Source organism: Pipistrellus hanaki (assembly GCF_964339955.1).
Source record: "Pipistrellus hanaki genome assembly, chromosome: 18".
Classification (NCBI taxonomy): domain Eukaryota; kingdom Metazoa; phylum Chordata; class Mammalia; order Chiroptera; family Vespertilionidae; genus Pipistrellus; species Pipistrellus hanaki.
In genome coordinates this window covers 8,361,914-8,926,553 of record NC_140520.1, presented here as the reverse complement: position 1 = coordinate 8,926,553, position 564,640 = coordinate 8,361,914, and the positions used below count along the sequence as shown (strand labels likewise).

General features: G+C 42.2%; 11 protein-coding genes and 2 pseudogenes across 15 annotated transcripts; 7 read left to right on the top strand and 6 right to left on the bottom strand.

Moving 5' to 3' along the window:
• Positions 1–111,355: 111,355 nt before the first annotated feature.
• Positions 111,356–115,717, bottom strand: LOC311613035 (protein Daple-like; annotated as a pseudogene). The gene has a single exon. The product of its transcript is annotated as a protein Daple-like (transcript).
• A 77,423-nt stretch (positions 115,718–193,140) lies between these two features.
• On the top strand, positions 193,141–459,361 carry LOC311612826 (protein S100-A12-like). 2 transcript variants are annotated; one of them, XM_084866102.1, is made up of 3 exons: positions 193,141–193,147; positions 458,548–458,706; positions 459,137–459,361. In XM_084866102.1, exons 2-3 carry the CDS (start codon positions 458,569–458,571, stop codon positions 459,275–459,277), a joined length of 279 nt encoding a protein of 92 aa, XP_084722228.1. In that variant the 5' UTR covers positions 193,141–193,147; positions 458,548–458,568; the 3' UTR covers positions 459,278–459,361. The 2 variants fall into 2 exon arrangements, with proteins under 2 accessions (XP_084722228.1, XP_084722227.1); XM_084866101.1 differs by lacking the exon at positions 193,141–193,147 and adding an exon at positions 457,725–457,881.
• On the top strand, positions 288,211–414,705 carry SPAG17 (sperm associated antigen 17; the record flags this gene model as incomplete). The annotated part of the gene is made up of 49 exons (XM_084866518.1): positions 288,211–288,297; positions 307,478–307,618; positions 308,202–308,285; positions 329,634–329,765; positions 337,634–337,820; positions 339,194–339,388; positions 341,445–341,626; positions 344,862–345,023; positions 346,139–346,214; positions 346,428–346,540; positions 348,557–348,694; positions 348,784–348,897; positions 349,473–349,623; positions 351,146–351,373; positions 351,469–351,687; positions 357,071–357,126; positions 357,711–357,824; positions 362,437–362,591; positions 364,014–364,195; positions 365,852–365,943; positions 369,456–369,698; positions 370,682–370,793; positions 373,022–373,177; positions 374,388–374,501; positions 379,225–379,400; positions 380,807–380,924; positions 381,633–381,811; positions 383,820–383,979; positions 387,152–387,369; positions 388,093–388,219; positions 389,631–389,785; positions 390,274–390,462; positions 392,699–392,844; positions 392,954–393,084; positions 394,639–394,766; positions 396,488–396,670; positions 397,829–397,942; positions 398,461–398,506; positions 399,157–399,256; positions 399,758–399,805; positions 400,149–400,258; positions 400,874–401,008; positions 402,720–402,860; positions 403,658–403,794; positions 405,063–405,247; positions 407,266–407,326; positions 409,983–410,127; positions 412,191–412,335; positions 414,587–414,705. The coding sequence occupies 48 exons, from the start codon at positions 288,211–288,213 to the stop codon at positions 412,328–412,330; spliced, it is 6,705 nt and encodes a 2,234-aa protein (XP_084722644.1). The 3' UTR covers positions 412,331–412,335; positions 414,587–414,705.
• LOC311612825 (protein S100-A7-like) lies at positions 430,781–432,079 on the top strand. Its single transcript, XM_084866100.1, has 2 exons — positions 430,781–430,935; positions 431,858–432,079. Exons 1-2 carry the CDS (start codon positions 430,792–430,794, stop codon positions 432,035–432,037), a joined length of 324 nt encoding a protein of 107 aa, XP_084722226.1. The 5' UTR covers positions 430,781–430,791; the 3' UTR covers positions 432,038–432,079.
• Positions 436,087–438,208, top strand: LOC311612824 (protein S100-A15A-like; annotated as a pseudogene). Its single transcript has 2 exons — positions 436,087–436,254; positions 438,032–438,208. The product of its transcript is annotated as a protein S100-A15A-like (transcript).
• S100A8 (S100 calcium binding protein A8) lies at positions 444,624–445,144 on the top strand (the record flags this gene model as incomplete). The annotated part of the gene is made up of 2 exons (XM_084866103.1): positions 444,624–444,764; positions 444,936–445,144. The coding sequence occupies 2 exons, from the start codon at positions 444,624–444,626 to the stop codon at positions 445,062–445,064; spliced, it is 270 nt and encodes an 89-aa protein (XP_084722229.1). The 3' UTR covers positions 445,065–445,144.
• A 7,728-nt stretch (positions 459,362–467,089) lies between the features above and the next one.
• S100A9 (S100 calcium binding protein A9) lies at positions 467,090–469,898 on the bottom strand. Its single transcript, XM_084866099.1, has 3 exons — positions 469,687–469,898; positions 469,113–469,277; positions 467,090–467,515 (listed from the first exon to the last, which is right to left on the bottom strand). Exons 2-3 carry the CDS (start codon positions 469,248–469,250, stop codon positions 467,213–467,215), a joined length of 441 nt encoding a protein of 146 aa, XP_084722225.1. The 5' UTR covers positions 469,251–469,277; positions 469,687–469,898; the 3' UTR covers positions 467,090–467,212.
• A 7,148-nt stretch (positions 469,899–477,046) lies between these two features.
• Positions 477,047–484,572, top strand: PGLYRP3 (peptidoglycan recognition protein 3; the record flags this gene model as incomplete). The annotated part of the gene is made up of 8 exons (XM_084866517.1): positions 477,047–477,095; positions 478,179–478,286; positions 479,142–479,343; positions 479,978–480,096; positions 481,039–481,191; positions 482,177–482,375; positions 483,630–483,748; positions 484,394–484,572. The coding sequence occupies 8 exons, from the start codon at positions 477,047–477,049 to the stop codon at positions 484,570–484,572; spliced, it is 1,128 nt and encodes a 375-aa protein (XP_084722643.1).
• Positions 484,573–491,269: 6,697 nt separating this feature from the next.
• LORICRIN (loricrin cornified envelope precursor protein) lies at positions 491,270–494,661 on the bottom strand. Of its 2 annotated transcripts, XM_084866096.1 has the most exons (2): positions 492,485–494,661; positions 491,270–492,364 (listed from the first exon to the last, which is right to left on the bottom strand). In XM_084866096.1, the coding sequence occupies exons 1-2, from the start codon at positions 493,050–493,052 to the stop codon at positions 491,505–491,507; spliced, it is 1,428 nt and encodes a 475-aa protein (XP_084722222.1). In that variant the 5' UTR covers positions 493,053–494,661; the 3' UTR covers positions 491,270–491,504. The 2 variants fall into 2 exon arrangements, with proteins under 2 accessions (XP_084722222.1, XP_084722221.1); XM_084866095.1 differs by having other exon boundaries at positions 491,270–494,661.
• Positions 494,662–526,932: 32,271 nt separating this feature from the next.
• Positions 526,933–527,446, bottom strand: PRR9 (proline rich 9; the record flags this gene model as incomplete). The annotated part of the gene is made up of 1 exon (XM_084865144.1): positions 526,933–527,446. The coding sequence occupies one exon, from the start codon at positions 527,444–527,446 to the stop codon at positions 527,096–527,098; it is 351 nt and encodes a 116-aa protein (XP_084721270.1). The 3' UTR covers positions 526,933–527,095.
• A 10,775-nt stretch (positions 527,447–538,221) lies between these two features.
• LELP1 (late cornified envelope like proline rich 1) lies at positions 538,222–538,572 on the bottom strand (the record flags this gene model as incomplete). The annotated part of the gene is made up of 1 exon (XM_084865145.1): positions 538,222–538,572. One exon carries the CDS (start codon positions 538,570–538,572, stop codon positions 538,222–538,224), a length of 351 nt encoding a protein of 116 aa, XP_084721271.1.
• A 14,491-nt stretch (positions 538,573–553,063) lies between these two features.
• On the top strand, positions 553,064–553,387 carry LOC311613032 (uncharacterized protein; the record flags this gene model as incomplete). The annotated part of the gene is made up of 1 exon (XM_084866516.1): positions 553,064–553,387. One exon carries the CDS (start codon positions 553,064–553,066, stop codon positions 553,385–553,387), a length of 324 nt encoding a protein of 107 aa, XP_084722642.1.
• Positions 553,388–556,635: 3,248 nt separating this feature from the next.
• Positions 556,636–558,405, bottom strand: LOC311612296 (uncharacterized protein). The gene is made up of 2 exons (XM_084865146.1): positions 558,331–558,405; positions 556,636–557,292 (listed from the first exon to the last, which is right to left on the bottom strand). The coding sequence occupies exon 2, from the start codon at positions 557,271–557,273 to the stop codon at positions 556,935–556,937; it is 339 nt and encodes a 112-aa protein (XP_084721272.1). The 5' UTR covers positions 557,274–557,292; positions 558,331–558,405; the 3' UTR covers positions 556,636–556,934.
• Between the last annotated feature and the right edge of the window lie 6,235 nt (positions 558,406–564,640).

The window sequence follows — 564,640 nt, the reverse complement described above, 5'->3', positions numbered from 1 at the left end:
GCGGCAGCACACCAAATACTGTTCACTGGTCTGTGTTTAAGGATTTTGGTAATAGATAATTGTAATGTGCCAAGTAGCAAACTTGACCTAGAAATCTCCAGATTTTCATTTAATAATAAGAAAAATTTCAGTAGTTATTTAAGAGTATTGGATACAATTTCTGTAATTTGGATGAATTACAATAATACAGTTACATCTGAATCATGACATATGTTTCTATCTGTAACTGAGAATATTTATTTTTAACAAAAACTGGATGCTCAAGAAAATGCTCTACCCAATTCTCTTCAATGCAATCGTGAAAATTCATTGTAATTGATACACTGGTTACATACAAAGTGCTATTAGATGTCATTATATACAAAGGCCTATAGAAAGATGTTCCACTATAGTTAAGCTGCTCCTCCCTCTCTCCTGTTTCTTGAGGAAAGCTGTCTTGTTCCTCTTTGCATCCTCAATGCCCAGGACAGCTCCTGACTTCTTACAGAACCTCAATACATATTTATTCTGATTGCTGAATTTATCAACCAATCCCACTTTTCAAGGATAGTGCAAAATGGTTGCATTCACTCCAAATTAACGGGACCTAAATTTACAAGGATTTGTTCTTCATGCTGTATTCTTTGACAGATTAATGTGAATTTAATTTAGATACTAGCTTGTCAGCATCCTTACACATAATGTAGAACAAAAAAAATGTTTCTTGGTTTCTTGCCTGAAAGGGTTCACTTTTCACGCAGCCAGGCACCTGTGAGACAAAAGACAGAAGATGCTCCCTGCAAACTCAGAGAAGATGCCCATTGTAAAAAGGTGAGGCTGGGAGAATTTGATTCAGCTTTGAAGGGTGCTCAGAATTTTTACAGAAGGAATGACAGGATAGGAATGAAATAATATTTTAAAAGTCAGTGAAATAAGTTTTAGAGGATAAATGACAGCTTCTCAATTCAAACCTAGTAATTTAAGAAAATGAGACATTCAGGAACTTCTTTCAGCCTATAGACTAACATCCTCTTTTATGCAATACTTTGTCATTTATGAGAGAATTTAGGGCAGAGACTGAAGGGAAGAGCTGTTTGGTTGGTGCCAAATGTCTTAGTCGTTAGTGAGCACTCTGAGGATTTCGGAGGCTCTGCTGTACCAATTCACATTTAATAAACTAAATGTGAGACCACCTTGGAGAGGTCTTCCCAAGGAAACATGGCCACAAAGCTACATGTTCACCAAGCTTATCTGCTTATGTCTGCCAGTTGGAGATCTGATTTTATCTGGTCATAACTTCACTGTAGGTCAAAGTATACACAGGGTTTAGTACCATCCCCTGCTTCGGGCATCCACTGGGGATAAGGGGGAAACTCCTATCTCTAGCAAACAAATGAATAGTATACTTTTAGATTGCAAAAATAATTTTGAGGACTTTAAAAATAATTGGATGAGAGAGACTGATTAGGGAGTAAGGATAAAGGCTTATTTAGACAGGGTTTTCTACCAATGCAGACATTACCTTAAAATCTGTATACCCCCAACTTACGCTGAGGGTGGCATGTCCTCATGGGAAGATGGGTTCTGCTAGCTTTGCGTCAGATGGGCCTGGCCATTTCTGTCCTCCCAAGGGCTTTGGGGCACTGACACTTATTTACAAAAGCCCTGCTGCTGACCTTCTGGGGCTGGGCCATTTAGAGATGCCTCAGATCTCAATCTATCTCCCTCCTGGCCCCAATAAAGTCCTATTTTCATGACTCCCATGGCAGAAGGATGAGAGTCATTCCTTCTAACTTCATTAAAAGTTTAAAACTGATGCTCAGAAAACCAAATGAGTAACAAATTACTAATGAGCGATAAATAATAAGAAAAATATTAAGTACAACTTGGTATTCTACAATGTTCTCAAGATTATTCTATGTTGTACGGGGATGTAGAAAATTTCTACCTTGAAGAAGATGTCAGCCTGGTTAAGAGGAGTAAAGGTGTAAGCATATAGTACAGTGAACAATAAAAGGATTAAATTGCTGCTAATGGCCATGCAGACATATCTCCTCTTATAGTGTACTCTGCTCTACTGCATTTGCAAATGTTGAGTTTTCATCAATATGGAGGCAAGACCCGCCACCAGCAAAAAACCATGACTTGCTGGAGGCCCAGGCAATGTTAAGCATTTTTTAGCAAAAAAGTATTTTTAATTAAGTTATGTATATTATTTTTTTTAGACAAAATGCTATTGCACAGCCAATAGACTACAGTATAGTATAGACATGACTTTTATACACACTGGGAAGCCCCTCAAAAATCATATGACTCACTTTATTGCGATATTGACTTTATAGTAGTGGTCTGGAACCAAACCTGCAATATCTCTGAAGCATGTCGGTATATGAGGCACAGTTTTAGAAAGGAACACATTTTTATTGAGTGTTTATTACTTGTTACACATTATGCAAAGCTATCCTATAATCCTTGCAACTACCTTGCAGAAATTGTATTTCAATCCCTATTTTATAGATGGTATGGACGAAAGGGGCCACATGCTAACCTCAAAAACTCAGGGAAGGCCTGGATGGCGGTCTTGCAAACTCAGAGACCTAAAGTCACCACAAAGGATGGTCTGAAATGAAAGTTTAACTAAAAGCAGTTATGGTGGGTAGTCACATTGTAGGCCGGTATCTTCACTGACAAGGTCAACCTTTACCTTAACTGAGCCTATCTGTCTTTTTGCATCTATAGCATAATCCTTTGAAATGTCTAGCTAACTTTAACTTCCCTTTTCCTGGACCCGTTGGGGCACAACCTAATGTGCTAGGTGCCTGGACAGATACCACAAATTCTTTCATTATCGTGTTAATTGTTCCTGTACCCACCTAAGTATGTGTCTATCATTTTACCTTTTACCCAATCCCAGGGGTTTCCCTACTTTTCTTCCCTCCCTACCTCTCTAGTCTATCACCAATGGATTTCATGTAACTCACCTACATCCCTTTCCTTTGACTGCAATGTATAAATATAGATGTAACCTGCCATTCTCCAGAGCATTATCTCAACTCATTGAGGTTCTGCTTCCCAGCATATGTCCACAGTTTGGCTCAAATAAACTCACAAAAATTCTTTACAGGTTTAAATGGTTTTTTTACGTTAACATTGGGGAAACTGAAACTCATGGAAGCTAGTAATGTGCACAAAATCATAGAACTTGCAAGTGACAAACAGGGCTCCAACCCAGGCCTTTCCACCACTATGTTCTTCAAAAAGTGAGATTTATAGGAACTACAATAGAGAAATTTTCATAGAGAAGGTTGTACTTGAGTTTTTCTTTGAAGAATTCATCAAAACTGCATAAACTGAGGAAAAGGAAGGGTGCAAGGGTTGGAAACAGATAAATAAAATATGGTGGTGGGGTTGGGGGAGAGCATGTTCTCTCTCTCAAGTCAAATCTCAAATTTCTTCAGTCAAATGTTCCCTCTGTTGTTCCTGATACCATGATTCTGGATTCTGTTTTTCTAATGTGAGAGTCCTAACTAGTAATTTAAGCAATTCAGGATTCCACTGTATCTCACTGGGAACATTTACCCTGGGAAGGACCAGTGGGGGATGGGGAGGTGATGGTGGAGTCATGCTACATCCCCTGTGACACTGCCACATATACCCGTCCCCCGGCTAGGGCCTCAGGGATAGGTCAACTGGAATCCTCTATGAGAGTTCTGCATACAGCCCCTTGCTTTCCCCAGGCAGGCATGCAGTGCCATGTGGGATGGTGAAAGGGGACCTTGCTACTTAAGGCTGAGAAAACACTCATCGTGCTTTCCTTCTTAGCTCATTTTACTGCGCAGAGCACTCATCTTTTATGGGCCAGTCTAATGGCCTTTCCCACTTCAGATGCTTCCTTCTCACACTTTTTGCCTCTATTAGACTTTATTGCAGGTCCTGCAGAGGCATAGAAAAGCAAAGAGGTTTTGAGTATTTTTTAGTGTTTTCACCCAGTAAAGCTGAAACAGACAAAGCAAACTGCCAGCGAATTGCCAAGTCAACCCTCCAGCAATTCCCCAATCTAGGAGAATTTTCTTGACTCAATGAAGAGGATTCTTGGAGTTCTCCCCTTATTTCCACACTGCACACCTTCCTCTATTCATGCAAAGGTAAAGCTTTCCTAAGTTGTCTTTAGATGATATAATAAATTAACTCCCAAATATTAACGTATTAATGCTTATTTCTCACCTAACCAGGAAGTCCAGTATGGCTTAGGTGGCTCTTCTCAAAGCAGTGACTCTGGGAACCAGTTTCCTTCCCAAATCCACTATGTATCTTCAACACATAGTAGGTACAGTACCTCTCTATTCAGGTAGCAGAGGAAGAATGGAAACTAGTTCATCAATCCTTTGATCTAGAAATGGTTTCCAGAAACACTTAGGCAAACTACCACAGGTTCCAGGTCCCATTTCCAGAGTCTGAGGAGAGTTTCATGCTTCATTAATAAGAGTCTTTTTTCCAAGTGCTGGTTTTGCATCTTTGCAATGTGGGCTTATATACATCTTTTCATTAAAACTCTCTAAGCACCATCCTAACATGGGCTAATTTTCTTGGGCCAGGGAAATTCTTCCTCAGTCAGAAAAGATTGAGGCCTCAGTAAAATAATCAGTGAAAAGGCCAGAAGACCCAGAATGGGAAAGACTTCATTTTCTGCTTAACCCACCATGATGTAAGACTCCTCAGCACCCAGGGACACCCTTTATTATGTAAGTGAGCAGAGATATCCTCGAGCAATTTCGACAGTGTTGAAATTAGCCAAGATTATCTCTGGGACACCCAATCTGTATCTAAGATAGAACATGCTTGTGTACTGGGGGTATGGCTGGAAAATTAATACAGAAGGTGAGAGGTCCATATGTCATATCAGATGGTTTGATAATGTCCATGAAATTCAGCAAAGACTTTTGGGAGGACTTAAGATCAATTAGATAATACTGAGCTACAGACCAAACCAAAGGCCAATCCAAAGTAGCTGCTAAATTTTTTATCTGTTACAAGGTGAAAGCAAGGGGGATATCAGTCATCCCACTCCATGTGGCCTTCCACAGAGATGGTAATTACCCTTTGAGTGTTAAACTACTTAGTCTTTTTGTGATGACAACTTCATCTGGTTGTGTGTTCTTCTATTTGAGTGTCAACACAAGCCATACTTAATAACTCATGACAAAGTAATACTGGCAACAAAAATAGTTTCTGGAATAGAATTGGAAATAATAATCTGGAATAAAATTGGAAATAATAGGCCTGGAAATAATATTACCCCAAACTCATTCAACCAAACCTTCAACAATGACTCATGAACATGTACTGAACATCTATTTTGTGCAGGACGTAGTACTAGGTGTTGATAATATGTAGATGAATAAAAGATGGTCCATATGAGACAGCAGAAACAAAAACAATGATTATAGTGAGGAAATTCTATGATACCAATAAGCATGGATGCTATGGAAGTAAAGAAAAGAAGTAGCTGGGTGAATCCAGAATTTAAGGAAGACTTCCTGGAGATAATGATGGTTAAAAGCAAGACTGCTTAATACAGACACAGGGAAAGCTGAAGACCAGCCTGGCCTGTAGTAATGCTCCAAGGAAATGCAAAACTCCACTGCCACACAATTCAGTATGACTGGAATTCTGGGAAACTTCCTATAAGAGGACATGGCTCTGGAATGTTAGGAAATAACAGTACATGGTCTAATATTTAGAGAACAAGAGACTAGGTGCCATTAGATATGTGTACGCCCAGTTTTATCTTTTAAAATATGTACTGGCTAGTTCAAGGAGATCCAAGAGGCAGTGTCATGGAGACATGGAGGGCATACATCATCTTGCCATATCATTTTTATCCATAATTATTCCAGAAAGAATTACAGGAACCCAAGCAGAACACCAACCTCTTGCATGTCTGGAGTGCAAAACCATGCATGACCACGTCATCGTCACACCAGGAACCTGATGATGAGAATGTGTGCAGGCACTTAACCTAGCACAGAAAAGCCAAGCACAGAGTGAAAAGGTCACTGTGGGAAGGTGTGAGATGTGTAGGGAAAGCCAAATTGCAGAAGAGTTACCCAGGCCAGGGCCAAGTCAAGCAAGATTCAACAGGGGCCGTCTTGCCTATTCAGGCATTTCATAAGCCCACACTCAAGAGTGCTAGCAAACTCAGAGATCAAAAATTATGAGTTATTTAACTTGGCCTCCAGCATGACTAGCTCTTTTGTGACTTGGCTGTTCTTGGGGATGTCACACCTTGATTTCTACTGGGTTTTACTGAAGAATATTTTTTTAGGTGCATTTTATACTTTCAATGACATAGTGCTTTCTGTTTAGAGAAATAATGAAAAAAAGAATCAGTAGTAGGGATGCATTCATTCTAGCTCATTTTCTCAGGGAAAATGCTGCTTTGCAAAGAGTTGTACCACAGGAACACAAGCTCCAATGGGACCTGCTGCTGAACACAAAACCATCCTTATTCTTTCACCACATCTAACAGTAGACATGATCAGAAATAGGAGACATTAAGAAGGAGATCAGAGGATGGTAGAGTAACCCTTTGACTCAAACGAGGAGCATCTATTTTGGTTTCAGCTCTCCTGAATGCCCACTTCCAGAAATTCAGAGGAGGATATTTATGATAATTTAGACCTATTGTCTCTTCCAAGGGAGCACATACTTCACAGAGTGCCCAAGCACAGAATGGAGTGCTGCTGTGGTCAACAGAGAGCAGGAAGCTGGCCTGAAGACAAGATCCAGAGATCTGGAACAAGAGAAATGAGCAGAGACTTTTGTAGAGTCTGGAGGCAGTGACTCTCCAAGAATCTGGTCTTTTAACTCACTTCTATAGGTCAGGAGATGACAGAGTGGAATTCACTCTTATTTGATTTCCATTGACTCCCCAGTGGAAGCAGATATTTTATTAGTATGTTTTGCTTCTAAAGAAGCTACCATCTTTGGGCCATATCCAGTGGTTTTCCTGCTACGTTCATTATGGAAGGCACCACACAGGCAGCCCTAGGTATGTTTATAAAAGGTTTGGATTTGAGCCTTTGATTCTATCGTTTATTAGCTGTAAAATGGAGATCATAATAATCCACCTTCTAGATTGTTAAAAGAGTATGTTGTCAAAAGTCCCAATCAATAAGGGCTGTATAATAGGCACTTGATAAATGCTAGTTGTGATGGTGTTTGTCCACCTGTCTTCCTGATATAAAATAACAAGTTAGCAAAAGCTGTTTCAAAAAAGACATGAATAGCTTGACTGCCTTTTCCATTAAAGCTGATGTGAGGAACTCTGAACCAGTAGAATCTTGCCTAGGTCAGACTGCAATTAATGGGAACACCTGCTTGGTAAACAGGGTTACCTAAGAATGTTAGATGTCTCTCTGGATCTTTCATGAGAATGAGCATACCACATATGGGCCAAAATGATAGTAGATGCAAGTTTCAGCCCTGCCGAGTTCCAGATGGCTATATTACAATACAGTCTTCAGGCCTTTCTGGACTATAGTTTCCTGTCTTTAAAATATAGATATCAAAGAGATGATTTCTAGTGTCTCTGTATCCTCTGATGCTCCATGAAAAATAGCTGGGTTGTGTCCATGATCTTTGGTCAATCTTTGGAATAGATTCTGCTTAAAGAAATAAGTGAAAAGCAAGATCAGCAATAACCTGACAAATATTACTTGTGTAGAAAGTCAAACTGGATAGTTGGGTATCTCCTCTTCGCCTAAGCACTTCTGAATACTTCATAATTAGTCTGTGTTGAAATATTCTTTCTTCTTCACAGCTGTGACACTCCAGCAAGTATGAAATCCAAAGAAGACATTTACCCTTGAAGCATTTGATAGTGAAGATCCCAAGATTAGAACCAGAACCCAGTCCTTTCCTTTGATGCCATTCATCTTCTTTGATCCTCAGTTTCCTTTATCTATAAAATAGGAATAATTATAGCTTTCTTACTTATGAAGGGGAAGGAGTGGATTACTTGAGTTAAGCAATATGGAAAGTATATATATATCCACTATGGGAGCATAAATACAGGATGGGGCAAAAGTAGGTTTACAGTTGTTCATATGGAAAATACATTAATAAATACAAAAAAATCTGTTTTATGTCCTCAAAACTGTAATCCTACTTTTGCCCTACTCTGTACGTGTGTGTGTGTGTGTGTGTGTGTGTATACATATATAAAAACCTAAGTGACCATCCAACTGTTCGACTGTCCTACCAGTAGCTATGATGTGCACTGACCACCAAGGGCAGGTGCTCAATGCAGGAGCTTCTGAGCTGTGGTGACTTGGCAGCTGCGGTTTCAGGTGATGCATCCAGAACCAGAAAGAAGGGAGCCCAATTCTGGGGTGCATCACCGGAGAACCGCTCTCTCGAAATCTGGGACTCCTTGGGGGATGCCAGAGAGCCAATTTTGGCCCTATCCCCACAGGCCAGGCTGAGGAATCCTACCGGTGCACAAATCTGTGCACTGGGCCTCTAGTATGTATAATATATATATATCTTTATACATATATCTATATGTATATACATATGTGGATTATAATACTCAAAGATAGGAGGGGTTTTTCTTTTATTTTCTTGATGGGATATAGCACAGTATTGGACTCATAATAGATGCTAAATTAATTATGAGTTAACTTTATCTGATAGGGATTAAATATTTTACACATTCACTTTTTAAATTTATAAAATGACTTCTTGCTTGTTGTAACAAAACATATTCAATAAAAATGAAAATTTTTCCTGGCATACTATTGTTGTTTGGTATGTGTCTTTCCAGATTCTTTTTCTAGCATTTTCACCCCACATACCAATAATATATACTTACATTTACATATACATTCACATAGAGTTTTATTTCCTTCTATTTATTTCCTTTAAAGGTTTTTAACCAAAAAGTGATAATAAATACATTTTATTCTATAGTCAGCTTTTAAAAAGTAATTCCATTTTTTACCATAGCTGGCTATATCTGTTTCATAGATGTGTTATACTTTCTATCCAGTTCTCTACAAATAAACATTTAGGTCCTATCTATCTATCTATCTATCACGCCACGTCAAATGGTATTGAAATAAAAATTTTAAATATACATTTTGAGCACTTGTAGGCATTAAATCTTAGCTTACTCTAGCTCTAGCCTTTATGGGTTAAATCTGTTGGAAAATTATGTTGGTTTCCAAAGATAGACTTGGCTCTTAGCAACTTATCAAAGCTCCTTCAGCTCCCTTATAATGCTCAAAAGAGCAAAGCTTACTCAACAGCTGCCACCAGCCCTGCTAGCCCCAAATGGATCATCTTGTGGGCTTCAGCAAACCTGACCGTGACACAGTGGGTGCTGGCTCCAATAACCTCTGCCTCACTTCCACAGATGCGGAGGGCAGGGTGGGTTTTCCGCTTCTAACCACACAGACAATTTTAGCAACAGCTTGCCTGGCATCTGTTTCACCAGGTTCTTAATCTCAGCACCATTAGTAAGTGACACCATAAATAAGATCACCGGTGAGTGCCTGGAATCTTGGGATGGGCCAGGAATTTGACCTGGAGATTCTGGGACCTGACAAGAGCAGTCTTGTGGTAAATTAATATCTGTGACAAAAAAAGGGTGACTCTAGCACATAGCTGAGTGGACACGCAGGTTTCCCAGCCTGGAGGTGCTCCATAAATAAGATAAAGTTTCCTGACCTATCTCTGGGATTATGTGTAGTCATGGTTACAGCATGTGGTAACTACAAGTCCTTTCTGTGACAAGAAGAGTGGGGATTCAGACTTTAGATTTTAGTCCAGGGTTTGCAAACTGCTGGTATGTTGCTAGTAAAGTATTACAGATTTAAAATACAATTTACCAGTATTTTAAAATTGGGAGATTTTACATAAAAGTCTGGACTTTGGGTATCTCTCGGGAAAAATTTTAAAACGATTTGTTAATGTCGACAGACATGAGAGGAAGTAAAGTACCTCAGTTCCCATTTTCTTCACCAAGGAGAAGTGTCTTTCTACTGTAAAGTGTTTGTGCAGATATAATTAAAAAGGAATTTAAGGCCAAGGTAAGTGAGAAGACAGAACAAGAGTCCTAATAACAAGATAGGTATGGCTCAATGGGCAAGCAGAACCTGGATTTTGGACTTGGACAGACTTAGGTTTGACTCATGACTCAGCCTGACTCTAGTTGTGTAACCTTGGTCAACTTTCTTCCCTGAACCTCAGTTTTCATGGTTAGGATTAATGAGTTATGTGTGTTAAACGCCTGGCACATAGCAGACCCTCAGCACATAGCTGAGTGGACACGCAGGTTTCCCAGCCTGGAAGTGCTCCATAAATAAGATTAGGTTTCCTGACCTATCTCTGGGATTATTTGTAGTCATGGTTACAGTATTTGGTAGCTGCAAGTGCTTTCTGTGACTCTAGGAGAGAACTTCAGACTTCGGTAAGTTCAGTTCTTTAGATCCAGATGAATCAGACCCTGAGTACCAGAAGGATTTATAGATGAGTTGAGGACACTATCCTTGGTAATGATTAAGAAATCACAAATATTGAGAAAGGTTCTAGAAAAAGTGAAGAAGGGAAGATGTCATTATTTTGAAAGAATTGAAAGGAAAAAGAGTTTAAATATGAGACTTTCTGTCAAACCCTGGCAACATTCTGGAATATATTAATAAGCAGATGGTTTGAGAGAAAGACAGCAAATGGTTTAGAAAAAGCAACAGATGGTTTAGAACAGCCAACAGTGATTACAAGGTGTCAGCCCAGGATTGTTAAGAAAAAGTTATTCTAATCAAATCCCATTTTAACTTTTTGTCTCTATCACTGAACTAATTAATTAGGAGAACACTTTGGATTAGCTAACCACACCATTGGTGTGACATTTGACAAAGATTTCAAAGTATTTTGTTGATGAGATTGTGAAACTTGAGTTGAAGGCAACCAAGTCCAGGCTTATATAACTCAAATGCTGTCCATAAGTAGACCACTTCCAATTCTCAAGGGAGCCCTGGACTATGGACTATGGACTATGACATGGGATTCTCTACTTGGCTTTATCCTTATCAACTATTAGGATGAAAATAGATTGCATGTCAAACAAATTCATATCAAAGCTGAGAGAGTAAATAATGCAGTAAAGGAGGAATCAAGATCCAAAAATATATTGCTAATCTTAAAAATAGGCCAATGTCAGAAACCAGCAAACTCACCAGAGGTGCTTATTTATTTTTTAATTTAATTTAATTTTTTAAATTTTAATTTAATTTAATTTAATTTAATTTTTTTAAAAAATATATTTTATTGATTGTATTTTTTAATTTTAGAACGTTCAGTTCTTGAAAGTACAAAAAGGATAATTATATTGAAAGCAGCACATGTAAAAAAAAATCAGATTTTCTCTTTCTGTTTGGAGTTGTTGAATGAAATTTTAATATAAGTATATTGTGACTCCAAAAATGGTGTATTTAATTTCAAGCTGAAGTGAGATAATAAATTTGACTCCAGACAGACTATGTCTGCAGTAGGAGTAATTACAGTAGTTGTAGTGATAAAGGTGCTGTTAGTGGTAAAGGTGCTAATATTTATGAAGTACTTTCTCTATACCTGACACTGTGTTTTTACACAAATGAATTAGTTCAACATACATAGCAGTACTAGGCTAATGGCTGAAATAACTTTAAAATCTCAGTGACTTAATATATAAAATTTTATTCTTGGCTATGTGTGGGTCAGGGGAGAGGGATAAGGAGATGCAGTCATACAGACTCCAGTTCTTTCTGTCATTTGATTCCCTCTTCCTCTAGGTCTCTGGAATTATCCCCATTTCAGTAGACAGGTGAAAAAAGATAAGAAATGTTATACAAGAACACTATTGGGGGAAGAGAATAGATCTGAAAGTGCATGTATCACTTCTGCCCACCTTTCATTGCCCAGAACTCAGCCTCTGCTGATTTCAAGGAAGACAGGAACATGTGCTCCAGCTGTGTATCCGAGAGGATTAACACTGGTGAGCACTCACAGCCTGGATTATTTCTTTTAATATTCAACATACACCTGTGAGGTAGATATTACTATTACTCACCCCTCCCCCCCTCTCTGCCCCACCACCACTATCATCTTAAAAATGGGAAAGATAGATTCAGGGTGACACAGTTTGGATCTATGTATTATACTTAAAGAATAATGACAAGTTACATGTTTCAAAGAGATGGGACCAACCTCTTTATAGATGTGAGTTTGCAGAATTGTTTATGTAAAACTTGGAAAGAAAATGACAAATGGATGCCCAGATAAATATCTTCAAATAGTTGAAGCGCTGATTTGAACTTGAAGTAAAAGAAATTATTTTCTAAAAGTTGAAGTTATTCCATAAAGCCATGATCCTGGCATTGCTTCTAAGAACTCTTTGTCCCTGGAGAGTTCCCGTGGAGACAGAAGAAGTATCTTTGAAAGAACTCCCAAATTGGGTAGAAGCTTTGGTTCTATAATTTTATTGAGGTGGGGGGAAAAAGACACTCCGCCTATTTAATATTTTTGCCATAGGCCTCCACTTTCTCATTTGGCATCTTGGATGGAAACATGCTTCTACAAATTTACCATGCAAACACAGTAAAAAGTCTTCAATTTAGATGAACTGAGCAGGGTGTGCATGTGTGAAGTTGTGGGGGTGATGGTAAAGAGGAACTAGGTAGGATATAAGAAAGCTGCTTTGAATTACATATTAAGAATTAATAAGATAATATTTTAAAAATAAATTTGGTTTTATCCTATAATTTTCAACTCAACTAAATCTTACTCTATAAGTTTTTAGTGAATAAGCCTAACTTATTATGTATGTTCCCTTTTAGGCAAATAGATCAATGTTTATAAATGGTAAATGGTTTTCATTTTTTATTCGTGAGTTAATAGCAAATCCCTATATTCTTGTATTTTCCCTCCGCTAATTGGTTTAGACCATCTTTCTTAGTATGTACTAAAAATGCAAACTATTGGGTCGGCAGCTAAGTAATTGCGGGTTTCACACATATATGGCTTCAGTTGAATTTTTAGGTTTGCAGACGTAGTAAAATGTAAAACACATTTTGTTATTTGATAGTTGGCTATTCAGCTGTTAATCAGTAAAAAAAGTTTTTTGACCTGTTTTGTAGTTTTCGTTTGGCGTTCGTTGAAAAATGAAAAATCAAAAGGAACATTTTCGTCATATTTTGCTTTTTTATTTCCGCAAAGGGAAAACACATCGCAAGCTCATAAAAAGTTATGTGCTGTTTATGGTGACGAAGCCTTAAAAGAACGGCAGTGTCAAAATTGGTTTGCCAAATTTCGTTCTGGTGATTTTTCACTCAAAGATGAAAGACGCTCTGGTCGTCCAGTTGAAGTTGATGACGCCCTAATCAAAGCAATAATCAATTCGGACTGTCACAGTACAACATGTGAGATTGCAGAGAAGCTTCATGTATCACATACATGCATTGAAAATCACTTAAAACAACTTGGCTATGTTCAAAAACTCGATACATGGGTTCCTCACGAACTGAAAGAATCACAGTTAACGCAACGCATTAGCAGCTGCGATTTGCTAAAGAAACGTAATGAAAATGATCCATTTTTAAAACGACTGATAACTGGCGATGAAAAATGGGTTGTTTACAACAATATCAAGCGGAAAAGATCGTGGAGCAGGCCAGGTGAACCAACTCAAACAACATCAAAAGCTGATATTCATCAAAAGAAGGTTTTGTTATCAGTTTGGTGGGATTACAAAGAAATTGTCTACTTTGAACTCTTACCACCCAACCGAACGATCAATTCTGATGTCTACATTGAACAACTAACGAAATTAAACAATGCAGTTGAAGAAAAACGGCCCGAATTGACAAATCGAAAAGGTGTTGTATTCCATCATGACAATGCAAGGCCACACACATCTTTGGTCACTCGGCAAAAATTAATGGAGCTTGGTTGGGATGTTTTGCCACATCCACCATATAGTCCTGACCTTGCACCATCTGATTACTTTTTGTTTCGATCTTTACAAAACTCCTTGAATGGTAAAAATTTCAATAATGATGATGATGTCAAATCGTACCTGATTCAGTTTTTTGCTAATAAAAACCAGAAGTTTTTTGAACGTGGGATTATGATGCTGCCTGAAAGATGGCAAAAGGTCATTGATCAAAATGGGCAATACATTACAGAATAAAGTTATTTAGTTCCATGAAAAAATTGTCTTTGATTTTTTTAAAATCCGCAATTACTTAGTTGCCGACCCAATAAGATTAAGGCCCTGGTCTAAGCATTAAAAACTAACTTTTAGGACCATCTGATTAGGGCCATTTGAGTGAATGAGAAACATATAAATAGTTTCTGTTCCTTAGGCAAATCTTTGAAGGATTCCTACTAAAACTCCACTTAGGCGAGATCAGTAAAGTAAAACTGAATTACTTTGGAAACATCCTTTATTTGGATTCATGCTAATAAGAACTAGACCTCAATTCTCTCCTTCCTTCCTTGTTTCTTTAGCCCACCACCTACTTGCTCTTGATTAAGTCTGACTGTGTGGTTTTGTGATCTTCCCTTCTTCCCATGGGTGGTGGTAGTGATCACATATCCTGGGCTCTAGAGCCCTAGGAAATCTGGGGGAGGGTACTGAACTGCCAGAATAACAATTTGCTGAAATGACTAACATTTTCTATGATTCATTTGAAGAATTTTACTGGTGTTGTGTAGAGCCAGTCTTGCTGGAGGTAGGGAGAGGTATGGGCTGGAGTTCCAGCTCTGCCTTTCCTGAGATGAGGAAAGCTGGGCAAGAGTTAACTTTTCTGAATCTCAGTTCCCACATATTTAGAATGGCAATAATAATGTCACACAACCTATATTCACATACTTCTCAGAGCACTGGTCGGCACACTGTGGCTCACGAGCCACATCCGGCTCTTTGGCCCCTTGAGTGTGGCTCTTCCACAAAATACCATGTGCAGGCGCACACGTACAGTGCGATTGAAACTTCGTGGCTCATATGCAGAAGTCAGTTTTCGACCTGGGCGCATCTATTTTGAAGAAGTGGCATTAGAACACTCAAGGGGCCAAAGAGCCACATGTGGCTCTCGAGCCGCGGTTTGCCAACCACTGTCTCACAGTAATAGGTCAACATTGAGTGTATGTGAACTTTCTTTGTAAGTAAGAAATTGCTTTCCTCCTCCCTCACCCCCATCTCCTTTCTATTTTCCCTCCATTTCTTTAAAAAATATTTCATATATAAAAGAACAAGAAAGCCCACTGCATGGGAGAACATATTTGCCAAAGTTATCATTGATAAGGGTTTAATCTCCAACATTTACAGGGGACTCATACAACTTAACAAAAGGAAGAGAAACAACCCAATGAAAAAATGGGCAACGGACCTAAATAGATACTTTTTGAAAGAAGACAGAAGGAAGGCCAAGAGACATATGATAACATGCTCAAATTCACTAATCCCCTGAGAGATGCAAATCAAATCGACAATGTGGTACCAACTAAAACCTGTCAGGATGGCTATCATTAACAAATCAACAAATGACAAGTGCTGGTAAGGATTTGGAGAAAAAGGAATGCTTGTGCACTGCTGGTGGGAATGCAGACTGGTGCAGCCACTGTGGAGAACAGTATGGAGTTTCCTCAAAAAATTAAAAATGGAACTCCCATTTGACCCAATGATCCCACTTCTAGGAATATATGCCAAGAAACTAGAAACACCAATCAGAAAGGATATATGCACCCCTATGTTCATAGCAGCACAATTCACCATAGCTAAAATTTGGAAACAGCCTAAGTGTTCATCAGCAGATGAGTGGATTAAAAAAAATATGGCACATCTATACAATGGAACACTATACTGTGGTAAAAAAGAAGGAATTCTTACCATTTGTAACAGCATGGATAGAACTGGAGAGCATTATGCTAAGCGAAATAAGCCAGACAGAGAAAGATAAATATCACATGATCTTACTCATTTGTGGGATATAATGAACAAAAACAGATCCAGAGACAGAGAAGCATTGATCAGACTGCCAAACCTCAGAGGGAAGATAGGGGAGGGTGCAAGTAAGGTGAAGAGATCAACCAAAGGACTTGTATGCATGCATATAAGCCTAACCAATGGACACAGACAACAGGGTGAGGTGGTAGGGTGAGGGCTTGAGTGGGGGAGGTTGGGAGAGTAATGGATGGTAAGGACACATATGTAATACCTAATCAATAAAGAAAAAAAAAATTCATGTACTATTGCAGCCAAAAGATACTTAACCTTGGAAGAATTTCCTTACCAGCTCTAGTGTTTCTGGTGCTGGATGTCTAGGTTTCTCCTAAAGACACCCAGGGGCCTTTGCTCCAAGTTTAAGCTCCTGGAAAAGTACAGATCTGGCTTCCTTCCCCACTGAGCTCTATAGAGCCCTACCTACATGCTTAGTTAGTTCTGAGCTCAGTTTTTGAGGCAGCTTGCTTTCTTGAAGGCAGTGCTTTTTTCTTCAAATATGGGGCAAATTCTTTTTGGGGCCTGGCAGAAGCTCACACTCACTTTGCAGACCGGTAGCACCATGGTTCTGTGCTTTAGATTCAAGCAGCCTCATTAAGAATCTCTGGGAGTAAAGGGGAAGAGATCAACCATGTGTGCATGCATATGGGCCTGGCCAGTGGCCATGGACAACGGGAGGAGGGGGGGAAGGGCATGTGTAAGGAGGGGCTTGAGATGGGATTGGGGGATGAGGACAATTATGTGATACCATAATCAATAAAAAATGGGGGAAAATTGAAAAAAAAAGAGTCTCTGTATGTAGTATAATTATGACATTCTTTGGTGTGGTTAGTTTTCAGTGAGCATACGGATCCTCTTAAATTGGGCGGGAAATCCATCAGTATTGTCCTCTCCTGTTTGGATTTGACCTTCCCCTTTGAGCTTTTGACATGGTTAATAAGAGCTACTCTATCATTTTGTGGCGTAAAAGCTGGTGACAACCTGTAGGAAAATAGTCATGAATCTTAGTTATTAAATGGCAAGGGTCTCAGTTGTCCATCCCTCTGTGTTTGGGCAATCTAGTGCTAGCCTCATCTCTCACCACTTCCCCATTTGTTCTTTGTGCTAACAAATGCCATTCTGTTTTACATTTGTTTACTCTTGTGGATATCATGCAATTGGCCTGGAATGCTCTTGCCTACGTTGTTCATATGAAAAACAGCTACTTCTTTAGGATATTGCTCAAAACTGTCACTTGCTTGCTTTGTTCTCTGAGGTCTCTATCACTCACATATAGTCATCATATAATCATCATTCATTTACATGTTGTTGTCCCAATTATTCCATGAGTATCTAAAAAACTAGAATTGTTCTTCCTGGTCTCCATAAGCTTGAGGGCCACAGTGTCCAAACCATAGTAAATTTTAATTAAGTGATTAATGAATAAGTAGTGAATGAATTAATCAGCCCATCCGAAGATTCTTTCCCAGCATCCTTCCACAGAACCAGATTGTTTGGTAATCCCACTTTCTCTTATTCTGGCTTAGTTGTCCCTTAGGTGCTGGTCACTGCACAATGGGATAATGCTTTAGCTCTTTAAGATACTAGATTTGTTAGATGTACCACAGTCAGGGGTTTGTTTCCATGGCAACAATTACAAGGTGGGTAGGCAAGATCTAGTCATTCTACCCGGTGAATCAGAGAGGCGGCTGCTATGACCCCGCAGGGGGAGGCCTCTGGAAGATGTGTGAGCTCCCTTTGTGTCTGATCACCTGACCTCTTTGTGGATGATCTCTGTGCAGTAGAAGAGCCGAGTCTGGGGGAAGAAGCAATGGTACCTCATAATTCCTCTGAAGAATTTCAGGTTGTACTAAATTTGTGGCACCAATCTCATAAGTTTCTCATGAGGGGCTAAAAATCTGTCCTGTGGCTGATCATGAGAGAAAATGAGGCGGGACTGTGTGCAGAAGGCTCAACTTTGTTTAGATCTGTCCCGATTTCAAATCTCTTACCTTATTTTTAGACTATGTGTCACATTGTTGGATTTTCAGTTCAGAAAATATGGTTCTGACCAACATGAGGTGTTTCTCCCTGAGAAAACTCATTGAAATCAGGTATCTGAGAGGACTCCCACACTGCATTTCTAACACTTCAGAGAAGCACTTTCCAATAAACTGTTAATAGGTGTTTAGTAAAATTCAGAGCTGTGGTTTAATAATTGGGGGCATTGGGTTAAACAAAGTTAAACAGACAGCTCTATTCAGGGACTTCTCAGAGCCCTTAATTTGCTAACATAAACTGTGACTATGAAAAGATGTGCAGGGAAATGCAAACTTACTGCCTATGGCAACTTACTGCTCTGGGCATCTTTTGCTACAATCATTCAAAAGAACCTTCTTTAGAAAACACTTTGTAATGTAGTGTCTTTATGACTTGTCATTCAAGCCAGGTCAGTTTTGAGAGGAAAAGTGGCACTATTACATCAGCACAAGGATCAACTAGAACTGTCTTGGTCAGCTGGGCACATATGGTCAGGCTCTAGGCTGAGCTTCTCCCAGAACAGTCTGAATGGCATGGTTCTGGTGCACTGGGATTTTTAGGGAGGAGGCAGAATTGATGGAGACTCTTGCCAAGGATGTAGGAAGCATCAATAGCAAATTCAGTGGGCTTAGAGATTCTCAATGTACAGCAAGGGAGGAGAACTTTGGAAGGCACCTTGGCAGAGCTGCAAAACAGTAGCCATCAGTAACGAAGGTGGGAAATGCATTGCCCTCCTCGGACCTGGCCTTTTGCCGCTCGGCTGACCCTATCCGAGCCCTGTATTTCAGTGAAGTAATGTGGTCACAAGTGACATCAGCCCTCCATGTGACCATTCCTTGTAAAATGGCCAATTGCAAAAACAAACAAGCAGCTTCAAGGACCCTGGGAAAAGAGGATGCCATTTCACCCAGGATCTGCCAAATAAAACAGTCTAGGAAATACAAAATAAATAACTTTCTTAGGTCTAATGAGAAACAGCGAGTGTTTCTAATTCAGGCTTCCTCTGGGTCTCGTCTCACTGATGGGCCATTGGAACCTGGTCTCACAGAAGTTGCTGCTCTTTGCCCAGCCGATTGGGCCTGGTTCACAGTTGGCTTACATGGCCTGGGTTTCCTCTAAACGGCAAACATATTTCAGGTAGCATAGTGCCTATTTCCTCCCCCCACATCAGACAATTTTTCAAATCTTTCATCAACTAAGATCTTCTGTTTATTTTGCTTGACTCCAATCCTGGGGCCTCAAGCAGAAGACCATTCCTACCTCCTCTCTCCATGGATCAGAAAGAAGCTGGCGAGTTCTGGGCCATTCATCAATTCATCATTGAAATAGATTCTTTTGGAAAAGTTTTTAAGCACAGAGTCAGTGATATTATTAAATTATTATTTTATTATATATTTTTATAAAATGACTCTTAAATGAATAACCCAGTGGAAAGAATGGATTGAAAGGGACATTCTGGGGGCAGGAATTTAGCAGGGAGGATTTTTCAGGAGTCCACTGTCTCTTTCTGAGCGATCCCAGACTCTCCAGCATTCACAATTATTTTTCTGTTTCTTTCATAGCTATAGACAAAAGACGAGATAAAGCAGCTGCCTGTAATATAGGCTTATTTATTATCTGTATTTTTATATTTTTATTTATTTTTAGAGAGAAGGGAAAGAGACAGAGAGAGAAACATCAATGTTAAAGCAAAACATTGATTGGCTGCCTCCTGCATGCCCCCTTCTGGGGATCAAACCCACAATCTGGGCATGTGCCTTGGCTGGGAATGGAACCAGCAACCTTTTGGTGCACGGGATGATGCCCAACCAACTGAGCTACACCAGCCAGGCAATTATTTGTACTTTTAAAAGCACTTTCACAGCTATCTATATGATCTTCACAGCTATCTTGTACATTTGGAAGTGTAGGATCCTATATTTCCATTGCAGAGATAGGGAAACTGAGTTTCAGAGTGGTTTAGCATTTTTTTAAAGCATTCCGTTTTTCATAAAATTTTATAATTTATTTTATTGGGGTGACACTGGTTAATAAAATGTTTTAAGTGTCCAATTCTGTAATAAATCATCTGCATATTACATTGTGTGCTTGCCATCCAAAGTCAAGTCTCCTGCCATCACCAAATATTTGACCTCCTTTACTTTCTTCTATCACCCCCAGCCCCCCTCCCTCTGGTAACCACCATACTGTTATCTGTTTCTATGAGTTTTTGTTTGTCTTGTTTGACCATTTGTTGCTTTCTGTTTTATATGCCACCCATGAGTGAAATCATATGGTTCTTGTTGTTTTTCACCTGACTTATTTTGCTTATTTAGCATGACATTCTCAAGAATCACCCACACTGTTGCAAATGGCAGTATTTCATCGTATGGTTGAGTAGTATTTCTGCTAATGGCCACTGTAGTGGTTAATGAGAGCCAGAGTTAGAACCCAAGTCTCCTAATTTCCAGTCCTGAGTATGTTTTACATCAGCAAGCTCCTCACTAGATAGCAGATCTTTGTCCTAAACACAAGCTCCTCAAATATCCACTGCTTCTCTACCAGGGAGCAACAGGTCTAGCCCTGCCCCTGGTACCACCAGCACATCTGGGATAGACGGGATGAGGCAAAATTCCTTTCCAGACATGCTGCTTCCTCACTATGTTCTTGGACCTTGGCTTGGCTGAACCTCGTTTCAGCTCTCTGCTTTCTCCCAGAGACGAAGGGTTCTCAGTCTTCTGGCTCCTTCTCAGGTATTCATCGTCCGGAAGCATATGTTTAAGGACACATTCTTCCATTTCTCCCTTATAACGATGCCCAGGAGTGAGATAGCAACCATGGGTCTGAATCTGACACTGACAGATTTTCATGCTGATTCCAAAGAGATGCCCAAACCAAATGTTACAAAGACAAACCATATGGGAGCCCCAGCTCTCTGGGCCATTAATACGAAGTTTTAAATGACTGTGATTGATGGTGTAGCCCTTACAAGTCCAAGATCAATGAAAATGCATTCTGATCTTTTGAACTCCCTCATTTTTTCTTGGGTCCTTTTCCTGTACAATGAAGTCCATTTCTGAGATGCCTGAAGGCATCTGGGGCCTCCTCAATAGATTTGCCATCCATGCCCTTGCCAGTCAGCCTGATGGTGGAATGGGAGAGGGTGAGGTGAGGGCCTTGGAAACCAGAAATCTCATCATGAAGTTAAAGGCCAAAAAAGGCCTTTCAAAGTAGAAATTTCACATCCTGCCCAGCTCTCTGGGCCAAATTAGGAACATCACTCACCTTGTTATAGACCAAGGGATGGTAATATTAAGATAGACATTTATGTTCTTGAGTTTGTTTCTGCATGCTTATTTACCTGAGCATATAAGAAGCCCCCTACCCCAACTGCACTATACCAGGGTATTGAAGAGGGGCTTGTAAAGAATTTGCCTTGCTTTGGAACTCCCCAAATCTGACAAGCCTCTACTGATTCATGTATGTGATTGTGAATATATGAATACAATTTACACACAATTTCAGGGCACTCATAAACCTCCTGCAACCCATACATGGACCTCACATACATGTCCTCAGGCGAGGACAACAAAAGCAAAAATAAACAAATGTGATTACCTCCAAATAAAAAGTTTTTGCACAGCAAAGGAAACCATCAAAAAAATGAAAAAGCAATCTACTGAGTGGGAGAAGACATTTGCAAATCACACATCTGATAAGAGGTTAATATTTAACATTTATAAAGAATATATACAAATTAACATAAAAATACAAACAACTCTATTAAAAAAAACCTGGCAGGCAAAGTTAATAGATGTTTTTTTCAAAGAAGACAAAGAATGGCCAAGAGGCACATGAAAAGATGCTCAATATCACTAATCATCAGGGAAATGCAAATCAAAACTGCAATGAAATATCAACTCATACCTGTTATAAAAGAAAAAAAAGTGTTGGTGGGTATATGAAGAAAAGGGAACCCTTGTACACCCTCGGGTAGGTGTAAATTGGTACTACCATTATGGAAAGCAATATGGGGATTCCTCAAAAAAATTAAAAATGGGAACTACCATCTGATCCAACAATTCAACTTCTGGGTATTTAGCTAAAGGAAATGAAACCACTAATTCAAAGAGATATGTGCACCCTATGCTCATTGCACTGCTATTTATAATAGTCAAGATATGGAAGCAATCAGTGTCCATTGATGAATAAATGAAAAGACATGATATATTACACAAAGATGGAATATTACAGTTACATAAAAAAGAATGAAATCTTGCCATTTATGACAACATGGATATACCTAGAAGGTATTAAACTAGATTAAATAAGTCAGATAAACACTAATATCATATGATTTCACTTATATATGGAATCTAAAAAACAAAACAAATAAATAAATAAAAAACAGAAATAACCCATAGATACAGGAAACAAACTGGTAGCTACCAGAGGGAGGAGAGGTTGAGGAGCAGGTGAAATAGGTAAAAGGGATTAAGAGATACAAACTTCCAGTTATAATTAAATAAATCATGGTGATATAATGTACAGCATAGGGAATACAGTCAGTAATATTTTAATGACTTTGTGAAGTGCCAATGGTGATCATTTTATAATGTATCAATATATAAATGCGGAATCACTATGATTTACACCTGATACTAATACAGTAGGATGTGGTATGTCAATTATACTCGTATAAAAAAAAGAGAGCCACATGATACTTAACAATGTATATGCATATGTATATGTATATGTACACAAGCATATACACTAGAAGCCCAGTGTACGAAATTGCATGGCCCTGCCCACCCATGTGCACTTTGCTGCACAAGCAGTTTCCTTGTAACCCATCTTTGGTCGTTACGGTGTTAGGGCCACTGGGTTTTTAATATATATATATATATATATATATATATATATATATATATATATATAATATATATTTGTTGTTGTTAATCCTCACTGGAGAATATTTTCCCATTAATTTTTTAGAGAGAATAAAAATTAGGGGGAGAAACAGAGAGAAATGTCAATGTTAGAGAGACACATCAAATTGGTTGCCTTCTCGCATGAGCCCTCACAGAGCAGGGGATCAAGTTTGCAAATGAGGTACATGCCCTCGACTGGAATCGAACCCAGGACCCTTCAGTCCGAGGGCTGATGCTCTATCACCAGATGTTATTTTCTTGTAACACTTCAAACATCCCACAGAATATACTTTGGGAAACACTGAGCTACATCACATCTGGACCAATGTGATATCTTGGTTTCTCCTATGGAAACTGGGTCCTACTTTTTGCTCCACTTCAAACCACAACGTGTGGCACTGTCTCTACTGTCTGTAGGTAGCATGGCCATTAGTGCACATGGCTAAGTGTGAGGGGGCTGGGCTATGAACTAGTACAGCAGGGCTGCCTTTTTCCCCAGGAGGCATCCTGCTCATTTTATTTTGCTATAGAAGGTGCTATTGTCATAGAATACAATGTCAATTAACAATGTCCCCTGGAGTTGTGCAGTGGGGAGTACTGGAGTATAGACTTAGTTCTCAGAGGTGCTCACTGGCCTCTTTTTTTTGGTTTGTGGGCAACTAGGATTTCTCTTTGGTGACAGATAACTCTCTGGAGCCACTCAATAGAAGTGTAGTTGTCAGCCTGTGTGATAGACCTGGCTGAAAGACAGTCAAAGAAAATGTCTCCAGAGCACTGACAGTGGGCCTTGAGAGACATGAGGAATTTCTTCTGGCAGTGAAGGGCCTCCTTGGCAGAGGGGATGATATGGGCAAGGACCTGGGGACTTTAATCTCATTAAAAACATTGGTCCATGGGGCACACCGGAAAATGGCACTCAACAAAAGGGCATTTGACTGCATTTTTCATGGCTCATGTTGGGAGAAGGCTGCAGAAGCATACAAACTTAACTTCATTTAGGCTCCGTAGTTGTAGTGAGCTAGAAAATAAAGGCCCTGACAAGGGAAAGTGTTTGGCAGGACTTCCCAAATCCTCCTTCAAGGGCTCTTACTTGGACAATTACCAAACATGGTTTCCATTTTTAAAACTTTTTTTTTTTTTTTTTTTTGTAATTGTTAAATCCTGGGTATTCTGTGGGAAACAATCCATCTGTTTCTGATTGTTTCACACTTAACTTATCGAGATGTTATTTTGTAAGAACTTTTGGATAGCCAAGCATCTTTCAGAACCATTTCCTTAAGCCCTTTAAGCCTATTTACTTTAAACCAGGAAGTTGCTATTTGCCAAAAGAGCGTGGATCTTGGGCCCAGGAATTCTAGTGCGAGACATTCTGCCAGTGTCACGGGGTTCCCCACCTGGCCAAAGCATCTCTCCGTTCTGACAGAGGCTTCAGGGTCCCCCCAGTTCTGTGACATTATAGGTCGAATTGGCCCCATGGTTTCTTGTGTTTGCCACGGAGGTCACCGCACCTAGCTTCTTGGCACAGTTAACTTACTTCAAGCACCAAAGGAAGTGAGCTCAGCATGCAATTTTCAAATTTCCAAATCAGATTTCTTCAAACAAGTTAACTTGCAGGAACATGTGGATACCTACTTAGAGGGCAGCTGCCCCTCCAATTTCCCTTTGGGCACAATGTCAGGAACCACTTCTCACTTATCTGCACTGTTTATCACGGGGCTCAGTGTAAGTAAGCGCTCAGGAAATGCGTGCTGACTGAATGACGGCTGGCTGAGGGGTCAGTGTGTGAAAACAAAAATCACAGAAGCGCTCTGCAACTGAACTAAAGTAAACTAAACCTTCTTTTAAAAATTTCTCAAGGGATCCTTGCCTGTATGGATACTAAAGTATGCATCAGTTCTTAGGGGCAAAAATTTTAACCTCTGCTATCTCAAGAAAATAATTAGTGCCTCAATGTCAAAAATATCATGCTCTCAGAATTCCAGGTTTAATTTCCATAAGGGAAGAGGGATGGATTTGAAAAATATAATTTTTTTTTCTTATGGAAAGTGGAAAACTAGTAGACTGTATTGGTTCATGGTAACTGGCTTTTGCCATAATGGTTTTGGTTAGACTAGTCAGAGTTTCCAGGGGAATTTGAGTGTTTGAGATGTAAATGCTTCTGATCTTAGGGAGTAAAAACCCTGAGCAAAACCCAATCAGACAGCAGGTGTGGACAGAAGCAGCAGATAGAGGTATTGGCACCATAAGTCTGAGTTTGGTGATATGGTAAATGCTTAGTAAACATTTCCCTAGCTGAAGACACTGTTATAAGTGTTTAATTTGCTGCACTACTTGGTTTAATTCTCACAACAGCCTTATGAGCTAGGAATTATTATTTTCTCCACTTATCAGTGAGGAAACTAAGACACAGAGATGTTGCTACATGCCTGAGATCACACAGCAGAGGCCTGTTTTGATCCCAAGTATTAGAACTTAGAATCTGTGTCCTTAATCCATGCCTAATAGTTGCCTGCACTACGTTTTAGCTATGCAATATTAAGAAGAGCATTTTGAACTCTTTAGCCCTTGATACCGAGGACTATAACAGGCAGGCACAAAATAGTAATTTAATGATTGCTTTGTTTACATCACAGGATAATTCTATGGACCATTTCAAAAAGTGAAAACATTTATAATAAAGTCTGAGACACAAGACCCTGATTCAGAGTAAAGGCTAATTTTTAAACAATGAAATGAGGACGCATAGGTTTGTAATACAGTGAAAATCACTTTTCTTTCCAAATCCACTATACTATTATATCTATTCAGCATTTTAACAAATTTTAAAACACACTTACTCTTGAAGGCAAGTTATAATATTTGACATGATAGGAGTATAGACCTACACCCTCCCAAGGATCACCTGCATTTTAGAGGCATTTCAGGATCCCTTCATCCTGAACGCATTTCACTTAGTAGTGAATACTAGGTAAAGTGGCCTTTAGTGGACTTCAGACAAGAAAGAGGCAAGATTTCAACTGTATATCCCAAATATTATCAAACCTTATCTTTCAAATATATGTAACCTACCTTGCCCCATTGCTGAAAATTATTCTAATTCAAGAGGCCTGTGTCTCAATGAGGAACACTTGTGAGCTCCATGAGAGCAGGAAATGTGTCTGTCTTGTTTACTGTTAGATCTTAGAGCCCAGAATAGGGTATGGCTCATAAAATATTCAACCATCTACTGAATGGATACATTTGATAGAGGTTATTGTCCTGTCTTCCCTCTTCTAGGCAGAAATGGGGGCCCAGGCAGAGGTCAGGGTGGGGGCCTAGCAGCAGTTAATGGGACCACCTGGGCGACGGTCTGTGGGGTGAGTGCTGTCCCAGGAGGCAGCCATCCAGGAGGCATTCGTCCCTCGTGGCCTTCCTCCTCAGCCATAGGGAACCGTTTTTCTCTCTATAAAGCTTTAACGCTTTCCTGTGCACCCAGAGGTCGCTTTCTTTTCTTTTTTCTTTTTTTGACATGCTTCAACTTTATTTTTTTTAATAAGTTTTTATTGTTCATATTATTACAAATGTTCCTTCCCCCCCCCCACCATTGCTCTCCTCCACCAGGTTCCCACCCCACCCTCTGCCCTTTCCCCACTCCCCATTGTCCTCATCCATAGGTGCACAATTTTCAGTCTCTTCCCACCTCCCCCTCTCCCCTTTTCCCCAAGAATCATCAGTTCACTCCCCTTCCATACCTCTGATTCTATTATATTCAACAGTTAATATTGTTCATCAGATTTTTTTTTAATTTCCTTGGTTTTTAGATTCACTTGTTGATAGTTACGTATTTGTTGTTCATAATTTTTATCTTTATTTACTTTCTCTTCTGAAAGAACCCCCTTCAGCAATTCATATAATTCCGGTTTGGTGTTAATGAACTCCTTTAGCTTTTTTTTTTTTTTATTAGTGAAGCTCTTTATCTGACCTTCGATTCTGAGTGATAGCTTTGCTGGATAGATTATCTTTGGCTGTAGATTCTTACTATTCATCACCTTGAATATTTCTTGCCATTCCCGTCTGGCCTGCATGGTTTCTGTTGAGAAATCAGCTGACAATCGTATAGGTGCTCCTTTATAGGTAACTACCTTCTTTGCTCTTGCTGCTTTTAATATTCTCTCTTTGTCTTTTGCTCTTGGAATTTTAATTATGATTTGTCTTGGTGTGGTCTTCTTTGGATTCCTTTTGTTTGGGGTTCTGTGCACTTCCTGGACTTGTAAGTCTAAGTACAGTGCTTAGTAACAGGATAAAATGAACTTAGATAAAAATCAAGATACGCACATGCACAGACCTGATACTCACACATCCATGTACACAACATGCACAAATACATGGCCTTGAACTAGATTAGGAACCCCTGGCTAACCTACTAAACTCCACCAGAAACTACCTATGAATCTCTTTCTGAACTCTGAACTGCACTGAAGCCTCTCCTACAATAATAATGAGAATAAAAACACTCAAGCACATACATGCAAACCAAAAAAGTAAAAACACTCCTAATGAATCAGTTTGAACTAAAACTGACCCTTATAGTTATAAAAACTAGTGAGCCCCAGATCAAAATATTATCCAAACAAAACATTAACCAAAATAATTTAATTTAAATTAATTTAAATACTGTGGCATTGATTTTTATGCAAAAGGTAGATTCAACGAAAGGTTCATGGATATAGTTTTTGTGAATCAAGCATATTTTTAACAGTACAAGAGAATGGGATACACCCAATAACCCTATTCTTTAATTTCCCCCCATTATTAAGGTATTCCATATGTGTCTTTATCTCCCCACCTCCCATTTCCTTTCTCCCCATTCATATCCTCACCCCCTGATATCTGTGTCCATTGGTTAGGCTTATATACATGCATACAAGTCATTTTGTTGATCTTTCTTCCTTACCCCTACCCTCCCTACCTTCCCTCTGAGGTTTGATGGTCTGATGGATACTTCTCTGTCTCTGGATCTATTTCTACCCCCCCATCAGTTTATGTTATTATATATTATATTCAAAATGGTGAAGGATGCAAAACTAATCTATTGTGTTTTCCCAGTTACCATTTCATGCCCCTCGCCAGTCCTGGTGCACTCCCTCCATGGTGGCTCAGGACTTGACTCGGTGCTCTCTGATAGGGTTGCCAACCTCATCTTATCAGGGAATGGGGGTTACCTGGAATTTTTTTTCCAGTGCTAAAGCTGGGTCAGTCCCATGGCTGGGACAGTTTTCTGTATTACAGAAAGATGACTAGCAGATGAAGGATTACTCTACTCTTCTGTGTTCCTGAGATACTATCAGCAGGTATCCTAGGGTAATAATAGGTTTATATTCTAAGTCTGAAAGACACAAGTTATTAAAGCTATGTCTAGGCAAACCACTGTGTCAGTGGAACCTGCTTGGGCAAAGGAAAGTTTAGAACTGAAAAAAATAATCCTGAAAGGACCCTCTTTTCTCCTTCCACTGAGAAATAAAATATAGTTTCTTGGCATGTATTTATATGAAAGATATAGTCAAACCATTTCTGTTTTAACTTCTAAGCATTCCCATAGTCCCTTGTGCATTTTAAAAGTGGATTCTTTCATAGCAGATGGGTAAATTCTTCTTATTAGGCCTGAACATTACTATTTAATCCTGATATGCTGGACCTAGATTTCTATCTTTTGCTGCCAGTATTTTCATAGAGAGAATTTGATGGGCAATAACTTAGTCCCTTTATGAGAATACACAAGCAAATTTTATGTTCTTCTTACTCAATGCCAAAAAAAATTGATAGGGTGTCAAACATAATTGCTAAACCAATTCATCTTTTAACAACAGGCCAAACAGGGACTCTTTCATTAGCAGGCTTCTTCTTGGAATATAAAACATGGTGCATCTTGGGAGAGTGCTTGGACAAGTTCAGCTCCTTGGGAGCTTTGGGGGAAATGTTTTGACCCATACATAGATTCCCCTTCAGGGACTTGAAGGGTGGGTACTCAGATGGTGCATGACCATCTATCTATGCTTTGAAACTTGGTTTGAGGCTTTACAACAATAGTTTTCTAACCTATTCCTCTATGCATTCTCTATATTCTTCCAAATATGCTTTAAAGATGTGATATGTGAGAGTGGTTTGTAAATGGTAAGGGACTGAAACTGAATTGGTAGGTGGTGCTGGGAAATCATTTGAGAAGATAAATGTGGTGTCTTACTTGGCCCATGAAGAGGGCTGGAAGCCCTCACCAGCCTTCTTCATGTCACCCATCAGACACCCTCTCTCAATGCCCTGCCAACTCCTTCTGTTGGGTATATTTCATAGATTGTAAATATACATTTACAGGTGTATTTACCTGTTTAATGTCCAGCCTTAATTTACCCTCATGATCCCGTGCCTTTACACCGCAGGTTATCCATCTCTAGTTTGCTATATAGTACTTATTCCTTCGCATTTGTGGGGCCATGTACTAGGCCCCTCAGAAAGGGGAGTTCATAGCGTATGTGTAGGAAGCAGGGGCGGGGGTGGATGGGGGGAGGACAGGGTGTTAAATCTTTTGGGGCAAGAGTTAGGTGTAAAATAAATTAAGGCACTTCAGGAGCTGGTAGAGATTTTAGATATCATCTTTAATCTCTTTCCCACTATTATTTGATGAACACATACCTTACTGTTACCTTTTCTAATCTTTATCTTAACTTTTCTACTATTTTCCCTTCCCAGCTCCCACCAAGGGTGGGTGGGTGAGGAGGAATTGTTGAGCCTAGTAGCAGGGGCTGGGCCCCATCACCTTGAATATCAAAGCTGAATCTTTTCCCCTGGGGCCTATACCATCTTTCAATAGCCCTGCCTCTAGCTGATGTCTTTAATGGGCCTGTATCTAATTGATTTCCATTGCCAAAATTCTAGCCCTTCTTCATTGTGCATCTCAAATGCTACCTCTTCCTTTAAGCCTTGGAATAGAAGCCATAGCCATCTCTCCTCTTATTTTCCATAGCACTTCCATTACTGCTGATCAAATGCTAATGTGACCTGCAGCCTGCAAATTACTGCTTAACCTAATACACGGTAATTTGAAAAAGTAATTTGGAGAGAAGAGGTCTAGGCAGGGAGAAGGAAATGTCCCACCTGTTAGATCCTTCACCTGTGGGCACCCCAGCCTAATTAATGCTGACTTAAGGAGTGCCTAATCTGCATATTCTTTAAAAATAAGTTCGACTCTTTGATTCACTCTTTTAGGCCACCAGAGTTCCATTTAGATAATATGATAAATGAGCTATTATTATGAAATCAACATGTGGATAAAAATAATATTGAGTAATATAACCTGGAGGATACAAAGAAGTTTAGTATGGCTGATGTCCTGCCAGCTGGGACACATTGGGATGGCAAGGTCCACTCTCACTGATTATGTCTCTGTTGAACTAGCAATTCGATATTTTGAATATTATCCTTGGGTATTGGACAGAATTCCAATCCTCAAGGAAATTACAATCTAAAAAGGAGAAATGGGATATAAACACATCAAACTTTAAATAATGAGGACAGAATTAGAGAAAAACACTCTGTCCACTCATTTTGTTTTTTCTGCCTAGCATGTAACCAATGCTGAACACATTTCATATTTATTTTATTGTTCACTGCATTACTTTCAACACCTACAACACTGCCTGGTCCTGGCAAATGAGTGAGTGAATCTGATAGGTATTTAATGAAGAAAGAATGCACTGGGACAGTCGGGAAGGGTTTCATGGGAAAGGAGAGAAAGGAGCAGAATCTGGAAGAAAAAGTAATTTGGAGAGAAGAGGTCTAGGCAGGGAGAAGGAAATGGGCAACAGCATGGAGTTTACTAGTAGATAATACACTTAGTGCATAGGGTTTGTGAGTAAACTACTTTGGCTGGAATAAAGGGGGCCCTTGAATTGGCCAATTTACATCAGAGGCGCAATGTACAGTCTATAAGAATCCTTGGAGAATTTAATTTGAGGACAGACTATAGAATAGGGGTGTCGAACTCAATCAGAGAAGGGGCCAAAATCTAAAATCCAGCCTAAATCGCGGGCTGAATGGTTTACTGAACAGTCATAAACTGACAATGTCATAAACTGACAGTGGAGTGCAGTGATGACAGCTCGGTGCGGGCCACATTGCAAGGCCTGGCGGGCTGGATTTGGCCCGCGGGCCTTGTGTTTGACACATGTGCTATAGAACATTGAAGAGGTGGAACCTGTAACAGTCACACCAAAGCCCTCTCCCTCCCTACTTCCTTGTGTAAGGAAGTAGATTAAAACATCGTTTATTGGGAACAAATGGAAGCTGCAGATCTTTCTGAGCGATGCTTAGAAAAGGAATGTCATTAGTGAGAAATGTGCAAATGGTTCCTGCTGACTGAGACTTTAAGGATGTTGCATGAGAGTGCAATTTTTTAGATTGGGTTTCTGGTTTCTTTTTATGCGCCTCTTGCTGGATCATAACTTCTACATTTAAAATGGAACAATTCAAAACCAATTTAAAAACAGACACATGCACACATAATTGTGCACTTGCACAAGTATGAGTGTATATGTGCACACAAGTTAACACACACACACTCACGCATCCAGGCACACAGCTTCCTTCAGCCTAACTTCTATTTCCTCTCATATGGCAGCTTTCAGAATAATCTCACCCACCTGTTAAATCAGGGAATGTCAATTTTAATTTATAACAGTGAGTAGAAACAGGATGCTACAGAAAGCATTTTAATTAAAATCCTTTAATTGGATACATGCTTCTTGTGAAAAGGGAGCTGTGGAGAGGGCCTCTTTGTCGGCACCTTTCACTCCAGTTGCCAGAGATTGCTGCAGGAATGGCCTTGCAATTGGAACCAGCCCTCTGGGGCGGTGGAGGTGGGGGTTTGGGGTGGAGGCCGAGAGAGGGAAATTGGGAGAAATAGAAGAAGGACAAAGGAGGCCAATGGCCACGGATTTTGTGCAGAAACATAGCCTCGGTGTTTTCTGGGGGCTGTTCTGCCGAAATCCATTGGTATCCTTTCAAGTTGGTTTCTCCTTAATCCTTTCATCATATTTAGGATGGGATAGTCTCCAGGGAAATCCACAAATACCTCTGACTTCAGGCACTGGCTTAAAAAATCTTGACAGTGTAGGTCAATTGGTGGGTGTTGGAGGTGAACAGATGACAGTGTGGGGTTGGGGAGGCCCAGCCTTTGCATCTGCGGTTCCTTAAGTGACAGCACTTAGCACTCTCCAGCCCACACTGCAGGAAAGAAAGTGTTGGGCTCAATTAAAGCCCAGTTTAAGAAAGGGACTGTGTGCTAAAGTAGGGAGCCCAGCCTGGAAAGCATCCTGAGAGCTCATGTGGGGTGACAGCAGTAGAGCGTGCCAAGAGAGCAGAAAGGCATGGAAGTATTTTACTGGAAACACTCAAAGTAGCTGAGAGAAGTGGGAACTGGAAGTAGTTTTAGTGTCAGGTATGTTGCCAAGGAAACAGAAGACCCTAAACTGAGCTCATTAAAGATAGGGGAGGGTGCATGAGTTTTTAGCTTCTTGGTTTTTGCTTCAACTTGCTGTGCCAGGAGGTGATTCAGGAGGGTTTAAATAACACTGATTCTTTCCTGTGATCTACAAAAACCAGCACTATGACATCTCGGTACAGAAAAGAGAGGCACCTGGAAGGATTTGTAGGTGTTATTCATCCATTGCTACCGTTGGGCTCTTAGAGACCCCGGTTGCCAAAGAAACAATGGTAGACAATTTTGTTTACAACTACTAGTTCCCTCTAGTGGTATGCTGGTAAATATTTAGCAACTGGCTTTGGGGGGGGGGGGGGGGGGAGGCCTGATTGGTAGAAATTTCCAACTTCCATGCTGTAAATATTTCCATTATGGCTTATTTCAAGATACTGATGGTTTAAAAACTAGTTGGAAAAATTTCTGAAATTAAAAATTTGACTTCCTGCAAGCTAATATGAGCAGTTTTTAACAGGCCACTGGCTTTTTCCTACCCTCGTTAAGCTTTCTTGTAGGTGTTTATTTCCCTCTCCCATTGACTTTGGGGTTGGCTATATTACTTGCTTTGGCCAATGGAATATAAGCAGATTAAACAAGCCACATCTAAGCAAAGGTTTAAATGTGCATATATGGCTTGGATCTCAGAATCAGAAGACAATACTGATGGCCAGCCTATCAGTGTTGACCAGAAATCCACTTGGAGTTAGAATTAACAATTAATCTTACTGTTGGTTTCTTATTTATTTATTTATTTATTTATTACAATGGAGACCTGGCTTTCAATTAAAAAACTATCTGGGGGCAAACTCTATGCATAAAATTCTAAAGTTCAAATAACATTGCAGAAGTGGGTGCCTTTCCTCTAGAAATTTCAGTTTCCAGAGAGGTCTTTTTTCCTGAGCTTCTTTATGGAGAAAAAGTAGTTATTTCTATTGACATACGTCTTTTGATCTAATAAACACGTGAAGCTGGAACTATTAGGAAGGGATTTTTTAAAGACAAAATTGAAGGGTTTAATGTTATGATAAAACTTAAAAAAATAAAAGGTTGATATTTACTCAAACCCTGAACAATCATAAAACAGCAATTTTTACATCCTTCCATGTACTGAATTGTGTCATCCCCCTTCAAAAGTAGGATGGATAGCCATATGATCAAAAAGTGGAACTTGGGAGCAGAGGGCCCTTCCTCCCTCTTCCAATCACCCACTCTAAGTAGAATATGCATACTTAGTGTATAAATATGTAGACTTCAGTATTCATCTAAAGACGATCTGATTGAAGTGAGGCGACCCACATGAAGTCATAAACAAGGAGAGGTCCAGCTATTTTCAAGGTTTTTCATCCTGTGTGCTTTTCATTAGATCCATGATCTTTGTAATATTTCTTGAGAGGCCTCCAGGTAGCTTAAAGGTTGGTCTTAGGTAGGACTTAGGTTTTGAGTCTCACCAAAGATGACACTTTACATTTTGGGAGATTTTTTCTTACAATACAGGATAACCAGCAGTTCTTTAATCCTTTTATGGGTCCACAGACACCACGACGCCAGTGTCCTGCATCCCAGCCAGCCTCTCTCCCTCCACAGGTCGGGGCGTGTGGGACACTGGGGCCCATTGCCAGGGCAACACCACCAGTGTCCAGTGCCCTGGCCACTATGGGCACTGCCATCTTTGTGACGGAGTGATGATTAATTTGCATATTACCCTTTTATTAGATAGGATGAAGAAAGACAGGAAGGAAAAAAGGAAAGAGGGAATGACTTAGTGTCTGTGATCAGGCACAAAGAAGTAGAATGTGATTGGGATTGTGTGGGTCATTGTCATCCAAATATAACATTTTCTTTAGTGGAGAGGAGTTTAGGAGTTAGAACACATTATCTATCTATCTATCCATCTGCCTAAGTGGCCATTACAACCAGAATGACCAGAAGGACTGGTTGACCAATCGCTATGATGCTCACTGACCATCAGGGGGCAGATGCTCAACACAGAAGCTGTCCCCTGATGGTCAGTGTGCTCCCACAGCCAAACTCCCGCAGCCAGACAACCTCCAACAGTCCCTCCCCGTAGCGGCCCCAATTGTCAGCAAGCCTGAGGGACCCCACCTATGCACAAATCTGTGCACTGGGCCTCTAGTCAATAATAATCTACAACAAATTATGGAGAATTTTCTCAGTTCTTCAACCCCCTACAAGAGAACTGCCTTATGATTTTTTAAGCATTTATGGTTCAGAGGATGGTTGAGATAAAAATAAGACAAGAATATTTTGAAACTCAGGTGCTGGCTGAGTAGCTCAGTTGGTTCGAGCACCTCCCAAGGTTGAAGGTTCTATTTTTGATCAAGGCACATGAATGCATAAATAAGTGGAACATCAAATTGATGTTTCTCTTTCAGTGTCAGACTGTCTCTTTCTCCTTTTCTTTTAAAAATCAATAAAAATTTTTTAAAAGTATTTTGAAACCCTGAAATAAGGGGGAAATTATGATTGTGTTTAGAGTAAATAAACATCTATATAATTATACAACTTTCAAACATATCACCTTCTTACTTTTATTTTTTTTGGCTTCTTGTGTTTTTTGAAGGAAGAATGGTGGGAATAGATTTTGTGAAATTGTACCAGTTTGGTGGGCTCCAGTTGAAAGCAATATTTAGCATTCAGCCTTTATGTGCCCGTTTTTATTCTATTAATCTATCTAAACAAAATACTTGGTAGATACTTTCATTTTCGCCATTTTCCCACAGTGAATTTGGCTGAAACAATCATAATGAATCAAGAAGACAACAGAAATAATGTATTGATGACAGCTCAAGCTAATTATAAAACCTCAGAGATGCCCCTAAGGGTCCTGTTTTATCAAATGCTTATTATGCTAAACTGAATCAAGATGTTCACTCATCATTTCAGGTGCTGGCAAATGTGCTAAATGGTATGGAATTTTATGATCATAAAAGGTCAAGTTTCAAGTATTTTCTTGTTAAAGGAAATTTCATGGAATCTAAAATGTGAAGTCCAATCACACTGAATTCATTGGCAACCAGACTAGCTTAAAGGTGAAACCTCATTTCTACAGGGTTTCAAGTCAGAAGGGAGAAAGTCCCCTCAGGTTGCTCCCCCTTCTGCCAGGTTTCAATTATAACAGAGAATCTTTTCACAAAATGTAGTGAATTTATATTTCAGGAATTTAAAACATATTTTATTGGCTCATCTGGACACTGGAAAATCTTATATTCTTTTCTAAGTGATTTGGCACATTATTTTGGCACACACCAAGAGCTCACACACCTGGCACACCTCGACTTTCCCGACTCTCAGAAGGAGGTCTCCAAACCCAGAGACATTTTGGATGGTGAGCTATGTTCATTGTACCCAAGTCCAACCAGCATGAAAACAACGACTGACATTTGGAGATGGGGCTGAGGACAAATGGGTGAAGAGAAAAGAGACAGAGACTAAAATGAGAAAAAAAATGAGATATGGATATACTAATTTGGTCAAAGTTTAGTAAAATCAAAGATTTATCTTAATGAGTTTTACTTGATTTCGTTAGTGTTCATTCTTAAATTGTTATCCCCTTGTGACTAACTTGAAATCAGGTTTCTTGTCAAGCTTGGAAGTAATGCGGACCTAATCTTCTAACATTAAATAATATTCCCAAACCAATGTTCACTCCTCTGGCATCAAGTTATACTTGTTTCTATTAGCTGTGACTCAATTATTGGCTTCATAACAGCCAGGGGACTTGGGACTGTAGGGAGCTGGAGGAAGCTCTTGGGCACACAGACCCAATGTAATAAAACAGGTTCCAAGGACATCACTCATGTTCCATGTAAAAATCATAGTAATGATTTTTTATGACACATGGAAAGTGTCCAATACAGTGCCTGGCACATAACAGAGAATCAGTAATGTTGGTTTTCCTATAATCTGAAGTGGGATTCAACACTAGGAGTAATTTAGCATTTCAGTACCAGGAATCTATTATGTGCGTTTTTGTTTTTGTTTTCGTCAGATTTTGATTACTACACTGTACTTCCTGGACATTCCATAGTGGATGTGTCTTTGTAACAATTTGGATAATAGATCTAAGAAGTCACTCAAGTATTTACTGAAATAATGAATGAGATAATTCATGAATGTATGAATGATTGAAATCAGGGTTTGAGTGGAGGCATAATCTGACAAGTAGGTGTTGTGTTTTTTGTGTGTGTGTGTGTGTGTTTCCCCCCCCCCCCCCCCCCCGGACTCTAGCTTCTCTTGGACATGGGTAATTTTTCTCTGCACTTGGAGATAATAAAGTGCCTGTCTTATCTGAGGGGATCAGTAAGGACTAGAAGGAGGCTGGGAATGGAGAAGGTATCTGGATGTCTGGAAACCAGGGCCAGTTAGTAGGAATTTGTGAGAGAATGGGGGAATACAGTTGAATCTTGAGTAAAGAACTGGATTCTGGAGTTTGAAAAGATAGGTTTTCCATATAATTTGTGAGGCAGCAGTACACAATTAAGGGGAAGAGTCATATTACATTTTATTGACTCATTGACTTTTTAAATTACTTATCCACCTTTATTCATTTCATAAATATTTAGAAATATTTACCATATGTTAGATATTTCATCACTTACCAAGATACAACAGTGAAAAGGTCAGATATAGTTCTTTAAAGTCTAGTTGAAGAAAGAAGGCAAAGGAACACCATGTCAACTTCTGTTTCCTCAAGTTCTATATTTCATAGTCTCTAGCCAGAGACAAATTTTTCACAGGAAGTATCTCTAATCCCCTACCGAGAAAAGTATTCTAGACTAGCACTTCAATTAAGGCATTTCTGGGGTGGGGGTATGTGTATAATTTCTAATTGTATAAATGGATTTTAAAGACAAAATATAAAACATTGGGTTGCATGATACTGTATATGGGCAAGGCCTTTGGTTCATGAGAGTATTCATTGGCAATGACACAAATGTTATCTTGTGGCCATAGCTAACCAACAGAAAAGATGGAAGCAGATATTTATTTATTTATTTAGCAGAAATAGAGAATGTGATAGTAGATCTGATTCTGGCAGGAAAAAGGGAGACATGGCAAAGGAATTAGGTATTGCAATATCTGCATTAAAAAAAATATATATAGTCTGAGAGTTATACATCTTAAGTCAAAATTAATCCAAATAGGGACTATTGCCTTGGAATGGTTTTCAGGTATTTGGTAATGATCTTGAGCAACATTTGGTACAACTAAATTGCAGAACTTTGAAAGAAGCATTTGAACACCCTTCCATGCTCCTTGAAACTGTCATAGGATTTGACCTAAAAAGCACCACACTTCATCTCTTAGGCATTTGTGGAAATACAGGACAAGTCTAGTACACTTTTATTCTGCCTACCTGGGACTATTTCTGGTGGTTTAAAGGACCAGCGGAAGCATGTCAGCTGTAATTTATTTCTGGTTGCAGTGTGGTTTAATGACTGCATCTCTACAGAACTCCATGCTGTCTCCTCTCTCTCTGTCTTTCACCTATCGATAATTCCTTATGTAAGAGTCATTAAAGATCTACTAGAGCAGAGCAGCATGCATGGAGGGACTATTTATCAGTTGGCAAAAATAAGTTACCGTCTCTAAATTATTACATTTCTTCCAATTACTAACTCCTAAAGGTACCCTATTTTAAGAGCATTACTATTCCTTGGCTATTATATCTTACTTTCTGTAGTTCTCTTTTTGAATTGCTGTGGATAATTTGGGTCCTGGAAAAATAGTGATGTCAGTGATTTGCCTTCCACTTCCCTGGAAGCCTCTCCCGTATTTTCTGTAGAGTCTTTCCATTTTCTATTTGTTACCTAACCTCTCTGAGAATTTCTTCTCAGGAAAAGATCTGTCACCAATCATTCACACCTTGATGCAAATTTAGACAAATATGTTACTTCTCTCTGGGGTATGTGCACTTTAAGATTTTTCCTCTAAATAGGCAAAAGCATTTTGCCTGCTTCTAGAGGAATTTCAACTCTATTCACCAAGCAGTGGGATTTGTATTTTACTAGGTAAAAGCCCTCCTTGATGTCCCTGATATTCCACCAGGTAGCTCTTATGTATAAGACTGGATCTGATCATAAACTATATTTGAGTTTCCATTGCGACCCAAAGCCTGAACTCACTCTGATCTAGGCTCCATGGGAACCAAGGAGGCCAATATTTATCTCTGTAATGAGAGAGATGGCCCTAGAGAGGGGAAACTATAGCAAATGTGTTGAATATGGCCCATCTTCTTTGTTCTATGACAGCCAGCTTCCAAGATGGCCCCCAATGATGCACACTTCCTGTAACTCCCACTTTTGTTTTTAAAAAAATCTTTATTGTTTAAAGTATTGCATAGATCCTCCTTTTCCCCAATTAATCTCTCCACTTTGAATCAGAGCTGGCTTTGTGTGACTGATGGCAGTAAAAGTACATGACTCCTGAGGATACATCAGAACAGGCATTGCAGCTTTTATCTTAGTGTAAAGATGTCTTAGATCTCTCACTCTAGGTAAAAACAGCTGCCATACTATGACACACTCAAGTAGCTCCATGGATATTCTCATATTGAGAGAATCTGAAGTTACCACCAACAGCTAGAACTAACTTGGAAACCACGTGATTAAGTCACATACAAAGAGGCTTCAGCCTCAGTCAATCCCTCAGATGACTGTAGGTCTAGCTAACATTGGACTGCAACTACATGAGAGGCCCTATGTAAAAACCTTTAGCTGAGTCATTTTCAAATTCTTAACTCACAGAAACAATGAGAGCTGATGATTTATTATTATTATTTTTTTTTACACCACTAAGTTTTGGGGTAATTTGTTACTTAGCCACCACCATCTCTCAGCCTTCCTAAATAATTACCTACCCTGGAAATCTTGATATCGAATGCAACAAGCTTGTTCCAAAATGAGACACTTTTCTCCCCCTCTAGGATAGGGTGATTCAGTTAATATTAATTTGGCTAAATGCAAATTTTTATGAAACAAGCTGACCAATACAATAATTTTTTGGAATATAAATAGCCTGTCACTTGGTTCAAGATATGATTTATTTTGGTATGTCATGGGAAACTTTTTGCAACTCTGTAAATATTTAGGAATTTTTATCTGCCTTTCAGAATTTGGAAAGGTTCTACTTCCACTAGGTTTCATTTCTACTAGAGGCCCAGTGCACAAAATTCATGCACTGGTAGGGTCCCTAGTGGCTGCTGGCTGCTGACCGGGGCCTTCCTCCCTTCCTAGTCATATTTTTATACTATGCTTTTATTATATAGGATTTCACTACTGTGACTAGGATTTATTTTGACCAAATTGTTGTTCAACCATTCTATTTCAACAAAATTGCTTTTAGTCACATTTTTTTGTGGTAGTATTTTTTATATCTTACCTCTAACTGATCTATAACACTTTAAGAAACACATTCTGTAAATTCACATAAAACCAAAATCCTTTACATTAGAATGAGTCAATGAAAGGGAATGTAATAGGCAGCCTCAAGATGATCTCAATAGCCCTCATTTTTATGTCATCTTTGAAAGTGGACTAATTGATCTACTTTTACTGAAAAGGATATGGCAGAAGTGTTGAAATACACTTGTAAGTTATAGCCTTCTTTTATAATCTTCAAAATTAGGTTAGAAAAAGACTGGCTTACATTTTGTTAATATTCTTTGGCTGTCATTCAGATGGCTCACCTCAGGAAAAGCCAACTGTTATGAGGCATTCCCGTGAAGAGACCTCACTATAAAGATCAGATAAAAAGGAGGCAGGGACTGGAGAGAAGCCTTCGTAGTTAAGAATAGTAATTGTGTTTTTTTGTTTTAATAATAACTATATCTCCAAATCAGGTTTTCCTGAAGACAGATGGACAGCCTCAATATTTGCTGTGTTCTTTCCTGAATAGGGATTCTGAGTTAGCAGACACTGGGCCTAGCAGAATCCTTGGTGTGAGGGATTGTGCCCTGCTAACAATCACAGGAATGAGTTTGAAAGTGGATTCCCCACAGCCAAGCATTCAGATGAGACTACAGCCCTGGCAGGTGACTCTAATCTCATGAGAGAATTAAAGCCAAATATAGTCATCTAAGCCAGACCTGGATTTCTAACCCAAAGGAACTGTGAAATAATGTGTTTTTTTTAAGACTCTAAATTTTAGAGTAACTTGTTATATAGTAATATAAAACTAATATAGGGGCCAAGAGAGTTGAATTCCCAATAGTGTTCTAAAAGGTGGATTTATACTCTTTGCTTTACACTTTCTATAAAATTTAAGACTTATTCCTGACCTTGTCTGATAATTCAGCAAATTGGCTTGCTAGGGTTCAATACTGATTATTCCTTTTCCCCTCCTGTTCCTTCCCTGAGCTAGTCACACTATAACATAACATCTGCATCCTGCTACAAACCCACCCTCTCCTTCCTTATCCCCCTGCCTCCTTTCTTGTTTTTATTCAGAGCAAAGCAGGGATAAAGTGATTTGAGTTAAAGTGAGACATTAATGCCCCTGAACAGATGCACTTGGGAGTAATGTGATAGAATGTTAAGGAGAATGTGCTGGGGCCCTTGGAGTCTGGGCCAAAATGTGGCTGATGATCACCCAAGATGGCATGCAGAAGTTGTTGGGGTGCAGGGTAAGGACCCAGGTGACAGCTGTTGTTTTTATGGCCTGGCTTTGGTGATAATTTGGGAAGGGTCTGTCCTGTTGGTTTGGGGGAGGGCAAGATTTAGATTTATCCTTAGACTATAAAATCCTTCTGGTTAGCTAAGTTGAGACTGTTCTCTTTCTCCAGAATCACCTCTGTTCTTTATTTCTTGGGTCAGGGGCAGTGGTTTCTAAGTGAACAACATGTGTGCTTCCACTGAATAAATATCGAGTAATGGTAAGATGCCTACTGAGCCAACATATTCAGCCTTCCTTTGAAAGCTTCAGAACATGTCTTCAGAAAAACACTTCCATTTGAAAACATAAAAGGCACTCAGCTATAGTTGAAGGGGTTATTCAAAAGACACCTACAGTGCAGAAACTCAGAAGGGCAGAGTTTCCTAATGACAATGATACTCTTTGGTGGCAACTTAAGCTCCAATCCATGACCTTACAGCAGAGAATCTCCTAGTAAGGGATTACAGCAAGGATCAGTGAGATGAAAATTAGTAAAAGTAAAATGCTAACTACTGATCAGGTATCGCTGACTGGGCTGGAGTTCCAAGGACAGTGTGTACTCAAGTGATCTCCTTAAGAACATGGACTTTTTACTTTATCTGAATGCAGAGTTGGGTCAAATACTTTTGAATACGTCACAGGGCACTGATGTTGCAGGGTTGGCTGTATGAGGTCAATTTATTTTTCCCTCAGAACATCACACATCATCTGGTCTCTTGCATTAAGTAGGCCAATCAGATTCTGTCTGATTCAAAGACAGTCCTATTGGCTAAAGCAGGCAAGTGATCTGTCTTTGCACATGAGATAGCTTCTGATTTTGTCTGTATTAATAGGTAGTCTTCCTTTCTACCACCCAACCTATAATGACAAACATTGACACCAAATAGGCTTGTAGGGTAAGGCCAGAATAAAAGAGAGCAAAAAGCCAAGAGACACAAGGCAAGACAACAGTACCAGAAAGTTGCAATCTCTCCTGCTTTTCTCACCTGCTTCCTTTTTTAGGGGAATTTTCCGTTACTCTTTTCTCTGAGTTCATAATGGAATAAAAGACATTGATCCTAAGTACTATGAGCTCTTTCCTATCTCAGTTACTATCAAGGAGGAACTTGACAAAAAGATTATATAGAAAGCAGGTAGTGATGGGATAGAAAACCGTAGTTGGGCCAGCCTTTGTTTTCCTGTTTCAGTAACAACAAACTTCCCAAAGCATGAGGCCAAGATTCCCAAGGACAGGCAAACAGCCTCAGCATTGGCTGGGTCTTGGCCTGCATAGTTAGCAGACACTGGGCCTAGCAATATGTTTGGTGTGAGAGGTAGATTAAAACATGGAGCTTCTGCTCTAAGGCCAGCTGTATCTTGGCTGGGCCAAACTGGACTGACACAAGGAGGACACACAGACAATTGTCTCTATGGAGAGCAGGGTTTTCAGATTTGCACTTAATCAGGGTGATCAGATTTTTTCATTACATTTCTCTTGATTTAAGGTTGACAAAAGTGATGAGGTCCCGAGTAGGCTGTGATTGGTGTTTAAGAAAATGAATCAAACAAATGGACAAACAAAGCAAATGAAAGTAGTATTGTAGCATAAAAAGAACTTTTGTAGAGACAAAGGCCAGTACTGTAGTTCAGCACTGTGCAACAGAGATAAATTTGGAGGCACAAATGTATTTTTAAATTTCTATTAGTTCCATTTAAAAAATAAACAGGTTAATTTTAACAATGTTATGTTATTTAACCTAATTCAATAAAAATATTTTAGCAAGTAATCAAACAAAAACTTACTGAGATATTTTATTTTCTTTCTACAACTAGTTTTTAAAATTCTGTGTGTATTTTATACTATGGCACATATCAACTTGAAGTGGCCACAACTCAAGTACTCAATAGTAGCAAGTGGCTAGTGGCTACCATATTGGACAGTTCAATTTTAGACCAATTTGGTCGGCCACTCACTCACTCACTCACGTTCTGTATGACTTTGGCTAAGTCACTTTCTCTTCTATGGCTCATTTTCACATCCATGAAATAAAAGGACTGGTCTACACCACTCTTTCTCAAACTTTCTTACACAGAATCTTACACAAAAGAGCAGTATCTACAAGGAACAATCTGAATGGATAGGGTTTAAATCATAATGTTGGGCAGAAAATTGCTACTTGCTCTACTTGTTCATTAATTCCACAATCTTCAGTCTCTTTTAGACCTAGCCTTCTCTTTCATGACTGACCACACTTCAGGTTTGCTCACATATGTTCAACATTAACATGTCAACTCTTGACCATATCTTCTGTAATCCTTATCCTATCTGGTACTGAGAGAGAGAGATACAAAGAAAGCAGGGAGGGCCATATGAATGAGAAAATGAAAGCTGAAGAAGGAAGTGGAAAGAGAAGGGAAAGAAAAAGAGAAAACTTGGGGGAGAAGAAAGTAGTAATTTGGCTCCATATCCTGCTCAGATATGGAGCCAAATTAATACCCCAAAAAGAAAGAAGGATCACTGCTCCACCTCACCCCAATCTTGTGATACTTTCACAATCCTAACCTGCTGAGAACCACACAATTTAACATGTTAAGATCCCAGTCTGTTTTGTCTTCAGGACGGAAAGTATAGTGTCAGTCACTGGTGAATGACTGGGAGCTTAACGTGTTAAGCCTATGTTTGGTGAAAGAGACATCTTCCTTAAGATAGTCGCTCTCTCCTGTCATTCTTCTATTGAATTAGTCAACAGACACATATTTCTCATTTGTTATAAGGCAGACACTGTGCAGATGCTGGTGGTATATAGACATTTGTAAGGAGTCAGTCTACACAGGCCATGTCATCACTTCCTACCCCGTCCCATCCCATCTTCATGAAGAATGGCACCACTGAGTGTTTCCATCTGGATGGATGTACTGCAGTTATGACTGCAGGACCAGAAGCAGTTTGCTGAACCAGGAGCAGGACTCACAGTCATAGGGTCTCATGGAGTTGACCAGTGCTCACAGCTGTCCCTGTGCTCCTCTGTGTTGCCCAATCTCTCTTTCAGTTAGTTGACATGTGACTAGTGTAGGCTATGGATTGTGAGAAGTGATGCTTATCACTTCAGGGCTGAGATGGCCAGTGTTCGGTAGGCTTTCCCATATTCTCTCCCCACCCCATCTGATCACTGAACAGTGCCTGAGCCATAATAGAAAGGCAGCCTGGGTCCCTGAGTTATGCTTAAAGGAGAGGCATCTGACATGTATGGGAATGTGACATCAGTGAGAAGTCAGTCTTACTTGTATTAAACCACTAGGATTTGGGGATTTGTTAAAGTTGCTGGTGGCACTGTCCTGGTGGACACAGTGGTCCATGGCTGGTAAGTTTGTTCCTTATTTATTTATTTATTTATTTATTTATTTATTTTTTAAAATAGGTTTTTATTGATTGCAGAGAGAGAAAGGGAGGGAGAGGGAGAGAAACAGCAATGTAAGAGAACATCCATCAGTTGCCTCCTGCACACCCTCTTACTAGGATGGATCTAGCAACCCAGGCAAGTGCCCTGACCGGGAATCAAAAGGGCAACCCTTTGGTGCACAGGAGGATGCCCAATCAACTGGCTTGTTGGTTATGTTTTGCAGGGAAGGGGGCAGTAACTTGCCAGCAGCAATTTTTCATCATTTCTTCTCATCGCACAGCTCTGAAGCCTGCAGAAAGCTGTGTGTGACCCAGGCTTTCTATAAGTCATCTAATGATCGCCCAATCCACTGGAGAAAATTGATTGTGTCAAAGCTCATGAAGAATTGCAGGCTGATCAATGTCTCACCGAAGTCAAGTTTCACATGGAACTGCCCAAAGCTGGAATTAAATGTCAGGTACGATTTAGCGCTGATGCCCCAGCAGAGCCTTTGGAGAGGGCTCATTCTGCACGTCAGATTAACTCCCCCACGCGGGCTCCCCTGGCTAAGCGATCAAGGCTGGCAAGCTGCCACACCACAAGCTTCTCGGCAAGATCCGAAAAAGTAGGAGCTTGGTGCTCAGGCTGTGCTGTGGCGCACATCCTGTCAAGGCTCCGGGGGAAATGTCTTGGGGAAGAAAGGAGAGAGGTGTTGGGTGTCAGGCCTGATTTAAATAAGGCCATGGCAATGAGTGGGTTGTTAGGAATGGCAACTTTTTGAAAAGAATATTCTGTTAGAAACAGAGGAAGGCTAACAGGGGAGCTGGAGGAGGGAAGCTTCGTGCCATGTTGTGACCAAGCTTCGGGCCCTTTGTGATTTAGTTCTGCCCAGCTCTTTGCATTACTGTGCCTCTCGTGTTCTTCACATGCCTTCCAATCTAGTCAAGGCACTGGTTTGCTCTGTAAAAGCCACAGTCCCCCATACCTTTGCTTTCCTTTCTCTCTTTCCTCCTTTTTCCATTTAGCAAATCCTAACATCCTTCAATGCCCAGGTCAAATGCCCCTTCCTTCATATCTTGCATTGACTCCTCCAGCTTTAAGGAATTTTCATCTCCTGAAATTCCACAGAACCTAACTCTATTATGTCATTTTTTTTCTTCATTATAACTATTGCTTTATGGTCTGAATTGTTTAAGATACTGAAGCTATTGGATCAGGAGGCCAGGTTCCAGGTCTGATTTATCCCCCTACTTCCAAATTTCCATATAATATTTTAATTATTTCTAAAATATATGTTATATTTTTAAATAATGGGTTTATAATGTTGAATTTCTAAATATTTCTTTTATAACTCTTCAGTAGGATCCTGTCTTAGTTCAGGCTGCTATAACAAAGTACCATGGACTGGGTGGCTTATGGGCTCAGATCACAGTGCCTGTGTGGTCAGGTTCCAAAGAGGGCCTCCTTCTGGGCTACAGACATCCAACTTCTTGTTCTACCCTCACATGATGGGAAGAGTGAACTAACTCTCTGGCCTCTTCTTATATGGCAGGGACCTTATTCTAATATCCCAAAGGCCACGCCTCCAAATACCATCTAATTGGGGTTAAAGTTCCAAATTCCTGGGGGATACATTCAGTCCATTGTAGACCCAGAGTTTCCAGTTGCCCTACTGAAAGCATCTGACCTACCATTCTGATGAAGCATTTTTCTCCATATCTATGGCCAGCATCTGGCTTCTCAATGAGGGGCTTTGCTCTTTCTGATTACTTGTGGATGAGGTGAGACTGCTCATTACCACAGGTCCTATTTAAGCATCAATCTTGCATTTCTAATAAATTTACAATGTAACTTTCAGCTTCTTCGGGGGTCATGTTCAGTTTCTCTGCCAACATACCGAATGCTGATACACTGCTGAATGTAACCAAAGGTCTCAAATATGAGGGGGGTAGCATTGTCAAGGGAATCCTCAGGACCCATCACTAAGGAGAAGTTGTCCACAAGTACTGACTCACATCTCCCTGGCCCATCAAGCTCTATTCAGCAAACTGAAATAGAGTCTTTATATGTGAAAGACTCTTACTGAATAACTTTGATTAGGTCTTTTAGCACCTGTTTGTATTTTTCCAACATCTTTGTTATGACTGCTGTACTCACAGAGTGGAGAATACGTGCACATATGGTCTGAATTGTTTAAGATACTATAGCTGGTAAATGAAAGGACTACTAATGTTATTAACTGCCTCTGAGATGACTGAAGAGAACAAAGAGACGAGTGAAGGAGCCATGTTCACTGCTGATGACACAAGAGGGGGAATGACAGAATTTTCACCTTGGCCTCTTTCATCACACACAGCTTTCCATTACGGTCCTGAGAGCAAGCTCAAAGCATTTCTATCCGTTAGTGAAACAATCTCTCTACAAATGTAAACATATCCTGCTGCTCCTGAGAAATGGCCATATTAGAATTTTTTTTATACCTGAGATGCCATGTAAATGTTTCTGCTTCAAACCTTGTTCATCAGCTAGGTGGTCAACAGTATCCAACCATCACTGGTGGATTGCATTTACCCTGGAGGGTTTTGATCATCAAACAACTTTACAGTTGGTTCCATTTCTGCTTAAAGCTGTTTTAACTGTTTTTTTCCTCTCTCAAAGCATGAAGATGTCATCAGAATAAAAGTTTCTGTAAACATCTGTAGTAGAGTTTATCCTGTTATCATCACAAAAAATTCCGATTTTGCTCATAAGACTTATTTTTCACTAGAGGCCCAGTGCACGACATTTGTGCACTGGGTAGAGGGGTCACTCGGCCATGCCTGCACACTGGGAGCTCTCAGGGTATGTCCGACTTATGGCTTAGGTCGACTTCCCACTATGCTGTGGATGCTTATCGCTCCTGTGTCCACTGTCTGCCCCCTGGTGGTCAGTGCATGTAATAGCAACTGGTCATTCCTTCATTCAATTTGCATATTACCCTTTTATTATATAGGACGATTATATCTCTCTCTCATTAAAAGAAACTCAATCAGCCCTAGCTAGTTTGGCTCAGTGAAAAGAGCATTGGCCCATGAACTGAAGAGTCCTGGGTTTGATTCCGGACAAGGGCATATATACTCAGATGCAAGCTCAATCCCCAGCCCTAGTTGGGGTGCATGTGGGAGGCAACCAATTGATGTGTCTCTCTCAAATTGATATTTTTCTCTCTGTGTCTCTTCTACTCACTGAAAATCAATGGAAAAATATTCTCAGGTGAGGATTAACAGCAGCAAAATAAGTAACCAAATTTTTTAAAGAAAGAAAGAAAAGAAACTCAATTAGTGTAAAGTCTAGATCCTAATTTAAATAATGTATGATGGGAAAAGTCTTGCTCCTTAAGCGAGCCCTCTGTTGTAAGTGCTACTCAGAAAAGTTGTGCCAGTAACACAAGAGCCAGTTGGATGTTTATTGAGACTTTTTGCCAGGGATGCTGGTATATAAAGCAAATCAAACTTTGGGGAGACAATCTTGTTGATCATAAGGATACTGGGAGCAGGGGTTTGGGGAGCCAAGAAGATTGAAAAGAAATCCAGTTCAGTCAAGTGTGATGTCTGTTTAATAAGTTGTCATCCAACTGGAGTGCCTGGCCTTCCTGAGCAAAGCTTTTGAACACAAATAAAAAATGACTAGGGAGTTAATGGTACTTCTTTAGAATAACCTCCTGAATGATCCAAAATAAGCATTTACACGCAGGCACTTAATTCTGAGTAATTAATGTCTGTCTGTGGCCCAGCAGCTTAACGAGCTGGGGTGCAGCTGGGGCACACTGAGTCACTGGAGAACCCCAGAGGGCTGGCTGTGAACAGCGCCCCTTGGCCTGCCAGGGCTTGGGTAATAGCTGGAACATTTTTATAGGTGCATCGGCTTAAAGGCACATTGGCTCTACACAGGCTTTGAGTACACTATGATACTGCAGATTCAAATGCATCTATAAATGAATTGTGACAGTTAACGTCTACATCTTCCATGGGCAAACGTTTTAAAAGCATAATTCTCGTTAGTAAAGTAGCTGTGAGCTGAGAAATAGATTTGCCTGAAAAAACAAAATCATCAAGTAAATAATCTTTGTCACCTCCCTTTGTGGGCTGCTTCTCTGCCCTTGAAGCCAGCCTTTGGCACACTCCCCAGCCCCCAATGGTTTCAACTGACCTTGATCCCTGTCGAGAGGAATGCTGTTAATAGTGTACCAATAATAATTACTGGATTAGTGTTATACCGTCACCCTCTACCCATAGAGTTTGCATTTAAGAAGAAGCTTTGTAGAAAAGGAATCCAAAGGAATGATGTATGGTGGATTCAGGCACTACATTCATTTATGGAATGTTAACTGAGACTCTCATATGTGTCAGATGCTGGAGAAATAAGAATTAATAAGTTATGGCTCTAACCTTTGAGACTTTCATGGTCCAGCAGGGGAGACAGATACATAACAAAACTAATTGTATAATAGAATATGACCAGTTTTAATCATAGAAACAAGAAGAGGGTTTGACTTATTACATCTAGAGCACACGAATAGAGGAAATCATGAGAGGCTTCCTGGAGGTGGTGACATTTGAGTTAAATAATCTATGGCAATCAATAATAATGGGGGGGGGGTTAAGCACCCAATACATCTAAAGGGTGAAGCTGATTATATTTTGGGAGGGGAGAGAACTTTGAGCATCATGACTCCCTTGGGCCTGTGGAATCACACTGGGTAGATGAACCCTTTCATCTTCCTGCCCTGAAACAGGACCAAGAGCAGCAAACCCTGAAATGGACAGCAGAGCCAGAAACGACAGAGAGCAGGAGGTGTTTTACTTAGCTCTTGCTGAGGGAAATAGTAATGTCCATAACATTAAAAAAAAAATGTTGGGAAGGCTACTCTACGCCCTCATAAGTCCAGATTTATTAAGTGCACTAAAATGGTGCTGCCAAAAGGAAATAACGAGAATTTTCTGGAGCCAAGGCGGGCAGAATATGCAGTGATGAGAAGCTGGAAAGCAGCATTATCATTTTCCAGACTGGATTTCACTGTTCCACTTCAACCAATGGCCACGTTGGTCCAACACAAAATTTAAAACGAGACCATAGCAAGCCTTTGTTCCAAATGAGAAGATGGAAAATAAAAAATACAAAAGAAGAAAATCTTTCTGCAAGCGTACTTGGCAGGAAAATATGCTAGGGCGGGGAAAAGGTGGCAGAGTAGAGAAGGACTGAAACCAGTGGCTTTTAACATTTTACGTGGAGGTTTTGTGTGATGGTTGGGTACGTTATTGAAATGCACAACGGTCAATTATTCCTTACATCAAAATTGTTTACTTGGCTAATTACTTAGTAATCTGAAGCCTCCCTCTTGTGTCTGAGGCAGCCCTCAGTAGGAATGAGGAGGTGGTGGTGGGTGAAAAGAAGGTGGGGCACTAGGAACTTCATTGTTTGTGACATTGTAGGCTGTATCTTTAGAAAAGCAAATGTGAAATCTAAAATGGTTTATCTACTGTTTTTGTTAAACAGAGGAGAATACATACATTGGCCTGCTTGACGGTGAACCATAAGCCCTTTAAGCTTCTTAATATTTTTGCTTGTCTGAATAGATAATTTCAAGTGAACTGTCTTTGAGTTCACCAAGTCTTTTTTCTGTGCTCTAGTCCGCTGCTGAACCTCTATATTGATTTTTTTCATTGTTATTATAGTTTTGTACTTTTTAATGTAATCTATCTCTTCGATAATTTTTTTACTTTATGCATTGTTCTGAGTTCATTAAACATTTTTATTATTTTTATTTTGAATTTTCTGTTAAGTAATTCATATATCTGTTTCATTAGGGTCAGTTTCTGTAGTTTTATCTTGTTCCTTTGTTTGACTTTTGTTGCCCAGTTACTTCATTTTCCTTTATTTGCCTGCCGAATGAAAGGTCCCAGGTTCGATTCCGGTCAAGGGCATGTACCTTGGTTGAGGGCAAATCCCCAGTAGGGGGTGTGCAAGAGGCAGCTGATTGATGATTCTCTCTCATTGATGTTTCTAACTCTCTATCCCTCTCTCTTCCTCTCTGTAAAAAAAAAAAATCAATAAAAATATATATTAAAAAAAAAGAAAAAAAGAAAAACTGCCATCTCTTCCAGTCTTCACACATTGGCCACATGTAGAAGACCTTCACCAAGGAATCGGCCAGAGTTTCTGCGGCCCTTCAAGCCTTTATGCTAATCCCAACTGCCATCACTGTTCTTAGTGGCTCCCATATCTTGCCTACGATGAGTTCTATCAGTGCTATACATTGGGTTGGGTGGGAGGGGTTTTGAGGGTGCTCATGTTCTAGTTCAAATCTCCCTTGTTCTCTGAGGCTCTAGAATACCCATTAGTGCTCAAAGACAGAGGTTACCCTTGGGGCAACCTCAGAAAAATGTGAATGTTTGATATGCAGCCCAACTCTTTTTCTCTCCAGGAAGCAGCAGGGAGCTGGGGGTGTCCCTGATCATATGGCATTGTGCTTGGAATAGGGATTATGGTGAGAGGGTACTTCTAGTTTTCCTACCAGTTTTGATGTGCCTGGGATGCAGAAGCCTCTCAACTAGTTTCTCAACTTCTCACAAAGGGAATTTGCTATTGAATCAGTGTGTCCACGAGAGGAAGGAGAACCCAAGGCTTCCTATTCTGCCATGCTGGTGTTAACCTCAATGGGGCTTTTAGTCAAGATATTGATATAATCAAGAGATGGTTTCTGAATATTCATCTGGCATGAGTTTTGTGGGCTTGCTAACAGAGTTCAGTTCTTTTCATTAAGATAAGGTCATAGAAAGTATCTCAATTTCATTGGGTTCAGTGTATACTAATCATTAGGGATGGTCTGTGCAGTGTATTTTACTCCTTCCTCCATCTATCCATCCATTTATCCAATCAATAATTATCTCAAGAAATTAATACTTTTCTATGTGTCCAAAGCTATAAGTCCTGATTGCTTCAATTCCTAAATAATCTAAAATGCATAAATGATTTCCAGGAATTTATAAACATAGGCAAATAATACCAAATTAATATGATCAAGCTTGAAGGCAAAATCAGATGTTCCAGTTAAAATTTTTCTTGACTTGAACAACTCAAATTAACCAAATAATGAACAGACCAAATCTTTGGTTTTTGCTATGGAGACCAACTAGATCAAACAAAGTGAAGTAGAAAGAACTAAGGCAATTTAGTCCCAACTTTTCTATTTTTTAAAAAAATAAAATTAAAAAAATAGAGTGGTGAGTATTGTGGATTGACTAAACTTGGACAAATTAGTAATATTTAGTAATTATTCTCAGAATAGTTATTTGATTCTTTATTCAATTTTGCCCAGGTAGATTATAATTAATAAAGTGCTTTTTTTAGAGGATATATGAGTTTTTAACACATCTTATTTTCTATCTGTGGAAATAGTCATGTCCCATATGTTCACTTGATCCTCAGTGGGTCAATGACCTCAGAATGCTTCCTCACACCCATCTCTAGAAAACTCCATTAATATAGGCAAGATTTGCTTCTGAAGCATCTCAGGGACAGGCCTTGGACCTCTTCTCTTCTCTCTCTCTTTTAAAAAAAATATATTTTATTGATTTTTTTTTACAGAGAGGAAAGGAGAGGGAGAGAGTTAGAAACATTGATGAGAGAGAAACATCAATTAACTGCCTCCTGCACACCCCCTACTGGACCTCCTGCTGGGATATGCCACAACCAAGGCACATGCCCTTGACTAGAATCGAACCTGGGACCCTTGAGTCCACAGGCCGACGCTCTAGCCACTAAGCCAAACCAGTTAGAGTCTCTTCTCTTTTCTACCAACCTTTCTAGCGATCTTACCTAGTCTCATAGTTTTAAATACCCTCTATATGCTGATGACTCCAAAATTTGTTTCTACACCAGAATGTCTAAAAGGCATTACAACTATTGTATAATCAATTGGTCAGGGCAAAACTTTTGTTGTCTTTGTTTCCTCTTTCTACCCCACTTTTAATACATTAGAAAATTACCTCAGCTCCACCTTTAGACTTTGTCCAGCATTTTTACCACTTCTGTTACCATTCTAGTTTACTCAATATATTATCATATCTTGCCTAGCTTATTGCAATGCTGTCCCCATCTGATCTCTGTGCTTCTGCCCTGGACCCCCTACAATTGTATTCAATTCAGTAGCTAGGTTGAGTTGCCCACATGGAATAACTGCAGGCTTCTCATCTCCTTAGCATAACTTTCTTGCTCTACAGAGGCTACCTACCAAGCTCTGTTCTGGTTGGCACATTAGGCCTGGATTGGTGTGGCTCTGTGCCCAGAGCAATCTGGTTTTATTCACTAACAGCAGCTTACAATTTCATTTGTACCATTAGAGAAAAATGTATGGAACTTCCCAAACAGTAGAATACTATAGCATATTTTCAAAGGATGCAGCATTCCTTTCAGAGTCTTCCATATGCGACCAGCTAGGATTTAATGACTCTTGGTCCATTTCAATGAGGCCAAGCTATGGACTGGCTGGATTGTTTCAAGAGGCTAATCTTTGTTGTTCACTGACTGTGTTCACTTAGCATGCCTTTGAGTGCTGTAATTCTGTATTAGCTAGTATCTTAGGTCTGTGACATAGGGTTATTAAAACTATTGTTCTGACCACAACAACCTATGCTAGGAAGTGGAGAGGTTAGATTGCATTTGGTTCTCATACATCTTAATAAACTATGTAAATGCCAACTGCAGTGTGCCATCTTACTGTATGTACTCAGTTAGTGTGACTGTATGCCATTAACTAGGGGAATATGTCTGTCTCTTTCACACTTAACATGAGCATTTTACTACTTAGTTTTCAGAGCCCCTTGAGGTGTGGTGTCAGTTGCAAGACATGTAATCTGACAGGAGAGGGAGTATCAATCAATCAAATATTTATTGAGTGCTTCCTACGTGAAAGGCACTGTGCTAAGCTGGGTTTTAGCAGAGCATTAAGAAGAGTTGGAGGAAAAGTGGTTTTTTTTAAAGAAACTCTCAGAGGCTCAATGTCAAATAAGGGGAAAGACTATGAAAAATTGTGAATTAGATGTTTTCACCTCCTCATTTTCACTCATTTCTCTTTCTTACTTCCTCTTCCATCACAAGTTTTCTTGTTTACCCTGGCTCTTCACACTACACACTACCCTTTTGCAACCACACTGCCCAGCACCACCATTATTTCTTCAGCGATGCCCAGGCCATTCTACGGGCCCACAACACTTAACCAAATGTCTCCTTTCTTTAATGCCATCCCGCTGGGTGACAACCTGTTCCCCTAGTTTTGTTAACATAAATAATCAACACCATTTAATTCACTTACTTACTGAAGACATTTACTTTTTAATAGATATCCTCTACATGACAACTTTATTTAAAAAAAAAGTAAAACCTCTAATGATGACATTAAAACACTGGCGGACCAGAGTGGGGGGATTTTTTTTTTAGGTGAGTATGTATTTCTGGAATCCTTCAAATCACACTTCTGTCGGCAGCCGCCAATTTTGTTCAGAGGTGTAATTAACTGTATTCACTACTCATTTACTTTTCTTCCCATGGATTCAATTTAAAAGAAACTTGCAACTGCTTAAATTACCTAATTTCCCTTTCACATTTTCCTTTAGCAGGTTGTTGAAAAGAAAGAAAGAAAGAAAAAAAAAAAAAACCTTTGCATTTTAAACTCCAAGACTCCAAGAAGCCTGGAGTTGTTATTTTTCACATACTTGCAGTTATTCATTGATGTGCAAGAGATTGTGTTTTTAGATTTTCAAAAATTGCATCTGCATTTTCCAAATCAGAAGAGTTTTCACAGGAAGGTCATGCTCAAATAGCGATGGGACTCTAAGGTAAGTTTTGAAACTACTGTGTTCTGTGTATAAAATTGATTATAATTTTAGGAAAAGAGGAAAAGGGACAGTAAATGTAGGCGAGCTACATGATGGATGAGGGTGTGGGGCCACAAAGAAAGACATTGACCAGAGAACTCCTGGGTGACAGCAGACCTTCAGTGGGGAAGTCTTGTGGAAACGAATGTGCAGGTCTGTCTTTGTCTACATCTCTCGTGTGATCAACAGAAGCTGTATGAGTGTGAGGATGGAGGGGGGAGCTGTGCTCTGACTGTCAAGGGAAATCCCAAGAGAGAGTCCTATCTAGAAAAGTAAAGAGGGCAAGGCCTTACAAGTTTTGATGAAGGCCAAAAGTGTTGAACATTCACAGAATGCTCTGAAGCTCAGAAAGCTCAAAGAAATCCAGAAGCTGAAGATAATGTCTGGGATATAAGGAAAGTCTTCCCTAAGACAAGGCAAAGGGAGAGTTAAAAGTTAATGATTAGAGCCTGGCCAGCATGGCTCAGTGGTTGAGTGTCAGATGGTCAAGGTTTGATTCCCGGTTTGATGTTTTTATCTTTCTCTAATTCTCCCTTCCTGTCTGAAATCAATAAAAACACATTTTTAAAAAAAGTTGATAAGAAGTTGAGAGTAGAAAATAGGAACATGACTGGATTGTGTTTCTTTTCAGTCTTCCTTCCTCGTGGTCTTTTATGAATGATCTTTTAAAACAATTTGCACAATAATCAGTAATTTTATAGAAGAAACACTATGAGTTGAATTTTGTGCATTTTCTTTTTCTCTGGGTCACCTACCGCTACAACGTCGGACCTCGATCCCCACTGATGACTTTCCCCCTTACGGTGGCTACAGAATTAGGAGACTAGTAACCTAAGAGCTAGCATAACATGTGTTTCGGATTGTTTGGCAGATCTAACTAGTAAAGAATAGTAACCTAAAATCCCAGAATGCTACTACACCCACTGTTGCTAGTGGGCACGTATCAGATATAAATTTGAAAACTTTAGAGTATTTTAGTTAGTCAGAAAAACAGCCAGGCATCCTGATGTGTGTGGGTTTACAGATGCCTGGCACGGGCAGTATTTGCCCCATTGGGGAGCATTCAGAAAGAATGTCACATAGATAACAAATGTGCCTTTCCTTCTCCTGCAATAGTCTTCTTGGGACCACAGGCTCAGACCACAGGCCAGAAATCAAGGCAGGGCTCAGAGTGAGCGTGCAACTGGCTTAGAGGCATCCTGCACATTCAAGGAGCCTGCTCTTCTGGGGACTGAGGGGTTAAAGGAACTTTCTCCCACACAACAAAGAAGCCAACTCCACCAGAACGAAAGCTACATGTGATAGTTCGTCCTAGGTGTGTTTTGGTTTTAATTAAGTGGATCTTTAAAAAATGATTTTATCAGCAACCTAAGTAAGTCCTCTAGCCTCATCTCTTACAAATTTCTCAAGTGTATGTTAATTATTTTTTCGAGACAAGTCTTCCTATAAAGAAAAACATTTGTGTCATAGTCATAGAGTTATCTGGATTAGTGAATGTGATAACATTACAATGTTCCAGGCGCAGGTCTTGGTATATATAGTAGGTACTCAAATATTGGAGTAAAAATAATTCCTTCCTTTTCCTTCAACTCTTACTCTTTCCCTATTTCCCAAGGTAATTTTGTTTTTATTAGCTCTTAATATGTAAAATAAACATATCATTTGATTGCCTATTAAAGTAAACAACCAAAAATGAATAATAAAACCCTCAATGAGGGTTTTTCTATTTTATTACTATCAACTTTTTGGACTGGATATTCTTTGTTGTGGGGCATTTTAGTATGTTTAGCAAGCATCCCTGGCCTCTACCCACTAGGTGCCATTGGCACCTCCCTCGTTATGACATCCCAAAATATCTCCAGACATTACCAAAAATCCCTTGTGGGGAGCAAAATAGCCTCTGGATTCATCATACCCATCCCTTTTGCCTCTCCCCACTCTACTTTTGGAGAAAAAAATAACTAAACAAAGATCAGGCATTTGTTTAAAATAGTTAATAGTCTAAAATCAATTAAGAAAATTAATAAAACAATAATAGTAACATTGCCAGATAGTAGCGTCTTTTCAGGGGATCCCATGCATGATGCTTTTGACACTCTGGAGCCCAGTTTTCAATGTGAATGGTGTCCTCTGGGCTTGGGTAACACTGGGGCCCCCAGAGGATGGCTCAAGACGAGGACACAGGCAGCCCAGTTCTTTCCACCTTTCACCCGGAGTCCTGGACAGTGAGGAAAAGCGGGATGCCACATTTCCCAGCAGCAGGAAACCCCATTATGTTTACCATGCTGTGAAAAATTACAGGAAATAATTTCCAAAAATATAGATGAGAATTACAAGGGTTTTCTGGATAATCTCCAGTTTATCAGTTAGTATCCTTAAAACAGAATGACTCATTCACCAAATATGCCATTTATTTGAGAGAGTGGTTACTGTCTTAATAATAATTGTTCTCCTATGATATTTTGGCAACTCATGCATATAAATCCTGGTTTTGGAATGGGGTAGTTCATTGATTGACATTTTTTCCAGGATAAATTACCATCTGATAAAATCCACAATTCTAAATCCCGTCAGTAGTTTCAGATACATCTGTTTATAATTATCCTATCATTTGCTAGTTATTTCTTCTGATGGTTCACAGCTCTCTATATTCTCGGTATGTGTTAAAAGCCAATGGCCTTCTCTTTAGCTCAAATATTCCTCCTCCCCTTTAGTCCCATTCCTGGCACCCACATAAGCCTCTTTAATACCATAAGCTTCTGAGTCAGTGGTCTCATTAACATTCAAACAGCCCTCAATTTTGTGTAATCTACAACTCTGAGGAAGTAGTGCTCCTTCTCCCTTCTCCCTTCTCCCTTCTCCCTTTTCCCTTCTCCCTTCTCCTCCTTCTCCTTCTCCTTCTCCTTCTCCTTCTCCTTCTCCTTCTCCTTTTTAAATCTTCACCTGAGGATGTTTATTGATTTGGGGGGCGGGGGGGGGGGAGAGAGACAGAGGGAGAGTGAGAAGCATCGATGTGAGATAGAAACATCAATTTGCTGCCTCCCGATGTACTCCAACCAGTGATTGAACCCCAAAACTGGGTATGTGCCCTTACCAGTAATTGAATAACACTCAACCAACTGAGCCACACCCGCCAGGGCTTACCACCATCTTTTGTTTCTGATTTCTGTGAACATTTTGCAAATTTAATTTATTCAACAAACATTTTGGCCAAGGGACTTAGAAATTCTGAATCCTGCCTTTGGCCACTGTCTTATTCCTGAGATCTCTCAGGGAAATACACAGAAGATATATAAAGATACTGCTAACCTCAGAAGGATATATAGAGAGAACAGAAGTACTACTGAATTTGGATTTGTGAACTAGAAACCATGAATTCCATGGTGGTTATGTCCAGTGCACCCAACTGCCCTCCCCTGCAGGCCTGGTCACCCCCAACTGTCTTCCCCTACTGGTCTGATCAACCCTAACTGCCCTCCCCCGCTGGCCTGGTGGCATCTTGTGGTGGCATCCTGTGGCGACCATCTTGTGATGGCTGCCACAAGATGACCTTCACAAGGCCATCTTGTGACAGTCATCTAGTGGAGACCATCTTGTAATGGCAGCCATCTTGTGATGATGTCACACAACACCACCTAAGCTTTTATTATATAGGATAGTGAACTTACAGAAAGAGATTAAAAAAAAAAATCCCATTTACCATTGCACCAAAAAAAATTAATTAAGATACCTAGGAATAAACTTAACTAAGGAGGTGAAAGGATGCTGAAAAAAGAGATAGAGGAAGACATAAAGAGATGAAAGAACATACCGTGTTCATGGATTGGTAGAATGAATTAACATCATTAAAATGTCCATACTATCCAAAGCAATCTATAGATTCAATGCACTCCCCATTAAAATACCAATGGCATATTTCACACACCTAGAGCAAACTCTCCAAAAATTCATCTGGAATAAAAAAAGACCCCAAATAGCTGCAACAATCCCGAGAAAGAAGAACAAAGTAGGAAGGATCTCAATACCAGATATCAAGCTATATTACAAAGCCACTGTTCTCAAACTGCCTGGAACTGGCACAAGAACAGACATATAGTTTAATGGACTAGAGAACCCAGAAATTGACCCAAACCACTATGCCCAATTAATATTTGACAAAGGAGGCAAGAGCATACAATGGAGTCAATAAATGATGATGGAAAAATTGGAAGGATTCATGCAAAAAAAGAAAGAAAGAAAGAAAGAAAGAAAGAAAGAAAGAAAGAAAGAAACTAGACCACTGACTTACCCCATACACAAAAATAAACTCAAAATGGATAAAGGACTTAAACATAAGATGGGAAACCAGAAAAATACTAGAGGAATCCACAGGCAGCAAAATCTCAGACATAAGCTGACACACTCTCTTCACTGATACAGCTACTAGGGCAATGGAAACTAAAAAGAAAATAAACAAATGGGACTACATTAAAATAAAAAGCTTCTGTACAGAAAAGAAACCATCAACAAAACAACTAGAAAGCCCACCATATGGGAGAACATATTTGCCAATGTTATCACCAATAAGGGTTTAATCTCCAACATTTATAGGAAACTCATACAACTTAACAAAAGGAAGATAAACAACCCAATCAAAAAATTGGCAATGGACCTAGATAGATACTTTTCGAAAGGGGACATTAGGGAGGCCAAGAGACATATGATAACATGCTCAGAGTCACTAATAATCCAAGATATGCAAATGAAAATGACAATGAAAACCTCACACCTGTCAGAATGACTATCAACAAATTTGTTGATCAACAAATGACAAGTGCTGGCAAGGATATGAAGAAAAAGGAACCCTTATGCACTGCTGGTGGGAATGTAGACTGGTGCATCCACTGTGGAAAATAGTATGGCGTTTCCTCAAAAAACTAAAAATGAAACTTCCACTTGACCCAGTGATCCCACTTCTAGGAATATATGCCAAGAAACTAGAAACACCAATCAGAAAGGATATATGCACCCCTATGTTCATAGCAGCACAATTTACCATAGCTAAGATTTGCAAACAGCCTAAGTGCCCATCAGCAGATTGAGTGGATTAAAAAAACTGTGCTACATCTACACAATAGAATACTACACTGCTATAAAAAGGAAGGAACTCCTACCATTTGCAACAGCATGGATGGAACTGGAGAGCATTATGCTAAGTGAAGTAAGTCAGTCAGAGAAAGATAAATATCACATGATCTCACTCATTTGTGGAATATAATGAACAACATAAACATATATACATATACATATACATATACATACACACACACATACACACACACACACACACACATATATCTGATCCAGAGACAGAGAAGCATTGATCAGATTGTCAAATCTCAGAGGGAAAATAGGGGAGGATGAGAGTAAGGGAGAGAGATCAACCAAAGGACTTGAATGCATGCATATAAGCCTAACCAATGGACATGAACACCAGGGGGGTGAGGGCATGAGCAGGGGAATGGGGTGGCAAATGGGGGATAAAGACATATATAATACTTTACCCAATAAAGAAAAACAGAACATGACAATATACTCTGCCTCAGTAATAGAAGCATTTCCCCTATCAGACTGGCAACATAAGGATGTATATTGAAGTTCTCTTGTGATAGAGAGAAAGACAAAAAACCACAGCAAAGGCTTAACAATTTGAAAATGACTCACTATATTGTGATACATTTGGACCTAAATATTATGTGGAAATTAAAAAGAATGTTAGAGTTTCTATTTGATTGGAGGAATTTATAAATGTACAGAGAAAAACAAGCTGTGGAGGAATATATATCATGTGGTCTCTTTTCATAAACTATGAATTATCTGAGCACAAAACCCTGAAGAACACTGATTACTTGGAGAGATGAGGATGCAGAGGGGTTGGAAGAAAGCAAGGCCCATGTGCACACACAGTTTGTAGGGGAAAATCGTGCTCATAATTTAAAAAAAAAATCTCACTTATGTAAAATTTTATTTATATATCCAGAGGTGGCATTAAAAATATTTAACAACCGGTATGGCACAGGTACAGACCAATCAGAATGGACGCTGGCTGGGACATTGCGTGGGTGTGTGCTCAGTGAATATTGGCCCTGTTATTTCTCTACATACTCGTGCCTTTATTTCTGTGGGAGAGACTCCTAGGAGTTGGATTGCTGGGTCAAAGGGTATGTGTATTTCCAGTTTTAAAAGAAATTGCCAGATTGCTGTCCAAAAAAGACTGCAGCAATTCACATTTCTTCTAGCGACGTAGGAGTGCTCTCCTCCCCTCCCCCCTCCCCTACCTCCCTCCCCGCCCCTCCTCACAACCCACAAAACAGCCCAACAGCAGTGGGAACATATCAGTCACTGAGCAGGGAAATATTCTAAGATAGGCAAGTATTCTGTCTCTCAGCTGGAAGCCTCAGCTGTTGAAAAGAGTGAAAGGAGCTTGTGGTTTCAAGGAAGGTCTCTGACAAGCTAATCTTAAACTCCCAATACTGCATGCTCAAGGTAGAATGTCTACCAGCTGCTTGGCCTTCCCCCACGCTAATCCCCACCAACTCCAATTTAGGCCTTGTTCCTTCTTCCTAGGCAGAGGTGATAATTTTATTGCAGCGGATGTTCCTATCTTGGAGATATGTGGTGCCGTTTAAAGCTTTTACCACTAAACCCAGAGGATTTGGCCCCTCAGCAAATGGACAGCATAATAACTTAGTACTATTTTTAATGAGCCAAAGTGCAAATCAGAAAACTCAAATGACAAGGGCATTCATTGCTGGGGGTAATGCAGACTCATGGTCTCTCATCAACTTGTGTGGAAACAGTAAAGAAGAGAATAGTTTCTCCTTAGGGTTTATAAACTTTTGTAAGTCTTTGGTTAGGGATTTAGTCCACTGAGCCCACAGAATGTTTCAAGGTAGGAAGGAACCGAGAAGAGGTAAAATTTATTAAATTTTCTGCCTAGTTGATAGGACGAATAATGTTATTTATAAAGAAGGGCCTGGACAGTGTTGCCCAATGGTTGAGTGCTGACCTATGGAACCAGCAGATCAGGGTTTGATTCAAGGTCAGTTCATATGCCCAGTTGCAGGCTTAACTCCCAGTAGAGGGCATGCAGGAGGCAGCCAATCAATGATTCTCTCTCATTATCGATGTTTCTATCTCTCCCTCTTCTTTCCTCTCTTAAAGCAATAAATAAATAAATAAATAAATAAATAAATAAATAAACACACACACACACACACACACACACACACACACACACGGGACCTGTTGCAGGAATATTCCTGCAAGACTTCCAGTGGGCTCCCACAGGATGGGGCTGGCACTGCCACCACCTCTGCACGCCTTGCCCTGCACCACGCCACATGCACTGTCAGTGCTTTCTCTCCAGCAACAGCAGCTGCCTTGCTTTCCACTTTCCCTCCCTCTTCCTTCTATGCTGTCTTCCGTCTTCATTCCTCCCTTCCTCTGCATACTCACATTAACCGCCATCTTTGTTGGGTTAATTTGCATACTCATTCTGATTGGCTGGTGGATATAGTGGAGTGATGGTTAATTTGCATATTATTCTATTATTAGGTAGGATAATAGTGAAAAGCTTATTTTTTTAAAAAAAATTTGGGAAATTAAATTTGGTTTTGAACATTAACTTTCATTCACTAACAGCATTTACTAAGGACCCACATATTCTGAGTGCTGAGAATACACAGATAAATGACAGTCATAAATCCTGAAGACACTCTAGAGTAGGGGTGTCGAACTCAATCAGAGAAGGGGCCAAAATCTAAAATCCAGCCTAAATCACGGGCCGAATGGTTTACTGAACAGTCATAAACTGACAATGTCATAAACTGACAGCGGAGTGCAGTGATGACAGCGCGGTGCGGGCCACATTGCAAGGCCTGGCGGGCTGGATTTGGCCCGCGGGCCTTGTGTTTGACACATGTGCTCTAGAGCTATAAATGGACAACTGAAGCCTTTTGTGTTTAGTTTAGCTAGAATGGGAATTCCAGGATAATATGGGAAAACAGAAAAAAAGATACCTAGCTCTAACTTGGGATCCTGGGAATCTTGCTGCTAGTGGTGATGCCTGTGTTTATAATGGGAATAGTGTGAAGCCAGCAAGATGCAAGGAAATGGCCTTCCGGATGGAAGGAAAGCATGCATGAAGGCACGAAGGCACGAAGGCACGAAGGCAGGGTGAGTGGAACAGGTGTAGGGGAAGACAAGTGGTTAGGCATAGCTGGAATGTGACTGAGTGTGGGGCAGTGGCCAGAAACAGGTTGAAAAGTAGGATCATGAAAGAAGACCTTCCAAGCCATGCTGAGGAATTTGGGTTGCACCCTGTAGTTGAGGCAGAGAATCATTGATAAAGCAGATGAGTGATGACCAAATTTGCATTCAGAATTGACCACGGACCTCTGTAGGGATGGTAGATTTGAGAAAGAAAGGTAGTGGGACTGGAGACAGGAAATCCCTTCAGTGGAGCTGCAAGCTTTTCAGCAAGACACAATCAGAAGCTAAGGCAGGTGGAGTGACCCAGGCCATGGGACACAGGGTGGTACTCCTCCTCGCACCCAATTGTCCCAGACTGTCTCCTCTAGTGCCCACTCTCCATTCTGCTCTCCCCTTTCTCTTTCCCACTCATGTTTCCACCCAGCAAAGCCTTGTTGGATATTAGAGTAAGCAATCAATTTGATTGGCTGAAGAAAAAGTCACAAGCTCATTTTAAAAGGACCACCCTTAACTCTAAATTGGTGGCATTTGGGGTAAGGTTACTTAGTTAGAAGCATAATTTTTAGCTGTATGAGGGTGTTATTTACCCTTCATACTGGCCACCTGCTCGGTCTGCGTATAAAACCAGCTTTGTGCTGCACACCGCATGGTCAGAGGTGAACAGTGAGATTTTTCTTCCTCACCTTTGACAGGGTCTCTGTATCAGTTTCATATAGAAACCAAAAGCAACTCTGGCTAACTTAAGCAAAATTAAGTTGAGGGCGAGGCAGGGTGAATGTCTTGGAAACAAATGTGAGATTTCACAGAATCAAAGGAAAAAGTGAGCAGCCAGGTTGGGGAAATAAGTGGTCTCAGGGATCTTTGAATCTGGAACTGATAAACTGTCCTTCTAGGACGTAGCCACAGAGGGGACTTGACTCCAATTTAGATCCCATAAGGAAAACCCTTGATTGGATCACTTTATTTAATATATCCATCCCTTGGTGAGGGCAGAATGAGGGTTCAGGGTGCCATGGTGCAATCCCTAGGGAAGTGGAGAAGACAGGAAAGGATGCCGGGCAAGCAAATACAGCAGACACCCACCCTAGCACCATCTTGCACATTTGTAAATTAAGGGAACTAGGAGATTCTAAGCATTCTTCCTCTCAACTTTAGAGTTTAGGAGTCAAATATGGCTCAGTACCATTGCAGTCAACGAGACAATATCAGTTTTATTTCTATTTTTATTTTTTAGACAGAGTGAAGGGAGGGGGAGAGACACAGAGAAACATCAATGTGAGAGGGACACATCGATTGGCTCCCACCTGCACGAGGCCCCAATCAGGCCGGAGATCAAGCCTGCAACCAAGGTATGTGCCCTTGACCAGAACCAAACCCAGGATCCTTCAGTCCTCAGGCTGACACTCTATCCACTGAGCCATATCAGCGAGGGTGAGACAATTTCAGTTTTGGATCCCTGGCTAGATGGGGTCTGAGAACTACCAGTTTGTGCATGCTAGATATTTCTCATTGGCTTTCGGGTTAGTCTCTAAAGAAGAAAGCACAATGAAAGGAACCTTCATAAAGGTGACGGAAAGATTCACATTCCATAGCTTCCCTGAGCACAAGGCCATTCCAGGAAACCAGCTTTGTTTAAAATATGTGGAATCTTTCATTTAAGGGACTTCTACTTTCCTTTCCACTTCAAGACCAAGAATGCACAGTCCTAAGATTGTTAAAAATAGTTTCTCTGTCTCTGATCACACAGAATGTTGACCAAATAGTTAACTGATGCTGAAGCTGCTTAATCAGCCCACATGTTCGTGGTGTGGCAACTGCCAGGAGGACGTTTCCAGAGACCCTCCAGCAGGGCTCTTCTCGGCTCCTGGCAGCTAGGGTCTCTGGCTTGCTCAGGCCCTGGCAGCAGCCTTTCACTCGCCTTTTTACAGTAATAACAGATGCTTGGCACCAACTGATGTTTGACACCATACGTTTCTTTCTTCTCAAGACCATAAGATGCTTTCTGGCCCCATTCCGGGTCCATTGTGGAACTTTCTCTCCTCCATTAGAGATGGGCCGAATCCTAGTGATCCGAATTCTGGCTCTGATTTGGGAAATAAATTTCAAGGAAAAACTAAGTGTGTGCCCTTGATTTCAAACTTTTCTCCTTGCTTGTGACTCCAACTGAAATCATAACCTTCTATTATGTTCCCCTTGAATAATTTTTGACCTGTTACTAACAAATGGGGAAAATAAACTAACCAGCACGAGAAAACCAGTGTCAGCATTAGAAAACCATGTGTAAGAGCAAATGGAAAACCAACATTCACAACTCATAAAAATTAATGGCAGGGTGTGGCACACAGCTGCCCAAATGATGAGAAAAAAGCTATTCTGTGAGTTGCTAGGAAATTAACTATTGTAAGAGGAGAAGCAGAGTACTAGTGATGTGAGCTGGTATCATTGGCAAGGAAGGAGAGAAATATTTAAGCATTTGCCGAAAAGTTAGTGGCTTTCTTTGGTACAAAGACATTTTTTTCACCATGGAAATACTAGTACCCAGTCAATGATGACTGCACTGGTTCTGACAAAAGATCTGGTGGGAGAGGAAAACTAGAGTGTTCTAAGGCAAAGATTTAGATTTGAGACATTTTAAGGGCTCTAAGAGGATCTCATTATAGACACGTGGACAGAAAAATCAGAATTTCATTCAATTATTTTTTCAAAATCATGGGGAGGAAAATGTGCTCCTACTGAGAGGGCTTGGTAAAGAGATGAGCAAGCATTTTGAGCAAACAACTCAATCTACCATATTATTGGTTCAATTACTTTAATTATCAGAGATTTTCAGTTTATTGCTTCCCTTCTCATTCTTCCCAGCTTTAATGATATATTATTGATAGATAACATAGCGTAAGTTTAAGGTGACAAATATGACTTGATAAGCATATGCACTATGAAATGTTTACTACAATAAGGTTAGTTAACACATCCTTTACCTCACATAATTACCATGTTGTTATTATGGTGAGAAAATAAAAGCTCTACCCTATAGCCACCTTTGAGTATAAAATACAGTATTGTTAACTATAGTCACCATGCTATATACTCTAGACTTCTGGAACTTGTTCATGACAACTGAGTTTTTGTACTCTTGACAAACATCTCCCCACCCCTCAGCCTCTGGCAACCACCATTCTACTCGGTTTCTATGAGTTCATAGTTTTTAGATTCCACATTTAAGTGAGATAAAACAATATTCCTCTTTCTCTGACTTATTTCAGTTGAATAAATGAGGGATGGCTGCCAAGATCCATTTATGTTGTCTCAAAGAATTTCCTACTTTTTAATGGTTGAATAATATTCTATGTTCTTCTCAATATTGTTTCTATTGCTTTTTAGAGAGAAAGAAAGGGAGAGGGATAGAGAAATGGAAACATCGATGAGAGAGAAACTTCACCAATTGGCTGCCTCCTGCACGCCGCCTACTGGGGATTGAGTCCGCAACCCAGGCATGTGCTCTGATCAGAAATCAAACCATGACCTCCTGGTTATTGGGTCAATGCTCACCACTGAGCCACACCAGCTAGGCCTCAGGTAAAAACTTAAAAGGATAAATTTGCCCTGCCTTTCTGGGTGTCTTGAGATAAAAGTGTTTCTTTAGAATATCGTATCCACCATATTGCTGGAAATGGAGCTGCTACCAGTTTTTTGTTTTTAAATTTCATTGAAAGCATATGAGTCAAAAACAATGTTTTCACGAAATCAGACAAAATTAAATAAAATATTTCTTTTTAAAAGCATTACTAATTATTTTTAAATTTGTTTGAATTTATTAGGGTGACTGTAATAAAACTATGTAGCTTTCAAATATACATAATCTATATATAGATTAATGAAACTATTTAGGATTTTAGGATACATCATCTGTATTGTGTGTTCACCACCCAAAGTCAAGTCTTCTTTATCATTTTTTAATCCCTTTACCTTCTTCTACCTCCCGGAATCCCCTTTATTAAAGAATTCAGAACTAGTAAACCCCTTGATGATCATTTGCGTGAATGTGACTGGGTTTAGGGAGACAATGAAAAAAATACAAATATTCCCACACTAAAGTATTGTAAGATAACTATTAGAATGAATTTTATGTGTGTTTCCCAGTATAATCAATGTTACAGGTTAAGCTAAAAGAAAAGAATGGCAGAAATTATAGGGAGCTGAAGCCTCCACTTCTGAGTGCTCACCTAGATGACACCTTTTCCTTTTGTTCTTAGTAACTTCTCAGAAGTCATAGACATGCTGGCTATTTGCAAGCTCATAATAACCCTTCCAGAGAAAACTTAGCTGGTGTCTGCTAGAGACCCAGACGCAATCTTCCCAGGGCCTAGCACCAGCCTGGGGAGTGCACTACCCAGTTCTTCAACTACCGTGACACTGCCCTGCCAAGCTTGAGTCCTGCAGAAAGGTCTGTTGGACTTTTCTAGTCATTTAATAAATTATATATTGTGTCAGACTCTGAGGAAGACTACAAAATGCTAAGATCTGAGCCATGCTAAAGTTTAACAGAGCAGCTAAGAACAAAGGCCTCTGCTCCATTGGTATTTAAAGAACAGAACAAAACAAATAGTAGATTGCTTAACTCCTGAGGTATAAAGTAAAAGAGTTGTTTGGTGAAAAAGTCACAGTGAGCTGCAGTGTTTAAAAGCCAGTGAGGGAGTTTTGTACATTCATGTGCCCAAAGTCAGCATGCAATATCACTGAAGACTTAGGTTGGGTTTAGACTGCAAGTACATAGAACTCCATAGTTCTCTGTGCAGGCTTTTAATTGCACATGTTTTATGTAATCAGTACACAGGACATCAACAACTCACAGTGTAGTAAACCTGAAATCAAATGTACATGTTGATGTTTGCTGTGGCTTCTGAGGCATAGTATGACTTGGACACCTTTGCAGAAGGAAACATTTCATTCCTCTACTCAATACTGCATTCATAGAGGCAAATGACCCCTATGTCTTTCCTCACACAGTGGGTTATATGCCCTCAGCCTCATCCATGATGACCTCACACCAGGTTTGCACAAATGCAGGCTTTCATTCCTCTTAGGACCCAGTCCGCTTTCATAAATGGTTCTCGATGTTCACAATGCTAAAATGCTCACTGTAGCTTTTGTCTCCAAAAACTACTTACTACTAACTTCCACACATCTTTTACTCTTTTCCTTCTTTGCCACTTCTCCAAAATATCTGATTTCTAGTTATTTCTAATAGTATGGTAATTGCTACAATACATTATTAAAATTTTTAACAAGTAATTCAATTTTTCCATCATAAATGAACACATTTTTGTTAGAAATTATGGACATTCAAATAGGAAAGTTCTAAAATTGTCATTTTTCATCCCATATTACTCTTAATATTTTAGTATATTTACTGCCAGTCCCTTTTCAATCATGATAAATTCACATGCTAAATTTTTTTAAAACAGTGTAACATTTTTTCTCTTATATGCATGTATGCATTACCCATGGACACAGACAATAGGGTGGCAAGGGCCTGGGTGGGGTGGGAACCGAGTGGAGAGGAGATATGGGGGAAAAAAGAGGACATCTGTAATAATCTGAACAATAAATATTAATTTAAAAATTGTAACATTTTAATTTTTATAAACTCTTGATAAAAACATAAATAAAATGTTCAATTTCTAATTTACTAACTCTGTGTTATGGAGAGAAAGAAGGCTATGCATTCACTGTACTGCTTTGTCTGCAGCATACAACAATACCACTGCGTTACAGTGAGGTAAGAGCTTATATGACTGGGTTTTATCCTATGGGATGTGAGCAAAGTGTTTGAGTGTGCTAGGCCCTGACCTTAAAATACCATGCATGATTCATTAGCCTCATTTTTTCTCTTCCCTTGAAATACATTTATCCCAAATATCACAGTTGTTAATTATAACAGCAAGGGTCTGGATTCCTTAGTCAGGACTTTGAGAAGAGCTAACAAAAAGAGCCCTTTAGCTAATACTGGATTGTACTTTGGTTGTGTTAAACCACCAAAATTTTAGAGTGATTAGTTACTATGGCATATGACCTGAGTAATATGCATATGACCATTTTTGGTAGTTGTTTAAAAAAATTTTTTTTGCTACATGCTACCTTTTGCACTGAATTTTCCCCCCTTTCTATTTTAGATTATTATCTTTTGATAGATTTCCAGAGGTAAAGATTTGATCGAAGGCTATAGTATAAACCTTAATATTTATTTGTAGTCTTTTTTATAGTATTTTTATAACAGCATTATGTATCATATTTACATAATAACTAATTAATAACCTGCCTCTTACTCCTATGTGATTCCAAGTTCCTCAGTAGCAGAGTTAATATTTTATCTACTTTTTTAAAATTTATTTTATTTTTATTGATTTTTTTACAGAGAGGAAGGGAGAGAGATAGAGAACTAGAAATGTCGATGAGAGAGAAACATCAACCAACTGCCTCTTGCACACCCCCCACTGGGGATGCGCCCGCAGCCAAGGTACATGCCCTTGCCCAGAATCAAACCTGGGACCTTTCAGTCGCAGACCATCGCTCTACCACTGAGCCAAACCGGCTTCGGCTTTATCTACTTTTGTATCTCTTACTACTACGTAGTACATAGCAGTGTCTTTCAGGCTCAAAAGAAGCATTTGCAGTACACATGAAGGAGGGGCTATGGATTCAGGGGTCCTCAAACTTTTTAAAGTGGGGGCCAGATCACGGTCCCTCAGAGAGCTGGAGGGCCGGACTATATGAACTATTAATTCCTACTGTAACAACTCGGCTGCGCTCACTGCCCAAAAAAACCTGGCGGGCCGGATCAGACTCCTCTGCGGGCCGCATGTGGCCCGCGGGCCGTAGTTTGAAGACCCCTGGAAGTGATAGCTATACTGTGGTTATTTCCATGATTTTGGCCTTGGTATTGGAAAATTCTATTTCTAGAGGCTTAGTGTGGTTCTTAAATATTTTTTGGACCAAAAGTATCATAAGACTAATCTTGACAACTAAGCATTTAGGGATTAGGTGAAAATATATTTACAATTACAGATGAGGCAATTCTTTCTACCCATTGTCATCATGCCTCTGACTTGAATTTTGGCTACATCACTTTTAATGTTCAATAAAACTAAAGACAATTTATATGATAAAATATAAAAAGGAATATGTTTTAGATTATTTGAATAACTAGTTAAACTTGAAACCAAATTTTGTTTCCCAGATTCTATCATCGTTGTCCTTATTCGCTGCTGCCCTTTCTCTCAATTTTAGCTGTTATCCTAACTAAGGTTTTAGCTGAGTGTAATACTACTGAGTGTAATTAAAATACTCTTAGCCTCAGAAATAGTATGTTCAGAAGTCCCCCCTCCATTCTTTCTCTGCTTGTAATATATTATTAAGTGAGGCTTTTAACCCTACCAAAAATATATGCCATTCAAAAAGAAACCTTATTATATTATATAATTCATCACAGTATGAGGACCAGGAATATGAAGAAACTTATCACATTATTTTTTACTGCACTTGGCTCATGGGATTTGAGTACTTCACACTCAGGAGAAAGTCATAAAAATCACCACCATGTCGCCAGCTCCAACTTTTGTAAGGAAACTACTTTTCCCCCTGAGATATTTAATATAAGGTTAAGACAGTATGAAACCTGAAAAAAAAATGAAAAGAGAGAAAGTTCGCATCATCATATGAAGTGCAGTGACATCTATCAGACTTGGACTTTATGAAGTCTACTTACTCGACAAGTAACATCGCCTTGTCTTTCATGACTACAAACTGATCAGAATCCCAGAATGGAATATAAAAAGGAATATGAAGATTCTTCACATGCATGTCTGAGAAAACACTGAGAAAAGACCAGATTTTTTAACTTATAAAGTAGAAGGCGTTGAAGTCTGGGACAGTCTGTTTACTTGATGATGCTTGAACTGTGAAAGCCATGATTAATTTCCTGACCTCACACAGTGCTGATTACATCACCCTCCTGCGTCCATTTTCACTCTCCAGTGATGATAATATAATAGGACTTTAATCACTTTGACTTCAAAAAAAATAACTCTTAATTCTTCTAATTGCCACGATTACTCAAAAGCTCTGCAGAAAAATCTATTTTTAAAATGCACTATAGATGAAAACCCTTGTTATGAAGTCATCAGGACTTTATAATATTAGAAAGACTACACGATTCAATGCATTAATATTTGAGTTTCCTAAAGAAATCAGGAAGAAAATGGTGGTGTTGACAGGTCAAATTAAACTCAGTAAATTTCTCCTTTGATTATATTATTTGTATGAAGAGACCACCATAATGGGATTCCTTTAAATGAAGCATATTGAAAATTCAAGTAGAATTCGTGAACAAGCCAATAGTCTAACCACAGGTGTGTCCCTGTGCTGGTCCCACTGTTGCATATTCTTTGGGGGTAGGACCTGGAACTCTATCTACTCTATTTTTTTAAAGTTACACAGAGGATTCTGATGGGTACCCTTGTTTGGCAACCTCTAGGCTATATCCATATTCTGAACTAGCCCTGAAGATTAACAAGGGACAAAAATGTTAGGAAAAGCAGTGAGCATAATTTTCAGGTCAGAGCATAGAGTACTGTCAAGTTTCACTGTGGAACGTAAAGGTGTATACAAAATATCAACATGAAAACAATAAGTGAATAAATTAATGTACTGCATTGGTTCCTAAACCTTTTCATTCCACAATGCAAGCATCTTTTCCTAAACTGACTGTAACTCAAATTGGTCAAGAGCACGTAAATGATAATGTTCAAAACGTAGCTCTATAGTTCATAACCATGTGACCTTGAGCGATATGACCTCATTTGTTTTTCAACCTTTTTTTTTTCATCCATAAATGTTAATTTCAGGAACTCTTACCTCCTAGGTTTGTAGCTCAAATAAATTGATGCATGAAAAAAAATTATATATAAAAAACACTAAATAATCATTAAACACTGTTACTATTTTTTTGGTGCTTAGGCTCATTAGCTTCAATTTCACACACTATAGCTATTGATATAAAAGGCATAGGAGATTATCTTGAAAATCTGTCTCTTTTTCCTAAAAATAAAAAATGAAGAATTACCATTAATTGAAAAATATAATTATTTGAATTCGGATTAAGAAGGGGAGGTATTTTATTATTTAGATTAATCTGTGAAACTACTGATTGTGGTAAGGCACATAGGTTGCAATCCATTCATGTATCCATTCATCCCCTTTACAAATATTTAAGGCATGCTTGCCATGTACTAGAAGTATGATGACTTAAATAAGGCTCTTCCTTCAAGGAATTCCCAGTCAAATGGAGGACACAGACAAATAGAGAGTTACAGCATTGATGCCATTTCACTAGAAATGTATAATTCCAGGTTCCTATTAGTATACTAAACTCACTCCAGTGATCCAGATTAAAATATTTTAACTACAAATGTGGCTAAAATTGACATAGATTATGAAACTGAAGTTCTTTAATTTCACTAATGTAAATTTTCTAATGTAAGATTTTGTGAAATCAGACTGGTATTAATTTTGACTGTTAATTTATAATCATAATATGACTTGCATGACATGGTTATTCTGCTTTGTAATGTAAGTACAGTATGCTTTGTAATGTCACTTAATCCTCTTTTCATGTTTTTCTGGTCCAATTTCCTGTGAAATCCCTCAGTATATCCTCCAATTCAGTTACATCAGATTGCTGCTTTCTGAACACATTACACTCGGGTGCCTTTGCCTATGCTCTTTGCTTACCCTGGAATTCCCTTCTCTGTCCATCAAGCTCTTGCTTATTTTCCAAGAGCCAGCTCAAATACCACTTCTTTGTTTAGTTTTTTCCAGTCCTCAGAGCCAGAATTTAGAGGCCCCCTTTAAGTCCCCAAGAACTCTGCTTATCCGTTTGCTTTAATATTCACCTAATTTTGCCTTAGATTCTAGTTATTTACTCATAATGAAACATCCATTAATTTAAGTTTTTTTGAAGGCAGGGACCATGTATCTTGTTTGTTTCAGTATCCCCTAAAATATAGTATCTTAATTGCATTTAATGGAGGAGGGGATCCCCACTTATTTCCTAATTAATTCAGAATCTCTGTAAATGAGGTACAACCATGGCATTTTTGAGAAACATTGCTTTAAAATTTTCTACAGTTCTATTTATAACTGCTTTCTACGTATCATTTCTCATTTTAAAACCTTCATTAGTTTTCCCATGAATAATACAGTATGAGTTTGGGAACCTTAACCTGGTACTCATTATTATTCACAATCTGGCTGCACACTGCTTTTCAAGTCTCTTTTTCTACACTTGCGGGTCCCCTATGCTCCACCAGAATGGACAGCTCACAAATCTGTGAATGTGGGTTGCCTTTATTCATGCTATGCCCCCAGCTGGAATATTCTGTTTCTACTTGCAAAATGTTATTCAGATGCAATATTCTTAAATGTTTCTCTTGTCCTAGCTGGTTTGGCTCAATGGACAGAGCTTTGGCATGTGGACTGAAAGGTCCCAGGTTCAATTCTGGTCAAGGGCACATGCCCACATTGCGGGCTTAATCCCCAGTAGGGGGCGTGCAGGAGGCAGCCAATCAATGGTTCTCTCTCATCATTTATGTCTCTCTCGCCCTCTCCCTTACTTTCTAAAATCAAATATATATATATATATATATATATATATATATATATATATGTATATATGTATATATATATACATATATATATATATATATTCAAATGTTTCTATTGAGTCTCTTCCTATCTCTGAATAACTACTGCTTCACTGGTAACTTTTAAATAACATATATAGTCTTTTTTGTTCTATGTTTAATTTTTACATGTCATACCCCTTCCATATATTCTTTCAAGGGTAAGTAAAATTTCTTATGACTTTTATGCACCCTACAAGGCCAAGCATGGTTCTAGGGCTCAATAATTAGTCTTATTGCACTTATTCACTAACCCATATGTTTTGTATAATACCCAGAAGCGTTCAATCATCTACCAGTTTTTGCCAACACAAATCTAAAGATCATTTGAGAATAGAGAAATCATGTAATTTTACAGAGGCTGAAATCAACCCTCCAAATATCTTCATTAGGTCTGAATTCGCTCCAGGAATCAGAGTATGAAATGTGGCCCAACAGCCCAAATGCCACTGGGTAAGTAACTGAGCAAAAAATATTAGCTTGATCATATTATTTTCCTTAAATTTCAACAAATATTTTAGTAATTTGAGAGACCCTGAGACTACTCAAAATGTCTCCCCATAGAATTTAAGAATATCTGAAATTTTACTCCCTTCCTTTGAGTGATGGGGTCATCAACCGTTAAAATGCAAATATCCTTAGGAGGGAAAAGCCATCTCTCATCTTGAATACTATAAACTGCCTCCTAATTGGTAAACACATGCCCAGTTTTGCTTCCTTCTGATCTGTTTTCCTCGGAATAATTTACTGAAATGTAAATATGATCTCTCCCTACCACCCACAAACATTTTGTCATCTCCCTGTTGCTATGAAGACAATCACAATGAAAATACAAGGAGGTATATGAAAGGATGAGGAAAGGTGAGGAGTAAGTAAACCCACTTAATGGTGCTCCTAAGCCCTTCATTTTAATAATTTAACCTGCATTTGCTCTTTTGAATCGCATCAGCACAATGGACTCCAAATGCAGAAATTCATACATGAATTTTTTTTTTAAGTCTTCAAGGTATTCTACAATGGTTCTAACATTCTGACAGAGAAAAATTAGATGGCAGAAGGACAGCTGTGAGAACCTGGGGGGCAAGGTCTAATTTCTAGCATATTATATGGCCAACCCAAAATTCTCTTTGCAATAACAAAGTCAAACCATTTCCCTTGCTTGTGTGCTATTTTTCTATTGCATCATCTGTGTGGGAACTCAGTGACCCACAGGAAAGTTCCCAACTTTCTTAACTTCACCCAGGTGATGAAGCTGAGATGTAGTAAGAAAAATAAATAACTAGGGTCTTAAAAAACATTCTCCTTGAGAATTTCTTGGTTTCTGTCAGAAGCTGAAGTGGGATATTAAAAACATTATCCAGATAATGAATGCTCTGTTCCTATTCCTCCATGCTCTAAGATCTCTTTAATAATCACACATTTTATTTTTTTTAAGAGAAGCTTTAGGTTTATAGAAAAGTTGAGCAGAAAGTACAGGAAGTCCCCATATCTCCTCTATTGTCTCTGTGTACAGTTTTGCCTATATCAACATCTTCCATTAGTGTGGTACATTTTCCATAACTGATGAGTATTGACACATTATTGACTGAAGTTCATAGTTTACGTTAGGGAATAATATTTACTTTGTATAGTTTTATGTATTTTGAAAAACATGTACTGTTATTATCCACCATCTAAAATGATAAAAGCATAATATGCTAATTAGACCGGACAGCGAATGACCTTCCGGACATTCTTCTTGGACGAAGCCGGGGCTGTGGAGTCTGAGGCAAGCCACCATGGCTGCGAGGGTCAAGCCCCCTGCACAAATATCTTGCATTGGGCCTCTAGTTATTATATTATATTATACAGAATACCTTTACTGCTCTAAAAGTACTCAGGGTTCCACATAGCCACCTCTCCCTCCACCTAAACCTCTGGAAAAAAACCTGAATATTTATTATCTCCATCGTTTTGCCTTTTCCAGAATGTTATATAGTTGATTCTAGTTGAATAACTTATTTGAACATACCTTGCAATGAAGTTCTGGTTAAAAAGCCTTTCAATTTTTACTTGTCTGAAATCTTTATTTCTCCTTCACTTTTGAAGGATAATTCCACTGGATACCAAATTCTCGTTTTGCTTTTTTTTTTTCTTTCAAAACTTTACATATTTCATTCTACTCTCGTTTGAATTTATTCTGAAGTGATGCTCAATACAATTCTTATTCCTCTATAGATAAGCTGTTTTAATATTTTTTTCTCTTTGATTGTCTTCCATTTTATATGACATGCCTAGTTATAGATTTTTTGGTATTTATGCCACTTGGTATTCTCTAAGCTTTCTGTATCTTGAGTTGGTGTCTGTTATAAATTTGAAACAAAGGTATATTCCTTGAATATATCTTTTGACCCTTTCTTCCTTCTCCTTTGGTATTCCTAGGATTAGATATTTTAAGGCAAAGTTGAGAGTCAAAATTAATAGTAATTTTAGTCAACTATTCTTATTTTTCTTCTCTTCTACTTTCTTATTTCTTACTGTATCCAGTATTTTTTATTTACTTCAAAATAAATTTCAATATTGATTTGAATGAGAAGTTGGTTAAATGGAGAAACTTTTAGGCTTGTGGTTGAGGGATCTGGAATGGGAAGGTGGCATGCCACCTAGGCGACAGGAATGTGATGAGACAAATTATATGAGATGAGAGTTTTGAACTAGTCTGGACTGAATTTTTAAAGAATGAAAGTGATTGGAAAGCTATGAGTTTTGCACAATATGTAAAAAAGAGACAGATAACAGGAGATTTGGAAAAGATAAAAGCATTCCATACTTATTCCCAAGATGAGGCCAATCAATACTGGTTATATGAAAATCAGAAAAAAAGCACAAGCAGGGATAAAGGAGGATGTTGCATAATGATAAAATTAAACATATACAAAATAAATTATTATGAGCATGTGTACCTAAAAAAGCATCAATATAAATAAAAAGATTAAAGAACTTATATGCATGTATGCATAACACATGGACACAGATAATAGAGCAGTGAAGGTCTGGGAAGGAGAAGGGAGCAGGGGTCAATGGGGGGAAAAAAGAGGACATCTATAATACTTTCAATAAATATACATTAAAAAATGAAGTCTTGACAGAAATAAAGTCAAAGTTAGCTCAATAAAAATTATAGCCTATTATGACTTGTAAATGTGGATATTCAGATATTCTAAAGAAATTATCAGCAAATAAGCTACTATTTATATATAAATTATACCTGGATACCAAGTAGTATTTAATCTGAAATTCAAAGATGGTTCTGCATTAGAAAACATGCCAATTAAGATAAATACATTAACTGATTTAAGGAGAAAACCATATAATTATCTCAATATATGCAGGAAAAAAGAATGAAAAGGTTCAATTTATGATGATAACTAGTATTAGAAGGGAACGTTCTTAATCTGGTAAAAAGTATCTAAACTAGAGCAAATGCTTTGCTTAAAAAAGAAACTTCTGAAGTTTCTATCTGGCACATATTCGCACCTCTAGTTCCCCTCGCCACCTTTCTTCACTTGGCTCTGTGCCACAGATGCCTAGGGTTTACATCATGAGACCCCTTGCCCACTCATTTCCGGTTGTCATCAGATAGTGGAAAACCTCAGATCTGAGAGAGGAATCACATCAGAGTATCTATTTCCCTTCCATTCAGTCATCCTAGGCTGGCTCTGCTTCTTAATTCAGGCAAATACTCTTCTTAAAAGTGATTTTATTTACATGACAAATATTTCAGTGCATATATTATTTAATCTACTCATGCACATACATATGTTTCACCTCAGTACTTTCTTACTCATACTAATGGGTCCTCATTTATAGCTAATATTGCAGATGGGTCACGAGAATTCTCATGTTTTCTGTTCTAAGGCTTGTGGCCAATCACGAGAATTCTTTAAAAATATATTAGCTTGTAAGAACATGTAATAAATAACTTCAAAATGCAATGGGTATTTAATTTTAGAGCATGTCTTTAACATTTATGTAAAACATTTTTTGTACTTGTTCAATAGAAACTTACTTATCTGGCCACTGAGTAAAGCTAGCAATAAAACTACTGGTCCACAATGTGTTAATTATGTAAGAATTATGAAATCAATTGTGTTCTCTGATATCCATAATCACCACTGATATTTGCTATATTCCTTATTTGCATAAGTGAATTACCTATAAGTAGTCAAAAGCCAAAGTACAGGCTACCTTCTAATTTTTGCTGATGTTATTCTTACGAATTCTGATTTACTACTTAATGTATCCTCAGTAAATGATATTCATATCAGTGTAGGAACTAGACATCTTATGTTTTTTGTACTCTATAGTAAAACAACTTGGAAGTTCATAACTGCTGATATTTTTACACCAAACTAATATTTATTTGCTGTTTTATAATTTCTTCCTTGTCCCATTTTCTTCCCCACATTTTCTATTTTTGAGTTCTTAAAAGTCTTTTTTTACTTTATAATTTGTATACCATATTATCTCAAGTACGTGTGTGTGTGTGTGTGTGTGTGTGTTTTGGTTGATTTTCTTTATTATTTCTCTCATCTATTTCTAGTTGCAGTTTTAATGTTTCCCTGGCAAAATTCTGGATTCTAAGTTTAGTTCATTGCTCCTCCTGGGAAATGACTCAGTGTTTTGTTCTAAGAAGTCTTTGGTACATATCACTCATCTGTTGATTTGCTGAGAGAGTGCACACCTGCAATTTCAAGACCATTATTCTTGTGATTAAGAAATAATCCCCGTACTTCCTACCCTACTTCTACTCTCATTGTGTCTTGACTTTGAAGGCTGGAAGAACTCTAGCCAGAAGTTTCTGGAAGACCTTTTATCCTTTAGAGTAGGGGTGTCCAACTCAATCAGAGAAGGGGCCAAAATCTAAAATCCAGCCTAAATCGCGGGCCGAATGGTTTACTGAACAGTCATAAACTGACAATGTCATAAACTGACAGCGGTGTGCAGTGATGACAGCGCGGTGCGGGCCACATTGCAAGGCCTGGAGGGCTGGATTTGGTCCGCGGGCCTTGTGTTCGACACATGTGCTTTAGAGCTTTGCAAATCAGAACGTTGAGAAACAAGCCCAATAGCAAAAATAACAAATGATTGTTTTGAGTAATCTCTTATAAATTGGTTATTTTAAAAGCCAATTTGTTAGTTTACAGATAGCAGTATTTAGGTCTAGGATGTATGGTCACAGATTGGTCTTCAATCTATGTTCAAAGTAATTAGACTTTTATTGTGTATCACACATGAATATGATAGTATTTTAGACTAGTCAGAAGAAAGTAAAACAATTTTCCTCCTAACTGAAGAACAATGATAACTTTATAATGAAGGCCAGACTTACTATTGATTTGGGAAACATTTATTGAGTGCTTACTATGAGCCAGAAACTATTCTTGGTGCTTGGGACACATCAATGAACCAAGATCCCTATCTTCTTGAATTTACAATCTAGTGGTGAGGGACAGAACATAAACAAACAATATAGCATAAGGTGATAAGACATAATAAATGAAATAGAACAGATAAGGGGGGTGTTAGGTGGCTTGAATTTTATAAGAGAGTGGTCATTGAAAAGATATTTGAAAAAAAGTCTTGAAGGAGGTAAGAGAGTTGGCTAAGAAGGGTATTTAAGGGAAAATTACTCCAAAGTGAGGGACCCATCCAGGGCACAGCCCGTAGGCAGGAATATGACCAGATGTGTTACAGAAACACAAAGATGCCAGTGTGGTGTGAGTGGAACAAATGCAAGGAAGAGTAGTTTGAAAGAAGCCCAGAATGGTAACAAGGAGCCAGACAGTCTAAAGCCTTGTGGGCTATTTTAAGAACTTTGGCTTTTACACTGAGTTAAATAGGGAGCTAATGCACAGTTTGAGGAAAATTGTGACCTGAAGGAAAACCAAGTAAAAGTTTATTGCAGTAATTCAGGCAAGATATTATGGTAGTTTGGACCCAACTGACAGCAATGGTAGTGATGAGAAGTGATCAGGTCCTATATATATTTATTGTAAGTTATTAGATGTCTTACAACTCCCTCCTTAGACACATCTCAATATTCCTAGGTAAGTATTTAGTTTTGCCAGTTATCATATTATTTCTCCTCTAAAGAAAACTGTAACTTATTGAAGCTGGTCACCGCTGGGAACGAAGGACTATATCCTTCTACTTCTTTACATTTCCACAGAGAAGGAGTCCTCTATTCCCCAGGCCTTCAGGCGAAGTATAGGAATGAGGGTTTCTATCTCCTCCCTCAACTGGGTTCCTCATGCCTGGAGAGGAATAGCTAGCTAATGTGATTGTTCACACATTGGCATTTATCGGGCCATGTTATAAGTAGGGTTACTTCCCTCAAATGCTAGAAACTCTGTCTATTCAATTGCCTTCCTAATGGAGTAGTAAGAAAGGAGCTGGCAGTTGCTAGGTGATCTGGTCCTTGTGAATGTCTACTAGGACGAAGCTTATAGGCTGGAAGGAATGGCATCAAGTCTCACCATAAAGACAGAACCTCTTCCAGAATGTAAATTTTAAGAAACAATCTGGATGAATTCTTTTTCTTCATCCCCGCCCCCTTGGTTGTAAGGATAGGCTATTCTATTGGAACACAAGGACAGCTAGTGAAGGGATTTGTTCTATTACCTGATGAAGACTTTGACCAAAAGAGAAGATAAAAAAGTAGACATGTCATGAATAAAAGAGTACTAATTTATCATTTGCAAACAAACTTTTTGCTCTACGATGGAACTATTTTCATATCCAAATAATTAGTGGTACTCTGGTCAGTTAATTGCTCATTACATTCTATCTGGCTAAGCAACTAGACAATAAGTATTTTTCTATTGGCTACTTGCTTTCATTTGATTTGGAATGAAATGAATATTAATGACTTTTAAAGTATTCAGATATATAACTTATTTTTATTTCATTTTTCCTTTTGATATTTCTACTCAGCTGACAATGCCACTTCAGAGATTAAAATCCTTCAGGGGCTCCTCACATCTTTTTAAAAATAAAAGTAAAACTCCTTACTTTAGGCATTCTTGGCCCTTCATGAACACATTCCTATCTTCCACACATCCAGCTACAAAGAGTATTTAAAAGCCAGTTCAGACAACATCATATGTCTCAAAACGAATATTTTTCTATGTCCTTCCTCCTACTTATCTGCTCAAAAATTTTTATATGCTCCATTCCCTTCTACCCCCATTCTCACTCAGGGCTCCATGTCTTTGGTTTTGTAATTGGGCATGGTTTCTATTTATGCCTCTCTTATTATCTGAGAGACTAGCTTAGTCACACCCTTCTCTGGCTTATGAGCCTGGCTTCTCTGCTTGATCTTGAATATTTGACTTGCTGCTTTCTCTTGTTTTCAGCATTTCCAACAAGTCTATCCACAGTAAAAGACCCCAGTGCCTACCTCATAATTGTCTTTGCAAAAGTAGTGGAGTCAGGTGCTTGGGAAGCATTCAATTTAAAAAGTGAGTTTTGCCCATCTGGAATGGCCCAGTTGGTTGAGCATCATTTAGTGCACAAAAAGGTTGCCAGTTATTGTAGATTCCTGTCAGGGCACATACCTGGACTGCAATCCAGGTTTGATTCCCAGTTGGGGAGCTAGGGAAGGCATCTGACTGATGTTTCTCTCTAAGACATATATTTTTCTTTCTCCCTCCCCCACATCTCTTGCCCCCTTCCTTTCTCTCTCTAAGAATGTCCTTGGGTGAGGATTAGGGGGGGGGGAAAGGTGAGTTCTTTGGAAGATATTAATGGCTGGTGCCATTGCCAAATGTAGTATAAAGGACGATCTATTTAAAGGAATGGATATTTGGGTCCTTTGTCCAGGCTATCTCTTTTCTGGACAGAGCTGGAGATACACACAACAAAATCTCACGCATTAGCTCCCCTTTACTAACTTTCCTGCTGACCAACTGCTGATGTTAGCACCCTTATTTTTCATAACACATGAGAAAATATAATTAATGAGGCCACAATTTAGACATGATAATACAGATCCCTTCCTGAAGTCATACACTGGTTACTTTAATTGTAATACAGAATATGAACTTGTGGAAGGTCCTATATCATTCACATATGTGTAACTTTGCAGAGAGCAAAGTAATTTTATACTGATGGAATGACACCATGGCAAGATTTAGGGATTCTTGTCTTTAGATTCCCGCTACTTAAGATATATTGAAATACTTATTAGAATCACTATCATTCTTGTGATTGTGTAGTATTACAGCTATACCGTGAGGAGAATTAGCATACCATTATTTAATACAGAAAAAGTGAAAAGAATAGTTTGTTTTGAGGAATAGATTCAATGACTGAACTAGCTGTTGCTGCTTTCGATAATTTTGTGGCTTTAAATAAAACTGCCAACATTTGTTCTCAGCTTGCTCTCTCCAACAACTCCTGCCTTGGCTCCATCCCATAATTGTTGAAAAGGGGCTTCATAAATAAATGTTGTGTAATGGCACCGGTATGTGTTTTGAGACTCTCAGATATTTCTTAACGTCTCGTCATATTTCATTGTGGACTAGGATTTTTTTAGCAAAACAGTGACCCCAGTGAAGTAGGTCCCCAAAGCAGCTCTGATTATTCCAGACTTGGCAAATCTCATGGCAAGATCTCAGAGTGAGAACCAAGAGGTGAGCTCACAGAATTGGCTAGCAGGTGGCTCTTGAACTGGTGTGGGATAACAATGGAGATGCAGATAAAGCCTGTGGCGGGGGTAGCATGGTCAACACGAGGAGGAATAGTTCCCTTCTAGAAAAGTAGAAGAATTAAATAAGCACATCTTTTCCAACACCACTGACTGAAAAACAAAGTAATGTCTATAAGGCAGCAAAACACAGAGGAGCCAAACTAACTTTCCAGTCACAAACAAGTCAATTTGAGCCAGCTGGCTTAAGCCTCAAGGAGTTCCCTGTAGCCCTAATTAACTGACTCTCTTTCCCAACCCTTAAAAGAGATCTAATAGTTTTTCTATAAAAAAAAAAAAAAAGGCAATGAAAAAAACAAAAAACAAAAAACAACTTTAAGACACTATTCACTAAATACTTGTTTATGAATTTTGTCCCCAAACTTCAATGTAAGGTCAATACTGCGGGACTGACTTCATTTCCTCATCTCCACTTCCCCCATGTTAATGGATATTTTTGGAGAATGAGGATCTGGGGAAAGTAGCTTATATATTTTTAGTCGCTTTCTTCTATCTTTATCCTCTCTAGAAAGTGATTGTGAAAAAAATCAACACAATATTATTTAAGCTTAGAATACAGTGTTATCTGAATGTGCCAGTAAAACTAAACAAGAGCCAACTGCTGAACAGGCTCTTTGCTAAACAGAGCAACACGTTACTAGGGTCTCTCTTACTGGCTAAGACTTCACTCAGCATTTAACACGTTGCCTTTGGCACAAAGTTGGGGAGACTGTGAAATCTGAGCATAATTGACTCTCAGTCTGTGAGTCTCATATTCTTGGCTGTGTCCCATAGGCACCCCACTCTCATCTTCTGCCCCTACTGCTCCATCACTCTACGAAACTTACCACCATCTCTCTTCATATTAGAGTTACTGTAAATTCACACTTTCCATCTTCACAGCCAGAATATACAAATACTTTCCAATTGACACCAATCTTAGACTTTTTTTTTTTAAGAACTGGATGGAGTAAACGTTGCAAAAATGAAAGCTTAAGACATTTAAAACTTAAATGGATAAAAGATACACTTCTTTCCTCTTAAAACCATGATAGTGGCTGGTTTGAGATGCATACCTTTTTTTGCACACTTCTGAGACTCATACTGTTTGAAATTACCAGGAGCTTGATTTGTGTTGGGACATCTGAACCTGGTGTGAAATACTTGGATATTGTGAACTGAAATCAGGTATTTCTTGAAGAACTCCATAGTGCAAATGAAGATTAAGCACTATTTTTCCACATCCCATTCCAGGTTGATCAAAATGCTTGTTAATGGGACAGTTTCACAAAAATAAATAAATAAATAAATAAATAAATAAAAATAGCTGTGGAGTTCGGGATCTGGGTTATATTTGGGGCTGGTTCCAATATATTTTGAGGTCTTATATTTTGGCTCAACCTCCTACTCAGAAATCCGAAAAATACACTTTAATACTGCACCCTACTAGGGAACATTGAATGGAAAAAGAAACCAATTTTGACGGGGTGGGGGTGGGGAGTACTTATTACCTGATAGAGCATCTAAAATAATCTGAAAAGTAATCATACTATTTTAAATCTTATAACACATATACTTATGTGAATAGGGTGTTAAGATTTTAACTTTCCTTTTCAAGATCTGTGTAAAGCGATTGAGGAGGTGACTCAGCTGTGAATCCAGCAAGCAGAACTAATAAGCATGGTCAGACGGACCTACCAGGAGTCAAAACATCATTGTATCAACATCATCTCATCGCCTGATGACAACAGCTTATGTCTGCAACTCCCAGGGCTGCACATAGCACCCTAGTTCCTTCCCCTTTATAATCCTGTCCCCTTTACCTTGCTGGGAGACAGAATTTGATGCTTGGAAGTACCCTGTCTTCTCGGTTGGCTAGCCTTCTCAATAAACAGCTAGTATGATTCAACCCTGCCTTTGTTATTGGACATAGAGACAGGTAGCCCGAACCCAATCAGGGGTTCCCCAGTAACAACTTGAAGGAAAACAAAAACCAAAAGATACCACATGATACTTCGTAAACAGAAGCCACAATGTCTCATCCATAGGAAGTATCCTCTCTTCCTTTAACTACAGTCACTAGTGGATAAATTCTCATATTTGGGCATCAATTAGATCACTGGCTCAGCCTTGTTCTCATACTTCACCCCTTTTAATGAAAGTCTTCCTTGTGAGGATTCCGACCAGAGTTTCTAATGATGCCAGCTACACCCCATATTTATCTTTCTCAGAGCTCCACCAATGGATAAATCCTGTGCCTTCCCCCAAACAACATACACTCTTGTTTTGAGTACAAACAACTCTTCCTGGACAGTCTCAACTTCACTAGGGAAATTTTCCTTTTTCCTCTAGTGGTCAGCAATTACCATTCTGTCCTTTTTGGCATGTTGCCTACCTCCAAAGTAAACATCATATCCTCTTGAGTATGTCCTCTAAAGACAGTGTCTTGCCCTCTAGGGCACTGAGGTAACCGACTCAGAGATCTTCTTTCTGTCTCTTCAGTATACAGTGAGAGATATTACTGACCAGCCCAGTAAATGTGTGGTTTTAAAGGTATAAATTTGGCCAACTGTATACTCAAGTTTTCCAAATCTATTTAAGCAAAACCTTTCCCTGAACTCCAGACCAACATGCTTAGTGTAGCAGATGCCATCACTGCCTCACCGATAGCCTCTTGATTATATTGCTGAAGACTATTTACAGGAGGGACCTGCCACCCTCCACCTGTAGGTTTTTTTGCTTTGTTTTTTTTTTTTTGTTTTTTTTTTTTTTTGCATTAACTGTGCATGAGGCAAGCTAGCAGAACTGGGAGAGTTGATGATCTCAGAAACAGCTTTCAAATAATGCTGGTAGAGATATGGCAGGTAACAGCCCCAACATTTACCCCAGGCTTTGCTAATGCTATAAGCTAGGTTCCACACTATCTCCTAGAGCAGTGTTTCCCAAACATTTGACATATGTGTACCCCTTCTATAATTTTCGTAACGCTGAGTACCCCTCGTACTCATGAGAATGTAGAATTAGGCGCAGCTAAGCACGGTGCAGTGCATATCCCCACCAAACTCCGGTGCAACGCCTACCCCCACCAGACTCTTCCCGTACCTTTGGGGGTACGCGTACCACACTTTGGGAAACACTGTGGTAGAGTTTTATCAATAAGTTTTATCAATGGTGCTAAAGTTTAATTTCCTCACTTTTGGTGGTTGAAACTGGCTTGACAAAGCACATTTTATGGATTTCTCTCCCTTCCCAACCTCATTTTCCCATTAACCTACTGATGTTTTCCAGGACCACGTCCACTTTGAATTGTCTCGGAGTGTGTTTTTGATCTTACCCAAAGTAAAGCATAAGCAAATTACAAGACTTTTTTCACCTGGCTTTATCTCTGACAGGTATCTCAAGAATAATTCATCCCAAACAATTTTATCTTCCACTTTCAACGTGTTCTTCCTCTTTTTATGCTCAATTCTCTAACCAACAAGTTACTCAAGAGCAAATTCTCTCAAAGCCAGATTGCCACAAATCCTACAATTCTATCTTGGGAATATTTTCCAAATCTGTCCCTCCCTTTTTATCCCCACTACTGCTATTCCATGTCTTGTCCTTACCATCTCTAACTTTGAGTTTAGTTTGTTCTTTTTCTAGTTCTTTGAGGTATAAGGCTAGATCCTTGACTTGAAATCTTCTCTCTCAATGTAGGCATTTGTCATTGTAAAATGGTGATATAGGAGAACCCAGCTTCCCTGTCTCCCCACACAGGTCCATGGTGGTCCAGTTATCTGTAACAAAAATAGCTCCGGGAAACCTCCAGAGTCCACTTGAGAAGTTTTAGCAACACCGTGAAACAAACGAAAAGCCAAACCAACAACGACAACAACAAAAACCCCACCTGGCATCGTTACACAAGAAGAAAAGGAAGGAACCTTCATTTTGCTTACATCACCCCATCCCCATAGCCAACATGGGGACCATATCCATGGCCAAGAAGAAACCTCTCAGACGGAAAAAACAGTTCCACTCACCAGAACAGGATGAGCTGGTTGAAAAATCAGCTTCGTCACCCTCCCCTGGTGCCAAGGTCCCGCTTTGGCTTTGGTCCACCCAGACTGCGGCCAAGAAGTCTTCTTTTCAAGAAGAAAGCAGAGGCTATGAGCAGACACGCTTGGTCCCAGGCTGGGCCTGCAGGGGCAGCAGGCCTGCCATGGGGCCGGCTGGTGGCCTGGCGACATGGGAGCTTGCCTGGGCCTGAGGGGCGTGGGTCAAACGCCTGGCTTCGTGGTGGGCTACGGAGCACTAGGCTGGCCAAGGGCCTGGGTCGCAGGTCCATCCTGGAGCCCCAGTTCGCAGGGGCTGATGGAAGCCTGGGCGCACGTGCTCAGACACGTGGGCGGGAGTGGTGTGCAGCGTGGACACGTGGGCGGGAGCGGTGTGCAGCGTGACACGATCACGTGGGCGGGAGAGGTGTGCAGCGTGTGCAGCACGATCACGTGGGTGGGAGAGGTGTGCAGCGTGTGCAGCGCAGTCACGTGGGCAGGAGCCACGCGCACCTGCTCCCCGCAGGAGCCGTTGGGCCCCGCGTCATTGGCGCTGGGTGCGTTGCCGTGAGTCCCTGGGGGCTCGGGTCCTGCGGGCCCCGGGGAGGAGACCATCCCCCGCGGGCGTGGCCGGCACAGGCCAGTCTGGGGACTGGGGGGGCCTGAGGCCTCGCCCTGACCTGGGCCCTCCGGGCTGAGGAGCATGGAGACCTGGTTCCCGCTGGTTCCTGCTGGTTCCCGCCTGGAGACATCTAGTGCCGCGGAGGGGGCAGGTGCCAGGGGGTGGCCGGGAGCGGGACAGGCTGCCTGGGGTCCTGGGTGAATCGGGGAGCTTCTCCCAGGGGAAAGGTGGGCTCTCAGGGCCTGAGGGAGGCCTGTGAGGGGTGTAGCGACGGTTTAAAAAAAAGTCCCGATTTTTTCCAAAAATCGGGACTTTTTAAAAAAAACGCCCCGGGACGCAGGAAAAATTGTTAGAAATCGGGACTGTCCAGCCAAAAGCGGGACGATCTGGTCACCTTCGTGTAGCATGAATGTACCTTTCTTACTCTCTTCAAGGCATGTTTTAATTTTTTAAAAAAGTTTTATTCCCGTGTTCCCCCAAGGGCCGCACTGCCCGCCCCGGAGTCCTTGGCTCTGGCGAGACATTTTTCATGCGCCGCGGTTGTTGGAGGGAAGGGGGAAGCGCTAGAAAAGTCGCTGCCGCCGTTTCGCTGACGTCACGCCCTCGCTCTGTCCCTGAGGTCAGGCATGTGGACCCCCAGGAAGAAGATGCCTCCGGAGAAGGGCTCTCAGTTGACTTCCCTGCATGGAGGTGAGTCCCTGGGGGCTGAGGGCCTGGCGGGCTAACATGTCACAATGGAGCTGTCTGCTCTGGATGAGCCTTCCTCCTTGGGGCACCCCACATCGAGGATGTCTCTAGGCCTTGCATTGACATCAGGGACCCTGCGTGTGCGGGTAGCATGAGCTCCTTTAACCTAGTTTTCTTTTTACAAGAGTGCTTTGGATAGCTGCTTTGCTTCCAGAAAGGAATTTTAAAACCAGCTTACCAAATTTTGCACAAAAAAAAAAACCAAAAAAAAACCAGCAACAAACGGTGGTGGGGTCTTTATTGGAATCGCAGTTAAAATCCATATATCCATGAAAGGATAAAGGAAGATTGATTCACACTGTCTACTTATTTAGACCTTCAGTTTTTCTCAGTCACGTGTCTTAGTTTTCTTTTAAAAACGTGCATCTTTTTAAACTGTATCTTGCATATCTTTTGTTAAATCTCTTTGTTTTTCGATGCTATTATATACATGGTCTCTTTTGTAAATTATATGTTCAATTGCTTAGTGCTGGCATATAACGTAACTTTTTTTGCAAATTAATTTTTTATCCTGTGATCTTTATTTACTTACTTATTCTGATAGTTTTGGGTTGTTGTTTTTTTTTTGTCAATTTTCTTAGGGTTTTTAGAATATGTAAACAAGTATCTATAAATGGAGATAATGTTACTTTTTCATTTCTGATATTTATAATTCTGTTATTTGTTTTTCTTGTCTATTGCAATGGCTGGGAACTCCAGTACCATGTTGAATAGGAGTGATGAGCCCGAGTAAGTATTCTGGACTCTCTCTGATTCATAGTTCACTATTAAGTATGTCATGTCTTATTGTGTTCACATTTATGAATTGATGTGCTTGAATTCACCCTTTTAACATTATGAAAAGCTTCTCTTTTCTCTGATAATACTCTTTGATATCTATTTTTAGCTAATATTAATATAGTGACTATAGCTGTTTTATGTTTATTATTTGCAAAAAATAGCTTTAGAGGAGCTATTATAACTATGTGCAAGTATGTACAAAAAATACTGTTGTAATGGATGAAAAGGATGAAATGAAAGATCTCAGCAGGGAAAGAAAACTTATAAAAATACTAGCGGCCCAGGGCACGAAATTCATGCATGGGGAGGAGGTGTCCCTCAGTTCATCCTTCACCCTCTCCAATCTGGGACCCAACGAGGAATGTCTGCCCAGTGGGAATGGGCCTAAACAGGTAGTCGCACATACCTCTCACAATCTAGGACTGCTGGCTCCCAACCGCTGGCCTGCCTGCCTGCCTGCCTGCCTGCCTGATTGCCCCTAATTGCTTCTGCCTGCCAGTCTAGTCACCCCCTAACCACTTCCCTGCCAGCCTGATTGATGCCTAACTGCTCCCCTGTCAGCCTTATAGCCCTCAACTTCCCTCCTCTGCTGGCCTGGTCACCCCTAACTGTCCTTCCCTGCAGGCCTGGTTGCCCCCAACTGCCCTCCCCTGCAGGGTTGGTCCCCCCAACTGCCCTCCCCTGCTGGCTTGAACACCCTCATCTGCCCTCCTTTGCTGGCCATTTTGTGGCAGCCATATTGTGTCCACATGTGGGCAGCCATCTTTGACCACATGGGGCGGCCATCGTGTGTGTTGGAGTGATGGTCAATTTGCATATCACCTTTTTATCATATAGGATTCAGATAGAAATTTTAGAATTGCAAAACACAATAGCTGAAACTTTAAAAATTTACTGGATGGGCTTAAAAGTAAAATAGAGCTGCCTATGGAATCAGTGGAATAAAGTTAGATTTAACAATGTGAAGGATCAAATAAAAATAATTGAAAAGTACCTCAGCCACATGTAAAACAACATACATGTAACTATAGTCCAAAAAGCAAAGGAGAAAGAATGGGATAGAAAAAATAATGAAAAAAAAATGATGACCGAAAATGTCTCCAATTTGATAGAATGCATATATTTACAGATGCAAAAAAACTCCCTAAGTTTAAACTCCCATTTAGAATCTGCCTGATTTTTGCTTTCAGGTCCTTATATTTGCTTTGAGTTCATAATTCTTGTCTGCAGAGATTGGATAAGAAAGTTCTCTCTTGCTAATTCCTTTGTAATTCATAGGGCTGTTTCTGTTGGCTGATTTTACTTCTGGTTATTGGTCACATTTTCCTACTACTTTGCTTTTTTAAAAAATTTAAATTTGCTGGTTGGATATTGTGGATGTTTTTTATCTTCCTTAGGGGCTTTGAATTTGGCTCTGTGGGTCTAGATTTGACCTCATTTTAGTCTTAGAGTAGTCTTGCTCCTAAGATTTTGCCTAGTTTGTTTAGCAATAGCTCTCCGTTCTGGATGGTCATAACTTCCTCTCCCAGCCCTGTGTGATCTCTGGAATATCTATTTTAATTCAGAGATCCCTCAAGTTAATTTCTGCCAGGACTTGCATAAGCTCTCCATGTATACATTAGTATTGAGCCAAAGCTCAAAGGGACCTCTATGCAGATTTCTGGAGTTCCTTTTCTGGATAGCTTCCTCCTTTAAGGATCTGCCCTGCAAATTTTGTCTGTCTCCTAACTTCAGTAAGATCACTGGGCTGTCTTTGGAATTATGTTCCTGGGACACCATCTGGAAGGTGATTGTGGGCAGAAAGCTGGTGTGATTTGAAGCTCACCTCATTCATATCTTTTCAGAGATCACAGTCCTGCACTGCATGTGTTCCAGTATCTTGTAAATTGTTTCATATATCTTGTGTACTTTTATGACTATAGAGTAGGACTAGTATAATACCAATTATTTTGCTGTAGTTGGAAGTGGAAGTCCCTGTTTCCATGAAAACTGAACCAGTGCAAATTGTTAGGTCTTACCTACAAAGGCCCTGATTAGACATATTTGTAAAGGGACCCAGCGTCTTTATTTAGTAGCCTTCCCCCTTTCATGATAATTTTGATGTAGATAAGAGTGTGATACTGAGATAGAGTTAGGATAAGGGAAACAATAATATCTGAAAATTTATATTTAGAGTAATTAAAGTCAGACTGGAGGCCAAATGTCAGCATGGCCATAACTTGAGTAATTCAGACAAAGTCAAGAAAGGAGGCCAACAATGGGAGACACATAAGCCTTTTAGAAATTGGCAGGGGTCTGATTAGAATCTGAGACTACAGAAATAAAAATGTTGTTTGAAATATTAACTGGGAGTAACTGAAAACAGAAGAGGAGAATCTTCCTGCCAGATGGGGAAGATGCTGGTAGAGTCACAGATTAAGGCAGCTTTGTTCTAGATAGGGTTCTGGTCGCTCATGGCATGGCCCTTAAGTGTAAACTAAAAGTATTCTTTCTGATCTCTGGTGCCACATTTCTCACCAAGAAAGTTTGCAGCCAAGTATTCCCAGGCTCCTAGGAGAACTCTTAGTTCCTTTAAGCAGAGCTGCCATGCTTCCTGGCAGATAGTACTGTTTATGTCAACCTGGTCTCGAGAGCTATCTGAAGGAGCGAAGGGATTTACTGCTTAAAGGGGATGAAAGATTGGAAGAGGCTACAGATCTTAACTCAGAGCCCATTAAAGATATTTGCCTTGTCAGAGACAGTCTGTATGCCAGTTCTGTAAAAGGGAACATCTGAAGACAGGTTTATAAAAGGAACGGCAGGTAAGGTGTTAGCAAAACTTGTTTTTGCCTAAAGGTACACATAGAATTAACACAGCTCTGTTGACTGTCATGCAATAATTGATTTTCTTTTCAACCCTATCCTTACCATTCTGTATTAATTACTCTTGGTAACTGATTTTCTGAATACTTGATTTTGAGACTTCCACCTTCCATTGAAGTTACCATACCCAACCTTAACTTATGTTTGGAAGACAAAGTTGTAAAGACAGGTCATAAGTAATATTTTCAATGTTTAAAACATCAATTTCAACCAGTGTGCTGTAAGAATTTTTAAAGATGCAATATCTGACTATTTGATTAGGGAAACTGTCCTGTTTTCCCTTATGTAAAAAATGACAACAGTTAATACAACAATAGCTGTTTGTTGTGAATGAATCAAAATTTTACCTATTTTTTTTGTCAGATGAGCAAAAACTATAATTCACTTGCGCTCAGCTCTACAACAATTTTCTAGGTTGGGATACACAGATGGAAAGGAACCAGTGGTTCTTCTTGCCCTTGTCAGTCATGGAAGGGGAGTTACATAATCTCCTGATACAAATACATATAAATCTCTTTGTGGGAGTTTAAAGGTACTCTTTATCAGACCTTAGGACAGAAATACTTTAGCTTGTGATAGTACCAGTGGTAACCATATTTATGATAAAGCAATAAAAACAATCATAATCCCTATGATAGATTAGGGAGTGGACTAACCCCAGATCCCTAAAATCTGACAACTATGCAGTAAATCCTCAGGTACATCTAGCAGCACAATTATGACAGGGGCTAATATAGGATTGAGGTAGGTTTCTTATGGGCTTGCATTCAATAGCCAGGAATTGTAGAAAAATAGTAATTAACTCCTAATTGAGTAATTAATTGAATAGGAAAGGGTTAAAATCAATGTCAATCCTTGCATACTGCAGTTTTTCTATTTTCAGAACCTATCATCTGCGGGGGGGGGGGGGGGGGGGGGGAGGGGAGGGGCGCGGAAAGAAAGCAACAACACACAACTCTAATGCCCTTAGCAGATGGATCTATATTATTGCAGAATTGGGACCTGGAAAGTCTCCATATACCAAGCTATAAATATTCCTTTGACATTTATTATCCTCACTTGAGTTCAGGTGCTTAAATACTTGGACTGAAATCATGTTTGTAGCAGAAAAAAAGTTGATTTTTAAGCATACCTTGCCGCTGGCTAAATTATTAGCAACAGACAAAGAAGGAAGGTGAGTATGCGGAACAAGGAGTCTCCCACTTCAGAGAGGTCACAGAACCTTGAAGTCAAATTAGTTGAAGTTTAGATTTGCTTGTAGTACAAATTCCCAAACACCTCAGCTCAATTTGATGGATCACATCTGAGTAACTCCCAACAACCTCCAACTTTCAAGATATGTATCTCCTGGTGAGGTATTCTGTGGTCTTGAATTTGACTCCCAGCCCTGCCAGCTGCATAGGATTGTAAATTCACACTCCTATGAATCGCAAATCATATTGGCTTAAGGGAAGTGTAGGCTTATGTAAGCCAGGAGATAATAACCCATATAAAATACTTATAAAATAAAATCAAGCTAAAGGTGTCAGCATAGATTAACAGCCTTACTCCATTTAGGGGTTTGGATTCCTCATGTGTGGTTATTTTGTGGTTCAGGTTAGGATTTAGCAGTATTGTTCTTAGTTAGGGAATACTTAATTCCCTTAGGAGATGATTACTAGGAGCCTAGGATGGGTTTCATTCTGAAAGAAAAGGAATCCATGCATGATTTTGCTTGGGATATTGCATAAAAGTCCTGCAGATATATCCATCCCAAAGCTATTTCTAACCCTGCCCAGAGGACCCAAAACAGTGCGAAGCTGAAGAAGACCTTAGGCTTCCTCCTTCATCCTGTCTTTCCTTGCATGAATGGCCCCTCTGTGGCTGATCCAGTGGGATAATACAGAGTACACTTATAGTGTCTGGAACTGGGCAACACATTTTAAAGGGACATTGTTAAACTGGATTGTCAGGCGAATAATGAGGGTCCTAGAAATTATGAAATATAAATATAACGTTAGATGTCTCTTTTTCAAAGTAAACATCAGTAAGGTATTGTAGTGCTAAGTGAATAGGCTCAGAGCCAGATTGTCTGCATTCAAATGTTGGATCTTCCCCTACTAACTGTGTGACCTTGGGCAAGTTATTTAACTCTTATGTGCTTCAGTTTCCTCATTTGTAAAAGGGAAAAACAGTACCTACCTTATAATGTTGCTATGAGTATTAAATGAGTTAATACTAAAGTGCTTAGAACAGTAGTTGAACATATTAATGGCTTTGTCAGTGTTGGACACATGAAAGACTAAAAGCTGTTTTCAAATATTGTGGGGCTGTAACATAGAAGCATAAGTAGGCTTTTTTTAAAAGTTGTTATAGATCAAGAGTTCTTAACTTGAGGGTTCATGGAAAGATTCAAAGGAGCTTCCCAAACCTACAAAATTATATGTGAGTTTTGTGTATATGCACTCACTTTTGGGGAAAGGTTCATAATTATATTTCCAAAGAATACCATGACCTTTAAGAAGATAAACAATTAAGGGGGGAAAAAACCCTTATATCAATGGATGAAAGTTTCAGCGAGGATCACTTTGCTTTGCAGGAAAGGAAAAATTCTTAGGCTTTAATTATCAAAGCCCATTGGATTATCTGGAGATTATCAAAAGCTCTACTCCAAGAATTGTTTCATCTGATGTTAGGAACACATCTAGGGATTGGAGAGTAAATTAAATGAATTCTTATTATCAGAGACCTTAGACATGAGATAGGTCTCAGCATCCTTGCCTGCCCTATACTCATCTCTTCCTCTTCCTGCATCACTCCTTTCCCCACATTAAAGAATATGAGTCTTGAGGGTCTTGGCATTTTTGAAGCTGTAATGTTACAAAGTTCATCCATAGCATCAATTACTCAGAGAGAAAGCCAGTCATATCACAGCCTTGCTGAAACTTTTCAGGTGATATCCCATTGCCTCAGTAATTCTTTCAGAAAGAACATAAGTCTAATTGTAATGTGACATTATCCTACTCTTCTATCCATAGACTATATCTATTAGACTCCTAATCATTAATTAATGACTAATTCAAATGTTATATTCTCTGCGAAACCTTCCCTAAGTCCTGGAAAAAGAGTTTGCTGTTCTGTGTTATGAATTCCTCTGCTGTAGTACTCGTGAGTGTAGCATATTATCATGTATTTCTTTCTATATATATAAAAGCCTAACATGCAAAGTGTCTCCTTGGGAGTTTGATTGCTTACTCATTTTTACGTATGTTGACCACCAGAGGGCGGTGTGGAATGAAGGAAGGGCCCTGGCCTGCAGACAGAAGGAACTGATCAGTCCTGATTGCCAGCCAGGCCTAGGGACCGTACTTATGCACAAATTTTGTGCACCAGGTATCTAGTTGTAATATAAATATGCGAAAGGCTGAGACTATATATTTATATCCCTGATGGTAGATATTGCTAGTTATGTACCAAATATTTTTTCCCATTCTTCCTCTGCTATGTCAGAATATTACTTTCAAGGTTTTGTTACTGATTGCTTGGAAGTGTTCTTTTTGTAGAACTTACACTGCAGCACGCACAGCAAAATAATATTTGACTAACTGCTGACATTACTCTAATCTAGCTAGGTGGCCTGTTGCACTTAATTTAGCAATATGGGACTAAATTATATTTCAGGGAATATATACAAAAATGAACAGTGAGTTTATTTATTCTCAGGATTCTAATTATAACTGATTCTGTTTCAAATATTATAGCAAAAGTGCTAAGGAATTTTGTTTGTAAATCTGGTTTGTGGTTTAGGAGCATTTAGCATAGCTCATTAAGATGAATTTACCTACAATCTTGTACAGATTCTAGATAGATAAAACATTCATTGACATGCTAACAAAGTTTATTTCCATAGTAATTTTGGTTTACTTTAAAACTATGTCACGTATGTGAAGAAAGAATCTGGCCTATTGGATGTAGGAACACCCATGTCATATACCATCTGATGTATTTGACATTGTCTTAAATGTCACTACTCAAAAAATGATCATAAAATATTTTGCTGACCTACAAATCAGAAAAATAAAAACTTTAAAATATATTATAAAAGACTTCAAGCATATCTACAATAGTTAAATTTTGTCTTTATTGATAGGTTATTCATTTCAGAGTGATGGAGAACTATGAAATAAAAGACAATTTCAAAACTGTCAGGGGATATAGTAAATCTTTCTTTAAATATAAAAAAAGTAAATATTTTTTTATCATAAGTATGCAGTATTTATTAAATCACTCCCACCATGTCTAGTTAAATATTGAACAGATAATTAAAGAATATCAATTTAAAGGGGTAGATGTATCTGAATATTAGCCTGACCAATGTTGATTAGACTGGGAAAGGCAGTTTTAAAGAGAGATAATGAACCAAGTTTTGAAAATACTTAATTAAAAATGCTCAAGGGACAGAAAAATGAAGATATCAAGAATTACAGTAGGACAGCATAATGGTTGACAGCATAGCCTTTGGAGCCAGACTGTTTGAGTTCAAGTCTTTGCTTTGCCCATTACTCATTGTGGGACTTTGGGCAAGTTATATACCCTGTCAGTGCCTCAAATTTCCTGACACCTTACAGGGTTGTTATGAGATTAAATTAAGTATAATTTGTAAAGCTCAGTGCCTAAAACATAGCATTATTTAAGAATTTGCTAAATAAATACCGTTATGTAGATCTAGAACTTGGAAATGATATCTCAACTGGAGTGACAAAAATGGGCCAGAATCTTCAGGAACACTAACATTTAAGGAGTAGCTACAGCTAATCCTATCTAATAAAAGAGTAATATGCAAATTGACCATCACTCTAACACAACAAGATGGCTGCCCCCATGTGGTAAAAGATGGCTGCCTCAAGTGGGCACAAGATGGCCACAACAAGATGGTCAGCAGGGGAGGGCTGTTGGAAGGGATCAGGCCAGCAGGGGAGGGCAGTTAGGGGTGACCAGACCTACAGGGGCACCCCTACAGGGCAGTTAGGAGCAATCAGGCTGGCAGGGGAGTGGTTAGGGGCAATCAGGAAGGCAGGCAGGTGAGCAGTTGGGAGCACAAGTAGATAAATTGCTCTGATCAGGAGAAAGAACCTATTCTTTGAAACTGAAGGAATAAAAGAGAATGGATGCATATAAATTTAGGAAAGGGAAACTGAGGGAGTTCTGATCTCATCAATAAACTGTTTCCACTGTGCTAGCAAGGGCAGTACCACCCCGTGTGAGATACCATGGGTTTCTGAACTAGAACGTACATACCTGCTGTTGAGGAGGTAAACTTTGAAGCCAGATTGTCATAAGGGTAATACATGTACATAGTGAAGTTGCTTATGATGATGGCAGGAGTTGTAGTAGAAAATGAGATGTAATGACAGTACTGAGGAGTGGTAGAGGGTGGCATAGTCAGAGTACATAAGCCTGAATGGAGGAAGGTTTTTTTTTTTTTTAAAAAAAATACATATTTTATTGATTTTAACAAAGAGGAAGGGAGAAGGATAGAGAGTTAGAAACATCAATGAGAGGGAAACATTGATCAGCTGCTTCCTGCACGCCCCCTGTTGGGGATTGAGCCAGCAACCCAAGTGCATGCCCTTGACCAGAATCAAATCCAGATTGGTCAAAAAAAGCATTCAGTCCAAGGGCTGAAGCTCTATGCACTCAGCCAAACCAGTTGGGGCTGGAAGAAGGGTTTTTGTGTGGAAGTGGAAACATCAGGTCTTTAGGGATTTGCTGTTTATTCTCTATTTGCTCCTTCTCCCATAAAACCAGTCTTCACTCCCATTGAACCAGTTTGGGGCCCTTGTATGATACCTAAGGCCTGCATTACTTGGGTGTCCTTCTGTCTTATAGGTGGGTTTAGACAAAGAGAGACATGAGTAGGAGGTTGGAGGACAAGAGACAGGTTGCTCTATTGCTTCCCTGCTGACTCTTCTATTTCAGCACCACATTTAGTATCAACTGCTTCTTTCCAAGACTACTAGTATAGCTTCAGAAAGGAGGCCTACTCCACATCTCACCATCTCATTAGGTTATGTAAAAATGTTCCTTTCCCTTGCCTTGTTACCCCAAGGTATTGCAATGCCTTCTTATTTGCAATGGTCTGTGAATATCTTAATGTTCCTATTTCACCACATAACCTTCCTACCTCTCTGTAAGTAGTCATTTAATTTAGCCAATATAAGTTTATTATCTTGCCTGCTGGATCCCTCTGTGATACAAGAAGACAGTCTGGCATTGCAAGAAAGCCTTAGGTAGTAGCTGCAAGAATGCCAACTATGGAGGGACCAGCCTCTTCCACTTCTGGGGCATGCAGTGAGGAGTGAAGTCAGTGAGCGATTCCAGGAAAAGTCGGAGAAAGATACATACATTGGCCATCATTTGCTGTGTAACAAGTTCAGAGTTTTAGATTCCTGTTTAAATTTTGTGATGATAGAATCAGGAATAAATTAGAAATAGTGACTAAAATTAGAAAGCCAGGCAAAAGCAAATAGTGCTGTAGGGGTTAAAGCAAAAATGAAGAGTAATGACATAACTGAGAAATATAAAGTAATAAGAATATCAAATATTTGAAGAGAATTAACAACAGGTGGTCTTAATCTGCTATGGGGTGGGAACTGGAAATTGTCTATTTTGTTTATCATAAGCAAATTATTTTGGCTGGAGACCAGAGTTAATTTTCTCCTTCCTTTGTTTGTTCAGGTTTCCCAGCCAGTGGGTTATTGTGAAAAGCTGATTTAGTATTTGCAGATCTCTTTAATTCAAGAATGACAACTGAGTCAGGCTTTTGGATACTGAATGACAGGATATAGCAAAACAATGGAAAGGCTTTCTTTTCTGTTAAACACTGGTGACTGAGCAGTAGAAAGTTAGCAAGTGTAGGAAAAGAGCAAAAGGAATTAAATGCTGCCAATTGCCTTATTTTTTTTTCTTTTATAAAATAAATCGGCAAAGTTTAATTTTAATTTAAAAAAAAAAAGAAATATGGAAGTGCTATCAAACATCTGTGTATCCAATACCCAGAATTAATGAATTTAACATTTTGGCATTATTACTTCAGATACAATATTTTGATATTTTTGCTTAGGTATATATGAAAATAAATTCCTTAGGAAGTCCTCTTTCCCATTCTCATTTCTTTTTTACTTCTCCCCTAATACTACTTTCATGAATTAGAGTGTATCATGCCAGTTTGTGTTTTAATATTTTACTATATATTTAAATAACATCCAAAACCAATATGTAATATTATATTATGTTTTTAAATTTTACATGAATGCTTTCATATTAGATGTATTTTACTGAATGTTGGTTTTTAAAACTTATTCTTATTTGGGGGCAGGGTCTGTCCACGATGATATATACAGTTTAAGTTCATTGAATTTAATTGCTGTGTAGCAGCCATACTCAAACGTGTTCATCTTAACCACAAAACCCAGGACAAATATGTGAATGACTGTTTTTTAATTCTCTCAAGAATGGTACATAACTAATACCACCTTAGATGTATAGGAAGAAATTAATTCATTACATACAATGGATGCTTTAGGCCACTTGGGCTTAAGTCTCTCTGTGGACCTGCATTTGAGAAATCCTACCCTGTTTATCACTATGCTATGTTTTACTTTTTTTTTTACGTCTTATGGGCTGCATTTAAAAGCTTCCAGAATGTTACTTGAACAAATAAACTTCCCTCTACATATGTGCAAGAGTTTCTCTAAAATTGCTGAACTGGAAAAAATTGCTCTTTAAAGTAGTTGTGCAAGTTGTACTCCTCTAGCAGTGTGGAGAGCGCACATCCCCCACATTCTTACCACTACTTGGTATTGTCAGACTTTACTTTTGCCAATTTGGAGGGTTTGCAATAAGAAGTTCTACAGTAGTCCCCTCTAATCTGAGCAGGATATGTTCTAAGACCTTCAGGGGATGCCTGACACCCTGTAGAGCGGTGTTTCCCAAACTTCTGACATATGTGTACCCCTTCTATAATTTTCGTACAGCTGGGTACCCCTCGTACTCATGAGAACGTAGAATTAGGTGCAGCTAAGCACGGTGCAGTGCATATCCCCACCAAACTCTTCCCGTACCTCTGGGGGTACGCATACCACACTTTGGGAAACACTGCTGTATAGTATGGGACCTTATATACATATTATGTTTTTTCCTAAAAATACATAAGTATGATAAAGTTTAATTTATATATTAGGCACAGTAAAAAGTTAATAATTAATAATAGAGAGCAGTTATAATAATATACTTTAATGAAAGTTATGTGAATGTGGCCTCGCTCTCAAAATATCTTATTGTATAGTACTCGCTCTTGTAATGATGTGAGATGATACAATGCCTATGTGTTGAAATGAAGTAACACATTCAGAGTGGTGTGCATTGAAAAACTTATGCATTATTTATTTCTGGAACTTTCCATTTAATATTTTTAGATGGCAATTTCCCTACTAAGTTAACTATGCTCGAACAAAACTCCTGTTTTCTATTTTATAGGAAAAAGAAATAAAAGCCATTCTGGTGGTTAATGGCAGGATTTCCTTTTTTATAGCTTTAATATATTCCATTGTATACATATAGCACATTAAAAAAATCATTTATCTGTTGATGGACACTAAAGTTGTTTGCATGTTTTGCAAATTATGAATAATGCAAGGAACATGGGAATGCAGTGCAGTTATATCTTTAAGATAGTGGTTTCATTTCCTTGGAACATATAACTAGAAGTGAAAGTGCTAGATGAAGTAGTAGTTCTATTTTTAATTTTGGGGGAGCCTTCATAATGTTTTCCTTAATGGCTATATCTATTTACCTTCCCAACAACAGTACACAAGGGTTCTCTTTTTTATACCTCCTTGCCAACACTTACTGTCTCTTGTATTTTTGATAGTAGCCATTCTAACTTATCTAAGGTTAGATCTCATTGTGGTTTTGATTTGCATTTTATGATTAGTGATATCCAGTGTCTTTTTATGTACCTGTTTTTTGTTTGTTTGTTTGTTTTGGGGGGTAAATGTCTGTTAAGGTCCTTTGCCTATTTCTAAATTGGATTCCTTTTCTATTGACATATTAGTTCCTTACATATATTTATATTAACTCCTTATTAATCACACAATCTGCAAATATTTTCTCCCATTCTATAGGTTGCCTTTTCATTTTGTTGATCATTTCTTTTTGTGCAGAAGCTTTTAGTTTGATGTAGTGCCACTTAATAATTTTTGCTCTTGTTGTTTGTACTTGGGTGTCATATAAAAAAAAATCATTGTGAAGACCAATGTCAAGTAGCTTACACCCTATATTTTCATCTAGGAGTTTTATAGTTTCAAATTTCACATTTAAGTCTTTAATACATTTCAAGTTAATTTTTGTGAATGCTCTGAATTGAGATCCAGTTTCATACTTAATTTGTTGAGAATTTTATTATGAAAAGATATTGAATATTGTCAAATGTTTTTTCTGCATCTATTGCGATGATCATGATTTTTATATTTCATTTTGTTAGTGTAGTATATCACATTTATTTATTTGTGAATAACCAGCCTTGCATCCTAGGAATAAATTCTGTTTGATTGTGGTGTAAGAGTCTTTTAATGTACTATTGAGTTCAGTTTACTAATATATTGTTGAGAACTTTTGCATCTATATTGAGCAGGGGTATTGGCCTGTAATACTTTTTTTTTTTTGTAGTGTACTTGTCTATCTTTGTTATCAGGATGATGCTAGCCTCATAAAATTACTTTTCCTCTTTTGGGAAGAATTTTTATAAATTTTTCTTTAAATGTTTGGTAGAATTCACCAGGGAAGCCATCTGGTTCTGGGCATTTCTTTGTGAGAAGTTTTTGATTACTGATTCAATCTTCTTAATTGTTCTGTTCATATTTCCTATTTATTCATGAATCAGCCCTGGTAAGTTATATGTTTCTAGGAACTCATCTCTTTTAAGTTATTTAATTTATTGACATATTATTGTTTATAGTACACAGGTTATTCCTTTTCATTTTTTTTAAATCCTTACCCAAGGATAGTTTTTTCCTTCCATTGATTTTTAAAGAGAATAGAAAAGGAAGAAGGGGAAGAAAGCAAGCAAGAAAGGAGAAACATTGATGAGAGAGGCACATGATTGGTTGCTTCCTGCACACAGCCCGATTAGGGCTGGCAATTGAATATGCAACCCAGGTATATGCCATTGACCAGGAATCGAACTGAGCCACTTAATTTGTTGACAGATTAGAAGAATTTAAAAGTTTAAAAGAAGAATCACCAGTCAAGGTGTCCCAGGTGATGGTGGTGATGACGATGATGCATCTGCTTCTGCTTCTGCTTTTTAAAGATTTTTTTTAATTGATTTTTAAAGAGAAAGTAAAGGAGACAGGAGAAAGAAACATCAATATGAGAGCAAAACATTGATCGGCTGCTTCCTGCATGCCCAGCAACCTTGGCATGTGCCAGACTGGGAATTAACTAGCCAACTGAGCCACACTGGCCAGGGCCCAGGTGATTCTTAATGCACTAAGATCTGAGAACTAGCGCGATCTAGATAAAATGTGAGGTTTGATCCCTTTTCTGACAGCTGAAGGAAGTCTGATCATCAAGAACTTAGCAGGAAACCTTCAATGAATGTACAGCTGTGAAAGCATTATCATGAAATGGAGCCAAGACAAGGACAGATGCAGTGAGTAGCAGAGGCCAGACCAAAAATCAGATCAGAAGAGTAGAGAAGTATAGCTATAGTTCTAAGTATGGTTAATACCAGAATCAGTTCAAAGATGGAATCTGGACATTAAAAGAGTGCAGGGCCTGCTATTTGCTGTGCCTATTATTTGCTACTATGATAAAAGCCAGTTTAGGGTGCAGATTGGTCTATTATGTCTATCAACCAATAGGAATCATGCCCTGAGATTTACTAGGCCTGGGATTACCAAAACAGAGTCCTTGCTCTCAAGGAGCTGACCATCTGGTGGAGAGTCAGTGGGCAGTTTAGCCCTCAGTACTCTGGAGTGTCACCTGGCAGCCAGATTCCGGTGAGGAGATATGTATGGTGAGAAAAAACAACCACAAGGTTAGATGGAGAACAAGCTTGAAGGAAAAAGAGGCTACACTCATTTTCTATTACTCTTTAATTCCCCCCCCCCCAAGCTTCATATAACATGAAACCACAAGAAAAAAATGTACTTGTTTTGAGAGTACAGCCAGACTTGAATCATTTGGATTTTATTAGAATTTGTAATAATTTGGAGAGTGAGTGAGCTGAAGTTTATCTAAGTTAATCTATGGAAAAAACCAAAAAATTTCCAGATAATTTGATTCTATAAATTTGAGTAAACCTGTTTTTGAACTAATGGGGCATTAGCATTTCTAAAGCAAGCAAGTCTAAAGCTAATTACTAATAATTTTAGAGCTGTCCCTAGTCAACTTAGTACGAGGAAGCAGTTATTTAACCTATTTTCCAATATTTCAAGTATTTTCATATAACTATATTTCTTTTTGAAGTGGCCTGTAATAATTCTTAGATTTTCTCATATTAAGGCCTTCTTTCCTTTTCCTTCTCCTTCTCTCCAGACTTGTTTCCTCCTCTCATCTCTCTTTTTCTCTTACTCCTTATTTTCCTTTTTATTTTTATTTTTCACCCCCAATTCTTCCTTTCTCCATGTCCCTTGTCCTCCCTCTCTCCACTTCCACCTCTTTGTCTCTCACTTCTGTTGCTAACCAGATGTCTAGAGAAGTTTGTAATTGAGATATTCATTACCAAATAACAAACTGGACCATCAGAATGTTCCTAAGGTGCTAAGCTAAGCCTTCCTCTATGAGTTTCTCTGGGATGAGGCAGGAGGAACATGAAATACAGCAGCAGCTCCAGACTAGCCACACGTGCTGCCTGATGCCTGGTTTGGAGAGCTCGAAACTTTCAGGGAGGGCTCTGTTTCCCTTGCCTTCTCAGGTTTTTTACATTAGGCAATCTGTAATTTAAATGACATGCATTGATTACTGTGGAAACATCCACCAGCACATATTAATAGAAATAAAGAATTCTGGTGGCAATTTATTAATGTTAGATTGCTTTTACAGTGCAGAAGGAGAAAAAGACTCTAATTTGCACACACATTCTTCTGGAATGAAAGAGTCTTTTACCATCATGAAGCCATTTTAGCTGTCTCATCCCTAATTACCATTTGGTATCTTTCTCTCTCTCTCTCCCTTGTTCCTTCTCTAGTGTTCTCTTTGTTTTTAATTGGTGATTCCAGCCATCTGGATCCACTAGCTTATGAAGGCATGAGAGAAATAGAACATAAAAGAAAACAAACTTCACCCATTTCAATCAAGTCCACATCTGAAAGCTCCCATATTCCACAGCATTTCCTCTGCTATAGGAAATATGGTGTCAGAAGAAGCTAAACTGAAAGGATGTCTGGGGATGAATGCAGAGAGAAATGCTAATGCCCCATTAGTGCTAAGGCCTGGGCTCCAAACCACTTTAAGGAGAAGCTGCCCAGCAAGTCGGTTTGCCACATGGTGGAGAAAAGGACCTAAGGGGTTTTATGATGAGAAGTCTGGGCCTCCCAATCAGACCCATCTGGGTTTGAACCCTGGCTCAGCCATTTTGAACTCTCTAATTTGGTACAGGATTTTTTTCTTTACTATATTTCAGTTTTATGTCTGGAAAGATGGGGGGGGGGTGTGTGTGTGGATGGGGGGGTATTACTTGATTTAGTAATAAAGCTGTTGTTACTAAATGAAATTAAATGTTAAAATACTCAAATGATATTTTAAAATGTTGGTTTAAAAGTTATAGTGGCATATGTGATAGCTTTTGGGGGCAAGGTTATATAGGAGGGAGTATGGCAGAGCTGAGATTCACATTCTGGCAATCCTTATCCACTCTATTGTACTGCCTCTCTGCAGCTTTTCCCTTATCCTCCGAGGCCAGGGCAACTATGGTAAGGTAGAATTCCAATTATATAGCTTGTATACTCCAAAAATTTTAAAGATAATCTGTTTGAATTCACATGGAATTTAAGCATTTTTACTTTGGCTTGAAGGTCTTCCTCAGTATGGCTTAGATCCACTTTACCAGCCTTAGATTTCTATCCCGCGCATGGACCCAATTCTCCCTCAACTGCTCCTCTGCAAGTTCTTACCTCTGTGTCATTGTATGAGTGCTGTCCTGCCATCTCTGTGTAGAATTCCCCATCTCCTTTGTCATGAAGCTCTTCCTCATATGCCCAATTCTTCATTTGAACTCATAGAGCACCTCTATATAATTTCTTGGTGCTTGTTACCCTTTTAAAAATACATGTATTTCACAGAGTCATAATTGTGTAATTTTAGATCTGAGATGGACTTTAATAAGAGTTCTTACTCCCTTTAAAAATAATATATTGATATAAAATTAATCATTTTAAGTGAACAATTCAGTGACATTTAGTACATTCACAATGTTTTGCATCCACTACTTATATCTAGTTAATTCCAAAATAGTCCCATCACTCTAAACCATGTACCTATTGAGTAGTTTATCCCTGTTCTTCCCTCCCCCAGCTCATGGAAACCACCAATATGTGGTTCATCTCTATGGATTTATTAATTCTGAGTATTTCACGTCAATGCAATTATATAATGTGTGGTCTTTTACTTAGCATAATGTTTTGGAGGTTCATTCACATTGTATATATATATCACTACTTTCTTTTTATGGGTAAACAATAATTTACTGTATGCAAACACCACAGTCTATTTATCCTTCTATCCACTGATGGATACTGGAACTGCTTTTGATTTTTTACTCTTGTGAATAGTGCTTTTTTGGGACAGGTGTTTGGAGCTGCCTACTCTGCCATTTTACTGATATCTAGCCTCACTCCTATGTTCTGTGTTATAAGCCAGATGTTGAACAGATACAAATGGAGCTTCATAATTACAAATAGAAATGGAACTTTCCCTAGTTGAAGTCTGCTGTGTGTCCCTTATTCCTCAAGTAGACCATGGAGGCCTTCTAGGAAGTTCAGAGTCCACTGTGAAGCCCAGTATGAAGGCCTTTGAGTTAGTCCATCTGCTCTGTGTTATAGGTGAAACTAAAGCCCAGACTTTGCACTAAAGCCAACCAGCTAGTCATTGAGACAATATATACTCAACTGAATACATTTACATAATAAGATCATGATGTAGCAGGAATCAGCCAAACTGGGATTATATAATTTATAACAACACATTTTGCATCTGTGTTCAAGAAGAGTACAGAAAACCCAAGAAGCAAAACCTGAACTCTTAAACTAATTATCACAAATACAACATTGTATCATGAGAGATTGATATATCTGATTTTGTGGAAGTGAGGAAATCTGCAGTACCTTTGCTGCACATTAGAATCACGAGGATGAACTTGTAAAAGGTCTGATATCTGGTGCCATCCCAGCCCAGTGAAGCAGACTTTCTGGGGGTGGGAACCAGGTATGAGATTTCTAAAAGATCTCTCTGGGTAGTGCTAATGTGCAGGCAGGGTTGAGCAGCTCTGGCTTTGGCTGTTGCCTCAAGTTCACGGTTGTTCTTTCTGTATATTCAGTTTATCCTTCCTGCTAGGCCTCATTTACATGCCAGACAATCTTTCCAGACCACCCAGTTCACCGTTCTTTGAAGAACTGGGGCACTTATGAATTTCAGGCATTCTGCTCTTAATTATACCCCTATAAGCAAGCATTGTTTCTTGGCTGTTACATGGGTTGGCCTTATGTCCCCAACTAGAATACAAGGCCCTGATGATCAGGAATAGAATTTGCTTGTTTGTGCTCTTGCTCACTCTGTGGCCTTCTCCCTCACTCCCTTCCCTCACTCCCTCTCTCCCTCCCTCCCTTCCTCTCTAACTTCCTTCATCCCTCTAGTTTTTCTGCTATTGATGTAGGATTGAAGCAATGTACTTATGGGACTCTGAAGATTGAATATGACACAAATTTTTTGTGAACATTCTTTGGAAAGTATTACATGTTACATACATACAAAAGACCATATTTTTGTAGTAACTAGGAAGAAAAACAACTGTATTTTTTGTTTTCCTTTCTAGTTTAATTCAAATTTGCTTCCATACAAAAAGGACATGATATTTCATTATGGTTAGGGCATTTACATATTTAATATCCATAGTAGTTTTCAGGGATTACCTTCATTTTACAGTTGAAAAATTAAAAAAATTTAGGACCCTACTTATACCAGTAAGTGATATCTTTTGAACTCAAGATTTGTTCCACTCTAAACTACGTATCATTTTATCACACCCACAACTTCCTTCAGTATTGAGACTTAAAGCACACAATAGTTATGATTGGGTAGGATTTCTTATTTCAGGTTGTATAAAATTGACATTGTATAAAATAGTAAATTTTCACGGAATAGTCTGAAAGGATTTCCAATGAACTATGTGACTGGGATTAAAAAATGGAGTGGCTCTTGGTGAAGAGTTATCTTCTCAAAACAGGTTTAACCATCCTCATATAAATTGGTCCCAGGGGCTTTCTTCCAGTCTTTCTTTGCTACTTGTTGCATCAGGAACTGAATGCAGGATCCTCAGAGGGAATAAGCAAAGTCTTTAAAGAGACAAGATGACTCTTGTCTATTGTTCTGACATTTTCTGTTTGCTTTAAATATAGAGATTCTGGTCACTCTTTGAACTGCAAGCATAATAGACACCCATGTACAGAGACTTGAGAGACTCCAGGATGGCCTTCTTATAAAAAATACTCCTCCAAAAGCTTTGAATTGCATAGCTCTTGGAAGGTTTTGAGGAGTCCAAAAAGTGCCTAATTAAATAAAATGGCTTTGGAAGGGTTGGCAACTCAGTCTGATCTTGATAGGAACCAGAATAGGGGCAAGAAGAGCAGAAAGCAAAGTCCTGTGCATTAATGAGTGGAGGCAGAAAGTGACTGGGACAGAGAAACCAGTCCTCCATCCCACCCCAATAAAGGTTGCCATTGCATCCTCCATGTCAATGTCTGGACCTCCTAAAACAAAGAGCTCACCCCCTACATACCTGAAGGAGCCATGCTTGAACAACCAGTGCTCCCTCTGAGGCCAGACTCAAACAATCCTCCTCAGCTCCAGACTTTTGAAACAACCCTACCAGCAGGGTAATGAATGGAGTCTCTGGCAAGCACCTGAAGGCCCAACTCCTGTCTTTCAGTCTTGGATTTCAGGAAGCAGCTTGGGAGGATGCTCTCCAGGCCTTGAAACTCCTGGGACTTGTTTGGGGTCCATGGGAGAGTGGAGGCTAAGAGGGATTAAAGCTGCCTGAAACCTTGTAGCCTGAGGGGGATTTGGAGGTTGGAGAGGAGGGGGTAGATCAGCTCAGCTGCTTCACCTTCCCAGATAATCCATCACTGCCACTAAAACTGCAGGAAAGCAGTCCGGTCAATTGTCTGCTGGGAAGGAAGAATGACCTGCTGCTGGCTTTTATTTTCAGTTGAATTATAACACTTACCTTCTCATCTGGCCTTTCATCAAGAGGCTTAAGTGTTTTTCTTTCTGTGGGCCTTACAGGCCACATTTCCCCATTCATTATCAGCATAGAGGCCTGCCATGCTGAACCCATGTGTAGCCTTCCAGCCCCAATTCCCCTTCCCCCAGGGGCTCCTTAGCAGCAACAATTTTCTAATTCAGAACAGACTCTCCTCTGAGCAATTGATCTTACAAGTACATTACAACTGGCTTTAACAGGAGTTACCAAAGGCAGGGATTTTAAAAACAAGATGTGAATTCCCCAAAAGATGGGGCATAATAAATACCTCCAACATCTTTGAGTTTACCAAGTATTGGACTATGCTTTTTGAAAAATGTCTGTATATCTAGGGCTGAAGGGAATAGTGGGGCTATGAGTTTGGGGCCATTTGAAGATTATCATTAATAGATATGTTTAGGAGATACTTGCTTGCTTAGAGCCAGTCTAGTAAGAACTCTGAAGTCAGAATGTCTGTGTTTTAATCCTGGCCTGGCTAATCATGAGCAAGTGATTTAATCTCTCTGAGCCTTAGTTTCCTCACAAGTAAAATGGAGTAGTAATACCCGCTTCATAAGATTGCTGTAAGAGTCAAATCTCATAATCCACATAAAAGCTCTTAGCACAGAGTTCAACACAATATGTACTCAGTAAATGTAAGGCATCCTTGTGTATTCCATTTTCATTTAATCATGGGATGGTTACCAATCATCTATATACTTATTGGTTGTATATCCAAAATATATGTCAAATGAGACCACTCCTCTCCATCTCCACTGTCAGTATTTTTCAGCAAAACATGATCATCTCCCATCTAAACTGTTTCTGGTAGATACTTAACCTTCTTGTTCCTCTCAAATTCATTCTTTCCACAGCAATAAATCTTGTAAAAAAAGATAAAGCAAATCATGTCACTTTCATGCTTAAAACTTTTCAGTGGATTCCCATTGCTCTCTGATTGAAATTAGAGCTTCTTAGTAGGTGGTATCTCAATACCAGATATCAAGCTGTATTACAAAGCCACTGTTCTTAAAACAGCCTGGTACTGGCATAAGAACAGACATATAGATCAATGGAATAGAATAGAGAACTCAGAAATCGACCCAAGCCACTATGCTCAATTAGTATTTGACAAAGGAGACATGAACATACAATGGAGTCAAGAAGACAGTCTCTTCAATAAATGTGTTGGGAAAATTGGACAGATACATGCAAAAAAATGAAACTAGACCACCAACTTACACCATACACAAAAATAAAACTCAAAATGGATAAAGGCCTTAAACATAAGATGGGAAACCATAAAAATACTAGAGGAATCCACAGGTAGTGAAATCTCAGACATATATCAAAGGAACTTCTTCACTAATACTGCTCCTAGGGCAATGGAAACCAAAGAAAAAAACAAATGGAACTACATCAAAATAGCTTTTCACAGCAAAAGAAACCTATAAAACAATAAGAAAGCCCACTGCATGGGAGGACATATTTGCCAATGTTATCACTGATAAGGGCTTAATCTCCAACATCTACAGGGAACTCATACAACTTAACAAAAGGAAGATAAACAACCCAATCAAGAAATGGGCAACAGACCTAAATAGATACTTTTCAAAAGAAGATGGAAGGACGGTCAAGAGGCATATGAAAACATGCTCAAAGTCACTAATCATCCGAGAGATGCAAATCAAAACAACAATGCAGTATAATCTCACACCTGTCAGAATGGCTAACATCAGCATATCAACAAATGACAAGTGCTGGCAAGGATAAGAAGAAAAAGGAACCCTTGTACACTGCTGGTGGAATGCAGACTGGTGCAGCCACTGTGGAGAACAGTGAGTTTCCTCAAAAACTGAAAATGGAACTCTCATTTGACCCAGTGATCCAACTTCTAGGAATATATCCCAAGAAACTTGAAATACCAGTCAGAAAGGATATATGCAACCCTATGTTTATAGCAGCACAATTTACCATAGCTAAGATTTGCAAATAGCCTAAGTGCCCATCAGCAGATGAGTGGATTAACAAACTGTGGTACATCTATACAATGGAATACTGTGCTATGGTAAAAAAGGAGTTCTTACCATTTGCAACAGCATGGATGGAACTGGAGAGCATTATGCTAGCTGAAATAAGCCAGGCAGAGGAAAGAAATATTACATGATCTCACTTATTTATGGAATATAATGAACAACATAAACTGATGAACAAAAATAGATCCAGAGACAGAGAAACATCGATCAGAACATTAAACCTCAGGGAAGGTAGGGGAGGGTGGAGGTAAGGGGGAGAGATCAACCAAAGGACTTGTATGCATGCATATAAGTCCAACCAATGGACACAGACAACAGGGGTGCGAGGGCATGAGGGGGGAGATGGGAGGGTAATGGGGACGTATATGTAACACCGTAATCAATAAAGAAATTAAAAACAATAAAATTAGATCTTCTTTCCTTGTCCTAGAAGGCTAGATCAGTACACATTAATCTACAGCAAGCATGTCAAACTTGCAGCCAGCAGTGAGTTTGACATGCTTCAGCCATTCTACAGATTTCTTGAAGAGACCCTTATAGTCTCAAAAGACTGCCACCATGCAGGGACCCTCGTCATCTGGCAAGTGTTTCTACCAGCTGCTTTTCTTCTTATATGTTTTAAATTTAAATTCAAGTAAACTTAATACAACTATAATACATTTTTACTACTCAAATGAATCTATGTGTATGTATGTGTTTGACTGAATGTGACAGTCTTATTCTTATGATGATGATAAAAGCCAGGGCATAAACAAATATAATTATATTTGGTGTAACTTATAAAAGGACTTCTTTGAGATGGGTCACCAGGTATAGTGAGTATAAATAAAGAACCCTTTGGTAATTGTGTTTATGCTTCCTGTAGCTACTTGCAAGCTGTTAGAGAACCTGATTTAATATTTCCATTATAAGTCTAATTTACCTTTTGCAGCAAAACAGCCTGGTTAGTTTTTGCCTAAAGGAAAGTCTACAAAACTAAAAAAAAAAAAAACATAACTCCAACTTTAAAGATGCTTTTAACGTAGTGAAAAAATTTTACTCAAAAAGTTATAAAATCTACAGGCTACGAACAAAAATCCAGCTACTAAAACTAAGCCTATAAAGAAAAACTTAAAAATAAAACTTAAAAACGAGTTAATGTGGAGTACAAGGATTGTTTGAGGGAAAGTGCCTGAAAGAGGGTAAGAGACATCATAGCATGGTGGCTTGGTTATGGCTTAAAGTCATTGAATGATTATCTGTGGTGAAGAGGAACCATGATGATGGTGAAGATAATGTGCAGATAAATTTTTTTGTATTTTTCTTTTTTTTAAATTAAATTATTATCTGTGTACATATTTTAACATTGTCCCCACCTTCCCATAAATACCCTCCCTCCCCAGAGTTGTGTGTCCATTGGTTGTACTTATATGCATGTATACAAGTCCTTCGGTTGATCTCTTTATCTCCCCCAGATCTCCCTCCCCTCCCCGCTGTAATGTGACAGTCTGCTTGTTGCTTTACTGTCTTTATATCTATCTTTTGGTTCATCAGTTTATAATATTCTTCAGATAATTTTTTAAATCATGTATTGTATTATCCTGCAATTATTTCTATTAAGCTTTAATGTAAACTTAGAGTTTTCTAGATCTATTCCTTTAAGACAGTGATTATCAGCCTGTGATGGCTGAGGATGAACAAGTCCAGAGCCCATTTCTGACAGCCAGGGCTTCATGGGTGGGTCAGAAGAGGCATCCTTGTGGTCAAGGCTGCCACCATGCAGGGACCCTCGCTTTGGCAATAGGTCCCCAGGACCTTTTTCTGCAGGCCCTGCTCTGGGTGTCTCACTATTCTACCCTGTTTGAGCACAGTGGGGTGCCCTGGAGAGATTCCACTGTGATTTAAGAGGCCGAGAAGTACTGGGCGACGCCAGGTCTAAGGACTCCAGCGTCCAGGGAGGGCTGTCTGTGGTTGACTTCAGTCAGTCCCTGGAACCCTCTTTCTTTGTTTTGATGAACTTGACAAAGGCTTTGACTCCAGTCTGGTGATTTTTTTTCTTTGGAGCAGGATCACAGAACTTGTACTGATCCAAGATTTTTTTCTTCCAGTTTTTCCTTACATTTCTGTAAGGCATTTAATTTGTCTGTGTACTGCTCCTGCTCCTCATGGTACTGATCCTTGCTCTCCATGTTCTACTCTAGAAACCTCTGGTTCTGCTTATTCAACGTCTGGATCAAGAGGTGATGATTTTCTTCCTCCAAGTTCCCGGGAGATCAGCTCGCAGTGGTTGTCCAGCTTGATCAATGAGATGTCCATGATCTGGTGCCCCTCCTCCAGCTCGTCTGCCAGCAGTTCACCTCCACCTGCGAGGTTTTCAGCTCATTGGTGTGGGCATGCAGCTCCTTGTACTCCCTTTTCAGATGCTGGCGCAGGAAATTGATCCCGTCTAGCTCTCCCACAGCCCCTGGTTCTCATCAATGGTGATGGTATTCGTCCTTTGCTCCTACTGCATACCCTCTTGCTTACTGTTCAAGAACTTCTCCAGCTCCCCCAGCTCTGCCTTATGTTTCAGCATGTCCTCGTGCCTCTCCCCGAGTGCCATGTGCTCCATCTCCAGGATCCGATGAAATGTCTTCAGGGAGCTGTGCTGGCTCCATACTCCTCAGACTGCTGTTCGTGGAGCATGCCCAGGTGCATGATCCTGCAGCGGGGCCTCATAGGCTGCTGTCAGTTGCTTTTGCTGTTTGTCCTTGGCCATCTGCTGGTTCCGGAGCAGTGCATACTGTGCGGTGAGCTAGGTGCTCTGGCAGCTCAGTAGAATTTTCCACCTGCAGCTTGGCCTTCTGGGTCTGCAGCATGGTGTTTTGCTCCTGCAGGAAAGCACTCTGCTTCTGCAGTGTCAGGATCTGACTGCTGAAGGCCATGTTCTGGGTCTCCCAAGTGCTGCAGCTGATCCTTGAGCAGATGCTTCTCAGCATGCAGAGCTGCATTGTTCTATTCCAGCTCTATGGCCAGGTCCTTCACTTGGAGCATCTCTATGGTGGCTTTCTTATATGGGTCAGCCCCAGCTCTCCTCTTGGTGACCAGAAACCAGCTTCCCATAGGGTGTTTCAAAGAGTGCTGCAGGTGCTTCCCCGCCTCCTGCTTATGCCTGATGAACTCACACTTTTTCAGCACCTGGAGTGCCTCCTGTAGCTGTTGGTTCAGGCTGGCTTTCTCTTCTACCTGGGCTTCTAAGAACACAATCTTTTTGTCTTTCATGATTAATGTCGTTTCTTAATGTCAGTTCATTCCTGCCCTCCAAAATCTTGTATTTTGGGTCACTGTTGCTGTTATCCTGCAGCATCAGCTCTTTGTGGAGGCTGACCTTCTCTAGTTCCTGGCTCAGTTTGTCCAGCTCACTGGTCAGCTGCTGACTTCAGTTTTCCCAGCACCAGTTCCTCTCTCAGGGTCACCAGCATCCTCTTGTGCATGGTGACTTGCTTGGTGAGGTCTCTGTTGCCCTACTCCTGCTCCTTCACCTTGGTGGCTGTGTTCCTACAGTGGGCCAGCTCCTTGTCCAGAGCACAGCTCTTCTCAGCTATGGACAGCTTGGTGGTGATGTCCAAGACCACGCCCTTGAGCTACACCTGCTGCCACAGCCTTTCACCTCCAGCAGCTTCTTGTCTTTTACCAGCCTGGCCACCTCCTGCTCCAGGGCTGTCTTCTCCTTCTCGAACTTCTCCCATTGCTTGTTAGTGAGCCTCTAGGCTTCCAAGTCCCGCCGCAAGGCCTGGTTTTTTGCCTCCAACTCCCTGAGCTCGCTCTCCAGGGTCTGCTACAGCTGCAGGTTTTCGGCACTCATGCTCGCGGCATTCAGCACCTCCTCCTCGCACTTAAACTCCTGGTTCTCCTTCTCGATCTGCCCATCTTGGTACCCATAAAGTGCATGGTCACCACCAATCCTGTGCAGCTCCAGGTTCTCCTCATCCAGCTGCTTATTCTCCCATTCCAGACCGTAGTGCTGCACTGACACATTCTGCAGGGTCTCTAGAAACTTCTGCGGTTCTCCAGCATCAGGCTCTGACTCTCACTCCAGGGTATTGACCTTCTCAGTGGCCATTGTCAGAGAGGTGACCTCCTTGGCCAGCTGCTTCTTCTCCTTCTACAGCCGGTGCAAATCCTTCTCCAGCGCCTCCCCCTGCTCCACCTTCTCCATCACCTGCTCCAGGTCCGTGTGTAGCTGCTGCTGCTTGAACTCCAGATTGCTGAATTTGCTGCTGGTCTCTGTCACCGTCTGGTGGATGACTTTGTTCTCCTTTTAGATGTCCTTTATGCAGGACAACCATAAGATGTCCTTTATGCAGGACAACCATTGCTTGGTTAAGATGGTCCTTTTTTTTGCTCAAGATCCTTGATCTGCCTAGCTTTGTCAGCCTTCACAGTCTCTGTCTTTGATCAGATTGAAGGTCTCCAAATCCTAGTTACTCTGATTTTCTCTCTCTAGCTGGATCTGCAACTTTTTAATCTTGCTGTGCTGCTGGTTCTCCTTCAGCTCACCACATCTGAGGCTACTCTCCTCCAGGGTTAGAGATGCATCCCACAGCTCCTGGATGGTGCTCTGTAGGCTCGTTCTCCTTGTCCAAATTCAGGATGTGACTGGAAGTGCAGTCGTTCAACTCAAACACAAACAACTTCCTGGAATCATCTGACAGGTCTACATTCTTGGATAAATGCTTCAGCTCCCAGCCCAGGTGGGTGGACTCGTTCATGCTCTGCTTCTGTGCAATCTCGAGGATAATGTTCTCTTCCAGCAGTTCCTCAATGCATTTCTTGTCTGCATCTCAGTCCAATTCCAGGTCCTGAAACTTAGATTTCAGCTACATGTTTTCTCTTTCTAGCTCATAAAGTTTATCAACCTGGGTTCAAGCAGCAGTCAGCTGTTGCTTCAGAATGGACTTGGTTTCAGTCAAAGTGATATTATCTTCTCTTAGCTCCTCCATGTAGGCTTTATAGAAGTCCATGTCTTTCAGCTTCTCCCTGAAGTGCATCAGCTCCATCTCCAGCCTCTCCACATGATTCACCTTCCCCCTTAGAGAGTCTAGCTCATCAAGGTAGGCACGAACAGAGCACACACTAGCTTCCAGATGGATGTTGTCTGGCTTGACTGTCTCAGCTCATCACCAACTGATCTACATCATGTCTGGTGTCTATTAGCTGCTCTGTCTTCTCCTCCATCTCCTGCCTGATGTAGCACAGCCTGGCCTTGGTGTCTGCCAGCTCCACGGCCAGGCGCTGCTGATACTTGCTGAAGAGGCTGCTGGTCGGGCTGGGTGTGGATTCTGCACTGGAGGACTTGCGGGGGATGAGAGGCTGTTGTGTCTAGTATTACTCCCACTCCTGAGTCAGGTTCACGATCAGCTCCGTGCATTTGTCTTGCTCATCTCTGAGCCTCCTGGGGTGAAACACCATGTTCCTTGAGAGGGACTCTAGTACCTTCAGGGCCATATTTGGAACCTCCATCCATTGCAAGTCAAATATGTTCTCCTGATTATGGGTCACCTCCTGACAATGGGCCATAATTCCAGCATAGGTCTCAATGACCAAGAGGAAATTCCTCTTTCCTCTCACACTGGACAACATAACCCAGCACCAGCAACAGCATCTTCTTAATTTCCTCCATACTCTTCCCAGATAGTCTTTGCCAGGCATCAAAGCATTGGGCAAGCTCATTACGATCAGCTGCTGAAGAACTTACTGGTAGTAGGTCTTAATGTTTTTCATCAAGTTGGTCAGGTTCTGAATACGAAGATGCACATTATTGTTGATGTGTTGATTTGTGGGGCTGGGATCTATTTCCAGCATGACTTGGTTCAAAAAAATGCCATCCACTAAATCCATGTACAGGTTGTCATGGTTACCACTTGCAAATCGGCCCCAAGTTTTTTTCCAAGTCACTAGCAGGCTCTGCAGAAAGAGCTCTATGAGCTCTGAGATGGTAACATCCATCCATGGGATGGTCCCGCCGCCTCCAAGCACCTGCCCCTTCTACCCAGTCTCCAGATCAGTGCTGCAGCTAATATGCTAACGACTTGGTCATTACCTATTATGACATCATTCTCATTAGCATATTAGCTCTTTATTAGTATAGATCATATATGTTTATCTAGGAAGGTATATTTTATTCCACTTTAACTACTATTTTTAATATTGTTTCTGTATTTATTAAAAGACTAGTAGTCTGATGCATAGATTTGTGCATATCTGAAAGGAAATTAATTAAAAGAAATATTTTAATATCGCTATTCACCCCTTTTTTTTTTTAAGTTTCAACCAAATTCATGATTGAAAATGACAGATCAAAACACACATATGTGATTGGCACCAGTGAGATCTTTTTATGTATTGTGCATGTGCGAGTCACTGTTTATTTTTTAACCAGAGGCCTGGTGCACAGATTTGTGCACATTGAAAGGAAATTAATTAGAAGGTGGCCTGTGGGGGAGTGGGCAAGATGGTCCAGACATGCCCTGGAGCCACCCACCTGTGTTCCCTCCCCAGCTGGCAATATCTGGGGTAGCGCTAGGGCTCGAAGGGTGTCTGTGGAGTGAGCGGGATCCCTCTGGTAGGTGGAGTCCTTCGGCCTGGCCTGTGGGGATCAGGCTGAAACTGGAAGTCTGAGATCCCCCATAGGGTCTTGGAATGTGAGAGGGCACTCTACAAAGTTGCTGTCGCATGGCAGCTGTTGCTTTGGACATATGCCCCCTGGTGGTCATTGTGGGTCATAGCTACTGGTCAGAGAGTCACTTGTGTTTTTTTATATATAGATTGCCAGTGCATGTCATATGTGTTAATCAGATGGATGGTCGGCTACTTAGCCTTATATATATATAGATTAGTGCCCTACTGCACAGATTTGTGCACATTTGAGAGGAAATTAATTAGAAGGTGGCTGGTGGGGAGGGACTGAGCGAGATGGGACAGACTCGTCCTGGAGCCAACCTTCCATGTTTCCTCAATGGATGGTGGCACTGAAGATCAAAGGGTGTCTGCAGAGTGAGTGGGGTTCCTCTGGCAGGTGGGGTCCCTCATACTACCCTGTGGGGATCTGGCTGAAACCACCTCTCCGACATGCATTGATGGATCCTAGATTGCAAGAGGTTGGTTCTCAGGTGATACACCCCAGAATGGGCTCCTTCTAGGGTGCATCACCCAAGAACCACAGCTGCCAAGTCAACACAGCTTGGCAGCTCCTGCGTTGAATGTCTTCCCCCTAGTGGTCAGTGTGTATCATACCTATTGACCAGTTGGAGGGTTGCTTAGCCTTTATATTTACAGTCAGTCCTTGGGTTATGTCGGACTCGATGTATGTTGTTTCGTAGTTACATCGCCATTTCCCATCTTACCTACAAATAGACAAACATGTAAATTGACCATACCTGCACTATGCCACCAGCCAATAAGGAATGATATGCAACTCAACCCAACAAAGATGGTGGTTAATTTGCATACACAGGTGCCGAGTGAGGGGACATTCTGTCCCACCCCTGGTCTCTCAGGGCCTCTGGGCAGCATGGAAAGGCAGGGCTGGAGTGGAAAGAGGTGGCTCCTGGGCCTGAGCAGAAAAGGGCTGGGCCGGAGTGGAAAGACGGTGCCAGCAGCCAGGGAAAGGAAAGCCCATTCTATCAGGAATCTTGGTGTATTGGGCTTCTAGTGTAAAACAAAATGTTCCATCATTTTGACATATGTACATATGGGCTTTATGATTTTTATTACTTACCACAAGTAACAGTCAGGAGTTATCTTTCTTTTAAACTTTTACTGTTTTGCTTCATTACTGTTGTGTATGTACTCCATGTGAGTCATGTAGGTGCTAATGTAGGTGGGTTTTGACTTAACGCTGAAAATCCCGTTACATCGTGCTGGAGGAATGGCTCTCCTACGTTAACCAAGGACCTACTTTAGTAGAGGCCTAATGCGTGAAAATTTGTACAAGAGTAGGCATTCCTTCTCCCAGTGCTGGCACCTGCTTCCATCCAGCACCTGGGACTCAGGCTGTTTCCCACTTCCTACCTCCGGCCACCAGCAGGCACCCTGAACCTGGGTTGGTTTCCCTCGGGCTGCCTGCAGGCACCTGGAACCTGGGCTGGCTTCTCTCCAGCCACGGCTTTGTCAGGAAGGAGGTCTGGAATGACATTTGGCAGAATATCTGGTTTAATTAGTATATTACCCTTTTATTATAGACTAGAGGCCCGGTGCACTAAATTCATGCACAGGCAGAGGTGTCCCTCAGTCCGACCTCCATCCTCTCTAATCTGGGACCTTTTAGGGTATGTCTGACTGCTGGTTTAGGCCCGATCGCCCCCTAATTGCTCCCCTGCCAGCCTGATCATTTCTAACCACCTCAGCCTCCACTTCTGCTTTGTCCAGAAGGACATCCAACTGTTGGGCCTCATTAGCATATTATGCTTTTATTAGTATCCTATCTTATAAGGCGGGAATATGCAATTAACAATCACACTGTCACAAAGATGGCAGCATCCATAGCCATAAGATGGTGGTGTCCAATCCCCTCAGCCCCACTGGAGAAGGAGGGGAGAGGATTGCAGGTGCGTGATGTGGCCGGACCTGGCCCACAGTCCTTTTGGCCCAGCTGGGGGTCAGCACAGACATGGCGCAGCCAGACCCATCCTCAGCTGCCCAAGGCTGGCCAGAAGCATAGGCAAGCCTCAAATGGCAGCTCCCCAGGTGACACCCAAGGCACAGGCAAGCCTTGGATAGCTGTTGCCCGGCTGCCCTGGGTGGACCTGAAGTGCGGCACGCTGCAGATGGTGGTTGCCCAGCCACTTAAGGCCACCTGAGTCTCAGGTAACCAGGAGCAGCCGAGGCTTGCACTGCCAGCAGTGGCAGCAGCAGAGGTATGATGAGGGCATTGCCTTCCCCTGATGGCTGGGTTGCTTCCTGCCTCTGAGGTCTCCTGGATTGTGGGAGAGGGCAGGCCAGGCTGAGGGGCTCCCTTAAAAGCCTATGTGGTTGTCACTCTCTCATGCTGTGATGCCCTCACAACATAACAATTCATCACCAGGAGGCTGTCTGCACAGCGGATACTCATGGGTGGGTGGAGCTGCATGCACAGCGCAGAGGTGGGCAACACCAGGGGTCCCGGCGGCTTTGCACGGTGACGCTGTGGGCAGGACCCCTGGCTCCGGCCTACCTCCTTGCCGCAACCCATCGAGGAACTCCGGATGGGTGGGAGGGGCCTACTTCTTTGGGGAGATGGATCACGGGGCTCCCACACTGTGAGATGGCACATGCCTCTAGTCTTAATATATAAAGAACCAGGGTCCGTAACATCCAAAACAAATGAACACCAGGCTGTGTGCGTAGGAGACTCGGGTGGGCAAGGACTGGCAAGTGGGCTGAACTTCTGACCTCTCGGTCCCTCCTGGGTCATGGGCGCTATGACGACCAAGCACTGATTGCCGCCGCCAAGGTGGTTGCAATGTGATTGGTCAGGGGTTCCTGTCATTGCCCCATGATTTCCCCCACAGAGGGTGGCCCAGGCCACTGACCTGGGGCCTCCACAATTGACCCAAAGGGGGAGGCCCAGGATATCTGCCTGGCAGTGGTGGGAGTGGCATCCCTCTGCAGGATGATAAATCTCGGGGCACTCAGATTGAGAGAGGGCACAGGCCAGGCTGAAGGGTCTATAGTCCTATCTAATAAAAGGGTAATAGGCAAATTAACCGTTACTCTGTCACAAAGATAGTGGCACCCATAGCCACAAGATGCAACTCCCAGTCCTCTCAGCCCCGCTGGGATCCTCCAGTCCCGGGGTGAGGGGGAGGGTTGGCCGCTGAGAGCAGGCAGCATGAGCAGTCTGGTGTAATGCTTCATTGCTGTGCTCAGCTCTGGCTGGCACCCAGGAGCCAGAGCGGACAGGGACAGGGGTGCTGGCCCACCTGCCGAAGCAGCTCAGGTCCCTCCAGCCTACTGTGGAATCTGCAGGTATCTCCCAGCTCCCAGGGATGCAGCACATCTCCCTCTGCCTCCTGCGGAATGAAATCAGGTCCCTCCCACCTCCCATGACCTGCCCAGCTCCCGGTGGTGTGCTGCAGGAAGCAGCAGGCAGCCTGCTACTACTAGTCCTGATAATAAAAAAACCCAAGGTTGTAACTTGTAATGACTGATCACAACCAAAAGCTGACCTACCGGAAGTCAGTGCTGGGTTGCCTTGGCAACTTTCACAGCCACTGCCACATGCTGTGAGCTGGACAGGTTGGCTTCCCCCAGCCCATAGGAGACTGGCGAGCTGCAGCTGGTGGAAAGCAGTGCGCTTAGGCCAAACTGTCCTGAGATCACGGGGCAAATAGGCCAGGCTAAGCCTGGCCAAGCCACCCTGCAGTCCCAGTTGAAGCCACTCTGCTGACCAACCTGCACTAGGGACATGTTCGGGTGCGTGGCGCGGAGTCCGGGACCTCTAGCCTGCAGCCACAGGAAGTGAGGCTTGGATATTTAAATGTAGAGGCTAAAATTAATACTAAAAAGAATACCAGTTCTAAAATCTTAATGTGCTTATATTAGGAAGATATATACCTGAACCTTGCCACAATTATGCATAATTGTGTTAATATGCATAAACACTCGCATATGTAATCGTGAGGAAATAAAATCCAGGAAAGGCTAGAGTTTTCCTCTTGTTTGACTACTTAACAGAATCACTCTTGGTATTTCTTGTCTTTTTCTCAACCTCCTTTTTTTTTTTTTAAACTGCAGAACAGAAGTTGATTTGGGGTATACTTAATTTCAGTAGGGAATAATTCTCCCTGGAAGCCATTTTATTATATAAGCCACTACTTTAGTAACTTAGCCTCTTTAGAGGGAAATAGCTAGAAAATTATAAGAAATCCAACAATAAATGTTCCTAAACATGTCCATACACTGTTATAGCAGAATCTGTTTATAGTGAGTCCTGATTTAGGACTCACATTCCCAGCCCACTTCTTCCCACATGTGGCCTATTTTCCTCTCTTCTTTACAGTGGAGGTAGGGAAGAATGTAGGGTGGTAGTTTCCTGGGAAAGGCAGGCCATACTAGTGGGAATTGCTTTAGAATTGGTCAAACCTGGGCTTGAACTCTGGTTGTACTTACTTGATCTCGGGCACATTATTTGCTTCTCTAAGCTTCTGCTCTCTCCTCTGTGAAGTGGAATTAATAGCATCTATTAATTGCAAACAATAGCAACAAGGAAAATTTATCCAAAGGTCTTTATTATGTATGACATAACAATAAATTTCAGTCTCTTTCTATTAATCTTCTCTGCTATGGTCTTTAACAATATGGATCGAATGCAGAAGTTTTATTTTTATTTATTTATTTATTTTTTACATTTGTTGACTATTATATAACAAGAGATTGCTTAAGGTTTTGAGGTTACATTAATAACTGAAGCAGGAGCGCTGATCTTAAACATAGGAGGCAAATCACATATCTACACAGAGAGCCCTACCCCATGTAGTAAGTACCTGTGCCAAGATACAGAGGCAGCACAAAGGAGGAGGAGTTGGCTCTCAGCCCCCTTTACCCTTTTTCCTCTCTTCCCATTTAATCTTCTTCCTTCCCCTACCCTTCCTTTTCCTAGAGCCCAGAGTGACAGATGGGGAGTAGGAAAGTCTTCCAGTTTCTTTTTCTCCCCACCTCAAGCCCAGCGTATGGGAACATTACACAGGGAGCCATAAAAAAGTTCTTTCTTGTAGCACGTTTCAGGTTTTTTTCCAGTGACATCATGGGCCATCTGGATTTGAAGACAGCAGCTTCATCCAGAACACACACAAACACTCTCCCCTGCCAGGCCCTGCAGGCCTGCCCTCCAGGATCAGGAACACTATAAACGTCCTGTAAAGCTGTCTTTTTAATAGCCTCCTCAGAAGCAATCTAAGGAAGATGGCCTTTTCCTCCTGCAGTCCCACATGTGGCAGATAAAGTGCATTCTGAGCTAGAGGCCTTGGAGGAAAAGGTGAGAAGTGAGGTTCTGAGGTTTCTATAAAAATATCATACTGCCTCCTGTTGGGAAGAAAGCCATTTTCCAACAGGAAACTTGAACTTAATCTCCTAAACATACCCAGTTTAGATTAGGTACACATTTAATACTGATACGTTTTAGGAATTGTTCTGGTATTATTTCAGATAAAATAGTTACAAAAGCCACAGTACTGGAGCTTGGTCCTCACATTTGCCCAAATAGAGGAGAGAGTTCAGAAGTAGAAAAGATGAGGCTTGATTTTGCTCTGTCCCTGAACAATCTAAAAAAGTAGGCATGATCCAGCCGAAACTGGTTTGGCTCAATGGATAGAGTGTCGGCTTGGGGACTGAAAGGTCCCGGGTTCGATTCCGGTCAAGGGCATGTACCTTGGTTGCGGGCATATCCCCAGTAGGGGGTGTGCAAGAGGCAGCTGATTGATGACTCTCTCTCATCGATGTTTCTAACTCTCTATCTCTCTCCCTTCCTCTCTGTACAAAATCAATATAATATATTTTTTAAAAAATAATTTAAAAAAAATAAAAAACTAGGCATGATCCAAATGCCTATGGACTGATTCTCTTCTGTGAACTAGAAAAAAGAATCCTTCTTCTCAGATGAGGTATGTCCCAATCCATAGAATTGGTTGGTTCTATATCCAAAATAATGTCTCACCCGATTCTTCCATCTCCAAGGCCACTTTTCCTGATCCAGCCCTTCTTATCTTCTACTTGAACATTGGAATTACCTTCCTAGTTGCTCTCCAGCTTCTATTCTTTCTCCTTTCATTCAATTCATCCTTCACACAGAAGCCAATTTTTAAAACTCCAAAGTGCACTATATTTTCATACTTAACACCTTATAATGGCTTCTTCTGTTTCATTTAACATAAAATTAAAATTTATAATACTTAGCAAAGGCCTGTGTGATCCTTACCAACATATGCAGCTTTAGCTCTTTACACTGTCACATACATACTCACCTTTCTATCCATATTTCAGTTCTAACCCCGTGATTCTGCAGTCCTTGGGTTCTTATTACTAGAGGCCCAGGTTGCGAGATGGTGCAGGCCAGGCTGAAGGACCTGACCAGTGCATGATCAGGCCAAGGAGGGAAGCAGGAGGTTGGCCAGCTAGGGAGGTACCGCGGGAGGGCTCTAGGGCATTTCCTGCCCATCTTGCTCAGACCTCATCAGCTGGACCTCAGCAGCAAACTAGCCTACCAGTAAGTGTGTCTGCTCCCTGATAGTCAGTGCATATCATAGGAAGCAGTTGAGCTGCCTTAGTGTATTATCAGCATATTACACTAAGATTGAACAGATGATCAGACACTTAGCATATTAGGCTTTTATTACATAGGATTTCTATTTAGAGGGCTTTTTCTTCTACTCTTACTTTCACCTCTCAGCTTAAATAGCAGTTCTTCCATGGCCTTTGCTCACCCTCTTCCCTAGTTATTTTCTCTCATAGTAACTTATTTTACGTCAGACCATATATCGTTTGTAAATGTATACTTAGGGTGATTGTTGGCTATATTTTTCACTTCTTGTCAGCAGGAATCATGTCTGTTTTATTGTATGAGGAACCATATCTCCAGTGCCCCATGCAATATAGGTGTACAATAAGTGTGGAATGAGTGTGGAAATGGGGTAGAAGCAGAGTCAAGAAAGTCATCAGGCCTAGAGCCTCTTCATCTCTCCAGCCTTCTCCCAGTTCACTCATGCTTCATATAGAGACGGGGAAACATAATTCCAAGAAAAGGGAGGGAAGGTAATAATATTAAATGGCTTCCAAGGGATCTGAGCAATGGATTCAACAGGCTGGATCAGTCCAGTTCACCAAGGTGGCCATTCCTTAACTGGTCTCTGGGGCCCACCACATGTTACTTTACAGCATGTGAAAAGCGATGACACAATTTAGTGTTGGTGTTCTGCCTCATCGAAGACATAGCATTGTCATTATTCATTTTGGAGACAGCTTGCAGTACAGAAAGAAATCATGTCAGACAGAAAAGGAGAGTCTTTAAACATAGTTTTATCCTGAGGGAAGGAGAGGGAAAAGGACCAGAACAAGTGGGCAATACTGACTTCTGACTTAACCCCTCATTGGCATTCCTCAGGCTGACCCTGAGTTGTCATCTTCCATCTGTGAGGAAGAAGCAGTGGGAAAGTAATACTTTACATTACTTCCATGATTTCTGATTTCTAAAGTTCTTTTATACAGTCTTTTCTCATCATCCCCACAATTCATCATGAAGAAGACAGGGTAGCTATAATTATTTTTATTCTACAGATTAGGATTCTCAGATTTATTGAGTTTGAGATTAATTGAGGGGCCTGATTAATATGAAGTCAAATGAATTGAGTGCCTCTTTACAGATTATTTTTTGCATATATTATTTTATTAACTGTTCACTATAATATTGTCACACATTATTGTCATCCTCATTTTTCAGGTGTGGGAGTTTTTTAGCCTAAGGAAATAAAGCTTCTTACCTATGGTCCTGCTGCTAGTATATGGTAGAGCTGGGTTTGATATTAAAGTCTTTTAATTTTTTAACTCCCAAATTCTTTCCAATAAGCAAATGATATACTTAAAAAGTCAGTTTGGAGTGCTAAGTCTGGTGACCTAAGAGATAGGAGAAGAAAAGAGAAAATAAGATTAGCAAGAAGGAAATAGTATGGGAAAGATAGAGGCAAATGTATCATTTATGAACCCAACGGGATCCCCAAAAGTTATTATTTTGGATTTAAATTCCCAAGATAGGATAGGATGATACTCCCAGGTAAAGCATGAAGGAAGTCAACTATGTTCTATTGTTCAGTCCCCAAGTCATAATCTCAGTCCTAAAAAGGCCTCCATGGAACATGAAGCCAATGAGAAAAATTCCTCCCAGGAAACTCTGAAATACAAAATTACCTTGGGCTGACCACACATCCAAAGAAGGTGAAGGTATGGGCAATTACACAGTTTTCAGTGCCTACGTTTACTAAATAAATTAAGGGCTCAGCTCTCGCTTCACCCCATCAACCTTTTTGCTTAAAACCAGCCCAAGAAAAGCCTGCAAGGAAAGACTTTATTTTGTTTTCAGACTTTAAACCCTGGGGAAGATAGACCTTGTTCAGATTCTTAAGGCTTTAAACTATAAGTGTGAAAATAAAACAGCAGGTCTAAATGTAATCATGTTCTTGAAGCTAAGCAAAGGCCAAACTGAAAGCTTTCAAAGTGAAATCCCTTAGCGTTCAAAAACATCCCAGCAGGCCATTTTGTGTTCTCCAAAAATATTTGCTGTAGGCTTGAAGTCAGATCTGAAAACTTGTTGCTCAAGCATGTAATCCTGGAAGAATGTTTAAGCTACCTGGCCATGTGGTTGAACCTTCAACTAGCTCAGCTTCTCTCACTAAAGGACCCCAAAGACTCTGTCTTTGCCTTAAGTCACTGCCACACCGCCTGGGGTGAAAAATGATATCCTGCCTTCATTTGCTTATGAGGAAATTGAGATGTGGGCTGGTTAAACTACCCAAGACCACACAAGTCTACAGGAGAGCCAAGGCTCGACCTCCTTAACCAGCTCATGCTCACAGCCACACTCTCAGGCCAAGTCTCAGCTTTACTCACCTCAAAAAGGAGAATTTAAACATAGCCTGTGCACCTACGACAAGAGTTGCATTATTTACTGTAGCACCCAAAGCTTTCAGCTTCTGTGGATGGAATTTGTTTAATCAATTATTAATCATTTTCTTGGGAAGGGTTTTGTTCATACTGAACCTTGTAAGAAATACAGTCCGGCCGAAACTGGTTTGGCTCAGTGGATAGAGCGTCAGCCTGCGGACTGAAAGGACCCAGGTTCGATTCTGGTCAAGGGCATGTACCTTAATTGCAAGCACATCCCCAGTAGGGGGTGTGCAAGAGGCAGCTAACCGATGATTCTCTCTCATCGATATTTCTAACTCTCTATCCCTCTCTCTTCCTCTCTGTAAAAAATCAATAAAATATATTAAAAAAAGAAAAAGAAATACAGTCTGTTGAGGGTGTTGGATTGTTATACACTAGAAATTATCTGAAACCACAAAACAATTAATCTTGGTTCTGAGTTGTCATTTGCTGATTTTACCAGGGAAAAAACTCAGGTGTAAGAGATATCATCAACCTTAATGGAACTTCAATATATTGTCTGAAGATATTATCATGATAATAGAGTTGTATCCCAATAATATCTGTATCATCTTCTGTCATAAGGTCATTTTTATTCATTTAGTAGTATACCAAGAAGAAAGTTAGTAAAAGCATTCAAGTGAATTTGGAAATCAGAGGCTTCAAGATATTTGGACAGGGTTGGCCAGTTATAAACTGTGGTCCAAATGTGGCTCACTACCTGTGCTTATAAATAAAGTTTATTGGCACACAGCCATGCTCATTTAGTTTATGCATTGCACAGTGGTATGCTGGAACTGGTTCACGCCAGCTCACGAGAGCAGAATGGTGAGTATTCAGGAATCTTTTAAGCTGGTTATTAAATGTTTGGTAACTTGAAATTGATCATTGTGAGAGTATTTACACTCCTCAAATTTGCCAATATTACAAAGCATAGCTTTCTTTTTTCTTCCCTTTCCCTCTTCATTTTTTCCTTTTTCTCCCTTTCTTTACTGCCCACCTCCCCAAGAAGTAGTTTACCAGCATATTACTGGATGTATATAATGTGAGACATTAAATTATTATGGACCACATAAGAACAGTTGATTAATTGGTTTACTTTTCATTCAGTTGTGAAATGTGGCTTGTGAGTAACATGCTTGAACAGAGCTCCTCCCTAGCTTAGCAGATTGCAGGTGAGAGGAGCCACAGAAAGAAAACCATAGAGAAAAAGAGCTCCTGACCCTCGAGGTCTACAGAATTATGTACAAACTGATGCTCCCTCTTAAGAGTGAAGATGACAGAAATTTTGCCCAAGGCCTCAGGAATAAATCTTTAGGGCGGTGGGTGGGTGTTATGCAGACCTATAGTGCTCACAGAGCAGTGTGACAGAGAAATGAAACTTGGGAATATCTCAGTGAGAGAAAGACTAGTCAGAATGAGCAAGGGAGTGAGAGAGAGAAAGGGAAGATAATATAATAAAAACAATAGAATGAGGATGGGATAAACTTCAAGGGAAAACTCAGTGATAGTAATAATCTGGAATGTTATACTTCACAAAAGGAGGAGAGAGAGAAATTCCTGGGTCCAATGAAATGATGGCAGGGGTCAAGGAGGTTGTTTAACAAGAGCCTCAGGTGATTCTAATCATGGAGAAACTTTGGGAAAAATGGGTTGCTATATGTGAAAATACCTTACAATACAGTAATAAGGACATAATTGGGGGGAAAAAAACAGTTGAATGCATCATCTAATGACCAGGTGATATTCAATAATTACACTTTTCTTGGCACAATCATCCCCTTATGTATTCAGGAAAGTAGTATTAATACCTGTTACCACTCCACACTTGGGGAGGATTAGTGTCCGTGGAGTTTGCTCTTTGCTCTCTGGAAGGTAAGTGCTGTGTAAACAGCAGCTGTTAGGTTTATTAGTTCATTGGAAGTAGGCAGGAAGGGTTGAGAAATATTTGTCTCAGAAAGTTACTCTCTGAGTTGTGTGCATAGGCTGTAGCTGTAAGAGGGTAGGCTCTGCTAGGGAAAGAGCAGGAGGGAAGAGCAAGGACTGCAGTGCCCAGCAGTTGAACTCAGAGCTGCATGGCCCAGGCAGTGAAGAGGCAGAGCCATCCCCACTCTGGAGAGCAAGAGGTCCTGTCCCATTGACAAATGATTGCAGGAAGAAAGGATGCCTGGGATTTCCAGGTGAAATAATCTGGTCCCCAGGAAGAGGATCATTTTTTATGGTCCGGAACACCCCACTGACAGTTGTCTCTGGGGTGTCATGAAGAGAGATGAGGCTCAAAGATAGGCATTCTGGCTTTCACCTTTTGCCATGAGCAGCACATGATGGGCGGGTGAAGACTGCTCACACCATGTTCTGCAAGGGTAGCTCTTTGCTTCAAAGAAGGTCTTAAAAACATCTGCCAGTGGGGAGAAAGTCTGCTCTGAGCAAGTGCTGATAACCAGTGCCTAGGACAGACATTCTCCCTTCTCTGCCAAATTCATTCTTCACCTGCCTCCAAACTCCAGTTAAGAACCCGTGGCTCTGAATGCCCTCTGACTCTTCCTGCCTGTTTTATTCTCTTCCTTGGATCATCTTCAGTTCTTGGAACATAGCTCAATTGAATGGCCATGGAACAGTTTAAAAACCATGGATCTAAAAGCCAGCCTTCTTGGTTCCATGTTTTTTATTTCACATTATTATCTGTTTTTATATAAGATCGTCTTCATATATTTTCACTTCCTTGGTTACTAACAAATCATTATATAAAGAGGAACAGTATCTTTACTTGCCTATGGCCCTCTCCTAATGGGACAGGCAAAGTTGATTCTTCACTATCTAGAAGGGGCATGATATTGACAACTCCTAACACCATATGATTAAAAACGTGATATGCTTAAACCTCTAGTTGTTTAGTTTGGTCTGATATTACATTAAATGTTTCCATAAGTTTCCATACTGACTAGTAGATAGAGAACAGCTATCAGAAACATCCTGTAGAGTGGAGAGAAACTGTGACTAAAATATAATTGGAAGTTTATGTTGGCAATGGAAGATGTTACAAAATGAAAAATTCACTTGAATATCAAGAATTAACAGTAACAGGACATTGCTTTCTCTGAAAACTTATAATAATAATAATGAAAGATTTAAAAATGTAGAAGGAATTCTTATTCACTAGAAGAAATGTTTTACATGTAACTTGGATTTTTCCTAGAGAGTAGAAAAGTAGTACAATAAAATCTCCATTATTCAGAATTTAAAATTATTTGCCCTAGAAATGTTCTAATGTTCATCTTTGTCCTATCATTGAAGAACAAATTGGATAAAAATTTGATGAAAATATCACTTTGAAATATTAAAATTGATGAGAAAGTGTTTTGAAAAAATGTTAAATTACATTTAAAAGTTTATTGTTTATTTGTCTTATTATTAGAAATAATACAACTATGCTCTTTAAAAAGCTTCTATAATTTAGCCTTCTCTCTATCAAATTAGCTTTCCCCAAATTAGCTTGTCTTTAATCTATTTTTCAGCTCTTCCCATACTTAGCTCAGTATCATAGCAAATTCATAATTGGAAGAAGTCATGTAATGATAGTAATGGTAATACAAAAAAACAAACAGAGATTGCCCTAACTAACCTAATTATGCTTGGAAATGATACTAAACTTTTTTATTTTCTGATAATCTGATTTCTTTGGGACTGCAATGACTTTTTAGAATGGTGGATTTATAGGATTAATAAAATATCTCTGAGACTTACGTTACCTGAAGTCCCTGTTCTTTATAAAAGATTAGAGAGTTTGGTGAGTGCCCCTGGGAGAGCTGATCCAGCTCATGTCATACTGGCTGGGAGGCTGGTGATAAAAGGGGTGAAGAAGGAAGGGATGTAGATTTCATCATTGCCCAGAACTAGGAGGGATAACTTACAGCATGCCGCTAACCAGAGGCACCAAGATCAAAGGCTGATTGCCATGTATCCAGGAAGCATAGGACTGTGCAGGGAAGAAAGAGGAAAGCAGATGTTAAAATCAAAGAAATCTGAAAAAAGGTTTGGTAAATGGCTTAAATGGGCCACAGGGGACATCTTCATAGTAAAAGTTGAGAGGAATCCTGACAGGTTTGGGAGATTAGTTGATTTCTTTTTTCTCATCTCTCTTTTTTTCTTTTCCTTCTCACTCTTCTTCTACTTCCCTGTCCCCGAAGGACCAACAATTAATTGACTAAACCACAACTGGTCCCTGGGTAGATGTTGACTTTCATCACTTCTCCTTCCTCCTCTATCAGTTGGGCTGAAGATGTTGGCTACAATGAAAAGCAGGTTGTGGCCTACAGCAGAGATAAGTGAAACTAGAGAGAGACAGAGAGAGAGAGAAAGAGAGAGAGAGAGAGAGAGAGAGAGAGAGAGAGAGAGAGAGAGAGAGAGAGAAGAGAAGAGGAGAGGAGAGGGAGAGAGGAGAGGGAAGAAAGGGAGAGAGGAGAAAGGGAGAGAGAAAAGAGCTGGCATTTACAATTTAACAATACATTCAAAAACCTTTCCTAATAATCTGTAGATCTCTTGTTCCCTCAGTGAATCTGTGTTCCAGCCCTCTCAGAAGTTAACTAGGAGAAATAGTATGGAAGGAACTCCTGTCGGCTACTCTATTCCTCCCTTATTGCCCTGCCCCTGAAGATGAGGGCAGTGCAGAGTAAAGAAGCCTGGTTTTTCCCAGCCTGGGTGGCTCAGTGGTTGAGTTTTGTCCTTTGAACCAGGAGGTCACGGTTTGATTCCTGGTCAGGGTACATGCTGGTCAGGGCTCAATGCTCTGTGTGGAGAGTTCAGGAGTCAGCCGATCGATGATTCACATCCTTCTCTCTCTCCCTCTCCCTCTCCCTCTCCCTCTCCCTCTCCCTCTCCCTCTCCCTCTCCCTCTCCCTCTCCCTCTCCCTCTCCCTCTCTCCCTGTCTCTCCCTGTCTCCCTGTCTCTCCCTGTCTCTCCCTGTCTCTCTAAAATCAATACTATATATCCATTAAAAGAAGCCTGGTTTTGCTGCCATATACCTCTGAGTTTGAATTCCAGGTCTAATAGTAGTAACATGACCTACAACAAGCTCTTTAACAGTTGATTCTTGGTTTTGACACATCTATCTTTCAACATTGCTGTGAGGATTAGATGCAATGTATGAAATACTGGCACAGTGCTGGAAGCATGTATGTAGATAGACCTGGGAAGATGAGATAGTTTGGGAAGATGAAATAGTACTAATTTATAGGATTACTGGGTGGATTGAGAGAGAGAACATGACAAGCTCTGGGATCACTGAAGGTTCAAATCCTGGTTCCATCCTCATTGCCATTATATCTGTGTGAAAGGTATTTAATCTCTTCTTGCACAGTCTTTCCAGTTGGTAGCATGGGTATAATAGCATGGAATTAAATATTATATAGATAGAATTAGGTGTTAGCCTTAAAACACTAAGAACAGTGCCTGATATATAGAAAGTGTTAGAATTTTTTAAATGAGATATAGTATATAGAATATTTTTAGCATAGTATATCTAATGCATAAGCAGAACTTTAATATTATTGTAGTATAATTAGCTAGTGCTTATTTTATATGGTTTTAGTTTAATGTTAAGTAATTTCTCCTCACATGAGATTTGAAAGCCTCTGCAATAAAACAAAACACAGAAATATAAATCCCAGGATGGTGGAACTTAACTGAAAGATCTTCTTGTGTGGTGGTTGTAAAACTGACCATAAAATTCTTCTGCTCTCATCCCATTAAGAGGTGGAATTTATTTTCCCTCCCACTTATTCCAGGCTCAGTTACTCCTCATATGATAAAATAATTTGGAAGTGATGCTTCAACTTCCTGTCTCTTGGGCTGCTTGCTCATGGAACCTAGCCACCATGCCCACGTGGGGAGGAACAGATGCCTTTGTTTCTCTGAGCTTCCAGGTGACATGTGAGTGAGCCACTTGGCACATGCAACCCTTTTACGCTGGGCTGAGCCTACAAAGCTGACACTGGAATAGAGACTGGCTCTACCTGCTAAGCACTTATCCACGTTACAGATTTGTGAGCAAAGGTTTTGTTATTTTCCGGCATTAGTTTCGGGGTACTTTAGCAACGGTAATTAGCTGGAACATCTAGTTTGTTCCCCCACTGATGTTTGCATCTCCTCTATCCATTCACTTGTTTAACCTTTGCATAACTGTTTGACCATTCAACAAGTAGTTATTGAATATCTAAGTATCAGATGTTTTCTAGGCACTAAGGGGTACATCACTGAATAATAAGAAAGGTCTTCACTGCATATTTTCTCATATATGAAGGGAGAAAGACAAAAATAGAATAAATATATAACATGATGTCTAGCTTTGATATGTGCTATGAAGGGAAGGGAGATTATATAAGGAGTGATTTATCATGTGTGTGGGTGCACACGTGTGTTTGGGGACAGATGTTACTACTTCAGGAAGGGTGTTTAGGGAGCAATACCTAATGAGGTGACATCTGAGCAAAGATCTGAAGGAATGAGGGAGCTGGTTGTATAGATCTGTAGAGGAGGAGAGTTCCCAGCAAAAGGAAGAGCAGTGTAAGTTCTGAGATAGGAGCATGTGCATATGTACAAGGAATAACAACTAGGCCTTTGAGGTTGGAAAGGAGTATGCAAGAAGCAGATTGATCAGAAGCTGGGTCTGAGAGAAAGAGCTTCAGAGGCCATGTAAAAAGAATTTGTATGTAATTCTAAGTGAGATGAAAAGGCATTGGAGGGTTTTGAGCATTACATTTTTTTATTAAGTCAAAATTTACTTGAAACAAAAGTGCACAAATTTTATGCGCACAATATGACTAGTAGTTTTGACAAACGTATACTCCTGTGAAAATAACCAATCATCACAAAGAGTTATCTTTTGTTTCCTACTCATCAGTCCACCCTACTCTAATAGATAACCATCATTCTGATTTCCATCACTTTAAATTAATTTTACCTTTTCTTGAATTTAATATAAATGGAATTGTATAATGCATACTATTGTATATCTGCTTTCCTTATTTTAAAAAATGTTTATTTAGCCCAATCTGCATGGCTTAATGGTTGAGTGACCTATTAACCAGGAGGCCATGATTCTATTCCTAGTCAGAGCACATGCCTGGGTTGTGGGTTGATCCCCAATCAATAATTTTCTCTCGTCATTGATGTTTCTATCTCTCTCTTCCTTTCTCTCTAAAATCAATAAAAACATATTTAAAAATGGTTTTGAGATTTATTCATATTGTTGCATGCATCACTTAGTCATTCTTTTTTATTGCTGAGCAGTATTCTGTTCTATGAATATATCACAGTTGGTTTATCCATTCACCTGTGATGGATATTTGAATTATTTTTAGCTTTTTTCTACTATGAATAAAACTTCTATAAACATTCTTGCAAACATCATTTTGTGGGTATATATTTTTCATCTCTCATGGGTTAATGCCTAAGAGTAGAATTAATGGTTCACAGGGTAAATGCATGTTTAACTTGATAATAATCCAAATAGTTTTCCAAGCTGTTTGTGCCATTTTATACTCCCCCCAAGCAATGCATGGGAGTTCTAGTTGCTCAGCTTATTAGCCAACTTTTGGAGTTCTCAGTTCTCTCTCTTCTGCTGTGGCTTCTTACTTTCACAGCAGTCACGAGATCCTATGTTCTTCATGTCCCAACCACACGGCCAAGATAGGAAAAATAGACAGTAAATTCTGTGAGATAATATCAGTATTTTTATAGCTGTTTCAATGTTAAAAATATTTGTTGAACTTAAAGATGATCTCAAGCTCTTTTTATAATTCAATTTAGTATTTAACACATCTTCTTTGTAAGGCAATATCTCTTTCTTCTATTGTCATAAATGTGTTATTGTCTTCTATAGTGTAACTTTTATGTATTTTAAAATAGTAAGTTATCACTCACACTTTGCTGTTTTCCATTCATATAAACTGTTTCTTTTTTTACACACACACACACACACACACATTTTTGTTGATTTCAGAGAGTAAGGAAGAGGGAGAAAGAGATAGACACATCCATGAAGCAAGAGAATCATTGATTGGCTTCCTCCTGCATGCCCCACATTGAGGATCAAGCCTGCAATGTAGGCATGTGTCCTGACTGGAAATCTAACCGTGACCTCCTGGTTCATAGGTTGACACTCAACCACAGAGCCACACTGGTTGGGCTAATCCCAGTTTCTTTAATAATTTTCATGTAAAGATGATTTTCCAATCCCTTCAATCAAGTGTGTGATTATTCTCAGAAGTGCTTCTATGGACTACCTGTAGTTATTTAATTGAATCAATAATATCAGGTTTCAAAGCAGTGAATTCAGCTGTAAGTTACGTTGGGCGTCTCTCTGCATTTCTGTGTAGATAAGCCAGTGTGAACTGTTTTTCATGGGCGGTACAATTTCTCTATTTACACTTTCCAAGAATGAAGTGCATGATTTCCAGCCACATGTGTGCTCTATGTATATGTGGAATGTTATAAATGTAAATAAACACAGCTGCACTTATTAAATTGTAGGACCATATGAAAACACATACATGCACACATACTCTTGCACACATGAAACTTTCAGATAATTCCAGTCAGGGTGTTTATTTGAAGGGGTTATAGTGTGGTCATTCAAGTATGTCCCTTTGCTTGGTTTATTAGGCTCTTAAGTTGTTTGGTTACATAAACACCCTGCCCTAGATTTGTGAGGGTCCTTGCTACAGCCTTGTCCTTTCCCTTTTTCATCCTTTACATTGCCTTTTCTTCAGTTCCAGGAAATGAAAACCACATCACCCTATACAAGTCCCGTGTGTGAATGAGAGAGGACAGTAGGCAATAATTACAAAGCAATTCAGCCATCTTTCATATTATATATGAGATTACTATACGTAAAACCATTCAGTAATTTGGGTTCTTTTAAAATAAATATCTTATAAAAGCCATGCCTGTGTGGCTCAGTGGTTGAGTGTTGACCTATGAACCAGGAGGTCACGGTTCATTTCCTGGTCAGAGCACAAGGCCGGGTTATGAGCTTGATCCCCAGTGCAAGAGGCAGTCAATCAATGATTCTCTCTCATTATTGATGTTTCTTTCTCTCCTTCTTTTCCCCTGAAATAAGTAAAAATATATTTTAAAAAACAAATATATAATATAAACTGAGAGAGAAAAGGACAGATTTTGATGTGTTTTCTAAGCCTCTGACAGTTTTCAAATGGGTTAAACTCTCATGATGAAAGTGATTGAGCTCCTATTATAGACATTTCATTCTGACAAGAAGATAATGTGTTTACTATATTGGGTTATAATTTACCATTTTTTGTGTCTGTTCTTCCTGTCTGGTAATTATTACCAATGCTTCATTAATATCTGTTATTTCTAGTAAGAAGTATAGTTCTTGGCACAAAGTAATTGCTCAATAAAAAACAAATGTCATGCTAAAGGAATGAATTTCACTAGAATCTCAAAGCCAGCTCATGACAGAAGTAGAGAGCAGAGGGCGGTACAAAGTTTTTGTCTCCACTCCAATCTAATGAAGCTTCTTTTTCTTATCAAAGAGACCAATAAGTTCCATCATGTTAAACCCATTGGCAAATTATCAGTCCTCTTCCCCCCCCCCCACCCCCCAGGTACTCCTACTGTTCTTCCTGTTTCCACTGTTACCCCCTACTGCCCCACACTTTAGTATCCACTTACTAGAGTTTTTCTTCCAAAACACAAATTAGATTGTATCAGTCTTCCCAAAAACCTTCCAAAGGCCTCCCAGATCACAGAGAATTCAATCTGGAGTTCTGACAATGGTCTTTAAGGCCATGACTGCCTTTCTGAACTCAGCTGCCACTTCTCTGATGCTCACTTGCTCCAAACACACTGGTCTCTTTGCTGTTCTTTGAACTTGCCAAGCATGCATTGACCTCAGGTCTTTGCACATGTCATTTTCTGTTTGTTTTTTTCTTCAGAATTTACAAGTTAAGTTGTCTTTCTTGACAACACTGTCTCATTTTCCAACCCATTTATTTTCATAATATCTGCCACTGCCTGGCATTAATATCTCCAAACTTGTTTTTTGTTCATCTTTTCACTAGAATATAAACTTCCTGGCTACAGGAACTTGGTCATATTTATTCATTGCTATTTCCTGGGAGCCTAGAAGAGAACCTTGGCAGATTGGAGGCACTCACAATGTTTGTTGTACAAATGAATGAATCACAAGTCTATTAGCCAGTTATTTTTCTGAGATTTGGTTAAATGGTCCTTTAAAACCTCAGGAAACAGCTTCTCCCAGTATCTCTAGGTACACAATGCTGAGTCTTGGGGAGGAAGTGGGTAAACATGCATAGAATAAAAAATATGGAAGAACAAATAAGACTCATTTGAAGTTCAATGTTACTATTAGGAATAACTCTGGTTAAAAATCACTGGACAAAAAGTATATCCAGAGGCCCCAAAGTAAGTTCATAGGGAGAAAAAGACACGTTTCGGAAAGAATGGCTACATTCAGGCACATAATCTAAATACAACCATAACCTTAGTGTCCCAAGCGTATTACATTGCCTAACCAACCAAGGGGACAAATCATAAGTAGAACTCCGTCAGATCATGTGGCGGCAGCAGAAACAATGGCACCAAGTCATAGCAGACATCTAGTTCTTTCCGCTTGGCATTTGGAAGCAGGAGTAATTCCTTTGAAATAAATACACAGGAAAAATTTGAGTGGGAGAACTCAAAAGACTATGGATTCATTTCTGTCATTATTTTTATTCCCCCCAAAACGGAGCCAGAGATAATGCCCAAATATTGAAATCAGTTAAGACACCAGTACATTAAAGTTCTTTTTAAAAATTAATGTGAAATTCATTTTCTTTTGAGGTTTCATTCATTTAGCATTGTGATCCATAAGTCAATTAAGTACTTTAGGAAGTTACCGACATACAAAATTACAATTTAGATGACCTCCTCACCTTAGGATTTTATGATTTTTTTCCTAATCAAATGAGAAGTTAGTGGCAGAGATAAAAATCAGATTTTATTTCTCCTAAAGGAGTATGAGTTTAATGTCTTTTCCTGAATTACATTGAATTCCAAATCTGTATAATATTCAGCAATTCCATCAACTATGAAACATTTTATTATACTATAACAAAAAGCTATTTAGAAAGTATAGCATTTCTGTTAATGCAGTAACACCTATTGCAATAGAAGCCTTGTACATTGTTAGCATTAATATAACCTTTATTTTGTAATTTCACAGGCATAAAGAAAAATGTTTTTTATATATCTGTTAATGTATGGCCCATTAAGATTAGGAATTTCAGCTACCAAAGATCAGACTTTCATGAATGAAAGGTCTTTATAGAAACAATAAGGCTATGTCTATACATTGCAATGACATTATCCATGGAATAGTTGATTCAAAATCAGACCATATTGTTGATAGATTGGTGGTCAGTTGGTGGCATATGGTTATCCATGTGACACTCCAAACCTCCAGAATGACCAAATTGTCTAAAATGTTAGTTTTTGTTGTTGTTATCTAGTTATAATCAATTTGAATGAAGCAAAGATATGTTGTGCTTTAGGTAATGATGAAATTAAATACATAAATGTAAGTTTGGACATTAATACAAACTAAAGCAAAGAAGAGGATATAGTCATAAAACTATATTTGGTCATGTGGGTATTGAATAAAAAGATAGTTGACTGGACTGGAAAATAAAATAGTTGAATAAGGGGTGAATGAAAGAGAGAAAGGGGAAGCATACAATGTGTTATAGAAGAAACACTGCCATTAATAAAGAACAATAAGCTTGAGGCCTTAATCGGTTATATCCCCTGGAGGCAGTATTCTAATTCTGATTCTGTTTTCTCCCAGGCTTCTGAAATCTATCTCCGTTTCTAGTTTAGCATCTCCTTCATTATATTTGCCAGTTTAAATAAACTTTATTGAAAATTATCTCTTTTAATCACCCTTTTCAAAGCCATAAAAATGTATCATTATTTAAATAATTGGCAACAGTGCCAAAACTGGTTTGGCTCAGTGGATAGAGCGTTGGCCTGCGGACTGAAAGGTAACAGGTTCAATTCTGGTCAAGGGCATGTACCTTGGTTGCAGGCACATCCCCAGTAGGGGGTATGCAGGAAGCAGCTGATCGATGTTTCTCTCTCATCGATGTTTCTAACTTTCTATCCCTCTCCCTTCCTCTCTGTGAAAATCAATAAAATATATTTTAAAAAATAAATAAATAATCAGCAACAGTAATTAGTTACAGTAACAGTCAACAAATCTTTTAGTTGTCTGAATATAGATATTAAGAGGAAATCTACTTAGGATATTTTGTTTTTTCAAGAAAGCTAGGTAACTAATTTAAAAGTAAGTGAGGAATATTATGCAAGCAATATCTTAAATAATCTTCTGACCCCCAAATTATTCATTTGACTATTCATTAATTCATTTGACTATTTTGAGCATCTGAATTCAACCCATAATTCAGAATCCAGGATTGAATTCTGAAGGGTACCAACTCTGACCTCTGTCCAATAGCCGTGTGTGTAACCACTGAGACAGACTTATAAATCATTAAAAAAAAAAAAAAGTAGCAGTTTGAAGGGTATTTTCACCTTTAAACAATTATACTAGTGTCAATTAATTGGAAAAAAAGTTTTTCTAAATGAACTAGCTGTTTGACTGACTTGAACTGTGAAGTCAATCAAAATCATTAAGTAGACAGCTATAGATAGAGCCATACCTTCTCATTGCATGCCTCACAAAGATGGGGGCGGTCTGTGGATCACAGCTTCCACCTCTTTGACAAGAGTTTCTTAACTAGAAGCATAATGAGGTGGGAAAGGCACTGGAGAGCACTTAACTGCATTAACACTTAGAGAACCCAGGCCCCATCCTCCACTCCTGATCACCTTTCCACCATCTTCTGTCCCCCACCCCACCTCAGCCACTCTACGGGCCCCTTAGATATGAACAGCAGCACTTGTGTTAACAACTTGGCCACTGCAGGAAGCCAGACCCCAGGAAACAACAAAATATTTCCCTGTGGGAGGCCCTGGCTTGGGGCTTCTCTTCCTCTGCTGTGTCAACAAAGCCTATGTTTCCTAACTCACAGACCATAGAATAAGCTGAATTCCTGATTTTTAAAAAAAATTTTTTTTACCTTCCTCTCTGTATGGAAAGGGCCCTATTAGACAGAATTTATATAACTAAGTTGTGTTGATTTTACTCTCATTAATGGCTCTGACTCATTAAAAAGAGCATTGGGGAGTTTAAAAATGTATCCGAAAAATAAACAAATACAAGAACTCTAGTTCTTTTTCCAGAACACGAAGCAAACAAAATACTCCGAGTAGGAGTGCCTAATTGTGTTTCACATAGTATAATGAGTTAATAAATCACACAGCAGCTACGTAAATACGTCTAAACTCTGTGTGGAGAATAGTTAATATCCCAACAGCTAATGTAAGTGGATGTCTATTAAATTATGAGAACTCTACATTAATACAAATAGGATGATCAAAATTTAAAGGAATATAAAATATACAATTTGGGATTTGAGGGCGAGCTTGCTGCGACCTCTGTCGCTCCATTGATCGCTGGGGTTGATTTGGCTGATCAGGTTGTCTACGTGGGTGTCCCCTCCTCCCTCACCCATCTATGCATGTCCCTCCCTTCACTGCGTGCTGGGTCAGAGGACAGCCTTACCCCCAGAGGAGAGGACTGGTCTTCCGTCAAGGGTATATGAGTAACTGAGCTTCCCTGAGAGTTGTTTTTTAAGGAAGAGCAGAGTAGAAGGAAGAAATAATATGCAAATATAAGATACCCCACATTGTGTTTTATTTCATATGCACATACACACTGAACACACAGGCATAAATACACACACACACACACACACACACACACACACAGTTAGTTTATGCATACTGCAGTTCTGCCTGTTTGAAGGACAGGAAAGCTTTGCCTCATGCAGAGAGCCTCAACTTGACGTTGTGGCTTTATTCGCCACTCTAGACTTGCCCACATCCATCACTCCAGCCACATGTCTTCTAAACACCTGGCATGTTTCATATCTGCCACTTAGTCATATCATCGTCTTCAACTACCTCCCACTTACCCACATTTTTCAGGAGCCGTCCAAATCCACATCCTCTGTAAAGCCTTGTCTTCAGATGTCCAGTGATTGTTCTCATTTGAACTCCCAGACCCTAGTTACCTCTAATACTCATTTTCACACCATTTTCTGGGAGCTGCCATTATTTCTCTTGATATGTGTAAAGATCTTGCCTCCTGAAAGCTGATTATAAACTCCGAGAGACATTATTCACACATTGCTCTCCGTGGGAGCCTTTCGTCACCCAGCACAGGGCCTGGTAACGGAGGAGTTGCTAAAGAGGTAGACACTGGAGTGAGATGGAACCAAGGGGAGTTGTACATTAAGGCTATGTACACCACTACCTTTTGAGAAGAATATTAATAGCAAAAATGTATCCCATGTCATTGTTAAGGGAGATGGTAAATTAATCTCACTGGGTTGAATTACTGATTGACAGGTAAAGGAATTGTAGATAAAATCTTAAGAGTTAACAGGGTGAGGGTTGACCAGATCAAAAAATGAATGATATGGCAAAATTGTTGTGTTCAGCCCTGGCTGGTGTTGTTCAATGGTTAGGGTGTTGGCCCATGTACCAAAGGGTCATGGGCTCAGTTCCCAGTTAAGGGTAAGTACAGTACCTGGGTTGCAGGTTCGATCCCTGGGCCCAGTTAGGGCATGTGGGGGAGGCAGTCAATCAATGTGAGAGACACATTGATGTTGCTGTCTCTCTCTCTCTCTCTCTCTCTCTCTCTCTCTCTCTCTCTCTCTCTCTCTCTCTCTCTCTCTCCCTTCCCTACCACTCTTTCTAAAAAGAAAAAAATAAAGTAAAAAATAAAACGGTTGTGTTTGCATATATATGTGCAATTTTATATAGTAGTATATTAAGGGAAGTCCTCAATGGTAAGGGGACATTTTAAAAAGACCTAAAAGAAAACGAAGAAGCAAGCTACCGGCTTATGTTGAAAAAAAGTGTTGGCAATAATCTGAGACTTAATTTATCTGTTGACTGTATTCCGCTGACATATTTCCGGTCATTTTCATTGACCAATGAAGTTGGAGTATCCATTCTTCTTCTATAAGTGGAGTTGACTTTATTAGAAGTCAGAGTCAGTTTGGGGCTCCATTTCTTATGGAATTTGTCCTAGTCTCTTGAACCCTCAGAGTTTATTTTGAAACTTAGTACTTAGCTTATGATGTCCTCTGTCACAAGTTGGTCCTAGGAAAGTTATTAGGTTGAATGGAAGTTTAGCCATGTGGGGGATGCTTGCATGTTTTTTTCATTTTTCCTTCTAATTTCCCCCCTTTTAGTCCAGTCTTCCCGCTCCTAGTATGGCATTCCTTCTCCTTCCCTATCCCCCTAGAATCCAGTCCCCAGTCTGCCTCACCATTTTTGGTGAACTGCCAAACAGGTCAGGAACAAGCCATGCTCAGGTCTCCGCTCTGCTCTCTTGAGAGAGCACCCTTCATGAAGCTCAAAAACAGGCATCTGGCTTATCCCATATAATAAAAGGCCAGAGACCATAAGCATCATGACTGGAACGACCGCTTGACCAGTCGCCACGAGGTGAAGACGGGGGACTGGCTAGGGGCGGTGGGCTGCCAGCATGGAGCTTCACGGGGCAGCAGCGTAGGAGTGATGTGGGACAGGGGCAGCGAGCCTGGAGCATCCAGGGGCTGGGGCGGCAGAGGCGGAGGAGCATCTCGGCGGTGGACATGGCCCTGATCTCAGCTAGTCCTAGGGACCCTAACCACGTACGATTTCGTGCACTGGGCCTGTAGTCTTTAAAAAGAGCCGGAACTAGGCTCCTGGAAGCTTTGCTCATGGGAGCGTGGGGTCTTTCCTGAATGATAAGACTGTTGCAGGGAGATTGAGAGGATGACGAAAGCTTCGAAAGCTTTATCCTGACTGGTGCCGGCTTATCCATGGCGGGGGAGTGTTATAGTCTCCTCAGTGCCTGTCCCCTTTATTCCATACACATGCACCTCATTGAGCTAAAGCTGCAGAAGAGTGCGGCCTTGATTTATGAGGGCTGTGTTTCTTCCCTGATCCTGGCTGGCACAGTGCTCAAGGCTTTGCTTTTATGTGTCCATGTTAGGGGCAACTGGCAACCAGCTGTTGGGAACTGGTTTAAGAAAATAATAAAAATAAAAATACTCGTGGACTATCCTGTCATTGCCGGTTTCTGGTACCTGCCGTCAGACTTGGAATAAATAAGGGAGTCTTTCCCCCTTGGAATGAGATTTCTCTACAACAAATAGATTTATATTGTGTTGGAATGATTAGTAGGTACCAAGGGGGTCTTGCCCAAGGACTAAGTTAATAATTGAGACTGTTAGAATAATGACTCATATGATTCCCAACCCCTTTATCCCTGAAGCGTCCCTAAGTACTACCTACGTAGTGTACTCACAAGCCTGGAGCTGCAGCTAAACTCAGCAGTGTCCCGGTGGAAGGGAACATCTGAGAGAGACTGGATTCAGAGCATGCCAGTGGCCTATGAGACTGGCAACCCAGGTGAGGGCTTATCAGAGGAGCAGGAGCTATGACAGAATGAAAGAGGCAGGTTCTTTGGGGACAGTGTTCCCCTCGCAATGTGAGCATTGCTGTAGACAGGGGAAAGGGAACAAAGCCCCTTTAAAGACCACCATTCTCTGAATGTTCTGTCACATGTACCTTCGTAAATATTTTGTGTTCTGTATGTGAGATACGTATCAATCACCCCAGAGCATGCGATTCCTTATTTGTTTAGAATGTATCTGTTGCATACTTTGAAAGGAGGACTTGAGATGGCTTACAATAAAGTGCATGTAGAACAAGACAGCTAATATTTAAATAGAAGGTGAAAACCATGTAGACTGAGGTGAAAATAAACATGTCAAAACCTTAAGCCAGCATTTGTCAAACTATGTTGCTCACTCAGTTAGTTCCGCTGGTTGTCAATAGGTATTTCTTGAAAAGGTTGTCCTGTAATCAAACAAATTAAGCACACTCTGGGTGGAGAAAAGATAAGTAGGTATGTTTTTATTGCAAAATCCCCCAGAGTTTGCTTAAAAGTAAACTCTACTTTGCTAAAAAGTACTATAAACTTCAAAGAGACTGATTCCACTACATTTTTTTCCCCATAGTATTCTGTAGATTACACTTTGTGAAAAATGGACTTATGGCAAAATGATTTTTGGAATGAAGCAGCAATTTAAGATCCAAGCACCTCAGGCATCAAAGCTAAAGAACATCCATGATGAAGGAATATAGTCTAGCTCTTTAGATGAGAAGAGAACACTTCGTTTTGAAAGTGAATTTTGAAAGGGATTTATACCATGAATCTTTATTCAAAGGTACTAGATAATGAATGGGTATTTTCATGATCAGTGACTTTGTAGAAAAGGTAGACTGGTTTCATTATAGTTTTTCTTTCTTTCTTATTTTGACCCATAACACAACAAGGGAAACATTGGAGAGGGTATCAGTTTAAAAAAAAAATACAAGTTCCTAGGAGGTGAGATTGCAGATAAAGTCCAGAGCACCCAGTGAAATTTGAATTTCAGACAAACAACAAATAAAATTGTAGTACAAGTATGTCTCAAAATTACATGGGACACACTTATACTAGAAACATTTTCATTCTTCAGTTAAAATTCTAATTTAACGGTATGTTCTGCATTTTTATTTGCTAAGTCTAGCACCCTACTGGAAAGTGTCATATGTTTGAATCACCCAGCAGCCTCCACTAGGCAATAATCACTGTGCCTGGCCACTGCCATAGCCCCTTTTCTGCTGACCCACATTGATTAGAGAGTCCTCGTGTCAGATCTGTCTTCACCTGACCCACCATCAAATCTCAGGAGTTTCAGCTCTTATCTTTGCAGTTCCCTGGGAAATAGTTCGATTGGCCCTTTAGAATATTCTCAAATTGGCATTTAGCTCTTTGGTTCCCCGAAGTCAATGGTTAGCCTTAGGGGGGAACATTTATTTGGTTGTCATGGGCCAGCAACGATTTCACCTCCTAGGCAAGCCCCCCATGCTAGTATTTATCACACTGTCTCTGCACTTGTAGTATATTATTAGCCTTTTCTGTCACCTGTTGAAATGAGAACGCAAGGTCTCTGGGCCTCTGAAGCCCTTTCTCTTACATTAACTTAAGTCACACCAGATGTGGGCCTTTGCTGCTAGGAAGACTAATTGATTTCACTAGTCACAATACTTCTATTGTTTTCTTTCTTTTTTTCAAACACAAATAAACACTGTGGCGGATTTTCTCTTCCTTCTCCCTCTCTCCTCTTGCCAAAAGAGCCAAAGTTTATTCAATTAAAGGCATCCAGAAGTGTGACGAAAAATCCATGGATGGAGTACATTTACTGTTGGAGAAAAAAAAGAGAGAAAGGAGGAGGATAAAGGATTGTAGGGAAGAGGGAAGGATGGCTCTCTGGGACCAGCAGTAACTCTGATGGATGGCTGGTATGTGTAAGACGTTATTATTTGTTATGTGAGTGCAGGGAGATGGCAGCCGAGCTGAGCAATACACCTGCTGGGCTCCAAGAAGCCAAAACAGCTGCACACATTGATTTAGAAGCTTGCTACTTGCGGCTCCAGGAACGAATCAAGCGACAGCTCATAAAAAAAGAGGGTTTTATTATTTCCCCCCCTCTCTCTGTAAGCAAACGGCCACATCATATGTTTTCCTAACGTGGTCATAACTCAAAATTAAATCCCAGCCCAAGGTGTCAGCCCAGTGCCATGTCAGGAGTGTAACGGCTTGTTTTAGAAGTCACCATGGAGATGGCAGAGGGAGGATGGGGGGCAGGACTTGGGAGGTGAGAAGGGGTACAAAGTGCTCTTTGCTGTGGTGTGGCTTAGGCACTTAAGGACAATTAGCTGCAGGATTTTGTTTTGTTTTAAAGAAGTGAGCTAACTAGCAGTGTTTAGTTGGTGATTTTCTGCTAATTACAGTCTCACTTCGTAGTGTTAAAATGCAAAGCACTTCCCCACCTAGGGAGTCACTGCTGCCAAAGTTAGCAAGGGTAAGTTGTGTAGCATGTGGTGCCAACGTGAGCCCCTCGCCCTTCAAATCGAGTTGCTGATTACACAGAGTGGTATGTAGTCAAAATATTTTTGGTAAATGATGAATGAAAGTGCTTGGCCATCGGAAAAATAACAGCTCTTCAAAAGGTTATTGGATTTCTCGGGGCTGCAGCCTGAAAGTACCTTGCCGCATTTTAGACATCACACACCTTAAAAGTGGTGTAATGAAATATTCACAAATGGACAAATGAGTGAAAGAATAAACTAATGAAAAACAAGGATTTGTGCTTTATTGTTCATAGTTCCGTAACAGCATAATCATGACAAGAGAGAGAGAGACATAATGTTCTTCCTCCGAAGCCCAAGCTTCAGACCTCAGGGCACTGTCCTGCCTTGACATTTTCGCTTGCAGAGTGGTCATCCATCAACATGCTCTCCACTATTGCTCAGAAGATAACACATCTGCAGCCCCAACTCTCTCCTGAAGTCTCTTTCTGCAACCCCAGCTGCCTAAAGTACATTTCACTTAAATTTTATGTTTATTTTTATTTTTAAATATATTGATTTTTTTTTTTTTTTTTTACAGAAAGAGGGATAGAGAGCTAGAAACATCGATGAGAGAGAAATGTCGATCAGCTGCCTCCTGCACACCCCATACTGGGGATGTGCCAGCAACCAAGGTACATGCCTTTGACTGGAATTGAACCTGGGACTTTTCAGTCTGCAGGCCGACACTCTATCCACTGAGCCAAACCTGTTTGGGCTTATATTTCTTTAAAAAAAATATTTTTATTTCAAAGAGAGAGAGAGAGAGAGAGAGAGAGAGAGAGAGAGAGAGAGAGAGAGAGAGAGAGAGAGAGAGAGGGAGAGAGATCAATGAGAGAGAATCATGAACCATGGATTGGCTGCCTCCTGCATGCCCCCTACTGGGGATCGAGCTTGCAACCTGGGCATGTGTCCTTGACCTGAATCAAACCTGGGACCTTTCAGTCCATAGGCCGACACTCTATACATTGAGCCAAACTGGCGAGGGCAAATTTTACATTACTTTGAACTAATTATTCTCCTTCTTCTTCCCTAAATCATTTTTATCTTATTTTTCTGCTTTTTATTATGACACTATATTAGTCTTAGTACAAACACTTTGTCAGCTATTAAGTAGTTTCCCTACAGAATAGCAGCTTCTAGCAATAGCACATACTAGGAATTGCAGTTTTCAAAAGAGATTCTATAAAATGTGAATCATGCAGGTGACAGGGAAGAAAAGGGCATCTCAGGGAAGCTGAGGAGGGATACCGGGTTTTAGCAATGGGAGTGGGAGGGAGAGAGTTTGTCAAATCCCTTATCATCTCCTATCTGGTAAAAGCATGATGTTCTTGGGAGAGATGACATTCTAAACCACCAAAGCTCCCCCACCCAATATTTATGAGTTTGTTTATTGACAATCATGATAAAATGTAATTATCTACCAGATTACTGAAGGGCTTGGTATGACATGGCATGTTCTGTTAAGGAAGGGCAGAAATGGAATAGTAGGCTTGTTTGCATGGGTGTTGCCAGGAAAGCATGGTTCTAGGAGGGAACAGTGTGTGGTGGGCAACAATCAAAACAGCAAAGGAGCAAAGGGGCAAAATAGAGGAGATAGTGGCAGAAGCACCATGGTAACAGACTCCAAAGACTTATTTCCTCAACTTTATTCCCTATCTTTGTTAAATGACTCGCTTGAGCATTAAAGCTTTAAATTAACTTAAGCCAATGAAATATGCCCTGAACTACGTCTCACTTCATTCTGACAAGATCGGGCGCGTTCAGGGTGGTATGGCTCACTTCATTCTGAACACTCAGCTCTGCTATTTTTGTGCCATGTCTGGACTCAGATGAATATTTCTACAATTAGTTGGGTGACAAGATGATACATTACATCTTTATATTATTTGATTTCCTCAATTATGAAATATGAATATGATCAGAGAAATTTTATAAGCAATTGATACAAAGTATTTGACCACATTTTGAGCATCTAAAATACTAACTGCTGCAAAGGGAGCTATACATCTAGGAATATGTTATTAAGTGTTTTCCTAGGAAGATTGAATTTTCCCACAGGATACTCCTAAAATTAATCTGCTATATAAAGAAAACTATTAAGTTGTATGTCTACGTGGGGGCTTACGAGGCTGCCAGATTAAGTGAATTGATGAGTTATTTTCCTAATATGACTCCCTCTAATCATAAGCATTTTATTCTGCATTTTTTAATGGTCTGTATTCCACAGGGGACATTTTCAAAGCATTCCATCATCTTGCCTTAAAACCTTATCTCCCATTAGTAATAAAATGAAGCCTATGGCTTTCAAATCCTAGCCCAAGAATTTTCAATCCATCTATTTATTCAACAAACATTTATAGTGTCTATTATATGTCAGAATTAGAGATATGTACTGATGACAGAATTTGCTATCTAATTACTTTATCCCTTCTAGTCCTAGATACAAACTTTTACCATCTGTTTTTTGTTTTTTACTTATTTTAAAAATATATTTTTATTGATTTCAAAGAGGAAGGGAGAGGGAGAGATAGATAGATAGAAATATCAATGATGAGAGTCATTGATTGGCTGCCTCCTGCATGCCCCACACTGGGGATCGAGCCCACAACCCAGGCATGTGCCCTAACTTGGAATTGAACTGTGATCTCCTGGTTCAGAGTTTGACACTCAACCACTGAGCCATGCTGGCCAGGCCAAACTATTTTTTTTTTTAATTGACATTATTGTAGGTGGCCCCCTTACCTCCTTCACTTTGTTCACCTCCACCCATTCCCCACTCCCTGTCCCTTGGCCTTCACCAAACTATTGTTCATGTTCATGAGGTATGCATGCATGTTCTTTTCTTTTTTAAAGAAAACTGAACTCATTTCACTTGTAAAAGTCACATTATTTATTTATTTTATTATTTGTTAACCTTTAGTTTTGAGAATATTACAGATGACCCTCTTCCCCAACATAATTTTATTTTATATTATAATAAAAACATAATATGCAAATTGACTGAATGGCAGAATGACTGTTTGGTGCGGGTTGGGGCCGGCTGGCGAGCAGGTGGCACCAGGCCAATCAAGGTGCATGTCAGTGGGCAGAGGGAGAGGATGGTGATGGGGGGGAGGGGGCGGGGCAGTGGCAATGAGCTGCGGCAGATGGGTGGTCAGGGGGTAAGGTCAGCCTCTCACCGGGTGGGCACCATCTCCTGACTGGCCTGCCTTTTTGCTTCCCAGAGGGAGGCAGCCAGCAGACATCGACTACAGTGGGAGAGCTGCTAAGCAGGAGACACTCTAATGGAGCAGGACTTGCTTCAGTGGGGCTTTGGTGCTCACTGAGTCTAGCCCTTGAGTGTATTGCTTATGTAGAGTTGTAATCTGGTATGGTCTCACAATGACAACTGGACACACTGGTCTCCATGGAGGAGTAAAGTCAGCCATTGCCTGGGGCCGCCCAGCAGGAGGACAGAGAGCTGCAGATTCCTCCTTTTTATATCAGGTTTGGAAATGCCTGATGAAGCCCAGCTGTGGTGCTGGTGCTGAGTCTTGGGCCTTTTATTGATAGGTTTGGGGCTGCAGCTTGTTTGACATATTTTAACCTGAGCAAGGACAGGCCATTCCTACGCAAAATCTGCTGAAAACAAGTTGGGTGGGGTTGTACATTGGGTGGGGTGGGGTCTCAAGGAATGACCAGGGTGGAGCAAACAGAAATGGCTGCCAGTCAGCCCTGCTACTGGGAAGGTCCCACAGTGACCCCTGCAAACAGCTCCATGTGGGAAAAAGCTGCCCCCGAGTTCCTGTCTGGATGCCGGACAATCCAGTTTGTCCTCATATGTGTCCCTTAGAGCCTCACCCTGGCACTGGAGCTCCGAGGAAGTGGGACATTGGAAGTTCAGTTCAAGGAGCAGCTGGGTCTCCAGCAGCCTCTGTGTCACTGAGCCCCAATCCACCCTGGATTTTACAGCCCATAGTTATGGGGACTTCTTTCCCAGCTCAGGAACACTGGGCTGGGCATCTGGTGAGGGGCTTGGACCCCTTGCTCCTCTGGGAAGCCTCTGCAGAGACATACTCCCTTCCAATTAAGAAAGCGGCACACGTGTGTACCAGACCAGCTTGTTCCATGTCTCCGCATCTCTTGCCAGTCTCTCTGTGTTTTCTTCGTTACTTCTGTAGTTGTACAACTACCGGTCAGCCAGCTTTCCAGCAGTTCTGGATAATGGTTGATCTGTATTTTAGCTGTAATTTTGATGTGGTTGGGGGAGGCAGTGAGTACTGATGTTTGCCTACACTACCAACTTTGTCTCTGAAGTCTGCATGTATGTTCTTTAGCTAATCCCTTCATCTTCTTTATCCAGTCACCCATGCCCTTCTCCCCTCAGGCACTGGCCAGTATGTCCCATGTATGCAGCTTCTGGTTCCATTTAGTTAATCAGTATATTTTGTTCCTTAGATTTCACATATTAGTGAGATCATATGGTATTTATCTTTCTCTAAATGGCTTATTTCACTTAGCATAATACTCTCCAGGCCCATCCATGCTATTGCAAAGAGTAAGATTTCCTTCCTTTTTACAGCTGTGTAGTATTTCACACCTTTTTTTTTTTTTTTTTTTTTAATCTACTCATCTACTGATGGGCACTTGGGTTGTTTTCAGTTCAGTTCTCAGGGATCACTAGGTCAAAAGGCAGTTCCATTTCTATTTTTTTTTTTTATTTTTTATTTTTTTAGGAAACTCCATACTGTTTTCCACACTAGCTGCACCAGTCTGCATTCTTACCAACAATATATAAGGGTTCCCTTTTCTTCACATCCTCACCTGGTTGTTTGTTGTTTGATAGTAGCCATTCTAACAGGTGTGAGGTGAAACCTTACTGTAGCTTTTATTTGCATTTTTTCATATGTCTCTTGGTCAACTGTATGTCCTCTTTGGAGAAGTGTCTATTCAGGTCCTTTGCCCATATTTTTAATTGGATTATTTGTCTTACCGGTGTTAAGTTGTATAAATTCTGTATATATTTTGGAAATTAACCATTTATCAGATGTATCATTGGCCAATATTTTCTCCTATATAACAGGTTTTTGACCAAATTGTTCACAGAAAATAAACGTCTCAGTTGTTGAAGAAAATTTCCATTCTCAACCAGACAACCCTTTCATCAGATTCTCATACCTGTGTTGCCTCAGGCAACAAAGGCTAGAGAATGCATGAGAATGAGTCAGTTCACCGAGTTATTAACATCTCAGGAGGTTGGGCTGTGAATTATATGTTTTATATTATTATGTTTTTTGCTGTTTATGGTTATTAAACATGTACAGTAGGTCTCCATGGTTCCTAAGAAGTTAGTGTTAACAGAAAAGTGAAAAGAAAGTTGTGAGAAAAACAATAGAGTTTAAAGAAAGATGGTATAACTTTTATATTTATTGACAAAATTTAACATTATATGCTTTTTTAAATGCTAATTTTTAACTTTATTTTTATTGTTGATGTTATTACAGATGTTCCCATTCCCCTCTCCCTTTGCCTACCTCCACCTAGCCTTCAGAGCCCCTTTCCCTCTGGCCATCACCTCACTGTTGTCTGTATCTACAGGTAGTGTATATATATATGTTCTTTGGTAATCTCTTCACTTTCTTTCATCCAGTTCCCCCCGACTCCCCTCCCCTCTGACAGCTGTCAGTCTGTGTTTTCTATGCTTTTTAATTTGAATGTAATTTTGTGCTAAATTGTTTGCATCTACCTAGGATATAATTGCACATTTTTTTCATTTTTTTTCAATAAATTATCTTTCTTTTTTTTAGTTTAGGTCTGTACTTGTATTTGGTATACTAGTAAATGTGAGTTTTGCTTTGTGATCCAATTGGAAAGAGATTTTTTAAATTAGGTAATATAGTGTGTTACATTGACTCATTTAACACATATGTTTACTTTTAGCTTTGCCTGTTAATTTCTGGAATTGCCCCTGTTTTAATAGCTTTTAAAGGACCTTGCCTATTTGTGATTGCTGCTTTTAATATAGGGTGGGGCAAAAGTAAGCTTGCATTGGTTGTGTGGAAAATAATACAATAATTAATAAATAATAATACAAGAGTAAACTCTGTTTTTCGTACTCACACTGTACACCTACTTTTGTCCGCTCTGTATTTAGGAAGATTTGTTTCTAGAGATAGTCTATTGGCACCCTGTAGCCATTTCCGTTCTTCACTTTTATTTTTCTGAATTGCAGAAGCTGGAAAGAGAACCTTCCATTTTTTATTTCTCCCATGTTGCTAGTTTCTTTATTTTTTAATTTTTTATTGTAAGTTACGTTTCTCCAGAACCAACCAGAAGGCCAGTTGCAAGAACTTGAATAAACAGGGTGACATCAGTATAGCCTTCACAATATCTCAAAGACTCTCCATTGCACTCCCATGGCCACTGAACACTGTGACATAAAGTCCTTGTTGGGCCTCTGCCTTGTCTGTCAAATCACACTGTTTCTAGCAGTGACAGGTAGGTAAGTAGCCTGCCTTCCTACTTTCTCTATATGTACTGTCTCTGCTCCAATCTGCCCTCCATCTATTTGCCACCCCTTGTCAATGTGTATTCTCATCTTATTTTCCCCTTAGTAAATTAACCGTTTACGTTTTGGTCTCCGAGTCTGCTCCCCTGTATGCTTCACTCAGGTTTTAATAGCCAATCATGCCTCACCAACCCCACCCAAAGTAATACCAAATATTAAATTATACAGATAATAGGGCAAACTCAGTCAAGCCTCATTTACATTTGTATATCAGTTGAACTAGCAGCAGAATAGGAAATTTTGCTGCGGTACATTACACTGTCAGTCTGCAGTTGCTTTTATTTTAAATAAAATTGATCTGTTATACCTCCACATCTTTTTGATCTTGAAGGTGTGTGTGTGTGTGTGTGTGTGTGTGTGTGTGTGTGTGTGTAAAGATGGGAAGGGGTATAACAAATGAACCAAAACAGTGAAAGAAAAAAAAACATGAAAGAAAATTCAAAGGAGAAAGTGTCTGTAGACAGATGCCTCATACCAGAGGCCTGTAAATTTGTGAGCATGTGTGTAAAGTTGTCCATTATAAGTCACTCAACATGTGTTTATTGGGTGCCTGCTATGAGACCCACACCATTCTAGAGGTTATGAAGTTGACCCCAGGGGCAAGCATCACACTGGATATAATTCTATCACTGGCCTGGATCGCTTCTTTGGTGTAAAATTCTGGCATAAGAAAAGGTGAAGGAGAGGAGCCAGGAAGCTCCCACATGCAACCTCAGCTGATTGAAACCATACCCTCTCCCATGAAACACTCATTTTGACTTTACTGTCAGGAGATAAAACATTCTTCTCCCTTCTCTCCATGTGGAGATGTTTTATAGATAATGCTGCTTGTACTGGAGAGACCTTCTCTGTAAAATGGAACCTCTCTCCACTCCCCCACCGCCCCCAGTCCTCCCAAGTGCCAGGTCATCATGCTGACTAGCGGAGAAGGGCAAGGAAAGAGGGCTTGGCTGGCCTTCCACCTAAGAAAGTCCAGAGGCAGGAGTGTTAGGTGAAAACCAGCAGGTCTTGTTTCTGGTTCAATTTCAGAGCCTAAGACTCTCAACTGCAAAATAGGATCGAGTGACCTTCTTCCCCACAGGGAACCAAATTACAGAAGTGAGATAGTCTAATCCTCTTCTTTCCACTTGGACAACCGCACCCTCTGTGGAGCTGATACATTTGAATGTTCATTCAATCATTCAACAAATGTCACTGGTTCCTTTTTCTAAGCCACTCATTCTGCCACACACAGTGGATACATTAGTGAACAAAATGACCTGGTCCCTGCTCCCTGAAGCTTGTAGGTCAATGGGAGAGACAGATGACCAGGGCTGGGACTAGGGGAACGGAAGGGAGGCACTTGCCTTTTGTACAAGTATTAAGGGGGTTCCCCAAAACTCAGTAATCAAGATCAATAATATCTTAATGCAAAAATTAAAAAAATGAAATTAATGTAAAAATTCCATCATAAAAATCAAAATATTAAATAATGTCAGGATCAATATTACTAATTTTTTTTCTTTTGTCTCAGACTCCAGCATAACAAACAAGTGAACACCCACAAAACAAAAAGTATGTAAGAGTTTAGTTGATAAAGAAAGGGGAGATGGTGCCTGGTAAAGGCAACAGCGTTTGCAAAGGCCCTGGGGTAGGAGCATGGGTGGAATATTGCAGAGCCTGCATGAAGTTTGGTATTGTCAGACTATGATGGCCAAGGAGCAATGGTGTCAGACTATGATGGCCAAGGAGCAATGGAGTGTGGTGGGCAGGAGCAGTGATCGGGGCCAATCACACAGGGTTGGGGGGCCCAGGAAAGTACATGGGTTTGTATTCTAAGTGCAGTGGGAAACCACAGAAAGGAAAGTGACTTGCTTGGTTTTAAAGATATTTTTCTGGCTAATGAGAAAAGAAGAAAGAAGTAAGGGAGGAATAGAAGCACAAAAGGCCAGTTAAGAAGCCACTCCAACTGCCCAGGCCAGAGAAGAATGTCTTGGTCAATAGTAATGTGATTATTCACCTATTGTGCTAGGTACTAGGCATACACTGTGGGCCTTGTCACTCTTTAACTGTGACATTCAGCAAGTTATTTTGCCTCTATGACTTTTGGTGTCCTCATTTGTAATTTGGAAAAAATAATAGCAGTGATTGCATAAGGTTGTTGTGAGGATTAATTTAGATAATGCATGTAAAAGGCTTGGAATGACAAAGAGTAAGTAAAAAATGTATAAAAGCTGTTTCTTGTCTTTAGATTCCTGTCAATGCCTAATACAACACCTGTCTTCTAGTAAGTGCTCAATAAAGATGTGGTGAATTTGCTGAAACCGGTTTGGCTTAGTGGATAGAGCATCAGCCTACGGACTGAAAGGTCCCAGGTTCGATTCTGGTCAAGGGCATATACGTTGGTTGCAGGCACATCCCCAATAGGGAGAGTGCAAGAGGCAGCTGATTGATGATTCTCTCTCATCGATGTTTCTAACTCTCTATCCCTCTCTCTTCCTCTCTGTAAAAAATCAATAAAATATATATTTAAAAAAAGATGTGGTGAATTAAAATACTGTTAGTGATGTGCCCCCAGGATCTTATGTATACAGAGTTGTTGTTTTTTCATTAGTGGGGATGATCCTGTTAATACTATTTCTAAGTATTTCTCAGAGTCATCCCTTGCTTTCCAACTCCACCCTAATTCTGGTTTTCATAATCTCTTGCATAAACTATTGCAATAACATATAACTCATCTTCCTGGCTCCAGACTCCTTCCATTCAGTCTATCCTACATATTGCTTCAAGCCTTATTTTCCAAAATACAGGCCAGTTCATGTAGTTCCCCTTCTCAAACATTTTCAGAGGTTTCTGACTGCCAAAGAATGAAGCCCAAGTTTCTTAGCGTGGTGCTCAGAAAAACTCTCTGTAATCCAGGCTGATCCTCCTATCGTCAGCTTCCATCCTACCATGCCTGCCTAGGTGCCTTGCTATTCACCAAACATACACACATCCTCCAACCTTTTTGCTTCTGCTCAGATTGTTTACTCTATAATAGATGTACTCCTCACCATATCAGCCTGTATTCATCCAACAAGACCCTGCAATAAGAAAAACAAGACAGAAATAGCTCTCCCTTCATTCTGTTGCTGTTACACATTGGATTCCTGTCTCTCCTATGGCACATTCCACATTACCCATATTCCACATCCTGTCTCAGAGTAGAGTGAAGAAACATGGCTCCAAATCATGGTAAAAATAGTTGTTGGTCATTTAGCAGAGTAGTTAAGGGTATATTTCCATTTCAGACTTGCTTCAAATTTCAGCTGTATGCTTTTAAAAATTACTTAATGCAGCACACTCTCCCCCATGCCATTCCCTTTCCCCACTTTTTCTCCCCGACACACTTATCTCCTAGATTCTGGGAGTCCCCAGAGACTTGCAACCAGGAGAGCAGTGGGTAGTGGCAGCTAGTCCAAGACTAACTCCCTGAGCCTGTGTCTGAGTACCCTTTTCTCAAACTTCTCTGCGATGCAAAGCAGCCCAGCCTAGGTTCTCCTGTTGCTTCTATGCCCTTCCTGGTTTCACTGTCCTGAGTCTGTTTTTGCTGCAGCCAAGAGGTTCTTTCTTGCTTTGCTGCAAAATAAAAAATATTTAGTCCTCTGACCCTCAGTTTCCTTATCTATAGAATAGTAATAGAAAGCCCTGGTTCATTGTGTCATTGTGAAGAATACTTTAAGCTTTAGAAAATGTACTTTAAGCTTCTGGTTCAGAAAGGGCATATGATAAATAGTGTGATTAGTGTGGAATGTAGGGCAAGTATGAGACTTGGAATTATCGGTATACAGACTCAGGGTCACATACCTGCTTTATAGTGTTATATTTGATTTTAGGCAAACCACTTAACCCCTCAGTTTCTTCATGGGAGATAATAATACACATCAATCATAAGGCTTTTGTTGGGATTAGGAAATGACAATAATAATGTATCAATAGCAAACCCTTGCTGAGTACTGACCATGAATGAGAAATTGTTTTCAATGCTTTACATATATCAATTCATTTCATTCCCTAAACAGCTTTCTGAGGCAGACCATATTACTGTCTCCTTTCTATAGACAAGGGAACTGAGACCCAGAGAGGCTAAGTAACTTGCTCAAAATTAAACACTAAACAAATTTAAGTTCTTCGTGCACGTTGTAATGAATGTCAAGAGCCCCCTTCTTCCCTCCCGTCCCCCGTGTCAGGAGTGGGACCGTGTTTTACAGAGCCCAGTAGCTTTGCCATGACATAGCACCATGCCCAGCACATAGGCAGACATTTGCTGGGGTTGACTTATACTGGTTCTCCATGGCCACCTTTCTTCCCAACTCCACATTCAGTAAAGTCATGTTAATAGCTTTTAATTGATTATTGATTATGGGGGAGAATTTGTATCATAGGAATGAGCCAGTGCCAATATGAGCCTTGGGCTTTACAATCAAGGCAATAAATTCCCTTTTTTGATTAAACTTTCAGTTGGGTTTCCATTTTTTTTTATCAGTCTCAAAAATCTGTTGTTTACAATATTTTCAGGAAGACTGAGGGTAGGAAAGTGTTCCATACAGCAACATTTATAAAGTTTATTAGCTAGAGAGCATTCCTGTAAGATCATAATAATCACAAAGCCTTCTTATTTTGGGGGAAGGTGACATTTGTTCTCAAAGTTCTGCTTCACCAGATTATTTATTTAAAAACTCAGATCCGCTGTACCATATGCCTAGCACACAACCTGAGGGAAGTAGGGGAGAGCCAAACACATACATTTTTAGTGCGAGAATTGAACTATGGATTATTCTCCGGAGGTAAGAGATATTTCATAGCTATGGTCTTCTGCTACATGGTTACTTCTATTTTGGTTCTAGCAACGAAACAAATTGTCTCTTTTGCCAAAGAATGCAGCAACAAAATTAAAATAAAAAAAATCTTCTCTTTTTGTTTGCAGATGGCAATGTGGGTGGTCACGAAGATCCATAAGATTTTGTTTAATTTGTATAGCTCCCCTTTTTAAAAACTTGTTTGCAACAATGCTTTATACTTTCATTGCATTTTATATTTTCCAAAGTACAAAGTTAAAAAAAAAATGCATTCTTTGGCTTGAGTCTCATAGTGCCCTAGAAAAGAAAGAGAAGTAGAGGGCAGGTTAAGTACAGGGCAGTGTCACAGCCAGGTATTGGCAGAGATGGAATAATAACAACTCAGGTCTATAGTGTCACCGTTGATCTTGCACTGGCATGAGCTGCTGGGAGGTTTCAGATGGCATTCCTCCGGGTGGTCCACATTAGTCCTCCAGGTGTTTGAGAAACTGATCAAAATGAAAAGCAGGTTAAAAAAGAACACAACAACGTTTTCCTCTTGCACATTTGAATCCACAATAAAAGGCATGAAAACAAGCCAGAACTGGATAAAAGGAGAAATGGCTGTTTAAATATCACAAATGTTTGGTTATCTAAAGAAAAGAACTACAGAATTTATTATATTATCTTTCTTTCCCGTGATAGAAACAAAAGTAAGAGGATGACCCAGGAAATCTTCAGCCTGCCAAGTAAATTTTAGAAAACTAGATAACTCATACTTAAACTTCTCAAACCAAATCAGAGCAATAGCCAAGAGATATCACATGTGTCCTATTAGGACATTTCTTCCTTTAAACAATATTTATTGAAAATTGAGTATGTACTAGGCACTACGCCCAGTGCTGAGAAGAATTCAAAGGTGCATAAGATGGAGAGTTTCTGCTTATGATTAACTAAGATACACCCATAAACACGGGATTCACAGACAGAGATTTGGTCTGTTGATAATATTCTGCAAGAAGGCTGAGCCTTAGTTTCTGTGTGAAATAGAAAATAATGTAAGAGGTATGGTGAGAAAACAAGCAACAATTGGTGTTCAGTGTTGCTCAGCAAATTTAAATTCTCTTAATTATGCTGTTGAGGTTCTTCTTTCCATTCTTTCATCCTTTGATATACTTGGAGGGCATCTCTGTTGGCCTTTCCTTATTCCTGACTGAATTCACTATAGGAAACTAATCGATGTGCTGTAACCATTGAATTTGGAAGGAAAGACTGGAGCACCAAATCAGAAAAGTCTGCAGCCCAGAGCCATGCATATCAATGGTGTTCAGGCCTGTTTTATGCAAGGGCACTCACAAAAGACAAGAGCCAATGGTGATTGGAAGTCCCTGGTACGTCTTGTCAAATTTGGTAAGTTGGGACAACACAGCAGGTTAATTGAATGCCCTCTAGGAACCACGATTACCATGAAACTTAATATGTGGCTTCACATATGCTCTATCCTGGAGAATGTCCCAGTGCACAAAACTGTGTATGCTATCGTGGCTGGGAAGAATGTGCTGTGAATGTCTGTTAGATCTATTTGGAATATTGTTTTGTTTCAGTACTAAATTTACTTACATATTTTCTTTCTGGTTGTTCTATCCATTATTGAGATAATGGGGTGTTGAAGTATCTAACTATTCTATTTCTCCAATTGTATAAAATTTGCTTCATGTATTTTGATGGTCTATTATGAGGTACGTAAATGATTATAATTATATCTTCTTGCTGTATTAAAACTTTTATTAATATGAAGTGTCTTTCTTTGTCTCTTGTAGCCTTTTTGATAGTCTATTTTTTTCTTGATATTAGTATAGCCATTCCTACTTTCTTTGTTTATTATTTTCAAGGAATATCTTCCAATCCTCCATCACTTAGGTTGCTTCTATATCTTAGCTATTGTAAATACTAATGCTGTTCTGAACATAGGAATGCATATATCCTTTTGAATTAGTGTTTTGGACTTTTTTGAACAAATACCCAGAAGTGAGATTGTTGGGACATATGGTAGTTCTATTTTTTAATTTTTTGAGGGACCACCATCCACTTTCTTATAGTGCCTGCACTAATTTGAAATCCCACCAACAGTGCATTAAGGTTCCCATTTTTTCACATCCTCACCAAAACCTGCTGTTCCTTGATTTCATTGTGGTTTTAATTTAAATTTATTTGATGAGTAATGGTGTTGAGCATTTTCTCATGTGTCAATTAGGCATCTGTATGTCTGCTTTGGAGAAATGTCTCTTCAGGTTCTCTGAGTCCAGGGCCTTGCATATGCTCACTTCTCTACTGGGAGGTGGGAGATGGAGGACATAATTCCAGCTCTGCTTCATCTTGTTGTGTGATCTTGTGCAAATAATCTCATCTCTCTGGGCTTCGGTTTCTTCATTGGTAAAACATAGGGATTGGATTCAGTGCTAAGTTCTCATTTAACTTTGACCTCCTAACTGCTCCAATAACTCAGCTTGCCCTCGTTTCTTTGTAGATTTCAACATCAGATTTTATTGAAAGAAAATATGATGGGCTGCTTTTCTTTTGTTCTGTTTTCCCCTTCTCTCTTTTGTTCAATAAACTACAAAATAATTTTTTATATATTTTATTGATTTTTTACAGAGAGGAAGGGAGAGGGATAGAGTCAGAAACATCGATGAGAGAGAAACATTGATCAGATGCCTCCTGCCCACTCCCCACTGGGTATGTGCCAGCAACCAAGGTACATACCCTTGACTGGAATTGAACCTGGGACCCCTGAGTCCGCAGGCTGACGCTCTATCCACTGAGCCAAACCAGTCAGAGAAAACTACAAAATAATTTGATTTGGACAGCAATAACAGTCCCAGATTTCCTCTGTGGGTCAAATGTCAAATAGTATTCTTCTAAAAACACTAAAGAGACATTTTCTTTCGAAACACACATACACGAGATTCTAATGATATCTTGCCAATAGCATAGAATGTCATAAATGCTCTGCTGGAGTGGAAGTTTACTGCCAAGGAGGGCTTTCTGTGGAGATGGGGCAGTAGTCAGTCTCTAGGAGGGTTTCTGAAAAAGCATATTGAACAGTAAAATAAAGGGTGTTATTTGGAAAAATGAGGGTGGGGTGTTTTATTTTGCTAATAGTAATGAAAACTCTATGAAAACCTGCTTAGCTGGTGAAGACTGTGTGGAAATAGTGCTTCTCTGTGAGGGAGAGGGGAAGAGGCACAATATCAGAGGAAGAAGATGACAGATGGTCCGTATTTTGTGGGGAGGGTGTGAAAGTGAAGTTTTCTTGAGAGTTAAGTTTATTATTTTTTGTTTATTTTAATTATAAAAGAAATTGTGCTTATTATAAGAAGTCAAAGTATATAGAAATTGATAAAAAATAAATTTAGGGCCAGATTGTGTTTGGAAGACACATTTCAGAATTCTCTCTCTTATTCTCTCTCTCCTTTATTATTATTATTATTAAATTACTTGCAAATATAAATGAGGGCAATTGAATGTAGAACAGATGGTACATTAGGACTGTGACTCAGGCACAATGAAATTGCTACAATACATAAGATGATTCATGGAATAATTATAAATACTAACATATTTAACCTCATTTTATAGATGAAGAAACTGTTTAAGGCCTTGTCTGGATATAAAACTAAGAAATAGTACAACTAGGATTCAACCCAAGGTCTGACTCCAAATACTCCTTTGCTCTTTACTTTATTAAATACTATAGGAAAACTCTTACAAAGTCTTATGTTTTTGTTTTTAATAAGATGATAATGAAGGAAAATATCCTTTGATTTATAGTATGAGAGATGTTGGGCATTGAATCTGTATAGAGGTGATATAATATATGCATTGGATGGGAGTTTACCTTCAGTGTCCTATTCTGGCAGTTATATATTAATCTTTACACTACAGGAGCAGCTTAGGCCCTTGAGAAGAGAAGCACTTGCTGTCTGACCAGATTCTTGCTTCACCATGGTCTTAGACAGTGTTTCCCAAACTTCTCTCATGATGAGAATCACCTGGTGGAGTTGTTAAAACACAGATTCCTGAATCCCAACTAAGAAGTGCTAAACTAGAATTTTTGAGAACATATAGGTAAAATTGCATACCTAACTTAGTGCTCTGTATATAAAATCTGTCTTAGAGCACTAGTGCTCTGTATATAAAATCTGACCTAACTTAGTGCTCTGTATATAAAATCTGTCTTAGAGCACTAGTTAAGTATACAATTTTACCTATATGTTCCCAAAAATTCTAGTTTAGCACTTCTTAGTTGGGATTCAGGAATCTGTGTTTTAACAACTCCACCAGGTGATTCTCATCATGAAAGAAGTTTGGGAAACACTGTCTTAGAAGAACAATGGGGCCCATGTTTATCCAAGTTTTGGGTCACTCACACCTGATAACACCAGGCAGGGAGCACACTGGACTTTTTTTTTATTGCCCATGAGTAGACCAAGGTATTCCCTGTGCTTAGAGAGCATCAACTTTTTCCAAATCCATCAAAAGAAGTTACTCAATAAGCAAGAAGAAACAGTTTCAGAGTGCAGCTGTTAACCATATTATTTAGAAATGTGGTCCCATCTGCCATAGCAGCAAACTTGCTCATCACAAAGCCATTCTTAGATCTGTGATCTATGAGAAGGCTCATGACCCCACCTGTGAGCTCCAGACATAAACTTATTGTATCTAACAGATGGGTAATAAGATGGAACTTTCACTCCAGTAAAAATTACCTCCACCTTTTATCAATTGGTCAGATCAGACCAGATACCAAAGAGTGTTCTCAGATCTAGCCAAACACAGAAAGCTGCTTTTGTTGTATGCTGGGTAATGGAAAATGGTTAAATAAATACTTTCAAAGCTTAAGACCTATCTAAGACTAACACATCCAGTTCTTATTTTAAGTTCTTAGGCTTGTTCAAAGTCAGGCTGTTTTGTGACCTCAAAGCAAGAACAATTCATCTTCTACCCAAGAAAGCCCTTTTTAATTTATGGGATAATGAAATTCAAAAACATCTTAAAGCTCACCCAACCCAATCTCCTTCCCATAGCAAAAACATTTTCTAAAGCACCAAAGATGAGCGAGAGCAGCAACATTTTAAAATATTGTTACATTTTATGAAATAATTTTAAAAATACAGCAAATGCTTATTGACAGCTGTCATTTTGACATTTTAATCTCAGATCTTAAAAAAAATTTAAGCAGGTATGTATCATAAATATCTATATATATTTGATTTTTGTTGTAAATTTTTCATAAAGGGCATTGAGGAGATATAAATCTATTTGCAAATTGACTTTTCATTTAGCATTATGCTTTCCCCCAGATTTGTTCAGGTTAACATATAATGCTAACATGTTTATTTCAATTATTCAAATAACTGGTATTATTATATGAATATATCTAATGGGCTCAATTAATAATTACACCAATATAATAGGCATAACTTTGGACAGCCCAGGAAAATCAGTATGTAGAGTCACCCTGAGTATGCTACAATTTATATGCCTCCTTATTGATTGACATTTATGTAGATTTCAATTTTCAGGTGGCATAAATAGTGATACACTTAATCTGTTCAAATGTGCTCTTATGCAAAAGTATAAGAACTTCCTCTATATTCTAGTGGAAATTCTGAGCTGTAGATGTGTTCTTTGCTACATGTTGGCATATTACTTTGCAAATTTGTATTCCCATTAGTTCTGCATAGGACTAACTATTTTCCCACATTTTCATCAATATTTATGGAATTACTTGAGGGATAGAATTTCATTATTCTTTTAATTTGCATTTCCCTGATGAACAGTGAGATTGCACAAACTTCTATATGTTCACTGGCCATTTAGATTATGTCTTCTGGTTAAGAGCTGTCATTTCTGTCAATGTATTTGGGTTAATATCAGGTAAACAAAATATGGCTATTTAAAAATATGTTTAAAATTTTAAATTGAGGTATAATTGATATAAATGTTTATTTGTTTTCACTTCCTTTAGAAAATTTCTGTCTTTTAGGTGAGTTTAGACAATTTATATTTTCTATGATTTTCACTGTATTTTTTCTTGATCACCCCTGCTAGTAGTTATCAGTTTTACCAAACTTCGCAAATAACAGATGTTGGTTATAGACAAACTTGGTGAGAATTGATATCTTAAAACATGAGTTTTTTAATTCATGACCAAAGGACATCTCTCTATTTATTTGAATTTTTAATTTTCCTCAGAGATGTTCTGTTATCTTTATATCTAGTATTCATTATTTTTGATACTACTGTAAAGGGTATTTAATAATTCATTTTCAAATTACTGCTAGAATATACAATTGATTTTTATATATTTATCCTCGATGAGTTAACAATATTGGCCTTGCTAAATTAACTCATTGATTCAGCCAGGACCGGTTTGGCTCAGTGGATAGAGCGTCGGCCTGTGGACTGAAAGGTCCCGGGTTCGATTCCTGTCAAGGGCATGTATCTTGGTTGTGGGCATATCCCAAGTGGGGGGTGTGCAAGAGGCAGCTGGTCGATGTTTCTCTCTCATTGATGTTTCTAACTCTCTCTCCCTCTCAATTCCTCTCTGTGTAAAATCAATAAAATATATTAAAAAATTAAAAATAAAAATAAATTAACTCATTGATTCAAATGATAGATTTTGGAATTTTTTGAATTATAGACCACATGCTTTATGAATAAAAGCAGTTTTGCTTCTTCCTTTCCAACCTTTATCTTTCCTTTTTTTTCTTCTTATTACAATAGTGAATGAAACTAGTGAGAACAAATGTCCTCATATTTCTGACTTCGGGGAGACATTTTCAGTGCCACAGTATTGAGTATGCTTGGGATTTTGTAGATGACCTTTATCAATTAAAGATCACTTATATTCATACTTTTCTGAAAGTTCCTAATACAAACATGTGTTGAGTTTTATCAAAAGCTTTGCATCTACTGAGATAAACGTGTGTGTTTTTTCCTTCTGCCTTATCTGTCAACATGGTCAATTATAATACATTGGTTGATTTTTCTGAATCTTAAGCTAATCTTAGAATAAATCATAAGCCAACCCCATTTGGTCATAATGTATTATGCTGCTTATTCTATTGGCTTTTGATTGGCTGCCTAGCAAGTTTGGGCCCTGAAATGTTATGTGAGATTCTGCTTTACTCTGAAGAGATTTCAAACTAATCTTTGAACCTCCTGTTCCATGCAGTTTCAAAATATTGAAATTATCTTGAATCTCCCACACTGATAGAACTTTATCTCCTACTTCTCCAAGATGACAGAGATTTCACTCTGATTTTTAAACGTTTCCATTCCAGCTCCCAAGCCCCTTTGGCTGTCGCCAAACTCAGCAAATGTCCTGTGGAAAAATATTGGCCACATGTTTCCATCCTTCCAAAACCGTAGAGTTTAATTTTTAGAAATCAGGAAGGCAAGTTTCAGCTAAGGAGGAGATTAAATGATGTAGGAAGGAGTATCAAATAATGCAAAGTTAATAGCCTACTAGTAAAATCTATATCTTTAGAGAAAGAAAAGGAGGATTTGAAGGACTTCAGTCCCTGTACTTGATTAATTTAAATGCTATTATATCTCCAGCCCTTGATTCTAATTGTCTCCTCTTGAATGCCCAATACCTGCATTCATGCTGGCTTTCCCCAGAGATGCAGAGCAGCCCACTGTCCCCAGTGAAAGGAAATGAAAAATCGGCTGATGCTAAACAGACCTCCTTTAGCAACTACAGCCATCCAAGCATTGTATCCTGCTGTGTGATTAATGCCTTTTCTTTCTCTTTACATTTAAGAGCAATGTGTTTTAGAATGGAAGGGAGAGTAACACAATGAAGAGGGGGGATGAGGATGAGACAGGGCAAAGATGCAAAAGAAAACAAGGAGAAAGTACAGGAGAGATGGGTCCAGACAAAAATGATTTCCCAATACGAAATAGAGGGTTAATCAGAACAAATATTTTCTCCTAATGTAAAGGATTCTACCTCTGCCCTACAAGACAATGTCAAATTATTTAGGACTATTTTATGTAAATTATCCACTCTACTGAAAACAATAAGACAAAGGAAAATTAAAAGAGGCTTTGCATCCCCCCAGCGTACTTTTGTTTTAAATTCATCTGTTCCTGACCTCAAAAAGAAACAAAGCTTCATTATCACTCTCTATACTTGTACATTAATGGTTGCAATTTAAGAATTTTAAATACATTGTGGGGGCAAGAAATTGGGAGGAGTGATATTGGGCACATTGATAGCCTTTTTCTTTTCCTGTTTCCTCCAGGTTTCCTATTTTTTACATAGATATTGATATGGATTTATTTAATATGGTATATCTCATATTATATTACATAAAACTAGAGGCCTGGTGCATGAAATTTGTGCATGGGGGAGTGTGTCCCTCAGCCAAGCCTGCACCCTCTCCAATCTGGGACCCCTTGAGGGATGTCCGACTGCCCATTTAGGCCTGATGATCAGGCCTAAATGGGCAGTCGGACATCCCTCTCACAATCCAGGACTGCTGGCTCCCAATTCCTTGCCCACCTGCCTTCCTAATTGACCCTAACTGCTTCTGCCTCCCAGCCTGATTACCCCCTAAACACTCCCCTGCCAGCCTCATTGATGCCTAACTGCTCCCCGCCTAAACACTCCCCTGCCAGCCTCATTGATGCATAACTGCTCCCCTGCCAACCTGATTGCCCCAAACTGCCCTCCCCTGCAGGCCTGGTCACCCCTAACTGCCCGCCCCTGCCAACCTGATTGCCCCTAACTGCCCTCCCTTGCAGGCCTGGTCCCTCCCAGCTGCCCTCTCCTGCTGGCTTGGTCACCATGAGGGCTCTGCCTCATGGAAACAACTTCGCCAAAGGCTCCATCATTATGATCTTTTTTCATCAGCCTCCACTTAGGTTAAAAGTAAAAAGATTATTTTTTAATTGACTTTAGAGAGAGAGGAAAGGAGAGGGGGAGAGAGAGAAACATTGATATGAGATGTGAGAGAAATATTGATTGGTTGCTTCCTGTGTGCTCCCCAACAAGGATTGAACCTGCAACCTGAGCATGTGCTTTGACTCAAAATCAAATCCATGATTCTTCAGTGCATGGAACAACACTCCGACCATCTGAGTCACTCTGGCCAGAGCTACAAGGCTGTTTTCATTCTTTGTTTTCAGTACCTATTCTGGGACTTTATGTACTGGATTCTCAATAGTTTCCCAAAAGGCTGTAGATATTCCATTAATATGGACCCCATGCATTGCAGTCTGAAGGCTACATCAGGAGAGCATTGTGCAGAGGGGCTTGGCAGAAAGAAAGGGGAAAGGTATTTAGGGCTATTGTATACAATTAAGGTTTAAAGCAGCCTGCAGCCAAGAATCAAACACTTGTGCACATGAGAGAGCAAGCAGGTTTGCTTGGCTGGAGCAGAAAATAATTGTAGGTCAGAGATTAATCATAAATAAGAATAAAAATACTGAAGGACAATCTTAAAGACCAATGTAAAAGCATTCATACTTGATTAAGAAAAAGACAAAACCATGTAAATTTCTGACAGCCTATTGATAGATCAAAGATGAGGTTCATGCTTCCCAGTCAAGGCACTGAGTGTGACTTGATCAGAATTTTTGACAAAGAAGATTCTACTGTATAAAGGCCAAGCAGAAGGGGCAGGTGATGGCAAGAGAGACGATTTGTAATATGCTAGGCGTCATGTGATTAGAAAAGATCCAGACTAGAATATAGACTAGAAAGAGATAGGAAAAGATGGCTATGAAAGGTATGCAGATAAAGAAATAAGAAGGAGGAGTGCTAACACAAAAGAAGCTTTGCAGAAGGAAGAGGGAAGGGAGCAGGATAGACAAGAACAAGGAACAGCTGTGCCTTTACATTACTCTCACCTCAAAACCTGTCAAGTGTGATCTAGGCAATTGAATCCATCTGAGAAGAGTGAGCTATAGAACACTCATAACCCATTTTACTTTTACACATAAAATTCTCAGAGCCCCCTCATTGCTACAAGGTCCTCCATGATCTGGTCTCTGCCTAGCTTTTAAATTTACCTCTCTTCCCTCCTTCCCTTAACACTTGATCCTATAGCAAACACCACAGAGTCAAAGAATCCCTCATGTGCTACACCTTTCTTCTCTGACTTGCTTCTAACCATACTTCAAGATTCAGGTAAAGTAACACCTTTCTTGGAAGGCTTACTCACAGCTATCAATACACACACACACACACACACACACACACACACACACACTCTACCACCACCACCAGCATCATCACCATATACTACATGCCCACACCTGCCATGACACCACACACACACACACACACACACACACAGAAAAGGAAAGAGAAGAGAAGGGAAGGGAAGTGAAGGGAAAAGAAGGGAAGGAAAAGGAAGAGAAAAGACATGAAAGAACTTAGAGACACACTAATCATGGTGCTGATGCAGGAAGTGACTTAGAACACTACAGGTGGCATGCCAGGAGAGTAGGATGATAGTAGCATGCCACTGACAGGGATGGAAAGTTGGGAAGCAATGAGAGTCCTGTCTAGGCTGTAGTATAAGTTTCTTTGTCACCTCTTTATTAATGCAGGTTTTATGACACAGGTGTAATAATTAATCCAAATGGCTAGCAGATGTGGCTATCCATCTTTGGGCATACTCGCCCCCAGTCTCCCAATCAGCAAATTCTCAAGCAAGGCCAAAGAAAATTAAAGAAAATAAATTCTGTTGAGATATTTATGGAGGCCACCTGGATAGAAATTTGACAGCTAAGAACTTGCCTGAATGCCAGGCAACGAAGGAAAGGTCAAAGCCCCTCAAGCAATAGGGCTTGGGAGCCAGAGAAAAGAAATGGAGTGGGAGAAGCGTTGAATCACATTCCATCTCCGAAGATTAAAAATGGAACCTTACTTTTCAGAGAGAAACACCGCTAAATTCTCCCTGTACACTCTGGAGAAACACACCTTATCTCTTGACAAGGTTCCTATCATTTCCTTTGATTGCACTTTTTACTCTGGCTGAATTAGTCATTCAATGAAGGCTTTGTTTACAGATCACTTCCTCATCTCTGCTGTTACTTCTTTGATTCACAGTATTAAATTATCTCCCAATAAAGACAGATTCTAACTAGTCTTCCTGCCTCTCCATATAAACTTTAGAAATAGATTTTTGTTTGATTTATTAAATTATATGTATTGGGGGTTATATTGGTTAATAAAATTAGATAGATTTCAAATGTACATTCTGTAATACATCATTTGTATATTGCCTACCACCTAAAGTCAAATCTTCTTCTGTCATATATTTGACTCCCTTTACACTTTACTACCTCTCCACCACCTTCGCTCTATAACCACCATACTGTTGTTGTCTGTGGCTATAAATTTTTGTTTGTTTTTCTTTATTCATTTGTTGCTTTCAGTTATATATATCCCACCTATGAGTGAAATCACATGGTTCTTGTTGATTTCCACAGAATAACTTGCTGGGGTTTTGATTTGGATTGACGGAGTCTATAAATAAGTTGGGGAGACCTGACATTTTGATAATATTGAGCCTTATATCCATGAACATGGAATTTCTCTCTACTTATTTAGTGCTTTTTTTTTTTAATCAGAATTTTGTAGTTTTCCTCAGATCTCACACATGTTATTGATCACATGAAACAGTAGTAGAAAACCTGCAAAATAGTAGATACACAACAAATATTTGCCACTTATTTAGACACAGCACAATGTATGATGGCTGGGAAGAGACCATGTGTTTACCATATTTGGACAAAGGAGCCTGATTTAACTGTATTTCATACTCAGATAAAAAAAAATAAATGTGGATTCAACTACTACTCATGTTCCAAATTCATATTCCATTGTCCTTTTCTAAGAGATTAGGACCTAAAAATAACTATTTTTGCTCATTAATCATATTAGACTTTTTTCTATTCACCTATATAAGGCCCAGTTTTGTGTTGAATAAACTCATATGCCCCACCAAGCTAAAAACATTCAATTCAGCTTAAGAACTTGCTTAGGTAGAACATAAATGACACAGCTCCTTCGAAGGACCATGCCACTCTACTAATAAGTCCTCGACTTTCCTGAATAAGAACATATTTACTGCTTTATTTTTTTCTTTCTGTAAAATGATCTTTTCTAGTTCAGAGAACTCACTTCAGGATTTACCTGGTGGTTTGAGAAATACAATTACATTTGCATTTAGGAAAAAGACCATATTCTTTAGAATGTGTATAAGTAACCTCAAGGTAGTAAAATAGCCTAAGAGAAAAAGGGATGGGAGGGAGTGTGGAAAAATAATTGTGCCTGCATTTGAATGCAAATATAAACCATGGAGTAATAGGGACACTTACAGGAGTATTTATGTGGGAATCTCCTCCACTTATTCTTTCATTCCACGTGTCATTTTCAAACAACCGAGTGCTGTGTATCACTCTTCTCAGTGTTAGGCTAACCAACAGGTAGAATAGGGTTTTGAATTGTTGAATAAAATTATACTTAAAAAAATCTCACTCTCATATACATATATGCATATAGAAGCACTGCCTAACTATTGCGTAAATGAGAGACACCCCTTTTATGGGCTCCCAAGCCTATTGGTGATGTTTTGGTGACAAGTAGAATCAGTAACTCAGAAAGGCAGGGCTCAAAGGGGTTTCCTGAGTACAACTTTTTCCTTTTGGAAATGGAAACAGTAAGATTGAGAATAGTAATTTGGGCAGGGCCACACAGCCTGTTACTAGTAAAACCATAACAAATTCAGGTCTCTTGTCATCCATTGCTTTTTCTCTCTGATATCCCTATTGCATATTGTAAGAAGGCAGAAAAAAAAAATCTCCCTGCAAAGAACTATTAGATCTCTGAGCCTGGAGTCACATTTGAGCTGGTTTCTTCTTTTCTACTCTCCATTTTGCTTAAAGACTCAGGTAGTCTTTTCCCCACTGATTTTAGTTAAAAAACAAAAACAAAAACACAAAGATACTCTTAAATTCTCCAACTCGAGTTTCATAGATTCAAATCAATTCTATGTTTCCCCAGTCATTAAAAAAAAAGGTCTTCACATTAATACAACTGGGTACATATAGTACTAATTGTACTTATTTGGAGGGAAATAGAAAATAAGAGTATTTAAAAAGTTCACATTTCTTACCTCATTTGCTATCACAATAAAACCCAAAGCTGGAGATCAGTTATTATTACTACACTTATTCCATAGAAGATAAACTGCTACCAAGAGGTTAGTATAGCTGCTCAAGGTTATACAGTTGATAAGAGGTACACTCAGGATTTGAGTCAGGTCTTTTGATTCTCAATCATAGTGTTCTGTTTATTGTCACGTACTATCTTCTCCTCTAAACCCCTACAAAGACTCATATATACTTGCTAAGAAAACTAAAAAAAGAGAAGTAATAGCTTACTGTTAGGCAGGGTGGAATAATTCAGACACTGATTTAGGAGTTATGTTCCTAAGCCTATTTATTATTATTATTATTATTATTATTATTATTATTGAATTTATTGGGGTGACATTGATTGATAAGATTATATAGATTTCAATCATCTGCCTGTTCTTGTTTATCAGTCTGAAGCCAGGCCAGTGACACAGATAAAAAACAACTCTGCAACTTAATGTTTTAAAAATTCAGCAAAATTCCAACCAAGCAACTGGAAAGTTATATTTTGCAGTTGTCAAACTCAAGAGTAAACATCTGGATGAACACATAATCATCTAGATATTTTCAAATGGCTAGACACTTTGTGACATGACTACCAAATGTATAATCGATTGCATGCTTTGTAAACATCCAGATGATTAAAACTTCAAAGGTAGTCTTTAAGTAATTATGGGTGAGTTATTATCCTTCCTTTTTTCTAACATATAATATTCACTGTTCTCATAGAATGCTTAAATCTGGTGAGGTCCATTGAGAACCTTCCTAACTTGGAAATGGGAAAAGCATTTATTTCTAGCTGGATATTTATATGGCCAAAATAATACATTACTCATCATTATGGGATAGGTTATGAATTAGGTTAATTTCATTTGTAATTAACACTGCCAACTCATAGAACATGGGGGCTGATTTTGCTCTCCAATTTTCTCCTGTTTCAAGTAGGATACATTTTTTTTTTTTTTTGCCTTGCAAATAATTATTATCTTCTAGATGTCAGATGCTGTCTCCTACCCTTTAGGAGGGTAGCAGACAGCACAGAGAAAAGAGGAGGAAACATCAACCAACAGATTACATCATATCTTTCATTGGCCTCTGACTAATCCCTGCCCTTTTGCAGCGAAAACCAATTGCCAGCTCTCTTATCAACTCCCTTTATGGAGTTTTTTGGCCTATAACACTAATTAATTAATTTACTAATTAATTAACTTAATGTTTTCACTGGGGATTGAATCCCAATGAATGGGGCTGGCCATGGGGAGGGACTGTGGGTGGTGGGCTGGCTGGCCCTGCTCCTGAATGGGGTAGGGGTTGCCAATCAGAGGGCCAGCCACCTGGGGGAGGGACCATGGATGGTTGGCCAGCTGGCCCTGCTCCTGATGGGCTTGGGGGGCTGATCTGGGGTGGGGCTGGGTGGGGCCCATTGGGGGCGTGGCCAGTGGGGGGAGGGTCTTCAGGAGATTGGCTGACCAGCCTCCCCTATTGGGGCAGGGAGTGCGATCAGGGGTGGGGCTCCCAGGGTGAGGAGCTTCAGGAGGTTGGCCACTTAGGCCCACCCCCTGTTGGGGTAGGGGGGTGTGATCAGGGGTGGGCTGGTCGGTGGGGAGGGGCTGTGGGCCTATCATGGTGGGGCAGGCTGATCAGGGATGGGGCTGGTTTGGGGGAAGTGAGAGGGTGCTTGGCCATAGGCCTGCTTTTGATCAGGGTGGGAGAGTCCCATTGGGGGCAGGAAGGCAGCTGGGAGGGGCTCTGAGGTTGGCCAGCTGGCCCCACCCCCTGATCGGAGCAGTTCGCTGGCCACAGTGGGCATCATAGTGACCGGTCATTATGGTCGTTATGGGTGTTATGGTCGCTGGCTTTTTATATATATAGATAGGCTGCAGCAAAAAGAAATATGGCTCTGGGGCTAGACTTCAGTGATACAAGTTGCCATTCTAAAGCTTAGAAAACTTATTTCAACTTTCTAAGGCTCCATTTGTTCATCTGTAAACTGAGAATAATAGTACCTAACTTATAGCATTATTAGATAATTAAATGAAAAAATATACATAGAGCACTTAGAACAAAAATACTCAATAAATGTTTATTGCTATTATTTGTACATGGGATTTGTATTTGGAGGAGGTTTCAAAGCAACATTTTACCACCATTTAGGTTTTCTACAGCAATACCTTTCCATATAATGAAGCAAGTGATTCACCTTCTTTCCTTCTTCAAGGAAACAAGTCTTTCCTCATTATTGTCCAAAGACTTCTCAGACCATCAGAAACAAATTGAGGGCAGCCAACTGCAAGGTTGTAAGCAAATTTCCATTGCTGCACAGACCATAGGAAATTCCAAAAAAATGTGAGAAAGTACAGGCATAAAAGAATCTCATTCGACACTCAAGTATTTGGCTTGGGACAATAACAAAAATGTCCCCGAAGACAGCAGAGACCTTTTCCATTGTTCAGCTCAGCATTCCACTCAGGACTTAATGACAGAAAGCATTGCAGTTGTAATTATTTTCCTCTGTGTCCCTCCCGGGCCACCCTCCAGCCACCTCTCTGAAGCCCTGTAGAAGAGAAAAGACACAAAGGGGGTTGTTTGTGGCCAGACTATCTCCCATTAGTCAGAATGAGAACAATGATGGGCTTTTCCCCTGGGCCAGCCCAGAAAAAAATCCTGCATTGTTGGGTAGGATGGGGAAAGAATGTTTTGCCAATGAATCAAGTAATTCCAACAAGGAATCTTCAGGAATGTATATTTACTGTGACCCATTTCAACCAAGCAGTCAGAGTGCTAGAAACTCAGAAGTATGAGGCTGTGGCCCTAGAAAGGAAGATGTGGCTGCTAACACACTGCTTCTCAAAGCCCAGGTAGGACATGTAAAGTTGTCTAGGCTGTTTATTTTAAAAGGGCCAGTCCCCATCCTAAGGAGGGTGAATCAATGGGGCATGAGATAGTGCCCAAGAATCTGGAAATTTAATAATAACCCTTCATCCTCCAGAATAATTGTGTTCCAGGTGATCTTCATACCAAAGTTTTAGGGAAAAACAAACAACAAACAAACCGAAAAACAATGTCTTGAGTGGCTGCGGGGGTCTGGCTGCTAAACAGTCTGATGCCCAGATCAGGTGAGGCTGAATATCCAACTCAAACAAAATTATTCTAAGACATTAATCATTAATACTTACTATTAGGAACAAGGAATAATGACCAAATGAAAAATCATATATCTGTTTCAAATTATAGGTCCCTGGGGTAGGAGAAGGAGGTGGGCTATAAGGGGTCCATGGGAGATAAAAAGGGGACATATGTAATACTTTCAACAATAAAGGTTTGTTTTGTTTAAAAAAAAAAACAACAAAAAAAAAACCTCTAGGTCCTGTATTTAAGGGCTGGAAATGCATAATTTTCTGCAGCTTTTATTTCTCCTATTATGGACCTGCCAAACAGTTGCTTAGGCTTTTCATATATATAGACAGACATGTATATTCAGTATGTGTGACTGATTCCATCAGTAGTTCAAGCCCCAGCATCTTCAATGACATCAACGCACTCAATATTTTCTCCCAAATTCTTTAAACTTCAGTGACTACAATCCAATGACAAAATTTTATGACAACTTTTCTACTTTGATTTGTAAACTCATCTATTTACTAGTCAACTACTTCTGGGATTCTTTTAAGCTGTGGAGAATTTTCTAAGCCAGTTCTACATTTTTCTAAGTCCAGGGTTGCTGAACTGCTGAGCTGTTGGGGAAATAAACACCCCAGAATGCTTTAGGTTCCTGGACAAACACCTCAGGTGCCTGGCACTAGGACTGGGGGTTCACAGGAGCTTCTTCTCTGTACCTTCATACTCGAGCAAGGCCTGGCACTGTTTGACCATATTTTATGTGAGAAAGTAAAAATGGAGATAAAATGAGGGCAGAGACAGAAATAAAGTAAAGGAACAAACTGAGAAAGAGTCCCCAAGAAACTCGAGCCAAATATATTTAATAATTTTTACATCTGGTGGGGAAATAGGCAGGAAAGAACCCCTATGTAGGTGATGGGTCCTGGGGGAATGTCAAGTTGATGAAGCTATCATTCACACATTCCAGCTTTGTCCTCCCAATACCATCCCCCACCACAAGCTGTTCCTTAGATCAGCAAAGTGTCTCCTCTCTACAAATGTACCTTTAAATATCTAGATTCTCTGCAGTCCCAGTGCCTCGGCCTTCAGGAGAGCAGAGGGCTTAAGTCAATAAGCTGCTCAGGGACTGCCACCACTAATAAGCAGAAAGTCAGAGGAAATAGATACTTAACCTCCACTGCGCTCAGCATATCACACCTCCCTTGTAGCCTAGAGGAGTCTCCCAAGGAGACAGGCGGGCTGAGTGCTTCCAAGCCTGAGTGTGGGTGATGCTGGATGTCACAGTTTGATTCCCGGTCAGGACACATGCCCAGGTTGCAGACTCGATCCCCAGAAGGGAACATATAGGACGCAGCTGATGAATGGTTCTCTTTCATCATTGATGTTTCTATCTCTCTTTCCCTCTCTCTTCTTCTCTGAAATCAATAAAAACATATTTTAAAAAAGTGCTGACCAGGAGGGGGTCAATGGCAGAAAACAGGGAAACATCTGTAATAATCTCAACAATAAAGATTTTTAAAAAAGACAAAAAGATAAAATGGCTTCATTTTTCTATCATCAAAATAATCACTTTAGAATCGTTGATTACGTTGGTATTAATGAGCAGTGAATAAACAGCATATTTGACACATGGACCTCATCCTTTTTTGACACTCCATTTTTCATATCAGTGATTTTCAATCTTTTTTTCATCTCATGGCAAACATAAAGTAATTACCAAAATTTTTCGACTCACCAATTTTGTGAAACATACTAGTGGAAAAACTGCTTATCTGACAAAAAAAAGTATGCTTTTGACCTATTCACACTGGATAGCTATTATGTTGGCTGTTATCAGTTTTTTATTTGAAAATCTAAGGGAAAAAAGTCAGTGCCCCTGACTAAATAGCTAGGTATTGCAGCACACTGATTGAAAATCGCTGCTCTATGTGACAAAATTATTAAAAGTAACAGTCATCAAATAAAATGAATAATAAGGGTAAAAAAAAAAAAAAGCAGGAGAGATATTGTTCAGATAACTCACAGACCTTAGGATTTAATTTCTACCAGGTTTCAAGCCAGTTTTAAGGTTGGATTTTCTTTTTTTCCCCTCTCTCTCAATAACCGTCTGTAGTCTACAGCTGAAACAAAATAATTATTTCAATTTTGGAAAACAGGCATGTTTTTTCAGTGTGTGGTAAGGATTTATAAACTCATGAAGTTGTCAAGTGCTGACTGCTTTCTTTGCTCTTTTCTCCTTTTCTTTGAACTACAGAGAAAGATCCATATTTATTCTGAAAAGGTTCACTTCCTTTCTTAACAAGATTAACTCTTTTCATCTGGAAATAGTATTGACCACGCAGAAATATCAAGATGGATTAAAATATCACTCACTGTCTCTTCTTCATCAAAGTCTTGGCTTCACTCGTGGCACTTTCTTCCCCACTTTTTTTGTAAAAGGTCTGTCAGTGTTGACGCTTACTAACATTTCCTTTCTCTAACTCATTGTCAGTGCCTATAGAAAATGATCCATTTTTGTCTTTCATCCCTGTGTCATCCAAATCTTGTGTTGTTTGCAGTGTTCATGCTCTGGATGTGCCAACTTGCTCCGTTCACAGTTTTCATAAACCCTATGCAATGCTGAAGGCATTACACATTTCAAAATAGATCCAGACATGGCTGCAGTTGCCTCTTTTACTTCTGAAAAAATTTTTTTTATTGTTTAGCTCCACTGGGTTGTTGCCCTTTCCTGTTGGTATGGAGTTTTTTCACTAGTATGTTTCACAAAATTGAGAAAAATTATTAATCAGTTGCTGGTTTAAAAAAAATACCAAATAACCGAGAGGCCCTCCCACTTTCTATAGGAAAAAAGTACACAATTTGATAGCTTTTCTATCTACCTGGGAGTTTTAGCTTTGAGACTTTTATTCAAGTATTATGTGAACTATTTATGAAAACCATAATCTAAAAGCTAAGTGGATTTTAACAAAACCAAGATGCCTGCAAAAGGTTTACTTTTTGCAATGACTAAATTATAACTTTGGAGGAATATTTTATTTTCTTGATTGGTTCTTTAGCTCAAAAACAAATAGTAAAATTAAAAGGGAATACATTTCAATTTTCTAAAATCACTTGAGAATTTTACATAGGAACTAAAATTTGCACTTTCCAAATGAAACCTCACAGTTTTCATTCTGTTCCATTGTTTAAATATTAAACACAAATAATAACTCCATATAGTCATACAGATGACATATTTGAAGTAAAGTTCTGTTTACTCATGTTTACAATTACAGTGCTATTGTTGCTTATTTTGAATTACAGTTTTTATTTTTATTAAATTTATTGGTGTGACATTAGTTATTAAATTTATTGGGGTGGCATCCTATATAATAAAGATGTAATATGCAAATGGTCTTCACACCATGAAGCAGAACAACTGACCACATAACAACCTGATCCTGGATCAGCAGGAGGGGAGGGCAGCAGGCTACAAGTGGGCGGCAGAGAGCTAGAGGAGGGGGCAGGGCAGCAAGCTATGAAGGGGGCAGGGATAGGGGGAGCAGGAAGAGCTACAGGAGGGTGGGGCAGCAGGCAAAGAGATAATGGAGGTCAGCAGCGAGCTACTGGTGCACGAATTCGTGCATAGGGCTCCTAGTTGGTTAATAAGCTTATATAGATTTCAAGTATACAATTCTGTACTACATCATCTGTATATTTCGATGTGTGCTCACCACCCAAAGCCAAATCTTCTATCACCATATATTTGACCCCCTTTACTCCTTACTATTCCTCCAACCCCTTTTCCCCCTGGTAACTACCACACTGTTGTCTATGTCTATGAGTTTTTGTTTGTTTTTCTTATTTGTTTGTTTGTTGCTTTAGTTTTATATCTCACATATGAGTCATACAGTTCTTAATCTACAGTTTAAATACAAGACTATATAGTATTATAGGCATTGTGAGGAAACTATACAAAACGCACTCTCATTATTCCAAATTTTATTAACTTGTGCTCAGAATAAATGCATATATCTGAATTGACTATTTTAGGGGCCACATATATAACTAGGAGTACTCTCAATTAACAATATTTATTAAAAGTTAACAAAGATACTATTTATTTGTAAAATAGAATAGTTATTAAAGGTTAAGTTTAAAATGTGCTAATTGGAAGCTTAAGTAAGTATTCTTAAAAATCAACATTAACCACAGCAATAATTTAGAACTTAGACCAACAAGTAATTTGGGGGGAAGAAGTATTTTACCATTGATATATTTTTAAATTGCCAGCACATGGTGATTAAAAACAAGAACACATATGATCTAGAATCAGTTTTATTTTGTATATAAATTATCTTCAGAAAATATGTCCCCCTACTGGCTGTATGTAGAGTGTTCTACTACAAATACCCTATCCTAGGTGTGCCACTATTAATAAAAAAAAGTACTTTAATCTTTTATTGAATTCATGTCTCTATTTATTCAAATATTGTTTTGCTCCCTATACTCTCTACTCTCCATCTAGGACTCCAGGTACATGTAGATTAGCCTTCTGACTAAGGTCCCCGTGAATCTTTTCATCCTCCTTCCCTTCCTCTCCTCTTCTCCCTCCTTCCTCCCCCTTCCCCCAAAGAAAACTTTTTCTCTCTGTTCTTCAATTTGGATAACTTACCTTTAAGTTCAGTGACTCTTTCATCATCTCCATTCTGGTATTAAGACCATTTAGTAAAATTTTAATGTATTTTAAGTATTGCAAATTTCAGTTTTACTTGGTTTCTTTTTTATTTCTCTAAGGATTTTCTATCATTTTATTCATTATGGGATAAATTCATTTACATTCTTAGCATAGTCATAATAGTTGCTTTAAAATTCTTGTCTATTAATTTTGATATCTGGGTTACCTCAGGGTTGATTTCCATTGATGGAATTGGTCAGGTTTTCCTGTTTCTTTGCATATCAACCAATTTTGAATTATATCATAGGCACCGATAATAATATGTTATATATACTTTAGATTCTTTTATATTCCTCTGAAGAGTCCTAACTATGTGTCTTTCTGTGTTTTAGCAGTCACTTGACTTAATTGGACTTATGCTGGGAACTTTGTTTCCTTGTAGTGAGTGGCAACTCATGTAATCTCAGTTTAGGGTTTTTTTGTTTTTGTTTTTGTTTTTTTGTGTGTGTGTGTGTGTGTGTGTGTTTATTTATTTATTTATTTTTGCCTTTACTGGGCTGTTTAAAATCAGTCTTCAAATACATTTAATAAATTAAATCCCATCTAGTTTTACAATTATTCATACTGCAAAGAAAAACTCAACTCAGATTTATATAGAGCACTAATCCCTCAGATTTACTCCTGCCTCTATTCCTTTGCTTATACCCATGCTTTCAGTTAGTATTCCTATTCTCCCCATTTACTGGAAATCTGGAAATCCTACCTCATCCTTCATAGCTCAGATAAAATCCTACATCACCTATTGTGTTTCCCCGTTACTTCAGTCCACAGTGAAATAAACCTCAGTTCCATCATGTGGTATGATACACACTGCCTCTTGTCTCTAGGTGGCTTGTCTATGAATATTCACTTAAGACCCACTGGACGGTCTTGATATAATGCATGCTCAATGCCTTTTGTAAGCATAGGTCTCCCTGGGTCAGATGTGTTATCTTAGGTCATTGGACTTGCCAGGTATCTGATGTAATCCACCCTATTTTTATAGGTTTTGCTGATCCAACTTATGGTAATAATATTTTCTTTTAATTCCCATTTATTCTGTCCGAAGGATTAAATAATTCACCAGACCTTCCACTTCTCCATGGCACTCTTAGAACTAAAAATAAGCTCCCTAAAAGTTTCATAATAGAAATAAATTCAGAGATCAAGATACCACCTCCTTTCTAATTTGGGACAGTAAAAACTACCCAAGATGCATTTGGTCTCTGATGTCAACATCTCTTTCCACACATTTCTACACAGCCAAGTGGCCACATTAATGTAGGTCAGTTATCATACAGTCTTTCTTAATCAGAAAAAAAAGGCAAAGCAGTTAAGTTCCCTAATCCATAACATGTATGTTTCCCTGGAAATATTTCTGCAGAAGAAAGTACTTCTTACCCAACGACTCCCACAATATTATATTCTTGCTTTATCTTGTACTATACGTACATGTACCTGATCCAGTCTGGTCAGATAAAGCTCAAGTGCCAATCATCAGGGCTCCAACTTCTCCACAGGGCTGCAGAAAGTTTACATGTCAAGCTATACTCTTCTTAGCCGTGAAATCTTTCCACCATGGCTGAGAGGTTTTAAAAAAATCCTCACATATATGAAACAGTTGCTGCCTCAACCTTAGTGAGACCTGGAAGATTATAGACCAGAGTCCATTCTGTGAAGTTAGCTTTTTCTTTGCAATGAAGATAGGCTATTAGGTATTCTAATAAGGGTCCAACTTGTACATTCCCATTAAAGATTAATTTGACTGCCTTGCAACATCTGTGTTCTGCTGACTCCTATCTGTTCCCCAGGCTGCAGGGCCAAACTCATCCATCATCACAGACAGGCACTTGGAAGCCACCCCTTACTGTTGCTTCTACATATCAAAGAATGAGTCTACTCAGGCAGGGAGACTCCTGGAGTGGCCCGTCCCCGGGGCTCCCTCTCCTCAGAAGCCCTTCCCAGGTCTCTCCGCTCACCTTTTTGGGTTGAAATTTGTGAAGGCAACTACACAGCTGAGTCCTTGAAAGCACAGCAAATGGAACATGATGAAAGGTGGCTTTACAGAGCCATTATAGCAACCCAGAATCTGGAACGCTGCTGCCATAGCTCCCGACCCAAAATAGCAATTGGTGAAATTTAACCTGAGCACTGTTGTCGAAAACAAGTGTGAGTATTTCAGTTAATGTTTGGAAGCCATCCCATCTGCGAGTGTGGGTTCACCCCAGGGCCCAGGGTAGGTTTCAAGAGCCTGGCTATGCCCTGGGCTTCTGCCCTTAAGCTCTCCTTGCTTGTTGACAGAGTGGTGCACAGTGAGCAGGGAACTATTCCAAGTGTGCAATTAAGAGAGTCTCCCAAGGAGCTGAGAGAAATCCATAGGTGCTGGCAGTCTTCAGAGCCACAGCTCCACACACTGGGCACCCTCGTCCCCCCACCCCCCAATGGGCTCTTTGTATAGGCCTTTGTACCTCTTGCCTATGGTGCCCAAATTTTCAGAGGCGTAACCCTGACCTGCCACCAACTTTGCATGTTACAGATAGGCTCCCTGCCACAGGTTTAGTGTGTAAGTGAAGGCATGCAATCAAAGGTGAGACAGGCAGCTCAGAGAGGTAGGAAGCTCCCTGACAATGAAGGTGTTTGCGCCTTGGCTGGTGGTAGATGCTAGAATGAGGAAGTCATGCAGAGGGTTCAAGCATCAGAAGAGTCACTTAAAGGAGGACTCCCAATGCTGGAATTCCATAGCTTATGAATTCTCCAATCAATAGCTCATACTAAGTTGATGTGCACAGACATACACCTCCTGCAAATATGTACATCAAGTCATTTACAAGTATATACCATGTACATGCTTAGTTTTGATGCCTCAATGAAAGAGAGTAAAGCAGCACAGAAGCCCTTCATGAACTTTTGAATAAAGGGTCTTGCTTGTGCACGAAGGTGTGCACACAGAGAAAGCTAGGCTTCCCAAGAGAGCCCGAGAGCCTTCGTGTTGTAGTGTAAATGACTTGATAATTCCTAAACCTAAAAAGCAAAATGTCACCTTGAAAACTCGTTTCTTCCTTCATTTTGTTGAACTGAATAAATGAAAAGGGTCTCCTAAATGCATGATCCTTGCGGGGAAAAAATGAGAGAAACCCTTTAAAAAAATGAGATGAAGGCTATAAAAGAAGGTTGGGTGAGTGCAGGGTATGGAAGAGTGAGCTTTATTTCTCAGGAAACACAGCAGGAAGAAGGGGAGGGACTGAGAGCAAGAAAGCCTTTCCTTATTACCATAGTCATTAACATTGCTTCATGCACATAAATACAGGCCCTGCCCTAGTCCAGCCCTCTAGTGCATCTGCTTCTGCCAGGCACCAACTAATTCAATGCAGCCTACTTATTTACTCTCTCTTACTCTCTTTAAGTGATTCTAGGGGCCTCTGTACCAGCATGGATCAATGAGGGGGCATTAACTCTTTTCCTGCATCAGATGGGGAACAAAGAAGACAGTTACAGGGGAAGTAAGAAGCAATGCAAAGTTGAAGTCTTTCTAATATGTCCTAGTTAGGAGTGCCAAAGAAGGCACCAGTATATCCCTCTATCCCGAAGGACTTTTATGGAAAATGAAATAAATTAGTGTTAATGGGAAGACACCTGACTGCAAACCTAATTAGGAAGCAATATGCCAACTCCCTTAGATTTTTGCTTTTTCCAACTTTAAGGTATGTTTTGTGAAGGGACCGAAGTGCAAGTCAAATAGCCCTACCTATTCTTACCGAGTAAGCTTGTTAGAAGCATATTCATCATCATTATTAAATTCATAATTATATGAACTATTTTTAATGTTTATGATTTAACTTTTAAAGTGGCTTTTGAAGTCATCGTTAATATATTATACCAATAAGCTCAAACACAGCTATAATGAGAACACAGATACAATAAATTATTTAAAAACCTGGATATTTACTAATTATTCTTTGTTCTGGCCAAACCTATACACTAAATTTGTCTGAATAACAAAATGGCTTCATCCCTTTGTCCCCAGTGGCCTTAAACAATTATATCAGAGTTTGCATAATGACAAGTGTAATTAATGTCAATGATGATACCTCCCATTTATTCTGCCAGGCAGTCTAAAATTGTCTCTACTTCTGACAACAACCCTGCAAATTGGAATTACCCATTTTACAAAGAAGGATTATGAAATCTAGAGAGATAAAGTCCTTGACCAAAGTAACATAGCTAGTAAACTGGGGAAGCACTTGCCCTTATATATTACTCTCTTTGCCTCCTATAAAATATCTTGAATAAAAAATCTATTGAGGATTTGTGTACAAGCACCATTGAGTAGAGATGCCAATTTAACATACTGCCCAAGCTGCAACCTCATCATCCTGGGCTCTCAGTGGCGCCATCCTGGCTCATCAGAAATGTTGTGAGAAAGAGGTGGCCACACTGTGGCAGCTATGACCTGTTCCTAAGCTTTAAGTATATGTAAATATCTGTCTGCTCTCTCCTTACCTCACACAGGCAAAGGCTAGAGAGAAACACACTCCAAAGAGAAGAATTTTGTGGGCCAGTAATGGTCTTTTATATTATAGAATCTCAACAAATTCTTCTAAAACAAGGAAGACCATAGGCCAATCTACAGAGGGAGATAACAAGGTCCAGGTTGTCACAAAAGCTCAAGATCACATTTGTCATGCAGGATATGATCTGGGATTCAAGTTGATCCAAACGCTTAGTTATCTAAGGCCTTATTACTGAAAGTGTGGCCCATAGACCAGCAGCCTCAGACTCACTTGGGAACGAACATATTAGAAATGCAGAATCTCAGGCCCTACCTCAAGCCCCTGAAAAAGATCCCCAGTTTGTTTAAATGCATGTTAAAGTATAAGAAGCACTACCCTAAGAGGAAGTCCTACGTGAAGAACCTAAAATGCTGAATTCTGAACTAGACAGGTTACTTGGCAGGAATATGCAGCTGAAATGGCTTTTATATTATTTAAGGACAAGAATTAACAAAGGGTCAATTTTAACAATTTTAGCCCCTAAGAAATGTCCTGATTCACATCTCGTAAGGATCAACACATCTTTAAGTGGTGTAGGCATCAGAAGCTCTAAATTTTACAGCTTATATATAGTTTCAAAATGATTTGTAGAGTATTCTTGGAAGGGCAATAAGTTTTGCTTCATTGGTCTCATATCTGGCTCTGAATTTCCTGATTTTCTTGGGATTTAAATTTTACTAGCAGTGTTATAGTTAGAAATTTATAGCCCAGCCGGCTTGGCTCAGTGGTTGAGAGTTGACCTAGGAACCAGGGGGTCACGGTTCGATTCCCAGTCAGGGCACATGCCCTGGTTGTGGGCTTGATCCCCAGTGTGTGGCATGCAGGAGGCAGCTTATTAATGATTCTCTCTCATCATTGATATTTCTATTTCTCTCTCTCTCCCTTCCTTTTTGAAATCAATAAAAATCTATTTTTTAAAAGAAATTTTATAAAGGCCTTTGCATGACTTTTTCTCAAAGAATATGTACAGAATCTAGCATGAAGAATCCGTGTTTTATATTGAATCCATGTATGATAACTTGAAACCTACAAGGTAAATCTCAAAGGGGTAAAAAGATGAATTCTTTTACTGAATTTACTTGACTATAAGCATAAATAGCTGTCAGAAACATTGAAACCCATTCAGCCATCATTAATCTAGGAATGTCCATTTTGGGGACCCTTGGTGAGGCAATGTGGAGATCAGCAAACAGAAGTGACTGTTCAGTCCTCTAACACTAACCAACTACAGGACCCGATGTCACACAGATGAGTCTTTTGAGAAGAGAAAGGGTCAGCCAATAAAAATCTTAACCATGTTATAAAATTGGTGAAAAATATGATTGGAAGGTAAGAGGGAGAAAAAAAGGAAGGTAAGAGAAGGAGATAATCTATGAGAAAAGGAAAGAGGGAGGGAAAACAAAGTAATAAAGATAGATGTTACTTTTAACTAGGTACTATGGTATAGGCTCTTTCATATAAATTATCTCAAAAAAATTACAGATGATAAAATTGAGGCCTAGAGTTAATAATTTTCCCAAAGTCAAACAGCTAGAAAGCCCTTGTACAGAACTTTATCCTAGATTTACAAAGGCACCTAGGTGCAGTGTTTTCTGATTGCAGAATCACAGAACCATTGCATTTTCAAATTGAAAAAACCCTTAGCAAGAAGAGAACTAAAAATCTGAGACTCCTAGAATTCAAGTGACAGTACTGGCCATCACGGATTTGTCCAAAATCTCCTGGTAGGTAGGCAGTAGCAGGAAAGAGTCAGAGCTGGTTTTGAACATATCACTATACCAGGAGGAGGGTATTTTGCAAAGAGCAAAATTGTTGAGCAATATGGTCACCACTCACCTGGTCTAAGACAGTTTGCTCAGAAGCTCAGTAAACTGGATTCCATATGATTGAAACCAACCTAGGGTTTGCAGGTGTCCAAAACTTAGCCACTCCTAAAATATGTCCAGAGGGAATTGGCTTACTCACAGTCAAATATGAGTTCCCGTTTTTAAGAAAGAGGGTTTAAAACTGCTTGTTAAAAAGGCTCATTGAATTTCTTGGCCAAGATATAGCCTTTTAGAAAAAAAGACAGTCTATTTTGATGATATAAGTGTAATTGAATCAGAACCATATGGATTGCATTCCCCCCTTTAAAACTACACATGAATTAGAAATTAAGTGTTCATTTTCCTCCAAGTAATTAATGACTCAATTGATTAAATATGATACTGGCCTTAATCACCATGCTGAGCTCAACTGGCTCCATTTTGCAGAAATCAAGACACTCACTGAATCCCAGTCTCAGACAACTCACACACATTCCTGTTTATGCCTTTTATTTTCCCCAAATAAAACCTACTCTCTGATAAGAAACACAGGCAGCCTGTTCATAAAGCAATGGCTCTGCTCAAACTCCTTTTTCTAGAGGTGGGCCCTAAAAGAGGGGAGGAGGCACAGGCTCTTTCTGTTCTGACTCCTGATTGGCGTGAGCACTGGGGATGGAGGCAGAAGGCAGGGCTCTTGCCACTTGACTTCTTCTTACCTAGCACATCTCAGAAAAATGAAAGTGGGTGCTTCTCTTTCAGCACCATTATTTCATATTTGATCACTCTTTCTGATAAGGGCATTAATATTTGCTGATGTCTTACCTCTTTGCCAATCTCCATAGAAGGCATTTTACTCACAACTATCCTTATAGGTGAGGTAGGTGTCAGCTTCATTGAATAGATGTGGAAACTAAGATTTGAAAGTGTGGAGCCGGGACTCAGATCCAGTTCCAAATGACTCCAGTGCCTGCTGGCTTTGCAGCACGGCCTCGGTCTTTCTTTTAGACATTGGCACAGATTCATATCAGCCTCTGTTCTAAAAGACCACTAGCTCTAACCCTTCTTTTCTGAGATGGTTTATTTTAATTTAATTTATTGGGGTGACAGTGGTCAATAGGGTCGTGTAGGTTTTAAGTGTACCTTCCTATGATACAAGATCTGTATACCACATTGTGTGCCCACCACACAAAATCAGATCATCTTCTGTCCCCATATATTTGACCCCCTTTTTCTTTACTACCCCTAAACCCCTTACATCTGATAACCACCAAACTGTTGTCTGTGTCTATGAGTTTCAGTTTTATATCCCACATAGAGGAGAAATTCCTATGGTTCTTAGCTTTTTCTGACTGACTTATTTCACTTAGCATACTATTCTCAAGGTCTAGCCAGGTTGTCACAAATGGCAGTATTTCATTTATGGTATGGCTGAGTAGCATTCCATTGTGTATATGTACCACACCTTCTCTATCCAGTCCTCTGTTAAAGGACACTTTGGTTATTCCATGTCTTGAGCACTGTGAATAATGCTGCAATGAACATAGAGGTGCATATATCTTTGAAAATAAATGTTTTCGAGTTTTTATGGTAGATATTCAGAAGAGGGATTGCTTGGTCATATGGTAACTCTATTATTAATTTTTTGAGGAACCACTGAGGTGGTATCTCATTGTAGTTTTGATTTGAATTTCCCTAATAGCTAGTGAAGTTGAATATCTTTTCATGTATCTGTTGACCATTGCATGTCGTATGGGGAGAAATTTCTATTTAGATGCTCTGACCATTTTTTTTATTGGATTATTTGTTTATTGTTGAGCTATATGAATTCTTTTTATATATTTTGAATATTAAATCTTTATTAGAGTTGTTTCCAAATATATTCTCGCATTCTCTTGGTTGCCTTTTTGTTTTGCTGTTGGTTTCTTTTGCTGTGCAGAAGCTTTTTAGTTTCATATAGTCCCATTCATTTATTTTTACCTTTACGTCTCTTGCCTTTGGGGTTAGTCATAAAATGTCCTCTATCACCAAGGTCAATAAGTTTAGAACCTATGTTTTCTTCTATATAAATTTATTGTTCCAGATCTTATATTTAGGTCTTTGATCCATTTTGAATTAATTTTTGTTCATAGGAACAATCTGTAATCTAGTTTCATTCTCTTGCATATGACTTTCCAAATTTTCCACAACCATTTATTGAAGAGACTTTTTTCTCTCTCCATTGTGTGTTTTTGGCTCCTTTGTAAAAAATTATATGCCCATGTACATGTAGTTTTGTTTCTGGGCTCTCAATTCTCTTCCATTGGTCAGTTTGTCTGCCAATACTATGCTGTTTTGATTACCATAACTCTGTAGTATAATTAAAAGTATAAAAGTGAGCAAAGAAATGGGCGGAGATCACTACCTTATCCACACCCCATCCAAAGAATCAAGAAGCTCTGAAAAACCATCTTCTTTTGCCACATTCTCCAACTGCTACAATTTCTGTTTGCAAAATTTACAATTTTGAAAGACAGAATTAAAGATTATGCATGTATTTTTGTATGGGCTTAATATCTATTACTTTTAATATATTTTTTATTGATTTTTTACAGAGAGGAAGGAAGAGAGATAGAGAGCTAGAAACGTTGATGAGAGAGAAACATCGACCAGCTACCTCTTGCACACCCACTACCGGGGATGTGCCCGCAACCAATGTACATGCCCTTGACCGGAATCGAACCCGGGACCTTTCACTCCGCAGGCCGACGCTCTATCACTGAGCCAAATCGGCTTCGGCATATCTATTACTTTTAAATAGTTGTTGATTTGTAATTTCTTATTGAGAGAATTACATGTTGAAATAAAATATGATGATAGAATCCTATATATGTTTGTAAACATGCTTTCAAAATTCACAGTATCCCATAGATACATCCAGTACACTGGCATACTACCTACATGCACATATACTCATTACTCTGTTGAACAACATGCACACAGAAAACCACACATTTTTACACAGCACATTCCCTCAAAAACAAACACACCCATATAAACACATGGAAACAATATGCTAACACTTACAAAGAAATTTGCAAATGTATTTACAAATAAGTCTGTGGAGAATGGAGAAAACACATGACTTACACTTCCATCTCTTCTTTCCTCCTTCATCTTTTCCCCACAGTGCAAGAACACACACACTCACACACACACACACACACACACACGAACACACACACACACACAATTTCAGACTAATTTGGTCAGTTCTGTCCCATGCCTAAAATTATTAAATGATGTCCCCTTGCCTTAAAGTTCAAACTTATCAGTAAGAAAAACAGGACCATATCCACCTCTCTAGTCCCATTTCTAACTATTTACCCTTCCGATTATACCTATCAAGGGTACAATTAGTGCTATTTCTCACTAATTATACACTGTCTTCTGCTTCACGTTACACATACTATTTCTTTGGCCTAGAATAGCATCCCTTCAGCTGTCTGTCTGATAAATCCATCCTTCAGGACAGAACATGCATCACCACTTCAGGTTAGTTTGATTCAACAGGATGTTGGAGACCAGCTAGTCTAATGTTTTCCCCTCCTCCTCCTCCTCCTCCTCCTCCTCCTCCTCCTCCTCCTCCTCCTCCTCCTCCTTTTCTCCTCCTCCTCCTCCTCCTTTCCTCCTCCTCCTCCTCCTCCTCCTCCTCCTCCTCCTCCTCCTCCTCCTCCTCCTCCTCTTCCTCCTCCTCCTCCTCTTTCTCTCTCAACCATAGTGCCCTTCATTGAGATTAAAATTTACTCCTGAAATTCATTGTGAGCAAAGGAGAAAGGCAAAGCTGCTCTAGTGTATAGCGGAACCAAACCAAAATACCTAAGGGTTCCATGGATTCCAGTTTTTAAATCCACTATTCTATTCACATTAAAAGAGGCTCTTTTGTGTAGCCCCTTTCTGGTAGATGTGGATGGGATTGGTGCTAATACCCGCCCCCCCCCACCCCCACCCCCAACACCTCAACATCAGGTTCCAGTTTGGAACCTCGCAGTTGGGATTCCTTAGACCCATTCCCTCTCCCCACACCACTTTGTTTCCTTGCTTTGTTTGTGTACGCATCTGTGTTCCTCATTAGATCACAACTTTATCATCTTATCCCAACTAATTGATTTTTATATTTCCCACACATACTACTCAAAAAAGTTAATAAATAGACTTTATGGAATTAAACACAGGTTTACAGAAATTAAATAATATTCTCTATTTGTAAAGTACAGGGCAAAAAAAATTTCAGTTCCTGGCACAGAACGGATGTCTAATAAATTCGAGATATATGAATGCATGATTGGATCGCATGAATAAATAAATAAACGTGGTGATAATGTAAATGAATGTACCTTGTAAACAATAAACTACTTCCCAAATACGGGTTCTTTTACAGGTTTGTGGTTATTTCCTAGCTCTCCCAATCTGTTGCACACTTACTGAGTTTTGACAGATTGAGGTATAGCTCAGGAGGTAGTCTGTGGCATGTGCCCCAGGGAAGCTTTGAAGGCAGGCACAGGGAGACAAATCCAAGGAGGTGTCCAGGGCTCTGGGGCCTGGAACAGAGCGCTCCCTGACTACTAACAACCCAGTTCTCACCCTTGAATTTCCAATCATCAGCAGTGAGCAAACATGAATGTTTTAAGCAGCTCATAAATCTTCCTAGAGCCTGGGTGCTGAATAAGTCCTAGGAAAGTGGTAATGGTGGAAACAGGATCTCTTCTCTGGAAGTAGTTCCTTTCAGTGCCAGCTTTTGCCCCTGTTAGCTGCGAACACAAATACCCCAGCTGCCTCACCGAGGCTCATGTTCCCATAAAACAGGACAAAGGCAGAAATAGAGGCCAGAAAAGGCTTCCTGTCATCCCTGCATCTCCCAGGTGGGGGCCCCTCAGTGGGGAATGCCACCCTCTGCAAGAGTTTTCCTCTTGGAGATCTGTCCCTGAGGTCTGGCAACCCGCAAGGACATACCGGTAGTTTCCAGACTAAAAGAACAGAGTTATTCAGCTTCTACTCAGTAATCTGGAAGAAAAAGTGAAACACACACACACACACACACACACACACACACAAACAAACAAACAAAACACACCAAAAACCCACAAAGAAAGGTTATAACGAAGTTGACTGTGGGATCTCACCTGAATTCATAGTAAGCAGATTTCTTTTGCTACAGCTTGATTAGGGGGCAAACACCAAATGTTGTTCAAAATAATTTCCTGGTTTATGATTGTGTCCAGGTCAACAATTCTCAACATAAAGCCAAAGGGTCACAATCTAAGCAGAGCTAGACCTCTCTGCTTTTGTCACCTGCTTCATGCACCTATTTTACTAGCTATTCATATATTGTAATTTTAGCAGCTATAATTTTTCCCTATATGCCTGTCCAAGATGGTAGGGACTGCATCTTGTTATCCTTTTTTTGACTGTATAGATAGCCATTAACATATAAAAAGTCTTCAATAAGGGCTTTTCCCAATACAGTTTTTGATATTGTTTCCATTGATTGGCTTAACAAAGTTGATTCCCAGGATGTGATTTTTTAATCAGTATAAGTTTAAAGAAACTGTTTGCTTTGGTTGTACCTAGAGTAGCATAAGATGAGAAGTGTCGGGAGATGAGATCCAATGCACCACAATATTTAATACTCAGTGTTGGACTGGCCCACTTTGTGGCAAATCCTTCCCCTGGGCCAATCATCTGTGGCTAGGGTATAGGGTCAGAGAGTTATAAATATGGCCTGAGGTAGGAGATGGGAAGACTTTTCAGGAAAGAATAGTAGATGGCACTGGGACAACTTAAATAGTGTTAGCTACAAATTCATATATATATATATATATATATATATATATATATATATATATATATATATTAATATGTCTTAGATCTTCATATAGTTTGATTAGCTGAGGTAGTGTGTGTGTGTGTGTGTGTGTGTGTGTGTGTGTGTGTGTGATACTATGTTTTAAATGTTTTACTAAATCTCCAAACAAAATCAGCATCTTTCTCCTCATTGTTTCTGTATTGTCTTTTAACCACTTTTACCATAGCCATTAGCAAATTGTATCGCAAACATTCATTTACAGGTTTTTCTCCTCCATTGGACTGCAGTATCAAGAATGAATGCCTCTTTGTCTTATTCTGTTCATCTTGTACCTAGCACAGTGCCTTGAAGATACAATTACCAAATAAGACAGGATCCTTTCCTCAAATTGCTTGTTATCTAATGGGGAGATCGGATTGCTTTAAAAAAAATTAAGTATAATCTAAGGTAATTAAAATGGAAGAAAACACAATAGGATTTCAGAAAAGGAAAGTCGATTCAGACTTGTTCAATCCAGGAAGGAGGTAGCTTTTAATCTGGATTTGTAAGGAAGGGTAGGATTTCAACAGACTTGGAGCCCTTTATGTCTATACCAAGACCCATTTATTTCAGCCAAGGAAACGTGCTCTCCTGAGGCGTGTGCTGGCTCCTCTGAAGGCTCTTGTACTGAGGCAGTGTCACCAGGAGGAGAAACTGCCCGTTCATTAAGGGTGAATTAAACCCAGCCACCTTTCCCTGAGCCCCCTGCTGGGAATCACCTTTATTTGCTGTTGCTGGTAAAGCGATCTTGTCAGGTTGTTTGGGCCTTTCACATGACTGATCTTTACAGTTGTGTTTTTCGGCAGGAAATGGCCAGACCCCACCCTGAGCGCTCTGTCTTTTTTAACAAAAAGCAAAATCCATCATTTCAACAATGAATCTCTTTTCTTGGTTTAAAGGAGCATTCAAAAACAGAAAATACATATAAGCTTAAAAAGAAAAACAACAATCACTGGTTACTTGCAAAAATCTGGCTTTCCTGAAAATTGGTCATAAGGAAAACGGCCCTATTTAAACTTCAGTTCTAGAAATTAATGGAAAGCCCCATTTAAACTTCAGTTCTAGAAATTAATGTTTATGGAAAAGCAAAATTGGGATCATAACCTGGCCTGTGAAACCAAAGGTAATACTAGAAGCAGAAAAGACTTTTCTGCTTGAAGGCATGGACCCTTCTAGATTGAGAAAGGGGTTTGGATAAGGCATGGATCACTGTAATTCTGTGATGCAAACCAAATAAAAACATGTTCATTAATATGGTTCTGTCTCTATTTGAGCATTCTGGCTGGATGTAGATTGGAAAATAAGATTACACATTCATCAAAATAGAATTCATACACTGCCCCATTGCTATTCTCTTTGTTCCACTAATTCCTACTCATCCTTCATGTTTCAGCTCAAATGTAACTACCCCAGAGGTTCTTTTTATTTCATCACACATATATTTATTGATTTGTGTTATTCTTGATGTCTGTTCTCCCCAGCAAGAGACTATAACCTTCATGAAGCCATATTTCCTTGTTCCCTACCTTATGCTTATCTCTCAGCATGATGTCTGGTATAGAGTAAACATTATGCAAATATTTGTTAAATGAATGGATAAATGGATGAATACATAAAGAATGGTTAAGGATAAGGGTAGTAGTGTTTTCATCATATAAGTTTTGGAGAAATTAAATAATTTGTTTATTTAGTTCATGAGTGGGAATCAGAACTGAAATTCACATCTGTCCATTGTCTTTCTTTATTTCTTACTGTTTCTCTCTGAAGATCCTTCACATTCTAACAACCCATGATTGTATGATCTATAATCTTCATAAGACTATAGGCAGGGGAAATAATAGTATTATTTGATTTTCATAGAACTATTTTGTCAGACATTAAGCTATGCGCCTTGGAGGAATTGCAGAGGATTGAGAATGGCTTGTGGTCGGTGAAAGGGAGGGGCAGACTGAGCCACAGAGCCCCCAGAGACAGCACCTGGAACAGAAGAGAGTTTTCTGCCCACACACTGAGTATCTGGCTTCCAGATGGGTGCTGGGCACACATTTGTTTTTGTAATTTTTCCCCTTCCTCCTCATCTCTTTATTTGCCACGCCCCTTTCAGAGGAATTTAAGGATGGGCTTTGTGCTGCATTGCCTCCTCCTTCCTTCCTCAACCCCAACCTCTTTCTTTTCCACAAATAGGGACCAGCAGTGACAGACCTTTCCTGTGCTTGGAATGAAAGGGGAAACAAAACCCACTGATTCACTCAGCACCCTTCAGCCTAGACACTTGGCTCTTTCTGCAGCGCTGGGGGAGAGCCCGATCTGTTTAGTTAGGACAACAGTAGCTCAGTTCATCTACTCAGACCCACTAGACGTTCTGTGTATTGAACTATGCTTATCTGTCCAGTGTTCTACTTTTTATGAGCCCTTTCTGGAGGACATGATTTTGACCAGATCTGTTATGACAGGCCAGGGGACTCCTGTCCTGTTTGCAAAAGCCACCCTCTGACTCATGTTTCTGGACATTCTGTGGTCTTTTGTTCAGGCTTTTCAAGAATTAGCAAAATATTTCTATAACTTTTTTTAAAAAATAGACTGTATTTTTGGAGTTTTAGATTCACAGCAATATTGAAGAGGAGGTACAGAGATTCCCCGTGTACCTCCTCCCCACACAAATGCATAGCCTCCCCCATTATAAACACGCCCTCCCCCACCCAACACACACACCAGAGTGGGACATTTGTTTCAATTAGTAAACCTACATTGACACATCATTATCACTCAAAGCCCATACTTTACATTAGGATTCACTTTGGTGTATGTTCTGTAGGTTTTGACAAATGTATAATAACTTGAATCTTCCATTATATTATCATACAGAGTAGCTTTATTGTCCTAAAAATCTTCTGCTATCTGCCCATTCACCCCTCCCTCCCCAGTGACTGTTTCCACAGGAAACCTTTAGACATTTTCAGAAAGTACTAACTTTTCATTAACTAAGCTGAGGGCAGAGTCTAGGATGGTCTTGGCAAGAGCCTGTCTTTGTTTATTCTTCTTCTTCAGACCACATACTTGTCTAGATGAGGATAGTTGGATAAATGGATCCAGGTACATCAGTAAACACATTCCAGGTTACAAGTTTCATTCCCATCAACCACACGCTTTGAAGAGGACACCTGGCTCCATCTTTACACAGTATGTGTGGGTGGGGGACGGATGGGTCTGCAAAGGTCAAGGGAAGGTTGCAGCAAAGATGGTTTTTATAGAGCCAATACCTAGTCTTTGTCTCCACCCTAATTTGTTTAGGCTAAAAATACCAGAGCTTAAATTATGAGTAGAAGAATATGAAGTGTGAATTGTTATTTTTTATGAACCATAATCTAATATACTCTTTTGTCTGTAGCACAAAGGTAGGACTATCCCTGAAAAATATTCATTCAACCAGAATCCTGGAAGGAAGATGATGTGGAGCAGAGCCATAGGGTTGTAAGTGGTCTACAGTGGATATAGTTTGAACAAGAAATAAATGCTTTTTATACATCACTGTGATTTTAGGGTTGTTCATCATCACAGCGTAATTCAGTCAATATTCCCTGAGCCAACTGACCTCCCTGAGCTTGGTCCAAACTCAGGTGTAATTATATCAGCCTCCAAGGGAACACGACATTGAAGCCCCAATTCAAAAGATGCTGAGAGTGGTCCTGCAACTCACATGAATGACAATATCTGTAGCATTTGAGAGTCCTTAAAACGTTTCCTGTCTTAGGGCTGAACAGTATGTGACTCTTACAATTTCTAGACACACCACGAGCTATTGTGCCAATAAATTTTCTTCTTTTATGTATTCCAAGTCTATTTGTTGAATCTAGGTTACCAGGGAATAGATATAATCTCACAGTTTATCATGGCCTGGCAGCAAAGGGAGGGAGTCAAGGTATCCAAAACAGAATGCAGAACGTGAGTAGGGATGCCATGAAGTTACTAGCCTGGGCTGGAATAAGTTACAAAGCTTTCCAGGAGTGCTGGGCCTTGTGCATTGAGGGTAATTACAGAATCAGGTACTAGGCAGACTCCAACAAGTGGGATTTCACCAGGGACAGAATATTGAAATGTAAGATAGGAATAGCAAGTAAGCAAAGCAAACATGTTTCTGTTACATTTCCCTCACTGGCCCAAATCCCAGGGCGAGTCAATGAAATAAAAACATGTCCTGAAAACTGGAGGAATTCATAGTCCACTTAGGGAGATGAGTAAACCAAACTGTTAAAAACATATTATTGAAATCTAATACACATACAGAGAAATGCTTATATCATAAGACTATGGGGTGACTATTTTTCACAAACTCAGTGCTCTGGGTGACACTGAGCATCAGATCAAGAAACAGAACATTACTCATTCTCCGGAAACCACCCTCACCATTCTTTCCAACTTTCTCCCCAGGGAAACCATTATCCTGATTCCTGATAGCACAGATTAGTTTTGCCTGGTTTTAAACTATGTATAAATGGAAGTCACAGTATGTATTCTTTTGTGTTTGGTTTCTTTGGTTCAGTGTTATGTTAGTAAGCATCATTTATATTGTCCAATGTAGTTGTAGAGTGTTTACTCTCATTGCCAGGTTCTAACCCATTGTATAAAGATACTGTACATTTGTATTCAATCTACTATTGACAAATATTTGATAGATCATTGTTTAGGGCTGTTCCAAATAGTGTTGATGTGAAAATTCTAGGACATGTCTTTTGTCAACATATATATATATACACACACTAGAAGCCTGTTGCACGAATTCGGGCACAGGTGGGGTCCCTCACCCTAGCCAGCGATTGAAGCCTATGGGGGTGCCAGCTGGCCTGGAGGAGGGATCCTGGAGGTTTGCTGGCGGGTCCTCCCAATCTGGGCCATCAGGTGGGGGGTGGTCGGCCAGTCATGGGGAGGGACTGCAGGAGGTTGGCTGTGGGAGTGCATTGACCACCAGGGGGCAGCTCCTGCATTGAGTGTCTGTCCCCTGGTGGTCAGTGTGTGTCATAACGACTGGTCAACTGGTTGTTCCAGTCATCAGTCATTTGGTCATAATGGTCGCTTAGGCATATATATGTATATATATTCATATTGCATAAATGCCCAGGATTGCAATTGTTGGGTCATAGGTGCTGGAGGTGGTTAGGTGGAGCCCTTCTATGTTGAGGAGAACTGTATGACTACATATGAGTTTAGGAAAAGTGGTAGGATTATTAATATCTTCCATCAACAAGGTAAAGAGATAAAATGCATGCCAAGTATTTGGCATCCCTAGTATTAAAAAATAGTTGAGTCGGTTCATCAAATAAGAAGTTCTAATTATACAGCTAAGGAACAAGACAGAAAGTAATGCTGGAAGTCATGGACAAAAGCCACAAAAACAAAACAAAACAAAACAAAAACTCTAATGAGGTAGGTAGCTCTGACAGTCCTTTCAAATGCAGATTCTGTCTTCTCCAATTCTCCCTCTTTATTTTTCTCCTTTAGTTTAGATGGACTGTATGATTGTTGTGAGAGATTGATAGTAATGGGACATGTTGCCAGTATGATGCATGTTTTTCCACGTGTCATCAGCCTGGGAGACTTATTGTCCATAACATTAGTGAAGAGACAGATTAAAGAGGAGGTTTAGATCAGAATAACCTCTTTGTCTTATAAGAGTTGGACATGGCTAGATGTGAGTGTGTGTTTTAAAGAATACGAATAATAAAAGTAAAGAATAATACATAACATAAAAACAATAAAGAAAATTAACAAAACAAACAGGTGATTTTTTTAAAAAGATCAACAAAATTGACAAATGCTTAGCTAAACTAAGAAAAAAAATTTACTAAAATTAGGAATGAAAGAAGAGTGCATCAACTAAAACCTTAAAGAAAAAAGGAATGAAGTACTGATTTAAGTACCTTGAACGTCATGTTAATTAAAAGAGGCCTGTGACAAAGAACACATATAATGCCACTCAGTTTATATGAAATGTCCAGAATAGGAAAATCCAGATTGATTAGTAGTTGCCTAGGGCATGGACTGGAGGTGGGGTTTGGGGAGTGATGAGGGGTGACTGATAATGGCTCGAGGTTTCTTTTTATGGCGAAGACAATGTTCAAAACTTACATCTTGGTGATGTTTGCACAACTTTCTGAATATGCTAAGACCATCAACTGTATACTTTACACGGGTGAATTTTATCTCAATAATTTATTGTTGTTTAAGTGAAGTGTAATTATGATGACTGAAGAAGCTGTGTTTGCAGAGGGGAAGAGAGAGAAGTGCAGTCACATATAAAGGCAGAAGCCAGTGCAGTTTGTGTTGGAAACAGTTGACCTGGCTTTAGAGGGTCACTGGGTTTCCAACTGCCAGCACAGGAGTGGGGTTTTTATAAGGGGGGCCAAACACATACAAGGAACAGCATTTTTTTTTTCAAGTGCAAACCTAATATTTGGTTTCAGCTGCGGGATTTCTGAAACTCTTAAAGAGCTATTAAAACTATTAAAAACAACAACAACGAACTATTCATAAATAAGCAGTTTGTAGCCCAGATCTGCCATGGATACCTTTCTCCATATGCCAGGCAGCAGGTGGGGTTGGGCAGATCCTACAGCCTTCAGAAAGACCATCTCTCTGCCCTTCTCCACCTGTACATCTTCCAGGAGCTGTCTGCTGCTCCAGGCCCCCTGGTCAGTGAGGCTCCAACCTGCTTCCCAGTCTGGGCAGGTTGGGTTTCACTTGGATCTTAATTGGACAGGGGTTGTGGGCCTGTGTCTCCAGAAGATGCCACAGTCGGAGGCAGCAGGGTGAAAATAACAATCTCCATGATACCCTAAGTAGAAACCTTTCCTTCCTCAAACTCCTCTTTCATTTCTTTTTCCCTTTTCTCTTTCATATTTTGGCCTGAGGCACCTTGTTAATTTTTAAAGATTAACAGGCCATTTAGCACAAGAAGAGGGTGGTACAGGTCGCAGATGAATAAATTAATAGCAAAACTTCACACTAAGACAACAATCCAAGCTATCTGTTTTCTTGCCTAAAGTATCCGCAAGTATTGGGCTGGAGGAAATTGGTATCTCATTAAAAAACAGGGAGTGAGGTGGAGAGGAAACTGAGAGCTCGTTAAAAGTGGTGAAAAAGCTGGCTTAATTATGGTTTTCCATTTGCTAACAAGAGGACATTTGTTATGAGTTCAGGACACTTTATCCCAAGCAAAACAAACAGTTAAGGACATTTTTTTTTTTTGTCTTTTTAGCCAGCGGTGGCTGCGGAGTCCTGTTTCAAAATAAAGGTTTTCGCTGCAGGGTAGTCAATTAGGCCAGAGAATACTGGCAAAGGGTCAGCTGCTTTCCCTTTCAAGGATTGATTTGAGAGCTGCTAGGCAACCTTTCACCTTGCCCCCATGTAAGGGGGAACGGTGGGCGAGGGTTTCTTATTAGTGCAAAAATCTGTCTGGATAGGCATTTAAAGGCCACGCTGAGAGTCATTCACTCAGAAACAGTTATTGAAAGTCTACCGCCCCTATAAAGCACCAGCTTTCTCTTCTGGAAAATGGAGATACTAATGACTTCATGGTTGTTGTGGTGATTAAATAAGATGTTACATGAGAAAACACCCCCAAAGAACTTTCATAATACTGGCCTCCACTTACTGTAATTATTGTGAATATAGTATATTATCCTACTTAATAAGCTATCATCTCCACTATATTTGTGGAATAAATTAGAAAGGTTATATAATGTAATATAAGGTCAACCAGTAAGTGAGAGAGAGAGATTTGAATCCAAGTCTGTTTTACAATTTCTCATGGAAGGTCATGAATAAGATATGGCCTCTTACTTCAAGGCCTGTAGAGGAATAGAAAACACTCCAGTAATGAAATAGAGTATGATTAATGGGCGAAAGGATTTACTGTGCTAAGGGAATTTAAAGAAAAGAGAGATTACTTTTGGCTGGAGAGTTATGCCAAGAGGCAGTAGCATAATGTCCAAGAATATATACAGAGTGCTTGGTTCAAATCCCAGATTTCTTAGTTTCTAAGCTGCCTTCATCTATAACATGAGAACTGAGATACTACCTCCCTTGTAGGTTCTCATGAGGGTTGGAAAAATAATATCTATTAAATACTTATCAGTGCCTGGGGAATAGCTTTTTAAAAAATCAGGGAATATTTCACACAATAGATAATAAATTAAAAGTTTTGAAGGACAACAGTAGAGTTTCAACAGAGATATAAATTTGAAAGAATGTATGGAGAATCTTCAATATTAAATATGTTGCAAAAAATTATTTGCCCACCAAATCTATTTAAAAATCTATTGGAAGCGTGCCATTTTCTAAGTATGTTAATCATAAGAACTGGTTACAGTTTTGAGTAACAATGGAGTAGCTTGTATCAGAATAACCTTCCTGCCAATAACAATTATAAATTCTGCACAATAGGTTTAAATCAACTGTTACAAAGTACTAGAAAGTGATGAAAAGTAGTCAAAAACTGCAAGGGCTTTGATATTTGATACAAAGAGACCACACTGGGTGAGATTCACATTTATAAAGGCTTTTCTACTGAAGGTAATCCCAAGTGTATGAGGTGTTAAGGGGAAAGAGCTCAAGCAATAATCTGCATTCTCAGTGGCCTGAGGAAACATAAAAGTCAAAATATGGTAGTGTACGGTGGCAGGAGCCCCCAAATCTACAAATAAACTCTCTTCAAATCCTTGACTGACTCCTGAGTTGTAGACGCTCAGAGAAAGACCACAAAGAAAAAAACAAAACAATAGAAGGCTGATAGAGCTCAGCAGAGACTTCAGTGATGTTCCCCTGCAAGAGAGACCAAGGGTTTGGAGTTTGAGTCTAGCTAGAGAGGCTTCGACTTTCCACTGAAACAATATAATGTCTGCACTTTAAACATAAACATTATGTCCCATGACTAAAACTAGGGAAACTGAAATAGACCTTTATAAAGACTAAAATGAAGCCCTCACAAAAATAAAATTGATCCACCAGTAATTTAACTAATTCTAGAACAAAATACAGTTATTTTGGAAAAAGACCTAAATGTAGTCTGGACAGTGTGACACACAATTACTGTATCGGTATATAATCAAAATTACTAGGCATGTGAAAAATTGGAAGATGTTACTTATAATCAACAGAAATATCTGGCAATAGAAACAGACCCATAGGCAATTCCCAGATATTGGACACAGCAGAAAATAATTTAAAATAGCTATGGTATAAAAAAATAAAATTAAATAGCTGTGGTATAGTTCCATTACTAGCAAAAAGAGAGCAAAATGTCTGGAATTACCCTCTCATTGTAAACAATGAGAAAACTAGACAAAGTAGAGCAAATTAATGCTAGACATTGGACAACAGGACCGTGATCACTGAGAAAAGAAAAAGGAAAGAGGGAGAGAGGGAGGAAGGGAGGGAGGGAGGGAGGGAGGGAGGGAGGGAGGGAGGGAGGGAGGGAGGGAGGGAGAGAGAGAGAGAGAGAGAGAGAGAGAGAGAGAGAGAGAGAGATTTGCCCTGTCTCACATAGGCTTTTTGCCTGAATATTATTCCTGGATTGTGGTGTAGGAATTGGATACCTAAACAGATTTCAACAATAATATTTTTAAGAGACAGAGAACTGAGTTCAAGGATATAAAGAAGCTAGAATTGGGGACAGAAGGCTCAAGAAGAGGGAGCTACTAAGAGAAAAAGTTCTAAAAGTCTTCTAATTTCTGTTTGCTTAGAAAGAAATACCACCAGAAAACAATTTCTAAGGAAATAAAAAGTATGAGATAGCTGTAAGACTAACAATTTCAGAACTTCCTCTGGGCTGGTAATCTTTTCTTTTTTCTTTCAATTTTATTTTGTATTGGTTTTAGGTGGACAGTTTAATGGTTAGATAATCATACACTTTACAAAGTATTCCGCCGGTATTTCCAGTACCCCAACTGACACCAGACATAGTTATTGAAATATTATTGATGATATTCCCTATGCTTTTCTTACATCCCTGTGACTATTTTGTAACTATCAATTTGTTCTTAATCTCTTCACTTCTTTCAATCAGTCCCCAACCCCTTCTTCCCTGGCAACCACCAGTTCTCTCTCTGTGTCTATGAGTCTGTTTCAATTTTGTTTGCTCATTAATATTATTCTTTAGATTCCATATATAAGTGAAATTGTATGGTATATGTCTTTGTCTGATTACTTTATTTCGTTGAGCATAATGATGGGTGGTAATCATTTGAGTTACCCCTAGACATTGTGGAAAAATATCATTGATTATATGGAAGATTCCGTAGAGATTGCAGAAAAGAAAGGGGATTAATTCTCCCTTGAATAAAGACCACTCTAGATCTCCTCTAAAAGATCATAAAAATAAAAACTTGAGAGGATTAAATTAATTTTATTATCCATTTAATTTCTGCTTAATTTGTAAAGTATACTCTGTTTCATATCAATATGGTTTGTTTTCTTTCATTTTTCTCTATCAGTCTTTTGTTAATCTTGTTAAAGAATCAATGTAGGTTTGTTTACTTTAAGCTTTCTTTGTTTTCTATTCTGTTGATATATGCTCTTTATTAACTCTTCTATAATTTTTGTTTTATTCTGTCATTCCTACTTGACTTCTTAAATTGTATGTTAGCACATTACTTTTCATTATTTAAAAAATTAAATAGAAGCATTAATATTAAAGCTATACATTTCCCTCTAAGTACATCTTCAGCTATATTCTAGAATTTTTTATATGTGGTATTGTCATGTCCCTTAGTTATACTTATTTTCTAAGTTCTCTCATGATATCGTGTGAATTTTTAAAAAAATATTTTATTGATTTTTTACAGAGAGGAAAGGAGAGGGATAGAGAGTTAGAAACATCAATGAGAGAGAACCATCGATCAGCTGCCTCCTGCACGCCCCCCACTGGGGATGTGCCCGCAACCCAGGTACATGCCCTTGACCGGAATGTACCTTTTAGTCCACAGGCCGACGCTCTATCCACTGAGCCAAACCGGTCTCGGCATCATGTGAATTTTTAATTTTTTTCCTTTTGTCATTGATTTCTAACTTTGTCATTGATTGGTGGTTAGAGTGAGAAATCTATATCACACTCCTTCTTAGAAATTATTGAGTCTTACTTTATGGATTAATATATGGTCAGTTTTTTAAAAACATTTTATGTGTGCTTTTAAAAAATGGAAAATCTACTTAGATTTGTATAGATAATCCAATAATATTTAAGTTGTTAATCTACAGTGGATAGATAACAAGCTCAGGGTACATGACTTTAAAACTCAACAGTTTATAATTTTATAAAATTATAAAGTATTGAGTTTTAAATATGCTTATGGTTATATGACACCAACAAATGTGATTCTTACTCAGCAAGTCAGACAGGCAGAGAGCAAGTAAAGAGGCAGGCACGCTGACGGTAGGTCCAGATAGTGAGAGAGCTGGAAGTTGGTTCCTTAGGTAGCAGGGATACCAGTGCAGTGGACACTTGTCTGTAGCCCTACACGAGATCTGACCTTTATGCATAGTTACAATCAGTGCTTACCTTCAAAGAAGATTCCTGATCATTTTGTATGCCAGGACTGCCAGCAACCTTCAAGTACATCTGAAATCCTGATGACAGCAATTAGTGCATTCTGTCACACCCATGTCTTACATATAGTGGCTTTTGTCTAAAATCTGCTAAGTTCAAGAGTCAGAAATCTACTTTCTCCTCCTCGGCTCCCTGCCATATCTTTCCTCTCAACTCCCTCTCATGTCAGGAATAATTTTCACTTAACCATTAGTGACTTTACTCAATCCATCGATACTGGCCAGAATTACATCAGTCTCTTGGGCATTCAACAAAATCTAACCTGAATGAAAAGAGCCTACCAAAGGAAATTCAAATCTGAAGAATGGAGGAGACAAAAAAGATGGGACTAAGGACAAAGCAAAGGTTGAGGCTGAGATATAGGAAAACCTTAGAGGAGGAAACTTCAGGCAGTTTCCGTTTATTGTCATGGTTTGAAATGGAACCTTTAACACCAAAGGAAATGTGATTCAGAGCTAGTTGTTGTGAAAAAAATGTTTTTATTCATTACACAGAGATCATATTCTTGGTTTCCTTACTTATTCTTTGCCCTCAATTTATGCTGAAAAATTTTTCTTCTGCAAGTCAAGGACTTATTTATACTCATTTATCATTTTTCTCTTTAGCATATTTTTGCTAGGGATTAAATGACATCTCCAGAGATGTGGATTTAAAGCCTAAGACTAGACAGAAGCCTTAGCACTTTATGGGAATAACTAGGGACCTTTTATCACCTATGGAATTAAGGGTTGGAAAACAGTCAATATAAAAAAATGCAGAATGTAAGATAGAGCTGCTGGATTCCGGGCAAATGTCTATTGGGTGCTTAAACATGAAGGTAGGATGAAGTAGAGAGCCCGTGTCCTTGTGTACTGAGTTTTGGGAAGCTGCCATTGAGATGGAGTTAGGAGGAAAGGTTTATAAGAGAAGTAAAATTTATGAAGGAAAAAAGGAGGCTGGATTGGGCAAGGGATTGTCAAACCACAATGCAAACCTTATCTATGATAATGTACCAGGGAGATGCGTAACAAAGGAGAAGACCTGCTTTGGCCAGAAATGGCTGCAACTTGTACTGCCTGTCCATAAACAGTGTATCCTAAGCTCAGACCTGACACAGGTCCTAAAGCAGATAAGGGCTGGAAGTTATCAGTCACCCTACTCCGGGAAGTTTGGGTTCTTTCTTGGAGGATCTGAGCAGTTTATCTCCATATCTGTTAAAATTCCTGCCCTGTGCCGTGCTAATCCACTTCTCCATACATAGCTGGGGGCAGCAGCTCATACAGAGCTGTGAGGGGAAACTCAGAGGAGCGAGGTTAGCAGAACGAACTACAGCTCTCATTTGCTGCAGTTAGTCTCGAGGCCCCTACCAGTGTTCATTGTTTCCCTATTCCACCATCCATGCAATTTCTCCTCACTGTCAACTGCCGCCTCTGCTTACTTGGTGGTAAGTCCTTCATTGCTGAGGCATAGAAAGAAACATGAATGTCATGATGAATTGAGAGACCATTTTGCCTCATTATGGTTAGATTTCCCTTGAAGCCTTACTCTACTCTAGTTCCTCTTCGAACCTTCTGGGGAGTTCCATGTTGATGCTTCCTAAGCACCAGTGAGGAAACTGCTTTTCTTTACTACCGTGTTCAGGGAAAACTGCGTTGCTTCTCAAACGGGGCCTTTAGGCGATCCTGCTTGTTTTTCCTTCCCTGACCCACTTATCAGTAATTTTTTTTTTTCTGGATGATGAAAAACTGCCAGATGGATCCCTTGCTTGGCTTAATCCCTGGATCATGTGTACACCTGCTGGTACTTGCCACTGGGATTCCTCTGTCTAAGAGGACTGCCAAGGTGCATTTGTCACAGCATGGCTCATTACCATCCAAACTCAATGCAGTCCCATGTCCTAAAACACAATTATTGAAACTGTCCCTAAGAGAGAGGACTCAAACTAGGAAACATTTATGGAATCTGTCCCCAACATTTCATTATTTTAAAAAAGTTCTTTTTGGATCTACTAGTTGCCTTGTTTCCATATTTTGCCAGTCTCATTGCTGAGAACTCATTTTTGCAACCTCAGTCTGGCTCCATTCTCTGGACCCAAGGGTAAGAATAAAGTGAGTGAGTTCAAGGATGCGGCTCTAACTTGCGTTTCCCACTCTGACCTTACAGTTTAGTTCTAACAACTAGACTTCTGATTTGCTCTGAGACCCACTGCCTACTATGTGCCTGATCCAAGGGCAGGTGGGTAAGCATAGGAGTCACTCTGGCTTTGCTGCTATGTATGTGCCTTTGGGGATGTTTGAGAGGCCCCTTAAAGTCACTTTATATTTTTATAGTGCTAAGCAAAACCCATTGTTTCATATGACTCTCTGAATAGTCTCATTGAAATCAACCTATTTTACATTTAAAATTGCTTTTTAATGGAACCAGGATGGAATAAAGATCTCATAACTACAGTATCAGTGCTTTTATTTTTAAACAGCATTTATTTATTTTTTTTCTTAACATAAATCTGTTCTATAATCTCACTATCCTAATGACAACCATTGCTAATATTTAGGAATTTTTAACCTATGTATATAATTTTTTACATTGTTGAAGTTATTCTGGATATAAAACTTGGCAGCCTGAAATTTTACGTTTATAGATTTGGATGGTTTTGATTTTCCTTTCTTTTTTTCTTCACATTGTCACATGTTGATTTTGATTCTCACATTAAATTGATCCTAAGACTAAGCTATACATCTCAAATCACTTTAAAGTAAAAAGGAAGGGGGACAATAGAATCCCCCAAGTGTAATAGACACAGTTCTGTAACTCTATAATGAAATATTAAGACTGGGTATTCCTGAATATGATTCCTTGGGTGAGGCATTATACAAACCAAAGTGTAATTTGTAGATGAGTACATGTTTTTGTAAGTTAAACCTGCAAAATAAAAAGTTTAAATATTGAAAATTAAATACTACAATGGACACTGGGAATCCTTAGTTCAGTAACTGTCTAATTCTCTTCTTAAATGATGTAAAATTTGAATTTCACAGTATCAGTGCAAGGAAAAAATCTGTATTACTACCCAAATGGCTACTCTCAGGCTGTGTATAGTGTGGTACATGAAACAACTTCATAAGTTAAGCATCCCCCTGAGCTCATGATAGGGACGGCTGTGCCTGAGAACAGCAGCATTCTGTTTAATCAGTCTCACCTATGTGCTATGTCAACCTAAAAGTTAGGTGAGAAAATCAGCCACTTTTGTGGTTTGATTGGAAGGTCCTTGAACCTCCCCCAACCCCAAGCCTAAAAGTTTCCACATCCTTTGTCCCAGAATTCCCACTATTTGTCACTCTTTTGAATTAAGGTATTAAATAACTTTGTTATAAAGCAAATGTACCTTTTTGGTAACCATTACTCACTGGGAGTTACCAGCTGAGATTAATGCCTAGTGCACAATGAGGATCTAGCTCGCTCATCACAGTGGGGAAGGTCCAAGGCTCCATGATCAGACCTGGACACCTAGAAGTGGAAGAAGGTGATACCATTGTAATAAACTGGTTATTAATAACAGATCACTGGGGGAAGGGACTGGAAATAGACCCATGCCCAGTAAGGTCTGGGTGATGTGGGAAGGTGCTTGTTTGTCAATCACACCTGGGAACAAGCCATTGGTCAGAATGGGTGTTGCCACTACACACATGGGAAGATTTGATATTTAAACTCCTAAACCAGGGAATTTCTTTATCTTTCTTCCTTGATCTTCTTGTTCTCTTGGGATTCTTGTTGCAGGGTGTGTGCTCTCAGGCTTCTGCACTCACTCACATGGCCCACAGCTATGTGGGCCCCACACACAATGGATTGTGATTAGCCTGATGCTGTGTCAGACCCAGCTTCACCATGGAAAGGAAACTATGGACTCCGGCTTTGCTTTTAGCTCTGATAGATCCCTAGCTGCACCTTTTCCACAAATGGTTTAAGGGAAATGGGTTTTTACAAACCGAGGGATATAATTTCACACAAATAAACCTTTCTACCACATCTCATTCTCCCATGCAAGTCTTAAAAAAAATTTTTTTTTTCAAGATGCCGTAAAAAAACCCACTCCCACTAGCACTGGAGAAATTCTACTCATGCAATTCTCTGCTAACAAAGAAATGGTAATGGGTAAAATGTGGGTACTGCAGGGAGGCTCTGCTGGGAAGCCACGGCCATATGAACACACAGGGCACCCAGAAGTACTAGAAGAAGGGAGGAGTGACACCAAGAACAGTCTTCACATTTGAGAATCCGGAGGAATAGAAATACAGTTCACAGATTTGTGAGGAGCTAGGCTGCTTCATGCTTAGAAAAACCGTTACTGGATATGTATTCTCGGCCTCATAGCAGTTCCATCTGTGGGTGAAACAGAAAGCTTTCCTTGGGAGGCTCAGTAAGGTTCAGGCATGGCCCAGGGCCCAGACCACTGGACAGACGTCCTTCCTGTTGGGAGGAAAAGTCACATTCTCCTGTTATTTGTGACAGCCTCAGGACCCACAGGCTGCCTGCAATGTGTAGACTGCATAATTTAGGCATGAAGGCTGCCAACAATTTTTGGCCTCAGCTTTCTAACTGGTTTTCATTTAGCAACAATTTCAGAATTTTCCGGGACACTATGTTTTAATGAAGAAAAATTAAGTGACCTTTAGTCAACTTGGCAAAAGACAGGGAGGGTGACAGTGGTCCAGAATAGTAACTAATAAGGTTTACTATCACCATTCAGAATCCCAGAGCAGACATTGGCAGTTTATTCCCATGTGGTTAGAAAGAAATGAACGTTCAATCCTTAGAAATGACAGTTGTTCATACTCATCAAGTCATGATGCTACTCGACCATTTGTGAATTTAGAAGCAAGGCCTCTGATGGTGACAAAATGAGCAGCATTACCCACTGAATAAATCAAGTCCACAATCCACATTTAGTCTCCACTCCTGTGCCACACAGCTTCCATCACAATCTCTCACGGGTGGAACTGGCCACATATTCAAGTACATGAATAAACTGTAAATTGACTCAACATAACCTCATTACATTTGTTGACACAACCATACCCTTCTAATCACAGATAGCATTACCCAAACCTCACACCCATCATACTGCTTGGCTTTTGCTTCATTACACACAGCTACCAGAAATAGATTTTATTTTTCTCTCTCCATTCAGTATGTGTGATTTCCACTCAGATCTCATGGTCCTACACTTTAGTCCATTCACTTGGCAGTTTCATTTTAAAGAAAAACACAAAGCAAGAGCTTTTAATCTTCCTTTACTATATGTTTATGGCCTGCTGTTCTCAACTGCTTTGAAAAGATGTGTGAAGTTATTTGATCACATGTGCTTAAGCAAGTATTATTAAAGACTGTGCATCTATCAAGCCCCACATTCTTAGCAGAGGATGGCCTTGAACCAGATAGTAAGCATTTGGAAAATTATGTTAATGAGTGCCTGGTTAATGTGACCTGGAAACAAGTTTGAAGAATTAACATTAGCTCGAGAGTGTAAAAGCCTATGCTACTGTGATTGCTATTGATAGAAACCAAATATTTCCGGTTCTCCTGGAACCATGTAGAAGAAAGCTTGGACTAGTAAAATTTTAGAAAATGTTATTTCTGGGGAGGAGTTTTGAGAGCTGGGTACAATGTGTCATCTCTATATTTCCCTCTCATGGTTGAAAAACAATGCTCCACGGAGAAGATGCTCCATCATTCTTGCCCTGAAGTGAGTATATGCCAAGAGCACTGGCCTATGTATAATAGGTGTAAGTCCTTGGGATTTGGAATTTGTTACTACAACATAACCAGGCTTGTCCCTACTGGCTAAGCTACTTGAATTCTATTTTGCAGGTATGAGTATAGAATAGGTAGGAGAAAGAAGCAGGGCATCTGGGTTTGTTTTTTGTTGGAATCATAACAGTGTACTTGCAATGAAGAGCACACATTGGCCTGCCCACTCCACCATTGGCTCAGCAGATAACTCAGAGAATCACTTAAGCTGAGCTGGCTGTGACAATGACGGAGGAGAAGTGAGCTAGCATGATTTATTGTTTCCTGGTGTTATTGTTTGGGTCTAATATCAAGAAGCTCCGTGTGTGGGAGAGGAAGAAGGGACACTATGTTAGATTATATTAAACGTTGGATCACATTGATATATTTTATTATGAAAAAAGCACGATCATTTATAGCATCAAAATACTTATTCAGCATTATGTCAAAGACAATGAAATGATTTTTATTTTTTTGTGGAAAATGGTTAATTCAAATTTTAAAGGTTCATATACCACAGAAGAATATAAAAAAGAAAATAGCAGTTAATTAAAACCTATCATCCAGAGGTAGCCCGGCTTACATCTCAGCAACCCATCCTTCCATCCTTCCACACCTCTCCTCTCTCTCCCTCCCCCCTCCCCCTCCTCTCGCTATATATATATATATATATATATATATATATATATATATATATATATATATATATTTATATTTTTTTCCCATGAATGGAAATATGCTGTATGCTGTTCAGGTCGCATCTACTTAATTGAACTTAATATGCACAGTTCTAGGATCTGAGATGCAGGTGCAGCAGCTTCTGTCCTGAAACTCATTGTCGAGGTATAAAGATAGACACTCAACACATCTTTTCAAGAGAAGCTAGTATTGTAGTGTGGAAAGTTAAGACCGCTATGCATATTGCAAGGGATTTTACTTAGGCCGCTATGCACATTTTAAGGGATGGCTTCCTGAGGAAGTGGTCCTGTTATACAGTGATTTTTATTTCACTTCACAACAGGTCTGAATAACTATAATTTTTAGTGGCAGCATAATATTTTATTTCATGAAATTATCTATGAACTCTATTTGTAATTCCTTATTAATAGACATTCAATTTGTGTCCTTTTGTAATTTCTTATAAACAGTGCTGCAATGGAATTCCTTTTAAATGCAGTTCTTTTTTTTTTTTTTCTTTTTTTTTTTTTTTAAATCAATCTTTATTGTTCATATTATTACAAAGGTTCCTCATTTCTTCCCCCCTCCACCAGGTTCCCACCCCACCCTCTGCCCCCTCCCCATCCCCCATTGCCCTCATCCATAGGTGCACAGTTTATGTTCAGTCTCTTCCTCCCTCCCTTTCCCCGATAGTAAATCCCTTTTCAGATAGTAAATCTGTTACTTAGCATTTTCTCATATCAATAATACCTCCACATGCCCAATGATACACTTCACACAAAAGACATTTTCAAATAGGTCAACCAGCCTCATCCAGGCCCCACCCAAGGCACTCACAGATCAACACCCCAGCGCTATACTAACTCAACACATCCAGATCTAAGCCTTCATCACTTGATTCAGCAGACCCTCAAGTTCCCACAAAAGTTTCCAGCCACGTCTGAGAGGCAGCCGTGGGCAGGTACAGGCGAGGAGCGAGCTGTTTCGGGCCTGGCTGCTCCGGACCTGGCCTCTGTTGCTCTGGTTCGTTCCACAACCAGCTGCTCCGGGTCTGGTCACTGCCGCTCCCGACCTAGTTGCTCTGGACTTGGCTGTTGCTGCTACAGGCCTGGCCGCACCCGACCCGGCTGCTCTGGGCCCGGTTGCTCCGGTCCCGGCCGCTCCGGGCCTGGCCGCTCCCAGCCTGTCAGCCGCTGCTCCGGGCCTGGCCGCACCAGACCCGGCTGCTCCGGGCCTGGCCGCTCCCAGCCTGGCCGCCACTGCTCCGGGCCTGGCCGCACCAGACCCGGCTGCTCCGGGCCTGGCCGCTCCCAGCCTGGCAGCCGCTGCTCCGGGCCTGGCCGCACCAGACCCGGCTGCTCCGGGCCTGGCCGCTCCCAGCCTGGCAGCCGCTGCTCCGGGCCTGGCCGCACCAGACCCGGCTGCTCCGGGCCTGGCCGCTCCCAGCCTGGCAGCTGTTGCTCTGGGCCTGGCCGCTCCCAGCCTGGCAGCCGCTGCTCTGGGCCCGGCTTCTCCGGGCCCGGCCACTCCGTGTCTGGGTGTTCCTGGACTGGCCACCCTGGGCTTGGCCGCCTCTGCCTCAGGCCTGGCTGCTCCAGTGCTGGCCGTTGATGCTCTTGTTCTGGCTGCCGCTGCTCTGGGGCCTGGCCACTGCTGCTCCGGGCCCAGCTGCCACTGCCTTGTGCCTGGCCACTCTAGGCCTGGTCGCCGCTGTTCCAACATTCTGTCCCTTTTTTCTCTTTTTTTTTGTTTCTTTTTTTAAAAAAAAAACAAAAACGCATTTATGTTGCAATGTTGGCTGGTGCGTTGAGTTCTGACTTAGTCTTTGATTTTTCAAGATCTTCTTTGTATTCTTTCTTAAGTAATTTTACTATCATTTGCTCTCACTTGATTTCTTCACATTGAGAACTTCTTTGGTTTCTTCCTCCTTGTCCTGGGAGCTCAGCAGGTTGGCCTGTGGCACCCCTTTGTTCTCCGCGAGCTCCCGCGCTGCTCCAGCCTGTTGCCGGGGTCGGCGCCGCCCAGGAAGCAGCCCCTCTCCTTGGCTCCGTGGCCCGAGCTCAGCAGTCAAAGGCTCAGGGGCACCCCACCCCCTGGGGGCCCCGTCGTCCGGCTCCTTGCTGGCGCCCGGCTGGCCGGTGTCCGGCAGGGGCTCCTGCTCCACGTCGTGTTCCTCCAGTCTGGAGCTTTCTTTCTCCCTCCCACTAGGGGAGTCCAGGATCAGAGTCAACAGACTGTCCTCTGCGCACAGTGTGCGCGACTCCGGGGGCTCGGCCTTTCGCCGCGCTCCCAGGACTCCACCTCACAGCTCCGTCTCCCCCTGCCCGAGCCTGGGTCCCCAGGGACTGGCCCAGACCTGGAGTTCGGGGCGGTCTGGACTGAGGCTCAGAGCCGCCGCCGGAGGCTTTGTTTCTTCCGGCTAGGGTAATCCAGCATCAGAGTCAACATTCAGTCCTCTGCGCGCCATGTGCGCGCGACTCCGGGGGCCCCGCCTTTCGCCGTCCCCTGGGATTGTCTCCCCCTGCCGGAGCCTGGGTCCCCAGGGTCTGGCCCATAACTTGGGGCTCAGCGCTGCCGGTTCTGGGGTTCAGCCCAGGCTGGGGGTTCTATTTCCTTCCTGCTAGGGAACGCCGGGCAGCACCCAGCCCTCTCCTCCTTTTCGGCTGCGACCTCTCCGTGCGCGCGTGCGTGCGAGCGCGCCGCATGTCTCCGTACCTTAGGCTTTTTTTCAGCTCCTCTGATTTTCCTTCTGGTTTTCTCCCTCCTTCCTATTGTAGAGTTTTCAGTCAGTCGACTACCTGTAGCTCTGGGCAATGTCCACTCTACATTTTAGTTGTATTCCCTTGAAATTGTTGTGAGCTGCTGCGGCTAGGTGTATACCTGAGCAGACATCTTGGATCCTCCGGTATCTGCCAAATGCAGTTCTTTAGTGTTATATTTCTTTAGGATAAAGTTAGAGAAATACCATTGCATCAGAAGTCATACAGAATCAGAAGTCATACAGATTTTATATTTATATTATATATGTATATATACATACATTATATATGTAGTATTTGTGCTAAATTATATATACACATATGTGTGGATAGAAATGCCTTTGTACATTATAGGCATCAAATATAGATATTGTTATACTGCCTACAGACAAACACCAATTCATATTTTCACTGTTAATGCTTAGGAATGACAATCCCCCAGCTTCTGGGATACTCAAGAAATGTAATTCATTACATTGTTTTGTAAAGTTTGCCAACATTATAGGTGGGAAAACTTTCATTTTGTTTGCATCTCCCTAATCACCATGAGGCTAAATATTAGATGTGGTGAGCAGAATGTTGGAACCCTAATTAGACACAGGTAAGCCAGAGGGTGGAAGATAACCTCATGAAAACTTAGGCTTCCGTATTATTAAAGTTTGTAGGAGCACAGTGGTATGAGGCATGCTGAGATATCCCCTCTATGGTAAAGTACAAGTTATGCATATTAAACCCTCCATTACTAAGAAAGAGGCTCAGTGTTTGGTAGTCCTTTTCCAGATTGGAATGTAGTATGTATCATACTTGGGAATAATGTTTAACTCAGAGATTAATTTTCAAATGGTTTGCCACAAGAATTTTAAAAACATGCAATAGCTGCCAATTTAGTCAGGGGCTCTGAGCTCTTTTCCCTGATATTATAGAAAAAAAAAATGACGACAGCCAAATAACAATAGCTGTCCATTGTGGATGAATCAAAATTATACCTACTCTAGAGGCCTGGTGGATGAAATTTGTGTACTCAGAGGCAGGGAGTCCTCCTCCCAGTCTGCACCCTCTCGCAGTCCAGGAGCCCTTGAGGTGGCTATGGTGCTGGTTTAAAAGGCTACGTGCAGCCTCCAGCAATACACACTGGGAGATATTATGGCCAGACAATTAGGATTTGAGAATTCCTATTTGATGCACAGGTATCGGCCCTAATAAAGACCGAGAGCCTGACCATGGGATAGCAAGTGACTCTGTGACCAGAACTTTTTGCCATTACCCTAGGTGTCTTCCTATCCACCAAACTAGTCAAAAGAACAGCAGCACTCCAGTATGCAATGGGAATGGAGCATCCAGCAATGAGCCTGAGAAGGTACCTGAATCCAAAATGGTTCAACAGACCCAAGGACCCAGGGACTCCTCTCCCTCAACTCTGGCCTCATGTCGGTGGTGATGCAGATCTCTACAATCAATTAAGAAAGGAGGAATGGCTTCAGGCTCACAGGTGAGTTGGGATAATACAGTATGAACCACTATCAAACTATAGCTATGCTCAAGGAGTCTTTCAAAAATAGTGGTGAAAGAAAATCGCCCAGCAGGCAGAATTACATGCTCTATACTTGGTGGTTCAATTTGTATGGAAGGAGTGGCCTGAGGTATAGTTTTCATGGACTCTTGAGCTGTGTGATAAGGGGTGTCAGTGGTTGATTTAGAGCCTGAAAGGAGCAAAATTGAAAAATATGAGACCAAGAATTCTGGGGAAGAGGTATGTGCTTGGGCTTATGGCATTAGGTACAAGAGGCGATGTTGAGAAGCAATAAGTCTCCTAGGTTGGTAACCAAAAGTCCTGAAGGTTTGGATAGGAAAGGGTTAAAGGAGTGCATGTTTACTTTTAGCAGCCTCTTGTGCCAGCAGAGCTTTTGGCACTGACCTGAATTTCCTTGTTGGCTTAGGATTGGCTGATGCAGAATGGATGGGTCAAGCATTCTCTCAAAGCACAACTGGAGGAAAGAATAGCTTCGACTTATTTATTCCCTTAGTACTCTGTTTTGGCCCCTCTTCCCAAGGCCAGTCTCTCCAGGGATTTCTAACTGTTCTTTAAGTTGCTAAAATTCTTCATCTTTGTGGTTTCTGTACTTTCTAGAGGGTTGATTTAAGGGCAAAGAACAGGGCTTTTCTATTGAGCTATCTACCTGAATCACTGTTTTCAGCTTCCTCAACAATGAGATTGGGGTTAAATAAAGTGCATAGAAAAAAAGTTAGAGAAAAGAAAGAAATCTGGGAAGGCTATGGGGAACAGAAAAGGATGCTGAAAGAAAAGAGAAAATATATAGTTCCAGGAATTTTCATATATTTGTGGTTCAAGTTCAAGTCATTGCCTGACTTCATTGGAACAAATTAGGTCCAGTTTCCCAAATCCAGTCTCCATGGTCATATGAATGACAAGTAATCACCAGATCATTTCTTCCACAACCCCTGGGGCATTAATCTTGAAATCCTAAACTAGACTCAGAAATGTGTGAAATAGTGGGGGAGGGGAGGTTGTCTGCACAATTTCAAGGTCGGAGACTTCCCAGAAGGTACAGAGCACGCTCTTTCTATTATTCCCATGACTTGAAGCTGATACTTTCAGGTATTTTTTGATAAATAGAGCACTGGTTGTTGTCATAAAATTAAATATTTCAAATATTTTGCCTTCCTCTTTATACTTTTCCTTTGTGTAGTCTTGGGAGGCTCACACCAGGCAAGTGTTTTGATTTCACTGTTAGTATGTAGGATTTCATTGTTGTCATTACTGTGTTTATCACATTCCTCTGGGTTATGGGCCATTAGCATTCCACCAAAAAAATATAAATTCTGAAATGCAAGGTAAATCAGTGGGCCAGATATTCTAGAAGCCCCGACCCCAGCAGACATGGGGGGCCTCTTCCATCTGGCCAGACATAGCAGCTGAAAATCACCCCCGGGGCTTCCCACTCCTGTCAATCACAGCATCCTGCTGTGAACACCATGCAGCCATTCCTCTCACACGGGCTCTCAGGCGGGCAGAACGAGTGACCACATGGGCTCTGGTCCATACGGCTAAGGCCCATGACATTCCTAGAGATAGCAAGGAATCATCAGTGCCCGTCACCATTACTGCCTCTCTGCTCTGGCCAGAGTTTTTCATCCCAGAGAGTCCCCAAACATTTTGCAAGCTGATACCTTGTCCAAGCTGTGTGTAAGCCTCTCACTTTGTCCACCACGGGAAGCCATGCACAGCACCTTTGTGGTGGAATGCAGCAGCTGTTCTCGCAGCCGCACCAATCCCGTGGACCCCTGTCTGGGCCAGGAAGCCACGAGGAGGAACACCATGTCCAATTGAGAGGACAGGGGGGAATTTCAGGAGGTAGAATTCACTGAGCCCAACTTGGAAGATGGCCAGGACACCTGGTTAGCACCCTTCCTTTCTCTCCCCAAATAGCCTGGGTCCTTGTGACTACCAACAGCCCCACTCTAAGCTCTATCCATTGCCCCCAGACATCAGACAAAGTCCTCCTCAGACTAATTCTAAACCTAAATAACATGAGGGAGTAACAGTAAATATTGTAGAAACTAAGGGCATCTCATCTCATCTCACACTTGCTAATCTTAGCTCATGTCACCTTAGAAGGAATAGAAACAGTACACAAAGAAAGTAAGAAAAATGATTAGAGTGTCTAGCATTACTTCCTCCATGATGTTAAAGAGACATACAAATCTAAGGAAGTGTCAGTTGTTTGGAGTAGAGAGTATGGATTATAACCGGAAATGTGGTTATAGGGCCATGATGTCAGCTTTGAAGATTCCATTTAAATAAGTAATTTACTGAACCCATGATTCTACCTAAAAATAATAAGGTAAGTCTTTATGGGTGGTTTGTTTGAAGAAGCATTCAATTAAATAATAATAAAAGCATTACTACTACTACTACCACTGTGTTTCCCCGAAAATAAGACATCCTCCGAAAATAAGACCTAGCGCATGGAAAGATAAGACATTCCCTGAAAATAAGACCTAGTGCAACTTTGGGAGAAAAAATTAATATAAGACACTGTCTTATTTTCAGGGAAACAGGGTACTACTACTACTACTGTAAAAATAATCTTATATAATAAAAGGCTAATATGCAAATAGACCAAACAGCAGAACAACCAAATAACTGGTCACTATGATGTGCACTGATCACTAGAGGGTGTGCACAGAACATGGTGGGTATCAACTGTGGTGGGATGGTGGAGCAGGTGAATGGGACCTCAGAGCAAAGCAGGGCATCAGTCGCTGGCTGTCATTGGGGTGAGCCTCTGGTGGTTACTGAAAATTCTTTGCTCCTGTGCAGCACTGCAGTCCCACCTGGCATTTACACCTGCTGCTGGCACTGGCCCTGTTTGTACTTGCTGGCAGCGCCCAGCACCAGCCTCGATCACTTAGTGCCATCAGCAGATGTGAGTGTTGGTTGCCTGCCTTGATTGCTCCTCAGGGCTTTTCTATCTCCCCCTGCTCTTGAGGGGCTATTGGGGCTGGCAGCTGCCGCTCAGACCCACTGTGGGTGATGATCCTGCTTGCACCCGCTACTGGCACCAGATCTGCTACTTGCATCCACTGCCAGCACCTGGCTCCAGTCCCAATCATTCGGTGCTGTCAGCAGATACAAGCATCGGCTGCTGGCTCTGATCATCCCTGAGGGCTTCTTTACCTCCCCCTGCTCCTGAGGGATGATCAGGGCAGCATCCACCACTCACAGCTTCTGCTGGTGCTGGCCCCAATCACTCTGTGCTGTCAGCGGGTGCAAGCGGGGCCAATGCAGTCAGTGGATGGAGCAGTGGGAGTGGAGCTGCTGGCAGACAGGTGACCTGGGGCTATGGGCGGAGGGGGGCGGGCAGAGGATGGGCATCCACAGCCTCTTGGCCCACAGTTCCTTTCAAGGTGCATGAATTCATGCACTGGGCCCCTAGTAATAATAATGATACTACTAGACAACATTACTATGTGTGAAGTTCTCTATGAAGCACTATAATGATGTGAGCCAGTTCTCTCTCTCTCTCTCTCTCTCTCTCTCTCTCTCTCTCTCTCTCTTCTCTTCTCTTCTCTTCTCTTTTTCTCTCTCTCTCTCTTACACACACAAACACACACACACACACACACACACACACACACAGAGTGGCAGTAGAAAGGCATCACAGAAAGGATAAGTAGATTTTTTCATCATTCCACTACGTTCTTCAAACACACATTTTCAACCTCAGACATAGTGAGTTACTTGGGATTCTTCAGCGATGTCCTCTCTGTCAATCCCAAAGGCTTAGCACATAGTGTCCTCTGCTAGACTGGCCTCTCACTCTTTTATATTTAGCCAGGCCCTATTCTCTCTTCATGACCATCTCCTATATGAAACCTTCTGGATGCCTCAAAGGACATCATTCTCCTAACTTTCCATGATATATTTTATGGATTTCTATCAAAATAACTACTCTTTATGATATGTATTATTTCTTTACCTATTCTTTTCCTTTTAAAGAGGTCCTTCAAATTACATATGCTTTAGATACCACAAAATTTGTCTCATTTGACACATCCCCCATGTCTCCTACCCCAGCTCTTTCCCTAGTCACTCAGCTCTTGCTGTGTGCTTGATTGTGCCCCCAGTGTAGTACTTACACATAGCATTCATACCTATGATCATGCACCAGCAAGAGGAGCGAGGTGGGAACTGCTCTTAGACTTGGCCCCAAAGATAGGATTTCTCCCTTCTGGGCCTCAAACTGTCATCCATTCATCTACCCTGTTTCCCCAAAAATAAGACAGTGTCTTATATTAATTTTTGCTCCCAAAGATGTGCTAGGTCTTATTTTCAGGGGATGTCTGATTTTTCCATGAAGAAGAATACAGTACACATTTATTGTTAAATGAAAATAAAGGAAATTTATTACCTGTATACAGTACGGTAGTACGGTAGTTGTCAACACAAACCAGACAAACTGTGAATCCTACAGTATCAAGAATTTACTCATTTATTCAATGACAATCATGTCATCATCTTCTGGAACATTACCCTAACAATCCAATTCCTGAATTTCCTGGTGAATTTCTTGTGACTCCATTTCTTTCAGAATCAGTGGACCAAATCTCTCATGTTTAGCCAGGGAGGGGGGGCTTATTTTTGGGGGATGCCTTATATTTCACTCAGAAGGAAACCTTTAAGTAGGTCTTATTTTCGGAGGATGTCTTATTTCCAGGGAAACACGGTATTAAAAGATGAATGCTAAATTCTTCTTTGTGAGCCAATCAATCCAGGCTTAACCCACTTTCAGATAACATCTCCAAATGCATTTCAAAGGCACCAGGAGCCACGTGGGTCTGCAGAGATTATTCACAATTTAAAGTCAATGAAAGGCTTCCTAAAGCCATGCTGCTAGCTTTGAGGGTTGCACCCCACTAGACACAGTGATGCTAGCTCAGAATTTGGAGGCATAATTCCAGTTCCTTGGAACATGTGCCAGTTCCTCTTTTGAAAAAGAAAAGTCAGCTGTCAAATGCACTAGCAGTATAAATATTCTATCTCAGACAACTCTGGCAAAATGATACATGCCCAAAAGGTGGAACTGAGTTTAAACTGTATTTACCGTATCAAAGAAATTTTATGCTAATTGAAAAGCATCATACCAAAAATATTTTTGATTCATGAGCCTAAGGCTTAGGGTACCCTCCTGTTCAGTGGCCATGATCCCAAGGCAAGTGAATCTCAAAAATTTATGGGTGAGAAAAACATTGGAAAAGATGCAAAGGAAAACACTCCAAACTTCAGTGATGGACACAAAGTAATTTTCAAATTGAATCTCCATTCACCATACGTCAACAGGCTGACTGGAGGATCTGGTGAAGTAAATCAGACAGCAGCAGTCCGCGTGGGCTCACAGAGCAGAAAGGATGCTATTTCTCACCCAGCAGTTTTCATAGCAACCTCGTTGGAACCCACACAAATCATTCAGTCACTCAAATCATAGTGCAGTGATTTATTTAGCATTCATAGAGATTCCACAAAGATTGCTCTATGTGCTCAGGAATAGTGTGCTTCTACAGGACAGAATAAGGTACACAGGCAGGAAAGCAGTTTTATGCAACAGGGCAGGTACTATAGTAGAGGTCGGGAGCGATGCAGGAACATGGAGAGAAGGAACAGGTAACACCAGGAGCCCATAGAAAAATTTCAAAGGAGATGTTCTTAGAAGAAAAAGTTAACTTTTCCAGAAAGATTAAGAAGCATGGAAATTTCTAGTCACATATAGCATAGAAATTATGACAGATAAAACAGGGCAGATTTTAGGTTAAACCATAAGAACTGGTTCCTACTCAACCATTTCTGACCTAAGGTAACTGAGATCTGAGAATGAAGGATCTACTGGGGCCATGCTATAGACATTAGACTTTCTATCCTATGGGAAGTGGGGAGCAAACTGAGGTTTTTAAGTCAGAAAAACATGCATGGAATTGTTTTCTAGTAAGACTAGAGGCCCAATGCATGAAATTTGTGCATGGGTAGGGTCCTAGACCTGGCGGGCGATCAGGGCTGATCTATGGGGTGACCGGTGGAGTAATGGGGGGAGGGCCCTGCTGGCATCTACCTTGGCTGTCCTGTGGATGGCTCCTACATGGTCAGTGCACATTATAGGGACCAGTCATGTGACTGGTTGTTCCACCAGTTGTTCCGCCATTCAGTCGATTTGCATATTAGGCTTTTATTATATAGGATGTCTCTGGAAGAAATATGGCACAGAGACTAAAGTAGGAAGAAGCTGATGCTAGTAATGAATTAACAACAAATGAACAAGGACAGGAGAGAGTCGGTTAGTGGGACTCTCTCCTGTCCTTGTTCAGTCCCTTCTTCTGCTCTGCTTTATATTACAGGGAACTAACTTCTTTTCTGGTCTTCATTGTTGACCAGCTTCCATATAAATTTGGGCAAGAAGAGGCATTAGAGGAAGATTGGAGACTGAGAGGAGGCAGGAAGCCAAGGTTGTCCCATTGCCCTCTCAGCTCTGGGAGTGATAGTGGCTTTCTGCTTTTGCTAAATGTCTCTGTTTCACTTTCCAGCTCTTACATTATCTACTTAAACCACCTACATTCACTCTGTTAGGTACACCTGAGGTAGTGTCTATTTTCCTGACTGGAGAATTGCCACAAAAGAGAAAATTAAGATAAAAGAGACTACCCAAGAATTGATGACCATTGGTGTGGAGGCAAAGGAGAAGGTGGCAGTGAGGATAACTCTGATTTTTGTAGCAGAAGGACTGAATGACAAAAACAATGCTAGCAAATACTCACTGAGAGATAGAATGTGTGAGGAACCATTTTAACTGCTTTACATGTAGTAATTCCTTTAGTTCTTACAATAACTCTTGAGGTAGATGCTTAATATTAAATAATTTTAGGGGTCCGAAAAATACTGAGGCCTAGGGACTTAAAAATCTTATTTATGACTTGAATTCTTAAATGACAAATAGCCTAGTGGTCAATAACCCACAAAGAGGATGGGGGAAAAGGATCAGGCAGTGATGTCATACATGAGCATGTAGAGTATGAGATACTTGCTGAACACCTAAGTCTAGTCTGTTATTTAAGTGATCATTAAAGCTGGAGGTATGAGCCATTGTTGTATATCTAAATGTTGAAAAAGACCAAGACAGGTTTAAAACTTAAGCAGTGAATATTACTGGGTAAATAAGGCAGATGAATTGGCCAATGATCTCAAATGCAGAGGCTACAGACAAGATGACCATCAATAAGATGTTTCCCAAATTACCATGCTATGCTGCTCTGATATAATCCCCAAATTTCCCTGTTGCATCACTAACTTTTCACCACTTAATAAATTAGATTGAGAGTTTCTTGGCAGCACTGACTGTATATATTTCTACCAATCAATCAAACAACAACTATTTATTGAACTCTTGGTAAATGGCTTGCTATATATTAAGTCCTGAAGGGGATTTAAGAGAAATCCAAGATACTCTGTCTTCCCTGAAGAGCTTCACATAAGCAGATTTGTCAGCTATTCTGGACCCCTATCCTATGATTTCACTTGCAGCACCCCACACACTGAACGGCTCAGCCAACAGTCATAGGTTTTAAATGACCAGGAGGTAACCGAAATTCTTCCACACTTTGAACAGTCACAGTTGGATAATAATTTAGGGTATTCTAAAGATGTCTAACATTTCCCATGTAGTCTTAAGAAACTTCTTTGTCACTAAAGGGTATAAGTCATAAGATGAGGTCATCCATTGAACATTGATAGAACATTCCCTACATGAAGACAATGGGATAGATCCTAGGGATACAAAAAGGGGTAAAATTTAGTTCTCACCTTATTGTGCCTCCTGAGAGTGACATAGAAGAAGAGAAGGTAGAGCTGGAGCTAAGTCTTGGCAGGCAAGTAAGAATCAGCTGGAGAAGAGGGCAAGGCACCCAGGGAGAAGGAAACAGACTCGATGGCCTGAAGGTGTCAGAGTGCGCAGGACATTCAGGACCTGAGGGTAAGTCAGAACAGCTAGAGAGAAAAGTGTGTATGGGATGTCACATGCAGCAAGTCCGGGGAATTATAGAGAGATCAGAACTGAAAGTCCAAGTTCGTCATGCAAAGGGGCTTTAATTATATCCCCACAGCAGAGAGATGAGCCACTGAAGGATTTTAATCAGGGGAAATAAAGCGATTATCCTATATAATAATCCTATATAATAAAAGGCTAATATGCAAATTAACCAAACAGCAGAACAACTAGTTGCTATGATGTGCACTGACCACCAAGGGACAGGTTCTCAACACAGGAGCTGCCCCCTGGTGGTCAGTGCACTCCCACAAGGGGAGTGCCATTCATCCAGAAACTGGGCTCAGGGCTGGCAAGCACAGCAGTGGTGGTGGGAGCCTCTCCTGCTTCCGCTGCAGCGCTAAAGATGTCCCCAGAGGTTTCTGGACAGCCCCCTAAGGCTCCCAGACTGTGAGAGGGGACCCTCCCAACCCCCACCTGAGTGCATGAATCTTGTGCACTGGGCCTCTAGTATCTAAATAAAATAATTTCAGTGGTATATGGAGAATGTACTTGCTGGTGGTTGTAAGGGGTAGGAGGAAGTAGACCGTGAGACTGGACAGCATTTCTGGGGCAGTTGCAGAAATCCAGGCAAGAAATCATGGTGGTTATGTCTTTCTGAATTAGCCAAGAACCCTGTTCACGGTAACCTTTGGTTTGGAGGTATAAACAGGAGGAACTTATTTTCTCTATCTTTCTTTTTTAATAATTATTTTTTAATGTAGGTTATAACCTTTCCTGGAACCGTTCACTAAGACCCCCGGAAAGAGGCAGCCATTAAAATTAAGCTGAGTGGGATGGAAAGTGGGGCTATAAAAACTCCACCGCAGGCACCTGGAAACAGAAAATGTTAGGCTGTGAGTCCTGGCAGGCTTCATGGGAAGGAACCCTGGACTTCCAGGGAAAGAAGAGGGACCGTGAGCTGCATTCCTTTTATTTGGAGTTTTCAATTTTAACCTTAAGTGAGAGGAGTTAGAAGAGTATGGAAAGGGTCAACATTTGCCTTTCCTTATTTTAGGAATATAAATTTTAAAATTTCTTTGAATTCAGTAAAAACAACGAGTAGTAATGGAGTTGGGGATATATTTTCAAAACCAATAGTATTAAAATATCATTTTTGACAAGTTAAAATCAGGCAAATATAAAATGAACATTTATCAAAGATTTTCTTTAACTTATTCATTAATGAGGAAACCTGTAAGATCTTAAAATTGTAATAAGTTTATTTGAGAAGCTGAGTACATATAGGCAGTTTAATAAAGTGATGGGTTAGGTGCAACATGGATCAATGTTCAAAAGGTCTATAAACGTTTTGGTTATATGTTCTATCAGACAGTAATTATTTGCATTTCTACTTGGATAGAAATTTTAATGGTCACCTTGATTCCGAAACCATTGTGAAATATACAATCAGCAAAAAGTTACACACAGCACTGTCCTGAAAGAACATTCATTGGAGACCTATTTCCAATTGTTGAATATTTTCTCTGACCAAAGGTATAGCTTTTGGTCAGAAAGAAACTCTACATCTAGCATGCAGGAAACTACAAAGGGTAACAAAGTCAGATCTGGACATAAAAAATAGCATGACACACAGGTAGAAAAATGGGTTAAACATTTGAACTGACAAGTGAAAATAGAAGAAATAAAAATTACAAATAGACATACTAAAAATGTTTACTCTCACAAGAAGTTTAAGAAATACTAGTTAAAATAATAAGGTATCAGACAGATTTAAATGATGATATACAATGTTAGGAGCACTTAGGGAAATAAGCATTTCCATAATCAGCATATTGGCATATAAACTGAGAGCAGTTCTCTCGCTCATAGGATTCTATGTTCTTAGGATTCTAGTTCATTGTCCTTAGGATTCTAGTTCATTGTCCTTAGGATTCTAGTTCATTGTAATTGTACTGAAAATCCCTGCTCACGAGTTGGAAAAAATGGCAAGGATAGAACACAGGGAACTTTCACCCCTGTCCTAGAACATGCAATTTATGTCAGGGCTACCACTATCTTACTCTCAAATCTAAAAGGCAGAGTGGTTCCAATGCATCCATAGTTGGCTTCCAATACGGAAAAGTCTTTTAGCTGTACAACTCTGGGAGCCACTGATGAAAATTATCACAGAAGAGGGGAGATCTGCCATGCCTTGGAATTAGGAGGCTGGTGCTGCTGCCTTGGTGTCCATCATGCTTTGTTGTTTGCCCTTTTGCCTTATTGCAACCTCACGCCCCAATTCTATCTCTTTCTCTTCTCAACCTACTCTCTTCTCATCTCTCTATGATTGGTAGACTCATAGTTCAGACAGAAGCATTTCTGCTTCATCTTATCTTCCTTTCACCCAGGTGTTTGGTGCAACTATGCCGCCATTGCTATGTTTACTTTGTCTTCCTCTTGCCAACAAGTGCAGCTTGGGGCTGAGTGCTTCTGGTTGAAGCAACAGTGCCCAGGGTTACCCTTTGCAGGAGCACTCCTCGCACAGCTCTGTGTTCCTGTGCACCTCCCAGAGCTCCTGGCATAGCGAAGGAATACAAACACCACCAATCTCACCACCAGGCTATCCAGGTGCAGCATCTGAGAAGTGTGATCCATCCAGCAGCTGGCAAACCCTCCATGAGCATTCCAGCAGACTCTCCAGCAATAAATTGTGCCCTCTGACAAGTCAGACGATTGCCAGACTGGCTGTGAGTGGGGAGAGACAGATACTGTTTATTCTTTCAGACCAGAAAAGGGGAAACTTGGATTCACTGGCAGACAGGCTTTGGAAAAAGAGGACCAGTTGGGGTGGTTGATACTTCCTGGTGGGTTCTGTAGTTGCAAATTGTTCTATTCCTAGAATTAGGAATCTCTTTAAACATAATACACAACCTAGTCATGTGGATTTCCACTGACTTCAGGTCCGGAACCCTGGAAGAATCATTTGTTTAGGTGAGTGAGCATTAAGTATTAAACCTGTCAAAAAAAAAAAGTCTTTCAGAGCAGCTTGCTGCAATTTCTTTAATATAATAGCAAGCTTAGCCTGTGAATCTTTTCATTCTTTAAGATTTTGAAAGTGAAGGGACAGAGAAAGGAAGAAACAGAGGTGTAGGGTGGTTTTACAAATGAGTTCTTATGGCTGCCAAGTGTCTCAGGATAAAAAAGATTGCATTACTTTCATGGCGTTTAAACAAATGCAAGTTTAATTTCTGTGATTATTTTCTTCTTTTGTTTGCCTTGTCCACCGAATTCTAAAGAAGGTCAGAAATATGAGGATGCCAGAGATTCTTGTGGAACAGGAGACACGAAATTCTGACCCGGATACTGGATCGGGCCAGAGAAAGAGATCTTAGATTCTGTATAAATCATCAAGGAGCAAAGAGAGGATTATTCATCCTGAGTGACTTAGACATTTGTTTGAATTCGATTTTTCTCTCCAGATATACCCAAGGTTTTTATTCTGCAATTCCAAGTCTCCTGTTGCTTGTCTGTGTCTTTACAAAGCTTCATACTTTCTAGTCTTTTGTTCTTATTTCCACATCAAAGTATTACTCTGCAAAGCCTAATCATCACATACTTCACACTCACCAAAGTATTCCTCTCCCTTTTTATAATGCATCATATCTCCCTGAAGCTTTTTTTTCTTTGCATCTTCTGGGAACTTGCAAGAAAGAAAAAAAACATCCGCTTTCTCTCAGCTTTGCATCATATGAATTCTCCTCAATTTAAAACTGAGTGACCATAAAGACAAAACTGACATTTTCAGACATAAAAAGATTGTATTTATTACTCCAAGATTCTAGTTAAGAGAATTATAAAAGGATTAAAGGCTCGGTGCATGAATTCATGCATGGGTGGGGTCCCTTGGCCTGGCCAATGGTTGAGGCCAATTGGTATAATCTTCGCTCAGTCCTAATGGGGCAGATTGGGGTGGCTGGCTGAGGGAGAGACTGTGAGAGGTTGGCGGCTGCTGGAGGTTGGCTGTTGGAGCACACTGATACCAGGGGGCAGCTCCTGCATTGAGAATCTGCCCCCTGGTGACCAGTGCATCTCATAGCAACCAGTTGACTAGTCATTAGGTTGCTTAGGCCAGTGGTCAGCAAACTGAGGCTCACGAGCCACATGCTGCTCTTTGGCCCCTTGAGTGTGGTTCTTCCACAAAATATCACATGCAGGCGCACAAGTACAGTGCGATTGAAACTTCATGGCCCATGTGCAGAAATAGGTTTTCAGCCTGGGCGAGTCTATTTTAAGAAGTGATTCTATTGCCGAGCCACACTCAAGGGGCCAAAGAGCACTATGTGGCTCGGGAGTCGCGTTTTGCTGACCAGTGGCTTAGGCTTTTAGATAGATAGATAGATAGATAGATAGATAGACAGACAGACTTGAACAAAATGAAAAATTAATGTGGCAGGAAAAAATAGTATAAAAACTATGTAAGTAAAGAAATTGATAAATGTGCTATTAAATGTAAATATTTGGCATTGATTAAAAAATGGTAATGGCCAGTGGGGACTGGGTTTAAATCACTTTGGAACTAAATTTCTAGGCAATAATAACAGGAAAGAGTGCAACAGTTCTAAAGTCCTTCCATTGTTTAGAAACAGATACAGATATTGGTTAAATTTAACATGCACATTAAAATTGTAATGGCATGAATGTGCCAGAACATATGTATCCATTCTACCATTGTTAGACATTTAGTTTGTTTCCAGGTTGGAGCTATTATGAATAACATTGCTATGAGCATTGTTGTACATTTCTTTGGGAACACACATTACACTCTATGGCAATGGAAATGAATAAAACACAGCAACTCACAACAGATTAATCTCATAAGTAAGAATATATGCTCTATGATCCCCTTACTTAAAAAGTGCTAAAACTAGCAAAACTGGTTTATTGGTTTGTTGGAACTTACAACAGTGGTTAACTTGGAAGGAGGAAGTGACTGGGAGGGACTTAAAGGGGTAGTAAAGATTGCCACTGAAATACAAAACTTACGCAACTGATTTTAAGAAACTAGCTAAATGCTGTTTACAAGCGACACAGTTAAGATGCACAGATGATTCAAAATAAAGGACATTATAAGATATATAGTTGCTTTCTACTGCTGTTATAACAAGTTACTACAAACTTAGTGGCTTAAAGGAAAATAAATGTGTTATCCAAGGCTTTTGTAGGTTAGAAATCCAACATGGGTCTTTTTTTTTTTTTTTTTAAATATGTTTTATTGATTTTTTTTTTTTTTTTTTTTTTTTTTTTACAGAGAGGAAGGGAGAAGGTAGAGAATTAGAAAAATCAATGAGAGAGAAACATCCATCAGTTGCCTCCTGCACACCCCCTACTGGGCATGTGTCCGCAACCCAGGTACATGCCCTCAACTGTAATAGAACCTGGTACCTTTCAGTCCACAGGCCGATGCTCTATCCACTGAGCCAAACCAGTTAGGGCAATATGAGTCTTTCTGAGCTAAAATTGAGGTCTGGGCAGGGATGTTTCCTTCCTGAGGCTCCTTGCTTTTGTCAGCTTGTAGAGGCTGCCGGCTTTCCTTGGGCTGTGACCTTTCCCATCTTCAAAGACAGCATGGATATAGTGCTTCTCCTGTGACATCGTTCTGACCTTATATTCTTCTGTCATTACAGCTCTTTCGACTGTCTTCTTTGGCCTCCCTCTTGTACTTGTAAGGATCACTGTAATTACATTACCCAGGATAAGCTCCCTATTTTAAGGTTATCTTGTTAGCAATTGCTACCCTCAGTTGCATCTGCTGCCCTCATTTCCCTTTGCGGTATAATATAACATATTCACAGATTCCAGGGATTAGGACATGGACATCTGGGGGAGATCAATATTCTGCCTACCACAGATATATCTGGCAAATAGTCACCAAAGAAAGCTGGTGTATAAGTAATAGTACCTGGCATAATTGTATTTAGTCTAAATATATCAGCAGGGAAAAGGAGAAACTATGGTATAATGATAGAATCTGCCAAGAAGACATACACATATGATTGGTTCAATAAAAATGAAATCCAGGGCTTGGGCCTAATTTCTGTGTCTGCTGGTCCAGTGTTCCCTCTAACAATACCCTCTAAGAACACAGACCACTAGAGGGTTCCACTTGAAGCCCGCTGTGCAAGTGCTGGTAAATTTCTTGCCCCAAATGAAAATAATAATTACGACCTAGACCACAGGGCTGTTGTAAGAAATACCTTAGGTTTGAGGCACACTGCAGCTATCATATAAATGTTAAATAAAAATAATATTTCCTGTGTCCTTACTAGGGTTGGGCAAATCCAGATGTATATTGTACTTTTCACATATTTCAAAATATTTTCAAATGTTTTGGTTTGGGTTCAATAAAAACCTCAAGTACATTTTGCCAAGTGCTTTTTCCATTAATTATTCAATCCATTTGTATTTCAAGGGAAATTCAGTCCACATGTTTCTAATTCATTTAGCACTAACTCATCAAAATATTGTTTCTTCCAGTGCTATTTTCTGTCCAAAAGGCTTTTCAACCCCTCTCCTCCTTTTTTTTTATTTCTTAGAAACAAAAAGATATAGTTTGCCAAAGGCAAACCCTAGTAAAGTACTAAAAAGTTTACTAAACATTGCATCTAGAATTCTTTGAGCTTGAAAGTCTTCTGTCAGTCTGACCCAGACCATGTCACCAGTCTCAGCTACTCTCTGGCTTTCTTGCCTTTTCCTTTTCTGTGACCAGGTTTGCTTTGCTTTCACTGACCCACTACAGATTCAGGTTTCCTGTCACCAAGGGCCATGGGCCTGCGGATACCTTAATCCTCTCATTGGACCCTCCCCCTTAATAAAACCCTCCAAGGCTGGGGCCAGTGAAATAATGGATACTCTCACGGGATCTGTGGCCAGCCTTAAAAAAAAGGTGCATTTTAAAAAATCTGATCTGTGTGTGTGTGTGTGTGTGTGTGTGTGTGTGTGTGTGTGTATGTATGTTGTCTTATGTATGATTCAAGTTGCCTTAACTTGAGAGTGCCTAAAGGATGAGGAACTCAAGAGTATGTTCATTGTGAGAGCTCCAAAAACAGCACAAGCTGTGCTTAAGAGTGAGTTCCCACATTACTTAGGGAGCATTCTTGCCAAAAATGTTTTAACCTGAATCTAATCATGAAGAAATTGTGGAGCATTCTGTAATACTTCTCTGGACCCTTCGAAAATGTCAATATTTAAAAATTGATTTGAGAGAGAGAGAAACATTGATTTGTTGTTCCACTTATGCATTCATTTTTGTTTCTGCTATATGCCCTGACTAGAGATCAAACCCATAATCTTGGTATATTGGGACGATATGCTAACCAACTGAGCTACCCCACCAGGATCCCCCAAAATGTCATAGTTATAAAAGACAAATAAAGACCCTCAGGGAACTCTTCTGGAGTAAAGGGAATTAAAGAGACCTAAGAACTAAATGAATATATTATACTTGTTTGGATTCTGGAGTTTAGAAAAATAAGAGAACATTATGAAACTAGAAGCCTGGTGCACGGATTCGTACACTAGTGGGATCCCTCAGCCTGGCCTGTGGGGATGGGGCTGAAACTGGCTCTCCAACATCCCTAAGGAGTCCTTCCTGGATTGTGAGAGGGCGGTTCTTGGTTGATGCACCCTGGAATCAGGCTCCCTCCTCTCTGATTCTAGATGTGTCACCCGAGAAACACAGCTGTCAAGTAACTGCAGCTGCTGACAGCCCGGAGCGAATGGGGCTGGCTCTAGCAGCGGGAGCAAGCAGTGGCTGCTGCCCTGATCACCCCTCAGGAGCAGGGGGAGGTAGAGAAACCTTCAGGGGCGATCGGGGCCGGCAGCTGCCTCTTGCACCCACTAATGGCACTGAGTGATTGGGACTAGTGATGGGTGCCAACAGTGGGTTCCAGCGACAGCTACAATGCCAGCAGTTGGTGTGAGCGGGGCCAGCATCAGCAGCAGGTGCGAGTGCCAGGTGGGACCATGTTGTGGGAGAGCAAAGAATTTTCAGTAACCACCAGAGGCTCTCCCTGATGACAATGACTGGCACCCTGCCTTTGTCTAGCATCCCCATTCACCTGCTCCACCATCCCACCACAGCAGCTGATGCCTGCCATGTTCTGCACTTTGTTGCCTGCTGCCAATGCCCGCCATGTTTCACACTCACCCCCTGGTGATCAGTGCACATCATAGCAATCGGTTATTCAGTTGTTCTGCCATTCGGTCTATTTGCATATTAGGATAATATATATATATATATATATATATATATATATATATATATATATATATATAAAAGTTATTGATAAAATATTGCCAATGACTATTGTTGCTGTGTGTAGAAGTAGACATTGTAAAACAAGAATACTCAATGGTTAATGGAGTGGTGGGCTTTTGAAAATCTAAGGGTCACCAGAAAATGTGTGCATCCTAGTAGATATTACATAGTCTTCATCAAATGTACAAAAGTAGCTTTCAGAGATTTTTCAAACTGTCTTTGAAAGTATTTAATTGAGTATTTTGTTTATTAAGACAACCCCCTAATTCATCATTGCTAACAATGCCTTTGGCACTTTTTACCAAGAACTTCACAGTAGTTAGCAGGAGTCCTTTAGTAAAAGTGAAGTCTTTTCATCAGTTACACAGATTAGACGTCAACATGTGTAGAGTCTGCTCCTTGAAAATCTCAACACACTGGGAAGATATTTAAATAATCACTGCAGGAGCCAGAAAAAGGAAAGAAAGATAGTGGAAAGCTAGTTGACCAAATGGTGACCGGGCTTGTGCATTTTAAAGTTTGCAGCATGCAGCCCCCCAGAGTATGAAAGGGGAACTGACGGTGCCTCTAATTAGAACAGAATTAGCCTTAGCAATGCCACTTTTGTTTTGGAAGGGGATTTGGGACATCACTAGTTTATGGGATACAATTGTGCACCAGGTGGTCCTAGTTAGGTGAGAGATTTTGTGTAAAAATAATCCTTCTTTGGCTTTATTCAGCACAATAAAACCACTAAGACGTTTTCCCAGATGAAGTATTTCTACAGACACATTCAAAATGTTAATCCCCATTTTTATATGCATTTTTCATGACTCCTAAGAAGTTTACCAGGTTGGGAAATTTGCAAAAATTGGTCCCTTGACAAAGTCATGGGATGGCTGTCACCACAACAGCTTTGTTTTCCTGAGAGCACAACGTGCTTTCATAACGTCCCTGACTCTGACATCGCAAATAGGACCAAGTATTATTGTCCTGGCCTCACAAATGAAGGCAAGGGTCTCACAGCAACTTTTAAAGGCCATCACATTCTCAGTTAACATTTCGCCTTCATCCAGAATATCTATGCTGAAAAATCTTTGTAATACAAATTTCTATCAATGAAACCAATACTGGGCAGTTTTATTTTACAAATACAAAATAACAGTATATTTTATACATATAGATATGCATGTGAATACATCTATCATACAATACTTGATATCTGGCACAGTCATCTGAGGCCTCCCAGCATTTGTGCAGAGTCTGGAATTTTCACTGAAAGAAGAAAGCATGAATTTAGGAGTGCTTTGCTCTTACATAGCTTTGTCTAATAGAAAGAACCCAGGCTTGGATTTGAATTCTGAAGTCACCATTATTATTTATGTGACCTTGAGAAAAGGTATTTAGTCTCTGAGCTTTATCTGTTTCCTCACCTGTAAGATGTTCCGCACCATGACCTCATCGTGTTTTTATGAGGAGTAAGACATCTTTTGGTTGATCTCATTTAATTAAATTACTCAGTCTTTTCCCCTAACATGCTTTGTAGTAGAGTTCACCTGCATATGTTGGCCATTTAGAATAGAAATATATATTCTCTTCTCTATTTCAAGGGCCAGTGATCCTCGTGAGCATGTACCAGTGTTTTAGATGCAGCCTAAAGAATGAAACTACAGCTTTTGTCCATGTCCTATACCACATTAGTAAAAGTGTCAGGAAACAGTACATATGATTAATGCTGCTGAAATAGGCAGGAAATTATTCAGGTGGATTCAATCAACCCAGCCAAACATATAGGTAGCTTATTAAAATTTAGACAAAAAGTCTACAGGCACTTAATACATAACGATGACTCTAGACCTAAATTAAGAGCACCCCCCTTCCCCAAGCGCCCCCACCTCTGCCACTTACTGCTTAGAAGCAACCACTCTCCTTACAGCTAGAATTATTGACCTGAATTTCAGCTTTTGCTTTCCTCTCTGAAAGTAAGACACGTGACCTTTCTAAGCCCCTAACCCAAAGCCCTTGCTGAAACACTGTGCCATTGAGTTTGTCCTTGAGCCTGTCTCTTAGCAAAGCCAAGGCAATGTGAAGTTGACATGCTGCTTATTTTCAACGACACCCTCAGACCTCTGAGCTCCCACATTGATGCGGGTTTCAAAGAAAAAGAGGCACAGTTTGGGTGTAATGGGGCTGGGAAAGGTAGTTTCTAGACAAAGGATTGTGTACATGGCTCACCGGGGGTGAAACTACACCTTAGATATTTAAAATGGTCATTGGAGGTAACACAAGGTAAAGTACTTCTCAAAGCTAAATATACCTGGGTTACTGTTTTTGCAGTAGGAACTATTGTATAACCTCTCTTTTTTCCCACTCCTTAGGACCACGTCACCTAAGTGTAGGGGAGACGGGTCTTCTTTAGCAGCCTGAAATTCCCTCAGTTACCAGGAAAGGGTTCACACCTTTTAAAACCAGCCCAGGAAGACAGTGCGATGTGGCAGCAAAAGTTCTGTTTCAAGACCCAGTTCTATGATTTACCAGCAATAGGAGCTTACTAACAATAAAATAGCTGTCTTCATAAAGCATCTCCCATTCAAAGAGAAATAAGTAGGTATGACTAATTATCTTAGCTAGAAAATTAAACACAAGACTAATAATATAGCACTTTGTTCTCATATGTCATATTAACTGACATGTCTATTATAGACTCTGTGTAAGTGTGAGGGATAGACACAACCTGGTGCCTCAGGAAAATGCAAACAGGTTCTAATCCCAGTTCTGCATTCACCCACCAGGTGCTCTTGGTCAAGTTATTAGAACTGCCTAGGTCTCAGTTTTTCTCATCAGTAAAATGAGGATATCATTCTGGATCAGTCTTTCCCAGAGTATATTCCTTGGAGCAGTCTATATGCTTTGCATTCCTACCCTTATTCCCATCTCCACAAAAATCATCAATCTGTGGTGAAATGCATTTGCAAGCAGTCTACCGCACCAATTTATCTTGTGAACATTCAAAAAAGGTATTTTATTATTTAGCTGTTTCCAACATTACTTTCCCACAAAATTATCTTCTGAAGCAGAAGGATGAGAGTATTTAAACAGCAGGACACTATATCTGCCCTAGAGGGAGACTTTTTAAACTGAGTTTATTGTAGCATTGTTGGTTGCCAGACTTACTGAGAGCAGAAAATGGGCAGTTTCAGCCTACTGCATTAGTTATTTTCTCCTCAGTTAATAACAAGTTCTATCATCTGCGCTGCCATTTGGCTGCAGAGGTCTTCCTGAGTCATTCACCAATTGTCTCAGTTAAAAATAGGGCCCTGTCATGTGGACGGATCAGCAACAGCAGCAAGCATGACCTTATTTAACTCTACACACTTGCCCCATATGCTTCTTTCTCCTAGATGTCTTTGAAAAGCCCAGCCAGATCCAGAAACGAATCTGGGTAGGACTGATACGACTCATTTTCAAGTAAGTCAGGAAAAGACTTTTCAAAAGAGAAAGAAAAAAACAAACAAACAAACAAAAAAAAAACACCTTTCCTGATACAAGGCTTATAGAACTCAGGTTACCTGGGAAAATTTTCTTGTTGATTTGTTTTGCTGTTTTGTGTTTTTTTTTTTAAACTCTGAAGGTGTTTATATAGTAAAAATCAAATACTATTCTTTCCTAAAATAGTATAGTGGTCCCTGAGGGATTATAGTATAGATAGAGGAAGAGGGATTACACCTTGCTGGCATCTCTAGATTCTTGCCTCAGTTTTACTGGCTCATTGAGTAACTGTGATTCAATCACCTATTTTAGTGTATGCTTCTGAATAGGACTATATTTTAAATTTAAAGTATAAAAGTGTCACAAACTTCAGGAAATTTACCACCATCTTAGCACTGGGATTACTTTTGTGCATGTTTCTCTAGTCAGCTACAAATATGTTTATTATTTATGTAGTTATAATTCTAATGCATCAACATTTTTTCATTTAACTTATTTATATGATTTTATGAGCTTTTTCCGGGAAGGTCCCAAACCTCACTAATTTTTTTAATGGCTACCTAAAATTTTATCAATTTATTTCATAACATTCCTTTATTGTGGGAATAAACATCTTGAGAGAGTTGTCTTTCTTTCTTTTTGGATAATTTCAAAATATACTCATGGGCATTAAATCACTGACCTATTTAGAGTTCTTGATATAAAATACAAAATTGCTCTCAAATGGTTGGGTCGTGTTCTCATTACAGTGTTAATAGCACTTAGTTCTTATCAGTTAAAAATTGTTTTTACTAAAAAGTATCTCTGCTTTTACTTGCACTTCTTTGATTATCAACTTTGGAAATCACTGTAAAATGGAGCTCTCTGATAATGTCTGCTTTCTCCTTACCAATATTTTAATAATTTGCAAGTTGGTAGACCCAATGCTGTGACCCTGGGGTCAAAGTCAGGCCTCAGATTACATGGCAATCAATCAAGGAGAGCTCTCCTCCTGCCCCCTGCCCAAGCAGAAACAGAAATCTTTCTTTTCAAAGGTCACCCTGGCTTTCCAGCTAGGCTTCAGGCTACTATTGTTTTTCTAAAGTGTGGTGTCTCTCTCTGCACTGTTATAACCCTTTAGTTCAGTGAGCTAAATATCCATGGCAAGCCTGTCTGAGACCAGATGATGGGAAGGCCTAGTAGATTCAAAAATGAGTAAGACAGGCAAGTTGACTTCTAGCACAGTGGTTCTCAAACCTGGCTCATCATCTAATCCTCTGAGGAACTTTTGGAAGGGAAGCTTCCTGGACTTCTGTATTTCTAACAGGCTACCTGAGGAAAGCCAGGCTCAGCAGCCAGTGGCCCAGAATCTGCTTCTTGGCAGTGTTCTCAGGAGACAATTTATGAAGCAAGAATATAAACATGCAATTGTGAGAGGATAAGTGAAGTAAAGAAGGGGATCCCATCAGAACAAGAAGCAAATTGCACAAAGCCTGTTAACTGTTATCTTCTATCTAAAAGGTCCCTTTTAATCCAAACTATCAATCCAAAGGTATATTATTATTATCATTCCTCCTTCTCCTTCTCCTCCTCCTCCTCCTCCTCCTCCTCCTCCTCCTCCTCCTCCTCCTTCTACTTCTTCTTCTTCTTCTTCTTCTTCTTCTTCTTCCTCCTCCTCCTCTTCCTCCTCCTCCTCCTCCTCCTCCTCCTCCTCCTCCTCCTCCTCCTCTTCCTTTAGAAAGAGCTCTAGCCATTCCTTTTGCATGTGTTATTGAAATTGCCTGCCTTTAATTCCTTTCCTCCACCTACAATCCACCATCCTGAAGTCAGATAGGTGCCCCATTGCAAACCAAATAAAGCTCCACCTTCTTTACCTGTCAGATCCTCATCAGCTCTCCCAGACTACCTATCTATCTTACAATGACAAAGTCAGTTGGATTGTTATCAGATAAGTTTTTCTTTTCAAACTGTGTACCCTATGGTCCAGCCCTCAGTCTAAGTCTCAGTTTCTAAAGGTGCCCAGCACACTCTTATCCCATCCACGCCATTGCCAAGGCCATCCTTGCCACTTGGAATGCCATCTCACATATCTCCAAAGCCAAGTATCTCTAGGCCATCCCCCCTTTAATTCTTCCTACCACTGTTAGCTATCATTTACTGAGTATTTTCTCTGTGCTATGCACTCTATTAAAAGTTTAACGTGCAATTTTACAAAGACACCATGAATTAGCTATACCCATGTTTCAGAACAGGCAAATAAAGCTTAGAGAGATTAAATACAGTATGTAAGTTTACCTAGCTAATACGAGAAAGAAGATGGAACCAATCCAAAGTCTAACAACAAAGCCTGAGCTATAATAATATTTCTTTTTTTCCACCCCTGTCTCCTAAGACATCCCATTGCTTGTCACTCATTTCAGAATCATCACATTCTGCCTTGTGTTACAGTTAATTCTAAATGAACTGGGCTCCATCTTTTGGGAACATTTTCTCAAAGACAGAGATTCTCAGATGATTTGCTAACGTTTTGCCTTTCAGTGAGTTCTTGGTGAATGTTTAGAAAAACAAAACGAGTATAGTTGTAGTCTCACTGAAGAACTATTATAATGAAGCACAGTAACTATTTTTCTGTAGAATATCAGTATGTGTCTTATCTATTTTGTTGACTCGGACATTCTAGATATTTACCCTTAAAATATGACAAAGCCAAAAGGGGAAGTCTGAGACCAGAGGCGGCATGCGAGCGGTTGTTAGTCTTGTCCCTCAACACCACTGGATTAGCACTTAAAATGTCATACATTTAAAGCACTTGAATAATTTTTTAAAAGAGACCTTGGCTATTATATCACATAGATTGTGATTAATAAATAGGAAAAGAACTATATATAAACCACATGCGAATATTATCTACCACAAAAACGGCAATGCGATGAACAAAATAACATTCTCTCTGCCAAATTAAAGACCCACGGTTCACCTTCTGGAGGTCAGATGTGCCTTAGAAGGTGCAAGATGAGAGAATCCCAGGGCATTTCAGGGTCATCTCATTCGCAAAGTGGTCCCTTACTCTGTATTCTCCCAAGTGCAATGCTTTGAAATGCTTTGAAATTTTGTATAGTGTATGTTTATGAACCTTAAATGTTACTCTTCTTTCATAAGAAAACTATTAAGAGGGTCCATTTATAAAACAAACAAACAAACAAACAAACAAAGTCAGACCTCAAAGGCAAAGAAAACTTCATCAACCCAAGGGTTTCTTACAAAGGGAATCCTGTGGGGCCAAGCATGGGTTAACCTGAGTCACCCTCCTCCCACCTCTCCCCGCAGCCTGCAGCCTCCCGGAGACCATACAGCTGTTGAAAAGTATCTGTCAACAAAACTATTACTGTCTTTCCTGGGATCAACACTATGTCCTGGACCCTCAAGGTCAGCAGAGCTGCCTTTGGAGCAAAGAGAGGCGACAAACAGAAAGCTAGCAAGGCCAGTAAAACCCTGAGCAGTGCTGGCTGGTATAGGGTCTTCCTCAATATTGCACATTCTAGAGGGAAGGATAGGGCTCAGGGTGGGTCATGCCCAACATGATCAAGGCCGATTTCCCCACCTTGAACGTTCTTTTCTGGAACAACCTCAGTCCTCGTCTCCCTTCTTGGCCCACCTCATGCCTCCATTCACGGTTCGGAAGAAGAGTTGTTGGGAGCAGTAAATGGCTGGACTTCATATAATGAACATATTGGCTAATGGTTACAAAACAATTACTATGTGCCTGGTGCCTGTGTTAAGCCCTTTCTCTAATTCATCTTCATATAAGTCATCTTCATTAAAAAAAAAAAAGGGGGGGGGAGAGAAAGGAGAAGAAGAAAGAAAGGAAGAGAAGAAAAACACCCTGTGAGGTAGATTCTATGATTTTACAGATTAGGAAATCAGAGATTAGGTAACTTGCTCTAAGTTGTTGAACTAATGAATAGACAGTGGAGATATTAAATAATAGAACATAAGACCAGCAGTTCCTTAGGGCATGGAGGCTCCAATCCAGTATAATGCCATAATGCCATAATGCCATAATGCCATAATAGCAAAGGCCTGAAGGATGGAATGATACATCCAGGATAAAAGAAGGTGATGCCAGTATGCCAGGAGGAGGGCAGACCGTATGTAAGAGATCAGTAACCAGGAGTAACAGCTGAGTAGCCAGAAGTCCAAATTTGCTGGGAGAGAGGAGCTAAGCAAAGATCAGATTATGAATTTTTTTTTTTTTTTTTTTTTAGGCCAAGCTTGCCACCTGGATTGTATGTTCACCCAAGGGGAAAAAAAATAGTGGCAAAACAGTGTAGGATACTGGTTAAGAACCTCAATTTTAAAATCGGTTTCTGGGTTTGAAACCTACCTCTGTCTTGACTATTAACTAGAACCATATAAAACTGCCACCACTTCTGACCTTGCACATGGCGATTTTAGAAGTATATGGTTTAACCTAACGAGTAATAGAAGACTTGGTTCTTATCTCTGAAGAACTTAGCTGCAGCCTGCTGAGGTTACATTCACTTTTGCAGGGAGCAAGGGGGCCCTCGGGAGTCTCACCAAGGGCCGGGGTGCTTGGCTGCTCTCTGGGAGAAGGCACCCTCGCCGGGAGCCCAGGGCAGGCTGTGCCCAGGGGAGTGCTGAAGTCGCTCACCCTGTGCCATCGAGCCCACCTGCTGCGGTGGCTGGCCCTGCCTCTCCTTCCCTGGGTTTGGTCAGAAAATGAGCAACTCACAGGACCTACTGTTGATGTCATCTCTCAGCCATCTGACCTTGCTGGAGGAATTCCTGGCAAACGGGGCCCAGTGCTCCCGCAGGCCTCTCTTTTTCTTTCTCTTGCTCATCTCTCCCTTTGGCTCAGGAATCTGCCTCTCTGGTAAGGCAGGGATGAGCTCTCTGAATTGTGTTTATTTGTTGGCGCTCTGGTGTGAAAGCGCTCCCCGTCAACTGCATATTAATCTTGTCAGTGTCTGTATCTATTTTCCTCTGCCTCTCTCCCCTGGCCTAATTTATGGCCTTCCTTTCCCTGCTTCCTGTTGTCACAGCCACAGGGGCAGCCCCGTGATGGATGCTCAAGCCTCAGGAAGGAGCAAGACCTGTCCTTTTAAGATGAGTTGCAGAGTGGTGTGAAATCCTGCCATTTGTGTGGCAGGGCTAAAATTAGAGCAGGCCTTCCCTCACTTATTGATGTCATAGCACATGCTACGTGCTGCCCTGAGTGCTGCTGGTGACAGAAGACCCAGGAAAGCTGGTCCCTGTGTTCTAGTGGAGCAGGAACAAGGGAGAGCAGGCAGACAATGTGCCAGGATTAACTTATAGTCCCCGAGCCACAGATATTTATTGCAAGGACCTGAATTCTGACAAAATGGGTTAAAATAGCAGTTCTGGTACTTTCCATTTGTGTGAGTACTGGGTGCCCCATTTGTAATGAATATGTTAGTTTTCCTTCTCTAGACCTAAATTTCTTCATCTCTAAAATCAGTGAAACCATATCCACTCCATAGAGTAATGATGTGAGTTACATGAGAGAGGGTGCCTTTGGCTCTTGTTATAATATGATGTGGCAATTATTACGCATTCAATTTACAAGAGGCATTTTTATGTATTGCTATTTAAAAGGAGAAGGGAGGAAGAAGAGGAGGAAGGAAAAGAAACTCATGAAATGGTGAACTTGGATAATTAGGTAAGAGTCCTTAATAACATTTTTGAAGTCCTGCCCATTAACCTTGAACCTTATGTTCATATTGAGTTTCTCCTATAATGAGACCCTTAGCAACAGGGTGTGTGTTTGAAATCTTGATGAAACCTTAAGTGAGGCTGCCTCATCCTGACTCTGCCTCTGGACGAAGACTGGGGCTCAAACATTTAGTGCAAATCCTCAGGTACCACCTGTGAAGACTGTGTATCCTGGCCTGGAATTGCCCTATAAAGTGAAGTGGCTGCAGTGAGCTAATCTGATCCCACCCCAGAGTCATTGCTGCTCTTATTATCAAGGTCAACCTGTGGCTGTTTCCCTGGTCCTCGCTCTCTGACAGAGGCAATGGTCAGGGCCCTGATTGCACTCAGCCTAACAAGCCGTGAGTGCTTCCATTTTGTTGTAGCAGGAGAGTAACTCAATGGGTTACAGAATGAAACCCCTCCATCCACACAGTCCCTTCCTCAGTGGGACCTGAGGCCCTTCCAGACACCTGGCGTGCCATTCCCCAGGTAGCGACTCTAAGCTGAGGTTTATAATTCCTCTCTGTAATTTCCCTTTATCAGAGTTTTTGTGAAATTCTTAGATGCCATAGGAGTTCTGATATGCCTTGAATTCTGATACTTCTTAATTTAAAAAGTTAAAAGCAAACCCAGAGGACCCTCTGCCACACTCATTTACAAGGTGCACAGAGGGAATAAGACAGGTGGCTAAGCTCTGCCTCCCTCTGGCCTTTCCCAGGCTTTTTCCTCTTGCTATTCACATTCGCCACCCCACCTGGCTAATGTTAATTCTTCCTTCAGGTCTCCACTTAGATCTATTTTGCTGGAGGAAGCCTTTGCTGACCAAATCTGTCATCTTGAGCATCCTCTGCTTTCTCTCCTCAGATCACTGATGACACTGTAATATCTGAATTTCTCATTTGTCTGTTTCCCCAGTGATGGCCGGGACCATGCTTATGGCATTCACTGTTTACTGCTGCCCCAGAATGGTGGCTGGCTTTAGATGTATAGTTATTGAAATTCTTCAAATTACAGGCCTGGTATGCTAACACCAAGCAGTGATGCTTCATGTAGGACAAGCAAGCACCAGGATCAAGGTTCTGAGCTTGGACTCCATTAGATGCAAAGTGAGGAACTTTTGAAGTTTGTTGTACCTTTAGCATTAATCTTAGGTTACTCTTAATTTGCATAGAAATCTCGTTTTGGTTTCTAGCTAAGATTTTAATCTCAAAAATTATCATTATTTTCCATCCAGCTTTCACTGTGGCTAGGACTTACTTTTGACACAGACAAATAAGAACTATGCTATATAATTCTTGAATATTTTTGGAGAGGAACATTTGAGGAGTAAATCAATGCTAGGAAATAGATGCAATTAAGAAATACTCAAACTCAAAAGTCAACCAATTTCTCTCTCTCTCTCTCTCTCTCTCTCTCTCTCTCTCTCTCTCTCTCTCTCACACACACACACACACACACACACACACACACACACACACATACACACACACACAGAGAGAGAGAGTGGCAGTTGAAAGGCACCTCAGAAAGGATAAATAGAAGTAGACATCTAGTTTCAAACATACTAATTTTATGCTTTTGGGCAAATTACTTTATCAGTGTCTCAATTACATTGTCGGTAAAATTGGGATAATAATGCCTATCTGATAGGATTGTTGAAAATATTAAAAATAATATTTTTAAAGCAACTCACACATAGTAGGCACTCAATAAGACAGTGATGATAATGATGTCTCTGAGACTCATGTGGAGGAGTGCAGGGGACACTGTGTTCCCTGGCAAACCAAACCCCTGACAGCCTGGAGGGAAATCCTGGGCTGGGAGTGAGGTCAGTGGAAGCTCTAGATGCTGGGGTGGTATTGTGTAAACATCGTGAGACATCAGATTACCTAACTTAGCACTGGTTTATGAAACTTGCGGGTTGTCCAGAACCTGAGGGCTGTCACCAGTCCAGGGCATACCTGGCTGAGAGTGTGGTGGAAGTTTCTCGGCACAGTGACATTTTAGAAGGCAAATCAGCCCTGTACGCTCGTCATTCCATGGTAATTCAGACATTCCCTGGGGTTCCAGCCTCGGCGAAATACTTTGCTCTGTCAACCTGTGAATTAAAAACTGATGGCTTTTTCATCACACCTAACCAAAGACATCACAGAACTTTCTCCTTCAAACTCTCAACTCCAAGGACTGTTGGCCTGCCTAGGTCCCTGAACCATAGAGACAATCAGTCTACCTTTTCCCTGCTCTCAGCTGAGGTCTCCAGAATCCTCAGATAGGGAGGTGTGGGCTTTTTCTGCGATCTCTACCAATTTCTTACACCCTTCATGAGGAATCTGTCAGGCTCAGTTTGTTTTCATCTATCCTGCTGCATATCTGTCTATGTAAATATTTACAAAGTTGAAATTGGAGTGTATGTACACATTTGAATCATACTTTTTAATTTAATGTAGGAAACATTCTGCATCATTACTTTTTTTTTTTGTAACTTTTATTTTTATGGTAGCATAATACTTCATCCCACGAAGGCTCAAAACCTACCCAGTGTTTCTCTGATGTTGAGTACCTAGGTTGTCCCGCACCCCCGGGCTTTCTTCTCATACACTTGGGTTCACCTGGGAAAGAGGACAGCAAGCACACAAGTCCCCATGTGTTTTTGAGGGTCTTGTCTCTGGCAAGGCTTTGGAAATTATGGTAAAAGAAAAGTCCTTAAATAGAGCTAAAACCACAGTCTCCAATCTCCTTCCTGCTGGGAACCGTAGACAACCACAACAAACAAAAAGGAAGTTCACAGACAGGAACACGGCAGGCCAGCTTTTGGGCTTGCCAAGAGAATCTATCCTTCTGAATCAAACCAACACTCAACTAATGTTGGCATTAACCTGCTAGATCTGAGATGTCAAGCTGCTGTCCCCCAACCCAGTGTCTCTGAACTGGCCATAGAACATGAGGACCATGAAATAAACACCGATGTGTAAGTACCAAGCAGGAAAGGATTCCACAAGGAAGAAAACCTATGTGAGAAAAACTCAGATACTAAGTCTTGAATACCTGACGTTTATCTTCCTGCTACGAGAACCAAGAGTCATCTGATAAAGTGAAGAGACACCAGCATTTAAATTATTCCATAAAGCAAGCTCGAGTCACCTGATGTGATTTTCTGCCACTGGGGAGCTCCTAGTCAAACACTGTACTAGAGTCTGAAAACAACGGGGTCATTTAAAGACCATTCCTTGCATTCATCTCAGGTCAAAGAAGGATAAAGATTAGAGTAATCCGAGCTGAAGTTTCAGAACATGATGTGATTACGATGGTGTTTGTCTGTCATGGACAGTCTTCTCAGCTGGCAGTGGGCATTATGAAATTCCCTACCCAGGCCTGTGGAAACTTTGCCACAGGAGAGATTGATGGGGACATCCCCACAGAGTGACCTGTTACCGTATACTCTGTGTTCTCATAAAATCAGGATGGACTTCAATGGCCCCTTCCCATCCGCAGAAAGAAAGGCTCATCCATCCAGTCACAGGGGGTGGGGGAGAAGGGGGACTGCCAGGTGCTGAGTGGCACAAAACAGGGAGGTCTGATGTGTGACTTAAAATAGCCTCCTTTCAAATTCCTTAAATAAATTAGGAGTGGTTCTGGCCTAGATCCCTTCCTGCCAGGAGCAGTAGAGGGAGACAATAAAAAAATTAAGCCTGCTAATCCTATCCAGAATAGTGCGAGACTACTTTGGGCTAGGGACACACATGCTCAGCCTTCAGAGATGCATATGGGTGCATTTTGTTAATCCCCAGCTCTGCGTGTCAGGGATAACTGATCTATGACTAAAAATAGTGCGAGGACAGCAATACCAGCCATTTGGGGCTGAACTGAGGACACAGTGGAAAACTTGACAACAGCACAGTAGAACCTTCCTGGCCCAGGGCCACGGGCTCAAGGGCAAGAGCCGGGAAGCTTGATTGACAGGTTTGCCTCCCAAGAGTGAGTTTCAATTGTTGTAATCTTCTCACATTATTGGGCACCTTCTGAGTGCAGGGCAAAGTGCTGGGAATGGGGTTTGTAACAGTATAGGACATGGTTCTTTGGAAAAAGCTTATAACTGAGTGATATTTAAGAAGGATCTGAAAAATAAGAGAGAAAGAATTCTCCTTCACTTCACTGACTTCAGTCTGAAACTGTATCCAGCACCCACAGTAACAGAGAAGGAAATAGAAACTATAAAAGCAGAGGTTCGAGGGCATTCTTAGCACAGTATGATTCCTTAGGTGAGTGCTTTCCTTATGCCAAATGTTATGGTAGCTGTTTGGCATACATAACAGGATGCTGAAATGGAACTTGATGCTGAGGCACCAAGAAACAACCAATTCCAACTTGGCAATGAGAGGTTAAAACCTAGATTGAGTCATCTAGGACTCAGTCTCTCACCTACATCAAGGATTAAAAAGTCAAGAGTATGTATTTGAAGAGATTTTCTTTGGAGAGGGCAGTACTGTGTGCCTCCTACCTGTGCCTTCGAGCCAGAGAGGGGTGAGGGTACCACCTCCTAAAGCCATATCCAGAGAGAGGGATTTGGAAGAAACCAAAATGAGATCTTAATCTGACTTCTATGAACGTTGAGGGATAATGATTTGGCGTTTGAGCCACGTATGAGAAATATAAAGGAACGGAAAGGCTGGCTGAAACAGTAGACCTCTGCACTATGGGAATTGACGACACTCCCAGAGTGAGGGCAAAGGCTCCGGAATTTCCTGTGAACCAGATGATTGGTGAGAACTGCCTGGAGGGGCCAGAGGACCTCAGCAGCGGGGAAGCTTGAGGTGGACCATGGGATGCCTAGCAATGATGCAAGAAGTTAACTGTTAATGCACGAGAGAAAACCTTTAGGTGAGAGGGCCCTAGTGATGGCTGAGGGAGTAGGAGGGGGCTAGCAAAGGATTTCCAAAAGCACCTGGAAAAGGAAGAATCAGTTAAATGTCTGTCACGTTCAGAGACTTCTGACTCCAGCCCAGCCCACATTTTCCATTTCCCTTACCTCTGCCTTCCCCTCTTTCTTTAAGCCTGGGAAAATCTGAAGCACTGATTAGAAAATAAGAAGGCTAACAAGGGCCGAAACTGGATTGGCTCAGTGGATAGAGTGTCGGCCTGTGGACTGAAAGGTCCCAGGTTTAATTCCAGTCAAGGGCATGTACCTTGGTTGTGGGCACATCCCCAGTGAAGGGTGTGCAAGAGGCAGCTGATCGATGACTCTCTCATCGATGTCTCTAACTGTCTATCCCTCTCTCTTCCTCTCTATAAAAAATCAATAAAATATATTTTTTTAAAAATGAAGGCTAACTAGGAAAGAGAAAAGTAGCCTACTGAATCTTTTTTTCTAGACTGACCACCCACTGTCTGCTCAAAGGGGTAGTAGATGCAGAAGAATAGAAACATCACATTTAAATAAAGTTTAGCTATGATTGTTACATGGAGCTCTACGTTTTTAAATTCCTGAAATGAAACTATATTTATGACTTTAAATGATGTAGCACACGGGGTACCTGAGAGTGAACAGAAAAGTAATGGGATATGATAGGGGGAATGATGCACCCCCAACCCCTTAAGATGTTCACATACTAATCCCTGGAATGTGTGAATATGTTATCTTAAATAGCAAAGGGACTTTGTATATGTGATTAAGTTAAAAAAAAAAAAAAAAGAGAGAATATTATCCTGGAGCTTCCAGGTTGGCCTAATGCAGTCACAAGCATCCTTATGAGAGAGAGGGAGGAGGGTCACAGATTACCGAAGCAGAGGGATAGAGAGATGGGAAGATGCTATGTTCCTGGCTTTGAAGCTAGAGGATGGGGCTATTAGCCCAGGAATTAAGGCAGCCTTTGGAACTTAGAAAAAGTGAAGACACATGTTTTTCCCTAGAGCTTCCAGAAGCAGCATAGCCTTGCTGACTCATGTTAGTGCTTCTAGTCTTCAGAACTATGAGATAACCAATGTGTGTTTTAAGCCACCAAGTCTGACATAATTTATTACAGCAGCAATAGCAGAATAGTTTTTAGTATTTGTCCATATTTTCATGGAGGGAAAAGGGAAAAACTTGTCTCACTAATTGAAATTAAAGGGACAGGCCAAAACCAGTTTGGCTCAGTGGATAGAGCGTCGGTCTGCGGACTGAAAGGTCCTGGATTCGATTCTGGTCAAGGGCATGTACCTTGGTTGCGGGCACATCCCCAGTATGGGGTGTGCAAGAGGCAGCTGATCGATGATGCTCTCTCATCGATGTTTCTAGCTCTCTATCCCTCTCTCTCTCTCTAAAAAATTCAATAAAATATATTTTTAAAAAATTAAAGGGACAGGAGGAAACAATAGGGGAAAAGGTCACTTTATGATTTTATATCTCATAAGCAAGCTGGTTTCTGACAAATTGATGTTTGGTGCCTTAATGACAGTATTGCTCATTGTGAAAGATGCACACTATCCATTATCTTGTTGCTGTGAATTTTCTGTTATTCATTTCAAGGATTTGGAGACTTCTCTTGCTTCTGATGCTTGCAGAGTAAGAGGCAATTGCTTGTACATATCTTTCTAACAAGTGTAATGCTCTTCTCATCTTCTTGTGGTTATAAACCAAAAATATTGTAAATGATACATTAAAATAATGTTTGAAAGTTTTCAATTTATTTTTATTTCAAAAGTCAATTTTATAATGGCAACATTTTGACTTAAGCCTTGATTTTAACCCGATTTTGATTTTAACTCCTGAGCATTTGGCATTTTGTCAAAATGTGTATTTGACACAGCTCTGCCTTTTATGGACCCTCTGTTTGCCATATCAATATCCAGTTTCCCCCCCTCTGTTTTCTTTATTCCTGAAAATAATGTCACTAGATTAACGTTTCCCCCCCTCTCTCGTGCTGCTATCAAGTCTCAGGGGAGGCAGCCCCCACCCTCAGCCACAAGGGTGAGTCTGATGGATCTTAGAGAAATTCCCCCTACTTGCCAGTTATTGATTCAGAAATTAAAATTTTCCCTAATTCTAGCCAATGAAATGTGAGGGAGGATTTTCTGAAAGTTTGGGGAAATCTTTTTCTTCTGTCTTAAAAGAAAGCCAATGGAAGTCTTTCTCCACTACTATATATGAAAAAGAAAGTACACGCAACTGCTACCAATAGCCATTTGGTTGCCATGAAAGAAACTAAACTTACGATAAAACTGACATAGCCAGTGATTCAGGAAAAGAGAATGCCCAGATTGTTGATGACAACATTGAGCCATTGGATGAATGCACTTGGAAATGTGCTCTATCATTTATCTTCCATTTATGTGAGCGAATGTGTTTTCTTAAATAATATAGAGAGATTACAATCCTGTGGCTGAACACATTCTAATTGACCATAAATCCATTACTTTTGATTGGTCAGAATGAAACTTTGGAATAAGTCCCTTCATTGATTCCCACACACTAAAAATTTTTTGAAAATATCAGTAAGACAAATAAAAAAAATTATCTGATACTTTCTCTGGTTTTAGCAAAATGAGATCTAGCAGACATCTGGATTGCTGAATTCTGCCATGAGTATTTTTATCTTGGGTCTACCAATTAGGTGATCTGATTCAATATAGCGAATTAGTCATTCAGGGTGATAGACTTGGCCTAAACATACTTTGTATTTGAGAAGTTGACATTTTCTTCACCTTGGTGAAACTATTGTTTGCACTCTGCTACAAATTGTTGTGGCTCTGACTCCAGTCATGTCTGTGCGGCTTAAAAATAGTTGTAGGAGGTGATGCTGACTTAGTGAACTTTCAGATCCAAATGCATTATGTTTTTTTTCTTATAATACATGCAAAATCACCTTTTATTTTGTGATTAAATTTGAAGCCAAAATTTTTTATGATTCAAAAACTTTTGGTTCTCGTTTCTTTTCTCCTCTCTTGAGTCATTTCCTAAAGCAAACAGTTACTGATTTCCAGCCATGTGTCAGGCATTCACTGGGTGAAGGAAATTCAGAAACGATGAAGACCCATAACCTGCCCCAAAAGCCCTTTTGCCTGGAGGAGAGTGAGACATGGCATGTGAAAGGCACAGTGAAAGGTGTGAGCCATGTGCTCCAGAGGAGGAGGGAACAAGTAATTCTTGCTGACCCCATGGAATTACAGTTTCCATAGTCCCTGAAATCTTGCTTTAAAATTTTTTTTGACTGAGGGTTTACTTAAATATTGTTCACACCATTTTCATCAAACAGAGCACCATTTCTTTTAGACAAACACACAAATGACTCCTGCAAAAATGACATGAACACTTAACAAGGATTGATTCTGTCTGGAAAAAGATCTTTCTTGTTTTCTTTGGTCTTTGGAGGTTGGTCATATGGTAGTAACAGAATAGAAAGTGGTCCAAGAACTGAAACTCTGAATTCTTCCTGTTTCCTGAATCAAACTAGTAGAACTGTACCTCTCTGTTTTATGGGCATGCCCATGTCCTTTCCCCCTTTCTCTTCTTGAAGATGAGAACTCTGAGAGGCCAGTTCCTCCCCTCTCTTAGTAGAGGCAAAGACAATGTCTGATTCTCTTCTGCCCAGTTTTCAAAGTTTCAACCACTGAAATAAAGACACAGCATCTCACTTTCTGCTCTGCAGAAAAAGTGCTTAAAAGTAAGTTACTCTTACTGGCAAAACCTTAATATTCTGACAATTATAACAGAGAGATGACTCTTATTCTAGTAAGGTCCATGCATCTTGTCCTAGTAAACATCCTGGCCTCCAAAATCCTTTGAGCTTTAACATGAACTCATTATACTTACTGTTATAAAATGAGTGCTATTCTTTGCTGCTGCTTCACCTTCTATTATGTGTACCTGTCTGAACTGCAGTAGCATTTTTCTAGCTAAGAATGAGCAGTCTCCTCAATACATAAGCTTTCCCAGTGGGTAATGTTGGTGACCACCTCACATGATGGGATCCACTGCTTACTTTGAGAAGGTGTGACAATCTGGTGACCAGGCAGAAGCAAGTGACCAGATTGCCCTGGTGGGTACAGAAATCCAGACTGATAAGGGGCTTTGGATGCTGGAGAGGGTATAACTTTTAGCTTCTGGTCTTCTAGGACTGATATGTCCTTCTGAACTGAGAAGTAAAGCATGGGTTCTCCTAACTGCAGAAAGGATAAGAAAATTTTTTAAAAAGAACACAGCTAACATTAATAAATCTTGCACTATGTGACAAGCCCAGTAGTAGACATTTTCATGTATGTTTAATCTTCAAAGGCTCTGAAATGCCTCCTCGCTAGTGACTGACAGGACTGGGAATCAGCTCAGAACCATCTGACACCAAGCTTACTCTAAACTGGCCTTCCAAATGCCCAGTTCTCTGCGTTTATCCTTTCCCTGAACCTCAGGCAGCCATGTTCTCCCAGGCCCTGCAAGTGTAAAATTGATGATATAATTATGGCAGTGGTGTCGATGGGACTATTACAGGAGGATTAGGCTATTATCAACAAATCAGGGGCTAGTATTGTTTTATCAGCATGGGAGTGTTTTCAATTAATTTGTAATTAAATAAAGGAAGCAATTTTCTGGGTCTTGAAAAAGTCGGGGTTGAGGAAGGCTTATCTCATCAGTCTCAGCTGTGCATTCCTCCCGCACCGGCTCATTGTTTAGATCACAGAGGAGATATATGATCTGACCTATAGGAGTAATTCAATAAAACATCAATATTTTCCTTCCTCTAACCCATGGTGTTTTGATGACTGGAGAAATCTGCCTGCAGTGGCCTCCTCCAGCCCATCAAGAGCTCCACCTCTGTCCTTACCGTCCCCTCAGCTATTCCTGCCAAAGAGCCTGACCGTGTCTGAAGTGACCAGACTAGTTTCCTCCAGATGGAAGACAAGTGGCCTTCACGGGTTCACATGTGCTTTAAAGTCTCTGCATGTCAATTTTCTAGGCACTGTGTTGGTCTCTTTATAGCTATGGTCTAATCTAATCCCTCCCTAGTCATCTTGCAAATCGACATTGTTATTCCCATTTTATTGGATCAGCAAATTTAGGTTGGTTGGTGGCTAAGCCAGAAACAGCACCAAATTCTGTAGCACTGTTAGGGCCTGGAGTTTTCCCACCTATCTGCTCAGCCCAGGCTCACGCAGACTGTGAGAAGTGAAAATGTGGCAGGTTCCTTCACAACCAGAGGATATTGCAGTCATTTTTCATAGGATTTTTTTATTTATTTATAGTATCTTAATTATCATTCAGTTATTTGCAGGACTTGGCACAGATATTTCAGTAAACATATGCTAAAGAATGATTATAATTATAACGATGGCAACAAGAACAATGAATGCAAACCGTATTATTTACCAGGTCCCAGGGCAGGCCATATATGTTTAATTCATTAAAGCCTCATAAAAATACTATGATGTAGATATCTATTATTATACCTATGGTACAAGTGAGGAAATATGACAAAGGTGTTATTAATTTATCTCAAGTTACACTCTTGTGGTGGAATTGGATCTTAAAACCAGGGAGATAGCATTTATCTATAACAGTAGTTTCCAAAGTGGAGTATTTCTAGAAGTATTAGAATTTATCATTACATTTATAAATTCTCTAAAATGTATTAAATTGATTATCCTTAAAAATCTCCATTAATAATGGAGATTTTTATTTTTACTTTGGCACCTGGTATCAATTCTAATATATGAGGGTTTTCCCCCAAACCAAATAATTCTTCAATTCAGCGGTATGTCCTATAATTCAACTCACTTCTTACACTATCTACCTGGAGGTAGCAGAAGATCCCAGAGATTAAGGGTTCACTTAATCCTACAAAACCACACACCCCTTTGCCCTCACTTCTTATGCCAATTTTAAGTCCAGGTCATACCACCTGTGCTATGACCTACTGGCATAGATTAGCAGTTTCAACCACCCCCTTCTTGGGTTTTATTAATTTGTTGGAGTGGCTCACATAACTGAAAGAAACATCTTACTTACTGGATTGCACTTTATCATAAGAGCATGTAACTCAGGAGCAGGCAGGTGGGAGAGATGCACAGGCAAGGTATGAGGAAAGAGTGCAGAGCTTCCATGCCCCTCCCAGCATGCTGCATCCCAAATTTCCATGTGCTCACTGACCTGGAAGCTTTCAGAACCATGTCCTTTCAGGCACTTATGGGGCTTCATTACACGGGCATGATTGATGAAATCATTGGCCATTGGTGATTGAAATCCATCTTCAGTCCCTCTCCCCTCCCCAGACATTGGTGAAGGAGTGGGACTTTCTAATCACATGCTTGACTCCACTGGCAACCCGCCCTCATCCTTTGGCAGTTTCCGAAAGTCACCTCATTTCAGGATGTAGTGCCAACTCTTTGAAAGTGTCTCTGATCTCTTTCTTAGCTAAAAGAAACCTTCTTCTCTTCTCAACTCCCATAGGAATCTACCTATGCTTCTTTTTGGCACATATTTCAACTTATATTAGGGCTATTTATGTGTCAGACTTACTTCGCTTACCTTTCAGTCTCTGCATCACTCACATTTGTATGTCTTAGACTACCAATCACAATGCCTAACTCGTGATGGGAAGCCAATTAATGAATAAATGATCCCAAGATGCCTGGAGACCTCCCTCTGCCAAGGAGATGTTTCAAGCTGATGGCATTTCTTAGCAGAGGTAGCCAAGCTACAGTGTTTCTCTCTCTCCCCAGTTTCTGGCTTATGTGGTACCGAGTCCCCAGCTGGGGACAGCTGTGCCAGTTGGTAGGAGCTGAACATCTAGCTATACCCATAGAATGGGAGTGCCTGGGCAGGGTGGGGCTTGTCTTACTGACTACTAACTTTGCCTTCAGTAGTTTAACCCTGAGAAGTTTACCCACGTTTCTCAGGCTTCTGGGTGGGCTTCTGGGCATTAGTATAGTTGTTAGCTACAGTTTGCAGAAGTGCTTTGGTCTTGTTTCTTTGTTCCCCCCAGTAAGGGAAGTCCTGCATCTCCAGGCCCTTGGTTTTCTGGATTCCCCAAGATAGTGCTTGATACTGTGATGAGCATAGTGGGAACTCCTGTTACAGCAAAGAATTACTACTTACTTATTTAAACTCTGCCCGTTTCTTAAAGGATTTTAGGAAGAGAACAAAAAGACATGTCCTGCAAAGGAGTTTTTAAAGTGAGAAATATTTTGGAGAGGATGAATATGTAGAACAACTATGATGACTAATATAGAAAATGATGGATCTAGAACATGGACCATGAGATCCTGTGTATCTGCTGCAGGTGTGCTGCAAGTCTGACTCTGACCTTCCAAGAAACCAGACAAACAGGAGGGCAATGTCATCAATAACAGGAAACACATATCTGTAGGATAGGAACAACTCGATTGCTTAAAAAGAGCATCTCTTTAGGAAGATGCCCAAAGCATTTATTCTGCACATTATGTGAAATATCCTGAATGGCATAAACAACTTGTCCTTAAGAACTTTGAAATAAATTGCAGAGACTGGGCCTGATATAAGTCTGATGGTGGGCAGACTCTCCACGTGGTAATGATATGCTGTGGAGAACAGCTGTTTCCTCCTGCTCCTTATGACTTCAGCCCCACAAACATTTCCAGAGCTACTACTCAGGATCAGCCAGGACGAAAGTTCTCAAGGAGTCACACAACAGCAGAATGCACTGACACCTAGCAAGGCTGTGATCTTTGTCCAAAGAGGAGGGAGGCTCCGTCAAAAGCTTGGCTATCATTGGAATCAGAAACTCAGTGAAATTCCAAGGTGCAACTGGAACAGGTGAGGTGAGAAGTCTTAAAATAGCCGACTTTTAAACTTTTATGGTTATTGCAGACTCTTGTTAGAGTGAGGGTCCCTTAAAGTTATACTAAGGACCCAAAACTACAGCCTCAACAAAGCACTCCAGAGGGACATTCTGTTCACAAGAGGAAAAGAAGCCATCTTGCTGTGGTGGAAATGGACTGACAGTGGTTGTTATTCTTTGAAACACATTCAGTAGTCTCCAAGTGATAGGAACTATCATAAAATTAGGAAAGATTCTTATTAAAAGGAAATTACGTTATGCATTACTTTCCCAGCGAGACATTGATAGCTCTCTTTAATGATTATAAGAGTGGAGACCACCATGTAAAGAAAAAATTAATAACTTATTTGAGTACTAATATGTGCTAGCACCTTTACAAAGAGCATGTTGTATGGACTTAAGAAATGCATAGGCCTACAATCATGAATGATTGGAAATAGATTTGGGCTTAGTATAAGAAGGTTTTTAAAAAAATAATTGAAGCTGCTAAAGCGCCATTTTGGAAGGAGGAGATGCCTGGGCAAAGGCTGGTCAACCATTTGTCTGCGATGTAAACTCTCTTCCCCACCACGTCCCTCAGTGCATCTTCACTGTTGTTACCTATTGGATCTTTTTGGGAGATGCAGGGATGTGCCAAGTTCTGCTGGGGAGCAGGGCACAGGCCAAGAGCAGAGGCTGCCCATCCTCTTGTCTGCACCCCCATCAACTCACTCAGTGAACAGCATCACGAGGTTGCCAATTTTGCCACCCAAAGCTGCTCGCCTTTATGCTCTGTCCCACACGAATCCCTTGTGGCTCTTACACAATCTGTGTGGTCACTTTATTTATTGTCTCGGTGTTTTCCAGGCAGAGAATCTGGAATGAGACTGACCTTTTGCCCACAGCAGCTGCTGATTTATCGCAGGATCTGTTAGAGTCTCGTCCAGATGTTGATGGTCCTGACATGAAACCATTTCATTTGAAATTGGCTCAGCTGGAAAATTAGGTTAAGAGCTTTTATAGTCACAGTACAAGGCAGAAATTTTACCCCTTTTTATAAACCCAAGGTGCTAGTTGTACAAACCACAGTTCAAAGAAACTTCAGTTCTGGACGGTGTCGTGTTACACCGTACCTGGAGAAAAGCTAACAGGTGGGAGGAAAATGCAGTCGTTCTTACCTGGGGAGTCACCACTGGAGCCCCGAAGAATGGCTGCCAGAAGTTGTAAAGAACCTACAGATGTGTGGGAACCTCAACAGAGTTCAGGTAAAAAAAAAAAAAAATAGGGGGGTGGCATTCCCCCAGCACAAAGAGGGACCATATATATACATTCACCACTCAGCTCTACCCTGAACACCGGGATCACTGCTGCTAACAGCCTGCCAAGTCACACTTTCCATCACGAGGTGGTCTGGGCTACCTGTCAGAGTGCCTGACCTATTTAGTGCCGTGTAAAAGTTTCAGAGCCTCACCTTGCCTGGAGCCCTGCCAGGAGAAGGTGGGTGGTAGCGGCTGCTGCTGCTGTGAGGAGCAGTTAACTGTGCCGGAAGGAGACATTACTCAAGTTTCTGTTTGCCACCATGGAGTCAGGCCTCGGAGGGGACATGGAGACCATGGCGGAAGCCATCTCGATATGGCTGGTGCTGGCCCCAGCCCACCTTGGCGGTGTGCTGCCAGCTCTGGGGAGCAGAGCCTCAGGGAGGCACACCCTCTTTGTGCTTATTGCTGTAAGAGAAACATAGACAGAGCCTCAGAGAAGGGAAGATGTGTTTTTAAAAACATTATACAGATACAGAGAGACATGTGTACAGCCAACTGGACACTTGAAACCGTAGCTCTCTCATCCAGTGGTTCTCTCTGGAACCACTTGGTCCAGAAGAAAACGGGCAAAGGTGGCCTGAGAAGAGGTATTTTGACAGACATTCAGGACAAAGAGGTGGTGAGGGGTAAAGGATGGGATGGTGAGTTATTTCAAATACCAGTGATGTAAAAAGACAGCCCGACTCATTCTGTGACCCAGGAAGGAGTCAGGGTTCAGTAAACAGAGAGGTCGATTCTTAGGATATTTAAAATAATAATAATAATAATAATAATAATAATAATAATGCCATTCCCCATCTCTGAAACTGCTGGATAACCCCTCAGCAAGCATGCCAATTGGAAGCAGCTTTAAGCATTGGATGATATATTTTTTAAGACCTTTAAAGTTCCTCAAATCTATAACCCTAGACTCAGGTCTAGTTTTAACACGCTGTCTACTTTTATGTGAAACTGCCTAAGTCTCACTCCAGTCATAGGATGAATTAAGATAATAAAATGCTTTCACTAGAATATTTTATGAAATAGAGAATGAAAAGGGCACCCTGTGTTCAATGGTTCAAATCTTTCAGATTGACAATTAATGTCTAAATGCAAAATACATGTTTTTCACTTAACTATGTTACAGGGAAAATTAGGCAAATTATGCAAGCTGAAAAAATTGGATACTATGGCTATTTTGAAATACTCACCACAATTCTACAGCCAAGGAGAAGCCAAGTTCCTGATCCTTTCTCCCTTAATTTTTTTTTTTTTTCATCTGGACCTATTTATGCTGGGATAGATGCCCACTTCCTAACCACAATTCTTCATGGTAACACACCCATAGCATGCGCCCAGGACAGGCGGCTTTATCCCAACCTCGGTCAGATTGGTGAGTCAGAGATTCTTTTCACACGCGGGTTGAATCTACCAGAAGCTACCATTCTTTATGGAATGCACACAGTCCACCAGTATCTCTATCAATTAAAGCACTAAGATTAAAACGTTGGTGGTAGGGGGAATCATTATTCAGAAGTATTGTCTACACTTGCCAAACATCTGGATTTGGTGGAGAAACATCTTGAGTGGTGCAACTGAATTATTCTTGTTCATTTGGTTGTTTTGGTATCATGTAGACCCAGATTCAGTCAAGATTTGGAGTGAAAACTTGGCGTAAAAAAAGTCAGAATGACTTAATGCTAGGATAACTGTCTATAAAGAATAAAGATTTTTGTTGTTTATGATCATTGTGATGTGAAAAGACACAGGAGAAAACTTTTTAAGAATAAGTCAGTGAGCCTGAACTGGTTTGGCTCAGTGGATAGAGCATCGGCCTGCAGACTGAAGGGCCCCAGGTTCAATTTTGGTCAAGGGCATTACCTTGGTTGTGGGCAGATCCCCAGAAGGGAGTGTGCAAGAGGCTGCTGATCGATGTTTCTGTCTCATTGCATCAATGTTTCTAACTTTCTATCCCTCTCCTCTCCTCTCTGTAAAAAAAAAAAAAAAAAAAAAAAAATCAATTAAAAATATATATGTATTCTCTGTTGCCTAAGTCTCACTCCAGTTATATGATAAATTAAGAAAATAATGGACTAAACACTTGGATCTCTTGCACAAATCAAGGAAAAGATCAGTAAATTAAGAAGCCATATAAATGGTTCATATAAGATGAATTGTAAGTAAGTTTAGTGGGTATTTGGAAATTCTGAGTGTACAAGAATTAACAGAAAACAATCGGCTACAACATGAGGCATGAAAAAGATAAATGGAAGAAACCACTTATATTCTTAAAGGTGAATGAAGACTGGAGAAGAATCCCAGGAATTTGGCTAAAACCAACTGAGTCACCTGAAACCTTAGTGCTGGTTTCTTCCAGACTCTATATTACCGACTGTGTACTCTGGGCCTGTTTCTTCACCTATAAAAGTGAGATATTGAATGATATTACTTTGATGATAGCATCCAAGAGGAAGTAGCATTTGGAACTATTTTTATCCTCACTTGAGGATGCATTTATTGATTTTAGAGAGAGAGGGTAGAGAGAGAGAAAGGGAGAGAGAGATGATTTGTTGTTCCATTTATGTATGAATTCATGTATGAATTCATTGATTTGTGTATGTGCCCTGACTAGGGATTGAACCCACAGCATTGGCATATTAGTACAACGCTCTAACCAACTGAGCTACCTGGCCAGGGCTAGCATTTGAAATTTTTAAGTGAATTTGTAAAGTAATGTTTCTGAGGAAAAGGATTTGAGAGCCATTACTAGAACTAAGCATTGGGCTGGGAGGTAGTAGGCAAAGAGATATGGAGCAAAGTAAGAGACCCAGTGTTCTTTAAAAAGATTAATGGAACATGCAGATGGTACCAAGCTAGGAGAAGCAGACCCAGTGTGGGCAGGCAGTGAACACATGAATGATATTAAAATATTATAGAAATATTGGTGGAAAATAATGAAATGGAATTCAACTTTGAAAAAAAATGCAAAGTAATGCATTTGGGAGGAAGTAACCAGAAACACATGCATTTGCAATGTTTTGTGGCAAGACAATTAGTTGGAGACAGAACCACCATGCCAGTGGACAGAAGATGGATGATCTGTGCACCCCTAGTGGGGGCCACACTTGGAATTCTGAGTTAAATCTCTTCCTTTGAAAGTAAGGGATTAAAAAGAAAAAGGAAGAAGAGGCCAGGAAAGAGTAAAGCTAACACTAAGTGTATCGGTTAATAATGCTGTTTTTATTTTAATAGATGGAGTTACACATATGTTGAGATATATATGCAATTTGATATGAATGCTATTTTGTTGTATTGCTCCTTCAGACTACCACTTGTTCCGATTGATGGCACACACACTTTCTGAGCAGCACTTCAAAACCTATGAAGAAGTGGAAAATTGGGTCTCTGAATGGTCTGCCTCAAAACAAGAAAAGTTCTATTGGGATGGTATCCACAAATTACCTGGAAGATGGGGAAATGTGTAGCTAGCAATGGCCATTACTTTGAATAAAGCACTTTTGATATTTCTCTTGAAATTATCGTGTTTCTTTGATTACAAAATCCACATTTTTAATTAATCTGCATTTTAACTGGTCAATAGTTTATCCGAACTATTAATTGGTTAATAATTAATTCACATTATTAACCATAATAATTAGGATTTTTTGAAAAAAATCTATTGAAAAAAAAATCTGCATTATTAACCAGTACACCTGGTAATTAGGTACTTAAAGGTGGTTGATTTAAGATGAAGATTTTACAGTTTCACAGAATGGGTTGGCTGGTATTTGGCTATGAAATTTACATAGAACACAGTGAGTCCCAGTTTATACACTGTCATGGAATCACAGAAATGAGAGAAGGAAAGGGTCTTAGAACCCTACTTCATCCCTCCCCCATTTTAAAAATGAAGCCAAGTCTCAAGTAGTTCTTTAAAAAAAGGTATAGTTTATTAAAGTAATGTCCCAAGCAGTAGCAATAAATATGAAACTCAGTGCCTCTCTGTTATGAAGCCTTTAACCTGGTACTCTCTGAATGTGGCGTCACTTTTGATATCTTCTTATATTTGAGTAAAACTTTCTGTCTTTGCTCTGATACCTTTCCCTCAGGTCTGTCCCATTCTAGTCTTCCTTTCTCCAATGAGTACCTGTCCTTTTGGCCCACATCTCTACCTATAATATATACCCCTTCTTCACCTCACAGGGAGGTTTGGGAGGAAATCACCCTCTCTTTCAGAAACCTCTCTCCTTTGATCAGAATTCCTTTTCCCTCCTGTCTGTTCTCTTGGACTTTTAATTTTAAAATTTACTAAGGCAATGATCCCACTGTATTGCAAGCCCATAGCTCTACATCTCAGTAATCTTTGTATCCCCATTGCTTATCAGAAGGCCTGACAGAAACAAATAGCTCTGCCATGAATGGCAAATGAATGAGATGTTCTGTTTTCTCTGCATCACTCACTTCCTAAACTTCTGTATGTTTCAAGGCAAATATATTTGAAGAAGTGATGCTTGTGGTACCTTCACACTAGCAGTGATGGCGTTAAAGTGTGACATCACTTGCTCCCTTGACACACTTGACACTTTATCAGAGCAGAAGTCAAATCTAACCAACCCATCCAAATGTAGCTGCACTCATACCAGCACAAATGATTGGCCAATTCTATCATTCAGTTTCTACTCAAGTGTGTTTTGTGTAACACTATATTGCACAATATATTTCTCTACTAAAGAATTTCATTGTGAAATAAATGGTAATTATTGGTTAAATGGAAGTAAGTTGCATTATTTTATTGTCCTGTGTATCATGAAACTCAAGGCTGGGATCAAAAATTGGATTTCAAAACCCTTTGCTCATGTGGCATCTTCAGGGAGTCATGTTTTGTGGAAAACACTAAGATATGTTGAGATTCCAGGCAAGTGATCATGCTCTAGCTTTTTGTAGTGATAGAAACAACAATGCTTACTGTGTGTCAGAAACTGCTGAAGGTGTTAACTCATTTATTTATCACAACTGCATTAGACACAATTATTATCCCCACTTTACAGATGAGAGAACTGAGGTATAGAGAGCTAAGAAATCTGCCTGCCATCAGAACAAGTGGTAATCTGAAGGAGCAAATACAACAAAATAACATACATATCAAATCGCATATATATCGACATATATGTAACTCCACCTATTGAAAAAAAATCGAATCATTAACTAGTACACCTGGTAATTAGGTACTTAAAGGTGGTTGATTTAAGATGAGGCATAGAGAGCTAAGAAATTTGCCTGCCATCCTACACATAGAAGTTAATAAAAGACAGAAACAGAATTCAATCCCAAGCCCTCTGCCTCCAGTGCTCTGTATGTCAAGCTAAAAATCCCACTCCCTATAACTGTCATCTCACATTGACTTCTGGGTGCAACAGAATTAGTCCAAGCCCTTACAGAATGCAAACCCTTAAACACTAGCATTCCTCTGAGGCCTCTCTTCTCTGAGTCTTCCATTTTTTCTTCAAGTGACTAGGTCTAAGACTCTCTTACCTGCTTGATGATTGGCCTCTGTCCCACCATCATGATTTTATGTCCTCGGTAATCGGGTCTCAGAAGTTATCCAATTCCCCTGATGAGGCTCAACCAACACTAAGAATAGCAAACTCTCACCTCTCTCTAGAGACACATTGGATTCTGGGAAGTTCAATTCTGTGTTTGTTTGAGGTATCCAGACTGAGCTCTTGACCTGTGTTTAGGTAATGGTAATTAAAATCTAAGCTTTGCAGAGCATGGGTTTGAGGAATATTTCATGAGGTCCTTTTGTAAGTGACAAGAACGATTAATAAGCAAAAACTTCCCTCAGCTAAAGATGCCCCCACTTTGGCAGACCTACCAGGATGGCATAGTCCTCCACATGCCACCTCCCTTCCATGACAAACTGGCAGCTACAGAGCTTTTTTAGGAGGGCATCATGAGGTGATACCAGGAACAGCCTAGGAGGCATGCTTCAGTAAGAGCAACTTCCCTTAATGATGTTCCCATTGATTTAGGATTAGAAGCAGTATGGGACAGAAGATGAGAGAGGGAAGAAGTGTTTCTTTAAAAAATTATGGAGATACAGAAAGGCCTGCATACAGCCAAAGGGACACTTGGAATCACAGTTTTCTTAGAACCACTTGGTCCAGAAGAGGAGACCATGAGTGGCTCATCACCTGGACAGAGCAGTCAGGCCTCTGCTTGAGTGGGAATTTTCTCACTGGACAGATGGGGACCAAGTGTCTACTAGCTAACATTTTTTCTCTAATTACTAATTATACCAGAGAAACGGGCTTTGTGGCCAGAGTCCTAGAAATGTGAAATTTGATCAGTAGAGATTTGCAGTAAAGATGGAAGATTGATGTGTGACGTCAGACAGCTGGCAAAGAGGCCCATCGGCCCAGGAGGCCAGCAGCTGCTCACAGTGGATTCGAGAGGGTGGGGGGAGGACCCTGGAAGGTGGGGGTTAGAAAAGGGCTTGGGAGAAGAGAGATAAGAGGAACCATGTTAACAATTTTGCTTCTCCCTCCTCTTCCTTTCATTTCAGATAAGAGCATACTAATCTTCTGAGTTTGGGGCTAGAGCCAACAGGTGGCAAGGCCTCTCCCTGCATAGGAGGCAGCTGCTAGAAGTGGGGAAGGATGCCAGGAAGAGGGAGCTTCAGGTGGGAATCTGCTCAGAGCAATTAACCTTCACCCTGAAACACACCCCACTCCACTCCCACCACTCACAAAGGAGACCACAGGCCTGAGGGTCACGCACTCAGAACATTCGCTGGAGCTGTGGTGCTAAAAGGGTTGTCAGGGACCAGCTGCAGCATTACCCGCTGGCCTTCCGGCTAACAGGGCAGATTCCTGGACCCCACCCCAGGCCCCTGAATCTCTCAGCGGGGTAGTCGACCTCCCCAATCACTTTCTCTCACACCACCCTGTTTATTTTCTTCTTCACATGTAGTAAACCTCTATCTGAAATTGCATTATCTATTTTCTGTCTTCCTAATATATGTTCCAATATAGTAGGGACTGACTGCTTAGAACAGTGTCTTACACATAGAAGGGGCTTATTAAGTATATGTTGGATAAAAGAGTAGGCGAATTGGACAGGAATAAGAAGAAAGAAAGATGTAGAATGGCCACCCTGGTGAATAAGCCGAGCTGAGCCCAGTACCAGTGCTCTGGGACTCACAGGCTGTATGGGTCAGAGTGCAGCCAAGAGAGAAAGAGGTTGCTCCCCACTGGGCTTTAAAAAACAACAATGGCAGATTGAGGATGTTCTATAGGCAATGAGCCCTTAATGCACTCACACACCAGTCTCATCCATGGAAGCATCTCCCCACAGCCAAACCTGTAGGCCCACCAGCACCCAGGCAGAGGCATGGACCACCCCTTTGTACCATTTAACTCAGAAAAGCCTTTAATGCACATCTGTCATTTTTAAATTGTTCCTAAGACATCAATATGAAGCCAGCACTCTTACCCTTATTTTGAGGAGCACGGAAATTAGGGCCCTAAAAGTAATGACAGCATGCTCTGGGTCAAAAAGGGTGGGAAGGGGATAAAACCTGGTCTTCTACCTCATGAGCCAGTAATGTCTTCCAACTCAACTGCTTCCTGCATATTCTTTGATGCTTATCCTTTTTTTACATGTATTTTTTAATATATATTGTTTATTGTTGGTGGTATTGCAAATGTCTCCCATTTGATGCTTATTCTTGAAGCCACCATGCTTTTCAAAAAGGAGGGGAGGCATCAGCATTACACCATTCTAAGTTATGCACATTTCATATTTCTTTAATCTACCTGTGACTCTTATTTTTCTGATTTTATACAATACAGTTGTTAATATTGATAATGCTGTCTGTGAAGACTGTGTATCGAATGAAACTCCTTTCTTATATAAAATGATTTCTTAGAATCACGTTCTATTAACTCAGTCTTTAAAATCCCCACTCCCATATGCTAAGTGTTGTCCTGGTTTGAGTGTCATGCATACCTTGTGAATGGAGAGAATCATCGCTATCAGATCTTGCTCTGCAGAATCATATAATCTAAGTTTTCTCCTTCTTACCACGTCATAAATAAGGACACAGAGGCCCAGGGATTTCACATAGCATGGGATACAGTATGACCAGCATTCCACTTCTTGCTTGCAGTGTGCTTTCTTCATGGGAACCCTAGAGTTTGCCATGACCTTGAGCACTGTGGTGGGGTCTCTCTGGGGTTACATGATCTTTGTCCTTTTCATTGTTGACTGATTTGACACTACATTTCTATCACCCTGAGGCTTAGGTTTGCCTTAGAAATGTCTTGATTTTGCCACTACACCTATGTGCCCTCGAGCCTCAGGGAAGCTCTGCCCATACAGGGGCAACAAGTGTCATGGCAGCTACAGGTTCATGAAGACTATCGGGAACCCTTACTAGATGCAGTGTTTAGAGCTACCTGAGCAGCTGAGCTCCTTCTGGAAAGCTGTGCAGGAAAGACCTCTCACTGTAACAATGGAAGGAGCGGGACCCCAGCCTCACTCCTAGGGGTGATGTGCTCTCCTTTGGTGCTCCCACCGTAGCTCTGAGAGCCATCGTGGCCATAAGCTGTGTAAGTCCCAGCATCAGGAGAGGATAAAGAAGCCAGCTGTGAGTGGGTTTTCTCCTCCCATTTGCCAAGGGTAAAAAGATTAATAAGCATTCCCTGGCACAGAGGAGAGAAGCCATCCAAAGTTCTAAGACTAATGTGGCATCGTTTTTCTGGTGGGGCTTGAGTACTTTGGCACTCTGGGGTGCTGCACTCCCAGGTCTACTGTTTAATGTGTCCGTTCCCGATGTAGTTCTGTGACATAAGTAGAATCAAAGATTATAGAACAACTCTGAATGTCTTTTCCCCTTCGATGCAGGGTATTCTTCATTTCTCAGCATTCAGCTCATTGATAAGTACCACTAGGATAGCTTGTCAAATTCCCCCAAGCGTTGAGTCTCCTTCTTTGTGCTCCTGTAACATCCTGCACACCCCTTATTGATGGTCCTGTCGGGTGGGGTTCTAGCTATTATATTTACTTTAAAGTATATTTCTTCAGTAGACTGCACTCCTTTCCAGAGCAGAGGGCAGAGGTGATTTAATTTTTTCTTAGTAGATCCTCATCCCACCCAATCATTTACTATCTGCACCATACCAGGTCCAGTTTTAAAGACTGGCACATCAAAGATACCGAAAGAACAGGGGGAAAGTTAAGGGTTTACCCAGAGTTCTGATGTTCAGTGCAGCACTCAGTTCTAAAGTAGGCTGTCATCGTGCCTATTTTGTTGTCCTCAGAGAATGAAACATATTTCTAAGGATGATTTTACTACTAAAGAAATGAAGAACATACAGCCCAGGCCAGATAATTCTTAAGTATGATTAGACAATGGCTTATGGGCTTCATCTATGCTTTAAATGAGGATCATTTTCAGGTCTAATGGAAATTACATGGTGGCTTTGGCTTCACAGGGAAGGAACTTTGAGCTAATCAGCCTTGGGAATGCCACCATCTGAGATGCCTAGGCAAAAAGAATGCAATCGATTAAGAGTCTCCCTTCCAGAAAGTTCCAAGGCTGGGAGGCTGCTGAGATGAGATGGGACTGGAATCCTAACCACAGGCTTAATTGCTTTGGAAGAGCCCACAGCTGTTGCTGCTGGAGGAGGAGGGTAAAATCCTGTCTTCTTACTTTTCACTTTCTGCTGACCTTGTTTCTGAGCTGCCTGGAACCTGTGCCTATCCCCAGTGGTTTTCCTTCCATGTCCCAGGTCTTGTCTTTGCTTTTCATTGTAACCTCAGTACTTAAGGCAGTGTCTAAAATATGGTATGTGCTCAATATCTGTTTGATTAACGGATGAATTAAGCCACCAAAGTAGAGCTCAGATAGGAAATGATAGTTTTATGGTACACAAGAGAGATGCCCCTTCACTTTTTCAACTAAGATTTCTCTTGACCCTGTCGCTGGAAAACAGGAAGGTGAAGAAAGGAGAAACAGTGTGGAAAGCAGTTTAATTTTGTCTACCCTATGACTGTATCTACTCATACGTTCCCATTCATATTCTCTGACCCAATCAATTTTTGGTGGGAAGGGGCCTGTTTTATTTTGTTTTGTTTTTGTTACTTATAATGAGAACAAATTCCTGAATAGTTAATGCCTCGCTACACATCTGCAACCTCCTCTGGCCTTTGAAATAGCTAAAATGACCTAAGGTCTAGGAGAAGAGTGGCACCAATGGACTTTGCCAGAAACTGGGCCCCTGGGGTAAGAACTAGAGGGTTATTGGCTTAAGTGGTGTTAAGCAGGGCCTAAGAGTGGAAAATGAAAGGAAATAAAATCCCTCGGAGAATCAAGTATAGCTAGGCCTCACCCTAAAATAAACAGGCCAAACAAGCATGTGTGGCAATGGTTTACTCCTCGAACCTGTTCTCCCCTTTGATTTCACTTAAGTTTCCAAACATTTATTTCTACCTTCTAGCTGTAACCTTAGACCCAAACATGTTTTAAGACTTTAAGCAATGTGGATTTGTTCACTTTCTTCTTTATCTTAGAGAATAAAAGAGCATTCTGTATGAATTTCATAAATATTAGTGATGGAAAAGCCCAGCGAGTTAACCCCATGACTAACCACCATGAGCCTTTCTTATGTCTCCCAAATTAGGATTTCTTCTAGTGACCACTTAATTTTCAGAGTAAAAACCGTAGGTTGCACATGTTTTTCTGTTAACACTTTGCTTACTACAGCTGAAGGGTACTTTATTCCTAGAAATATGTTTAGGTTCTGTCCATATTCTACATATTGTTTATCCTTTGATTGTGAACCTTGGATTGTTAGAAACTTACAGTGTTTCTAGACTCATTGATATTTAACTCATAGGTCATTTAGAAAGTACCCGTTGATGTCCACTACTACCTCATTTAATGTATCTTATTAAATGTAATTTGCCTTTTTGCCAAGGATATGCAAACCAGAATACCAGGTTTGAAATTCAGATGCATGACATCTGAGTGGATTTCTGCAAAATTTCTCTCTTGCTCCTCCTACCCTTTCTCCACACTTGCAGCAGTAACTTAGAATCATCACACTGTTTATTTTGTCCCATCTGTCCCAAGTTAAAACAAGAGTGTGATATTTCAGTCTTAAACCTACCATGTAGAACCTAGAGTGAACACCAGGTAGGTAGCTACCAGGTGTTCTAAAAAATCCATCTGCTCCTTGCCCACGGCCAGTGTCTTTCACAGTGAGGAGAAAAGTGCTGGATCCACAAAACAGTCCAGGGAAGTGAGGTTGAAATTGATTGAAGTAAATTACTCCTAAAGCCTTGATTCTCCTCTCCTTTGAAGGCAGGAGTAAATTTGGTTTCTGCATCCAGGTGGTCCTCAGATGTTCTAAATTAAAACGTAGTGAGAATGGGTTTTTCATAACTCTGCCCTGACCAATCTATGGTTTTAGACTCTGTGCTCTGTTTCTGCACAATCCACCCAGTGGAACTGCAGAGTCAAGCAGGCAATGTGGAAGCACAATTTCTTTTTCCTTGTTGGAAATAGGCCAAGATTGTGAATGTTAATCACCCAATTCTTGTAAAAGGTACCTCGGGGCCTTTAATAAGCATGAATGGCCGAGTCTCAGTTTTACACTTCATCTGTGAGACTTTGTCAGAGGGAGGTGGCAGCTCTAAACGAGTATTTACACAATACCCCGAACCAGAAGTAGAAAGGCGAAAGCCTGCAGTTGTTGATCGCAGAGACTTGAAACTTGATGAAAGAAGGGCTTTGAGCAATGGTTTTCCATGGCTTTTGAGGGTAAGTCTAAAAATCAAAGATTTCAGGGAGCAAATCCCTGTCTTTAAATATCTTTCCTGCCCAGCCCCATTGTCTTTCCCTTCATGCTGCTACCCTAGGATTTGGAGTTCCCACCTGAACTGCTGTCTCAGGAATACTGGCTTCCCTTTCCTTTTACTTCCTGCCTACCTTGAACACAGTGATGGCAACATAAACTTGGGTTTTTATCGGAGGTGGGGAAATTAGAGAGGTACGACCTCTACAGATAAACAGAATAAGTATGAATTTTAACTTTAATCTGCTTACTTGTGTATCTCAAAAAAGTAGGTTAAAGTTACTGAACTTGAAGTTTGTCATCTATAAAACCCATCATATAATTATTATAAAGATCAACTGACAAAACTTAGTGATGACCCTTGTAAATTATGAAGTATTGTATGAGTGTAAGTTATTATTATTATATCCATTTATTATAATTGTTTATTATGCAGAGGTGTTGGGGGTTAGTACTTCAACATATGAATGTTTGAGGGACACAATTCAACCCATAGCAGATGCTCTTGGGTAGGGAAGAGAGGATGAACTCAAGTGCATGTGTAAAAGGTTAGCACATTCATAACAAAGAGGATGGAAGGAAGTAAATGTGGAACCAGCGTACCTGGTTTTCTAGGTTTAGTGTTTTCTTCATGAAATGAGCCAGATTAGTGGCCAGTGGGGAATTTGGAGGAGATGCTACCTGTTTGAGAAGAAAGCAAAAGAGGCACCTGGGAGAGTGGGGGAGTGACTACTGTAAAGAGAAGTAGAGAAGACTTCCAGGGCAGCATGAGGACCCATCTAGAGTGAGTGGCTGTGGCTTTAATGTGAGAACCATCCATAAAGTTACGTGGTTTTTCTATTCAGCTATGTTCAGATATTCAGCTACTTGAGAATGATATGAGATTTTGGTTTAATTAGAGTTGTGATTTTGCTAGATGTATTGTATATGGTGGAGGGAGAGAGGAATGAAAGAATTGAGTATGTGTTCAAGGTCTTGATGATGATGAACCAGAGAGTGGAAGGCAATAGGAGGAAAAAGGAGATGAGGAAAGATGCCTGATGGTGAAAATGGAGTAGGACCAATAGATTGTAACTTCTTGTGGAGTTGAGAAACAGCTGGAGATGGGAGACTTGATAGAGTGCAGTATTGATAAAAAGACAGGGAGTGCTGGTTATGGAGTTACTTTGGAATTGGAATCTGGAGTAGTTGCAGTGATTAGTAATGACTAAACTGGAGTAGCACTGTAAGAATGAGAGGGTTAGCCAAGCCCAGGTGGCTCAGTCGGTTGGAGTGTCATCCTGTACACCAAAAGGTGGCAGATTCAATTCCCAATCAGGGCACACACCCAGGTTTTGAGTTCAATCCCCAGTCAGAGCACATGTGGGAAGCAACAGATTCTCTCTCACAGCCATGTTTCTCTCCTTCCAGTCATTTCTCTAAAATCAATAAAATAAAATAAAATAAAAAGTAGGTTAGTAAGAGTAGGGGGTCAAAGAACAGATTTTTAGGACATTAATTGCCTCTAAGAATTTGAAAATGTTATGAATTATTACAGGAGTAGTTTTAAGGAGTGGAGGGGCATCAGCAAGGTGCTAAAGTAGCTTAGGGTTGAAGGGGAATGATCTAGAAGTTTGTAGCTACTGTAATAAAAAAGGACTTTAGACAGTTCAGTCTAAGAGCAGGAACTTGCAGTGAGCTCGGCAGGAAGTGGGAGGTGGGTGAGGGGGAGAGAGAATGGGGAGAAAGAGAAGCTTCTGGAAGAGCAAGTGAGGCTAATGAATGAAGAGTAAGGGGAACACCTCAGGCACCTGGATGGAGGGAAAAACAGACACTGCCTTTGAAAGCTATAAAGAAAGTATCCCCGGGAAGAGCCAGGTTTGGTCAAGATAAGAGAATGAAGGAATTGAGGATAAGAGGATTTTTGTTGTATATGGACACTGAGTTCCGGAGGGTACAGCAAATGTGCCTGGTGTTGAAGAGAGCTGAGCAAGTGGCTGAGTTTAGGGAAGAGAGTCTGGTGACTAGGAATGGCCTGGGAGTCCTGAACTTCCTGACGGAGGTATAGACATGTAGAGACAGAAGGGATAAATCTTGCAGTCTCTGACTCTGAAGCGGGGTGTTGCTGTGTTTGGGGTGGAAGGTGGGGAAAGCTTGATAAATACTTCTGGAATTTAATCCACTTTCAACGATTACTCTATCAATAGAAAATCCTTTCTGATTATCTCCCTAAGGAAAAAGTGCAAATCTATAGAATCTAAAATGGCCTGAATTAAGTGTTAATTCCTCCAGAACTCCTGGCTCCCATAGATTCTAGAATCTGCTATTGAGCAACTATGACTATTCAACATAGTCTGGGCAGGGGGGTGTGGGGGGGGGGAGGGTGTTAAAAACACTAATGAATCTCTTGCTTTTAGTGAGTTTAAATTTTAGGATATCTAAGAACACAACGTAAGCATCTATATGTTTGCATCCCCTCCCCCTTTTTGGGGGTACTGGAGAGGTTTGGGTACTGGAGAGGTTTGCAGGATGTAGCCTTGAATGGCTATTCGTGCCATGGACAGCTAAGATAATTTTATAGGCGTGTATTCAAAATGCAGGTATTTGAATGATATTTACATATTGTTCCGAGTGTGCATGTTTAATAATACACATACATACAAATACACAGTGAATGTGCATGCTTTGTGTGCCCTCCAACCCTGGGAAACAAGACCGGTGTGACATGATCACCCTCCTGCGGTCATTTCATGGACACAAACTCCTGCAGGTCTCCAGAACTCACTGAGAATATCTGAAAGCCTCACTGAAACTCATGGTTAGGAGCCTGTACTGTTTAGCCACCAATAAAGACGGCTCACCTCTGCCCAAAGTCACCCCACCCCAAGCTGTGTCCCTGGAAAGTGCTATGTACTTCATGTAAATGTCCATGTCATCATTTGTTTGTGGGACACCTTTGTCTGTCTGAGCAAGGAAGAGAAATTCTCCGGAACAGTCTGACCCTATCCCTCATCACAACTGGTATGGGGCTGCCCCCTGGAGGTCTCAAAAAGCCTATTCCTTAAATGCAAGGCAGAAGATCGAATTAGACTAGAGGCATTTGAGATGCTGAAGCTGAAATATATCATCTGACCATCTAGTTCAGACCCCTCACAAGTGAATATATTGAGACTTGAACCCAGGGAATCAATTTGCAAAGACAGAATCATTTTCAGAGAGTCCATGCAGCAATGCGAGACAGTATGATCCATAATAAATTCCTCCTCAGGGAACTTACTGCAGCTTTTGAAACTGAGAAAAGTTGGCTTTATCTATTCATATTCAAATTGTCCAGGAAGATCATTAATTCCTCGATGGCACTTACTAAACATCTACTGCATATGTGACAATGAACTTAGCATTATTCACTAGTTGTTCACTTCCTGACCCCTGTAACTAATTTGCTAATCCCAATATACCTGAATTCAGGAAGTAAATGATCTAAAGTAACTTCTCAACTTTCTGGTGCTGTAGTAATACTTATGTTTAAAAACAGTAATCCTCTGACCTCTCTCTGAGGCAAATGCTGTTGTCACCAAGTAACAGACTATGCCTCTTATCTCTCTACATAATCAATTTCAATTCATTATCACTGGTTCCAGCAGACTACACACAGTGGGGTCAAGTGGTGTGTGATCCTCGCGGGGCACCTGCTGAGTATTTCGGAATGAGTGTGTAAGCAGTGAGAGTAAATGTTGATAAGTGTGGACCAGCATGAGTTATATCTCATTACATTTGGCAATCTGCAATTTTGGGGGAGATGTGGAAACTCTCCTCGTTACAGCCTCCTTCTGTTGATAGAGAGAGGAGTCAGTTAAACATGTTATCACAATGTTATTAATTAGAGGAAAGGAAGATTACAAAGCTGTCGGAGAATATTTTAGCAAGCAAAAATATGTGTCTAAACCTAGAAAAGCCATTATGTTGGAATAGTAGTGATTTTTCTCTGGCTTTTATGATAATGATTGGTTTTTATTTTCTCTGAGAAAAGCAATTAAGAATTAGAAAATAAAACAAAGTTACAACACGATTAGAATCCTAGGAGGCAGATCCCAGTTATTCTCAATTTGGTGAATTTGAAATCAAAACAAGCATTAAAGCAAAGGGGGAAAGAGGCACCCACCTCTGACTGGTGTGTCTAAGATTCTTGTTCCCCTCCAGAGAAAAAAAATGATGAATATTTTTAAAAATCATTTCTTTTCTAAGCAACAGGCATATTCTTGAAACCGTTTTTGAAATACCTAAAATTTTATTTGTTTTTTAAAATGTAAGTTCCTGGACTCAATTTCATGTTGACTAAGCTGAAAGTTGTCCGACTCCTTTGATTAAGAGATTGAAAGAGGAGGGCCATACTACTTTCGGTGGGAGGTTTTTCTTCTCAGTGGAGCTAAACGGTATTTCCAAAATATCTGGCTGGATCTTAAAAGTCACTAGTGACAGGTGATAATTGATTGCATATTGAGTTTTGCCAGAAACTTTAATGTCATTGGCATATAGAGACACAGCGTTACCATGGTGTGTATGTGCAGAGGACTGGAACACAAATAGAGGGTTTCATAAATTAAATTTAATGTTTCATAGCTTTTTTTTTTAACCAAACAAAGTAGGTGTGGAAATTATTTTAAGTTAAAATTTATATCTGTGCAAAATAAAAACCAGTCTCGGGGTGTATAAGTGGGACAAGAAAGCAGGATTTAAGATCATGTGTAGCCCTAATTGAACTTTAAAAGAAAGAAACGGTATTTTCATATCAAAAGGAAAACTTAAACATTGGAATTTTAAATATTTTCAAGCCTGGGCTATATTCAAAATCATAATGACCCAAATGACAACAGTTATACACACCATGGAAAAGGGGAGTTGGATAAATCAATCAGTGCATCTCATTTTAAACCTAATATAGTCATTTCTATTTTATTAAAAGGTCCCATTCTTTCTATCACTGTTAATATGACTAAAGAGAGAAGAAACAAAGTAGATGAGGAAACTCATTGACTTAGAGTGAAATTAAACCCTCACATTTCAGATAATTGCAGTTTGTTTAAAATGTCCATTTCATTCTGCCCTCTAGAGCAGAAGTGACAAAGCAACTGACCAAGGGTCAAATTAGGTCCAAACTAGCTTTCTTTAGCCTACACAATACGTTTTGTTTTATTTTGCATTTGTTTTTGCTGTGGCCACTTTCCCCCTCCTATTTTTAAGGCTATTTAAATGCCCTCCAGGACTCACACTCTATATCCAGTTATCCATGGGATGGTTATTGTCATATCCAGGCAAACTCACACCCTTAGAGCAACTGTTTGGCTTCTCTGTGCATTTTTATTTATTTATTTTGTTTTATTTTTGTCTTGTACTCTACTCCAGAGCAATCATTTTCTTTAACTGCCACTCTCCATTTCTGGCTGTGAAATCTATTGAGTGGGTCTGGGATCAGCATTGTTTTCCACAAACTGGAATACAGTAGAAATTTGCATTGCATCGTAAATATAAAGATAAGCCTAGTACTTTATGAAGTGTTCACCTCGTGTGCATACATGTGCACACATGTGCACACATAGAATTATGTGCAAATTAAAATGCATTTCTTACTATGATGGTAGTCCAAAGGTCTGGAAAACACTGCTATAGAGAGTATCTCAGAAGGGATTACTGTCTTCATTAAGATTACATTCAAATTACATGTCACAAACATTAATTTACCCCTCGAATTATATTCCACAGATGCTGATTAAATTCATTCCAGAAATATTTACTTTCTAGTACTGATGTGCCAAGAACTTTTCAAATTCTTCTGCCTTCAAGGAGCTTGCATTTGTAATGTTTAGGATATAATCTTAAGACATTTGATTTAACTATAACATCCTTTAGTTCTTTTGTCGTACTTGGTTCAAGCCCCATCCATTTCTCATTCACCTTCCCCATCAGTTTTTTTATCACCCTGACTGAAAGTGAGGACTTTCTTCTCTTACCGCCTGCCTCAGTGACACATTTAGCAGTTGCTGTATATGGATTTGTGTCATTTTTTCTGTTGTTCTAATAAGTGGCATTTTAATGCTATTGATGAGCATACAAAAAAATCCTAAGTATTGACAGTATTTTCCTGCCAAGGAGGATCATTTGTTGCATTTCTATAGTTGATCTTTGAACATGCTGAGGACAGGCACAGGCCAAGATGCAGACCTTAAAAAGAAGAGAGAATGCTATAGGTTATGCTATGTAAGAAAATGAATTATTACATCCTGGGATTATAAGGAAACATCCAGAAAATGGGGAAAGATGGTGGGAGAAAAGGGTTTAAATAGGAGAACCAGTTGGTCTAGAGTTTGGTAGAGATAGAAAAGGAGAGTTTAAGAAGTTTTCCACTTTTTAAAAAATCTCTTCTTTGCTTCCCGCTCAAGAGACCTTCAGTAAGTCTTCTCTTAAGTTCAGTGTTTTATGGAGTTGTCTGTGGGGTGGCAATACTGCCCTGTGCCTCTAGGTACCCAGATTTACTTAGATTACAGCTATATGATTTAATACTTGTTAGGACAGCATTCCACGTTAGTTTGTGACTTTTGATGAAGGGGTTTCCGAGTATTTTTATTAACCCATGGCAATCAGATTGGAGGATTCACACTGAAGGGCATTTTCCCATGTACAATGAAGACTCAGTGCATGTGAAGGTAATTCTCAAGCTACCCAAAGTTTAGGGTTTGAATCTTTTGACACCTTTAAAACCATTAGAAGAAAGACATCACACCCATGCACTTATTGTAGAACTTATACATAAGGGTTTCAGAAAGAAATTATAAAAGTCATCAACAAGATACTAGAGAAGTTTCTTGCAGCAGCACACATAGCCCCCTTTCCTGTCTTGCAGCATGTCAAAGGAAGCAAATATATTGGGATTTATGATCAATAAATCTAAAGTCCTGTTATTATTCTGTCCAATTCTCTGACCTCAGACTCGAAGGCCTATAATTTCATCTTACATGACATTAGATAGACTCATTCTGGGAATAAGGCCATTCCACTGTTCCTTGCATTAATCAGTGGTATGTCCCATGATCATTCTAAATCTGCAGTCCTATAGACACATAGTTGAGTGTATATAACAGCATTAAACGTGTCAACTAATCACCACATGTAACCTATCATCTCAGAAACAATAATTTATCTAGGATGTGCAATGCTATGTGAAAAAAATATTAGAGAGATGCTCCTATCTACACATCTAAAGAAACTGTTCTCCAATGAACAGAACCAAACACTTGGCATTTCTGTCCTAAAGACATCTTTTATTGATGCCCTCGATCAGTACGAGCACTAAGTATATCCATTGTAGTCATTTATTGTTTAAATAATATTTATTTTTAGGATATCTTTTTATTGTATATGAACTGACACCTCTAGACAATTAATTTCCATTTCTATGAGTTGTTTTTATTATGCAGCATTAACCAGTCACCAAGATAATAATGGGCCTTTCTTTGATGTACCTCAGTCTGCACATCTGCTTCTGCTCCTCTACCAGATGTTCGTATTTATTTATATTCCTTGCTTCAGTTTGAGATACTTCTGCTCTGGGGAAAGACATATTAGTACAATAAACTATATTATGGAAAATGTCAATATAATTAGTGTGTTCATGAGAATTAAACATAACCACCTCAATCAACAAAAACTGAGATGATTCTAAAATTTTCTTAAATGCATGCTTACAATGAACTCTTAAGTCTTTTCTTAATTCATATTCTAGGTCTTAATACTATTAAAGCATCCTTTGGAACAATGTAAAGTAGCCTTTTAAAAACTGTTTTATTCCTGCAAATTGTCTAATCAACCCTCTTGTATCTATCTGTGATCATTTGGTGCCTACAATAAATATCTGAATCACCTCTAAAATTATTTCCATAACAAATAATTTCAATAATTCCGATTGTTCATATGTATTGAGCACTCACCCCGTGACAGACTCGTGCTGTATACTTTACAAACATCTCATTGGGTCCTCACAACAACCATGAGGCAATGCCATTATAATCTCCATCTCACAGATGAGGAAATTGAGGCCCCATGAGGTTGTTTATCTGGTAAATAACACAGCAAGGAATCAAGCCTAGAATTGCCTAGCATCTCTTAACTTCTGTGCTATACCTACCTCTTCAATATCAAATAGAATTATTTTATCTATAAAACAGACCCATGTTAATACATCTTCCACACCAGGAAATAAATACCTGCCACACCCCCATGTAGGAACTTGCTTTGGATTAATTTGTAGAATTTCAGGTAGAGGGAGGCAATTTAGTAGAGATCTAGGTAGGAGCTGTTCCTCAAGAATAGTTTCTTAAGTTGGGACACACACACACACACACACACACCCTGCAAGATAAGGATGTAAAATATTTGAAGGGCATATGTACAAATATTTCCTCCTACTCTCCCACCCCTCCACTAAACATGGGCCACATGTGCGTGTGCTTGGCCTGCTTTCTCATTCCACTTGCCTCTCATGGCAGAGCCCCTCCAGCAATGACCCTGGCTAAACATTTCACACCTGGGCAGTTTGCTATGGTCTTTTGGTCACAGCCAGTAATGTTTCTGGGCAATTCCTGGAGAAGCCTGAGACGTCTGCCTAGTGGTGTCCTCTATTGTCTGATAGAGAAATAAGGGTTCATGGAGGGAAGAAATATTGTTTTTATTCCCTCCTTTTCAGCTGATGATTGTCATTTCAGGATGTAGTGACTTCACTTGGTGAGAGAGATTTATTACTCACTTCTTGGAGAAAGCAAATTTCTCTCATGTGTGAACATTTAGACAGGGACATCCAAAAATGTCAGCAATTTTTGGCTTTTGTAACTTAGAGGGGAAGAGAAATTACCATCTGCCCAGTTTCCCCCTCTGCTCAGGAATGAGCAGTGATGTGCTCTCCAAAATCACAAGGCAGAAGAGGTTCTGTGCTCTTTTATGCAATAAGAGTACAAAGCCACTAGCTTCAACAACTGTCTCTCTAATGACAAACTAACACAAATTCTTTAGTGACTGGAAATCCATTGCAGCAAAGGCATGATGACAATGCTACATATCCTACCCTCCATCGCATTATGGCTCCAAAGATGTGCTTTTATTTTGTAACTAGAGGCACGGTGCACAAAATTCCTGCACAGATAGGGTCCCTAGGCCTGGCTGGCAACCAGGGCCTATGGGGGCTATCTCACCCAGTCCTGATAAGGGCCAGGCCAGCCAGGGCCTGCTGGCTGTTGGCTGTGGCCTGCCAGTTGCTGGCTGCTGGCCGGGGCTTGGGGTCTTATCGGCTGCCAGATGGAGCCAGAGGGACAGGAGGAGGGACCATGGGAGATTGGCTGGCCATGGGAGGTTGGCTGTGGGAGTGCACTGACTACCAGGGCGCAACTCCCGCATTGAGCATCTTCCCCCTGGTGGTCAGTGTGTGTCATAGCGACTGCTTGACTGGTTGTTCTGGTCATTTAGTATTAATGGTCGCTTAGGAAATATAATAAACCCCAACAAATACGGCTGCAGCCATGGATCTGGAGCCAGAAGGATGCTTGGGTTGCCCCCAGTGATGGAAGAAGCCAAGCTTCCCACTGCTCTGGCCTACCTTGGCCTCTACTCAAGGCTACAAAGTTTCAATTATAGAAGATAAATAAATCCTAGATACCTGCTTCCAGCCCACCCTGGCCTATGCTTGGGTTGCTGGGAGGTGTGGCCAGCCTGCAAACCACCACAGGGGAGCAGTTAGGCATTGATCATGCTGGCCAGGGAGTGGTTAGGCAATGATCAGGCTGTTAAGCAGAAGCAGTTAGGGACAATCAGGTAGGCAGGCAGGCGAGTGGTTGGTAGCCAGCAGTCCTGGATTGTGAGAGGGATGCCAGGCAGTCAGGCATCCCTTGAAGGGCCCCAGATTAGAGACAGTGCAAGTTGGGCTGAAGAACACACTCTCCCCTGTGCATGAATTTCATGCACAGGGCCTCTAATATTTTATAAGACACTTCATGAGCAGACCATTTACCTCTCATCTTTCACATCCAGAACCTTAACTCTACTCACAAATGCAAAATACTAAGGAATTTACAATTTCCTAAAGTTTTGTCTCTTGTGTTGAAGCCTTTGCACACACTGCTTCCTTTTCCTGGAATAGTTTCTGTCACCTTCCTAATGGCTAACCTGTAGCATACTGTTACATACCCAGGGCCTGGGACTGGAGTGTCTGTGCATGATCCTGAGAGCAAACCCCTGCTCTCCTTTTTCACTCTAGGTACCTCTCTTGCCTCACCTTAGTTCCAGCCTTCCATGCACTTAATATCACTTTCATCCTAATCTCTATTATCTTTCTCCCTCAAAATGGATTAGGTGTCTATCCCATGTCCTCCATTTGTATCCATTATTTCCCTCTTGCATTTAGTCTGCTGTTTTGTGACTGACTTTTTACTTGTTTTTCTTCCCCATTAAATTAGAATTTCTTTGAGGGCAGGAATCTTTCATTAACTGTCCTTGTCATAGTGCTTGATCTCTAGTAGGCAATTAATGTGTCTTGCAGAAATGAATACACTTTCACCTCTGCGTGTGCCCAAGTAGAATCAGAGAAAGTTTGACTTGGGAGGGACCCCATAAATCATCGGGTCAAACCCCTCATTTTAAAAAGGAAGAAAACGAGGTCAAGAAGGTTAGGGCAAGACTGTTTCTCAGACTAACCTACGCTGGGAAAGTATCCTAGGACCTTATTTTTAGCAGATGTCAGTTGGCAGTGCAATGAAACATAAGCTATTCACCGAATGATATTTAATATTCAAGCCAAATAATGTGATATGTCAATCAAAATGATTTTATAACTCCTTATAAAATAAAAGAAATCAAGTTTTTATGAGATGTTTTTCTTAAGTTGGTATGTAAGCACCCACCGCCACCACCAGACCACCCACATTTCACAGTTGAAAGCACTGGGAAAGGGCCAGGAAAAATTAGTAGAAATGCGACTAGAGAGAAGAGTGTTTACTAATTTGTGATATTACATAGCTAAGCAAGACCTTTCCCTTGGCTTCAGCAGAGTAGGGACAGATGGCATTGCTGGCCTCTTGGTCACTTCTCTGTACTTTTCTCAGAGCCAGGAATACTGTAAGGAGTGGGGTTGCCATGAGTGAGTAGTCAAAGAGGAGCTTCTTACCAGTAATACTTACTTATATATGTGAAAAATATAGGCATTATATTGAGAATTAAATCTTCCATGTTTGGAGCCTTCAAGCAAATATACTAAATATCATATAATAAAATGATAGTTCAGTAGGCTTTGAAATTTACCAAACCCCCAACAAAATAAACTTTAAATCTATTCATTTTATATTTCTGAAAAAATGGATAGTAGTAAGAATAAGTAAAGAAATACATGGAAAATACTTTAAAAAATAAAACAAATGCTGAGGGGGAGAAAACAAATGTTGAATTGAGTTCCTTCTCCAGGTGCTATGCCAGCAAGTAGAAAAGCCAGAATAAAAAACTACTTATCAGCTGCTTCACCTGAAAATCGGAAAGGCACAGAAGTCTGCTAAGTGTTGTCAACAGAAAGTAAAAGATGGCATTCTATCTTGTGCAATGATAACCACTGAAAAAATGAGCTCAGAATCCTGATGTTTAGGAAATGCTGTCAAAAACATTATTTTGACTGTCAACTATATGATTTGAAGAAAACCATATCTAACAGGATATCTCCCTCCCAAATTTCCTCCTCTCAGAAAGCATGTGACAATTAAGGACCTTAGAGAATTTATATTTACTGAAGAGCCTCCTGTCCCATTTCCCACTCTGACCTTGCATCTGTTTATAGAGACTTGAATATTTACCAGTGATGTGCTGCTAAATATTTAACAACCAGTTTTCCATGGGGAGAAAAATACCATGATTTATAGCAATTAACAATTTCTGCGGTATAACGACTCCCCTCTTGGCCAATTGCAAGTTACCAAGGTGATGGCACGGATAGCAGAGTTAGGAAAGACATGCGCAATCACCTGTTTAAAGCCAATGTGAGCCAGCTCCAGCACACTGCTGCTTGACACCCTGAGACTCCTCAACCTGAACAGAATTCTTCAGTGCAGCTCCTACCAGAGCAGGTCTTCAGACTGTCCTTGCTTCTAACCCGAATTCTTTTGTATTAGTCCTGATTAGCTAGGTCATTCTACATAACAAAATAGCCCTGAAATATCAGTGGCTTGAGAACAGCCAAGGTTTATATTTCATTCATGATCTATGTTCAGCCTGGGTCCACGGGGGAGGGCACTCTGCCTATCACAGTGACTCAGGTCCCAGCCTAGCAAGTGCTGGTGGCAGTGAGGGGGAGCCTGGAGATTTGCTCATGGTTTTTTCACCATCACAGCTCACATTTCATCAGTCAGAACTAGTTCTATGGTCCCTCCTAAAAGCAAGGGATTTGGAAAGTGCGAGGGAGCAGAAGAATGCTTGGTGAGGAGTCTCAGCAAACCATGATGGCTTCAGCAGGCACCCACATTTCCCTGTGGTCTGGGCAAAGCATCTTCAAGGGACCAAGTACGGCGAGGGAGAGAGAGATGACCTGACTCTGAATGCCTTAAGAAAGCCAGTAATTCAACAAGAATCTTCAAATAACATTTTTTAGACTCATAATAAATATTAGTGTGCCAAACCAATTGTTCTTTGACTTGGAAGGAGACTTATTGCTCAACAAAAAATCCCAGGAAGCTGAAACCAGTTTGGCTCAGTGGATAGAGCGTCGGCCTACGGACTCAAGGGTCCTAGGTTCGATTCCAGTCAAGGGTATGTACCTTGGTTGCGGGCACATCCCCAGTGGGGAGGTATACAGGGGGCTACTGATCCATTTTCCTCTCTCGTTGATATTTCTAACTTTCTATCCCTCTCCCTTCCTCTCTGTAAAAAATCAATAAAATACATATTTTTTAAAATCCCAGGAAGGCTTTGCTCTGGTCCTCTTTGCCACACCTGGGTTATGTGGCTAATTGTTATGAACTTGCTTGTCTAAACAATAAACAAGCAACATGAGGTTTTCCTGCCTGAGTTTAGAGCCCAGTGCCCATGACCATAGCCCATTCCCTGGAGGCTGGGCCCCTCTGAGTCCAAGTATCTGAGACAGGAAATGTCCAAAGCTAGAGGGACTGTGGGTTCCCAGGGACTCTGGCCTAAAACCACAGGATTTCAGTTCAGTTCAACAGACATGTACTAGCACTTGGTGCCCAGCGAGGACCAGGTGTAGAGGCTTCCACAGAGGAGAGGGCATCAGGTCCCTCCAGTTCTCTCTCTGCTTCCTGTATCTCTCAGCTGACGAGGCACAGCATCACTTTAAATCCCTCTATTCTGAAAGCAAACATCCTGAGCACAGGGCTAGGGCAGTGGTCAGCAAACAGTGGCTCTCGAGCCACACGTGGCTCTTTGGCCCCTTGAGTTTTTAGCAAAGGCCAGCTTAGGAGGACCCTAACTAAGTTAATAACAGTGTGCCTACCTATACAGTTTAAGTTTAAAAAATTTGGCTCTCAAAAGAAATTTCAATCGTTATACTATTGATATTTGGCTCTGTTGATTAATGAGTTTGCAGACCACTGGGCTAGGGAAATGTCTGAATAGCAGAAGAAGATAACTGCAACCCTAACTCAGCCCCTGACTAATTTGGAGCATGTGGGCAACTCTCTCAACCTCTAGCATCCCCATTTCCTATTTACAAACTGAAGGAGTGGACTAGAGTTTCCACACTTTCTTTGTGAAGGCTTTAGGGATCAATTTGCCTAAGAAGAGAAGCTAGCCGGCGAGGCCCCAAGACTCCATTCTAACTTCCAACCAGAGAAGATATATTTTTTAATATGTGAGATTTAAAAGCAGATTTTTAGTTTTGTTTTTCAGAGGGGCGCCTTTGCCTCATAGAAGATGTTCTTAAGAAAAGGTTTCTAATACATTTTTTCCTCTTAATTTTAAAAACCATTGGACTAATCTGACTACCTGAGAGAGGTAGAGAAAAGTAATGTGGACTGGTGGCACCTCTGTCCCAGCAAGTAGGCTGCCTTGTGGCACCAGAGGAAGCTGTCCTTTCTCACGGAGATTAGCCAGGCTGCCAGCCCTTGGGCACTGCCCAGGCTCCTATACTTGCAGCCCGCATCAAGCCTCTCCATCCAGCCCTGCCAGCGTGTTACATAGACGCTCAGACCAAGTGGGCAGCCTGCAGAGTAACGGGACTTCCCTGAAGCTACGGTAGAGGATCACAGTCTGCACCGAGAGCATGTGGTTTGGAATAATTCCACAGCATATTAAATCGTACAAGAATTTTCACTCATCTTCATCGTGGAGGTCACAACATGGCTTGCCTCTAATGAATTCTTTATATTGGCAGCTCTTCTGTTATTTTTCCCTTCCTCCGTCGGTTCCTCATTTCCACCTCTACCCCCCACCCCGCCTTGCTGTGAGCCGCCCTCCCTCCCTCGGTCTCTGTGTGGGAACATGTGGTAATACTTTTCCTTGATTCAGGCCTTGAGTTTGGTCTACACCTGGGTAGGCCTTCAAGAAACGGCTCAGCAGGCGTCTCAGAGAGGTCGTGCTCTGGAGCACTCTGTGTGCACACTTGCTGGCACTCCCTGGCGGGCAGGCCGGCCCTCTCCTTCCTCCCTCCCCAGCCTCGCAGGGCCTTCCAGATGTGGCTCCAGCAGATAGGCTGGTTGTCTATTCAAGGTTCCAGGAATGCATTTTTCAGTATGTTCTATCCTACCCAGGATGTTCCTCTTCTTGAAGCAAAGGGTTAACTGAAGATCAGACTGGATGAACCTGATTAGTAGCCTGCTTTGTTGTAGTAAATATACCTTGAACAGTTTTCTTGTAATTTAAAACTCTTCTGAAGCATCATTTTAATAGGTGCATAGTATTTCATCATACCATTATTAAGTAACCCATTTCCTATGAGTAGGTATTTAGATTATAGATTTTTCCAACTTAAATACACTGTGATGAACAACATGACAGCTGATTTGTTTGTTTGTTTGTTTGTTTACAACTTAGAACTGAAATCACTAGGCAAAAAGGTTAAACATTTACACATGCCTGTCATCCCCACTCTCCAGTGTGGCTCACACATCAATTGAATGTAACTTGGTTGTTGATTGTTAAAGATGCTGAATAGAACACTTGCCTTCTGAGGCTTTTCTGCCAAGTTCCTCCCTCTTCTTGGAACTGGTCATAATAAATGAGGGAAAAAACCTCCTAAGCAAGGCATATGTTGTTGTCTAAGATGGTCCAGATATTTCTCCTTGGACCAGCGCCACCACTTGCTGTTCAGGAACATACCTCCCTCAGCTTTACTCCTCAGTCAATGCCACATCAGGATGACTTATCATTTGCAGTTCAGCAGTTGGTCTTACCAACATAGGAGCCTTTCCCGTTTGGAATTCGTACCATAGGAACAGCAACAGGGAGGAGGAGGTATGGAAAGTTTCTGGAGAAGAGGTGTGAGGGGACCCCTATACCTGCCCCCATTAAACTACATAGCATCTCACTGAGGGGTTTAAAAGAGGGTAAAGCCACTCCTTAGATGATGGTGTAACCTTGCTTGCGATAGAGAAATCATATAAAATGACTCAATTTAGAAAAAATAGAAATAAACAGCAAAGCATGGCTTACATGTTTATAAAGAGGGTGAGGATAGCTGGAAAGCCCTTTGTAAAGTTAAAGTGAAGAAAAAATAAATGTAGGGAACAACACATTACAAAGGACCTTTAAAAAGAGCACAGCAAATGCAGATGAGGTGGCTGGTATCCTATTAATTTTCTGTCAAACCATTCTGTCATGAATGGTAGAGCCTGCTCATCTGGATACCACCCAGGGAATGATGAGTAATTCTCTGACATAGTCACTCAAGCATGTCTTCTTGAGTCCTTAAAACTAACTAATATTCACCAAGCACTTCATAGTTTATAAAAGCCTCCTCATACATATTATCACATTTTATCCTTCCAAAACAACCCTGGGGCAATTATTGCTTACTATTGTGAACTAACTGAGGCTAACAAAAGTTAAGTAGCTTACCCAAGATGATGTAGTGTGATAGCTAATTTTATATGTTTGTCAGTTTGACTGGGTCACAGAGTGCCCACATAAGTGGTTAAACATTATTTCTGGTTGGGTCTGTGAGGGTGTTTTTGGAAGAAATTAGCATTTGAATCAGTAGACTGAGTAAAACAGATTGCCCTCTTCAGTGTGGGTAAGCATTATCCAATCTGTTTGAGGGCTTGAATGGAACAAAAAGGAAGAAGGATGAGTTTGCTTTCTCTGCCTGACTGAGCTGAACTATCGTTTTCTTGCCCTCATACTGGGACTTACACCATTTGTGGTTTTCAAGTAGATTATTTTCAGAACAGGTCGTTTTACATCAGCACACTGGGCACTGGAAATGCAACCCATTGAGAAAAGTCAGATATTTTTTGGTTGAGGAAGTTTGAAAGGAAGTTGACTATAAAGATCTTCCATTATTTCATATTGTCACTGGATATAAATATGGGGAGTAGAGGGAGGTTGCAATTATAAAGGGGCTCTGAATCAAGCCAAAATTGACTTCCCTTATTAAACCAAAGAGAATCTAAAGAAGCTCCCAGACTTTCCATGTGGTTGCCACAACTAGCCTTCTGTTCTGAAAATCTAAGCCCTAGTACCTTCCTCCTCTCACTCTTCATGCATTCCTCTTTTTCTCTCCCCCATTTCAAAATGCTGAAGAAATGCGATGTTACCTTCCACCAAACCCCTCCTAAATTTTTTTCAGTGTATCTTTCCTTTCCCAAAAGCAGTGTAAGGCCCCATTAGGCAGGAAAAGAGAGTAAATCCAGGATGTGGTTCCATTCAAATCTGCGTTTTAGCTGAAACCTGTTTGGCTCAGTGGATAGAGCGTAGGTCTGCGAACTGAAAGGTCCCAGGTTCGGTTCGATTCAGGTCAAAGGCATGTACATTGGTTGCCCGCACAACCCCAGCAGGGGGTGTGCAGGAGGCAGCTCCTGGATGTTTTCTCACTCACCGACGTTTCTAGCTCTCTATCCCTCTTCCTCTCTGTAGAAAATCAATAAAATATATATATTTTTTTTAAAAATCTGCATTTTATATATATGCTATTCTCCTAGTAATGTCTTTGATGGCAATGACATTTACTCTATGCTTGGAAGATTTATTTAGTCTCACTCTTGGAAGATCCTGATGCATTTTTGACTTATACTATTTTTCAAAATCTTTGGGACATGGGGATTAGGGTAAAGGATATTACCTTTGACCCTTCCTGAAAATAGTCCTATAATTATACTGTTTAGAAATTTGCCATCTTATATAGGTTCTGTTATATTCACAGGTTTTTATCCTTGAGTAGGCTTAATCTATTTTTAATACATACAAATGATGACTAAATATGAATTTAAGGAAAATACATTCTTAAAACTAAAAAAAAAAATAACTAAAAAAATCTAAATAATGTTAAAACCATTAAGGGAATAACATTAACTCATTAAATACTTATTACCACAAACAACCTAGCCCATATAGTTTTGCAGGTGATCTCTTCCTAATAATTTAGGCAAACTCCATCAGCAAACAGAAAAAGAGGATACTACCCAAATTCTTTTGTAGGCTACTATAACTGTATTGTCAAAACAAAAGTAGGACAGTATAAAAAAAACAGAATTACAACTAAATTTTCTTCATGGACAGAAGTAATTTAAACTTTTATCAAGCAGTGAGAAGGATTGAGTTGAATTTAATTAACAAAAGTGAAATATTTATTAAATGTAACAATATATGAAAATGCCAAGGACTTTTCGGTTAGCAGCAAAGAAAGGCACTAAAAGCTGAGGCCCTGTAGAGTTTTGCATCAGAAAAGATTCTCCGTCTGTATGGGAGAGTAACCCAGGCCCTTCTATTCCTGACAAAATAGGTGAATAGACCATGTAGGACCTCCTCTGTGAGGCATCTATACAAATTCGTATGTTAGCATACATCAGAAGGTGCTACTATAGACAAAGCAGCTTAGTGATGTTATCATTCTTCAAGGAATTCTATAATAAAAAATATTGAAGAGCCCTGCCCAGACTGACTCAGTTGGTTGGAGCATTGCCTCATACACCAAAAGGTTGTGGGTTTAATTCCTGGTCCGGGCGCATACCTAGATTGTGAGTTCAATCCATGTTGTGGGGATGATGCAACTGATCAGTCTCTCTCTCTCTCTCTCTCTCTCTCTCTCTCTCTCTCTCTCTCTCTCTTCTCTACGTCTAAAATGAAAAAGTTTACTTAAAAAAATTTTGCCAACTTTTATCAAGGGCATAGTATATGTATGAACTGTTCTGAGCAGTTTTATCTATTAACTACTTTAATTTTCACAACAACCCTATAGTGCAAACAAGATTATCCCCATTCCATAAAAAGACTCAAGCAAATGAGTTAAGTAATTTGCTCAAGGTTGTTACACAGCCAGCGAGGAATGGAGCAAGGAATTGAACCCAGGAGAGAGAATTTTGTCTTCTTAGTATAAGATGGTTTCTGGAAGTGTCTCTCAGCACTATTATTTGATTTTCTGCTTTTTAATAAGTGTTTGTTGTATTGAGGAATGAGTATATGGCAAGTTAAAAAGCTATTGTTGTGGAGTTTGGGAAACTGTGATAATAAATAAATTATTAGGATTTCAAACTTGTACCTGAATCAACGGAGAGATGAGATTATGAGTATAAATGTGAGTAACTTAAGCTTTATGAAAACAATTTTAATAAAATGAGGAATTTACATAGTGGGGAAAATTGGCAATGGTTATTACCCAAAAGTATAGTAGAGAAAAATGGCCACACTCTAAAGGATTAAGATAGTTGGCTCAAGTGAAGTGCATACTGTTATGCAAAAATAATCATAAAAGTTTTAAAACGTGAATGATTGATGAATTGTATAACTTGACTGTGAACAAAAATAGAAGCCTAGAGTTTGTAGCCAGTCTAAGGGGAATACAAATAACTGGGGGAGAATATGAAGGCACTGCTATGCACAAAAGAGAAAGTGAAGTACAACAATCTAATCATAGACAAAGAATGAGGTTTTGTTTAGTTTAATATAGTTGAGAGTTGAAATATAAGGAAGAGTCAATGAAGCCATTATTTTGGTAGGTGAAGTTAGAAACGGTTGGCTCCTGTAAAGGATATGGCGGAAGACCTGAATAGATTCATTCAGAAATGAAACAAGGCAGAGAAAACAACCCCACACATGACCTTTAAAAGCAGTATTTGTTCTGCTGATTAACTTGCACATTAGCTAAAATTACTTTAATTTTAAATATTTTAATCTTCCTTTTCTTCCTAATGTCTGACTCCAAATGTCCCCCCCTCCCCACACACATACCATCACCACCACCACCCCATATGCTTTGCTTATATCCGTTTCTATTAGCCATAAGGTGGAGTTTTCGTTGGAAGTTTTCTGAGAATGTATATTTAGAAGGGGACAGAAATGGAGTATGGTGCCTATTCCTTAATATTACAGAATCCCTCCTCTTTTAAAATTTGTTTTCTCATGCCCTTCATTTGTTCTCTGATTGATCTGGGGCATCCATCTTCTTCTACATCAGAGCTCCTGTGTCTCCATCCTTTGGACTCAGACTGGCACTTACACAATTGGCTCCCAGGTTCTCAGGCCTTGGGGTTGGACTGGAACTATTACACTGGCTTTCCTATGCTCCCAGCTTCCAGACAGCAGAGTGCGGGATTCCTCAGCCACTATAATCTTATGAGCCAATATATCTCTCATAATAACCCTTTCTAAATATCTATATATTCTTCCAGTTCTGGTTCCCCGTAGGACTCAAATAAACTAATCTTTAAGAGTAAATTCTCCTTAAAATTAAATTTTCTAATAGTCTGATATGCAGTAAATTCTTTGAAAAATCATACTTGTCACAACACAGTTTTACTGTATGCATTTTATTTGACATCTTTTTTAGATATCAATAAGCATTGGCTTCTATGTGAAGTATAAAATATTTACAACACTAGCATTTTTCATGTTTTTAAAAAAGTTTAAGAAAGGATTCAATTGAAACCTAAAGATTCTTTCTAGTAAGAACATAATAGAATACAAATCATCTTATTGAAATTTACTATAACTATGTTTTACGATAGAAAAGGGTAACTATTTATAATTGCATTTAATAATTATAAGATCATAGTCAGAGACATACTACTTTGGAAGTCATTCAGACATTTTCCTAGTGGTACTCTGCATTTTTAAAGAAATTTTGATGGTCGGAGAGAGTCAAGCTGGGAAAGAGAGAGAAGCTGAGGGAGGAGTAAGAAAAGTAGCCGACCCATTTTTTGTTTAAATCATTAGATATAAGGCAAGCGGTTCCGCAAAGCCCCATTACCAATCATCTTTCTTTCCAAAAGATAGCCTCATGTTCTGGCATGATATGCATTGGTGGAGTTCACCTTAACCATAGCTTTGAACTTTGTACACAGTAAAAAGAAAGCTATTATTTGACATCGCAAAATTTTGAAGTCACAGACATCTGATAAAACATTAAGGAATCAAACATTCAGCTAAGCATTTAGAGAAATGACTTACCATGAGTCATGGATTTTGAAATAGTCCCCAAAGTATTTATGGCAAATCCCTTTACTGAAGATATTTAAAATTAGATTCAAAGAAAAACTTGAGTGAGAGAATGCTGGAGTGAAAACTCCCACACTAACAAATATGAAACAGATGAATTTTAGCTTTTTCTATTTTTAATATACACAACTGTTATTTTTCTGATTTCATTAAAAGGTATATTTGGTATTCTAAGCTCTTGGCCAAATAATATAACACAACATAAAAATTAAACCGAAAGTACTTAATGGTTCCAGAGACCTAGAGACATATGACAGGACATTCAAGGCCAAAACTATAAACTCCAAATATTGCTTTTATCATTCATAGAAAAAGAGTGATCTTTGGGAACTTCTTCTTTAGAAAGTGATATATTCTCAGGCTCCCCACAATCCACGGGGGGATTCTGAGCTGCGAGCACCGCAGCTGATTTTAATTGCCGCGATGATGCATAGAGAGAGATGTGATATCTGGGGTAACTGACTTCTAAACAATGAGGGGCTTTAAAGATTAAAGTCAACACTTTAAATTGCACTCACAACTGAATAGGAAGCTAATGCTGACCATAAAATGCAGGTGTAATATTCTCCATATGTTTTGGACCTGTAGCCGAAAGAGATCAAGCCTTCTGCATCACACACAATAAAAAACTCAAGGACAGTGCATTATAACATTCTATTTTGAAGGTTAGAAAGACAAAGTTCATGATGGTAAATAACATAAACATATAGTGAAAGGTGTTCTTAGATGTAGGATGCCAGTCTAAGAAATAAATGAACATCTATGAAGCCTTCTTAGCCAAAGGCAAGCAGATTGCTGCAACTAAGTGTACTTTGAGTACCTGAAATCTTGGCCTAGGTATAAGTTGGTCCATAGTTCCTGATTTACCTGATAACAGCAGAAATCTGGAGGCATCAATAACTGGCTAGACCTTTTCAGGTATGAAAGATAATGCCTCAGATATCACACCTAAATCAGGGTTCACAGAACACTGTAAGATTAAAGTCTAAACTTGAAAAAAAATCAATAATAATCATAGTATCCTAAAGAAACAGCACATCTCTAAACATAGACAATCCTTGGTGAGCTAAACAATACTCCATGCAAAATTGTACTGGAAAATCGAAATTGAACAAACCAGGAATAATCCAGCCAATGTGAAAGAAAATTCTACAAATAGTATAGTTTTGTTTCAGCCACTGACATATGGGAAAATTTATGTAGTAAAGTATATGCTTATAAAGTTTCAACTTATATTTAGTGGGGGAAACAATTTATTATACCAAGAAGGCATAAATGTCTGACAGATGGTAATGCTTTTTTCCCTATTCTTGGCAGAGTCCCTTTTCAGCTGAATGGCTCTCACTTTTTAAAACTATGAATATTGTCATTCACACCTATTTTCTGAAATTAAACAGACCAGTTCTATGATGAAACCCCCTATAAATTTGGTTACTGTATATTGTCTTTCCATTTTGTATCATAAATTATGATACAAGAATCAAGAATACCACTCTCCCTAGAATAATGAGAAATGCCAAAACTAGGGAAATCGCATTCTGTAATAAAACCCTTATTTTAAATTATCTAAATCAGCCCTGGCCCATGTTTCTCATTTGGTTGGAGTGTTGTCCCATCCACTGAAGGGTCATGGGTTCAATTCCCGGTCAGGGCACATACTGTGGTGGTGGGTTCAGGGAGCATACAGGAGGCAACCAATCAGTGTTTCTCTCACATTGATATTTCTCTCTCTTTCTCCTTCTCTCTTCCTCTTTATCTAAAATCAATGAAAACATATTAGGTGAAGATTAAAAATACTATCTAAATCAATTTTTGAAAACCTATTTTTTAATTTATTCTGGTAGGAACTTAAAAAGGAAAGTATAAAAGATTATGCTGGAAATACACTATTTCATCTGTAAATCTTTATTTTTGGTTTTTGAAGTTCTATCCCTTGGCAGTTTGGCTCAATGGATACAACATCAGCCTGCAGACTGAAGGGTCCCAGGTTCAATTCCAGTAAAGAGCATGTACCTTGGTTGTGGGCACATCCCCAGTAGGGGGGTGTGCAGGAGGCAGCTGATTAATGTTTCCCTCTCATCAATGTTTCTAATTCTTTATCCCTTTCCCTTCCTCTCTGTAAAATTCAATAAAAAATATATATTAAAAAAGTTCTATCCCTTTAAATCACTTGCTAAATTATAATTTATGTGTAAAATATAGATGTTTAGGCAATGGATCTTGTTAGGCAATTTTTTTTTATGTGTTTGTGACATAAGCAGACTAATTTATTGTATTACTTTAATATGAAAGTTACTTCTTCATTAAGAAACTTATTTTCTTGATAAAAAAAGAATGTACTACATAAGCAAGTGGAAGACCAGGTAAATGAGTAATACTGGACGCCATCTCTCAAAAGACAGAGATTAGATCTGTGTGCTGTGTGCTTCTCACACTAGGAGTCAGCATTGAGTCCTGCCTATTTGAAAGTAACAAGGTTGTTTTTCTGAGATTTATTAAGCTGATTCTCAAATGAAAATTATCAAAAATGTTAGATCATTTAGGATAACAGACTGCTATATCAAATCCCAGTATTTCATCCGCTTAAAAAAAATAAAAGTTTAACATCCAATTGACAGTCCCAAGAAAATTCCTTTGGTGAGGAAAGCAGGATGATGTCAGGGGAAAGGGTTCTCTGTGCTACAACAATCATTCAGAAGTTTGAGACTTTCAGGATCACCCCAATATCTGTGCAGAAGGGAAGAGCGTGACAATGCTTAGGAGAGGTTTTTATAGGCCAAGCTTGGTTATGGCAAAGCAGCCATCTGATCATGTCCCACTGACTAGAACTCAGTCACATGTTTGTATCTAAGGATAAGCAAGGTTGAAAAGTGTTGTCCGACTGTCATAGTAGGAGAAAAGAAAATTAAAGGTTTATTGAACAGCTACTCAGTTTTTGCCACAATAAATGTCACAAACATTTTATTGCTACCAAAATTGAGTTGGACAACTGTCTCTTGTAAAACGTAACTACTGGCACTTTCTTTACCACTTAAAATAACACTTAATTTTACTTTTTTCTCCTTATTTTACTTTTTCTTCTTTGTTTCTCTTTCTTATCTGCAACTTATTAATCATCTGCTAGTGATTTGGCTGAACTGATTATACATAATATGTTTATTTTGAAATATGCATTCACATTCAAGAAGAAAATTAGTAACATAGTATGACATACATAAACATCTGGTTAAATTTTTTATAAGATATAACTGGAAGGCCAACAAATTTTTTACTGCTTTTCTAATAAAAATGCAGGACTTCTTTCCCTAACAGTTTAAACCTATGAGAGTAATTATGATCCAAATTCAGGATGATGTAATTAATGATTGCCTATATTTGTCTGTAAGAGATTAATCTTTATGGTCAAGCCATAATCCAAAGACAATTTTCATCTTATAAAGAAAAGTTTAGTGAAGAACAGAATTTTGTAGAAAATTCCATGATAATCGACTCAGTGGCAGTCCAGGTGGTTGCTATGGAGATGCTCAGGAAAACCTCTTTCTGGTACCAACACTCTGGCATCCTCATGCATCAAAAATTTTATTCTCAAATTTGTCTCATTGCAATAAAAAAATAAAAGGGGGCAGCTGTTATTGTGGAGGATCTGACACAGTGGTAGGTGGTAGTGTTGAGGTTAACTGCACTGGACTTGGGATTAAGTTAATAACTGGGTTTTAATCCTGGTGGCATCAGTGATACCCTGTGAGACTTGAATTCAGGTTGTTGCAAGAATTGGGCAATAGGACTGTGTTATGTAGGATGTAACCAGTGCTCAAGAAACAAGAGCTGTTGTTATTAGCATTACTAGAGGCCCGGTGCACAAATTTCATGCACTGGGGGTGGGGTGGGGAGGGGGGCCAGCCTGCACCCTCTTGCAGTCCCTCAGCCCAGCCTGCACCCTCTTGCAGTCCAAAAACCCTCGGGAGATGTCTGACTGCCGTATTTAGGTGTCTATTATAAAGATTGTCTTTTGTTCAGTTCCCCCCAAAAATAAATAAATAAACCGGGTCTGATTAGGCAGAGAAGATTTAGAAAGAGACCAATCTCTTCAGTTATGTGAAGGATCTTGCAGAGGAGAGATGGCCCCTGTGTAGGAAGGCCCTGGGAGGTAGAACCAGGACTGAAGCAGAGGTTGGAGGTTGAAGGGAAAATGTGGCCCATAAAGGGAAACACTGTGGGCAGCTGAGAGCGTGGGTCGCCGCCTGAGGGGTCAGTTCTCCATTCCAGGTTATCCAGGAGGGAAGGGATCTTGGTGGAGAAGACATGGACGGGACTCCAGGGGTTTTGAGTTTCTATGCCTCATACTAGAGAAGGCTCCAAGAAGCAGCAGAGGGTCCAAGTGAGTAAGGAAAGCAGCCTGAGCAGCCCTCATCATCTCCTCCCCGGGTCCCCGTCTCTTGCTGCAAAACCAGAGATTTAACTAGAGGCGCTGGGAGTCCCATCTGGGAGCTGCTCCAGCTGGGAGACTCGGTTGCTATGGCGACGGAAGCGGTTGACAGGAACACTTTTAAACCGGTTTGGGGAGGGGAGCCGCAGGGGGTTAAGAAACGGGCAGTTGTACTTCGGTTACCAGGGCAGCAGGGACGCTTGCTCTGGGCCTGATCCTAATTCAGAGGCCAGAGCTCCACCGCCCTGTGCATGGCACCCAAGAAAGACAAAGGAGGGCCGGCCAGCACCACTGCTAAGGCGTGGGAACCATCGCTCATCGCTGCGAACTTCAATCAGGTGAGCGCGTCCCTGAGTTCTCCTCACCCATCTGACCCTCCAGGCCACACAGCCCGCTGGCCCTCCCTTCCAGACGCCACAGATGCCCCTTGGAAAACCTGACCTGGTACCCCTCCCCAGGCCCGGTCCTTTCTGATCCAAAACTCAGGGGACCCCCGCGCAGAGAGTTTGACAGAGTGGGCGTTAAGGAAACAAGAGGGGAGTCAGTGCGAGTTCAAACAGAGCCTGGAGGGGAAGAGGTGCCGCTGACACTCCAGGATCCTTCCGTGCAGTCACCCGGTTGGTCCTCCACGGTGTCCTGAAGTTGTCTTTATGAACTGTCACTTCCTCCTGACATCTCCTGGAGAACATCCAACCTGTCAGATCACGGTAGCCTGTCCTACCGTAAGGTTTTAATAAATGCTGGGTGAAAACTCACTCGTGCTGAGCCTAAGAACACATAACTTATTCAGTACAAGTGAGCCTTCTACTCATAGAAAGCAATGCCTTTCTTATGTGATGCCCAGGTACCAGGGTATCAGAGACTGGATGTAGAGTGAAGGCACTGCACGAGATCAGAGTGATGAAGGATTGGTTGCTACACTCATGGGATGCTGCAGAGGCAACAGGCAATCTCTAACCCACCGGCCACATGAGTTCAAATTGCATGGCACCCAGAACCCACTAGCTCACCACCCTCCTCCAGGGGGTTGGACAGCCCAATACTTCTTGTCACCTGCCACTGGAAATCCACTTCAACACTATGTATATTATTCTAAGTCCAAGATAATATTTGAAAAGAGGAAAATGGATTTGGGGAATTCCAGCCTGCCATTCTAACATATTTTTTTTTCAATTGGAAAAAAATATTTTTTCTTTTATTTTTTTATGTATGTGTACAGTTCAGTAGAGAGGTGGTATTTGAAGGAAAAATATAACTAAAGACTTATGATGGCTTTTGTGAGAAATTTCTACTTATTTGTCCTTATTTTCCACTATAATAGTGTATTTTTTCTCTATAAACAGTAATTCTGTTTGATACATAATTCTACCTGATGAAGACTTCCATGAAAGTAAAGATACTGCTGATGCTGACATGGCATCATGTAATTTTTGGTTATTTCTGTAACTTTAGGAAAAAAGGGTGTCAACTCAGTAATTCCCTTTATAGTCTCAAATTCTTAAAGATATTTTCCAAAATACCCTGTAAAAGCACCCTCTCTTTTGCTTTTCTAGCCAAAATAATTTCCCCATTTTTCTCTGCGATCCATAGGCCAACTTTGGGCTGGAGGGAACATTTCTGCTTGAGTTATAAACTGCTGAACAACGGAGTGTGATGGAGGTGCTGACACTGCATTAGCTTTAGTGTTGCAAATAAGAAGCTATAATTTTCCTAGTTGAATGGAAAACCTAAAGGCACTATTTTTCCTTATGGCTTGAAAACTTGAAATAATATTCTGCCTTCTTGATCCTGCTCAAACAATATAATTTCAATAAATCTTATATATTAATAGAAAGAATTTGAACTCAAAGTTATATGCAGTTTCAACTACAAAGAGTGAACTTCTTCAATTTGTTGGAATGCATGTTTGTTTGTTTGTTTTTTTTATTGCAAGAGGATGACAACAGCACTCCACCTCAGCTCATATTTTTTTTCTCATCTTGGTTTCATGTCTGAGCCAAGAGGAAAATTCCCAGATTAACCCAACAGGCCAAAGCCCAGAGGCATGCCTTAACCACCAATGTAATAGACTCTGAATTCGGTTTAAAGATTACTGTGGATGTTTGAATTCCTTACCCACGGAGCTTAGTAAAGTGCTTCACACATAGTTGGTGCTCAAAGAAATGTTATTGCTTCAGTTCTCAGAGATTTTCTCTTCATATCGTTGCTACTCATGTAAATTAGTGCTCCAATATATGGTGTGTGTGTGTGTGTGTGTATGTTGAGAGGTGGAGGAAGGAGGTCCTATCTCTAAGTTTTCTATAAGCTAGATTTTAGAATTAACTGATTGAATAATTTAAATCAATAGTCATTTTGATCTCATATTCATATTGAGATATGCTAGACTTTAAAGAAGTATCACCAATTTTTTCTATCTTATCAAATGGGGTTTCTTCTTGACTGAGCAATCACTTGATTGCTTTAGGTAGTTGACTGCTTTCAAAGTTCCTATAGAGTTATTCTTTTTTTCCCTTCCTCTCTCTCTAAAATAAATAAAAACATATTCTCATGTGAGGGTTAAAAATAAATAAAAATAGCTTAACTATATGCTTTAATTGGAATTTTGTGTTATGGTCAGAACTTACGTGTCATCATAGAGGAAAGGAACCTCATGATGTTATCTATTTTAAGTGGTAGCATGATACCAACATAGAGAATACTAGAGTATTCATAAGCCAACTACAAATCCTTTTTTAAAAAATATTATTGACTTTTGTCCCCAAATGCCTTTTTCAGAATTCCAGGGTTTCCCAATAGTTTGTTTGGGTTGATTTAGATATAACACATATTGAGTTTGGCTTAGAATTTTGCTAATTTTAATTGTTAAATATTTTCGTATTTTCAGATTAGTGAAGGATGGTTATTTCTTTTCATGTTTCTTAGTTTAAGATCTTACTTTCATGTATACCAAAAAGGCAGCCATAACTTGTGAGACCAATCATTGGCATAGCAATTATACTTCTTTATTGTGACCCATCACAGAAAACATTAAAAAGTAAAAGCGGGGGGGGGGGGGGGGAAAGCATGTGACAATCCATCCACCCCTTCACTTACCAGTCTCACTGTTCCAATGCACTAATTTCATTTTGCAATGATAATGCCTGGTCCCTAACCCCCAATTTAAGGAACTGGATACTCTACTTCTTGATTTAAGCCTTTAATTCTTATTCAACATAAATCTCTACATGTTTTTAAATATTTGAAAAATCTATTATAATACATTGATGTGTCCTTACTGAGATTCATGAGGTCTTTCCCTGATTTCTTTATTTTTATTATCAATGTGTTTCCTCTTTTCATAAAGGTAGTAATATTTGCATCTAAGACACAAGCTGATGCTGTACATGGTAGGGCTTTTCTTCACAATACTCAGTACTGGAGATTCCCAGGGCATCTAGCTAACCTGTCCCTTTTATAAAACTGAGAACCCAAGTATTTCAAAATCCAGTGCAAAATCCAGATTTAGCACATGAGGGATCAGATAGTAGATTTTCTCACTAGTCATTCATTCCTCCTTAATAGAAGATTAAGTTATGAAATGCAATTATAGCATTTTATATAAGCCTTGCAATCAAACAAAATTTTACATATTTGATCTTATGTAAATCCCCAAAATAGTATTATGAGATAGGTATTATTATAATAGAACAGTTATTTAGGAAATGTATATTGAAAGGTTACTTGATTAGCACCTAAATTTGAGATCAAAGTGTTACTTAAAACCAGTAAATAAATACGGAAAGTGTACTGCTTTTACATGAAACTAGACTTTATCCTTCTATTTGTTATCCTCTATCTCAAACAACATTTGGAAGAGAGACAGGTTTTAGCATTTTCTTTTTATTTTAACTTTCCAGCTTCTTTCTGAGATTACTTAAGCAGGACAAATAAAAATGTGAGTGTCTTGATTAGGAAGAAGTTGTTTTCCTATCTCTAAAAAATAGTTCAGAAATGTGACTTCCGCTACCTGGAGGTATACTGCATTTTCTGGTCATGCCTGCCAAAACCTGGCTCATAAAAATCTTAGACCACCTCTGTCTTTCAAGTCTCCAGATGTCAATGGCACTATAATTCTCACAGTCACTAAAGCTCATCTATGAGTCAGAGGTCATCTATGAATCATTTAGTCTGCCTCTAGGTCCTCTTGATTTTTTCTTTACTGTTTCTCACTGCAATCTGTTCTCTGTTCCCATGCTTTCATTCTACCCCATGCCTTTATTTTTTGATTCCTGATATTTTACATGGATCCTGTAGCTATACTCACTATAGAAACATCTGTTCCTGTGTATAAAACCAATGAGCAATTTATTTTTCCTAAACACTTTTCACACCATGCTCACTCCCAGCTCACAGACTATCAGTGACCATCTGCAATCTCAAACTAATCATCCTGGCTTCTCATCTTCTTTAATCTGGCCTCATCTAAGCATCAAATTAAATTGCTCCAGGCAAAGTCTCCTCACTGCAGCACAGACATGTGAAGGAGGCAGTGAGTTGCAAGAGATAGTCCTGGCAGACCTAGGTCCTGAATTCTGATTCTGAAATGAATTCTGGTTGACCTAGAGCAACTTCTTACCTTCTTTGAGACTTATTTTCCTCCTGTCAATGGAGATAATAATATCCACCTCAGAGGTTTGCTATGAAGATGAAAAACTCATCCCAGAAGATATATAGGATGACATGACAGTGCCCTGAGAAGAGCTGTGCATATTCATTTCACTTCTCCCAGACACTTCACCTGCCAACCAAGAGGCATTCAAATAAAAGTTCTTTAAAATACTTAGTTGGATGGCAGCATGGCTCAGTGGTTGAACATAGACCTATGATCTGGGAGGTCATGGTTTGATTGAGTGGCCATGCAGGAGGCAGCTGCTCAATGGTTCTCATCATTGATGGTTTTTATCTCTCTCTCCCTCTCCCTTCCTCTCTGAAATCAATTAAAAATATTTAGTTAATAGTTCCTCCTTCTTATACTTCAGTTGGGGAATAATATTTTTTGGAGTTAAATATGGCTTAGTGACAATAAGCTAAATTGTGCACACTTGAAATAGAGTTTCCTTGGAGTTCTTGAACAAAGCTTATAATTCCTATAAAGGTTTAGAATTGGATAAGGATTCAAGATAGGTGTTGTTGAAATATTAATATCCAAAATATTTTATATATATAAAATTTTTATAGAATGTATAAATACAAGGATGAGTTGAAGTAGGTTTTTATGGAAACACTAAAAGCCTGGTGCACAAAATTCGTGCATGAGGGGGGAGGTCCCCCAGCTTGGCCTGCACCCTCTCCAATCGGGGACCCCTCAAGGGATGTCTGACTGCAGTATTGGACCTAAATTGGCAGTCAGATATTCCTCTCACAATCTGGGACTGCTGGCTCCTAACCTCTCACCTGCCTGCTTGCCTGATCACCCCTAACCACTCTGCCTGCTTGCTGGATTTCCCCTAACTGCCCTCCCCTGCTGGCCTGGTCGCCCAAAACTGCCTCTGCGTCAGCCTCCACCACCTCCACTGTGGCTTTGTCTGGAGGGACATCAGTATAATTAGCATATTACCCTTTTATTAGTATAGATGTTTAATTGAGTTGAAGTGCTTGGGCAATTATAAATATAGTTTATCAAAAAGGGAACTACATTTTTTTTTTGACAGAACCCTTGAACAATTTTGAGGGGCAGTGAAGGATTTTTCAACTTTTTTTTAAAATCTTAAACAGTAAGCTATTTCTCATGTTAATGTGTATTTAAGACTTACTGGAAATACTTATAATACGAGCTGAAGACTGATGTCTGGCAGAAGTGTATTTCTGAAATTGGGTTGGTTTTTATTACTGTGTTTTCTGAAATATGCTTTCATTGATATTTACAAAACAAATTGCCAGTTCACACAAGGGTTGTTTTAATAAAAGCCAATGAAAACAACGGAGTTGCTAGGAGCAATGTTAAGAGGGAAATGGACTTTTCATAACCTCACATTATAATTTCTCTTTTTGGACAAAAGTGTATTATTTGAATAAGTTTGGAACCAAAGGGAATTAGTATGTCAAAATATCTACCTAGATATTACATGTGATCATTTTTATTAAAAATGAAAAATATTAAATATAAGTAAAATGTGTTTCCAATATAAGTTTGGCAACACCTGGGGAAAATGTTAGGTAAGAAATGGTGAATGTTAACCATGCTTCAGCTCTAGGTATAGAAACCATCAGTGGCTCCCAGTTACCCAAAAGACAAAATCCAAGATGTTCTGCCTGGTTTCACAGCCCTGCCTAGTTGGTCTTTCTCTGCTCATGCATCTTTATTTTATTCTATTCCAACGTGATGCTTTCTGTAGTACCCTCAAGCACACACTGACTATACCCATGAAGTTTCCTGGCTTGAAAATCTCCCACCTCCATGTGACTTTTCCTCATTAAAAATCACCCCCTATATCTTCCAAAAAGGAGCTCAAGTCAACATCATTGGCCCTGACTGACTTTTCTCCTTCCTAAACTACTTCCGTGATTTTATCATTAACACTATCTTTATTTGAGCTGTGGCCCAACTGTTTCAGTGTTCTATCTCTGCAAATTGCTTCAAGGATAGCAAAAGGTTAATATTTTTAATTCCCTCCCTCCTGGTTATAGCATCTAATCGTGATAGGCACATAGTGGCTTGCTGAATCAATCTCATTGACTGTATTTACTGTCTCAACATTCTGGCCTGTTTTCTCTCTTGAGCCCCAGAATTAGTCACAATCTATTGGTACTCAGAATTTAAATTGAAGAAAATCTTAAAGCATTTGTTTTTGTAGCCATAAAACAAGGACAGTGGTCATGCCTCCCTTACAGACATTAAAAAGATTGTTAAGAAGATTTCAAGGCATCTAACACACTGAATCTTAGACTTCACACATCTAGACCCAAACCCCAGAATTTCCCCTTTGCACCTGCTCTTCACCAAGTCTTCACCTTCTCATTGAATGGTGACACCATTCACCCAGCAAGTCACTAGTACCAAAAACATTGCATTAATTGTGTTCTCCTTTTCTGCACCCCATAATCAATCTTTAGTAAATCCTATTGGTTCTATCTAAAATCTTTGTTCTTGGCATCACTTGTATTGCTTCCCCCTAATCCACGCCACCATCATTTCCTGCCTAAACTGCAGGTAGCTCATAAGCTCTGAAACTTCTCTTTCTCCCACTCTTGTTGCCCTGGAGTCTTGTCACTTCATCCCGAGTGGTTCTCTTAAAGCATCTGACTTATTGTAAAATCCAAATGCTCCATCATAGCCTTTAGGCCTTTAGGTCTTTTAAGACCCTGTGTGTGTGGGCCTCTGCCAGCCACTCTGACTTCATCTCCTATCTCCTATCACTCCCCTTTCACTCTGTCTTTTATAGCCACACTGGCCTTTTTGCTGATCTTCAAATCTATCAGAAAGCACATTGCCACCTCGGAGCCATGGCTCTTGCTGTGCTGTTGGCCCAGGATGATCCTTCCTGAGATAGCCACTCCCTCCCTTCCTTTAGGATTCTGTTCAAGTATCTCCTTCCCTGGCCACCCTGGTTAAATTACACCACCACCCTCTGTCCATCTACCTTGATTTGGTTCCTGGCCTTCTACTTTACATTTATCTCATTATTGTCTGTTTCCATCTATCTGAGGGAAGTTCAGGAGGGCAGAAATTAGTTTGCTCACTGATATATTGCCAACACCTGACATATTGAGGGGCTCAGATAACATTGCTAAAGGGAGGACTAGTAGGTACTCAATAAGGAGGAGCTATTTAGTAATTAAATTATTAATCAGCATGATTACTATATTTTTGGAATGGCATGAAAATCAAATAAAGTGTATAGAAGAACGCGGGAATATATTTAACCTGATGTAAAAATTTCCTATTATAATAATTACTCATATATATTTCCATAAGGATGTTACACATGTTCCGCAAAAAAAGGAGGGGGGCATCTGTAATAGTCCCAACAATAAAGATAAAAACAAAACAAAACAAACAACAAAAGCCTACTATCCTATTCATTGAAGTTAGAAATCATCCTTGAATCTTCTCTGCTAATATCAAATTGGCCAGGGATTCTTATTGCTTCTCCTTCTCTATTTTAGTTTCTTTTCACCTCCCATAATTTCTAAGACAAATACTCTTCTAACCTTCCTTCTTTTTGCCTCCACCCAGGGGTGGGAAATAATTAGGGAGATAATGGGATTCAGTGCAGATAGCTATGTACTAGTATGTGTGAAAGAGAATAGAGAGGGGAGGGGAGAATGGGATTGAAAACTGGAGCAGGAGAGATGGGAGAATTGAAGAAACAGAGTGGTAAAAGAGGTCAAAGGAAAGTGGGTCATTTTCTCTGGTACAAAAGCCCAAGAAAAAGGAGCTGGTTCTTAAGATTGGGGGAGAATGTATTGAGATGAAAATGTAAAAGGGGTAGGAAATCTAAGCAAGAAAGCCTTTTGCTCTTCTGAGATGCAAGTCAAGCCACTGTGTAGACAGAAACTGGATAATTAGGAGACATCTCAGAGGACTCCTTCCACAGTCCTTCAGGTGGCGCCTGCCATGAGACTTTTTTCTAGGCTACAGGGAGAGATGAGGTGTAGCCAAATGCCTGTCACCTTACATCATGACTATTCATTCACCTCTTTTCCCTACTGGACTGTGGGTCTTGAGAGCAGAGACTTCTTTCCAATACTCTTTTAAGTACAGAAAAGCCACAAAAGGATAACAACAAGCATTTGTGTGCCATCATTAAAAATTGCTAATTATTTTATTAAATAAACACTGTAATCAATTAAAAAACACTTTGTCCCTACCTCCATTCTGTATTCCATTCATTTTCTCTCCCTTCCTAGACGCAAACACTATCATGAATTTCATGCATATCCTCTCTGCCTATCTAGCTGTTAGTCTCTATCCATGAATAATACATATTATTTACTATATGATTTCTAAAATTTACACAAATAGTTCCATAATTACACTTATAAATTACACTTATAAAACTTGTCTTTTTTTATTTAGTCTTATGTTTTGAAGTCTGTCCATGGTGAGATATACAGATTTAGTTCATTTTCTTTAATTGCTCTTATCTCATTCGTTTTTGCTTTCTCCGTTCCTAGGGTAAAACATACAACATAGCTACCCAAATAGTAAACATTACTTCTTATTGAATAAATTAGGGCAAATAAAATAATAATAGAAATTGATATTTTGCTTTGTAGCTATGAAATACTTTTACCTGTAATCTGTTTTCACCTTTATTTCTGTATTTTCTTCCCCAAGCTGGTGCAGTTTTAAGAATAGTGATTATGCCTTATGCATATGCATTCTATTTCTAAGACCATTTCAAAGTCTGGAACATAGTAACTCCTCAGTTAATGTTGGATGAATGAACGAATGACTCCGCTGAATTATTTTGCTAAGGTCCAGATTCTGAATACTTGAGTGTTTTCCCAACTCCATGTGGTTAGAATCAGGACTAATAATCTGATACTAAATCCAGTGCTATATTCATTGCACCACTGAAAGAGCTATTGTAAGGACTGTATTAGGGAATCAGTAGGAGAAGAATAATTACAATGAATTACTGCCCTGATGTAACCAATAGACTCCATGTACCTGAGTAATTGGAAAAAAATAATAACCACTGCCAGATCTATGGCTTGAAATTTATCATAATCATTAACTTGGAATATTTGGTCACATGGTTCTTAAATGAGGTTCATATTGTAAAGGAGATGTGTGAATTATGAGGGTGGACAGGATTACAGGAGTGAAGGAATGAGCAGGAAGAGGTTTCACTCACATGGAACTGCGCTTGCTAAGGTCACTGGTAACCTTCTCACTGCTTTAAGGACATATACCACTCCCTCAGCTCCAGAGACACCTTCCCTCCTGGCTTTCCTCCATCTCACCTTCTTTTTGCCTCCTAAGAAATCCTTCTCCAAAGTTGTGACAGCTCAGAAGAAGTCTGAGGAAAATCACAAGCATTCTAGGAAAGGCATCTCAGGAACTGCCTCATCCACCCATCCACACTTTAATCAGCCCGTTTGCTAGGATCTATATCAATCAATCCTATATTATAGATCAATACTTTTTACCCTTCACTTGTCAATGGGGGTCTTATTCCAACATCCTCACTCAGAGACAGGTCTCACTGCCTCTGGCCTTCTTGGAGCAGCTGGAAAAGTCAGGATCGCTACACAGAACCAGCTCTGGAGGCAGCACGTCTCACTCCCTTGATGGGCCAGTCAGAGTGACTGATACTAAATAGCCTGCACATGAGAAGGTCTTTCAAGGCACTTATTTTGAAGTCACTTTGCTTACTTTTCAACTCCCTTAGTCATATTTGTATATCCTTTGCCATTTGTTCCATTATAGACCTTTAATCATAGTAATTTAACAAATACTTGTCGGGTTAAAGTGCTCCTTTTCTTATTGAATTGAGGCAAGGTGTGGATTTCCTACCTTTCTTCTTACTCTGCATGCACCCTCTGAGTTTTTCTGAGGCCATCCAGGGAGTGTTTGGAAAGACCCCACCATTCCCTACTGGCATGATCCAAACTCAGGGATCTAGATCTGACTGACACTGCCCCAGGCTCATCCTTGGATACACATTCTTTCCCACATTCTAATTTGCAAATAGTAGTTTTTGACCTAAAAATTAGAATAGGTTGTCAAACAAATAATTTTTGCCTGGTTTCCAGGTATTAAAGACAATATAAAGGATGTAATTTGGTTACCGAAATATTGGCATTTCTTAGATGTTTTATTGAATTTTGGGGAGCATAGGATAGTGTACTTGTAATCAGGACAGTCTTATACACTTGTAGCTGTCAGAAGTATCATCGCATATTCTGTACTCTGTCAAATAGATGCAGGAATTAGGGGCTTTGTAATAAACAAATGAGTGAGGACACTTGTATTAATTGCAAGAAAACGATTGTTCATGAGACATAATTGGCCAAGCAGCAGCTATGAGGATGGCTGGCTCATTAGAAAGAGTATTGGTTGGCTATTTTGTTTCCTCTGAGTAGGCCTAGTACCAAGACTATACAGATTCATGGACTATAACAATGCTTAGTGGATAAATGACATTTAAATTAGAGAAATGAAGGTATTGTGGGGGGGAGGAAAAGGCTATAATAGGGTAACTAGTAAGATAATAGTGAATCTTGAAAATTTATCTTAATTTTCACATGGAAGATGGTAATTCAACACTTGGAGACTAGAGGAAGGCCCAAGAGGGTCCTATGTCTGAGGAAGGAGTTTATGAAAGTGTATAGCCTTTAATATCTGATGATGAAAAGAGATCTTTTTTGGGGTGAGTCCCTGATTCCAATTTTACATTTGTGTAGCAATTAGCAGGACTCCTCTTGGCTTCGCTTGATCTTCCCTGTTAGAAAAATGTCTCTGATATGTAATATTTGTTTGAAAACCCAAAGAAGCTTGTTTTCCTTTGAGGTTTGCCTTACTTTTCATGTTCTGAAGTTCATTTTTGGACCTCAGATTTTGCTCCGAGCAATAAAACTGGTTGGATTGCACTAACATAATGGAGCCCATAATTTTAGCCAACTCGTGGGGGTGGGGAGATAGTTAAGGTGTGTAGTGGTTTCTGTGGTTTCTCTGTGGAGTAGAATTCCCTACAAAGCTTTTCCATGTGGTGTTTTAATAGCTGTCTTAAAACTCTCTGATGCATGGAGCAAACAGAATTAGGCTCATGTGCTGGGTTGGTGGGATGGGCCAAGGACTCTGAAACACGAAAGAAAAACAAGGAGCCTAACTCAGAGGTTAACTTGTCCACAGAAGATCCTCATGATATATCCAAATTCAAAATTACATAAGTAATCACCTCTTTAACCTGTTTTGCAGAATTTTCTAAGGGAAATTAGAATATTTTTGAATATATTACTATTTCATAAAACCTTTGCATAAAGCTTTCAATTTACAAAGTGAATCTAGATGCCTTTCAACCACCTTTGGAAGGTTATATTATTACATCCACTTTTATAAATGACAAAACTGAGTCACAACGGTAGCCCCAAGGTCATTTGGCTAAGAAACTAAGTGCAGAATTTGATATCACTTCAGAGTTCTGCATCTTTTCACAAGAACTTCAGTGCTTTTAATTAGGGATCACATTCAATATTTATGATTACAAGGAAAACATGCACAGTAAGGATGCTGAGTTCTCCTCAGTGAATGAATATAAGACATTGAAGTGTTGTCTACTAGTAAGTATCCAAGGAATACACTCTTTCTTTAATGGAAATGCTTGGTGATTCAGAGACATGGTTTCTTCCAAAGTTCTGAGTGTAGCTGATAAAATGCCACATACTTAGTTGGTGTTCCCATACTAAACATGTGTAAAAATTCTCTTCAATGTGTGGTTTTGGCTGCCACGTTCAAGAAACATTTATTGAATGCTACTCTATGTCAGGCACATGGGGAAACTGGGAAGTTGTTTAGATGGGAGGATTCTTGGGGAGCCTTTTCCATGGCCCAGACTTCTGCTTAAAGTGTCATTTACAGGACAACCCTTTGAGTTAGTCCAAGAATCACTGGCATCCCTTTTAGAAAATGCAGATAGCATGGAGAGAAATAATCATTTTCCAAGTCTTTATTTTTTCTCTTCACTAAAACTTTGGGTGATAGTTATTTATCCAATCACCAAAATCAACTATTAAGGTCCTGAGCTGAAAAAGGGGATGAGGGTAAATTTTATTCTACCCAGGAGAAAGGGGATCTGGATTCTGGAAAGTCCTTTAAGGGGATTTAGGGGAGTCAGAACATAGCAAGCAGCAGGCCCGGGGGTTTGTTATCTTATCTGAGAGAGGGGTGCTCTAAGGCTCGCTACCAAAAACAAACTTCATCACTTTGCTTTCATTTTTAAGAACTGGCCCTACCTGACATCTGATTTTAGACCGAGATCCATAATATTCACAATCCAAGTACCAAACATCTGATCCACTTCTTAATATTTTGAAGCCAAGTAAACAGGTCCCATTTCTAATGAAAATTTGTCTGGTGCCCAGTCCTCTGTGTGGCTCCTCAGAGTTCACTCTCTTCTTCATCAACTCTGCCCTTCTTTTTGGCTCTAATTGGTATCTTTTCATGTTGACGATGGGCTGATTTCTCTGACTAACCTGCTCCAGGTACCACACTCTCACATTCTCTCCCAGAGCTCCACAAATTAGGTACCTGTAGAATTTTTTTTTTTATTGTTTGAAGGATTACAAATGGTAGTACATATGTCTCCTTTTTTTCCCTTTTGACCTCCCCCCAGCCTCTCCTACCCCCCTCATATGCCTTCACCTATCCCCCTACCCCCATGTCTTGTATCCATTGGTTATGTTTATATGCATGCATACAAGTCCTTCAGTTGATCTCTTACAGCTGCCCCTCCCCTCCCCCACCGCCCCCAACCTCCCTTGCCTTCCCACTATAGTTTGACAGTCTGTTCAATGGCTCTTTATCTCTATAACTACTTTTCCCCCATTTCTTTTCTTTGAAAAATCTTGCAACTGCAGACTAGAAATAAACATATAATAACAAAAAACGTTTGAGTCCCAATTTCAGTGTCCAACAGTTCTGAGACCCAGTTTCAATGTCAAATAGTTCCTTATTTGTACATGCCAGCAATGACATCTGGATGATGGACGGATGGTGGCAATGCAGGTCCGACCCTCTCTGGTTTGATCCTGGGCAATCTGCAGCAACGCACAGCTGCTGACTGCTAGCGTGGCCATGCATCTTTAGCGTCTTCCATCTCTGGGCTGTTTCTCTTGTTGTCTTTGTGGTTGGAGCAGACCTGACAACTCCTCTCTGTTGCAGGAATTCCCATGGGCTTGGAGTAGTTTTTTAAAAATATACGAACATATTCCAAAAGTTAATAAAGGAATCTTTTCTATAAAATTGACTTGGGATTCTTTTTATTTTTGCCCAACGATTTTCCTTTGGCTTGTTTTGACACCATGTGTGATTTTCATGGGTGTCTTGCTGTTAGCATTACAAATGAAAATTAATTTTCTACAGTAAAAATTTTTTATTTTTTATTTTTTTAAAAAATATTTTTATTGATTTTTTACAGAGAGGAAGGGAGAGAGATAGAGAGCTAGAAATGTCGATGAGAGAAAAACATCGACAGCTGCCTCTTGCACACCCCTTACCGGGGATGTGCCCACAACCAATGTACATGCCCTTGACCGGAATCGAACCCGGGACCCTTCAGTCCGAAGGCCGACGCTCTACCACTGAGCCAAACCGGTTTCGGCAGTAAAAATTTTTTAGATGTAATTTACTTACAGGATATTTTTCCTTACATGATATTACCCTACTATCCTTACTTTTTTTTTTTTAATGGATGCTTTTGTAAATTTTGTAATGCAGTCTTGATAACTTTATATTTTAAGTTTTTGCACTAAAATAAGACCGCTTTAGGTTCAGTGACAGAGAACATCCAAGAAAATTTAAGTGTACTGGACAAAAAGCTGTTCCTAAAGTATTAACTAAAATTTCTATTGGTAGTGCATCTCAAGGTAAATTTGCTTAACATGAAATGAACCTAAAGCAGTCTTATTTTTGTGCAAAAACCTGTAGAATTTTAAATGAAAATCACGTGTTCATGATTTTGCCCCTCTTCCAAGGATCTAAAGTAATTTAGAAATATATCAGTTAATAATATTGTTACTAAAGGGAAAAGTATTTTACAAATGGACTGACCACCAGGGGCTAGCTCCTGCATTGAGCATCTTTCCCCTGGTGGTCAGTGTGTGTCATAATGACCAGTCCTTCCACCATTGGTTAATTTGCATATTAGGGTTTTATTATATAGGATAACATGTATCCACTTTTAACCTATATTTTCAACTTATTTTACCTTTAGAATTCCTTTTTAACAAATGCAATTATAGCAGCAGCCAGTTATATGTAATAAAAATATTTCTTTTGCTGGCCAACGGCCCATACTAACACTCCTTTGCTGATGGAGATCCAAGACTCCTTTTGAAGGAAAAACCAGTGTGAGAAAGACGTTCACAAATCCCCTGTCCATTTGACCACACATCTACTTCGCAAAAGGGCTATCCTTTCAGCAGAGTATTGCCATAAAGTGCGGGTTTGCATATCTGCACAGTGTTAAACAGCTCTTAACAAAGCATGACTTCTTCAATGCAGTGCTTTTTCTTGGGGCTTTTACACAAATCTTCTCCAAACACAGGTGCTGACCACTCTTGGTCAACTTGTCAGGCTCAGGGGAGTCCTCAGTAGAGGATGGTGGGGCCCCAATCCTGGGTCTTCCGGGACCAAGCCAGCAGAGGAGAGCGTGCTGGTCTCAGATTGCCTTCCCAGTACCAGTTGATGTTTGTGCTGATAGCAGGAAGCAATCTCCATCCAGTCACATCAAAGCTACTGTTCACTTGCTTTTGATAGGATTTCTGTAATTATATTAGAATATAGGAATGCCTAAATAAAATTTGGAGAATTTGCAATATATGAAAGAAAAATAGTTATCAATCCACACTATGTCTCTGGGACAGTGGGCTTATATGAGACAGCCAGCTTGTCTGCATTTCCATGACTGCTTTCTCGCCTTAGGAGACTAGTGTGTAAGTGTTTGGGTTGAGACGCCCTCCCGCCAGGCTTCAAATTAGGTGAGACTGGTAAAGTAAATAAAAGGTAATGGATTGTGTCCATACATGACTTCATCGCATCCTTTGAATGACTTTATCAATGACTACTAGAGGGCAAGACTCAGCAATAACAAGTACAGGGGATGCCTCCTGGCAGCGAGAGTCAGCCTGACTTCCTGAGGAGTCTGAGGTGTGCCCGACCAAAGCCCTCTTCCTTCACCACTGGATACATCCAGGGAAGTTTTCCTTAAATGATTAATGTTTTCTTTCTCTGGGCCTACGCTACTAATTACAACCCAAACTTTTTGAACTTTCTTAAACAAACTCGCCCACAGGTAGGAGCACTGCGGGACCCTCGTGTGATGAATCAGGTTGTCCGCACCCTGCTTTCTTTCCTCCCCCAGGGTCAGCCTCTAGACTAAATTTCTCTTGCTGCCCGGTGAACTCAAATGTAAAGCTTTTGCTTCACTGCGTGTTGGTGGGATACGAGTGGAGGGGTGTTTTGAATAGTATTTTGTACCATGTCTACTTTGTGTTTGATTTTTTTTTTTTTAACAAAAATTTTCCTATTTCTAAAACTGCTGCCAGTTAATAGAGATTCGGGCTCTACATGCATCCTAAACTACTAAGAGAAAGATTCAGAAATTAAATTTGCAGAGCATCATTTAATTAGACACAGGAAACAATTTGCTCTTGGTTAGTGGAATGTGGTGCATTTCCTGGCGTCCCACTGCCCCCTAGTGCTGCTTGCCAGGCAGTGCATCCTTCTCCACAGACAATCCAGGTTTGCTTGCGTTATTTCTGTCTGGTCAGTCCATTCTGGCGACGTGGTTAACACTAATTCAGCACTCCCACAACGTCCTCTGGGAGTCCTGTTTAGCCAAACAGATCTCATTTCTGGAGCAGGAGCTTGGTGGGTGAGAGAGTGCAGAGGGGAAAGTGAGCCTCAGCAGAACTCCTGCCAGTGCAGAGATGTGGGCTGAGAGCTCTGCACCCGAACAGGTCTAGGCCTGCTCTGGCCCAGTTGACCTGCCTCAAGATGAGCCCAGGGTCCCAGAAGTTTCAGTCCAGTGGGTGCTGTGACTCAGAGGAGCAGGGCTTGTGTTCAGATGTGTTCTGAGCAAAGTAACAAGAGAGAAGGAACCTGGGGAGATTTTCTTAACCTCTTTGAGTCTTTGTAAAACTGTCATTTATAAAAGAGCAATCTTATGGTGTTTAGAAGATTTAGTAATCTATTCTTGAAGGTTTTATGCACTTGGGTATGTGAAATAAATCTTCATTTATTATGGTTACTGTGGCTGAAGTAGCCATTAGGTGCAATTTAAGGATTATAGAAAGGCATTCTGACCCCAAAGGCTTGCTCTCAAAATTGTTCTGAAATGATCACAAAATTGCAAGCCAGTATGTGGTCTCCATGTGGTTTTTTGATAAAATGGCCTTTAACAGGATTTTTAACTTCGTAGGGCCTCTGTTTTGCTCATCTATAAAGTATTAATGCACCTATTTAAAGAGATTACTTAGGGATTTAATGAGATAACATATGCCTGGCACATGGCATTTTTCAATAATTATTAGTTCCTTCCTCCTCCCTTCTCTTTTTCTGGTCTGAAACAGTGAACACCTGCCTTCAACGCCAGATACTGAAGGGTGGATGCTGAACTCTAATGCCCTCCTCTGAATTATCTCCAAAGGAGCTGAGAGGCAGCCCTTTCTTGTCACCACTGACATTCAAATATTGGCAAGGAAATTTACAGTAGGGAGTGGGGCTAGGGATAGAAGTAGTCATTAAAATCTTCAGTGATGGAAAGCGTGACTGATAAGAAATTAATGGGATTGCCTGTTCAAGAGCCATATGGACTTGATTATGAAAACGAGAGAGATTTTCCTCCTTTAATGATGATTATAGTTGCATATTTGACTGAGAGACAGATAAGAGAAAATAAAGGTGTTCAAAAGAAAGTTCATTTATTACAAATGAATTTTTTTTTCTAAAACATGCATAATGAATATCATACCTGCTTTTCTGAATCAGGGTGAATTAGCAAACAGCAAAAAAAAGCAGGTTTAAAACTCAATATGACAGAGGGAACACAGAGCCTCTTCCACATGCCTGCACAACCACACACATGCTCTTTGTAGGTAAAACACACATGTTTGTGCTTTTAGGTGTAGTTTTTATTTTGGTGGTAGCATTGAAAACTGGGTGGGTGTTGTTAGGAAGTTCCCATGGAGAGAAGTAAGAGAGTTTAGTGATAATCACTATTTGATGGTGAGGAAGAATTTGCACTAAGATCCTTTTTTCCACCTGTTCCCTTGTCTGTCATTACCCTGATAAAGAAATGGAGAGAAGCCAGAGAGAACCACATACAATTAATGCATTTAAGTTGTGTAAAATCTTTTCAAATCATCTTAGACTTTGTTTTGGAATCCACCAAGGCGGAGTTATACTCTGTTTGAATCAAAACTTTAGAGTGGAGCTAGAGAGAAGTGAATATTGCCAGGCCCAACCCTTTTATTTAATAAATGGCACCTTCTTTATTTTACAAATGTGGAAACTAAGGCCTAGACAATGCACGTAACTAGAGTGCCCTCCCTTGTTATTATTATCTCTCTTTCCTGATGTCTTTGTCATGTCTGCTTGATACATCTCCCCATAACACTGTCAGAGGCCTGATTTGTATGTTGGTTCTTCCCTCAGCACGGCAGGGTAGGTAATTCAGTAGATTCCATTCTTAATCTTCTCCAGAGAATTGCTTTTTCCCAAGAGAATTTAGAGAGAAAGGGATTACTGAATAAGAAATTTGTCTTTAGTAAAATTTCTTTCAATCATTTACTGAAAAAATTCATGTCCCAGTTTTATATTTTAGCCTATTTCTTGGGAGTGGTAATAACTCACAAATTAACAATGTGATTCTTATTTTAGATTAGGAGAAAAAGATGGGTTCTAGTTCTGTGTTTTACAAATGCTTCAGAGATTGCATTTTTACCTCATATAAAAGTCCATTTGGCAATAAATGCAATATCATCCAACATTCAACAAATATTTCTTGAGCTCCTACTATGTTCCTAGAATTATATAGAACCTTAGGATTCTATCAGGGACAAAACAAAGTTTTTGGCATTTGAGATTATATCTTAATGTATATTTTGTAACATATGAACTACTGCTTTCCAACACCAAAGTATTTTGGGGTAGCATTCTAGTGAAAGTGTGTCATTTTTAAAAGTTGTCTTCCTTAAAATAAAAGACCTATTTTCTCAAGAAAATTGCGTTTTGGTCAAAATTGCATGAAATTTGGCACAATACTGCCGCCTGGCGGCTACTGAAATCAAGAACCCACATAGGCTACATACAAAGTCAACTGTTTGTTTGCTTTTTAATTTATTTTTATTGTTGAAAGTATTACAGATGTTTCCTTTCCCCCCCACAATTGGCCTCTTCCACCCTGTTCCCATGTCATATCCCAGGCCTTTTCCACACTATTATCTGCCCATGGGTTATGCATTTTCTGTATAATCCTATATAGTAAAGAGCTAATATGCTAATTAGATCCAACAGCAGAATAACCATCCACACAACATTCCAGATGACCATCCAGATGACCTTCCGGACGAAGCCGGAGCTGCCAGGGCTGGCTGAGGCTGTGAGGGCCGAGTTCCTTGCATGAATTTCACGCATCAGGCCTCTAGTATGCAAATACATTCATTAGTTAATCTCTTCCCGCCCTTCTCCCCTCACTCGCGGACCCGTAAAATTTATGGCAAAAGTATTCTGTTTTTGAGTAGAAGTCTTTGACACACAAATACCTAACTAGGAGTATTGAGAGTCTAATTCTTTTGGTTTTATAACAGAAAGATTGGAAAGGCTCCGTTGCTTTTGTTGTTGGAAATCAAGTTGAAGATGATCTTCTCATTCAAGCCCTCACCCTCGCTGTCCAGGTCCCTCAGCGAAAACTCTTCAGCATCATATCATGGCAAGACATTCTCCAGCAGGTACTGTCCTTCCCACTCCCTTGAAGATATTTTTTTTCTTAATAATAATAATAAAGAAATAATAAAGAAATAAAACTGCCATATTCTTGGGCTATTTGGTAAATTTTTGTGGATGATTTTAAACAGCTAGAATAATTTGAATTATTTAATCTGAAGTAATTATCTTTTTTTCTATGAATATTGGTCATCCAACATTCATCCATTCAACAAAAATTTCTGAGGCCTTACCTGGCTCCATGCTAGGTTATATGAGGAATTATTTAATGAAAGTTCAATAAAATAAAAGACAAAACTATGTAATATTCCAGGCAAGTCTAACTAGAAAGATTACAGTCTACAGAGACTCATAGCTGTCAGAGGTCTGAGGGGTCCAATAGCATAGTCCTGTCCCATGGCACATACTCATACAGTCACTGAGCGCTGACCACAGTGACTATAAATATTTCACTTTGTACATGAATAGCTCTTCCTTGCTAGATTCCCAGCTCCTCAAGTCATCTAGGTGTTTTAAAGTAGTATATATCTATGTAACGATTCTTTATGTATGCCTTTATCACCATAAATGCATTTAATTTTCTTACAGATTCAGGAAGCAAATGTATTCTTTGGAACCACAACTAAAAAGACAAAGCAACCTGCAGGCACTAACTATCCCTTATATTATGAGGTAGGTAGATATATTTATTGAAGAGATTTTTATTTTAGAAAATGAGAATTGAAATAATAATCTTTTAGTCACTTTAAAAAAATGTAATTCATTATTTGAAACCAAATTTCCATTTCTCATTGGATCTGTTTGTTCTTGGTGGTGGGCACTTAAAAAATCTGCCTCCCTTTTAACTAAATTCCTCTCTAGGAATAAAATTGTCCCAGATTGTCTACACCATCACTGCATCCAACTGAAGACTATAAATCAGAAATTTTTATATGCAAGAGAGTTTGGTCATACTTTCTCATGGTAATTATTGAATATGTGGTATTATTTAAGGGGGTCATATTATTAGTGTATTAAAAAGTATTCATTCACGAAAGACGTAATGTAAAAATGTCCCCCAAAATGTTTCCTGCACAGGACAGGGCCACCTGGAATGATTTTCTAGCAGTTTTTGAACTTAATGCACATTCTACATCCTACTTTTAATCAATGTGAAAATGACAATAATCTTCAGATTAATGGTGCATTCCATTTCTAGCAGATGCTTAACATCAAAACCTGGCTTGGCTGACTAGTTGGTTTGTGCAAAGGACTTAGAACTCATGCTCAGTACAAGAGGGTTTCCTCTCACCCTGCCTTGTTAATAACTAACTTACAGCTCACAAGAAACTATAAAAATCCAGTGATTAATTGGAATATCACTTAAAATTTATCAGGTACTGTTTTATGGCTCTGTAGACTAAAGCATAAAGATTTTTGGATCTTTATAAGACAAACTTGTTTGCACTTTATTTCAGTGATGACTAGTAAAGTTTTTATGTGTCTCATGTCTTGGATGATTTCATAAAGACCTCTGTAGCATTGCCTGAGGGCTATCTGAACAAGTTTCATTGGGTTTATATGTGATTGACAATACTGTGGATTTTATAGCATTGACTCTTGCTGCATTGTCATGGGAAAGCTCTGTGCTGTTGGAGTTAAATAACATACTTACTGTTATGATGTTCTGAGTATGTGTGCTCTAGTTGGGACATTAGGTGATACCTAGACTTAAATTATTGGAAATTTTCTTCTGAAATAGCTATAAAAACCCATGTCCAGTTTTTGAGCCTGAGATCAAGGATAATACAGGCCAGTTTTGAAGTCTAATCTGAACAGCCATTTGACTGGGATCACACAGTGTCATAAATCAGAGTTCATTTGAAAATCTATTTCTCACCAATATACGCCATGACTCTTGGATGTGTATGCTTCACTCAGGGAGATCCATTTTACACTGGCTCTACCACATTCCTCTAGTGGAGCTTTTGGGCAATCAGCCATCCCTACTCTTTCACATACTCTGTTGTGAATGGTTGCAGAAGAGAAGGGAAGCCAGGTGAGCAGCACCGCAGAGACCGGATGTTGGGCGCAGCAGATGAGCATTGATATCAATGACTATCGCAAAAAAAAAATGGATAAAGAACAAAAACAAATTCAGGCTCTCGGTCAGGTCAGCCAAGGGCAGAACGCACAAGTGGAGAAGAGGGGGCCCCTTTCCATCTCAGTCCCTCCGCACTCATGGTCTGTAGCAAGTGGTTGCCTTGCTACAAGTGAAGTATTCAGGAGCCAGTGTAGGGAGTCTTATCTTTTCTTTCTCAAAGGAAACCGCAATGGGAAAGAAAAGCTACTCTACCGAAATTGCTTAGGTTGCATGGGAATTTCATAGTGTTGTTTCCTTTTAGACCAGCATTTTTTTAATGAGACCTCAAAATAGATATTATAAAGCCATGCACTTTTATTCCATTTACTCTACTTGTAAGATATTCTCATTGGCCTTACATCAGAGCCTAGTCGTCCTTACTTTAAACACAGTTCCAACCAATTTGGCTTTCTGGTTTCCTAGCTTGTGGTCAAATTAGGAGGAGCAGCAAATTAAAGTGAAACTTCATTATGGTACAGTTCATCCACAAGTAGTAAAATAGTGTCAGAACCACATTACATATTTCCAATAACGACTTGGACTGTCTGGGCTAGCACAGTCCGCATTCCTGAATGATGTGCTCAAGCTTTCGTTTGGATGGGTTGGTGTTGTGTACACACCGCCTCATTTCTGAAATTGTATAAGTTCCCCTGGAACTTTAGAATTGCAACTAGCCATGATATTGTATATCTGAGAGTCTTTATTTATAAATCACAGTTTTTTGAAAACCTGCCTACATCTGGGCTAATGTAATTCCACAGAGTCATGCGTAATAACTTTGGCCCATTTGTTCATTCACCTTTCCTTTTTGGCAATTGTGTTTTGGTCTTGCAAGAGCTACTTCAGGGACTCGTGGGAATGGAAGAGAATAACCTTTTCTAGTCTCAGGATTGTTAGCTATTTATTTATATTATTATTTAACATTGATGAAGACATTGATGACCTCATGCACTGGCATTATACATAACTACAACTTTTTAAAAAAATATATATTTTATTGATTTTTTTTACAGAGAGGAAGGGAGAGAGATAGAGAGCTAGAAACGTCGATGAGAGAGAAACATCGACCAGCTGCCTCTTGCACACCCCCCACTGGGGATGTGCCCGCAACCAATGTACATGCCCTTGACCGGAATCGAACCGGGGACCTTTCAGTCCGCAGACCTATGCTCTACCGCTGAGCCAAACCGGTTTCGGCCATAACTACAACTTCTAGCATGTAACCCTTTTTGAGGATGTGGACACCTATGAAAATGAATACAGATCGCTTGCATTATATAGTAACCAGTTTTACCCAACAGTGGTATTGTACCAAATATGAAACAAGTATAATCTTATTCAAGCACTAGTGTCGAACACTATCTGGATAATGGAAGATGGAATATGAATATTATAAAGATTCTGACCTCAGAAGCTTAAGAACTAGTTAAAAAGAAATAAAAGGAAAAAATATAAGTCTGACACATAGTAGGTATTCAACAAATGTTTGTTAAATGAGTGAATAACCCAGTGCAGAAAATAGTCAAGTCCATGAGGAACAGATGAAGTGTTATGGACATTCCAAGGAAAATGAGATTGCTATTAGCTAGGATTGGGAGAGTTTTGTGGAGAAAGTAGTATTGGCAGGACAAGGAAAGGGGTCCTGATAATCTTTATCTTTTAAATATATTATCCAAATTAATCCATATCACAATTCTAAAAGAAAATATAAATATCTTAATTTTAAGAGAAGGTAGAAAGTCTACTAATTATAAAACTGAAGAATTTGGATTTTCTGATAAATTCGAAAGAAAGAAAAAACTACTAGCTGGGCAGGGACTTATTTGTCCCACTTATCTGAAATCAAAGATAACTTTCTTAAAAGTTTTAGGTTCCACTCAGTGGTGTCCTTCATTTCATGATGGTGTTCATTGCACCTCCCTACCTGGAAGGCCTCCAACCACACATGGACTGTGGTTTTTGTGCTTGTCTGTGAATTATTCAGAAAAGATAAATTAGGTTACCACAGAAACAATAAACTAAAAGCCTGCTGAAACAAAAATGGTTTATAAAAATAAAGATTTTTATGCCCTAGTTGGTGGCTCACTTGTTTAAAAAAAAAAGTCAATTTTGTACAATAATGGACTTGGATAATCCTAAAGATTAATTATATAATGCAATTTTACAAATATGCAAATAATAATTTTCTTCTTTATATCTATCAATAAAAAAATAAAACCTTACGTTTTCACTGATAGATTTTGATTAAGATATTTCTATGGCTCTTTCTACTGGGAGATCTTAAATATGGAAAGATTTTTCTGTTACTAGATTTGAGAATAATGGATCATATGCAGTTAAAATATAGGATGCAAATTTTACATCATCAGATCTAATTAGTTTCACCACATTTTTAAGATACTTTGCTATTATATTGAATTAGTATCCCCCTTTGTGATAATTCCATATTTGATCCCTCTTCATGGGTATATAGACATGTTTCTCAGCTCTTTCCCCAACATGTATACATAATAACACACAAGTAAGAGTACAGAATCCATTGTAATCTGGTTGGCACCCTTTTCCAGATTCCTAATATAAAACTTATTTCTTAAACAGTGCCTCAAATTAACAGTCCACTCAATAAAATTTCAAGCCCTTATTTTTTTGGAGGGTGGCCCTTGTCAAAATGAAAAATGGGAAACCCATGCTTCAGAGATAGGAACAAATAATATGTGAAAACATTTAAGAGGTTTGAAGTTATTAAAATGGCAGATCTACTGGGAACAGAAGGAGCAGTATGTCATGGAAGAAATGAAGGGAACGGGAGACAGGAAGCATTTCTCCGGCCTTTTCAATCCTGCGTTTTAAAACAAAACAAAACAAAATTCAGGAAGAATTGGAAGGTAGCCAACCTAATGCCGTTATTTCATAGAGCTTAGGGACACACCAGGAAATTACAGGCCAGTTAGTTTAACTTCACTTGTGGGGAGAGTATTAAAAACTGCTGCAGGAGATCAAGTAAAAGGATGCTTAGAAAAGCACAGCTTGATTAAGGCAAGCCTGGCCAACGTGGTTTTCGGAAAGGGAAGGTCATGTCTTAGGAACTTGTTGAAATTCTTTGAAGCTATTATGGCCGGTCTAATCTTCAAAGGGTACAGCGAGGCCCGGGATCTGTATATCTTTCTCGTTCCACGCTAGCCCTTCAGGGATGCTTGCAGAACATGGCCCACATCAGGGCCTTGGTGCTCCAGGATTAGAAACCACTATCAAAATAGCAGAAAATAACCTCTGCAGGAACATTTTTAAAGCTGGAACCAATTAATACAATCTGATATGTATAAATGTAAAATAATGACTTGGAACAAAATTTAGGAATATTGAGCGATTACAAAGAAGTACTACGTTGGGACTGTAAAAACAGCCGAGGGTTATTGAGCCAAAATCTGGGCTTTGGGAGCATTTCTCACCCAAAGAGGGGAAGATGAGAAATCAAAGGGGCAGAAACAGAAAGGGTTAGTTAGCAAGGATGGCGACCGAATGAACTTTTCAAGAAGGGGAAAAGAGCAGTCCAGTGTGTCAATGCCCTGAGCCTCCATGGAAGGAGGAGGACAGAGCAGCCCGGCAGAGGAGGTCGAAGTCCAGGCTCATAACTGAGGGGCAGAAGGTCAGGGCTCTGTTGCTTTAGGAATGGGCTCCCAGGGCCCAGAGCTCAAACGTTTGCCTCTCAGATCTGAAACTTGGAGCTCTGTTTTCAAAAAGCAGAGACAGAAATGGAGCAAGGCTCAGCTAATGAATAGCAGCCATTAGGTTAGAAGCTGGCGGTGAGATGCACTGACCCAAAGCAGACTGCCTGAGTTCTAATCCTTGACTACTACCTCGCCATGGAATCTCCGACACGTTACATAATTCCATTCTCTGTCAGTTTGCTCTTTGTAAAGTCAGCATTGTTGATGGTACCTACCTCATGAAGCTGTAGTCATGATTAAATGAGATAATAAATATAAAATACTTAGCCTAAGACCTGGCATAGAGTAAATGCCCAATTAAGTTTACCTATAATTAATAATAATATTAGTAATTAAATAATATTGAAATAATAACAGTATTTTTAAAATTCTACTGAGTCATGGTGAACGTTGGAGTTTTTCATGGAAGCATGGGAAGAACTAAAAACATCTATGACTAGGGTATTTTTATTGCTAATTTTTATTGTGGAAAAAAAATACATGCATAAAATTTACCATCTTAAGTATTTCTAAGTGTATAGTTAGTAGTGCTAAATATATTCACATTGTTAATATAGTCTCCACAACCAGTCTCCACAACTTTTTTAACTTACAACAATAAAGATTTAAAAAATAAAATAAAATAAAACTTGGTTTGCAATCAGTTTAAAGAAAAATATTAGGTTTGTAGTATGGGTGTTATACAACTTTGGCTAAATCATCAAGTGATAATCACTAAGGTTTAGGAAATGCTTTATTTGTATATATCCCACAAATATTTGAGTGCCTATTATACACCAAATCTATGGTTCAGTTTATCTTGGTGAATAAAACAGATTCCTTGCTTTCAGAGAATTTACATTTGAATGAGGAAGGCAGGCTTGAAGCAAAAATTAAATATGAAAAAAAATATATAAAACCGGGAATTGAGATAATTGTTGTTAAGTCGGAATCACAGGGGGGAAATGCATTGGAGATAAACTGATAAAAAAAAATAGAGCCAGCTAAAGAGTAGGGAACATATTCAGACAGAGGAAACAGCATGTGCAGAGAATCCGAGGCAGGAAGGGGAAGATTTGTTCTTAAAAAAATGAAAAAGCCCACTGTGCCCAGAACAGAGAGAGAGAGAGTGAGAAGAGAGAGGAGGGCTGAGGCCAGATCTATAGGAACTGGTAGGTCTTTGTTAAGAAAAAAGTTTGAACTTTTACTTCATAGGAAATAGGAAGACATAAGGCTTTTAAAGAGGAGAGGGACACAAGCTGAGTTGTGTGTGTGTGTGTGTGTGTGTGTGTGTGTGTGTGTGTGTGTTATATTTTCTTTGCTGTTGGATGAAGAATAAATTGGGATGAGAGCAGGAGTTAGACATGGAAGTGAGGAGACCAGTTAGGAGGTCATGGGAGTATCCATTTGGAGAGAGAGAGAGAGCAGGCAGATTCAAAATATATTTAGGAAAAAGATACTGATGTGAGATGTGAGGAGTGAGAGAGAAGAAGGTATCAGGAGTGACTCTAAAGTTCTGGCTTAAGAAACTGAGTGAAAATGTTACCGAACTGAAGGATGTGCTATTTTAAAATAACTCATGGCTATGCAAGGTAGGGATTCATATCCAAAGTAAAGGGATTCACATCCAAATCTCTGCCTCCCTGATTGACCACTATTTGCTCAATTGCAGGTTGAGTTCAGTTGGCTATACTTATTGGACTGGGTTTTATCAAGCTCATCCTGTTTACAGCTGGTCTGCAAAATACTGGCTATATTGAACATTTATTGAAAATAAGATTTAAAAGAATAGCCTGAACCTTGAGAGACAGAAAACCAATGCATGAGAATCCTCTAAACCTACTCTGTGTTAATCTTCCAATTGCATTTCCCTTGTTCAGTTGCTCACCTAACACTGGGCTCAGAGACAAAGCAGATACTCATCCCAGCATGCTCCCCACTCAGCAGATATTTCACCAAGTTTCTTTTCACGTGCTGGATAATAGGCACAAGATTGAGTTGAACCTGGGGGTCTCTGCCCTCTAGAGCTTGTAGTCAAAAATTTTATAAACAACAAGTTTGCTTTATGCCATTGTATGACATTTTAATACCTTGTAGCAAGTCTGATATAGAAGTTGTATATTTAATGCCTGGTTATAATTGAGTCTATTCTTCATTGAGCCCTATGGCTGACCTCACTTATTGTTCACAACGTTCAGCCAAAAGGGTAATGGTCCCCAGACAAGGGTAGGTTGGAAAGAGGAGAATGGGAGGGGCAGAACACTCACCAAAACAGCCAAAGATGCAACAGAGATTGGGGAGGCCTTGTCTCCTTAAGGGAGAGAGAGTATAGCTGAAATTAAAATGTGGTAACAATTTTCATGCTTTTCTGTGTTTTTAATGTGACCTCTATTTCTGAAATTCTAACTCCTCAATCTTTGGTTGCAAAGGAAAGGAAGAAGAAATATTCAACTAAAGCTGGGAGAATGGACTATTAGAGAAAAATCCATTTATATTTATTGGAGAACTACTATACATGTTGAGTACTTAGTGAATATTAATTTGAATGGGCGAATCTCAGATAGAGCTTTATGTACTAAAATGTATCCATTCTTCTGTTTCACAAGCATCATTTGCAAAAACAAAAACCCTCAAACCTTAGTAGCATGATAATGTAAATTAACTGAAATATGGTCCCTATATTGATTGAAGAAATATATAAACATAGATAAATTTAGGAGTTTGACTCACAGGAAACCAATCTTACGAAAATTCTTACCCAGAAAAAGTTAAATTGTTCAATAGACCCCTTCCTTTAAATTTTCATATTTCAGCTTCATACTTATTTGGGTTACACGTGAGGGAGGTCAGCAGGATGCTCTGCATAGTGTCCTGTGCCACACCAAACTCCAAAACTAACAAGTCTGTTATTTCCTAATTTATCAATAATATTTATGAAAAAGACAAACTCATTTTGGCTCACTCATCAGGAAATGTTTAATTAGATTATATTTACCAGAGGGAACACCTAATTATTTTAGTTACTTCAAGTCTTATAATGTCACCTTCCATTTATCTCTGGAACTGCAGGGAAGCAGGGCAGAGCCTATGACATGTGAGTTACAGGCATTGCCGCTGGGCTCTGTGTCCTATAGGAGAAGCTAGTCTTGCCTCCTCGCATTCTCAAAGATTCATTTTAGGAATATGATTGAGGGGCGGGGGAGAGGGGGCGGGAGGAAGGATGGATCCTATCTGAATGCGGTTCAAGGGACAAATATATTACTTTTTGTAACTAATAAAATTTCAAGGATGACAGCAAATTTCTGATTTGCTTTTCCTCCAGTAAAATGTCTGCTTTGAATTATCCAGAAAAAATTCTTCTCTCTGCCAACTTGTTTCAATTCCCTGAGTAAAACCATCTATAGAGCATTGTCAGAGGTTTCCCATAGAAGTTCATTTCAGATTTCTCAACCATTGGAGGAACACACACACACACACACACACACACACACACACACACACACACACTTTCCCCCGGTTTTGGAGCAGGCAAAGGAAAAGGTACTGGATTGGTAAGGCTTGGGTATGGTGCTTTCCCTTTCTTTCTGAAAGCAGAGACAAGTATTAGTCATCAGCTGGGGAAAGGAGTTTTTGGTCTCAGCCCCGGCTGGTGTCCTGTTTTATGTATGCAGGCCCGCCCTGTGTGTAGGCGGAACCGGCAATAGCTGTGTGATGTGATTTAAGAGGTGCTGGAAGTCCTGCCTGTCCAAAAATAGCCCCCGCACCAGCCTATTGAGTTCAGGCACAGTGTCCATAAAACCCTGGTCTAAGTGAAACGAAATGAAACTTCCTTTTGCGGAATGTTAACCCATCGCGTCTCCTATCCTCTCAGCTCAAATCTACTTCTCAGAGATAAAAACTGGCCCTTGAAGTCGTGTCCGTAAGGGTGAAGGGTTAGCAAGGGCCAAGGCTTAAGGTAATGATGCAATTCTGCACAACCATGGGTGTTGAAACTAAGCCCCTTCCATACCCATTCAGCCTGGCAGCCAGGCTGGTTTTGAATCAATAGTTTATGGAACATGACAGACATCTCACACAGTACTCTTTGCTGGGACCTGTAAACAAAACAAGAATAATAACAACGTATGTTTGGAAGATGTTTGTAGGAACACAAAATAGTTTCACACACAATGTCAGATCTGATCCCCTGGTGAGGCTGACTTCCCTCTTACTATTCTCATGTGGCAAATGAGCAGAGTCTCAAAGAGGTCAACTGCTTACCCACCACCCGCAGCTAATCATGGCAGAGCCCACGTTAGAACCCAGGAATTCTGACTCCAAAGTCAAGGCCATGCTCTTGGAGACACAGTCTCTATAGACAAGTGTCTAACAATTGAGTTTAACCTGCATAGCAAGTTATCTAAACTATTTAAACTAAAGAGCACAGTCCCAGGAGTTTTCTCCAGTGGTGTTACTGAGGTGTTTTCCTTTGTCTTAAAGTTTCTGGAAGAACTGTTCCAAATACCAGCTTCTAGGCACACATTGCCCTGGGAAATTTGAGTTTGGTTTTATCAGTCATTCTTCGGGCAAAAAAAAAAAGGGGGGGGAGTAGAAATGGCAGAAATTAAGGTACAATGTTCGCTAGTAGGCCTTGGGAGCTAGGAGTGTTTTGAGTAGTAGGAAGTGGGGCTAGACCTGATGTGGCATTAGGAAGAGATTGCCCAGAACATCTATATCCAAGCTCATCGACTTGCTCCAAAACTGAACACACACATACACCTCTGTTCCTTCAGCCATTTGGATGAGCCATGGTTTTGTAGTAACTCTAGCTCATTCCTTCTTAGCCATTGCAGCTCTAATTCACTTCTATCTTTTTCTTCCCAAGTGCACAATGCACCAAGTTGAATAGGATTATGTAAAATTTAGACTTAGATGTTTTATCAGCCAAATAGCCCTGTTCAAATGCCATTTTCTTTTATGAAATATTCTGGGAATTCCTTAGGCAGATTCATCTTGCTGTGTTATATCATAGTGGTTAGTTTGTGTCTGCCTCCCGTACTTCCCAGTGAGTGGCATGAGCAGGAGAGGCATGTGTTATTCATTCCCTAAGGATCCTGTGCTCTAGGCTAGCAATTCCAAGCTATTTTGGTCACATTTCCCATCAGCTAAAAAAATAATTGAGCATTTATTCAATGTATGTTGTGTGTGTATACAGAGAGATAAAAATGTACAGGAATGGAAACAAATTACCAATATTATAGAACATCCTCAAAAGTAAAAACATAAAAGGACAAAATAAGAATAAACATAATGAGGAGTTCTAATATTTTCCCCATCCTGGTGGCTAGTCCCGTATGTGTGTCGGGCTGCATTGAAGACCAAAGCCATTGACTTTAGCACACAGCGGGGACAGAGTAATTTTGTGAAATGGCTAAAAGAATGAATGAATCCTGTCCTATACATACTAGTCTTTTGGGCACATTCAGCACTTTCTGTGGCACCAGTCACTTCTTAAGTTAGTGAACTAGCGCTTTGCTTTCCCAGCCTCTGAACCCACTGGCTTAGTGGGAGGAGGGTGGCTGATGTTACCTGCCATCGCTTTGCCCTTATAAGTGACACCTGCTCAGTGTTTGTGAAGGTCTGCACGATTTGTGTGCTGACTTCTTTTTTTTAATTCCAGTCTTCAACCTGGAAAACAGATACGGAAATGAGTAATTCTGTTAGTATAGGATAGGATAACAAAGAATTTTTAAAAAGTGCAGCGAGGACATAGAGCAATGCTTGAAGCTTTCTGAAATTTTTAGGGAAAAGTTTTAGGATATTGGCTTGAAGGTGGAATGGGGAATCTAGGAAGTAATGAAGGAGGAGGAATTCTAAGCAAAGGACTCAGTACATGAAAAATCAGACAGACATAAGATGGCACAGTGTACCAAGGAAGTCTCAGCAGTGGTATCCTCAAGTGCAGGAAAGTGGGAGGAGCAGCCAGCAGTGAGGCTGGACAGGTGTGTCAAGGTCAGGTCATAGAGGTCTCAGTATGCTTTGCTAAAGAGTGAGCAGTTTGGTCCTGTGGGTAGGGGAGCCACTGAGGAATGCACAGCTGGGAGTAATGTGAGAGGTGGAGCTGTTAGAATTTGTGCGCAGGAAGAATTCTCTGGGGAAGCGGGGGTGGTACTGTTAAAAACAGTTCATTGCTGTGTAGCATTTCTATTGTGCATATAATTTATAAGCTGATTTACTATAAAAATAATACATGTTAATTTTTTTAAAATTTGGAAAATATAGAAAGAGCATAGCCCATATACTGGTGGCTACTTAAAAAGTATCTGTAAAACATTCCACCACTCAGAAATGTATTCTTCTTTCTAAAAAATGGGAATTATGTAATATATGCTTTCTATCATATCATTTTTATATATGATATTGGCCTATTTCTAAATCCATATTCAGTGTCTATATAATAGAAAGCATGTCTCTATTTAGTAATTCATTTAACCAATCCCCCCTTTGCTAAATTTAGACTGTTTACTAATAGTTATAACCCTGATTGTTTCCTCATGAAAATTTTCAAGAAGTGAAATTACTAAGTCAAAGTATATAAATCTTTATAAAACTCTTGACACAATGTCAAAATGCATTCGGGAAAAGTTGTGCCAGTTTGCATCCCTTCAAATACTTCTAATTTAACCACATCTGCTTCAACTGTGTGTTTTTATCTTAGTCAATTTGATAAGCAAAAATTGTAAGGCTGGGCCCTGGCCAGTGTGGCTCAGTTGGTTGGGTGTCATCCTGTGCACCAAAACGTCACCAGTTCGATTCCTGGTCAGAGCACATGCCAAGGTTTCGGCTCAATCACCCGGTCAGGGTGCATGTGGAGGCAGCTATTCAATGTTTCTTTTTCTCCCTTCCACTCTCTCTAAAAAATCAATTAAAAACATAAAAAATTATAAGGTTAGATATTTAATCAGATTTTTATTGGCTATTAGATTTTAATCAGATTTTATTGGATATTTTTATTAGATTTTTTTGAGTATGGAATTTATTAAAGTTAAATGAATAGGTAATTTTGTTTTTAGATTTCTCCTGATAATGGGAGGAGATCCTTTATTGTCTAAATTCAGAATGGGGATATTTGCTTTAAGTGATTTCAAACAGATTTCACGTGCTGTGAGGCGATACAGAAAGGAAGAAGCCATCATCAGCCCTGCACAGACTCAAGGTGGACTGCAGATGAAGGGCGCACGTGCAAGACTGCTAATGAGGGCACATCCTATTAGCCTGCAGGAGGGGCCTCGATGGAAATGTCAGTGAGACCTCGGCAGTGGGACCCGGAAGAGTGATCTCAGATAAGGAAGTCTGGGGAGGGTTGATGCAGAAGGCTCTTCTTAGGTGTGAGCCCTTCCAATTCTAACCTCTTCTTGGCTCCTTGAGTCAGTGGCTCTCAAAGTGGCACACCTCAGTCACCTGGAGAGCTCATTAAAAATACCAGTTCCAGATCTCAGCCACAGTGATGGGGTCAGGGCATCTTCAGGGAGTCCAGCAACACACGGTAAGCAAGCATCCAGGGCAATTGGGGGCATCAGGCCAGCAGGGGAGCAGTTAGGCATCAATCAGGCTAGCAGGTAGAAGTGGTTACTGAGCCTGCGCTTGGAGAAACACAGCCCTACCTGTCCACGTGCTGCTCCCAGGGCAAAAAAAGGTCCGTCCTCCGCCAGGATGAACTCGCCACCTGTACTCTGCATCCCCCTCGCCATCCACCAGACTGGACTGTGGCTCTGCCTGCTCTCACCCCTTCTCACATCTCCCAGAGTTCACCCTTCATTCATTGTTTCTTTCATTTTGGAGCACTTGTACTGGGCACTGTTCTGGGGGCTGGATGGACAGGCAGGAAACTGCCATCAAGGGACCCTGTCAGTGGTGCTGCCTGCATGCCCACTTCTTTGTCTGCAGCTGCTGGGCAAATTGGAAAACCTCCCTGACCACACATGCTTCTAGAGCGATGAGCAAATGGCAAACAAGCTGGAGGGGAAAGGAACAGAGTGTAAGCTCTGAAACACTCATTCGGGGTTTGAGGTTTGCCGTGGGTCACCAAGACATCGAATAAAGCCTGAGTTTTTGCTGCCGATGAACAGTCACTGAAGATAAATAACATGCCAAGAATCTCAATGAGACCTCTGTGCAGCTGATGTCTCTCACCTGCTCTACACTCTCTGTATCCTGTTACTTTCAAAGTGAAATCCAGATTCCTGTCATATGTCCTTCAAGCTGCTGGTGGCCTCACCCTTGGTTATATCTCCAGTGTCAACTGCCCCTCATATTTGGGGGTAGCATATTCTGCCACCTGTCGGAGCTATTGGAAGTGAGTCTCAGGTCCTCACCAGGTCTCAGGAAAAAAGAAGTTCAGCTATTTAGAGTTGAGGCACCAAGTAAGGATAAAATGAGTAAGCATACCAAGGATATTTAAACATAAAAATTTGAGCTAAAAAAACACTCCATTCCTTCAGTGAAGAAGAAGAGGAGGATTGGGAATAGAGACTGGAGAGGAGTGGAGGTGCTAGATGGGAATCTAGTAGCATCAGCTAAGGGGTCAAAAGGCATATAGTAAGGCAACAGAATATGGTGATGGGGAGCAGGACCTGGAAGCAGATAGCCTAAGTTCAAATCCCATCTGTTTTACTTACTTGCTGTGTGATCGCCAGACCTCAGTTTTGGAGTAATAAAGAGTACCCATCTCAAAAGGAAGGTGAGAGTTAAAGGAGCTAGAATGTCTAAAATGCAATCCTGACATTATTTTCAGCCTCCTTTACATTTATGTACAGACAGCTGAAAGTGCAATTGTTGGAACAATCCTCATCTGGCACATAGTGTGTGCTCTGTAAGCATTGTGTGTCCTGAGAACCTACTCCTACCTGCAGTCTACTCCCAGAGCTTGATAGCTGTGGCTACAAACATTTGAGAACACTTTCAAGCAAATAAGACCTGAACTTCCCAGCTCCTGAAGGAGACAACCTGTGTACACAAGTAATTCCAATATGAGAGAGTTAAATCCCTTTGGAAAAATTTGAAAAATTATCAGATTGTTCAGTTGTAGCGTTCACTACAAGCTACAAGGACTAAGAATGACTTCAGACAGGTGAGAACATCGAGGGACTAAGGAAAAGATCTGATCTAGAAGAAGATTGTAAGGATAAAGACTGCCAGGGTAAGAGTTCAGTGTTGCTCATCAATACACATCTAAAGCTAAAATACCTCTAACCTTTCTAGGTAACTAGAGGTCCGGTGCATGAAATTCATGCACTGGGGATTGAGGTGGGGATGGAGAGGTCCCTTAGCTCAGCCTGCATCCTCTCACAGTCTGGGAGCTCTCTGGGACATTTGGACATCGTTAGTGCTGCCACTACTGCCACTGTGCTTTCCAGCCGTGAGCCTGGCTTTTGGCTGAGTAGCGCTACTCCTATGGGAGTGCACTGACCACCAGGGGGAAGCTCCTGCATTGAGCACCTGCCGCCTGGTGGTCAGTACGTATCATAGTGACCAGATGTTCCGCTATTCGGTCAACTTCCATATTAGCCTTTTATTATGTAGGATTCTTTCATAGGTTATAACAATCAGCTCTATGTGCCTTTATGCATTTCTCTGGTATACAAAAAATTAACACACTACTTAGTTAACAAGAGAAGCTTAGCTTTTTCCTTCTTTGGAAGAATAATCCCAACAAATGTGTCTCAAGTAGAAGCCTGTGCTTTTTGACATACGCATGTTAGATGCTCAAAATGCTCATCTCCCATGGGAAATCCATCACATTTCAAATTACACATGTCTGTTAAAACACAGATCTGTTCTACCTGCCCTGTATTTATTATTGTTGCTTCTGAAACTTCCTTACAGCCCCAAAGAGGTCTTAATCCCTGTCAAATGCTATTACGTTACCAACTTTTATGTAGTCTTGAAAGGGGCTGTTTATTTAGTTTCGGTGACTCCTTATTACTGCCAAATATTATTTCATTTCAGCACAGATGTAAGAGGTCCAATGACTGGAGTTATTTTACAGCCTTGACATTGTCGAGAGATGGATACCAGTTTAATTATGGACAGCTGAAAATGATCTAGGAGTCACCTGCTCGGGAAATTCATCATCATTACAAACTTCTCACCAAGCTGCAGCCTGAGCACTTGCATAACGTTCCATTGGCCTTAGGCAGACAGTATGATCTGTATGGAGCCTGTATCTTCAGCCACCTTTACATTTATGTACAGACAGCTGAACGTTGCTTGATTATTTTCTTTTCCTCTGCGTAAAGTGAGGAAACATGTTTCCGTCATTCCCATCCCCCCCCCCCTCTTTTTTGGTTTCCATTGCCTTCCCTCACTGCTACCTTCCCCTCCCAGCTGTTTTCCCAATTATGCCTTGTTAGAAATTATTCTTTGCTTAGAGAATGTGAGTTGCATAGACTAGACGTGTAAAGGATCAAGCAATGCAAATACTGCAATATAGTTGGCACTCAGTAAATGCAGAAGGAATGAAGGAGGGACTAGAGTGGAGGGAACAGAAGAGAAGGCTGTGAACTGCAGAACACTCTGCACACAATTCCTCCATCTCGGTTCAGAAGATGTTAAGAGCAAGCTGCCTCCTTCTCTACTCTTCCCATTTCACGGTGCGCCACCACAAAATACGTTCCTGCGCTTCTCCTTTTCTCTCTGCTTTCCCCAAGGGGGTCCCAATTGTCCTTGTTTGAGTACAGAGAGTCTAGTGAAAGGAGAAGCCATGGTCTCCCCAGCTGATAATACATTCAGGCCACACAGTCTTATCTGTCCAGGTGCCCTTTGCTCCATTCCTTTTCTCTCTCCTCCATCTCTGTCTTGGGTGTGAGGCTAGTAACAGTAAGAGCTCATTTCAGTGAGGGTTTACTGTGTGTATGTTACTCACCACCCAAGGTCTTTTGTGTGTTGTTTCATTCCATTCTCAAGGCAGTCTTATGAGATCAGCAGTGTTCGTGTTTTCTTTCTGTAGATCAGTGGTTCTCAACCAGGGATGATTCTGTCGCAGGGAACATTTGTTAATGTCTGGCGATAGCGTTGATGGTCAGAGCTGTAGAAGCCAGTGGTGCGCTAAACATCCTGAGATGTGCAGGATGACCTCCTACAAACAGAGAATGTCCTGTTCAAAATGTCAATGTGCTGCTGTTAAGAAACCTTGCCGTAGGTGGCAAAGCTGAGGTTGAAAGGGAGTAGCAACATGCCCAGGCTCCCAGTGGCATTTTCGAGGGTTGGAACATAAACCAGCCTCACTTCTGTATGATGCTGTGCACAGGTAGCCATGGCTCCAGAGCCTCTTCATTGTCCCTGTACCACATGTGCTCAAGTTCCCAGCATGCATCCTCCCATGTGAGGCACTTCTATGTCAGTGATCCTTCTCAGTCATTGGCAAATCTGGCCTTTTCCTCAAATGTGCATGATCAGGCTCATCTGATTCAGATTCTTCATTCTAAACATTGAAAATGTTGTAACACATATCAGGGCAACATAGTTCCTCTGGTTTTTTAATATTATGGGCAGATATAACATATAATAGCACAAATTAATAATGATGCTACCTGAATAACAAACTTGAAAGATGGCACATATAGTTACCCACTCTACTTTGGTGAATAAATTATACAGGTTTAGTCTAACAGGTGTTTAATGATGAACATAATACCTTGTGTTCTTTGAGGATAATTAGGGAGAAATGATAAATAGCAGAATTTCTTTAAGGTATTGATCAAAAATGTTAGTAGTGTTCTCTTATTATTAATTCTTCAATATCCACAAGGTCAGTTTTGATGCTGTTTTTAGATACTATCTTTTAATAATTATAACAAAGGCAGCTACACACATAAACACACATATTTTGTGCATAGATGTACACAGAAACTTGAGCACATATGTGGGTATGTGTACATGTCACACATGTGTGTGTCAAAACACTTTTTGCTCAGCCCTGTGCTATTCTGGACTTAGTTAAAGTTATGGATTCTGATCCTGTTTACTGAGGTGTTTCTGTGTCTAAACCAACCCTAAGTCATGGGACCTAAGAATAATGGGTTAAATATGAACTCATATTTTGCGCATTAATACAACTACTGTGAAAACACTATGGACACACTCCATGGAGGACCCTGAAAACAAATTATTTTAGGAGAACTGGTGGCTTTTTGGAGCTTCTGGAGAGAAAGTCTTCTTTCAGCCCATTGCTCTCCATCACCCCTCCCTTCTCTGCCCCACACACCTACATATTTCCTCCTCCATCACCTCTTTCCCAAGACCTGTTCCAGACAAGAGAACTGCACATCCAAAGTCTTCACTCTTCCTCAGAACTCACCTGGATTAAACATGCATCCCATATACATATACACATGCATGCATGCATATATGTTTATACATATACACACTTGTACACATATACCCATTGGGTTTCTAATCTGTGGGGCAATTTTAAGTGTTTGCCCAGGCAGATGCTGTGCTTACTGCTAATTTGGGGAGGGACCACCGGGAGGGGGATGGAAGAAGGGAAAGGAGGGCACTAGTGTCTGTGGGTGGGCCTGACACCCAGGCAAGGAAAGAATTTGGCTCATTTGCTCTATTTTTGTTGGATTAGATCATTAGATAGTAAATATGGCCTCAGACTTTGAGCCAAGTAAGTAATAAAGAGGGAAATATTTTTATTTCTTAGTGTGCTCAAAATCATAAACTTTTTAAGAGGAAAAGGACATCTACCTCAAACTAGGATCTCCATTCAGCGCAGCCTCCACTGCACTCTCTGAGCTAAATTTTCTCCTACAGCCCTCTCTCCAGTCTAGAACACCTCCGGAAGCCCAGCCTGCCCTCCACCCAGCCCTGGCAGGCCCCTCGGCCGGGCCTGAGTAGGTCCAGGAGACACATACAGGCCTTGCCTGGCAACAGTTCTTCTCCATTTTAATGAGCATCATTTGCCCATAAGACTCCTTTTTTTTTAAGTTTCTGACTCATACCAGGCTAATTTATTTGGTTTTTTGGTTTAATGAACACCAAGGTTTTTTTTTTTTTTTTTTCCCACTTAAGATTGTTTTTCTGCCAAATTCTAAAAGCCTGGATTTTTGTCCACAATTATTCCCCACTCCTGACCAGCTCACTGCTCCCATTTTCTCTTGTAGCCTACACCTTCCCAACATCTAAAGCCCTTGTCAGTTTGATTCCTAGTACACACACAGACACGCACACACGCACGCACACATGCGGACAGTCAAACACATAGGTACACACATGACGATATACAAAGGAACACTGGTACGCACATATACATTGATGAGATCCTGAACAAGTGACCCTTACAATGCTGGAGGTTGAAGGTTTGATTATTTCAATTAATACAAGACAAAGGAGGGGAAGTCTTTCTGAAGTGTTATGTGAAAAGTATATTTCCTCTTCAGTTCTGTCTCTTCTGCAGTTCTTTTGTTTTCTTTCCTCAAAGACTTTTGCTTCAAAACAAAGGTCCTCTAAGGATTTGCTTTTCATCTGAGACTAAACTACTAGCTCCTGATTGGGTGTAATTGTGACTTATGGAGTGTGAGAAGAAAGAATTTTCAATGGAAATTAATTTGCTTTTCTGACTCTCCTGGGATGACCTAAATACCATAAACATTTTCAGTCTCAAGTCTGGAAATCAGCAGAGACTTTCATTTTCATTCCTTAACCCAAGGATCCACATGCCATCCCTTTGTGGGGAGGGAGCCCAGAGAGAAAAGACATGCGTGGGAATCACAGCTCCTCTGAATGTCCCTTGGGGAGGACAACATGCTCAGAGCCTGCCATTGCTGAAGGAGCCAGGTGCCCAGGAGGTGCCCGCCTTCCTCCGAGAGTGTCAGGGCATGGAATCTGCCCCCTCAGGGCTGCCCTGGGCTGTTCTAGCCAGAGGACACCCCCCCTCCCATCCCTCCTCAGCGCTGCCTTGCACTACCATTTCCCTCACTCCATGTTCTTATGTCACAGGAACATGGTGCCCAGCTATTCCAGTCACACTCCTCATCATGAACCTCCCCATTTCACAGCAGGATGTCACTGTCATGTTGATGCCACACCAGGTTTTGGTTTCAAACACAGCTCTCAACAGGCAGTTTTAGCTGAACCAGAGAAAAATCATGAACTTTTTAAGAGGAAAACTTGTGTAGCCAGCAAAATACCTTTCTGTGTGGATGTTTTGTTGTGCTCTGAGTACATTTAAACATAGAGTGGGGTAACATTCATGGACTCCTAGAGGCCTGGGGAGAGAAAGCAGCTCCAGAGACATCCCATCCATCACCATGACGCCGGGCAGGCTTCCTCTACACCACCCCAGACATCGGTAAATATCCTGTTTTCACAGGTCATCAGGAAAAGAGACTCCACAGCGCTCCTGGGGAACCCATTCCAGCGCTGACTTCCCTTCAACAACGTTGTTATATTATATTCGCATTGCAGGGAAATGCCCCCTATTCCACTGCTGTGAGAGTCAGAAACCCAAATTTGGATATTTTAAACCAGATGTCACAGAGCAGCCTGATTGTCAGCACACTGTTTAGCTGGTACTGAAAATGTCATTTTAAACCGTGTACATGCACCCCCCCGGCTGGGACCTAACTGGACAGCTCTGCTTTGACAGTCAACGTGTGACCGTCCATTCCCTGAGGACTCTCTTCCTCTTGAACGTGGTCCTGATCAGATGGGATGTCCTGCAGGGGTGCCTTTGTCTTCCTGCTCCCAGAACCCTCAGCCATCGGGTCCCTTTCTCGAATTCGTGTTACCCGGAGAACTGCTGTGGAAAGCAGAGCTGTTTCACGGAGGTCGTCTGCCAGACACAATCGCAAAGCTCTCTGACACTGGGTTTGTTCCTTAGGTTTTTTAGGAACTGCAATTTCAAGGAGGAAACCCTGGTATGCTCTCCAAGAGGTCCCGTTACATTTTGGCTTAAGATAATCCGCAGAGCCTTTGCCGTTAGAAGCAAAATAGCCATCTCCCTTTCTTTCAGCTGTTGCCCTTGGCAGAGCGGAAAGTCCTAAGGCCCCGGATTGGCCAGGAAAGTCCTAACCGAGAGCTGGTAGGAACCTCAGACAGGACGCAGGCCGATGAGTTGCAGTGCGCGCCGTCATTGTCTGGGCCGGAGGGTCTGAAATTGACACCATATGCGCCCGGAGGAGTAATTGCTCCGAGGGGGGAGAAAAGCAACATGTCAGAACATTTTAGTAACACCTAATTCATCCTGGGGTTATAAATAAATCGGATTCTTGCTTAAGAAACAAAAAGTCGGGAAAAAAAATACTTTTGACTAGACTAACGCTGGTGACAGTGCTTCCGCTAGAGGTGAGCTTTATGAGGGAGACAGCGCGAGCGAAGAGAAACACGTAACAACTTTTTTACGGTTTATTTTACGTGATTTTATTTTTTTGCAGTAAATAAAGTGGTTATAGGGCTCCAAGGAGAAGGGCCCAGATGTTAGGGAGTTGTGTGACATTTAGGGGAAACAAGCTGTAAAATGTGGAGTCATAAAACAGGCTGTCAGTGCCACACATCTGGACAATACAGCTGTATGTTCCTAGCGCTGTCGTCACCCAAAGAAAACTCAATAACCTTATTTCACCCCAATTAGGCCGCATACCAACAGGATCAGCGTTAAATTGCCAGGGGGTGGGGGGAGGGGGGCAGCATTCGCAGGGCGCCTCCATCAGTCATCTTTTTATCTTCCATTCCAATTTGGTCACTCAAAAATACATGACTGCTCACCTAGCCATCCCTATTATTATAAAACCCTGTTTCATTTATAACACATCAATAAGTCAACGTTTGACGGTTTGGACTCTGCTATGCCAGACAACACACTTTCTGTAGCGTGAACCTGACCTATCCGGGACCCTGTTATGAGCTCTGCCTACCTTTCCTCTGCCCATTCTGGAGCGTTTGAGTCTAGCTGTACCGGGGGCAGCTCCCCCTGCCCTATTGGAAAAAGAAGTTAATTTTCAGACAACCCAATGTAGCTGGAGGATAAATGCCCCTCTCTATGGCATTGATGCATTTTTCCCCCTGGGTTTTTTGGCCAGCCATGAGGCACTTTTGCAGTAAGGCAAATATTACAACACCAAAATGCCATTTCATCTTTTCATCACTGACAGCTTGTGCCCTAGGCTATGAAATGCCACCTTTTCTAATAATTGTGTTTCTTCACAGGTGTTAGTGGCAGCAAAACTCATTATGGACAATGGAGAGAAACTAACCTTACCACTGATAGGGAAACTCTTGAAATATCAACTTCTCCAGATTAAACTGAAGGACCAACAGCGACGGGAAAATGAAAGGAAGGTACTGTACCCTGGTGGGTTTTCTAAAGATAGCAAGCATCGAGTGAAATAAGCCAGGTTTCCCCAGAGCGTCTCTCTGTCTCTCTCTCTCTCTCTCTCTCTCTCTCTCTCTCTCTCTCTCTCTCTTTCCTCTTCCCCTCACCCCCCTGTTAATACTTGCCAGAGGATGTTTTCCCATTGATTTTTAGAGAGAATAGAAGGGAGGGGGAGAGACAGAGAGAGAAAAATGTCATTGTTGGTTGCCTCCTGCCTGTGCCCTGACTAGGGAGGGGATTGAACCTACAACTGAGATACGTGCCCTTGACTAGAATCAAACTCAGGACCCTTCAGTCTATGGGCCAATGCTCTGTCCACTGAGCAAAACCAGCTAGAGCCATGTGTCCTCTTCACAAGCCGACCATTGTCACCTAGCACATTTAACTGTTTATCTCAGCTTCTTAGAGAAAAGGCTACATAAGGCTCTATCAGAAATTGTATTTCCTCAAAGGCAAACCCATTAAAAATTATTATGTAGAAATATGACAGTATCCAGGGCCTGTGCCTGAGGTCATTTGTATGGCAATCTATTTATATCTAGTGACAAAGTTGGGGACTGAGGAGAGACAGAGAGTCAGGAGAAATAAATATAAAAAACTGAAAAGCCAACCAAGTCAGGGTCCTATCTAAACTTTACCACATGATAGTTGAGAAGAGTATCTATTAAATAATCGGCTACATCTGTACCTTCATAATAACCTGAACATTTCAGCAGCAATCCATCACTTCTGTTTCCATATTATACATCTGATTATTTCTTCACGTGTAGACTTTTCATTTAATTAGCCTTTGGAAGTCAATCTGTGTGTTTTCCAAAGATTCATCTTTTCATCTGAAAAGTATTTTAAAATACTTTTAGCGAAGTGATGCCAGGTTCAAATCCATTTGCTATTATCATTACTCAACATAAGAGATGTTTTCCTTATTTTTCAAATCATGCTGAAATATTTTGGGAAAATCAGATGCTCCTATATGTACATATAAAACATGTGCCTGTGTGTATGTTTGAAATGAATTTACATGTTAAGTTGGTCCTTTCTGTCCCTAAGAGGAAGAGGTAAAATTCATGTAAGAAGACAAAGTGACCATGAGCCAATGATACATTCTTCACTTTGGCAAGATCCTCAGATCCAGGTTTTCTACTTGAATTGGTCTCTTGACAGGATAATTGTAGAACAAAATAATAATGCCGCCGTGTATTTGTAATCCTGGGCTTTATGTTTTTCAAAGAGATTTCCCATAGAGCATCTTATTAACATGGCACATATTGTCCTCAGGAAATTTCTACTCATATGTGCACAGGCAATGCTACAGTTTTCCACCTATTAAAGCATTTTCCATCACGTACAGGAGACTTATACCTTAAATACTCAGAGACGTTGAGACTTGGCAGAAGAAAAATTGGAAAATTTGAAACTATAGAAACATCTTTTCTTACCTTTTTAAATTCCAGTGTCACATGGGAATCTGAATTAGAAAAAATGGACTGTGAGTCCTGGAAAATTTCTGCACCTTCTGTTTGCTTTGTGCTTTTTTCACGGCACCTACAAAAATACCCAACAGGCTAAAGAGTGTCAGTTTACTCACTGATTTGCCACCTACTTTAAGCTAGTAATTGTTTTTTTTAATAGGAATAGATTTTAGATTTAAGTTAACAGGTTTGCAGGAACAATAAATGGAGTATCCTGAAAACTCAAGAAATGTTTTTAAAAGCTAGCCAGGGGCAGCAGTATAAAAATATTTCTGCACTGTTATTTTGCTCAGCATTTCTTTGAAATGTGAACTATAATGATATAGTTACGAAATTCTGAAGATATGGAGATAATCTTTATTTATTTGTTGAAAATTCAAAAGTCCTAAGGAATTTGGGGCTTGAATTTTAGATTTATTTATATATTACATGTAAGTAATAGATGCTTAAGAGAACTCTGAGCAATTAAGGGCCAACAATTACACAATCTGATTTGATGTCTTCATTAGATCGGGTTCCCAAAATACCAGCCCCAAATCCTCGTGTTGCAACCATATGAGTAAGTGATGAAACCTGATTGGAATGGAATACTTTCCTTTACTCTTGGTAAAGGCAAGATGAAGGGGTTGTCTGAGGGATGATATAATCTACATTCATTTCAACAATACTGCCCAACAGGTCCGTCGGAACAATTGAGGTTAATGTTTGTCAGCCAGGGAGTTTGGCCAAAAGCAAAATAAATATAAAGTATGTAAAACTGACACCATACTGTGGATTAGAAATTAAAAGACAGAAAAGAGGGCTTTGCGCAATTTTCTTCTCTTTCCTAAACCCAGGGTAAGATTCTGAAATTCCTACAGGGGAGTGTGTTTTGACTTCAATGTGAAATCTATGTAGATGTTTTCTTTCAAATGCTAATTACCGTGCTTACATCTGTACATTTTCTGAGAATTTTTTAAACGAAGGTTTAAAATATACCCAGAACAATAATTATAGAAAATATTAGGGGAAAGCTGTGGACAAAAATTAATATAATTCAGATCCTATTCTTTTTCCCCAAAGAAACAAATATAATGTATCACTATATATTTGATCCTGTTTTATTAAATCTTTTCTTAAAAGTAAATGGTAAATAATATAGTTTCAATTTCCAGGTACAGTAAAAACTGATTTTTTTAGATTCCACTAATTTTAATAATTTATAACACTTTAGTCTGGGCTCTGCTTAACATTGCATTGGCTTTGACTATGAGGGAAGTTTGCTGGCTAATAAGTAGTACAAAAAAAATAATACAAGAGAAGATAGTTCTTAGAAGAACAGTTTTGAAGCCTTTAGCACATGAATTTCTGAGAGGCAATCCTTGACTCTAACTGCAAATAAATTGAATATATTTGAAGACTTTACCTATTTAGAAATAAACTTAAAGAAAAGTTTATTTCTATTTAGAAATAAACTTAAAGAAAAAGTTTATTTCTATTTAGAAATAAACTTACTGATTACTTCCCAATTTGCATACCATGAAGGAAATATATATACTGTATTTCTTTAAATGTATTTTAGCATTTCAGAACTTCTGAATAGGACTCTTTTACAGTTAATCTCAAACTACATTTTATTGTATCTTAAAATGTGAATAAGTGTGTTTTGCTTAGAAATGAATTTTCTCATCATATCATTATCTCAGCATTTATTCTGCATTTTTAGTTCTCATCAATCTGTTGTTAATTAACACACATTTATTGAAACAAACATTTAGAAAACAATGTAGTGGGCATATATATTTTCATAATGTTCTTTATAATTTTAAAATAAATTACTTGGTTTCCATTCTGAAACCTATTTTAATAATTTAGCCATTATCTGAATATTATAGCATCATTAACATTTTTACTTCTTTTTAATTCTAACTTTTCTGTTATATATTATTAACATTTATTTAAAGCCAAAATACTTCATTGTGACTCAAACTACATTAAGAATTTAACAGACAGAAAATATTTAATCATCAAAAATACATGAAAAATGGCTATAATACAAAAAAATAACAATTTAATTAGTCAAATTAAATCTAGTTTTCTGTGCCTTGGAGTTGAGTCAAGTTCAGAATATTTGAATAGTTTGGGGGGAAAAGCAAATATATTCTAGTTGTGCTTTTAATTTGTGACTTCAAATAACCAGTCCATATTTTCTTGGATATTTTTAGCATCTTTTTTATATAGAAGCAGAACAGTTCTTTCTGGCTGATTACTTAGTACAAGTTGCCTTATTTCCTGATGTACTAGGGTGAAGAGAAGAAAAAAAAAAAAAAATATATATATATATATATATATATATATATATATATATATATATATATATATATATGAAAGAACTATTGAGAACATTGGTAAACTTTTCTTAAGACAGCTCAAGATTAAAAGCACATGAATTTGATAAGATATGACGATAAAGCCCAGACAGCCTGAGTCTGCTCATAACAGCGGCAGAGAAATGGGTCACTTTAACACACATTTTCCAGCTGAAACCCTGAAGCACTGGAAACCAGCCAATGTAATGCCATTGTGTGTGTGTGTGTGTGTGTGTGTGTGTGTGTGTGTGTGTGCGCGCGCGTGCTTTAAAAGAAAGACCATAGGAACATACCAGGAAATTACAGGCTGGTTAGTTTTGATTCAGTTGTGGTTAAAATCTTCAGAAACTATTTCAAGAAATCAAACAGAGGAAGAGCAGGAACTTGGTTTAGAGGGACCATGCAGACTCAGGAAAAGAGTAACTTGCCTCACGGGCTTGGTGGAATTCTTTAAGGCTGGTTATTGAAATGAGGATACTACCAACAAAATGTGGGATCTAAAGAACTGCAAAATCCAACAATTCACGGTAAATAATAAATGACTCACTGGCTGGCAAATCTGTAAAATAAAAATGCTTTGCAAATTGGAATCCTTTAGTTAATAAAAAACATTTTATAGATTTCATGAAAAATGTGCAGAAACACACATGTTTAAAATTGAGCAGTATTTTTTTTTAAATAAAAATAGCTTCAATTACAGCAGCTACTACCATTATTGACTGTCGGCACTATACTAAGCTCTTCACACAAGCTATATGATTTATTTTTTTGTACGACTTTGTGAAGTACAGAGTAGTATTCCCAGTTTGCAGGTGGGGAAACTGAGGGTGTGAAAAGTTAGGTAACTTTCCCAAGGCTGAATAGCTGCTCAGAGGTGGAGCTAGAATTCTTATCCAAACCTGTCAGACTCTAAAGACCATGCTCTTACCACTGTACATACCCCTCCCCAGTGTGTCTCAATATTTATGCAAAATGGCTGTGTTGGCTCAAAACCAGTAGAGTATCTGCCAGAGATGTTTCCCTATAACAGCAAAGGCTCTGCTCAGTGATCTGCCAACAGCCAGCTGGTTGCACTAATTGCATGCATACAGCATCCCAAGGTCAAGTGCAGAGACAGGTCATGGAAAGTAACTAAGCTCAGCAAAGATAAAGACTACTGAGCTACCTGACCACCAATTTCAAGGGAATCCTGACTTCATTTTCGGTCCTTTCCCCACCCAGAAATGACCTGGTCTTAACATTCCAAACATTCTCGCCCTTTTCTCTCTACCCTTCTGGATATTGAGATAGAACAGTGATGTTCATCTGGTGTGCCACAAGAATGTTTAAAACATGTAATACCTAACTGCTTAGTCAGGGGCACTGACCTCTTTTCCCTAGATTGTCACATAAAATAATGACAACAGCCAACATTACAATAGCTGTCTGGTGTGAATGAATCAAAATTATTTTTTGGTCAGATTGGAAAAAAAATATTTTTTGGTGTGCCACAGAATTTTGGTAATTATTGATAGTTTGTGTGTGCAACGAGATGTGAAAGGTTGAAAATTGCTGAGGGATAATAACATTGTCTGATCTTGGTGCTAAAGCCTCTGGATCTCATAGAGTCCTAAAGGAGACAAACATTAGACATCAGACCCACCACCTCACCACCATGACTGCAGGTTCCTAACTCAATCCCATCCATTATATTTTCTGTTTATCAGGGAAGTGGGGAGGAGAGCAGAGGACAAAGAATAAATATAAAATATAGAAAAGGAAAAATGAAATGTTCATAATGCCATGATCAATCAACAAATTGGTATAGTCCTTTGTCTTTTCTGTGGATTTGTTTCTTTATATAGTTGCAATCATAGTAAAAAGAAATTATTCAGCTTTTTAAAAATTAAGATAATTTTTACTCTTTACCACACAGCATTCATGTGTATTAATTTATTAATTATATGATATTCTATGGACTACCATAATTTTCTTAATTATTCCTCTATTGTTGAGCATTTCAATTATTTTCATATGTTTTCATAAAGGCAATGTTAAAATGAATAACTTTATACTATAGAATTCTTGATATTTTAAATAATTTCCTTGGAATAGGTTTAAAGAAATTGATCAATTGAGCTCCTAAATGTCCTCATAACCTTGTGTATCCAAAACAGGTTCTAGATCCTGTTCTTTTTTTCTTTTTTTTCTTTTTTTTTTTTTAAAATAGCCCTCTGGTCAAATGAACTTGGAAATCACTGTGTTAAGTTTTGGAGATTTCATAGCACATTAGCGTATTACAAATGGGCAGTTTCAGGAAAATAAGTCTGTTTAGTCTACTATCCTTCAAACTTATTTGACACCCGATATTTCTTTCAGCCCATATCTTGTCCTCTCACCTGTGACTAGTAGAATAGATTGTTTATGAAGTAGAGTGATATCTTGACAGAGAGTCATAGTAGCACTCAGGACACAGAGCCCGTTTCTCATAAGCCACATAATGATGGAATGGCTTAGTCATGTAACCTCCAACAGCATAGTCTTTACCTACGTCCATAATAATGTTTCATGGAAATCTTACGATAGAACATATAAAACACACAAAAAATATATACATATTAAAAAGCACTATTAACCAAAATAATAAGATGAAGTTGAGTGATTTACCAATTGTTCCAGTGACTTTTACCTCCCATTCTTTGTGAGAAATGACAGAACAAATACATCAAGGAGTCATTTAGAATAAAATTCAACCTAAAATATTTGAAGTATCAAATAACTATGCTGCCGTGTTTCAGACAGGGAGAATTTGTGTTTTTTCCTTTAAAAAGTGAGAATAACAAGATTAAGAACTTTGAATAGGTTTCACTTGATATTCAGCTGAGTACATGAAATGCTCATACTATTTTTGGTTGTTGCTAAGACAAGAACTCACCATCTGCTATGTAGCTTAACTAGCTAAGAAATATCTGTGCCCATCCAAGGCCTTCTCACAGAAGGAGGCACCCAGATGCTTTTTGTACACGAAGCATTTTAAATAAAATGTACTCTGTAATGAACTTGAGTCTCCCTTCATATGCTGGAGAACATGTGTTCCCTAAACATTGTGGAAAGAGGGGCCTTGTGGATACACCCTCCTATATTTTTTGTCTTGAATTGGCAAGAGTTTACCTCCGAGTTCTTCAAGTTGTGAGCAGATCGCCATAGAATAAATAGGAGTATGCATGGCTATGTTAGCCAGCAGTGAAGAGGGTCAAAGAAGAAGTTGGGGAAAACAAATTGTAGCATATGATTTAGGAGGGGCCAACTTTCTGAATACTCAGCGATTCATGTTCACTTTGTCCTAACTTGCCCCCAAATTGCAAACATAAGCTCATATGTCCTGGAGGGGCTTATTCAGAATGAGAGAGAACTGAGGAAAAGGAGAGAAGATGGGAAGTGACCTTTGTGTGCTCAGAGCTTGGACCAAAGTAGAATTCTAGAGGCTAATAGTCAATCATTGTCCAGAACCAGAGGGTCAAGGGGACTATCCTGGTTCAGCTCTCAAGTATGGGGGGATGAGGGGCGAGAGGAGTAAGGAACACAAGTAGGAAGACCGCCACTTGAGTCAGCCCTGGGGGAGAAAAAGGGACTGGGTAGGGCGAAGACCATGCTCCGAAATCTGCCAAGATCTTCTCTGCCTGCACCTGGCTCCTGGGAGACAAGGTGCTTCCCTTTGCTTCTGTTTCTGCACACAGTGTCTGCACTGGGTCTGCTCACAGCAGGACGACCCAGGTGCTACCAAACGGTGCAGATATAGCCGCTCTTCCTGGGAAATTCTTACAGAGTGATGCTTCTTGAAATCCTGCCAACTGAAGATGCATCATCATTAATGGAAAGCACAGGACACTGAATTGTATAGAGAAAACAGTAATGATTATATAAAAATGATGCATAAACATAAGTTAAAGAATGCATTACATATAATCTTCCACTCATTTTCTCTTGCTTGCTCACTGTATGATTTGGAGGAAAAAAAATGTTCTCTCTTTCCAGGCGACAGAAGACAGATTTAAGATAGAAAAGGATGAAGGGAAAGCGAAAACTCCCAAGGAAAAGAAGGCCGCAGAGGCCAAAGCTGCCAAAGGAAAGGGGAAGGACCAGCCTGAGGCGAGCACCACTGTGAAAAAGACGACCCAGTTAAAACGGAGGGGAGAGGAAGAAGAGATCAAAGTTTACATCGGTCAGTAAGATGCTCCCTCCTCGTGTTGGCTACCTTTTACTTCATGCCTATCACCTACAGAGTAACTGGAGGAAATCCCCCAGCCTTTTCCCTGTTTATAAAACCATAAATCCCATACTACCCATGACCCCCTAGTAGAAAAATAGTTCTATTTGCAATTAATTTGTGTTTTCAGCAAATATTCATTTAGCTCCTGTCTTGCTATGGGCACATTTACATAATACACATAAAGGATGAAACAATGAGCCAGATGTTGTGGCACCGGGGAGCTTACTATCTTGTTGGGAACGTTTTTTAAAAGGCAGACATAATTATAAAGCAAAGTAAAAAGCGGTTATTGTCAGGAGTGAAATACAGTGGTAAAAAAGTTAGACCAGTTAATGTGGGACTCAGAGCTTCCCGGCCTCAACTTCTCCTACTATCAGTGTGTCTTAGAGCAACTTGAAGTTTCTTTTCTTTTTTTTTTAAATTATTGATATAGAAATTATTTCAATTAGACAGCTATGAGCAATTCATTGCCACCTTCCCAAGAGTCCAAATGGAGCTGTCTGTTTTTATTTGCATAGCATGCAAATGAGATGGCAGGTCTTCCCATCCCTCACTCCCCTGCTATCTCTGCTTGAAATGCACTAACTAGGCTCAGAAGCACCGACATTATGGATTCCATGGGCAATATCAATGCTGATTTGTTTAGTGATAGAATAGAAATCATTAGTTGATAATTAGAAGTGTGTGCACCTATTGAACTATTTTAAAATTGATCTTAGTGGGCTATTGTGGGATATAACAGTTTCAGTTACCATCCACTCGCAATAGTTGCTGCCTAACCCACACTCAGCACTCACACCTATTGACATAAATACCCGGAATACTTTGGTAGGGGGGCATGTCCATATTCAATATTTCCCTCTCCTGTAAACACCTCTCCTTATAAAATACCACAAAGCTGCAGCTACTCGTAATTCAGGAGTAAATCCAGATGTTGCTCAAAAGAGATTAGAAGCAAAAAAAATCACAGCCTAAACTTTGTGTGTGTGTGTGTGTGTGTGTGTGTGTGTGTGTGTGTGTGTGTTTAAAACAAAATCCTAAGCACACATTTTCCATGACCACAATCCCTGTGTATGTTTGTCCTCCTAGTACGCCTATGTCTCATTTGCAAGAGTGATTTAATATTTTGTAAAATGGCTTCAGCCTTCTTCCTGGAAGGGCAGTAATGAGAACCAGTTAGGAGGACTGCGTTCCAGCCAGCTGGACTGCTTTTGGCAAGCCAGGGGATTGTAAATGCATACATAATGTACACAGCCACGGAACTGGCTGAGTGCAACCTGTTCTTTTAAAGTGACACCTCCTCTTCTTTCTGGAATTGTGGACAGATGACGAGCCAGATGATGGTGCCCAACATTACTTTATAGTTGTGGGCTTCAACAACCCTCAGCTATTAGCCATCATGACTGAACTCGGCGTTCCCATAAGCAGCGTGATTAAAATATCTTCGGAGAATTACGAACCTCTGCAGGCACACCTGGCAGCAGTTAGCCAGCAGCAGGAAGCTGTTCTTAAGCCAGAAGGTATGCAGCTTGCTACACAACTCACTGGGTCCTTCCATGTTCCCCGCTGTCCTTAAAGTCCAAATGCAAGTTTCTATCCAAAACATGGTCATACCATACATACGTTCTGAAATCCTTTCAAGACTTAGATTCCATTTTTATTCTGCTTGCACTGGCCAGGTGTTGTAAATTTTGCAAATTAAAATCATCTTCTGTGTTTATATTGCTATATAGCCACAGATAACATAGACTGTAGGTCAGAAGACTTGGTTATCCAGCCGAAGCCGGTTTGGCTCAGTGGATAGAGCGTTGGTCTGCGGACTGAAAGGTCCCAGGTTCGATTCCAGTCAAGGGCATGTACATTGGTTGCGGGCACATCCACAGTAGGGGGTGTGCAAGAGGCAGCTGGTCGATGTTTCTCTCTCATTGATGTTTCTAGTTCTCTATCTCTCTCCCTTCCTCTCTGTAAAAAATCAATAAAATATATTTTTAAAAAAAAGGAAAAAAAAAAGACTTGGCATCATAGTCTTGGATGCTTGCTCTGCTTTGCTCCTGGCTTGTTGTGATTAAGCAGAAGGAGTGCCTTATCTTCCACGCCTTAAAGTGGTGAGTTATGGGATAAAGCCCCCACCACACTACCATTCAGCCATTGGAACCTGGAGCTCTTCATCTAAGGGCTTTGTGCCTGACCACTTCTGGGGGAAGGAACAAAATACTGTTGCAGCCTTTAGATCAGTGTTTCCCAAAGTGTGGTACACGTACCCACAGGGGTACGGGAAGAGTTTGGTGGGGGTACGTGTTGCACCAGAGTTTGGTGGGGATATGCACTGCACCGTGCTTAGCTGCGCCTAATTCTATGTTCTCATGAGTATGAGGGGTACTCAATGTTAGGAAAATCATAGAAGGGGTATACATATGTCAAAAGTTTGGGAAACACTGCTAGATGGGATTTGGTGTATAAGCCAGTGTGACCCAGAAGTCCAAGCTCATTCTGCCACCTACTGTTACTTTTATTGTTATCTATTAATAATACCATTTGTACCATGTTTTGTAACTTATGCAGCCACATCCCCATTTCTATAATATTACATTTTTAAAATTCCTGTTTCAAGTAAGAATTTGCTACCACTGATGATGATAATAGCCGCCATTTATTTGACACATGCAATGATTCATAAAGTTTTCAGAAATGTGTTCATTTCTATTTTCCCAATAAGAACTCTCAGCCTAGAGGCAGCTATTAAGTAAGAGTAGAGATTCAAACCTAGATACTTCTATTTCAAAGATGGTTGTAACATTAAATAATTCATTATTAGAGCCAGTGGTGGTGGTGATGTATGAATGGGGGGGGGGAGATAAATAGAGGGGGGGGTCATCCTGCATAAACTTCATAATCTCTATACAAATTATTTAATTTATAAAAATAAATAATAGAAAAATAGTCTTTAAGTAGACTAATGAGATATTGGTAGTAGAGTCTATTTTAGCTATAAATATAATAAACATAAATATTTAAAATTTTCAAGTGTAACTATATGGAAAACTGCCATTATTTTATAGTCAGAGCACAAATGCCCAGAAAGGCCAGTAGTTATGTTAATATGACCAAAAGTTAACTGAGGCATAAATTGGATAGCTGGTTTGTTTTTAGCCACTTGGGAAAGAAGAACTGAATTATTTGCATTTGTAACTAGTTATGCAGCAAATAAACACTAACTTGGTCAGAAAGTGGTTGAGCAGTAAAACTGCCCCTATACAAATGCAATGTAAAGTGATAAAAATATTTAACATATTAGCTCCAAAATATGTAACCATATCATAATCTTTCAGGGCCTCAACTATAAGATGAAGGGGATGGGACAAGCTCATATTTAATACCAATTCCAGAAGTAAAATCCTCTGATTTCATAATCATATAGTCCAGGGGGAAAAAAAGTCTTTTCAAAATTGCATTTCTTTTTTTGCATTTTGCAACTATATAAGACATCTTGCATTGCATATGACGTGCCATGTCCACTTATAGTGGGAAGAAATTCAACACTCTCATTTTGTAGTATAAACATGTTGCTATTATTAGTTATAGAAGCTGAAAAATTGAAGAAAGAGAATACTATAAAAGAACTTGACATTTTCTGGAAGTACTTGGAACCGATCCTGAATAATGAAAAGCCTGAAACAAATCTCTTTGATGTTGCTCGATTTAAATACACAGTCAAGGCAGATGAGTTTCCTTCCGACTGGTCGGACAACCAGATGATGGTAAGTACCCGCAATAAATCGAGTGAGTGCTGTGCACATGGACACTGTGGTTCCATTTATCCATTCCATTCTTCCATAGATATTTATTGATCATAGACGATAGGTAAGGTTTTGTCCTTTATCTTCAAGACTATGAGAGCGTTGAATGCCCAGTTATAGACTGAATCGATAGCTTTCAGTGTATGAATTAGTGACAAAGAGTAAGAGGTAAATGAAGAGCTTTGGCCAGGTAAGCTCAGTTGGTTAGAACATTGTCTCAATATGACAAGATTGGGGGTTCAATCCTTCAGGGTGATGTATTTCAGCTCAAGGGAGCTGAACTGAAAGCACATTCTTGGGAAGAAACACATGAAGTGAGTTCTCTGAAGGGAGCTGGGCAAAGCAGGATCGGCAAAGTAGATGAGTGTCTGTGGTCAAGGACTGTGGATAGCTGCCAAGAAAAAAACAAAAATAAAAAAACCCTGAGGAGAGTAGGATCAAAGCCTAGGACAGTTTCTGAGCCAAAGGGTAGGCCATGACCATGGGTTGGAGCATGAACATTTCTCGTTAGGAGAGTCCCTGATTCTTTTTTTTTTTTTTTTTTTTTTTTTTTTTTTTTTTTGAGATGGGTGTGCACTTGGTGAATGAAGTAAGTGAGGAGGGAGGCCCAGATTGGAACCTCCAAGGATGGACAGGACTTGAATAAGTAGCAATGATAGATTAATTTGAGTTATAAAGACATTATAAAGACAAAAAAGGCATTAGCTACCACTGTGTAAAAACAGAACACTTAGGTCTAATACCTTGCTAATAGTAAGAATATATATTTGTTTTGTCCTAAATTTGGAAAATGAAGCTGAACATAGAAAGCTGTAGCTGAAGACAGAGCTTTTTCTAGGAAAAATTGGTTATGTCAAAGTTATGGGTTCAATCTTTGATCAATGCACATACAAGAATCAACCAATCAATGCAGAAATAAGTGGGACAACAAATGTCTCTCTCTTTCTCTCTCTCTCTTTCTTTCTCCCTGCCTCTCTCTAAAAATTAATTTAATTTTTTTAAAAACACAGCTACTTCTAGTAGAAGCAGACTAGATACATGGTACAGATACATGGTGTCACACTCTCAGCTATGTCTTTAAATTGATAATGGCCTCATATCCAAGGCAGGAGCCAGACAAAGAGCCTTCTTCCTCTGTGGAGGAAGAAAAGCATTAGTACCTTTGGCTGTAAGCAGGCAGGTTCTATTTCTGCTCCACTAAGGTAACGAAAGCTTTACATCAAATAAATGCCCATCAAGAAGTGCTAACTTGCTCATGTAAGACATCTGTAACATCTCAAGTTAAGATTTCGGTTGCTGAAATAATTTTCTGGCTTTTAGCATATGATTTGCTGTTTGTTTTAAAAATAAATTAACTAGTTAGACAAATGGGTCATTGGGCAGAACTTTTACTATATTTCTTAAAAATGCAAACAAACAAAAACAAGTTTTGATGCCAGGCTTTGGGCAAATACTAGGTTGAAGCTTAACTGAAGAATGCACAGAATGAGAGTAGACACGTGAAGCCCAGACTGACAGCTGTGTGATGAACACGGACTGAGCTAGGCACTGCCCTGACTCCTGCCAGACTGTGGTCATGGGCCCCACAAGAGGCTATCTCACCCTACCTTACCTCTTCAGCTCAGGCATAGGTTGAGCCTATTGAATCCTCCCTTGCTTTCAAGCAGACAGACCTAGTAATAGCAGTACCTTTCTACTTCTGGAAATGAAAGCCCAGGTGATAGAAGCATCTGTTTTTAACTAACCTGCCAGATCATAAACTTGTGGATGTTAGAGGAGTGGTGGTCTATCATGATTTCTTAGATTTTTTTCCCCCCTCAAGATAGCACAGGTGAAAGAAAAGGAGAGGCAGGGGCGTCGGTGAGTGGTGCTGGGGAAGGCGCCGAGGCGGTGATGCGGACCAAGCCCGGTGGCCCGGTCGGAATGCGGCCGACTCGAGGGTCTGGCGGCGGCAGCCTGCGGGCGGGGCGGCATCGGGGTCCCGTAGGCCGCGGCCGCCACGTGCATCCCCGGCGCCGAGTCCCGGGCGCTGAGGCCCTGGTGCCGAGTCCCCGGTGCCGAGTCCCCGGTGCTGAGTCCCCGGCGTCGAGTCCCCGCGGGCGAGGACGGCCGGGTCCGCTGGGGCCGGAGGCCGCTCCCCGCCGCCCAGCGCCGCCCGCACCGCGGGATGAGAAGCCCGTGACCGGTGAAGTCTCCTGGAGCTTCCTGCACTGCACAGGATTTCCAAGGCGCCAGCTCCAGGGTGGAGTGGGAAAGGTGATGGGAAAACAAAGTTCTGGAAGCCACAAAGGGAGCATTTTCGGCACAAACTTGAATGTTTGGTTTTTTTGTGTGATTTTTTTTTAAATATATTTTACTGTTTTTTTTACAGAGAGGAAGGGAGAGAGATAGCTAGAAACGTCAATGAGAGAGAAACATCGACTAGCTGCCTCTTGCACACCCCCTACCAGGGATGTGCCTGCAACCAATGTACATGCCCTTGCCCGGAATCGAACCTGGGGCCTTTGAGTCCATGGACCGAGGCTCTACCACTGAGCCAAACTGGCTTAGGCAAACCTGAATGTTTTAAGTAGCAATAAGTGTGTGCTTGTTACAATTAAAGTGCTTGGTTCATCTGCAAAAAAAAAAAAAAAAAAAAAAAAGAATGAATTTTAACATTTGCAATAGCATGGATAGACCTAGAGGACATTATGTTAAGTGATGTAAGTCAGTCAGAGAAAGACAAATACCATATGATTTCACTTATATCTGGAAACTAAAGAACAATATAAATGAATAAAATAAAACAGAAACAGGCTCATAGATACAGAGAACAGACTGATGATTTTACCAGAGGGGTGGGGGCTGAGGTCAGGGTGGAAAAGGTGAAGGGGTTGAAAAATGTAAATTGGTAGTCACAGAACAGTCATGGGATGTGCAGCATAGGGAATGTAGTCAACAGTATTGCCTAACTATGTACAGTGTCATGTGAATACTGTAAATATGGGGGAGAACAGTTTATAAAGCATATGATTGTCTAGTCACTAGACTATACACCTGAAACTAATACAAAATAATATTTAATGTAAACTGTCATTGAAAAAGAAAAGAACATTTTTAAGTGATAGATTTAGCTCTTCAAGTGGATACACACCATACATTTGATTCCAACAATATGAAATGAGGAACTGATTTTCACCAATTCTGTTCCCTGAAGCTGGAATTGGGCACCAGCATTTTTGAGAGCATCGCCTGTTTGATGTACGACACCCTGGACTGGAAGAGGCAGCACTGGCACTATTTGGAGAGCATGCAGCTAATTAAGGTCCCACATGTGGTTAGTGAGAGACCTGCTTTGGAAGTCACGATAGCTTTTGAGGTAGGCACATGCTCAAATGTCTTTTCATGAATGGAATGATAAACTGAACAACTTAATTTTCACTTTTATAAAACGTATGAAGAAAACATCATATAAATACTTGTAGCAAGATCATACTGCCTGTGGGATTTAGTAGGTGACGATGGGAACAAGGGAAGACCCCTCAGGGACAGTCTGAAAGGGGTACCTATGTGGTGGGGCTTTACAAGCTCCCTGCCACATGCAGAGGTGCCCCACCACCCCCATCCCATTGTGTACTACTTGGTCTGGAACAAGGAGAGCTGGCAGTCAGGTAATGATGTCTGCTTAGCATCTACCATGTGCTAACGCTGTGTGAGGTCTGACAGTGCAACAGTGAGCAAGACTCCTCCCCTGTCCTCCTCTGGAGGTTAACTTTTAAAGGGGACGGCAGTCAAGTTAAGAGCCGTTTCAGCACAGTCAACTCAGAAGGAGAATCAGTAAAACATGGTTTGGAGGAGCAGGAGAGAGAGAGAGGAGGTACGAAAACCTTACCAGGAAGGTCAGTGATGTGGTGAGGGCTGAATAGAAGTTGCCTAAGGCAAAGCCAGATGAGGGACAGGGACACACTGGCCTTCTCAAGAAAGGGGCAGAGATGTATGAAGACATGGAGGTCAAAGAGAATAATGATTATGGCACAAACCAGGATGATGGTGTAGGTCAGTGCCCTCGGGCCATATGGGCAAAGTGGCGAACAATAGCATGAACTAAAGCTAGATAGGAGCCAGGATGCCCATTGGTGCTGAGTTAAAGGGTCTGAGTTTCCTCCTAAAGGTGATGGAGACCTTGGAAGGATTCTGAGAGGGAGAATGGCATGATTCAGAGTCACCCAGGGAGGAAAAATGTTGTGACTCTCAGTGCCCCTTCTCCCCATCACATTCCTGGCTAGTGAACTCTGTTAGGAAAATGGGAAAGTGAAAGTGCCTGTACCCGTTAATTTCTTCCTTTTGTTTGAGCCTAATATCAGCAAATGATTTTGTGGTGGGAATATAATCATACAATCTCAGAATCCTGTCAGATCCCTCAGACCCACATTTGACTAAAGCATCTCCCAGCTGGACACCTCAGTTGTTTCTTTGTAATTCTTCTTCTTTTAGGCTCCACAACCTGTTGCCCCAACCCCTGGGAAGAAGAAAGTACAAAGTGAAGAATTACAAGCGCTACAATCAGCATGTATGAGACCTGTTGTTGGAGTGTCTAGGGAGGCCGTGTGCTGGGGCTTTAGAATAGTGACTGTCCACCGTACTGCTTTCCGTTATCCCTCCCCCTGCAGATCCTCCTCCGCCTGTTAGTGCAGGGTCATAGTCTGGATTGGTGGATGCAATTTTGATGGAAGATCTGGAGAGTGCATCTTGATTGAGCAATGACGTTTTGTCTATTTTACAGTGGCTTCTGTTATCACAACGGACGTAGACATGAGATATTACAATGATTTGCTGAATCCAATTCCGGAAGAATTCATTTCTGTGCCCCTGATACTGCACTGCATGCTGGAACAGGTAGGTGAATAACCGACCTGTTCAGTCGCTTCATCTCTTCTTGCTTCCATTTTTTAAAAATGATTTTAAAATTACATACATAATACCTGAGTGCATTTTCCTATACAAAGATTAGAATATTTTAGATAAAACTAAAGTTTGCCCTGCTCTTCAAGCCCCTTTCTTTTGCTATGCTCTGCAATTGTTTCTATAGCATTCCTTCAAATTTAGTAAACCTGTCCTTAAAACTATCTATGTCTTTTGTCATTTTAATGAAAGAGAAAAAGGAGTTGGATAGGTGGATAAGGTGTTTAATAGTCTTCAGCTCTCTTTAAAATGTCTTTTATACTTGTAGATTTAATCAGATTTTTCTATTTCCGAGGCCAACTTCAGACAATAGTATTTTTTTTTAGAAGTATGTCAATCTTAATTGTGTTTTGTATATCATACAAACCTCTTTATTCACTTAAATGTATTTTTAAATTTCCTTTGTATCTGGTTGTATTCCTTTTCTATCACTGATCTTATTTATTTGTGCCCTCTCTTTTATTGATCATGGATGTCAATGATATATCTATTTGTATTTGTCTTTTCAAAGTACCAGCATATTGTTTCATTGATCAACTCCTTTTTACATTTTAATTTTTTTCATTTATCTTATTATGTCATGTTTTCTTTGGGCTTATTTTATATTTAATTTTAATTGAAAACTTGCTTTATTTATTTTTACTCTCTTTTACTTTATGCAAGGCTACGCATTTCCCTGAGTATTCCTTTGGCTACATCCTGATGTTTTCAATTCTAAAGATTCTTTTTTTTTTTTATTGCCACTGTTTGTTATGGTTAGTAAACATGACACGCATGTTTAAAATGTTTTTTTAATTTTCTGGACTTTTTGAGTGATCTGGTATACATGGTTACTGGTGAATTTTTAATATGTATTTTAGAAGAGTTTTTTTTATTAACTAATTTAATCCTTCAAACAACACTATGAAATAGGAACTATTTTTATTTCTTACTTTACAGATAAGAAAACTGAGGCATAAAAAGGTTAAGTAACTTATTCAAATAGTAAGTGGCAGAAACTGCTTACTACTTAAAACCAGCCCATCTGAGTGGAAAAGTAGGCATGTAATCTTTTAAGACCTCACTTTCTCCTTATGCAGGAGATTCTTGTCCTTTACTGATCTCATTATCCATCTGTAACTTTTCTATCTTGAAGAAAGAATGTGGACTTGACCCGAACCCCAGTTCCTCCCAGGCAGTAACCTTGGGCCTGAGCCAGTCACCTAACTTCACTTCCCCTGGCTTCTTTCTCTGTAATGGAAAATAATGTCCAGTTCACCCACAGCATTGCTATGAGGCTTTAGTGAGATAATGTATGTGAAGGTGGACACATAGTTCTGGGCATTTGGTTGGCACTCAATAAATATTTATTAAATCTGAAGGAGTGCCGAGACCAGTTCGGCTCAGTGGATAGAGCGTCGGTCTGCGGACTGAAAGGTCCCAGGTTTGATCCGGCCAAGGGCATGTACATTGGTTGCGGGCACATCCCTGGCAGGGGGCGTGCAGGAGGCAGCTGGTCGATGTTTCCCTCTCAAGGATGTTTCTAGCTCTCTATCCTTCCTTCCTTCCTCTCTGTAAAAAATAAATAAATAAATAAATAAATAAATAAATAAATAAATAAATCTGAAGGAGTGTAAGCACTCTTTAGCTTTAAGAGAAAGAGTAAATCATTAAGAAAAAATATACTGTTGTTTTTATTTCTATCATAGAAAATTTTCATGTTTACCAGTTGTATTTTAATACATGTATTAAAATTCTAATACATGTATTAAAGTTATATCTACTTTAATGAATGGATTGTAAACATTTTTCCTTTTTTTTTTTTTGTCAGTGGGAATTACACTGCCACTTTGTGTAAGCACTGTACTTTATTTGTGGAAACTGCCTGGTTTTTACTAAGCAATAGAAATATATGAATATCATAAAGAGCTGACCATTAAACCAATTCCTCCCAATTCTTTATCGTAACAGGTTGTGGCAACAGAAAAAGACCTCATCCCACCCAGTCTGGTGGAGCTGCCGCCCAGGGCCGATGGGCTGGATCACAGAATTGCAGCTCACATCGTGTCCATCCTGCCCTCTCTCTGCCTCACTGAGAGAGAGAAAAAGGTCAGATGGCCCGAGAGAGCCAAAGTGCTTGCATGCATTGAAAAAGTATGGACTCTCTCTCTAAATCAGTTTTATTTCTATTTGAATAGAGTCTCCATAAGATATTTTTAACTGAAGAAGAAAGTGAAAGCAAATCAGCGCCCAGAGGCCCTTTGCTGCTGAATTACCACGATGTGCACGCCCACAAGAAATATGCACTGAAGGTACTAATAACCCACTTACCCTGAGGATGACCGCCTCCGGAAAGCCCGTTCGTAATTATTCAGTTAAAGAAATCTTAATTTATAAGCCTTACTCTTGCCAGTTACTCATAATATACAAAATGAATACCTGTTTGCAAAGTGAGAGCTCAGAAAACGGAAATGGATAAAGGAGAAATTATGTCAGCAAAGAAAGCTTGCCTAATCACATTGATTGCGGCTATACCAAATTTGCATGAAAACTTTATAGTAATTTGCTTTAAATAGCTGCTAATATGAAAAACTGGTAGAGGCCAGAAAAGGCTCTCAGAAGGGAGAGAGGAGTACATATGAGACTTTGGCAGTTTGTCACTGTGAATGAAGAACCTGTCATTTCTATGCGCCAGGAACCTCTGGCAACGTGAGAACTGGCTTTGTGACCCTCAGCAAAACCCCAATAGTTTGTCTCCCCCAATTACCAGTGATTTCCCCTGTTCCCAAATAACGAGAGGGAAGGTATTATGTTTTGCCTTCTCCATATGCATGAGTCATTTGGCAGCTGCTTTAATGTCTTCTGTTGTGCTGCTCTTTTTCATCAGGACCAAAAGAATTTTGACCCAATTCAAATTGAGCAAGAGATGCAGTCCAGGTTGCCACTGTGGGAATTCCTTGAGTTCCCTCTGCCCCCACCATGGAATAGCACAAAACGTCTAGCTACAATCCATGAGCTCATGCACTTTTGTACAAATGGTGAGTATACTGCTCTATCTTAGCTTCAACCCATTCGCGTATGGTCCTTTGTGCCTCTTTAGATTACACCCAAAAGTATTTTGATTGTTGAAAGAACTTTCAGAGGCTGAGGGTGGGTATTTTGATTGACTACAATTTTCTTATCCTGAATAATGTTGTTAGCAATACTTCGATAGCTACGATGCTCAACCTTATTCAATTTGCTGCACTGGGTTTTGGCTCTACTGTGTTTCCATAACAAGAACCATCTATTTTTTATGTTCTCCTTTTCCCCACCTCCTGTGTCATATCTCTTCATTGACATAATTGGAGATGATGTGGGAATCCTTATTGTAGTTAGAAAAATAGATGGAGGAGAGAGCCTTCTGTTGGTGTGGTGCTGAGGGTGTGTTGATCCAGTGAACCTTCTCTCCCAACAGAAAGGGCCATTTTATGCTCTTAAAGAATGGTGAGAAAGAGGGATCATTAAGAATATCTAAAATCTGCCCTGGTTGGTATGACTTGGTTGTGCACCAAAAGTTTGACAGTTCGAGTCTTGGTTGTGGGTTTGATCTCCTGCAGGTGGCGTGCAAAAAGCAGCAGATCCATGTTTCTCTCTCTAAAAAAACAAAACAAAACAAACAAACAAACAAAAAAAAAACCCACCCAATTTTAAACAATTTTAAGGACTTTTCTAAAATCAGCTTCGTGTTGCGGAGTTTGCTGAAATTATATGTTATAGACAATCATTCCCTAAAACAAATTCTATTTTCACCTGAGGCTGTATAAAGATGCATTCCTACTTATAAGAAGGAATAAGAAATTACATAAACATCTTTTTTTTCACAATAAAGCATTTGTCCTAGAAAAGAGAATAGCATGGGCAGATTCTTCCTTCTCATTTCTTTTCTAACTCTAAGCAAATTATAAAAGATTATGCCCCTATCAGAAAGCATGATGCGTAGAAAATAATGAATGAGTGAGTGAGTGAATGGATAGATACACTTAGTGTAAGAGAGTAAATATGCTAATGAATAGATCCCATTGAAAGCTGATAACCTTTGAAGTATAATTATGGAATATACAGCACCAGTTCAACTGGGTGGAAAGAGGCCTTTTCTAGTCCTCATGAAGAGGAAATTCTACTGAATATAATTGCATATGTTACACACAAGTGAGTAATTTTTTGGTTTTAAATTACAATAGCAGAGGGTGCTTTTGCTTTAAAAGGATAAGTTGTAACCATATTCAACCAATGTGGTACCCTGGAAAGTCCATGTGAATTAATCTGGACACCTAATATTTATTAAGCTATGAAGTAATTGGGGAGCATTATCTTGATAAATTATATCTTGATTATGTAGTTTTCTTATTATTAGGTGCCTTTGATGTTTGTTGTAGAATTGTGGAGCCCATATTAGTCAGATCAACACCCATTGTGGTATGACTCCCTTGTTATTCTGGTGGACGGACCCCTCTGGCTGCCCCCCGCCCTCTCTACCATAAGAGCATTCCAAGCAGCACAGATCCTGCTTTCTTACAGAACCCTTGAGCTGGAATGAAGTTGAAAGAGCCTTCAAAGTGTTTACTTTTGAGAGCCTGAAACTCTCTGAAGTTGATGAAGAAGGGATACTAATGCCTACTAGGAAAATATATGGGATAGATTCTGAAATTTTCAACATACCATGGGACAACCCTGCCAGATTTGCTAAACAAATAAGGCAACAGTACATTGCAAAAATGAGCACCCAAGAGGCCAAACTCGAAACAGGTACATTGCATGGAGGGAACAAAAAACACTCTTGCATTTTGTGGTTGTTGATTTTTCTAGTGTGGCAGCTCATGAATCTTCTTTACACTGATTAGATACTGAACCCAAAGAAAACGTTTTATTTATGGATCAGAATTGGTCAACATATGTTCAAGATAGCGTGATCAATAATGAACCTTCAAATCCTAGTCAACCTTTTTCTGACAGTATGAAGCATTCTGACCTGAATAACGAGAAACCTTTAGAGCCTGCTAATGCAGAGCCCTCAGAAAAGGACACCAGTGTGGAGACTCAGCAACAATCTGAACCTTTAGGTAAGTAACCACGCGTGTGTGTGTGTGTGTGTGTGTGTGTGTGTGTGTGTGGTGTGTGTAAACATTATTAAGAATGTATACATCAAAGAGTGATTCAAGATGCATTATTTTAAAATATATATATATATTTTATTGATTTCTCACAGAGAGGAAGGGAGAGAGATAGAGAGCCAGAAACGTCGATGAGAGAGAAACATCGACCAGCTGTCTCCTGCACACCCCCTACTGGGGATGTGCCCACAACCCAGGTACAGGCCCTTGACCGGAATTGAACCTGGGACCTTACATTCCGCAGACCGACGCTCAACCACTGAGCCAAACTGGCTCCAGCTCAAGATGCATTATTTTAATTGCTCTCCATTTCAATTGAAAACTTTTTAATATATTAGTTATTTGGGTAATTAAACTTTGTTAATGAGTGTAATTAGTCAGTAAATCCTGTTTATTTCAACCCTTGTTTTTCAAATTTTCCTAAAGTTTCTATGTCCACTCTTACTTTAGTAAACATAGTGCATTTTTATTACTTAAAAATATAATTATGAACTATATTATTGTAATTTAAAGATAATTAAAACTTTTATCACTAGTGTTTCATAGGGTTAGTATACTTATATGAAAAAAATTATTTTTAAATTGCAATAACATAATGAACTGCCCAGTATAGAGCTTTATACAAAATCAATAGTCGATGAACATTGATTCCTTTCTTCTCCTCCTTATAGCTCATACAATTCCTCTCATTCTAGAATAAAGCATATATATTGTCATATTTGGAGGTATAGAAGTTTAAAAATATTAAGCTAAATTTTTATTGAGCTATCATACATATAGCTGTCAGATCAATTACTTCAAATATAACTCAGTTACTTTCCTGTTCATAACATTCAATGGTTCCCTACTATTTGCAAAATAGAACCCAACTCCTTGACCTGCTTTAAATGCTTTGATAATAGTACTAAGTTACTTTTCTGAAACCCCCTCCTCTTTTTACTTTTTTGCTCACTCATTCATGCTCTAGCCAAACAGAATTAGGCCCTATTTCCTCTATACAACCTGCTCTTTTTAGTCCCTGTGCCTTTCCCCCACAATGTGCTCCACCTAGGGATCTCTTTTTTATTAGGTATCAATAGAACCTCCATGAGACTTTGTTAGATATGTCAATCTGGAAATGCCTTCTTAGCATTTCCATGGTAATAAATAGTTTATACTTCCTTTATTGAATTAGTTGTCATTTCCTGCTACTTATTATAGTAATGCGTATGCCTATATTCAAGCCTCTATAACACTGTAGCTTTTTGAATGCCATAAGTATGTTTATGTTAAAAATATTAACCATATACTGTCCTGGCCATCTGGCTCAGTTGGTTGGAGCATCTCATACACCAAAAGGTTGTGGGTTCAATCCCTGGTTCGAGGTATGTACCATAGGCAACCAACTGATGTTTCCCTCTCACATCGATGTTTCTCTTTCTCTCTCTCTCTCTCCCTCCCTCTCTCTCTAAAACATATCCTTAGGTGAGGGATATATATATATATATATATATATATATATATATATATATATATATCTCCAGTGCATGAAATTCATGCACTGAGGGAGTGTATCAATTTCATGCACTCTAGTTCACTATAAATACATGTATTTAAAATTGCATTGGAGATGCTAGCCAACTCAGTAAAGTAAGAAAAAGAGAAAAAAATGTAAGGTTTGAAAAGGAAAAAACAAAAATATTATTTGTAAATATTGTGTTTGTAGAAAACCCAAAATAATCCACACAAAACATTAGGATTAATATGAAAACTTAAGGAAATTGTGGTTGTGAAAGGAAGCACATGAGATGACTGGAGTGCTAGGACTTTTCTTTATCATTATTCATTATGCCAAATATTTATGTTCTATACACTTTTCTGTATGTGTTATATTTTATAAGTCTTTAAGCATTAAAAAAGTAAGTGGTCAGTGCCATAAGAGAACAGGTGTTAAGTCAGTATTGACTGAATGGTTGACTTACCATTTTCATTTATCTAGATGAGGGTAGAAAAGGAAATCAATGGAGTAAAATTAAAGGAAATCTATTTGAATATTGCCATGCCTTACTCCAAGCCCTATGCTAAGATATTTTACTTATATTAACTAATGCTTTATATAAATATCAAACCTATAAGGAAAATACTATTATCCTAGTTCTACAAATGAGGAAATGAAGACTCAGAGCAGGTTAAATAACTTGTTCAACCACATAGAAGGCTAATTCCAACCAACGTTTTCTTCACTGTGTCTTGGGGCTTCCACAGTTCCAGAAATTCCTTATGATGCATCTAATGGTTTACCATATTCATAACCTCTTCTTCATGCTGATACTTGTCCTGGCTTTGCTACATTTGGGTCTTCCTTCCTTTTTTCTCAAAGTTGATTCTGTATTTTATGTTCTAAGTGCCTTCATCTATTACCCTAGCTCACAAAAAAATAAATAAGTTAACCAGGGGTGGTGTAGCATTAGGGCATCCTATGGAAATATACTCATATGACAAATAAGTCATTTTTGAATCAATATGGAGCCAGAATAAGCCAGGAGAGATAGTAAACTTGAGGGTTTTTTTCCTTTGTTTTTTGTTTTGTTTTGCTTTTGCTTTTTTTTTTTTTTTTTTTTTTTTTTTTTAGAGCAACTGGTATATGGTTTTCCTTAGGCAACTTTTGCCACCTGGTGGTCAAACCATATAAACTGGCATTCTGGGTTCTGGTGAAAAGTAGATAGCTGTAGCAACTTCCTAAATGATCAAGGCTGAACATTATCAGTGTGTCCTAGAGACTGAGCAATCTTGAGAGCTGGAGCTGAGACTCAGAAGGAATTCTACATGGCACATGTGGGCCCACATCAAGGAATGGTTACAGTTGAACCAGGGAGGGCAGTTGAAGCTTAGTGCCTCACTGTGGCTGTTGTGTATGAGAGATTTTTTTTTATTTTATTTTTTGTGGTGATCTTGCATTTTCCCCTTAACTATGTCTCACACTTCTAAAGCAGCCACTTTAAATCTTTTTAAACAAAGCAGAAATTGTTAATGTATTTCTTGCACAACCATCTTAGCATCAAATACATATAAAAGCCTTTCCTGGACATGAAGGGCTGAATATTTGTACTTTTCTTAACCAAACACTGGATTTCCATCTGAGACTGTTTTTGAACTTGACAGGGCCTATTGGATATTTATGAAAAACTGAGAGTTGATAACCATGAGGCTATAGGTTTAGATGTGCCCTTTATGCTTGTTGGGTGTTTTTTTAATAAAGTAACTGCTCTGCAGAGGGATCTTGTTATCTCTAAAGTAAAACAGATTAGGAAAGCTGTTTTTCAAAGGGATGAGAACGCATCTATTTCCAGATGTGTCAAAAACTACTGAATCACACTGTCAAAGGGTTATGTGGTTGAAGGCTGAAATCAGAAAGAAAGAAAAAAAATGATATTTGCTCTTCTATTAAAGAGTTCAGATTAGTTGGTTAATGTTCTTTCCTTTGACAAAGTAACTGATGCACAATTTTTAGAGCATATTTTCTAAACTGGAGACTTTCTGCTGGATCCTTAAACACAGAAGGGAGTATCAAATCTCCCGGAAATCTGGCATACCACAGAATAGAATAATTTTTATTCCACAGATTTCATATCAATTGTTCAAGGACACATGGGACATCATGGTCTATTTAGAGTTATAGTTGGCCTGAGTTTTCTCTTGCGTGGATATATTTAAATAAATACTGAACTGAACTGACTTTATAGTTTTACTCTAAATCAAAATGGAACATTCATGCTGTCACCTTCAGCAGCCCAAGGCAGAATGGAACCAGTAATGAAAATGTAAGTAGCTATGCTCCTAAAAGAAAGAAAAACATTGCCCCCTCCTTGTTAGACATAATTAACTACTCCCTCTGGAAGCCCAGATATGGTTCTCTTTGCCACAAATCTTATGCTTACCCCCAAATAAGCTTTTGTTGCAGGGTTTCTGCCACGATTCTGCTCTCTCTACATTGATTTCCAGTTTCAATATATGATGTAAATTCCCCCTTCAATTATTTTAAATAGTATTAGGCCCTGATAAGTTCCATGATTAAAAATGAAGCAGGGTATGAGGCAGAAGGCTTTTGAAGAGGTAACATTGTGTAATATGAATGAAGTAAGAATTTGCAGTCCATGAATATTTCAAAGCAAAGCATGCCAGACAGAGAAAAGCAAGGGCAAAACTTCATGACACAGCAAGCAGGCTGGTGAGTCTGGAGTGGAATGAACAAGGGAGAGTGGAGGGAGATGCATTTGGAGAGAGAGGCTGGAGATAAGCATTAATTTTATATTATTATAAAAGTGATAAAAAGTCAGATTGGCTTAGTGATTCAGCAGCACCACAGATATCATACAAGATTCATTTTCTACTCCATTTCTTTGGTCAAGTTTGGAATGTCCTATATACTTTATCAATTTCTCTATTAGAGATTCATAATCACAAGAGTATATTACAAATTTTGAGATGTTCACAGTAAAGATGCTTGTTTATCCATGTTAAACTAATTTAGTATATACCTCTTTTTTATATGTAACACTCATTAACCTTAGGAATTACAAAAGCATGGTGATGCAGAGATCAATAGCAGCACTCTGTTCTTTCCCTGCCCGTTCATGTGGCTGTTTGTTCCATGGCCAAAGAACATATCTTAATCCCAGTCATCTTATAAGGATTCTCTTGGGTCACAAGGAGAGCTAGTGTGCATGACTCATATTGGTCCATGGTTTCATGGAGTCCAGCTACCCATTCATTGAACTAATGTTTGTTAAACCCCATCTATATATCTATAGATGCTCATTAAATGGTTTTCACTTTAATAGGTGATTAATGAATGGAAGAAGAGGTGCATTTTCTTATTGGATGTTCATTTATCTGGTAGTTCTTTTCATACAACCTCTGCCCTGACCTTGTCTGTGGCTCATGAGATAGACCAACAGAAATTTGAAAAGACTTTGTGATCATTGCCAGCTTGATAAGATAATCAATGTGTAATAAGCAGTTGATACCATGTAATCAGTAAATATCTGCAACTTGTGAAGTAAAGGTGCATAGTCGTGAGTGGTACAGTCTGAAGTCAGCATATCTGATGTGATTTAGGAATGTATAGATAGGAAGCCGGGTTCTTTTCAAAGGGTTTCGCATCACTTTTCTAGATAGACATTGATTTAGAGTTATTGACACAAACACCTTTTTGGAGGCATAAAACATGCCTCTCAGGAATTACCTTTTCAGCACAGAAACATAGATCATATGGGCAACAAAAAGGCACAGCACTGACAAAGGCAAGAACAAAGCCCAAACACAACTGGATGTTGGTGTCTTTGATTTACAGAGCAGACCAACGAGATCAAAGATGAGGCAGCCACAAAGGCGGGTTCTCTTGAAAAGGTAAGAAATTGCTTTCTTAAAAGTGTAGAGACAAGATCATCAGAGAAAACCGTGACCCAGAATAAGAAACAGTAAAAAAAAAAAAAAAAAAAAAAAAAAAAATATGGTTGGCAAGAGAATGCAGATGCCAGAGAAGGAGAGAGATTATTCAGAAATCCCCAAACCAGCTCCAACTGGAGAGAGAGGAGTTAATTTCACTAGCCCGGTTAAGCAAAACTTCCAAGCTCCATGCTCCTCTCTAGACAATGTGGCTTGGCAACCTCACAAACACCTGCTGACCATACAGCCGTGTAGAACTAATACTGTCTTGAAGAGAGTTCAGAAAACCTGCCTATAATTGCTAACAGGACTCTGAAGAGTATAACCTAACAATAAAAATATTTAGATTATGTTGCCCATAAAAAAAAGTCAAAGGCATACTCTTTCTGGCAGCAGGTCTCCTAAAATGTTGCCATATGGATTTATACATATGCAGATTTCCCCAATTAAATGGAGTGCATGCTGGCTAGCTGATGAAGTCCACGAGGGCTCCATTTGTACGTACACAGATTAAAGCTGAAATCGTATTCCTGTGATTTTTGTAGCAACCCAAGAAGATGGCCGTGGAAGCAGAGTTAGAGGACATTCAGAAAACGCAGCAACGCAGTCTAATGGACTGGAGTTACACTGAGCATTTTAAACCCAAAGTTCTGCTGCAGGTATTAACGGATTGTGTGCGGGAGAGGTCTGATGTGTCATGATGTTATTTAGAGCAGTTCACTCCTAAGTCACTCTCAAATCTAGTTTGTATCACTATCCCCCTTTGCTTCAGCTATAAATGAGTTCTCAGATCTAGCTACACATAGGCAGTGAATCTCCTAAAGAGTTTAAAATGTACTTTCCAAAAGGATCTCTTCATTCAATCTTTTAAGAAAAAGAGAAATGTATGTGACTGCTGCACATATTTTCTTGACAAAAAAAAAGTAAGGCGTTTTGAGGAAGCAGCCTCATCCTCTCCACCCCACCCCCTGCCCCCATATTGCCTGTCAGTTCTGTTCAGTTTTCACTACATTTCAGAGGATTTCTGATGCAATTAACAGGCCAATGGAACCTGCAACCACTGACATTTATTGAGCACCTACCATCTGCTAGGCAATGGTTAGTATGCATTTTAGCTCATTTGACCTCTCACTAAATCTATGAAGTAGACACTAGGTAAGTGGTAGGAAACAGAGGCACCTTGACCGGTAGTAAGTCATCCAAATCACATGCTGATAAATAAGAGAAGCAGATAATGAACCCAAGAAATCTGGCCCTTGAACGTGTGCTCTTAACCAATATATTAACAAGTAATCCTAAAACTAATTCCTTTTGTTGCTTTTACATTTTATGTTTAAAACTGGACTCTTTTCTCCAAGTTTTACATTCACATATTCTTAATGCCAGATGAGGACAAATCCGTAATACCTCAATCAATAGAGAAATTAAAATAAAAAGGAAAATAGCAGCTTCCTCCCACCCTGAGCCTGTATTCCCAGATGTAAAAACCTTCAGGCCATTTCCCTTTTATTTTTGTTTTGTTACTTAACTATCTTTAAATAACAAGTATATTTTGTTTAGGTTTAGTTTTAGGCATTACCATCAATTGACTCTATTGAGCAAAAGCTCTGCCCACCCCCACCCAAAACATTCTCTCTCTCTCTCTCTCTCTCTCTCTCTCTCTCTCTCTCTCTCTCTCTCACACACACACACACACACACACACACACACACACACACACCTTTGCACTCTAACACTTCTGTCATTCTCTGACACTGTTAACTCTCATAATTTTTTGGTTGGGTCTGTATTCAATATTTACTTTATTTCAATTGTATAATTGTTATTCTCAGCTGAACTGTGCAGTATTGTATTCTTACTAGTGCATTTCCTTTTTTGATATAATTTCTGTTTTTCCTGGAGTTCATTTTCCCATTTTCTCATGTTTGTTTACTATGCATTTACCACTACTCATCCCTGAGCTCTCTATCAAAGAGTAAATCTCCCTTTAATACATTCAAACCTAACAAGTATTCTATCAGTTTTATTGTCTAAGCAATATCTCTGCCATATGCTCTGAACTCCTGCTTGCCCTCTAGGCCTGCTGCACAGCTGTGGTCCTGGGAGCTCCCTTTACTTCATCCTCCTGGCCACATCCTTTGCTTCTCTCTCCAGTTAGATATTCTGTTTCCTGAATTCCAACTCCTCTCTCTTTTTGTAGGGGGCCAGCCCTTCCAGTTGCTTCTTGAATTAAGATATATAGCAGGTACATTATTAAAGTAGTTGATATTTGAAAACATCTTAATTCTACCCTTACTTTTGACTGACAGATTAGCTAAATAAAAATGCTAAGTTTAAAAGCATTTCCCCTCAAAACTTTGAAGGCATTCCTCAATGGTCTTCTAGCTTCCTGGATTCTCTTTGGGAGAAAAATCAATAAAATTCTGATTCCTTATCAGTTTTTTTGAGTCTATTTCTTACTTCTCTCTGGAGGTTTTTAAGATGGACTCTTTGTTTCAATGGTCTAGACTTCCTGTTGATGTTATTTGGTGTGGTTCTATTTCTGAGTATTACACCAGTGAGCCCAGGAAAACCTTGAAACTCCTGTCTTTATATTCCGGAGTGTGTCCTATAATCATTTCTTTGATGATCCTTTCCCCTCATTTTCCCTATTCTTTCTCCCTGTGACTACTGTGATTCTGGTATTGGACTTCCTGGACTGTGCTTCCAATTTCATTATCTTTTCCCTCCCAGTTTCCAACACTAGATCTTTTAGTTCTGGGATATGGCTCAGCTTTCATGCAATTCTTCTACTAGGGTCTTCTAGTTCTGGTATCATCATTTTAATTTTCTAAAGTTCTATTTATAATTTTATATTACCTTTTTATAGCATCCTGTTCATGTTCCCTAAAACCATATCTTCTCTTATCTCTATGAGGATATTAAAGTCCTTTGAAGTCTTAGTGTTTTCTCTCTACAGTGTCTCTTTTTTTTTTCAAGTTCTTTTTTTGAGGATTTATTTTTTGCCTTCATTTTTCATATTAGAGAGCAATATCTAATGATATCTTGCCTCTTTGTTCATATTAATAACCAGACACTAAAATACGACAGGAAGTGCTACATAAGGTGCAGGTGTGAGGAGTTGCCAATAACTGGACTTCATCATTGGTGATTTGGCTGAAGGATTTCCTTGAGAGTCCTATCAGTGTTGGTATGTTAGGTCTGTTCCCTTGGGCCATTTAGATTCTCCAGGGGGAAAAAAAATCTAATTTCCTTTCTGAAAGACATAACTTGCCTGTCAGGGTTTGGGAGCTGAGTGATGGGGAGAAGGCAGTTAGTCTTCTAACCATTCAGTCTGTAGATCTTCATTGTCCAATGTGGTCACTTCTAGTCATATGTAACTTCTGATACATAGAGCATTCAAATGTAGAGCATTCAAATCAAGATGTGCTATAAGAATGCTATATATGATCTACTAGTATATAGAACTATATATGATCTACTAGTATATATAACTACATAAATGCTACGTATACTAGATTTCAAAGTCAATATAAAAATAATATATCTCATGAACAATTTTTGTATTTATTATGTGTTGATTGTATATTAAATTATTAATATTTTAAAATATACCTACTATAAAATTTAAAGTTACATGTGGCTCATGTAACTTTTTAAAAATTTTTCTTTATTGATTAAGGTATTACATATGTGTCATTATCCCCTCATTACCCTCCCACCCCCCCCACTCATGCCCTAACCCCCCTGTTGTATGTATCCATTGGTTATTCTTATATGCATGCATATAAGTCCTTTGGTTGATATTCTACCACAGTATCCTCCAACCATCAGCCTGCTTCCACTCTCACTTACTCCAGTCCATGCTCTACCTATCAGATGTCCCATCAATTTCACTTTCTTAGAACATCTCTCAGAGCTTCAGAATGAGCTATAAAAATCTTAATCAGATTTTAGAGAACAGTCTTGTGTATTTTGTTCATTTTTGTTTTCCTAGAACCTACACAGTGCCTGACACATAGAAAGTGTTTATTTTTTATCAAATAATTAACTAATCAGTTAATATTAATCAGAAAAAGTCAAGGTATAAAAAAGAAAAGAAAGATATAGTATGAAAACTTAAACATTGATTGAGAGCAACTATAGCTCAGAAACTTAGCACTGTAGATCCCAAAGTGAATATGGAAACACAGATTTCAGAGCTCTTTAATAGAAGGAAGGATATATGCTCATCAGAAAGAGACATTCTATTTGTTTTTACATTTTAAAGTCCAAGAAATTTGCCTTTCAAAAAAAAAGTTCAGTTTTAAATAGTGTCCTACTGAATATATATACACATGTGTGTTTTTTATAAAGGCTCTCAGAGAACAGATGAGCCACTCCATAAAGACACTTATACAAGGGATGAGATTGGAGAAGTAAACGTATTATGTTGGTTATGCTACCAGTGAAAATTTGGAAGCAAAATCAAAACAGTTCTTTCCTAACATAATATGCAATTCTGCACCTTTATATCATGAACAGCAAAGAACCGAAAGCTGCTTACACCAGATTGGTATTGAAAATGAAAACAGAAACAAACCCCACAGCTGTCCATTTTCTATGGACATAATCCCCCATGTTGATTGGCAGCAAAAGGAAACAGGACACCAAGCTGCTCATGGTGCCCCTCTACTGAGGGCTGTAATCGCTGTGCATGCTGCGGGTAGAATATTTTGGAAAAGGCCGGGGTTAGAAGTCAGATAGAAATAAGATGTATCAGAAAAACTGCTCACCTCCTTTCTCTGTAGTACAGTATGGTGCAGAGAGCACTCTGTGGAGTATGAAACGGTGACATGTAGAATCAAAAGACACTTCGAGCTCAGGCACTGAGACTTACATGTCCTTGGACAAATATCTTCTCTCAGCCCCAATTTATGCTAAAAACTGAGGATTTAAAAAAATTATACCTATTTATCTGGGGGTTCTAATAATGATGAAATGAGATGACTTATATGAAGGCATAGAAAATGTTAAATTAGTAACTGCAGCCTTAATGGAAAACACCTGAGCAAATGCCTCTACATTTGAAGCCGAGTATTTTTTTTTTTTGTATAAGAACTTCTAAATGCTCCAAAAAAATATCTACCCTGTATGCTCTCACCTTGACTAACTAACAGTATGGAGATAAGAGGAGGAAGAGTAGAGGGCAGAGAAATGCTCTAGCAAAAGACCCTTCTCTTGGGGAAAAAAAAAATCAACACACAACAATGCAATTATTTTTATTTTCAGGTTCTTCAAGAAGCCAATCAGCAATACAAGTGTGTCGATTCTTATTACCATACCCAGGACAACTCTTTACTTTTAGTCTTCCATAACCCGATGAATATGCAACATCTGCATTGTGAACATTGGAATATTGCTCTTCACTCCAATGTTGGATTCAGGTAACCAACTTAGCTAGTTTACTTAATTATCTTAGTTTAGTAAGCTTGTTAATTCTTACTTAATTTTTATTTCCTTAGTCTAAGCTAGGTGGTTCAACCCAATGAATAGATTTGTCTAGTACTGTAGATAAAATTCAGCTCTTCCAGTTGAATATGTGAAGTCTGTCAGGCACTGTGATAAGTGGTGAAACTATACCCCTAAAGAAGATATTATTCCTGCTCCCCTCAAGTCTAGTAGAAATGCTATTACCTTACAATTGATTTATTTAGACTCCAATAAAACTGTCTCTGAAAGATTCCACGTAAGAACTACAAAACAGGACATTCTGCATACTGGTTTGGGATACCTCCATTTGATCTGGGAAAGACTAGCAGGTAGGTCAACTGAGTGACCTATCAGCCCAGTGGTCAGGCTCCCAGCAAACTGAGACCTCTGGGAAACAGTGACTTCTTTTTCAAAACTCTTTAGTTATTCCTTTACTATCTTGAAACTTTGCTCCTCTTATTAATAACAAGAGAATTTCACTATCTTTTAATGCTGGTTAATATATTATATACCCAGTATTTATTATTTGTATAGTAAATATCTTAGAAGGGATACAGAAAAGTTATAGAGAATGGACTTAGAGAATAAGCTGGGGAGACAAATTGTGTGCTGGCACACACATGCACAGCCATAGAAGTATACCTTCTGTGGTCATAAAATTATTTTTCAATTAATGCACATAATAGGTATACCAAACTAATCTTGAACTATTTCTCTGTGTTTTTGTCATTTATTGTTTCAGTTAATACAGTGAGTCAGTTAGATGACGGTCAACTAAAAGAGTTTCCATAGTGCTATAAAATTTCCCTAAAAAGAGATTGTACCATAAAACTCACCAACTCAACAGTGTTGAGAGAGTCTTCTTCTCCAAACTGTCAACTCTTGGTATTGTCTAACTTTTTAAAAATATAAATATATTTTTTATTTATTTCAGAGAAGAAGGGAGAGGGAGAGATAAATTCATCAATGATGAGGGGAAATCATTGATTGGCTGCCTCTGGTTTGGGGGCTTAATACACACTTGGGATTAAGCCCCCAAACTGGGCATATGTCCTGACTATGAATCAAACCGTGACCTCTCCACCACTGAGCCACCATGGCTGGGCAGTATTATCAAACTTCTTAATCCTTGACTTGGATAGAAAGATCTAATTTTTTTAATTTCCATGTCTTTAATTGTGAATGAAGTTGGGCAGTTTTCATATTCTCACTGGGTATTTATATTTGACTACTTTGTACAAACAAAATATTTCCAGTATGTTTCTGAATCTGTTATATTTATTACATGGGCAATTTAAGGTCAATTCATTTACCCAGTCAGTAACTTTAAGTATTTTGTAACGTTCACTAATAATTACTCTTTGCTTTTTTTTAAGGAGTTACTTGGAACTTGTTTCAAATTCCATTCAAGATTGGATCATAAAAGAAGAAGCTCTCTATCAGGAAAATAAAATGGCTGAGGAAATTGCTAAAGCCAAAGCTGAGATGGAACTGAAATCTTCTCTTAGTGCCAAAGTTATTTCTCCTAGCAAAATTTTTTCTGTTAAAAAATCTAGTAGTAAGTAAGCTTTTGAATTTATACAAGTCCAAAGACATTCTCCTATTTCTTAAATTAACCAAGACTGACTATTTTAGGACTTAAACAAGTTGTCTACAAAGTTGCTGTGATTCTTGACTTTCTCTAAAAAACAGAATAGCTGCATTTCAACTATGATGAGATCATACCCAAATGGGATATCAACCCAACTTCCTATCGGGTCAGAAAGGTTCGTTCTGTTGTACAGATCAAATGTGATGTTAGGAAACTACCAAATACCTTGATCTTGTTAAGGTTGATAGGTCCAGCTATCTAAAATCTATTGACTATATATGAAGTAAATTCAGAGTCTGGATGTCTCCTATAGAAAAATTACAGATTCCAAAAGTGAGGTTAAAACAAGAGATTCCTTAGAAGAGCAAACAGAAGAGTCCCAACACTAACCTGGGGTTAAATCTAAAATTAAAGGGAAGCCAGCCAATGTGGCTCAGTAGTTGAGCATCCATCTATGAACCAGGAGGTCACAGTTCAATTCCTGGTCAGGGCACAATTTTTGGTTGTGGGCTTGATCCCAATGGAGGTGTGCAGGAGGCAGGCAAGCAATGATTCTCTCTCATCACTGATGTTTTTATTTTTCTCTTCCTCTCCCTTCCTCTCTAAAATCAATAAAAAATATTTTAAATTAAATTAAAGGGAAAAGGAATTCTTGGGACCTGTAGCAGAGACTTGACAGGATGTTGGATCAGTATCTTTGTTTTTGCTCATTTCCATGGCTTTCATGCTGTCAAGAGAAAGGAGAAGAGGGTGGCTAAGAGGGAAGATAATTAATTTTCAAAGTCAAATAATGAAGGAATTCATCTGAAAAATAAATATTATTCACTGGATTTGTGCAAAGAGAATGGACTCCATCTTAATAATACTCATTATTTCTAACAGCCAACATTGAGAGTAATTTCTTATAAAGAAGCAAAGTTATATAATTTCCAAAGCTTTTACAACCTTATTAATGACCAGAGAAATTTGTGCTTGGTTTGATTCTAAAATAAAATGTAGCAAACCAAGTCAATGATGAATCATTCACCATCCACCAAAATGGTTATACAATATAGTCCATCTATCAGCTGAGCCTTCCTCCTGAAGGGGCCTCAGCAGGAGATCAGTAGGTGGAATAATGGAAAAAAGAGAGACAGGGCCATCTTCTCTAGGTGCCTAAGAAAATCCAGAAAATGGCCAATTTGGGATTGGAATACATCTGGTAAGTATTGCATACAGTTTGAGTCCTCTTAAGTCAGGAAAGATGTAAACCTTCCAAAGAAAATAATTATAATGGCCAGAGGAGGGCTTTAATGCAGAAAGAAAAGTTAGATTTGTCTTGTGTGGTCTTAACACGTTAAATTAGGATTAATTGGTTAAAGCCTTAGGAAGAGAGAGTCCAGTTCAATAAAAGCTTTAAATTCTCAACAAACTGCCTCCACTGACGGTGAGTTCCTCCTACCACAAGAAGCTCAATTCCCCTTCAGAAGCCCATTCAGGAGATGGCAGGAAACAATTCTGAGATGAATGAATGGGGAGTTGAGCTTGATAGCCTTTGATATCCCCTACAACCCAGACATTCGGTCCTTCTATGAAACTTTATTTTAGGGAGTTACTAAGAAGTTTAATTTTTTCTGATTATAGGTAGCAAAGTAATGAGCAAAACAGAGATACCAGATCAAGAAAAAGAAAAAGAGAAGGAAAAATTGACGTTTGTTTTAGAAGGCTCTCTGAAGGTAATACAGGGAAAGAAAAAAAATGACACTGAGTAATCACATAGAAATTTTGGAGCATAGTTTGTGTGGAATGAGAGGAAATCATCTTTTTGCTAAACATTCAGAAATAATTCAAATCTGTAATGAAATAATAGTCTTTCCACCAAGCTGACTTCTCTATCAGACGATAAGCCTGCAAGGGAAGCTGTCTCAGTCATTTTTATGTTACCCAAATCCAGGGAAGCACCTTGTTCAAACTTGTCATGCTCTTTGTTTCTGTGGCAGGTGTTTGTTTTGTTTGTATATTTTTAATTGGAATTTTTAGTTATAAAAGTAATATATGCTTTTTATAATAAATCAAAACTACCCTGGCTCTTCTATGCCCTGAAATAAGAAATATTAACAATTTCATATTTTCTACGCTTATACAGCATTCATGCACAGATACAAAAAGGGTTTTCATTTGTTTGGTTTTGATTTAGATTTGGTATGGGTTTTTTTTTTTGTTTTGTTTTTTTTTTGTGTGTGTGTGTGTGTGTGTGTGTGTTTACTCTGCTATATGCTTTCTTTTTCCCCCTCATCAACATATAATGAATATTACTCAGATAATGTATATAGAGATCTAGCTTATTTTCATGGAATATGTCAGCCTATAATTTAGATATATTTAATGTGTTAAATAATTATCTTATTAATAAGTACCATTTATGCTTCTATTTAACTTTTATGTAGTCAAATCGGTCATTTTTTGGCTAAATTTTAAAAGATAGTGCCAAATATAGGAAGTAAAGTGAATTTTCATGCATTGCTGGGTAAAGTATAAATTGGCACTTCCACTTTGGAAAACTGGACAAATATCCTGAAGCTAAGCATATAATTTCTCTTTAAGCTAGTATTTCACTCCTGGGTATATGCCCAATAGAAATGCATGTGTGTATGTGCATCAAGACACATGGACAAAGTTATTTTTGCAGCATCATTTTTAACTCTCCCAAATCAGAAACAATTCAAACATTCATTAGCCTAGTGTGGTTTAGTCATGTGGTGAAACACTACGCAGCTCTGGAAATGAATGACCTATAGCTGCATTCATACATATAAAAATATATGTATGAATCTCACAAACATCATGTTCAGCAAAAGAAGAGAGAGTCAAAAGAATGTTTACATTATGTATGCTTTTATTTGCATAAAGTTTAAAAGCGGGCAAAGCTAAACTAAAGTATTACGAAGTAGGAGAATGGCTGCCTTTGGGGCAGTGGAAGTGGGCAGGAAGAAGAATGAGTAAGGCTTCTGGGGAGCGGGAGATGGTCTATTGCTTGACCTGTTGGTATTAACAGTAGTGTTTACTTGGTGGTGATTCATTCAGCTACTCACTTGGGATTTGTGCTCTTTTTGTATGGATATCAAGCTTATCCAAAAAAGTTTTAAAAATCTGTCACCTTTTTAATGGTCTCAGGACTTTTATGTTTTTCATTCCATTGGGTTGATTCTACCTGAGATTACACATTAATTTTCTTGCACTATCTCAGAATATTTTCACAGACATACGTTTCATATTCAAATAGCTAGTCAATGTGAAATTCACCTTGTATAGTATAATATAAAGGCCTTACTTTTCTTTGCCTGGATGGACTGTCATTTTACTAGAACTTGATTTTGCCTCTTGACCCAAAAAGCTTAAAATATTTACCATCTGGGCCTTGATAGGAAAAGGTTAGAATGTAAACACTCCATTTCTATTCTACTCCTATTTGCTTTAGTAAGTCAACTTGTATATATAATTTAATGAAATCTAAACTTAATAAAATATCTTTATTTTCAGCACAATACAAGGAACCATTAAATTTATTTAAAATTAAGTTTTATCTTGATTTTTTCTTGTTCCAAATAATTACACATTATTATTGTCAATGTTATTTAGAGTAGGCCCATGCTTATTATTTCTTTTAGTTTTGCTTTTAGGATCTTTTTCTCTTTATTTCATTTTTTCTATCACCATTTATCCCCCCTATACCCTCTTCCACCTCCATCCATCACCCTCCACCCCCCAAAAAAAAACACTGTTGACCCAGTCTATGAGTTCTTACTATATTTTTTCTTTTCTTGCTCAATCTCTTCTTCCACTCCCCAGCATCCTCCTGCCAGAGTTTTCTACCTGCTCTGTATCTATGAATCTGTCTCTATTTTGCTTGTTAGTCCAATATATTCTTTAAATTTCACACATGAGTGAAATCATATGGTATTTGTCTTTCTCTGACAGGCTTATTTCACTTAGCACAATAATCTCTAGATCCATCCATGTTGTTGCAAAGAGTAAATTTTTTCCCCCTTTTTACAGCCAAGTAGCATACCATTGTGTAAATGTATCATAACTGTTTTATCTGCTCATCTACTGATAGGCACTTGTGCTGGTCCTAAATCTTGGCTATTATAAAAAATATTGAAATTAACATAGGGATGCATATAATCTTTTGAATTAAAGTTTTGGGTTTCTTTGGATAAATTCCCAGGAGTGGAATGCTGGGTCATAAGTTAGTTCCAATTTTAATTTTTTGAGGTAACACCATACTGCTTTCCATAGTGGCTGCACCATTCTGCATTCCCACTAGCAGTACACAAGGGTTCCTTTTCTTCACATCCTGGCCAACAGTTATTTGTTGATTTATTGATGATAACCATTCTGACAGTTGTGAAGCGACACCTCACTGTGGATTTTATTGCATTTCTCTGATGATTAGTGATTTTGAGCATTTTTTCATATATCTATTGGCCATCTGTATATCATCTTTAGAAACATGTCCATTTTTAAAATTGGGTTGTTTGTTTGTTTTGGTGTTGAGTCTAATAAGTTCTTTATAAAACAGATGTGTCAGCCAATATGTTCAGTGGGCTATCTTTTCATTTTGTTGCTGATTTCCTGTGCTGTGCAAAAACTTTTTAGTTTGATGTAGTCCCATTTTCTTTTTGTTTGTTTCCCTTGCTCAAGGAGATAAAGTAGAAAAAAATAGTGCTATTAAATATGTTTCAATTATACTACCTATGTTTTCTTTGAGTATATTTATGGTTTTGAGTCTAACATTTTAATTTTTAATAAATTTTGTGTTTGTTCTTGTGTGCAGTGCAAGAAGGTGGTATAGTTTCATTTTTTTGGACATATCTGTTCAATTTTCCAACACTATTTATTGAATAGATTATCTTTAGGCCTTTACACATTCTTGTCTTTTTTGTCAAACATTAACATAAAGGCATGGGTTTATGTCTGAGCTCTTTATTCTGTTCCATTGATCTAGATGTCTGTTTTTGTGCAAGTACCATGCTGTTTTGATTGTGATGGCCTTGTAGTAGAGATTTATATCAGGTTGGCCTTGTAGAAGAGTTTGATATCAGATGGCATGATTCCTCCAACTTTGTTCTTCTTTCTCAAGATCACTGAGATACCACTTAGAAAAGTCTTGTTAAATGTTCTCCAAAATAGACCCAAATGGGCTATAATTTTGTTAATCCTGTTACAATTTTAATGTGTTTATTAGGCATGGAAAGAAGAACAGGATCGATTAGCAGAAGAGGAACGCATAAGAGAAGAAAAAAAAGCAGAAAAGAAGAGTAAGGAAGTTGGTAAAAGGAGAGGCAAAGAAAAGGTAGAGAAAGAAGAGAGTAGGAATGTGAAGAAAAAATCTATTTTCAAGGAAAAATCTAAAGAAGAGCCATTGAAGCTACCAGAGGTACCAGAGATGTTGATTCTCCCGGAGCCACCACCTGAGATAGTTTACCCGGTAAAATTAATTTTTGAATAAGCTTTATTGGGTCATTAATAATTGTTTGTTGGGGGGAAGAAACAGCTTCTGTGGAAACAGTAGGTTCCCAGTCTTTACTACACAGCAAAGGCCTTGGGATTTCTTCTAGTATAGCTGATCTCGGACTTGTAGCCCACCTTCTGATACCTGGGGCCTTCTTTGTAGCCAGTCTCTACAGTAGAATTCCCTCAGACCAGTTTTTCATGAGTGTCATGAAACTGGGTTACAAAGGACAGGAAAGATGGAAATTTGACACAAAAGCATTTTTAGATTTTTGTCAATAAGTAACTGGGACAGGTCAAAGATTGGCTTTATCTGTCTCAGATGACTAGACTTGAGGACATCAGTTGTCTCTCTGTAGGCTCCATGTTTTTTGCTTGTAGGCTTTTATAAAACCTTCCCTTTACCAATCTGTCCCTCAAGTAGTTTTATGAGTAAAATTTCAAGGGGGGAAAAAAGGAAAGCAATGAAGCAGCCCTTATCTTTTTTAGCTACCACTCTGAGATAATTGTTCTCAAGCTTTAACTTACATCAGAACCATTGGCACAATCTATTAGCAACACTTAGAAAAAAAAAATGTCTTTAACATTTTTATGTGTTCAAGTGGAAACACCTGCTCAATATATCAGCTCATTTAAACAGAAAATTAGCAGCCAATGAAGTGAGATTGATTTCTTCTTGCACTGCCCTGCCCATGGTATAACGATTTGATTTGAGTTTCATTGGGTTATGAGAGTGCCCCAGTGAACAGAGTTTAAAATCATGGACCACCTTTAATTCTGCCCCTCATTGTAACATGACAGGAGGAGCAAAAGATAATGTGAGTGCTGGTCTCTGAGTCCACAGTGACAGACAAAGAGTTCCCCAGAAATTAAGCTCATGGCAACTCTAATTGGTTCACGTGATGAGTTTATTTTTGTTGATTGCAATTCCCCACTCAAAGCATATGTCTTCTCTTTTAGTTTCGTGGATACAATATGGGAGACATACCCATCCAAATCTCAGGAACAAATTATTATCTGTATCCTTCAGATGGAGGACAGATTGAAGTAGAAAAAACAACATTTGAAAAAGGTACATTTGGAAAGCAGTATTAAATGGCTTGGAAGCTACCCTTTTCAGTCATGTTGGGCCCTTGTACTCCCGAGTGTATGTAATAGGTGAGAGCAGTTATATGCTCACTCCATTCAACATTTTCACACTCAGATTTATCTGTTGTAATTGACTCTGTGAGGCACAGGCTGCCTGAGAGGTTAGCTGGGATACACAAATAGAAAGTTCCAGTTGTTAAAATATTTAAATATTTCTATATCACTGGGAAATAGTGTAATATCCAAGCACATAGTGTAAGGTTAGAGCAAATTTCTCGTTTGGGCTCTGGAGCACAGAGCTTGGGGGCTGGTACCCAGTTATTGTAGTGATAAGAAACTGCTGCTAGATTCACAAGTCTTTAAGAGGGTGAGGGGCAGGTAAGCTGTGGAGAACCTAGTCTGGAAGACCCTAAATGAAAGTATAAATATAGCCTCAGGGAACCATCTAAGCATCTTATAAGGCTTATCTTTTCACTGTGTTTCAAAGATCCCTCAGGTGGGTTTGAGGACCTGTGCTTTATTTGACAGCTTATTGTCTGATAGGGAGCAGTGGTCTCTGAGAGCTGTGATGAGAGCAGCGTGGAGGGATGTGAGCAGGACCCTACTTAATGTCCACAAGATTATGCACATAGTCTGGCCAGTGTGGCTCAGTGGTTGAACATTGACCTATGAACCAGGAAATCATGGTTTGATTCCCAGTCAGGGCACATACCTAGGTTGCAGGTTCCATCCCCAGTCAGGATACATAGGGGACGCAACAGATGGATGTTTCTCTCTCACATTTATGTTTTTCTCTCTCTCTTTCTTCCTTCCTCTCTCCTTTTAAAATCAGTAAAATCATGTCCTTGAATGAGGATTTTTTTTTAAGCCTGCAGATTATTCATATATTATATAATAAAAGCCTAGGTGTCATCACGTGCGACGTCACCACAAGATGGCCACCACAAAATGGCCACCACAAAATGGCTAGTAGAGAGCAGTGGTGGAGGATCAGGCCTGCATGAGAGGGCAGTTGTGTGCAACCAGGCTGGCAGGGGAGGCAGTTGGGGGCAACTAGGCCTGCAGGGGAGGGCAATTGGAGATGATCAGGCCAGCAAGGGAAGGCAGTTGAGGGCGATCAGGTCAGCAGTTAGGTGTCAATCAGGACAGCAGGGGAGTGGTTAGGGGGCAATCAGGCTAGCAGGAAGAAGCTGTTAGGGGCAATCAGGCAGGCAAGCAGGTGAGAGGTTAGGAGCCAGCAGTCCCAGATTGTGAGAAGGATGTCTGACTGCCAGTTTAGGCCAAATCCCACAGTTAGAGATTCCCCAAGGGGTCCCCGATTGGAGAGGGTACAGGCCAGGCTGAGGACATTCCCAGCCTCTCCCCACCCCCATGCACAAATTTCATGCACCAGACCTCTAGTTATTTAAAGAATGGTTTTTTATATGACATCAAATGCCAGACTGTTTTATTATATAAGATTTGTTTATTTAAAACATGAAAAAGATTTCTATTAAGCTTTAAGTATGCATATTTATTTATGCTACCATATGTACTACTATTTAATGTTTTGAATATCATCTCTGGGTATAGTGGACAATTATTATTAATTAGAATTGGAGCTCAGAATCACATAACTGAGAAAAGCACTGGACTCAAGTTTTATAATGGTATTTGTGATAGTAATAGTATTTTCAATAATTATTTCTCACTCTTACCAAGATTTGTATACACATACAATATATATGCTTTAGACGGCTCATAGTAAATGCAATGTTTTTATCCTAATCATATCAATCTTGAGATATAATAGTGCAATCATATTGAATTTAAAGAAAGAAGAAGAAGGCTGAGAGAGGATACAAAAATGAGTCAGAACACTAGAAGGAAGAATGTATTGTTAGGAAAATTCTTATTAATAATAACTACTGTAACTAATATTTATGTAATTCTTTGTAAGTTGCAAAACCCTTTCATATTAACTATTTCATGTGATTAAAGGTGAGTATAAATTTGTTTTGAGATGTGATTAGAAAGGCTGCAAATATTTCCCTCATCCACCCGTCATCTATTCCTGGACTTCACTATTAGAAACCTTTTATAAAAATGGGGACATCCCTAGGTATTTCCATTCCCTGACTGATTCTATGCTGCATTATTTCCATCGTTTTGCCAAGAAGCTTAACAGGGCATCACAATCAGCCCATCTTCTATCCCATGATTCTTCCCCAGGCTCAAGTTTTGTCAAAGTGAAAGTGAAAAAGGACAAACACAATTTTATAATTCATCTGAAAGACCCTAAGAAAATTGTGAAAAAGGAAAAACAAGTGGATTATTCTCCAGAAGATGAGGAAGAAGACAAAGAGGGAGAAAAAAATATTGAACTAGGTAAGCAGAAGCATCTCTGGCAGTAGATTGGGGTTATCTTTCAGCAACGTGTCCATCCCGTCCACCTGACAGAAATACACGTGTCCCTCGCATTCAGCATGTAAGTTTCCCATAAGGTAACAGAAGTGTGTTATCATTCTGGTTATATACATTTTCCCTAATGTAACGTGCATATACATTATATACATAGCCCATCTTTAATGGGCTGCTTACTTGGTTTTGCCCCTCTGGAGACGCAGCTTTTGATTCTATTAATAGTTGTCATATAGAGTCCTCCTAGCCTGGCTACCTTTAGCAACACTGAGTTTGCAATGTCCACTGTGGCCTGACTTTGTTGTATTATGCTTATATCAGGTCCTCATTAGTTGATTCCTACTGAAGGTCTAACTTCCCTCCAATATTCATTCTAAATGAAGGATTTCCTCCTATGCTCTCACTATTACTTAGTTCTCCCTGTAGTATCAAATTTCTTAAGTTGCAGAAACAAGAGAAAAACCCTAAATTTGGCCAAGAAGAGTCTACACCTGCCAGTAGATGAGACTTCCAAGTGGATGTCCATTGATTGTACACCATGAAACTTCCTGATAACACCATTTAATATTTCCAGGCAATACCTAATGGGGAAATTAATTGTTTCTTGCCCAATGTGATGAGGGTTACACCTGAAAAAGGAGATGAGTTCATTAAAAAATGTTTTGGACTCAAGTTAGTAATAAGAAACATAACTAAAGCTTGCTAATAAATTTAGTTATGGTCATAGAATTTTTCAAACTTTAGTTATGGTCACAGTATTTTTCAAAAAATGTTTGACAAGTTTGAATGTACCCAAGAATTTAAAGCAAATTGTTAAATTAATTATCTTTGTTTTTCCTTAATATAAAAATATAGGTTTATTATAAAACATTAGGAAATATAGCACTATTTAAAGAAGGTAACAGTGGCCAATAAGTCTACCATCCCAGCAGTGACCACTATTCATAATGTGTTCCTTTCTTACTTTATTATCATGAGCATTTTATTATTCATTCAATATTCTTGGAAAACAAGCTTTTTAAATGATTTCATATTAATTCATTGGTATATATGTCATAATTTACTTAACCATATTCATGTGTTTGCTTATTTAGTTGATTTCCATTTTGCATTGTGTTTTGCTTACATTTATTTTTTAATAAAATAAAAATGTTCTTGGTTCAATTTTGTCTTTCAGAAGAATCAAATGCAAAGAATGAAGTTGTCAGCAAGTTTGGATCTTTTTCTGCCACCTTGGAAAATGGAATCTGCCTCTCAATAAGTTACTATGGACCTAGTGGAAATGCACCAGGTGAAGTAGACATGACAGAATGGATAGTGTCCCATGACTAAGGGTTTCTGCCTGTCCTCAGACTGCCCACTTATTGAGAAACATGTTCTGATGTAATTCCCCTCATCTCCTTGAAGGGTCAGAATATATGTGGATGTGCATACATATATGTGTGTGTATGTGCATAGACATACTTATGTAATATTTTATACATAGAAAATAACAGCACTTTGAAATAGCATTTATTATATAGAATCTTATAATCACACTAGAAGCCTGGTGCACAAAATTCATGCAAGGAGGGGCAGTGTTCCTCAGCCTAGCCTGAACCCTCTCCAATCTGGGACCCCTCAAGGGATGTCCAACTTCCCATTTAGGCTTGATCCAGGTAGGGCCTAAATTGGAGGTAGGACATCCCTCTCACAATCCAGGACTGCTGGCTCCCAACTGCTTGCCTGCTTGCCTTCCCGATTGCTAACCACTTCTGCCTGCCAGCCTGATCATCCCCTAACCACTTCCTTGCCACCCTGATTGATGCTTAACTCTCCCCTGTTAGCCTGATTGCCCCTAATTCCTTCCCCTGCAGGCCTGGTCACACCTAACTGCCCTCCCTTGCAGGCTTGGGTCCCCCCAACTGCACTTCCCTTCAGGCCTGGTGATGCCCAATTTCTCTCCTTTGCTGGCCTGGTTACCCCTAACTACCTTCCCCTGCAGGCTTGATCGCCCCCAACTTCCCTCCCTTACAGGTCTGGTTCCTCCCAACTGCCCTCCCCTGCTGGCCATCTTGTGCTGGCCATCTTGGGTTCACATGGGAACAGCCATCTTGTGTGTTGGAGTGATGGTCAATTTGCATATTATTCTTTTATTAGATAGGATAGATATATAAGATCATATATACACACATATATATTCCAATTATCTTTGTTAACTAGCCCATGAAAATAAGTTCATTATTTAGTGCCAAAGAAAGCATGGTTTGCCAAGGAATCCTCTTGATTTTCTACAGAATAATATTTCTATGAATCCTGCAATTATGGAACTATTCAGTGTGCTTCAGAACATTAGGCTTAAAGGAGCCATTCACTGGATATCTTGAAGGATTTCTTTATTCCACTTTTAATAAACAAATTTTCCAACTGGAAGTTATTTCCTTACAAACCACAAAATAATATGTTGCTTTGCCAGTAACTAATTAGAAAATATTGTGGGTTCCCATGAATTTACAGGGATCTAACCACAACAGATTTTTTTTTTAAGTTTTAGAAAATAAAAAGATAATCCCTATGCTATATTGCCTTAAAACTGTGTAGATCATGGTGATTTAAGGATCTGCCTTACTATGGACTTCCGTTTCTGCAGACACACATTCCCGTGGATGATTATAATTCAGGGCCTTGTATTGTGCCAAATATTGTAATAATCTAGTGAGTTAGAGAGCCCATTACATTGTTAGTATTTTTGTTTTGTTGGGGGGATTGTCTTTTAATTTTGTATTTGGTTTGTTTTTAAACTGGCAGTTGGAGAAGTCATTTAGTCCCTAATATTATGTATTAAGCTTCATTATCACACAGTCACTAAAAAATCCTATCCACTTTAAACATAGGTTATCATTAGTTTACATTCTACTCTCTATCGACTATGTTGTTGTTGTTTCCTGGTTTTCTTATTCTTAATTTAATCTTTAAGTTAATATATAATTATTCCATTTAAAACAAATGTTGCTAATTTCAGGTGATAAATACAGCATTTGGAAATGTTTATAGTATGGATAATAAGTAATATTTTGCTTACTGTGTATTTAAAAAGTTAAATGCATTAGTTTTAAAATATATATATTATAAGTTCCTTAAGGACACATATAGTAGCTAATATTTTAGAGCTTTTACTTGCTAATCGCTATGCAAATTTTCTATTCAATTATTCCCCTTAACTGGATATATTCAGTTCTTCAGAGCCTGCTCATCTCACCTAACTGAACCTTTATGCCCATTAATGAGTAACTCCCATTTACTTCTCCCCACAGCCTCTGGCTACCACCGTTCCGCTCTGATGGAGTTTAACTGTTTTCCATCCCTCATGCAGTATTTGTTTTTCTGTGTCTGGTTTAATGCCCTCAATCATGATGCCACATATTGTAGAATTTTTTTCTTTATAAACACTGAGTCATATGTATATGCCACATTTTATTTATCCAGTCTTCTGTTAATGGATATTTAGTTATTTTCCCATCTTGGCTACCCTGTTCCTTTTGTGCCTGTTAGTTTCTTGAATGAACTATGCTTTCTCTTATCTGTAAACTGTGCTTTTTTTAAAATCTATAACATACATCTCATGCTGTGCCACTTGCTCACAGCACATTCTCCTGCTACATACACCACCGCTTTCAACAATTAAACTTCCTTCTACACTTCAGGTCTCAGCATACAGGTTATTTGCTCAGAGAAATGCTGCACAGATCAGGCAGCAGTAGCATGTGAACTGGGGTTTTAGACATGAGTGAGAATTCTAGGCAAAGAATCAAAGGCAGGGAATTCTAGGTGCCAGGAATCGTATGTACAAACTCTGTAGTATAAAGGCACGACAACTTTATGGAAAAGCAAACTATGCAGTAGAGCAAAAGTGTAAGTAGAATGAAGGCATGTGTGTTAGATAACCTCTCCCCTGGGTTCCCACAGTGTCTGTACTTCCCATCACAGGCTTAACACACAACCTTGTACCCAGAGGTTTCTTCTTCTGAACTTCCCATTAGTTCCTTGTAGTATCACTCGTCATTGGCCTCCCAATTTATGGTCCATAGTACTAGGAATTCCATCAGTATTTACTGAAAGAGTAACTAGATGAGAATGAGAAGGAGGAGTTTCCAGCTGCCTGTAACTGGATGCCATTCGCTTGATTATATGCCTACTCTACTTCTAATAAGCCAGGCAACTTGCTGACATAGCCACTAAGATGAATGAAACCATGATACCATTACTCAAAGAATTACTTGCCTAATGGGAAAAGAAAACATAGAGAAATAACTGAGCCAGTGCTAGAAATTATGCATAAACATAGTACTGGGAACAGTTACAAAATACTTCAGCCAGAAGGTAAAGCATCTGAGATGGGACTTCAGAGAGAAGGGGGGATTATCCAGACAAAGCAACAAGGAAAGGGAGTCCCAGGCAGTTAGAGCCATTTATGTAAACACTCAGTGTGTGAAGGCATGGCATCTTTACAGAACAGTGAGAAGCTGAGTGTGACTGGAGTGGAGGAAAGTGAACATTGCATGCCTGGGATGAGTAGGTCTCTAAGTAAGGGACAGGAAGTTATACAATCAGATTTCATTTTAGGAGCATAATTTTAGTGACATTTTGGAAAGTGAACTGACATGGTGGTATTGGAGGTGCTGGATGCCAGTTAGGAAATTATTGCAATAATTAAATACAAGAAAATGAGACTCTGAGCTAAGGTGCTAAGATTGGAGAGAAATTTCTGAGGGCTTGGTGACTGTCTGGATGTATAGGGTGAATCAAAAAGAGAAAATGTGAATGATCTGGATGTCTAACTTGGGAATAGGGTGTGTGGTTAGTCGTGGCATTGAGAGGGGTGCCCAGCTTGGGAGAGGACAGACTTATTGAGTTTGAAATGTGTCCACTATCACCACCAGGGGGAGATATCTAATAAGTAGTTGGAAATAAGGATCTGGGGCTGAGAAAAGAAAGGCCAGTTCTCCAGAAGTAAATTTTGGAGTCATTAGCAAGTACATAGATGGCAGTTAGAGCCCCGGTCCTGAAAGGGCAATCATGAAGAAACTCAGCCCTGGCGAGCATTACAACCACAGGTGATGTTTCACAGATATAGATGCCTGGGCCTCATTGCCAGAGAGTCTGACCCATTAGGTCAAGGTGGGGATCTGAGCATTTGCTGTTTTTGTTTTGCTTCATGAGTAATTATCATGGACAGGCAGAGTTGAGAGCATCTGTTGCATAAGGATAAGGGGAAACACTCTGAGACTAGCAGCATTTAACAGATTGATAAAAGAGGAAGAATCAGGAAAGGAGACTAAAAACAAAACTGACCAGAGAAAGAAAAGGAGATCCAGGTGGGAGTGTCAGCCCGGAACCCAGAGGAGGACCAACCAACTTCAACATGTGAGGAGTGCTAGAGGCTCCCGGCACAGCTTCTCCTCAGATCAGCTCTCCTTTTAGAATTCTGACAATTTTTAAAAACCCAAATAAGACCAATCTGCTATGAGAAGTCTTTTACCATTTCAGCTAGAAATTGTCTTTCCTGAATGTCCTTGTTTGTGTCCCTTATCATGTTACTATTTAATATGACCTTGTATTAAAGGTATTTGAGTGCACATATTATTTTGACTATTTTGGCTTCGTAAGTTCTTTTATATATTTTTTATTTATCACTACTCCACATATTTTGTATTGAGAGTCTCTCAATAAATATGTCTCAATTAAATGAAGAGATGGTTACTGCTCTATCAACATGCCTTTAAAATGTAGATGGGAAGGCAAGAACATGTGAAACAATGACTCCATCAAATATATCACTGTATTAAGTACCTCAAATATTTCATCTATAATCCTGATTTTCAAATCAACTACATTATGCCTGAAATCTGTCCAACTAATAAGTTATATTCAGCAAGGTAAAAATTGTTGCCAACTTGTATAAATAAATGAGATGTAAATTTTATTTAATAAACATATGTAATATGAATGTCTGATTTCCTTGTTTCTTCGTATAGAGGAAAAGGACCCTGGCTTGGAAGCAATATTGAATATCCCATCAGCACTTCTTCCAACAGTAATTCCTGTCATAGTGCCAGTTCCTCAAGCCAAAGGGAAAGGAAAAACAAAAGCCAAAGAAAAACCCAAAGAATCTATTAAAGAAGAGGAGCGCCCAAAAGAAGAAGAAAAAAAGGTGAATGGACCTTGCCATGGATTCTAAAGCATATTTCTTCCTCAATGTCAGCTCTTTAAAAATCATGAATTACATCAATGTATTTAAACTTTCCTGTCTTTCATGATTCCCCCATCTTTCACAATTGCTATTTTTAATATCTAAGAATTCTTGAATTTTTCCCATAGTAACTTTTAATTTATTGATTGATTGGGGGGATGAGGGAGAGGAGAGAGAGAGAGAGAGAGAATCTTTTGCTCCAAAGTTGATTGTTGGGTACATGGCCATATTTATCACTGAGAACCCCTTTCCTTTCTTGGTGCCCTGTCTGGTCAGATGATAAGGGAGAAGTCTTATGGAATTTCCTTCTCTGAGGTGAGATTATAATATTCTACACACCACTGCAATTTCACTATGACGATTCATTTGCTCCTCAAGTCTTTCCATTGTTTGTAATAAATAATAAAAGACTAGTTAGAATAAACTGAAGATCCAGCAATGGGAGGTCAGTGGAATGATTTTAGTGACTAAGAAAAGAAAGCCAAGTGGAAAGACAGAAATTATTATCATTAGGGATTGGATGTGTGCTCCAGAATAACTTTCATTCCAGAGCACACATAACCAAGTAAGGTGTTCAGGCATAGTTGGCATAAAATTACTGAGTATTTTTAAATAGACACAACCAAACCCTCATTAATTTATAAATAGTTTTTTAATTATCTATTATTTTCACTTATTTTTATTTAATACAAAAGCAAGTGCTCATTATAGAAAAATAAGGATGCATATCCTGATAGCATAATGTCTCCAGAATTAAAACTAGGAATTGCACAAAAAAATGTATCAGGGAGGTTGGTCTGCCCTTACACCTACAATATGCAAACAGAGGCCTCTTTCAAAATCTAATTCAGGCCCCGGCTCTTCCATGACTTTTTTCCTAATTATTAGCATATTGAAAACTCCCTTAATATATATATATATATATATTTCAGAGAGGACGAGAGAGGGAGAGAGAGAGAAAAGTATCAGTGATGAGAACCACTAATTGGCTGTCTTCAGCACTCCCCCTACTGAGGATCAAACCCACAACCAGGGCATTTGCCCTTGATTGGAATCTAATCCAGTTCCCTTCAGTCTGCAGACTGATGCTCTATCCACTGAGCAAACCAACTGAGCCGTAAACTCCCTTTTCTGAGAAAAGATGTATCAACAATTTGAGTACTATTTAACTGTTTCACATATCTGTGTGCCATTCTACAAGCAGGTTGTAAGTTGCATAAAGAGTGGAGATTCATTATCCTTGCAAGACCCTCTAGTCTTGGGCAAGTCTTATCTTAAGCAGTCAGCAAGTTTTTGCTTAGTCATAATAAATCAATAACTAATTTATAAAAGTATGAGCAATTATTCACATGCAAAATTATTTACAGGAAGAAGTAGAACCAGAACCTGTTTTACAAGAGCCTGTTTTTGTTCCCACCTTCCCAAACCTAAATGTGTCTTGCCCTAATGGCCTCCTGGTGACCTTCATTGGGAAAGAGTTAACAGGTGAGCACTAACTGGGTGAGGCAGGGAGGCAAGGGGGCAAAAAGTCATAGAGAAGACAGTTAAATCACCACTGAAATTGTGTATTCTCCTGCCTATTATACATACATGTTGATAATGATATAATAAATACAATCCTATCTAATAAAGAGGGAATATGCTAATTGACCATCACACTCTTACAGAGATGGTGGAACCCACAACCAATAAGGAGGAAATATGCTAATTGACTGCCACGCCCTCAAAAATGACACTAAAACATAAACAAAGTAGCAATACCTTCATCAGGGTCAGCCTTGCACATAGGGAGAGAAGGTCACAGGAGTGATTTCTCCTGGGGCTCCAAGCAACCAGGAGGCTGTAGGGAAGCATTGTGGGCATCCAGAGTTTACTCTCAGGTGACAGAAAAGTGACATCTAAGGCAGCATTCTTTTACTTCTTTCCTAATTTTGCCCTTAGATGTCCTGGACTTCATTAGAGAGAATGACTTATACGTGGAGAAGGTACCTATTAATTCAGTGAGAGTAGATGAAACTTAATACATTTGACAAAGGCAGCAAAGAACCAGTACTCTGGGCCTCTGTCATATATGGCAACTGCCCTATTACTTATATATCGGCAAAAGAATAAAAATTAAAAACTAAGCAAGGAGAAAAAGTCCAAGCCACACAGCATTGTCCAGTTCACAGTAGGCTTCTTTTTTTCTTTAAGATAAATATGTTCCGGATGAGGAGCCCACTTGGGACATCATAGTCCGACAGAGCTACCCCCAGAGGATGAAGCACTATGACTTCTATAAATCGGTGCTGCCCCCAGAGGAGCAGGAGGCATCGAGGGTTATCACCAAGCAAGGCACGGTGATCAAGCACATGCTGGATGGATCCACACAGGTAAGAGGACGGGAGATAAAGTACTCTTTTCTGCTGAAAGTAAAATACAAACAGGCTATGGATAAGGAGCAGTACTGTGACCTAGAAGAGGAACAATTCATTTGAAAATGGAATGACACTTGAAAATGACAAATAAAAAGGAGAAAACACACTATCTGTGCCATACAGGATACAAATAAACGTATCATTCTACATATGATTCAAGATTGTAAACTGAACCCAGTGTTTATCTTCTCTCCCTCTTAAAGCACCTTAAAATACTAGAAAAAAATACTTTTAAATAGCAAGTTCATAACTGTACTGGAGAACAACACAGTGTGTCATCAGTGGATCAGAAGGCTTAGAGAATTCCTAAAAAATTCAAGTCAGATGGAATTCAAATGATGGAGAAACAAATGCAAAGTTTAAAACATATTATAAACAAAACCACTGAATTTTTTTTAAATGGGAATTTTAATACAGATATTTCACAAATGGAGCTCTGAGCTCAGAACCCAGGGCAGTGCCCCAGGTAACTCACTGCTACCTGGAGGGTGAGACCAGAAAGCCATGTGCCCTGCTCCATCCCTCCCCAGGAAAGAGCGTCCTTTGACCAGATATGGCACCAAGAAGGGAAAGGGGTTCTCAGTGAAAAATATGGCCATGTACCCCAAAATCATTTCTCTCTCTCTCTCTCTCTCTCTCTCTCTCTCTCTCTCTCTCTCCCTCCCTCCCTCCCTCCCTCCCTCCCTCCCTCCCTCCCTCCCTCCCTCCCTCCCTCTCTCTCTCTCTCTCTCTCTCTCTCTCTCTCTCTCTCTCTCTCTCTCTTCTCCAGCCCCCAAAAGTCAATACATTAAAAGTTGTTAAAAATTGCTATGGAAAAAATAGAGTTCTTACGTATGAAAAATAACAATTGTGAAAGATGGAAGGGGGAGGCTGGATTATGAAGAATAGAAAAGTTAAAAGACATTCCAAATGAATCTATATGATAAAATTTCCAGAAGGAGAAAATAATGAAAAACAATATAGTAAAATTTCCTAGAGCTTAAAAAAATACTTCATATTAAAGAGGACTACCAAGTACCAATTCAAAGATTATTTAAATACTAAAAGCCTGATGCATGAAGATTCATGCAAGAATGGACCTTACTTCCCCGGGCTGCTGGCACCGCCTTCTCTCTGGCCTGAGCCACCTTTCTGCTCCAGCCCGGAGCCACCTTTACACCTTCCCACACTGCCCAGTGGCCCAGAGTGGCTGAGGTGGTGTGGAACTCCTGTGTCATCGCCATGGTGTCCCGCCCTGCCCCTGGCCACTCAGAGCCTACATATGCAAATCAACCCACCATCTTTGTTGGGTCAATTTACATACTCCTGATTGGCTGGTGGGTGTCGCGAGGTATGGTCAATTAGCATGTTACTCTTTTATTAGGTAGATGCCATAGTATAAATTTAGGACTGCATAGGTAGACAATCCCAAAAGCTTCCTGAGGAAACCAGTTATATCTAAAAGAATTAAGATGGACTTCTTATTAGCAACACTGTCAGTTCTTGTTCTGTTGTTTGGGAGGCTATCAATACTGGTACTGGATAGAGTATGTATCAATAGTGCCTCTGGATATAATGTATACTATCGATACTGATAGGATCTAAGCATTTTAATATGTGATAAAGTTTTAAATGTAGTCAGAAAAATTGAAACTGGATAATTTCCCAATTACATAGGGGAAGGGTGAATAAGGGGAAAACAATTTTAAAAAGTCAATCTAATAAAAGACAGGAAATGGAAAGAAAACAAATAGCAGAGAAGGTAATGAAAAGCAAAGTAATATGTTTGTGCTGGTTATTAACCTGTAGACTCTGAGTTCCAAATCGACCCTTCTGCCAGATGTTTTGTTATGCTGAGTCTGGAAGTCTGCAAATAGCATTTCTGAGGATTCATTTTAACCTATTTCAGCTTCACACACACTGTTAATTGTTAACCAGACTCTTCCTTGCTTCTGAGAATGCTGGATTTATGCTTTTCCTTCAGATTCTTTTTGCAGATGGCGCTGTAAGCAGTAGTCCCGATTCAGGGCCTGTTTGTCCTCCTATTGAAATGTCAGTAACCCCTCACAGTGGAGACTTGTTCGACGTGATTTCTCAGCAAAAGTCAGAAACAGGACCATCAGAGATTGTCATCACAAAGAAAGGTAATAACCAAAGCCTTCATAGTGGTTTTAATAGATTTTAAAATACAGGATGGAGCAAAAGCAGGTTACAGTTGTTTGTATGGAAAATAATACAATAATTTAAAAATAATAATACAATAATTAATAAACCTACACTAATAAAAGAGAAAGATGCAAATTGGCCATACCTCCACAATCCCCACCAGCCAATCAGGAGTGGGTATGCAAATTAACCCAACAAAGATGGCGGGTTAATTTGCATGTACAGGCACGGAGCAAAGACTGAAGACTCCAGCCTGGGTGAAGACTAAAGACTGAAGACTGAAGAGGCTTAGCTTCTCCTTTGCGGCCAGAGCAGAGAAGCCAAGCCTTGCTGAGGCTGGAGCAGAGAAGCCTAGCCTCCAGACTTGGCCTCTCTACTGCGGCCGGGATGAAGGCCTGGGTCCCATGTGCTGGAGGAAAACCAGTTCCAGCAGCCAGGGGAAGGAAGGCCTATTGCACTAATCTTTGTGAAACAGGCCTCTAGTAATAATATAATAGTAAACTTTGTTTTGCATTCTCACAACTGTAAACCTTCCTATGCCCTACCCTGTATTAAATCAGCTAATTCTCATATCAACCTTATGAAGTACATATTTTAATAATCCCAATTTACAGATGAGGAAACTGAGACACGAGACACAGAGAAATAACTTCCTTGAGGTCTCTTAGCTAGTAAGTGGTAGAGCTGGGATTTGCATCTGAACAGCTAACCCCTGATCTGAGACCAAGATTTACTTAGTCTTTTTTTTGTCAGTTTCACACATCTCATCATAGTGCCCTGTAATCTTGGTTGGAAGCCAAGTGAATTCTTTTTTCAGTAACTCAAACTTTAGTGAAGCAGAGTTTCCTTTGGTGGTAGCAGAAAGCCCCTGGTAGAAGGGAACTTGAAGGCTCCCCATGGCTTTCAAACTTCCCAGCTCAAGGGCTCCCTCTATTGTTGACTTGAGGACTTGGCGTACAGGTGGTCTGTGTAACCTCTTCTCTAACTGCCCACCTGGTTCCAAAAGGCTTCTGCCTCCAGCAGGTGTACTCCAGGTTTCCTCACAGCCCTTCCATCTGGGGCCATGGTCGGCAAACTGCGGCTCTCAAGCCACTTGCGGCTCTTTGGACCCTTGAGTGTGGCTCTTCCACAAAAATACCATGGTCTGGGCGAGTCTGTTTTGAAGAAGTGGCATTAGAAGAAGTTTAAGTTTAAAAAATTTGGCTCTCCAAAGAAATTTCAATCGTTGTACTGTTGGTATTTGGCTCTGTTGACTAATGAGTTTGCGGACCACTGATCTAGGACAATGCATTCACTTGTCTTTTTTTTTTTTTTTAACTAATGTGTTTTTAGGGAAATTTTAACTTTAAGTTAAAGTGAGAGAAAAGTGAGCAGAAAGCACAGTACAAGGAGTTCCCATATACTTCCTCTCTTCCTGCCTCACAATGTTCTCTATTTTTAAGGTCTTGAAAGTATAGTATATTTGTTACAATTGATGAGGCAGTATCGATACATTATTATGAACTCAGGTCCTTAGTTTACAGTGAAGTTCACTTTTTGTGTTGTACCGTTCTGTGAGGTTTCACAGAGGAATAAGGCCATGAATCCACCATTAGAGGGCACACAGCAAGTTTCGTCACCCTGAACATCCCCTCTGCTGCACTTCCTCATTCTTCTCTTCTCCTCCACCCTGAACCATCCCTCACAACCACCTTTCATTGTCCCTGTAGTTTTACATTTTCTAGGTCATATAGTTGGAATCCTATAGTATGTAACCTTTTCAGATTGGCTTATTTCAGTTAGACACATACATTTAAGGTTCCCTCTGGGTTTTTCATGGCTTGATAGTTCATTTGTTTTAATTAACAGAATAAGAGTCTATTATATAAATGTGCAGAATTTTTTTTTTTATCCATTCATGTTTTGATGGATATCTAGGGTGACACAAAAGTAAGTTCATGGTTGTTCATACGAAAAATAATTCAGTAATTAGTAAGTTAATGTCATAAGAATAAACTCTGTGTTTCACATGCTCACAGCCATAAACCTCCTTTTGCCCTACCCTGGATTGGTGATGTCCAGGGTTTTGGCAATTGGGATGAAGCTGCTTTCACACATTTGCATGCAGGCTTTTATATGAACACTAGAGGCCCGGTGTATGAATTCATGCATGGGTGGGGTCCAGCCAGCCTGCTCTGATCTGAGTTGAGGTGCTGATCGGGGATGGGGCTTGCCAGGGGGAGGGGCCGAGGGCGGTTGGCCAGCCTGCCCCTCCCTCTGGTCAAACTCCTGGTCAAGGGGACAATTTGCAGATTAGCTTTTTATTATATAGGTAAGATGTTTTCAGTCATTTAAATAAATATCTAGGAGCATATTCTGTATATGTTGAGCTTTTTAAGAAACTGCCAGACTGTCTTCCAAAGTGGCTATATCATTTTTGCATCCCCACCAACAATGATTGAGAGCTCCTGTTGCCCACATTCTTGTCAGCATTTGGTGGTGTCAGTTTTTTTTGTTTGTTTGTTTTGTTTTGTTTTGGATTTTATCCATTCTAATTGGTGTGTAGTGATATTTCATTGTTGTTTTAATTTTAATCCCTAGTGATATGTTTATTTACTAACCATATATTGCCTTTGGTGAGGTGTCTATTGATACATCTTGCCCATTTTTAAATTGGGTTGCTTTCTTAGATACATCCATGATTAGGTGTTGTATTTTACCAGCACTTCCTAAACCTGTCATGAAAGGACTGACCCCTGGCACATTCGAAGTCTTTCCTCTGCATTTCGCTCAGGATCCTGCTCCATTCATCTTAGAAACTGCCCACACAAGTTTGAAATTGAAAAGCGTGATCCAGGAGATATAAACTATAAACAAGACTCAAAGTGTACAGAAATTGGCCAGAATAAGTATGATGTCATAGAGAGTGAGTTGTGTATATGCACATGTGTATTTGGAGGAAGGTGACAAGAATCCAGCCAAAGTTCAAGTACCAAGATTAAGATATTTATGACCTTATATTTTTATAATTTGAGAAATAATATAATTGACAAATAATACTTAGAATTTCTGTGCCATAATGTTTTTTTTTACTGAACCAAAAAATGAATGATTCATATCATTGATATTATAGTAATATTGTTGTGTTTGATTTTACTTAAACTTCTGCAGGAAAAGGTCACAAAAATCAGTCCTCAGTGTTACACAAGAGTGAAATCCATGAGCCTCCCACAGAAACGGTTCACATCGTGACTCCTATAGAGACTCATGTGGGCACCTGGTTTACAACCACACCTGAAGGGAACCGGATTGGCACCAAAGGATCAGAAAAAATAGCAGACTTGGCCCCATTTTTATCCTTTCAGGCCACAGATCCTGTCACTGGCACGGTATGGCAAACTGTTTATATTGCAAAATTGCCTACATCGTGAGAATTTTGAAACAATGCCTGGCAAATAGTAAATTTTCAATAACAATTTTTTGAGTAGCTAATAGTGGGTGGGTTGGTGGGTAGTAGGGTATATAGGTGGATGGGTGGATGGATGGAAGGTGGATCTTTCTCCCCAAATCTAAAAGCATTTTGCCATTTATTTGACCAGCATAGAACATCATATAACACTAATTTTTGAAATGGAGACAGGTCATGAATTTTCTATACCACTCTTAAAACATATGATTAATAATGTCATATATTTCCTTATGTTGAATGCATTTGTGTATATGCCTTACCTCATAGAAATAAGGGCCTATGCCTTATTCTTACTTTTGTGTGCACCTATGTGAGTAGAAGGAATTTGTTCATGATCCTTTATTTCAAAGAATTTAATATATTTAAGGAAATACTCACATTAAAAAATTCAAGCCGAAACTGGTTTGGCTCAGTGGATAGAGCGTAGGCCTGCGGACTGAAAGGTCCCAGGTTCGATTCCAGTCAAGAGCATGTACCTTGGTTGGGAGCACATCCTGCCTTCCAGGTTTGTTGTAAATAGATAAGAAAAAGCTTCCACTTATAAATACATCACCAGGCATTGATGGTATTCCCCAGGGTGTGAAAATGAGCGCCCTTGGGATTGGCCACTGACCAAACGAGATGCTTGCCTTTGTGTGTCCAGGTTATGACCACTCGGGAGGACAAGACAGTCATCGTGGAGAAGCAGGATGGCACTCGGATAGTGGACCACGCCGATGGGACCAGAATCACAACCTTTTACCAAGTTTATGAAGAGCAGGTTCCTTTGGGTAATCAAGAAATAAGTATGCTTTTATTTTTTCCAAGTGCGTGACAATTTTGTAAGTCTCCAGAATTTGATAGGCAGATGGATAGCAGCTCTCGTGAGCATGGGTAGTAATAGTGGCTGTTCCATTTTCATCTCCAAAAACTTATAGTCTGCTTTGGTGACAACTAAAGGTTAATAATCATGACTCAACTGTCCTGACAGTAGCTTTCAGACTTGATTTCTTAGCTCTTTAAGGAATCAAATTTGAATAAATAGTGAACTCAGCGAGGCCCCCGTTCAATTCCGACCCATACCTGTCTCCCAGAAAGGCCAGCTGCAGCTGCTAAGCAGCTGGCACCTGTTCAAAGACTCCAAACCCCTCCCAGCCTTTCTAACCTACATCTGAACAAGATTTTTAGAGAAAAGTTATCCCCCGACTTTCTTTTCTTTAATCCCAGAGTTTATTTGTTTCATGCATTAAATTCTTCATTGCCAAATTAAGTGCAATAAAATTGGCAAGTATGAGAGAAGCGGAGCCTTTATGTCCCACTAGACAGAGTAATAACTAAGAGTCACTTGGGAGGGCAATTAAAAATATCTAGGAAATTGAAAAGGTATCTATCATAGGATGCACTAACTTCACTCCTGGGTAAATATAGAAAAACATTCTATGCATTTATACAAGGAAATAGGTGCAGAGTGCTATTTACAACGCTGAGTATAATATTAAAATATTGGAAAGCATGAATGTCCATCAACAGCATAACAGAAAAATAACATGTGGCATATACTTACAAAGGAATACCATATAGCAGCTGAAAGGAAAGAAGTGCACACACAATATACATGTACACACATATATGTATATCAAGATGGCTAAAGTTCTCAAAACAAGGCTAAGTAAGAAAAGCAGTTGCAGTATGATACAGAGTAATATATATATATATATATATATATATATATATATATATATATATATATCACTTGCCAATTTAAAGCATGAAAAATATTATACATTGATTTTGGTACACATATTTATCTAAAAGTAAACAAATGGATTGCAAGAGAAGGGAATAAACTGAGAATACATTCTTATGTACATATTAACAATGTTGAAGCAAATATAGAAGAATATTAACAAGTGCAAATGTTGATTGAGTAGTTATGCTTTTCTTGATGTTTTCAACTTTTCAAAGTAAAAGGAGTAGTGGGAATTAAATGGCACACCACACTAGGTCAGAAAAGTTCCTCTGGGAGCATTGCTCTACATTGCCAGGGAGGGGCCTAGGCATTCCTGCTTTGCGGAGTGAGCTCTCAGCACTCAGTCTCAACTTCCGGTCCAGGCAGCAGGGAGACAGGAGCAAAATCAGCAGGTAGCTTGTTTCCCTATGTGCGCATGCTCTCAGCTCTGCTTACCATACATTTGCCCACAGATGGTGGTCTTCAGACTGTCACCAGGCAGGTGAAGTGCATGCGGATAGAAAGTTCACACTATGCCACTGTCATCACCAACTGCGAGGACAGTAGATGTTGCACCACCTTTGGGGATGGGACATCTGTTATTGCAAAGCCACAGGGAACATACCAGGTAGGTTCTGGGAGGGGGGGGGGAATGGAAGGGCAAAAAGGAGTGCCAAAGGTAAAAGTCCATTCAACTAAGAAAGCCCACTGCTCCAGGGCAGTGAGCATGCCTGCCATGTGGACCCTCTTGGAGATGTCTCCTGCCCAAGATTATAAAGGGTTCATCAGTTTGAATGGGACCACATGTTTCTGCTTCAGTAAAATGTTTTTATTGTTTTATATTAAACATCTGAAATAAGGTGCATCAATTACTTGAAAGAAATAGTGAAGTAGCTAGATGAAATATGAGGACTCCCAAGTTAGATGCTAATTTTTCAGTGTACCTTCTGATCAGGTAGTCCTTCCCAATTCTTAAGTCCTCTCTTGGATTTTCTTCCTGGGAATACAGTTTGTGGCAGAGATCTGTGAATCATTTTTGTCCTAAAATTATTCTCCAAAGTCCTCAATTTGGTTAAGAAATTTTGAATAATTTCTCTCTTTCTGATACCCTTCTAGGTGTTACCTCCAAACACAGGCTGTCTCTATATCAATAGGGATTGTTCGGCTATCTATTGCCATGAGTCGAGCAGTGATATATACCATCCTTTCCAAAACCGTGAGCAGCTGAGAGCTAGCATGTACGTCATGAAGCACACCTCAGAGGTTATCTGTCAGGTCCTGGACCCGGAGGGTAACACCTTTCAGGTAAAATGTATCATTAGTTTGGAAAGAGAGGCTGTGGCTTTGCTTTTAGATATTACATATGAGAGAGCCTCCATGTAGCTTTTTACCTTAGCAGCTTCAGGGTGAGTTATCAACTACCTGTCAATACTTTGGGCAAGCGGTAGTGAATGTCAGTATCTCTGATTATCAAATGTGCTTGCATAGGGGATAGAAAGCCCAGCTATTGGGATGGTATAAAATGCTAGACCCAAGTAATTAATTAGAACAGAGTGGATGAAACAGTGGGTAAAACTAAACATCTATAAACAATGCAACAAAAAGGGATGGTGTGAGAGTGACTGGTTTGTGTCCAGAGTAAAGTAAGAGCAAAGGCATGGACAGCAGGCATTTTAAAAGGCAGAGAATCCACTGTGAGCATTTCAGTCAGTGAGGATTCTGTGGGGATGAAGATAGGGAGGGGGGTACCTGGAGGGGAGTTTACCTACTCGTACAGAACTCTACCTTCTGTTTCTCTGTCTCCCAAAACCACAATTACCCTCTTGCCTCTAGGCCAGGCATTGGCAAACCCTGGCCATTTGTTTGTATGAGCTAAAAATCATGTTTATATTTTTTAGTGGTTGGGAAAACATCAAAAAGAGAATAGTGTTTGTTGACACATAGAAATGACAGGAAATGCAAATTTCATTATATATATATATATATATATATATATATATGCCTAAGTGACCTTTAAGACTGGTCCACCAGTTACTATGATGTGCATTGATGTGCACTGACCACCAGGGGGCAGATGCTCAATGCAGGAGCTGCCCCCTGGTGGTCAGTGCTCTTCCATAGCCAACCTCCCACAGTCTCTCCCCAGCTGGCTGGCCCCAATTAGCCCCATTCGGGACTGGGTGAGACGGTTCTGATCAGCCTCTACCTCTGGCCAGGCCGAGGAACCCCACCTGTTCACAAATTCGTTCACGGGGCCTCTAGTCGCTCTATAAGGTTGTACTAGAACACAGCCATGTTTACTGGCCCATGGCTCCTGGGCATGGAAGGGTAGAATTGAGTAGTTACAGCATAGGCTCTATGGCCCACAAACTATAAAGTATTTAATATCTGGCCCTTGGGGGCCAGGGAGAAGGTTTGTCAACCCCTCCTTTAGGCATTTATTTTATTTATTATTTTTTCGCCTCTCACCCAAGAGTGGAATTTTGTGTGTTGATGGTAAAGTTATTTTAGATTGAGACAATACCACAGAATCCCCAACTTTGTTTTATTATGCAGACAAGCCCTGATCCAGCTTTTTTTTTTTTTTGTACTAAATAAATAAAGCTCTTCACAACATGAGTTCAAGCTCCTAACAAATTTAAGTTTACAATGAATTGAAATTGAAGTTGAAAGCCCAGAACTTCTAGGTTGAACACGTGTCATCAGGCCAAGCCTTCTTCTAGGTGTTGATGCTCTTCTTAGCCATCCTCTATGGTGGTCTTTCCGCCTGGATGGCACTGCTTCCTGGAAAAACCCAGGCCTTATCTAGACAGTAGTGAGGGCGAGCACATTTCCTCTCATATTGATACTCAATCTGTTTCCCTAGGTACTCTATCCATGCATCTACTTCTGTGCGTGGAGTCACAGAATATAAACCTCTTCCATGCTATCACTCTTTTAATCTTTCAAGATAACTAGTAGCACATTACCAGTCTTTCCTCCATATTTAAATCCCAGTTCCTTGAACTGATGCTCTGAAGAGAAGGTTTGGAGTCTTCCTAGTCACCTTCGTCAGGGAATTTCTAGTTTTTCTAGTTTGTTTTCACAGTGTAGATGTGGTTTGTGAGTGAGCATGTGCTATTAGGTTTTCACTTTTATGCAATTTGTACTTAGTGAGAAATATATAAAAGCCTAAGCTATGACCGGAATGGCCAAATGACCAGAACAACCGGTCAGCCAGTCACTATGACACACACTGACCACCAGGCGACACAGATGCTCAATGCAGGAGCTGCTCCCTGGTGGTCAGTGCACTCCCACAGCCAACGTCCCACAGCACCACCCCTTGCCAGCCAGCCCCCCGATAGGCCCTGATCGCTGGCCAGGCTGAGGGACTCCACCTGTGCATGAATTTGTGCACTGGGCCTCTGGTAAATAAATAAAAATCCCTGATTTTCTGAGAATACAAAAAATCATCTATTTTCTCAAGTGTAATCAGCAGAAATTTAAGCTTTATGCCATTTTTTTTTCCTTTCAATTGCTAATATTCTTTGTCCCTTAGGTCATGTGTGATGGTAGCGTATCAACTATGGTACCTGAAGTCAGTTTGGAAGATCATTTAGATGCAAGTCCTGAAGGCTACGACAGTTTATCATCTGCTCACCTTCATAAGAATCATTTGCAAATCTTTGGTGAACATGTCCCCAGGTAATACGATAAAATAAAAAAAATACAATGACTTTTATTTTTAATTCGGAGTTCAAGGAGCATTTTAACTGAATATGTCAAGTGATTCAATTTTTATTTCTTCCACTAGGTTTTTTGTTGTCTATGCTGATGGATCAGGAGTAGAACTTCTTCGAGACAGTGACATCGAAGAATACCTGTCCTTGGCATACGGAGAACCAACTACCGTAGTTCTTCAAGAGCCGGTGCAGGAGCAGCCAGGTAGGAAGCCTACCTGGCTGGAGCTCACTGTGTCCCTTCCCAAACGCTCACCTTTCCTAGCCAGTCCACGCTCAGGCCATCTCTCTGCTTTTTCCCTTTGCTCACTTTTCAATTCTACTTTTGACCTGGCTGTGTCAACCTATATATACAGTTATTTGTGCTCAGATCAAGATTTATCTGAGCATCAACCTATGTGAACTGTGGAGGACGAGTCCCTCTCCTACCCATATGCAGATTTGTATCTGTGTTTAAGTATGTTATGTGTGTACCTAGGTTCCCATTATGTGTTTGTTTAATCTTGGTAGGAAAAAAACAAACAAAGAAAAGTGAGATATCCCCTGTAAGTTCATTTTCTGTCATTATGAAGGTGTTACCTTAATGAATTTAATAGAATAAAAAGAGAAAGTACATTTGATGTGTGAGTTAGAAAGACAACTTGAAATATATTATATTTTTTGTCATGTATTCATTGGACATTTATATTATTTTCAATTTCAAAAAAAAAGTCTGTGTGTGAGTAAAGATTAGAGACACATATTACATTAAGTTTGAACCATCAGTGTATGTAATATGTGTATTTAAACAGATATAAACTTGCATTTTATTTGTGTACCAAACTAATGTGCTAGGTCTAAGTTTATGTGGGTGTTTTAATTTTTTCTCTGGTTGGTAGGATATATTTTGTGCTGGTTTATGAATATACCTGCATCTGTATGCAGTTAGATCTTTCAGTGTATCAGTGCACATGCTCTTTGTGAATGTGGATAGCGGGGTGCTCTCACGGGTTATACAGTGTGTGTGTTGTGGAACTGTGTGAAAACAAGAATTCAAATTATATTTAACTAGCGTCTACTTGATAACCCACCATGTGCCAAACACTGGCTATTAGGGCTACAACGGTGAGCTATGAGAGCATGGAAGGCTTCCCTGAAGACACTGAAACCATCAGCTGGTGGATATGTAGGAGTTCATTAAGATAGGAGGGAGCGCTATCATGGAAGACAGAATACAAAGCAGGACGCATAAAACACTGGAGAAGATGGGGGGAAGGTCATAATACCTGAAGCTCAGAAGGGACAATGGTGTAGGGTGAGGCAGGGGTGAGAAATGTTAAAGACTCAGTTTTATCCTCTGAGCAATGGGAAAATAGCTGGAATCATGGCTTAAGGTGATCAGTCACCCTGACTGCTGGGAGGTTCACTCACAGATTAGATATGGGCAGAAAAGCTAGTCCTTGCTACAATCCCAAATAGGATCGCTCGGAGGTGACAGTGGAAAGGGAAGAGTGCTGAACTCCAGAAATGTTTAGTGGTGGGATGGATAGAACATGGATGTGAGTTTTGAAAGACAATGAGTACTTTCAGGTTATCTAAGTACAGTCTGTAGGTCCTACAGTGACCAAAAGCCACCTTTCTTTTTAGATCTTAAGGCCCTTAAGCATCATCGCTGTGTCTCACTTATTAAATAGTAGTTGTTGAAATTAGTGAATGCCCATTGAAATCTCCAGAATATTTTGATGGAGAAATAACCCTCTGATGACTCTCTTTCAACAAGGTGCCCTCAGCATCACTGTCCTTCGCCCTTTTTGTGAAGCATCGCCATGGCTGATGAAGAAAGAGCTCGACACAGTTGTTCCTCCGAATCTTCAGTCGAGAACTTGGGAGACATTTCCCCCAGTAGAGGTATAACTTTTCTGGCTGAAAAGTTACTACATTTGCATATCCATCCCTAAATGGACCAGAGTCTTAGGTCTTCTCCCATATATCCATATATTTTCATTCTTATGTAAGTTGTGAATGGGCTTATGGAATTTTATATATGAAGACTGACCAGCTCATCTGTTTTACTTCTTTTACCCTACACTGCAAGCTTGGACATATTCTCATAATATCAAAATATTTACTCTGAGGAACCCATGTTGCAGCTTTGCTGTCATGGAATTACTGATATGCAATTTGTTAGTTTTAATGCACAATTTTAGGTCTTTCACCCTCCTTTTTTTTTCTTAGCTTATTAATTCACATTAAGTTCATAAGAAAAATGTGAAGAATTATTCACAGGGATGTATAACTATAATGTTTAAAAAAATAAACATTGTAATTGGGTCACAGTAGAGAAGCCCCCACCTAAAGTTTTTTGTTGTTGTTGTTGTTGTTGTTGTTGTTGTTGTTTTGTTTTAAGAATGAAAGAAAATATCTTGAGTAAGAATCTTGAAGTCCTGAATATCACAAGATTTTCCATTTCATCTTGCAAGCTGTTTAAATAATATGTCCAGCTTATTGTCAGGTGTTAAATTATTAAGTCAGTGAAGGCATTGATAAGATGATCAGAGAGAGATACTAGTGTTAAGTGAAGAGGATAATGTTTTGAATTATGATTTTTGCTTTCCTGAATAATTTTGTAATAGCAGGGGCATAAATAATGAACACTTAAGGTAACAATGAGCTCCTAGCCCTATATTTTAATTTGGTGGCTATAATCAACATGGTGAATGAAGATGATCTGAATTCTAGTCCTGATTCTACCAATCAGGGATTTGGGACAAGTCACACTGGACCTTTACTTCCTTATCTAAAAAAATGAAAGGACACACCGAATGGCTCACTAAGGCTATATATCCAAGTTGAAAGCACTGCATTATGACAAATAATATGCCACATCTGAAATGAAAGAAAGCAGTTCAGTCTCTTCCTCTGCGATTCCTGTAGCAAAACACCTGGTGGGAGTTGCCCAACGCAGAAAAGACTCTGATTGGTCGTCACTGACAAGGCAGTGAACACCAAATAGCAATTTAAAAGGAAGCACATCAGACACACTGCTGGGCTTAGGGCATCAAACCACTCCACTCCTGAAAACAGAGGATAGTATAGAGGTGAGAGTCCACTCTAAGGCAGACATTTCTGCTCAAGAGATCCTCAAAGATTCATGCTTATTCTGGAGTGAGCTCAAAGACCACTCACTCAAGTCTATAGATGGTTTCTCTCATTAAGTCAATATATTCATGGAACCAGAAAGTTAAAGATTGCTTTATTCCAAGTGTCTGGCTACCTGTGGGTATCAAAGGATAGTCTCATGCATTTGGCCTAAGGTAGGCTGTAGCCACGTTGCCATGGCACAGCACTGCTTGGCACTCCCCTAGGTGCCATCCACAGGACATCATGCAACAGGATTTTAAAACATGCAGATTCTCAGTAACACATATAAAGAGGAAAGCTTGCCCAGATTTGTTATCAAGTTTTCTTATACTTGTGAAACTTTTTGAGAATAATGATATTTATTTACTTTTTTTTTTTCCTATGTATTCCCTAGTAGTGGTTCCTAGCATAGTGTCTAAATAATGAGAACTCAGTTTTTTTAAATGTTGATTTCTTGTGTGGTTGTCTTTGCTTTGTTTTGTTAATAGAAAAAGACTCCAGGACCTCCGTTTGGCACTCACATTTGGAAGGGCCTGAACATTGAGGCCAAACAGCTAGTGAGCACCCCGGCCCCGATAGTCAAGAGCCCCAGTGTGCTACAGATACGCCAGTTCATCCAGCACGAGATCATAAAGAATGAGGTGAAGCTCAAGCTACAGATTTCCCTTAAGGTAACGGAATCCAGGTAACCTAACCTGACCCAAAAGAATCAGGAACAGGGCAATCATTCCTCTTGGTTTGCCGAGGAACCTGAATGAATGTAATAGATGAGTGCCAATCTTCAGGAGGAGGAAACTGAGAGGTATAAAATGCTAAACAAGTCCCATAAGGTGTAGGAAGTATTGAGATCCCAAAGATATGGAGAAGATAAGTAAGTTTTATACATGATTGTCATATAGACTCCTCACTTCCTAATATGTGGAACACTAGCCTGGTGACCTCTGGAAAAAGTAGAATTGCATATTAATCTGAAATTTGTCCATGAAAAAACACTATTTTGGTTTTTGGAAATGGCCTGAGAATTTTTTAAAATATATTTTATTGATTTTTTTTTTTACAGAGAGGAAGGGAGAGGGATAGAGAGCTAGAAACATTGATGAGAGATAAACATCCACCAGCTGCCTCCTGCACATCCCCTAATGGGGATGTACCCGCAACCAATCTACATGAACTTGACCAGAATCAAACCTGGGACCCTTCAGTCCACAGACAAACGCTCTATCCACTGAGCCAAACCAGTTTCAGCAGGCCTAAGAATTTTTAAATATTTAATTAGTTGTATAAGCATATCTGTAACATCTCACTCTCTAGTATGTTAAATTTTAGAACAGGGATCATATGTGCTTTGATTATGGGTCTCGGGTACCTAACATAGAACAGGAGACAATTATTTGTGAGAAAAGATAAAATATTTATGGAGAAAGTAAAGTTTGTTCCTCTTGGAAGCAAAGATATGCCTAAGCAACTTAAATTCAAAGATAGAACTATAAAGGTTGTCCCTGGAAAGGACTCTGAAGATCATCTAATCACCTGTGTCCTTTTTATTGGTGGGGACAGTGGAGCATATAGTTAGAGGCCACATGTCGTTATAATATCCTATGGCCATAAAGCTTTGCTTTTGTACTTTTCAGATCTTTTCTTACTAACATTTTAAAGAAAGGTCTTTCTACATTGCTTGCCCAGTAACTGTAGTGGCTGGTTATTGTGAATTTATATAATATATTCTTAATCTCTTTGTGATATTCCGAGTTGATGTTGCATAGTTTGGTGTCTCTCTCTCTCTACCTTATTTCTGATTTATGTTGATTCATTTTATTCTGATAATTTAGGATTATATAAACCATATCCTAAAGAAAGAAGATGAGCTACAGGACATGACAGTTAGAGATTCCAGAACTGAGGAGGAGAGAGGCAACGCCGCAGATCTCCTCAAACTAGTTATGGTGAGACAGAAAGTTTCACACACCACTCATTGTCCCTGCTATTGTTCCACTACTAGGTGCTCCAAGACAAAATACTATAAGAAAGAGCTTGCTTCTGCCATTTCTGTGAAGCATTTTCTCCTTCCTTATAATTTCTTATTTCTGTGGAAATCTGTCTTCTTATACATTGAACTTTTCAATTTTTTTAAGGCTCTTTCTTAAATCACAAATAACTCTGAAAGCTCTTAAAAGAAAAGTTTTTATTATCCTAAGAGAAATTTATATTCTTTGAAACATTGAATGAGTTAGTGAAGGAAATAGGAGGGAGGAAGAAAAGGAATTTTGTACAACTTAAAATGATTTTTAGAAATTTGTTAAGTGAAAGAAGTGACTAAATTCAAATATTAGTATAAGCATTAAAAATAATTAATTGTACAGTAGTTTTCATAAAAGATCAAGTTGATCATATAAAGAATGCTTATAAACAAAGTGAATTTTGTGTACAATATAATAACTAAGGAATTTTATCTTTATTATAGTCTTTCCCTAAAATGGAAGAAACTATAAAAAGCCATGATACTCAAAGTAAGTGCATTTAATATTTTTTGCACAATATTTACATATATGAAACACACATACACACACACACACCATATTGTATCACATTCACACCCTTAGATTTAGATCCTTTGTAGTTTTTGTTTTTTTGTTTTTCCTTTTTGGAAAGAAAATACAATTTCAATAAAACGGGTACTTTTTCAGTGCTTCAGACACAATTAAATTCAGTCAGGTAGATACTGATTTCCCTAATAACATGTCACTATGTTTCCTTTTTTAAAACAGAACATTTTTATTGATTTCAGAGAGGAAGTGAGAGGGAGATAGAAACATCAGTGATGAGAGAGAATTACTAATTGACTGCCTCTGTAGTCCTGTTATTGGGGATCGAACCCACAAATCAGGCATGTGCCCCGACTGGGAATCGAACCATGACCTCCTGGTTCATATGTTGATGCTCAACCACTGAGCCATGCCAACTGGGCACTACGTTTCTCATTTCGTCCTCTAGGAGGGTACTGCATAAACATTCACTGTTATAGTATAGCTTGTTCATGGAAATTCTAGTAAACACTTGATGGATTAAAGAAAGGCTCTTAGATAGTATCTCTAACGAGTCATTAGGTATTGTCTATGGTGGTGTGGTGTTGTAAAGTTAAATGCATCTATTTTTAAAGTTGCAGCCCACCTAATCGATTTGTACAAGCAGTCTTTGACTTCTGCTCCGGAGTGTCTGCCAGACCCATTTGATACAGAGAGCACTGAAAAGAAACTGAAGTAAGCTGATCCAATAACGTTTTCCAGTTAGTATTAAGCATGCAGTGATTGAGGAATGGAGAGATGCGGGTATCATTACCATGGGTGACCACATCCAGGAGATCTCTGCCTTTCATCTGCCACACTGTCAACAACTTATCATACAGGGGTGTTTGCCAACCGAGAGCATTGCCTCTCTTGTTTTAGAAGTATGTGCATTTATTTATTTATTCATTCACTGATCCAAATGGACATTTATGGCATGCCCATTATGTGAAAAGCTTCATGCTGGGAGCTGAAAATAGAGTGATAGGTAACAACTTGGCTAGTGCCATCTTGGAGCTTATAGAGTAGCATTGGTTCAAAGCATCACCTTAACTTATCCCAGAGGCAGTCAGATAGTGGGAACTAAGTAACTTACGTTATGGCCAATTAAGATAATAGAGAAGGAGCCAACTGTGTGGAAAGTCAGCAAAGTACAGTATTGCCTTTCTGGTCATACTTCTCTTTCCTCTCACACAGGCACGCTGCAACAGTAAAGCACTGGAAAGAGAAGATAGCTCAGCAGAGGTAATTCCTTCAGAAGTATATACACATAAACATAGGAAAAAGCCAGCTTTCTGGAGTCATAGGAGCTTAGAGGGGGAAGAGTTGGGAGGTCCTACCGTCCAGGCTCTCTGCCGTGATCTGAATCTCTTCTGTGTTTCTGCCAGTGGTCACTCAGCTTTTGTGTGACTATGTCCTTATCATCCAAATAATGATGCCCAACCAGCTGGCATCATTATTTGCTGTCTTACAATGAAAGTCTGATTTCTAAGTAGGAAAAATGACTGGGGTGTAGAGCTAAAACACAAGAAAATAATATTTTGAAATATATATGTCTCTTTTGCATAATTATGGAACTACTGACCAGGAAGGAGATTGAAAACACAAACAAGTATTTAATGAAAATTAGGAACAAAGTAATATCACCTTACTTCAAATCTGAATTTAGCAAGACATTTCAGTCTCAGGTAACTGAATGCAATTAATAATTATTGAATAAGAGGTGGTTTTTTTAAGTTGATATAGTGCATTTGCTATTATATAATGTTTCTTTCCTGAAGTTATTTCTTTCCTACATCTAACCTGCTAACTAACCTATACCCTTCAAATCCATGTCTTCAAGAGCAAATAAGAGAGAGACATAATTTAAGGTCTTACACCTAAATAGTGTTCTCTACCAATGGGTTACTACTTCTCCATCTCCCTGCTTTGAATTATCACTATTAATTGCCTTAACCCATCTATTTTAAGCCATTTTTGTGTGTCAAATTCTCCCTATTGATGCCTATCCTATGATAAATCTCAGTTTTATTCATTAAAGTTTTTATTCCTTTGAAATTATTTTACCCACCGGCTGCTCTAAGTTATTATAAGTTCAGAACTCCCTGTATTGCTATGAAAATTCCACACACTATTATTAACCAGAGGCTGCCTAAGAAGAAATTATAGGGAACTAATTAACAAAATCTACAATTGAGTTAATAAGTCTCTTGAAAAAATTTTTAGTTTACAGAACTTCATTTCCAGGACCTTAAAAAAGAGACTTTGATCATTGCTTATCAATTAAACATACTTGTGGCAGCTGCCTTTCAGCCATGTGTAAGTCTAAAATTATTCTTTTGGTTTTTCCTTATCTGGACACCCTTTCTGAAAACTTGCCTCCATTTACAAAGAAAGGTGAAGATGTGAGCAAAACAGCTGAGAAAAATCCAAGTGGTCTTCATCCGGGTAATGTGTTTGTATAGCTCCTGTTCCTGTGACTGTGCCTAAATGAAGAATACCTGAGAGTGGCTCTTAGACCATAACTACTTCCTACCACCATTTGCCTTAGTAACAGGCATCGCTAATTGATCAAGCCTATTCTCTTGAGACGGGGAAAGGCCTCAGTTTTTCAGCACAGTCCTCCAGGCAGCTAATGGCATAACCTGCTATAACCTGTATATTAGTCATGTCTGACTTACATGAGGAAAGGAAGATGTAACTAAAATTTAGTTGTCATCCAGTGTGCTTAAATTTTACCTAAAGGCATTAAGAAGACCTGGCTAATTGAAAAAATAAGGGGGTAATGAAAGGTTGTTGGAGAATAGGTTATTCAAAGGGTCTCAGAGCATCACCTCACATATTACCTACTAATTACCAGGAGGAAAATGTACCCTTACAATGGAGATAAATGGCATTTCTCACTTTAACAAACTTCATTCAACCAGGATTGGCCTACCCAAGTTGGTTCTTGATCAGACTTCTGCCAATTGTGAGACAGCCTAGCATGTGGTGGGGTGTAGGTGGGGTTCTCATACAGTGCAATATGAAGTGAGTATATGAGGTCTATGAAGGAGAAATCTTGCCCAAAATCTTTAAACTGCATTTGATTAACAGGAAACAATCAAACAAACCCCAAATGTAGACATTTTTTAAAAGACAATTGTCCTGGACTCTTCGGACATTATTAAAAGAAAAAGATGAGGTAATTATTCTATATTAAAAGAGACTAATAAATCATGAAAATGACATGCAACACATGCACTCTGGTTGTGGGTTGAGGAAAACAGCCATAAAAGATTTTGTGGGGCAACCTCACGAGTTTGATTGGGGGACTCTATTAGCAGGCATTGTGGCATTACTGCAAGTTTTCCTGAGTGTGATGATAGGTCAGAGTTTGCAAAGCAAGGATTAAGGCTAGAGCAAGGGCTTGTAAGTGTGATGGGGAGAAATCAAGGGTGAGGGTTGATGATTCTACCTACACCCTAGACAGGCATCACTAATCGATCAAGCCTATTCTCCTCTTGAGACGGGAAAGGCCTCAGTTTTTCAGCACAGTCCTCCAGGCAGCCACCACCATTCATTCAACCAGGGTTGGCCCACACAAGTTGGTCCTCGATATATTCACTTAAAATGTGTTCAAATTGCACTGATTCCTTAGAGAGATACATTTTAATTAACAATTAGATGTTCAGCCCTAGCCAAGTGGCTCACTTGTTTGGAGAATCATCCATCCCATGCACCAAAAGATTTCAAGTTCAAGTCCAGGTTAGGTCCCTGGTCAATTGATGTTTTCCCCTAAAATCAATAAATACATATCCTTGGGTGAAGATTTTTTTTTAAAGAATTACATGTCTACAGTAATGAATGCATTTAAGATTAGAAAAAAAAAATTTAATTCACATCTCAGTTACTCTTGCCAGCTAACATAGACCAAATTACTTGGTCTCTATTTCATAACCCAACAAGATAGCTACTACTCATAGTCAGAAACCCCTGAAAGAACCTGCTAGCTTAAGGGCAAGCACTGCATCATGTAGGAAGAATTATTGCCTCTTAGTAGCTTTCTCCTAGTCTTTCTCAAATGTGGGGGGTGAGCACCTTGTTCATTGTAAAGAACACGGACATTAGTAGTCATTGTACCATTGTCCAGAATGTCACCTTATAATATTTGTTTTAGGTTTTCTAGATCCCCAGCCAACAAAAGTTGTAGGACAGGAATCCTCAAATGAGGTTCTTTTTCCAAAATCGGAGAGTTCTGGGGATATCAAGGAGTCCACTAACCAGAAGCAAACTGAACATTTAACAAAGTCTCCCATAGGTATGGTAATCATTTGCTTTCTCAATACTGGACACGATGTCCTTTTGGAGTATGGGAGATGGTGCTGGGTATTGAAGGTATTGATTGTGGTTATAGGAAAATGTCTATAGTGTCATGGACCTGGAGCCTGTGAAAGGCTTCTTAGCATGATGTGGATACATTGGCAGGTTGGTTAACATGTTGGGTTTGGGAGGATGAGGAAGTCTGATGGCGAAGGAGTGGATATAATGATAGAATATATACTCCATTCCAGAGAAACAGGAAAGCAAGACAAGAATGAGGTGAGTGATGGTTTAAAATGAGAAAGTCAACTGATTATAGGTCTCAATGAGGTTAAATAATTGCTTATTAAATATGATAGAGTTATAATAAGCTAGAAGAATAGGAGGTGATGATATATAGAGGGAAGCTTGAAATGAGTTTTGTAAGTGGTAAAATTGTTGGGGTTGGCAAGGTCAAAGATATGGCATGGGAGTTTCTGAGATAGAAGAGGAAACTGTGAAGAAACAAGGTGATCAAGAATCAGAGGGGACAGTGTGACATCACCGAGAGAGATGGAATGGAAGGCCACCCTAGGTGTCAAGACTCCAGTGACTCCAGGGAATGATTGAGAGATCAGTCTTAGCAAAATGTGCAGATATAACACTAGAATTAATTTTTTAAAGCTTTTGTTCCTTTAAATGCACTCTTAAAAAAGAATAAAAGGTTTCCAAGTCAATAGCCATTATTCCCTGGGATGACCTCGCATATCTTTGAATAAAATGTCCAAGTGGTGATTTCAACTTTCTCTCTAACAGAATCAGATTTGTGTACACCCGTGAGAATCCCAACCCAGGCGTTGCTGCAGGATGTCGCAGGACAAGCCAGGAAGGAGAAAGTGAGGTTACCTCATTATTTGATGAGTTCCAAGCCCAAGTCTCTACCTCTTACAAAGGTAAAAGACATGGGGACACATTTCCCAGAGCCAAGCAATGTTTTATGTAAACCTGACCCATTGGAGGGACTGATGGCCCGCCACTGTGTGCTATTTACTGGACATACCATCTCACCTCAAAGGCCTGCAGGTCACACACAGATGAGCTGAGTCAGTGCTTTGCTCCTATAGACTCCCTGGAGGAATTCTGAGCCCACAGTTCATTGGTAGCTTGAAATCAGCCCAGATGGGAATTCTTACATCAAAGAAGCTGACAATGGCTGTTAATCAGGGTTCTTTTCAGGAAGCCAGTGTTACTAGCACACTGCTGGCTAAAGAGGGTCATCTGCCACCCTTCTCGTGACTCTTAGGATAAAATCCAAATATCTTAGTCTGACTACAAGCGTGGCCCCGTTTGCTTATTGGATCACCTGTACTTCTGCCATTGTAGGTTGTTAGTTCTTTAGTTCTTAGTCCTTTAAAAGCATCCAGCTCCTTCCTTCCTCAGAGCCTTGGAGATGAAGAGTCCGCCTCAACTCTGCCGGAAGCCTTCCTTAAGCTCATCAGACAGGTTTTGATGTTCTTCTTCGATATTTTCATGGCACCCTGGGCCTGTTGCCATCACAGAATCTGAAGCAATGTATATAATTGATGTGATAGGAGTGCTTCTCAAACTTAAATGTGCATACGAATCACCTAAAGATCTTGTCAAAATACAGATTCGGACTCATTGGTGCAGGGGCCTGGGATTCTGCAGTTCTGACAAGCTCCCAGGTGAGGTCAGTGCTGCAAACCCGAGGAATACCAAGGGCGTAGGGCAATGGTTCTCACAGTGTGATCACCTGCCCCAGCAGCACTGGCAACACCTGAGGCCTTGTTATAAATGCAACGTCCTGACTCCATCCCACATTTACTGATTGAGAAACTCTGGGGATGAAGTCAGCAATTGGAGTCTTAGCGAGTCCTGGAGGTGATTTAATGGGAGCCAGCATCTGATCATCAGAGACACAGAGGAAAGAGCACAAACTTTGGATTCAGGCAGACTTGACTGTGAGACTTTGCTACTTACCACTTGAACAAATTCTCTACACTTGAGCTTCTCTAGGCTCAAACCAAGGCCTGAAATACTCCCTTACAATGGTATCGCTCAAGGATTACATGAGACAGTAAGTGTTCCTTTTCTCTCAAGACAAGCAGTATTTTCTCTGGAGACAAAGCCTTTATCTCATCTTGGGAACTCAAAATGGAACCATTTTATTTCATGTTGTTACTTTTTCTTTATTGCAAAGGTGCAAGATCCTGCTGGAGGAAGAGTAAGAACATCCTCCATTGCATTGGCTGCCCTTAACAACCCAAATTCATCCCCTTTTGGATTCCATCTTCTCCCTCCATCAGTGAAGTTCGGGGTGCTTAGAGAAGGGCAAACCTATGAAACCACTGTCAAGCTCAAGAACATTGGTGCGGACTTCTGCAGGTGAGGCCTAGGCACCCGCGTCTGCTCAGTCACCTCCTACTCTGGGGCTTGTTTTTGACTACCTACATCAGTGAATGTTTCTTGAATTGAACTGTAATTATAGTCTGACTCTTGGATTTTCACACCATTCATTCATTTACTTGCAATTCTCCCATTCATTGATTCATTCATTCTTCAGAAAATCAATATTTATCAAGCCTCAAGCATTAGTAGGTACTTCTTTGCCCTACCATTAATCATTATTCATACCTTGGTAGAAGCGACTCCAGGCCTGATCAGCTCTAGGGAAAAAAAGGGGGGGGGTACAGTATAAGTGTTAACAATAATTAACACACATAATTTGAAAGTCTGCTTCTCGAATTATTTCTCAAATCTGCCATCAACTATGATAACTGACATGTTTTAACTTTATGATCTAAAAATGATTTTAATTACATTACTTCTGCATAGTAGAAGCAAAAAGGGAGAAATATAGCCTGAACCATCAGGGTCATTTTGGCTCTGAAGTTCTGACTTGGAATTAATAACAAATATTTTAACTCGTGGTTTGTACTCCCAGTTGAAAACACACTGCACCTGGTATTCAGTGACAGGGAAGTGTCGGTCCCTCATTTCCAACTCAAAACCAATGGAATTTCAGAGCTTGTAGAGACTATGCCAGTGGAACAAACCGAGTAACTTATGTGGCTTTTTTTTAAATAATTGAATTGGGATGACATTGGTTCACCAAACCATAGAGGTTTCAAGTGTACAACTCAATAAAGCGCCATCTGCACATTGCATCGTGCACCCATTGCTCTGAGCAGTCTCTTTTGTGACTTGTTTTAAGGTCCTGAAGGCTAGAGAGTCAAGTGAGGCCTCAGACCTCCTGGATACCAACTAGTTCCTTGCAACTCACTGGACCCACACAGCTGTCATCACTGCAGCATGTGGGGGTACTATACCAAGACAAACTCCCCATTACAAAATCACCTCTTTTCCATTTTGGCTTAAACTTTAGCATAATGTGGAGGATTTTTCCATAAACATGGAATCAATGTTTGTTTCAATTGCCAAGTGTTTCTCAGTGTGAGTGGCAAGTCCAAAAATGGTTGTGATTCTGGACTCAGATTCAGAAATACATGCAGCAGAGCAACAGGAGCACGGGTTTCAAAGATCACAGTTTCATTTCAGTTGAGGCCAACCCCCACTTCAGAAATTATGTTTGCTGCCTAAGAAACAGCCTGAGGAGGACCCAGGCCACCAGATCAGATATTATTAGTTGTTTAGGTTGTTGCCAAGAAGTAGGTGGGGAGGGGTAGTCAACCTCACACTAATAAACTCATCCGTGCTGATCCTCTGTTCACTATAGAAGTTTAGCTTTAGAGAGTTCACTCCTCAGGGGGTTACATTTAGCCCCTCCAGGGCAAACAGCTGAGTTGAAGGTCACAGGATCAGGGTTAGGATGGATGTGGAGGTGGGCTTTCCCCAGCATTTTAATTTACTCCAGGTCTTCAACCTTCAAGCAGAACCCACAAACCACAAGAAGGGAAAGGGACCAATAGGCCCATGTGTGAGCACAGGGCTTTTCAAGTTCTCCAACTTGCCTGTATCTCCTCCCCGCAAACATCAAACCCTGTGCACAACAGAGCAAGACTGGCCCCCACGCTCCGCTGCTCTCCCCAAACCTTTATTCTTCAGCTTCGCAATCTGACAGTCGGCATTGTGCTCACGCAGGCAGCCACACTGCCATGCACACACAGCCAAACATTCCTGGCTCTGCCCAGCCCGGCTGCTTGGCAGGGCTGGAGCCAGGCTAGGAGCCTGCTTGACGGCGATGACAGCTGTTGGACGGGCGCTTGTGAAATGGGCCCCAGAGTCTTCTCCCAGTTGAATATTGGGTTGACTTTCTAATGGTGTGGACCCCATGCTCCTATAGCGTGAATATTAACAACCTTGCTGATTTTTAATACCCAGGTTCATCCATTGTTCATGGTTTTCATTATGGCATAAATTTATTCCCATCTCTCGGCCTGTAGGTTCAGGGTAAAGCAGCCGCCGCCCAGCACGGGACTGAAAGTGACCTACAAACCTGGGCCTGTAAGTCCCATGTGCTGCCTGTTGTGTGTGTCTGTGTGTTTCTGTATGAATGCAGATATGTTTCCAGTGAAGTCCTTTTCCCCATTCCATTTAAACCATGTTGAAGTCTCATTTTTTAGTAGCATAAGCAAAAGATTCCTGGCATTGGTGCAGTATGTGGCTTGATGTCACTTACTTCATGTAATAACCACGAGACGGAGCCTGTGTGTAAACAAAGTTAAACTTTGAGCTGTGGAAACATTTCTGAAGTTCGCCCAATACTACAGTTATGTATAGTTATACGAAAAATATATCTGTAATAATTAGACATGATTTAACATGCATTTGGGAAGTTGATTGCCTAACTATATCCTGTGACAAATCCTTCTGCAGTGAAAAATCCTTTGGAAAAAAGAAATATTTCAGTCTTACAATTCTATGTAACTCTGATTTGTTCTCTTGGTGTTTGCCAGAGAATATGATTAAGAATATTAATAAGTATATTGTTTAATATACTAAGGAACAGTATATATTAAATTCATCAGCTGCCCCATTTCTCCAAAGATCTCTGAAAATACAGATGTTAAAATGTCAACCTATTCTGACTTTATTTGATAAAATCCCATAGGATGTTAGTATAAAACTTGTATATTGCCACATTCAATTATAATTTCAGAACTTTAGTGTGACATAAACAAAAGTTTGTCTAAAATAGAATAACATCACATCTGTAAATCTTAACACTTATTTCTTGGTCAGCACCATCCTGCTGCTTTAACAATCCTTTCATTTCACCCAACAAATGGTTCCTCCCACAAGCCATGGTGTGCCAGGCTGCAGGGGGTGATAAAATGAGTAAGAGAGGGAAGGAGCTCACAGCCGAGCACATAGTGGGCGCTCAGAAGATGTGTGCTGGAAGACAGAATGGAGTGAGGAAGTCTGGTGGGTGCATGAACCCTTTGTCACAGGTGGGGCCATGCCCAGGCTCATGGGAACACTGGGCAAGGGCACCAGTCCCATGTCCAGCACACAGGGCTCACCGAGTCCGAGATGTTATATGTTGACATAAAGGACTGGCTTGGTTCAGTGAAGGGTTACCTTGGTTCAGTGCCCTGGCTTCTTATGTCAACTGTGGGTCCAAGCAGCTCAGTGATGTTGGCTAATGAATCCTGAGTGCCTTGTTTTCCTCTGCTGCAGAGGGAGCTCAAACCAAACCATGTCTTAATGCTCTCCCAGCTCTAATAATATCTTTCGACTTGGGAAGCAGTGCTATGCAGGCCCCAATTTCAAGCAGAAATGCATTTTGGGATTAGGTCCACAAATTCATGAGTCTCTCTCCCAAACAATTTATCACTGTACAGTGTCAAGATTTCAGAATCTTCACAACATAAGGCAAAGACAAAATCCAAAGCAAGCTCTTCTTCGAGGACTCTGGGAACTTAGCAGATCTTTTTCTCTTAAGGTAGGGATTGTACCAGATGCCAGTGTGCCTGTGGGACAGACCTTTCTAGATACTACAATAAAATCCAGAGTGTATTCTTTGAAGCTCACTCTGGCATTTTTTTTTTCTTTTTGACAGTAGGTTTTAGCTCTGGCAAATAAATAATCTGTAGACTTCTCCGTATGTCAATCTGGCCACCGCTTGCTCGGTAGGTTGCCAACACTAAATGGATCTGCTCAAAGCCTGGGCACACCTGTGTGGGGCCGCACTCCAGCCCCTGATGCAGGATGTCCTCCTCCCAGGCCTGCTAATGGTCGGGCTCGGAGGGCCCAGGGCTGATTCTCAGAAAGCAGAGCTCTTGGATCCCCTCCAGGATGTGCCTTACACATTGTTGAAAAAACTGAAATGTTCTTCGATTCTATTATTTTTAAAACAAGATGGAGGGGGAAATTATTTGTATCGAATTGCTTTCCATGTGGACTTATTTTTTCCAGATAACTGTTGTCAAGTCTACTTTTGGACCCCCCACCCCCACCCCCTACCCCTTAACCTCCACCCCCGAGAGGCAGCTTGGAAACACAAACAACTCTGTTTCCTGGCTGGTGTTCTTTTCAAGGAACAAGGCGAGGAGCCCAGTCCTCCTTGTTTCTTGAAGCTCGTTCCTCCCTGTTTCTTCTTCGTTGTGTATCAGGTTTCTTCTTGGTGGGTACAGACCTCTTCCCTATGACGTTCAGACCTAGGCAGTTCAGCCTTTAAACGAATTCTGTCTCCCTCTACTGGCTTTGTCACCTCACAGGTCTCACATAAGGAAAAGTAGAAATCAAGAGGCAGGACAGTGGTAGGTTTCTTAGAGTACATTCACATTTGTCTTAAATCTAATCTGCAAGGATGCCAAGCAATACAAACTCACTACTGACATTGAGAACTAGCACAATTATGGGCACTATAAAGTTTGCCTTTGGTATCACCTCTGGGGCATGGCATTCATCCTTATGCCTTTTCTTAATAGCACCTGGCTTTCTTCAACAACTTATCTTGGGTCCCATTTACTCCATGGAATACTGCCTCACTCATCCATGTAGTACTTCTTCTAAATGCTGTAACAGTCAGCATTCATTCAGGCCAAATTTATAGATGCGGGACGCAGATTAGTTTCAGGAACTTGCCCAACTTGGTGTGAAAGGCAGGATTTGAACTCAGATCTGTCTGATTCTAAAGCTCCATTGTGTCCCACAGGTGGCATCTGGCCTGCAGGTAGAACTCAAAGTGGAGCTGTTTGCCATGGTTATGGGCGAGGACAGCACCAAGGGATCGACACACATCTTTCACAATATTGAGATCATGACTGAGCATGACGTTCTGTTCTTACCCGTGGAAGCAAATATCCTTTAAAGTTCAGTTTGAATTGTCAGACATGGTGCAAAAATTGCATTTGGGCCAGGAGAGCACAGAAGTCAAAGGGTATTTTCTAACTCTCTCACACCCGCACTCCATAGCTTCATTAATTCCAAGCAAAGAGCCTAACACACAGCACCAGTATAGTCTTTGCAAGATGAATTAATGCCAATGTCATTGGCTGTGTATAGAGTGCCCCATTTTTTTAAAGCAAGTATTTGTCATCAAGAAAAACTCGTAATCTTGTTGAGAGACAGGAGACACCTTCTTATTATAAAGGTTGAATGGATATTCACTGAATTATGCATACATACCTCATATTAATGTCTCACATGTAGCTATCATCTGGATTTTGAGTACCTATTATATGCAAGGTACTATATGAAATATTTCTCTCATATAAAAATGAAAATTGGACTCTATCTCAAAAGACATATACTCTAGTAGCAGAAAGGCTTCATACCTGATTTCTATATTTTTTGTATTCCAGTGACATGAATCATATTACCCTGTTTCCCCGAAAATAAGACAGTGTCTTATTTTAATTTTTCTCCCAAAGTTGCGCTAGGTCTTATTTTCAGGGGATGTATTATCTTTCCATGCACTAGGTCTTATTTTCGGAGGGTGTCTTATTTTTGGGGAAACACGGTACTTTGTGCTATAGTTTATATATATAATACATATATATTTTCTTGTGTTATATATCTGATATTTGAGTCTTATAGAATGCAGATTGATGAAAGGAGATATAAACTAGAAAGAACAACTAAGCCCATAGCAATAGGAAAGTTCCAGATGTTTGGGAGAGTTATCAGGGAGTTTGAGAAGTATTAGGAAGTATAGTGGGAAAGTTGGTTAGAATTAAGCTGTAGAAGATTTTTAACCCTTGGCTTAAACTTTATTAAATAAGCAACAGTGAATCATTAAAGATTTCTGATGCACTGGGGACATGATTAGCATGTCTTTATAAAAATTAATCCAGTGTTATTGCGCAAGATGTGTTGAAGAAGAGTGGCTGGATATGCAAAGAACTATTGAAAAACTACGTTGACAGGCCAAGTGTAAGGACAAGAACTACATATGGCAACAGTAGTCACGTGGAAGGGGGACCTCATGAAGGTCATTTGGCAAAGAGAGCTGAAAAATCTGAGGTGGGACCCATCGATAGAAGGAAGAGGACAGGAGTTCAACTCCAAGGTTGCGGGCTCAGGTAACAAATCATGGATATACAGAACTGGATTTCAGCTGGAGTCAGATCTGGAGACATAATTTTATGCATCATCTATAAAGAGCTGATGAATGAAGGTGTGGGAAAGGAATATAAATCTGGGGTCTGTTTAGGGAGCAAGAGAAAGAATCCCTGCTGCTGATCACAGCCATTAGAGCAGTTAGCAGTGGTGCTGATAAAATTTATATTTCCTTCCTTATAGATTAAAGACCACCTGCCAGGCACAGATAGATGGTGGAAAGGATTTTATTAGATCTTTAACCTTCTTCCAAAGACAATGATAGTTCATACCCCTCTTTGCCCCTCTGCACCAAAAATCATAAAATTGTATAGTGATGTGGTTGGGGGGTCTGGTTATGGTGACTGATGGTTCCTCTAGAGAGGAAGAGCAACATACACTAGGCCATGGTCGGCAAACCGTGGCTCGTGAACCGCATGCGGCTCTTTGGCCTCTTGAGTGTGGCTCTTCCACAAAATATCAAGGCCTGGGAGAGTCTGTTTTGAAGAAATGGTGTTAGAAGAAGTTTAAGTTTAAAAAATGTGTCTCTCCAAAGAAATTTCAATCATTGTACTGTTGATATTTGGCTCTGTTGACTAATGAGTTTGCCGACCACTGCACTAGGGGGAACAGAAGAAATTCCAAGAGATCAATATCCATCCTTCATCCCCTAAGCCTGAGCATGTAAAACTTGCATTAAACAGAAAAGTACCTAAAATTGAGCTAATGGTGCTAGAGAAGAGGTTCAAATTCTGAAATGTTATAAGTTTGTGAATATAGATCACTTGACCATGAAAATCATAGTCCTTAATGAATATTATACCAGTTTTAACAAGCGACAATTATGATAAGAGACCCAAAGATTTTCCCCAGGGAAAGGAAAATCCCTTGGTCCAGAGGATGTCTTCAGTCATTTCCTCTAATCTAGGAGTTTTCCTGGCCCGTGAAGTCAGTCCACACTAGGCCCAGTAAGTACTAAATAATAATCTGATTTTTAACCGTTCAAATCTGAGGCCTTAGACCTAAAGTTTGTTCTCTTCTTACAGTCAGAAACCAAGGAGCCATTTAGTTTGGTGGAATGAAAATGCTGGTTTTTAATAACTACAATAGCTATTCTTTTATATACATTATCATATCTAATCCTCCCTAATACTTCCTGTGAGATAGGTATTATTTTCCCCACTTTACAAATGAAGAAATGGAGCTCAAAAGTGAGGATCCCAAAAAGTTTTTGTTTATGAGTCATATCTAGAGGACACCACCCTTCAGGAGGGATTTTTAACGACAAGGTATTACCCCTCCCCTCACCCTTGAGAGTAACCTCTGACTGACCAAGGGGAGACTTAGATGCTGTACTCACAGAAATATTGCCGTGAGCCATCAGGATGGGGTTGGTGGGGAGAGGAACCTAAGAAGAAAATTATTAAATCCAGGCATTAAAAATGAGACTTTGATGGTGCTTGTCGCAGGCAGGGAGATAATAGTATTTACATTTCTGGGTCGGCAACTACGTAATTGCGGATTTTAAAAAAATCAAAGACAATTTTTTCATGGAACTAAATAACTTTATTCTGTAATGTATTGCCCATTTTGATCAATGACCTTTTGCCATCTTTCAGGCAGCATCATAATCCCACGTTCAAAAAACTTCTGGTTTTTATTAGCAAAAAACTGAATCAGGTACGATTTGACATCATCATCATTATTGAAATTTTTACCATTCAAGGAGTTTTGTAAAGATCGAAACAAAAAGTAATCAGATGGTGCAAGGTCAGGACTATATGGTGGATGTGGCAAAACATCCCAACCAAGCTCCATTAATTTTTGCCGAGTGACCAAAGATGTGTGTGGCCTTGCATTGTCATGATGGAATACAACACCTTTTCAATTTGTCAATTCGGGCCGCTTTTCTTCAACTCCATTGTTTAATTTCGTTAGTTGTTCAATGTAGACATCAGAGTTGATCGTTCGGTTGGGTGGTAAGAGTTCAAAGTAGACAATTCCTTTGTAATCCCACCAAACTGATAACAAAACCTTCTTTTGATGAATATCAGCTTTTGATGTTGTTTGAGTTGGTTCACCTGGCCTGCTCCACGATCTTTTCCGCTTGATATTGTTGTAAACAACCCATTTTTCATCGCCAGTTATCAGTCGTTTTAAAAATGGATCATTTTCATTACGTTTCTTTAGCAAATCGCAGCTGCTAATGCGTTGCGTTAACTGTGATTCTTTCAGTTCGTGAGGAACCCATGTATCGAGTTTTTGAACATAGCCAAGTTGTTTTAAGTGATTTTCAATGCATGTATGTGATACATGAAGCTTCTCTGCAATCTCACGTGTTGTACTGTGACAGTCCGAATTGATTATTGCTTTGGTTAGGGCGTCATCAACTTCAACTGGACGACCAGAGCGTTTTTCATCTTTGAGTGAAAAATCACCAGAACGAAATTTGGCAAACCAATTTTGACACTGCCGTTCTTTTAAGGCTTCGTCACCATAAACAGCACATAACTTTTTATGAGCTTGCGATGCGTTTTTCCCTTTGCGGAAATAAAAAAGCAAAATATGACGAAAATGTTCCTTTTGATTTTCCATTTTTCAACGAACGCCAAACGAAAACTACAAAACAGATCAAAAAACTTTTTTTACTGATTAACAGCTGAATAGCCAAATATCAAATAACAAAATGTGTTTTACATTTGTACTACGTCTGCAAACCTAAAAATTCAACTGAAGCCATATATGTGTGAAACCCGCAATTACTTAGTTGCCGACCCTAGAAGAGAAAACAGCAACCCTAAAAATTGAAAGACTGAGTGTAATGAAGCATCAGGCCTCTCAGTTTCGATAGAGCTTACGAGTGAGTTTGGGTAACAGGTTTCCCAGAAATCTGACCTGGGTGCCCTGCCTCCGAACCAGAGTAAGAGGTGAGTGTCTACCCAATACCACATCTCACTTTGCTCTCCTTTCCATTAAGACCAAGCTTCCCCACCCCCACTTCCTCAATTCGCTCTAATGTTTGAGTGAGATGAATTCTATTACAGCATTTCTCTCAGTTCTGACCTGAGTTATTAAGTCCCGGACAATGGTTTTCCTCTCAGGAATTCTCTACCTACAAGTGTCTCCCAGAGCGTAACGTAATGGGCATCTTACCTCTTTCCCTGCAGCTTTACAAATGGCTTTGTGCTCTTTCATTTTTGCACTTTCTTCTCGGTATAGTTCCACAGCCTCCATGATCCTCTCAGCCTACAGACATGAGGACAAAGGACACATTCACCATGGACGTCAGAAGTCACCAGGACCCACTCCTTGACCCCAGAGCACTGCACCTGGAGGGCCTGCCCGGTTTAATAAAGACGGGCTAACACAGTGGCAAACTGAATGCACAGGCATCTCTGGTTCTTCTTTTCTTTTTAATTTTCAGGGAGGGACCGAGTGTTCTGGGCTCCGCTAAGAATGGAGGGGGACACCTGGGAAGGGCAACTCCCAGGAATGGCTAAAAGGCGCTACTTCCATTCCACGGCCGATGCTCCACTCCCCAGCCACAATGGCCAGGGCTACATGTTTACCTTTTCATCTATGAGAATGAACAGAAAGCCAGAATGAGGCTAAAAAGTTCCTTCATCCTGAATTTAAGTAGAGGATTTGAGTCTAAAAAAATAAACCAAAAAATAATAATAAATAAAATATTTAAAAATAGGAAGAAAAAAAACAAAAAATCAAAGGGCTTTACTGAGATGAAGCTGAGGATCAGGAGGAAAGATGGGGGGGGGGAGTTAAATGGGGAGAAGGAGGAAGAAGAAGATGAAGGAAAAGCAATGTGAAATAATGGAATGATGTTGTTAGAAGAAGAACCATTCTGAAAAAGGAGTTAGTGGCCTTTTGGGTTTAATGCTCTTGGAAGTGTCAATAAGGATCAGCAGAAATACACATAGAGCACTGATGTTTCAATGACAAAGGTCATTGGTAACCTTTAAAGTATTTTCAGTTTGAAGCCAGAGCCAGAGTGAGGTAGATTGAATTACAAATGTGAAGTGAAGAAGTGGCATTACCTCTTTAGATGCTTTTAGAAGAATCTTGATAGTGTATAAGAAATGTGGTGGCAGTATAAGGCAAAGGAATGATAATATTTGGGCTCTTTGCTCAATCCATTGCTACTTGAGAAATTTTATTCGTAGTGTGTTTCATAGATAAGAATGCATAGTTGCTAAGTGTAAGGGCTTTAGAATTAGATAGTTGAGCAAGACTTCAAATATTTCGCAGGCTAGCTGTGTGATCTTGAACAGGCACTTAACCATCCTACCACTCAAGAGGATAGAATCTATCTAGATAGATTGATACACACACCCCTCACAGTTTCTTGTGAGGATTTAATGAAATAATGTCTGTGGAACATTTAACACAGTCCCTGATGCACAGCAAGTCCCCAATAATGTTTGCTGCTTTTTTTTTTTTTTAATCCCTTCTTACTCATCATTTTGTTCCTAGAATTTAGCAAGGCAGCTAGCTGGTCAAACCAACACAGAACCCAGGATGCATTTAGAAATCAATTTGAGATAAGATTCACTTTTATGATATTTTCAGAGAATATTAAAGTATGTTCTCTATAATTCTTTTGCCTACAGAATGTTTTTAATATTCTTAAACCTGAAATGGTTTGGTACAATTGAAATAATTCTACAGCTGCCCACTAGAGGACAGAAGAGAGTCAGGCAACATTTGAGAAGAAATGTTCAGGGACCAGTTGTCCTTGATTCTAGGATCGACTTTCCTATGGGAAACTCTGACACCAGAGCCTGACAATTGTTTTGATTAAACTCATTATTTTTAAGTTAAATAACGGATTAGAAATCTTTCCCAACATTTTACTGCCTTTCAAAGATAGTAAGCTGACAAGTTTTTATTTAATCAGTCTATATTTATACTTCCATCAGAGCTCTCTTAGTTAATTCTATCTTACATAATTTTTATTTTTGTGTGTGTGTGTCATAAACCACCATTATAAGTAAAAATTTTGAAGGCTGGTGTAGTTTCTCACTCAGACACTTCTTTTGCTCAGTAGACTCTAGGGATTCAATGTCAACATTCATATCATCATGGTAGAGAGAGGCAATAACAAGATATTTTGGATTAATGACTGGGGAGCAGAGATACAATAAGGGGCATCCACATTCCTCCATATACTTGATAGGCTCATATGTGTTGACACCAAAGATCAGTGTCAGAAAAAGCAGTGAGTGGGCTCTTAGAATGTATCCTCTTTTTAAAAAAATATATTTTATTGATTTTTTACAGAGAAAGGGAGAGGGATAGAGAGTTAGAAATACCGATGAGAGAGAAACATCAATCAGCTGCCATCTGCACACCTACTGGAGGTGTGCCCACAACCAAGGTACATGCCCTTGACCGGAATCGAACCAGGGACCCTTCAGTCTGCAGGCCAACGCTCTATCCACTGAGCCAAACCGGTTAGGGCAGAATGTATCCTCTTGATAAAAAGTGATAAGGAAATACTTATTCAATGTATAATGTGTTCATGTCACGCGATCTGACATGCATTATTTCATTTATTTCAACAGTTCTATCAGATCCCTTTCATTTTACAAATGAGAAAATGAGAAAAGTTTATCAATTCATCTGGTATTAGAAAGCTAATATATATAGGAACTCTTATAGAAAATGCTCAAGGTGAGCAAACAGAAATGGATTTTATCCTGATACTATCTCCAGCAATAGGGGAGAAAGCACAGGCCATGTCTGGATACCCGATTCTAGGACACAAGGGATAAGGGCAGTTTTTAAGAGGGAGCGTGGAGTTCTCACAGGCCCTCTGTGCTTGCTAACTGGCTTTCCTAAGGAAAGGAAGCATTATCTTTGCCTCCTGACGGAGGTATTTTAGGATTGGAGGCAATGTGCCAGTGAAGTTAGGTTCTTCCTGTTTTTTAGACACCTGGGGACAGGGGCTTCTCTTCCTTGATGATTATGTCTCAAAGAGATGTCCCCAGGTTGTAAAACCATCACACCTCTAAGGGTGGAGAAACAATTTACAAGTGTCCTAAATAAATGCTGTAATTAAAGAAATGTCAGGGGCCTAAAGTTTAGTCCAGCTGAGGGGAATAATGGAACATGCCCTTGACAGCAGCCCTCCCGCTCAGGTCTACAGGGCCAGAGTGCTGAGGTCGAGTCCCGGGGGACGACACCAGAGTCCGCTTCACTAGAGGAGGGCGGGTGGGTGCGGGCCTCAGAAACGCGCTGGCAGCTGGGCCTCCCCAGCTCAGTCGCACACAGATGTTTGCTTGGCTTTGGAAGGGGTGCTGCCGCCAGGTGTGACTGTCCGTCTCTCTCAAGCCAGGTGGGAGGTGACATGAGCACCTGCTAGCGGTTCTCAACCTATGGGTCGCTGCTGTAGAGCATAAGACCATCGGAAAACACAGATATTTACATTACAATTCATTAACAGTAGCAAAATTACAGTTATGAAGTAGCAACAAAAATAATTTTATGGCTGGGGCTCACCACAACACGAGGGAACTGCACTAAAGGGTCGCGGCATTAGAAAGGTTGAGAACCATTGGTCTCAGGGCTGGGTGGGTGCTTGTGAGACAATAGAAAATATATAGATTGGTCTCTGCCCCCCAATTCCTGGCACAGAGCTCCTGAAACCCTTGTAATTCCAGGGGAGGAGGATCCTTTGTTAGACAGATGGCTCCTGGATGGGGGCTGGGCACCAGAAAGGCCAGGCCAGGACTGGATGCCTGCAGAGTTCAGCACTGCCCCCATGCTCTTGAGGAGGGAGAAGACTGAAAATGGAGTTAATGATCAATCTCGCCTACGTAAGGATCTCTCTCTGTTTCATTTGTATTTTATCACTTAAGCAAATTTACTCCAACGGGAACATATTCTGCACATTCCTCTATGTCTGCCTTAGTTTGCCCAGTATTCCATTTATAAGCTATGTTGTACTATTTGTCATTATATACTATATATCTTGGTTTGAGTATCACATCATTTTCTATAATTCTGTTTTAGATATCACATGCCCTCAATTTCCTTGTTTTCCTTTTGTATGGTTTCCAGCTCAGGTAACCAGGGAGTTTGACCTCTGAGCTCCTGTTCCTAGGGCAGGGGTCCTCAAACTTTTTAAAGTGGGGGCCAGATCATGGTCCCTCAGAGAGCTGGAGGGCCGGACTATATGAACTACTAATTCTTACCCACACTGCACATATCTTATTTCGCAAAAAGGTAACAAATACAATATAAATAAAATGAAGAACATTTATAAATAAACAGATCACTTACCAGTATTTCAATGGGAACTGTGGGCCTGCTTTTGGCTAATGAGATGGTCAATGTCCGGTTCCATATTTGTCACTGCTAGTCGTAACAAGTGATGCAAGTGGGCATCAGTTAATCTTGATCTGGTTGGAGATTTCAGATGTTTCATTCTTGAAAAGGTCTGTTCACAGACATAAGTGCTACCAAAGATGGTTACCATTTTGAGTGCATGGTTCCTGATATTTGGATATGTCTCAGAGGGGAGAGATGCATAGAAATTCAGAAGGCTATTTGACTTGAATGCGTCTTTCAGAGAGTCACAATTCTGCAGTTCAGCCAGTTCCATTTGGTAAATTGTAAGGACATTTTCAGTCTCAACAGAAAATGGGTTACGAAAAAGCTGTATGTCCTATTCATGGAGATGAAGCTCTTTGAATGTAAATTGAAACTCCTTTTGCAACAATTCCAGTGAATCCACACATGTTTTCTTTGGGAATGCAACCAATGGTTTGTCCGCTGACAGGTTTTGAATTGTTGGGAGATGGCTGAAGTTTTCCTCCTTTACTTGTTTGATGAGAAGGCCTAATTTTACTTCAAATGCTTTCACATGCGATGCCATATCACAGATGAGCTTCCCCTTTCCTTGAAGTTGCAGATTGAAACTGTTGAGTAGCTCTGTTATATCTGTCAGAAAGGCAAGGTGCCATTTCCATTCTGCATCATTGAGCTCTGGTATTTCTTTGTTTTTTGAAAGTAGAAAAGCTGTAATCTGCGGAAATAAGTCATAGAAACATTTCAAAACTCTCCCTCTACTCAGCCAACGGACTTCTGTATGGTACAGAACATCCTCCTGGGCAACATTTAGCTCAGACAGAAATTCCTGAAATTGTCTGTGGTTTAGTGCATGAACTCTAATGAAATTAACACAAGATACCACAATTTTCATAACAGAGTCCCACTTCAGTGATTTAAAACACAGCGCTTGTTGGTGGATAAAGCAGTGTATGGCAATTGGATGAGGATGGTTATGTTTGTCCATCTCTTGTTTAATGTGAGCAGTTACTCCTCTCTTAGACCCCACCACGCTAGGAGCACCATCAGTTGTCACACTGGCTAGTTTAGCCCAGTCCAGCTCCAAACCATTCACAGTTTGGCAAACCTTTTCATATATATCCACTCCTGTGGTTGTACCTTTGATACTTTGCAGTGCAGCAAGCTCTTCTGTGACTTCAAAATACTCATTTGTCCCACGCATAAAAATGAGAAGTTGGGCAGAATCACGAACATCATTGCTTTCGTCGAGTGCCAAGGAAAAATAGCAAAGTTTTTTTGCAGAGTTTTGCAAATGGTGCTGCAAATTGTCTCCCATTTCTTCAATCCTTCGTGTCATTGTAGCTCCTGAAAGACTCACTGTACTAAATAAATCGGCCTTCTCTGGACACATCTCTTTGGCAACAGAAAGAAGGCATTCTTTGACAAATTCTCCCTCCACAAATGGTCTGCCATTGCGCGTTATTAGCTTGGCAACTTGAAAACTTGCCCGCAGTGATGAAATATTTAGCTGCTTCTGCTCCACAAAAGTATTTTGTTGAGTTGTCAGTGTATGTTTCAGTTTTAATATTTTATCTTTTCTCACTTCTCCGACCAAACAATCATATTTATCTTTATGTTGAGTTTGATAGTGGCGTCGCAAATTGTATTCTTTGAACACAGCAACTATATTCTGGCATATCAGACACACAGCTTTTTCTTTGTACCGCGTGAAAAAGTAATCATAAGTCCACTGTTCTTTGAATATCCTACACTCGGAGTCAATTTTTCTTTTTCTTGACATCATTGTTTCCTAGGGATTCCAAATTGCTATTAGTAAAATACTAATATGTGTGCGTATATATATATATATATATATATATATATATATACACACACACACACACACAGTGTATGAACTCCCATTAGTAGGTCTCTGCCCCCGATGTGGACACTTACCTCTTGCAGGCTTTTCTAAGCAGACCAGCTCAGTCCCTGATGGGGTTCGGTTATATCTCCCTATATAACGGCCAAATTGATATGTTTGGAATCAGCATGTGAACACTGAAAAGGAAATGCAAAATGCATATAAAATTTTTAATGTAAACCCCTTTAAAAGGCTTTAATCATCTTTTTACACTGGAGTTGACTTTCTGGTTTGGAATGGGCCTGGCTATATTCATAGGAAGATGCGATCAGGGTTGCCTCATGGAAAAAAAAAAAGGCTGTTGGCTGGGGCGGCATGCTGTCAGTCTCAATTCTTCCACAAAGAGACTTGGTCTAAGTCCTCCCCACCACACACACCTGGCAGAATTTTGATTTCTCATATCAGCACCGAACACCTTCCCCCCAAAACTGGCAGAATTTTCTATATGGGCAATTCAGCACCGAAGCCCTGACCTCCCAACCACCCCCCACCGCCCACCCCCCAACTGGCAGAATTTTGATTTCAGCACTGAACGCCCCCCCCCAAGGGGAATTTTCATATGAGTCACCAACCCCCCACACCCCCCAATCGGGCAGAAACCCCCCATCTGGCAAAAATTTCTTTCTATGGCACTTTCGACCGACCTTTGGTGAAGGCAGTGGAGAGAGAGGAGGAGAACCTCACTGACAGGCAGGCACAGCACACAGACACCACGTTGCCTGGGGGTGAAGCGGGTGCCTTTTTACATCATTGCCGCGCAGCACAGCACAGACGTGCCTGTGCGGTGGCACATCGCACGCTCTGAGCCCCAGCAGGCACTGTGCTCTTAAAGAGGCAGAGGGGTCAGAGCAGCCGTGCAGTGACAGTGTATATGCAGGTCCTGGCGGCCGAACTGTAACACCTCGGCTGCGCTCACTGCCCAAAAAACCTGGCGGGCCGGATCAGACTCCTCTGCAGGCCGCATGTGGCCTGCAGGCCGTAGTTTGAAGACCCCTGTCCTAGAAGAATCAGCCACCCTGTCTGGTGAGGATGTGGAAAGGGCCCAGGGCAGGCCCTGGTTGTGTAAGTCCTGGGTGTTTAAGGAAGAAGAATGGGATGAGCCCATGTTTCAGGGACCAACTTCAAAACAGCCCTGTTTATTGTCAGAGACATTAGTGTTTGCAACGATTGGGACAGCCACGTCCCGCCCCAGCATCTCCCTTGTCACTCCCACCACCGAAAGGCTGTAAAAATCTCCCAGTTTCTGAGCCAATAGTCCTTTGGCAACATGGTCTACAGAGCCAGGTCATCACTTGGAACCATCTTGCTAGCATTTACTGTTTATCCTGAGCCTCTCTCTCATTCCTCCCCATGGACTCTGGACCCCAGCTGTCCTTGGCTGTTTGGATCTGAGACCTGGACCATTTGTTCTAGGTACAAAGTTTAAGGAGAACCCACTGAGCACCACTCACTGTGATTTAGGATGAACATATGGCAAGAAAAAAATTTAAAGCTTTTACCTCCCCTCAATGCTCATACTTTAGAAGTGAAGACAAAGAATAAAATAGAAACTGTGAATACTGGAGATGTACAGTGTCACCCTGTATAACCCAAAGAAGAGAGAAGAGGTGGACCTAGATACCTTAGAAGTGGCATTTGAATGAATGTCAACACCTAGTGTTCAAGCACGCAAACCAGGAAAAGAGATTCCAGACCATGACAAGTGAGCAAAACTACAGCACAGGACAAACATGACATCAGGAGGACAGAAACAAGTGTAGAGCCAAGGGTGTTGGAAGTGAGAGGTTTGGGACAGGCACCATCTACGTCCAACCCAGTACCAACCCCTCTTCTGAAAGAACAGAGCCCAGTTTTGCTGACTTTTCTTTAATTACAGCATTTATTTAGGACACTTGTAAATTGTTTCTCCTCCCAGTACCTCCATGTGTGTTTGGTCTCATCTAAGCCATTAGGATAGTCTGGTCCCTGCTTTCCCTGTGCCCCTTGCAACCAAGAATGAACATGCGGCCCACCAGTTCTGCCCGATGGAACTGAGTGATGCTGGGCCAGGCTTCGGGGGCTCTGCTTTTCTGGCAGAAGGGGACAGGAGAGCTGGCCCTGCCCTGCCTCAACCCATGCCTGGGTTGCTGGTCCTGGACACAGGCAGTCATCAAACAATACTTACCCAAGTGAGTTGAAGAGTTACAGCTTCATAAAAACCTCTAAATGAATGATTTTAGAAACGATTCATAATTGCCCCAAACTGGAAGTAACCAAGATGTTTTTCAAAAGGTGAATGAATAAATAAACTGTGGTACACCCATACAGTGGAATGCTAACCAGCAAGAAAAAGACTGTATGATTTCAAATATATGACGTTATAGAAAAAGCAAAACCATATTGACAATGAAAATATCAGTAATCAAGATTCAGGATAGGAGGGGATGGCTGGATAGGTGGGGCACTGGTGATGTTTAAAGCAATGAAACTACTTTGCATGATATTGTAATGATGAATGTGTGGCATTACACATTTGTCAGAAACCGCAGAATTTCACAATACGACTGAACCCTAATTAAAGCATGGACTTTAGTTCATAATAATGTGTCAATCTTGGTTCATTAATTATAACAAATGTTCCACACTAATTAAGATGTTAATAAACAGGGGACACAGTGAGGAGAGAGGGTATAGAGGAAATAAATTCTCTGTTCCAAAATTGTCTGCCAATCTGAAGCTGTTCCAAAAATTAGAGTATCCTATCAAATAAAAAGGTAATATGCAAATCAACCATCACTCCAACACACAAGATGGCCACCCCCATGTGGACGGCCATCTTGTGCTGTCAGGGGAGGGCAGTTGGGATGGACCAGGCCTGTAGTGGAGGGCAGTTGGAGGCCATCAGGTCAGCAGGGGAGGGCAGTTAGGGGTGACTGGATCAGCAGAGAAGAGCAGTTGGGGGCAATCAGGCCTGCAGTGGAGGGCATTTGGGGGTTACCAGGCTGGCAGGGGAGGGCAGTTAGGGGGTGACTAGTCCGGCAGGGGAAGGCTCTTAGGGGTGACTGGGTCAGCAGAGGAGGGCAGTGGGGGTGATTGGGCCAGAGGTCTGGTGAGATTGGGCCTAACCAGGCAGTCAGACATTCTTTGTGGGGTCCCAGTTTGAAGAGGGTGCAGGTTGGGCTGAGGGACACACTCCCCACATGTATGAATTTCATGCACCGGGCCTCTAGTCTAAACTAATAAAATAGAAACATGCAAATTGACCATACCTCCACTACACCCACAAGCCAATCAGGAGTGAGCATACAAATTAACCCATCGAAGCTGGAGGGTAAATTTGCATATGCAGGCCAGGTGGGCAGTGCCATTGCCCACCCCTGGGGCTCTGGGTCCATTGGGAGCCAGGGGAGGCCAGTAAAGCAGCGCCAGATGCTGCCCACAAGGTACCAGTCCATCGGGGCTTGAGGAGGTGGGGTTGGCAGTGCCAGGTGCCACCTAGCCATGCAAGAGGGGCCCTGGGAATATCACTACCCTGGGGAGGTGCAGCCAGGCCTGCTTAGCCACTCCCGTGGGGCCGCAGGAACATCACTGCCCCAGGGAGATGCAGCCGGGCCTGCTTAGCCACTCCCTTGGGGCCCCAAGAACATGACTGTGGGGCTGCCTGAAGAGCGGCTCCAGGATGAATGCCACAGCTTTGGCAAAGCAGCTGGCCAGGAGGCGGTCATTCCAAGGGGCCCCGAGCAGCACCTCACCATTCCTGTGAGGACACCCCACACAGGCACTGCCTTCGCCAGCAGGCTCAGGGTGACATCTGCAAATGCTACTGCAACCACTAACATTCTGGGCAAAGAACTGACCCTGTGCCCCTTTGGGTACCAGGCTTGCTAGAAGTGTGCTGTCATAGATCAAAGGCAAAAACCTGGCATGGTGAGGTGCACCAGAGGGGGCTCGGGCTGGGGCCTCGCCTGCAGAGAGGGGTTCTGCAGTGGCCCCAAGATGTGGATGAGCCTGGCCAGGGATCAAGGGGCATGGAAGGGCGCCCAGGCAAAGGGCATTGACTTGAGGCGGGGTTTGAGGGGCGGTGCCACCTTTGTGGAGGGTGCTGCACTGCAGGGACCTGGACTGACTGACATGATTCAAAAAAGCTCCTGTGCTAACCGGCCTGGCCCAGGCGGCCTTCCAACTTCAGAGGCGGTGACTCCTTCTCCCGCCTTGACCCAAAAGCAAGCCATTGCCACCCTGCCCCCAGGCAGAGCATGCCTAGTTGGTGAGTGAGAAGCATTCCACCTGCTCCAGAGAAGGTAGGGCAGTAAAGAATGGGGGCAGGAGAGAGGAAAAAAATGTGGAGCGTCCTCAATGAAGAGGCTCAAAAGTCTGACGGGAAGGTTTGTTCTGTTTGCCCAGCAGCTGCCCCTTATGAAGGGCAGAGAGCATGGCTCTGAGGACTCTCTGGGCGCTCAGTCAAGTTCCACAGCCAACTGGAATGGGCCTCAGTTTCCTGGACTGTAAAATGGATGAAGCATGTCCCAGTGCTTCACTGAGCTTTGATGGCCAATTGAGATACTATGTAAGGAAAATGAGGGAAGAAGTGAGAAAGAAAAGGAAAGGCAAACAACACAAAAGAAAGACTGGAAGGAACCTGTAAACCCACTGTCACTTAAATAGGGAATATAGTCAATAATGTTGTAATGATTGTATGATGCCAGGTGGCACTGGAAATATCGGGAACATTTTGTAAAGTATACGATTGTTACACTAATTAGTTACACTATTCTGTAACTAATATAAAACCTGAAACCAATAGAAAATAATATTGAATGAAAACTGGAGTGAAATTTTTATAAATTTCGAAGTTTAAATAAAGGCTGTAAAGGAAGGAAGGGGGAGAATAAAAATAGTGTTTTTCATTTTACCACTTTATTGTCTTTTCAGTATATGAAAAAGATAGTTGTCTTTATATGGTGCTTTTATACTTTTCTAAGTCATTATCTCCTTTTAATTTTAGGGTAACTTAAAGACAAAATAATTATTCCCTCCACTATTCAAAGAAAGGAAATCTTGGTGTCTGGTCCCAATGATTCAATCGTCAAGCCCTTATTGTAAAGCAGAGTTAGTAAAATTTTCTGTGAACGGTCATATATATACTAATAAAAGCCTTGGGGTGATCAGGACAGCAGGGGAGGGTAGTTGGGGGCAATCAGGCCAGCAGAGGAGCAGTTAAATGTCAATCAGGCTGGCAAGGGAGTAGTTAGGGGGCAATCAGGCAGGCAGGCAAGTGGTTAGGAGCCAGCAGTCCCAGATTGTGAGAGGGATGTCCGACTGCAGGCCACAGGGATGGGGTCTAAACCTGCAGTTGGACATCCCCTGAGGGGTCCCAGATTGAGAGGTTGCAGACTGGGCTGAGAGACACCCTCCCCAGTACACGGATTTTGTGCACCGGTCCTTTAGTATTAATAATAAAAATAATAAGATCGTGTTTCTTTTTTATTGTAAGCCAAGTTTGATTGAAACAAATAGCCCTCAAGAGTTATGTAGGAGTACCCTTCTGACCTATGATGCTGGGTTTATGAGCAAGCATTCTATTTTCTTCTTTTCTATATTTTTCTGGAGCTCTCTTACAATCTTATCTAAAAGCTAGCTAATTGAATCTGTTGTTTGAGAACTAAGTCTCTGAATGTAAACTTATTAGCATTTTAGATTTCCTGACCAACAGGAAATTACTTAACCAATTTATTTTATTTATTTATTTATTTTAATTTATTTTTATTGATTTCAGAGAGGGAGAGTGAGAGAGAGATGGAAACATCAATGATGATAGAGAATAATTCATCAGCTGCTTCCTGCATGCCCCACACTGGGAATTAAGCCCTCAACCTGGGCATGTACCCTGACCAGGAATTGAATCGTGACTTCCTGGTTCATAGGTCAATGCTCAATCACTGAGCCATGCTAGCTGGGCCCAATTCACTTTAATTCCTTGGCCTATCCACCTCTCCTCCCCAGAAAGTTACCCCACTCTTCTTGGTTTATAGAGTTTGTCATTATCCATCTCCAGCATCCAGTTTCTATTTTATTCTTTGTCTTCACTTCTAAGGTGTGAGCATTGAGGGGAGATAAATTTTTTTAAAAATGTTTTGCATATGTTCATCCTAAAGCACAGTGAGTGGTATTCAGTGGGTTCTCCTTAAACTTGTGGGACTTGATTGTCAGTCACAATAGTTGCAAACACAATGTCTGACAATAAACAGGGCTGTTTTGAAGTTGGTCCCTGAAACATGGGCTCATCCCCTTCTTCTTTCTTAAACACCCAGGACTTACACAAGCAGGGCCTGCCCTGGGCCCTTTCCACACCCTCACCAGACAGGGTGGCTGATTCCCCTAGGAACAGGAGCTCAGAGGTCAAAGTCCCTGGTCACCTGAGCTGGAAACCATTCAAAAAGAAGACAAAGTGATAAGCATGTGGTATCTGAAGCAGAATCATAAAAAAAAAATGTCACATTCATATAAAGATATATATAGTACACTAGTACAATGAAGAACAAACAGAGTACAACATATAGCTTATAAATGTGTAATAGCAGAAAAATAAAGCAGATACAGAAAAATGTAGAGAATATGTTTCCCTTCAAGTAAAATTTGAAAGTGAGGAAATGGCAGTGTTCAGAAATGTATGCTTAGGTGGTAAAATAAAGATGAAACGGAGAGAGGGTCTCATCATAAAAGTTCAGATGATGGTTTTGGAGAAGAGAGGAAGCAGACTGGTGCGGGCGGTGGCAATGTTTTATTTTTTGACCTGGGGGATAGTCATGAGTGTAAGAGATTCATTAGACTGTGTATTATAGTGTGTTGCCCTTTCCTACATAATTAATCTATATTAAAAAACACACATGGATTGAACACGGACCAAAATAACTATTTACATTGGTGAGCATGCATAAAAATAAACAGAAAACATGTATTTCTGTTTTGGCTTTTTTGGGGGAAATTGAATGGTAATGAAGATGAAAGGAAAATAAGTATATAAGTAAAATAGGATACCTTGCAACAGATAAATGTTGTTTAGATTCTGGAAGCCGAGACTATACATAGTTCACTCTGAAAGTGAGGCCAAGATTGAACAAAGCACAACTTAAATATGAAACTTAAAAATGAATTTTAAGTATCTTGACATTGTTCAGATTTCAAAAGCTAAACCAGGACAAATGTGAGAAAGACATTTCAGTGCCTCTGCTCCAGGATTCCTGTGTATCCTTCACAGCAGGCCTTTAGTGGCGGTGCGAACACATTACATAAATGAACCAGAGGGGGCTGGTGCTGGTGCTGGGAGAGAAGGGCCAGGTGTGGAAGCCCAATGCATTGGAGGTGGGGGAGACCTGACCCAGGATCAGTGGTAGGCCTGGTCCCAAGGTGCCCAATGCCTGAGCAGTCCTGTCACTCATGGGAGGATGTTCTAAGGGAAGCAGAGAGCAGGAACAAGGATTCCTTAGTGAGTCAGCAGGGCCGTTCCCCAGAGGTCCACAGGCCTCATCCTAACCTCCAAGCGCCTGTCTCCTGCACCTGAACTAGATTTTCCACAGCCGGTTGGGACACAGCAGACCCTAGGGCATGGCCACTGACTCCTAAGCAGACTGTCTTGCATAAGGGAAAGAGGGACATCACTGAAGAATTACAGGAAGGCATCATCATGGAAGGGGAGGCAACTTTGCCCAATCTCCTGCGGGCTCATGTCATGGTGGTCACCATCCCTGAGTCAAGACAGTGGCTTCCTTGATGAGCTCAGGCAGCCCCTACAGCTGCAAAGTGAAGTTCAAGAGTGTGGGGCTAACACCAGAACTCAGAGCTCTGCCCTCCAGTCTTCCCTCACCTGCAGGTGATGTGCTACGCTCTCTGTGCTACCTGGTCTGTCACTGTGGGTCATGCCACCTCTTTCCCTCCCAGCGCTCCAGTGGGGACCCCACATGAAGATGGGCGTGAGGTGACCCTGCCTCCCTCCCCTGGACTTTGAGTTCACAGGCCCTGCAGTGACCAAGAGGTCTAGTAGTGGGGTTAGGAGGGAGGTTTGGAATCAGGCTTTTCTGGGACCATATCTTGAGCTTGCTGTCTACTAATCTTGTGCCCATAGGAACTTTGTTTACCTCTTACTCCCTCAATTCCCTGTCCTCAACATGAGGGCAACAGCACTATCTCATAGGTTTTGAAGGTATAGGAGGAATGTTAATATGACAGGTAAGGTGATGCCTGGCACAGGTAAGGACTTATTAATTACTGGACAGAGTTTTATTAGATGCCAGAGCAAACTTGTGGAAGGACTGGGTGATGAGCAAACACAGACCATTCTGCCTTTCAGATACACACCCTCTTTAAGTTCAGAAACCCAGTTTTCTCTACCATAATCCCTGTGCTTTCAAGACACATCCCATTGTTGTCTTCCACACCCCTGACCCCAGTGAAGTGAGGGACAGAAGATAGCTCTAGATGTTTTCCCTTGGGAGTTGCCTGGGATTTTACAGGAACAAGATGAACACACACTCGTAGGTGTGTGCCACCCACCTGAGTGAGGCAATGGTCCAGGAAGCAGAGAAAGAACATGGCCCAATGGCTCCCAGGGCCTGGGAGGAGCCAGACTGGGCCTTATAAAGGGACCAGTCTTTGCCCAGATGCACAGCACCCTCATCCTTCTCCTCAGTGACACTGCATCATGTCGGGTAAGTCTGCACCTAACTGTGTGCCAGGGGGGTTCATCAGGGCAGGAGTAGGGAAAGCAGTGATGGGAGAGGATTCAGGAGCCTGGATCCAAACTCAACTCTGCCTGTTATGGGTCTTTCCAACTTCATCCCACTTGGTCCCGAGGGCCTATCTACAAGATGTCTGTACTGATGCTCCCACTGCTCTTTTGGCTCTTCTGTGACAACTCTGTGAAACACCCCTGGGAGCTAAGTGTAGGAACCTTCCTCTCCTCCTTGCCTTCTTTTCTCAGACTTTGCACCCCAACCTCTGGGGACAGTGGGGGTCTCTCCCAAAGTCTTAAAGATTCTCCTAAACCCAGGCTAGAAATGCCCACTCACCTTGCCCTGGTTAGAAGACCTGCCACTACATGGATCAGGGACCCATCAATTAAGGTTTTGGACCTCTTCCCCAGCTGAGGGAATGACCAGTGATCTTCTGTGCACAGGGCTCAGCTAAGGCCTTGGCCAAGTTGACAGAGGCCTTGGGTGGTTTCACTTAGGGACATAGTTCTTTCTCCCTGATGATGAGGAAATGCAGTTTTTGTTAGATGCCCGCACACGTGAGCCATACACATTTCTTGAGAGTTTTGGAAAGTCTGGGTTATGAGGACTGCACTGTCCTATTTTCTCTGCTTGGGATCCAGACTGTTGGTGGAAGTATCAGCCTTGGGAAGTCAGACTTCTTTACTTAAATGTGGTCTAGCCTTGGGGTTCCAGACAGCTGGGAGGTACAAAGGTCATCTGAAGGAGTCTATCTCCCCACATTCCACCCAAGAGTCTAAAACTGAGGCAGGTATTTCTGTTTATTTCAAACATGATGCCAACACTGGTCAGCAGTCCTTCTTTCCCACTGGTGGGGATGATCCAGGAAAAGTTGCAGGAGCTCAGGACAGGGCTGTATATCTCTGCTCACACTCACCATCCTACTCACACTCACCGCTGGGAGCCTCCAGGGCCCATTTCATTTAGAGCTTGCTTTATGTTCACAATGGGCTCCTCGGGGGTCTCGTTCCAAGAGCAGCTCAGTGCAGGTGAGCCAGACTAGTCAGGAAGTTATTTTATCCCCATGACTCTAACCCTGACATTGACCCTGAAGCAGATGGTGTAGATGCTCTTGAAGAGTAGAGTCATCAAATGCTGTGTTTGGCTCAGGTCCCAACTAAAATACCTCAGTCCTTTTCTGTGTATTAGACCCCTACCCTCTCTGCTTCTGCCTCCTGTGGTTCTGTCCACAGTGGGCTTCTGCGTTCTCCTCCATCTCCTCTGGGCCCTGACTTGTATGGGCCCAGGCCCTGGCCTTGGTCACACTCTCCTCCTTGTGAGCTTCTCATCCCACCTCCTAGGTGAACAGTTCCTTCTGCTCCACCTGAGCCTCACTTCACTGGATGCCCAGTTCCCACCCATTGTCCTGACTTAGGGACCCTGACCTGGGGGGAAGGATAACAACGGTCCCGTCTTTTTCTCTGGCAGCTTCCAGTAAAAAGAAGATGATCAGCAACACTCCAGTTGAGAAGTCCATGATGGACTTAATCGATCTGTTCCACGAATACACCAAACCTGATGACAAGATTGACATGAAGGGCCTGATGAAGATGCTGAAGGAGAATTTCCCTAACTTCCTCAGGGCCTGTGTGAGTCTGGGTGACTTCTCAAGGTTACTTGGGGCCTGGCATGGTGGAGGACCTTGGACAAATCAATCCCATTCTCTCATCCTCCACATTCTCATCTGCAAAAAGGCCTAAGAGGACTCACCTGAGTTATTATCAGGATGAAGGAGATTATACAGGTGGCCCAGAGTAAGGGCATCTGGAGATCAAGGGTGGTTATTAGGTGGTCAAATATTATAGGAGAGTGAAGAATGGGTCCCCTCCCACTTGTCACTCTCCATCCAGGAGAATTAAGCCCATAGGTTGAGGCTCTGCCTCTAGAAGCTTCCATTAGTTCTCTGAGATCCAAGGGAAGGCGATGGAAATTCCATGGCTGATAAAATTTAACACCTTTCATTACAATGAAAAGCTCATTTGTAGACCTGATTTAGTCTGATAGTTAGAATGCACTGAACTGGTTACAAAAAGAGAGGCTACTTTTTTTAAGTGACACAGAGAGTGGGTGAGCAAAAGAGGGCACTGAGCATGGAAGATTCGGGAAGGCAGATAGGAGATAGGAGAGGACGGTTAGGAATGAAGAGACAAGGGGTAAGGCCTATCTTTATTTTCTGGGTAGAACTTAGGTAGATGGGGTCCTGGAAGTGGGTGGGGGAGCAGGTCTGGGTGTAAAGACCACTCACCCACCAGCTCATTGATCAGTGGGGCTCTGGGCAGAGTCTGCCCACCAGCACTAGGTCTCTCTTTCATCCTGATATTTGGTCCAAGGAATCTCCCTCAGTGACCTGCAGGGTAATGCTAATGTCCCCGTCATCCCCAGAGACCCTCCACTGGCCCACACCAGCTACACCTGTACCGCCCCAGGTGTCTCTCTCCCCCTCCTCCTGTCTGCCTCCTAACTCCTCTTCCACCCATAACACTTTTAGGACTGAATTTGTCTTTCCCACAGGAAGAAAGAGGCAACGATTTCTTGGCCAATATCTTTGAGGACCACGACAGGAATAAGGATAAGAAGATCGATTTTTCCGAGTTCCTGTCGGTATTGGGAGTCATAGCCACGGACTACCACGAACATAGCCATGGGGCCCCGCTCTGTTCTGGGGAGGACAGTGATTCCAACCAAGCCTGAGGCCTCCAGAAACCCCAAGAAACAATAAAGTGTCTCTTGCCCAGATACAGCCTGTTTCCTGCTTTTCTTTGGCTACTTACGCTGTCAGAAATGGGTTTTCTTGGTGAATGTAATTGTGGATTCTCCATGGAGGATTACTCAGGGATGTGTCAGGAGGGTGCCCTCCCTTTGGCCTCCAGCACAACTGACCACCTCTCTCAGCAGGGCCTCTGTCCACCTCTGCCCCTGCTCCCTAGCGCAGCCAGCGTGCCAGGTCCCGGGGTCAGCAGTGCAGAGCATTCTGCTGGCCCAGCCATGCTTTTCCTTCTCAAGCCGCGATCAGCATCTGGGGATCCAGGAACTGCAGGGAGCAGGAGCCGAAGGAGGTGTGAACATGGTACCTCTAGCCCCTCCCTCCTGCAGGACCCCATGGACATAGGGGGATGGCACCACTGAAATAGGCATTGGGTGGAGGGCTTTGGGAGCACATGGCACTGGTCACTGTGCATGGGACACTCAGCAGTGCCCAGAGGACTGGATCCTTGTCCTGTGTCCATGTGTGTGTGTGTGTGTGTGTGTGTGTGTGTGTGTGTGTTGGCCTGTGTGGGTGTCCCTGTGGAGGTGAGAGCCACCCTGTCTGCTGAGCTGATCCTCACAATGGTTTACTAAATGCTGGGAGCTGGGTGTCTGGGGAAAGCACAGAGCGATGGGTGTTCCAGTGTGAGGAGTAAAGCTAGTGCTGGAGTCCAGAGAGTGGGAAGCAAGTGAGAAGACAGGACTGAAGAGGAGCGGGGAGGAGAGGGCACGAGGGAGGAGTGGAGAGCTCAGGCTGAGTCATCAGTGACAGTGACTCCGCTAGCCGTGGAAAGAGGCGTGCCGTTCCCCGCAGGCTCTTTCAGGCCAGGCAAGGTGGCAGAGGCAGAGCATTTAGAAATTAGCAAGACACAGGGGCTGCCTGAGCAAGCACTAGTTCTCCCACAGAGGGGGCCTGTCCATGGTGCCAGGACGCCCGTAGGCACTCACCTGTCCATCCAGGCCCCCCTCGGGACACATCCCTGCTGCTTCAGTAGCTCCCCTACTTGAGGATCCCCTCATCCAGCCGGGTCACTCCCTGCCTCCTGCTCACAGTCTCCTGCTAACCCCTCAGCCAGGCCACATTCTTCAGGGAGAAATTAGCAACGGCCTCCACAATCTCCTTCTGTCCCCCCTGCAGGAACTCGGTGGGTGAGTCATTTGTCCACGTGGATGACCCCTTCCTCGGCTCCCTAACACTCAGGTATATTTCTCCCGACAGAAGGCATAACTGTGCAGACACTTGAAGGCAGAAGGTGTCTGGACAGAGAGGAGCTTAGAAAGGAGGTCGGTGTGGCTGGAGGGAGCCTAGGAGGAGATAGGGGAGCAAAGGAGGAAGACAGGTCCAGGGCCTGGTGCAGGGGCAACTGTATTAGCGATCTATTGCCGTGTGACAACGTTACCCATCACTTAACAACAATCAGGAAACACTTATTATCTCACAGTTTCTTAGATGGGAATCCCGCATGGCTCAGCTGAGTACTTCTGCCAGCGATTCTCAGCAGGTCCAGGCTGCGGTCTCAACTGAGGCAGGATCTGTTTCACCCAGGGCCTGCAGTCCGAGAGGACTTCCTGGGTGGCTCTTGAGCGGGGACTCCATCGATGGCTAGGGGAGAGTTTCTGTCTCTAGAAGGCACACCGAGGCAGTCATGGTGATCACATGTTCTCTTCTGGGATCTACAGAACCAGCTCCAGAGCAAGAGCCAAACAGACCTCAAGAGGCAACGCTGGCTCCAGCGGCCTCTCCAGAGCCAGAGCAGCTCTGGGCACAGCCTTCCCTGACCTCCAAGAGGCAGAACCACCTGCAGCTCATCTTAAAATTTTACTGTAGTTTCTATAATATTCAGTTAAAATAAAATGTATTTCAAATAGAGTGTAAAATGTTAATAAGCAAAATTATATTTAATAAACTCTAATAAGAAATGTCAGTGCTAAGAAAGAATTAACCTTGAATCGTATGAACCTAACGTAATTTAAATGGCTACTGGCAATGGATTAAAGAACAAATGTTGACATATGCAAATAAATGATCACTATGCACTGGTTAAAAATCAGGCTACATTGACTTAGTGTGTGAGCAGATGTCCACAGCACAGTATTAACGAGAAGACTAATTACCGCACAGCTGTAAGGAGATCAGCACTGTGTATTGGGACAGTGTGTGTGTGTGTGTGTGTGTGTGTGTGTGTGATGGGGGAGGGTTTTTTGTGTGTGTTTTTTTCCCCAGATTGAAAAAAAGGCAGTGTGAAGGAGGTACAATATGAGACCCCAACAAGCTCTGTGTCAAAAATGAATTATTTTTAAGTGATAGATCGTTACCTACCAATTGTCCAAGGTCATATTGGCACACCAAATTCATTAATTAGGTGGCTACTAGGTTGTTTTTAAAAATATATATTTTTTATTGATTTCAGAGAGGAAGGGAGAGAGAGAAACATCAGTGATGAGAATCATTCATTGGCTGCCCCCTGCATACTCCTTACTGGGGTTCAAGCCTGCAACCCAGGCATGTGCCCTGACAGGAATCAAACCTAATTTGAGCCACTAGTTCATAGGTAGACTCTCAAACACTGAGACAACACGGTTTCTAGGTCTTTATTTTCCCTATAGAACTATAGACATTGCTGTGGTAAACACCTACTTGCTTTTTTTTTATATATACCAGATTTATTGCTGTTTAATTACTTTCTTGGGAAAAATTCCCAGGGGAATGATGGCTGAATCTGAGGTATTCAATAAATTAATTCTCTGTGACTGTAGCTTGGCATTGCAAATTGTTTTACCTCTTAGACACGTGGGCCAATTTTATTTTATTTTAGCGTATTGGTGAACCACTTATTTGCCGAGGGAATCATGATGTTGGGTAGATGAAGGCTCACCCTGTAAAGTGGGAAAAGTTTGGCTTCAGTCTTTACCTGTTTCTCTCAAACCTTCAGGGATGTGGAGGCTTAACCTCGGGTTCAATAGCCTGCCCTTTGGCGCCCCCTTCTGGGAGGCTCACTCACCCGCTGCGTGCCCCGCCCAGGGGAGAGGCAGGGCAGGGACAGAAGGGCGGGCTGGCTGGCAGGAAGCTGGAGGTGGGGAGGAGTTCACCTGCCACTCAAAGGCCCAGGCTGTATGAGGCCAACCAGGCCTTTGACCATGCGGTTCCCTCCGTCTGGAAAACTGGTCTCCATGATTCTCCTGCAACAGCATCTTTGCTTCACTCCCACCTGAAAAGCTGCCTCCTGAGGAGGTCTTCCTCAGCTCCCCAGGCAGACGGAGTCCCTTCCTGAGTGCCCAGGGTGCCCGTTTGTGCCACTAAATTAGCAGTGTTCACCGTGTGTGACTGTCCCCTCCGCTCCTTCCCGCCCTGTGAGCTGGCTGTGTGTCCCACCATGTGGCCTGGAGGATCCTGGCACACAGCAGGGCCTCCAGAAATAGTTGTCAGATGAGTGAATGTCCTTCATTCTCTGTGGAGTTTGGGGTTCACTGACTGAGGGAGGATATGCAAGGGGGATGCATTGGAGTTGTGTGTGTAGCCCCACCCAAGCCTGGAGCTGGGAGGGTGAGCTGGGAGGGTGAGCTGGAAGGGTGAGCTGGGAGGGTGAGCTGGGAGCATCAGAGGAGACAGGGAGATGGATGACCTTGTGACCTTGTGTGAGTCTGAGATGTTTCAGATCAGGCTCTGAAGGCAGGTGGGTCCCTGAAACTGGCTGAGTTAATCTTAGGGAGCACGTGCCTGTGATGTCACCTCAGGAATGCAATGAAGGCTCCGCTGTGCTCCCGAAGGCCCTGTGAGGCGTCACAACACCGGCCACCATGACTGGAGGCCCCGAGGATGGGCAGGGAGGGGCCCTGAGACCAGGCCGGCAGGAAGCAAAGGGCAGAGGATGCTTGGGCTGGCCCCGAGAAGGAGCTGCTCTCCCTTCCCAGATTCTCCACTGGCCCCAGCTGCTCCACCTCCACATCTCTGGAAGTGGCCCTTGTCCCGCTGCCATCAGAGGGGCCCCGCTGCCATGACGGACACGCCGGTGGAGGAATCCCTCTTCCAGATCATCCGCAGCTACCACCAGTACGCGGCCCGGGAGGGGGACGTGTAGACCCTGTCCCTAGAGGAGCTGAGGGCCCTGCTCATGGACAACGTGCCCTGCTTTATGGAGAGCCTGGTGCGGGGCCTGGGGCAGGTGGGGCGGGTAGCAGGCGGGTTGTGGGGTTTGACGTGAGGGTTTTGTACAGGGAGCACCTCCCAAAAGTACTGGGACTTAGGCGGGAGGGCCGGGGGAGAGCTGAGGCTGGATCAGCAACCAGAGGGAGGACGGCCCTGGCGGCTTTTCCTCCTGAAACTCCCTGCCTGGCCCCACTCCAGCCCAAGCATCGCAACCCCCGCAGCTCCATCCTAACCCCAAAGCAGGGTGGGGCTCCGCTTGTTTTGCTTCCCCTGAGAACAGTCCTAAACCCTCCCTCTGCCCCTGGGCCCTGCCCCACCTGCCCCTTGAGTCCAGCCCCTTCTCCTGGAGTCTAGCACAGTCTCCTCCTAACCACCTTCAAGGGTAGTAGTTGGGTTAAGACAGTGGTCGGCAAACTGCTACTCAAGAGCCACATGCGGCTCTTTGGCCCCTTGAGTTTTTAGCAAAGGCCAGCTCAGAAGTACCCTAATTAAGTTAATAACACTGTACCTCCTATATAGTTTAAGCTTTAAAAATTTGGCTCTCAAAAGAAATGTCCATTGTTGTCCTGTTGATATTTGGCTCTGTGGACTAATGAGTTTGCCGACCACTGGGCTAAAGGGAGGCCAGGAGGGACTAGGTGTGGGCGGGTAGGAAATGGAGCTTCCCCTCCCCCTCTGGTCCCAGGCCGAGTCTCAGCCCAGCCCAGGGGCCCAGCCCTGACCTCAGGCTGCTCAGCCACCTGCTCAGGCCTGGAATCTTCTCTGCCATCAGGACCAGCCATGTGATTACTTGGCTCCCTGGGGACGGCAAGGCCAACCCGAGTGTCTGCCCTCGGTGCCCGCGGTGCCAGGCCCCCGGGTGACCCAAGGCTGCTGCCTCCAGGACAGGCACCCTAGTCCCTGCAGGCCCCCTGCCTCCCTTTGGGGAGCATCGGAGGAGAGTCTGGTCCTGGGCTTATTGGAGTGCAGCCCCCTGGTCATGGAGGGGGGGCTGGTGACTGTGATTGGTCCCCTGTCTCTAGGGAAACCTTGTCACCTGGGCACGGGGCCCACAGGGCCGGCACCTGGGCACAGGGCAGAGATGGCAGCCTGGCCAGGGGGGCTCCGAGAGGGAAGCCTGGGAGAGCTGCCTGGGCAGGAGGCCTGGGCACTGTGGGGTCAGCCTGCTCTGTGCGGTGCTCCCTCCTCGTGGCCTGTCCCGTCCCCTCATGCACTCTGACCTGACTTCCTCCCTGCCGTCCCTTCCACCTGAATGCTCCTTTGCTCTCCTATGCCGCCCCCAGCCTTGGCCCTCAGGGCCAGTGCTCTGGGACATCCGGACAGCCCAGGGCCTTCCCCCATCCTGCACTTTCCTTAGGACACAGGCCAGTGGCCAGGAACAATCCTGGGCGGATGGCACCCCCTGCGGAAATCTGGCCCACTGGGTGCCGGCCCTGCAATGGTGCTAGAGATGTGGACCTGAGGGGCAGGTGGGTGTGCCTTGGGCAACTCCCCGTGTGCAGCCCTAGGCGGGGCGACTCTGTGAGGTGGATGCTCAGCTGGGGAGACACTCAGAAGCCACCAGCAGAGGGCCAGGCGCCCGGCCCTGCTCAGCCACCAGCCGGTCAGCCAGCCAGCGGCGCCCAGGCTGCACCATCCTTCTGCCCCCTGTGGCCCGGGTCCAGGTGCCCGGCCCCCCTGTGCCCCTAGAGCCACACTCAGTTTCCCCGCCGTTTCCTCCCCAGTGGGCGGTGGAGCCTGAAACTCTGCCAGGGCCCGTGGCTGGGTGCCGGCTGACTCCTTGCCCTCCTCAGGGCCGGAGGAAGCCATATTTCATCTCTGAGCTGTTCCGGGCGGCGGACAAGGACAAGGACAACCAGATCTGCTTCGACGAGTTCCTGTACATCCTGGGCCGGCTGCTGAGGGACTACCACCTGCAGTACCACCGGCAGCTGTGCGCATGCTACTGCGCCCAGCACGGCCTCTACTAGGGGAGCCCAAGTGGAGCTCTGCCGCGCGTGCCTGTGTGCCCAGTGTGTGTGCCCATATGTGTGCATGGGTGTGTGAGGGCACCCGGGAGGGAAGAGAATAAAGCAACTTCACAGCAGTTTCTGGTGTCGCTCTCTTCATGGTTAGGGTGTCAGCGATGGGTCCAGGAGGTTTGGGTCCCCCAAATAGGGGGTCATCTATTTGGGGTGAGTGAGATCCCCTGCCTCCAGGAGCCCCTGTCTGAGGGGGGAGGCAGCCCCTGCTCTCAGCCCCAGTCTGAGAGAGAGGAGCCTTCTCTTTGGGGAGCTGACCCCCTGAAAGGAGATGCTGATCACTCCTTCATTGCACCTCCATGGTGGGACAGGACAGAGGGCAGAGGCACTCGGCGTGGACCCTGGTTTGAAGGTCTCTTGTCTCTGGACGAGAGCCCCAAGGGTCAGCGTGCAAAGGGAAAGTCCAGGACGGGGAGAAGATGATGCTGGCAGTTACCTGGGGGGCGGGGCAGGGCCAGTCTGGGAGGCAGACAGACCTTGAGGTGGATTTGTGCAGTTAAGTCAGAGATGGGACCAGGGCAGAGCCAACAAGCCAGCCTGGGAGGGGGAAGAGCGATGAGTGGCAATTGGGTGACTGTCAATCAGGGAAGTCTTCCTGGAGGAGAGAGGGCTGGGTCTGGTTTTACTAGTAAAACATGATGACAGACATGGCGATACTCCAGCTCAGGGCCACTTGTGACTCAGGACCCCAGTCCTCCCTGGCCCCTGACCCCTCCCGGCTGAGACCGCCCTGCCCTGTCTGTGTTGTCTGTGTTCCTTTCTCTCCCGGGAGCTCAGGAATCGGACCCAGAATCCCTCTGGGAGGGGCTCCTCTGCCTCAGGCCCCCCGAGGGCTCCTCTTGGTGGGTTTCTCTCTGAGGATTGTCTGGGAACCACGTTCTAGTCACTGTGGTAGAAACAATGGGTTTTAAGGGGACATGGGCAGGTGATTGGGGGGCTGGGAGGGGGGTGAGGTGTCATTTAAGGGCCCTGGCTGCTCTCTTTCCTGCTGAGTCTGTGTCACAGAGGCCAGAAGCACTCTGCGGCTGAGTGGGGACCTTTGTGTCTGGTCAGCCAAGCTCTGAAGGGGATTTCCCTGCTGCTCCCTCCCTGATGGGGCCCCATCGCCACCCCTTCCACACTCGCCTTTGGGGACTCAGCTGGGCCCCCACCCACTTCCCTGGGCCTTCCTGCCCTCCCAGGCCTGACCTCCCTGTGTGTGTAGGGTGTGTGTGTGTCCCGCTGCTCTGTGGTGGGGCTGCTGTCTGTGTCCTCCTCCAAGCCAGGGACATGCCTTCCCATCGGCCTATGTCAGTGCACAGTGGGTGGTCAGCCGTGTTGGAGGGAGGAATAGAGGAACCTGATTGGAATCCCCGTGGGCTGAGTCCTCATGTCCAGAGATCCAAGCCATCCCTCCCTGGGCCCAGGGGGATTCTCCCTGCCTGTTTCTTTTGAACTGAGTTGGGTTTCACAGGCCATTGAGGACTAAGGGGCAGCTCAGCCCAGTGCTCCTCGCCTCCTCCTCGCCTTCTGTGGGGGGAGAGGGAGGAGTTTCTTCACGGCCGCCTGCCTATCCTGATTTCGCCAGCCTGTGCCGGCAGGCTCGGGTCTGTTGGGACACACGCAGGAAGGAGCCCTTTCCTGTAAACATGGCAGGTTCTGCCCCCCCAGGTTGCCCCACGGGCCACAGCCTGATTGCGGGCTCTGTCTTCCCCCGATATGCTTGCCCAATTTCCCAGCATCCTCTGCTTTCAGGGCAGCTCAGCCTGGCTCTGGCTCCCCCGAGCCTCCCCAGGCCATCTGTCCGGAGGGGCATCTCTGAGGAGACAGTTCATGGTCTGGGGAGACATGCTCCCCTGACTGGCACGCGATCCTGAGCGGAGCTCATGGCTCCTGCTGCCTGAGTCTCCCTCACTGCATCTGGGGACTGTTTTCCTGAAGCTCTGAGTGAAGAGAGCTGTCCCCACTGGCTCTATTCTCAGGGGGGAAGAGGGGCTTCACAAAAGGGATCTCCTGCCTGGCCACTGTGGCTCAGTGGTTAAGAATCGACTGTGAACCAGGAGGTCACGATTCAATTCCGGTCAAGGGCACATGCCCCAGTTGCCCACTCTGTCCCCAGTAGGGGGCGTGCAGGAGGCAGCTGATCCACAGCTCTCTCAGGGATGCCCAGGGGTAGCCACCAGGTGGTGCCTGGGCTGGGTCAGGAGGGATAAGGAAGACCTGGCTGGCAAAGAGGCATTCCCGGCAGAGGCAGGAAGCAATGTCACAACATGTCATAAGTCACCTCAGTCATTTGATGCACTGAATGTGGTGTCTCCCTGTGGGCCTCCGTTTCCTCATCTGTAAAATGGGAATTAAGGCAGTACACACCTCACAGGATTGTTGTGAGAATTAAGTGGGTCAATGTAAGCAAAGCACTTACAATAGCAAGTGGCACCTGGTAAAAGCACAATAAATATCAGCTATGATTTTTTTTCAGCTACGATTTTGCTATTATTTGTTGTTGTTAGTATTGAGTACTGTTGCTATGATGGTGTGTGCCAGGCACTGCGCTGGGTGCTGGGAAGCAGAGGTGGATGGTCAGTCTGGATCCTCACGGGTTGACAGTCCGGCTGGAGTGTCAGGCACATTCACCGGCAGCTCTGATGCTCTACCCTCACGCAGAGCTTGCTGGCTGCACACTGCTTTTAGCACTTTACACTGTTTTGTGCAAACTTTTTATTGAAACGTTGTACATATTAGGAAAAGCCTACAAACCATAAATATTTTGCATCTATTATTAATCTTTACAACAACACTATGTGGTAGATTCTATTTCCTTTTAGGAGGGAACATTAAAAAATTATTTTTAATTGTGGCAAAATACATAGAACATACAATTTGCCATCTTGGACATTTCGGGGGTAAGTGCATTCATGTTCCATCTCCGGACCTGTGATCTCTCTTCCTGCAACGAAAGCCCTGTATTCTACTCAACAAACAGCTCCCCTCTCCTCCTCCCTCCAGGCCTGGCAACCCCATTCTGTGTTCTGTCTCCATGAATTTGACTACACATCGTATACCTGGAATCACAGAGTACTTGTCTTTCTGTGATTGGCTTATTCACTTAGCACCATGTCTTCAAGGTTCATCATGTTGCAGCTGCATCAGAAGTCCCTCCCTGTTTAAAGGCAGTGTGGTGCTGAAACCGGTTTAGCTCAGTGGATAGAGCGTTGGCCTGTGGACTGAAAGGTCCCAGGTTTGATTCCGGTCAAGGGCATGTATCTTGGTTTGGGGGCACATCCTCATTGGGGGTGTGCAAGAGGCAGCTGATCGATGTTTCTCTCTCATTGATGTTTCTAACTCTCTATCCCTCTTCCTTCCTCTCTGTAAAAAATCAATAAAATATATTTTAAAATAATAAATAGATAGATAGATAAAGGCAGTGTGGTATTCCATTGTATATATACACCACATTTTATTTGCCCATCCATCTGTGGATGGACACTTGAGTTGCTTCCACATTTTTGGCTATTGTGAGTAATGCTGCTAAGAACGTGGGTGTCCGAATATATTTTTGAAACCCTGCTCTCAATTATTTTGGACATATACCAGAAGTGGAATTGCTGGATCGTATGATAATTCTGTTTTTTAATTTAAAAAAAAATGTTTTTATGGATAAGAGAGAGAGAGAGAGAGAGAGAGAGAGAGAGAGAGAGAGAGAGAGGGAGAGAAACATCGATGTGAGAGAGAAACAGATCGGTTACCTCTCATATGCACCCTGAACTGGGTTGGGACCTGCAACCAAGACATGTGCCTTAACTGGGAATCGAACGGTGACCTTTTGGTGCATGGGACAATGGCCAGGCATTTTTAATTTTTTGACAAACCATCATACTGTTTTCCACAGTGGCAGCCTCATTTCATAATCCCACCAGCACTGCACGAGGGTTCCAGTTTCTTCCCATCCTCCCCAATGTGTCTCTGTTTATAGTGATAGCTATGTTCTAGTTGTGCTGGGTATGAGGTGCTATCTTGCTTTGATTTGCATTTTCTGGGTAACCAGTGATCTGGAGTATCTTTTCATGTGCTTATTGACCATTTGGGTGTCTTCTTTGGAGAAATGTCTATTTAAATCCTCCCATTTTTTTTTTTTTTTTCAATCAGATTGTTGTTTTGTTATTGTTGTTGGGCGATAGGAGTTCTTTAGATATTCTGGATATTAACTCCTGTCAGGTATATGATTTGTAAGTATTTTCTCCTATGATGGTTTACTTGAAGAGTTTTAAATCTCTACTTAATAAGTGAGGTAACTACTAGTGAGGCACAAAGAGGGGAGGTTATTGGCCAAGGTTACACAGCACTAGCATTACTGACATGATGAAGCCCAAGGTAATTCCATCTACTTCCCCCAGGAGGCGATGGCGGCCCAGGCCCTGGAGAAGCACAGGGTGAACCCTTGGTGAATGCATGAAGGAAGGAGAGAGGACAGGGGTTTTCCCTGCAGAGTCAAGTCCGTGTCAGATTACACTCAGGAGCCCCAAGCTCCAGGATCCTGTCTGGCCATGACATGCCCATCAGGCCGGACACTCCCTGTGAACCGCTTCGCCCCTCTGCCCTCAGCTTCCGTGTCTGTGCTGGGTGGGTTCCGCGCCCCACCTCCTGACCAGCGTGTTCCGAGGCTCTAAGTAGATTATGTGATTGTGAAGCGCTTTGTAGCGAGAGGAAAGGCATGACGGATCCTCGGGGTCGGAAGCCGGTTAATCTCAGGGGCATTTTGTTGGTTTTGGCAGCAGCTCGCTCCTCCTGAAATTGGGAGTGGGCCCCTCCTCTTCTCCTCTTGGACAGGAAGCACTTCTGGCTTCTCCAGAGACCCCACCCCCACCCCCACCCCACCTCCAGAGGGGGTTCCTCTTCAGCCCAGGCTCCTGGGGTCAGAGGCACACAGCCATGCCCCAGGGGGGAGAAGGGCCCCCGGGTGCTTAGGCAGAGGCTCAGAACCTCATGCACACAGAAGGACCCCAGCCTGCCTTTGTCTCCCCAGGACAATGCACCACAGCTTCACTGGGCAGGAGAGGAGGGGAGAGGAGTGTGGGCAGCAGCAACGAAACTGACTGGCCCTTAGCAGCCTGTCCCTGCGAAGTCCGCCCACCCACCCACCAAACAACAGACCATCGTGGAGTCACCACACCTTTCATTCCTCACATCTGGCCGCAGGGCCAGGGGCCTTCACCTTTTCGGGGTCTCGGACCCTCTAGGGCAGTGTTTCCCAAACTTTTGACATATGTGTACCCTTCTATAATTTTCGTAACGCGGAGTACCCCCCGTACTCATGAGAACGTAGAATTAGGCGCAGCTAAGCACGGTGCAGTGCATATCCCCACCAAACTCTGGTGCAACGTGTACCGCCCCCCCCAAACTCTTCCCGTACCCCTGGGGGTACGCGCACCACACTTTGGGAAACACTGCTCTAGGGAATCTGAGAAAAGCCAGGGAGGAATGTGCTAAGGCACACACTCAGCATGGTGCATCCACTTCCGTCCCATTCAGAGATGGATGGACAGGACACAGGTACCAGGAAACTAGCAACTGGGACAGCGGAGGACTCGGGAGGGGCTCCTGGTCACCCTGGTGGCTTCCTGGTTCCCCTGCTGGGCACTACTGCCCGGGAAAAGCCTTCCTCTTCCCCTTCTTCCTCCCCTGCCCCACCCCGGCCCTCAGAACTGTCCAGGCTGCCTGATTGCCCCATCACCTGCTTAGGAAACCTGAGGCTGTAGCAACCTGGAAGGGAGGAGTTGCCTCGCCCTCCCTCTCGGGCAGGGGCCAAGCCCAGCCGCTATAAAAGGGAGCGTCCGCTCAGCCTGAGCATCTGTCAACTCTGTCAACTGTCAGTGCTGTTTCAGGAAGACCTGGTAAGTGGACTGAGCTGGTGGGCCCCACACTTCGGGCTTCTCTGGGGGAGTCTAGGGGGGTGGGGAGAAGGGAGGGAAAGGAACCAAGATCCAGATCTCCTGGGGAGAAGAGTGAGCCAGCGACAAAGCGAGAGCCAGCCCTCTAGCACTTGTAGGTGAGGGCATGTTCCTTTCTTAAGCTGAGCTTTTCTTGGGCAGAGGGTGAAGGCATGGAGTTGGCAGGTACTGTGTGTGTGTGTGTGTGTGTGTGTGTGTGTGTACCTACTCCCTACCACATTCCACACTCCACACTCTGATCCATTTCATCCTGCCCCTTCTCATCACAGCTAGAGCATCCTCTGGGTCTGGCTATTTGGATGGTGCAGGCCAGGACAAAGCCACTACTTGGGTTACGAGCCTTCTGAGTGTCCCTTTAGTCTTCACCCCACTGGGGGCAGAGGCGCCATCCCCACCCCTGTGCTCCCTTTTCCAGGTGAAGCAACTCCTCGGGCACCATGCTGACGGAACTGGAGAGCACCCTCAACAACTTCATTGAGGTCTACCACCGGTACTCCATGCTGCAAGGGAACGACCACGCCCTCTACAGGGATGACCTGAAGAAACTGCTGGAGGCAGAGTGCCCTCAGTACATGCAGGTGAGGTGTGGCCGGGTGTCCCCTGGCTCTCTGCCTGGCTCTGCTGATGCCCGGGGCCATTGTCTCTCCCCAACCCCACCCTCCACCCCCGCTGACCGGGGAAATGGCCACTCTGCAGCTAGTACTCACTCTGATCTTCACACTCTGCTTCTTCCTCTTCCATCTTGGCAGAAAAAGAGCGCAGACACCTGGTTCAAAGAGCTGGATATCAATGAAGACAATGCCATCAACTTCCACGAGTACCTGACGCTGGTGATAAAGGTGGGCCTGGCTGCCCATGAACAGATCCACAAGGAGTAGCTGCTGGGCCTGGGGCTGCTGGGCCCGGGGCTGGGCCCCTGGACTCGTCCCTCAATGATAATAAAGTGATGGATACCTCAGGCCTCTCTCTCGCATTCCTCTTGTGGAAGGAGGCTCCTTGGGAGGAGGGGGGGGGGTTGGAAAACCCACAGGGACAGAACCAAGCTTCTGTTGCTCCCCCCCCCCCCCCGCACCCCGTCCCTACGCACTATGTCTCATGAACTTTCTGTTCTTGCCATGTGTCTGGTTTCCTCTCCAAATGATTTCCCCCTGAATGATTTCTGAGTCTCTTCTAGCCCTGGCCCCCCGAGTCCCTGGCTCTAGGACTTGGGGTTCTAAAAAGCCCACGACACTGTAGCTAATGGTCTTCCAAATGGTGACATGGAAACAGAGGGATGTAAGGAACACTATTGTTCTCTCAACTAAATATTAATTTCCAGCTAAGTGTCTTAGGTGAGACTCTTGGGAAATTAGGGCAAACACTGCATAGAAGTGTGTTTGTGTGTGTGTGTGTGAGAGAGAGAGAGAGAGAGAGAGAGAGAGAGAGAGAGAGAGAGAGAAAGGGAGAGAGAGAGAGAGACTAATTCTGTGTGTGGTGTGACAGGAGGTGGGTGTTTAGAATTTCAGAGCCCAGCCCTGAACTGGGCTTCTTGCCGCACCTTGGAAGTGTTCTGTGGCCCCCACTGGGGTGAGGAGGCAGCGGTGTTGGTGAGGGAGGTGTACTATGCATATCTGAATGGGACAGAAGTGGATGCATCATGCTGAGTGTGGGCCTCAGCACATTCCTCCCTGGTGTTCCTCAGATTCCCTAGAGCAGTGTTTCCCAAAGTGTGGTACACGTACCCCCAGGGGTACGGGAAGAGTTTGGTGGGGGTACACATTGCACCGGAGTTTGGTGGGAATATGCACTGCACCGTGCTTAGCTGCGCCTAATTCTACGTTCTCATGAGTACGAGGGGTATCAGCGTTACAAAAATTATAGAAGGGGTACACATATGTCAAAAGTTTGGGAAACACTGCCCTAGAGTGTCCGAGACCCCGAAAAGGTGAAAGCCCCTGGCCCTGCGGCCGGACGTGAGGAATGAAAGGTGCGGTGACTCCACGATGGTCTGTTGTTTGGTGGGTGGGTGGGCGGACTTTGCAGGGACAGGCTGCTAAGGGCTAGTCAGTTTCGCTGCTGCTGCCCACATTCTTCTCCCCTCCTCTCCTGCCCAGTGAAGCTGGGGTGCACTGTCCTGGGGAGACTGGGCTGGGGTCCCTCTGTGTGCATGAGGTTCTGAGCCTCTGCCTAAGCACCCAGGGGCCCTTCTCCCCCCTGGGGCATGGCTCTGTGCCTCTGACCCCCAAGAGCTTGGGCTGAAGAGGAACCTCCTCTGGAGAGGTGGGAGGGAGAGACTTACCATTATCAGATTTTGTTTGCCACGGGGGTCTGCTGACTCAGCTCTCTCAGAAGCCATGGGGAAAGTGACAGAGCGCCCCCTTGGCGTTTCACTGTATGTGATGGGCACCGGTTGTGAACCACACATGCCGAAACCGGTTTGGCTCAGTGGATAGAGCGTTGGCCTGCAGACTGAAAGGTCCCAGGTTCGATTCCGGTCAAGGGCAAATATCTTGGTTGTGGGCACATCCCCAGTAGGAGGTAGGCAGGAGGCAGCTGATCGATGTTTCTCTCTCATCGATGTTTCTAACTCTATTCCTCTCCCTCCTCTCTGTAAAAAAATCAATAAAATATATATTTTTTTAAAAAGAATCACATTGATTCTTGAGTTCTCAACAGTTGACCACACTGTCACTGGCCGCCCAGAGAAAGAGGCGGAGGTGAGGGGCCCTCCCTGGAAGGCTCAGGGAGGCCGGGGGCGTGGAGACTGCGGCTTACAAACAGGATTGTGGGCATTACGGGAACCGCTAGGCAGAGTCATACAGGCTGGTAGCCCAGAGCCAGGTGATGTGTGTTCCTGTTTCCCCAGCTACAAAAGAAGAACAGGGAAGTAGGAAGTTGAGAAATAAGTTGTTTAGCAGGAAATCCTGTGCAACATGTGGGCCTACAAAGGAGACCTTGGCTCATCAATTGAGGCAGATCCGGCCACTGAGATTTCCAGGGCCTGGAAGGATGACCTGTCTGAAATCCTGCTTCTTCAGTCAGGTTCTACCCTCCCCCCCATCCCCCCCTCCTCCCCCCGCTCCTGACTCTGGGTCCCTCAGGGTTGTGACCAAAATCCTAAAAGCAGGGGGAAGGTCTAGAATTGGGCGACTGGGTTCTAGCAGCTGAGCAAATGAGCTTATTCCCATGGAAAGGTTGTCCCATGCATTCCTCCACCTGTTGGGGTTCAGATCCAGCCTATCTCTGGGCCTCCTGGCCTGGGAATTCAGCCTGAAATCAAATGGGCTGAAGAGGGTCTGGGCTTCCGCTGGGTCTCAGCGTGAACGGGAAATACCACCTCAGACCCGGAAAAGAAGACAACATGCTGATTGCTTACACCTTTGATCACGGCTGGGGTCTGTCTGAATAGAAGCAAGTGCGGCCACTTGTTAATCTTCCACCACCTGACACTTTTGAGAAATGTCAAAGGTCAACACAGTATATTTGACTAATAAATCCCAGTGGATAAAGCCAGTTTACCTGCTTGATGGAGTAATATGATTGTATAGCCTGGTAGAGATGGTAAACCTCTATCTGTTAGGGTTTTTTTTTTATCACTCTTTTTAAAGTTAAAAGTGTCCTGCAGCTCACTGAAGAGTCTTACTTAGACACACCTTTTCTGGCTGTCTTTATAGATTCTCAAATATTCTTCAAGCTGGTTTAAGCAAACAGACATCTTTACCGATCTTTCATGAATGAATTAAAATAAGAATTTTGACATGGGCCCACTATGTGTGTTGATCATTTTACTTCTTAGCACTAGACTTTGTGACTAGTTTATCTCATTTAATTTTTTGTAACAACTCTAAAAGAGGTCATCTTTCCATTTGTATATGAAGAGAGCTCTTTCTATTTGTATATGAAGAGATTCGGAGAGGTTAAGATAAAATAGCAATCAGTAGCCAAAATGGGTTTGGCTCAGTGGATAGAGTGTCAGCTTATGGACTGAAAGGTCCCAGGTTTGATTCTGGTCAAGGGCATGTACCTTGGTTGCGGGCACATTCCCAGTAGGGGGTTTGCAAAAGGCAGCTGATCGTTGTCTCTATCTCTCTCCCTCCCTCTCTGTAAAAAATCAATTTAAAAAAATATATATATATTGATATATATATATAATATATATATATATATATATATATATATATATATATATATATATATATATATATTTTAAATAGCAAGCAGTAGAGGGAGGGTTAGATCCCAACAGTCAATATGCGAGGTGTGTGCGTGGAGGGTCTCCCTCTGTCAGCCTCTTGGTCCTCACCTCCTGCATGGTCTCTGCCATCCAGGGGCATAAGCAAAGGTCGAAGTTTCCAGAATGAGCTTCTCTCTGGAGCTGACTCACCAGACACAGCTCAAGACTTGAGCTACTGTGGGGTTTTTGGTTTTGTTTTTTTCCTGGTGTGAGCAATCCAACACAACAAGAACATCAGCATTTTGAGTTCTTTAACCTTTTAGGTGTTGTTCCAGTCATAACTTCCCCTTCTTTCTGGGCTGGGGGCAGTTTTAGGAGCTGTAGACATTTCTGTGTAAACAACTCTCGGATTTGCAAAATCACTGTCTGAACGGGCTGCGAAGGCCAGGGGATGGGCCTCTGGCAACTCTTTCAAACCACCTGCCCTCAACTTCTCTAGGCGGACAGCAGCCTCTTTCCTCTTCCTCCTGCTGAACAGGCACAATTAGCAGCAGAAAGCCTGAAGCCCACACGCAGAGCCTCTTCCTCAGCCCAGCCCAGCGAGGGCTCCAATCTGGGGCAGCTCACTCAGAGTCTTCTTTTGCTCTGGCACCCTGATCGGCAAACTCATTAGTCCACAGAGCCAAATATCAACAGGACAAAGATTGGCATTTCTTTTGAGAGCCACATTTTTTCAACTTACACTTCTTCTAACACCACTTCTTCAAAATAGACTCGCCCAGGCCATGGTGTTTTGTGGAAGAGCCACCCTCAAGGGGCCAAAGAGCCCCATGTGGCTAGAGAGCCACAGTTTGCAGACCACAGCTCTAGCACATTTCCCTCCCTGTGCTTTGCAGAGCAAAATATTTAACCAAAACAGGGTGCTCTGGATTTCTTTCCTACTTTTGTCCTAGACCTTTCATGAGGTACATCTATTCAGACCTCACTGTAAATATCACACTTAATGAAGAAATGATAGAGCCCTAGCCAGTTTGGCTCAGAGGATAGAATAATGGCCTGTGGACCAAAGGGTCCCAGGTTCGATTCCAGGTCAAGAGCACGTAACTTGATTGCAGGCTCCTCCCCAGCCTGGGCCCTGCTAGGGGCTCATACAGGAGGCAACCAATTGATGTATTTCTCTCACATCAGTATTACTCTCTGTCTTTCCCTCTCTCTTCCACTCTCCCTAAAAACCATGGGAAAAAAATATCCTTGGGCAAGGATTAACGACAACAACAAAAAGAAATTATAGACATTTCTCTTAATGATGGAAGAAGACACGGTACACCCATTACTACTTCTATTTAGAATTTGTATTGGAGGTCCTGGCCAGCGTTATAAGACACGAACAAATAAATGAGAAGTAATGGGAGCTCTGGAGGCTCTGGTCACATGAATTAAGCGAATACCCTGCTGGGCTCCCCGGTTTCTACAGTTCATTGCCTCCTTCCTTTATCCCTTGTGAATAATAGCTACTCTTGCAGAAGTTTTAGAAATGTGCCCCCAAAATTGAAATTGGTTCTTTTCATGAGGCTAATAATGCCATTACTTGGCGGGGGCGGGGGGGAGACACAAAAAACAAAAAACAAACAAACTGACTTGCTGGCATCTCTTATTTTCTTCTGTGGACTGAATGACTTTCCCATAGCCTGCATCTGGACACCCAGACTTGGGGAAGGAAAGATGCTGCCATACTCTCAGACTCGGAGAAATCAGCTACTCTGAGTCCCTTCCTCTCGGGAAAGGTTTCAGAAATTTAGAAATTCACAGTCTGAGATAGAGACCCCAAAAATCATTTTTCCTGCATGTCCCCTTTCTGCTGTCTATTCTGGGTCTCACAGAGAGTTAGCCTTTCAACACATTTAAGGCATGCTTTCTTTGTCTTATTTTTCCTCCAGAATACCTTGCCAGCCACAGGTGCAGTCCAAAGTCGGGGGCCGGGGGTACCCCATAGGACTCCCTCAAGCTCTCCCCAGACCTTCAGAGCTCCGGACACTCCCACTGGATGGATCTTCTGAAGGAACTCCAAGTCCCAGCCTGGTGCTGGGGCCTAGCCAGGGCCCTTAGCCATTTTCTCAAATGAGGTGTGTGTGTGTGTCTCTCTTTTCCCTCTTGCTTCAGACAGGAGCCTTTCCTTCCCTTCTGGAATGGGCCTCAATAACTCCAATGAAGTCATTGAAGCCCTGTGAATGGCCCTGCCATGACTGGGCCTGGCAAGCCTGCTGGTGCAACATTGGGCCAATGGCAGCACAGATGGCCGCCTAGCGTCTAGGAAATGCCACTGGGGCCACATAACGCCCACAGCTCTGGCACACATCGCGTGGCCTCTGTTCTCACCATGGCTATGGGGGCTCGCCCTACACAAAGCCCACCAGGACCCTGTGAGCGTCTTATGACCCCTCCTCCCTCCTTCCTCTGATGTCTGCCACTTTTCATTTTCTCAGCCACGTTCCAGTCCTCCCTGGAATGCTTGATCCCCTGAGGCCTTCATGTCAACTCCTATCAACCACACTCTCTCCGGGCACCTCCCTTGCCCTGCCATCCTCCCCTAAGGTTGGCTCAGATCTACAGGGTGGCCTCATTCCCAGCACACTCCAACTCAGGCACTGTGGGTCAGGCCCCCTTCTTTGGAAAGAGGGTCAGTGTGTTTAAAAATTCAGGGTGTGAGGCAAAGATGCTAAGAAATCATTCCTGAAGCACACCTGGATGCTCTAAGTGCTTGTCTAGGGGCTCTTCAAAGAATTGAATTGTGTTAGCAAACAAAGAATTCTTTATTTTCCTCCTCTGCTCTCTGGAATGTTCTGTCGATCACACAGATTGTCAGGTGTTTGTTGTTTCATTTCATCTTACATAAATGTAGGTGCCACATACAGTCTGTGCATGTCTCAAAAAGATATGGAATGTGGCCTGGCTGGTGTGGCTCAGTTGGTGCTGACTTGTTGGCCTGTGCACCAAAAGGTCACCAGTTTGATTCCTGGTCATGGCACATGTCCAGGTTTTGGGCTCGATCCCCAGTAGGGGTTGTGCAGAAGGCAGCCAATGGATATTACTTTCTCTCTCTCTCTCTCTTTCTCCCTCTCCCTTCTTCTCTCTAAAATCAGTTTTTAACCTATTTATTAAAATATATAACCTATTTATTAAAATATATATACATAGGATGGCCCTGGCCAGTTTTGCTCAGTGGATAGAGTGTTGGCCTATAGACTCAAGGGTCCCAGGTTCGATTCCAGTCAAGGGCATTTACTTTGGTTGCAGGCACATCCCCAGTAGGAGGTGTGCAGGAGGCAGCTGATGGATGTTTCTCTTTCATCGATGTTTCTAACTCTATCTCCCTCTCCCTCCCTCTCTGTGAAAAATCAATAAAATATATACGGAATGTAATCGTAAAGAAGGGAAACATCAACAAATAAAAAGTAAGCAGCTGCAAGAGCTCTTCAGGCGGTCTCGTCCCTTCTGACTGGATTCCTCCCAGGAAGCGGTGACTCCTGGGTCACTGGGTGCGAAGTTCCAGTCACATAAGATGAAGGTGTTCCAGAGACCTGCAGGTCAGCCTGACACGGGTCACGATACGGGTGTGTGCACTCAACCACTTGGTAAGAGGGTAGCTATCATGCTGAGTGCTCTCACCACAGAAGCAGAGGCCCTCGGGAGCGTAGGAGGCGGTGGCTGTGTTTACTGTTGGGGTGATGGTATCACGGGTGCATGCACATGTCCAAACTCATCCAAGTGGCCCATTAAATGCGTGCAGGGGTTTTTTGTATGTTCATGACACATGAATAAAGCTGTGGAGAGGAGTTGTTTTCTCCCGAGAGGGGAAAAAAGGGGGAAGGAAGCGGTGACTTGGACAGTCTCTGCCACACCTGATTTCCTAAGAGGATTACAGCCTTGCCCCATGTCACTCAGCATTGGTTCAACCTTTGTTCTGGGAGAACAAAGCCGGCAGTAACGCTGAGTCAGCTGGATGGGGGTCCGGACTGTCATTGGGTTAGGATGGAGCCCCATGACACGGATCTCACTTTCCCCGTCAGCTCTCATGCTCCCATCTGTCCAGTGTCTCCTCTTGTGGCCTCCCCGTCCCTGAACGGCCCGAACACCTCGGGGGGCTTGCCTACTGCTCTGAGGGGGGCTGTTCAGTTCCCCGTGTTGGAGGGCGGGGAGCCCGGGTCTCGCTCACCTGTCCCTCTAGAGCAGTTGCATGGACGGTGTGGCTCCTGAAGGCCGGAGGGGCAGGTTTAGGGAGGAACCTAGCCGCTGCTGTGTGGGCCCATGCCCAGGCCTCAGTGCTGCCCTGTGTGGGGCCCTGGGCCCTGGGCCCTGGGACTCTGCTTCTTACAACGATGCTAACCAAGCATGCAGGGGAGTCTGAGGCGTTGAATGCATGTTCCCAGGTTAGGCTTAAACATTTTGTATTTCAGAGGCCTTGGTAACCTGTTCTAGCCTTGGACCTTTGGTGGTGATCATCCTCCTCCAATTTGGTAGCTTTCTCATGGCCAAGGTCGGGGACTGTAGTGGGAGAATGGGGAAGACATGGAGGGATTGGTGTCTCACTTCCTGAAAACCCCGAGGTCCTTCTTGGAAATCCAACCCGTGACTGGCTTTGCATCCCAGAACAACTTTGCATCCCAGAAGACTTCCTTCCCACATCTCCCTGCCCCAAGGCACGAAGATCTTCATTCAGTTGGCTTCCGGCTTGGGGGTAGGGCTGGCGATGTACTTCATTCTCTGCTTTCTAGCTCTGCCACCTCTCTTCCTCTCCCCAACCACCTGGCATCTGCTGGCACTCTGCCTCCCCCCGAGACTGTAAGTTCACTGAGGGCAGGACAGTGTCTGTCCAGCTCATGGTGGCCTCCCCAGTGCCTGCCAGCCAGCGACTAGCAGATATAAAGGGCAAGGAAGTCTGTGCCAGGTGAAGACCCACGCCCCCTTTGCTCCTCACCATTGCTCAGAGGTCCCCAGAGATGGAACCCCTTTGGATCCAGTTTCTTATCCTTTAAAGCACCGTCACCTTCTTTCTCTCCTTGTTGTTGTTGTTGTGTGTTTTTTTGTGTTTTTTTTTAATATATATTTTATTGATTTTTTTTACAGAGAGGAAGAGAGAGGGATAGAGAGTTAGAAACATCCATGAGAGAGAATCATCAATCAGCTGCCTCTTGCACACTCCCTACTGGGGACGTGCCCACAACTAAGGTACATGCCCTTGACCAGAATCGAACCTGGGACCCTTGTGTCCACAGGCCGACGCTCTATCCACTGAGCCAAACCGGTTTTGGCTCTCTCTCCTTGCTTATCTGAGAGTTCATTTCCCTCCTGGGGAGGGTAACGTCAGAGAAGGGGTCTCTGTGAGGGCAGTCTCCAGGCTAACTTGGGGGGTGAACCCTCCCTGGTGGCCTGCGATCCCGCCCCATCTGGTCACCCCGCCCCACCTTAAGTTCTGGTGTGTCCTGCCCCACTGTTTGAGTGTGACTCACAGAGTCCCCTGGTTGCCATGAGTACTTTGTGGGGGGTAATGTTTAATTTTGATATAATGTAATTTGATGTAATTTAGTTTGATAGAATTCCAAACTTACAGAGAAGTTACACGTATGGTACAAGAAACTCCCATAAACCCCCTATTCAGATTTCCCAGCTGGCCCATTGTTTCTTTACATTATGAAAATTGGAAGTTATCTTTTTTTAAAATATACTTTTATTTCAGAGAGGAAGGGAAAGGGAGAGAGAGAGAAACAACAATGGTGAGAAAGAATCATCAATAGGCTGCCTCCCATATGCCCCCACCGGGATCAAGCCTGTAACTTGGGCATGTGCCCTGACTGGGAATCGAACAGTGATCTCCTAGTTCATAAGGTAGATGCTCAACCATTGAACCACACCAGCCAGGCTGAAGTTATCTTGCTATGCTGCCCAGGGTATTTACATGATCGCATTTAGTTTAATTTCAATTTGAAGGTGAAAGTCTGTTTCAAGGATACACATAGTATTTCTAGTTGTGAAAGTGAGTCTATTATCAATGTGGCTCAAAACTTATTTGAAAAGTGTCCTCCTTGTCATGTAGCATGCTCTTACTACTTGTCCATAGTGATTTTAAGTGCAGCAGTAATTTCTGTTTTAGATTTTTAAAAATATATTTTATTGATTTTTTACAGAGAGGAAGGGAAAGGGATAGAGATTTAGAAACATTGATGAGAGAGAAACATCAATCAGCTGCCTCCTGCACACCCCCTACCGGGGATGTGCCCGCAACCAAGGTACATGCCCTTGACCGAAATCGAACCAGGGACCTTTCAGTCCACAGGCCGACGCTCTATCCACTGAGCCAAACCAGTTGGGGCGATTTTAAGTGCAGCAGTCATTTTTGCATGAAGCAGTAGACTATGTTTCAGAGGAAGTTTCAGGTTTACAGAAACATTGTGCAGGAAGTAGTACCCCTATACCCCTTGGCCTTCCCTCTCCCAGCGCCCCTCTGACTGGCACCTTGCATTCGTGTGGTGCATCTGGTCCAATCAAGCCAACATTCATACAACAATTCGGTAACAACTAAAGTCCACAGTCCACAGCGTGACTCACTCTTTGCACCGCACATCTGAGGGTTTTGACAAATGCCAGATGGCTTGTGTTCTCCACTGGAGTGTCATCTCCATCCAACTGTCAACAGGGAGTTGCCCATCCTTTTCAGCCTTTCTGCACAGTCCCACCCTTGAGCAGTTTCTGTCAAGTGGGAGCGGCAGGGCCAGTCCGGGTGACAGCCAGGCCACAGGTCTCAGGAATCCTCCCTTCCCCCCGACCCGCCCACCCCAGCAGCGGGACACTCACCGTGGGGCTGGAGGGAGCATCCCCGGGGCCTGAGCTTTCCCCAGGGGGCCTGTCCTGCCTTTTCATCGGGTGCAGATGGAAGGAGGGGGGAAGGTCAAGGCAAGTGGCATGATTCTACGTGCCAGGACCTGTGCCAGGTGCCCGCTGTGTGTTTGCTTCCTTGTTTCCCCGGAGGTCTCGCTGGGTGGCACAGATGGTGGGCTGGTGCCCAGGGGGCCGAGGGCAGCTTCCACAGGGGGAAGACCAGCATGCAGGCCTCTCCACCGGGGACCACTGTCAGGACACAGAGGAGGAAGGTCGCTTGTAGGAGACTCGCAGTGGCCAGGCCCCCAGTAGGCAGGCTCTGACTCACCTATATGCTAGCCGGTCTGAATGATCCACATCTGTGATCGGTGGGTAAGGGCAAAAGTAGAATTGAAACGTTGTACTTCATGGTTTCTGAGCATTTTCTCACATTTTCTCCCAGCTGGGCCTCATTGCAATTCTGGGAACTAGATGAGGCCAGTGAGATGACCACACACATGAAGAAAGGGGCTCACAGATGCCAAGGGCTTGCCCAAGGGCACAGAACGGACCCCCATTCCCATCCCCAAAGCAGCCTTGCCTTAGACCCCATCCCAGTGTGGGATCCGGGTTCCAATCTGGGCCTGAACCCCACTCAGTCCTCCCCACCTGGGTCCTGTGAGATGAATTCTCTGTGTTGTGATTTAGGAAGGTGTCTGAGCCCATCGAATACCACATTCCAAGAGGGCATCACGGAATTTGTGCGGCTCTGACCCTGAACCTAGGGACTTTCCATGTAGGCGTGGAGGTGGGGAGTGGTGGGAGTCCATCAAGGAAAGAATTCTTTAAAGGCTAATCAAGAGTTGACTGCATTAGGGAGGAAACAGGAGGAAAAAGAAAAAAAAAAAAAAAAAAAAAGCAGGGTCTGAGAAGAGTCTCTGCATCTACCAAAAATTATGAGCAGGTATTAATTTTTTCAATAACTAAAAAGCATAATTCTTATTTTAGGAGGAAAATGGCAACAATGGCAGAGGTTGTGAGAGTAAACAAATTAGGGTTTGGCACTTTAAAAAGTTACTTAGCACCCTAACCGGTTTGGCTCAGTGGATTGAGCGTCAGCCTGCAGACTGAAGGGTCCCAGGTTTGATTCTGGTCAAGGGCATGTACCTTGGTTGTGGGTACATCCCCACTAGGAGGTGTGCAGGAGGCAGCTGATCAGTGTTTCTCTCTCATCGATGTTTCTAACTCTCTGTCCCTCTCCCTTCCTCTCTATAAAAAATCAATTTATATTGATATATAAATCAAATATATTTTTTTAAAAGTTTCTTAGCCTTTCTATACTCATTTCCTTCATCTGCAGAATGGGCACACTATGAGAACTAAGTGCCCTCTGGAGAACTAGGGGAAGGTGGTGTCAACCAGTGTCTGGCATGTCGTGAATGTTCAGTACATTCAACAACACATAGCCTTTATTTTTTTAGAAGCATTTTATTTATTTTTTAACTTTTATTATTATTAATTATTATTATTATTCCTCAACTGAGGATATTTTTTTCCATTATTTTTAGAGAGAGTGGAAGGGAGGGGGAGAGACAGAGAGAAACTTCGATGAGAGAGAGACACATTGATTGGTTGCCTCCTGCACGGGATTGAGCCTGTAACTGAGGTAAGTGCCCTTGACCAGAATCAAACTGGGACCCTTCAGTTCGTAGGCTGACACTCCACTGAGCCAAACTGGCCAGGGCTTTTATTTTATTTTATTTTATTTTATTTTATTTTATTTTTTTAAAATATATTTTATTGATTTTTTAACAGAGAGGAAGAGAAAGGGATAGAGAGTTAGAAACGCCGAGAGAGAGATTTTGATCAGCTGCCTCTTGCACATCCCTTCCTGGGGATGTGCCCGCAACCAAGGTACATGTCCTTGACCAGAATCAAACCTGGGACCCTTCAGTCTGCAGGCCAATGCTCTATCCACTGAACCAAACCAGTTTCAGCCGGCCAGGGCTTTTAGAAGCATTTTCTATCTAGGCGAAAACTGAGAAGACAATATAGGCAGTTCCCATAGGCCTGTACACATCTCCCTTCTTGTGAACATGCCATGTGCATCTGGTACATTTGTTACAATGAGTGAGCTGCTCTTGGTATATTATTATGAACTACTTTATTTGGATTTCCTGAGTTTTAAACCAGCATTTCGTACTTTATTTGGATTTCCTGAGTTTTAAACCAGCATCCCTTTTCTGTGTCAGGATTGCATGCTCACTTCGTTTTTATCATTTTGGGGTTAAAAGACCTAGCAAATGCCTCTCCCAGTCCTTCCTTTTCAGGTAGGAGCCACCCAGGCAGTGAAACGTGCTCCCCTGGCCTGCTATGAGGAAGCAGGGGACTGAGTTAGAGCTGAAGGCTGGGTCCTGCACGTGTGTGGGTGTGTGCGTATGGGGTGCGGTTGGAAGTTCTGTTTCGGGCTGAGCAGGGGCGTGATGGGTACAACTTGAGCTTCGCCACCAGTTTGAACCTTGTATTGAGCAACAGAATGTGTACCAGCTATTGCCTCAAGGCGGATGAATCAGAGAAGTTTCCTCACTTGCGGTCAAAGAGGAAGCTCCAGGAGTTATAAAAACCTTCCCGGCTGGACGGTCCTCACCTGCTGACTTCTCGCTAGAGCTACATACGCCTGTGCATTGAGGGTAAGTGTCCTTTCCTTGCTGGGCCTTCGAGGTCCTCAGAGTGGCGACAGCAGGGGGCCACGTTGCAGGCTGTTAGAAGCCACAACCTTCCACTTGCTGGAGCTCCTCTGGGCTGACCACATTAACAATTTTTTTTTCATTTAAGTTTTATTTTTCAATTACAGTTGACATGCAATATTAGTTAGACATTTATGTGCCTTATGGAGTAAAGAGCTGACTGCATTTTGGACCTGCTGAGCGAGGTGGACCCAGTCTCAGGACTTAAGGATGAGCTAGGGAAACCCAGTCTCAGGACTTGGGATGGCAAAGGTGGGCGGGCTGGTGAGTGTCTATAAAGGACCAGTGGCCTTTCACTTGGGGAAAAGGAACAGCCTGGGGAACCACAGAACCCTTCCCAGCTGAGCTTGAGTGAGCAGCACCCTCTGGTCCTACTCTCCAGGAGTTACAGGGACATGGGCCATTGTGGCAGTTGAGGCTGATTAGTTTCAATGTTAGATGGTATTAGATGTCCTCCCTCATCCAACCCACAGATGAAGAGCAGAGAGATCACAGTGCAGATGCAGGGGGAAGCCATCCCTTGTTGAAACTGTTTGATGCAGAAAGAGAAGGGAGAGGGGGTCGGTGGGGTGGGAGAGGAACTGTCCTAGACCGCCTTGTCTCCTGAAGGTTAACGAGAGGCTTGAGAAGATGACTAAGCTGGAAGACCACCTGGAGGGAATCATCAATGTCTTCCACCAGTACTCAGCCCGCGTGGGGGATTTTGACACCCTCACCAAGCGTGAGCTGAAGCAGCTGATCACAAAGGAACTTCTCAACACCATCAAGGTGGGTGACGCCCATCATGGTGAACTTCCCCCCAACTCCCTTCACATTGAGGACAGTGGCAAGGACTAGATGATGGAGAAACAAGGAGTTGGGTGGGTTCAGCCCCAATTTCAGACCCAAGGAAGCTCTCCCCCTGCTGGGGGGGGGGGGGGGGAAAGGGCCCCACCTTCCTCTCTGGGTTAACTCACTCTGTCCGCTTGGGCAAAGGGGCTGGATTAGTGAACTACAGAGAACCTTCCAGGACAAGACGTGTGTGATTCTAGGATGGCTCATGACGGTTGCCTCTCTCTGCCTTCTGTTTTGTAACATGGGATTTTCCAACATGGTTTTGGCCGATGAATGCATGTCCCTGGGCCTCCCTAAGTGGAGCTCTGAGGATGAGAAAGGGGGAGGGTCTAAGCTCCCTGTGTCTGCTGTCCCCTTCTCCTAGAACACCAAAGATCAAGCCACCATTGACAAAATATTCCAAGAACTGGATGCTGATCGAGACGGACAGGTCACCTTTAATGAATTCATTGTCCTGGTGGCCAGGGTGCTGGAGACCGCCCATGACAATATCCACAAAGAATAAGCAGCGCTGAGTGGCTTTTCCCCAGCAACGTCTGCAAGAAGAACGGCGGGAAATGAGAGTGAATAAATGTACTCTTGAAAAGTTCTTAACCGTGTCTGTGCACTTCTTTTCCTTCCCTGTCCGTGGCTTTCAAACTTGATGACAACTTACCCCTGCTATTCTGACAGGCCTCATTGAGACCCTTGAGGCCCCCTTCTCTGTTCATTTGTTCACCACCTATTTATTAAATGTGTGCCACGTATGCATTTATTCATTCGTTCTACAAATATTCTATGATAGCCAGAGACCAAAGACACAAAGTTTCTGTCCTCTTGGGGCTTGCATTCTAGTGGGGATGGGATAGAAAATAAATAGACAAACAAATGGGGTGAGGGAGGGGATGGGGAGTGTGATGGGAGTACATCAAGGAAACTTGCGGGCATATAGATTGTGACACACTGGTAGGTAATGGTAGGTGATATGAAGAAAGCTAAAGTGGGGAAGTAAGATTGGGGGAGGAAGTAAGATTGATGCATGTGAGCAGAAATCTGAGAGACAGGAAGGAGAGCAGCATGCAGCTACCTGGGATCCAAGAGTTCCTGGCAGAGCAGCCAGGGCCCTGGGGTGAACATATGTTTGGCTTGCTCAGAGAACACTACGAAAGGCAACGTACAGGGGCTGAGATGGGGGTGGTGGAAGGTGTGCGCCTACAGGGAGCAGGGAGCAGGTCCTGGGGGCTTTTGAGCAAGGGAGCGAGATGACTTCACTTATGTTTGCAAAGGATGACTCTGGCTGGCTTGGTGGAGAAGAGCTAGCCAGAGGCAGGCTAGAGTAGAAGCAGGGAGACCAGCCAAGGAGGGATCCTCCAGAGTAGCCCTGGCCAGGAGAAACAGAATGGGGCCACCCTTGTCATCATCGTATATGTACTTGCAGCCATATTACTTGAAGCCATAATTGAGGAAATTAACATGAATGGACGTTGAGAACATTACGCTAAGTGAAATAAGCCCGTCAGAAAAAGCTAAGAACCATATGATTTCACTCACATGTGGGATAGGAAACTCATAGACACAGGCAACAGAACGGCAGGGACCAGAAGGAAGGGTGTGGGAGGTAGTAAAGGGTAAGGGGACCAATAAATGGTGATGGAAGATGACTTGACTTTGGGTGGTGGGCCCACAACGCAACATACGGGTCATGTATCAGAAATGTACACTTGAAACCTGTATAATCTTATTAACCAATGTCACCCCAATAAGTTTAATTTAAAGAAGAATGAGGAAGAGGAGGAGGTAGAGAAGGAGGAGGAGAAGAAGGGGAGGGGAAGAAAGGAACAGCAGCCAGGCACATTCTTGAGCTCTGGAAAACCCTCCAGAAGTTGGTCCCCAGCCTTTCTCCAGCTGGAGGAATAGGACAGAAGGACAGAGTTTGTGACAAAATTTAAGAAAGATTAGGCAGCCTGGCCGGTGTGGCTCAGTGGTTGAGCACTTCTTGGTTCCTGGTCAGGGCACATATCCAGGTTGTGGGCTTAATCCTTTGGGGTGGAGGGAGAGGGAGGAGGGAGCTTGCAGGAGCCACCTATTAATGTCTTTTTCTCATCGGTGTTTCTATCTCTGTATCCCTCTCCCTTCCACCCTCTCTAAAGTCAATAAAAACAGATGAAAAAAAAGAAAATTAGGTAACTTGCTGGAGCCAGGCCTGACAGATTTGAGGGAAAGTGAGAAGAAGGAGAGCTCTCTGTTGGGGGTGGGGGTGAGTTTGTCCTTCTGTTTATTCAGCGCTATTCTTGGGATTAAAAGGTTAGTTAGCGGCCAAGAGTATGACTATGGAAGTTAAATTTCTGGTTTCAGAGTTTAGTTCCACTACCTACTAATTGTGAAACCTTGAACAGGTTATTTAAAATCTCTAAGCCTCAGTTTCCTCATCTATGAAATGGAAATAACAATGGCACCCCTCCCAGAGCTGTGGATCCGATCACCTAAGGGCACTTGTAAAGCACGTTAGCACTGCACCTGATCAGTGGATAGTCATTTATACAGGGGGCCAGAGTTGTAGCTGGTCACCAGTCAGCTTCTCTCCCTCTCTCTCTCTCTCTCTCTCTCTCTCTCTCCTGCAGACACTACAGAGGAAGCTTATTTTAAACCAAAGCAAAGCCTGAGGTTATTTTTGGGACCAGCTGTTCAGGTGGGGTTGACCAGTGTTGGACAAGTAACCAAGGGCAGTTAGCAGTGAGGTATGACCTTTCCCCAAAGGCCTCTGAACTAGGCCCAGCTGCTGCTCTGCAAACTGGTTCCTGTGCCGGGCACGCACACATGTCTGCGATCACGTCTGAGGGGTATTTAAATTCAAATCTGGTAAAAAGAGAAACACACACACACAGACACAATGACAAGAACAAAAAATTAAGTGTACTTGCTATTTTGAAAACATTTACCAGCCATGATTTTGTTTGGAAATGACCAACTAAACCACAAGTTGAACTTCAGTCCTATTTTTTTAAAAACTGAAGGAACCCAGAGCTTGGGCGAAATCCATCAGCGGCACCTGAGGGCAATGAAGAGCACCCTCATCCAGGTTAGCCTCCCAGCTTGCCTGCTTCTTGGCTACGAGTGTGACAAGTGACCCCTCTCTCCTCTGGGCCTCAGTCTTCTCCTCTCTGACATGCAGAGCTCAGATGAAGTGACATCGAGTCCCTCCCTGAAAAGCCACAGCCTCATCCCCTGACGAAGGCAGGTCCCCTGACCAAGCCAACGGACCCGAGGATCGCTAGAACCACAGGAACCCAAAGCTGGACCTGTCCTCTCCTGGCCAGCCTGCAGCCATTCCAGAACATTCTCCCGGTTCCCCGTGAACTGTCAGACTTCGCAAATGTGTGCCCGGTGTCCTACTGTTCTCTGTGTCCAGGTGCCCTCCATCCGTTCACTCACATTGTCAGGTGTCTGCTCTGTGCTAGCGCCAGGCTGCTGAGCCTTTCTTGAGCTCTGGAACTCCTGCTTGTCCACAAAGCCCCACCCAAATGTCCCCTCCTCCAGGAAGCTCTCCCACTCACACACCCTCATGTTCCCACCTCCCACCCAGAGGAGTTCTCAGCTTGGGGACCCCGGGGCTCGCCTGCCTGTCAAGCTGCTGGGCTCCTGTGACCACGGTTAGTCTGACAGCATCCTCTGGGCAAAGGTGTCAGTGTGCATGGGGACACCTTGCCCTTCAGGAAAATGGTTCTGGCAGGCCACTGTCACCCCACAGGCCAAGCCCACCTGGGTGTCGAGCCTGGGAATTCAGGAGAAGCTTGGGATTCAGTGGGATCTACGGTGGAGCAAGGACAGCAGAGACTCAGCATTTAACGTGGCCGACAAAACGTCTTCAAACGTGGAGAGAAAGCAAACAAGGCTGTAAACACCCACCTTCCTGTGTTCTGATTTCTCTCATTACCTAACAGCTCTGGGTACACAGAAGTTCAAGTTCTGCCCTTGCAAATCTCACCTCGGCATCAGCCAGAGGAAGTAGTTTCCTCACCCTCCTCCTCTGTGTGCAGGGGGGCTGCCCCTCCCCCCCACCTGCAGCCCAGCCCAGAAGGCATCAGAAACACCTGCTCTGCCCTCCCAGGGTGTCTGCTCATCACCCACCTTCGCTTTTCGGTTTCCCATAGATATCGTAATATTGAACGTATCTCCTTGGGTGTCTGTTGCCCCGCGAGACTGAGGATCGCTCCTTGAGGATGCAAATTAAGGCTCAGTTAGTCCCACAGTGGCCCTCAGAGTGACCCCCATCCCTCCTCCTCATAGAGCCAGAATGAGTCCTCCAGTTGTCAATCATATCAAACATCCCTCCTCTGTGATACTTTGAGGCGGGAGGGCAGGAGTGGGAGACTGGGGTCCAATCTGGCCCGGGATATGACGGAAGACTTGGGGTGGATGGATTGTTTCAGGCCTGAACCCCAAGAGACAACAGAACTTGAGCAACCAGTTGTGTCAGTCCTGCTGTCCTGTGGCCATGGGCATGTCAAAATCCATGACATGGGCTTTCTAAAGTGTGCGTTTTCAGCAACTGCTGGGAGGCAGGGCCGGACCCTGAGGTTGCTTCTTGGGTTTGTGTCAGAGTCAGGGTTGGGTAAGATTGCCTCAGCAGCTGGCGAAAGCTGAGGCACAGTCTTGGGAAACAGTACAAAATGATCTTCTTTATCCTCCTTAGGGGGTGGTGGGGCATGGACCCCTTGTTGGAATGGGGACCTGGGGTACCGGAGATCCCGGCTGGATCCATCTTCTCTGAGAAGTGCCCCCTGGATGACGGTGCAGCACCCTCCTGGGCTTTGTGCCGCTGCTCTCATTCCCACCCCTAATCCACACCCCACAGGGAGACTCTTCTAAACTCCAATTCCCTCCCTAACCACCCCCCTCCCCGCAACACACACACACACACACACACACACACACACACACACACTGCTCCTGCCCTCCTCCTGCTGTGGCCTAGCACCTGCCCACTTTCCTCTTCCTCTCAAACCTGAGGCTCCTCATTCCTGCCCAGAACCCCCTCTGCCCACCTTCAGGCCCAGGCACACATGTTTTCCTCTGTCGCAAGCACCTGCATGGTTTGGGGGGGATGCCTGCTGCCCCCCACGCTTGAAGCTACCTCTACAGCCCAGACGAAGGACAGCCTTCCCACCTCAAAGTCTTAGGGAACCTCTCGCCTCTCTGGTCTTTCCTCCTCTGAATCAGACTTATCGCAGGCCTGGGAGTCCCCTGTCTACAGGATGCAGCCTTATTGCCCCTGGGGCCCCCCTGACCATTACAGCGCCTGACACATACACTGCCTGCTGAGTGAGTGAATCAGTGGGCCAACCAGTGAGTGATGTGCTCAGTCATCTGTCCCCTCGTTCCGGGAGCGTCGCCCAGATCCCAGAGCGTCTGGGCAGAATCAGGCAGCTTAGGCCTCTGCGGTTACTTCCTCATCCCTCCCAAAAGCCATCCGGAAGTTCAGGTTCCATAGCACAGGGAAGCAGGGCCCTCCAATGACAGGTTCTCTGTTCCTGGATGCCAGGGAGACCCCAAAGTTCTTATTTTCCCAAAGGATGCATTCTCAGAGCCCCAGGGGTAGCTCCCTTCCTCCGTTCTCACCTGGGGCGGAACCTTAACCTTGACCCTGACACTCTTGTTCCCTCCTATCTCAGGGAAGAGGCCCGCTCTCCTCTCTTCCACACACCAGCTTTCCTGGATTGAGAGGGGCTCGTGGGAGGGAAGGGGCTAACCCACTGTGACCAGCTCTCTTAAACTCGCTTAAGAAAACCCCGCAGGGCTTAGTAAATCTCTTGCTGGCCAGGCCTTCCCCTGGGAGAATCTCCTACTCTCAGAATGAGCTGGCAGAGCAACGAGGCAAAGGGAGGACTCGGCTTCTAGAAGCTCTGACCTCCGCCATCCTGCTGTTCCACCCTCTCCCAGCCGTTAGGGCCCACGTGAGCGTGCCCCTGATGCCCAAAGCTGCCCCCACCTCACCCTCCAGCTCCATCAGGCCTCGGACCACCCCCCTTCACTCAGTAAGGCTCATGGCAGCTTGCTCCCTGCTGGCACCTGGGATTTGCCGCCAACCAGCCATAGTCCTTGCCTCCGGGGCCCCGTCAGACTCGCTGAGAAGGGGCTCCAAGTCCTTATTGGAAGTGCGGGGGTAGAAGTGCCAGCGAGTTCCATGGGCCTGGCCGAGGGGGTTTCTATGTGCTCGAGGAAGGGGGCTGGTCAGGGAAGTTGTCATGGAGACAGTGATGCAGAGACCCCAGGGAGGGGAGGGCAGTCCTGCTGCAAAGGAGCGGCAGCCAGAGAAAGCCGGGGTGCCAGGAAGGGAAGTGTTTTGGCCGAAACTGGTTTGGCTCAGTGGATAGAGCGTCAGTCTGCGGACTGAAAGGTCCCAGGTTCGATTCCAGTCAAGGGCATGTACCTTGGTTGCCGGCACATCCCCAGTGGGGGGTGTGCAGGAGGCAGCTGACCCATAATTCTCTCTCATTGATGTTTATAGCTCTCTATCCCTCTCCCTTCTTCTCTGTAAAAAAAAGTCAATAAAATATATTTTAAAAAAAGAAAAGAAGAAGGGAAGTGTTTTGAAGACACGGACTGTGGATGGGCAGCTGTGTGGACGGAAGGGTGAGGGCTTTTCTGGGCCCCTGTGGAGCGGGAGGGAAGCGGCGTTCATGCCCAGCGGGCACGGAGACAGGTTCAGGCTCAGTGCAAGGACTGACTGTCTCAGCGGCGGTGCCAAAAGGGAACTCCCTTCCCTGGGGCGGCGAGGGCAGGCCCTGCCAGCCTCTTGGCAGGGATGTGGTGGAGAATCACTCCGGTGTGGGGTGGGGCAGGCCGGCTTACATCAACCATGTGCCAACTTCTTCTCCAGACAAATCCCTTTCTTCAAACAGACCTTCCAGTGGGCAGATGATGGGGGCTGGTGTGACGGCACGCAGCAGGAGGAGGCGCCCCTCGGCCCCTCCCTGCCGGTTTGAACCCAGGAGGACACCCAGAAATCTTCCACCTGTGCATTCAGTCCGACCCTCCTTGGTCCACCCTGTTCCCTGAGAAGTGCTGGAAACACCCTCTGCCCCGCAGCGAGAGCCCTGAGGTCTGTACCCATGGCAGAGGCCCCTGAGCCCAGAGCAGGGTTGGCCTGGCAGAGGGGAGAGCTGCCATCTGCCATCCGACCAGCGGCTCCTTCCTTCACGCTCAGCCTGGGGACGCGCTGGGAGATGAGCCCGGGGAGAAGGTGGGGGCGGGTCTTCTCCTCCCTGTACCGCCTCGGCCAGCTCCACCATGCAGGGCTTGGGCCTGGTCCCTCCCCACGCTGCACCTCGCTTTCTCCACGGTAACCCTGGGGATGGATGCCTCTGGGTCTTTCTCCCCAACCCCAATGCTGTCCGTCTTTTCTCTGTGGGAGGGCAGGGCGGGGCAGACACCGTGGTCTGGGCTGTGGTCTCTGGAAGGCGGCCCCAGCCTGGAGATGAACTGGGAAGGGACTCAGACTGGTGCTCTCAGGCCACCGGGCAGGGAGGGTGGCAGAGGAGGCTCTGAAGTGAGCGGGTGGGTCTGGAGGCTGCGGAGGGCGGAAGCGGGGAGCTAGGCCCAACTGCAGGTTTTGCAGAGAAGTGCCCTGCTGACGTGGGGCTGCAGGAACCTGCCCACCTTCGGGGGTGGGGGTGGGGGTGGGGGGGTTAGTTTGCTCTCGGGCTTGGAATCAGAATCTTCAGGCCCATCAGGTTCGCTGGACCCAGAGTCCAACCTCCTCATGGGCTGGGCTCCCCGGCTTTCACCCACATGCACACCTGCCCCAGTGTCCACAGGGAAGAGGAGATCTCCCCCTCGCCCCCCCATTCAAGAGACACCAACTGCTCCTGTGGACTCAGATCTTCATTTGTGGACAGACACGCCCAGCCTGGCCCTAACTCCAATGCCCAGCCTCCAGGGCCTCCTCAGACCAGCCTGTCCCGAGCCTGTCTGAGCTCCTGGAGGCCCCAGGTCCCAGCAGAAGAGAGATGGCAGTGTGGGCAGCATGGTGAAGGGGCTGTGGCTGGCTGGGTGGTGTGGTGGCCAGGGCCAGTATGACAGGGTGCACAGGGGAGTCCTGAGCTGGGCTGGGATGACTTGGCCCTGCTGTCAGGGCCCGAGGTCAGAGGTGAGAAAATGGTCAGGGAGGCAAGCGCCAGGGACTCAGAACAGGACCGTGTTCTTGAGGCATAGCCTCTTATTATTGGGAACGAAGGGGCTGAATGAAGGGGCTCCACCCCGGGAAGGGGCGTGGGGCCTGAGCCAGAGCCCGGGGAAGGACAGGCTGTGGAGGGGGTGGAAGGAGCACACGGAGCACTGGCTTGCAGGAACTTTTTATTCATCTCAACCCCCGGCCTTGCAGCTCAGGCCCCGCCTCAGCTGTGCGCACACAGCCTGGGGCCCTGGTTGGGAGGGAGGGACAGGGTGGCCTGCCTCCAGGTTAGTGGCTGTGGCCGTGGCCACCGTGGCTGTGGCCGTGGCCACCGTGGCTGTGGCCGTGGCTGCCGCCGCCACCACTCTGGTTGCCACCCTGGGTTTTGCAGGGGTTGCTGCCAGACTCCCCGAAGCCTGGCCCGTGGGTGTGGCCATGCCCTTTGGGGGTGTTCTTGTGCATCTCCTCGTGAGAGGCCTCCGTCAGCGTGCCCACCAGGGTGATGAACTCCTCGAAGCTCAGGTCCTTGTCTCCGTTTGTGTCCAGGTCCTCCAGCATGTCCTTGATGAGCTTTTCATTCCTCTTCTCCTTCTGCAGGTTGGGAGACAGGGTGGTCAGGGCTCGGGTTGGGGGTGGGGGGTCAGGGCCAGTGGCAGGGAGCACAGCCAAAGACCCGACGGCCAAGGCACTGGGACACCTGGTTTCTGGGCCTCAACCCCAAATTAAAAATGCCAGCCAAGACTGGTTTGGCTCAATGGATAGAGCGTCAGCTTGGGGACTGAAGGGTCCAGGATTCGATTCCGGTCAAGAGCATGCACCTTGGTTGCGGGCACATCCCCAGTAGGGGGTGTGCAAGAGGCAGCTGATCGATGACTCTCTCTCATCGATGTTTCTAACTCTCTATCTCTCTCCCTTCCTCTCTGTAAAAAATCAATAAAATATATTTTAAAAAAAACGCCGTTCACTTTCCAGTTATTCCGCTCACCGTCTGGGACTGACTCAGAGCCCGTCCCGTCCCCTCCCCTGCATGCCTGGCCCCTCCACCTGGCCCTCCCTGCCTTGCTTCTCCTTCCCTCTCCCGGTTACAAATGAGTGACACTCATTTCAACCTGTGTAGCAGGAAGCACCTGAGGAAAACAAGATGATCAGGCCCTTGTGGAGGTTCAGGGAGCGGTGTGGGTGCTCCGTGGACCCAAGGGGGAGGTGACGTGTGCAGAGGAGGGCCAGGGAAGGGGTGGGTCCCAGGCAGAGTGAGCTCTGGAGAGTCCCTGCTATGCCACTCGGCTGGCAGGGGCATGGCAGCTAAGGCCCCTCCGGAACCTGAATGGCCACCACCCTGGGGAAGTCCAGACCCTCCTAAGGGGCCCATTGGCAAGGTCCCAGCCGCCCCTCCTGGCCTGTCACTGCCTCCGGCACAGGGGGTAGGGAAGGGGCAGGCACAGGCCTCACTCAGAAGAAGAAGCCACGCCAGCACTACCTTTGGCCTGGGTCCAGCCTGACCCAGCGTCCTGCTTGCTGAGGTGCGCCCTATAGGGAGCTGTCAGCATCCCTAACATCTACTGTGGCAGCCCTCCACCCACCAGGTGGGGTGGCTCCAGGGTGGGCTGGCCACCTGCCCCAGGACATGGCTGCAGGAGTGGACCTGAGGCTGGTACCCAGGGCCGCCACCCTTCCTAGACACCTCCAGGCCTCTGCTCCCCGAAGTCCCCAAACGTGTAAAGAAAACAGAACAGACCTGCGGGAACCAAGCCTCCTTTTCCCGAGGACTCCTGATCCCCCTGAGATCAGTAAGTACATCACACGCCCCAGGTGCTGTGTGTGCACAGGCTGTGCAGGGCGGGGCTTTGCACATGCCCTGGGTGTGGGAGATCTGGATCCGAAAAGCGCCCTCGGGCCTCCATCTGAGCTCAGCCTCCTGGCTTCTGCCAAGGCTGCTGCTCATCCTCCTCCTTCTCTTCCTCCTTCTCTTCCTCCTCCTCCTCCTCCTCCTCCTCCTCCTCCTCCTCCTCCTCCTCCTCATCCTCCTCCTCTGCCGCCTCGGCCTCTCCGCTCACACGTGCAGGTCTCAGCTCCAATGTCCCCTTTCTTGTCTACCTGACTAGTGGTCGCCTCTCCCTCGCCCAGCCCAACTCTCCCCAGCGTCCCTCTCACTTTCTCTGGGCACAAGGTGGCCGGATCCCGGCCCTACCTTGAGGAAGTTAGGCAGCTCCTTCTTCACCAGCTGGATGAACTCTCTCTGGTTCAGGCGGTCCGGGTGGCCCAGGCGCACCGAGTACTGGTGGAAGATGTCGATGATGGTGTTCACGCTGCATTCCAGCAGAGACATTTTGTCCTCGTCTTCCTGTCCTCGGAGCTGAGGAGAAGCAAGGGGTCGGGTGTGCTTAGAAGAGAAAGGCTTCCTAGACACCTCCTGCTGGCTGCTTGCAGAAATGGGGGGCGGGGGGGGGGGGGGGAGAGGAGAAAGAGAGGAGACACAGAAGGAAAAGAAGGAGGCATTGAAGTGGGAAAGGACCCTGATCCAGGCATGGGAGAAATACCTTTGTAAAACTATCTGGAGAATGTAAAAATACCTGGAGAATGTAAAAAAGCAGAGCATTTGAGAGCAGGAGGCTCCAACAGAATGGGAAGGAAGCTTTAAAGTGAGCAGGTTAATCAGGAAGGGCTTCCCGGAGGAGGGCTGGAAAGGCAGATGGGTAGCAAGTATAAAGAAAGACCTGGCAGGCAGGCAGGCTGCTGCCCGGGGAAGCTGGCAGCTCGCTTACCTAAGCTGAAGAGTCACACAGAAGGGTTTGACAGCGTCCTGCGGGCCCAGCATTTATAGGCCCCTCCTGGCCAGGACACTCAGCCCTCTAGTGGGAAGATTGCTCCACAGGTGAGCGGTGTGGTAACCCCGAGCCGGGCTGCCAGGAAGGGGGACTAGGGTGGAACAGGAAATGTTCACACAGATCCTTCTGTATTTTTCGTGAATTCTCCAGACCTGCGCCTGGAGCTGGTTGGGGAGGAAGTTGCTTGGTGAGTTCACTTCCCCCTTCACCCCACCCCTCCCCTCCCTGAGCAAGCTGCCTGTCCCTCTGGCTCCCCTCCTTCCCTCTGACCCCCAACCCCCCTATGGAGGGAGCACCTTCCCACCTGCTAGCCGGGGGCTGATGGTGGGCTGAGGACCCGTGGGTGGGGACGGACCCACTCTGTCCCCCCTCCCCCCCCAGTGGGCAGCCCAACAAGGATGGCTGTGATGTGTGCTCTTCCCAAGGGTGAGGGGTCTTAGATTCACAGGGGTCAGAAGGGTAGGGGGTGAAGTTGGGTTCGGGGTCCACCTCTTGATAATGCAAATGAAGAAACCTGCACCCCGAGAGTGTCAGAGCAAGGCCACATAGCTGGCTGGTGACATAGCAGGAATGGGGCTCAGACATCCAGGTTCCGGGGCTACAGGGTAATCGGGTAATCGGATTACACCTCCCTCTTGCAGTCTAAGTGACAGCTGCTCCGGGGCGTAGGCTGTCAGCCTTGTTCTTCTAAATCCGGCTCCCATTGTGAGAGCCACACCCTCAAGAGTTTTGATGCAGCCTCTTGGGCAAGCCTACCCCTCCAGCTGCAAAACTGCAAACCTCCCCCCAACCCCCGCTCCCCATCTCCCAGGGAGGAATGGCCCTGCCTGGCCTGGTCACCTGCTGCTCCTGCCCCCTCCCTGGGGCCCATGAGTCCATGAGCACCCCCAGGCCCTTGTCGTCGGTGCTCTCACCCCAGGTGCTCTTCCCCCGTGATGGGGTGCAGTCCTGATAGGGGTGCAAGGATAAGTTGAACATGATTATTTTCCTCTCCTCTTCTCGTCCTCTCTCTTTCCCACGCTTTAACTAACAGACCGTGTAATTGATTCACCAACTGCCTAGGCTTAGCCTTATGTTCTGGTGAAGATTCTGTTACCGTGGTCAGTGGACCAGACAAAAGCAGACTTTTAACCCAGCCCTGAATTGACACACCTGGCCCCCAGACATGTGGAGCGGATCAGTTAGGTCTCAGAAACACCTGGGTAGCCCGGCCAATGCGGCCCAGTGGTTGAGTGTTGACCTAATAACCAGGAGGTCACCAGTGCGATCCCGCTCAAGGGCACATGCCTGGGTTATGGGCTCAATCCCCAGGAGGGGCCGTGCAGGAGGCAGTTGATCGATGATTCCCTCTCATCATGGATGTTTCTACCTCTCCCCTCTCCCTTCCTCTCTGAAATCAATAAAAATATATTTTAAAACACACACAAAATAAAGAAACACAGGGTGACCCACACCCGATCACCACTTGCCTGTTACAGGACACTGACCATGCTGATCTGGGACCATCATGAAGACATTCAGCAAGACCCGAGACCCCAAGGGGACTCAGATTCCAAGACTGCAAATCACCAGAATGCCCTGGACTCCTTCCTGTCCACGTTCCCTCCCCCCCGCCCCCTGATTCCCCCTATATAAGCTTTCTCCTAACAGGCTTACGGGGAAGGTGGGTGTTAGGGTTTTTACCAGCCACCTTCCCTGATATTTGGCACCTGAAATTATTAAATGTGCACCTGCACTCCAGCCCCTGTCTCTACTCTTTGGCTGGGTGGTGACAGGTAGCTAGGACACTGGACATGGTTGACGTCCGTTTTCAGTCCTGCCCACCCTGCAGGGCTCTGTCCAATGGTCCGGGAAGCAGCTCTGTTCCTCCCGACAGGAAACAGTCTCTTTGCTGGGTCCATCGCTCCCACCCCAGTCCTGGCTCTCCGCACTCCCTTTCCCAGAGTGAAGGTATTTGTGAATTCTGCCCTTGTCCAATCACGCCTGTAGATCCTCAGGCAGATCCCCATTCACGTCCATGTCCTCCAGGGCTCGGTGCAGGGAGACCTCACCTTTGCTGAAGGGTCCTGTCCTTACTGGCACCCCCTACCCCTCGCCCCAGGAAGTGTGTCTGGAGAACCCACTGGAAGGACCTTCCAGCCTCTCCCCTTTCACCGGGGAAGGTAGGCTCCCCTAGCCCCACTCCAGGAGTCACTTTGTGGGGTTCTCCTGAAGCCTGCCCCCACCACCAGGCCCCTCCTGGCCGCACTGCCCTCTGAAAGCCGGAGGCCGTCCGTGTGCGGTCCTCCTCGGCCCTGAGCATGTTCTGTCTTGCACTGGGCACAAGGAATAGTTGTTTAGAGCTCAGACCGGCTATGTGTCGTAAGGCAATTTGCTTAGCCTCTCTGTGCTTCCTTTTCCTTATCAGTCAAGAAAAGGCACCTGCCGAAACCGGTTTGGTTCAATGGATAGAGCATCGGCTTGGGGACTGAAAGGTCCCGGGTTCGATTCCGGTCAAGGGCATGTACCTTGGTTGTGGGCACATCCCCAGTGGGGGGGGGGGGGGGGTGCAAGAGGCAGCTGATCGATGACTCTCATCGATGTTTCTAACTCTCTATCTCTCTCCCTTCCTCTCTGTACAAAATCAATAAAATATATTAAAAAAAAGAAAAAAGAAAAAAAGAAAAGGCACCTACAGGACCTCCCTTGAGAATTGAAACAGGACAAGTAAAGCTGAGAGAACTCGGTCCTTAGAGGTATTATTATTCATTATCGCTTCATTCATTCATACAAACATCTGTTGAGCAGCAGATGCTGGGGGACTTGGTGAGTGAGTCCCAACATGTGGGGGAGGCATAATCTTACACCCCGAACTCCTAATCACATTCAGCTCCCCAGAGCTAAGGTTGGGGCATGGCGCGGAGCTTGTATTTAATCAGTGTTTGCTGAGTGCATGCTTGAATGGATGTGTTAATCATCTGTGAAGGAGTGAACCGTGCCAGTCTGGCCCAGGAGTGTGTCTATGGGCATTTCAGGGCTTTTCTCTCATGGGGCTGGCCCTCTATCCTTTGAGCCGATGGAGGAAGCCCAGCCAGGAACCTTCCCTCCTCAGGCAGTCAGGAAATCTTGCTTCTGGCAATCTCAGCAGATACCTGGGTATCTCTTCTCTGTGTGCCCACAGCGCCCTCTGCTGTCTCAATTGAAGCACGTTTCCCTCTCCACCTAGGCTCTCTGACAGCTTGCAGGGACAAGGCACCCAGAGGAAGCTGGTGAGGCTGGCTGGGCCTGAGAACACCAACAGCACCACCTGTAGGGCGGCTGCGGCAACTGACACTAGGGCGGGGTGGAGACTGTGGCGAGTGGGAACCTTCCTAAAGGACAGCTAGCAGAAACCGGTTTGGCTCAAAGGATAGAGCTAAGGCTCCCGGGTTCCATTCCGGTCAAGGGGGTGTGCAGGAGACAGCTGATTAATATTTCTCTCTCATCGATGTTTCTAACTCCTAACTCTCTATTCCTCTCTGTAAAAAAAAAAAAATAAAAAAATAAAAAATATATATATATATATATATATATATATATATATACACACACACACACACACACACACACACACACACACACAAATCAGTGTACAAATAAGCAGGCAAAGCTGCTGTAACCCCACCCCAACCATTGCACCCCTTCCCCTCTCCACACCCTTCCCTTTCCTTGTGCCCCTCCTCCTCCCTGCACCCCTTTTCCCACCTGTGAGTGCCCCTTCCTCTCCCCACATCCCTTCTCCCTCCCCACACCCTTTCCCTCCCCACACCCTTCCCCTCCCCTGTGTCCCTTCCCCCACCTGTGTGTGCTCCTTCTCCCTCCCCAGCCCTTCAGTGGTCCTTCAGGAAGTCTTGCCCCCTCTGAGTCGTCCATGTTATAGCAGGTGTTACAAGGGGGTGTGATGCCAGGCACACCACGGGCCTTCCCCGGACTCTGCCTCTAGCCCATGGGCAGGAAGCGGGCTGAAAGCTCAGAGTGGACTGAGGGGCTGGGAGCTGGATGCTAGTCCTAACTCTGCCTGACTTGCCGGTGGGCTCCGGAAGCTATTTCCATGTGGAGGCCTGTTTTCTTAGCCACCCAGTGTGCAGGTGGGTCGGCAGGCCTTTGGTGCTGTCTAGTGCTGACCTGACGTCAGGTTCCCATGGGACCTGGGTGGGCCCCATGAATGCTGCAGGCCTGGGGCTCACCTGCTGCTCCAGACCAGCTGGTGAAGGCAGGTCTCCCTCCCCACAGGGCAGTGGAGCCTGGGGCCCTTCCAGCTGCGCTCAACCTGCTGACTCTGCCTGCAGCCCCCGCCTTCCTCCTTGCTGCCCCATATCTCACGGAAGCTAGACTTTGTCCTCATGATGTCTCCGAGGTTCCAGGTCCTTCTAGAAGTTTCTGGCGAGTATCCCAGAGTCTGCTGTTGGCTCCCTCTGCCTCTCGGAAATCCCTTTGACGTATACAGCCCCGTAGAGACAACGAAGAGCTCTCCCACACTTTGCCATGTTGGCATTTTAATTGCCAGCTTTTGGGTCGGTCTCAGATTATTGTCTCCTTGAGAGTGGGGTTCTCGTGCTTACTCAGCCCTAGATGGTACGCTTTCCCTCTGAGAGACATCTGATAATCGTTTGCGGATTAACATGTGACTGCCTAGGTTTTGATGCTTAAAGATTGTCATGTCCTGTAATTAGGAAGTAGTGCAGCATGGGAGAACACAGAGGAGAAGGAGGAGGAAGGAAGTGGGAGGTGTGATGGAGACAGGGAGATGGAGGAGATTGCTGCGGGATTCCTAGAGTGCGTGCTGCCCCCTTGTGGCCTTCCTGCATCCCGACAGCTTGTGGCAATCCTTGGCCTGGGTTCTCAATCTTTCTGCTCTCAAGACTTTTTTTCGCACTTAAGTATCTCAAAAAACTTTTGTCTGTGTAGGTCACATTTATTAATATTTATAAATTTAACATGTTAAAATATTTATTAATTTACCTAAAATAGTATTAGTAAACCCAATTTATAGTAACACATTTTTAATTTTTAAAATACAAAATAATTATATTTTCTTACAAAAAAAAAGCCAGTTAGAAGAGAGACATAAATACAAATTTTTTTTGCACACCTCTTCAATATAGGGCTTAAAATAACATCGTTGGATTCTCATATCCATTTCTGCATTCAATATGTTGTATATGTTGTTTAGGTTAGAAATAGGGAGAAAATCCAGCCTCACACAGATAAGTAGTTGGAGAAGGGAGAAATATATTAGTAGTCTTTAAATATTACCATAGCTATTATTTGTTAAATAATTCACCCAAATTCAACAAGTGGAGGTTTCTTAAAGATTAGCTGCAATGCAGCATCTGAAACCATATCAATGAACCCTTGTACTCTGTCAAATGAAAATCCATTGGTCTATCATGAAGTGTGAACAGGTCCTTTATCAAGGCATGGCTTTGTAACTTCAAGGATGGTCACTTGGGAGGTAATGATTTACTGAGTCTCATTTCCAAATGCTGGCCCATTTCATGATCTACACACAGGCAGGAAGTTCCCAGGTGTGGGACAGGACTCCCAGGACCCATGGGCATCCCCAGGTGGCCAGCTTCCTGAGGGCTGGGGTGAGGAAGGAGCGCAGGGCGCTTGGGCAATCTTGTCCTTTCCCAGGGAGGAGGCACCGGGCTTATTCACAGGGCGGGTCCCTTCTCTCAACCCCAGTCTGGCTTCCCCAGTCCTTCTCAGTGCCTCGGAGGGAGCAGGTTCGGAGCCTCAGAACTCTGCCCTTCTCTCCACCTTCTATAGGGACCCCGCTTTCCTCCTCTCCAGGAGGCCAGAGCCCCAGGCTCCCTTCCCAGGAGGAGATCCCTCTAGTGAAGGGAGAGTGAAGGGCAGAGGAGGCAGCTGCTGGAGGAGGGCAGGGGCCAAGCCTGAAAGAGAGGAGCTGCCAGCCAATGAGGGGTGAGCCGCCTGCACCCTGACCTGTGTGGGACCCCAGGTATTTCTGTCTGTGTGTGGGTGTGAGTGCTTTTTCTTGGAAAGGCCTGGACTCTTATCAGGTTAAATGTTAACAGAGGAAAGAGAGTTGCCTTGATCTCCCTCCCCTCTTGAATTCTTTCTCCTAAAAAGAAAATTTTCTCTATTGGCTGTGGGTCTTGGGCTTACAGCGTCCCCATTTCTTCTCTTCCTCTCTGGCCCTGAATCTTTATGCTTTATGTCTCACTTGCCTCCTTTTCTGAGGCCCGGTTTCCTGATGGTAAGAGCCGGTATTGTAGGGCACTCTGAGGAAATTTAATGGAATGTCTGTGGAATCTTTACAAAACAGCTGGAACATAGGATATGATCAGTAAGTTGTAATTGTTACTGTAATTAGCATCTATCAGAAATTTTGGGGGGTGAAGTACCCCCACACCTCTGACTCTTAAATAGAGCTAGAGATGAAGCCAGTCCTACTCCTACTTATAGCTTACTTCTGAGCCTCATTGTGTTCACTTATCAAAGTGGGGTTAACAAGACCTTATAGGAACTTTTAAGGATCTATATATATAAAAGTCTAAGCGACCAGACAACTGAATGATCAGTCACTATGATGCACACTGACCACCAGGGGGCAGACGCTCAATGCAGGAGCTGTCCCCCTTGTAGTCAGTGCGCTCCCACAGGGGGAGAACTGCTCAGCTAACCGATGGGCTCCAGACGCTGGGCTCATGACTGACAAGCACAGCTGTGGCAGCACCAGCCTCTCCCACCTCCACTGCAGCGCTACCGAGTGATGGCAGGCACATGGGAGCGGGATGAGCAGGAGCGTGGCACCCAGCCCAGGCTTGGGGTCCTCCCAGGCCACCTGCCGCTTGGTTCACTACTGCATTCCTTGAAGGGTCCCAGATGGAGAGAGGGTGTGGGCCAAGCTGAGGGACCCAACTGGTGCACAAATCCATGCACTGGGCCTCTAGTTAATTATAAAATCACAGAACTAGATGTTAAAAACATCTACACTGCCACTAAAGGACTTTAGAAGCTGTTATTGTCTATACTGGAAGACCTATGATGAGGCTCTGTGCTACCCTGAGGCATCAGAAGCTCCCAGGGTCGCAGGTGGTGGTTGAGGGTGGTGGCTAGACAGAGGTATTGGTGCCTTCACCTTTCCTGAGCCCCAGCTGAAGGTCAGGCCCTGTGTTGGGGACCATGAGAAGCCTAGGAGGCAGACAGGGCACCGTGCAACGGTGTACCCCATTTGAAGAATGAGCACGGTTGGATTCACTGTCAGTGTCTCTCCAGAATATTCTCATTGGTGTACCGGGACCACGTGGGGATGTGGCTGTGGCTGCTCATCTTCTCAACTCTGAGCCTCCAGGCCTGGGGTAAGTGTTTTTCGTTGGGTCAGAAGTGCTTTGGGCATTAGCCCCAGCTGGTTTCACTTGCAAATTGTCCTCTCCAGGCTTATCACTCTTCCCCACCTGTCCTGTGTTGCCCTCGCGAGCTCAGCTCTGATCCCTCCTCCCTGCTGAGATGAGCTCTAGTTCTCCGTCTCCCCAGCCTGCCAGGCACACCTCATCTTCAGTGTCATGGTCACGGATGTGACTTTACAAAAGAGCAGGATCTCAGCCTTGGAGGAAACCCTTACTGGCCTTGCCTTATAGACAGAGAGAAGGCCACACTGTGGCGGTGACATGGGCATCTGTCCATGGCCGTCTGACAACATTGGGAAGGGACAGCTTGGGTCAGAACCCAAGTCCATGTCTTAAAACCTGTATCATCTCAGACAAGTAATTTAATTTCTCCGAGCTTTAGTTGCTCATCTGAGTAGAAGGAATAGTTAATTTGCTTTGCTTTTGCTTATCTTATAAAGTTGTTTTAAGTCACAGACCTGATAGTGCCCTTGAAAATGCTTTGTAACCTTCAGAGCTGGCCTGTGGGAGGTGATGCTGGTTCTAGTGGTTATGGTTCCCATGATCTCAGAGGCTGGCCAGGCAGAGGGGGATGAGGTACGTTGGTAATGACTAACCTTCAATTAATCCTGTCTAAAGCGTCTGAGGGCAGTCACAGCGGTTGGAAATTTTCTGTATTTCAAGAACCTTGCCTGCATCAATAGGTTGTGTGTGTGTGTGTGTGTGTGTGTGTGTGTGTTCGCTCAAAATGATGATGGCTATTTTGGTGTTGAGATTCTGATGTATTAATAGGTAAGCAGGTGAACTGGCAAAGGCTGAGCCGCTCAGATAAGGGGATGGAGCGGCTGCAGAGTCCCTAGAATGGGGGAGGGTTAGGGGAGAATGAGAGGCCGAGGTGGGGTGAGGCCTGAAACATGTCTGCCTTGTTTCCTGGAGGAAGTCAGGGGACTTGGGGAGACTGAGAGGCTGTGGAAGGTTGTGGGGGCAGAGCCCATGCCTCTGGGGTGGCTCTGGTGTTCTCTGAGGACCAGCACCAAGCACTATGTTCCTTTGTAGGGTATTCCCCTCTGTTCTCCTGGAATGAAACCCAAGCCGGAGACGTGTCAGAGCGGCTTGTGGACCTGTTTGTGGGCATCTCACAGCTCATTCGCAAGGGTCGCAATGGTGAGCTGACTTGGGGTTGACTGGGGCTTCTTAGGTGCCCGGAATGTTTCTCAGGAGTCACTCCGGAGGGATGGAGTCCCAAAAGGGGCATTTTCCAAGGAGTGCCATGGATGGATTGAGCACAGGGGAGGTCCGGGCAGGAGAGAAGACCCGGGGAAGAGACAAGGCCTTGTGCCCAGCTCTCAGCAGTAGGGTGGAGACCCCCTGCCCCTCAGAGAGCTCCTGGAACTCCCATGATGGACACAGACAGGGAGCCTCAGGAGCCTCTCACAGCCCTGCCCACAGTGACTTTTCATTTGAAAGAGAGAAAGCTACATGCCTGATGCTCATGGGGCTTCCTGGAGCTCTGGACTGGGGCTCCCTCGTTTGAGGACAGTGGCGGACTTTCCTGCAAGTCACCTTGTGGGAGAGGGACAGACCGAAGACACAATCAGAGACACGGGCGGCGCCAGTGAGGGCCGCACACCCTAGGCATCCACATGAGGTCTTCAAGAGAAGGCAGCTCAGGGTCAGATTGGGTGCGAGTGGTGCTGGGGCTGCTTCCCGCAGGCGGAGGGTGAAGCTGGCCGGGGAGGAGGTAAGGTTGGGTAGCCTCTAGGAAAGCACAAGAAGCCAGTGTTGGGGGAACAAGGCCACCTGACTGCCTTGAGAGTCTGATGGGGAATTTTTTTTAAGCCTCAACAGACTGTGGAGATGCGAAGGGGAGGCTGTGGCTGGCGAAGGCCTACTCCAGGGCCTGTCCCACCATCCTAGGGCAGGAGAGGCCCTGAGTTGGGAGGATGAGGGTGGCGTGGGCAGCGGGCCAGGGGAACTGGGTAAAAGCTGCAGCATGCCATCCTTCCGTTCCCTCTGCAGAGGTCCCCACCATTGTTTCCCGCAAGGAGTGGGGAGCGAGATCTCAGACTTGCTGGGCCCGGCTGACCCCACCGGTGGCCTACGTCATCACGCAGCAGCTCACGGGCATGGAGTGCCAGCAGCAGGATGTGTGCAGCGAGAAGCTACGGGCCCTTCAGTCCCATTCCGTCTACACCAAAGGCTGGTGCGACATGGCCTACAAGTAAGAGCCGCACTCAAGTCACCCTGGTAAAAGAGACTCAGAGTGGCTCTTCTCTCTCCTCCCATCATTCCTTTCTTGTTGCTTTAAATAAAATAAGTACAGCTGAAACCAGTTTGGCTGAGCGGATAGAATGTCGGCCTGTGAACTGAAAGATCCCAGGTTCGATTCCGGTCAAGGGCATGCATCTTGGTTGTGGGCACATCCCCAGTGAGAGGTGTGTGAAAGGCAGCTGATCGGTGTTTCTCTTTCATAGATGTTTCTAACTATCTCTCTCCCTTCCTCTTGGTAAAATAAATAAATAAAAATAAATAAATAAATAAATAAATAAAATCTATTTAAAAAATAGAGGAAGAGAGAGGGATAGCTGCCTCCTGCACACCCCCTACTGGGGATGTGCCCGCAACCAAGGTACATGCCCTTGACCGGAATCGAACCTGGTACCTTTCAGTCTGCAGGCTGATGCTCTATCCACTGAGCCAAACTGGTTTCAGCAATAAAATCTGTTTTTTTAAATAAATAAAATAAAATAAGTTCAAAATGTGAAAACACAGCTGCCCCAACTTCTGAGGATGGGTGAGAGGGTTCTTGTTACGGGGGGTATTTGCCATTCAATCTGCGTGTCCTTGCCCGGCAGCTTCCTGATCGGGGAGGACGGCAGGGTGTATGAAGGCCTCGGCTGGAACATCCAAGGCCTGCACACCCAGGGCTACAACAACGTCTCCCTGGGCCTCGCCTTCTTTGGCACCAAGGAAGGTAACGGTCACCCGCTGGGCCCTCTGCTGGAGGGTCCTCTATACTCTCTTCCTTCGCTCCATTGTCTCCACACTCCTCTCTTTCCTTTCTCTTTTTTTTAAAAAAAATATTATCGAATTTATTTGAGCCAAACTGACCACCTCCACTGGGGAGCATGATCTCCCACACGCCTGTCTTTCCAGCCTCCATCACCCTCTCTCGGAGTCCTTTCCTCACTGGGACTCTTTGGCCTGGCGTCCTCTGTGTCCTCTCCCTCTTCTCTGGGAGGTTGCTGTCGCCACCGGTGAGCTCACAGTGCTGCCGTCACTTTGGTGTCTGAGGCTGTGGGGCACTGAGGCTGCACAGTCAGGAAAGTGAGGTTCCTCTCTTCCTCTAGTGGCTCCCTTTGGGCAGACCCAACCCAGATGCAGGCAGGCAAGGGAGTCTGAGAAATGTCCTTTGTAGGTGTGTGGCCCCCTGCAAACCAGAGGGGAGCACAGGGGCCGGTGGGGTGGAGAGCTAGTAGGTAACGTCACAGCATGGGCCGCAGAGGTGTTTCTGTGAGATTCATGTGAGTGAGCGGGTGAAAAGAGCAGGTGCCACATGCATGACTGTGGGAGCTGCTAGGTATAGCCTGTCACACTGCTCTCCATGCCAGGTGTGCCTGACTTGGTCACGTGGGCCTCTCTCTGCGTGTAGATTGTATTGCCTCCCAACTCTTCCACTTGGAGATGGGGTGGATATAAGTCTTAGTTTGGCCCTTGAAAGAGATCACAAACCTGGCCTCCAACAGCTGCCCAAGTCGTTCTTTGCCTCTTAATACCGCTGTCCTAGCTCCTGGACCAGTTTCCTCTCTTCCCGTCTATCAGTTATCAGGTGGTAACCTTACCGTCCCTCCCTCCCTCCTGGGCCAGATTGGAGTTTCTTGCTGACAGTTTGGTGATCCATGTCATCCTCTCTCAGGCAGCAGTCCCAGCCCAGCTGCCTTATCGGCAGCACAGGACCTGATCTTCTACGCCATCCGGAAGGGACACCTGTCACCCTGGTATATTCAGCCGCTTCTCTTGAATGAAGAGATGTGCCTGGCCTATCAGCAGCCAGCAATGCCCAGGAAAGGTGAGGTCCTTCCTCCCTTCCTCCCCCCCCCTCCCCCTCCCAGTGACACTGGGACACAAGGGAAGGTTTTTTGTTTGTTTGTTTGTTTTTTTCCTGTTGGTGTTCATTGATTTCTTGGGACCCAGAACACCTCATGCCAAGACCCAGAAAGTTCTGAGAGGGTACCTTCCTGAAGACCTCCTCTCCTTCTCACTGGAATGACATGGCCATGGAGCCATTCTTGACATGTGTACACACATGTTCACTCCATCAACAGGTATTTCCTGAATACCAGCCACTCTTCTAGGTACGGAGGATACAACCATAAACAAAACAGACAGCTTCACATTTCAGTGAACAAAGACCCAAAATGAAGAAATCGACAAGTAAAATGCATATGATGTCAGATGGCAGGAAGGCTATGGAGAAAAACAAAGCATGGTCATGGGCAGTATATATATATATATATATATATATATATATATATATATATATATATATATATATATATATATTTGTGTATACTACATGAGTACACACACCTTTCTAAATGTGAAACTCAGCCAACCTGCAACATAACCACAGGGTTGAAAAAAACCTGACTTCATAGATTATGCTGACATAAGAGTGAATATTTCAAGAAAGTAGATAATAAAAATCACAACCTATTTGGGAATGAGCAAGCAGCAGCCTAAATCCAGGACAATTAATCAGCACTTTCAATAGCTTAGTATACTCTCTGCTAGAGTAGATCTTTTCTCGGACTCAGTATTAGAGGCCTGGTGCATGAATTCATGCACCAGTGGGCCAGGCTAAGAGACCCCACAGATTCAGTGGTGTGATTGTCCATGTGTGGGCACAGGAGCATTCCCAGGGCCTTGGTTTTTGTTGTTGTTGTTGTTGTTTCAAATTTAATTTAAATTTATTTTTTCCATCACCTCTTATCCCTTCTATGCCGTTTACCACCTCCACCCATCCATGGTCTCTGTTTTTCATCTCACCACAGCTTGCCCCAGCATCATCCCACGGTCAGCTTGGGAAGCCAGAGAGACATACTGCCCTCGAATGCGCCTCCCAGCCAAATATGTCATCATCATCCACACGGCTGGGGCGACCTGCAACACGTCCGAGGACTGTATGTCTCGCGTCCGAGACATCCAGTCCTACCACATAGACAATATGAACTTCTGCGACATTGGCTATCAGTAAGTGGGACCGGTTCTTACTTTTCTCCTCATGGCTGCAGGAAGAAAGGCTCAGGGAGGAACTGGCATGACTGAGCCCTTCCTTTGTACCAGGTGCTTTACATAAAGCAGCGTCTTTTATTTGTGCAAGACTCTGGACTATCAGTCAGACATAGCCACGGGCTAGCTCTCTCTCCTGGGAATAGTCTCCTCTAGGGAAGAATGAAAAGTCATTGGGCGCAATAGTGATAAAGCAAAACTGCGAGACCCTCAGAGAAGACCACTGGCGGGTGGTGCCTTTTTTTATGTAACCCCTTCCACTACTGAGGGACACAGGCTCTGCTCAGCCTCTCCCTCCATCTGGCCCAACCCCAACTTGCTCCCTCTGATGTTAGAACCCTGCCATGTCTCTGGCACTGTTACTCCATGTTATACACACAGGAGTTTTTAACTTCTCTGGCCTCTTTAGCCTCATCTCTACCATTGGGAAAACAATCTCTCTATATAAAAGCCAAGCAACCAGAATGACCGGAATGACTGGTCGCTATGATGTGCACTGCAGCCAGCCAACCTCCTGTGGCCCCTCCCCCCTGGCCAGCCCGGTCCCCAAATGGCCCCCTCCTTCTCCAATCAGAGCAGTCTGGCCAGACCCCACCTGTGCACACATTCATGCACCAGGCCTCTAGTACCATATCTACTTGAAAAGAGAGAGCAAAATCATAATGTTCTCTTTTGGTTCCTTTAATGCATGGTCTATCATGAAAAACACAGAGCTAATGGAATAGCAGAAACTAAATAGAAGATGCCTTGGAATTTCATAGAAGGGATGGAAGGTGAGAGGATGACACATTACAACCAGTCATCTATGACTCAATCACAACAGCTTTTGCAAAGTTACAAGGAAGAGAACATGTCAAGAAGAGAGTCAGTGTAACTTGAAACAAAAACATGTTCCCATTGTACTGGTGTTGAGGCGGTCACTGGTCACCTTGGGGAGGTCAGATTCTGTGGCATTGTGGGGCGAAAGGCCGTCACAGTGGGGGACTGAAGTGGCTGTTATTATTGCTTGTCACAGTCTGACCTCACCGCTTGGGTTTAGAGATTGCGATTGTCTTTTTGTTTCTCTGTTTTATCTCTGTGCACATTGGCACACGAGAAATGTGCAGTCAACATGTGATAAATGAATGGGAGAATGAATGAATGAATGATTCAAGGAGTAAATGAAGACAATTCTTCCCAGCGTGACTTTCTCCATTTTTCTTTCCCCACTCCTAGCTTCCTGGTGGGCCAGGATGGCGGTGTGTATGAAGGCGTTGGCTGGAATATCCAAGGCTCTCATACCTACGGATACAATGATATTGCCCTAGGAATTGCCTTCATGGGCAACTTTGTAGGTAAGGTGTGAGCATGGGGCAGAGGGGTTCGGGTGATGGAGTCACCCGTGGAATGTCTGGGGAGCACGGGGGGAAAAGGCAACCTTGTGGTGTCTGACAATGTGGGCTCACTTAATGCAGGATCAGGTCACCCAGGATTCCCTCCTGGGCAGAAAGTTTCCCCCAGATCCACCCGTCCCCATTCCCAGCTCCATCTGTCTTTATAGCCATGGCTAGGAACATAATCTTTTGCAAACTTTGGTACTATATGGCTCAGTCAGCAAATGCATCCTCTTCCTTGGTAACCATGGCAACAATGTGGAGGAGCATCACTGCTTGCTATGTATGGCAGAGTGTGGACAGTCAGGGGTGCCCTGCATGCCTCACGGTGCCTGTGGAAAGGTGATGTGCTGTGCTGCGGTTCTCACCCAGCGCAGCTCGGAACCTTCCAGAAGAAGCTCTGCAAAGAGGAATCCAGCAACACAGTGACCCTGTTTTCTCTCTGGGCCTGGCTGCCACAGATGATGTGCATTTGTTGGCTATGATGTATGTGGGAGGAGAGGAGTGGGGGGGAAACAGAGAGGCTGGAATGCAGATGCTTGCCCCTGTCCTACCTAAGCAAGTAGCCTTGAGGCTCTGACGATTGGCGGGGTATGTATTTTGCAGAAAAGCCACCCAATGCCGCAGCGCTGGAGGCGGCCCAGAGCCTGATCCAGTGCGCGGTGGACCAGGGGTACCTGGCTCCCAACTACCTGCTGGTGGGGCACAGCGATGTGAGCCAGATCCTGTCTCCAGGGAAGGCTCTGTACGACATCATCAGCAGCTGGCCTCACTTCAAACACTGAGGGCCCGCAGGCTCAGGACGAGGAAGCCGCGAACACTCCCCCTCCATCAGCACTCAGCAAGGCCTCCTCAACCAACAGCGCTGCATGGTCTGTGATACTGAGCCCTCAGAGTGACCTATTTGTCATTGGTCTGAAAGACACAGCCAAAGGACACTCAGCACACCGCCTCGCTGTGGCCTCTCCTGCCTCATTTGTGTCAAGAGATCCTGCCCAGGTCCCTGTAGTCATTGAAAGTGTGTTCATACTAACACCTGCCTCCCCCCTCCCCGCCCAGGGGGTTGTTATGAGGATGAAGTGAATTAAATGTGTTAGAGTTTTAGGGTTTTCAGTTGGCCTATAAGAGTGGTTTCATTCAAGTCAGCGGAGGTATTGTTACTCGTGTTGCTATTGTTGCTACAGCTCTCCTGTGGGTGGAAGGATTTCCTTTAGTCAACAGCTGTCTCTCACATTCTTCCTCTCAGGCTGCCCCTCTGCTCCTGTCTCCTCTCTGCCTGCCCTTCTGCTGCTCTGACTATCCCTGTCTTTGCCTCTCTCTTTTGATCTAGAACATGGCAGTGTGGAGTAACAGTGGGCCAAGGGGGACTGGGACGCTCACCAATCGGCTTCACTGGGCCCCCCAACCAAGCCCTACCTGTCCCAGGCCTGCCAGGAATGCTGGGGAGTGAAATGGGGCGGGGGGCAGAAGCCAAGGGTGAGGCTGCTCTGGGGAAGGTACATATTTCCCAGAGGCTCAGAGTCACACAGCAGCAGGACAGGTGTGCTTCTGGCCCAGCAGGTTCTGCGGAGTAGGGCGGGCGGGGCCTCAGTTAGAGGAGCCGGCTCCCAAAGAGGGAGGGTGTTATTACCAGGGAGGGGTGGTGGGGGCGGGAGCTTCTGGGAGGTGTAGCAGGGACTATTTGTGATTTCATTTCATCTGAGCTCTGCAGGGCAGGAGCTTCCGTTGCTATCTGGAGGAGATGAGGTCACTCTGTAAGGTCCCACAGCTCGTGCGTGCATGCCAGTGCCAGCAGCTTCTGTCCCCTTGTCACACGCTATCCGGCTGTCCTTCTGTGCTCACATTCCTTTCACAACCAGAAGTGGGAAAAATACCAGGGGTCCCCTGACTCAGAGTTCTCTGAAGTGATTACTCCCCTCGATTCCATGACAGTCTTCAGGGAACAAGGCGATCCATGTAAAAACCCATGTAAGTGGCACAGTCCTGAACTCACGTTGTAATAATAACAACAGCAATGCAACCGGGATTGGTGTGCCTTTTGGTCACATGGTCAGCCCCGCTGGCCCTGTGGGTCTTTCCATCACAATGACTATTAGCCCATCACGCATCACCAGGCCCATTTCAACCCCAGGGTGGGACTCTGGTTTGTCTTGATGAGCATCCTATGAGAAGGGTTTCCTCATCGTTGAAAATGTGTTGCACTCTTTCTGAATTTTGATTTTGTCATCCTCCATGAGCCATTGCTCACTTCTTTATCTTTGGTATTTTTATTCAAATCCTTCATTACCATCTCTCACACACGTTGGGCAATGAGCGCCAGGCACTCCTACAGACATCGCCCCATTTGAACCCAGGGCACTGTGGTCCCATTTCACAGATGAGTAACCGAGGAGATGTGCCCAAGAGCCCAGATTGAGTGCCCATCACTGCCCGGTATAGTTTTTCCAGAAATCTACCTCTAGGATTACAGTGACCCTGAGCCACAGGTCTCTGCTGTGTGTGTGTGGTGCACCAGCCACTAATGGGACTATCTATCTGACAGAAACTATTTATCATCCATTCCTGCAATTCTGTGACTGCCAGGGGGAGAGAGGGATTGTGTAAAATATGTGTGTGTGCACACAGGGTGCATGTGGTGTAGTAATGCCACTGTCCATTACTATTAATCCACTTTTATTATTGAACATCCACAGTCATTGTTTCAGTTTTCACCAATCCTATATAATAAAAGACAAATGTGTAAATCCATGGAACTGCGGCACCACCTGTCGCTATGACATGCCATGACCACCAGGGGGCAGACGCTCAATGCAGGAGCTGCCTGCTGGTGGTCAGTGTGCTCCTACAGGGGGAGTGCTGCTCACCCAGAAGCCAGGCTCACAGCTGGTGAGCAGAGCAGTGGTGGAGGGAACCTCTCCTGCCTCCACGGAAGCGCTAAGGATCTCCCAACTGATGACTTTGGGGAGCGGGCCTAAGCCATCAACCAGACATCCCCCGAGGGCTCCCAGACTGTGAGAGGGTACAGGCCAGGCTGAGGAACACCCTCCCTTGCCAAGTGCATGAATCTCGTGCACTAGGCCTCTAGTATTCTTATGAATTCCAATCTGAAACCTTTATTCTTGTTTTTCACTAAAAGGCAAGTGTATCCTAGAACTCCATTCTTCATGGCCCTCTCCCTCTTTAGTCTTTTTACACAATTGTGATGAGGTTGACATCTCAAGTGTGCATCTTCTGGGATTCTGGCCAACTGACCTGGATATGGCTGCAGAATCCTATGAGCCAACTTGGACACACCAGCCTGGTGCCGAGCCAGGCACATGGGAAATGGTGTTGTATCTCTATAGCTGCCAGAGATGATGCCTAGAGGACTTTTCTGACTGGCTTGGCTTGTGGAGGGAGAACAGGGCTTTGTGATTTGTAGACTTCTGGTGCCAGGAAGTTACAGGGATGTTGCTGCTTAAAATCACAGAAATCTTGGTTTACCTTCTTGTTCCAGTGAAGCCAAGGATACTTGTTCAACCCTCTTGGTTTGTTATTCTGTCCAGCTTAGGCCAGGATAAAATCCTCTGGGTTGCTATTTGAAGATGAACGAAAAAAACTTGCAAAATTACAAATAAGTGTGCAATACCCATATGAGCTCACACTGAATAACAGCAACCCATGTTGCCTTCTCTCAATGAAGTTTTCATCTGGAGATGGGTGTGGATGAGGTGAGGGAGAGGACCTATAGGGAACCATCATGAGGTGAGATGGAGCCCTAATAGCCATGGGCTGTGGACCTTCTCCGGGCTCTCTCTCTCTCTCTGTGCTTGGAATGTTCTCCCCCACTCCCTCCATTTTTTGCCTGGCCAATTTCTACACACACACACACACACACACACACACACACACACACCTGCAGCTGTTGGGGGGGTGGGGGGTGGGGGAGGCGGGATTAGGGAAAAGCAGAACAGAACTGGAGTCCTGCCCTAACTTGGCCAGTAGGTGGTGCAGATGAGCCAGCTCCCAGACCAGGGCTGGGAATGGGCAAGCCCTGGTGGGTGTAGGATGGAGCAGCTTTGCCAGGGGTGATTGCCAGAACCTGCTGTGTGAGGAGGCGGGATGTCCTTCCGGTGCATGTACAGGAAAGAAGGAGCAATGGCTGGAGATGCCAACTTGCTGGGGCACTTGCTGCAGGAGTGGGCCAGGTGTTGGTGTCCTGGTACTTGTGCCCACAAAACTGCTCTGGGCACATCAGGATGCAGTGGCCAGGCAACCTGTCCTGAGACCTGGAGGAGGAGGCATGCTCATCTCCCAGAAGAGCCCAGCACTGCTGAGGACACATCTCCCTTTGCTCGCGGTCAGCCTCTGCTCCCTCACTCATCACAAATGTCACGACACTTCACTTCCCCAGTAGGACCTCTCTCAGCTTCCTGCGACCTCACACATGTTCCTGTGACCACATGCCCAGAGCTTTCTTCACATCAGCCTCAGCGGGTGATGAGCCCTCTTCTGTAAGGTCCACCTTTCTACCCCTTCCCTTCATCTCATCCTCTTCACACCCCTTGGGAATCCCCCCTTTTTAAAATCCTCACCTGAGGATATGTTTTTATTGATTTGTAGGGGAAGGAAGGGAGGGAGCGAGGGTCGGAGAGAAAGGGGTGGGGGAGAGAGAGAGAGAAAAAGAGAGAGAGAGAGAGAGAGAGAGAGAGAGAGAGAGAGAGAGAGAGAGAGAAATGTTAGAAATACCAGTTGGTAGCCTCCCATATGCGTCCTGACGAGGGATCAAACCTGCACCCTAGGTATATGCCCTGATGAGGAACCAGACCCACAACCTTTTGGTGTACGGGATGGGACTCCAACTAACAGCCAGTTTGTGTGGGACCTTTGAGGTCGTAGTAAAAAGTGATATTTCTGGGAGATCAGCCCTGGGATTAGACTGTTGTAATTTCAGTGTTTCCATTGAAATTTCATCTTGAGGGCAACAGCAAGGGGCTGTCAGGTCAGATATGTTTTTTTTGTTTGTTTATTTGATTGGTAGTTGGAACTGTTAGATGTTCCCTGAGTGACTTCCCTGCTGTTCCCTAACCCACCTCCTCAGCAAAGGAGCAGAGACCCAGAGAAGAGAGATGAGGACAGAGCTCTGGCTGGAGGAAGAGCACCTGGTAGTGAGAGATAAGAAGAAGCCAAAGAGGCAAGAGGAAGGCGAGGAGCACCATGTTCCCTTCCTTCCAGCGGTTTCTGTGGAATTTTAAAAAGGCGCGCGCGCGCACACACACACACACACACACACACATACATATATATATATATATATATATATATATATATATATAGTATAATGACTATTGGGGATGAAAAAATATATACTTAAAGATGCAGCAAAGATTAAAACAGTAAGTGGATAAACCTTAGGTCAACAAAATAAAAACAATAAAATGGAAAATATTCTGAGAAAGATGTAAATATTCAAAACAGAATTAAGACTAGGCATTTTGAATAGTTATATAACCAAAGAATTTAAACTTTTCCCATGAAACAAAACATCAAGCTCAATTTTACTTGTAAATTCTACTTATGTTCCAGAAATAAACTTTTCTAGGTATATAAAAATCCTTACAGAGTATAAAAAGACAGGTTCATATGCCATTGGATTTTGTAAAGCTGTCTGTTATCCTTGACACCAAAACCAGAAATGGATAGTAAAGAAAAACTGCAAATGAATATCTCATATGTATACAGAAGCAAAATATTAAATAAAATTATTAACCTAAATCCCAAAATGCATAAGAACAATGTAAAAATAACTTGAATTTCACTCTAGAAATGCAAAGTTGACTCAACATGGAAAAATATATTAATATAACTCACTCCATTCATAGATTAGAGAACAAACTTCATGGTGTCACCTCAGTTTTCAACCACCATATAAAAACTCTTAACAACCTAATAAAAGAAGGAAATCTTGAAGACATTTAAAAGTACAATGCAGTGGTTGGACTATTCGGTCTCTAAATATCATACTTGTTTGATCTCCACAAAGGACTGCTGTAAAATGGTGATAGTGCTAATGACTCTAAATGAAAGAGCTGGGGAGAAATGATTTGTCTTTCTGTCTCAAGCCGTGATTGGGTATGAAGAACACCTGGGTTTATTCATGTAGCAGGTGATTTGCATTGAGTAAATTAATACATTGGCTTTTACTTCTGGCAGATAGAATCAGGATGTGACAGAGGGCCTGGACCAGTGGTCGGCAAGTTCATTAGTCAATAGAGCCAAATATCAACAGTACAACAATTTAAATTTTTTTTGAGAGCCAAAAATTTTTTAAAAAATATATTTTATTGACTTTTTACAGAGAAGAAAGGAGAGGGATAGAGAGCCAGAACCATCGACAAGAGAGAAATATTGACCAGCTTCCTCCTGCACGCCTCCTACTAGGGATGTGCCAGCAACCAGGGTACATGCCCTTCACCGGAATCAAACCCGGGACCCTTCAGTCCATAGGCTGACGCTCTAGCCACGGAGCCAAACCAGTTAGGGCAAGAGCCAAATTTTTTAACCTTAGAAAAGTTCTTCTGTGGCTTGAGAGCTGCAGTTTGCCAACCATAAGCCTAGACAGTTCCTGACCTTGCTGATGTTCTCCATCTCTTTTGAGGTTCTGTATTAGGTCATTAACAGAGTAGCTGTACCTTCTTCCTTGTTAAGTGGTAGGCGTCCCGTGTTTCCCCAGGACCTCTCTGGTCCTGGTGTCGAACATCTCACACACTTACGTTTTCCTAAATTGACGAGGCTCCTTCCCGACAGCAGGAAAGGGCTCCTCTACCTCTTGTCCCTACAAGTGCCTAGGAACAGCCTTACTCTAGACTAGAGGCTCATGAGCATCCGACACAAGGACTCCTTCTCCTGTCAGTGTGGGTAGCATACGCTTGGTGGCCTTAACGTAAGGTGACCAGACGCCCCACTTTTGGCGGGACAGTCCCAATTTCCAACCATTTGTCCCGCATAAAACGCAGCAGGACCGCGGGACAAATGGTTAAAAATCGGGACTGTCCCGCCAAAAGCGGGACGTCTGGTCACCTTCCCCTAAGGTACAGCCGCCCAGCGTTCAGACCTTGCAGAGTAGGCTCTGGACTGCGAGAGAGCATCTGCCCAGGGCAGCCACTTCTTTAAAAATCATGGAGCTCGATGAGAAGACCCATGGTGGCTACTCAGTGCACAGAGGCTGTTGATGGACATCTTTCCCCAAGATAGCTGTGTTTGGGGAGCACTTTGCCATCATAAGCCCCAAATCAGAGTTCTTCCCTCCCCTGCCAGGCATTCTTCCCAGCCCTGGAGACTCCCATCTCTCCACCCTCCCTCCCCCTCCCCAGTAGAATAAATAAATATATGTGTTGCATGAGTGGACACCTGTGGGTGAGCGAATGGAAGAAGATAGAGAAGAGGAACAGAATGAATGAACTTGGGAGCTACAAAGACGCGTGGATACCCAGACATTCTCGTGATCAGCACATTTATTGGCCGAGGAGGCATCGGGGTTGGGAGGTAGCTGTACAGAAGCCAAGGGGGAAGCTGCAGGACAAGACACAGCACGAGTGTTCAGTGGCTTCTTCCCGGTGGCGGGTTCAGACGTTCAGGGTTTGGAATCTCACGGCGTGATCAGGAGATCACTAAGCCCATCGGCGATCGCGGAGAAGAACCCCTCCAGCTCCCGCGCCTCGGAGGCGCCCCGGGGGCCTTATTTGCACGGCCAGGAGGGCGCCTGCTTCTGCTGGGTCTGGTGGCACACGGGCACGCACTTGACGCCCCCGGAACCGCCGCCGCCGCCCCCGGAGGAGCCGCCACCGCAGCCGCCAGAGCCGCCGCCGCCGCCCCCAGAGGAGCCGCCGCCACAGCCAGAGCCGCCGCCGCCGCCACCGGAGTAGCAGCCGCCCCCGGAGGAGCCGCCTCCGCCGCAGCCGCCGCCGCCCCCGGAGGAGCCGCCTCCGCAGCCGCCGCCGCCGCCGCCGCCGGAGGACCCCCCGCCGGAGCACTCCTGGGGCACGCAACAGACCTGGGCGGACTGCTGGGAGTAGCCGCCGCCAGAGGAGCCCCCGCCGCAGCCGCCGCCGCCACCGGAGTAGCCGCCGCCCCCGCAGCCGCCGCCGCCGCCGCCGCCAGAGGAGCCTCCGCCGCAGCCGCCGCCGCCGGAGTAGCCTCCGCCACCGGTGCTCTGGTAGATCTGGCCGCCGCCGCCGCCGCCGGAGGAGCCCCCGCCACAGCCGCCGCCGCCGCCGGAGTAGCCTCCGCCACCGGAGCTCTGGTAGATCTGGCCGCCGCCCCCGCAGCCGCCGCCGCCGCCGCCCGAGGAGCCCCCGCCGCAGCCGCCGCCGCCGCCACCGGAGGAGCCGCCCCCGCCGCAGCCGCCGCCGCCGGAGTAGCCTCCGCCACCGGAGCTCTGGTAGATCTGGCCGCCGCCGCCGCCACCAGAGGAGCCGCCCCCGCAGCCGCCGCCGCCGGAGTAGCCACCGCAGCCTCCGCCGCCGCCGGACGAGCCCCCGCCGCAGCCAGAGCCTCCGCCGCCGCCGGAGCCGCCGCCCCCGTAGTACTTGACGCCCCCTCCGGAGCCGCCGCCGCCGCCGCAGCCGCCGGAGCTGCCGCCGCCGCCGGAGTAGCCGCCGCCGCAGCTAGAGCCTCCGCCGCCAGAGCCGCCGCCGCCGGAGTATTTGATGCCCCCACCGGAGCCGCCGCCGCCGCCGCCGCAGCCCCCGGAGCTTCCACCGCCGCCGGAGTAGCCGCCGCCACAGCCACCGGAGCTGCCGCCGCCGCCGCCGCAGCTAGAGCCGCCGCCGCCGCCGCCGCCGGAGTACTTGATGCCCCCACCGGAGCCGCCGCCGCCGCTGCCACCGCCGCAGCCGCCGCCGCCGGAGTAGCCGCCGCCCCCGGAGTAGCCGCCACCGCAGCCAGAGCCTCCGCCGCCGCCGGAGCCGCCGCCCCCGTAGTACTTGACGCCGCCTCCGGAGCCGCCGCCGCCGCCGCAGCCACCGGAGCTGCCGCCGCCGCCGGAGCTGCCGCCGCCGCCGCCGCAGCCGCCGCCACCGCCACCGCTATAGTAGCCACCGCCGCCGCCGCCGCCACAGCCGCCGCCGCCTCCGCCGGAGGATTTCCCGCAGAACACGGGGGGCTGAGGGGTGGGCTGCTTTTTCTGAGACATCTTCTCTGAGGTGGAAGGAAACCCTGGAAGGAGAGGAGAGAGCATCATGGACCAGTGTCCGGAGGATGCAGGCGAGGAGGCGTCTGTAGCCATGGCAACCCATCACCCAGAGCAGCATGGCTTGCTTAGGCTTCATGCTCTCCTTGTTCAGATCCCGGGGAGCTCTAGGCTGGGCTCTTTAGAAAAGAGTTGCATCCTCTCTTTTTTCCCAAGCTCTATCTAGATAGCCTAGTGAGTGGTGTCCATTTTTTTTTTTCTCTCCCCAGCTCTGCCTCTGGCTTCTTGGGTGATTTTGGATCAAAGGACCCACACTCACTTCCTGTAAAGTGAGAGGTTGGAGTACTTCATCTCTCAGATTTCTTCCAGTCCCTGCACCGATTCAATGAGTGCAAATAGGAGAAGACCATAAACCTTCACCTATGGTGGGGATTTTACTCATCCCCTGCACAACAAAGGCTTTGTCAGAAAACCAGAAAGCTGCTGTAACATATTCTCTGCAAAAACATTTGGTTCAGGCTCTTGGCCTATCCCACTGAGCTTGGCCATGATCCGGGACAGTTATCTGAAAAGGGAGGCTCCGCCGTGGTCCTGCCTGGACTCCATCGGTCTTTTGGATCACCATCTCTCACCCGATGCATCAGCCACCACCGCCTTTACCACTTGTTAAGTCCAACCTTGGTCTAGGGGATTGGACCAGTAGGAAGTCGGATCTCAGGATCTCACAAGTCATTTCCCTCTCAGAACATCTCTCTCTGTGAAACAAGCTTTGGGGTTCTGATTGCTCCTACCATCTCTCCCATCGGCAGCATTCTCTGACTCATTCTCCCTTCTACTCCTTGGGAGTAGGCTCTGCCTCTCCTGGCAACTCAGTCCCAGGCCTTGTAGGACAGTCTCTGCCGAGTGTTTCTCTGTGCCCAGCACCATGCCTGGCCCCCTACAGGGGTGCCTGAGAGATAGAGAGTCAAGTCTTGCTTTGTGACATTTACATTCTGGCCAGAAGACACAGCTTCAGCCCAGCGCCCCCTTTCTTTCCCGCCTGAATCCCCCCTAAGCACGAATGCAGTTGAGGAAGCCAGAGGTCCGGTAGCTCCCAAGGCAGAGAGAGAGCTTGCCTGTCCATCCCCTGCTCTAGCCTCTGCAGGCCTGGGCCAGACCTGCTGAAAGACCAGGGCCAGTGAACCCACACTTACCCAAAAGAAGATGAGTGAGTGAGGAGAGAGATGCTGGCTGTGTGGAGAGCACTGGAGCTCCTGAGGTTTTATACTCTAGCTGTGACTCATCTATTGATTGGGGCCAGTCTCTTTGTGTTTGACCTGTTACGTGACCCACGTTGCTGCCCCACCCCCCTGTGATTGCAAGCATTCATGAAGATTTTGGCATTCTTGAAATGGGCAGCCTCGTGTGTGACTGGCCCCTCTTCTGACGCAACTGTGCGGCAGGCTGGGCAGGGGGACGGCCAGCCGGAGTGGATGACTGGCATTGTTTTCCAGTCCTCTGGCCCCGGGTGCGTGCCGTAACCAGAGGCCCATGCCTGAGGAGTGTGTCCCTGACTGACTCTTGAGATGGCCTGAGGGAATCACCCTGGATATTTCAGTCCTTGGCCCAAAGAGTGGGACCTTTCCAATCCCACTGATCCCACTGTTTGGCTTCCAATCCCATTGCTAGGAAATCTTTGTAACTGTAAAGAGAGCCTACCTCCTCCTTTGACTATATATATATATATATATATATATATATATATATATATATTTGATTTTTTACAGAGAGGAAGAGAGAGGGATAGAGTTAGAAACATCTATGAGAGAGAAACATCGATCAGCTGCTTCTCGCATACCCCATACTGGGGATGCGCGCGCAACCAACATACATGCCCTTGACTGGAATCTAACCTGGGACTTTTCAGTCCGCAAGCCGATGCTCTATCCACTGAGCCAAACTTGTTTCAGCAACAATTGTTTCTCCCCAAGGGTCTCATGAGTTCTGCTGGGCTGTTTCTGTCTTGCCCATGAGCTTGCGAGAGTGAATGAAACCCTTGCACCCAGTTCGGGGTTGTACACTGTAGCTACTGCTGTAACTAATGGGACACGGGTGGCTACTTTGATCTGTTCCTGGGACAGCAGGTGTCTGTGGAAATTGATAATCGATACTGACTCTCCTTGCCAAGGAGCCAGCTAGAGATCCACCAGGGGGTCCCTTTGGCTTTGGTGTCCTGTGGGCTTGTGCGGCAACAATGACCTCAGCCTAAGAGACAGCCATGGAATGAATAAACTTGGGGTTCGGTGTCTGGGTTTAGGTGCTCCCTTTGGTACTTACTGGCTGTGTCACCTTGACAAAGCCTCTGCGCAGGAGATTCTGAGTCAGTATTTTGTTGGCTGTTGAGTGAACAAGCTCAGTTACCTTGCCCATCAGATAGGAATAGGAACACCTGTTTCATAGGCTTGTCAAGAGAAAATAGTTTCATGCAAAGTGTGGAGGCGATGCTGTCCTTTTTATTGTTTTCTCCCCTAACAGCACATTGGGACTTCTAACGTGGACTACCCTTGGGCCCCCAGGTCAGGAGGGAGCCCACGGAGGACTTGAGGCAAGCTCTTCTCCAGGAAAATACATTTCCTGTTGACCCTGGGCCGGCACCATCCCCTCTGTGTGTGCAGAACAGCATGCTCCCCCTTCTTTCATCACTGGAACTCGGTTGCTATTGTTCAAGATGCCACGTTTGAACTTTGTTCCACCCAGCCGCGTGTGGTAATGACAGCTCCAATAATAAATTGATGCTTAATTAAGGTGGAGTTTTAATGAAGCAGATGATCCTGATTGGGCTGTGACCTTTAGAAACTGGTGGCACTCGTTTCAGTGTGGACGGCATGAGCCTGGTGAACGCAGGGACTCCCTCCGCAGAGGGTGGCCAGGAGGGAGATGGGAGGGTCTGTTGAAAAATATATATTTTATTGATTTTTTACAGAGAGGAAGGGAGAGGGATAGAGAGTTAGAAACATCAATGGGAGAGAAACATCGATCAGCTGCCTCCTGCACACCTCCTATTGGGGATGTGCTGGCAACCAATGTACATGCCCTTGACCAGAATCGAACCTGGGACCCTCCTTCAGTCCGCAGGCCGACGCTCTATCCACTGAGCCAAATCAGGGCTAAAATATCATTTCTTTTAAAGGTGATAGGAAATTTTAGTTGCCTCTTTCATGTCCTTGTCAAAATGAAAATTTGGCTGTCATATATTAGTTATTAACTATATATGTGTGTGTGTGTGTATATATATATATATATATATATATATATATATATATATATATATATATATATTTTTTTTTTTTTTTTTTTTTTTGAGGGGGATGTTACTTACTTCTCTATGAAATTGCAAAGTTCAGGCACTTCCAGCGCAGGTGACCTCAAAGAGCTAATAATCTTCCAATGACCCATGCTAATTTGGAGGATTTACATTCTAAGGAAGATATGTGTTGTTTTCCCTTCTATCAGGTTGCAGAGCCCAACGCTTTTTCATGAGTGTAGCCAACCCCGGTGTACTGGGCTCTAGGCTAAGCGTCAGGGAAGAGGCCGAAGGCTTTCCAAGCTGTGCATGGATCTCCTTGGCAGATCTGAGTGGGGGGTAACTCCTTGTGTGCCTCTGCCACCCTACAGAGCATATACGAAAAACCTCACTAATCCACTTACTTTGTTAACTTGCAGAAGAGCTGATGCAACACAGTGCCAAAGAGCAGTGCTGGATCCTGTGGCTCTCAGCCCGAGTTAACCTTGCCTGGGGTGGGACTACATGATCCCGCTTCCCCGTTTTACCCTCTGGACCAGGAGTCCCAGTGGGCCATGTATGGGGACAGCAACTGGTAATCTCATTGCAGCATGTCAGTGAGGAAATGATGGATGTTTGTAGAATTACTACACTTAGATATTTGAAGTTTTGCAAGACTTTAGCCATGTAACCTTTCAGTGTGCTTGCGGCATGTCTGAGCTCTGCAGCCTGACAGATGAGGACACGATTCCTGCCTGGACATGTGTCCTTAGAGGGGACAGCCGTAAAGCAGATGTCTCACAGTGCCCAGGGCGGTGTGAGGCATTCATAGGAGTTGAAGTGTATTCTTGCGACCCATTGGCTAACAGCCCTGGCTTGAGGGAGACATGGTCACTGTGCCCAGGCAGTCCTCCATCTGTGGAGCAATTACAGCTCTTAAGAAGCTCACCACAGTCTTTGAGTATCTAAAGCACATGTGTCAAACACAAGGCCCGCGGGCCAAATCCAGCCCGCCAGGCCTTGCAATGTGGCCCGCACCGCGCTGTCATCACTGCACTCAGCTGTCAGTTTATGACATTGTCAGTTTATGACTGTTCAGTAAACCATTCGGCCCGCGATTTAGGCTGGATTTTAGATTTTGGCCCCTTCTCTGATTGAGTTCGACACCCCTAATCTAAAGCCATACATGAACGCTCACAAGTTGTAATTGAGGGGGAAATGGCAACAGGTGCTCTGTAAAGAGAAATGAACACAGGGGAGGCAAAGAGTTTGGAAGCCTGTAGCATCGTTTATTTCCCTTAGACTCTGGGCTCGGGAGGTATATCAGGGCTCGGCACCCTGCCGGCTCAGTCTCTCCTCTCTCCAACCCTCCCGGGTGAGCAGTTTGAAGAGGTGGCTGACTCTGGTTGCTGAGCGGGGAGAACAGCGTAGAGGTCTGGGAGAAGGCCAGGTGCTGAGTGGCTCACAGCTCTGGAACTCCTTCTCCAGGAAGCTTCTGGAGGCTCATCCCACCCACTGGTCCCATCTCCCTGGAAACTTTCCCTCTCCGAGACCTTCAGGAACGAGTGTACCGGTTCCAGCCTGCATGTTACACACCCAAGTAGCCTTGTCTCCTTTTTCAAGTTACAACTGTCCTTGAGGGGATGGTTCTCATTGGTTCTTTACTCTGCATCCTAAGTTTCATAGAGTTTATAGCCCCTGGGGCTTCACCAGAACGTATGGGCCATTGAGACCCTCCCAGGTTCTCCTGTGGCCCTTTGCAGGGAGGAGGACCGCAGCTGAGTGGTTCGTGGGTTCCCACCGGGCTTGTGGGCCAGCATGCAGGGCGAGCAGTGCCCCTGGGACGTGCTTGCCTGGCCCACATGCTTCCCGTGTGGACAGACTCTCAGTTCATAGACTGCTGTCACATGTGTGTCTTGTTCATTCCTCACAACAGTCGTGTGATAGTATATCCTCATTTCCCACACAAGAAGTGGCTCACAGAGGCTTATGGGATTCTCAAATTCCTACAGCTGTGAGGTGGCAATGCCAGGATTCAGACTCAGATCTTCTGATCTTAAACTCTGCGTTCTTTGCAAGCCCTACGTAGCTCTTCTCTTTAGGTCAATATTAGGCAGAATGAAGGGATGTTGCACAGTCGGGCTCTGCTCCATGCCCTCTGGAAGACAGGGAACAATTTGCTCTTATGGATGCTCCCAGCTCCTTAGGGGCAATTCCATGCACTGGTAGACTCAGGAGCTGAAAGGACATGCTGAAAGCATCCAACCAAGCCCAATATTTGCAAAGATAGATGAACTCAAGGCCCAGTCAGGCTAAACTACTTCCCAAAGCTAAGACTGAACCAGGATCTCAGCTCCCCTCCAGCACCTCCTCCTCCACCCTTCCTCCCCAAGATCCACTGTAGATTAAGGGTGTGACTTTCTGCTTTCTCCTGACAAGAGTACTTCCAGAGTTGGCAGTGAGACCAGGGAGTAGTTAAAAATGACAGTAAAAGTTTTTATTGCTGGGCTGGGGCGCTCTAGCCTCTGGGCCTGGAAGTAAATTGCTGATTTCACAAGGCCCTTTCACAGATGGGCAAACTGCAGGGAGCCTGAGGGCTCAGGGCCTACCTCCTGAGCTCATATGCAAACTTGACCAACCGGGAGGAGCAGTGAGCAGCCCTTGTGGACCCCAGCCCTGCTCTTGGTCGGGCAGGGACTCCTGAGGTCTCGCAGGACTGGGTGGTCCAAGAATGTTGGCTTCTTGACCAGCCAGTCCTTGACCAGCCTGTCTCACCAGCCAGTCCACTGAGATGCAGGGGTGGCTAATCCATGCTGTTTTAATTGGATCCTGAGGCAATGGAATCTAGAAATCAATGTGACAGAAGAAAAGACACAAGCATTTCAAATCCATAGCCTTTTAGGCTCTTTGGCTTAAAGCTTTAACAGAGATAATTAGTGTCAACGTGCTTCTCCTTTGCTGGTGTCCCTGACAAGCAAGATAAGCGCGCCTTTTCTTTTTGGTTTCAAACCCAATTTAAAAAAAACACAATAAAACAAACAACAACAACAACAATATATATATATATATATATATATATATATATATATATGCCTTTAATAATGGAGATAATTATAACTGATCAAAGCCTGAACTTCTCTTACTATGTAAAATGGGATACACAAAAGATGTACAAGTGCCACCGAATCTCCATACCACACTGCAGCGTTGACTCTTATATCTCTGACATTCACAACATTTCCCCCCTCTTCATACATTTTTGTTCTCTGTTCTCATACAAACACCCATGGGATGCTTTCACTTTTGTGCTTAATTCATTTTCTTCTTCGCACTGTAGCCCTCTTGGTAAAAAAAGGAAGAAAATGGGATGAGCACATTCAGTTATTACAGGCTTCCTATTAGGAATATCTGTTTCGAAGGAGGAAGATATCAAAAATTAACCACATTGTTTGGTAGTGGTCCAGCAAAATAAAATAAAAGTAGTATAAAATCTTTTAGGCAGTTATCACCCGTGTAGTCATGACCTTTGGGTCACAAGTCAACTTTGATCTTTAAGTTCTGCGCTCAGGAATCCCCCTGAGGTTGCTGTGGGCTGGGGTGTGACTCCTCTCTCACCCCACAGACTGTGGTGTCTAAGATTTCCTACTGAAAACCAGAATCTGGGTCCAGTCTCTCTTCACCAGTAAACCTGATTCCTCCATCTTGCTGGTTATCCTTCATTCTTCAAACCATACCCCTTATTTCAATAGCTGAACTTGTGGAAGTTAGGTGGATGACTTGGGACAAATCTTCCCATGCTTAAGAGGGTGGAAACAATCATAATTTGGTTGCTAGGTCTTCATTGACTTTCTTTGGGTTCCTCCATGCACTCAGAGACTTCCGAGATGATGGCCAGTGAAGCCACTGCCCAAATATGGAGCAGATTTCTAGAGCCTTCCCTTCTGGCCAAAAAGGCCATCCAGGCAAGATTAGAGCCTGTCTACATCTTCATATTCCCGTCTAACCCGAGGCTGGGCCTCCGCATGAATATTTGCTAAATATTTGTTGATTAGCCAAAGAGATAATGAGAATTTAGTCTCATATCCAAGGACAAATCTAATCCGAGTTAGTTTTCCATGACAAGTAGCTTAAATTCATTGTCCACAGCAAACTGCTCGCCTGTCCATCCCCCATCTTTCACCCAAAGTGCCTGATTCTCCCATTGTCTCTGCTTCCTATTTTTTCAGAGAATCTCTTGGATCATGGCTTTCCAGAGACCCTGTCCTTCTCTGGCCCAGTGGTCAGCTTTCTGGCTGACCCTGAAGCAGCACCAGGCAGGGCTGTGAGGTTTGCTGGTCTCCAGTGTGTTCTGACGGTAGGGATGGGAATCTCCTCTCTTCTGAGAAGGTTTTGGGATCCTATTGGGCCTGTGCTCTAAACCTGGCCTGAGCGCCAATGACCTTCAAACTTGTGCAAGGCACTGTCTCCCAGGCCTCAGTTTCTTTACCTGTTAAGGCCATCAGACTTACTCCCTCCAGTCTTCCTTCGGGCCCCTTCTCCCATGGCCCCTCTCTGAACCGAGGAGGGAGAGATGGGGGGGGGGGGGAGGGCAGAGGCAGTGACAAGGAAGGAACCAGATGGGATGACAAGACCACGAGCTGCTGGGAAAGAGCACAGAGACTCTCATCCGCCCCAGGCGCCAACCTCAGGCTGAAATCAGGGCCATTGGGGGGACTTCTCTCTCCAGGAGGATTCCTGGCCAGAGCAGAGTGTGGAGGAGGAGGGAGGGGTGCAGCAGGAGGGCCGGTGAGGAAAGTTGGCTGGGTTATGAGCAACCTTGCCGAGTGTCATTCCCAGGGTGGGTATAATTGCAGGGGGTTAAGAAAGGCATGTGGGCAGGCTGGCTTGCTTTAGATTTTCCTGTAATTAGTCCATGTCATTTTGAATCCAGAGGAGGATTCATTTGGCTCCTCAGTGCTCTTTGGCAGTGATTCCCTTCGGGTGGGGGAACTGCCCCCTAATCCTCTAGGAAGTCATTAAATGTAAAGAAAGAAGTGGCCGCAGTACAAACTGAAAAGCAAAGCAAAGCAAAAAAAAAAAAAAAAAAAAGTCACTCATAATTCCAGTATCCAAATGCAACCGATGTTAAAGTTTTGGTGACTCTTTTAACATTGTTTTTTTTCTTCTTCTTCTTTTGATGTATACTTCCCCTATCTGTAAACTCTTGATTTTGGGTGCTGATTTTCCATGGGACCCCCATATTCTTATGTCCCTTCATAGTCTCTGTAACCATTCGTTTCAATGGTTGTGCTCTCAGGCCCACTCCTGTGGTTAGCACTTAGACCTTCCAGTTGCCCTTTGACCTCTGGACCCTTGAGAACTTGTTACTGAATTTCGTTGGGTTGTGGTTGTCTCTCAGGTAGACGCTGGCAGGGACTTTATCTTCCTTCAGGTGCTCAGTGTGGCCGCATAGTCGGTGAGGAGAAAGGTTGTGTGAGGAACCCCCAACCGTCTACTTCTCATCTCCCCTGATTCTCCTTGTGCGGAAGCTGGTGACTCAGTTTCCCCCAGACTGTCTAACACCACAGAGCCATCGTTTTCCCCAAAGGGTTATTTTCATTTTGACTCCTCAAATGCCATCTCTTCAGAGGCTTCCGGGCCAGGATTCCCTGGGGCACGTGGTCAGTGTATGCGAGGAGGTGTAGGGATGGGGCAGACAAGGAGTCGGCAGTTTAGTAGGGATTTGGAGAAGGCTGTTGAGTGCAATGTCCAATGCCAAGAGCCCATTGGACAAGGAGATGCAGAGAAAAGAGCAACTGGGAGCACGTGGGAGGAGGCGGACTTAGAGTGAGGATTGCAAAGCAGGGCAAATGGTGGGTGGGTCTCTCCGGGACTTTGACTCACATATTGCTATTAAATGTATGCATATGTGCGTGTCCATATGAATGCGTGCACATGTATATATCTATGTATTTTGTGTACGTGTATGTGTGTGTGTATGATGTGTGTGTTTGTAATGTATGTGTATGTGTATATGTGTGTATGTGTGTCTGTCTTCTCTCCTCCAAAGCCCTGCCCTCAATGGGGTTTAATATCTTTTCTCACACCCAGCTCTTTCTCGCACAACCCACCCCCTTTCCTGGGCAGACAGGGATTGTGGGCACTCTTCCCAAGGTTGTTCTGTGTGAGCCAAAGTCCAAACCTGGAGAGACCCGCCCTCCGTTTTCCCTGCTTTCCAGGCCTCTCTAAGTCCGGCTCCTCCAAGGTGCTCCCAGCTGCTCTCTTGTCAGCCAGCCCTCAGTGCCCACAGCAACTGCATCGTGTGAGGAGCTAGCTCACGTCACTCTCCATGGCCGTGGATTTGCCCGGATTATGTCATTCTTCTGCTAAACATCTTTAGTGCCCCCACGTTAGGATGAAACCCAGATTTCCTAGTCCAAAGGGCCCTTTGTGGCTCAGGTTCTGCCCACGTCTGACAATTTCCCTACGGGAGAATTCTGCTCCAGACCCCCCATCCTCCGCTGCGTTTAATGCCTTCCTAGTTTTTCCTGCACTTTCCCTCCTCCCCCCGCCCCCCCGAATCTGTGAACGTCTTTTTTCCTTCACTTGTCTGACTTCAACTTGCTTTCAATACTCCACCCAACATCACCTACAAGAAGCCATTCCCAGCACCCAGTCTGATGGGGAGAGCACCTCCAGCACAGTGACCCTAACTGCTCTCCTGCCTGCCTGATCCCCCCTAACAACCAATTGATGTTTAACTACAATTAGTAGCCCATCCAGCTAGCCTGAGGTCTCCTTGGAAGGGCAGCCTTGTTCAATCATTGTCTTGCATCGCCAGCATCCAGCACAAGGCCTGTCTTAGACCACAGTGAATGCCGATAGGACGGATGGAGGAATGAATGCCTATTTCTGGAATCCTCAATGGCCTGATGTCAGGTATTTTAATCTAGGTGGGGAGGACATGGAGTGCCTGTCCTATTTCCACCTCCCTGACCAGATTGTTTGCTCCTGGAGGGCAGGAGTGGCCTTGCAGCTCTTGGTGAACCTGGAGCTTGTGGACATACCAGGCACTGAGTCAGTATTTATTGAAAGAAAAAGAAGGAAAGAAGGGAAGAAGGAAGGAAGGAAGGAAAAAATGAAGGAAGGAAGGAAGGAAGGAAGGAAGGAAGGAAGGAAGGAAGAAAGGAGATACAATGTAGGAAATATAGCCAACAATATTGTAATAAATATGGATGGGCCAAAAACGGTTTGGCTCAGTGAATAGAGCATTAGTCTGAGGGCTGAAAGGTCCCAGGTTCGATTCCGGTCAAGGGCATGTACATTGGTTGCAGGCACATCTCCAGTATGGGCTGTGCAAGAGGCAGCTGATCAATGATTCTCTCTCATCTATGTTTCTAACTCTCTATCCCTCTCCCATTCGCTCAGTAAAAAATCAATAAAATATATTTTTAAAAAATAAAAATAAATAAATGCGGATGGTACCAGGTGGGTACTGGAAATATCAGGGCAAACACTATGTAAAGTATATGATTGTCTGACTACTGTGCTGTACACTTGAAACTAATACAAAATAATATCGGATGTCAACTGTGTTTGGAGAAAAAAATTTAAAGAAAGGAAGAAGTAGAAAAGAGAGGGAGGGAGAGGAAGGACAGGTTTGTTTCAGGATTTGTAACACCCAAGGTTCTAGTCTAGAATAAATGACTCCCCCCACCCTCCCCAACCTGGGGTTTTCTGATCAAATTCTGTCAATTCCAAAATCTTATAGGGCCTGTTTGGTCCCCAAAGGGAAGTGATAATCGTGATTACCTAGTTTTAGAAGTTTTTACATGGATGTCAGAAAAGGTTTCTGAATTATTGGTGTGATTTGATTATCCAGATGACTGTGATAGTAACATCTGATTTATTTATTCATGGTATTTAATTGCTCTCCATGATTAATTAGGAAATTTAGTTTCTCATAATCCCCCTGGATTATAGAAGAGTTACGTAAAGTGTGGTGTGCTTTGCCCTGGGCGAACCACAGCCCTACTTACTTAATAGCTATGCATCACTTCTTTTATTTTCTTTAGAACAGTAGAGTTTGTGCTGGAATAGGTATTTGAGTCCTGAGTTCTTTCCTTGTTACTCTTGGAATTTGGAGCAAGTCACTCAACCTTAATGCAGAATATGTGGGGTGATGAACACAATACAACTTACATACAGATGATGCATTATAGCATCCTATACCTGAAACCTATATAACCAATGCCATCCAATAAATTCAATAAAAAAAGGATATAAAATAATACCAACCTCACAATTATTGGGTCAATATAGGAGAGAACTAAATTTTAACCCTGGGCTATAGAGTGGACATTTCTAATTGGGAGGAAAGATTAGGAAATGGAATCTGGAAATAGCAACCATTCATTTGAACATTTGAGAATGAATCGGGGGTGGGAGAGAGTCCTCCCCATTGCCCCTCCCTTAAAAAACAAGAGGTCTGGTGCATGAAATTCATCCGGGGGGCGGGGGGGAGGAGAGGGCTCAGCCTGGCCTGCACCCTCTCACAATCCAGGACCCTTAGGGGGATGTCTGACTGCCACAGTCGGACATCCCTCTCACAATGTGGGACCTCTGGGTCCTAACCACTCACCTGCCTGCCTGCCTCATCGCTCCTAACCACTCTGCCTGCTTGCCTCATCGTCTCAACCACTCGCCTGTCTGTCTGATCACACTTAACTGCTTGCCTGCCTGCATGATCCCCCCCTAACCACCTCTGCCTCGGCGCCCTCACCCTCCCCCACCCCCAGCCGTGGCTTTGTCCAGAATGACATCCGGAAGATCATTCAGCTGTCTGGTCTAATTAGCATATTACACTTTTATTATTATAGATGATTTATTCATGTATGAAGACTGGATAGAGAAGAAAACAATTATTTTACACATATAAAATAATGGATGGTAATTTGCAAAGGGAATGAGTAAAATGTTATTTAAAAGTTACTTTTGATCTTCAAAAGATCTTAATGGATTTAATATTTTCATTCATTTGTTAATGTGGATAGATTGTCCAAGTAAAATTTTATTTATCATCTCTTCAAGACATGAATAGTATATAAAGGTGATATTTTAATAAAATTTGATACATTTTCTAGAAATGTTTATAGTTACACACCACTTTTTAAAAATCCTCAACCATTGATACTTTTTATGTGTTTTTTTTATATTTTATTTGAGAGAGAGAGAGAGGGAGAGAGAAACATTGATGTGAGAGAGAAACATTGATGTGAGAGAGAAACATCAATTGGTTACCTCCCTGTGACCTGACTGGGGATTGAACCTGCAACCTTTTGGTGTATGGGATGATGCTCAGCCAACTGAGCCACCTGGCCAGGGCTGAGTGCACCACTTTTAATGTGTGTTAGAATTAACATATTTTATCATTTATACTTGTTACTAGTAGCCCATCGCTCGATATCGTGTGACCCTATCCCTGTCTGTGTCTGCTCCGGCTCTGGGAGGCCAACTCAAGCCAGGGCTTGGCAGCTGGCCAGCCGCTGTCCCCACCCCCCCCCCCCCCCCCCGTCTCTGTATCAGTCTCTGCTCTGGGCCTCATCTGTGCACACAACCTCCTCCTTTCTGGTCGTGACTAGTTTTGGTGTCCCGGCCTAATTTGCATTATATATATATATATATATATATATATATATATATATATATATACACACACACACACACACACACACACACACACACACTCACACATACATACATTATTGCTTAGAATGAAGTAAAATGAATAATATTTCAGTAATATACCTTTTAGCATAAATTTGGCAAAGAAAAAAAAAGAGTGAGTTGATCTAGAGAACAGTGTTAAGTAATAATACAGGTGGTGCATGGAATACGGGAAAAACTGAAGGAAGGAAGTGATTTATTGAGATTTCCAAAACCCTTGATTACAACATGGGCCCTGCTGTTCCCTTTGGAGGTTCCAAATGATCCCTTGGGCAATCAGATTGTGGGGCAGGAGTCCTGTCCCATGCTCACCTGCAGGCAGGGTGAGGCTCAGAAGGCCCGGCTCTATCCCTGCGGAGATGGTCACTGGACCTGAGGGAGACGGCCTTCAGGAGCTGACCTGGTGGAATCCTGGTGGTGTCACTCACTCACCATGGGCCCACCCACCATGGTACTTAACCTTCTGAAACTATTTATGTATAAAATGTATTTCCTTCACCTGTGTTTTCTGGATGCTGTAAGAAATATAGCATCCAGAATATAGCAAAAGAGTTTGTGCTAGAATAGGTATTTGAGTCCTGAGTCCTTTCCTTGTTACTCTTGGAATTTGGAGCAAGTCACTCAACCTTAATGCAGAATATGTGGGGTGATGAACACAATACAACTTACATACAGATGATGCATTATAGCATCCTATACCTGAAACCTATATAATCAATGCCATCCAATAAATTCAATAAAAAAGGATATAAAATAATACCAACCTCACAATTATTGGGTCAATATAGGAGAGAACTAAATTTCAACCCTGGGCATTTCTAATTGGGAAAAGGTCTATTATTTGGAAAAACTATTGAACAATAGTAGGAGTTTAATTAAATGCTGGTGAACTGAATATATTTCAATTGGAGTGTAGACATTGAGTAATAGCTCAGAGTGGGGCTTTGTAATTGAGAAATAATTAAAATGGAAAGAGCTGAAAAACACGAATGCATTTTTTTGTTGATGTGTTTATTAACATGAGAAACAAACAAAGAAAAGTGGGCCTTCATCCAGGGGCACCCAATTTACAAGGTTCAGAATTATAGTCAGAAGGATGAAGTTCTTATGGGAAAATGTCCAGCGTCCATGCAGGGCTGAGGGTGGAGAATGGACCAGAGGACTCTTTTAGGGCCATGTTTTCTCCTGCGGGATTGCCTTCCCTGTGGCTGATGTTGAATGAAGGGTCTGGCTAGCCTTGTCCCCTTTGCCCAGTTCTCTTCTATGCTCTTCTCTGAGGCACTCACTCAACACTTAATACCTTTGTCACTAATGATAGCAACTACTGTTTGTGGAGCACACACTGTGTGCCAAGTGCTATGTTAATTGCTCTCCACCTGTTACTTCATTTAACCTCATCACCGCCCAGCAGGAGTGGCTCAGTTGGTTGAGCATTGTCCTGTATACCCAAAGGATGCTGGTTCTATTCCTGTCAGGGCACATACCTAGGTTGCTGGTTTGATCCCTGGTTGGAGCACTTACAGAAGGCAACTGATTGGTGTTTCTCTCTTTCTGTCTCTGTCTCTGTCTTTGTCTCTAGCTTATCTCTATCTCTATCTCTATCTCTATCTCTATCTCTATCTCTATCTCTATCTCTATCTCTATCTCTGTCCCTCTTTCCTCCCCCCCTTTCTCTCTCTAAGCATGTCCTCCTTGGGTGAGGATTAAAAACATAAAATAAAACCCTAAGCACCTGTGGGCTAGTATTGCATTTTATAGATGACAAAGTGATGTTTGAGGAGCATAAAGAACTTGTCCAAAGTGACATGCTCAGAAGTAAATGAGCCAGGGTTACAGCCAGGTCTGCCTGACTCCCATGTCCACGTTTACGAAACTTTGCTAACACACACACACACACACACACACACACACACACACTCCCCTGCCTTTGTGAAACGCATTCTAGCCCAGTGGGGACAAGGACTGGGCTTTAAGTAAATGCTGGGCAGATCACTCCACATTATCTGACCTCAGCTTCCTCATCCGCACTGTGAGAGGTCTGGAACGGCTGATGTACAAAGCTCCCCCTAGCTTTGGTAGGACTGTGAACTCCATGAGGGAAGAACTAGTGCTTCCAATATCCCAGAGCTCCTTGTGCGAAAATGCTGGCAGCCTGACTGGCCCCTGGTTTGGTGGATCATCTCACACTGAGGCCACTGGCATTGGGCTGAGGGAACATGTGGAGAGTTCAGCCCAAGACAACTTCTGGTCCGAAGGTCACTTTGTTGGCTTGGACCATCCATCCGTCTTGGGGATCTTCCAGATGGAGCTGTCTGAGGAACCCCAAAAATTAAGGACCCTAAGGAGCGGAAATGGAACCTGGTGTATGAAGCTTCCATACTAGAAGGGGAGAGTCTGTTGGGCCTCCCGTCATCAGGGGAAGCCCAGGCTTCTGACTCCCAGCTACCCTTGCATTAGATTGATGGAAAGGAGGTTCCCCACCAAGCGTGGTATCACCTGTTTCAAGAACCCTCTTCCAACGCTAGGTTATGTGACCCCTACCTGAGCCCTTATAACAGTCTGAGCTTATTATTTAAGGCAAAAAATAATCATTTTAGTAATATATGTACAGTCTGTGTTAGTGTAGGTTTTCCTTGCTGGACTAAGAACTCCTTGAGGGTAGAACCGAAACTTCTAGAATCTAGACTAGATCATCAAACCTCTAGTACTTAGTCCAGTGTCCGTCATGCAGTGGAGTCCTATATAAGTGTGGGTCAGACAAAGTGATGGGGACATCATCACCAAGGTCCCAGGAGAATGCCGTTTCCTGGGGAGAGAAGCTTGCCCCGGTGAGGAGATATGCAGCCCTCCCTGGGGGCCCCTCGTGGCACCACTGCCATCATTATCATCACCACTTATGGCCAGGCTACAGACAGGACATATGCTAGTACAGTGGTCAGCAAACTGTGGCTCGCGAGCCACATGCCTCAATCAGATTGAGGACATTTTTAGCAAAGGCCAGTTTAGGAGAGAACGAATTAAATTAATAACAATGTACCTACCTACATAGTTTAAGTTTTAAAAAATGTGGCTCTCAAAATAAATTTCAACCGTTGTCCTATTCATATTTGGCTCTGTTGACTAATGAGTTTGCCGACCACTGGACTAGCAGATGCCACACTTAACCCAGGCCTTTTTCAGCGTAGCATCAGGTCTTGTAAACCTACTACAACCCAGAGGAAGGCGCCAGGAAGACAGGAGAGCAGGGTAACATTAATTGCTGCTCATGGTGCCTCATTGCCCAGTGAATCAAACGTGAGACAATAGAGGTGCCCCAGCCAAACCCTTGGCTGATGGAAATGGAATTAACCTGGTTCAAGTCCAAATTATTTGTTGTCTTTGCTGGCATGATATCTGAAATGCCACCAAGTTCCAGAGATGCCACGGCTGTTGTGTTGACTCTGCTTAGATAGGCCATGAGAGGCACAACGATTTGTTTTTCTTTAAAATAGATTGTTTTCTGATTCCTGAGCCTGGCAGAACAGGATGAGTGTCCCTCAGCAGGGCTCCGTGTGTGTGGGGGCGTTGGGCCAGGTGTGGCAGGTGAGGCCTTCTTCCACTCCTGGAATGTGGCCTCACACTCCTACTGGGTGACCTCTCCATGGGGGTACCCTGACTCTCCCCTTTGTGCCCTTGAGGAAATGGAGGCAGAAAGGAGCCATGCAATGACTCGGGGTCTCAAGCCCTAAGTGATAGATCTTCTATATAGGCGTGAATGCTAAGTCAGTTCATGTATCCTCTTAGTACTCCAATCAGCACATATAAAACAGTCAAAAAATGCTAGCATTATTTGGGGGCTAATGGTGATGATCAGGACCAGAGAAATGAGTGCCCCAGACATGATGGAGCTCATGTCTGGGGCACTCATTTTGCTTCCGTTAACAACATGGTAAGGAAACTGGCATTTCAAGCCTTGGTTGAACAATCTACCCAATTCTGTTCTATAGGCACAGACTTACATTCTTAAACTTCGAGGGGACCTAAATTGTCATAATCAGCAACCCGGTGTTTGTGCACAGGTAACATAAATGCAAATATAGTTAAATGCAAATATGGATGCATAGAAATTCCCACTTGTGCTGGAGCAGGAGCAGGAGCAGGTGGAAGAGGAACTGAGTTATGCTGGGTGCCCAGGAAAGAGACAATGGGGGGCCCCTGTTCCTGAGACTTGAAGGTGAGAGATCTTGGGTTGAGCTGTTGGCTTGCTGGAGGCAGACTGAAGAGGAATTTCCTTCTGACCCAGCAAATTCCACAGGGGCCAGAGGCAAATGGCACTCAACCCCTCATGGAACATTTACTCTGGGATGGAAGCTGGAGACAGACATGAGGAAGGCACGCTTTCCCCCTCCCCACGGAGCCCCCATTGTTGCACGGAGGATGGACATTAGAACAATGATTGCACTGCAGGTTGACACACAAGGACATACAAAGCATGGTGGGGTCCTTATAGAGTTTGAGTCCAGAATACATCAGAGGGACTGTGAGCATCGGGGAGGAATTTGAGGCAGAGGGAAGAGTAGGCAGGAAGGCCTGGATGTGACTCAGCAGGGCACCTACAGGCCACTGCAGATCCCTTACGGAGGCACATGCCTGAGTGGAGGGCAAGGCCAGTCATATCATAGAGGGGGCTGGAAGCCATATTTAGGAGTTTTGACTTTTATCTTAAAGGACACAAGCAGCCACCAAGGACTTTTAGAAAAGAAAGAAGCATAATTCTATCTTAAATTTGCAAACCAAGCTGTTTCTTCCAATATTGGCCTTCAGGTGGCAATGGGCTTGTTGGAGAGAGAGCACAGTAGGGCTGGGGACCAGGCAGGGGCTGGCTAGGGGGGAGAGCGGGGGAATGGGGGACCCAGGAAGTGATGAGCGGGCTTGACTGGTGACCTTGGCCTGCCTGGCCATGTCCTGCAGAACAAGCAAACAAATCCTTGAATACCTTTGTCCTGACGAGCACAGAGCTGCTTCATTTAATCTTTAAACTAACTTGTGATTTTGGCATTGCATCTCCCATCGTGCAGCTGAGTAAATGAAGGCTCAGGGCGGCTGAGGAGGCGCCTTCAGCCCGGCAGGTGTGAGCGTGTGCTCCCGTGGAGCCAGCCCAGAGGGGTCCAGGCCCCGCTCCACCCTTGGGGGCCAGGGGGAGGGAGTGGAGTTATGACAGCTGCCCAATGCACGTTCTCATACCCATTGGGTGTCTGCTGAGGAGGAGGATGTGGGAGGCCCAGAAAGCCTGTTTCCAGGAGGCTCCCTGCCCCCCAGGGCGGAGGCAGCAGGGTGAACCCCCAGGTTGGCCGGGAGATGAGGGGCCCATGGCTTTCTTCACAAGGGAAAGCCTAGATCAGCACAAATCCATCTCTCCTTCTGGAAAAACCGCTCCTAGGACGTGCCTGACTGTCAGCCACTCTCAGCAGTTGGGCAACCTGGCCCTTCATGGGATGCCTTTCTCCTGCAGTTTCCATGCTGAGAAAGAAGGGATTTCTTAACCTCTCAGCTGTAGGAATCAAGGGGTGGAGGGCACTATGGTGAAATGGGGCACAGCCCCACCCCACCCTGCAGGGCTGCCTGCCGTTGCAGGACCCTGGGTCTCAGGAACTCTGTAGGCAGCCACACCTGTGGGTTAGGAGAGTGGGGTGCCTTCTACACGAATTCTTTGGTTCTTCTGATACCTTAACTTACCCCACACAGTACCCCAGCTATCTTGGCAAGGGTTTTACAACCAGGACCTGGTTTTGTCTCCACAATAAACACGAGAAGTAGGTACTGATTTCTTTTTTTTTATATATTTAATATATTTTTATTGATTTTAGAGAGGAAGGGGGAGAGAGAGAGGGAGAGAGAGAGAGAGAGAGAGAGAGAGAGAGAGAGAGAGAGAGAGAAGGTGAGAGAGAGTCATTGATCGGCTGCCTCCTGCATGCCCCCTATTGGGGATCGAGCCTGCAACTTGGGCATGTGTTCTTGACCAGAATCAAACCTGGGACCCTTAAGTCCGCACTCTATCCACTGAGCCAAACCAGCTAGGGCAGAAATGATTTCTTTATTTGTTGGATAACAATATGTGATGCACATTCCCATGAATGTCCATTTGGTGCCACATCAATTGCTGTTCAGTGAACACAGGGGCTGTTCTGGATGCTGGGGAGACGGCAGAGAACATGGCCACAAGGACGTGAACACAGCTGCACCAAGCAGGCTGCCCATTGCAGGATCTAATGACAAAATGGGCATCAGTGTGTTTGATGGACCAGAAAGTGCCACCTGCCTCTGGGGCCATCCTGGCAGGAATAAAGGCTCAGTATGCTTCAAAAGTTGGATGACATTACCCCATGTGGCTTAGGAGACCTGTCCCTTGAGATTGTCCCACCACAGGTCTTAAATCAGATGACCGGGGACCTGGGCCTTCAAGGTCCTAGAGGTCAGAGCACGACTGGTTGCCCAAGTTTTACAAGCTGTGCGGGTTCACAACCCCTCTCCCTGCCCCCCGCCATTCAGCTCCCTCCACAGTGCCCGTCCTGGGACTGGGAGGATGCTTAGCAAAGGAAGGCAAGGTCCCTGCAGCCCCTCATCCTGGGGTGAGGCTGGGGACTGGTCCCATCCCCTTGGCGCTGAGAAGAATCAAGGGAGAGCTTGGGTCTTCATGACTTAAGTTGGAATTCACTGGTTTGTGTGATGAGCTGTCATCTTTGTTTCTTGTAATGCTTCAGTCAAAAACTGTTTATTATTATTTGGTTTATTTGTTTACCCATATACCATCCTCGATTGAACCCATAGCAAAGGCTACCAGTGTTACAAGGCTTAGGACATAGAAACAGAAAACCAGAACCAAAGAAAGAAAGACAGATCAGATACAGGAAACAAAGGAACAGTTTTCTTTATCATTTCTTTTTAAATATATTTTTATTGATTCCAGAGAGGAAGGGAGAGGAAGAGAGAAAGAAACATCAATGATGAGAGAGAATCATCAATCGGCTGCCTCTTGCATGCCCCCCATTGGGGAACAAGACCACAATCCGGGCATGTGCCCTTGACTGGAATCGGACCCAGGACCCTTTAGTCCGCAGGCCGATGCTCTATCCACTGAGGCAAACTGGCTACGGCTTCTTTATCATTTTAAAACAATGAACAAAGTATATGTAACCTTCTATTACAAAGAACATTTTGCATGCTTACTTAGAACATTTTGTAAAATATAGAAAGCATCAATATAAAATAAAATAAATCCATAGGCCTAAGGTACAGTGTTTATTTCCGAGTATGTAATTCTGTATTTATTATTTTAAAGTGCCACTTAACAATAACACATAATTATTCTACACCATGTTTTAATGATTGAATAATATCCGATTGCAATGATATACCTCAATTTATTTAATCAGTGTTCTACTGCTGATGATTTACATTATTGCCTTTTCCCTGCTTTAATATAGTTGCTACAGTAAGTGTCCTTGTACATCTAAGTTCTTAACCATTGCCCATTGTTTTTTTAGGGTAAATTCCTAGAAGCAGGATCCCGGGGTCACAGCAGGTCCATATGCTTTATGCACAGGCAAGGACACAGGCTCCAGAATGAGACCACGTAGGCCTGACACCCTCGGCCATCGGCCAGTGGCTTCCTCCTCAGTGAATTGGGATACTAACAACCACCTTTACTGGGTTGGTTGCTATGCGATGTGTGTGGCTCAATACATGATAAGCCCTTAGATCCTGGCCTGAGCACCGTGAGCACCGAACTCTCAGCTATTATTATTGTTGTTGTTATCCTTGCCAACTTGTCCTCCTGAAAGAGTGTCCCAATTTAACTCCCACAAGCATGGTATGAGTGTTTATTTCCACATACTGGATATTACCATTCCTTATTATTTCATTGTTTGCCAATCTGATAGGCTTTGATTTTACTGCTTAGATTACTAGTGATAAGCATTTTTTGATGTCTTTATTCATTAGTAAATTTCCTGTTCATGCTTTTTTTTTAATTCCCTGTTTTAATGAGGTACAAGACTTTGTATGGATTTCTTTAATATAGTAAGGTCTTTAATTTTCTTTCTATCTGTGGACACAAAAATTGTATTTTTCCTTGTTGCTCCTGCCTCTGCTACACACTGAAAAGCCTACCATAAGATGTTACCGATGTTTTTGCAATTTTTATTTTTTTAAATAAATTTTTACATTTAGACTTTAAATCAAATTAATTTGTAATTTTAATAGTTAACTTCCCCACTTTAAAAATTACTTATCAATTAATTACGATAGACTAAATTTTATATTCTTGGTTGGTTTCTTGACTGTTTCCTCTATTCCATTGATCTCTATGTCTTTTTCTATGCTTGTATTTTAAATTCTTATTGCTTTACAAAACATTTTGATATCTATCAGTACAAGTCCCCTTCCGCTAATTTTTTTTGGGGAAATATTTTCTTGGCTCTTATCATCTGATTATTTGTATAAATAAACTGGAATAATTTTTTCAGTTCTAAGATGAATACTTATTTTGATTAGAATTTCATTATATAAATTAATTTGGGGGGAACTGATATTTTTCCTGCTTTTGCACTTTCCTGCTTAGAAACATGAAAGTTATTTCTTATTTAATCAAGAAATTTTAAGGTAAACTTTTAATTTTAGAATAATTTTAGATTCACAGAAAAGTAGCAAAATAGTAAAATATGTACCCTGCACTCAGTTTTTCCTATTGTTAACATCTCACTGGACTGTAGTATATTTGTCACAATTAATGAACCAAAGTTGCCCTATGCTATTATTAACTATTGTTCATACTTTATTTGGATTTAACTGTGTTTTTCCCCAACATCCTTTTTCCATCCCAGTGTCCTGTTCAGGATGCCACATTAGTTGCCATGTCTCCTTGGGCCTGTCTAGGTTATCAAAGCTCCTCAGAATTTGCTCGTTTTTGTTGAACTTGACCAGGTTGAGGAGTGCTGGTCAGGTATTTTGTAGTTTGTCTGATGTTTCTTGACCTTTATTTTCACAAACTATTAAAACAGATCAGAACTGACCTTGTTTTTTAGGTCATGGTAGCTAAGACAAAAAGGAGGCATCTTCTTCTTCTCCTTCTCCTTTATATATATATACATACACACACACACACACACATATATAAAAACCACCTAAAGGCTGGTGCATGAATTCATGCGTGGGTGGGGTCCCTCGGGGTGGCCTGTGGGGATTAGGCTGAAACCCACAGTCCAACGCCATATGCAATTCCTACCTATTGCTCCCAATTATCCCGACCCCACTGCGCCTGCTGCAGGCCTGTGTCCAATCAGTCCCAGTCAGGAGAGGCTCATGCTGCTACAGCAGTGCTTGCCAGCCGTGAGCCCTGTGTCTGGCAACCTCCCAAGGGGAGTGGCCTGTGGGATTGGGCCGAAACCAGATCACTTACATTCCCTGAAGGGTCCTAGATTGTGAGAGGGAGCAGGTCAGGCCAAGGAACCCCACAGTTGCACGATCCATCCGGGCCAGAGAAGGAATGTGGGAGGGCTACAGTCTGGCCCATCTGACTCAGTCCAGATCAGCTGGACCTCAGCAACAAGCTAACCTACTAAAGCATCTGCCCCCTGGTGGTCAGTGCACATTATAGTGAGCAGTTGAGCAGCCTTAGTATATCATTACACTGGACAATAGGACCCTTAGCATATTATGCTTTTGTTATATAGGATGTCTATTTTGGAGAACTTACAAAAGAGGCATTGAGTGACATGGAGCACCCATTCTTCATCAAGAGAATAGTAATATACAAATATTGGTTCTCATGGGTCCCTTTATTCAAGACCTGTATAAAATCCAGGTCAGCACATGAAGTGTGGATCCAAGGGAGGTCATTTTTTGAGCAGTAAGGTAACACATTTGATTGGTTAGTCTTACGCTTGCCTAACTTGTCCCCCACTACAACCTAGAGGAAAAGAGCTGTTAGATAGCAACTTCCTCAGACGACCAGAGCTTAGGAATAAAGTCAAGCTGCTGGGCTCCAAATGCCAGCTCCACCTCCTCACTAGTGCTCTACTTCAACATCTCTGAACCATGGAGTCCTCATCTCAGGTGGAGAAGAGGGCAGGCCCTGCTTAGAGAGCCATGGTATGGATCAGATGAGATGGCCCACCATAAAGGATGACAGTGTTGGCTATGGTCATCATGATTTCCTCTTGAGTGAGTTCCCCCATGGGTTCTGAACTTCTAAGGTCAGAAGCTACACTCTCAGATACATACTTGATGAACTGGTGAATGCATTTGGAAATAGCTGAGTAGGGAGCAGGCTTGATAATCTATGATGAAAATTGAGACTTCAAACCAGTGCTTAAACCTACATGAAAGGCTATCTGCCTCTGTATGAAGCAGACTTGGGAGACACCTGCAGAGAAGGTTGAATTTTTTTGAAGAAGCAACTGAGGGTTCTAACCCTTACAAAGACCCTTCATCAAGTTCCCCAGTCTTCTGTTCCATGGTACAAGCAGAATTTATTTTGTCCTGGAGACAAAACTTTGATCTCAGAAATCCCTTAGCAAGGCTCTCCTGGACCTGAGCCAACTGGCCTCTCTCAGGTCCCCTGTTTTGAATCAGCTGCAGAATGGTCTCCCATCACCATCCCTCACCAACCCCTTCTAGGATGATGCATAAATCTGCTTCATGGAATTATTTGAGTCAACTGAATTTTAGAGAAAAATCATCCAAAAATGACTACTTTCAGTAATGATCAACTCATATTTGATCCTCTTAGTCTCTGGTAATAATTAGATTCTAGGACCTAGTCCCTTGAGGCCTTATCTGATTCACAATATAGAAAACATCACCCATTTCCAATTCTGCATGGCCTGAGGCATCCATTCATTACACCCATAAATGTTAATACATTGTTAGTGTAATTATGAAGGAGATGCTATAACATTGCCATATTTATGAACACTTGTAAATAGCCTACACCTAAAATGAGGCAGTTAAATTGAGATTTGAACCTTGCCCAACATTAAGGACGGAGCACTTAACCTTCGTCTTCTTGAGTGCCTGAGCCCATGGCTGGTTTTGACCAGCAGAGACTGAATCCTACTTGTGTTTTTGGGTCTATGCCTGGGCTTGGAGTCACTGTATTGAGTCTTTGATGTTTGGAACTTTATGAGCTGGATAAAAGCTTTATGGGCACATATTTCACTGCCTTCATCTTATAAGCCAGGACACTGAGAACATGAGTGACTTCCACATAGCTTATAAGTCCCAGGAATTAAAGATCAAGCTGAAGCGAGGGTCTCAGGTCCAATTGTTTTCAAGTCCAACAGCTCTGCTATCCTTTTGTGAATTCACTTCCTCACCCACCTGGGCAGAGTTGCTCTCCCCCTCCTGTGGCCACCTTTAAAAGCTAGACATTTTTCTAACATGGCATTTCTTTCATTATATTACTTTTTTCCTCCTGTTTCTAGTGTTTGCCTTTTCTAGTTGACTTTGAGCTCCTTAGGGCAGCATCTTTGTCTTATTTTCTTTTAATTCCTAGGGCTCAATGCCAGGCCCAGAAGGCTCCCATTGGATGTGTATAAAATGAATGAACAGACTGACTTGCCATGACGGTTTCATCAGTCATCTTGCATTTATATTTAGCTGCCAAGCATTATTTATACCCAGATTTGCCACTAGGTAGCAGTGTGGAGCTGGGGACTCAGGCCTTCCTATCTTGGGACCTTGTATCTAGATGTTCTGGCTGAAGTCCCCCATTATTTCATCTGTGTAAGGGTGATTTTTCAATTCCTGACTCTTGCCAAAAGCAAGTAGATGTTAGAGGGGACCAGAAAAGGTATCAAGTACGGTCCCATCCTTTCATAGACAAAGGGGCTGAATGGACTCCATATCCCTAGTTCTTGTGCCTGTCCCGGAGCAGAACCCAGAGGGCAGGCAGGTGGGACTGACAACTTGATTCATATAAAGCTGGAACAGAGTGCTCCTTTTATACTATTGAGTGGGATGGTCATGGAGACTCACCCACTTTTGGCTTTAGCAACACCTGGGGCTAATGAGCCCCGAGGTGGATTTGTCACCTGGATATTTTAGTAGAAGCAATGATAATTGTCAGCTGGACCTCCTTCTTGCTGCCTCACATCCGGCCCCTCCTCAGAGCCTGTCAAAAAACACCTTGCACAACTGCCCTCGTTTCCCTAATGGACTTGGGGCAACTCTTTGCATGAGTCAGCTCCTCTGAATGGTGTCATCACGCAATTGGATGTCTTCAGCAGTGTCACCTGGGGTCTGGGAAGCTGGGGATGAGGGTGGGGCACTAAAGTGCGGTGGCCCTGATGAGGACTTTACCAGGGATGTGGGAACACAGGATAGGCCCACATTCCTGAAAGTCTGGCATCATCCCAGGTTCTTGACCCCCGCCCCACCCCTGACACCAAAATTCTTGCATTAAAATTGAGTCAAGGTAAATACAGGTGATAGTATTGGTGGTAGGAATATGAAGCTGCAATGATGTAAGAATTGGGAAGGTCAGAATCAATGTGTTAACCCCAGCCTGAGTTAGCTGTCAGTCAAGACTTCAGCATATGGGTGGAAAAACACTTGCCTTATTTTGGACATGTCTCTGTAAAGGGGTATATGAAGTTTATCAGGTTTTATTTATTTTTTTCAACCACATCTTCTTAAAGATCACAGTTTTGAGGGGATGAGGATGAAGGTGCATGAGATGGATATTCTAATACTTTGTAGGACCATTAGCAGGTTGGGGCTTCTGAGGCTAAAATTGGAGCTCTTTTCCTTGCCCCTCTGAAAGGGGGTGGCCTTAGGGCCAGAACTGTGTGTTCCCACTCACTCTGGAGGCCCCAGAGGGTTGGGTCTCCCTGAGGTTAGCGGAGCCGCATCTCCAAGTGGGGGTCCTGATGGTAAGGGCTGAATCACCAAACAGGATGAACCCTCCAACGCCAGATGAAATTTGTGGCCACTCAGGCTTTAGACTAAGGACCCTGTGATGGACAAAAACGGTGGAGGTGCATTCCCAATGGGGCAGAATTGTCACTTCCCTCTGCCTCTGTGGTCAGTAGGAACTGTGGGTCAGATTCAGGCAGTAGACCAAGGGCAAAGAGTAGGCGTGGTCCCAGCACCCAGAGCCAGCTGCACCAGCCCTTAGGGAGGGCTAGTGGTGTGTGTGTGTGTGTGTGTGTGTGTGTGTGTGTGTGTGTATTTGTGTGTGTATATGTGTGTGTATATGTGTGTATATATGTGTGTGTGTATTTTAAATGCACGTGCAAGTGTCTTTTGTATGTCATGTGTATATATGTGTGTGGTGTGTGTCCTGGAGTGGCACATGGGAGGAGTCTGCAAAACTCATACATGTGTGAGGCTCTAGATGGTGAGAAGGAGGAGGAGGAAGAAGAGAAGGAGGAGGAGGAGGAGGAGAAGGAGGAGGAGGAGGAAGAGGAGGAGGAGGAGGAGCCCCTGTTCCAAGAGGACAATGTGGGGCAGAGAGGTGGTTGGGTGGGGTGAACTCTGTGGTGCAGGCCCACGTGGAATCTGACTCTGGCCTGAAGCACGGGAACCATTTGGACCTGATTCAGCCGCTGGTGTTAAAGGCTCAGGCGGGGCTGCCTCTGTACCCGGGCACGGAGTTCCAGGTCCACCCACGGAAGCCCTATAAATGGGAGCCCAGGCTTCAGTGTTGGCTTCTCCCTGCTCAGCCCTGCTCCTGCTCTCCAGCCGGCCCCCATCTGACACCTGCAGCCCAACATCATGTGCAGCGGGGGAGGCCATGGAAAACCTCTCTGAAGAATTAGCGTGTGAACTGAGATCCAAACAGTGAGGCAGCCAGACCCCGTTTTTTAATGTATGTTTTTATTGATTTTTAGAGAGAGAAGGAGGGAGAGGGGGAGAGAGATAGGAACATTAATGATGAGAGAGAATCATTGATCGGCTGCCTCCTCCACACCCCTTATGGAGGATGGAGCCTGCAAGCGAGGCATGTGCCCTGACTGGGAATCCAACCTCCTGGCCCATGGGTCAATGCTCCACCACTGAGCCACACTGGCGAAGCAAGACATATTTTTTTTAAGTATGCCAGTTCTCGGTTGCTTTCCTCCTCCCTTTCTACCTGCCATCTTCTACTCTCTACTGGATCATTTCATAGTGCTACTTATTCTAAAGGGGGGAAAAAAGCAGCAAAAGTTTAATAGTTTCCCTCCAGCTATCACCCCATTTCTCTGTTCATGTTCTCAGCCAAGCATCTTGAAAGATCAGTCCACACCTTGCCTTGGCACCTCCCTTTGGTTCTCCAGTCCCCAGCCCCCAAGCTATGCTGGCTTCTAGGCCATCACACAGATAACTCTCGTCAAGGGCACCAGTGATCTTCGTTGTGTGTTGACTGTCAATTCTCCTGGCTTTCCTGGACTTCCCTCTTCTTGGGTCTCCCTAGTCCCTGTCCTTGTTCATTGGGTGCTCCATCAGCTGGCCACAGGCTCCTCCACTGTCCAGCCTGGAGATTATGCGGTGTCTCCGCTCAAAGGGATGCTTCTCTTCTTCCTGGGTGATTGCCGCCACTCCCATCTTTATATTGCTGACCCCAATATCTCTGAGGGGGCAGAAATATCCAGATATTCCCTAGTCTTCACCTCTCTGTGAATGCTCCACCATTCACAAACTCAGAGGTATTTCTACATATTTTTTTTTCTTCCCTTCACTCCACACACTGAATTCACCTGTTAATTTTTCCTAGAAAACATTTCTCAGACCCAGCCTCCTTTGTCTCCACTGTTGCCATCTGTCATCTTTATCCATAACTACAAGCAACACACTCTTTCTTGCTTGATCTGTCTTTCATCCTTTATCCACGTGGCATCATCTAGAAGTCAGGATAGAATGGGGGCTAGGGGATCATCATTTAAAACCTGGAGTCAAATAAAATGTCTCTTTTCTGCTTAAAACCTTCCAGGGTCTTCCCACTGCACTTTGGATAAGACCCTAACATGTACATGTTGTTTGAGATCTGGTGGGAAACACGTTTATTCATATATACAGACATACATATGTGTGTGTGATAATTTGTGTGATAATTCACCCTAGCTTTATGTTCCCACCCCAAGATAACCTGATTGTTAAGTGGCTGGGACCCACCAGTGCCTGGCATACCCAATAGGATAGTAATTGGTGTTCATAAATACACGCTGAATGATAGGTAAATGAAGGAAGTTCAATCGATATCTGTCTGAGCTCTGCTGAATGGCAAGAGATGATCCATGTTAGCATCATCTTTGGAGGTAATACGGAGAACACCTACTTTAAGTAGAGTACCGACTCTGGAGCCCGGTGACCAATTTGAAGCTCAGCTTTCTCGATTATCTGTGAAACTCTGAGTAAGTTACTGAACTTCTTTGAGCCTTAGTCTCTTGTCTATAAAACAGTGGTAACAAGGCGGCCTCCTTCTTGTGGTGATTGCTATGATTGTTAATTTTTAGCACCTCTGCTCTACCTGGTGCAGGAATGACTGCAACATTCCCGGCAGGTAGTTTTGCAATTCTCGCGAATTGCATATTGAGGTAGGTTTGGGGGCGAGCACGTGCGGTACACGAACACCCCTATGCATACAGTGCAGGCACAGAAAATGGAGAATAAAGTCCACCTTGGGTTGGAGGTTTCAGTATTAAAATGAGGACATCATGAGAAAAGTTCCCACTGGAGTCACTGCTGAGGATCCTCAAGCAGCTTCAATAACTCTGGGGTGGTTTCAGGCCGTTTCCCTAATCTTTCTGTTGTGCTCATTTGAAAATGGTCAGGCAAACACTGTTAGAGCCCCAGCAAGCCGGCAAGCACAGTAAATATTTAAGACTTAAATTTTAAGTCATGGTGTAGTCTCTCTCCACGTTTTTGACCCTCCTGTACAACCCAGGCAGGCTACAGACAGAGAGGGGAAGTGAGGGCATTCATTTCTCTTCTTTGCCAGGGTTTGTCAGGATTGGGATACACGACAAGACAGCTTCTTGTATCCCGACACCCAGTTATCTGCCCTGACGTGGTGTGTTTGTGGTCCCAGTGCTCTGGGGCAGCTGTCTCTCGGTGATTGTCTGGCAAAGGCTCTTTTCACTACATTCAGAGAAACCTGTAAGTAATTCAAGTGCAAGGGTGGGTGGGACTTCAAAGGTTCAAAGAAAATCCAGTCCAAACTTCCTATAACCTTGGCTAGTCATTTGGCCTCTTCTTGCATTCTTTTCAGTGTTGATGAGCTCACTCCTGGGCTGCCCACAGAAGGCCCAGTGCCTCTATGGCCAGTAGATGGTGCTGTTGGGAAGACAACAGGACTTTTAAAGGAGGCACTTTGGTTTTGACACTGGCTGGGGAGTAGGGAGGTGGACAGCTTGAGGTTAGATGGCTCTGCCAGCCCGCCTGCCTCCTCCAGCCATTTCCAGGTGCCAGACAAGCGTCTGTGGGAGAGAAGAAAGAGCAGGAGCGGGTGAGTCTAGATCTGTTGCCTATTGGCCTAAGCCAGCAGTCGGCAAACTCATTAGTTAACAGAGCCAAATATCATCAGTGCAATGATTTCTCTTGAGAGCCAATTTTTTTAAACTTAAATTTCTTCTAAGGCCACTTCTTTAAAATAGACTTGCTAAGGCCATGGTATTTTGTGGAAGAGCCACACTCAAGAGGCCAAAGAGCCTCATGTGGCTTGTGAGCCACAGTTTGCCAACCACGGGCCTAGGTGTTCTGAGGCTAGTGATGGCAGTGGGGATAGAGTGGGAGGACATGGGGATATCCCCCACTATACTCTTTGGGCCAGGACCTGCCAGTTCATGCCTAAGCAGGGCTAGCCTGAGCACTTGCCTATTGATCTACTGTCCCTCATCCAGCACACACACACACACACACACACACACACACACACACCACTGGGACTGTGGAGAGCAGCAGACAGTGGGCTCATAGTTTTCCAGTTCTTCCTCTTCCAACCTGGGCTACAGATTCCTCCAGCATGAGAGCCTCGTCTGCTTTCCCTCTCTGCTCCCACAACACCAAGCATCATTCTAAACACAAGGGTACCCACTTAGGGATGACTAACTCGTTTTGGGTGCCTGGGACTGTCTCAATGTTAGCATCAAAAGTCCTGCATCACCCTGGCTGGGTGGCTCAGTTGGTTGGAGTGTCATCCTGTGCACCAAAAAGGTTGTGGTTCGATTCCCAGACAGGGCATATACCTAGGTTGTGGGCTCCGTCCCAGGTCAGGGTGCATAGGATGGGCAACCCAAGGCAACCAATCAAGTTTCTCTCTCACACGGAAGCTTCTCTCTCTCTCCCTCCCTCCCTCTCTCTCTAAGCATATCCTCGGGTGAAGATTAAAAACCAAGTCTTGTATCCTGGAAACTCCCTTAGTTCCAGGCTAACCAGGAAGGTTGGTCACCCCATCAGTAGAAGAAGCCTCCTTAGTCTCTGCCTCAGAGAGCATGCCGGTTGGCCAATTCTGAGAGTGTCTAAGACTCAATGTGGTTTGTCCCCTGAAGACAGGCAAAGAACCCAGCAAGGCCCCAGGGTTGTCATCTGGGGTTCTCATGCTGGCAGGATACCCAGGTTATTCACATACAAGTAGCTCCAAGGGGGTCACAGACTCATAGGGACCAGGACCAGGGCAGCATAATGGAGCCCAGGTTGAAGTGTCCTTAGAAAATGGGCTTGACATCATGGAAGGCTTCCCTGAGGAGGTGAGTCTGAAACCTGTGGGTTAACAGACAGCAGGGGGAGAGTCCTGGGTTGGAGAGAGGCGGGTGCAGGTAGAAAGGAGATGGTGATAGGCTGTCAGGTGTACGTGTGCATAGAACAGATAAACCACTCTAGCCCAGGAGAGAAAAGAGGTCCAAAGACAAAGACACAAAGAACAAAGGAGGAAAACCTGGGCTAATCCCTGACTGGGAAGGTTGGATTTAGAAGGCGTGAGGAATCCCTGTAAAGTGCTACTCAGAGCTCAAGTGTTTGGGCCTAAAAAACATATCAAAACTCTCAAATGTGGGGAGCTACTTCCCATGGCTTCCCTATCCCCAACCCCTCCTTTAGCTTCAAGGCCCCAAGAGGTTTGGGCCCCCAAAGGGCCTCCCAGGAATGTTCTAGAGGCCACAATAATTTTCTCTGAAACCTGACCTCAAGGTCAGGTCTTCTGAATCTCCCTGTCCAATTAGGCTCCTCTATCCCTGGGTCCCAATCCTGCCAAGGAGAGTTAGACGAGCGAGCTGCATCTCAGTGCCAGAGAGGTTGGAAGGGAGCTTAGAGCTCACACTATTTTTTGCCCCTTAGTTGTGTACCTCCAGTTCATGGGACATGGCACATTCAAAAGCAGCTCCTGTCGCGATCACAGATCTTAGCTCCATCTTCCTCCATCTCCCCGTTGTGTGTGTGTGTGTGGGTGTGTGTGTGTGTGTGTTTCTTTAATAATTGTCAACTAGAACTTCTAGCTTCTACCTTTCTTTTTGGCAATGCCCTTCCCCCTCTTTCTGAAAGGCTTCAGCACAGACACACACACAGCTGGGTGCTTGGCTGCCCTGTGCTTGGTCCTCGCTGTTCCCATGGCCCAGTCTATGTCATTAGGGCCCTGGCTCCAGCCTCAGCAGGCAGGGGCTGGGTCAGAGCCCCGTGAGCTCCAGGAAAGTATGGCAGTTCCCAGGATAGAACTCGAAGGCCTGCTGGCTCCTTGACGTCTGTCCCCCTATCTGTAATCTGCAGGTGTGTCTCCTTCCCCTCGGTGAGGCCTCCCCTGCAATTGTGGGTTGTCCTTTTTCTGATATGGTTGAATTCCTTCTGCTCGCCAGCCCTATGCTTCCTCTCAGTATCTGAGTGTCTGATCTTGGACTCCGATCTGTGCACGCCTTCGGTGCTGAGAACAAAGCCATTCCTTGGGCTTGCACCAAGATGGAGACATGTCCTTGAGCCTCCCTCAGCCCCGCCAGAAGCTCCTGTCTCCTTTGCAGGCTGGGACCCTGGGGTGCAGCTGGCTTATTCCAAAATGGTAAGATGAAAAACATTCCAACAAGACAGGGAGGCAAGAGAACTGTGATTGTGGCCCCTGAAGATGTTCAGGGACTTGAGACGCATAGAGCTTTAGGAAAGGTTTGGTGTGGCCTGTGGAAGGAAGCTCTCTCGTGCTCTGCACAGGGACCCTGCCTGCCTGGTTCACTGCTCTCTCTCTCGGCACCTGTGCCATACCTGGTACTTGGCAGATGACCAGTGAGCACTTGTGAGATGGTAAACGAATGGCCGAGAAGACAGTGTCTGGAAATCTTTCCTCTGTGCCATGGGCACTTCCTCATGCAAGTTAGAGCTCATGCTGGAGTCCGTAGGGATGCCAGTTAGTGCCCTGACTTCACCACTTACTGGCCGTGTGAGGCCAGGCCAGGTCCTTAGCAAAGGGCAGCATATCATCTGCCTGTGGCTGCCATCAGGATTCCCTTGGAAAGTTCATAGAGCTCAGAGCCCAGCACTGGCCATCTGCAGGCTCTGAGAGTGCCTGAGGGCTCCGTGTCTCCACTTGAGACCTTCCCCTGTGTCATCCCCTGGTTCTGTCTCTCTCTCACCTTGGAAATATCCAAGATTGAGAGACTCAGGCACTCTCAGTGCTGGATGGCCAAAGGTTAGCCAAATAGTCCTCCACTGAGGCACAGCCAGAGTGGGAAGAGGGACCCAGGAGAATGAATGGAAGTCCCTTCACCCCTCAAGAGGCTGTTGCTTGACATCAGCCTTTGGGGCCAGGGCACAGTGGAGGAAGTTAATATTGGTTCTTTCCTGTAAGTCTTGCTCCTCTCTGTGGTTTCACACAAATCCAGGGCCCCCAGCCTGGTGGGCAACAGGGCAGAGGGAGGAAAAGCAGGATGCCTGGCTTTCCTGAAATCTGGTAAGATGGCCAGGCAGACAATTTTGGTCCCCAGTCTCCGTTCATCTCAGAGGTATGCTTAGTCCTTACTTCTGACAGGGATGCTATGTTTGGAGGTGTCACGGATTGACTAGGGATCCATTTTCCTATACAACTCCCCACTCACCCCATTTTAGCCCTTTTCTCTGGAAAGTAAAAACCAGAGAAAAAATATGCTGTATAGGAAAGACTCCTAGGCCTGAACTTGGGAGTGTGAGCAGGTCCCAGACCCTGCTGGATTTTCTCAAGTGTAAATTGTGTGCATGAGTGAGTCTATGAAGGTTGTAGGTGGGTGTGGGTGGTCCAGGTGCCCCTTAAGGAGGCCTCTTTCAGCCTTTCTGTGAGGTCTGTTTTTTATTCCTACTCCAGATTTTCAAAAGAAGAAGGAGGAGGAGGAGAACATATCATGACAAGGACAGCAGGAATTTAGAATTCGTGTGGTGGGGAGGAAAGAGCAAAGAGCACACAGGTCAGATATCAGCATAGGGTCAGCTTTATTCTGTATTTTACCTTGAAGAAGGCAAAGCAGCTGGAGAGCAGACAAGCCTGCATCACACAAACACACATCATGTCAGTAAAGAATGTACATGGTGGAAATCAAGGGCCCAGAGCAGACCAGCCGTTGAAGCACAAATATTAACCAGAACTCCAAACTTCCCATCTCGCCTTTCCTTATTGACTGCTTGAGTTCAACCATTTACATACATGTTCCATTAAAACAACAACAACAACAACACAACCAACATTCCAACATCCAATTATTTGCTGTCCATGTTTAGAATCCAGTGAATAAATTACCCAATTTTTTATTTTGAAATACCACCAACTTCTTCTTCACACCCTGGATGGTGGTAATCAAGGACACAGTCCATCAAATTCAGTTTGTTTTTGAGGCTCCAGTAAGCGGCTGATGCTCTAAAAGTGAATGCAGGCATCCTTGGCTGTTACACACTCAGGGCTGGGGGAATTTTTGCCCTAATGGAGCTGAAGCAGGCTTCTGTGGTCTCCCCTGACAGGCACACTATTCCTATAGTTGAGCCCTTGTACTAAACTGCTAAAGAAAAAAAAAAAAGACTTATTCACAGAGGCTGATGAAATACAGAGAGAACTGTCTTTAGGGACACAGACCAAGTCCTGGAATATTGAAAAAGCCAGGAGGCGAGAACAGGTGAGCACAGAGATACCCAAAGGAGAAGGTCACCATAGCAAAGTTGGGATTGGGTCTTCATCTGTTGGCCATCTTCTTGATCCTCGACAGCATTATGAAAGCAGCTACTTTCCCTTGCCAGGAGGTAAGCACTTCTCCTGGACTTTTGGTGGGCAAACCTCCACACATTTTGCCTGAGATACCTCTTGGCATGGCTCCACACACTGAGGTGGGCATTGGTCTTGGCATGGAGGTAGGCATGGATCTTGGCTTTGCTGTGGGCATTTTTCTAAGTTTAACTCCTGGCACTGAGGAAGACACACCTCCTGAGCTTGCAATGGGCACTTCTCTTGGCAGGTGTCCTGGCATGGGGGGAGGCACACCTCCTCAGCCTTTGCCTGGCACTGCTCTTGGGTCTGTTGAAGACATGGAGGAGGTACACATGGCTGCTTGCACTGCTGCTCATTAAAGGACATCTTAGGGCAATTTGCAGAACCTGAAACAAACACAAAAATTAAGATTATCTGTTTTAACAGTACCAGAGAAATGAAGGGTTGATAGAAGGAAATGGGAAATGAATTATTGTTAACCCCAAGAACTCATTTCCCTTTTATTCTTTTCTCTTTTCTGTCCTGACTTCAGCTTCCTTTGATGCCCATCCCCTAGGTAGAAATATTCTCATAGCTCTTGTCTGGATATCAATAGCCCAGTCCTACCCCCCAAGCCCTATCACAGGCCCTTTTCACCTCTTCTATTTGATGAATCTTATTGAAAACCAGCTGCAAAAGACTAGATAAAAATGCAGAATGGTTTGAGAGGCCCAAGAAATGGCCAACCATTTCAAAAATCAGTAGAAAGTACAGACCAGTAAGAGAACAATCTCCCAGAGAAAGAGCAGCTAGGGAGAGAGGGCACAGATGCCCCCACTTACCTGATCTTCAACAAAACTCGACAATGAATGTGAACGGCAGAGTCCAGCCAGATAGGGACTTTTATACAGTGCTTGGCCCAGCCTTCCACGGGCATGACTGGCCACGTGGGCTGAGGTCCTAATTGTGGAGTCACCATAACGAGCTTCCTCTGAAACTGCCCATGGTTTGAGTCACTGCTTGGGATGCCTGTTAATCAGCCTCCATTTTGGCCTCTGGGTCCTGAGCAGACCTCAGCAGGGAGGGGCTCCTCTCAGGTCTTTCATTAGAAGCAGCAGCAAAGGAATGTTCATAAAACGTTATCTCAGTCAGCCCAAACTGGTTCAGGACGTGGTGAGAGATAAGATGCACCTTGCTCCTCTTGTCTTCACCCGTGGGAAGACTTTGTGCCTGAAGCCTGGGGTCTGTCTGGGTCAAGGGCGCATATGGTCTCTTTCAGAATGAATGTGTCCTCCCTGAGCCTGGAAAGCCACACTTTCAGACCCAAGGAAGGCAGACTATCCCAGGGCCCCAAGCTAACAAAGGACCCACAGCCTCCTAGAGAGAATGATTTTCTTGTACAGAGGTCTTGAGGGAAATTGGAGTCATTTGTTGCTCTTGGGGTGTGAAGTAAGGCAGAGGAGAAGGGAGAGGAGGGGAAAGGCAGGTAATCTTCATCTCAGCCTTGATTTATGACATTTCTAAAACTGGCATCACGGAAGTTTCATAGGGACCAAGAAAACAGGCTAGAACAAGGTTGGTCTGCCTCTTTGCCTTCTGGAAAACCTTTTCTTAGAATACAATAAAAGCCAGGAGGATGAAAGGAAAAGTTTCAAAGCAAACACACCCAATTTTTTTCTGCTGCTAAGTTTCTGTTTGAGCTGTCACTGCTACCTCATGTGTCCTCCCTCTCTGTGTCTGTTGAAATCCTAAGTATTTGTTGAAGTCTACAACCTTCCAAGAGCCTTTCCTGGTTACTCTAAGCCAGAAATGACTTCACCCCTTTCTGAACTTCCATAGTCTCTATTATCCCTGCTATTTATGTAACATTTACTATTGTTATTAGGAATTCCAGTTATTTATGTACAAAATCTTATTACTGTCCTGGGTTGTAGGTTCCAAGAGGGTAGGGGCTATGCCATAGATATAGAAAGTAGAAGACACATGATTATTGATGCAATAACTGCATTAATTAAGGAATAAAGAAGGTGGATGTAGGAGACAACTGGAAGTGGAGGATGATCCCATGTAATACAGAATGGGAAATGATTCAGTATGAAAGAAATCCTTGGACCAGTGGTCGGCAAACTCATTAGTCAACAGAGCCAAATATCAACAGAAATTTCCTTTGAGAGCCAAATTTTTTAAACTTAAACTTCTTCTAATGCCATTTCTTCAAAATAGACTAGCCCAGGCCGTGGTATTTTGTGGAAGAGCCACACTCAAGGGGCCAAAGAACTCCCATGTGGCTTGCGAGCCGCAGTTTGCCGACCACGGCCTTAGGCCATAAGTGGTGGCCTTGAGCTTGTTCGCTATATAGTTGGCCAAATTCTGGGGACTTTAAAGATGATGATGGTCCTCATAACTTGAAGAAGTCTATTTAGATCATTTCCTACGAGAGGTATTCGGCTAAAATCAGAAATTGCTTCAAAGTTTTATAGAGTTTTTGGATGCTTGCTCCCTAAAAAGTTTTAAAAAGGTGAGTTGAAGGAGACCATGTGAACTTTTGACTGATAGCACCTGTATGAGCCCTTTGCGTCTTGGTAAGAAGTAGATGCCTAACTAGAGAGGAGTCAGAAGCTAACCCAGAGGAGTCAGAAATAGAAAAGTAATACACCTCTGAGGGACATGATTTTCTGGAGGCTGGGGCAGGAGTGGGGCTAATGCGATGAAAGACAAATAGGTGAATCTGGAGAGACAAGGGCATTTGAGGAATCTGGGAGCAGGTGTAGAATGGGGGACTCTCCTCCCCCTCTTTTCTTTTCTTCTTCTTCCTCCTCAATTATTCCATCTTTTCTGTGGAATATTGTCAATGAGACAAAGCAATTCTCCAGAGCTTAAGGAGGCGAGAAATTCTCCAACACTAGGTTTATTCATTTATTATTTCAATCATCCATAGCCCTGCTTTCAAGGGGTTTACAGTCTCATTGAGAAGATAGACAGAGGTAAGCCTGCAGGTCCTAGACAAAGACCCTTTCAGTACTCTTGGGTGGAGGGTTTCTATAAGCTCCTGGGGAGATGTCTGTGCCGTGTGGGAATTACCAGGCAAAGAGGGTGGGCAAGGGTATTTCACCCTCTTTGCCTGAGTTGAGGGGAGAACCTGAGGCTGAGCAATTGGAGAAGGAGATCCATTTGATTGAGATTTTTCCGGTTTCTGATGAGATGCAGGAGATGCTCTTGCTCATGCCACATTCATTTCTGTGTCTTTGGTCGAGCCTAAGAAGAAGGAGACCAAATAGGGAAGTGCAGAACACTGGAGACACCGGGTCATGCTCTCCTGGAGGGGAGTGAGCACAGCTAAGAAGAGCCCAGAGTTCAACTGTTCTGAGAGGACGCTGCCTGACATGGAGCTGATTACATTGAAGTGGGCCCATGTAAAACCAAAGATCCTTCGCCATGGAAAAGGAGGCAAAAGAGTCGGGTCAATGTCAGAGTGAAGCCTTGATAGGCCACTGATAGTTTTTAAGATAGAAGAAAACCCCACGCCAGAAATGTGGACAATCTCTAGAAGCTGCAAAAGGCAAGGAAACAGATTCTTCCCTAGAGCCTTCAGAAAGAAATACAGCTTTGTTGGCAGTTTTTTAGCCCAGAGAGATCTATGCCAGACGTCTGACTTCCAGAACTATAGGACAATAAATTTCTATTGCTTTAAGTCATTAAAGTTGTGGTAACTTGTTACAGCAGCAGCAGCAGAAAATTTATACACCTTCCCAATGTCTGAAGCTCTTGGGAACTCTGGAGGAGGGAAGTATCATATGAAGTAAAATCCCAGGTGAGTGCTCCTTCATTTAAGTACATACTTGCTTATTGTGCCATCCTCTCAGCCCAAGACTAGCCTTTGGTAATGCATGGAAAAGGAACTGGACTCGGGATCCCACTGACCTATTGCATGTAGAGTGTGTGTAATGTTGGGTAAGTTACTTAGTCTCTCACAGTTTCAATTTCCTCCTGTTGAGAAGGAGTAACACTATTTCGCAGAGTTATGGTGAGAAATAAATTAGAGAACATACGCACCAACACTTCAGGCCATCAGGGTGCTCAAGGAATGTATAATAGTACAATCCGAACCTGTTCAGGACTCACCTTCATGAAGACTCCCTGATTCCCCCCAGTTCTGCTGATTCCAGCTTCTTCACTCTGTCCCCCAGCATTCATTCTCCAACTTAAACTTTTAAAAAGTATATATATAAAATTGATTTTTACAGAGAGGAATTGAGAGGGATAGAGAGTTAGAAACATCGATGAGAGAGAAACATCAACCAGCTGCCTCCTGCACACCCCTACTGGGGATGTGCCCGCAACCAAGGTACATGCCCTTGACTGGAATCGAACCTGGGACCTTTCAATCTGTAGGCCGACGCTCTATCCACTGAACCAAACCAGTTTTGGTCCAACTTAAACTTTTTAACTCACTGTGATGCAGTAGAAAATATATTAAAGATGTGCAAGCTAAAGTAAGTCTCTGGTCCTCTCTGACCTTACTTTTATCATCTTTAAAATAGAAAAGTTTGACTAGGAAATCAGCCGGGTCCATTCCAGCTTTGACATTCTGGGATACTATAAAGGTGATCATGAATGATGAGCTGGGGTATCTCTATGACTTTGTAAGTGAATAGATGCATGTGTACAGATGTCTTCCTCCTTGATTAAGGTATAAACCACCCACAAGAAGACCCAGTCTTCTGTCTTCTGTGTGTGGCCCAGCCAGTTGGCTGAATGACTTTAGGTGACCTAATTTTTCCTAGGTGCAGAGTGGGATTATTTGGGGTCTGAGCCTTCGAAAATCAACCCTAGTGGCCCAGTATCAGGGGCTGTGACTTGGATAGCTATGGGGAATTTGTCCCAACCCACATCTTAAGATAAGGTGACTAAGTAGCTTCTCTAACCATCCACAGCCCTTCAGCAAGTTTGGGAATAATCTGATGTAACGTCACCTGAGAGTTAAGATTTTAGATTTCTGCAGCTGTCATTATTGGGAGCCAGGATGTAATTACACAGGGTCAGCAGAAGAGTCAGATGTGTGCAGGACATTGCTTATTTTTCCTTCCCATCCCCAACAAATAACTATCTCCTTTGCTCAGATCATAAAAGTTCCCAGACTCCTCTGATTCACTGGGCTGGCGATGTCTGCATATTATAGGGCAAAGGCTGCGATAAAGCTAAATGCTGCAGAATGTGGCTCATCCCGTTTCCTGGGGGTCAGGTGCCTCTGGAGAGCTTACTGAGCTTGTGGGTTCCTGGGGGAGAGTCCGCCACTCCCCTCACCTCCTTCCCTCCTGTGACACCCCCAGAGAGAGTCTGAGTCAGAGTTTGTGGGAGGGGCTGTGGATCCCAGGCCACTGGACCCAGCGGGGACAGGAGAGGACACCTGATTCTACCTCCTGGTTTTAGTCCAGCACGTGCTCATGCTTTCAACAGGAGGCACAACGTTATTACATTGGCTGCATTGTTTTCAGGTGAGTAGAGTTAGGAGCAAATGTGTGAAGGGCCTTGTTCGTGATCATGTGGTGAGACTAGGCAATGGTCTATTTTGAAAACATTTAGGAGCTTCTTTATAAACCTCAAGGAGGTGACAAAGATGCAGACTAGCCAATGGTTGCTAATAGTTTGGGGTTGATAAAAAAAAATATACATATGTACACACCTTGACCTTTGGGATTGGGTTCATGATCCCCAGGCCAAAGACCCCTGACAAAATGTGGGGCCAAATGATGTTCCCAAATTATTCCAATTTGATGTTGGCCTTTAATCCTATTCCTGTTTGCATTGGATGCTGGCTCATCCTGGCCTTAATCAAAGTTAGAAATCCTAGACTCAGTTAGAAATCACAGCTGCTTTGGTTCAGCTATTTCCTTCCCTGGAGTTTAGTTTCCTCACCTGGACACTGAGGTCTCTTAAATGCCACTCCTGGCTCTCACATTCATCGAAGAGCAAGTCACCTTGTCTTCTATTGTGATTTGTGGTCTCCTGGGGGCCCAGCCTGGGAATGAGGTCGAGGGGATGACCCTTACGTTTACCTGCCTTCAGAGCCTGGCCAGTGTGGCTCAGTTGGTTGGAGCATCACTTTGTACACAAAAAGGTCATAAGTTCTATTCCTAGTCAGGGAACACACCTAGGTTGTGGGTTTGGTCCCTTCTCCTCCTTCCCCTATCCTCTCCTTAAAATCAATAAACATGTCCTTGGATGAGGATTAAAAAAACACCAATATTCTTCCACATTTGTATCATGTGTATGGCTTTGTTTTCTTACTTTTCAATATCTGGTTTATCAGAAATATATTAGGTTTAAGAGAGAGACAGAAAGAGAGAGAGAGAGAGAGAGAGAGAGAGAGAGAGAGAGAGAGAGAGAGAGAGAGAGAGAGAGAGAAGCTCCAGGTTGCACTGCCCAGAGAAAGGACAGGAAGGATCTACATCTTGTGACCTAAGGGGAAAATGACCAAGGTCAGGGATGCCTCTCTGTCAGCCCCCAGCCACCCATATTCAGCCTGTTCACCCTACCCCCACCTTCGAACTCTGGGAATGACAAGTGGTGAGGGTAAGGAGCAAAGTTGGATGAGGCTCTTGAAAAAGTGCCTCCAAAGCCGCTGAGCAGTCATTCATTAATTGAATGTCCGTTGTGCTGGGCAGGCTTTGTTATCAAGGAGCTTGCAGTCCAGTGTAAGCAGATGTGTACCCGGGTCTGGCCATGTGGACGCAGGACAGGAAAACAAGACAGGATTGGTCACTGGTTCCTTCCTGATAGCTCCCTAGTTGTCATTTGTGTGGGGGGTGGGGAATGCATGAAAATGACCTCTCCAGTTCCTGGTTTCCTAAGAAATCTGTGTGGTTCTGGGCAGCCCATTCATAGCACTGGCCCACCTCACAGCCAGTCGCCCAGTTGGCCTGGTTTGGGGGGTCTTAGAAGTCCTTTGCAATTCTCAAGAAAGGAATACTGCAAGGGGTCTATTGTAGAGTCTCCTCTCATCACCATCCTCATGACCCTCAGAATTGTTTTTCCATAAAAGGAGAGGGCTTCGTGCCACCCCATCACATTACCCGTGAGCCCTCAAGCCTGGCACTGCAGGTTCCCAGCTGCCACTCCTCAGGCCCAGCTTACTTACATATACACCCCTCTTCCACTTGGGGCAGGACCTGGACGGGCACTGCTGCTGGGGCTGGGAGTAATTATGGCATTCTGCAGGGAGGTGGCACACTCATCACGTTCTAGCCATCTTCCCCAGAATTGCCTTTGATCCAGCTTTCTGCTGGGAAAGTAGCCATTAAGAGATGTGTATCTGTGGCTACATGGGAGAAAAGAAAACACATTGGCAAATGGATGGTTTCATGTACTCAGGGCTGGCTGCCACCCAGTCTATGTCCGGAGTCATCAGAGCCATCCGGGAGGGGACAGCCCCTGCCTGACTCTGCTATGGAGCCATTGGGAGGCTGGGAGGGAGGGAGCTCCTACATCTCCAAGGCAGGCACCCAGGGGGAGGGCATCTTCCACATGGTGTGCACAGGTGTGAGAAGACATTCTTTCTCCTTACCACCCCCCCCCACCTTTTTTTTTGTTCTTTGAGCAAATGAAAGAATTTTGGGGGTTTCTCAACTATACACAATTATATTATTTTTTGCATTTATAAAATAACCTTTGACTGGAAATCCAGAAACTAGTGAAAAAATAAACATATTCTACTGGTTACCTATAACTCCATTGTCCTAAAATAACTAGAATGCTGACAAGTTTTTCCCCCTATTATTATTATCATTATTTATAGAAGTTTTTGGTTAAACATAGTTGCTTTATACATTTTAATGAACATGTAATTTTCTACCAAGTAATAGTCCAAATTTAATCAGACCCCTGTTAGGTATTTAAATTTTTCTGGCACATTGTGGTAATCAACTTTATATAACCTCCCCCAACCCATTCGGAACTTGATTTCTTTACACAGATTTCAAGACATGAAACAACTGGGCCAAAAAGTTTAACCATTTTATCCTTTTGATTCTTATTTCTATATTTCTCAAATGCTTTCCTAAAAGGATTTTTTGTCTATTTGCACTCTCACCAACACTCTCTAGCACTGGGACTGTGGGCTTTGTTACTTAAGAGTGATATTTAAATAGATGGAGGACATCACGTTGTTCTATGTCTTTCCTCCCTCTCTTTCTTTTTTTAAAAAAATATATATATTTATATTTTATTGTTTTTTTACAGAGAGGAAGGGAAAGGGATAGAGAGTTAGAAACATCAATGAGAGAGAAACATCGATCAACTGCCTTTTGCACACCTCCTACTGGGGATGTGCTCACAACCAAGGTACATGCCCTTGACGGGAATCAAACTGGGGACCCTTGAGTCTGCAGGCCTATGATCTATCCACTGAGCCAAACTGACTAGGGCTCTTAAAAAATAAAAAAATTATTGATTTTAGAGAGACAGAAAAGGAGATGGAGAGAGAAACATTGATTGGCTGCCTCCTGCATGCCTCCTACTGGGGATGTAGTCTGCGACCCGGGCCTGTACCTTCTGGGAATCAAACCAGGGACCTCTTAGTGCATGTGAGGACGCTCAACCAACTGAGCCACACCGGCCAGGGCTCTCCCTCCTCCTTTTTTGGGAGATGAGGGCAGAAGAATTTTCAACCTGTCATCAACAGTGGGCCACAGGCCCCCTAATGTCCTTAACTAGGCTTCCAGAGGTTCCCCCTGTCCCGGAGGCACTCTCTGCACGCCCCGGAGTGTGGGTGCCAGGCTCCCATTCTTGCCAGGAGACCAAGACCCCAAGGCCTCTTCCTGTCCGAGAAAGTAACTGTCTGTTTTCACATCTGGAGAATGAAGGGATTCCACTAAAGGCCTTGTCAGCTCTTTTGTCCTAAAAGTCTGCTTCTGCAATGACCTTGGTCTGGTGGGGACCACAGGTGCCTTTCCTTGGGCCCAATTTGGACTCTGTACTCTCTGCACTCTGGGTTGTCCTGAACTACCTTCTAGATTCAGGAGGAAGGATAGTTGTTTATGTGCCCAGACTTCACAGGGATCCCCCACGTTTGGCCTCCCAACCCCTCTTAAAGGGACAGCAGAGAAGCCTAACCCTCCTTTCACTTGAGTGTTGTGGACTATGACGGGGTGGCAAAGCTCCTTCTTATTTGGTCAGAGGGGTTGCTCATGACCTTCCAACAATTACTTCCCCCGCCCCCTGGAAATAATAGGAGCACCTCATGCCCAATCCATCAACACGATGGGTCTGCACTGGGCCAAGGACCTTCCCACACGGAGGGGCCCTAGGGCAGATGGGGGGGGAGAACCCACCCTGGAAAGGAGTGGAGACTGACGGAGAGAGATGAGGGAGACTGACAGGGTGGCAGTGAGTCCATGCTCTGGAAGTCCTGGTTCCTACAGTTCTCTCTTTAATTCTGTGCCTCCCCCCACCCCATTCCAATACCCTTTCCAGCCACTTGAAATGATAAATTCCCTTTTATGAGTTAAGCTGTTTGGTGTGCACTCTCTTTAGCCACCTGTAACTAATCCCCACTAACGTATCAGCTGAGAATGCTTTTCCTGTTCATCTCCAGTAGAGGTCCTCCCAGTTTACTCCTTCCTGTACTTAAGTTTTTCTTTTGAAATTTTATGGAGTTACAGAAGGCTGCAAAAATGGAGAGCCCACTTTACCATTCCCTGGAACTCTAGCAATGGTAATCTGTTACATAATGGTAGTTCAGGGTCAAAGCCAGCCAACTGACATGAATGTCATCTACGACGCCTGTTTCATTTTTTAAAGGAACATCTCGCCCTGCTTACAGGTGTAAGTTAGAGCCTAACTATTGCATCCAGGAGACTTGCAGGCTGGTGAAGAGCAGCCCAGGGCAATTAAGGCCCGCGGTGCAATTAAGTTCAGGTGCAATGTGTCACACCTGGGCAGGTGCACTGTGCTCCCCTCACTAAACACGGGCTATGTCCCAGGAAGCCAGGCACCTGGACTTGAACTCCTTAAGCTGCACAACAACCCTGTATCCCCAGCACCATTAGCATCATCATTACTTGTACAGAGAGGAGGAAGCTAAGGCTCAGAGAAATTAAGCCACTTGCTTACGATCACAAAGTAGAGAGCAGAGCTGGAGTTTAAATCCATGCAGCCTGCCAAAAACTGGTTTGGCTCAGTGGATAGAGCACATGTGTCAAACACAAGGCCCGCGGGCCAAATCCAGCCCGCCAGGCCTTGCAATGTGGCCCGCACCGCGCTGTCATCACTGCACTCCGCTGTCAGTTTATGACATTGTCAATTTATGACTGTTCAGTAAACCATTCGGCCCGCGATTTAGGCTGGATTTTAGATTTTGGCCCCTTCTCTGATTGAGTTCGACACCCCTAGGATAGAGTGTCGGTCTGCGAACTGAAGGGTCCTGGGTTCGATTCTGGTCAGGGGCATGTACATTAGTTGCGGGTATGTCCCCAGTGGGATGTATGCAGGAGGTGGCTGGTCGATGTTTCTCTCTCATCGATGTTTCTAGCTCTCTATCCTCTCCCTTCCTCTCTGTGAAAAATCAATAAAATATATTAAAATAATAATAATAATAATAATAATAATAATAATAATAATATTTTTAAAAAATACATGCAGCCTGGTTCAGAGTGCTCTGTCCAAGCATTGGGCAATGGGTCTTAAAGCAACAGGTAGGGTTCTTGTCCTGAGCCTTCCGGGACCTTTCCTAAGATCCCCTCCTCTTCACCTTCATGCCCACGTGGTCCCTGGCACTAGTCACTTGAACAGCCATCTTTATGGCCCTCGGGCTGTGCGCTTACAGGGAGCTGTACCCTGGGTGCACCCTCAGAAGATGCCATCTCTCTCTATGTAGCAGGTGGGGCCAGAGGAGACACCATCTTCAAAGGTGGTTGATGGTGGAGGGTCGGGGTCTTGGCCTCACTCCTCAGAGATAGCTGCTGGGTGGTTTGGTGCTGGAAAACAACAGATAAATCGAGAACTGCCAAAAACACCCCACAAAAAAACAACAACCCGGGAGAAGCAAGTCTTTGCACAGCAGAGGGACACGTTTACTTGTCAGTTCATGGTTTCAGTCCTCAGCCCCAAGGTGGTGAGCATGCAGAGATGATGGTGGTATGGGGCTAGGCGATGCCCTTGGTACCTCACTCGGGGGGTGGGCACTGGGGTGGTGGGCATTTAGGAGGACAGGGCTTGGTACACACTTTGGGAGGGCATGGTGATGGGCATGGGCATGGCTTAGGACACGGGGGGCATGCCTTAGGACACGGGGGGCATGGCTTGGGACATGGCGGAGGGGGACATGGCGGAGGGCATGGGGGGCACTTGGGCGGTGGTGGGCACTTTTCCCGTGGGCACTTTTCAGAGCACCGTTGCAACAGCTTCTTTAAACAGCTGGGCTGGCATTTGGTCTCAACTTTTGGTTCACATTTTGGGTCACAGGTCTTGGGCTCATTCTTGGGATCGCTCGGCTTATTTTTATCATCACTCGACATTCTTTCTTGACTTCCCGGGCCCTGCAAAGAAATGCGTGACAGACTGTATGTGGGAGGCCACTCTGCAAAGTGAGAGGGGGCCAGTACAGCCTACCCATACCTCCTGCCCGTCCTGCTCCTAAGAAAGCTCTCCCAGGTGTGTTCAGGCTCTAGACCAGTGTTTCCCAACCTTCTCTCATGATGAGAATCACCTGGTGGAGTTGTTAAAACACAGATTCCTGAATCCCAACTAAGAAGTGCTAAACTAGAATTTTTGGGAACATATAGGTAAAATTGTATACTTAACTAGTGCTCTAAGACAGATTTTATATACAGAGCACTAAGTTAGGTATGCAATTTTACCTATATGTTCTCAAAAATTCTAGTTTAGCACTTCTTAGTTGGGATTCAGGAATCTGTGTTTTAACAACTCCTCCAGGTGATTCTCATCATGAGAGAAGGTTGGGAAACACTGCTCTAGACCAAACTCTCAGGTTGCTCTTGTTTTGGTGGATTAGTGACCATGTTTCTTGATCTCTCCATTCTTTGCTTTCATTTCACTCTTGTCCCCATTTCACAACCCTTAGTAGGAGTTCTTAACCTAGGGTCCTGGGACCCCCCCAACCCGCACCCCCCAAATCATAAGAACTGTATTTAACCATGTATTTATCAATATACTCAGTATCACCTGTAATCTCATGCATTTTAAAACATTAATTTAAAATTAATTAATTTTAAAGCATCCCAAAGATTCTGTAAGTTTGATTAGACTGCTAAGAGGCTCCTGTAAGGCCACTCCCCATCCCTCTGGAGGTGGAATGAGAGGGTGTATTAGTTAATGAGCTTCTGGACCCAGGAACTTCTTTCAATCCTGTGTCCAGTTTAATTCCTCCAAACCCTGAGAATTTATTTATTTTTTATTTCACTCAAGTGCTGGCAACAGAAGATGGTTGCATTCCTACCATGGCTGGACCACTCTAGGAACCCTCTTACAGTGAAGAAATCAAGAGAGGATGGGATGAACTGGAAAATTCTAAATTTTCTGAAACCATAAATGTTAGGACCACAAAATACAATGGTGAGGAGGAATTCCTTTTCCCTTTGTTGAGTTTTGCCTTGAGCTGGGTCTTCCTCCATGGACATGTTGGCTTCTAGATACCACAGGGGTTTTTAGTCTCTGAGAAGACTTTCAGTTTGGATTTCATTGGCACACTTTGATTTAACAATATAAAAGTACAACTTTATCTAATTTGGTCTTCAAATCAGTATTGCTCTCTGGAGATAGAGATCACGAAATTGAACTCCAAAAAATTGCTAAGAATCTCTCTTTCAGATGATGCGTATTCCTGTGCTTGCTACTGAAAGTAAAAGGAAACTTGCACTTGGGTATGGCCACTATCTCAACCTTGTTTACTGCCGGGGATGGGGGATGAGTTAGGTGACTCCCAGGAAAGGAGATCAAAACGAGGGGGGGGGGGGCATTTCCGGTTGTACATGCAACTCACCCCTTTGTGTTGGTACTGAACTTGACAAGTAGTTGAGTGAGGTAGATGGTTTGGCTGTGCTTGGGAAGGTGGCTTTCCCCTCTGGTTCCTCTGCTCAGCAATGAGGAAGCGGGGGAGCGGGGGAGGGGAGTCCCACTTGTGACCTCAGCACTGCATCATCAAGTAGTGATTGTTGTGTGACTACTGAGACTCCAACTCACCTCAAGCCCTTGAACAGGAGGATGGACTGTGATTAATCACTCCATTTGTTTGCATGTCCTCTCCCTAGGTTCTTCAAAATTTGTTCGGGTGAAATCAGGGTATGGTGAAGACCACTGAATTCTAAGGACCGGGAAGATCATTGTTGCTAGCAACAGAAAAGCTCCGTTTATATGTGGTGTCTTTTTGCTCCCCCAGCCTCCCCAATTTTAACTCCTTTGTACTTGTCTCTTCTCCCCCTTTCTAGGACAGCCTCCCTGGGTTGCCGGTTTCAACTTTTCTTTCCTCTCTATTTTTTTAATATGAGATTCTGGAGCCTCTTTTTGCTACCCTATTGTCTGGCCCAAGTCCAAGGATTATTCTCTCTCAAATTCTCACACAAGGGTATGTTTTTTAAAATTGACTTGAATGAGAGAGAGAGAGAGAGAGAGAGAGAGAGAGAGAGAAGCATTGATGTGAGAGAAAGCATTGAAACATTGATGAGTTGCCTCCTGGACACACCCTGACTAGGATTGAACCCACAGCCTTTGGTGCTCCAACTAAATGATGACACTTCAACTGAATCACCTGGCCTGAGATGAGCTCTTTAAAAAACAATTTTTAAAAACATGTTTTTATTGATTTTTAGAGAGGGAGAGAGAGCTAAAAACATCAATGATGAGAATCATCGATTAGTTGCCTCCTGCACACCCCCTATTGGAGACGGAGCTCGCAACTCTGTGCCCTGACTGGGAATTGACTTGGTGACCTCTTGGTTTATGGGTCAATGCTCAGTCAATGAGCCACACTGGCTAGGCTGGGCTTAGCTCTTTTTCTCAATGTCTCAATGTGTATCAAGGGATGTCTACTCCGTGAATGGAAAAAAAAAAAAATCACAGAGCCCAAAAGTTGAATTAGCTTGTTTCAAATAAATTGTAAAAATCTCCAAGTCTGAAGGAAGGCAGTGGTGTTGGTAGAAAGAGTGTGCCAATGAGAAGAACATTATCAGAGAGGCAAATTTATGGGATTTGGTTAATGGAAAATTAAGACGAAAATTAAGAAAGATGACTCCCAGTTATCTCGGGTGCTTATGGGAGCGGAGTTTGTGTTAGAAGATGGGTTTGAGTCTCAAAATGTTGAGTGTGGTTGCAGTGTAGCATCTTGAATGGTTGTTGGAGATATGGCTCTGGCCTCCTACCACTGGGCAGACCCGAGATCTTGCATTCATTTCAGTCCAACACGTGTTTACTAAGTGGATGAAGTTGAGCTGTTTTAAAGAGGGGCTTGGGGGAGAGAAAGGATATTGGGGAGAATAGCCAATCCTAATATAGGGTTTATTTGGTATTCACAAAGTAAAGATTGAAGGGGAGGGGTAAAAATTTAACGCCCTGCCATCAGAATTAATTGGTGTTAGACCCATTGTCTTGGTGTAGCCCACTCCGCTCTGCCCATTTCCTTTCCTCCATATGTTAAGCTCTCTCCAAAGCTGTTAAGAAGCAGCTCCCACAGCCACCTCCGGAGAACTAGCTCCACCTGCTGTTCAGCTCTGGTCCAAAGCTAGCAATCTGGATATGGAAAAGTGTGTCCAATGATGTGGTCATTTCTACTAGCTGTTGTCATCTTTCTTTTTTTCCATCTCCCATTTCTTGGGCAAGAAATCCCCACCAAATGGACGAACCGTACTATTCATTGGACTGGGGCATTTGTCCATCATCTTTTTAGCTCTTACAGCCCTCCTTTAAAGGGCCAGGCTCCTGGCAGTATTACATGTAGTCTCCCAGCTATCGGCCTCAGCTTTGGCTTAGGGTTTGGTTGGCAGCTGGCTGGCAGCACTACCTAGATGAAACACAGAATGGGCTTCTTGGGTGACCAGGTCTCAGAAAGAGATACGCTGGAAGGGGAAATAAGTGGGTGTCAAACTCCCCCAGGTTAAAAATGAGAACACTTGCCAAAACGGATAGAGAGTCAGCCTGCGGACTGAAGGTTCTCAGGTTCGATTCCGGTCAAGGGTATGTACATTGGTTGTGGGCACATCCCTGGTGGGAGGTGTGCAGGAGGCAGCTGGTCGATGTTTCTCTCTCATCGATGTTTCTGGCTCTCTATCCCTCTCCCTTACTCTCTGTAAAAAATCAATATATTTTAAAAAATGAGAACACTCATTCTTAGAGTGTCAGATCCTTAGATTCAAATCGTGCCTTCATCCTTACTTGCCGAATGATGCCTAATAATTTATTTAACCTTTCTAAGTCTCCATTCCCTCACCTGTACAATGTGAAATAATAGCACCCATGTTAGCACCTGTGTTAATAGCACCTATGTTAATATGTAACTTATACTGAGTGCTTATAACATGACTGGCACATTTGCAAGTGGGAAGCCTACACTTTCATTCGTCATACTGTCCACTATAGTAATGGGTTGTTGTGAAGAGCAAAGGAGAGTCTACATATTAAGAGCCCCCCAAAAATATTTGCCATGCATATGAGTTATTATTTTTGTCAGTGCTTCCTGGCTTTGTTACCCCTTGACTTCTCTCTCTCTCTCTCTTTCTCTCTCTCTCTTCTCTCTCTCTCTCTCTCTCTCTCTCTCTCTCTCTCTCTCTCTCTCTCTCTCTCTCTCCCTCTCTCTCTCTCTCTCTCTCTCCCTCCCTCCCTCTCTCATTTTCTGATTTTGGCACTGAAATCTCACTTCATATATTTTTCTTGCCTTCCAGCCAAAGTTCCTGGTGGTATTCATAGGAAGATTAGAAATTTCAATATTACCTGTTAACAAATGATTTTGGTTTTGAGTAAGGAGAGCTGATACAAATTTTATTGAGAAAATATGGTAATTAGACATTTACTAATGCCAACAAAGTCAGAAGCCCATGTAAGGTTCCTCCAGGTGGCCTTGCAGGCCCCGTATGTCCATATATTGGAGTGGGCCAGGGAAGCCCAGGTGTCAGCAACTTTAACTTCACTTGGATCCCCACTCTGTTTTTGTTTTTTTAGATGTTCTTTTTTACTCTCTTTTTCTATCTCTCTGTGTCATTCTTGTTGAGTAGGCAAGACTCATGGATAAAGTCAGAAAATAACTCTCTTCCTTCCAAGGATGCCTCTTCACACTCTCTGTAGGGCTGGCTCTTCCCTTTCCCCTGGGATGAGGTTTGTGGCAGATGCCATTAGCTTTTAGGATAAAGCTTGGGCAATAACAAATTCTCTGGTTCCTTCTGTTTATACAAAGACTCCTATTTCAGTCATCGGAAGGCTTGTTTCCATGAACCCTGGATTTCCTTCTCTTTCCCACCGGGGACAGAAAGAGCATCCTCTCTATCTGGTGTTTCTCTTCCTCTTTCTTCACTCACCCAGGTGTCCCTGGTTCCAGGATGGGGGCTGCAGAGGGAGGAGAAAGAAGGGACAGGAAGGGTCTTACTTAACTGATGCCCTTCTGATCTCCTGAGACCCAGCAGGGGGGAAACTTGAAAGTGTACTTCAGGGGACTCCCATCCCCTAGCTGAGGTTTTTATCAGTTCCTCAATATCAGCAAACATCGAGGCTGGCTGCCCAGAGCTCCTGCAGATCCTAGGTATTTGCCAGATCTCTCAGTTCTCACTGCTGATCACCTCACCGCCAGGGGGCCCTCTTGGATGGGATTTGACATAGCCCAGAGGGCCAGCTCTGCCTCTCCTGTGGGCCATATCTGCTCCATGGGAAACACTCTCAGCCTTCCCTTTCATTGTCCATCAGTTACTCCTGGTGATGTCTTACTGAGGTTTATGTGTTTTTGCTCCTTCATTATGTATTAGGTGAGGGAAATTCTAGACGTCTTTAGGCACAAGGGTCAGTATTTTTCCCATTGGACTTCGCTGCAGTATTTGACATTGTTGTGTCCTCTTTTCTACCACTCTCCTCTTAGCTTTCTCTGTTGCCTTGATGGAGTTCCATTTCTCTGGCCTCATCTACCTTCCCCCATGCTCTCTCCCCCTCCTGCTCAATCCTTCAACCTCACCTGGCCCATTTCACGCTACACCCTGGCTTTTGATCTCATTCCCCACTCTTCTCATAACTACCATGTCGAAGTCCAAATGTTAACGAAGTCCAAAGTACTTTGGCACCTCAAACTGACATAAAAATCATCAGAACTTGTCACCTTCCACATCTTTTCCAACAAGCTCGTCTTGTGGGCTCCAATTCTGTGGGTAGTGTCCCGGTTCACCCAGACCTCTAAGTCAGAAACCCAGGGTTAACCAGCCACATGTGCCACGAGGATCTGCTAGTTCTGTTTCCTAGTCCACAGACTCCCGATCCAGCCTGGCATTTGGGGGCCCCAGTGAGCATCTCTCAAGTCAGTGCCATCACCCTCCCAGCCACTGCCGTAGCCTTCATTGAGGTTGTCATTGTCACACGTCTCCCCGAGTACCCGGCTCTCATTCATACCCCACAGCACGGCCACATGAATTTTTATAAAATAAAAGTCTAATTTTACCGTCAAATTTAAGATGAGTCCCAAAGTTGTTAGTTGAGTCGACAAGATTCTTTCAGCTCAGGCTTCTACTTTTACCATAGATACTGGGCTGAATCCCTTGCCTTTCCTTAAGACGTGCTGGGCTTTTTTTCTGCTGGTCAAGTCCTCCCTCCTCCCACCTTGAAGTCATAGGAGTTATGCCCTGGGCATGACTGATCCCCTCTCAGGCTGTTCATTGCCTAAGCCAGGCTCATTCTGAGATTTTTATCTCTGTATTTTGTAGTTTTGCCTATCCAGATTTCTCATCCTCACATGATGTGCTAGCCTAGTGATCAGGAGCCATTTTTAAAAATTTATTTTTCAATTACAGTTGACATACAATATTATGTTAGCTTCAGGTCTACAACCCAATCATTAGATACTTATAGAACATGCACAGTGATCAGCTTGGTCAATCTAGTACCCGCCCGGCATCGTACATAGTTATTACATATCATTGACTATTCTCTATGTTGGACTTGACATCCTCGTGACCATTCTGTAACTACCAATTTGCACTTCTTCATCCCTTCACTGTTTTCACCCAGAGCCCCAACCCCTCTCCTCTCTGGCAACCATCAGTCTGTTCTGCGTCTACGAATGTGTTTCTATTTGGTTTGTTCATTTCTTTTTGGAGCCACTTATTTCTGTCTCTGTAACCCTAGTCCCCAGCACACACAGGACCCAGCACATCTTAGTCACTCAGTAATGAACGCTTATCATCGGTGAACAGCTGCCATTGTATTATTTCAGTAGCTTTGCCGTTGCTCTTCTCTCAAACTGCAACGTCATCCTCACTGTTGTTGGATCCGTACTGATTTCATTTTCACCTCCCAGACGCATCTTGAAAGCCTGCCTTCCATGCAGACCCCCTTGGCTCCCGGCCCTGTGGGAGTCCAGATGCCACCTGTGAACACCTTCAGGCACTCCCCACAGCCCATGCCCTCTGCTGTTCTGCTGGGAGCTCGTGGGTGGGCACACTTCTGGCCCCTGCACATGCGGTGCCCCGCTCCAGAGGAAGGCCTTCTGAGTCTTCTTTGCATCTTTAGTGCTGGCCCAGGACTTGATATATAATAGATGCTCAGTGAATGCTTGGGAAATAAATGAATGAATGTAAGAGACAAAATCTAGCAGGGATGGTAACTATCAATACCTGCCAAAGGAGGGAGAACCGACTTCATGCAGATGGAGATGGTACCAAGGGGATCTATCTCCAAAGTCAGCGCCCACCATCCATATACCTGAATCAGCCCCGAGACTGATTCAGTGCTGTGGGGTATGAATGAGAGCTGGGGTCAGACAGCTTTGGGCCTTATGGCTGAAAATCCCAGTCCATCTAGATTTGTCAGGGAGACGGCCCTCATCTGGTCCATGTTTCCACAGAGAGATGGGCACACACAACAGGCTGTGCCTTGATACCCAACCTCTCCTTCCCTGGAGGTAATGTATCCCTTGCCATGAACTCCCCGCCCCCGCCCCTCCCCCCCGCCCCCCAACCTCCAACACAAGCAAATTCCATGACTGGGGAGGCCTTCTTCAGGAGTAATGGGAACAGGTGAACTCGGAAGGGCAGCAGTTGCACATGGGGGCTGGGAGGCAGTGGGTAGGTGGGTGGTCTTTTTGAGTGAAGCCCCTAGCTCCCTCGGCTGTGACCCATAGTCTCCTCGGCTTTTCTGAATGCTTTCCAGCCAACTTCTGTTTCCTGTGCTCCTGCGCCTCTAACCCCTTCCCAGCTCCCCACGAGAGAGAACCCACTGACCGCCTGGGTATCACTGGTACAGGTGTTCTTAAGGAGAGAGCAGAGATAAGGAAAACCCCTCAGAGTGCTGGGCTGCCTTCTGCAGGGCATGCACAATCCCTGTGCAGGTAACAAAAGACTGGGACCCATCTTCTTCATTGAATGTGAGATGGCAAAGTCCTGGAATTCTTGGGAGATTTCAAGTGACTTAAGATAGTTCTTATCAACTTTGGAACAGTTGAGCTTTCCAAAGTCTTTATATTTTTTCATAAAATGGGAAAAGCCAGAGAACTCGGTTTCCTTTTTCTTTCATTTTTAAAAAATACAATTTGATTTCGCTTGAGTTTCACAAAATAGAAGTTGATGTAATTGCTGAATTCATACTGTGAAAGAAAAGAGCCACATGCTAACCTGACAAGCTCAGGGAAGGCCTGCGCTCCCCTGTAGCCCCAGGCCCTCAAACCAGTCTGGAGGGGTCAGGAGGGAGACTGACCTCTTAGGCAGAGGGGTGCAGACACCAGGTGGGCACTCCACTCTCCTTTTCCCCTTTGCGCTTCCCCTCCCCCCTCTGCCCTGACTCTCCCTGGAGGAAATGCTGAGAACACTTAGTCTGTGCAGACATCAGCTCCTGGAAGGCTCAGCCTGCGCAGTGCGGCCACCAGAGGGGACCTGTCTGCAGGGTGGTAGCAGAACAGCCTCCCAGGGCAGCTGGGTGCCCACTTGGCCCCAAAGCCATCCTTCTGCTCCCCCTTGACTCTTCTCAAGACAGGCAGCTGTGGTTTCCTCCAGCCCAGCTGCCTGTATTGGGAGGCCACAGAGGCGGTCGCCCTCTGCTGGCCAGTTTCTGTTACTGCAGAAAGTCACCCTGCCACCTAGCCTGTGCCCACTAGGAGCCAGCCCAGCACATCATTCCCATTCCACAGGTCAGAATCAGGAATGTGCACTTCCCTCCCCTGGGATGGGGCAGAGCTGGATTGGGAACCAGGACAGTCTCTGTAGCTGATGTGTGAAGTCCACTTTTTTTACCTACCCAGGGTGCTCCAGGATCATGGATTTTTGACCCTTGATCTCTTTCCGTGACCTTAGACCCTTGACCTTTTATTGGTGTCCTGATTCTTGACCTCTGATGTTTGACCCCTTCTCTCTGACCATTGATCCTATTTCTAATGCTTGACCCTTTAATTTAACCCTTGAGAAGCGTAACAACCTAACTCTAACCTAAAACCTAACCCTAGACCCTGGACCCTAAAACTTTAACCCTAGTTCCTTGAACACTGACCCTTCACACCTGACACTTTTTTCATGAGCTTTAATTCCTGATCTTTGACCTTTAATCTAACCCTTGACTCTTTATCCTTGATAACTCTAATACCCTTAACACCCTTAACAGCCTTAACCCAAAACCTAACCCTAGACCCTGGACCATAGAACCTAGACCCTACATACCTGAACAGTGACTCTTCACATTTGACCTGTGATCTCTGACCCTTGACCTTTAACTCCAGTTGTCTGGGTTATGGAAGTCAAATCTTCCTTTAAGAAATCGTGTTTTGGGTGTGTTATGAGGATACAAGGAGTCATTTTGTGTTAGGGGAAGTCCCTTGGCATGCCCGAGTCTGTGTCCCAACTACCTGGGACTCAGGGGTGATGACACAATTTGCAGATACCTTGTTCTTAAGCTGTTGGGGGTGGCAGCCTTATTCCCGGCAGTCATGACCATTGCTGATCTCACATCAAATTGCCTGTTTCCTGGCAGGTATCTGCCCCCTGAGTTAGAAGCTTAGATGATTCAGTGTTTCTGCCTTGCCTTCGCCTTACCTGAGGAGCATGGGTAGAAAGGTGTTCTTTCTTTGTTTCTTTCTTCTCTCTTTGAAAAATTACATTCTAGGAAAGATTTTCGACGATCTCACTAGATCAAGAAGTTCAAATAGGGCCATCTTACATCTGAGAAGTAGACATGAAAGGCGGGGGATGTAAATTTCAACTGGGCACTGCAAGAGGGACGGGTTGGTCCTTATTGCTCGTCCATGGTTAAGTCTACAGCTTATCCAATCATCTGCTGAAGGACATCTAGTGAACAAAACTGCTCTACAGATTTGTATGCAGGTTTTAGTGTGGATGTATTTTGAAACCAGTTGGGTGAATTTCCAGGGGTGTTATTATTAGATCTTATGGTAAAATTTAGCTCTGCAAGATCTTGAGTCAGTTTTGATAAGCTAGCTATTTTGAGGAATTTTTATATGTGATTAAATTTTTCTCTGACTTATCCTCTTAGAAGTCTGTCAGCCCTCTCTGCCCAGGCAACAGTCATCCACTTCCCCCCAGGAAGTCCGAAGAGCTTTTCTCCCTAGAGATTTTCACAATTTTTACCCAGGTTTCTTTATTTTCTTCTTCTTTTTAAAATATATTTTATTGATTTTTTACAGAGAGGAAGGGAGAGAGAGATAGAGAGTGAGAAACATCGATGAGAGAGAAACATCAACCAGCTGCCTCCCACACACACACACACACACCCCCCCCCCGACTGGGGTTGTGCCCGCAACCAATGTACATGCCCCTGACCGGAATCGAATCCGGGACTCCTCAGTCCGCAGACCAACGTTATATCCACTGAGCCAAACCAGTTTCGGCTCTTTTATGATTTATTTATTTATTTGTTTGTTTATTTATTTATTTTTTTGTGGAGAGACCTAATAGCCCATGTACTTTTCTTATCTCAGAAAGACTCTTACAAGGAGAAGTGTCTGATTCATTCCATTTCTGGCCTGACATCCTCGGTCTCACTAGCACATACTATACTGGCTAAAATCATGTTTTTTATTGACTCTTGAAATCACTCCTTTAAATATTCTGATAAAAGGGAAATATAGACGTACCTCAGATATATTGTGGGTTTGGTTCTAGACCACAATAAAGCAAATACCACAATAAACATCTGAGGGAACCACTTAAGTGTGGTTCAGTCGCAGGGGTCCTCAAACTTTTTAAAGTGGGGGCCAGATCACGGTCCCTCAGAGAGCTGGAGGGCCGGACTATATGAACTACTAATTCCTACTGTAACACCTCGGCTGCGCTCACTGCCCAAAAAACCTGGCGGGCCGGATCAGACTCCTCTGCGGGCCGCATGTGGCCCGTGGGCCGTAGTTTGAAGACCCCTGGATAGGAACCATTTGGTGATGACACCTGGCCTTAAGGTGCTGAAATGATGTCTCTGGTTAATGGTCATGGTTAATGGTCATGGTTAATGGTAATCATGGTCCAAACCCCTTCCTGACTGACAAGTACAAGAGCAGTTTCTGGGAACCTGGACTATTAACTGAAGGGATGTGCTGCTGGGTTGATTCAGTGATCCTTGACTTCCTATGCCTCCTCTTCCTCTTTCTCTCCCTCTTCTTTCTCTTCTTCTTCCTTTTGAAATGATGAAACCAAGTTCTTGGAAAGCTTCCTGATTATTGGCCAAGACAAGGAAGCTGCAGCAACATTGCTTTAAAATGTTAATACACAAGAGTGAGTCTGCCCTACTGACGGCAGGTAGATTTTGTAAAGATATGAAAGGAGGAGTAACCACAAATGGCCCGGTCATCAGGTATCCAGTGACTGATGTACACCAACCGGACAGATAAGAGAAGATAATGTGGCAGGTGGAGGTGTCTGGAGGCCTTAAGGAGGACAGGCAATAACCAGAAAAAGTATTTCAGAAATGACTGTCTTTAAAGACCTAAAACCTGTTTGTAGAGTAAGAGAAAGCAAATATATATGATCAGCTTAAGATCATAGTTTCACCTCCATTTCTGACTTTTAGTGTTCTGACCTAACTCTCTTCCTCTCAATCCTTACATGTGATGGAGTGAGTGTTAAATGGTATTTTTATTTACATTTGCTTCTTGCAATTTAAAAACTGGTATTTATGTATGGAATAAAAAGGCTTTATTTTCTGATAAGGAAATTGCAAGAATTCCTTGCAGTACCAGCAGGCTGGGGCTGTGTTGGGTCAGGTGGATGGGAGAGTTGCTGATCCCATAACAAGTGCGTTCCCACATTACACAGTGACATAAATTCAGTGCTGTCACTTGATTCCTATCTCAGATTGGGCCTTCTTATCAGCCATAGTTCAAAACGAAATGTTACAGCACCTGATGGGGCAGTTGGGAAAAGAGGCTAGTTCAGGTCCAAGATCTAGTAGAGAAACTGTGGAAAGACTTTTTGAAAAAGCAGGAGTCAAACCTGTATCCAAGATTGGAGAACATACCAGGACATTGCTTCCCAAACTCTAGTTATTCCCAGTATACTGACTCCTCACATGTTTCATATAACCTTTTTCATATTTTTATATTTAAAATCACTTTATATACCAACTTTTCTGACTTCACTGGTCATAGGAAATTATGGCCATGAAATGGCAGATGAAATATTCAAGTTATGTATTTAATGCAGAATTAACATAGACATACAGTCCATGTTTGAGTTATTCTGTTCCCATCTGAGGCCATCTCCCATAACACAAGTGGTATTCCTGCTTTTGGAGACGCTGTTAGGAATTGAGGACTAAAAAATTTCCCCTGTAGGCAGATGAAACATTTTCAAAAGGCTTTTTATAAATAACTTCAGTGCCTCGTTGTGTGGTCACCTCTCATTTGAGGCACAGAAGACCTCAGGACAGGGAGTGTGTGATCCTGAAAAGACCCTAGCTGGTACCTCAGGCACTTCCTGACGGAAGGGGAAGAGCGGAGGGCACATTTCTCAGGAGATTCAACTACCCCCACTAGGTGGGCACCACCGCAACAGTGCACCCTGAGAGCTGGTGTGTCGGTCTGTGGTACCCATTAACCTGAGAACAAGGAAGGACTGCATCTTGTTCTCTCTACCGTAGGCAACATCTGAGGGAGCCACCTGGGTGTGGTTCAGCAAATAGACTTTAATGAATGTTTGTGATTTTTGTTCGCTTCTCTGCATTTCATTATATGATGATTAAGAGTTCCTTTAAAAATAAATAAAATAAAATATGAGCTCAAATGTACAACCGTGAGGGCAGTGAGGAGGAAAAGTGCTGAGGAGACTGATTCCCACCCTGAAATCTGCCAGAGTATTTGAATAACAATAGCCAAAGTGTGGTCCCAGGAGATTCCATGTGGCAAAGGGGGTACCAATGCATCAAGAACAAAGGAATTGGCTCCGTGTCCTCTATTTGCAGAACTAAAACAGTGCAGATAGGACCAGAGAGGTTACCTTTTACTGAATGTCCCTAGTATCATGACGGGGAATCTACTGAAATGATCTGAAGCCTTACCCCGGCCAGTTTTAGAAGAAGAAAAGAGGACTTGGGTCAGCAGGCCATAAGATCAAAGCCAAATGCAAGAAAGGACATTTGGGGTAAAGAGAAAGGCTTTTTTCAACCCAGCACGTACAACAAAGTGACAACCAGCTGAAGTGGAAAAGGGCAGAGAGTTTTATGACTCAAGGAAGGTGAACTATGGGAAAGGGTCATCTCCCCTAATCAAAAAGGAGAGCCTTTGGGCCCCATTTAGAGAATCCCCCAAGTTCTCCCGCAGCCCCAGGTCACTGGCTGAGACCTGAGTCAGGGCCTCCGTGAGTCATGAGCATGGAGCTCACTGAGGAAAGTCTGGAGAGGATGCATTCTGTTTTCAGCGTCCCTGTCAAGCCTGTGTGGATGATTTGCATTTTGGGTGGGAAATGATTGGACCAGGTCAGTTTAGGGCTCCACTTACCCCTGGGTGGAGCGAGCACAGGCCCTATAAAGAGGCTGCCTGCGGTGCCACTGCCATCCTCCAGTGCCACTGCCATCCTCCCGGCGGCGAGTTCTGATCTACGCGGAGAACGCGGTGAGTCTATTTCTATAGCGTTCAACTGCTTTTCTGGTGCTTTCAACTGTTGGATTTACCTAAAGACAGCAAGTTTGGCATGTCCTACATTATGATCCTGGTTTGATGCTACTCATTCGAGGAAACCTTAGAATGGGGGTGCATTGATAGACTGTTTTCACTTGTTTTTAGGTAATTGGATTTCCTGTACAAAAAAACAACAAACATTGGGAAAATTTTGATAAAAGGAGAGAAAGACAAAAGTATTTGTTGTTGTTGTTGTTGTTGTTGTTGTTGTTGTTATAGTTGTTGTTGTTGTTGTTTTAATATATATATTTTGGTGTCCCTTTCATTCTCGTGTGAATTCAAAGGCTCTTTGCCTTGCTCCCGAACAGCCCTTCGTTGGGTGCCTAAGTCAGCCTATTGGGACCTCACAAGAGATAATGACGACAGGAATTGCTTGTATGTAAGGTTGCCCATCTTAGAACTTGTGATGGACTTTTCATGAAGATGTTATTTTCATACAAAACATATGACTTTATTCTTTCAGCAATGTGTTCTTTGGAAAAATGGTAAGCGGAAAGACAAGTCTTTCTCAGGGCTGATGAAATGATTTTATAAAGATGAAGGAACAGCCAGAGAGTCTTAAAGTGAACTTAAGAGATAAAAGCATAATTCTTTGAGACTGGAGAGATGAATCTCAAGGTATTAGATAAGGTTCTCTCTCTCCAGGAATGCCTTCTTGTGATCACTGTCATATACTTTTGTTCAGGTTTTAAGACTCCAGAAAGATGTCTTATCAGCAGCAGCAGTGCAAGCAGCCCTGCCAGCCACCTCCTGTGTGCCCACCAAAGTGCCCAGAGCCTTGCCCACCCCCAAAGTGCCCGGAGCCATGCCCACCCCCAAAGTGCCCGGAGCCATGCCCACCACCAAAGTGTCCTGAGCCATGCCCACCCCCAAAGTGCCTGAAGTCATGCCCACCACCAAAGTGCCCTGAGCCATGCCCACCACCAAAGTGCCCTGAGCCATGCCCACCTCAGCTGTGCCAGCAGCAATGCCCACCTGTGCAACTTCCTCCGCCATGCCAGCAGAAGTGCCCACCCAAGAGCAACTAACAGCTTCAGCAGGGACAGGGAAGAATAAGGACAGCTGGCTCACCTCGTTCCCCAGCCCCTCCTTCATCTTCTCTTCAGAGCCCATCATGGATGCAGAAGAGGCTCTTCCTCCCTTCAGTCTGATGTGCCCTTAACGATTCCTGACGGTGAATGGTTTTCTTCCTGAGTCTCCTCTGGAAGGAAAGGAAGCTGAGAAAGGGCAGTCCTCCACTGCACCCATGTTCTGTTCCCCAGCTTCAGAAGAAAGAGCAGCAGCTGTCCTCCTGAGGGGGAGGGAGGGCCACAGAGGGTTCCCTCAATGGCTTCTGTGTCTGTGATCTTGTGATCTGGGCAGAGGGCTCCTACCACCTGAGCAACTGTACCTATTCTTCCATTTCCTGAATAAAGCATATTTGTGATGGGATTATATGTTTTTTTTCTTCTTTTAAACTTTAAATTCACTTTCCATTTACTATAACAGCACAGAAAAGAGATCAAAGTATGTCATTTTGACACCTACTTTGAGAGATGCCCTGAGAAGTAGAGAGAGATGGCTCCGCTGCTCCACCTGTTCATGCATTCACGGTTGCTTCCTGTATGAGCCCTGACTGGAGAGGAAACCCGCAACCATGTTCCAATCAACGGAACTATTCAGATAGGGCAGCTTTTTGTCTTAAAATATATTTTTTAATCCTCGCCCAAGAACATGTTTTTATAATTTGAGAGAGAGAGAGAGAGAGAGAGAGAGAGAGAGAGAGAGGGAGGGAGGGAGAGAGAGAGAACATGGATGTGAGAAACATTGATTGATTGCCTTCTGAACATGGCCCAACTGGGAATCGAACCCTCAACCTAGGTATGTGCTCTGACAAGGAATGGAACCTGCTCCCTTTTAGTCTATAAAATGATGCTCTGAACAACCAAGCCACCCAGCCAGGGCAGTTCTTGAGGGTATTAATGAAGAAAATGTGAGCCTAGATTAAAAGACTTTGCTATTTCAAGAATACAAACAACTTGGTGTCCCTTTTTTCTTACTTCCCATGCTACCCATTTCATGTGTGGGCAACGCAGCTCACTTAAGAGGAATAATTTCATGAGGTATATACAAGACCCAGAGAACAATGAATAAAGGATTCTCTCCCAGAGAATAGTAGCAAACCCAATAAAGGCAAAGAGGAGACTGAATACAGAAATTCTTATACTTTGCTATTCTTTTGAATGATGGTTATTTTCTTCCATCATCCCTCAACCCCCAGCTTTACCAATGTAAAATTGATAAATAAAATTGTATATTTTAAAGTAAATAAGATAAACTATATCTTAAGTAAAGATAAAAATGGAAATAATAATGAAATAAATGAATAAAAAGTAGGAAAAAAGGAATTAATAAACTGAAAGTTGGTTCTTTGAAAAGATCAATACACTTGACAATTTTATAGGTAGACTGACCAAAAAGAGAAAAGACTCAAGTTACTAAAATTAGCAAAGAGAAGAAATAATTACTGTCCTTATAGAAATAAAAAGGGTTGAAAGAATTCAGAGGGAGACAAGGCACTCAATGATGGTGAGATCATTTTAGGAAAGGAGCCTAGATTCCTTTATGACTGCATGGAGCAAGAGCCTTCCCAAATAATGCTAGACTTGGACACAAGTAAGAAATTACTTCTACTGGACCGAGCCACAACAATTTAGGGGGTGTTTGTTATAGCAGCTAGCTTATGCTGACTAATAAATTATATGATTAGGACACATTTCTTTGTTTGTTTGACTACTTTATTTTGATGCTAGGTGGCACTGTTTACTCTGATATGATAGTAGACCTTACCTACTGATAAAACAAGAAGACAGATTAATAAAACTTTTAGGATGAACATTTTTCGAATAGGTTTTAAAGAATGTGGTCAAGTAAAAACATGATGATCAAAACTATCACAATTGTTTGCTCATAGTTTTTTCATTATTTCATTTACAACCTAAGGAAAAATACATCTCTTTATACTTCTGCAGGAAAATTTGCTGTGCTCCCCAGGAATATGAAAAGAAAGATAGAAATATTCATGCTTGATGTAAATAGGAATATGTACACACACACACACACACACACACACACACACATATATATATATATATATATATATATATATATATATATATATATATATATATATATATATATATATATAAATGCATGGCTGACAATTCTACCATGCTTCATTTCTCTGTAAACATTTTATAAAAAATGTATTTTATTGATTGTTTACAGAGAGGAAGGGAGAGGGATAGAGAGCTAGAAACATTGAAGAGAGAGAAACATCGACCAGCTGCCTCTTGCACACCCCCCACCGGGGATGTGCCCACAACCAATGTACATGCCCTTGACCGGAATTGAACCTGGGACTCTTTAGTCCGCAGACCGATTCTCTATCCACTGAGCCAAACCGGTTTTGGCATCTGTAAACATTTTTATATTCTAGGAAGATGGGGTGGTGGGCTTTCCAGTCCTCACTGCCTGTGCTTCCTGCCACACTGTGTGTGAAGTGAAGTGATCAGTTTGCATCCTGAGGATACAGTAGATCAGCTTTGGTGTGTTACTCTGCGAAGCCCCCGATCTAGCTTGCGTGGGTGTGTACATGTGTTTGTGTGAGGGGTTGGGTGGGGAGTGAAGTAAATCCCTTTAGATGAATGGAAATGCCCTAAGAATCCTCATTCCCTTCCTGGCAGAGTGGGCACTCAGCGAATGGGAGAGGATTGATCGAGTTCAACATGGAGGCTGTGAGTCCTGGTGTATGTTTGAGAAATACAGTCACAGGTATCAGAAAAAAATGAGCGAGGAGGAGCAGCCTCACATATGTAGGAACAGCATCCTTTGAAATAAACAGAAATTGGCTAGATAAGTGAGCAATCTGAAGGCCAGGTGCAGGGGCAGGGCACTCAGGGTTAGACAGTCAGCGTCAGCGCGGACGGGCACGAACTAGACTCCAGTGTGACTCACTGAGTCACAGGAGGCGAGCCCTGCTCCAGCCTTGGTTGCCCAAGGAACAGCTTCTGGGTGGCATTACACAATCTCCCAATGCCAGCCCAAGAAAAGTCAGTGGTGGGGTGGGGGTGGGGAGACCCACCACTCACCTACTAGCAGGACCCAAAGGCTCTGAAAGTTGCCCTTTCTCACGAACCTGTCTGGGAACAGGTCCTATTTCACAAGGGAAAGGAATAAAGACATTGAGTCAGATCACGACACACACACACAGTCAGGAGTGAAATGGAAAGTGCATTTAATGGGGGCAGAACAGAGCTGATCCGCATGTTTGCACCTTAAGCCCCTCTTCAGATGAATCCTGGGCAGCTGAAACTAAGGTTCTAAGGTACCAAGACCCTCAGCCTCATTCAGAAGCTCAGAGGCCCAGAGTGGTCGGGAGGGAAGGTTTCATAGCACATATGTGTAGGGGGGGCAACTGAGGGAGGACTGTAACTCGGAGTGACAGCATGCTAATTACAAGGAAAGTGGCACTCAAGCAGAATGGGAGAGGGGATGCAGCACTTGGTGGTTGGTTCCTCAAGGGCATGGGTCACGTTACTTCTGCTTAGTCTGCTGAATTGGTGCTGGGATGACGGTTGAGGGACACGGCTCAGGAACCTTGGTGTGGCAGGGCTCAGGAACCTTGGTGTGGCAGGGCTCAGGAACCTTGGTGTGGCACGGCTCTGGCACCTTGGTGTGGCAGGGCTCAGGAACCTTGGTGTGGCATGGCTCTGGCACCTTGGTGTGGCAGGGCTCAGGAACCTTGGTGTGGCACGGCTCCTTGGTTTTGGAGACACATGGTTCCTGGGGTGGAGGCTGGCAGGGCTGTTTCACCTGCTGCTGCTGAAGCTGGGGGGGTGTGGTGCAGGGCTGCTTCTGCTGGTGGGAACTCATGGTACACAAGAGGCTGGACCTAGAGACAGAACAGATGGTTTACACAGGGAATAACTAGGGAAGGAGCCACGTTCAATGCCAGTTCAGGTGTCCTAAGAAGCAAATGTTCCCCTTCCTCCATCTATGACTAAGAACACCCTGGCGATTTCTGAGCCTTTGAACAGAGGGAACCGAAAGGCAATTTGTTCAGCTCCACTTTTGTTTAGGGCCTCTCCCATGCTCTCTTCCTTTCTGGCACCACTTAAAACCCAGTTAGCAACGCAACACAGCCGCAGGCTCCTGGCAGAAATATGACAGCACAGAATTGGGTCACATGGAAATGTGATATGATTTGGGGGGGGAAACCAACCATCCAATAATTTCATCCTACCCACACATTTCTGAAAACAGAACGATTTATCACCTACAGAATCCCACTTAATCCCCCTCTAGCCCCGCTCTCACCCTACTCTGCCTCAAGTTCTTCCTTCAGTCTGCTCGTTCAAGTACTACCTGAACATCATGGGTCACAGATGGCCCCTATGATCCTCATCTGATGCCTTAGGAGGCATTTCTAGAGCAAGCCTTCTCCTTCCCAAACTGCACAGCACTTTGCTTGTTCTTACTGCTTTATGCGGGTGACGTTCTACCTTGACTTTCTACTGCCCATGCCTTATTTTTCTGTATAAGTTGTAGTTTCATGGAATAAATTCTCTGCTGTCTAAATTGTTCTTTTTAGCAGACAAAAGTACCAACATAATGCATTCTCATAAAACACTTTGGCGAAAGAATAAAATTATCCGCATTAAGGTTATCAATAAAGAAAGAGGTATAATGTCACTACAAGTTCTACCAACCAACCTTACGTTAGCAGGGTTTATCCTGCTAATGGAGGGTCTCACACAAGCCAACCCTCTCCTCTCTGTCACCTCAAGAGCTGATGGGGCAGCCTTGATAGCATCTTAAGTCACTTAAGAGCAAACTCTGATTGCATTTACAACAAAGCTATTCCTAGAGGCTATAACTCTGACAACAGAACTTCAATAGTGCCAAGGAGATTCCAATAAAAAGAAAATACCTGGAGCAGATGGTAAGTGTTCGGAGGAAGGAGAGCCACCTGGTGTGCAGAGAAGAGCAGGCTGCGTGGTCACTCGGGTCTGATGTACTATCCCCAGCCAGCTGGCTTTTTATAGATGGAAACCCATCTCAAGGAAATGGGATTTTTTTTTGACTGCTATGTCTTCATCCTTTGCCTATCAAGCATGATTCACCCCAGTCCCCTCATCTACCTGTTGGTTCAGTCTTTGTGATGAAACCACCTACTTGACATTTTTTTGGCACTTGCTGTCTGGCAATGATGTCACTTGGGCCTTGTCCCCAAGGAGGGTCCTTTCCACCCAAGTGGAATGTTTACAGTGAGGGTGGTGTGGGCTGAAAGGCAAGAAGAGAGAGAAGTTCTAGGGCTGCTGGATGCCTGTTTCGTGGAGGCCCGAATCCCTGACACAGTCCAGGTTTATTGAACTGCTTGGTTTTGGAAGTGGATGTGGAGATAAGCAGTTGTTCCTGGTTCTGCTGGGAGGCCAAGGGCATGGTCCCATGAACTTCCCCAGGTGGAAAAAAAGAAATCATTCTCTTCACCCATTCCTAAGTGTACCCAGGTCTGGAAGGGGAAAGGCGAGGCTCAAATGATTCGTTTGGCCCTAAAATTCCTTCACTCCAAGAGAGACCCTCAGAGTCAATAGTAGACAGGGGTATGGGGACCCCGATCAGTGATGGGGATGCCGATCAGTGAAAACCTGGAGAAGACAGCCATGTTCAGCAGCCCCAGAGAAACCTGGTCCTTTTACCCATCCACTTGTTCTGTCTAATGTGCCAGTGGACCCTGAAGATGCTGCCTCCCAGGAGGACCCCTTTTTGGGAGCAACTCAGGAACATGGGGCCTGCAATTCCTGGATCCTTTATATCAGAGTCCCCTCCGCTTAAGATAAAATGAAAATGAGGTGACCAATCCAGGCTGCTTTTCATACTCAATCTGTAACAAGCTGGAGTATTTGGAAAATCCAAGTCGTTCTTCAAACCCAGGTGTTTGTGTGCTCTCTCCTTCCTTTACTCTGCCCACCTATGTTTTGTGGAGTATCTGCTGGCTCCGCAGCTGTGTCACCTCCCCTGAACTGGAGCCCAGGACCAGCCAGCCACCACCAGGAGCTTTTCCCACTCATCTCCTAGTGATTATTCTGTTCTTCATCCCCACAAGGTGCTTGATAGATTGACAATTATAGAATAGGTGGATGAATGAATGTCATTACTTTTATGAAATACCAGGAGGCTGCTTTGAGAACAGCTAGAAAGTTTCTTTTATTTTTTAAAGAAAAAATATTTTTATTGATTTGAGAGAAAGAGAGAAAGGGAGAAGAAGAGAAGCATCCATTGGCTGCTTCTTGCATGCCCCCTACTGGGGATGAAACTTGCATCCTGGGCATGCGTCCTGACGAGAAATTGAACCAGCGGCCTTCTGGTACATGGAGCAATGCTCAACCAACTAAGTCACAAAGAAGGGCACTAGGCAGTTTCCTATAAAAGTCACAAGCCACACAGTATGAGCTGAGAATAGGAGTAAGGGTTCAGCAAGAGGCAGCTGTTTCTGCTACCATACCCACCCTCCTGTTTCCCTTCTAGAGTTGAAATAGCTACTTCACTTTGGGTTGGACCACTGCGATCACTCAATCAGACCTGAGATTAAGACCTCTTGCATCAATTCAGCTCTGCTTTAGGCTTGCATACAAGCCTCTCCTCCCCTAAACCCTATATCTAAGGACCCCACAAAGGAAATTTCAAGCATGCCCTGCCTCACGTCTTTCCTGGACCCACATCTTTGGTTGCCAAGGGGCAGGGGGAGAGACTGTCATTCATATTCTCTAGGTTTGACCTGATACACCTATCTGTCTTGTGTGTCCTTTCCCCCAGACAACACCTTTTCCTTTCTAGCATCTGAATTTCCTCTTTACCCTACTGCCCTTCTGTCTAAAGTACAGTTAATAGTTGGATACCACACCTTTTTATACTATACATGGAAGCTCAATTTCTCCACCAGCAGTGCTGAATTAGCCAATAAATTTGCTGGAAGCTATATGGCTTCTGATTGCAGTTAGCATCTCCCCAAATGCCTCTGACTTTTTGATGCTTTTGTCTGAATGCTGCTAATGTTCTTATTCCCAAGATCTTTCTTAGTCTTACTGGTAACTGTACTAGACACCTTTTGGGCATCTCTACAAATTCTCTCTGCCCTACTTTGTATCCACACACTGCCCGTGGCCCTTTCAATGGAAGCTCGAATGGGATTTGTACAAGATCCTCCAGTCCCTTCCTGATCTAAGTCGTCTATGATGCTACAGTGCAGGATACTCATAGAAAATGCACTATTGAGTGCATAATCCAGGGAGAGTTAATGGGGGAAGAGTCCTCAGGATCAGAGCTGGCTTGGAGCAGGCACCGTGGGACTGAGGCATGACTCAATCCAGTGCCCAAGGAGAGTCCTGCTCTAGGCGTGCCTGCCCAAAGTGACAGGCTCTGGGTTCCATTACACAATAGCCATTGTCATTGTTGAGATACCCCCTAAATGTAATCACACACACATGGAAACACACACAGTACCAGATAGATGATGTCTACACCAACTCCTCTCTGATGACAGGTTCTATCATGATGGAATGGCAGCAAACGGGGCAGAGTCACCCGATGACACATACAGTCAGGAGTGGACACAAAAGTGATTTAATGGAGGGAGAGCAGGAAACAGGCATTTCTTCCCATTCAGATTCCTTCCACAGCTAAGCCCTGAGCAGCTGAGACCAACAAAACCACTAAGACCCCTGTTTACTTTAGAGGTGCATGGGACCTCTACAGCAAGTGTAAGGAAGGTTTCATGGCACTAATTTTTAGATGCAATTAAGAAAGACATGGTGACTCAGGGTGACTATAAATTTACAGACAGTTAAGACACAGAAACAGAAGGGAACAGTTCAGTATCCTGTGGTCAGCTCCTCAAGGGCATGGCTGTGGACCACATGGCTTTACTTGATCTTTTGCTGGGATGGGCCCATCGTAACCTGGAACCTTAGTGTTACTCAGCTCTTGTACTTGGTGTGGATAAGTTGAGGAACCTCATTTAAATCTTGGTGGCTTCAGCTATTGGTTTGCGGGCAGGATTTGAGGTCCTTGGGCTGTCAGTGTGAATGGATTGCTAGCTCCAGTGTACCCACCAGATCAAAATTGGGATGGAGCTGTGGGGAGAGATGAGACACATGGGCTACCCAAACCAGGATGTGGCATCCCATCCTTGGGCTGCTGACCTGGGACCTGTTGCAGAGCCTCAGGAATGTTCTTGATTGGCAGAACATAGAATTATTCTAGCAACATCTTCACTGACTTTTGTATTTTCTAATGAGAATTAAAAGTTCTTAAAAAATCAAATAACATTGTACAATATAATGCATAAAGTGGAAAAACAGAACTATTTAAAAAATGAACACTAACATACAAGCAGCCAGAAATAGCCATAGTTACATTTTGCTTTATTCGTTGTTGGTATATTTTTGCTTTACTATCTGAAGTGGGTGCATGTGGTTTTTTCCTGTAAACCCAGACACAAGGACCCATTATTAAAAAGACATTTTTGCTTATATTGTTTAGTACCTACTTTTGTAATAATATAATCTGAACTTTTTCCAATAAGACTAATCATTTTTCTATAACAATCTTTTTAATGCCTGTAGTATAATCCCAGAATAGACATCTTATTCGCTGTTGCATTATCTATTGATATGCATTTAAGCATCATCAACTTTTTTATATTAGATACAATGCTGAAACAAATATCCTCATATATAAAATAATTGGGTACATGCATGAATATTTCCTAAAAATAAAATTCTGGAATAAAATGATCATTCAAGAGTCAGGTAGATCTTGAAACCCTTTGATTCTTTCCTTCCAAATTCTTCTTTATGACATTTAAACTATATTTATAAAATCTGTATATTACAGAGTTCATTTCTCCATGAATAATCAGCCTATTTAACTGTGAGTGATCTGGAGTTATCTCTAGACTCTTCCACTATTGAAACCAGAAGTAATATGAAGCCACTTCAAATGTGCATACCAGGCAGACCCAAGACACGTCATTCCCTTCTGCCAGGGTGACAACTACTCACCACCTTGTAATAACTTGTTGGACAGTTTCTGTCTTACAGTTTCCAAAGGTCTCTGAGTTCTTGCCAACTCTGTTTGGAGTGCTTGTGCCTCACGTCACTCAGATACTATCTGTCACCCGCCTCACACCTGCTTAGTGTTATGGACCATCAACTTTGTCAAGAAATGGGCTTCTCTTCCCAGTGACTACTGCAGCCATTCTGAAATTTTATGTTGTCTTTACTGGTTTTGGGAAAAAATCTCCCTAAAATCCATAACCCACTCAACAAAGGCCTGCAAATCTATTGGAGCCGAAATTGGTTTGGCTCAGTGGATAGAGCATCGGCCTGCGGACTGAAAGGTCCCAGGTTCGATTCCAGTCAAGGGCATATATGTACCTTGGTTGCCGGCACATCCCCAGTAGGCGGTATGCAAGAGGCAGCTGATCAATGATTCTCTCATATCGATGTTTCTAACTCTGTCACTCTCTTCCTCTCTGTAAAAAAATTAATAAAACATCTTAAAAAAAAGTGGCTGCAGGAGAAAGAGAGGGTCTAGATATATAGAGAACTGGGTTCTGGGTGTGATTCAGAAACAATTTCTGGTTGGCCTCAGTCTCCTTTTCGTTTCTGGATATTAGTTTCTTCATCTGGAAATTCAGGGGCTGTACTAGGTGCTATTTAACTCTCCTTTCACTCCTGACATTTTACAGCTTAATGACCTGCTTTCCATCAGTTCATGGCTATTTATCCACCTCACTTGGATCACATACTCCTCCCTGTAATCTCTTCTTCAAACTCAGCTCCTTTTTCTAATCTCTTGATAAATAGCTGTCCGTGGTTTATTTTGGGAGAAACACTACCTGAAGTGCGTGATGTGGCTGTATGTATGTTTATATGAGGACCTGAATATTGTATCTCCCAGAGAAGCCTACAAATTCTCTGAGGGGAAGACACTGTATCTTCCCCTCCTTCTTCCTGGTATAGATAGTATCAGGCCTCCCTGCACATTATGGGTACCCAGCAAAAGATAACATTGTCTGAGTTAATGAGGACCAAGCTGTATGGATAATTAGGTGTGTGGGGCTAGTTAAATAAATGTGCCTCTTTGTGAGTGTGTGTGTCTGTATGTGTTGGATGTCTGGAAGGTAAAATGAATGAAGAAAACCAGAATAATTGTTCAAGTATGTAGCAGTGATGTTTTGGGGAATAAGCAGGAGACTTGGGGGAAGAGTCCTCAGGATCAGAGTTGGCTTGGAGCAGGTACCGTGGGACTGAGGCATGACTCAGACCAGTGCCAGAGGAGAGCCCTGCTCCAGGTGTGAATGCCCAAAATGACAGGCTTTGGATTCCATTACACAATAGCTATTGTCATTCTTGAGATGCCCCTTAAATGTAATCACACACACACACACACACACACTCACTCATGGAAACACACAGTAACAGGACAGGTAGATGATGTCTACACCAACTCCTCTCTAATTGCAGGTCCTACTCGTGATGGAACAAGAGGGGCAGATTTACTCACTAAGACAAGCAGCCAAGAGTGGAATTAAAATGCTTTAATAGGCACAGATCAGGAAACAGGCATCGTTCTTCATCCAGACTGACTTTTCAGATGAGCCCTGAGCAACTTAGGACCAGCAGAGCCACTCAGGCCTTCTGCATAATCCAGAGGCTCAGAGGACTCTTCAGAGTATGCAAGGAAAAGTCTCATAGAAAATATTTTTTTTTTAGGATGCAAATTAGAGAAAGAGTCTGACTGGTCGTGAGAACGTACTGATTACAAGGTCTTCAGATAATCAAGACACAGAAGCAGAAGGGAAGAAGGTATTCAGCATCTGGTGATCAACTCCTCAAGGGCACGACCGTGGTCCACATTACTTCTGCTTGGTCTTCTGGTGGGCTGGGCCAGGGATAACCTTTGAAGGAACTGGCTCAGGGTTCTTCTGCTGGCCAGGCTGAGGGACTTTAGGGTGGACTTGCTCAGGAAGCTTGGTGTGACCCTTCTCAGGAAACACAGGGTTGCCTGGTTGAGGATGCTGAGGGTAGTATGGCTCTGGAACTTTGGTTTGGCCTGGTTGAGGATGCTGGGGGTAGTGTGGCTCTGGAACCTTGGTTGGGCCAGGTTGAGGATGCTGGGGGTAGTGTGGCTCTGGAACCTTGGTTGGGCCAGGTTGTGGAACCTTGGTGGGGAAT

Bases quoted from the DNA above. Each gene is read 5' to 3' on its own strand.
- LOC311612825 (XM_084866100.1), top strand. From the start codon at position 430,792: ATGATCAGCAACACTCCAGTTGAGAAGTCCATGATGGACTTAATCGAT. The intron at 430,936-431,857 runs GTGAGTCTGGGT...TCTTTCCCACAG, and splicing joins CTAACTTCCTCAGGGCCTGT to GAAGAAAGAGGCAACGATTT.
- LOC311612826 (XM_084866102.1), top strand. From the start codon at position 458,569: ATGACTAAGCTGGAAGACCACCTGGAGGGAATCATCAATGTCTTCCAC. The intron at 458,707-459,136 runs GTGGGTGACGCC...CCCTTCTCCTAG, and splicing joins AACTTCTCAACACCATCAAG to AACACCAAAGATCAAGCCAC.
- S100A9 (XM_084866099.1), bottom strand. From the start codon at position 469,250: ATGTCTCTGCTGGAATGCAGCGTGAACACCATCATCGACATCTTCCAC. The intron at 467,516-469,112 runs GTAGGGCCGGGA...CCCAACCTGCAG, and splicing joins AGCTGCCTAACTTCCTCAAG to AAGGAGAAGAGGAATGAAAA.
- LORICRIN (XM_084866095.1), bottom strand. From the start codon at position 493,052: ATGGCTACAGACGCCTCCTCGCCTGCATCCTCCGGACACTGGTCCATG.
- LOC311612296 (XM_084865146.1), bottom strand. From the start codon at position 557,273: ATGAGTTCCCACCAGCAGAAGCAGCCCTGCACCACACCCCCCCAGCTT.